The sequence below is a fragment of the Dermacentor variabilis genome, chromosome 2, assembly GCF_050947875.1.
Source record: "Dermacentor variabilis isolate Ectoservices chromosome 2, ASM5094787v1, whole genome shotgun sequence".
Classification (NCBI taxonomy): Eukaryota; Metazoa; Arthropoda; class Arachnida; order Ixodida; family Ixodidae; genus Dermacentor; species Dermacentor variabilis.
Genome location: NC_134569.1, coordinates 211,917,320 through 212,387,092, shown reverse-complemented (window position 1 = coordinate 212,387,092; position 469,773 = coordinate 211,917,320). Strand labels below are relative to the sequence as shown.

The 469,773-nt window shown below is 47.2% G+C and overlaps 1 protein-coding gene, 1 long non-coding RNA gene, 1 other non-coding gene and 2 pseudogenes across 3 annotated transcripts; 2 read left to right on the top strand and 3 right to left on the bottom strand.

Annotated features, from left to right (window-relative positions):
* Positions 1–29,734: 29,734 nt before the first annotated feature.
* LOC142573389 (U2 spliceosomal RNA) lies at positions 29,735–29,915 on the bottom strand (annotated as a pseudogene).
* A 113,261-nt stretch (positions 29,916–143,176) lies between these two features.
* LOC142573085 (uncharacterized) lies at positions 143,177–148,565 on the top strand. The gene is made up of 3 exons (XR_012826209.1): positions 143,177–143,587; positions 144,341–144,454; positions 146,836–148,565. It is a non-coding gene; the product is annotated as an uncharacterized LOC142573085 (long non-coding RNA).
* Positions 148,566–165,064: 16,499 nt separating this feature from the next.
* Positions 165,065–455,639, top strand: LOC142573084 (protocadherin-like wing polarity protein stan). The gene is made up of 16 exons (XM_075682598.1): positions 165,065–165,609; positions 258,264–258,434; positions 387,525–387,593; positions 391,340–391,563; positions 402,767–402,859; positions 403,864–403,971; positions 405,902–406,003; positions 406,603–406,728; positions 407,268–407,358; positions 412,102–412,301; positions 415,889–416,104; positions 418,722–418,967; positions 429,402–429,655; positions 449,201–449,264; positions 451,680–452,063; positions 453,204–455,639. Exons 2-16 carry the CDS (start codon positions 258,287–258,289, stop codon positions 453,288–453,290), a joined length of 2,412 nt encoding a protein of 803 aa, XP_075538713.1. The 5' UTR covers positions 165,065–165,609; positions 258,264–258,286; the 3' UTR covers positions 453,291–455,639.
* Positions 210,073–210,258, bottom strand: LOC142573518 (U2 spliceosomal RNA). The gene has a single exon (XR_012826350.1). It is a non-coding gene; the product is annotated as a U2 spliceosomal RNA (small nuclear RNA).
* On the bottom strand, positions 220,026–220,869 carry LOC142570675 (deoxynucleoside triphosphate triphosphohydrolase SAMHD1-like; annotated as a pseudogene).
* Positions 455,640–469,773: the final 14,134 nt, after the last annotated feature.

Sequence of the window (469,773 nt, the reverse complement as noted above, 5' to 3'; positions counted from 1 at the left end):
CTTTCTCTCTTTGTTTCCTTTCGTTATTTGTTGCTTTCTTTGATTACTTCGCCGTGCCTTCCTTCCTGCAGCGGGCTCAGGTTCGGTGTGACGCACACACGCCGCAGAAGGCAGTTGCCAAGTCGGGGTTACACGCGTATTCGTGCGCATTCGATACGGAAAGTTCTCGTGCGCATCTCTTGTCTTTCGTATCCCATTGAACCCGCATTGTCTCGACCGTGACGTTCGCCGACTACCATTCCACGCGGGTGCTTTTATTGATTTCTTCTTTTCTCTCTGCGTCGAGGTGGTTCGTCTTGCTTTTTGTGCAGCACCGCCAGACCCATCATCCTGGGATCGAGGCCTAATTGACGGCTTGCGCCTTCTGTTCGTCGACCGTGCGGTGCGGCTTTGCCAGTTCTGTATGTATTCCGCCATTCCGTTCAAAGTACTCAGTCTTCTTTCCAAAGTCTCCGGAACCAATGCCGGCAGGGGGTATGCATGGGAGGTTCTCCTCTATGCGTGGTGACAAACTTACTACGCTACCCGCGGACTTTTAAAATGAACGCGCACAACATACAAACAACGAGGAGAGGGAAAACAAGCGGTCAGTTTCATCGAGGAAACCTCTCGCCACTCCACGCCGGTGGCACTGACCTTCGCGCGCAAAGCACAGGCGATGTCTGCGGTCGTTGTCTTGGTGCCGGAGAAAACGCCGTATCCGAAAGGCATTTCAACCAAGAGCGTGCAAAATGTGAACGAGTTCACTCGTGAAGGCAGGCGGGAGCCGCTGTTCCCTCTTTATTGTTAATCTCGCGCGGCACCGGCGCTGCTGCTTGGCCGGTAGTCTATTTCTGAAACGGGTCGTCAGTCCTGCTACCGCCGTCGGTTCACTCTTAACGCTCTTTCCCTCTCTCCGCTTGCCTCCTCTCTTACTCTCTTTCACTTTTTTTGACTAGAGAACTTGGCGAAACCGCATTTTAAACTCGGAAAAGGACGTTCTTCCTCAGTTCTTCCGCGTAGTGAGCGACCTCTCGGAGCTGATTCTTCGGTCGCGAGCGTAAGCATCGGCTTGAGCGGAAATTGCGTTGCACGTTAGTTGGTCTGAACTTAGGCATGACCGCTTTTTCTGCGTTACGTTATGCAACGCTTTAACCGAAGATTGACATCTCTCTCTCTCTCTCTTTCACTTTTTTTTTTTTTTGCTGCTAGTTCTGGGTTACTACATGCCACAACCGCTATCTGATTATGAGGCATGTCGTGGTGGGGTACTCCTGATTAACTTTGACTACCTGAGGTTCTTTGAAGTGCACCTAAATATAAGTGCACGTGTTCTTTTTTTTTTTTTTGGCATTTGGCCCTCATTGAAATGCAGCCGGCACGGCTGGGGATTGAGCGCGCAACGTCAAGCTTAGCAACGTAACGCCATACAATGTGTGACTCACAGACAGCGATATATTATTTTATCACTATTATTATTTTGGCATGAAAGTAGGAAAGGTTGGTGCACTAATATGACGAAGCTGGCTACCTGTTTCATAAATATGTGGTATAGCTACACACATAGTTTTGTAGGCTGATGCGCGTGTGTCGCTTATGTGGAAGAACCAGTAGAAGTGAAGTTAATGCACGAATAACGATTTTACATAATGGGACAGTTAAAAGGACACAGCGATATTACGCACGGACTCTGAAGCCAACAACCAGCCACCTTCTTACTTTACAGTTCATAACTGTTTATCGTAGTAGAAGGAAATCAAAACGAAAAAATAACGCTAAATGTAGAGGCTTATTTATTAAGTAATAAGATTCTGCGAAAATACGATACCGAGGGGTGAGCCACCTAGTTATCAAAAATAAACTCCCACGACTAAGAATGTAGCAATGAACTTAAAATAAAGCGACGAAAGAAAGCGACAAAAGTGGATAAATAAGACATCAAATATGTCCTATGTCCCTATTGCATGTCATAAACGTTTGTAACAACGTAAAATATAATCGATAGTATATAGAGGCGAATGTCACATTGTTCATGTGATCATGTAAATTAGATATCTGTTAATAGGAAAATCCTAGAGGCATTATCATGTAGCAAGTAGTTTGGACTGAAATAAAGCAGGTCCGTCTGGGATCTAATTCCTTGTATAAATCGTCTCGCTATTAAGCACGTTCAGGTTAGTGCACCGTTTTAGCGCATAGAGCGATGACCCAGTATGAGTGGTGGGATGGCGCCCTCTTTCTGTTATGTACGTTTTTAGTCCTAATCAGGATGGCCATAACGTAAGAATTTTATTCCGGCACTATATTAACTTCCGTGCTTTGTCGGTGATCTGAGCGACGCTTCTCTAGAGTTATTACTGCGATCGTCTGGCCGTGAACGGTGGGAGATAAGAAAAGATTCGGATGGAGCGAAATGGCTCCTTCAAGTGCAGAGGCCGCAGTCGGTGTCATGAACGCAAGCGAACACGGAAGTGTAATAGCGCCTGCCGGCCGATTTCCATGTGTTCGTGTTTGAGTTTATGCTAACAGTCCTGTTCTGTTGCATATTATTTGGTGTGGAGAGAGTGAAGTAAAGAGTACGTCGGCTAGCTTCATCTATCCACGTTATGCAGCAAGAAATAAACGAATAATGGCAATAGTGAAATGAATACATGTTTAAAAAACGAAATGAAACAAATAAAAATATATCGCAAGGGAGAGTTCAGTGACTTGTGTGCATGCCGCAACCTGAATGCACTTTGTAGCCATTATACACGGGTTATACCCGCGCTATATTGATGGAAGGTCCAAACTCACGCTTCCGTACGAGTTCCATCCACAATACAGAGCATACGCGCTTAACTTCACGTATAACCGATTAGGAATACTTGTGGCAACCGCACATCTCTGACTACTTCTCATTTCTAAAAGGATATATTTGCCTACGCTGATAACAGCTTTGATAGTGATTCGTGTCTACTTGCAAAGCTCCTAAAAAAGGTGCAAAGCGATTCTAGATGGCGATAGGCTGTCGACGGAAAAAAAAATGTATATTATGGCCTTTTGAGTAGCACAACAGAAAATGAAACAGTAACTCGACGTTGTATTTAGCGAGACTCTCGTGAAGCACTTTCGCCTGAAAAACACCAATTGCGATCCGAAAGCAAGAAAAGCCGTTCCTGCGACTACAGCAGTTACGAAGCGACAGTGAAGTCAACCGGCATAGGCCCCCTTTCAAGACAATTCTCTCGTGCGAGAAGCCATCCACTACGCGCATTCTTTCATTGATCGCAGCCGGCTATGCACCAGGGGAGTGAGCGCACGCGCCTCATAAAACTGGGACAAAAGCGATAGGAAACAGTGCACCAAGGAAGGATTCCGTGAACGCTGGCCGAGCGAAATGGCTCGGACACGTTCCGGACAGCTTCGCCTGAAAGCGGGAAGCGAGGCGCAGTACACTTGCTCCGGCCAGGCTGTTCTGCAGAAACACCTTTCGCTCTTTTCAACGCTGAGGTTATATATGCAAATAAAGAAGAATCGAAAGAAAGAAAGACACAAAGAAAGAAAGAAAGGAAAAAAAAAGGAAATAAAGGCTTACAGGTAGACGCCGCTTGTAAAAGCAGGTTCTTTCTGCAAACTGAAACGTTCAATGGAGTGTTGACTGGACTTTTGGCCAACAGGAACCAATAAAGTCCAGCCGAAAAGGCCAAAGAGCGAACGAAAGACTGAATGTGGGTGCGGTTTATAGGCCGACTATTTTGTGTTCTTTAGCCATAGCGAGAATATGTGGCTCTAACGAATGCGTGTGGATATTTATGGGCGCAGATCTTGTAATACAGTTAACGCATTATCAGTCGTATATAAAGTTTTCTGCTCGAGTGAGAGTGCTGGACACAGACGCGCAGTTCTGAAGCATCATTAAAATGTCTAGCACTTGGCAGCTTTTGTTCGCGAACCTTCGCACGCATGGAGAACGCGGCGATGAACAAAAATGACACGTCTATAGCGCCAGTCTAGTTGCGCAAAACTGTTGCCCGTTGTTTCTAAAGGTCAAATCTCAATCTGAAAATGGTGTCTCAAAATCGCAATTCGCTTCGCTTTTCTTCTTACACTTTTCCGTGGGTCTTCTCGTTTTACAACAGTACATCCCACAGATTACTAACAGTTAATTACGGACGAAAAGTTACGCAGGTCATTTATGCAGCTTCTTCGCGAATAAGGACTTCATGCTTTTATTAGCGCGAATAGCATTTTACGCATTGTCAGACCAGTTTTTTCTCCTGCTATCTAGCTGTTTAAGCATAAAAAATTTGGACCAATCTCGATGGTATTTGGCGCACTGGATCTGTGTCCCTCTTCAGTGGACCTCTTTAACGCTCAGTTGGGTCACTGTGTATGTACCACTAGGCATGCGTGGACTTGACGGTGACACCGCCAGAGGACGCAGCTGTCTCAACAGGGAAGCGCGTGAGAGGGGCCCAGCTGCAGTACGCGCCTCATAAAGGACGCGTTTCGGCTATGCGCACATTTGGACACCATCTAACGGGAGTTCAGCCCGATTCTCAAAAATAGTAATATGCTGCATGGAAAGCCGTGAGATTAAGAGAAAAAAAGCTAACTACCCGATGGATAAAGTACCGCGCATATGTTTCTTATTTTACATGTGTACTATGTCATCATCATCATCATCAGCCTGGTTACGCCCACTGCAGCGCAAAGGCCTCGCCCATACTTCTCCAACTACCCCGGTCATGTACTAATTGTGGCCATGTTGTCCCTACAAACTTCTTAATCTCATCAGCCCACCTAACTTGCTGCCGCCCCCTGCTACGCTTCCCTTCCCTTGGAATCCAGTCCTTAACCCTTAATGGCCATCAGTTATCTTCCCCCGTCATTATATGTCCTGCCCATTTCTTTTTCTTGATTTCAACTAGGATGTCATTAACTCGCGTTTGTTTCCTCACCCAATCTGCTATTTTCTTATCTCTTAAAGTTACACCCATCATTCTTCTTTCCATAGCTCGTTACTCGTCCTCAATTTAAGTAGAACCATTTTCGTAAGCCTCCAGGTTTCTGCCCCGTACGTGAGTACTGGTAACACACAGCTGTTATAAACTTTTCTCTTGAGGGATAATGGCAACCAGCTGTTCATGATCTGAGAATGCCTGCCAAACGCACCCCAGCCCATTCTTATTCTTCTGATTATTTCAGTCTCGTGATCCGGATCCGCAGTCACTACCTGTCCTAAGTAGATGTATTCCCTTACGACTTTCAATGCCTCGCTACCTATCGTAAACTGCTGTTCTCTTCCAAGACTGTTAAACATTACTTTAGTTTTCTGCAGATTAATATTTAGACCCACCCTTCTGCTTTGCCTCTCCAGGTCAGTGAGCATTCATTGCGATTGGTCCCCTGACTTATTAAGCAAGGCAATATCATCAGGGAATCGCAAGTCACTAACGTATTCTCCATGAACTCTTATCACTAATTCTTCCCAATCCAGGTCTCTGAATACCTCCTGTAAACACGCTGTGAATAGCGTTGGAGAGATTGTATCTCCCTGCCTGACGCCTTTCTATGTATTGTGTACTATTTCAATGTTGTAAGGATTTCGCTGTCGGGCTTTTAGGACGATCGGAGGAACTTGGGGTGACAGGACTAGGCGAGCAGGATTTATTTACATTATTTACATTTGAACATGGGATACATTTATACAGTCTAGCGTGACTCCCAAATGGAGCCCGCAAGGCGAAGCATACAGCAAACGAGCACACAGCTCACGAGTACATTTCGAGCACAGAGCACGACGACGAGCACGAGCACACTCTAGCAGCCGACAACCGCTGCTTATAAGCACTATATTTGTCCTTAGTTCCCTAGGTGATGAAAACGTTCGACCAGTCAATTCGTAGAAAGTCCTCGTGGTCGCCTTCGTGAGAAGGGGGTAGGGGTATTACACACACACATGCCGCACAGGTTTCGGTGCTCTCTCCGAGGGCCGACGACCTTTGCAGCGTAGTCTTCGTGGTATCCATTGTCTTGCGTCCCCGTAGTCAGGTGGTCACGCCCGACCTCAGCCGGCGCCTCTAAATTCCAGAGATGCCTTTTTCCTGTAGTCGCCACGTGTGTCGACAGACAGACAGCGACGAATCCTGGGGCCCCCGTACCGCAAAGCACCCTTTTGCCAGGGCGGCTCCCCCTGCCGCAGAGAGACCATGACGACCCGGCAAATTAGCCAACAATGCACGGGGCGCCAAACGTGGCCAGCCCTGTTGTCGTCACCGATCCTCCAAACGAGGCGCATGGTCGGTTAGCGCTGTCCTCGCTGGTTCTCTTCGGGGAAGATCGCAACGCTCGCAGCTGCAGCTGGCTGAGAAAACCGGCAGTTCCGCAACTCGGCAGGCCATTCCTAACAGCTCCTGCATGGCCCGGAAAATCTCGACTGGCCAGTGCTGACAACCGCTGGGTAGGAAGAGAATGGCTGGCGAGCAAGACGATGGCTTTGCTCTCTGCAACCCCTGCGCACTTGGAATGCCTTCGGCCATCTCACAACAACTGGCAAAGAAGAGTCGATCCCGGCAACACAATACCACTCAGCGTGCAAACGCCCGGAATTAGCTGTTAACCCACCAGGCTTCCTATCAAAATTTCAATGGAAGCCACTCAACTGTGAACCCCACATTTTGCCCCAAAATTTCGTGCCGCCAAAGCGGGCGTTCACGTTCCCCCTGAGTTCGACCAAACCTGACCGTCGCGCTGCACAGGAGTAAAGGTTTAGGCAGAATTAAACTGAAGGCTCTCAACCACCAATACCTGAACATAACTTAAGCAGCCTAGCTTTACGAACAGCCTGTTCTTATCCTATCACAGTGGTGTACTTATCTCATGTACGGTTGCCACTGAACCGTCTGGCCAACTCCACAGGTACGTAATCACAATCGCGCTAGCTTTGTGGTCCCTATTCCAAACACGTGCTTGCGTCGCACGCAAACGTTTCATCACGCTTACTCACGTGTCTTTCTCTAGTCCAATCAGGACACGTAACTTAACCGAGCAACTAAACGTGCGTAACTCACGCACACCGCAGAACCCTTAAAAAATGCGGCTGCTAATAACTCGTTCCACGCACGCTCATTAGAGAAGTCAAAGTACGGCTGCTGTCAACACACATGAGCAACGCCGTCAAACATTCTGCTTCCTTCCGTCCGCACAGGACACGCGCTACAGCAACTAAGAACGCTTCTCAGTGCAAATCATGCATTCACTGAAAATCTACGCGCTTAACGTTAGAAAATAGAAAAAAACACAAAGAAAGAAGGTTAACTAATACACACACGCGTTACCATAGGCCCCTCACCGATAACCTTGACACTCAGGTTACTCACACACACACACAAAAAAAGCCTATCTTCTCATTAATTAACACCTCCCGAAGCTAAAGTTCTACCTAAAACCCATCTTTCAAATCTCGGAGCTTCTCAAACAAAACAAACAGAGCTCATACCTTACTTTTTGAAAGAAACTGCCTCAACTCCCGAAAATTTTCAAATGTTCAAAAATAAAACAAAACAACCCGTTTCACTTCTACGGAAGCTCTCTTGGCCTCCCGTTCCAAACGTCTTCGACTGACTCATACTTTTGAGCCGTACTCGAGGTGGTCGCGGTTCAAAAGCTACTCTGGCTACCGAGGAACAACAAAAGGGCTGACTCACTATCAGCTCCTCCAAGACCTTACAGTCTCCTTCCAATTTACGTCTTGGCGCCATGCTTTCATCATGAGCCCGACTGACCGCGTCGCGACTGCTTATCACCTCGTCTCGTCCTTCCACCTTGCGCTTCTTTGTACTACACGCTGAACTTCGCAAATAACGACGGAACGACGAGGAATATAACTGCCCGTGCCCTTTGTCCGCGTCCGTGCGGAACATGCTTCTCGGCCTCCTTTGGTCTGGGGGCTAAAACGTGTTTGATGCGCCAACGTCGTCAACGACGACCGCACCTTTCTCCTCCTCGCGCCTTGGATTTTCGCGCCTCTCGCCCCTTCTGGCTGCGCTACCTTATCTACGGCTTCCCGATTTTTACCGCGCTTTTTTCTGCGGCGCTTTCTCTTTGAACTCGCTTTCATGTCGCCTTCTGGCGCCTCGTGCTGGCCGGTACACATCTCGTCGGCCCGGATCGGTCTCTTACCCGCACACTCCGAATGATCCTTAACTAATCATCCCTCTCTTGGCTACCTAGACTGGCGGAGAGCTGCACCGATCCCTGAACAATGCAGTTGTCTTCCCTTGAGCTATGGAGCTCGCAATCCTGAGAACAGCCCTCAACTGCATCTTCCAGCTCGCACTTCACTTCGGCACGCAGATCTGACTCGACATGGCTGCTCGCGTCTGTCGGGTCAGCAGTACTCTCTACCTCGTTAGCAACCTCGATAACATTACAAGCGACGCACACGCGCGGTAACTCTGCCAATTTGTTCGCAGCTGCCCTAGCTGTCTCTACAGTCCACCGTTGGCACAGCACCTCGTCGCTCTCATTCTGGCCTTTAGCGGCTAACACTTTGAGTTCACTTCTGAACGTGCTGCTAATCTCGCAGGTGCTACTCCTTCTCTCGGCTTTCGAGTGAAATCTACTATTTGCTTCCTGCCATTTTCGCTGCGTCCAGCCTACAGATTTTTCAAGCCGTTGTTGAATTCGTTCAATTTCCTGCTCCAAACATTGAATTTCCTTGTTCAATTCAGCAACGTACTGCCTCGTTACTTCCGTTAGGTCTTTTTCCTCCGAAATGCTCTTTAGTTGCTGCCTAGCTTTTTCCTGTTCTTGCTCAAATTCTTCCTTTTCGTGCCTAATTGCTTCCTGTTCTCGGTTTTACTTAGAATTCGGTTACTTACATGTTCAATGAATTTCAAATCATTGTCACTTTCGAGAATTGTCTTACGAATGTCTGATTCCGCCAAGTCCTCCTCTACGTCTACCTCGACCTCTTCACACAACCACAACAGGTCAGCTCTCGTCAAACACATTAGGACCATGGTCGCTACTTTAAGCTTTGGCTCTGCTGTCACACAATACTCGCTGCGATACTCACACAAATCAGAATACAAGTAAAAATATCCCCAGCGAATCAAATCTACAGCACAGAGAAATTGAAGCCTGGTAAATCTTACAGCCAAAACCAAACGCTTACCCACTGAAGCAGCACCATATCACCAGTCCTTCTCCGCCGTACCCAGTCAGTTGCAAGAGGTGGTTAATCCCAAGTCGCCTCCAACTTGATCAGGATACCGGTCGGTCACCATGTGCCAACGTCCGTCAGCTGCCGTTGCTGTCTCCTAGTCGTAGGCCGATCTACGAGCTGTAGGCCGATCCCACCGCTGCCACCAGTTGTAAAGATTTGGCGTTCGGGCTTGTAGGACGATCGGATGAACTTGGGGCGACAGGACTAGGCGAGCAGGATTTATTTACATTATTTACATTTGAACATGGGATACATTTACGCACTCTAGCGTGACTCCCAAATGGAGCCCGCAAGGCGAAGCATACAACAAACGAGCACACAGCTCACGAGTACATTTCGAGCACAGAGCACGACGACGAGCACGAGCCCACTCTAGCAGCCGACAACCGCTGCTTATAAGCACTCTATTTGTCCCTAGTTCCCTAGGTGAGGAAAACGTTCGACCAGTCAATTCGTAGAAAGTCCTCGTGGTCGTGTTTGTGAGAAGGGGCTAGGGATTTTACACACAGATGCCGCACAGGTTTCGGTGCTCTCTCCGAGGGCCGACGACCTTTGCAGCGCAGTCGTCGTGGTATCCATTGTCTTACGTCCCCGCTATCAGGTGGTCACGCCCGACCCCAGCCGGCCCGGCGCCTCTAAATTCCAGAGGTGCCTTTTCCTGTAGTTGCTACGTGTGTCGGAAGACTTTGACGAATCCTGGGGCCCCCATACCGCAAAGCACCCTTTTGCCAGGGCGGCCCCCCCTGCCGCAGAGAGACCCAGCAAATTAACCAACAATGCACGGAGCGCCAAACGTGGCCAGCCCTGCTGTCGTCACCCTTCCTGCAAACGAGGCGCATGGTCGGTTAGCGCTGTCCTCGCTGGTTCTCTTCGGGGAAGATCGCAACGCTCGCAGCTGCAGCTGGCTGAGAAAACCTGCAGATCCGCAACTCGGCAGGCCATTCCTAACAATGTGTACTATGTATTTGCAGATGATTGGGCATATAAGCTCTTTCCTCCTGTCGAACACACAAACCAGGTGTATTTTCTAGGGAAAATAAGCAAGTTGACACTGAGGACAAAAGAGGTGGTAGAAATATGGAGATGAACAGATACATAGAGGGCAAAGTTTATGCAGCTCCCTCTGCTTCGAGGGTGGGGAACTTAAGCGCAGAGCTGTATATGATGTTTTCTGAGCAGGCACTGGCACACTCAAGAGCGCATCTTTCCCATCATGTGCCCTCACTCTCACGTGGCGAGGGGATGATCAGTTTCGGAAAATTGGTTAGGGTGGGAGGGAGGGCGCACGTTATTTCGAGAGGGCAAGAGAGGGTGACCGTGACGATGTGAGGTTACATGAGGAAAGTACGATTCATATTTGGTAAGTGCAGAGAAGTGACTTAGATCGTACGCGTGATGGGTTTTATGCCTGCGCTTTTGAAGCGCATTGACAGGAATTAAGCCTCTCGAGTTCATCAGATTACGTCGAAGCCCACTTGTGACGGCCCGCAGTCATAAATGGCGGTTGACGTTAGCTATAGAGCAAACAGCGTTTTCTTTAGTTTTTTTCTCGTGCCTTGCACAGTAAGTACTACTGTATAATACTAGTAGTTAGCGTCTTCTTATCCACGCCGAACAGCAAACTCGCCTCACGAGCAACGAGCATGTTTAGACGCACCATCTTTTCAGGAAAGTTTGCTTGTGCCAGATTATCGCCATAATACTAGTAAGAAGCTGAGTACCTTTCAGAACACTTAGCAGTATCAAACGCTCTTCATTACGCCTTTAGCTCTCTCTTTCTCTCTTTCTCTCTCTCAATACAGTCCCGCAATGGTGTAGTACACAATGTTTATTCTCTAGTGGACGTGGTCGTGCAGAGTGTCCAAGGGTGTCCAAGGGCGTTCAGGTGACCAAGGGTGTCGCAGGGACTTGGTTAATTAAGCATGCATGAAACTGAGAATTAAAATAGGCAGCTCACCCCAGTGGTGGCGGAAATATCGGGCTGTGCCTGGTTTCCCCGTTTGACTACCATATTTGAGAACTACACTCACGCGACAACTATAGGTTTTATTTGGAATTGTAGCAAGCCGGAGAGAATTATCACAGCCTTTTAAACGTGACAGTGAGAGAGGAAATCCAAAAAAGAGGGCATTTGCCCAGCTCGGCTTGTGAGACAGCTCATCTTCTCGTGTGACAAGCGTAGGAAAGCAGAAGCAGAAAAATAAAAAAAATTGAAGCCCTTCTGGAACTTGCTCATATGTAGTGAAGTCAGAAGCTTTGGCCTCGTACGCATCGACTACTTCATTCCAAGACACGGAACTTCCATCCTCACAGAAGTGCTTAAGACATTTCAGCAGGATAGCCGAAGTCCTGACGATGCTAGTAGTGTTGCTTGGAGATTTAATCCTGCAACTGTTGCAGAAGAGGGTAGACTTTCCCACATCTATAAAGTATTATATCTTTTTCGAAGTGGAGGATTACCTCACCATGACGACAGCCGGATGAAACTACGACGTGTTCCTTGCGCGCAATGCACATGAATGAGATGTTCCCTCGCTTCCGCGATCACAGGGCTAGACAAATGTTGAAAGACGCACTCCAAGACATATGGATAGAGATCGTGCGTCTTTTGATGGCCGTAGAGTCAAGATAAGCAGACGTTCTCGGCCAGCTTTAGGCGAGTTTTCGCCTCGACGTTGAACAGCACATCATTGTCACCGACGCGAGTGAACGGGACATCGTGCAGACCAGCAGGTGCACCACAGAATGCCAACAGCACTGCGTGGCTGATATCGAGGTTACGAGCGGCACACGCAAGAAGCGAATTAGTCTACGTCACACCAGATCGATGGGTGTAACAGAAGTGACAGCTCATTTCTCTCTCGACGCGCCTATGCTGTCCCTGCGGAAGCGGCCGTACGTCGAGGGCTGGTTGTACCAGTGTTTAGGATGTGTCATAGTTGCTCTTTTTAACTGCTTGGTACTGACAGGCAGACAAACATCGCTCGACAAAACACGTGTTTTCTTTTTATATACTTTCACTTATTTGAGAAACTCTCTGTGTTTGTCAGTTTCATTTGACTCTCTTCTGCGCCTTCTTTTATTTGTGCGCCGAACTTCGCAAATATTCGTGTTATTTGACTTCTTCAGTACCTTAATGTGCATTCCTGGATTCACTTTTTACTTTATTTACTGCATTTGTTGCATTCACTTTTACCTTTTCACTTATTAGTTTACTTTTTGTTTGGAAGCGATGACCCTCTGCTACTGAAAGGGCCAACTTCTCCTTTAAATGCATGTGAATAAAGAAGCGTTTTTCGGTCGATGATAAATTGATAAGTATTCTGATATTAAACGAAGAAATAGGCAGCCCGCAGCTTTGTGTCTAGTCACTTATCCAATAGTGCATTGTAGCAAAATTGTTTAAAGCACTTTGGCAGTTGCGGTGCCTCCAGCTCCTTCTTGCCAGTTTTGTTATCTTTATACTCATTCTTAGATACATGGCTCCACCGATAGCAAGTGAAGTAGGGGTAGTTAAGTGCACATGAAGTGGGTTTTCTTTCTAATTAACACTGTTTGCTAGCAGTGGTGATAGTGCATTGAGAAAAAGAGAAACTGAAAGTAAAACAAGCGGAGAACCTGTTGTTAACAGGTTCTCCGCTTAACAGGCTAACAGGTTCTCCGATTATGTTAACGTGTTAAGAGAACCAATGTGCTACATTCATATGCGCTGTTTAGGCTTATATGAACGCGCTGACAAAACAAGGCGCCGACGCGACGCCATGACCTTGTTTGGCACCAAGCGCATATGTCAGTGCAGTGAACCGTACGTTCTCCTGGCACGTCACAAGTCGCAATGGTTGCTTTGCTTTGTGACTTATCGCTCGGCAGCTCAGTATGAAAATAATGTAATGTGTTCCGCGGTTCAAGATTCAGTGGGTGCAGATAACAATGTGTGGGCTACACTTGAATAGAACGCCTTATATTCACTTCATCATCGATTGCTGCTCTGGATATTACGCGAATGTCTGTAGAGTATATTTGACTGCATAGACGTATGCCTAACGCATCATATGCCGTTCCTGTTATTTAATAGCTTTCGAGTAACCACAGCTATTATTTTTAGTTTATTACTGTTTCGGCGTGTACTTCAGAGGCTGATAACACTGCACGTAGATTGACAAGGAAATTTATTCACCCGTAGGCACACTTACAGCTGTGGTAGGAACGAAAAGTACAATATGAGGTACATCGCATGTAATACATCATACTTGATGTAAACAAAAAAGATTAACAAATGAAATAATAAATGGTGTCTTCTTGACACTGGCTTTGCCACACACACAACAACAACAACAAAACTCATTGCCGCATCCACGCAAAAGCATTATTGTCGGCCTCGAATTTATGGAAGGTACTCGGGGCACATACAGACACAGTCTGAGCTCGGGCAACCGAATTGAGCATTATTCTGGCTGTAGAAAGACTTTGCCTCGGGAGACGGTTATGTACCGCGTAGACCAGCGGCGAAGAAACTCGACTTCACCGAGTTTGAACAACTGTTCTTCAAGATGACCCCATATTAACACCCGTAGTTTCCGCATTCTGGGGTACATTGCTCTATTTGTCTGTCGAGATCGTTCTGCGATGTTACGGAAGCACCACAAAATGTAGCTAGCGCTGTAGTAGACGAGACTCGCAAACCGATCTCGGCGCTGTGGTGGCCGCAAGATGGATATTCCGAACATTCTTGCAACTAGCTTCCAGAAGGTGCGTGCTACAACGCAGTCATTTACTACATGCGCGTTGGTCTCTGTTTGTGCGCAATATATGCATTTATCATTCGCTACCATATGCCAGCGTTCAAGCCTGTCTTTTGTAGGGAGAATGCCCCACTGATATTGCCAATGAAAGTCCTTCACCTGAGAGGGCAAATCAGGTGAAAGCACAGCTGTCCATGTTTGTGTAGTAGCTGTCCGTGGAGGTACAGCTGTCTCACACAACATTTCACAAAGCCTGGAAACTGGTGTCGCACACCACTTTGTAATTCTTAGTTGTACAAGCTGGCCTTGCAAGCGCGCAGCCGCCGCATACTGCGGTGCTGGCGTTACTGCCGTCGGAAGCAAGTTGCCTGTTGCTCAGTAGCTCAGCTGTTGTTCGCGAATACAACATCCGCAGGATGTCTACAAACTCTTCAGGGAAGTTATAACATCGTAAAACCGCAAATAAGTACTGGTGTTCTAAGCGGTCGAACGCTTTGGCTTGGTCCAAGCTTACTAATACTCCTGAAGCTTCACGCGCTGTTGTGTATTGTATGATATCACGTGTTAAGTTGAGAGACGAAAATATACTGCGACCCGGCACGGAACATGTTTGATGTACACTGACTATTTTCGGCAATAATATCTTCATGCGATTTACAAGAAGGGTTGTCAATATTTTATAGTCTGTGTTGAGCAGCGTTATAGGCCTCCAGGATGAGGGTTCTGCAAGGTTGGAGTCTGGCTTTGGCAAGAGCATTACGCGACCCCGATTAAACGATTTAGGAATACCTTCCCGTGCAAGAATGCCGTTAAGGAGCGACACTAAGGCAGTGCCAACTTCCTCCCAGCAAGATCGGTAAAATTCGACTGGTAAGCCATCTGGACCGGGTGTTGATCCGCTGTTCATAGATCGTATAACATCAAAAACTTCTTGCAGATTTGTTGGAGACAATAAATTCTGGCCTTCTGTATCTTCTACTTGAGGTAGGTTGCGGTATTAGTCTTTCTTTCTTTCTTTCTTTCTTTCTTTCTTTCTTTCTTTCTTTCTTTCTTTCTTTCTTTCTTTCTTTCTTTCTTTCTTTCTTTCTTGTGCTCTGGCACAGGCTACTTTCACTATTACCAATGCACAGTGATCTGCGCTCAAGCTTCTGTCATATGATGTTTAAGTTGGCCGTTCTAGTTTGTAGCGTTCTCGAAGATTGTGGTGCAAGCACTGTGGTTCACTAAGTAGGCTGTTAAATGAGTCCTGTCGAGAGTGAATTTGTTTATATATTAAAACAGATATTTTCAATGCAAGTAGTTATTCTAACCCAAGCACCCTCGCTTTAAAGAAACGTGGTGTCGTGTGTCCAAGTCTAGGTAAACACTATATTGCGCCAATGACGATTTTTTTTTACCATGTATAAAGCGTCAAGATTGTGCTGTGACCATGGTAACCACACAAGACGACGTTACTGAGATCTGTGTTCTACAAGGCAGCGGTAGAGTAGTATTTCAAGCCACACAGGCGATACACATTTATGCGTTCTTACAATTCCTATTGACATACATAGAGAAAACCCTAGAAATGCCCCTTGTGCATTCTAGCGTAAGTGTTAACAAAATATTACACCAAGAACCTTCGGTGATTTTAGGCGTTCTAACTTGCTGTTTTCCTACCTAAGACTCATGAATGTGTTCATTACGTTCCGTAAATATGATATATTTTGTTTTCTGAACATATAGTTGAAGCCCAGTGAGTTAAGTTCTGCATTTCTGTCATCGCCGTCAACGCGATGTTCTGTGCACAGTCTAAGCACGGTAACCTCGTCGCCGCGCGCCGTATGCTGTATGTGCGAGTGAAACTTGCGAGGGTCACCCGATTATCGCGGCTCAATCTCGCGCGCGCAAGGGAGGAAAGCGGGGAGAAAGCGCGCTGTCTTCCGTCGCGTGCGAGGCACCGGGGGGAGGGGCGTTCTACACCGGCGGTCGCTGCGTACGGCGCGGCCGCGCGGCCGCCGTATCTTGAAAGCGATCTGCGAGGTGGACAAAATGCGCGATCGCGCTGACCTCATCTTCAAAGAGATCTGCGATGCGGACAAAGTGCACCGAGCGTTGGTAGCTTCGTATGCGCTGTGCCTTCGAAGCTTAGTTCACGCTGAAACGAGGGACAGCGTGAACGCCAATTCGCTCGCTACTGCGACCGCGCTTCCTCACTCCAGCGATTTGGCAGCGTTTTGGCGGTCATCGAGTGAGATGTGTTCATGTTTACTTGTGCGCGCGTGACACCGTGCTTGTTAATTCATTAAGTGAACGTTTGCAAGTTTGTACGGCCGATAAAACTACTATTCTTACTTTGTATAGCTGTTTATTAACTTGCTATTGCAATCGATGCTTCACCTCTCGGGGAAGCTGCTGCTTTTTTTTTACATTGTAGCAATTTCTACACGAGAAAGAGAAACGCTAGTGCCCTCTGCATATCAAACTGCATTGTGCATGAGAAGAATGTTAGTAAAGTCTTTTATCTATAGTACAAATAAAAGCGGTTCCAAAACAGACTCCTCGGGAACAGCATACCTAATGATACTCAGACCCGAATGGTTATTCTGTATTTCAGTGAACTAGTTGCCATCACACAAGTAACTTTCAATAAGCAGCAACGATACACCTCTTATATCATATTTTCTATTTTTCTCATGATAAATTATGTTTGATCGAATCGAAAGCCTTCTTAATGTGTAGAAAGGTCCGCGCTGTTGTAAGCTGTTTGTCTATGTCAGTTGCAATGGTTTGTCTGGCGTGTAAAAGGGCATCTTCTGTAGACCCACATTTTCGAACACCAAAGTGATTATTAGTGATAACTTCATGCTTCAAGAAAAAAAACCTGGTATTTCCATATTTATAACGCATTCAGTGACTTTAGAGAAAATGGGTAGTAATGAGATTGAACGATAACTATTTGAATCATTCGGCGTCCTAGCTTTGAAAAGTTGAAATTCACTTAGCACACGCTAACTAGGATGAAGGCGAAAGCCTGCGCGCTCAAGAGACATTCGTTACAGTACTTGACATTCTGATTCGAATGCGTTGTAACTTCCTGCTACTTGTTTTCTCCCACCAAAGGTCGTACGTTCGAGTGCCTTAATTAACTCTTCCTTAGTTAACTGTGCCTTAATTAACTTCACCCTAATTAATAGCAAAGGTTGTGGGTTCGACCATCAATGGTGACACCATCAATTTTGGTGCAATTGAATTTTGGTCCGACGAAAGGTCGTGGGTTCGACTCCCACCAATGATCTGGGGTTCGAGTGCCTTAATAAACACGAAAGGTCGAGGGCTCGACTTCTACCAGTGATCTTGGAATCAAGTGCTTTAATTATCTCTATCTTAATAATTCGGGCCCAAATTAACTTCGGCTTAATTAACACAAAAGGTCGTCAGTTCGACTCCCACCAGTGGTCCTGGGTTCGACTTCCATCAATTTTGGTGCCATTGAATTTTGGTGCCATAAGGCCGGACTGTCAATTTTTCGATAACGCCGGACATCTAATTTTTCCCCCATCGCCTTAATAATACTAACTCGCGCTACCTTTATATGGTGCGGAAAGATACCTGTCTTTAAATGAGATTACAAGTATGAACTAAAGGTGTGCTAATGAGCACCGCGGCTGCTTTAGTTAGTGCAACGTTAACCTAATTATGCATTATACAGAACTTGTTATAAGTAAGAGATGAGATTGCCTCCTTCAGTGGCAGTGAAAGGTTCTAAAAATATAGTCGATGTAATGCCTTGCGTTATGAAGCACTCGAAATTGCTTGTGGGACTATTTAGTAACTATATAAATCGTTAGCTGAACTATTTTTATATGTAAAAGCATGGACGTAAGAAAACGTGTCAAATGTATCCGCAAGTGCTTGCAACCTGTAAGTAATACTATTCACGTTCATGTCACTAAGGTCAGCGAGAGTATCCCTTTGGTAATGTTTCTTTTTTAACTTCTTGCCATGCTTTAGAAAACTCGCTTGTAACGATCGAAAATCTTAGTGTGTAGCGTTGTGTTTTCTCTTTGCGTAAGGTACAGTTGTGTTGATTTCGGAATTTATTATATAGTCCTGTTGTTCTCCTACGGCTTAGTTCGAAGACCGCGAAAAGGTATTGGCTTTCTTTGACTCTGAAGCAGTTCTTTTGAAGCCCATGGTTTTAGTGACATTCTACGAGGTCTACTGGCTATCAAAGGAAAGAAGTACTGAGTTTGAATTTTCGAGAAGAACAAACCATAGGCTGTATTTGAGTCAGTTACATCGAGAACTTCGAAGTTACCAGTCGCCACCGAGTCACAGAAAACTTGGGTTTCAGAATTTTTCTCTATTCTGTGCTGGGGGGTTATAGTGCTTTCTTTTTAGGCTTAGGCTGTAGTGGAATCTTTGTTTGTGAAAAACGAAACGTTGAGAAGTGGTCACTCCGATCAGCAGATAGCACACCACCGATAATATTTCTTTCATAACTGGTAATATAAAGATCGAGTAGTGTAAAAACATTATTGTCAATTCTAGCCGGTAGATGTATAATAGTGGCACATCGATAAGCATTTAACAAATTGTCCATTGAGGTTCCTTGTTCTACTGGCTCCATTCCAAGCACGGAATTTTTCCTACGAGTCTTCCTTACAGCATCCTTACAACGTCGATTAAACGCTCCGTCGGATTAGGCGCTTATTCTCACTTCGTTCCTTTCGTCGAGAGAGCGAGGGAAATATCCTTTTCTTGATGCGCGTTGATGCTGGGAAGCGTTATTGCGCAAGTAGGCGGGGTCCCTGTCGCCGTCGCTTCAGCGGCAAACGGCACCGCCGAGCTGATTGCTGGGCCAATTCCTGTCGTGCGCGAAAGCGTCGTCACAGGCCAACGGAGCATGCGCGGAAGTTGTGTGTGAACGCGTCCCTTCAGCTGCGCCAGGACGTCACATGCCAGCTACGCGTGCTACGTGTACAGTTGACCCACCAGCGAAAGGACGGAAGATGTTACACACGCGTAGTCGTCGGGCGGCACGCGGAATGTGAAAGGCTCGAAACATTCGGTGAATGACAGCTCAGCAAGTGGTAACTATGCCCTAGTGTTGTGTAGCGCTTATGACCTTCGCACACGCAGCTCCACCATAACGTAGCTGACACCTCTTCACTGTATACCACGACTCTTACCGTAAGTGACGATTGTCTTTCGCGTGTGATTCGCAGACAATCTGACATAGCGAGTGCATTGTGTGACATATTACGCAGCGAGTGCCGCTTCCAGAACAATGGAGAAGATTTTAAGTGCCCCGACAGTAATACGATTTGGGGCGAATTTCAATTCACCTCTCTGCACGCTTCGCGCTTTGCAGGTTTAATTGCGTGTACTGATGAGAGTTAAAGGGAGAGAATTACCCATTGACGAATCTTATTCAATATTTTATTACTGCTGCGACGGCAGTAAGGAGCTTGAAACTGGGTTGGCTGTGCTGTGTCGGCGCTTTCTTTTTCTCCCTGTAGCCACCTCTCTCCTCACAGCCACACTTTCATCACACGGCGATGAAAAGCAAGAATTCGCTACATTTCTTGTTTTTTACCACTGTTCATCACTTCCAGCTTCAACCTTCGTGAAACTTCTCTCTTTCTTTATAATTTATTCTCACGAAAACAACGATAGAGAGGGACAAGAGGCCGACTCTATTTCCTTTCAAGCTAATTGCAAACAGAGTCTTACTTACTTGCAATAAACAGTAATAACTACCACACCCACTTTGTATGAGTTTCCATTCTTTGTTGCACAATTTAGACAGCCGTGAACAAAGCTGCCATGCTCTCGATGCAGATGTGTGCCAGCATATGTTCGAATCAACGGCGGACGTGACCCACTTTTGACATGGCAGCATTGTTCAAGGAAAAATGTTTTGCGCGCCGGTCATCGTTCGTTCCTCCAAAGAGGCGCCAGTCAGGAAGTGCCCACTGCTGGTGGCTGTGGCACAATAATGCAGCCAAGTCCGGCTAGTGTACTTTACGGTGTTCAACGTGGCCCGAGTATAGGCTTACTGTGTTACGAAATTGACTTGGATCCTCCTTTTGTTGCTAGCTCGCGAAATTCTAACGCTTAGTTTGTTCCCTGTTGAATGGTCTATGCAACTGTGTGCAGCGTTCCATTCATGTAATCCACCGACTCATCGCGAACGTAGTGATGAAGACGCTGTTAATTTTGCAGTGCAGCAGCTGACATATCAAATGCAGTCATAGCGACTGATGGCACCCGGAGCCAAGAAAAATCTGGTATTCGTATATCTAGCCCTATTCTCGGTTGGTCATTTTCCCTGCGGCTTCCAGACTTTGTACCAATATTTTTTGCAGAATTTTTCGCAGTAGTACTGGCCCTTCGTAAATTAGGCACAACAATAGATTATGTAATCATTGTTACTGATTATTAGTCCTTGTGTACTTTACTCATAGCACCTAATGAATCTCGGATTCTCGGACTGTTTATATCCTTAGTACCTCAACATCTAACTAATATCGATTTGGTCTGTGTACCTGGGCATGCGGGCCTAGTTCTAAATGAAATGGCTGATTCATTGGCGAAAGCGTCGCTAGCTGGTCCAGCCATTCAAATTCTCCCTACATCAGCCTTTATCATAGCTGCAAGATTTAGGAGGCAAATGATGATGCCAGAATTCTCTGTGCCATCTATAACAATTAATCGGACTTTAAACACTTATTGTACCCCTCGAAAAGCACTCTTTGCGAGCCTAGAAAAACTGAAGTAACTATTGCTAGGCCTCGCTGTCGCACATCTTTTTAAATTTATATTTACAAAGGGCTGGTCTGTATGTGTGTGGGGAAGGTAAAACCATAGAACATTTCTTAAATTTCAAGAAGGCGGAGTGGTTTCTTAAACCACTCCGCCTTCTTGGATTAGATGTAACTGCTGAAAATGTGCTTTCTTTCGGTGTCTCTACACTTGGGCATAGCGAAGGGAAGGTGAGCGCTGCCATCCAAAATTTTCCTTTAGAATGAATGAGGTTTAAACACTGGATACGAATTTCTTCTTTGCCTCCTTTTGTATCACCAGAATTGAACTTGAATTCTTTTTACTTTATGGTAATGGTGGAATGTTGAGTTTCATAAAACCCGTGTAGGCTCTACAATCTCTATCTCTCGATTATAGCTTACCTATTATAAAATTTTGACTTATTTTACACTTCACTATGAAGTACCCGATTCTCGGCCAATCCCCCAGAGTGGGCGCGGGCCAGTAGATCACAAGGATTTACATCTACATACATCAACATATCCAACTTATCCTATACGTCTCCCAAATGGTCCACTGTTATGTATTCAGACACATTTCACAAGCGTCAGTGTGCATGTCAGTGGGGTAAGTTTTCTACATTTATGAATTATATCACACAAGTCAGTTTCGTACCATGCAGCCTAATAGCTAGACACCGCATTGCCAGATTTTCATTGTGCCGCGGCCTGTCTCATGACTGAGATATACAATCTGCACGCTGTTAGCGGGTAAGTTCGAACATTACTTCAGACCGCATCCCCAATGCGGTTGTGGGGGACCAAGCTGCCACAGACGTCCTGACCCAAATATACAAACAATAAGTACTAGGAGGCGTTGCCTGTCGGGGCAACCCTCCTACAACGCTCAAGTTTAAATACTTTGGAAAAACGCTAGACGAACGGGACCAAGTTCACGAGCGCGTAGAGCCGCTTGGAAGACGTAAATGCCTATCGGAGATGGGCGGATTACCCTAACTTTTTTTTTGGTAGGATGTACATGTCGCAAATATGCGTTCACATACGCATTGGTCCAGAAATAACACCTCAAAATCATATTATCGATGCGCAAGCTTATGTGCTTAATAATGTTTTTTATCGCTAAAGCATTGACACTGGTTCTTCGCTCGCAATCAGGAAACAAACCCAATCTCACGAAGTGTGTACGCAGCACCCGTAAACTCCTCATCGTAAATCTGCTATCGTTTCTGGTTGCATTTCGATAATCGCTTGTCTGCATTAACAAACGTCTTCATTTCAAGATGGCTAACAAAAATTTCTCCAGTTTGGTGTAAGATAAAGGCGCTTACTCAAAAAAAAAAAAGAATGAATGCAACTTCTGGGGTACATCGAGCGATGTGCCTACATTAGGTTGACTGTTTTGCTCCTCAACAGACATAGCAGCAAGCCGTGGTACATGTCTTTCCCGTGGGCAAAGGTCTCTCTTAGAAGGATCCAGTCGTTTGACGACTGAACTCTGTAGCCGAACAAGGTAGATTTCTTGCAGAGAGGATACTGCGGGAAATGTCCAAATTAGAACACATAGCCTCGTAGGGGTTACATTATATTGCTTCAAGTACACAAAGACAAACAATGCATGGCGACAACTGGACGATCGTCCACCGTCCACGCAGGCGCTACTCGAACACCGTCGCCGTGACTCAAAGGCCCACAAGGCTGTGAAGTCACTTTTGTGTTTCTTGAGGTCGGCTGGCTTGGGTGAATGCCTTTGACTTAATGGTGCTGGCCGCTGGTGGGATGAATTATAATTCATCTCGTCTTTTCTTCCTCACCTCTCCGACCACTATATCCCATCCCTAATATCTTCTCTTTCCGCAGTATATACTTGTTTGGCGAATGTCCCTACCTTGTGCCCTTCTTCTGTACTGCTTCTATATATAAAAGGCACAGAGGCTAAGATAAAGCATTGTAGCTTTTTTTCTTTTCACCACAGCTGCATTGGACGGTCAATAGCGTGGCGGAATAATTAGACAGAGCCTCTACCGGTTCGCCGCTCTCTTTCAAGCACTGGTACTTCCCCAAAGCGCTTGCGCATAATGAAACACGTAAATCTCCCACAATTACCAGCACTATGTCTTTCCTTTTCGCTACGCACCGTACTACCGTCAGGGATTAAAAAGCACTTGCGTTACGTATGTAATCCCGAAAGGCGATTTCATTCTATGTGCACGTTACCGCCGCGTTATAGGCATCCTTTTGCTGGACACTTTTTATACGAATACTCTAAGAGAACCGGACACGCCACGTATAGTGCTCAGCAGCAGACCGCCACATCCACGAAGCGGCCGTGTCTTGTAAAGTGGAAAACAAAAGGTATCGGAGTAGGAATGCGTTCGTTTTTTATCAAGGTCATGGCAAGGACGATACGCGCCAAGAACGCGCAGATGAACCAGAAATCGTCCAACGGGGCTGAAGGCATATAACCTCCAACGGGTGGCACTTAGTTTCGTCATGTGAGGGAAAACGATTGAGAGAGAGAAAAAAATAAAAGATAAGATGATTTGCAAGTTGCCCGTTTTGCCACGTCTCTGCAGTTATCGAACTACAAATAGTGACTTCGAAACGAGGACGGCCCAAAACACTGCGATTGCACTAAAGATTGAAATGTGGAACACGACTTCTGGGTACCGCAAGAAGAGATAGGAAAAAAATACCTAATAACAAACTAGACTGCCAGTGACAGGAGGAAGCTAATTTATGAGCACTTATCCAGTCTTTGGCAGTGTGTAGCAGCGCTGGTTATACTGGGTAGGTATTTTATTACCACCATTACTCCGCCCAGTCACGCGATCGCACGTTCGGGATAGGTTGCTCGAGCGAACGCGGGCGCAAAGGCGTAATTGGATGGACGCTCTCACAACGTTTCACGCCTCGGTGGCCCACTGTGAAATGTTTCTTGCTGCGGCTACCACAAATTTGCGCGTACGCGTTATGGTCGTGATCGTACGAGCCCAGACGGTCAGTTCAACGAAGTGCTTAACAACGTACGCACGCAACCATTGTCTGCACGATATCTATTGTACGCACGTATACTACTGCAGTATCACTGTTGCCGTAGGGTGTGTCTGTGTGCAGAGGGGCTTTCGGCGAACACACGTTTTCTGCTCGGACTACAGCGGCAATGCGCCTGCAGGGCGTGATGCGCCGGGGTGAAGCAATAATTTAGCGACAGGCTAGAAGAACGGCGGCCTTGTTTCTCAGAAGCTAATGCCACTATGAGGCTTTATTTATATGCGGACACCCTTCTTTCTTACACTCTGTTTCGGCTGAGATCACGCGGACGTCCAGGGCCCATGAAGGAGGCGCAGAACGTGCTCCAGGCTGCCGAGATGGCAGGTGCATCGTGATTATGAATAAGGAGTCCCATGCGAAGCTGTACTCGGCGTCGCGGCACTCATCGGAGAGATGTGTGGTAGCGATACGTCCACAGATTGCACGCCCGGTGTGGTCGAGACGGCGGGGCAATTTTTCGTCGACTTTCGGGGGAAACAGATTGGGATGTAAGCTCACCGGCGTTTCGCCCAAGTACTATGTACACTCGATATAGCGGCGAAGTGGCTATTGCGTTTTTTTCTGCTGATCTCGTTGTCCGTTCACGATAATCATTAGCACTGCGCCGACAAAGCCCACGCCCTTTGGGAATGGTTGAATCAAGAGTGCAACGAAGGCACGCTAGTGTAAACGGCGGCAATTGTGTGAGGAAGAAGGAAGAAACAGGTTAAAAGAGGGCAGGCACTGTGGATTTGGCAGTGCTCGAATACTGTACCGCCAGAAGAAACTGAACAAAGCGTCGTAAAACGGTTCAATTATAGTAGAGGACAAAAAAACTTCAGGATTTTAAAAAGCGCGATGAATTTTTCAGCCCTACTTAGGGAGCCAAATTATGCCGGCGTTTATGTACCTAGGGCGGAATCCAGAAAGCTTTACACCGTAAGTGCTCGCCACTATTGGCCGGCGGCCTTCGCTAATATTATACATCCAGCATAAGAGTTGGGTGGAATTTTCTTTTTTCGTACTATACTTGCGTAAGAGCTTGCTTTAAATAAGGGGCCTGAATATTTGCGCCGTAAGTGAATATGTGAAATTCGAGAAAACAAAGCAAAAAGCTCGAATAATGATTCAGGGACACGAAACGTAAATGACCGACACTTACAACAATGGCGCATATGTTATTACAAGATGTGAAGTTGGTGGTTCCTTAGTGGCCTTGGTGTTGCGCTGCTAAACGCGAGGTGGCGGGATCAAATTCCGGCCATGGCGGCCCCCTTTAGATGGTGGCTAAATGCAAAAACACCCATGTACTTAGAATTAGGTGCACGTAGACCCCCAGGTGGTGAGAATTATTCCGGAGTCCACCACTACGGGGCGCCTCATAATCAGAACGTGGCTCCGGCGCTTAAAACGCCGCATTTTTTTTTAAGAAATAAAGTTAACGATAGAAAAAGAAATGTACTGCTCCGTAACAGAAAGGGAGATCTATCCTTTTGGATGGCAGAAATTAACCAAGCCTGCGGAAACACACTGGCACGAAACTCTACGCCCGTAGTTGTTTCTGAGTGTTTATAGCTTGCACACGTTCAATTTAGTTCAATAGCAGTATTTTGATCAAGAAATTGCCAGTTTAGGCCGAAGGCTAGGCATTGAGAGGGATAGCAAGGTTTAGCGTAGCACTGAGGGCGCCCAGATGGTTAATTGTTACGACGGGGAGCGTGTCAGCTCGATCGATCTGCATGCACAGCCTGCATGATACACGGGATGAGACCGGAGGAAAACCGTTGACGTTGTCAGCTTCCAAAGAAAGGACTGCATAAAGTTACCTTGACGCTCACCACGGTGTGGTATGCACAGAGCTGCCGAGCAGGTACGCTAACATGTGCGGGCACAATGCCCAATAGACAAAGAGTTTTCGTTTTTCCGTGACGGGTGGGGGCGGGGGGGGGGGGGTCCTTGCCTCCCCTCCTCGTACGCCATCTCTCTACTATATATATATAGGGGGTTTCTTCAAAGTACAGCACGCAGGACCCGACGTAACATACGCAGGGAAGAGACGAAGAACTTTTCCTAAGACTTATTTAATGAACGTTTTCGGATGGTGGTTCCACTGTACCGCCGTAGCCACTGTAGCTACTGTAGTCACTGTACTCTGACGAAGGCTGGTCCACCAGCCGAAAACGTTCAGTAAATAAGTCCTCCTTCCTAAATGTTCATCGCCTTTTCCTGCATATATATATATATATATATATATATATATATATATATATATATATATATATATATATATATATATATATATATATATATATATATATATATATATATATATATATATATATTGCCACATCCTATATGGTCACTGCGGGTCTGTGCCAGGCGATGAGAACGACGCTGAAGTAGCGCGCGAGTGGAAAAACAGAGACGACAACGACGTCGCGTTGACTGCTCTGATAAACTGCTTCCATACGTCCTCTACGCCGGCTTTCCCGTCTTCTACTAGGCTGCGACACTGGTGGAGGTGCGGGGTAGGATTGCCTCATGCTCGGCACCCCTTCGCGGAGCCATACCTCGAAAACGGAATCACCTTCGTTCGTCGAAACTCCTGTTCACCGGTACAGTCGCCGCCTGCTAGGCCTGACGCCCGAATTCAACCCTTTGCAGGACCCCGCTGGAACGCGTCTACCTACTTCCGCCATGGCTACTGCAACTCCATCGCAGGTCACGCTGCAGAATCCTAAGATACCAGAAAGCTTCCATGGCGACGCTTTTGAAGATGTCCAAGATTGGCTTGACCAATTCGAGCGTGTCGCCAGTTATGATGACTGGGGCTCCCAGCAAAAGCTGTCTAATGTCTACTTCGCGCTTCAAAACAGCGCGCGGACGTGGTTTGTGAACCGGGAGCGAAGTTTGACCACATGGGATGCCTTCCGCACCCAGCTGCTAGACACGTTCACTAGTACCGACAGAAGAGACACTGCGCAGCGCCTACTCGAATCCCGTATTCAAAAACCAAACGAGAGCGTAGCCATGTATGCAGAAGATATGACCCGCCTTTTCCGCAGAGCAGACCCTGAGATGGCCGAAGAAAAGAAGTTACGCTATCTCTTGCGCGGAGTGAAGGAGGAACTGTTTGCCGGACTCGTGAGGAATCCACCGACGACAGTGGTCGAATTCACCAAGGAGGCTACCGCTATAGAACGGGCACTAAAGCAACGGTACCGCCAATATGATCGCGCGAACTCACCGGTGAATGCTTCAGTTCGACCTGAGAGCTACGGCACGTCTCTGCGTGAAGTCATCCGGGAGATTGTGCGAGAGGAGATCCGGCAGCTCGGGATTTCTCCTATGGCACCAGCGGTGGCTTCTGTCGCTGATATCGTTCGGGAGGAAGTTCGACAGGCCTTTTCGTCCTCCGACCGGCAGGCGGTGCCGCGACGGCTAACCTACGCGGAAGCTGTCTGTCGTCCACCTCCCGTGACTTAGATGCTGCTGACACCGTCGACCACTACGACGCCGCCAGCACCGCCACCCCCGACGCCATATTTTCGCCAGTCACAGCCGCCGCCAGCTATGCCGTATCGCCGCCAGCCGAGCGCTGCGCCTCGGTCTTACGGCGAATCCCCTGTGGGCTACCCGCTTCGAAAGACCGATTTGTGGCGCACCGCTGACCGCCGGCCGCTGTGCTTTCATTGCGGCGAAGCTGGACATGTTTATCGCGCGTGCCACTACCGCGCAGCCGGGTATCCAAGGTTTCCCAACTGCAATTACCCCGTGTTTGATGCTGCACGTACCTGCGACGACAATTCTACAAACTTTCGGCCAGAAGATTCAGCGACGCCTCGATCACGTTCCCCTTCTCCGGCTCGTTATACCCCACCGACCCGTCGCGATTTTTCTGACGCCTCTAGGGGCAGGTCCCCTAGCCCAAGCCGGGGAAACTAGAAGCAGCGACCTCCGGGGGTGAGGTTGCAAACCGTCTAGCTTTCCAAGAGCCCCCATCACCGACGACCGACGACTCTAAAACTCCGACGTCTCCAACCGCACCCCCTGTAACCGATGCCGTCAGCGCCGAGCTTGTCGTTTTCATTGACGGCCCCCAAGTGGCCGCTCTCATCGATACTGGTTCGCATTTTTCGATAATAAGTCAAAAGCTGGCCGACAGGTTGCGAAAAGTGAAGACGCCGTGGACCGGGCCCAACATCAGAACTGCCGGCGGCCAGTTGATGACGCCGATCGGAAAATGCACAGCCAGGATAGCCATCGCCGGTGAAACCTTCGTCGCCACCCTCGTCATTCTCTTTGAGTGCTGCAAGGAACTTATATTGGGCATGGATTTCTTGAGAGAGTACGGTGCAGTGATTAATGTCCGTGACCTCGTCGTCACATTTTCTACGAGCTCAGACGACGTCGACTCCGCGGAGCACCAGCGACCCCGCTTACGTATCGCCGGCGACGACGTCACGCTTCCGCCGCGAAGCTGTGCCCTCGAAGCTGTGTCGCAGCCTAGTAGAAGACGGGAAAGCCGGCGTAGAGGACGTATGGCAGCACTTTATCAGAGCAGTCAACGCGACGTCGTTGTCGTCTGTGTTTTTCCACTCGCGCGCTACTTCAGCGTCGTTCTCATCGCCTGGCACATACCCGCAGTGACCATATAGGATGTGGCAATATATATATATATATATATATATATATATATATATATATATATATATATATATATATATATATATATATATATATATATATATATATATATATATACACATACCGGGTATGTTCTTTAGGTGACATAAAACTTTTAAAAATCGCCTGTAGCTGATAACATCATGGACTACTCGAAGATGCATGCATTACTTGCATGAGCAGTCAAGATGTGGAATCTACTTATTAACAGAATTCACAAATTAAGTTTTCAACTGGTCACTTTGTGACACATATTGCAATTTACGAAATGAGACCTGTGAGCTTTCAATGCACGTCGACATGGAAAGAACTAGATTGGATGGCGGCTGTTTCGAGCTATGCGCCGACAAATATGCGGTAAAAAATGCACTGTTGTACAGCACTGCGCGAGCCGTAATTCTCGGCCCGGTCCCAGCCCTTGTAAATGTTTACCCGTCCGAACCCGGCCTTTTTGGTGCAAAGCGAGACCCGGGCCCGGCCCGAGCCCGCAAAAACATTTCGCCTACCCGAACCAACCCGACCCGAGCGCAAATCAGGCCCGCCCGAGAGCCGGTAACAAGGTGTTTCAAAAAGTAATAAACAATGTATTGTTGGCACATGCTTCGCTGACAAGTACTTTGATGTTCAGTAATTTATTTCAGAAAAGGGCTTCAGGATGCAGAAAGATTATCAGGCATATATGTTACGAGGAAAGTGCATTCAGGTTGCCATAGCAATTGAAACAGGGAATGAGCGCCAAATTTAGTCTTTTAGAGTATATACAGGGGAACTTGCGTACAAGAAGTCGCGACTTAAAGAAGCTTTTTATTTCACGAACCTTTCCTTATTGAATCTGAAGTATTTTCGCCCACGATTGAAACAGGTTTGCAATATTTTCAATTTAGCGAAGCTTTCGTACACCGCGTGTACTTCTCGGAAGGCATTAGGACAGCCAAAGAAAACCCAGTAAATGTACTCTCGTAATACGTTTCTTGTCACATCACGTCCTAGACATATCACGTCACTGCAAACCATAACTGTCTCGTTTAAGCCAGAGAGCTGGCTGAGAGATTGTGGTGTGACCCACGCCTTGATTAATGGCACTCTATATTCCTGCACACTGCAACGCTGTTACGGCAGTCGTACGGAGCTATCACTGCATGTGGCCGAGTAAGACTAATGCATGTCAAATGTGGGCACACACGGAAGGAGGTCATGCGTGTCTACCCCGCCTCACATGACAACTGGGAGCCGCGCAAAGCCCTGTGAATTTTATTTCACAGGGAAGCCATTTATGGCTAGGTTTGCGTTCATTTTTCTACTGCTTGTGCAAAAAGCGTGAGGTGATCCCAAAGATAGTGAAATACCGGGCCGACCTGCGGCAGAGATAAAGGAGGCTTTCAGTACTTCGCTAAGTTGCAAAGATAAGTTTAATATCTTGGGTCCAAATAGAACCCGTATCAGATATTAAGCTCATGAGAACAGATACTACAATTTGACCCACATCGGCCGTGTCTACGTTCGCATCGACCTCTCTTTGTCGGCGTTCCAGGCGCTTGCTATCTCCTTTCCTTCGGCTCTCCCGTGGTGGCGGTCCGCCGAAATGTCACGTGTGCCTAGTTTCCTCGGGCTCCTCGAGGCGGCGGGCCCGTCTTCCACGCAAACGCATATAAAGATCAGGGCAATTGCGTCCGTAACTATGTTCAAAATTCTCTGTCACCTCTGTCATGAAAAAGTCCGCTAGGGGGCTCAGCAGTGCTGACGCACTTCGCATGGGCTCCTGCATTTTTCGGCAATTTTCCGGACACCTGCTTTTATTCATCGAAACTGTGGCATCGACGGAAGCGGCACGGGAAGCGGTACCGGAGGATATCAAGTTTATGAGCGGTACGTGGCGAGAGAGAGAGAGAGAGACAACTTTATTTATCCCATCTTAAAGGAAAGGAGGTACGGGAAGAAGGCGAGGGAGGTTATCCTACTCGTGGTAGGCCTCCTCTACCACCTCAGCCGACCTCAGGATAGCTTCCTGAAGTTCGGGGTTGTAGCTGCGCATGGCAGCCTCCCACAGCTCCCTACAACTTAAAACTCTGCAAAGATTAGGGGGAGGGGAGTGGTTCTTGCATTGCCACATAATGTGGTTAATGTCCGCTCTGCTAGCAGGACAAAACTTGCAGGCTGAAGTAGGGTATATTCCCGGGTGAATTTTGTGACGTAAGGCAAGAGATAGAAAAGTGCGAGTCTGTAGTTTACGCCATAGTACCTCGTGTATGCGTGACGACCGAATCATTAAAGGAGGGAGGGTTAGGCGACCTAGGCGGTAATGCCCGCAAATGTCGTGGTATGTAAGTAATCTGTCTTTGGAGGTGAATGCTGGAGGGAGATTATTGACATCTGAACCGTCCCCTACCTGTGCTCGGTTCGTGAAAGCTCGAGCACTTAGGTGGGCCGCTTCATTGCCGATTAGGCCTGCGTGAGCAGGTGTCCAGATTAAACTCAGAAGTTGGGCTGGCGGATTGTGAGATAGAATGGCTAAGGCTGTCCTGCAAACCCTAACCGCTCCAAAGTTGGAATTCTCGTCATTTTTTGCCGTTTGAAGGTTTCACGCCACGCTAACGGAGCTAACCCTACAAGGCTAAGCGGCCAGCCGAACGCGCGTGACCCGTGACCCGCGGAGCGTATCCCGTGGCTCGTGAGCGCTCGTGAGCCGCCGCTCGCTCTCTTCGAGAGCGACTCGGCGCTGCCGCTGTGTAGCAATGACTGACGCATCCGACGCAGCAAGTGCACGAGAACTGAGCCACGAAAACAACAGCATTGAAATGCAGGTGGAGACGATACAAGAGCAGCAACGACTGGAAGCGTAGTGGACGTATGACGTGAACAGCGGAAAGGCGATAAACATCCAGGAAAAATGGCACTCATGGGAGAGGAGAGGCAAGAAGACCCAGGTGCATACAAAACCCACAGCCGAGGAAGCAGACCAAATACGAACGCAGCAAGCCGGAGCAACAACACCTATTGCGGGAAACATGCCACATTATAGAAAACCGAGACTTCCGCCTTTGCCAGTGGACGACACGAAGATCATCTACAGACCTAAGGCGGGATTACAACTCTCCAAATGGACATTGGTGGCAGTGACACATGCCATCGGCCGACCTAGCAAGCTGTCCCAGAAAGACTTCTACGACAACATCCGGATTCAAGTGCAACATGCCGAGAATATAATAATCGCAAGTACACCAAACAAAGACATAGCGTACGACATGCTCCTCAAGATCACCAGCATCCAGCTTGGAGGGTGCACTTACGAAGTCAAAGCACATGTCAGGACCCCAGAGGGCATCAGCAAAGGCGTAATCTACAACATCCCGCCAGGAACGAGCGAAGAAGAAATATTACAGGGGCTACGAGTATCCGCAAGATATACGGTTCTCACAGCACGCATGCTGGGAAGATCGTCAACAGCACTCATCTACTTCGACGGACCGCACATCCCATACAACATCATATATAAATGCTGTGACTACCGCTGCAAACCATACAGGAAATCTGTGCAGTACTGCAGTACCTGCGGAGAACTAGGGCACCGGCAAGATATCTGCCCGAAACCCCTTATCAACTTCTGCTACATGTGCGGGATGGAAAATCAACCGGAAGAACATGACTGCCAACCCAGTTGTAAAATCTGTCAACAACCCCATGAGACAGCAGGGAAGGGGTGCCGACATAAACTGAAGCCAAATACACCACCGTACAAGATCAGACTGCAATGGGAAAACAAGGTCCAAGAGCAGCAACGCAGATGGAACTCAAATTCAGACTTAGACTTTCCGGCACTATCCGAATCAAGCAGTATCTCACTACTGAGTCCACGGAGATTCAGAAGTGACTCCAAATCAACAAGTGGTCAAGCAAACGATGGACCCCGTTCAAGATCACGATCTGGATCCCGTACACGCAACCTACAAAAGCGAGTCACGTATGCAGACGCTGCAGGAGGAAACACACGAGCACAAGAACCCGCGGAAACCGAACGAGACCTGCGAGCACAACTCCAAAATCAGCAAGCCCTTATTGACAAGCTCATACAAAGGTGCAAAGAACAAAACACCGCCAATCAAGCCTCGAAACCTCAAGGAATGCCAAACATCCCACCGCCCCTTACGGAAGAAAGAATCAAGGAAATCGTAACAATGGAGGTGCGGAAGGAGATACAGGAGGCCATGGCCACTTTTGCAAAGGAGATAACACAACAGCTCCTGCAACACATCACCGCTCAGCTGGCCCCTATCCATGCTACCCTCCAAGACCTCAGCAACTTCATGTCCTATGCCAAGCAGAACCACGTAACGAAAGCCACAGTAGAAAAGCTACTCAACAACACCAACACGGCTCGCAAGAAAGCACGTAAAGACCTCCGCAATGCAGCCAGACCGGAATCTATGGCCCGGGGCGAAGAGAACGGTATCGAACAAGATGGCGAGTAATACCAAGAAGAGATTACCACAACTCCCAATGAAGCTGTGGCAATGGAACTGTCGCTCTATCCGAACCAAAAGAACAAACCTCCAAGAACTGACCAAACTGGAACAACCAGATATCATCGCTATCCAAGAAACTTATTACACCAATCTGCGCATACAGGGATATGATACACACACCGGATCTCAGAGAGCAGCCATCCTGACGAAGAAAAATCTCACCACGCAGGATCACACAATTCAGGGAACAACCGTGGAACACACCCTAGTGGAAGTGCTACCTGAGAAGAAGACACACCAAAGACTATACGTACTATGCTTATACAGCCCACCCAGGGATCCGTTATCCGACTTTGTAAACTTCATCACGCAAGCCAGAAAACTATCTAAAGGACATAAACTCGTAATAATGGGGGATTTTAATGCCCCCCACACAGCATGGGGTTACCAGCACACGACCAAGAAAGGAGCGCGAGTGCACGATTCGGCGCAACAAAATCACCTCACCCTCTGGAATGATCCTAAACTACCGACTCGAATAGGCAACAGTGTGTCCAGGGATACAAATCCCGACCTCACCTTTACAGTAGGAATATCCAAGGCGGAATGGACCCGACTGGAAGAAAATCTCGGCAGTGACCACTACATCCTTCAGCTTGAAATCCTGCACCATAAGAAGCCGAGTAGAACAGGAACGGCAAAACTGACGGATTGGAAGGCCTTCCGAGAACACGACATAGAAGAAAACATCGAAAACATTGAAGAGTGGCTCACCGAAGTGGTCAAGACGGCGGAGAAGCACACTAAAGTCATCCAACTCACGATGGACACGCCGGCCGTAGACTCTCACCTCCTACATCTTTGGGATGCCAGAAGAGGACTACTGAGGCGGTGGAAAAAGATGAAACTTAACCGCAAACTGCAGAGACGGATCGCTCACATAACAAAACAAGCAGAAGAATACGGAGATCAACTCAGCAGGCAGAATTGGCATAAACTGCGCGACCAACTTCAAGGCACATTCAGCACGAAGAAGACCTGGCATATACTGCGAGCCCTTCTAGCTACCACCAGAACCAAAACCCAGCAAAGACATGACCTCAAGAAAATCATTAACTCCCATCCAGGAACAGACAAACAAATTCTGGAAGAAATCAAGCGTAAACTTGTCGGAGACAATGCCCCCAAGGTTACCGATCCCCGACCGTACAAAGGCGAACCAAATCTCACCCTCGACAGCCCTTTCACGCTTCCTGAACTCCATGCCGCCCTTGCCAAATTGACCCGTAACACATCGCCAGGAAATGACAAGTTGCCCAACAAGATCCTACGAAACCTCCCAGACAAAGCCATAAATGGACTCCTCGACTACATGAATAACTGCTGGGAAAAAGGTGTGCTCCCAGCAGAATGGAAGCACGCAAAAGTAATTATGATCCCAGAACACAACAAGCCACTACAAATCAGCAACCTACGACCCATCTCCCTTACTTCCTGCGCTGGAAAGCTGCTCGAACACATGCTTCACGATCGCCTCACCACATACCTCGAAGACTCAGGACTCATGCCCAACACAATGTTTGGCTTCCGACAGCTCCTCTCAGCACAATATATACTACTACAGCTCAAGGAAGACCTCTTGGACCACCTAGAACGCCACAAAAAGTTCTCTATTTTAACAATAGATGTAAAAGGAGCCTTCGATAATGTGAAGCATGAAGCGATCCTCCAAAATTTCCAAGATACAAACTGCGGAATCCGGATCTAGCAATACGTACACGACTTTCTCAAAGATCGCACGGCTACGGTGGGTATAGGCAACATCCGAAGCGACAAGTTCGAAATGTCCAACAAAGGAACTCCACAAGGGTCAGTCATTTCCCCTTTGCTGTTCAATCTCGCAATGATTAAGCTCCCACAACAACTCGATGGCATCGAAGATTTAAGCCATGCAATATACGCCGACGATATAACGTTATGGACGAAAGCGTCCACAACCGGCCAACAGCAAACTACCCTCCAAGAGGCAATCGACCGGATAGAACAATACCTCTCAAAATGCGGTCTCCAGTGCGCCCCCGAAAGATCAGAGCTACTTATACTCAAGGCAAGGACCCGGGGAAGGCCACCAGCCTACGTCGCTCCAGATCCCAACGTCAGACTGAATGAAATCAACATCCCTCAAGTTGGCTCCCTCCGCGTCCTTGGCCTCACAATACATAAAGACGGTTCTGGGGCAGCTACACTTCCGAAGCTTCAGAAGACCCTAACACAAGTAACCCATCTCATTCGGCGTATAACCACCCAAAGAAGAGGACTTAAAGAGCAAGAAACCGTCCAATTAATCCAAGCACTCCTTATAGGCTGGATCACATATGGCACCCCGTATCTACTCCTCAAGAAATCTGAAATTGAAAAACTCAACATCATCATCAGAAAAGCAATCAAGAGCGCACTAGGACTCCCCAGTACGACCTCAACCACGACACTCCTCAAACTTGGCCTCCATAACACCTGGGAAGAAATGAGCGAAGCGCACAGAGCCAGCCAGCTGGAACGCCTTAAGCTGACTCAAAACAGGAAGAGCAGTACTTCGCAAGCTCGCATACAGCGAAAACTTCATAGCAGACTCAGACGCGAAAGCCCGATTGCCGCCACTTCTTCGTGACTCTATCTCAGTCGCTCCAATACCTCGCAACTTGCATGCAACATACCACAAAGACAGAAGACAAGCAAGAATTAGAGCGCTGACCAAGAAATACTCAAAGAACCCCAACACGAGATATACAGATGCGGCAAAATACCCAGGTAGAAGAGCATACGCAATTACCGTGACCAACAACCAAGGGAAGGAGCTAATTGCTGCCACCATACCGGCCAGGAATCCAAAAACGGCGGAGGAAGTGGCCATCGTCCTCGGCATCGCCACATGCAAAGACACAGCAATCATCTTGAGCGACTCGCAAACGGCAGGTAGAAACCTACGAAAAGGCCGAATTTCTGCCGCAGCTGTGAAGATTCTAAAAGAAATAACAAGACGCCAAGAACTACCAGACACCTACGTCGCATGAACCCCAGGCCACGAACACCTGGCAGGAAACGAAGCAGCACATGCTGTCGCCCGAGAGCATACCAGCCGGGATTTCCTGCCGCACGGTCTCCGGAAAGCGACGAGGGTGGAGGACATTCCCATCAACCACGCCGTAATATTGCAACATTACCGACTGGAAAGAAGACAATATCCTCCACCTCATCCAAAATTAAGCAAGGAAGAAGCCACCGCCCTCCGCAGACTACAAACAAATACGTATGTACATGGAATTATCATGCACCGAATGCACCCCACCAAATTCTGATACCTATGCCGGTATTGTGACGTACGAGACACGCTCCCACACATGGTGTTGGTGTGCCCGCACCGCGAGAAAAACAGTGAAGATGATGCCTCAGAACCGCTACAAGCGATCGAAGAAACGTGGGAGGCAATGTTAAAGGCACAGAGCCTGGAAGATCAGTGAAGTCTGGTGGACCGGGCCCGGGCTGCAGCATTAGCCAACGGCTTTCTGGACTAAGAGAGCCGCCCACCTAGGGCGAAGAAAGGACACTTTCTCGCTGTTTCTTACAATAAACGTTCACTCCTCCTCCTCCTCCTCTGTCATGCGCTAAACAGCTTCGCTGGTCGTCCACCTTCAGAGAGTTGAATGCCTCATGATTTTTTTTTTAGTAAGTGTAAGTCGTGATACTCCGAGCACACCTTTCTGTTTTGTGTTGTGTTTTGTGTTCTGTTATGGCTGTAATTGAGTGAAACTATGAAACCTTGCCCACAATCAAGCAAGAGATACCCCCTGTTGCTTGTGCATGACAACATTGTGGCACGTTGAGGTTTTTCAGGATGTTGGGCAAGCTTCCTACGGGACTTGCAAAGTTATGGAACGCTTGAATAAGTGATTTTGTGCGAAGGCAGTAATTAACTTACAGGCTTCAAGCTTTCAACACACGTCGCATATAGCACTCATTTTACGTAAATACAAAATGGCTACCACGTTGGTTCTCTGGGGGCGGCGGGCAATTATAAGCATTTCAATAACACCTTTGAACATGTGTAATCTGTTAAGAACAAGGCTCGAGCTAATTTTTTAATCGCCTATTTACCCCATACCTAAAACATTTCCTGTACATAACCCTCAACATTTCCTGTATTCTTTAAAATTGTAAACACCGTGATTTATTTACTGCACCAAGCACATTACGAAAACTTGCATATGGCGTTTTCAAGCGCTTATATTGCCGCAAAACCTGCAAGAAAAATTTGGAAGCAATGCCAACATGCAGCAACATATTTATTCCTTAGGTAGAAGCAATTCCTACCGTTAGAAATGAAGGTTTGTTTGCCCCCAAGTTACTCTATTTTTAAATATATTGCGAGATTTATTCTTTATGACTACTTCAAAGAAACACATTGAGCATGGCCAGAGGGGAGGCTGTTGAGGCGCTTTCCACCCTATCATCACGATTAACAGAAATTAAGGGAAAATACAGTATAATAAAATGTCGAGCACTACCGCAAGAACTATGCTATAACGAGTTTTATCCAACTGAAAGTTTTAACAAGTGAAAAGTTATGCACAATTAAATAAATCTTAAACGTGGTCTTACAAAGCCGGCCAATGACAAACTGAAGTAGAGGCAGACGGGAAAAGGGGGTGGAGGCTTTGACATCGCCACCAGAAAGGGGAGGCTTGGCTCCTTACTCGACCCCCCCCCCCCCCCCGGGAAGTTTTTCGGAGGCGTTCGGGGAGGGGGGACGACGACGACGACGACATCCTAGTGTTCTTGGGCACCCGAACTCTCACCATATTCGGCGCCTATGATGCTCATGCCGGCAGTTGACTCCTGTAGACTATTCTGGCATCCTGGCTCTGGCAGAGCCGCTTGAACGTGAAAGTGCGTGCACTTCCCTGTTATAGCCAAACGCACTTCGCTTCATTGAAGACCTTCTAATCCTTCACGCTTGGACCGCGCATGAGCCGTCGATAGTAGGGCAGCACGACAACGCCAACGTCGCGAACGGACGTTGAACGTCCGTATTAATTTCCATCACAATAGAAGCATTCCAGGAGCTGAACAATGCATTCGTCTCCACTAAGCTCGCCTCGGAGTAAGAGGGAAAGATGAATGTCTCCCACTCACCTGAACAAAGCAGTAGTTAGGAAGAAAATGGTAGGAGACGAACAAAACCGTTTGCTATTCTCATGTGCTCAAGTCGCGCATTTTCTTTTTCCAGCCTTATGAGTGCTGTCAGTGGAGGCAAGCTCAACATGCAGCATGCCTACCGTATGGCACCGATAACTGTGTGCGAATGGCTGATGTGCTTCCTCGTGATCACGCCAAAGCGGCTGGCCATGTCGAAGTGGCGTGCCGAGAACGCGCATAATGCGGATACACGATAAAGCGGACGAAGGTCGCCATAGGTAGTTATCCCGACAAATCAGTTCTGCAGGAACCCGCAAGGTGAACGAAAACTTATGAAAGTCGAAAAATTTCATCTATCCAACTGCAGCAAGAAGCTACGAAAGAAACCCATATGGGTTTCTCAGAAACAAAGTTGCGTTTGGATGTCCTTTGTAGCTTTGTGGTACAGTTGGGTGGAAGAAATTTGTTTAGTCTTTCAGAAACTTTCCTCCACCCTGAGAGCTCCCGCATAACTGATTTGCCACAGTGAATGCCCCAGATTTCTGTATTGCCGAATAATTCGACCTCGCTCTTTGACAGGCTAGCCTGCTGGTTAGCTCAGATGGCAGTGCGACCGACCCAGTTTTGTCACTGGTCACCAGGTGTTATAGAATAAATTAAATAAATGTGGGGAGACCCGCTCTTACACTATGCAATAACGGGCTTAAAGCCAATTGAGATTAAATGAATAAGGTGTTTTCTTAAGATTAAGACAAAGCGCTTATCTTTGAGATAAAGACCAAATGGAAAAAATGATATGTGTGCACAGTAATTCCTAGTGTCCTAAGGTCTGATGAACGAGGGCATAAAGTCCTCGCGTAGAGCGCTTAATGAGTGCGACCGCGCCCCCGTAGGACGTTGCCCCCGAGTTCTTATCTATGTCCAGGGGCCCTATAACGTAAATATATTCCGTTCTAATTTATTCTAATCTTCTGATGTCGAAGTTATTTGGCGGTGACCCGCAGCGTTTTCTGAACAGCCCAATGAAACTCTGTTTCGTTTCCAGGCGGTAACTTTTTTTTTCTTCGATAGAAAATAACATTGCCTACTTTGATACGCTTTTCTTGTTTAACTGGCTGACTGGAGACATGTGGAAGCGGAGAGGGTTTTGGTGGGTCCGAGCTGGCGCAGTGAAAGTACGTAGATAACCAGATGAGCAGGGTGGTATCGGTGTTTCCGACTGGCCCGTTTTCCCTTGCTTAGCATACAGTGGCTGGTAGAAAATGTCGGCGGCATGCAACAGAAGGTTGAAAATGCCGCCAGAATGGACCGTCATCAAACAAGAGTTGGCAAAGTATTGTCGTGTATGCACCGAAAGGGCTCAAGAAGGTTGTACTGCCGTGCAGAAATGTTTATTATACGCAGAAGAATCTATTCTCTTCAGCAGCTCCGAGTGGCCAGTGTCAGAATGATCGGTGGGCAGCCATCTTTAATTTCTTTTGGAAGGGGGTATTCTCCGGCTATTAACAAAAAGTGAGTTTTGTTCGGTATAATGATGTGTGTTTATCGCGTACATGTCACTTTGACGTGGTTGATTGTCGCAGTTTAGTAACGTCGCGTGAGAGATAGGCGAAGCGGGCTAATCTAAAAGAGTTTTGATCAACAGCAGAGGGCTATAGTGGCAAAAAAGGGGCAGAATCGGAAAGATATTGTCACAGTCGGTAATGTGGAAAGAAGACGACGCTGATGGTGGTCTTAGAGACGACGATGAAGAGTTTAGCATCATCGCTGCTCTACGCTTGTTGGCTCAGCCATTAAAAGCCACTTGTAAATAGACGAACGCTTCTTCCTTCCCGTAACATCATTGGTGGAGGTGCGGGGTAATCACTTGAGCAAGACGGAGCTCCGCAGCGGACGTAACCTGGCCGCCATGTCATCCGAAGGAGAGAGTTCCACCGCGGCCCCGGCGTCGCCACCAACGGTCATTCTGGCTCAGCCTCGCGACCCAGGCATGTTTTCCGGGATTGACAACGTTGACGTTGACGACTGGTTGCAGAATTATGAACGGGTCAGTGCACACAACAGGTGGGATCACACGCTTATGCTGGCTAATATAATATTCTACCTCAAGAAAACAGCACGGGTCTGGTTCGAAACACATGAAGAAGAGATTACGAGTTGGGACCAGTGTAAACAGAAGCTTAGAGATTTGTTCGGCAAACCCGTCGGCCGCCAACGTGCTGCCAAGAAGGACCTTGGGACCCGTGTACAGACGTCCACTGAATCTTACGTGGCGTATATCCAGGACGTCCTCGCTCTTTGCCGCAAAGTAGATAACAATATGGCAGAGGCAGACAAGGTCAGCCACGTCTTAAAGGGCATCGCGGACGACGCGTTTAACCTGCTTGTTTATAAGAACATCTCAACGGTCAATGAGATAATTCACGAATGTCGCCGCTTTGAAGACGCGAAGAGTCGCCGCATAGTTCGACAGTTTACTCGTCTACCTAATACCGCAGCTTCGTCGACGTGCGAAGACATTGGTCCACCGCGTGAGTCCACCTCCAGCGAGAACGTCGTACGTATCGTTCGGCGAGAAATCGAAGCAGCGTCTCCTTCCACGCCAGTCACGCAGTGCTTTGACGATTCCCGGCCGCTTGTGTCCCTCATTCAGTCGGTCATTCGCCAAGAACTTGCCAATGTAGGTCTTCCATCCATCTGCTCCGCCAGCCGTCCTGACTTTGCTTCGTCTACTGCCTCTGCCCCTGTTCACCGGAGCCAATACGGTCCATATCCGAGCTATCGCAACCCGGCCGAATGGCGCACCCATGACGATAGACCCATCTGCTTTTCCTGTGGACGTGTGGGCCACATCTCTCGCCACTGTCGAAGTTCCTGGCCAGCCCACTCACGACCAAGCTTTCCCGCCTACCGCCGCTCCCCACTGAATCCTCGCCCGCCATCACTCTCCACCGAGGTTGAAGACGCACCTGACAACGCTCGAGCCACCGCGACCAGCCGATCGCCATCACCACATAGTCGCCGCTCCCGTTCGCCCCAGCTGCGTCGCTCTCCATCCCCATCTTACCGTCGCCGCTCTCCGACGGGAAACTAACTGGGGCAGCTCCTGGAGGTGACGCTGCTCTAGAACACCGGCCTGAAATTCCTCTGCTGACCCTGCCTACTAATCGGAACCTTCTGGACGTGGACGTGGATGGTTTGCCCGTTACAGCACTCATCGACACTGGAGCCCAAATTTCCATCATGAGTGCGGAGCTTCGAACGCGCTTGAAAAAAGTACTTACCCCTGCTCCGACTCGACTGCTCCAGGTCGCCGATGGTGGTACTCCGGCTGTGCTTGGAATGTGTACTGCTCGTGTCAGTGTCGCCGGTCGCCACACGTCCGTTTTGTTTAGTGTGCTTGAACATTGCCCTCATAATGTGATCCTCGGACTCGACTTTTTGTCTGCCCATTCTGCTCTGATTGACTGTTCCGCCGGTGTTGTACAACTTGACCTACCCCTACCTGTTCCCATTGACCTTCCGGCTCAAGCTCCAGCTCAACTTTGTTCCGCGGATTTTATACGCCTGCCATCTCTTGCAGCAACCTTCATCCCTGTTTTAGCCAGCCCACCTGTACCTGACGGAGACTATGTCCTTACTCCCTCGACGTCAGTCCTGCTTTCTTACAATGTCTCCTTCCCACACACCATCGTTTCTGTTGCGGCCAATCAGACATGTCTTCCCATCCTAAATTTCGGACAGAGCCCACAAGTAGTTCCTCGAGGCATGTCTCTTGCCACGTTGTCTCCAACGCACGAGTGCCACATTTCTGCTCTATCTGTTGCGCCGTCTTCGACCACTGCTCATTCTGCGCCTTCTGCATCAGTACCGACCGACGACTTCACAAAGATGATTGCACCGGACCTCTCAACCCAAGAAGCCGCACAGCTCCGTGGCCTCCTCGAGTCCTACTCCGACATTTTCGATCTGAACGATCGCCCTTTGCGTCAAACTACCGTCGTGACACATCGGATAAATACCGGCGACTCAGCACCTGTTCGCAGACGCCCATACCGGGTGTCGCCCTCTGAGCGACAAGTTATCCAGAGCGAGGTTGACAAGATGCTTGCCAAAGGGATTATTGAAAACTCTTCCAGCCCGTGGGCGTCCCCTGTTGTTCTCGTCAAAAAGAAGGATAACAGCTGGCGATTCTGCGTTGACTATCGTCATCTAAACACGATCACAAAGAAAGATGTGTATCCACTTCCCCGCATTGACGATGCTCTGGATTGTCTCCATGGTGCCACTTATTTTTCATCTATAGACCTTCGCTCTGGATATTGGCAAATTGCCGTGGACGAAATGGACCGTGAAAAGACCGCATTCGTCACACCAGACGGCCTATATCAGTTCCGGGTAATGCCTTTTGGCTTGTGCAATGCCCCGGCGACCTTTGAACGGATGATGGACATGCTCTTGCGTGGTTTGAAATGGTCCATCTGTTTGTGCTACCTGGATGACGTCATCGTATTCTCTTCAACTTTTGCGACTCATCTTGAAAGACTTTCATCTGTTCTTTCTGTTTTTCGCACCGCTGGCTTGCAGCTCAACTCGTCCAAGTGTCACTTCGGTCACCGCCAAATAACTATGCTCGGACACCTCGTCGATTCATCAGGCATTCGCCCCGACCCCGCTAAAGTTCACGCTGTGCAGAATTTCCCCGTACCAACTTGTGCCAAAGATGTTCGCAGCTTTATTGGCCTATGCTCGTACTTCCGCAGGTTTGTGGAAAATTTCGCCCATGTTGCCCGTCCCCTGACTGACCTCCTGAAGAAAGACGTTCCTTTCTCTTGGGGCTCTCAACAAGCATCTACTTTCTCGCAGCTCATCACGCTGCTCACCACACCTCCTGTTCTCGCCCATTTTGACGCCTCCGCTCCGACAGAAATCCGCACTGACGCTAGTGGCTACGGCATCGGCGCAGTTTTAGCTCAACGCCAATGTGGGCACGACCGCGTCATCGCCTACGCCAGCCGCCTCCTCTCTCCCGCAGAGCGCAATTACTCGATTACTGAGCGCGAGTGTCTCGCCCTCATTTGGGCGGTGGGCAAGTTCAGACCCTATATATATGGTCGGCCATTTACAGTTACCACCGACCACCACGCCCTTTGTTGGCTTTCCTCCCTTAAGGATCCCACCGGACGCCTCGGTCGCTGGGCCCTACGGCTGCAGGAATACACATACACTGTGGTCTACAAGTCAGGTCGTCTACATCAGGACGCCGACTGCCTGTCTCGAAATCCCGTCGATGTACCGGACGGCTTAGTGGATGTCGCACCGATCTGCGTTCTTTCGCTCTCTGCCTTGCAAGACATTGGCGCTGAACAACGACGAGATGAGTCGTTACACCCAATTATCGAACGCCTGCTCTCTGATCCGTCTGACCCATCCCTCCACATGTTCCTGCTACAAAATGGCATCCTGTATCGCCGAAACATGCACCCCGACGGGCCCGAGCTCCTGACCGTCATTCCGTCTCATCTGCGACAGACTGTACTGCAGCAGCTGCACGACGTTCCCACCGCTGGACACCTTGGCGTTACGCGGACCTATGACCGAATTCGGCGACGGTTCTTCTGGCCCCGTCTCAACCGCTCCGTTCGCCGCTATGTTGCCGCGTGTGAGTCGTGTCAACGCCCGAAAAGACCAGCTGTGCCTCCTGCCGGACTGCTGCAGCCTTTGGATATACCGGCCGACCCTTTTTTTCGCGTTGGCGTTGATCTTCTCGGACCATTCCCTATGTCGACTGCCGGAAATAGGTGGATTGCCGTCGCTACGGACTATACAACTCGCTATGCCATTACTAGAGCCCTACCGACCAGCTGCGCTACAGACGACGCTGATTTCTTGCTTCACGACGTCATCTTGCACCACGGTGCACCTCGTCAACTTCTCACCGATCGCGGCAGATACTTTCTTTCCAAAGTCATAGACGAGCTACTTCGATCATGTGCTACTAAACACAAACTTACTACCGCTTACCATCCTCAAACTAACGGTCTTACCGAACGCCTGAACTGCACATTGACTGACATGCTCGCAATGTATGTTTCCTCCGATCATAGCGACTGGGACATTGCTCTACCCTTCGTCACGTTCGCCTACAATTCCTCGCGCCACGACACAGCTGGCTATTCCCCCTTCTATCTCCTCTTCGGCCGTGAGCCAACTTTGCCTTTCGAGACCCTCCTCTCGACCACGCTCGATTCGCCGACAGAGTACACTCGGGATGTCATAACCACAGCGACCCAAGCACGCCAGATTGCCCGCAGTCGTCTTTCTGCTTCACAGACACGCCAGAAGTGCCGTTACGACCAGCGCCATCACGACGTGCATTATGAACCAGGTGCCCTTGTGCTAGTCTGGTATCCAACTCGGCATGTTGGTCTTTCGGAGAAATTCCTCTCGCGATACCATGGCCCTTACCGCATCCTTCGCCGGGTGACCCCTGTCACGTATGAAGTGTCTCCGTTGGATGCCACGATGCCTTCACCTCTCTCTGACATCATCCACGTCAGCCGTCTCAAACCTTACCTTTCTCGGACAGCTGAGCCGCACCAATCAGGTGCTTTTTCCGACGGGGGTGATGTCACAGTCGGTAATGTGGAAAGAAGACGACGCTGATGGTGGTCTTAGAGACGACGAAGAAGAGTTTAGTATCATCGCTGCTCTACGCTTGTTGGCTCAGCCATTAAAAGCCACTTGTAAATAGACGAACGCTTCTTCCTTCCCGTAACAATATCTTTCTTTTGTTCTGCCTAATCATGCATAATCAGAATGTGCACGTCATATAAAATGGGGAGCATTTGCGGTTTTCATGACGACGTGTGACAGACAGGTGAAGAGCGGGTGGCCTGAAAGAATGTTGACCAACCGTAGGGGGCCAGTGGCAGATTTGTAATAGCGACTGATTGGAATAGAACTGCGCTATTGCGCATCAAGACGAATTATTCTTGAACTGCGTAACTTTCTTTCTGAGAAACCTCTATATGTTCTTTCTTTTTTTTGTAGCTTTGAGCTGCAGTTGGATGGATGAGAATATTTCCTGTTTGAAATAGTGATCCTTTCTGACCGATGGCCACCCTTTGATCTACAGGCGATTGACACCAAAAGAAGCCATACGCGGCCGAGAAAGTTGATAACGGAGGCATAAAAATATATTTCAGAACGCAATTGCTTCGACCGTAGTTTATTGTTATGTCGTAACACGCGACGGCCATCCAGTTTCTATCTCAATTAGATGTGGCCGTTGATGGTTAAGCCCATATTCACAAATACTCTTACGCTGGAGCAGTTCGTAAGAGCAAATGCCAGCCAATCCTTATGGCGGACATAATATTAGCGAAGGCGGCCGGCCAATGGCCAAAAGCACTTACGAAAGAAAAAAATAAAGAAACGTTCTCAATTTCGCGTTCCGGAGTGTTTCCGCGTCTTCCTTTCTACGGCATACACAATCTCATAGCCCGAACAACGTTTTTCTAGATATCCTTCTTCTTAACGAGTGACTCCGTAAGCGATAACAACGCGGAGCACCATATATGCGAATAAAATAACAATGAATGGCATCTTCCTGATGCAGTTGGAGGATCGTAACGCCCTGTCATTTCGAGAACGGTGTCCAATGCAGAGTTTGAATACGTCTTTGCTTTAAAAGCGTTGTCTCCTGCCAACCGTTGGCTGCAGCGCATCGCTTTACCGCATGGAAACTCGAGGTTGCGAAATTGCGAACCGAGGTCGCACGTGATTCAGCGGTGGGAGATAATTTCGCGAGGCGGCGTCTTGCGGAGAATCGAAATAAGCAACGGCGGCTGGGCGGGCATCGCGACCAGCCGCGTGTTAGTTTGCTAAGTGATTCTCCTCAGCAAATTCAGAGCGCTGCGCGCTCCCATGTGGTAGCACCGTATATAAGCCTCTTGCAGGTAATTAAGCGAAGCGCGATGATGTAGACTCGGAAGTGGTTAGCCAGGTACTCTCTCAGCGCGGCACGCACGTGATTTCACGGGTCGCGCCTTGGGCACACGTGCGTTCCTCGCAGTATCTCGTTAAGGGAGCGAAACAAAACAAAAATGTTAGAGGAGTAAAACAGAAGGCTAGACGCCCATGGGGTTGCGAACAAAAGAACCCTATCGGACCACCCAGTGGCTGCCGAGCGGTGGCCAATCAACGCTGGCTTGGTGGAGGGTGAGCAGCGCGCGAGTAATCACGCGACATTCCTGCGAGTCTCACGTGCCCGGCTTCAGAAGGTCCTTTCACCTGCCTTTCGTCTGGACACCGTGGACGAGCGCGCGGTTGTCTTTTTTTCAAAGCTGCCTCCCAAAATATGTTGCAATAATCACAGTTGACCTCTGTAAACTATATAAGGTTAAATTTCATTGGTTTGAAGACATTTTCATAATCGACTTCATTCCTTTCGACCGTGTTGCACATGTGGGATTGTTTATCATCAGGAGCTACAGTTTTGCATCACTAATATGTCACATGCTGTAACTCGAGAATCAGTGCACGTGACCACCTTGAACAAACTGATGAACGCCTGGTAGAAGAACAGCTGGGTTGAATTGAGCTGGGTTTCTAGCTGTAGCGGTAATTTGGAGCCGATATTGCTTGAAAGCGAAGTTAAAATGCCGTTTTCAAATACAAAGATAACGTGAGAATTGAAAATACACAAAAACAAATAAGCGAGTAAGTTATCGCTTGGCTACATCTATATGGCACTTCGTCGTCATTGGGTAACGGAGGTGAGGGAGGGAGATAGGAGGAAATGGGGAGAGAGAAGGTCTAAAGGAATTATGGAAGAAAGAAAGAAAGAATTCGAGTTAAATCAACGTCGCATTCATAGGACTATCAAAACTAACGACAATTTTTGTCTTTAAAAATTTAGATATCCTGATCGACTCATGACCTTCAAATGTTATTTGACCCTTTAACAGCTAAAAATTTTCGCATTGCAGTTGTAGCTGGGCCAGTGTAGAAATTTTTTACGCTGACCCAACGTCTTCATAGAGTGTTCTGCGTGATCGTAACATTCTCAACATGACCTCCTACTTCGAGGCGTGCGCCACTATCGTTTCTGGGAAAGAAGCATGAAAATTGCATGTGAATATGTGTCACACGATGCTGAAGCAGTGCGGAAAACGCTGTATGACATTTGAGCACGTTTCGTGCATCATAGCTGGGATGGCTTGTATACCAGCAACAAAATATAAAGAAACAGAAGAAAAAGAAGAATTACTGAATCAGTTGACAAGCGGGCCAAAGCGGAGCATGAAACTTCACTCAAGAACCTGGCTTCTTGTAGACCGCTTCTTTAATAACTAAACCCCCCCCCCCCCCTAAGGAAAAACAAAAAGAAAACCGGCTTGGTACTACGGCTGAAATATTTGCAATACTGACCAGACATTCGGCTTTGTGCACGACATCGTTTGCAATATTCTACGTTCCATCGATATCTTCACCTGGTGGGTACTAATAAAGCTTACCGCAAATATTACGAAGGAAGAGGTGGAGTAACAGGCGTTCGACGAATGAACAGTAAGTCGCCACACCGTTACTCAGCCCCATGTGTGAACGTGGTGCATTCACACACGGGGCCGGTGCTGGCGCTGGCGCATTCGTCCCGACAAAGGCTCCAAAATAGCTCCTATCAGCTCGCGAACTCAACAGCTTCTTCATGCGCGTTCACACTCTCACCATTGCTAAGGGCACGCGAAAACACCCGTCAAGGCATGAAGCGTTAAGAGCGGCCCAGCGGGGCGTCGGCATAGAATGCGAGATGACGGTAGCCGTCACAGCGACGTTTATAAAGACTGCCGCTGAGCTGAAGGCCGCGGAGAAGCTGCGCGCAGAGTGATCGCCTAGCTGCGGCACGAGTCTGACAGCGCGAAAAGAGCGAGATGACCACAGGTCGTGAGGAGAAAAGCCGATCCTTTTTGGTCGCCGTCAGTTACTGACCGTTCTGTTCTTTGCTATTCTTGCTGCGGACAACAGACAATCACGGCTTGGGCTATGGAACACCACACGCTATGCATAGGAGGACTCAGACTGCCGTCTTCAAACGCGCTTTTTATGACCCACAAAGATGTAGTCTCATTGGCGAAAACGAAAGTAGGGGTAGTCTGCAGACACGTTTTTAAGTTCAGCGATAATGAGCCGCCAGGCAATCATCACAATGGTAGGAAAAGATAAAAGAAAAACGTAATCTACTATCGCACAAATGTTCTCGAGCACCTCTCTCGAAACTACACCAAGCAAAGGCGTACATGTCGAAGAGCTGAGGATAGCGTTTCGGGTCAGGACTGAAGCTTTCGATATTGAACGATGAAGAACGCTGCGCTATGAACGAAGACAGCGACCGAGATTGAAAGGGAGTTCGCGGGCAGAGGTCGGGTCAGACTTGTTTCGCCGTACAAGGTCAATGTCGTGAAGCAAGAGACAACAACACCGTAGCTTCTTTACCATTGCCTGTCCTCACGGCCAAGGAACTAGGACGCAGTGAAGCACCGCTGTCGCTGGAGACTGAGACGGCCGACTGTGGTTGGGAGGCATACCCTTCGTATGCGCACATAGATCACAATCGTGATCTATAAGTTATTTCGCAATATTGCATACATAGATGGCTTTGTTATTGAAACCTTTTTAAATACTACCACTACTAGGTTCTCTGAACTCGATAATCGTCTTTTGCCTAAAGTGCGCACAAACTATGGTAAGTTCACTACCACATTTGCGGGAATAAAACTATGGAATTCTATTTCACATACCATTAAATCATCCCCCGCAGAGCATATATTCTAGAATCAAGTTAAGAAATACTTTATGCAGCAACTCTCTTCATCCTAACCACTGCTTTTGCGATTGTAATCATAATTGACTTAGCTATTATACTACATGCTATATTACGCCTATTTTTATTGTATTGTACATTTGCATTGCTTGTTCACTACTAAAGTCTTCTTCGCATTTTTTGTCTTACTAAACAGTTTTATATTCTTGTTTTTTCGCGCTGTTTCTCATTTTTTCAAATTGTCTGTGAATCCACCGTAGCCAACGCTTGATTTGTATAGTTTTTTTAAAAATTTTGTTCATGTATAGGAGTCTCCCTGACAGTTTGTAACTTTGGGACTCCCTGTGTAGTGCTAATTTTCCATACAATTCTTGTAAAACTGACATCGTTGATGATGAATAAACTTGAACATCACTCGTTCAGCGGAGCATCCACTAACATATTTAGTAAATACTTTATGAAATCCTTTATTATCATTATTTTTGCTTTAGTTAACACCTGCCAGCTGGCTATGAAGTATCAAGGATTGCTCATTAGGTGATCTGATATCAGTTTCCGATTCCTTGACGTATCAAAGGCACCTGAGCATCACATCTCTGGAAGAAAAAAGATAACACTCATGTTTCAGAGAATACAACAGCGGCTTAGTACCTTATGAAAGGTCAGAGCTGATCTTTTTGAGACATCAGAACCGAAACTCTACTACACTAGCTGAAAAATTTGACTGTGACCAACCGCTTATACGGCGCCAGCTATAAATATCTCACTTCATCTGGACGAGCGCATCGCAAGCGCAAGTAGAACAGAACCGTCTGTGGGTAAGGCTTCAGCCGTCACTAAATGACTTTCCCTCTACGTCACGCAACAGATGTCTTTGACCACTGTCACACGGGCATCCTGAACCACTGTTTGTTTCGTGCTTATTTAGCTACCTATAATGAAATAATACTTCTAAGTTGTAATTTTCTGCAACAATTATTTATATGTTCAGCAAATAATAGTGTGAAACTGTACTTAAAGTGCCTGTTTTTTACCACTTGGTAAAATTCGAAATCAGCCTTTCAACCCTGCTTTGGTGAAGCCAGCAGAACAGCTAAGACAATCCATTGCCTGTTACTGCGTCTATTGGCTGTTTTGCGCCTGTTTGTGGCTGATATATGAAGTGTTTTGTGCGTCTGGATAATCCCAAATGGGCAATAATGCTGTCATTTAATGCACTTTTGGCTAGACATTTTGGAACCAAGCTATTGTGGTTCCAACTGCTATGGCATCCGCCATCTTGTTTAGTTCTCAGTTTGCGAAGAGTAACTGAGTTTGCAAAGCTCGGTTTGTGAACAGCCTGATTAGGCCACTAGCTACGGTTATGTCTGCCGCGTAGATGACCGCAACCGTGGTCATCCGTAACCATAGTTAGCTTTCAAAGGTTCCGCGGACTCTACATTTCTGGTGACGCTCTCAATTCGGCTCTTAGGCCAACTTGTTACTAAAACAAGATAAATTAATAAACACGAAGATCGGACAACACGATGTCCTCGAGGAGGGGTATCAACAAGTTCAGCTGCATGCATGACATATTTTAATTGTAGAACTGCGGTCGCCAATGAATGCCGTCAGCTTCTGAGAGAGCAGTAACCGCGGCTGCAAATGGCTCGCGAAATCTGCTTTTGTCACGTGTAGTGGTTCAGTGGTCCAACGCACGTTCAGTGCTTGGCCAAGCAGAGCACAACGTTCTTCGAGTTGTAGAAATTACTCGGGGGACACAATGTGCGTGCTTTTTACTTCTTCGTCCGCTCTTAATGAGCTCAAGAATAAGTGCACGTGTAGATTCGCAAGAAAGATCGACTTATCGTTCAGCACAGATCGTCCTTGCTCATCGTCCAGAATCATCAATCTCCCCACCTGCGAACTGAGCGAGAAGTCAAATGCTGTCTTCTTTCTTTACTGTACACTAGACGTTTGAAGTCGTATCTTATGCCATAAAATGTGAATTCGCGCTGTCTTCGATACCCTACATCACATGCCACAATTCGCTCGCCACCAGTCCTGTAGAGAAAAATTGAAGCAGAACGAATATTAACTGACCCTGGTGCTGTCAAATAAAAGAGTATGGAAGCTACACAAACCTAGCGCTGATGCAGTAATTATCACTAATTACCTCAGCCTATATGTAGAGGAAAATTCCCCCGTATCGCTGTAATTTATTTGTAAATTTCTCCCTCCTCTTGAGGAAACTTGGGTATGCAACAGGGAGACAAGTCGGTAGCAGTACGCAGCATATCACTATGCGGATAACAATATCGACTGCGCCGTACCGGTTTGCGAACCGGTTCAGTGTTTATAACCGGTTCGGCAACCTGTTACAAACTTTTATTTCTCCTAACCGGAACTGAGACGGAACGAAATCGATATGCGCTGAACCGGAATCCGAACCAAACCGTTATTTTTTTTCCATTCTACATCCTGTGAAAAACTGCCTCATTAGAACAGTTTTTATATAAGCACGGTTTTAAAAAGGAGATGACATATATCAAAGGTTCTATTTGAAATCCATTAATGTCTTGTGCGCTGCTATTCTTCAGCCTTTTGATCGCTTCAGCAACATCAGCTTCATTAACTTGGCCAAAATAAAATATGATGTGGCTATTATAAGCAACATCTTCCAGATAATAAGGCGGAAACACTTACAAAATACTCATTTAATGCATCCGCCAACCTTTTACATGTTAACTCTATTCCACTATGGTGTTATGCCATCATTGTCAGGCTTAAACTGTCATAATGCGTTTAACCTCTTCCAGACAGTTTTTACAAAGCATGAAACGGGTGTGAACGTATCGGCAAAATAATTACGTCATCGCCCTTTTAATTTAATTATCCAAATGGTTTCGACACGTTATGTAGTTCGTAAGCGTTTCCGCATTTTCAGGCTTAATGAACTGCTTAAACAGGCTATTTTTCGTTTGTATTTGGGTCACTCATTCTGGACTAACCAATTAGGCCACAGATGCAGTCATACATATTACGTACCAACGCCAACTAGCGCTTCGGGACGATTGGCTCGTACGTTATGTCGCAAAGCAAGAATTTGCTTAATTACCCAAACGCACGTGAGCGCATGCCCGTTTCTATTTGGCCACAAATGCAGGAATTAAACGCACGAATAATTGTCAACCATACCAGTCCCCTACGTGTGCGTCAAGTCACGTAGCAGTAATTTCGTTATAATATTGACAGCGCGCCAATTTCCTTCGCCTTACATCGGGACGGCTAACAGTTGCAGATGCTATGTGACACATTGCCTTCGAGGCTTACTCAGGTTGTAGAATATGTTCGCACTAAATATCGTAAATCAGACATCATGCCATCGCCATCGCCATCCTGCTACCATTATTACCATCATCGTCACCTTGCTGCTGCAGTAACACGTTTAATTAAGCACCTTACAGAAACATTTTCGTCCACCTACTTATAACTCTTTGAACAACCCGAAACGATGCTGTAAAACCCGCTGAATACTTCGCATAACGTCGATTCCTACATTGCGTGGGATCTGCATATTCTTGGGGCTCTCTATATGCTTTCACGACAAGAATAATAATAAGCCATTGAACTACAGATACCGAGTGTACGATTAGTTCGCATTAAGTTCGATGAAATAGCTATTTTAGTACCTTTGCTTCGCTTCCTAAGAAAATATCGACCGAAGAAATTAAGAAATTTTAAATATAGTAATTCGCATGTTCCTAATGTCTGAGTGCTTCTACATCATATTTGCGTTCTTACTACATAAGAACTACGCCCGCCATCGTCATCATGAGCCTGAGCCTGTTTCGATCCCCTGCAAGGCGAAGGTCCCTCCCTTTCCAATTACCTTCAATCATCCCCGTCATGCGTCTTCTTACTCTATTCTGTGCCTGTAAATCTCCGAACCATGGCTGTGTTCTAAACTTTCCATAGACGGCAAAGCAGACGGCTAAGCGAACATCGGTCATAACAAGTGTTGTTCCAATTCTGACGAAGCCGGTAAGAAAGACACCTTCACGAAGACATCAAAGTAAAAAAAAATTATGCCGGCTAAATTGCTGTCCAAACAACATGATGAACGCTTGAAAACTTGACGGGAACGTCGTTTGGACACAAGAAAATGTTGTCACCTTTTCATATGCGCCCACTGTAAGCTAGGTTGTGTTTTTCACAGATTCGTGCACAAAATAAAGCTAAAGAATAGCGATAATATGCGTATTTCTTAGCTTTTTCTTGTCGACGCGAGGCGGCGCCATGTCGCAGAAGAAACATCCAGACGCGCTGTTTTACTTGCGCTCGAAGCTGCCTTCTTAGCTACCAACGTATACTGCGTGCGATGCTGGCCAGAATGGGAACAAACCCCTTAAGACGCAATATACCGTATCATGTCACGCACCCGCTCTGCCCAACCTTTAATGCACTTCACGCATGTGACTGCAGAAGCTATGGGTGAAAGGTGTTTGAGGATATTTGCGAGTTCCTCTTCTAACCTTTAGAGCTCTCTCTGGTCTCTAGTCGTCACTGAGAGAGCCTTCATTTAAGTGTGTACAACTTACTCACTTGCGCCGACAGGTGTTTCACCTTTGTACGCCACACAAGGTATGCCCATAAGAATTAAATAGAGCAAGAATACCTCAAGGCGCCATTTACAGGACTATTGAGGAACCGATTACCTATTGCCAAGACACAGGTTTTTGAAGCGAAATACAGCTTATGCGTTATTGCTTATTGTAGTCCCAGAAATCAAGTTATTCTAAGAGCGCATAGCAAATTTATGTCCTTATGGTCACAAATCGTCAGATGGCAATATATCTTATGTGCTAAATAACCCGCCCAAAGCTTCAGGTGATTTTTATAAGCAGTGCTGTCAATTTGAGGAGGTCATCGCTGTAAAAATCCAAGTTCTGATACATTTACGCATCAACACTTATTAGTTGCATTCAATGTAATTAACTTGGAGCACACTTTGCAACTGCGAAATTCAAGAAGAGACGATGTTGAAAGCTTGCCTGCTAATGCTGAGAGAGTATACCACCAGTGCCTAGGTTATCATCAGAATAATATATATTGTCCACCGCAGGAGGGAGACCTACCTCCCGTTAAACCCCGCAGTCTTTCGCCAGCTGCCGCCGTACTATGCCGGAAAAAAATCCTAATTCCATCATACCACTTAGTTCTCTGTCGTCCTCGACTGCACTTTCCTTCCTTTGGCACCCATTCTTTAGTTCTTATAGAATAACCATTATCTGCCCGAAGAACTGCATGGCCTGCAAAACTCCCTTTCTTCCCCTTACTCACAACTCGACTATCAGCAACCTCCACCATTTACTCTCTTACTGTACTGCTGTCTTTCCTGTCTCCTATAGTTCCGCGTATCATTTTACTTTTTATTGCCTGTTGCGTAGTTTTTCTCAACCTTCGTTGGTTACAAAAGTATCGCCCTTGAATGTCAGTACGAGTAGCCCACTTTTTCAAGGGTTCCTCCCCAAAATGCTTTCCATATAGTGGTGTCGTGCATAATTTTATGCGGATGCAAGTATGAAAGTGCTTACGCGAATATAGTTTCACTAAGTTCTTTAGGTAATTAGGAAGTAATTATTGAATAAATTATTGAATAAGTGAAGTTGCAGTATTTGCAGGAAATCATCGCAAAATTTGTCATGAAAGTGTGGTCTTTTTAGTTTTATTACTCATTTTTTCAGAGTCAAACGATGTTTGCTGTAAAGTATCTGGTAGGCGCACGCCACAGCACGAGCTTTCTCCGTTCAACTCCATTTGCATTTGTGTTTCCTCAGTTCAACGTGCCACAATTTATTACACTGTCGCATGCAACGCCGCCGACAACAGCTGATATATTCACTATTCTGTCTACAGTGCACTGGATATCATCTATTGAAATTGCACAAAGATAAATTATCTTTAAGAATCCATCACCAAGGATAGCACATATCGCTGTAACTTAAACAGCAAATTCATAAACACTTCCTTAGTGTACGAGACGGGAAAGCAACTTAATGAAGCCATCAGAGTGCAGCATTGAATGGGATTTGACCCTAGTAGCAGTAGGCTGCGGTATTAAAGGAAATTCGGGAGCTGATGGACTAGCTTGAGAGAACTCGTGCCTTATCACTGTGTCTCAGCCACCCAGGCCTCTTTTTGTTTTCATTAGCGCGGAGAGGTCACAACACAATGAAATGCGGAAACAACTGTAGTGGTGGTTGCAGTACCAATAGATCAAAAAAAAAAGTCACTTTTGCAAACGCTAAGAAGGGTGAACACGAACCTGCCCACTCACGACCAATTCATTAAATTACTTGACATTTTCAGTATAGTGCGTTGTTACTTTCTAGTGAATTCAACGTGCCTTTAAGGCACGTTAAATTAACGTCGCCTTTATTAACACCAACGGTTGAGGGTTCGACTCCCACAATAAGTCGTGGGTTTAAGTGCCTTAGTCAACTCTATCTTAATTAACTGTGTCATAGTTAACTCTGCGTTAATCAACACCACAGGTCGTGCTGACGCATCTTCGCATCAGCTTCACGCTTCCCTGTAAAGAAACTGATGGCCTAATTCGCCATAATTAACGCCAAAGGTCGTGAGTTCGATTCCCTATGAATTTCAGTGACATGAATATTGGTGCCATAAGGCCGGACCACCGCGTATCGCCGGGCATCGGATTTCTCGTCCCGTGAGGCAGGCGTCTAAGGTATCCGTCTTAATAAGAACATGAAAACGTTAACCGTAGTCTACACGCGTGTCTCTCGAAACTGTATTACGTAGACAACACACTGAGAAGTATAGTTTAACCTGCATTTGATAGCCTAAAGGCACGAAGCTATGTAAAAGACCGGGAGCCTTCTGACTTCACGAACGTTTCCTGCAGCATTGCAGAAAAACATTAGATTCCTGGCATCACGCGACATTACTATTTATTACTGGGCATGTTTCAATGACGTTGCTGTGATACGCGCTCTAGAAAAATAATATTTCGGCGCACTGGGCACTGGTTCATGCTTTTCCATGGCTTCGGGCGAAGGTGTGCCTTTTTTCGCCTTACGAAATTAGGAATTAGCCTGCCGGAAAAGACCAGCAAATTGATATGAATGACGAAACCGAAAGCTACCTTCAAAACGAAGGAAGTGATGCATGCGCTGTCGTAAGGAATTCTGTAAGCTCGATGAACTAATGTGGTCGTGAGTCTAACGACTGTGCAGAAGCTTTCCTGGGGTTCGTAAATCTTGTTATCGGTCAAGCATACGGCGCGTGTAATGAAACAAACGGAGCCCTTAAATCGCCAGCAAGAAAACCGGCTGCGAACAACAATCGTTGCCAACGGGCGATGCCACGATAAAAGTGCGTTCGCTCTACCGAGTGGCGCGAAGAATAGGTTGCTTGCGCAGGATGCATTGCCTGCACGCCACCCCTCTGGGCTTCCGTGCACTGATCTTAACTTTTCTGTGTCTTTTTCTCTTGTACTTTTGTGTCACAGCTTTCGTACACCTCGGAAAGAGAGGGACGTCTGTACGCGGCGCCTCACGAATGCACAGCGCAAGCTTGCAGCGGCGTGCTCATATGGTATGCTTGCCGCTTACGAGGCGCATGTATACACGACCCATCAGCACGCCTACCCATCACGACTGGCACACTTTGTCTCGTGCGTTTAAGCGCGGGCAACGGGCAAACGCGCGCAGTGAGGAGCTCTTTGTTTTTCGCCTGGCTTCCTTCCTGGCTCGCGGTGAAGCGCGCTGCAGACGAGACGCCTTTCCATCCTCCACCTTTTGAGGGTGAGGGGAGCGCAATTACGCCACGACTTCTTGGCGTTGCGCGGTAGTTAACTGCCGCGGAAGACCGGAAGGCATTCCCGCCATGGCGGGAAGGAAGAAGAAGCACTTCCGAAGCAAGCAAGCAAGCAGGAAGGAAGAAGCCAGCATGTCCGTGGCGTTACAAAAGCGCAAATCAGTCTACAGCATCCGTGCCAGCCGCTTATAAGTAAGAAGTCATGTACAGTGCGTACGCAAGAGGAAAGTGCTGCTGATTTCCTTGCGTTTCTTCTAAGGTGGCTACTTAATTTACAACTTGCGGTTTCTCGACGCGGGCGCTCAACATGAACCAAACCTAACGTGTCACAGGCACAAAAATTGTCCAGACGCAGCACCTACCTCTAGAAATGCTTATACCGACCGCCGATCGCATAAACCAATAACGGGGACATAAAGATGGGATGAGGGATGATGATGACATAGCAAGAGGGATGCGCAAAGGTGAAAGCAAGTTCAACACTCTGGTGCTAAACATTCACAAATGTCATCCATGAAGCCACAATCTGGTTTCGCCTCAAGTCTGTAGTCACCAATTTGAGTGAACTTAAAATAGAGGCGTTAGGACGAAGCTGGTGTGGGCCTCCCCTGCGTCAACAGCACAAGCGCCATACAAAATCTTTATAGCATATAAAGAGCTGCGATAAGCGGCTCTAGCGCGGCGAGCACTTGTAGGGCACATTTAGCGGCCGGAGTCTCGAGACCACCGAGAATCACGCGCATTGATTCTACTAGGTGCTTCAGCATTTTTTGTACACTCTCTTTGTACACTCCGTTTAGAAGCACAGGGGACAATCGCTGAATAGGAGGCTATTTCGTATCAATCAATCAATCAATCAATCAATCAATCAATCAATCAATCAATCAATCAATCAATCAATCAATCAATCAATCAATCAATCAATCAATCAATCAATCAATCAATCAATCAATCAATCAATCAATCACATCGAACAGAAAATGCGAACACCATAGGAATTTTCCGCTGCACTGCCAACTGTCGACGAGCCGGTGGTAGTTGTTATAGGTTGCGAGTCTATTTTAGTATTTAAGAGGAAGCTTCAGCTCTGGCCCAACTGCCATGCCGCCTATTCAAATGCGTGATAAAAGCCGAAATGCTTTTCTGAGATAACTCCTGGGCCGACCTGCCGACGTTCATGAAATTTGTTGCATTTAAGAGAGGAAATTTATTTATTGTGATTGTTGCAAGCGGAGTTTTAATTTTAGGGCATGAACATTTAATGAAAATTTCCAATTGGTAAGATGAAAGAAGAAATAGACGCACGAAGTCTACAATTCTATGACTCTGCACCAATAACGACTATCGCAGTTCTGTAAACAGCATCTCTTACAATATCCTGAGCGGACAAATCTGATATAATAATTTTCTATCTTACTTCAATTTATTCCAGTGGTTACAAGGGTGTTACAGGAGTCATACTTCATACAAAACTTTGGTGATCTACTTAACAATTATGTACAAAAACTCAATATTAGATGATATATTAGATGCTGTTTGTTTCAGCATTGTAATATCGATTTTTATTGCTGAGTTACAGAGTTGTAAACTTGATAGTTCTGGTTTTTTGAAAACTTGCGATTTTCAGCAATTGTTGTAAAAACATCTTCGGTCTACATCAAAATTCCACTTCGAACCATTGCTAGCTTAAAGCTCTTTGTTTAAATGCAACAAACCTAATCAAATTCGGTGGAGCAGTTGCCAAGAAAAGCGATTTCTTCTTTCCCATCTATCGAAATAGAAGCCCACGAGCCAGAGCTTCGGTTTGAGTTTGGAACTTGATAATACACATACATCAATAAATAAATGAGTTCTTTACTATAGAAATCGTGAATATTTACCAAGCCTTTGTACATGGTGCACTTAGAAACTACAGAAAAAATAAATTACGCTGAAACTGATCTGGGAGTTCTCCAAGTATGCGTAAGCACTGTGCAACTTCCTGATCCCCGCGCAGCTCGGTGTCACTATCAATGCTATGAAACTTGAAGCGACCAGTACAAACGACAGCGCCGCGGCTACACGAACTGCGGCCGACGGTGGCCCAAGGTGAATTGGTGACGCAAGCAAGCTACTGCAGTTGGGCGGCGCCAGGTGCGCTGATGACGTTCTTATCATTACAAGTCGTTATCGCTCTTTAACGCCTTGTCCATCCGCGTCTAACCGTTATGAATCGCGACCAACCGCATTCTGGCTGCCTCTGGCGCGGCCGCTAGGGCCTTATCTCGAAAGCTGTCTGCCATGACGACAGGGAGCGCCGACTGCTGACAGCGTCGTGTGCTCTGTGTTCGCACCGCGGAGTTCGCGTTGAAGACAGACGTGCGGGCCCCAATCTCGAAAACGATCTGTGGTGTGGGCAGAGTGCGGCGAGTGCTGACAGCTTCGTCAGCCTTTTGAAGGTGACAGCGCTTTTTGAAGAGAAAGCTTTAACTCGCTCGCTGGCTCCTGTCTAAATACATGGGAAAGGAGAAATCATTTTTCTCGGCAACCACTGCACCCAATTTGGTAAGTTTCGTTTCATATATAACAAAAAATTAAAATATAATGACTTCTGGAAGCGTCTTTTTTATTTAACATCTGGACTTTTTTATAAATGTTGTCAAAAATGCCAATTTTTCAGAAAACAAATCTATCACGTTTACAACTATAACTCAGCAATATAAATTGATACCGCGATTGTTTATTTGCGCCTAATAGTAGATCCAAAACGGACAAAACTGCAGTATACTGTTCTTATGTGAGAATGACTTTTGCAAATCCGTTACAAACATTGTAACGAACTCAAGTCGGACGTTAATTTATATATCAGATTTATCCGCTTCAGACTCTCTAACGGATGCAGTTTACAGAACGACGATATCTGTTTTATGCAGAGGGACAAATTTGTATACTGCGGCCCGGGCTTCCATTTTTTGTGTAAACTCACAATTTTTCAATCATTCTTGCAGGGATATTCAGGCTGTAAATCTAAATCAGGCTCTAAATTTAACTTTTTCACTAAAATACAAGAAAGTTAATTAAAATCGGCCAAAAGGTTTATTTCAGCAAAGTATTTCTGCATTTTACGTGTATTTGAATAGGCGATATCGGAGTTGTGCCTGAGCCGAAGCTTCCTCTCAACTCTACTGGGGTAGTAGGCGGCGATGTTGATATCGCTCATGTAAGACGCACAAACCTCCGAAACTTGAGCAGTGCAAATTTAGCTTTCTGCGTGGAACTCCATTTTTTTCCCGCGTTGTCTCACCGTACGCACCCTTTCGATTACCTTCCCCTCGTGGAAGGTGGCCGACCCGAACTACCTCTGGTTAACCTGGAAACCTTTCTCTACATACTTTCTGTCATTCTTGAGGTTGAATAGTAAGGACGTACGCGGAATATATCAGCACGCTATTGATGTTCACCAATTAGACAGGCAGTACTGTAGCAAGGGCATGAAAAAAGAATGCGGAGTGATACCTCATAGGTATTCCAGTTAAGCAAAGTGCCAAGTTGTAACTATAGTAGTAAGTGCGTGAATGATTAAGATAGGAAAGAACACGGAATCTGGTAATGTTTTAATCATCTTAGCCGGAATGTAATTTTGTGAATTCAGACAGCCAAAGAGAACGAAGGAAGGAAGGAAGGAAGGAAAAAGTAGAGAAGGAAAGGCAGGGAGGTTAACCAGTTTAGCGTAACCGGCTTGCTACCCTACACATGGGAGAGGGATGGGTGCGATGAAAGATGGGGAAGGGGGAGAGAGAGAGAGAGCCCATAGCACAGCACACAAACATCGTCCGGTAGAGTCTATCAATCTGGCATTGTACGTGATAACACTGTCAGAGCCGCTTGTCCAATCCCGTCTCTTTCAAAAACTGAAGTAGTCCCTTCGTCGCCTTCACCTGCGATGTCTTCTGTCGGCGGCATGTGAAAATCGTGTCGAGGGACAATGGTCTAGTGTCAAGGTGCGCGAGAACGGATGCCAGGGACTGTCGCTGAACATTATATTCAGGACAGTCGCACAGAATGTGTTGCAGCGTCTCCTCGCAAAGACAGGCATTGCAGAGAGCGTTGTCGGCCATTCCAATGCGGAATGAGTAAGATTTCGTGAAAGCCACCCCTAACCATAAGCGATAAAGCAGAGTCGCCTCGCTTCGGCGGAGTCCAGTTGGCATATAGAGATGCATCAAAGAGGGCAGGTGGTATTGACGGTTGCTCTGGTTGGTCTGGCTGTTTGGTGTGCACCATGAAGAGAGCGTCATCTCCTGTGCAAGCACTCGAAGTCTGCTAGCTGCGTCGGATCGTGAAAGCGGTATGGCCTCTTCTTGTGCGTCTTCAAGAGCTGCCCGAGCTGCATTATCGGCGTCTTCGTTTCCAGTGACGCCGCAGTGACTTGGCAGCCACTGAAACGTCACGTGGTGCCCTTTCTCCTGTGATGTATGGAGTAGGCATCTAATATCGAATACGAGCTGTTCGAATGGCCCGCGACGCAGAGCTGATAGTATAGATTGTAGGGCTGCCTTTGAGTCGCTGAAGATGGACCATTGTCGAGGTGGCTCCCGACTGACGAAACGGAGTGCAGCGCGAAGAGCAGCTAGTTCAGCAGATGTCGATGTTGTCGAATGGTCAGTCCTAAAGCTGATGGTAATAGCTTTTGCTGGGACAACCACAGCACCGGACGAACACTGGATGTTTGTGGAACCATCAGTATAAATGTGTTCACTGTCCGCGTACCTCTCGTGCAGAAGAAGCAGAGACAGTTGTTTGAGGACAGGCGACGACAGTTCAGACTTTTTTCCGATTCCTGGTACACTGAGATGTACTGTGGGGCTGATAAGACACCAAGGGGGTATCGATGGTTTAGATGCAGCGGTGAAGCCCGAGGGAAGTTTGTCGTTGTACTTGTTGATAGTTTTAGAGAATGATGATTGGTGCCTGTCTGAAGGTAGTGCTGCAAGGTGGTGATAGGGGGCACGTGCAAAATGTCTGATGTGCGTTCTCAGGGCTTCCACCGTAATGTGAGTTCGCATTGGATGGTCCCGAGCAATCGCAAGAGTCGCCTCTGTTGACGTACATCTGGGCAAACCAAGGCAGACTCTGAGTGCTTGAGCTTGTACTGCCTGCAGAACACGAATATTTGTCTTGCAGGTGTTGTTCAGTACAGGTAGACTGTATCTTAAAAAACCGAGAAAGAGAGCTCTGTAGAGTTTAAGCATTGCGTCTACTGACATCCCCCACGTCTTCCCTGTCAAGTATTTGAACAACTGGGAAGTAGCTGTCAGGCGCCGTTTCATGTAGGCCACGTGTGGGCTCCAACAGAGGTCTCGGTCAATAATGACGCCAAGGAATCTATGGTTTCGGACATAGGAAACGGTCCGCCCATTGATTGAGATGATATAAGGCGTCATCGGTTTCCGAGTAAATGCGACTAGTGCGCATTTTTCAGGTGAAATGCTGAGACCCTGTTTACACAAGTAGTTCGCTGTCAAAGTGGCCGCTCTTTGAAGTCGCGCACGTATCTGAGGACGTGTGACTGCCGAAGTCCAGACACAGATGTCGTCAGCGTATGTTGAAATCTTGATGGTAGTTGGCAAGCATTCGGCAAGTCCAACAAGAGCGAGGTTGAATAGCGTCGGGCTGAGAGCACCGCCTTGAGGAACGCCCCTGCTGGTATAGCGTCGCGTAGTTGGGCCATCGTCAGTTAACACATAGAATGATCTTGCAGACAGGTAACTTGCAATCCACAAAAAAACTCGACCACCTAGGCCAACCGTCGCAAGAGCGTCCAGAATGGCCTCATGTAATACGTTATCGTATGCCCCTTTCACATCTAAGAATAAAGCAGCAGATAAACGCTTACGGGACCTTTCGTGCCGGACATATGAAACGAGATCAACTACACTGTCGATGGAAGAGCGGTCACGTCGGAAACCAGCCATGGAAAGCGGATAAATCTTGTAAAATTCAAGGTACCATTCCAGGCGGCCAAGGATCATCCGTTCCATTATCTTTCCTACACAGCTGGCCAGTGCTATTGGGCGGTAAGAGGTGAGTTCTAATGGGGATTTGCCCTGCTTTAAGAGTGGCACCAGGCGGCTTACTTTCCATTCGTCAGGAACATTTCCCTCCTGCCATGAGGAGTTGTAAAGGCTCAACAATTCTATTCATGCGGATTCTCCGAGATAGCACAAGGCCCGGTATGATATACCATCTGGACCCGGAGATGATGAGCGCCTGCAGAGAGCTAGTGCCGCTTCGAGCTCCTCCATTGTAAAAGGAAGGTCCATGCGGCAATCACGGGAATGGGGGACGTCAGCTCGGGCTGGAGGATCTGGACGAGCCGCTTGGTCTGCGATCCGCGCACAAAAGTCTTCTGCGACATCGATGTCTTGCCGCCCTTGGAAAAGCGCTAGCGCCTTGAATGGAAAACGCCGTTCGGGAAGGCAACGCAGACCTTGCACCGTTTTCCAAATGTGAGACAGTGGCTTGCGGGGGTCGAGTGTCTGGCAAAACGTTGCCTACCGTTCCGACGCTAATCTATCCATACGACGCTGAATCTTCTTTTGCATCCTCCTGGCTGCCCTAAGGTCATGGATTGATTTTGTACGTCGATATCGACGTTCCGCCCGGCGACGAAGCGCTCGAAGTCGCTCTAATTCTATGTCGAAGTAATTTCGCGTGGAAGAGATCGTCATCATGCGAGTGGCGTTTTGCAGCGTCATTTTAATCGTTTGCTCTAACCCAGAGGGTAGGCCCTCGCGGCAGGCATCTTCCATCTCAGATTTGAAGTTGGCCCATTGAATCGTCCGAATGGTATTCCGTGAGCCTGATGTAGACGACAAGCCTTTGATGTTCAGATAGGTGGGAATGTGGTCACTCCCATGTGTCTCAATGTCTGGAAACCACTTCACACATCTGGCGAGAGAGTTAGAGACGAAAGCAAGGTCGAGGCAGCTGCCGTATGTCACGCCTCGAAGAAAGGTGGGGCTACCATCGTTCAGGAGAGTAAGGCCATAGTTGTGGGCGATACTTGCTAATATGCGTCCTCTTGCATTTGTCCTTGTACTTCCCCATGCTGGATGGTGTGCATTGAAATCTCCTATGATGACCCATGGGGCGGGACAAACACTCAAGATATCCGCAAATCTTTTGGTATCGAAATTGCTGGAAGGCGATATATACACGCCTATGAGAGTAAACAAGGGTTTGTGCTTTTTAACTGTGATGCATATATATTGATTGTCGTCGTGGGGCGCAGTTGGTTGCAAAACATAGGTGAGTTCACGACGAACGAAAACGACGATTTTGCTGCATGCACCGTTTGTTGATGAGATGATAAACTCGTATCCTGACAGTCTTATTGGTTTCGATAAGTTGGGCTCACAAATGACGATGAGTGGAAACCCATTGGTGTAGACAAACTGACGAAAATCTGAAATTCGTGATTTTAGCCCTCTGGCGTTCCACTGGATGACGGACGCTGCTTTGACTTCTTTCCGGAAGGATGGGGTAGGAGTAGCCATCTTTCTAGTTGAGGGATGCAAGCACTGGGCTTAAGGCGTCCAACACTTTAAGTGCGCTTCGAGCAGATGGTGTCCTCATGTCCACTAAAAGCGCTCGAATGGCCTCCATGAGAGAACGTAGCACCGAGATGACTTGACGGTCTGTTTTAGGTGAATCATCCATGGCCGGAGAAGGATCAGGTGGGGCCCCGACCTTCTGAGGTTCTTTCGCAAGGGAGCGGCTCGGTAGCGTAGGCCATTCCTCTAAAGATAGAGTCTTTTCTGCTTCCTTCATGGAAGTGGTGGGCCCTTTCGCGGCGCGGCTAACTGGCACCGCAGAGGAGTGGGTACTGTCACTTCGCGCATGCGTCTTCTTCGAAGACGTACGATGGTGCCGACGTCGACGCCGACGCCGGACTACTTTGGCTGCCTCTCTGTGGGCCGAATTGTCTCTGGCCATTTGCTTGAGAACCGCGCGTTCCCTCTTGATGCGGGGACAGCCTTTCGACGAGGCCGCGTGAGGGCCGCTACAGTTAGCACACTTCAGGACCGTGGCACCGCAGGTCTGTTCTGCATGAGGTTCAGCGCAACGGGGACACAGTAGCGAGTTGGGACACACGCCCTTGACGTGTCCTAGCCTGAAACACTGATGGCATTGAAGCGGCTTCTGGATGAATGGTCGGACCGGATGTCGAAAATGTCCGACTTTAACGTGGGATGGGATACAATCCCCCTTGAATATTACTTTTACGCAGCGCGTATTCCCAAGGCGGCGCACTTGCGTAATGATCGTGCCTTCGTATGCCGGCTTGATGAGGCTACGTAAGTCATCATTAGGAATGGCTATGTCGATGTCGTAAATCACACCGGCTATGGATGTGTCGTCGATCGGGATAAAGGGGCGCATTTTGATTCCGCCTAGCTCCGTGATCGCTTGAAGTTTTCCAAGCGCACTCGCGTTGTACACGTCTATGGAGAGTATATTCTTGCGTGGATTTATTCTTATATCTTTAATTTGATCCGGCACCGCACGTTCCAGAAAAATGGATAGGGCTTGCCTGTTCAGCAATCGTAGGTTGCTTGATGGCTCTTCCGGCATATAAATGATGACGTGTGGCCAGCGCGCAGGCCTTGACTTCATAGTCGTTGTGCTCGCAGGAGTTGACGGCGCTGTGTTGACGATTTTTCTTCTCGCCCTCTTACTCCGGACGGGCATGAAGCCGTCGTCGGATGAGTCGTCCGACATGGAGTACAGCTCGGTGTCTTCGGTGTCACTGGGGGAGCCAACTCGCTTCCTTGCGGTTGACGGCAGTGATGACGTCTGGCCAGGCGGGCCTCTAGCATGCTCCGCGTCCATGGCTGCAAGACGGGGAGGCGAGGCACCTCGAAAGCCGAAGATTTTACCAAAAATTCACAGAGCACAGAAACAAGTGTTCTGCCAAGAAGACACTTCGTCGTCTTCCCCAAAGAGAACGAAAAACATGAAAGGCTGTACACTCTCAAGGAGCGGATGTGGCGACCTACTATTGGAGCATGCACACATATGCTGATGCGATTGCTTGATTATTGGGTTCCTATGGCGCAAGGGCCATTTCTGGACAAAGAGTGCAAATGCTTATGTGGAGGAAGACAGATATATAGTAAGGCACATTATTAGGGCGAACTTCGAAGAGGAGAGCGTGCCACTTCCGAAAACTGCTAAAAATATGTAACTAACGTAGCTTCTGTCGGTTTTCAACATGTTTATCTAACCTAGAAAACAACATTAACTTCGAACACCATTAACATTAAGAGATATTGTACGGGTTACTGATGTGACCATTTTCAGCTAACGTGCTTTTTCTTCCCTCCAAACTTGTTATCCTTTGTGGAGCGAAGAGAATAGATTACAGGGAGGCAATCTCTTTACTCCATTAAGGCATTTCGTCTTCCTTGTGGCTCTTGGATTCTTTTTCAGCGTTGCTTTATAAGTGATGTTTAGGTGCTATGAGACTCCTAGCCTCCCTATGTTGGAATCAAGTGCAATCCTCAGAAATTGAAAAAATAAACGAAGCCTGCTTGCAATGAAATACATGCAGCGGAAGAACGGATGTTGCGATTAAACGATGCTGAGCACAGTAACCCAGCGCAGACAATAAGGACTATGCGCGCGCAATCCGGAAATGAAGCGTTCAGCAACCAGTTTCACATATGGAAGTGCCTGTAAGCAATACGTACGACTTATTACATCACCACGCTAACATACGTTGATGATGCTATTTCTCGGCAGCGCTGTTTTCGTCACTGTGTCGGAACATTTAGGCGGCTTAAAAGCGGCCCTCAACCGTTGATGGTAACAGTCTGGTTTGCACTTGGGGGCGAGGTTTGTGAAACGAGCGTCTCTTCTGGCATAAGCGTATATATTCCCGCTGCCGTACTGCCCCAAAACACAAGGACAAACACGTAAACGACGCGACCAGTGACCTGCAAGATTTATCGACGTCAGATATTTACACTTCAGGAAACCTATAGTTTATTCGTGCCCTGTTTGTATGCACTGTAATTTGCATCGTATTTAATTTTTTCTACCTTTCACAGCCTTGAAAATAGCATCCTCGTATGTGCCTGTAGGTTCTTATACATCTGATGTCATTTTATTTTGTGTACTCCACTCCCTTCTGTAAAGCTTGGTGCGCTTGAGGGTAAATAAATAAACAAATAAATAAACAAATACACAAACCAAGCAGCATGTAAAGCGTCCACTTCCGCCCCTAAACTGCACGACAGCGCCTCTGAGAGACACGGTTGGTGATGCAAGCGAGACGTCCGCCCTCCGAGTTGTGCACCCACTCTCTCCGACTCCGGTGCTTGCAGCTGCCTGCCATGACCGGGCCGAAACGTCGAACTGCTCTCGTACCTGGCGCACAAGGCCGACAACTGTGTATGGAGCCCACACTTGGTCTGCGTGGGCGTCCCGTAAGTTCACGCCGGTCTGAGCATGCGCGTAACCGAGCGATCGGCATATCATCGTCGCGCTTGTTGCCGGAAGGTCACGGAAGATTTGCGCGGCGAGATTCTCAGCGGTCTCGTTGGCCTTATTCAGACGCCGCGGTAAAACGCTGGCTGCCATTGTCTTCGGGCACTGCTGCATTTCTCTATCGCATAAAAAGAAAAACTAAAGAACGGGAAGTGGGCCCCACATGCTTAGATACACACTACAATATGCCAATCCCTGCTCATAAAAATGAAAATAAAAAATAAAATGGAAAAAAAGGAATGGACAAGATTTACCGAGAATGAACTCTAAAGTTCTGAAACTTCTTTAATCATTGGTTGGCTGAAAATGTGGTGTTGCGAACAGTGTCAGAACGGAGAAGTTTCACTTTGGCAAGGTAAGCTATCTGTCGCCTCTGCAGTGCGTCTATGATGGTCGATGGAATACACGGGCACGTATTTAATTTTTGTCCATGAAATCACATGACGCGCATTATAGCATTCTTTTAAAATTTCAGATTGCGCACAAGGCCGCAACGCATTTGTAGCGAGCGTTCTATTAACATAATAAATCAAAGAAATCACTCACGCACTATCGACGCCCGAACGATTGTGTTGTAAAAGAACACTAGCAATTAGAATTTTTAATAAGCTCCATTTACAAGCCTCTCGAGAAGGCGTTGGAGCTTCTGGATGAACCTCTGATGAGACCTCTTCTGAAAACTAGACTACATAATTTTATATATCAAACAAGATAAAGAACTGCTCAATAAAACATTTACCAGTGCAGGCACGCCGACTGACTGTTTAATTCAAGGGGTTCCAGGAGAGTGGAATATATTTTACCGGAAAAACCGCCGTTTCCTAAAAAAATGTACGTGCAAAAAGCAATGAGAAAGAAACATAGAATTTTTTTATTTCCAAAGGCGTACGGCGTCCCCGTAGCCTAAAGAAACGAACAATGAGGGGGGGGGGGATTCAAAGGAGGGGGCAAAGCTAAGGTTTCGTTGTCTTAGGATCTACGCGTCTTTAGTACAGCTGGCGTCACCAAATAGCTTTTCCATTGTTGCACTGCATAAGTTTAGAAATTAACAATAATTAAAATGCACTCCACGCGAGTAAAATTCAAGTAGTGTGCCTACATGTACATATGAAGGTAGCGAAGCGCACGCACATCGTAATTGTCCTTTCATTCATGTCCGCTGCAGGACAAAGGCTTCAGCAAGCGATCCATAATTACCCGCACTTTGTGGTCGCAGAGTTCGTCCTATGCTTGAAATTTACTAATCACATCACGCCACCTAATGCACTGCTGTACTTGACAGGGTTTCCCACTAGCCGCGGTGGATCTGTGGCTTTGGAATTGTGCTGCCAGCAGGATATTCCGGGTTCGACTCCTGCCAGCGGCGGTCGCATTCCCATGTGAGTGCAGTGTAGTAACGCTTGTATACCGTATACCTTGGGTGCGCGGTGAAAAATCACAGGCGGTCAAGGGCCATGCATGGATGGACCACAGTCTCAGGGACCAGCCTTTGTGACAATGGCCCGAGGAACGACTAATGATTTATCAACCTTATAGACTACCGCGTCGCACACGGGCAACTGACCAGTTACAGGACATTAATCCCTACAATTTATTTTCCCTGCGGTCTCTTCCATACTGTTGCTTTAATAAACGACCAGTTATCTGCTATGTGTATTACATAACTTGTCCAACTGCGTTTCCCGTTCCCCTGCTTGGCTTAATGCCAACGTGAATATCAGCTGCACCCGTTTGATCTGTAATCTGTACCGCCACCTTGTCTCTGAACGTAAGCTCTTCCATTTTCCGTTCTATCTATTGTTGCGTGGTCATTAGTTTCTTGTATATTTTTATTGTTACCCTGCAAAGTATAGTGCCGTAGATAAGCAAACTGGCAAAATGCAATGATTGTGTACTTTTATTTTCTAGAATATCGTCACTAGACAGCGCCTGCTCTATACGGTGTGCACGAATGCGTGTGGACACGAGAAAGCAGAGAGAAAGGGAGAGAAAGAATAGAACGAAAGGTAGTCAGATAAACCATGTACTCTTAAAAATGCTTACGCCATATGGGGCCTTTACCCTGTCCTGAAATAGTGATCATCATTTGTCTGGCTTGCGTTCCCTTTCTCGAAAACATTGTGCTCGCTGCTTTTCCGCCCAGGAGGTTATGTTCTGCTGATAACGAGCATTAAGTTGGTGACCTGGAAGTAGCGGGCACTCAGAGTTAGAGAAGGAAAGGACACGCACGACTGATGACGATTACTGTTTGGGGACCAGATAAGTGCCAGACGGTGCAAGCCTTATAATTGAGTCGCGCCTGGTTGTCTACCGTCTCCGTGAGCAGGCTAACAAGGAGGAAAGGTAAGACTGAATAAGGGAAGTCAGTGTACACACACAGAATGAGTGTGTGAGCATGATGAAGATGAACATGATGGACATGATAGTGATGATGATGAGTAGGAGGAAGAGAGTCGGCAGTGCTTGGAGGCAATCGGGCTGAATGGGGAATGAAATTGGTGACAATGTCGCAATTTGTGAATCAATCGACTGTGCCCGATCGAGTATCTGCATGGTATGATAGCGACTGTCACCGCGAAGTTTCGTCTCCCGGACCTGATGTTCTGGATGGCTCCTATTGCCTGGCCGCTTCACATGCACTGTTCTGTTTACACCGAAGGTGCTAATGCGACTAGAAGCGCTCGAAAGCTTTACGTACGTGTTTTCACGCTTCCTGAAAGAAATACATCTTTCAGCAAGGAGGAGGAGGAGAAAGTGGAGAAGGAAAGGTAGGGAGGTTAACCAGTTTAGCTTAACCGGTTTGCTACCCTACACATGGGAGAGGGATGGGGGAGATGAAAGATGGGGAAGGGGGAGAGGGAGAGAGAGCACATAGCACAGCACACACACATCGTCCGTTGGAGTCCATCAATCTGGCTTGGTACGTGACATCACTCTCACAGCCGCTTGTCTAATCCAGTCTCTTTCAAAAACCGAAGTAGTCCCTTTGTCGCCTTCACCTGCGATGTCTTCTGTCGGCGGCATGTGAAAATCGTGTCGATCTTTCAGCAAGCTTTACTTTGTGGGAATGGTGGTGTGCTAAAAATAAAATAAAATTAAATTCTTAGGTTTTACGTGACAAAACCTCGATACGATAATGAGGCGCGTCGTAGTGCGGGACTGCGGATTCATTTTGACCCCCTTAGGTTCTTTACCGTGCGCACAATGCGAGGCACACAGGCGAGAACCACTACGCCACCTCGACGGGTGGGGGGGCATGGTAGGGATGACGTGCAGGCATACATCTAAGTGTGTCGGTTATTTATGGACTAAATAAAGGTTTCCTTTGTTGTGCGCTTCTAAAGAGGTGTCGTAATAAACGCTAATAAAACTTTTCTGCTGCTGTGGAAAATGAGGCAACCCAAGGTGGCAGTTATCTTATATGCTGGGAGATTGGAAGTCGTGGGTAATGTGTAGACCTAACATGAACGAGCGCGCAGGTTAATTGCGTATTTTGATATAATGACTAAGTAATGTCTTTCTTTCTACCTTCAAGCATTATATGAGGCACTTGATAGGTTTTCCCGGTGTTCTCGGTGAAACGAATGAGGCTCCTTGCTCACATTCTTTCGAAATAGCAGGCAGTTTATGCACAATTGCTGGTCAAGTTCAAAGTGTGTCGGTTAATTACAGCCATTGCAGTAGATTACTTATGCAAATACTCTATGGAGTGTTATAAGTGCGTTTCACGAACGATGTAGAATTTATCCCGCTCTCCTTGGAGAAACATGACCATGACTATTCAGACCAAATTGGATTAAAAAGAAACAAAAGACTATTATGGCTTATGTCCATTCGAAGGTAAATATGCGTTTGAATCACGATCTTTGATGAAAATCCCATACGCAACTTCTCGGAAGAGCTATAGATGCTGACAACGGTTTAGGTGGGTTTCGTATGCGGGCAACGCTTCTAAGTGCATGTGTCGTCTATAGGGGCAACTGAAATTTTTAATGCAACATGGGCAAATTACATACGTGCGTTTCCTTTTTCTCTGCATGCCGCAATTCTCACCATCCTTTCCTCGACAAACACCGATCATTGTCTTGGTCGTCATGACATCGTTGCGTCATCGTATCACAGTGAACATCCTCCCGAACTGTTGTTCGCATTTCGGCTTAGCTTGTGAGCGGTGTAGTGCGTAAACGCTAACTTTGCGTGACCTTAAAGTTGTGATTCGTGCGGTGCATAAACATTTAATTAGATCACATATCACATCAAGTGGAAATAAAAAAGCATTGCGCCTTACTTGTACACCATTCAACGAACCGCTTCACGATATAAGATTAGACTCCAAAGTACGCGGTAGATTTGCATATTTCTTTTCGTTTCTTCAATTGTAACGGAAACGTGACGCTGCTGGCCGGGAATTCCTGCCTCCCCCTTTCGAGACATCATTTATTATGTTCTCCCTTATAAGTTATCCATTCTTTCCGCGGTCAGGTCACCAGTGACAGAAGTCCAGAATACGCCAGGGAATTTCGGAAAACTTCTTGAGCTCCCCCTCCTTCGAATGGCTTGTGCTCTCGTACGACTATGTGAAATGGTGCGGAAGACTATTCGTCCCCGCGCCGGCACAATAAGCAAAAAAAAAAAAAGGAAAGAGGCAAGAAAAAGAAAAGAACCTGGCAGGAGGAGCCGGATGGGCGGTGTGCTATAGGCGCTGGCATTGAGAACAAAGGTGGCCTTGGGGTGTCTCGCTTTGTTCAGGCCTCTGCGCAGTGTACATTCTTTATTTTCCTGATGAAAGCATGCATCTGCTCGGGTGTCGAAAGCACCATGCGGAACTTTTACACACTCTGTACAAGTTATCGACCTAAAGTCCCTCTCAGCAGGCAGCCTTCACGTCGGTGAGGCGAATGTGCTGCGTTTGCAAATGGCAGGCGTCGACGTATACTACAAATCACTTTGATTGTTCCCCTGCCCGGAATTGGTGATTTCGTTTTGACAAGGCAATTTTAGAGCGCAGCTCTTTGGCGCCCGTTCCTGCGGCGAGCGCCGGAGTTGTCCTACGGCGTGACCGACCGAACAAGCGCACCGAAAATATGAGAGCGAACGTTGAGCGCATCGGGGGATGAAAGAACCGGCGAGAGCGAGGAGGCGTGTGGAGGAAAGCGTAGAGGAGGGTGAAGCGGAACTGTGAGGCGTAAAGCGGAGGAGGGTATCGCGAAAGCGTGTGAAGAAAAGCGCAGTGCCGCGCAAGACTTTCGACGACCGCTACGAGATGGCTCCAGAGGAGCGCGCCGTCTAGGGATCGGGCCCCCTGGCGTGGCGTCGAGGCACCCTAGCGCAGTCATCTACTCACCGATGGCATAAGGCGAGCGCGTCGCACGATACTATATTTAGCAACAAGGCGCTGCATCAGTGGAGGTCTCTCGGCGGCGGCTGCTGTGAATCGCGCCCACGCGTCACCCACGCGATGCCTCTCGTGATCTCCTAATTAGCGAGGCAGTAGTGCTACACTTCGCTCCACTTATGACGTGCTGCACGAGACAGATTGTCCATGCGAGCCAATATATAGTGAAATGAAAAGAACTATAGAGCTGCGCTCAAATTTCGCATTAGGGAGTATCGTCATTGTCGGTGAATTTTTTACAATGTGAAGCCTAACTTCACTATGCAATAGGCTTAAGTTATAGCCAATGTTAAATTCAAATTACTATCCATGCAGTCACCTTATTTCAGATACTAAGACGGAACTTACAATCACGTTCTGTGAACACAGGGAACACAACATCGTCGATGTATCATGCGTTAACACCTGCAAAGTCTATACGGCTGCCGCCACTCTCCCAGACGGCGGGAGGACCTCATTCCTGAGTACTACGCATAATGCATAATTTCATCAGCGGCCACCAGCGCTATTTATCTACCGAAGCCAGCGCTCTAGTAATGAAACTTCAAGCCATCCCCGACGCTGTGCAAGATGCGACATCTAAGCTGCCTACCATCAAGCAACTAGATATCTTCACTGATTCTTTAGTGGCTATTCAGGCACTCAAGAAGGTTGATAAGGCGATGGAAATCTGCGAGAGAATACACACTATGAATAGTAAGACAGCTACTTGCGTCAAGGTACACTGGATTCAAGGCCATTCAGCGAACCCTCACAACATTGCTGCTGACCAGCAGGCACACTGCCCTCCTAATCCTGATCCTCCACCTATTCCCCTCCCACCCCAACCCCGTAACTCGCTGCGAGCCCGTAAAAATGTTCTCAGGCAGGACACACGCGCTCTTATCCCACCGTGTGTCTGCTCCCTCCCCCTTCACCTTACTATGGCGGAGGAAGTTGTGCTTAGGCGGCTTCGGGCCGGGTGGGCCCTTACACCGGCTGTTGTCTCAAGGTGGAACTGGTCGCATTTACCACTGGGTGCTACATGTCCATACTGCTCCGTTCCTGTGGTGGAATCAGATGCATACCACCTAATATGGACATGTACGGGTTTACAATCGGAACGCTCGCGTCTCCTACTGCAAGCCGGCCTCCGCTACAGTGTGACAACCAGCTATGACCGCTGGATACATGACAACAGATTCCACAAAACACTGCTTCAATTCATACACAACACAGGCCTCACAGCACACATCTAATACAGATATACGCTCCACGAATTATGCCTTAAGGGCAAGCCTTCATCGCAATAAAAAAAAAAACATATTTCGTCACCAACATCGCTTAGGGTACGGTCTGCAGCGCTTTTCTGCTAACTTATTTATTTCTCTGCGTGAAATGTCAGTGAGGAACCAACATGTCATGTTCGGCGTTTCATTCATTCTGATGCTAAATGAGGGTTGGAACTCACAGAATCCTCGGAAAAATATTGGCAAGAGCTAGAGTGTTCTAAATATTTACTCTAATACTTTCTTCTTCGCACTATACCCACGGAGAACTTCACGTGGCTATGAAGGGAAAGCCAAGGGTGCATAGCTTTTGCACATGTTATCGCGCTGAGTAGCCCGGCAGTGTTTGACAGTACTTTTGGTTGCTCGGCACAGACGCTGAATCGACGCAGCTTCCACGTGCGACGGCGTCGCGGTTCCCCAGATGTGGAAGGGAAAAGCCGCAATATAAGCAAACTTTTACATAGAGTGGTGCGTTCTGTCTTATTTAACTGTTGCTAATAAGGTGCTTGTGTTTTTTTCCCGGCCTAACCCAACATGGATTAAAACGCGGGACTCTCTTATGAAGCGATCTCACCTCTGTGCGCTTTCCCTCCGTAGCTTTCCCTACATAGCCACAGAAAGTTGTCCGCGAGTAGAGTCTTGGCCACATAAGATGGGTCTGTTATTGGGTCTCAATACGGTGGCAGGCGCCGTTCCTTGGATGTCAGTGCTGGTACCACATACGAACGCAAAATGAATAACTGTGTAAACTAAATAATAATACAAAAATGGAACGTGCGTACGAGTCTTGTTTACATTTTTATGAACAACACCTTCAAGCAAAGCTTCGCTGCTTTAGCATATCAGAAAACTTTGCTTTGTGTGATGATGTCACGACACTGCCGATAACGCCAGGTCCGTCATTTCCAGACAACCTTAGCATGAAATTAAGATATCCTGTAAATGCTTCCCGACCTTTATGCTTCCTAAGTTTATTGCTTACTTCTACGAACGATAAGCATGCTGTCGAGCGTCAACGATTCGCGAAATATTTACCAATTTTATTTTAACGCTCATCCACACTGATTACGTGCTTCACGGCTCTGTTCTCGAGTTTAGTTCTATGTGGAGCAATAATCAAGCCATTGTCACGGGTAGATAAGCTGAGTGATTGCGGCAACTGAGTAGTCCATGCACAAATAATGCTAAGAACCCTAAAATCACCTTTACAAAATTAAAACACTGTAATTAAATAGTATAGTATATAGTATATTAGTGTAGCATACAGTATAGTATATATAGTATATTCTATACTATATAGTATTGTTAGGAATGGCCTGCCGAGGTGGCAACATGAAAGGTTTCTCAGCCAGGTGCAACAGCGGCGTCGACATTTCCTGGAAAGCCACCGTCAACCTCTAGCCAAACGGTCTCACTAAGTGTACTGTGCACGGAGGACAATGAGCCGCGTCCGCGACGTTGCGTCGCGGGATTGCCGAGATAAGTTCGACGAACCAGGCTTTGTGACTGAACACGCTCCCGCCGATCTGGTCTGCCGCGAGCTGGGGAGTTCCCGAGGGAACGTATTTGGCGGCAACGTCCCACGCGTCTTTCAAGACGCAAGACAATGGAAAACCGGGGGCCACGCTGCGGGGGTCAGCTCGGGGAGTAATATGCGCCTTTCCTGACGTAAGCCCCTAGTTCTGCGAAGACCACGTCTGAAATCGGTGGGGACCGTGAACCTGTGCGGAAGTGTGTGTGTGTAAGCCCTCCCGCAAAAAGGCGGCTCGTCTACGATGACTGGTCGAACCTTTCCCTCACCTAGGGATCGAGGGAGGACCAAGTGTTTATAAGCAGCTGTTTGTCGCTGCTAGAGTGTGCCCGTCAGTGTGCTCTGTGATCGGGTTCGTCATCGTGCTCGTGAGCTGTGTGCTCGTGAGCGTGCTCGTAAGCTGTGTGCTGTATGCTCGTCTTGCGTGCTCCATTTGGGAGCCATGCTAGACTGTCGAATGTATCTCTTGCTTAAAATGTAAATACTGTAAATAAACCCTGTACGCCTAGTTCCTCCCAAGTTCCTCTCTACGACCTACAACCCCTACAACTGGATACCAGCGGTGGTATCGACCTCTTCAACTCCTACAACTGGTGGCAGCGGCGAGATCGTCCGACAACTCCAACAGTATATAGTATAGAATATAGTTATAGTATATAATAGTATATAAGTAAATGGATGCCAGCAGGAACTAATGGAATTTATGACGGCCGCCTCAGAGAAAAGAGCTAATGTACAGAGCTTAAACTTTGCAGGAATCAAGGAAACCTTGTGTAGGCATTGTTGAGACCCTTAAGTTTGCTCGGTAAGATACTGGTGCCTGTAATTAGTTGCTGAAATTGCAATGGACGTTGAACACTTGTACATCAGCATACAGATGAGAACTCTTTCAGAGTTTCCAAGCCAATTCGTGGCCTTCAAACAGGATCTATCTTTCTGAATACTACCGATTAGGCTAAAACCTTTGTTTGAAAAACTAAGAATGGCTTCGATATTTGCTATGCGCGCTCGTTGTTAGTGAAGATTTACAAAGAGTTTGCGTGTATGGGCCTTGTTTTTTTCTTCTGTCCATTCCAAGACAGACACATGCCTGTCGAATTTAGGTGAAATACAGCAAAATCAAATGCTACGCGAGACCATACTCAGAGGTGCGGGAGAAGGAACGCGCTTGCTTTGCTAGCCGTGTTGTACCGTAGATACAGGTTATTTCAGCAAACTCCTGGACATCCAGTTTGCTACCCCTTTGCTACCCTGCTTTGGGGAAGGGCCGTGGCGAGACAAAACGATGAAAGGGAGAAGCATACTACCGCAGGGAGAGCAAAAATAAAGAGATACCTAGGCACTCTCATAAAAGGAACGTGGAGTGTTTAAAGTTGTTTAACTATGTAACTTGAACGAAGCAACTTCCGTAGTGCGCTCCTATAGCTCTTTGGTGTGAGCCGCATACACTTGCATTCCAAGAGCCTCGGATATATTGGTGCGCACTGCGCGAACGTGACAGATGCAGCAGCGTTTGCTATGCCTTTGAGGCCTTCGTTTAGACTTCTTAAATTGCTAATATTATTAAGCTAGCTCATAGGATACCAACTTAGGACAGGACTTTTTCTGGAGAAAGTGTATACCACTGTCACAACCATCCGATTAATCCTTTTTTTTTTCTTTTGCGTGAAACTAGGTGATGTGTGTAATATGTTTTCGCAGCTCTAACAAAAGCAAGCGACAACTGAAAACGTTCTTGTGGGACTAGTTGAGGGCAGCGACGGCTGCGTTCAGAACATGCTTCGAACGAATCATCACGTGTGCACGCAACAGCGTGCATGAGTACGTAGGAAGCGAGGTTTAATTGCTTTAAGGGAATTGTTTTGGTCACTATAGCTTTAAGAAGATAACTTTCCATTTGAAGCGGTGCTGCCATGCGAAGCAGCGATAACGTACTCAAGGTAACATGTCTAAACATTGAACATGCCAGGATGCTAGAGCTTTCTCAGCTGATTGTCCGCGAAGAGGACAAATGGGTTGGGGCAGTGAATCGCGAAGTGAACGAGACGGAGGTTAAAAAACATTAAATTATGGGGTTTAATGTGCCAAGATCACTGTCTGATTATGAGGCACGCCGTTGTGGACGACTCCGGAAATTTCTATCATCTGAGGTTCTTTAACGTGCACCTAAATCTAAGTACATGGATGCTTTAGCACTTCGCCCCCATCGAAATGTGGCCGCCGGGGCCGGGATTCGATCCTGCGACCTCCTGCTCAGCAGCCCAGCACCATAGCCACTAAGCAACCATGGCGGGTTAGAGGCGGAGGTTGTAGGCAATGCCTGGAAACCACAGCTTTTGACCACAGCCAACTGAGAAATTTTGTCCGTAAAACGCAAGTTGTTCGCTCTAAAATTGTTTGTTAACGCGAACATCGCTGCATGCAAGCGACTGGTCACGCAGTACTTTTTCAGATATGGTTCTGTCTTCCAAGCTAGGTAAAATTGTTCCTGCGAGAGTTTTCTCCATAGAAACAAAATTGTTGCAAATTAGTCAATACGGTCTAGAATATCTTCATTGAACTGGTTTTCTTTAAATCAGGATGTTTACGCTTGCTGGTTAGCCAATGCTAATTTGTCAAATTACGTAATCTACTTTGTCAAATTACATAATCACGAAATAATTTGAGTTTAGGAACAGATGTTTATTAATGGTTGGAAATAATGGTATGTTTTGACTCGCCTTTTCTTACGGTGATGGGTCCTTGTACTGATTGGGTCTGCGGCATTAAAACAGTAGATGTTCTAACACACGCACACATACATACGCACACACGCATTACTTGTTTACGAGCGTGCATTCAATCTAAAGCGCTCTTAGCGCTTTTCTTTCATAGTCTCACTTTTCATGAACATCCCTTATTGACAGTTTTCTTCGTTTATTGAGGGCACTCAGTGTATGCCTCAGTGTATTGAGCTAGGGCACTCAGTGTATGCCTGACCGATAGACCACGGATCTACACAACAATAATGCACATTTGGAATTCTGTCGGACTTGCTGCTGGCCCGACCGTCCGCCACTGTTTCTCTTGTCACCAGTGGCACTGCTTCGTGGCCCTGATTTGGCATGGATGCCCTACACGCATATGCAGAAGGTGGGAGACAACGGCCTTCAGACTAACCAGTCACTATCGTTCAACGATACGCTACCGCGCCCGTAACGTAGCGGAAACGACCGTGACGCGCATGTAATTACACTCCAGACGCCGCACAGCCGTGGCCAACATGAAAGCGGTAGTTTACTTCCGTCCGGGGCTCGAAATTGCTTTCGAATCCTTTCCGCCACCTCCAAGGAACGTGCACAGAATGACTGTGGTAAGAGGATCGCTCACAATTTTCCCACGTTTTAGGTGGCCGATTCCTCCCTCGTCTATTCCGAAACTGAATCGTGTGTTCGACGATAATATCCTATACATGGTAGGTATCGGGAGCATTGTAGGCCCAGCGCACACACTTTGCTGGCGTGAACGGGGACGCGACCACCCGCTTGGCCGCAGCGTGTGAACGGTGATACCGAGTTCGCGACGTGTGATCAAGCGAACCGACTCGCTTCTCACCGGGTGCCTTACTGAAAATCGCTTCCTGCCAAGCTGCGTCGAAGTTGGCGGTACGGATTCGTTGGAAGTGGTTTCTGATACCGCTTCGGTTGTTTTTCGCCCTCCTGCCTAAGAGCTGGAGCTCTGGCTTACGTTCGCGATGCGCCACTTTGCGAAGTTGCTAGTCACCGCAAAATTGTGGGTCATTGGCGGTCTTCGCGGAGCAGGCCATTGTTTCTTGTTAATTAACTGTAGATCCTCCCTTGTCCTTTACTTCCGATTGGCATACCTAATGCTTGCTGGTTTTTTGCGTATTGCTATTTTCTAGCTCGGAAATGGGAGAAACCGAGAGAGAGTGCCGACTATCAGCTGAAGTAATATTATGTTTTATTTGTTCGTATTGTTTGTTTGTATTGCCATTGTATTGTTTATGGTTACTGCTTACTTTATGTACTCTACTACTGTTTATTGCTGGATAATGCAGAATATACAAGGTGTCCCAGCTAACTTTAGGCAGAGTTTAAAAACCTGCAAATACCACTTAGCTGGACAGAAGAAAAGTAATGTTGTTTATTGTCGATTGAGGTTTCTCAAATTATATTTTTAATTCCACCTGATTAGATAATCAGTCTTAATTAATTAATCAGTTTTTCCAATAATATAATTACATGAAAAGTGCCAATGAGAGAATTGTAGAGCGAAATGAACAAATTCAGTTACAGCTTTGTGTTGCACAATACGCGCTGCATAAAAGTGTTTTTTTGCGAGCGTGAAAGAAGCCCTCAAGCGGCCAGTCGCTCGGCAATTTTGCGCGCGGAAAACCACTTTTACCACCGGATGCAAATCCAAGAAAGCCACACAGTCGATGATTTAAATGATTGGCGTAAATTTTTAAGTGCACAAAAGGATAAAATCACAAAAGAACTAGCCTGCACGTGTGAGATATCCGAGATAGATCCTCACTTACTCCACCTATGGGAGGCACGCAGAGGATTAACGAAAAGATTGGAGCGCCAGAAATAAAACCGGGAGCTAAAAGTACGCATTGCAGAAATCAGCCGCAAAGCGGAAAAGTACTCAATGCACTTAGCTATGTCCAAATGGGAACGCTTGTGTGCTCCCTTAATGCCACACTGAGTACCGCTAAAGTTTGACGCATACTAAGAGCAATTATGGAACCAACCGAAACCAAGAACGAGGGCAATAAAGTGGTGGAACCGCTGATCCATAAGTACCAAAGGACGGAACAAGAACTCAAAGAGGAATTATGTAACAAGCGCTTCGGAACAGACTCATCTCCCCCATGCTGCGCCACCAAACACGAAGGGGCGCCTAACCCTGAATTCGATGCCATCTCCATCGAAGAAGTTAGAGATGCCATAGCAAGAATGACTCGAAACAAAGCGGAAGGTAGAGACCGAGTAACTAACCCAATGATTGGAATCCTAAGCGACGAGGCTTGACAGGCATTCACTACTACATATATATATATATATGAGCAATGGCAACAGGGCCCTATTCTAGGATAGTCGAAGCACGCTCAAATAGTTTTAATTCCCTGGCCTGGCAAGAAATTAGCAATTGACAACCTTAGGCCGATCTCCCTAACCTCCTGCCTGGGGAAGGACAACGAAATCATTCCAGACGCTATGTTTGGTTTCAGATCCAAGCTCTCAGCTCGAGACATCCTCCTACACTTGAAGGAGGAAGTCCTGACAAACATCCCAAAATCAAGCGAACACGTCGTCATGCCCATCGACATAAAGGAAGCTTTTGGTAACGTTAAGGTATGTTCAGACTGCGGTCGTAACATTAGGGAAGCACACATCTGTCTTAAAGCGCGCATGGTGCGTTACTAGCGTTAAGCTTGTTATCAATGCTGGTCGTGCACATTGTAAGCTGCATACCTTACGCTTCTTAAGACCGGCCAGTCAATACGTGACTGGTCAATTGCGTCTCAGTGGATTTCAACATGGCGAAACCGCCGCAAAACTCTAAGCGAAGGCACCAAAAAAATACGGGCGCCGTTGCAGCTCGAACAATGCACATACGCATACGCAGTCATGGTTGTTGCTCTAACTGAGCATACCGGAAGTCGCGTAACCTGAAATCTAAAACCGAAACTGTGGCACGTGTTGGCCACATCGTAACTGTCATATCTGTATGAAACGTAAAAGTCGCGGGCCTTCCAACATATACGCTTGCGTGTGTGATGACTGCTGCGCTCTTAGCGCTTCATACGATTGTAGCCTGAACAGTTCAGTTGCGCTTTTAGCGTTTGCACTTGCGTTCCTCGCGAAATATTTGCACATTACGTTTGAAGTGTCAACGTACCTTTAGCCACCAATTCGACGGCCTGGCTGAAACAAACTGTGGAGAACTGACATATACAGCTATGTTCGCAACGTTTTAAACGCATGAACCACCGAGATTAAATTCGGCGCAATCGAAATAAAGGTCTTTAATTCACCCACCCAGGGCACGCCCCAGGGCGCAGTGATCTCGCCAACTCTCTCCAGCGTGGCGATGATATGTCTTGCTAGGAAATTACGAGCCATCCAAGGTATTCAGCACGCCCTATATGCTAATGACATTACAGTCTGGAGTGTCACCGGGTCGCTACGTGAAAAAGAAGGGCGATTACAAGCAGCTGCTTCTGAAATTGAGACATACGTGCAAGAAACAGCGCTGCAATGTGCGCCAGGGAAATCAGAGACCATACGTGTCTGGAGAGGCAAAGTAAATCACAACGTCCCAACGAACCCGGCCTTTAAACTCGAAATCAGACTTGTAAATGATACCATACTTCAAAAAACCACAATCCGGGTGCTGGTCATGTGGGTACAATCCGATCAACACTGGCAACACGGGCTTACTCTCATCAACACGGCAGCACAACATGTTGCACGAATGATAAAGAGAGTAACCAAGAAAAGGATGGGGATGAAGGTATCATCAGAATTTTGGTGGTTAGCCGCTTCATTTACACCTTGCCGTGTTACCCCCTAACGAAAACAAAGATGATTGCAATAAATGCATGCTTAAGGAGCGCACACAAGATCACCCTACAGATTCGATCCACAATGCACCTCAACCGAAAATTTCATGTATCTCGGTATCCACAATAAATTCGAGGAACTGGCAGAAGCTCAACTGATCACACAAAGAAACAGGCTCCCACAAACGATCACAGGTAGGAAATTCTTTGGGAGGCTCGGGTATGATCAGCTCCTAGAAAAACACAACGAAGCTAAACCCATCCCCACAATAATCAGAAACAGCATCAAAGTGTGCCTCATACTCAGAAGTATGGACACAAATATACATACATGCAGAAGAGAAGCCAGAGCTGCATACATTGAGAAAACGTACGCAGACAAACCAAACTCCCACTTCGTGGATGGGACAACATAAAAAGGCAGGCAGAAAAGAGCGATAGCTGCCGTCACTGACTACATGGGCAGAGAAATCACTAGCGCCTCCACTCGCAACACCACTGTCACGGAAGCAGAAGAAATCGCCTTAACTCTGGGAATCGAAGCGATGGAACCAAACTAACAACAAATAACCATCCTATCGGACTCACATGCGGCATGACGAAGCTACATCAGGGGACGAATATGCACCGTAGCCTATAGGATATTAAGAGATTGAAAACCTCGTGCCAACTTCACCTTTTATGGGTACCCAGTCATGAGGGCGTCAAAGGAAACGGAGAGGCTGACAGAGTAGCTCGTGCTCATATTGCACACCACGGGTACTGACAGGACGTCTCTGACGACCTCATCCCGATCGACCAGAACTACTCCGCAATTTTGAACTATCACAGAGGGAATAGAATGAAATTACCACCCCCACATAAGAATATCCGTAAGGAAGAACAGTTTGTATGGAGAAATTTGCAAACCTATACATATAAAAACCTGCACATTCTCCCTAAAGCTTATCCAGAAAGATATTGGGAGCGAGCTCCCCCACTGGAAAAGCTGGCGCCACCCTCTGCGTGACGTGGCATGAGGGATCACGTGGACACAGCGGCCTCATCGGCTGCTTCAGAAGCGCCGAAGCGAGCTGAAAACGAAAGTTTAAAGTCCCACCTGCGCTGCGGTTCTGATTAAGTGGTGAGGCTTTTCGGCCTTGGGTGTCTGCTTGACAACATTTGAAATTACTGTAATAGGTAGTGGCTGCCTTTGGAGGCGTACAGCATGGTAGGCTACTGCTCGGCGCCGCAGTGCCGGACGTACGCAATGGAGGCCGGTGTCAGCCTTATTCACACGTAGCCGCAGGGCAAGAAGCTGCGTGAAGCTTGGCTCGCGAAACTTAGAACCGGCAAACTGCCATCGGCTACAACTCGGGTATTCAGCAAGCACAGACGCTAGGAAGATTTCTGCTACTGCGCCGGGACTGCGATTTTCGGTGAGTAGCAGAAAACGCCCACTGAGACGTTCACCCGCGCTCGCTGCCCGGTTACGCGCTCGCTGCCCGGCTAATGTCACGACGGTTTGGTCTATGAACTTGTTGATGCTAGACACTGGCAAGTTTACTGGAATGTAAAGGGAGTGGTAAGAAGCACGTTAAACAAAGGCATGTCATATGGCAATGCTTGGGTTATGAATTAACGCACTGGATTACAAAAAAGAAGCAGCGCGAAATCGCCCGCTGAGTGCATACAGTGCGACGCAACTTTAGAAATAATGTTGAAACGTCCAACAATTTAGAAGAAAAAATTATAGAATCATCACGATGGCATATCACAGTCGCCGCGTAGGCATCGAAGTCCCTTGTTGAAACAAAATTGTTTTTGAACAGTTCTGATAAAGTCCACGCAATAAATGTTTTTTTATTGATATGATATACGGAGACATTGACGCACAATTTAAGGCGCCGGCTACTCCTTATCTCTTGAATGGTTCCATCATACAACATACAGGGTTCAAGATTACATATGAAATAATCTTTTCACACAAGTACCAGGACATATCACGCAACATTTTCACAGGAAGACTACGGCGTAAGGAACACACGGTACATACAATATACAAGGTAAATGTCTCCACAGTTATGTGGATAAAAGTCTTAAAAGTACAAACGATACTGTCGCCTAATAACACAGTGTCTAGTCAGCGGGTGGTACATACATCGTGTAAATGCATTGTCACATACAGTCACAACAGAACTGTCAACATAAGATAATTCACAAATACATGCATATATACAGCGACAATGAAATGAAAGGAACAAGAAAAGCGTTAATAACGTCAAACAAAGACGCTATCTTCAAGAAAAGTTTTTAGTGCTCTTAAAGCGCTCTTCTGCAAAGACGTTGTTGGCCAAGGACCCAAACGTTTCTTTAAACTGAAAGGTCTGCGGTCTAATTTAATTAGAGTTGATTTAAGTCGGCATCTTGGTGTGTCGTGACATGGGCAATCTACAAGGAGGTGATGTATATCTTCGTCTACTAATCCACAATCACATTCGGGGGTTTCCGCACGGCCAATTCTGTGTAAGAAATGCTTAGTGTAGGCAGTGCCTACCCTTAATCGATGAATAAAGGTTTCTATAGTTCTGTCTAATGATAATGAAAATTGTAATTCAACGAACGGATCAATATGGTATAAGTCTGAGCTCTTGGAATTCTGGTCAAACCAAGTCTTTCTACACATTTTGAAAGACGTTGTACTTATAATGCAACGTAACTCATTCTTTGATATTGGGAGCGAAACCACATAATCTTTGAGGTGTGCTTGTCGTGCTGCTTCATCAGCTGCTGTGTTGCCAGGAATGTTACAATGCCCTGGCATCCACTGAAATGCTATTTCACGTTTTTCTGCGCTTGCCTTTGTGAGGTTTTTAAGTGTCTCGTATTTTATACTATCACTGAATGTTTTCCCTTTTGTGCTGCAGAGTGAGGTTAGAGCTGCCCGTGAATCGCTGAAAATTACCAATTTTTGCGCATCTTTTACTGACAATATAAATTTTATCGCACATAGGATTGCGAACAGTTCAGCCGTTGCGGACGAAGTCGCACGAAATAACTTAAATTATTCTTGTTTGTTGAGGTGCGGTATAATGAATGATGAAGTTGAAGAGGTTGATGTACTGGAGCGATCTGTATAGACGTGTGTGTAACCTGAATACCGCATATATATCTGGTAAAGTGCTAGCTGTTCAGCAGCTTGAATGAACATGTCTCTTTTTCTGAATATCCCGTTATTGGCAATTCGATTTTTGGAAGTGTAAGCAGCCATGGAGGATATTCGACGTCTGAGTTCCGAAATTAATTTCTTGGCAATATGTGAGGATTTTCTCGAATTTCTATATGAACATAACTTTTACCTCGTTTCATTATGTCTAGAGCCAATGGGTGACTTTTATGCTAAGTTTGAAGACGAAAATAATGTCGGCATGTTTCTGTAGTTCGCATAACTGGAAATGGTGATTGGCGAGCCTCAGCTATTACAAGAGAGCTAGAAGTCGCTCGTGGAACTGCTATCCATAAGTTATTATAGATGTCTAAGAGAGCATTTGTACTGGTCGGTCCGAGGTTTCTTAGCATATACGTCCTGCCCAGCAGCAGACTTTTGGCGACATGATGCAATTGCACATTGAAGCTCGCTTAATGTAATAGTATGATATAATTGGGAATGTTGGGCCCAGTAGTAAGCAGTAAATTTCTGCTTAGCTAACAATACTGAAATATCAAATTCTGCACATTGTGATGAAAAAGCGTGTCTGGAAATAAGCTCACAAAATTATTCTGCGACTATTATCTCACACGTGTCCCGAGCATCAGCGAGAGCACGAAATGGGAAGCTCTGTGTTACAGGCCCGCTTAAAGAACGAATTACTAGAAAAATTCGTGGGAGAGACTGTGAGGAGACAGCGTGGCGCAGAAATTGCGCCAGCGCCGTTTGCCTAAATTTTTCATGTGTCTGCGCATTACTTTGTGTATTTTCTGAGCGTTTCTGTATGCTTCTAAATTTCCGCTGCGTCGGTACGCTCTTTCGGATCGGCGTCTGATGGCTCTTAGGTGTTCATACTCACGGTCAACTGCAGCATATTCTTTTGGAATTGAGACGTTCTTTGTGCATATGTTCATGTTATCCTGCAAAAGTTCTGTAACTCTTTCCACTGTGGAATGTTGCTCAATTTGATCCTTTAGGCGGTACCGGAAAGCTTGCCAGTTCGTTAGTCTGCTGTAACCCCTGATATCATAGAGCATGCTAGGGTGATTTACAAGAATAGGGAAATGATCACTTCCGCGCGTTTCCATATCTGTTGTCCATCCCACACCATTCACTAGATCATGTGAACACAGGGTAACATCTATGAAGCTTGAATAATTATACCAACGAAGAAATGTTGGCGACCCATCGTTTAAAACAGTCAAGTTGCATATATCTATGGCGTACTCAATAACGTTACCACGTGCATCACAATGATCACTGCCCCAGATGATGTTGTGTGCATTGAAGTCGCCACATACAAATACATTAGAATGAGCTATTTTGAAGATATCCGCTAGCGCTTTTACTGAAATCCGGTTTGAAGGTTGTAGATATAGATTAATCACTGTTATGCCGAGCTTGCCAAAGGATACTTTACATGCGATGAATTCCGGGAAGTCTGAGTGACTGGACTGAATTTGATAAGATGGTAGGTCCTTTCTGACGCACAGGAGCACTCTGCTAACAGCACCTTGACGAGAAGTCTTGTATATCACATAATTCGAGAGGCAAAAGTCGTCATTGATTCCCGCCTCTTGAATGCAAAGTATTGGAAAGTTGTATTGCACAAGCAGTTTACGAAAGGCAGCACACTTCCTTCGAAGACTGTTGGCATTCCACTGAAATATACATACATTTTTGTAGCGGTTATTCATGTACTGCCTGCCGCAGTTTTGGCCCGAATCGTTGACACAATAGTGCTTCCAGAGGCAACAAGGCTTTCACTTCTGGTAATTTGTTTGCTTCCGGCAGACCAAATAGGATTGCCTTAAGAGATGCAAAAAGCATTGGAAAAATCAGTTGTGCCCGCGATGCGGTGGTATGTTCGCTATTAGCTGGCGTTACTCGTGCAGTAGGTGCATAAGGTCGCTGAGAAGAATGTGTGCGAATATTGGAGCTTTCTTGTGTATTACTTTCTGCCTGTTGTCGTCTGGGTTTCCGTAACACTGATGCATAAGACAGGGCGCTTGACTGTGATCCTCTTGATAGGTTTTTTGATTGCACTGTTGTTTGTTCTCTTGAGGAGGAATAGCTTGTTGATTCTCTTGGCTGTGGTGGTTCCGGTGCCCGCTGTTGTGGGTGATCTTGCACTGGATGAACAATCTCAAGGCTTGGGGCGGGTTCACTGCGTCGCGGTTGTCTTCCATGGATAAGTCCATGTCGACGCATTTGTGCCGCTGCCTTGTTCTGAGGGCAGCCTGAGAAGGAGGCGGCATGGTTCCCCGCACAGTTCGCACATTTAGGTTGAAGAAGTGACTTGCACTCCTTGTGGTCATGATTTTCTAAGCAGATTTTGCATCGACGTGTGCTGCGGCAGGTTTTCGACATGTGCCCAAATCTCTGGCAATTATAGCAGCGAAGTGCTTGTCCTAGATATTCCTCGATAGGATGACTGGTACGTGAAGCCCAGGTAATTTCTTCCTGGAATAGGGCGATCGTCTCTGAAAGTCGAAATTACCGTGTGAAGTGGATGCGACTTCACTGCTCCATCTTCTTGGCGGGAATACCTTATCTGTCTGCGTGCCGACATAACTTCTGCGTCTTTCAAGGAGTCTAGGAGTTCGTCTGTATACTGCAGAGGCACATGTCTTACTTTCCCAACGTTTCGCGTGTATGACTCTGGGATGAAGGGCTTGACTTCCAGGCCGCCTACACTTGAGAGCATCAAAAGTCGTTTTGCGGATTTGGTTGTTTGTGGACTGTCAAATGCTCATATTCTGCGGCCTTAAGCTCACAGCAGGGTGCGAAAACGCAACTAGTGAAAGCAAAACATTGTGCGCAGATAGGCCTGCAGACACTCAGTCGGTCACCGCGAACCCGTGCGATCACTACATGCATTGAGGCTTCGTTCTGTTATGCGCCATTTGGCTATACAGAGCGCCAACTATACGAACATAAATACTTCGTTTAGCGCAAAGCAACAGACACAAGAAAGACGACAGGAGCCATTTGGCTATACAGAGCGCCAACTATACGAACATAAATACTTCGTTTAGCGCAAAGCAACAGACACAAGAAAGACGACAGGACAAGGCGCTTTCTTTTTTGTGTCTGTTGTTTTGCGCTAAACAAAGTATTCATGTATTCGCATCAACTAGCCCGCCAACGCATTGTACTGAACTATAAGAACATAATTCACATAGTTTGCGCTCAGCGATTGCCAACCTTTCACGCAAGCAGGTCCGGGAGACTCCATCGCGGCGACCGCGCGCGGTGGCTTTCACTGTACGTATTCGGTAAAGAGATGGCGTCTGGAAACGATTCTGTACTTTCAGTTTGCCCAAGAATATTATTTCGACAGTAATAAACTTGCCTCGTTTTGAGAGCACTTACAGAAATATACAGGAGGGCTACCGCGTTGTGTTTTTATTAAGCGCCGTAAGCCAAACCTATGAGGAGCGTGCCGCGTGATCCCTCATACTACACAAGGGAGGCGCTTCCGACAGATGGCGACTGCGGCAGTCCTCGCCCCCAATACGGACACATGCTCATGGTGCGGGGGCATGCCAACCCTAGACCACATTTCATAAACGTGCACGGCGTATACACAAAGGACAAACAGAGAAATTACGGAGCACACACAATGGTAAGCGACGCTGTCCAGTTCGGAGGAAGAGGTCCAAAAGGATATCAGCCGACAAGCAAGACGGCGTGCGGAAGCCAGTGGGGTCCACCCACCTGAGCGTTATATTCATCAATAAAGTTCTTCTTCACTACTCTTCATTTATATCGCCCTGCCCGACTTATCTTTCTCTTGTTTTACCTTTGCGCTGTTGATAGTAACACCAGTCGAACAAGCGTTCGGACAGCCCCTGCTGCCAGAATGAAATATGATAGAGCAGAACACAGAAGACCATTACGGACAAAAAGTAGGCACGGAGTAGAGACATTCTTAGAAGGGTGCTGGAGAGGTTGGCCTGGCCAAGTGCCCAGCATACTACTCAATATGAAAAATGTGTTGCATAAAAGTATCTACTCATACACACTAGACTAGCGCGCAACTGATGCATGTAACAAGCACTAAAGCACCCGGTAACAAGCCTCTAAACTCTTGAGCGTCTGTTTCAGGTCAGTGTTGAGAGGAAGACATTTACAACTGGGACTAGGACAGGTGCAACAAATAAACGAGCCTAAGAATGTCTAGAAAAATTAAGTCACTTAGTGAGGACAGGGCTAGCAATTGACCTGGGACTAGAGGCTGGAATATAGAGATCAATGCTCTTAGTAGCTGTCTGCACACATATTTTTCAACTGGGCGCTTCACAGCAGATTGCGCACTCGGGAGTGTTCGACGAGAAGTTTCGTCAGCAACTGTACATTGAAGCACAGAGAACGGAAAGGTTACATAAGAACGCAGATATAGGCACCGGGCGCCGGTTGAGTTTAGTCCGGTGGCGCCTTCATGCGGCGGCGGCGCCACAAACGTAATGGCATGTGAAAGGTCAGGTAGGGCTGAGCAGGCGCTGCCGCAAGCTACGTTGATTTAATATGCTCCGCCGTTTTTTTCTGATTTACATTGCCGAATTAAGTACCGCGTCAAACCAAATCTGGTCAAACGCGTTGTATTTTTGGGGGCACGAACAGTTACTCAAACGTGACTGTAGCTGCTTAGGCCATTCACTTCAATCGTTTTCCATGGCAGCCTCGCCAGATGGAGGGCGGAAAGACTGGATGCGCGCGGTCAATGGGCAACAGCACGCACAGTGCTCAGCAATTGGAACACGATACTCGAAGAGCATGGTCGTCGGCCTTTGTTGCACCAATGTAAACGCTGGGGACACCGAGATGAGGCATCGTGCTATACAGAGAAATCGAGAACTTTGTGACACATTGTGAGTGCATTTGATTTCACAGCGATCAGCTCGTGCTCACCTGTGGCACAGAGAAAAGAAAGATGGTGGCAGGCGCGCGCTCCGAGTATTGTGTTTCAATCGCTGAGCACTGTGCATTTCCGATGCTGAGTTGCTATGGTCTAGTAGTTCGAATATTAATAAAGGAGCCGTTCATACGGAAGAGCTTCGTGTCCCATTGGAAATTACGTATCTTCGCCTACGCACCTGTTACGGCTCCGAAGCTTGCGCTACGAAGGCGAACATTCAGATTTGTACTTGCTATTTTGCCGTCTTAATAGTGAATCAGTTTTACATTTAGGCTATATTTTCCTTCGCCGAGCTTCCCAACTCTAGCTGCGTCCGCAACATGACTTTGCTGTGCATCGACGGCGAACGCAAACGCACCGGTGCGTTCACACTTGGCACCACCGATGGCCCTCGCCGCGCTAAGCTGTGTGAAATGGCCCATAACTGGACATTGGGCTAGCTTCTAAGACATTAAGAATGATGAAGCATTGCGAAGATAAAAATAATTACAACGAACAGAGAACGGGAACTTGCCGACACATGTGCGATCGGGGAAGCAGCTCAAGAATCAAAATAAAAAAAAAGGAGACGGACGTCTCGTTTCCTTGTCCCTTACATTAGTGCGCAGCTCTTAGGCGCCCGTTCCTGCGTTGAGCGTCGGCGTATCCGAGCGAACAAGCACGGCGAAAGATGAAAGAGCGGACGTGCAGCTCAGCGGGGCATGAAAGACGGCGATTGCGAAGATAGCTCGAGGAGGAAAGTGGAGAGGAGGCTGCAGCGGAACTATGAGGCGGAAAGCGGAGGAGGAGGGTATGGCGAAAGCATGAGAAGATAAGCGTAGTGCAGCGCAGGACGGGTTCTGCGGCGACGACTGCTACGAGATGGCGCCAGGGTAGCGCGCCGTCGTCTGTTCGTCTGTTCGCATGCGGAGAGCTCGTCCACCGGTACCATATATGGATTTGAAGCGCTGCATGAGCGGATGTCTGTCTTCGGCAGCTGCTGTGAATCGCGCCCACGCATCAACTATGCGCTGCCTCTCGCCATCTCGTGACTAACAAGGTAGTCGTGCTAATCGCCATTCTCGCCTCGTGGCAGCTAACGTGTTAGCTGCCATGAGGAGAGAATTAGACATACTGACATGCTCCCGCTCGTGACGCAAGGAAGAAAGTCATTCATTGTAGTGGCCGAATGAAAGCTAGAGCGCACACAACTGTTCCAGCTCGTGCTATGTGGGACATGAAGTATACGTGCGGGTCGTGTCAAAGAATTGTAATGCAGTCGACTACCCTTATAACACAGTGCCTGGGCCACTGGAATTCTTTACACAGGTCACTTCATTGCAAAGGTCGCGCAGCGTACAGCTCACGCAGGAATATGGAGAGAGTTATTGCTACGTTATAGAGGTCTTTCCGTGCTAGAGGCGTTCGTTGTACAGTGGCTCGACCGGGAAGTACGCCTACGGCGTGAAGGACGGCATACATCAACGGTGCACTGTCGTTGGAGCCAAACAATAGGCGCACAAGCCTAAGTGCTATCGCTCATAACCACTGCAGTCATTCTGACAATCATTGCAGCCTTATGAAAAATATTTCGTCGTTGTATGATTAACGAGGAAATCACAACAGTCTTCCTAAACCGCGTCGGCACAAGCGAAGGCCTTTTGGCTCATTATCTCCCATGCAAAGCCCTTAATCAGCACAAACGTGATGATGATCATATTTGTGAAGAACGCGCTTTTTCAGAGCTGAAAATAAAAAGAAACTCAACGTCGACGGAGACCCTTATGTGCAGAAAAATCGCATTACCTGAATGTCGCCCTGTAGGTGGGATGCTGTGGTACTTGCAGCGACCCAAGCTTACGCCAAGAAAGGTTTATTGAAGAGCGGCATATGCCTCTTGGTTCCTGGGGCACATACCCAATGGCATACACTTAGCGGTCCCATGGGTGCATGCCCAGTGGAATGTACTTTATGCATTTTTATTACATCCTTGGTGAATGTTTTTGTGTTCTTCCCCTATCTACATGACTATGTACGCGGCAATGTTACCGTGCAGGGCAAAACAACACATGGAATATAAATGCTGGTACTCCATGTCTTAGCTTACCGCTGTGAGCTCTGTTGGTGGGGTGCATTTGCATCGCAATTTGCACTAGTTTTCTACTTTATATATTAGCTGGTACCATGAATGTGGCCTGCCTCGTACAAGTGGCGACCTTTCTTTAAAGCAGACACACGAAAATGCGTTTTCCGGTACGTCAGTCCTTAAAACCCGCAGTGCGAAATCAGTGGAAGCACTGTGAGCACTGTTGCGGCTTACGGTGCCGTTAGGGCAAGGAATCCACCAAGCCCATCGACGAGTACGTCCAGTAGTAGGAATTAAGGGAAATGGGTTTGTTGGCTTAGTTACACGGCTCCAGTTACGGAAGCCACTCCATACAGGAACAAGTTAAACATCCGAGTTCGCATCAGGACCCGCGGCCACACTGCACGAAAAGTTTGCGATTTGAATGCCGTCATCTTTCCTAGGCGAGTCGACTAGGGAATCTGAAGTCTGTCCAGCAACAGGTCATAATCATCGAATCCGTTGCGTTACCACCCCCATACTGTCGCAACGCTCCGCAGTAACCCCGCCTCCGAAGCCCGATGGTATAGAATATGTGGCCGGATAGCAACCTGGGAGTCCACGGTCGGCGCCGGGCTTCGGTAGCATTTGACAATGGCCCTTTTCATCATGAGTTCAGGCTGTCAGGTAGTGGTGGGGTTGGGCTCCTTTTGTGGACCTGTCAGCCGTCGGTATAAACGCTGCGTTAACTTCTTGGTAGGCGCTGATGGATGGGTGGGGTCGGCTCATGGCAAAACATCTAATTAACGCGTCTGGCCATGTTGAGACGTAACAGTGCCTTCGTCACTTCGTCTGCTTCACGTGCCAGTGCTCTGCTGTTCGCGGCGCTGTTCGCCAGCACGTCGCTGACGGGCCGCTGGCGCCTTAGATCTCCTTTCTTGCTTCGATTCTACGGTGTATTATTTTTTCAGAAAACGTTTAGCATGAGAAACGCTTGAAATCGTTATACGCGCGTTTCCACGGTGTGGTCGAAGAACTGAATGTTGCATTGAGTTCACATTTTAAGCAAATGAGGCACATGCTAGGGGAGATGTGGAGGCAAAGGTTCAAATATCAGGTTAAAGTACAGACTGTGGTATAAAATATTAATTCAAGCGAATGAAGGTAACATAATCAGTGGAAGCTGGGTCGTGGTTCTGCGCAGTCTTTACTCTATTTGCTTCTTTTATTTCTTTTCCTTGTGGTGGAAGCAGTGAGTGCGCATAAGTTTCCTTACACATGACTACACCACAAAAGGAAAGCTTTCTTTAACTTGCGTTTTTCACGTATCCTTGTGATACTCCTTCCTATCTTCCTTTGCTGTGTTGCTGCCACCACCCTTCTGAAGAGTAGGCAGGCGTTGTGCCCCTTCCAGTGGCCAGCCCCTAGCCTGCTCACTTTCCCTTTCCTGCTAATAGTTTATGTGTTCAAAACAAATAATAATAATAATAATAATAATAATAATAATAATAATAATAATAATAATAATAATAATAATAATAATAATAATAATAATAATAATAATAATAATAATAATAATAATAATTATTAGTAGTAGTACAGCAAAACGGGCCCGTCCAAGGCAATTGTGACTTGTGTGACGTGGCCCGGCATCGTCAGCTAAGCGATGTGGTTGCAGTATACATGTACAAATTTAAAACCAACAGAGAAAAAGGGAAACAAATGAGCGTGACAAACGTAGATCATGTTTCCAAGGCATCGAAACAAAAGCACAGAGTAATTACAACTGCGACAAACAAACGGAAAACAAGTACATACATCTGTATTACAACATGTGTAATAGACTCTTCAATTTAGACCAAGAGTCCACAGAAAAAATAGTCGTCTGACAAATAGTTAAATATCTTGGGGACATACACGCAGCGTCTTGCGGCTCCGTATCTTGTAGATACGCGCGGTACAACGAAGCGCTTTTTGCGCAGCGGTCGCTGGGAGGCGTGCGGTTGCTTAACTTCATCCGTCCAGGAATGGCACAGCACAACCGTAGAAATGAATAAAGATTTAAAGGACGGGAAACCGAGATCATGCAAAATATCTTTGCTTGATGGCGTCACGCGATTATACGCCACACGTTTTAATGTATTTTTTAAGAGGTCATCAAATCTGTCCTGCCAACGTTGGGAGCAGAAAGAGAAAATCGTTATACCGTACCTTAAGGTGCTGTAAGCACGGGAATGTACTATTATTTTTTTAGTCTGAAACGGCACCAAACTTTTAATGTTAAGGAGTAAACATGCGACAGATCTTAGTTTGGAGCATACATGCGTCCCATGATTATGCCATGACAAGTCACTATCGAAATGAATGCCGAGATATTTAATTGAGTTTGTATTTTCGACAGGAGTACACTTACAGAATAGGCAGTCTTGGGTATTAAGATACACTGGAATGACCGTGGTTCCAATCTTTAGGGGATTTTTGAAGCATATAATTTTTGTCTTTTTTTGATTCACGGTAAGTTTGTTTTTAAGAAGCCAGACCATAGTTTCATGCACCGATTGCTGCAGATATTCAACAGCCTTTTTGTAATTACCATGCTTTGTTAGAAGGAGGATATCGTCTGCATACTGATACACTTTACCATTTGGGATTACTGATATAAAATCGTTCACAAATATGTTAAACAGAAGAGGCGATAAAATTGACCCTTGAGGGACACCAGCACCAAGGGATAATTTGCTGCTATAGTATTTGGTACCTATAACAACTATTTGAGACCTGTCTGTTAGATAGTTTTGAAGTAGAGTATAGAAGTGGCCCCTAAAACCAGTAAGATATAATTTACGAAATAATATGTCATGGCAAACTGAATCAAAGGCTTTGGATACGTCGAGAAACAAAGCACAGCTAAAGAGATTGAGTTCAAAAGCAGAATACAAATCATCTGCAAATTCTTCCAGGAGCGAAATTGTACCCCGGCCTTGCACAAAACCAAATTGTCGGGCCGACAAAATTGAAAACTTCTGAATGAAAGAAGTCATAACCTCAAGCACAAATTTTTCTATAACCTGAGATAATACGGGCAATATGGGTATAGGCCTAATAGTAATAATAATAATAATAATAATAATAGCTCGAGATTTAGCCGGCGAACGTCGCACGGTTCTGCGCGCCGGCTGCAACGAACCCCCGCCACCGCACGCCGTAGGCAGTTGTGTGTAATAGACGCCTTCTAAGAAACCACGTGTTGCCGGTTTGTTAAGCCACAGCAACGCTCCCTTGTGCGGGGCTGCTCCATCACACATGTGGTCGCCGTAAGGGCTCTTTTTTGTATTTCCAGAGCAGCTGTACCACGCATGCTGGCAGAGATTGCTCACGCGTCCGCATTCGCGCGTGACGCTGGGGGGCAACATTCTTGACGTGAAAAACCAGAGCCTTGCGGTAAAATAATACTCAAAGGAAAAAACGAAGAACAGAGGGCGTTTAACGCTCTATACAACCACATTCGCGTCAACGATCCAGACCCTACTTTCGGCGCCCTTGAAGGCAGGGAGCTGCGTCCCTTTGCTTCTAGCATCAAGCGCGGCCTCGAAGCCTATAGCATTGCTGCCTACGGCCGTATGCGAGCTAGTTGTTATTAGGCGTTTACGAATGTTCGAAATATTGACTGAGTCACATAGACTTTGATGTTCGATTCGTGTCTAATTCAGAGTTGAGGTATTCAGAATTGCCGAATAGTTGTTTCTTTCCTAACGGAACGCATGCCAACGTTTATTGGGGCCCCGGGAAAACATAACGAGACAATTGAACACTGCTCTGAATGATCGCACTGCAGAATACCCGCAGCTGTACAGCAGAAGCACCAGTTGCTGATCGAACGCACGGGGTCAATGACTATGGTTCAAGAATTTTGCGTCATTCAGTAAACATATATGACATTTATGAAAGCAGTTGTCTCGACCGAGGTAGAGCAACTGATTATTTTGAGTGTCACCATGTTTAAAAGCCTCAGCCATTAAAAAAGGTGCGGTTCTTTAGTATAGCACCTAGCTCCTTCAGCGAACACGTCACTCTCATAACACGCCGTGGTTGCTTGTGGTTATGGTGCTGGGTTGCTGAGTACGAGGTCGCGGGATAGAATTACGGCCATGGCGGCCGCATTTCGATGGTGGTGAAATGCGAAAACACTCGTGGTACTTTGATTAAGGTGCACGTTAAAGAACCCAAGGTGGTCCAAATTTCCGGAGTCCTCTACTACGGCGTGCTTCATAATCACATCGTGATTTTGGCACGCAAAGCCCCATAATTTATTTAATTGTAGCATCACTCGTGTGCATCTGGTGCAATACGTGCATCTTATGACATGATGCTTCATTGTTTCATTACCGCCATTCTCATAGTACACTAGGTAACTGCAACCAGCTTCTTGTCATTTGCTATCTCCTGAGGTGAGCAGACTTCCTATTGCGAACGGCATTACGTGCACTTATCAATTAATGTAAATAAGTGCTTTTTTTTTTACAAACTCGAACTTCACAAAACTATTACATGTCAGTTTGTATATTTTATGTAATAGTAAGCACTTGGTATAATGATTTCATATTCCAAGGCAATTTTCTCGAATATTCGTGTTTGATTCGAAACTCCCCATTTCGAACTGTACCCCTTCTTGGTACTCTAGAGCTTCAGTGGCGACTTCTCGCTTCGTGCGCTGGCCAGCCAGCGGGCTGGCTCTGCACGAGTAGTGTTCAGTGCACATAAGCTTTACAAACACGAACAGAGCTCAGTATTGTGCACGGTCAGTTGTTTTTGTCCGAACCTCCAACGTCAGCACAGTCCCGGCCTTCCCTTTGGTACGGCTAACGAGGAGGCGGTTCTTCGGTGGACACATTCTCATGTTGTGCACTGTCAATGGTGGCGCTTCGTACCCATACCATGCCCCTACTTTTCTGCCTCGACTTTTGTAGGGCTAACGAAGTGCTTCTCGGGGGAACACGGCCGTGTACCTTTCGTGCGTGCTTTATTGACCTGTCCTCCTTTTTTCGTTTCTCCATGGTGTATTCCGCTGTTGCACACTAGCGCCTTTTGTGTACCATTCGTTGCTTACCTGGGAGCCGTCCGTGTCACTGCATGCGCTTGCTGTCCTTTAGAACGCAACTTGCTTATTTTTGTTTTCGCCTTTTCTTCGTTTTCGTTGTCCCGTGCTCGTGTTCTCAAACGTGGCGCTCCGGTTCCGGAGCAAGCGAAGCATGCGTGGTTTCTTCGAGACCGTGACGGAGTTTCTTCTTTTGTGCGTGTGCACGAGGCGACATTATCCACGCGTTCTGTTCGAGTTTCTGCCCACGAAGCCCGGTTGTCCTCCAGGGTCTGCGACGCTGCAGAAAGCTGAAAGCGCGGTTTTAGGCGATCCGTGCAAGCAATGTGATCTCGCTGTGTACGCTTTGTTTCTCTCCCTACGCCTCATTGTATTTGCTGTGGTCGTCGTCGTTATTGTAACGTTCTCTGTGCTTCATGTGCGTTAAAACAGGTGTAGGTGCAGACGAGTCTTGTGATTCCCTTTGCGCGTAGCGCATGCGCCAAACCGGGCACTGTACATAGCCTGTCGGCTGTAAGCCACGAGAGAAAGGCAGCCATGTATGGTCATAGCTTCGCGTATTCGCTGATACACAGCCTCTAGCAGTGTATCCTACGGGTTCTGTGACTTCTGAAGCTGATTGTCTAGTTCTTAACATTTAGAGCCCTTTTAGTTTCCTTATAAAAAATTCGAAAGGGCTGCAAAGAAAAGCGCAAAACGTATAAAAAAACAAAGGAAGCAAGCTTCTCCGTGAATGCACTTGTTGAATTTCTACATGCGTGCAGACGGCACGTTCTTCCCTGAACGCGGTTTTCTTCAACCGATTTCGCTTTTACCCTTCCTCTTTACTGGCATACATCCGCATATACCTACGGTTTCCCTGTTATCTACCGCGCTTCGCGATAGCGTTTTTCTTCCGTAATTTTGGCTCAGTTTTTTCAACAATCAACTCTTGGTGCCCACGCGCATCGACATTCAAGTTTAAAGTCTCAATGACTGATATTTTATGCTAGCTGAGTGTCAAGTGAGGACTAATACAGTTTAAACAATTGAAACCGCTAAATTTACTTGTCCTGCGATCTATTGCTATGTCGCCGCTTTCGGACTGCCTCTTCGCGTCTAATTCTAGAAGTGCTGTGTACCTCCGAAGTGTCGTAAATGGTCCATCACGCTCTCAAGCGTTGCCTCTCCGAGAGAGCTATGATTCGTTTTACTAGATGCCCAGCTGTTCACCCCGCGATTTCGGATATATCAGGCCCATACACACGCACACATACACACACGCACTCACAGGTAGCGAGAGAGAGAGAGAGAGAGAGAGAGAGAGAGAGAGAGAGAGAGAGAGAGAGAGAGAGAGATTCTTCAATGGATGCTGGAGTTTGCATGACGAAACGTCAAGAGTGCTACTTCATACGTAGAGGGGGAGATATAAGACATGACGCATTGAAACATAGAACACACGCACGCAGCGAGATACGTACACAGTAATTTCTTCATGCACATTGTTCTTAAGCGAAGCAACTGCACCATGGACGCTGCGCCTTAGATAGCTTTATTTCGGTCATCTCTCGCAAGACTGCACACTTCTGCATTCTTGCTCTAGATAATAGGCGCAGGTCTCCTCACAACCGTGGGAAGCCTACATAAAACCTCTTCGTTGATTTCACATGACGTCTCTGAGGTGGGCCCCACATGCCCGCCAAGGAACACTATACCGGATGCACAGGATTGTTCCGTTCTAAGGCTCCATCACGAACGATTGCTTCGTTCAGGCGCGGACCGCAAATCGACGCTGCCAAGGCCTGAATGATAGACCCGGTTAGGCACACACAACTTTCTCCTTCGGCTGTACAAGTGCACAGAAAGCAGCAGAATATGCTCCAGCGCTATCTGCTCCTCCGCGAAAGTTCCGGGGCGGTTCAAATGCGGAGCTGGCCATACAAGGCAGCCGACGCCGCCCCTGCACTTACTGCATAGCGACTACAAGTGGACCGCGAAATCGCTTCCCGATCTTTATATCGTTTATTTTAGGATGTAACTCCACGCACTGAATAGAAGAAGCTGTCTGTGGTGAAAGTCTCGCCAATGTTAAGCTCATTTAAAAGCCAAATGCTGCTCGGTTATGCGTCAGAAGTATTAAAAGATGTAGCATACGCGACGACTGCGGGGGAGGTGGGTCTTGAGGTCTCGAGACCACCCATAATTTTCACTGGTTAAAATCCTGAATTGTATAAAAGCTTCTTGCAGTATTGCTGGTGCGAGCATGCTCCGCCATTTATCAATTCATAATATTGCTTAATTTCTGAGGAAGCCAATAATAGCAGAGACGCGCTTCTCTCGTCTGTCTCACGTTCCATTGGTACAGTGTACCATGCTTTACCGAAGCCAAATCGATGGGAATGCGCATCAAAGAGCAATCTAGCAAACTAACCTGAATTTCTAATTACGTGGATGAATTTTATCTGGAGAATAAATATGTCACTGAATGTTCTCATTGCTTTCAAGCGGGGAGAAATGATGCATAGAAAGGCAGGGAAGTTAACCAGAGGTAGTTCCGGTTGGCTACCCTACACGGGGGGAAGGGTTAAGGGGGATAAAAAGGGAAAAAGAGTGGAAGGGGGAGATGGAGAGAGAGAAAGAGAGACGAGCAAAAACAAACCGCGTACACCATGGAGCGGTAAGGGGCGGCGTTCTTAACGTCTGTCGTGAAGCCCCGTGGACCGCAGGAACCTTAGTAACGCTAGTAAGGCCTTCAGCGCGAATATTCTTTGGGAGCGCTGACCTAAAGCTTACAGTTCTGATAGTGGACGTTTTCCCAATCGGCCCAGCAATCTGCAGATCACATTCTCTCTCGGCACTATATCGCGGGCAGACACAGATAACGTGTGCGAGCGTCTCATCGCTGTTGCATTTGTCGCACGTGGGACTCATTCCAGTAAGAAGAACATATGAGTTTCTAAATGCAACGCCCAGCGACAGACGGTACATCATGGTCTGTTCACGTCGTGTTAACCCAGGCGGTAGGTGCATCCGTATATCCGCAGACAACGAACGCAAACGACACGTGATAAAAACGTTCGAGTGCAACAGGGGCAAAGTATATTCACGAGACATCAATCGCAGCCGAGCCGCCGCGTCTGTTCGCGAAAGCAGAACCAAGACAACTCAACCATTTTCACGTGCAGATCGGGCGGCTTCGTCTGCGGGGTCATTCCCGTTGATGTTGCAATGTCCTGGGAGCCATTGAAAGATTATGTTGTGTCCCTTGTCATGGCTGAAATGATATATCTGTCGAATTTCTGAGGCCAATTATTCATTGGGTCCGTGGCGCATTGGGCATGGCTTTCAACTTTACTATACACGCTATTGCAGTGAAGCTGTTGGTGTGACTAGAAACACTAGAAAACGTTTTGGGTATGTTCTATCGATGTCATTAGGCAACTAAATAAATCGGGGAGCTTATATATCGACCTTTAGACGCAAGGATCGGCTAGTTGTAAATTCGTGAGCTAGTTTTTAGCAGCGCATCGCTATAGCCAGTCAGCATGCGAAATTATATGTGTGTTGTAAACTATAAAATTGCTTCAGCCAGTGCTTGAGAGCATGACTCGGCCATTATTCGCTGTTTTAATGCGCCCTAGAATAATTGTGCACGACACCAAGTGAACATTCAGGGAAAATGCAGGCCACATTAGGGGGAAGTGTGATCAAGTTTAACGTTTCTGGTCTATTTACAATCACTGCAAGTAATTAATAAATACTTGTTTTCAGCTATTTTCATGAGTTCCACGCGACAAGATAGGTATGCCCAATCACGTCGGGGAAATAAATGAGGATATTTTGTTACATATTTGGGGAGAATGAGATGGGGTTGGGGTGAAGAGAGAATGCGTAGGCGATATGTTCTGAGTATATGGGTGAATTGAGACCCTTCCAGTAAATTACGTAGGCATGTTATAAATATGTTTTACAAGGTCAGCAAAGCATTGATCGACTTTCGCTGCGACGAGAGTTTATGTCTGCATTCCAAAACTGACTATTCTGAAAGTGGCCTGTCGTCAAGGCGTGCCAACGCGGTCGCTAGTGACAGCCGGTGGACGCTGTATTGAGGACACTGGCAAAGTACGTGTTCGATAGTCTCGTCGCCGCCACAGTGTCTGCAAGCCGCGCTGTCGTCCATAGCGACTCGGAAGGCGAAAGATCTTGTGTAGGCGACACCAAGCCACAGTCGGCAAAGTACTGCTGTTTCGAGTCGAAAGAGTCCAGATAAGGGTCGAAGTCGAAGGGATGGGTCCAGTCGGTGTAGACGTTTATGCTTACGTGTATGCTTACGTGACAGTGGCCTATTAGAAAGACTATAATGGCCCCATTCCATCCCTCTTCATATCTTTTTCTCACGCTTTTATTTTTGTCACGCTCTTCTTTCCGTCTTTACTTCCCCTTTCCCTTCCCCTAGTGCAGGGTAGCAAACCGGAGGTGTTAACTCTGGTTAACCTCCCTGCCTTTCTATAATTTGCATCTCTCTCTCTCTCTCTTTGTTTTACAAGGACGCAGAATCCAGCCCGCCGTTCTATAGAGACATATGAGTGTCACCGTGAGAAAATTTCTTAAAGATGGACGGATCGGTACAGGCACCGGGTGGCCGTTGTAAGTCGCCAGCGGCGCGTCAGCGACCTGCGGGAGAACAGCGACGTGGACGGCGTAGTCAGAGCACTGGCGTGTGAAGCACACGATGACACGAAGGCACTCACGGTGCTTCCAGCAATTTTTCAAGGCGGGTTTTAAGGCCTAACGTTCCGGAAAACGCATTTCTTAGCGTCTGCTTTCGAAGAAGGGGGCCACTCGTACGAGGCACGCCACGTTCAGCGCACCACGTTATATATCAAGTAGAAAATTAATGAAAATGCACCCCGCCAACAGAGCTCCCCGTGGTAAGCGCATCAGCATTTATGTTCCGCACGTTGTTTTGCTGTGCACGGCAACATTGTCGCGTACTTAATCATGCAAATAAAGGAAGAGCGCAAAAAAAATCAGCGACGACCATATCAGAAACTTATAATAAACATTCCACTGGGTATATCATAAGACGCCAACAAACACTGACACCAAGGACAACATAGGGGAAATTACTTTATCGTTCCTTTATTTCATTTATTAAGCGCAAGTAATTTCCCCTATGTTGTCCTTGGTGTCCGTGTTTGTTGGCTTCTTATGACATGACTAATAAATATCGGGCCCCTCCAATTATTCCCTTTCTTCTCGTTTATTCCACTGGGTATCTGTCACGGTGTACATCTTTCCACCGTACTAGGTCGTTTAGCGTTGTCAATGCAGACCTATTTAAAACATACGAAGCGTAGGCTCTTAGTCGCAGACACACAAACAATGCTTTATATGAATTTGACGACAATATGACTGCTGACGAAGGTTAATACGGATCGCATAAAGGATAGAGTCGCTGAACAGTCTGCAGACTACAGAATCAAATGATTAAAGTTCACAAATCACCATATTGTTCGGTGTGGGGCGTCGGTGGAGGTCATGGCTGTAATCGTGTAGACGACGGGGGGGCTGCTGCTGAGGTACCCCAGCTGGCGTCAGGAGGCGAGACGACTTGGCCCGATGGGGCTTAAACATAAGGCAGGAGGGAAGGTCGCGAACACAGAAGCTGTAATTGGTGCTCCACTGGCCGGCTAGCACACAAACGCCAGCGTCAGGCGTTGAGCCGTAGGCTCAGGAACACCAGACATAGGCAGGAGCCCGGGCACATGAGCCAACGGGCTGCTGCTTCCGCTGTGGGTCTTCTTCGCGCCGATTCCTATGTCACCAAGGATATCCCGCGGTCCACGCTTGCGCCACAAGGCTACCCGGGGGTTCTTCTTCTAGTTTTCCACCTTTTTCTGGTGCCATTGCACGATCATGCTCGCGCCTTCGTCGTCATCGTTGTCGTCTTCGCCTTTCCTTTTGAACGCAGCACGTGCACCTCATGAGAAAAAGTGTATCCATAGGGGCCCTGGGTGTGTGCCACTGGGTATGTGGCCCAGACGTTGACGGGGACCTGCCACTCTTCAGTAAACATTTTTACAGGGAAAACTCTACTACGCCCTGTCTCTTAAAGTCATTCATCGCGTTTCAATGACCTTGAGCCACCGGAGCGCAAGTGTGGCATGTGTGACCTCACTGCACGGGATCCGCTGCAGAGAGGCGTCAGAGCTGCGCTCGCTCGGAGTCTCGCCGCAGCGGTACCATATGACTAGGCGAGGCATTAACGGCTGCTTTGTCTGCACTTGGCCGATCAGTCTCGCCATGGATGGCGCACCAGCTGGGCCATCTGTGCGTGCGCTTCAGAGCAAGCGACTGGCTGAATCCAATCATCAACTAGATATAGCTAGAGGGAAGGCTGTGAAATCTCAAGCGAAGGTAAAGTTACCTGCTGAAACTGCGGATTAAAGAAAGCCAGATTAGCACGTTACAGAGACGCTTAGCAAGCGCGGGAGCGTGTCAAGATCGAAGCTACGGCAACCGCCGCCGTCGTGCAGCAACACAGAACACAACAAGGAGGAGACGAAACCGTGGATACAAGCAACGGCACCCACAACGAACGCTTGACGAACCACACCCTTCGGCTGGAGACAAGCTCGACTGCGACGTCTAAGTTTCACCGCGACTTCACGGACAACCCATTCGGCAGCACGTGTAACGTGTGTGAGAGATTGTGGCCTAACTTTAATGAAACACTGTGTGCATAGTCTTTGCAAAACCAAGCCAAACACACCTTTCGCTCGTGATAAGTAGGTTTAGAAGAGTTAAACCGTAGCCAATGTTTTTGACATCAACGTCGGCCATTGAAAGTATCACAACACCACACCTACGCGATGATATTCGCGAAATGCGATTTTTCTTGAAAATGAGAGAACGCCAGGGGGCGCCGAGGAGTGCAGACACGCAAACATCGGCTCCCGTTTCCTCAAATGTTTTCGGTGGGACAGTCCGCGAAAACCCTTGAACATTGTGTATAATTTGACGCCTTATGTTGCGGGGATCAACTTGATACCAGATATATATCGGTAGGTGCTTTTCTCGAAATTTTATACGACCTCGAACTTTCGCCACTCAGGGCGGAGCTAACCAAAATAAGTTAACGCTGGTGAGGAGTACGGGCTAGGCCTTGGCCTAACTCCAGGGTCGTGGGGCATCATGCCCGAAGTCGAGATTGTGAAGGGGGTAGAAACCACCCCAGAAGAAGCAAGATGCCCCGGCTGGACCACGGCAACGGGCAAGAATAAGAAGGCAAGGCAACGAACTTCCAAGTCGACTCCGAGCGCGGTAAAGAAGGGAGGCAGCAGGGGCGGCCGCCGCACGGCAGCCCCGCAGAACGCGCTGAAGAAGCTGGCCGCAGCTTCAAGGCTCCCGAGACTGCCTCGGGACCATATTCGAGTCATCATTGGGCCACGGGGTGGCCTCGAAGTGAAAAAGATCAGCACTATTAGGGTGGTACAAGTGCTGGCTATGGCGGCAGCGCTTTCACCCGACGAGGTTGGCGAAGACATCGTCTTGCCTGATAACGAGAAAAACATCAACGTCGTCTCAACACCAGAAGAAAGGAACGCGCGTGCTTACGCGATAGTTCAAAAGATACACCTCCGCGAAGGGGTCTTTCAAGCGGTCGCGTACATCGCCGCCTCGGATAATGCGTGCAAGGGTGTTGTGAGGGGAGTCAACGTCGAGTTCAACGACGCTCAGCTCCGTTTAATGATCGTACACCAACGGATCCCCACCGCGTTGGAGGTGCGTGGCATCAAGACCACTACCACGGTTATCGTCCTGTTCGACGGACTGAGGGTGCCGAACTTTTCCATCTGTGGAGCGGGCATGCTGCCCTGCTCTCTATACAGAAGACAAGTTGATGTGTGCTACTGTTGTGGGGAACTGGTCCACAGGGCCGATGAATGTGCGACCCCGAGAGTGAAGAAGTGCACAGGATGCGGAGCCGCGTCCCCCACTGAAGGCCACCAATGTGAGGCGAAATGCGGGATATGCGGGGGCCCTCACCCAACGGCTGATCGTAAGTGCGAGTAACGATTCCAAACGACGTATGTCGTCAGGCAGAGACGCCGAAGGCGCCGGCGGAAGAAAACTGGCGACGCCAAGGAGGGCGCCAATGCGCCACACGAGGTGAGCCAAGCACTGACGTCAGCGCTACGGAAGAGTTCGTCGAGGGGCGCTCCCGCTCGCACGTGCTTTCCCACTCCAGAGAGCGCTCCCGCTCGTGCGCGCTCTCCGTGCAAAGAGGGCGCTCTCAATCTAGGGACCACTCCAAGTCCAAGGTGAACATCCCAAGAGGTCCCACCTGGACCGACAAAGTCAAACAGACGCAACCGACTGGCCGGACACAATACGCCGTCGCACAGGAGAGCGAGCGGGCGCACGATCCCAGGATCGCGAAGTTGATGAACGAAAACGCCACTCTCAAGGATGAACTCACAGAATGAAGGCCCACATTTGAGGCCTTCCGAAACGCCAGCGCCATCCAAGCGGCTGTGGCAAGGCAAACGTATACGGAACTGAGGGCCCACAGTAAGGGCGGTCAAGCGCAGAGCCACCTCCTCCCACGGTATGGGTGCGGACGTGAGCATGGCGGAGGCTGCCATACAGAGGTCCTTGGACCGCATTCAAAAATCTTTTGACGAACTGTTACAGAGTAACCAGACCTTTCTACTCAGAATGCAACTGCTTGAGAACGAGCTTGCCAAGCGATGTGACGTACACTACGGCGACTCCGCCAGGCCCGAGGCGGTGTCCAGTGAAATACTAGAAGATAACCGGCAGTCATGGGCTGACGAGCAAGATGACATCGCAACCAATCTCCGGTCCATCATGCCCAACCATGGCCAGACAGGATAGTAAGCTCATCGTGTAGCAGTGGAACTGCGCCGGCTTCAGGTGGCACAGGCTTCAACTTGTCCAGTTCATCAAGACCCAGGAGCCGCAAGAGATGTCCCACGTTATTTTGCTACAGGACATTGGAATGGAAACGATTGCCCTCCAGGTGTACCGAGCTGTCTCCTCGTTGGCGGAGAACGGGCTTAGCATCGCGATACTCATTGCAAATAAGTGTGCCTTCCAGGAGCGCGATCTCCGCCTTGGCAAAATCCAAGCTAGAAGCGTTGCTCGTCGAGATCATACCCAACAGCTGGCTCAAGAGCAGCGTCTACGTTATCAATGGGTACGGCTCTTCTAAGGACAACCGGCAGACCTACTACAGCCTAACGACCAAGGCATCGTCCAAGGCGAGAGAGACGCTGCTCGTTGTGGCCGGAGACTTCAACGCGCCGCACAAAGCTTGGGGCTACGTGAGAAGCATTCCCAAAGGCTGAAGACTCCTGCAGGCACCGACTGACAGCTCCCTAGAACTGATCACCGACCCGCATTCCCCATGTGCATGGGAAACTCGGTCTCGAGAGACATCGCCACAGACCTGGCCTTCGTCAAGAACGCACCGAGAGCGGAGTGGCTCAACTTACAAGAAACCTGGGCACTGACCACTGCATCGTGGAAATCTCCCTGCCTGTCAGCGCGGCCCCGCAAAGGGCCTTCGAAATAGTCGACTAGGACGCCTTCCGCAAGAGAAGGAACGACGACCACGAAGAATACGGGTCGTTTGTGGACCTCGTAGCGAAGCTCAAGAAGGACGTAGCTGCGGTCATGAAGACCGTCGAAATGGACCTCAAGCTCGACCGCATGGACGCTCGATTGGCGCATCTGCTCGAAGCCAAAAATTCCCTCACGGCCAGATGGAAGACGCAGAAACTGAATCGCAACCTCCGGAGGAGGATCGAGGCCTTCAACTGCGAGATCGAATCGCACTGCAAAGAGCTCGGCCAGCAGTAATGGAACGAAGTATGGGCGTCGGTCGACACGCAAATGCACGCGGGAGGGGAAGTGGAACCTCCTCAAGCAGTTACTGGACTACACGCAGTCCAAAAGAAACCGCACTCTGTCCATCAATAGGCTGGTCCACAAGCTCAATAGCGAAGGAGCATCTACGAACCAAGTGATGAATGAAGTCGCGCGTCGCTACCTCCCCATCGGACAGTCCGGGCCGCAAGATTACCCGGCCTACGGCGGCAAGGCGAACGAGGAGCTCGACGCCCCTTTCTCCGTCTCGGAAGTCAGAGCAGCCCTTCAAGGTCTCAACGGAAGATCAGTGCCCTGGCTGGATGGAATCTCGAACAGACTCCTTCAAAATTTGGACGACGTCTCGATCGAACTGGTCACCAAAGAAATCAGTGAGGTCTGGGCGACCGGCATCGTACCGGGTGCCTGGAAGGAAACCACGGTGATCCTAATTCCAAAGCCGGGCAAGACACCAGTCATCGACAGTCTGCGACCCATTTCGCTCACGTCTTGCGTGGGCAAGGCGGCGAAGCATGCCATCCACAACAGAATATCGAGTCATGTCGAGGAGCGACACCTCCTCCCGCGTATATGGTCGGCTTCAGACCCTCGCTCTTCGCTCAAGAGGTCATGCTACTGATCAAGAGGCAGATAGTTGACGTGGTCACGAGAGACGTCCGAGGCATCTTGGCGCTGGAGCTCGCCAAAGCCTTCGACACGGTCAAACACAAGCACGGTCTCGACTCTGACGAGATTGAACCTCGGCGAACGCTTTTACGCGTACGTCAGCTCTTTCCTCAGGGATAGCAAGGCCACGATCAACTTGGGCCGGATCAAGTCGGATGGATACACGCTGGGAGTCGGCGGCACGCCGCAGGTGTTATCCCCACTGCTCTTCAACATCGCCATGAGAGACCATGAGAGATCAGTCCGACTCGACCGATCCGGGGCGCCAATATCAATCATGCTATCTACGCGGACGACATCACCGTCTGGTGCGGTGGTGGGTGACGCCGCGGTGGAAAGGGCCCTGCAAGAGGCCCTGCACGTCACGGAAGCATTCCTCGAGGGCACGGGACTGGTCCTCTCGCCGACCAAGTGCGAACTCTTGCTGTATCGGGCTGATAGAAAGTTTGACACGACGCTGGACGAAGTAGCGGTCGAACTCAGAACGAAGACGGGTGAGTGCATCTGGAGGGTGGATTCTCTCACGGTGCTCGGACTGGTCCTCAGCGCAAAGGGCAGCATCGGGCAAACGATCGCCCGCCTGAGCATGAAGACGGAGTGCATGCTCAGACTCGTTTCACGACTGACGAGCAGGAAATGTGGCATCAGCGAAGCCAACCTCCTGAGAATCTACCACGCCTTCCTCATGAGCCATGTCAACTACGTGGCTTCGACGCTGAACTGGTCGTGGTCGGAGGAGAACAAGGTCGACACACTAATCAGGAAGAGCATTAAACGAGTACTCGGCATCCCCGCGACTACCAGCACGGAGAAGCTGATGGAACTCGGGGTCCACAACACCCTGAGCGATGTCGTAGCACAGAAAACGGCACAAATCGTTAGCTTGTCTACAACCAAGGCCGGCCGCAGAATACTCGAGATGGCGGGTCTGGCAGCCATGGCCCAGGAGTCGTGCGCCGTCCCGCTCTGCCAGGGTTAAAGGGCCCCCTTTCGAGTCTCCCCTTTCCTGAGGAACGTTCAGACACAACACAACGAGGCCCGGCGTGCCGCCAGGGCCCGAGAACTCATCAAGAGTGCCCTGTAGAACGCACAGCTCGCGTCCTTTGTCGACGCGGCGCAGTATCCCGGATCAAACTCGTACGCGGCCACAGTGATTGAACCCCAGGGCAAGATACTGAATGCAGCGTCTAACACTCGACGGCGTCCGTCGCAGAGCAAGTCGCAGTGGCGCTGGCTCTGTGCAAACCCGGGCGCACCGAGATCTTCACGGACTCCTGGTTGGCGGTGATGGCCTTTCTCGCCGTCTCGGCCGAGGCTGCGGTGGTGCTGAGGACCCGCAAGCCAGGCATGGCCCGTCAGGTCATCACTTGGTTCCCGGATCACATGGGCCGGAACGTCTCCCCCGGTTCGATCAACCCCAATAAGCTGGCCCACAACCAGGTGTGAGGTCTCGTCAACCGTGCCGATTCGAGGGGCCCGGCTTCGCAGGGGATCGACCGAACCCCGGACCCGCTACTTACTTTCCACGACATCACTGCTCACTACCAGCTGGAACGCTGGAAGTTTCCGGCTCCTCACCTGAAGTTAGGCAGACCCAAGGCCTCGGGGCTGAGAATGCTGCAGACGGTCCTCTTTCCATTACACTCCGGGTGTGGATCCCTGCTGGCCCGAATGCGGCGAGGAATGGTCCACCTTGAACTACATGCTGTGGCAATGATTTGCGTTGCACCACTCGCCTTTCAACAGGCAAGAAGACTGGGAAGAAGCCGTCAAGAGCGACGGCTTTCAGTTCCAGCTTCGGGCTGTCCAAAGGGCCTGCAACAGGGCTGAAGATCACGGTCTCCCGCGCCCGGTGCGGGTGTGGGCCGCGACTACGACTACGAAGTCCCTTAGGACCAAATAAAGTTTCTTGTCTATCTGTCTTGCAAAGGAGAATCCACGCCGACGTTGTGGTACTTCCGGCTCTCAAAAAGCGCCTTCTTGCCAAATATAACCTTCAAGATCGCATTTGTGCTTTTAAGGGCTATGCGTGGGAGATATTGATCTAAGAGGATTTCGCTGCTACCGAAGCGGTTCACCAAAACTGTTCTGATTTTCTCGTTAAACATATAACGATGAACTATTTGTGGGAAGACTGTAACGGTTACCAGAGTGGCTTCAGTGGTTATGAGCGATAACACGTAAGCTTGCGCGTCTATTCTATCGCTCCAGTGAAGGTTCACTGCGTTGTATCTTCGCTTACGATAGATATTTGGATCATGCCCTTGCCGCGGCACGCACAGCAACTCGATTTTCAAACCATACGCATTCATATCTACAGTCGAGCGCCGAACGAACTCCTCTAGAACGGAATGACCTGTATAACGATGAATAACACTCTATATTCTTGTTTGAGCTGTACGTTGCGCGACCTCTATAAGGAAGCATTCCGGAGGCCCCAAGCACTTCGTTGTAAAGGCGTTCGACTGTATTACACATCTTTGACATGACGGACACGTAAGACATAGCACGTGCTAGAGCACTTGCGAGTGCTCTCGCTTTCATTGGAGTACGGGAATTAATACCTTTGTTCCTTGCGTCACGAGCGGGCGCGTGTCAGTTTGTCCCATCCTCGCCTCGTGTCAGCTAACGCTTTCGGACGCTGTGTTAAGTGCACCCCCGCCCTTGGGTGTCGCTTTCATTCCCCAGTCATTTCATCGCAACAGAACGCTACGAAGCCAATGCGAGACCGCGTTCGGGTTCGGCTCTGGTTGTGCCGTTTCTTTTGTGCAGTATAAAATTCACTCACAATTACGGTACTCCTTATTGTGAAATCTATACGTGTTTTCATTTCGCGACATATTGGTTGGCGTGGACAATCTGTATCGTGCGGCAAATTGCAAACGGAGCGAAGTGCAGCGCGACTACCGTGCTAATCAGGATATCGAGAGAGGCAGCGCGTGCGTGACGCGTGAGCCTGATTCACAGCAACCTCCGCAGACAGACCTCCGCTCATGCAGCGCTCTGTTTCCATATATGGTACCGGTGGACGAGGTCTCCGCATGCCATTTGCGAACAGACGACGGCGCCCTGCTCTGGCGTCATCTCATTTTTTTTCATTTTCATTTTATTTCTGCCCATTTACAAGCAAATGGAGGGGGCCAAGGTAAAAGCTGCTTATTGGCAGCTTGAGTGGTCCCTGGCCCCCTGTACATATTGGCAGACCAGTGGCAAAGAACACTTTCAGAAATCTAAAAGATAAAGAACAGTGGGTTACATCAAATAAATTACATTTATTTCATTGAATAGAAGTGGTTTTACGGAACCATGGCGATTTAATTCGTAGTTTTCGCCAGACAGATGAACTCCGATGGTGTCAAGGCATGGATGTCAGTGCCGCCTTCTAGATAAGAATTTAGTAGCCGTGGTCGGGTATTTGCGACCATTTGATGGCCGTAATTTGTCCTCGAAAAGGGTATGAGCCATTTTTCAGGACTGCGCGTCTCATATGTGGGTGTATTCTGTTTTAAGTTTGCTATATTTGTTATTAAGTTGCTTCTATTTTTTGCCTGAAAGTAGTAGGTGCGTAGGACGGTTTGTTTGCCGAGATGATGACTTTTTGTTATGTTGTACTTGATGAAAAGACTCTCAGTGTGGAAGTTCTATGGCACATTTGCGATAGCGCGTATTATTTTTTTTTTTTTGCATCAATAGTATTTTAGAGTGATCGGAAGCTGATGTTGTGCCCCATACAAGATGGCAATAATTTACATGCGAGGCAAACAGTGCATTATAAATGATCAATTAAGCTGACGTTGGTAAAAGGTAGCGATTTCGATGTAGTATACCTGTTATACGGCTGAGTTTTTGGAGTACAAAATCCACGTGAGCGTCCCATTGCAATGTGTCGGCAAAATATACGCCAAGCACTTTTACCGCGTCAACAACCTCTATTAACGCGATAGCGTTAAGGAGCTCGTGTCGCAGAAAAGCCGGTGTCGTCGGCGTCGGTGTCGGCGTCGGCGTCCGCGGCGTTGGCCATGAGCGATAAATCACGGCAGGCACTTCATAAATAAAAAGCAACTTCCAAGATGGCTGGGTGGGAATCGAACCAGGGTCTCCGGAGTGTGAGACGGAGACATTACCACTGAGCCACGAGTTCTTTCTTTTTCTTTACTGCCGCTCGTTGGCCCGGATAAAAATTACACATTCACAAATAATCAAAAGGCACACTCACAATATATTGAAAATGACAGCAGAACTTGTGCGGCTGCGCTTGTGCTAAAATTCTCTTATCGCCAATAACAATTCCACTCGTGGCAACCACTCTGGGATGCACTCCAGCAACTTTTGTTCCTCTACAAAGTTCCGTATGCTTTCTTTGAAATACTGGCGAGCCGCTCTTGCATCGAGATCGGCATGCCTTACCGCAATTCTACATTTCCAAATGCTATGCAGGGCCATAAGCATGATCACATCGAATGGGGTACCATCATCACTTTCTATTGGCAAGTAGCGAATCCAATACGCATCTCGGGGGAAATCCTTTTTGATTGTGCGCTGGAGCACATCCCAGAGGAAAACGGCATCCCAACAATGCAGAAAAACATGTTCAATTGTCTCCTCCTGCCTGCAAATTGTACAATGAGTGCCCCAAGGAACAAAGAAACCTCTTTCAGCCAGCCACGGTTTGACAGTCAGCGTTCCGGAGTGCAATTAAAAAAAGAACGTCTTAGCGCCTGACGATACTAGCATCGCCTTAACGCGCGTCAGAACATTGTGCCCATGGCTAGCTCTGTAGAGAGACCGATATAAAGGCACGGGAAGAACAACATCACACAGGTCCCTGTACAGTTTTTTCCGGTTAACGTCACTCAAATATAGAAGTGAAAAACGCGCTGACAAAAACCTGCATGAAGCCACAACTTCACGTAGAAAACCATAAACACCCCTTGCAAACTGCCCGCTGAGACAACCATTTCGGGCAAGTGTTTGCCCAGGCGAAGTTGGCAGACAGTGTATAAAAACGGGTTTTTTTGCGTCCCTGAAGAAAAAAAAACGATTGACTACCTGTCTCAAAAACAAATGTGACAATCCAAGTCCTCCATTTCGAACTCGAAGAAACAAATTGGTGCGACTTGATCTCTCCCAAGACGATGCCCACACAAACACTGCGAACACCCGGTGAATTTTTTGGATGTTTACCCTTGAGCAATGCAAGACTTGGAGGATGTACCAAAGTTTGCTCACTAAAAATATGTTGCAAATTGTGGCTCTGGAAAACATAGACCAATTCCAGCCATTCCATTTATTTACTGTGTCTCGCAGCTTATCCACTTCACTCCTCCAGTACGACTCACTGTCTTTGTAGCACTGAAGGGGAACACCCAAGTATTTCACCGGAGTCGTAACGAAACTCATGTTGGCAAAAGTGTCTGGGGCCGCCCGCCAATTCCCGTGCCAGAATCCCAGGCACTTACCCCAGTTTACCGCGCTGCCGCTCACAGCACAAAAACTTAACACATTTGACAGCCTGTGTTATACTGTCCAAATCAGTGCAAAACACAGCAATATCGTCTGCATAAGCCAACAGGCGGACTTCAACCTCGTGCAGTTTAAACCCGCGGACACAGTCATTCTCCATGACACTCAAACAAAACGACTCTATATACAAGCAAAACAACAGCGGCGAGAGAGGGCAGCCCTGACGCACCGACCGCTTAACTTGGATTCGCGCTCCCAACGCCTTGTTGACAATGCGCCGCGTCGAGCAGTCCCGGTACGCCATGGCAACCCCCTCTCTAATTCATCATCATCATCATCAGCCTAGTTACGCCCACTGCAGGGCAAAGGCCTCTCCCATACTTCTCCAACTACCCCGGTCATGTACTAATTGTGGCCATGTTGTCCCTGCAAACGTCTTAATGTCATCCGCCCACCTAACTTTCTGCCGCCCCCTGCTACGCATCCCTTCCCTTGGAATCCAGTCCGTAACCCTTAGTGACCATCGGTTATCTTCCCTCCTCATTACATGTCCGGCCCATGCCCATTTCTTTTTCTTGATTTCAACTAAGATGTCGTTTACCCGCGTTTGTTGCCTCACCCAATCTGCTCTTTTCTTATCCCTTAATGTCACACCCATCATTCTTCTTTCCATAGCTCGTTGCGTCGTCCTCAATTTCAGCAGAACCCTTTTCGTAAGTCTCAAGGTTTCTGCCCCATATGTGAGTACTGGTAACACACAGCTGTTATACACTTTCCTTTTGAGGGATAGTGGCATCCTGCTGTTCATGATTTGAGAATGCCTGCCAAACGCACCCCAGCCCATTCTTATTCTTCTGGTTATTTCAGTCTCATGATCCGGATCCGTGGTCACTACCTGCCCTAAGTAGATGTAGTCCCTTACCCCTTCCAGTGCTTCGCTACCTATCGTAAACTGCTGTTCTCTTCCGAGCCTGTTAAACATCACTTTAGTTTTCTGCAGATTAATTTTCAGACCCACCCTTCTGCTTTGCCTCTCCAGGTCAGTGAGCATGCATTGCAATTGGTCTCCTGAGTTACTAAGCAAGGCGATATCATCAGCGAATCGCAAGTTGCTAAGGTATTCTCCATCAACTTTTATCCCCAATTCTTCCCACTCCAGGCCTCTGAATACCTCCTGTAAACATGCTGTGAATACCATTGGAGATATCGTATCTCCCTGTCTGACGCCTTTCTTTATAGGGATTTTGTTGCTTTCTTTGTGGAGGACTACGGTGGCTGTGGAGCCGCTATAGATATCTTCGAGTATCTTTACATATGGCTCATCTACACCCTGATTCCGTAATGCCTCCATGACTGCTGAGGTTTCGACTGAATCAAACGCTTTCTCGTAATCAATGAAAGCTATATATAACGGTTGGTTATATTCTGCACATTTCTCTATCACTTGATTGATAGTGTGAATATGGTCTATTGTTGAGTAGCCTTTACGGAATCCTGCCTGGTCCTTTGGTTGACAGAAGTCTAAGGTGTTCCTGATTCTATTTGCGATTACCTTAGTAAATACTTTGTAGGCAACGGACAGTAAGCTGATCGGTCTATAATTTTTCAAGTCTTTGGCGTCCCCTTTCTTATGGATTAGGATTATGTTAGCGTTCTTCCAAGATTCCGGTACGCTCGAGGTCATGAGGCATTGCGTATACAGGGTGGCCAGTTTCTCTAGAACAATCTGACCACCATCCTTCAACAAATCTGCTGTTACCTGATCCTCCCCAGCTGCCTTCCCCCTTTGCATAGCTCCTAAGGCTTTCTTTACTTCTTCTGGCGTTACCTGTGGGATTTCGAATTCCTCTAGGCTATTCTCTCTTCCACTATCGTCGTGGGTGCCACTGGTACTGTATAAATCTCTATAGAACTCCTCAGCCACTTGAACTATCTCGTCCATATTAGTAACGATATTGCCGGCTTTGTCTCTTAACGCACACATCTGATTCTTGCCTATTCCTAGTTTCTTCTTCACTGTTTTTAGGCTTCCTCCGTTCCTGAGAGCCTGTTCAATTCTATCCATATTATAGTTCCTGATGTCCGCTGTCTTACGCTTGTTGATTAACTTAGAAAGTTCTGCCAGTTCTATTCTAGCTGTAGGGTTAGAGGCTTTCATACATTGGCGTTTCTTGATCAGATCTTTCGTCTCCTGCGATAGCTTACTGGTTTCCTGTCTAACGGAGTTACCACCGACTTCTATTGCGCACTCCTTAATGGTTCCCATGAGATAGTCGTTCATTGCTTCAACACTAAGGTCCTCTTCCTGAGTTAAAGCCGAATACCTGTTCTGTAGCTTGATCCGGAATTCCTCTAGTTTCCCTCTTACCGCTAACTCATTGATTGGCTTCTTGTGTACCAGTTTCTTCCGTTCCCTCCTCAAGTCTAGGCTAATTCGAGTTCTTACCATCCTATGGTCACTGCAGCGTACCTTGCCGAGTACGTCTACATCTTGTATGATGCCAGGGTTCGCGCAGAGTATGAATTCGATTTCATTTCTAGTCTCACCATTCGGGCTCCTCCACGTCCACTTTCGGCTAACCCGCTTGCGGAAAAAGGTGTTCATTATCCGCATATTATTCTGTTCTGCAAACTCTACTAATAATTCTCCTCTGCTATTCCTGGAGCCTACGCCATATTCCCCCACTGACTTGTCTCCAGCCTGCTTCTTGCCTACCCTGGCATTGAAGTCGCCCATCAGTATAGTGTATTTTGTTTTGACTTTACCCATCGCCGATTCCACGTCTTCATAAAAGCTTTCGACTTCCTGGTCATCATGACTGCATGTAGGGGCATAGACTTGTACCACCTTCAATTTGTACCTCTTATTAAGTTTCACAACAAGACCTGCCACCCTCTCGTTAATGCTATAGAATTCCTGTATGTTTCCAGCTATTTCCTTATTAATCAGGAATCCGACTCCTAGTTCTCGTCTCTCCGCTAAGCCCCTGTAACACAGTACATGCCCGCTTTTTAGCACTGTATATGCTTCTTTTGTCCTCCTAACCTCACTGAGTCCTATTATATCCCATTTACTACCCTCTAATTCCTCCAATAACACTGCTAGACTCGCCTCACTAGATAGCGTTCTAACGTTAAACGTTGCCAGGTTCAGATTCCAATGGCGGCCTGTTTTATTCTACCCAAATTCACATAATCTAGAATGCACAAAAGAATGTCGTGAGGCACCCGGTCAAACGCTTTCTCGAGATCAATTTGGAGCATTGCCACTCGTGCGCCCATGGCATCGCAACATTCGAGGATACTGCGTGCTACGTGTATATTTGAGAAGATAGTTCGGCCTTTAATGCCACACGTTTGATGCGGCCCCACAAGCTTCGCAATGACAGTCTGTAACCTCTTTGCTAAGATTTTCATCATTATCTTATAGTCTCCGTTAGTGAGACAAATTGGGCGGTAAGAAGTTACTCTTCGCAATGCAACGGGATCTTATGACTTGGGTATAAGAATAGTGTGGGAAGATGAGAAGGACGGGGGTAGTACTTTGAGCTGGAATGCTTTGTTATATACATCCGCTAAGGCTGGTGAGATCGCACCTTTGAAATATTTATAAAAGGCTGGGGTTAGACCATCAGGGCCAGGGGACTCCCCCGGATGCATACTTTCAATAGCACTTTTCACTTCCTCTTCCGAAATTGGTTCCTCCAATGTTTCTTTCGTACTTTCATCTAGCCTTGGCATCAACGACAAAAAGTCCTTTTTAAAACGATCAATGTCGACTGCGCAGTAAGTGAATAAACCACTGTAGTGCTCGAAAAAAGCACGCTCGATATCTTCTGCTGCGTCGCTAACTTTTCCGCAATATTCGATTTCCGCTATCTGATTGCGGCGCGCATGCCACTTTTCTGAGCCTAACGCTCTTTTCGACGGTACATCTCCCATTATCAGCCTTTCAGCCCTTGCCCGCACCAAAGCACCGCGGTATCTTTCGATATCGAACTGTTCTATTTTATGTTTCAGTGCGCGAATATCGTCCATGAACATGCGGGGCATCCTACATTCCTCACTGATCAATTTTTCTAAATTCCTGCGCATCTGTTTTTCTTCTGCTCCCTTTTCTCTGCATATAGCGCTCGCACGCTCTAAAGCCTTGATTTTAACCGCCTGCTTGAAGTTCTCCCATTTTTCACCAGATGTCGTGTTATCAACAGCATTCATTTCTTCAACTTGCTTCGTTACATCCGCTGTAAACATTTCGTCGCTTAGTAATTTCGAATTAAATTTCCATAGTTGCCACTCGAAGCCCTTTTTCTTTTCTTTCGTGCTTGCTACTAAAAAGCTGACCAAACAGTGATCACTGAATGAAAGTGCGCTCACGTGGTACTCCTTACAAAGGGGTATCAAATCAAGGCTTACATACACTCTGTCAAGACGGGCGTGGCTGGCTGCCTGAAAATGGGTGTACTGCGTAGTCCTCCCACCACCGAGACACTCAGCAACGTCTTCCAAACCATCGTCCTTTATCATATCGCTTAGGGCAATGGTGCTTGCATCCTTGTACGGTCGGGCGCTAGTTTTATCACGGGCTGAAAGAACACAGTTAAAATCACCGACAATAATGAGGAGCCTATTACACTGGGTATACTGTTTTAGCTGATCGAAAAATCTGCGTCTTTCCTCAGCGACAGTCGGCGCTTACAAACAAATAACACGCCATTCCAATGACGATAATAAAAAATCGCAGACAATAAGCCGACCTGACGGGCATGACGTCACAGCTTCTACTTTTGCTCCAAGACTATGTCTGATGAACAAAGCGCACCCGGAAGAAGTTCCCACAGCATGGCTCACAATAACACAGTATCGAGCTAAGAATTGACGCATCATGCCCCCGGTTTCGTCGTCGCCCTCAACTTTCGTCTCCTGTACTGCTAGAATGTCCAGGTCATATTCGCTAACTAGTCGATAGAGTTGACTTTGCTTCCTCCTTGAGGCAAGCCCACGTACGTTTAAGGTGGCCACACGAAATGACCTATCCATAGACATCATTGCGAGGCGGTGAGAACCCGGGGGCATGACGCTCACCTCACTACTGCGCTTTTTTTCCTGGGTGTCTTGTCACGGTGCAGTCCTCAGGGAGGCAAAGGCGGCGTTTTCGCCGTCTTGCGCTCCGTCGAAGTGTTCGGCCGAAGCCGATGGGAAAGACGCCGCACGGGAGTCGTTTTCACAGGCGGCTCGTCCGTTGGAAGGGCGCTGGGCCCCTTCTCCTTTTCGCCTGCTTCGTGGGGCTGCTTTGCGGTCGCACTGGCACTGTCGCTATCGATGCCTGTCATCGGCACTGCCTCGGGAGTAGTCTCTACAGCTCCGCCGGAAAAAGTGTAGCCGGTACTACTTGGAGCAGCTTTCCTACTCCGGTCCTCCACAGCTTCATGCAGAAGCCCGGCTTCGGGCTTCCCTGGAGCTTCAAGGAGGGCGTCCTGTGGAGTGTTCGGGGCACCCTCTTGAGTAGTCGGGTTTCGGCACACTCCTGCTGTTTCCTCGGAGTCTGCCTCATCCATAAGGTGGCCCAATGCATCGTTTGCCTGGACTGGTCCGGTCACGCTGGCGTACGTCTTTGGGCAATCCGCGTCCTCATGGCCGAAGCGGCGACAACGACTGCAGCGAGGTACTTTGCAGTCCCGACGTATGTGCCCGGTGCTCTTGCAGCGCAGACAGAGCGGAGCGCGGCCTGGAACAACGACGAGAGTCAGCTCTCCGGCTATCTTGAGCTGGTGTGGAATGTCGTCGACTTTGACGTCGCCATGCAATTGCAGTCCAACTGAGCGAGTCGTCGAGCCCTTTTCAGTGACGCCTTGCTCACGCCACTTCTCCCGCGTCACCTCCAACACTTTTCCGTAGGGTGTCAGGGCCACACGAATGTCGTCGTCGGTCACGCCGTGCAGCAACCAGTGTAGCTTTAAGCGAACCTCTCGGTTGTTCGGATCGATGAGCAAACATGGGCGATCTTTTACCTTCACGTTGACAGCGGTGAGCAATTTCTGAGCGGCGTCGGCACTCGTCATTGTTACAGCCCACACATGGTTCATCTGATACGCCCCCAACGCCAAAACGTCGGGGAGCGCACCTAGATTGGCCAAAGTGCCTCGGTAGTCTTCGACACGGTAGGGCCGAGCTCTTGGGTCGCCGTGCATGAAAACGGTGTTCGCGACAATGCGTCCGGATGGCAGATTGGGCAGAATAACCTGATAATCTTCGGCAGTAGAAGCAAAAAACCTGTTACCGCGGCCCGCCTGGGCCGCCGAAACCGCTCCATGGGAGCAAGCCATCCCGCGTCCGTTTCGCTTGAAAGCCGCAGGTGGAATGGCTGAGCCACGAGTTCGATGCTTCAAAGCGGTACAAAAGCGCCTCTAGTGAACGCGGTGTTGCCTTAGAAACGAGCTGTTTCTCAGGCGGGCGTCGCTTGCTCAGGCGCACATTTCGTTGTCGCGCCGAACGCTGCGTTGCTCGACGCTCACCGCGTCCGATGCGGGGCGCGTAGTCGCTGCGCCGTAGCCCATTGTCTTACACCCCTTGGCGGGTCGACGGGAACGCTGTCGCGTTCCACTCTTGAAGGCGAAGCTTAAGCGTCCTCCAATTTTTTTCTCAGAGTTGTAAAATATGTTGTGGGTCAATGGAGTACATGTACCTCTTGTTTTAAAGATGACTGCTTGTGTTTTATTTGAGTTGTCCTGGCTTCATTTTGAGAGATGGGTTAATAGGTTGTTCGCTGCACCAATGAGGCCTGTATAAGAGTTGTTTGATAAAAAAAAACACTCGTGTCATCTGCGTAGTTTATGAATTTTGCTTCTCGGTGGATAAGAGCTATGTCGTTTATGTAGATGTTAAACAGAAATGGGCTAAGGATACTTCCCTGAGGGACACCTGTTTGTATTTTTCGTGTAGATGATATGCTAGTGTTTATAGGCACATATTGCTGTCGATCTCTATGGTAGGATGTCAGTAACTGAAGAGGAAGGCCCCTGATGCCATATCTTTCAAGCTTAAGTATTAGGAGGTCATGATTTATGCAGTCGAACGCTTTTGTGAAATCTATGAATAGACCAATTACAAGTGACTTATGTTCAAGGTTGTGCAGTATATATTCTTTCTGTGCTACAAGTGTTAGTTCTGTTGATTTAAATCGTTGAAAACCGTATTGAGCGTCTGTTATTAGTTTATGTTTATTACTGAAAGATGTTAATTGGTTAAGAATGATTTTTTCAAGACCTTTAGAAAACTGCGGAAGAATAGATATCGGACGGTAATTTTTTAAATCAAGCTTGACACCTTTCTTATATAACACAATTACTTTTGCAATTTTCATTTTCTTAAGGAAAAGTACCTGATGTTATGCATAAGTTATAAATATAAGCTAACACAGGTGCAATGTCGCATATGACGTGTTTGATAGGTCTTATTTGGAGGCCATCAGCATCGCAGCTACATGAATTTTTCAGTTTGAGAAAAACTGAACAAACCTTGGTAGGGGTTGTCGCTTGGAAAAAATAGTGTCCATAGTTGCAGGGAATTGAAATGTACATGGTGGGCTTAGTGATGAATGGGAATCAGTGTCGGTAAAGTAATTATTGAATGCGTTAACTAAATGATCTCCGGTTAAAATACATCCGTTTACAGAAACTTTCTTTATAGGTTCAGTGTTCTGTTAAGTCCCATTAGTTCATTTAACTTGTTCCACATCTCTGTTTGTCCCTCGCATGAAGAAAAAGTACGTAAATAATAGCGATTTCTTCTATTTCTTAGCTCTTTATTTAATTTATTTCTAAAAAATTTGAAGCATTTTAGATCCTCGCCGTTCCGAGATTTTATAAACCTGGCATAAAGCTTATCTCTTTTCTTTATTTTTTTAGAAGTTCTTTGGTGATCCAAGGTTTCCGATAAGCTTTGTGGTTTCTTTTCTTATGAATGAAATGTTGCGCATAAACAGCTGAGAATTTCTTGAAGAAGATGTTGTATGCTGGCGCAGCCTCGTTTTGTTGAAAAACCTCCTTCCAAGATACTTGTCTCAAGGCATCTTGAAAGGCAGTTAATGTGTACTCGTTTATTGTCTGAAATGTTTTTTCAGTGTTATCTTTACCGGTATCGTTTGCTCTTGTGAAGATAAACATGACTATTGGCATGTGGTCACTGAGAGGATAGTTTTAAGACTCAGCTAGTTACTAAGAATGAGTTATAGCTTGTTATAAAAAGATCAAGAGTGGTTTTCGTAGTTTCTGTTAACCTCGTGAAGGTTTCAATCGTATTTATACATCCTCTTGACACAAAAATTCTTTGAAATATCGTTTTCCTAGCACCATCGGAACTCATACCAATGTTGAAGTCGCCTCCTAAGACCACTTTATATTTGTTTTCTGACGCTAATTCTAGCATGCGCTCTAAAAAAATGAAGAAGGGTTCCAATAAACCATCTGGCGGGCAGTAACATACTGCAAAGAGTACACCCGGTGTTTGGACACACAACATTTCACAATTTTCTATCATACAAGAATACTCGGCTAACAGTTCACATGTTAGAGAATCATCTATCAAAACAGATACTCCACCACCGCGACGTGAGGTTCGGTTTTTTAAGATACTTTTTTGCAAGGCAGGCGAAAAACATCAGCAGGGCAATACCATGTTTCGCTTAGCATGACTACATTGCACTGACTATTTATATCAGAAAAAAAGTTTCTAATTCAGGTAGCTTGCTGGAGACTGATTGAATGTTCATATGCATGAAAGACAGTCCCTTCTTTTGAGTGGCCAAGAACGTGAACCAATCGTCCTTGTCAATACATCCCAAATGATTCATTTCGGCAAAGAGTCAAATGATAGCAACAAGAAATAGGCGTTCACTGCAATAGAGCACGAAGATCATTTTCACACATAACGACAATTGCCGATTCACCGTTTGCCCTACGCACAAGAACTTTTTCATTTGAGTGCCACACGAACTTGTATCCCGCAATATCATAGCGGCAGTCGCCGCAGAGCCCGTCCTGCGCAGCGATACGCTTTCCTTCTCACGATTTCGCCATACCCTCCTCCTCCACTTTCCTCCTCACGCCGTCTTTCATGCCCTGCCGCGCTTCGCGTTCGCTCTTGCATCCTTCCCTGTGCTCGCTCGCGCGGTTAAGCTGACGCCTACGCTCAACGCAGGAAAGGGCGCCTAAGAGAGATGTGTCGGTAAGCTCCCGTTCGCTTTTCCTTGTTTTTATTTTTTATGTTTGCAATGCTTCGTCATTTCTGACGGCTTAGAAATTAGCCGAATCTTCAGTCATGGTCCTTTTCACACAGCTTAGGACGACTAGATGCGTCGCGGCGGCAATTGTGAACACGCCAGAGCGTTTTCTTCCGCCATCGATGCACAGCAAACTGTTGTGTGCCGAGCCCAACTAGAGTTGGGAAGCGCAACGAAGGAAAATATACTCTAAAAGAAAGACTGATGCACTGATGCGTTAGTACCTAGGCAAACGGTGTTCTTAGGGAGCAAAAGTACGCGGAGTCGAGGCGTCGCCGTGGTTCACGTTCTCCCGAGTGGCGGCGCCACAGTCGAGGGCCTTGCGGCCCTGGAAATTCTATTACGCAGCCCAGCCTGGCTGTCACATGCCATTACATTTGTGGCGCCGCCGCATGAAGGCGCTACCGGTCACAACTCATCCCGCGCCCGGTGCCTATAGCGAAACGCACATGCGTGGTTAAATGTGTATGCATAAGCATTTCTAGAAAATTAATTTTAACAAGTTCTCAATTGCCTTATGCGCAGGGTCCTTCGTTCTCAGGCTAATTTTTTTTTATTAGGGGTTAGAAATCGGGTATCATTGTTTAATAAGAAGTATAAGCCGTGGAGAAATCGGGATGATGCCGTATGCCCACCCAGTTTTTGCGACTTTCCTGGTAACAAAGATCAACACCCGCAATGGCTGCTTCTTGGACACAAAGGTATTTAAGCAAGGAAGATCCCGCAGGGGCTAGTCTAATGACTAAAAGGCATGTTAGCAAGTCATGAGAAAAACGTAGTTATACAAATCATTGTTGGGAGGTGTCCTTTTTTATTTTTTAAAGAAACCACGTACACACAAGGAAAAGAAATGGGGACGCTCGGGCTTGGCAATTCCTTCTTTGTTTTATTCTCTGCACTTCATTTACCAAATGAAGAAAAGAGAACATCGACATGCTTAGCAGGAGCTTGAATGCCTTTTCTTGTCTCACGATTCCTTGCTGACTTACATTATGAAACGGATTTTGAGCTTTTCGTTGTACATCCTAAATTGCACTCGGGCCTTAGGTGGAGTTCTAATGCTTTGCGCCACAAGCTCTTGCAACAAAATTAATAGAATACCAACTAGAATAATCTGGAACCCATGTTTGAACGTATCACAATTGAGTAAGCGCCCTCTGGACGTAACAGCTACGGTTCTCATTGCCGCGCAACGTCTGGGCGGCGACCATGCCTTTGCGCATTTCCACCGTTCGCATGTATGCGATGTGCGCGAAACGCGAGGCGATGCGCTATTGTTGTGTTCGTGACGAATAACAAAGAGCAACAAGCTCTTTGTTATTCACTCAAGGCCGGCAGGGGCTCAACACAATCTGTATAGCCCGTTCTCGCTTGAATGCTCAGCCAGAGGACAGCATATAGCACATTCATATGGGAATATATTGCTAATGTAATACTATATTTGGAGCGCTTACTCACAAGAGCCGGGTATTGCTCATTAGTTTTGCGACGCCTACATTTATTATCAACATTTACCAAAGGCTGAATTTCAAGAGAAAAAAATCGGATTCAATCCGATTTTGATCAAAACTTGCCTTGTGCGCAAAAAAATTCATCGTGTTTTACCCGAAAATAAAGCATCATGCAGCGGTGGCGTAGAGGTATGACACCCGCCTCGCATGCAAGAGGTCCGTGGTTCGAATCTCGGTGCCGTGCAATTTTCCACCGGATTAAAAAAAAGAAACAAAGCCGCGTGTTGATAAAATTGCGTAACCAGGCCTGGAGTGTGGCCTGATCCCGGTGACCAGAGCCGGTAACGCACTCCCTCATCAGAGCAGGATTGGCCGCCCTGGTGCAGTACTTGGACACAACCTCCTATATGAATACAAAAGTCGAACCCCGGCCCTCAGTCCCCAGCAGCTGCGAAGCAACTGATAACGGCGGCGGTCAGACCTGCGACGCAGCAGAGGGTGCTAAGTATCCCTGGCTCCGGACAGGCCGCCATTGGAATATGAACCTGGCAACGTTTAACGCTAGAACGTTATCTAGTGAGGCGAGTCTAGCAGTGCTATTGGAGGAATTCGAGGGCAGTAAATGGGATATAATAGGGCTCAGTGAAGTTAGGAGACCAAAGAAAGCATATACAGTGCTAAAAAGCGGGCACGTCCTGTGCTACCGGGGCTGAGCGGAGAGACGAGAACTAGGTGTCGGATTCCTGATTAATAAGAATATAGCTGGTAACATACAGGAATTCTATAGCATTAACGAGAGGGTGGCAGGTCTTGTTGTGAAATTTAATAAGAGGTGCAAAATGAAGGTTGTACAGCTCTACGCCCCTACATCCAGTCATGATGACCAGGAAGTCGAAAGCTTTTCTATGAAGACGGGGAATCGGCGATGGGTAAAGTCAAAACACAGTACACTATACTGATGGGCGAATTCAATGCGAAGGTAGGCAAGAAGCAGGCTGGAAAGAAGGCAGTGGGGGAATATGGCATAGGGACTAGGAATAGCAGGGGAGAGTTATTAGTAGAGTTTGCGGAACCGAATAATATCCGGATAATGAATACCTTCTTCCGCAAGCGGGATAGCCGAAACTGGACGTGGAGGAGCCCGAACGGCGAGACTAGAAATGAAATAGACTTCATACTCTGCGCGAACCCTGGCATCATACAAGATGTGAACGAGCTCAGCAAGGTGCGCTGCAGTGACCATAGGATGGTAATAACTCAAATTAGCCTAGACCTGAGGAGGGAACGGAAGAAAGTGGTACATAAGAAGCCGATCAATGAGTTAGCGGTAAGAGGGAAAATAGAGGAATTCCAGATCAAGCTACAGAACGCTTTAACTTAGGAAGAGGACCTCAGTGTTGAAGCAATGAACGACAATCTTGTGGGCATCATTAAGGAGTGTGCAATAGGAGTCGCCGGTAACTCCGTTAGACAGGATACCAGTAAGCTATCGCAGGAGACGAAAGATCTGATCAAGAAACGCCAATGTATGAAAGCATGTAACCCTAAAGCTAGAATAGAACTGGCAGAACTTTCGAAATTAATCAACAAGCGTAAGACAGCTGACATAAGAAAGTATAATATGGATAGAATTGAGCATGCTCTCAGCAAAGGAGGAAACCTAAAAGCAGCAAAGAAAAAACTAGGAGTTGGCAAGAATAAGATGTATGCGTTAACAGACAAAGCCGGCAATATCATTACTAATATGGATGAGATAGTTCAAGTGGCTGAGGAGTTCTATAGAGATTTATACAGTACCAGTGGCACCCACGGCGATAATGGAAGAGAGAATAGTCTAGAGGAATTCGAAATCCCACAGGTAACGCCGGAAGAAGTAAAGAAAGCCTTGGGAGCTATGCAAAGGGGGAAGGCAGCTGGTGAGGATCAGGTAACAGCAGATTTGTTGAAGCATGGTGGGCAGTTTGTTCTAAGGAAACTGGCCACCCTGTATAAGCAATGCCTCATGACTTCGAGCGTACCGGACATAATCGTAATCCATAAAGAAGGAGATGCCAAAGACTTGAAAAATTATAGACCAATCAGCTTACTGTCCGTTGCCTACAAAGTATTTACTAAGGTAATTGCAAATAGAATCAGGAACACCTTAGACTTCCGTCAACCAAAGGACCAGGCAGGATTCCGTAAAGGCTGCTATACAATAATCCATATTCACACTATCAACCAGGTGATAGAGAAATGTACTGAATATAACCAACCCTTATATATAGATTTCAATGATTACGAGAAAGCGTTTGATTCAGTCGAAACCTCAGCAGTCATGGAGGCATTGCAGAAACAGGGTGTAGACGAGCCGTATGTAAACATACTGAAACAGATATATAGCGGCTCCACAGCCACCGTAGTCCTCCATAAAGAAAGCAACAAAATCCCAATAAAGAAAGGCGTCAGGCAGAAAGATACGATCTCTCCAATGCTATTCACAGCGTGTTTACAGGAGGTATTCAGAGACCTGGATTGGGAAGAATTGGGGATAAGAGTTAATGGAGAATACCTTAGTAACTCTCGATTCGCTGATGATATTGCCTTGTTTAGTAACTCAGGGGACCAACTGCAATGCATGCTCACTGACTTGGAGAGGCAAAGCCGAAGGGTGGGTCTAAAAATTAGTCTGCAGAAAACTAAAGTAATGTTTAACAGTCTCGGAAGAGAACAGCAGTTTACGATAGTTAGTGAGGCACTGGAAGTGGTAAGGGAATACATCTACTTAGGACAGGTAGTGATGCGGATCCGGATCATGAGACGGAAATAATCAGAAGAATAAGAATATGCTGGGGTGCGTTTGGCAGGCATTCTCAGATCATGAACAGTAGGTTGCCGTTATCCCTCAAGAGAAATGTTTATAACCAGCTGTGTCTTACCAGTACTGACGTACGGGGCAGAAACCTCGAGGCTTACGAAAAGGGTTCTATTTAAATTGAGGACGACGCAACGGGCTATGGAAAGAAGAATGGTAGGTGTAACGTTAAGGGATAAGAAAAGAGCAGATTGGGTGAGGGAACATACACGAGTTAATGATATCTTAGTTGAAATCAAGAAAAAGAAATGGGCATGGGCAGGACACGTAATGAGGAGGGAAGATAACCGATGGTGATTAAGAGTTACGGAATGGATTTCAAGGGAAGGTAAGCGTAGCAGAGGGCAGCAGAAAGTTAGGTGGGCGGATGAGATCAAGAAGTTTGCAGGGACAACATGGCCACAATTAGTACATGACCAGAGTAGTTGGAGAAGTATGGGAGAGGCCTTTGCCCTGCCGTGGGCGTAACCAAGCTGATGATGATGATGATGATTATGATTATGATGATGATGATGATGATGATGATGGTGAAAGCATCATAGTTTTGCGTCTGTTTTCTGCTCTGTGTCTAATAGCCCGAGTGAAATCTGCGTAACATCGCGTTAGAGTTTGGAGAAAATATGGGACGTGTTATGTCACATGCGTGGCGAGACGCTAATGTATCTGGATTATGCAAGGGCTTTGCAAACACTCATATCACTGAACCGTAGTTCTTCCATACTTGATACGACGTGCCAGTGGTGTGCTCGCTGAACTTAAGGAGTAAACTTGTTTATATTTCGTCAATATATAGAAAATGCCGTAGGTCATGTGAAGGGAAGGTTAAAGGTGCCTCGTTCCAGTGGAGCACAGAGCACATCCTGGGAGAAGTATAAGCCACAGAGATAAAATTTGGTGGATAGGGGAACACTATGGCTGATGTGCATGCGAAGGTAAAGGTGCGTTAGAAAAAAACAGAATTGGCCAAAAGTTTCCTCAGCGAAAGTAAGAGCAGCTAGGCGAGCTGTTGCTGTAACACAATGAACCAGCTCCAAAGGGGAATGCCAAGAGTGGAAGCAAAAAGGAATGGAGTGCTCGAAAGCGTTATATGCGGGCGGCAGTGCAAACTGGTTTGATATATGGGCAACGTTTAAAATTGGGTTGTTCATTCACGAGAAATTGAAATTCGTAGTGCAACTGCTCGAAAGAAACAGCTCCGCTTGAAACTGGGCTGTAATTCTGTAAGGTCACGCAAGATTGCTGTCCTTTCTCTTTTTTTCTTATCTGGTGGAAGAACCTGCAGGCTTCCGTGATTCGTATACGATGTAGTCCTTTTCAACAATGCGTGTAAGTGAAGTGAATAATAGGTGTCTGAAGATTGTATCTTCTCTTTCGACGGGGCAGCGCTAACGGCTCACGAATCAACTGTTTAATTCTCGGGCCTCTCTATTCTTGTGCCTTGAATTATTCTTGACAGACATGCGCCCTGAAAATATGCAGCGTATTTGATTGGTGTTCCATTAACACTTTTCGTTACTGCTTTTCTTTTGTAGTCCCGATAAGTGTTAGCTACTAATGCACCTGCACCATATCCCAAGTTCTGACCGTGACGAGCAAAACATCTGGTTGTTCTGTAAACGCCACCTGTTCTAAAGTTTGACGTTATTCCAAAGCCCATTTCAACCAATTTTCTTGTTCAATGACGACTCAGTGTTCGACGAATTTCTATGTCCTGCATAGAAACTGCAAAAACAGGTTAAAAGCGAAGAAGTAATCAATGGAAGACTTACAATAGAAATATATATGTATCCATGACATGTTTTCATGCATAGTTACTTAGAAGAGGACGCACGTGCAAAACCGTCTCACCATATATAGATCCCCTGATGCATGCGAGACGCCGGACGCGACCTCAGAAAATAAAGATACCGTCGTTCGCGTAACAATATGTATATTGTGGGGTACTGCCCTCAACAGCAGCCATCACCATCGTGTTGCTACGTACTGCTCGAAGACAATGATGTCGACCCTCGGATTGAGTGGGACGTACCCATAAGCGGCCACTGCTGATCTGACTACGACGTGCTCTGTTTGATCTTGGCTGGCTTCCAAGTTGGTCAGTGCTTGCTATCATTGTGAACGCCCCCTGTATATAGTTTCCCCGCTTCGCTTTCACGTGACAGTATGATGCCCGCTTCGGGGCATGCGACCGTGACACGCGGCCGGGCTAGCGCGGAAAGGTGGAAAGCAGAAGGACACGATTTTGACGCACATTGAGACACACAAAAGGAAGAAACATAGACGACGGCGCGGGCGTTCAGTTAACAAAACGTGACCTCCAGCAAACACCCACTAGGGCAGCAGACAGTTCTGCTGGAAAGCAGCTGCGCCAGTTGGCACCTGGATACGGCGAAATAAACGTGGGGCACGATGCTTGTCTGCTTTTGTTGGTCTGGCAGAGGCTCAGCTGGCCGTCTGGCTCAGAAGTCACGTACCTGAGCCCACTATATATATATGTACAGGGTGTACAGGGTGTCCCAGCTAACTTGGACCAAGATTTTGAAAAAGCCTATGCGTTCTTCAGAACAGAACTCGCGTGGATGCACTTAGCTTTTATCTGAACTTACCGTACCATTTTTTTGTTCGTCCTTTTTGAGTAATTAGTGGAGATATATTAATTAACATTTGTGTGTTCTGCAGAACGGATAGGTTTTTCAAAATCTTGGTCCAAGTTGGCTGGGACACCCTGTGTGTGTGTATATATATATATATATATATATATATATATATATATATATATATATATATATATATATATATATATATATATATATATATATATATATATATATATATATATATGTGTGTGTGTGTGTAAAGACAGAGAGTGTCCCCAAGGAGTCCTCAGACGTTCCTTTTGTTCGTAATAGAGTAGAAATCATGGTTACAGTTTATTATGCTCAGTTCAGTAGCGTGTCTGGCACGTGTTCTATATATATATATATATATATATATATATATATATATATATATATATATATATATATATATATATATATATATATATATATATATATATGTGTGTGTGTGTGTGTGTGTGTGTGTGTGTGTGTGTGTGTGTGTGTGTGTGTGTGTGTGTGTGTGTGTGTGTGTGTGTGTAAAGACAGAGAGTGTCCCCCATGATGCTTTCGAACACGTGCCAGGCACGCTACTGAACTGAACATAATAAACTGTAACCATGATTTCTACTCTATTACGAACAAAAGGAACGTCTGCGGACTCCTTGGTAGCTGAAAGCATGCGCGTATGGGTGTATCTAAAGGTATCGAGATTCGAAGTCGAAGGAGCTCACGTATATCTCTGCAATACGCAATACTAGCTTTGATTAAACGCAATATGAGCTTTTATTCTTAAGCACAATAAGTATGCACATGATAGGCTGGAACGGAGTCGATATCAGCATTCCCGGTGGCGTATGGATGAAAAAGTTCCCAACGAAATTCTACAGGAAAAGAGGCTTACAGAGAAGGAGGCGTTCCCCGGGTGAATACTCAGGCTCAAATAGACTTTATTTATCACGGAATAACAGTACTTTTGTTTCAGAATTATTTATACGCTGGAAATAACTAAAATGTTGGTGTTCGTTAACACCAACTTATTATTAGTTTCGATTTATGAAAATTTGGTGTACGAAAAAAGCTTGGGCTATTTATTTATTTGTTTAAAATACTCTCAATGCCTGATGGTGTTAAAGAGAGGATTGGTTAATCATTATACATTGTTAGATATATATATATATATAGAGAGAGGAAAGGGGATAGGCAGGGAGGTTAACCAGAGAAAAAGATCCGGTTGGGTACCCTACACTGGGGAGAAAGGGGAAGGGGAGGTAAAGTGGTAACAAAGTAGAGATAAGGAAAGGAAGGAGCGTAGACACACAATCACAATCGGTCACTGGCACCGAATACTGTCATCGCACAGCACAGTGACACTTGCCGCACTATCAACATCTGTTCAGGCTACAGCCGCCTGTCCAATTCTGTCGCCCTCAAAAAACGCAACAGTGCCCTCGTCGCCCTCTGCTGCGATGGCTTGTGATGGCGGTATTTTAAAATAAGTTCCTCTGTGAGAGGTCTTTGGTCAAAGCGCGCTATCGCAGTTGCGAGTGATTGTCTCTGTAAATTATATCGAGGACAGTCACAAAGAAGGTGTTGAAAAGTCTCCTCGTTACCACAGCCCTCACATGTGGCGTCGTCGGCCCATCCAATTCGGTAAGCGAAAGACTTGGTGAAAGCCACCCCTAGCCATAGTCGACAAAGCAGGGTAGCTTCGCGACGGCAGAGTCCAGCTGGAATACAAAGGCGTAGAGGGTAGGCAAGATTGTGGAGTCGGTAGTCGTGAAAACTTCCAGCGTTCCACAAGGAGAACGTAATGTCACGGCTGATCATTCGAAGTTTTCGAGCGGCATCTGTCCTTGATAACGGTATCGGCTCCTCTTCGTCCCCTTGAAGAGCCGACCGAGCAGCGTTGTCAGCGTGTTCGTTCCCTATGACTCCGCAGTGACTTGGAAGCCACTGAGATCTCACGTGGTGTCCTTTCTCAGTTAAGGTATGAACGAGTTCTCTAATCTCAAATACCAGTTGTTCGTGTGGTCCGCGCCGCAGGGCCGATAGCAAAGATTGCAGTGCAGCCTTTGAGTCACTGAATATTGACCATCTTCGAGGTTGCTCTTGGCTGACGAGACGAAGTGCAGCGCGAAGGGCTGAAAGGATGAATGAACCGGATTGCTGGCGATCGAGGCCGGGAGGTGGTTTCATTCGGATGCTGTCTTGGGCACAAATGAATTCAACAAAATGTTTGCATGGCCGCAATCAGCATAAGGTGTGAACGTTAAGGTAGCCAACACGAAGTTATCGAGCCACTCTACTTCAATGTTAACAACACCTGCAGGTGGGCTAGGTGGTGCGTTACAGATCGACGAAAAATAAGCGCACCGGAAGACACAGACGAACAGCCGAGTGTCCTCTTTATTTCTCGGCTGTTCGTGTGATTCTTCCTGTGCGCTTATTTTTTGTCGATCTACTTAAATATCGCTTGATGATGTTCGCTCTGCAAATTGAGCGAGAAGCTCGAGTCTTTCATATTTTATGAGCTATTAACTGTGCTTAACTGATTACTGCAGCTTCTCTTTTTAACTTATTCCGTCCAAGTAATCGAGAGTACCGCAGACATTTCTCTTCGCATCGATAAAGTCGGACCGGTCGTTCGAAATGCGCCCAAAATAATCATTTGCGGCATTACAGTAACAATGACTGCTTTAATTTTTCTTACTTCGACTTAAGCAGCAAGCCTAAGTAGGCCAAGCCCGACTCTTCAGTAAGTCAGCCCGTATGGACAGCCCGCCCGTAGTGTGCGCTTGTTTGCAGGCATGAATTATTGCAACCGCGCTAGCCAGTCAGGCGTTCCGCGGTACTTTGAATAATGTACGAACGCGAGAGAGTGACTCCAAACGGGATCTCATCAAAACCACTTCGTGGAGTGGAGATCGCGGCGAATGTAGTTCACCCATAGAGTCACGCGCTCACAAAGGATATATACTCCTACAGATGGATGCATGACTGCTGTGATTCGATTTCGTCCGGCCCGCCGAGCGAGAGAGCCAGTGAAGCCAATCAAAGGCACGCGTAGACGCCAGCTCGTGGTGCTGCAGTCGGCGTGGTAGCGGGATAATTACAGCAATAAGGACGCCCGTGCACCACGCAGAGCAGTGTAAGGTGCCAGTGTTTACAACCAGCTGAGACCATTGTGAGGGACCCCTTCCGCGTGATGCGTGCACATTGCCTTCCTGTAAGCATATCGAACCGTCACGAAGCTTCGTAGCGCTTTGAGCTAAGCCGAACGCATAATACCATCCGTGAACAACCCCAGTGCACGCGGGGGAGTGTATGGGATGTATTCTGGGCTTCAATCAGGGTATGGTAATTAAGAGTTGAGACGGCGCACAGTGTCTTGGGTGCGCCAGAAAGAATAGCCATAAAGCGAAACACCGATCCGCGAAGAATGTTAGAAGCGTAGTGATTCCAATTTGTGCACGATGACCGAGGCGTAATCGAAACATGGAACGCCCGTTGTGCCCTGCCGTGATAAACCAACCATATCAGCCAAATCACGTCTGCGCCTCGATTTACAAGTGTCCTGCAGCTATACGCTCAACGCGTGAGTTAACAAAAGAGGCAGAATGGTTTGGTTGTGTTGAAAGCCAACAGCTACACGTACGCGAAGCGAAAGTTGTAGTCTCGCCCCTAGTGTGAAGCGTTGACACGACAGCTGGCACAGTGCTGCGTACATGCAAAGTAAATCTTGCACTGTTTCGTACAGTATCAGCTGGAATCCACATTCGCAGTTATGCACGATAAGTATACTTTCAAGAAGAAAGAAAGTTATCCAGGGATACCTCAAGTATTTGAAACAACACCTGCGAGTTTGTGTATAGTGGAGCTTCCCAATGATATAGAAGCGCATGCATGACTGTCGGCCTGTTGTTGCAGCCTCAACACGCGTCTTTCTTCGTTCTTTATTTCTACTCTTTTCTGTAGCCTTTCACTTCTTTTCTCTGGCCTATTTTACATTATTTCGGCTCGGTGCTTGTCTAAGGGTGAACTGCAGATCGCGCCGTCAGCTAATAATTTTAACTAGGGATAAAATGGCCTGACCAGGCGCACTATTATTTGCTGCATGACCGGCGGAGTGGCCGAAAGCTAGAATCTTGGGCTCAAAATCTGTGCGTCTGGATTTCATTGTGACTTACGTTTATAAACTGCGGCGATGCACTCTGGGATTCCAACGACGGACAATGGCGGCATCAGCAATGGACATCAAAACGACTAGTGGAATAAAGCCCATAGCAGCAGTCGCTGTAAAGCTTGCGACAAGTGCTACAGATCACGAATTCCTCAAGATGGCACACGATGGCAAGGTGTAAAGTAATTTTCAGCGGGCATGACACTAACCACCGCGATAGTAGACAATGCCGATTCCGAAACAGTTCAAGGCAAAAACAGTGTAGCGTTTTTAGCTTTACGGCGCGCAATTGAGCCTCTCACGTTTGGTCAAGCAAGGCGCTATACACCAGAGAAAGCACACTTGGCACAACGTGTGAGGACACAGTGTGAACCCTCAACGGCGACGACGACGTCAACGCTACCGCCCGTTCGATACCTCTTACTGGACGAGACTATCATCCACCCAATTTGCAACAATATTCAACTTAGTTGAATATTGTTGCAAATTTCCACACATTTCCCTAATTAACGGTCGATGCGGACATTTCGATATAAGCAGCGATGACCGAACAAGAGGGCAACGACTTTTGGAGAAAGCAAGACGGGGGTCGGGGTCCTGTGGACAGCCGCTCCGACGAAAGGTCAAGTTCGACGCTGCGAAGTCGCTGCAGCCGGCAACGCCGCCCTGGACGGCGTTCTCAACGGCAATTACTACGACCTTTGTATGCGCTTCTCGCGTGAGTACGTCGTCGTCCGCATGTTGTGGCACGCGTATTGAGGAGCATACGCATTGTCTCCGGCACGGCGTGATTTAAAAGAAGAGGGCCCGTAACACCGCGATTCGGAGCGGGCGTTGACGCGAGATAGTTCGTGCGTGTTGCCTGACACAATGTTGCCACTCGACAAGCTTCCCCTTTCTGCCTGCCTTGCACATGTAGCAGTATATCAATAGACAATAGATCTGCAGCTCTTGTCATACTTTGCCTTATGTGGGCCGGGCCCCGAACGACAAATCTTGTACGTTGTTAGTGTTGTGGGGCTGTGGACAAAAATGCCTCCTTTAGCCACCCTGCTAATGTTGCCATGGGCTGGACAAGATCATCACCTTTCACCATCTGCTTTACTCCCCCGTTGAAAATGAAATTAAAAGTGGCTATTCGCTTATACATATACACTTTTCCATCGCTCCCCTCCGTACAATGTCACGCACATGGACTACCCCCATATTCTCTGAATAGCGTTCGATTTGATTTGCGCTTTCCGCCAGTAATTTTAAGACGTTGATGTCACTCAAATGTAAATGCAATTTTGAATCTATTTCCTCCTTCCCATCCGACTTTCATCTTGATTAGATTCTCAGTAGTGCCGCAACTGCTGCAGACAATTCATTTATTATTCCCTTACTTTATTTTATTGGCGCACATATATAATTACGACTTTGATCGCGCACAATTTTCGCGGACACGGAAAGTAATCCCAGCAGTAATGACACCTTCATTGTAAAGCAGCGGCACCGCATCGCTAGTACCACATCGTGCTGTAACTACAGGTATCAATACCAACTGGGTTAGCTTTGAGAAACGGTACCAATAATCTGGCTTACATTGCGCGCTGCGATATCGTCTGCAATAAACACTTCTGCGCTGAGGCACCCGGCGTTGTGCAAGCCTGGAGGTGTGGCGAGAATACAAATCCACGCAAACAAAGCGTCTGGCGTCTGACGAACAGAAGGCGTTTCACATGGACACCTTGAGGTCATCTCCGCACTCGTGCGTTCGCGTGTGTACTCGGTGCCGTGAGGCCTGGGAGAATACGAGCGGCGATTTGCGCCACACGTGCAGCCTTAACAGCGACGCGAGTGCGGCACTGGAAAAACGCAAGGCTACTTGTTCACAGAGCTTGCTCCAATTCTCTACAAAAGGAGCTCAACCGAACCTGTATAGCCTGTCATGTCCATGACGCTGAGTGTCAGCGGGGACTCTAATGCTTCTGATGCGCATTGTCGTTTAAAAGCGCTAGATATGCCCTTAGCGCGAATTTGTATTTTCGTATACTACTACATCATCGGTGTTCTTTTGTTTCGCGTTAGCTGTTTCGAGCGGTATTGCCGGTCGCATAAATGGGTCAGTGACTCCAGTGGATGCGACCGTGTGCCCGCTCGCCGTATTTCGATCTCGCGTCGTGTAAACTCTACGCGTTGTCGGTCAACAACGTCTTGCGCTTACACGGCGCGATGCGAACCGCGTCGGTAGGTGATCGACCCGGCTTGCTCCTAACAACCAGCCTTTCTATTTCGGGTAGGCCCACCTCAAGCTCCGGAGTCGCGTGAAACATGGTGCCGCGGATGTGGCATATACAAACCTTCGTCATTTGACATCGCGCGAGGAAACACCGCGGAAAAGGCACGTAAAACAAAACACGCATGCGCACAACCGCGCGACTTGCGGATCAGCGCGCCCCTGACGTGGAACACTTAAAACCCTCGACCTTTCACTGCCAGACTATAGACATTGACGTCTATGGCCCTCCTGGGTTTAGTGAAAGCAGGAGGAAAACGAAAATAAGAAAGTCGTGTTTGACAACGGGCTACATTCCAGATCTCGTCCGGCGGCGTCGAAGGCAGCATTGCTCAGAATGCTGGCCCAGCTGAAAGGCCACGTGCGCTATAGCGCCAAGCCGTCAGACGCGGTCGCGGCGCCTTGTAATCGGTGCAATGGCATGTGCATTGTCCACGCATTTCTCGGCCGAGAAGTCTGTAAACAGAAAAAAAAGGAAAAATAGAAACAGCACACGCGATTGTGCTGAACAAGTGCGACATTTTTCCTTTGTATAGACCCCACTCCCTCTTCATTTAGTCTGGCCTGCGATGACACAATCAGAGGAGGTTGTTTTCATTCGCATTGAATTCAAGAACACTAAAAGTTACCAGCAGGTTTTCCTTTCTTTTTGAGGAGGAAACTGAAAATAAATATTTGAACTCACTACAGTCGTTTCCAGAATGAGAATGCATGAGGCACAAGCATGAGGTGCTGAGTGCCGGCCTGTCCTTACATCAACCTGTTGCATTCACTCAGGTTCTCAATAAATATGGATTCACTCGTGGCGCCTCCCGAGCTGCTGCTGCTACTGCTACAGGTACTCAGTTGTGGTAGATGTTCTAAATTTGATAAATATTATTCGCAACCAAGGACGCGTCGAACAGAATAGCTAGCGACATCTCCCGGACGTAGGCAACCGACTTTCATATACCTAAGTGTCTCTTTCCTTTTGGGGTCTTCATTCTATATAGAGGGTGTTAGCTTTGTTTAAGAGTCACCAAGTTACTTTTTTTAATTGCCTGTGGTAAATAGCACAATCAAACCCTTAAGCTAACTTACTCGATGAGGCGGCCACTTTAACTACGAGAAATCAAAATGCTTAATTGAATAAATAACATGATTACACTAATTGACTTTCTTAATAACTACTTCACGGTACCTGTTTCGATGTACAAATTGTAGCTAATGAGTTTGCAGGGTATATCCGCTTGGAACGAATTCTGAAGATGGCCCCGCTTTCGAGACATGCGCTGTCAAACTTGCGGTAAAAATAGACTGTCGTTCCACTTACTTTTTTAATGAAAACGCTGTTTTATACACTGAAGAGTTTATCCACTGGAATGCCAGTGTATTTCGTCGGACATTCCGGAAGTGAATATCTCGAAACTGGTGCAGACCTGAGAACTTGTCCCAAGTGGATATGCCGTGCGAACTCACCGGTTGCATTCGCAAATGACAGTATGGGCCATGAAGTAATTAATTAATAATTTATTTAGTGTAAGTGTTCTAATCAACCAATTAAGCTTTTTTATTTCTCGCAGAGGTAATGATCGCCTCATTGAGTAATTTAGCTCAAGGGTTAGAATTCTGCTATCTCACACAGGTTATATACGCATATCTTTTTGCCGGGTAAATTGTATTGTATACCTTTTTCTGGCTCAAGTTCGATCCACAAAACTGTCGTATACAGAAGAGGCACCGACCTGCGCTGTACGAAATTAAAAATCAGGAATATACTCGGTGATTCCCTGATAGTTGTCGTGTTGTACAACATGATAGTTATGTTTTCCTGTTGCTGGTAGTTGTTATGTTCTAAAAGTCTTGTCATTCGTAAATGTGAACATACATTTGAAAAAGATTTGACCATGTCAATTTGCAGATGTGCGAATAGGGGGGCCAAATTAAGGAGTAAAAGGAAACGTGCATTTCCGTGAGTATCACTGGGCACAGTGATCACCTTTAGAATATGAACTAAGCGAAAGTAGCTTCAGGTGAAGCGTCGCAGTTTGCAAACTTCATTGTGATGATGCCTTTCTCTCGGGATACTTAGCCAAGAAGCGTGGAAATGTAAAGGAATGAGTGTAGTTAGTCCCTCCGTCTCCTCCTCAGCAAACTCCTTTAATTGCTGACACTTTACTGAATTGAATATGCTTGTCCAAATTTTACGCAGCGCTGGATTAAGAGGGGGGGCTAAGGGGGCTGCAGCCCAGGGCCTCACCTCGGACAGTAGGAGAAGGGGGCCCATTTATTCTAACCTGATTAGTATATGGAACCATGGGCAACGGAACTTCGAGTGTCCAGAACGAGCAGACGGGGCCCCCAGCCTGATGTAACAGCATGCGTTTAGCCTGATCATTTGGGGAGAGCTTGTCGAGCTGCAAAAACAGGAATCCCCTACCACGCCGGCGGGGCCCTCTTCCTTACGAAGTAAGGTGCGTTTGCTTGGAAGAGTTTTCGTGGTTTCCTGTCAGTCCGTCTGTCCAGTGCTGTCTGGAAAAGAGGGGCCAGGAAAAAACACCTAAAACATGTAATGTGGGATGAGGACCTAAATGTCCCTTGCCCCTCGTCACCACCACGCCACCCCCTCCACCTCACAAATAGTTCCGCCGCTGTCCTTCTCATAGAAAGGATGTGCTGCAGTACCCAACGTGCCTCACGTTCGACTTTTCTTTACCGGGATGGTGATTCGGGCGGGGGAGGATGAGTCTGATAGCAGATTATGATGAGTCTGATGGCAGAGTCTAGGCAGGAAAGGAGAGAAGACGTCGCACGTGCTTTTGTTCGCGTGCCGTGGGGCATGGAAGGAAGGAAGAAAGGAAAAAGGGGAGAAGGAAAGGCAGGGAGGCTAACCAGTTTAGCTTAACCGGTTTGCTACCCTACACATGGGAGAGCGATGGGAGCGATGAAAGATGGGGAAGGGGAAGAGAGAGAGAGAGAGCACACAGCACAGCACACACACATCGTCCATTAGAGTCCATCAATCTGGCATGGTACGTGATATCACTGTCACAGCCGCCTGTCCAATCCCGTCTCTTTCAGAAACCGAAGTAGTCCCTTCGTCGCCTTCACCTGCGATGTCTTTTGTCTGCGGCATGTGAAAATCGTGTCGAGGGATAATGGTCCAGTGTGAAGGTGCGCTAGAACGGATGCGAGGAACTGTCGCTGAACATTATATTGAGGACAGTCGCACAGAATGTGTTCCAGCGTCTCGTCGCAAAGACAGGCATTGCAGATAGCGTTGTCGGCCATTCCAATGCGAAATGAGTACGATTTCGTGAAAGCCACCCCTAGCCATAAGCGATGAAGCAGAGTCGCCTCTCTTCGGCGGAGTCCAGTTGGCATATAGAGATGCATAAAAGAGGGCAGGTGGTATTGAACGTTGCTCTGGTTGGTCGGGCTGTTTGGTGCGCACCATAGAGAGAGCGCGATCTCCTGTGCAAACACTCGAAGTCTGCCCCTTATGAAAATGGATTTAGAGTTCCTTTAGAACTCCTAATGAGTTCCTATGGAGTCAAAAGGGACTCTATAGGAACTCGCGATCTATAGAGTCGTCTGCATAGAATCTCTATAAGACGTCTATAGAAACCTTTCTATAGAAACAAGTCATTTCACACACAATAGATGTGCAATAGAGGGTGTATTGACGTCCTATGTACTGAATTCTATAAAGTAATTTTTATAGAATGTCTTTAAAACTTCTAACGCGACCTGTCTATAGAATGGCTCTCCATTCGTTCTCTATAAATGTTCTATAGAGAGTGTATTGATATCATATGTACTAAATTCTATAAAATAATGTCTATAGAAAGTTTTTAACACTTCTAATGCGGCTTTTCTATAGACTGACTCTCCATTCACGCTCTATAAGCAGTCTATAGAGGGTTTATTGTCATCATATGTACAATATTCTATAAAATAATGTCTATAGAAAGTTTTTAACACTTCTAATGCGGCTTTTCTATAGACTGACTCTCCATTCACGCTCTATAAGCAGTCTATAGAGGGTTTATTGTCATCATATGTACAATATTCTATAAAATAATGTCTATAGAAAGTTTTTAACACTTCTAATGCGGCTTGTCTATAGACCGACTCTCCCTTCACCCTCCATAAATGTTCTATAGAGGTCGTATTGACATTTTATGTACCAAATTCTATAGAAAAATTTTTATTGAACGTTTTCAGAAACGTTCTATAGAGGTCGTATTAACATCTTATGTGCCAAATTCTGCAGAAAAAAATGTTTATAGAACCTTTTCAGAACTTCTAATGCGGCCTGTCTATAGAATGGCTCTACATCCACCATAATAATTCTATAGAGGTCGTGTTGACATCTTATGCACCAAATTCTATAGAAAAATTTATAGAACGTTTTCGGAACTTCTAATGCGGCCTGTCTCTAGACTGGCTCTCCATTCCCGTTCTAAAAATGTGCCATGATATGGCATATGTACTGAGTTCTATAAATGAACGTTTATAGGACATTAAAGAAGCTAAAGTGCGGCCTGTCTAACAACGGCTCTATATTTTCACTCTATAAACAGTACCCAGTATCCAGTGCATCGCCGGATTATGGGTCCAGTGCCGCGCGCTGGATGCATGGGGCGCTGGGCAAGCGCGGCGTACTGGGAGGCGCTGGTTACTGGTGCGAAAAACAGCTCTAGCGCGTTAAATACGCGGTGCCTAGACACCGTATGTATTTTTTGAATAGAGAAAGCGACAGAGAGCGTTTTAGTGCAATGAAAAACGAAAAAAAGAACATGTAAAAACAGAAGTGCTCTGACCAGCATTCGATCGTCGCACCTGCAGATCCCCAACCCGGATCACTACCGCTACGCCACGCCAGCATACGAACACAGGCGGATAATTTAGCATATCAAAATCGAGAAGCACTTTTAGTTTCACAGAGAGAAGTCTTGCACAGACGTGGTAGATGCGTTATCGCCCAGCAACTAAAACTCACGCCTGTACCACAAAGAAAAATTTGCTTTCCGTATTCAATAGTGTGCTCGGAAGTGCCATAACATCGACTTTCACTTGCGATTGGTATTTTAACTTCGAAAAAAGTCCTAAATGAACCACCGACCCGGGACGCTGCATGAATGGGCTGTTACTGCCGATTTCGATAGCCGTTTCTTGTTCTTCACGCGAGGGGTATGCTATGTTTTCTTAGTTCAGTGATGTCTTTCAGTCTACACGTCTGTCTAGTCATATATATTCGTCAGAGAAGCGCAGGCTAGTGCTGGGAGCCTTCGGCGACAGCACATATACCTGCGTTTATGACGCGTCACATCGGCGCTCCTCACTTCTTGTGCTGGCACTGTAGACATGAAAAATTTGTTTATTTAAAAGCACTGATGCGAAATCTGAAATATAAAGTAATTTATCCTTGTTAGACTCCTTGATTCTTGAGGTTAGACGCGCCGATAGCGTGCAGACGGACTCGGCGGATACGCTATGCCTAAGCTTCGGTGGGGACTGATCTCGGCGCGGTTAGCTGGCGAAAGCTAAAATGTGTGTATTTGAGCCTCAGAACTCTTTTTAGTACAATAGGGAAAGTGGAAGCGCACGAATCACCTCAGCCTTGTTATCGGTGCGATAATATCAAGCAGCGGTAGGCTTCGAACTCGGGGTCTGTTCGAGCGCGTCTGAACGACTTCTGGATTTCATGTCCACTCCACAACACTGCGACAATGGCGATAACTCCCAATCATATGTTACGTGCGAACTACTAAAAAAGCGGCGTCCTCTGCGTTTGCATAGTTTCGTTCAAGAATTTAGCTATCCGCCTTGTCAAAAGGCAAAATGCAAAAAACGAAAGTGATTTTCATTGTCACATGTGCAGGAATAAACAAGGCAGCTCACGCACCTTTATTCCATGCTGCGACACGAAATAGTTCAATGACCCTGAGATATAGCGTTATTTAGGACAAGAGACTAGTATGAAGTGATGAAATTGTATAAAGCATTTAATATTCAGCAGCGCTCGTCCTTGCGTACTGGAGCCAGCGCGACACAAACACAACCAGCGCAGTTTCCAATGCGACCGTCTCTTCCAGTGTGACCCAGCATTGCCCAGCTCTTATTCAGCGTTCTCACTTGTCTCGAGTGAGTCCCAGCGAGCGCCAGCGTACCCAGTGCGATCCAGTGCTTAAAAAAAAAATAACAACGCGCTGATTTCACACTGGAAGGCACTGGAAGACGCTGGTTCTTGCAATCGGCATTTCCGAGGTTTTTTACTATGAAGTAAGAGCATCGTTAAAAAGACACTCATTGACGAAGGCAAACATCACACTAATCGAAATTAGGAAAACCAAAGAAATATAACGGAAGCGCGCATTGTGGTTTATATCGCATATGCAGGTAAATCACAAAGATGTATACCAAGAAACACTAAGCAAAACTGCGCCTTAGCAATCGCGTCATATCTATTTGCTGGCATGCAGTGACTGCAGCACTTGGGGCGGAAACACATCGAACGCCGCCGCACATTTCTGACACACACCACTCAAATGCGACAAATGCACGCTGCAGAAACGATTTTTTTTTTCAAGGAATCTTGAAAAGTCACGGACCACATGAGCGCGATCCGCGCATGATAAGCACATCGCCACGAAAGCAAGATAGGGAACACATAAGCGTAACCTGTGCCTCACGGGTAAAATTAAAAATCATCGTATATAAATTATGTTGCTGTGCGACGGACACAAGCGCACGGAAACATCACACACTGCACATGTGTACCTCCGAGGTTGTGTGGACAATTTCTGGGCTACATTTGAACGACAGCAGGAAGTTACTTCAATGAGAAACGAAGTGAGGGCGCATGTAGTGCAGGTAACGGCTGCGCATAAAGTCAGTTAGGGTTTTAAGGCCAGTGACCGAGGTTGAAATCGTTAAAATCACACCCCAGCAATAGCTTACGCAGGGTAAATTGTCCGGATCTTGAAGACCATGCTTTTTGCTGACTACATGTGGCATAAGCGATTCAAAAGCAAGAATACTGCATGTAATTTATTTCTGCCCTAAACTATAGCACACAATATGAGCATGTCAATGTTTCTTCTTGTCTAGCAACATATGTATGCAGTTCGGCCCAAAACGGCACAAAACCTGCTGTAGTGGGTATTATTGTAGGAATCACGGAGGCCACAACAGCCGCACTATTATACAGACGGCGCTGGCAGCGCCGGTATTTTCGTATTCAACGCGACAGGTAGAATACGAAGATACGGCGTGTTGTAATTGCTCCGTCTTCAACGGTTGTTGTGCGAGCTGCATCGATGTGTTTGTTTGATCGTGTGTTATTAGGTTTGCTGTAATGAAATGAGACGTAGTTCGCGAGCACGAAAGTGCCAGAAGATGGCTTGAGTCTCGCTGTGAGCACGCCGTATGCGTGGCGCGCCAGCTAAATGTGGACCAACGATTTTGATGCCGTGGAGTGCGTTCCCTTTGTCTCCGCTGGTTGTCGTGGAAAGCTTGGTGGACGGCGCAAAGAAGTAATGCGTATTATTAGCGTGCCTCAGCTCGTCCACTACCCAGCGGCTTGTTTGCTGCAAGTAACATCGCAGACGCGTGACTGGAAACTTGGAGAGCGCCTTTCGACCTCGCCGTACTGTTGAAACGGTAAGCAATCGTGCTCGCCAACTACACGTGCGTTCATCCGTGTTGTGTGTGCTTCCCGTGTGTGTATAGAGTGCCTTGCGAACGTAGCAAGTGGAACACCCACGTCAACAGTGAACCCTGTGCTGATACTTGCTACGCGCTGGTTGTAAAAATTGTGTACTCTATTGCCACAGTGCGGAATTGATAATCCTGATAAGCGTTTGCTTCCGCTGAGAAAAGTTTCGGAAATCGTGTTCACCTTGTGCAGCTGTGCGTGAGCTCCCGCCTGTCTGCTAAAGTTGCATAGTAACGACCCGTCTACCTCTTCATCGATTCTTTCTTCAATGACGTTTCCTCACTTATAAATGCTTCGACGTTGTGCACAATCTCTGCTTACGAGGTTTTTGGCTAACGAACAGTTCTAGGGAAAAAATGTAAGCCAATCACAGCTTGCTACTAGTACAGCTTTATTTCCAAGACAAGATGTGTTGACATAACTGACTTAACTAAACATGACAGGGGAACGTTGCCTATACTAAGTAATGGAAAAAACATTAAGATTAGATTGTAATCTGCTGCTGCGGCGCGTCCAAAATTTTATTTGATGTAGAGGTCCCTATTGTCATGACATTCGATAATTTCAAGCATTTGCTCTCTTTCCACATTAGTGCAGACATTGTTTTCATGACCCTTTTAGGTGCTGATTGCATGTTTTCACGATATCACAGCTTTATTGTGCCACTGCTATAAGCTAACATAGACCTCATTCTGTAGTGGCGAGACCGTGACCCACAACATAAACTACAAGATCGAGGAGCCCCCAGAAATGCAGACCCTGTGGATATATGGCTGCAGCAGCATGGCGTGTGATCTGGATGGTCACGTCAGGTGTGTATGAAATGTATGTGTTCCAAAAAGGGGGCTTGGTGTCATTCATGGTGAATTTTGTCAACACATTCCATACTGCAGCTTACTAAAGAGACTAAATATTTATGCAACCTTATTGAACTTGCTACCTATTTGTGTGCATAGCCATTATGCCCACATTATTGTGTTCTGTATAAAACTATACCGAACCTTTCCTGATGTTTAATATTTCTTTTGCGTAAGTTGCTTACCTGCAAGTTAAATATAATTTTTGCTTTGTACGTAGTGTATTTATGACTTTTTATGGTGGTTTTCTTCTTTGAAAACTATTTCCTATGCTGTACCCCTTATTTGCATAATTTTTTTTCTGTTTGTGCTACAATCTCGTGCAGTTTTCTGTGCATGTAAGAATTCGAAGTGTAGTGGACTAAATATGTCACAGGTCTAAGCACGTAGTGTGCACACCTTTGTTTATCATTGATATCTTTACAGTTACTTCTCTGTTCCCTTAGTAACAGCCACTGCGAAATACACATTTGGTGAGCTTTAATTTCTTGAAAATTAATATGATGGTCAGTATTTCCTATGCTGCATTTACTTCAGTAGTACATAGGCACAGACTGATATGGATACCTTGTGACCTACACAGGATGCCTTTTTTGTTTGTTGCATTAAAAATGGCGGCTCACCCACATGTCTTACTATATATGTGGTATGCCTCATCGATTGCACTTGTCAATTTTTACAGTGGATGAAAACAGATGAATGATTGTAATCCAACATGAAGCCCCGTTTTGGAAATGTACGGCCAAGTTGGATGACCATACTGGTCTTTTAAATGAAATATGGTGGTCTCTTATACACATACGATACCGGCCAGTTTGCCCTATGTACACTTGACCACATGTGAAAGGGATACAGTACGCTGCCTGTGACACACACGCCAATTTTGGTGGTATCTTTCACCGAGCAAGCCTCCCTTGCCTGCTTGCCTTTCTCAATTCTCTTGCACACTGCTGTGCATATAGGCACCCCGACAAGAAAGGCTTGCTTAGATACCACTAAATTTGTCTTGTGTCTGTCAGAGGTAGTGTAGTCTATTCTTGTGATCATGTGTATATTTGGTCAAATGTACATGCAGCAGATTGGCCGGTGCCTCAACACGTGCCTAAGACAGCACCATAATTCACTCCCCGGGTCAGTATGTTCGTCCCACTTGACCATGCATCGATGGGACTGGGGCTGCACGCCAGATTTAGACTGTTCATCTGTTTTGTTCAGCTGCGGCAACCAATTGACCAACAAATTCGCTGAGGAATGCCACATAACAAGACTGGGTCACAATCTGTTTACTGAATTGTCTGCAACCTTCGTAGGAACAAATTTGTTTGTTGCAACTAGTTTTAGGCACGTTATTTCTTGTTAAATTTTCTGCTTGACCTACAGAGCAGTTATGCAATCAATTTTCAAAGAGACATGATTAGTATAATTTTTGTTTTCTGTTTTTCACATGCCATGTTGCAAGAAGGACCCTTTTTAATTAAAACTGAATTAACTTTTCAATTGCAATTGGGAAGTCTTATCATTGCGTTTAGGATACATATATCAGTGTACATACCTGTACTAGATTAGAAACTAATTGTTTCAATAACTCAAAAAGCACGAATATACTGTGTCCATTGTATCTGACAGTGACACTGCGACTGTGTTCCAAATACCACTAATTGGCAGTTATCCATCATAATATGCGAAAACAACTTAAAACATTATTGTTCCCCTTACAATGGATACTACTTACATGCATCATCATGATTGCTCAAGCTCCATGTGAGAAATTTATTATTGGCATATTAAGCATAGTACCTACCAACTATGGCTAACAGCGGATGGAATATTAATTTTGTCTACCGCTCAGCAATAGAAGCCAGTAGGTCATTCCCTTCTTTTCAAAAAATTTGTTTCCTATGCACAGTGTGACGTCTGTATAGGACTCTTAGCTCATGGGTGTTCCTGCTTGCTTATCTTATAAATGGGGAATGTGTTGTCATTGCAAGATGAGATTAAGGTGTGACTAGGCTGTTGTCGTTTGGAGATGCTTTTTGTCATCAGCAATGATATTCTACTGCCAGGCACATTGGCCCAGTGCTGATGTCACAGTATCTTGGGAAAGTGAAGATATTGTCAAAAATGATTCTCAAAAGAACTGCCGCTGTTTGGCAGAGTGGTGGGGAGGTGGGGTGTTCTGCCACTTTTCTGTTATAATTTTTTTCTGAAATACTGAAATGAAACTTAGCATAATGCTACAACTATATAGATATTTGTGGCATGTTTGTGCCTACTAATACATTATGGCTGAATGTTCATTACACCTTTTGAAAATTAATTTCAATTGTATTTTCCAGGCTCCAGCGTCGCCGTTACTAGACGGACCAAATGAGGCCAAAAACTAGCCTTTCCTCGCTCCTTTCCTGGGAAGTGAAATAGCAGGTGATCATGTAAGAATGAACTTGCAACATGTGAGCAGTAGCCAAAGCTCCATACAGGTCATGCTGGTGGTGGAATGATAAGACAAACCGCAATATTTATTTGTTTACTTGTTCACTTAATATTTATTTATTCATATCTCGTGAATACTGTGCAGTTTTTCAGCAAGGAAACAGATAAAATAGAGAAATATCATTGCATCAAAGTAAACATGTTATTTCAAAAAGCATAATTCACGTAGCACAGTACCATGATAAAACATTTTCAGACAACTAGTCTGCTTTTGATACGAATTCATGAAAACTGCAAATTTTGAAGAAACAGAGCAGTAAGGTTAACAAATCTTACTCATAACTAAAAAATTAGATCACATTTTTGTTGGACCTAATACCATAATTTAATCTGGCAAATTAGAGATACCATATGCTGCTCTAATATACAATCACTAATTTATGAGTAGATGTGCGAAACTCTCAAACATTGCAACAATTTCATGTAAGCTGTAAATTCATATATAAAGTTTGTTGACTTTAGACATAGCAGATGGAGTCTGCAGAACTGTGATATCTCTTTCTGGCACAGAGACGGGGATTAGTAACCTTCGTGGTGTTATTTTTCTTAAACCTGCCAAATAGTTCTTCCTGCAACAAGTTGAATTCTCAAATGCCACAAACTTCAAATTAGTGCTGTGGTTGTCTCAAAAGTATTTCTGTATTTTGGATGTATTTGAGTAGGAAAATTTACAGAATTAAGGAACTTGTGCTAGTTCTTCTTTATTTTTTTACAGTTGCAAACTAAGTCTTTTTCCTTCAAGTTTTGCTATTTTCAGCAAATTTTAATAAATAGTGATGGTTTTAATGTAAAACTATGATTTAAACATTTTTAAATGTATCAAACCTCATCAAATTTGATTCCATAGTTGCCGAGAAAAACTATTTTACTGTTTATGTGCATTACATAGGAGCTCCTGAGCTAAATCTCTTTTTTAGTCATTGCGTGTGTCGGTCTGGTTTGTATTTCTCACCCTAATTAGAATATTGGCTCTGATCTCAAAATTGTTTCCCTTACAATGAAATACAAGCTTTTAAACTTTGTACGATATATGCTGTACTGCTCTATGAAAACCACTGTTTGCCACATTTTTGCAGGGCCTGCCAGTGCTAATTTTACACATAAACATAGACTAATATGCTGTGTGGTTTCGGTATATGGTGTACTTATCTGTGAAAGCCATTATTTGCCACATTTTCGCAGCGACTGCCAGTGTTATTTTTGCACTTAAACAAACTAAAATGCTGTGTCGTTTCGTCAGGCTGACACAACATTGCAGTGCACATTCATATCAGTCTATTTTCTGGCTTTAGTATCCAACCGTTCAATGTGCACTGCTGGAACAGGCACTCCTTTTGCAGTTTTAATGGTATGGTTTCTTGTCCTAGTCAAGCCTGTTATTGCCAGGTGTCAACTGTAATCAAGTCTGCCACTGATTCTTTTACCTCATGTTTCGCGTGTTTGCACCACCAGCTTGACCTGAGAAGCATGTTGGCAGCTACAGTTTGTGTGTTGCAAGTTCTAGTCTGAAGCGTGTATGTCACATATATGAAGTATGTATCTAGTCTGAAGTGCAATAAACATTTCAAACTGAATACTTTGTGGTTGTAGCACCAATTATTTTGCCACTGCATTTACTGTAGTCCTTATTGCCTACAGTAGAACTTTGGTAAATTGCAAGTTCTTTACACATATCGGCCTAGCTTTTATGGGCATTTGCTTGTACGTACTCGAAAGCAACTGCATAGAAATATTCTATAGAATTTTGTCTTTAGCGTCTCTAAAGCAACTCGATAGAAATATTCTACAGAAATTTGCCTTTAGCATCTCTAAAGCAACTCGATAGAAATATTCTATAGAAATTTGCCTTTAGCATCTCTAAAAAAACTCGATAGAAATATTCTATAGAAATTTGTCTTTAGCATCTCTAAAGAAACTCGATAGAAATATTCTATAGAAATTTGTCTTTAGCATCTCTAAAGAAACTCGATAGAAATATTCTATAGAAATTTGTCTTTAGCATCTTTAAAGCTACTCGATAGAAATGTTCTATAGAAATGCGTCTTTAGAGTTCCTATAAGAATGCGGTGGCCAAATAACTTTTGAAACTCTATAGGAAAATTCTATAGGCAATCAAAATAAACACAATAGAGTTCTATAGAGAACATTCAAAAGACTTTCTAAAAAAACACATTAAAATTTTTTGTAAGGGGCTAGCTGCGTCGGATCGTGAAAGCGGTATGGCCTCTTCTTGTGCGTCTTCAAGAGCTGCCCGAGCCGCATTATCGTCGTCTTCGTTTCCAGTGACGCCGCAGTGACTTGGCAGCCACTCAAACGTCACGTGGGATATGATGTGATGTATGGAGTAGGCATCTAATATCGAATACGAGCTGTTATAATGGCCCGCGACGCAGAGCTGATAGTACAGATTGTAGGGCTGCCTTTGAGTCGTTGAAGATTGACCATTGTCGAGGTGGCTCCCGATTGACGAAAGAAAGTGCAGCGCGAAGGGCAGCTAGTTCAGCAGATGGCGATGTTGTAGGGTGGTCACTGTTCACTGTTCACTGTTCGGGCTAGGGTTGTGGAAGACTGAAGGGGGAAGTTGGAGAGCTGGACACAAAGGCCTGTCTCCAGGGCCCATTCCTGCCAAGTGGCTGCGCACGCTCGCGCGCGCTCGACGGAAAAAGTAGGTCAGACTGGCCGCCGAGCTTTCCAGAAAGAAGTAGAAAAAGATGACTAAGAGGCGACGGAGGGCGCGTAACTTCGCCCGCGCTAGGAGTCGCCCTCTCCACTTCATTCTCGCGCTCGGTGTCGACGGGGCGAAAGAAAAATCGAGAATTTGCAGAACAGACGATTGCTCCTAGCCAATAGGAAGACGAGACCGGAACGGGAGAAGGAGTGAGTTTGTACGGAGAAGGCGGGAATTTGTACAAGGAACTCTATGCGCATGTTAACGCCTGCTTTGGCGCTAGTAACAGACACACGCGGCGCGCGTCCATAAAAGGAAGTTGATTGCGGGCTGCGATTCAGCCCCGAGCCGCCGGTTAAGCTTGCATAAGCCTGCCCGCTGAGGAGCTCTCGGGGGACGCACCACTCTCAGCCAGCTACGGACCATCCAGGCAGCGTGCGCCAGTCATCGGGACGGCCACCGTTGGACACCTGCGGTCGCGTCGGACTGACGAAGTGCCCGGTGAAGAATTAGCATCTATTCATGCGAAAATGCTTTGTCGGAAGCATCAAAGTGGTGCGTCTAAACGAAAGGCGAAGTTAGAAAGAGAAGAGCGTGAAAAGAAGCTAACAAAGATGACAAAGTACCTACTGAATGCAGCTTCGGCGAAGCAGTATGATCGCTCTACCCAGAATCCTTGTCAAACTCCCAATAGTACCGACTGTGCTTCTGTGGAGGTCTTGCCAACTCCATCACCGCGGTTTTCTCGCAAGAAGCAAGGTTTGACTCATCTTGGTTGTCTGGATCCTGTGAAAACGATGGAAACCTTGGTCGTCCATACTTTTGAGCAGTAATTTCACTACGCACGGCTTTTGTGATAGGAAAAGAGCAGAAGAAAATGTTTGTGCACATGAAAATAGCGTCGAGCGCCGTAACTACGCGGCAGCATGGCTCGCCCACTCTAACTCGAGCAGCACAATTGAGAAGTAGCTGGCTAAGCATCTTGTCACTGAGGCCGCTTACTGGACAGAGGTGTTGAAGCGCGTAGTCGTTGTAGTTAAGCTTCTAGCTGAGCGCAACCTAGCCTTTAGGGGCAGTGAGGAGATTTTTGGTTTACCAAGAAATGACAATTATATGGGAGTGCTTGAGGCCATTGCCAAGTTTGATCCCTTTCTAGAGGAGCACATTAAACGCTACGGGAACAAAGGAAATGGTCACCCATTGTATCTGTCAAAAACCATTTATGATTAATTTATGGAGCATATGGCATAGGCTATCAAGGAACGTCTTGTCGACGAAGTGAAACGCGCAGCATACTTCTTTTTAATTGTTGATTCGACTCAAGACCTTACTCACGTTGATCAGTTGTCAGTTGTCTTACGATACTATTTAAATGGGAAAGGGTACGAACGCTTTCTTGGATTTGTTCCAGTTGAATCACATACCGGCTTGTATCTTTTCGATATCGTGATGTCCCTCATGACGACAAATGGCAGCTCAATTGATTATTGTAGGGGCCAAGCTTATGATAATGCGAATAATATGTCAGGAAAATACAAAGAACTGCAAGCTCAAATCAAACACGTGAACGAACTGGCAGTCTACGTCCCGTGTGCTGGTCATTCACTGAGCTTAGTTGGCGCGCGTAGCGTTTACAGTTGCGTTGAGGCAGTCAAATTTTTCACTGTAATTCAGAGACTGTATGTGTTCTTTGCTGCCCCACCTAAGCGATTGAGGTATCTTTTGGACAGCATGGGCGGAACTGGCCAGCAGCTTGTTTTGGAAAGTCCCTCTGAGACCAGGTGGTCAATTAAGACACGACGAATCATGTAAGGGAATTCTGAAAAATTTCAATGCACTCTTGTGTTGCCTTGTAGCTAAATCAAAGAACGAGGAAGAAAACGGTGACGCAAGGAACGAAGCGCACTTTCTCTTCAAGAAAATGACAAAACTAGAGACTGCATTCATGGTGATTTTCTGGAGTGAAATCTTGGAGCGCCTTGACAAAACGAGCGTAGCACTTCAAATACCAGGCCTAGACATTTCAACTGCTGTAGACCTGCTGAGCTCTGTAGAAGGCTTTGTTAATTCTTTGCAACCTCTCTTTGATACCTTCGAAGCGAGAGCACGCACGCCAAGTACCAATGAATGTTATCAGGATGAGGGCAAACGCATCGTTTCGAGTAAGCACGCGGACGGAAAAAGCGATAGTGCGCTACAAGGTACAAAAGGTTTATCGTAGAGACCTACAATGTTGTACTGGACAGTCTAGGCTCTGCTTTGCGAGTGCGAAAGGCTGTCTACACTGAACTGTGCGAAAGGTTCGGATCCTTAAAATTGCTGCGAGAAGTTAGGAGCGAGGCCTCTCTGGCACAGCAGGCTTAGAAGTAGGTGAAAACCTACAAAAATGATTTGGAGCTAGCATTTTCCGCTGAAATCTTTCATCTTGCGAACTTTCTGCACAACTCTGTGTGCCAGGAAACGAGTCCCCTGGGAATAATGAAGTTTCTGCACGAAAGAAAGCTCATTGATCTGTTTCCGAGCCTTTATTGCTTTGCGAATGTACTTAAGCATACCCGTGGCAAACTGTGAGACCAAACGATCGTTTTCCAAGTTGTCGCTGATAAAAAAATCGCCTTCGTTCAAGCCTCCTTGACGACAAGGTGAACTCGCTTGCTATCATGTCCATTGAAAGTGACCTCCTCCGCGATCTGTCCTTCGAACAGACTACATCTGATTTCGCCAAAGCGAAGGCGCGAAAGATGCCATTTTAAAAGAGGACTGATTGCGCTATACATGAATATTTCCAATAACTTCGTTGTGTTGCCTCCCAGCCTCCACGTTGCCAGTGAAACGCTCAGCAGTGAAATTCAAGATATGCAAATCTTCGTTGTTCGTCTCTTGCTTGTTCTTGTGATATTTAGCGTGCTTATAAAGAACTGCATTTTTGTTGTTTTTGATAGTGCCACGTTTATTTGGTGTCGTCCTTGCTTGTCTTACCTTTAACGAAAATATCTTCAAATAGTGTTTTGCAATTACATTTGGTAATTTTCATCTGTATTCTAGTGCATTTTTATGGTGTTTGTATTGCCTTAAGTATTGTATCTATGTATTGCATATTTATAGAGCAACGTGTATAACAATTACTGAAGTCTGATGCTTGAATTTTAATAAAGAACGTTTTGGATACAACCATGCGTCTCCTCACGGGATTAAACTTAGTGATGCAAACAAAGCCCAACTTCAGAAGGATCGACATCTGAGCTGTGTTCTCTTTTCTAAGTTCTTGTTCGTCTTGAGTGCACTAAACTTTTTCTTAAAGCCTAGCTTTTGCTGAAAACAGAATGAAGATTAATCAAAAATTGAACATATGTGTTGGTGTTTACAACAGCTCGAATTTCAAGAAATTTTGTCGTTTTCCTTATAATAATAACCATAAAAATAATACCGTTGATCGCACTTCGTTCTTTTTAATTTGGTGGAATTAAAATGAAACATGGCATATTTCCAGTAGCGTAGCAGGCGACAGGGAGGGGGGGGCAGTATAGGGAAATGGCGCCTGCATCCTCATTAGCCAAGGGCTCTCATTATTCTTAATCCGGCCCTGATTTTATAAGAGGCAAACCGAGGCGCCAAAACAATAGCTATACTTAACATGAAGGCTTGTTCAGAAATGGCGATGAACAGCGGTAAACTGGCTATAATCGACCTTGTAACAGACCGCGGGGCTCGCCAAGTATATACGTAGACCTTCACGATCCCAGTGTGACAACTGCGACGACGATCTTTAAGACCTCTACGAAGCGTCCGACCAGAATTTTGGCCTGTGTCCGCTGGGGTGACTTGATACAACAGGCAACCGTGGAGAAAGCATGGCGGTCGCTGAAAGGCTCACCAAGGTCGATCCAAATAGGTCGCGAAGCTTCGGGCGAAAAGCGGTTCAGTAGAAATTGTCACCGACATCAGCAAGGGGGGTTATGGGAGCAGCGATTGAAAAAGCACTTTGACGCTATGAAGGATTCTGTTCAGGAAGTTAAGACAAACATATCTAAAGCAAATGAAGAACTCCTCAATGTTGTGGACGACATAAGTAACAGGTTGAGGCGCAGCAACGTTGGTGACATTGAACGTGCTCATCGTATTGGTCAGCGCCGTCACGGTTTTCACCATCCTATTATCATTAAATTCCTCAACTTTAAATCTAAAACAGAAGTACTACAATATGCCCAGAAACTGAAAAACCTCGAGTCCCCTAAAGTGGGGATAGAAGACTTTTCGCCAAAGGTACAGTTGGCTTGTAGGAAGTTGCGCGACATTGCTGGGAGCAATCGTGAAGAAAGCGAACGCTTTTCTATTCATTTTACGTCTCTACATTTTAAAGGTTCTGTTTACCGGTTTGACTAAGTTACTAATAATGTTGTAGAGGTTGCTGCAAGGAACCAACCTGCCAGTTATTGACGAAAAAATACCGACGATTACGTTACTTCCTAAAGCGAAATTTGAGCGCAGCAAATAAGCTGTTTCACCTTTTCGATAGATTGAGGCAAAGAAATCGAGCAACACATGTATGCGCTATCACAGATTTTTTTTTATTTTTCACACGTATTCCTTTAACAAAGACTCCACTAGGTAAGCTTCTGCTTCGGCGGCACGCACCTCTGGATTCTGACGGCGACGGCGCTGGGCCTCTGCTCTGGCAGCTCGTTTAGCAGCAGCAGCAGCAGCAGCAGCAGCAGCAGCAGCAGCAGCAGCAGCAGACGGAGGACTTCCATCGGTCGTCTCGCTCATGGCTCAGAAAGAACTGGCAGATAATTTCGCAGTGGCGAACGGCAGCGGCAATTTCGGCTCGGGCGGTGCACATATACAGATCCGCCGCCACCGATCTGGCTCTCTGATTGCCACCGCACAGGGCGAACGGCAGCGGCAATTTCGGCTCGGGCGGTGCACATATACAGATCCGCCGCCACCGATCTGGCTCTCTGATTGCCACCGCACAGGGGTTGCATTGGAGGAGGAGCGAAGAAAGGAATTAAGTTCGAGCCGGCGCTTTGACAACCGGAGACTCGCAGGAAGAGGGGGGAGGGGGGCGGCGTGTACACCCAGCGGCAAACGATGGGGGCAGAAGCGCGCGCAGCAAGCGGACAACACGATAAAGGGAGGAGGGAAGAGATAGCAGCGACTGACTGATGCCGCTGACGCCGATAGTGAGTCAACACCAGCTGCGGAGTTGGTTTCAGGGACAACGCCGCCGATGCCGACACAAACAATATGATACCCTCGCTTCCGCAGCGCTAAGAACCAGGTCTAGCCGTGGGAAGGTGGTCACGTATTCGTCGACGTGCCGGGGCCTACGTGAAATAACCGGCGCGTCGGCAACTGAAGAGCACCCTATCCGCCACACAAGAACAGGGGGGGGGGGACCCTTTCCTCCTCTTTCTGCATGGCGGCGACGGTGTTCTATGCAGTCACGTTATCTTGACTCTCTAGCGGCGTCAGCGGCATCCAGCGGTATCAGTCGGTTGCTGCTAGCGCTGGGGGGATGAAAGGGGGGCGGAGCTGGTTACGAGGCCGACGACAACGCCGACGACGACGCGAAACCCAGGAACGGACGCCAAAGAGCTGCGCTCTAAAACAACTGAGAGGCTTAAGGTTACGTCCATACATGCAGTCTCGTTGCTCTTGGCAAATTTCCGCAGCCTTTTTCACTGCATTGATGTACTGAAATCGCTCATACATGCTTGCAGGAGTTTAACTATGCATGTCTGCAAGCGATTGATTGATTGCAATAAATAATGAATTAAAATCTGAAACAATATAGCTGGGTTATGTAATTTTCGCAGTAAAACGTTTACCAGAGCGTCAGTCGGTCATGATGGATATTTGTTTACTTTAATCGCCAACAGCCCTGCGTGCGACAAGCCATCTGTGATGAGACGCTCGCACACCTTATCTGCGTCTACCCACGCTATAGTGCCGAGAGGCAAGTGATGTGCAAAGTGATGAACCAATTGGGTAATCGTCCACTCTAACAACTGAAAGCTCTAGGCCAGTGCTCCCAAAGAATTAACATCCGCGCATAAGCCTCATTCGCGCTACCAAGATTCCTGTGATCGTCGGGCCTTCACGATAGACTTTAAAAACGCCGCGCCCTACCGCTGTCTTTCCCTATTTATCCACGTAATCCTTGCTCCGTACAGGGTAGCCAATTATAACTACCTCTGGCTAACGTCCCTGCCTTTCTATTCATCCCCTGTCTGTTTTCTTGTTTTGTTTTATTTTGTTTTATTACTTAGGGTAGCAGAGGTCTCCACTAGCGTTTGCAGTGCACATATGTATTTCTTCTTTGTCGTTCAGTTGTCAAATCGGGTCCTGAGCTCAAGTGGAGAGATCAGCCAACATCGAAGCAAATACAATAGAGCAGACCCCAAAGGTCAAGTGAATGGCGTGGACAACGCACTATACTTCCGACACCAAAGACGACACCCAGAAAGAAATGTTCCATACGGAGAAAAAAACAAGCATACTCGTTATGGACACTACATTACTTGCATTATAACACATTATACTATATACAGTTAAATAAAAGTCCATCCGAATAAGTCAAGTGCGGGAGGTACTGCATGTCATCATACACTGTAGGACTGGCCCTTCATCAGAGGCAAAATAAAGCGAATATATATAGACACAAAATTCAAAAGCGAATCCTCACGAGTGACTGACCAACCTCTCTGGCGAAAAATATCTAAAAAACAAGAGCCATTCCGCTCTGTGAAGGTGGATGATCAGCAAAGCTGTGTAGCACACCACACAGAGGTAACATACAGTTTTGAACGAAGGTATGAACACATTTATTGTCCTGATCGGTGGTCGTCGTGACGACAGGTTCGCACACACATGCTCATATCACTTCCGTTATTAAATGCTTAAGCATTTCTATGCCTACCCAACAAGGAATTTGTCCATCGCGTAAGACAACTGATAGCTCATACCCCCTTTAGCTGTGAATCGTAACCCCGTAAGCAAGCAAAAAAAAAAAATAAAGAAAGAAGATTATTATCTACCTAAGAGTCTACTGATCTCGAAACTGGTGCCTATGTATGGCTAACCAACTGAAAATGCATATCCAAGTGGTGAGACGTATTATATTTTGCATAAAATGAAGCGATTTTGCATCAAATTTGAGAGCTGAGTTTATGCACACGCAGATTTGTTGTCGGAAACCAAAAATTCATGGAACTCTAGCCATAAAGAGCTTCGCGGTATAACATTGCGGCGATGATGGAGCTTGTTAAAAAGCACAATCTCGAGGAGGCAGTTTTCAATAGACAAGGACGCGGGTACGGAAAACCAGCTGCAATAGGGGATTTTTGTAGTTATTCGAAACCTTGATTAGGGTGTCCAAGTTGATAAAGCCATTCTTCGTCTTCATAAACAGCGTCTTGTATTTCATGTTGCTATCAAGCACGTTGTGCTGTTCCTTATACCTACTAGTTTTCTGAGAACGATAGGGTGGCCGCCGTTCTGTTAGGTGTCATCCGCAATGCTAAACAGGGTACAGTGTGATTAGGAAAAATTTTTTTCACTGTCTCCTTTTCAGCAACCTTATCACAAAAGCACCAATTACTGCACTAACTTCTACTACTCTATAGTGTGCAGGTAATAAATAGGTACTAAACAAATACTAATGATGCTGAAGCCAACTGTCGCAAGACATGGGTAATTGGAGGTCGCTTGGAAAGGTCTTCGTTCTGTAGTGGGCTGAAATATAGAATCAAAAGCTGTCCTAGACAGTTGCATGTTGTGAGATGAGCTTTGTTGGTACAAAGCATATACGCACGTTCTTACACCCAACTTTGTACTAAACCAAAGATGTAGTATGCAAGCCCTCGTCCTCCATCGAAGGACGTCATCCTTATCTTTCTGGTCGTCCAGTCAAGTGATGGGGAAGTTTCGAAGGTCCAGTCAAGTAATGGTAAGGATAAAGGCGGCTTGTAACAAATAGCGTAAATATAGAGGAGTTGGTAAGTATTGATAACGTAAGACGAGTGCGAGACAACACGGCGTTTTATTTGTTCTTTAACTTCTTGCCGTTCGTCTTCTTTGGCGCTGTTTTTACTTGATAGCCGAAGTGAAACTGAGTAGGCCGGCCAGCATAAGTGGGTATGAAATGTTACTCTAAACATTGAAGCACACAAGAGACAGGTCTGAAGAAGTGTGCTGCTGGATCTGCCTCTCTTGCAAAAATGCCATGCATGCCAAGTTTTTCTACGCGGGAAGTGTTAGAGCACAGAGATGTAGAAAGCAGCTCACTCTAAAGTTTTCAATAAGGTGCATAGGCCAAGTTGTAGACAGTAGAGTTGACACGGGATGTTAGGCCGAGTGGTATTTAGGCCGAGTGAGCAGTTAAGCTAACAGCGCAAATGAACTCAAAGCTCGCTGCTCCCTTGCAATAATTTGTATATATTATTGCCTCGGAAGTTCATTCATGCTTGATTTATCGCCTTTAGCATCACATAACAACTGTCTGGCTGTGAGGGACATCATAGCGAGGCCTACAGGATTAAATCGGCTGGAATTAGCGTGCACGTAAGCGTGCTTGCACGAGCATTTCTCCATTCTATTTTTAGCGAGATGCGGCCACCATTGTCGAGAACCGAACTTTCGATGCCATGCAGTACGATCGAAACGTATATCTACTTAGCCATAAGTCAAGCCTCAGAGAAAAGAGGCAAAACAAGCACAGCCACAAGTTATTCAACTCGCAAAGCCACTAGCTAAAATTCAAGTGAGTGAAAAAATACAACAACGCCTGACACCCAGTACCCACTTGCACCCTGCAGTTGTTGAGATTTGTATTATTTAGAACAGTTATTGCTCAGAGAGCAAGCACTTAGTAAAGTATGCAAGTGAATGCTGCTCTTCAGTTATCTAAGTACGCGCAGGTTCGCAGTGAGCACTTAGTGCGTAAAAAGAATGGATGAACGGAAACCGCGGAGCCGTCAAGCGCGAAGCAAGCATGGTCGAATGAGTTGTAGTTTTGAATGCATTTGCTTGAGTATGTACACAGGGCCTCCGAAGAAATTGCTGTGCCCGAATGTGTACTCTTGCTACTGGGTTTTACTACTTGCTACTTACTACTTGCTACTACTTGCTACTACTAGATGACGGGTGATCACGGCTCTACCCCCTAACGCTCTTGTTTCGTCTAAATGGGCGAACTTAGTCGGCCAATGGAACGTTGGCAACACGCCTTCAAGCCGCGCTGTGCTTGCGCAGTTGTTTCTAGGTTCGATTAGGAACAATATCGCGCAGGAAAATTCTTATAGGCAGTAGGGAATAACGCCCTCTCAGCCGTAACACTGAAAAACAAAACAAAAATACACGCCCATCGGCCTTTCAGTATATGCAGAGAAAAAAAATGACGTTTTATATTTTGTTTCTATTCGAAGACATGCGATGACGATACAAATGCGTTTCCTTTGCTTTACTAATCAAATTGGGCAAATGTTGTCTTCTTCTGCAGGCTTGAAAACAACAACAAGAACAACAACAATGAAAGCAACCGCATATAGAGTAGAATACGCTCTCGAATAATGACGGCTGAATGGCGGTCACCCCTCCAAGTGTTTGCGTTTTATCTCGAACCATACAGGAAGGAAATCGGACAGTGCGCATTTAAGTACGTTACAGCTAATTTAGTCTGCGAGCGACCGCCGTTGCCTGGTACGTGCCATACATCCTTTCCTGGGTTGCCTACTCCCTGGGTCTGATCACTTCCAAACAGACAAAAAATTTGCGTTCAGCTTTTGCAGTTTCCTAAACTTTTGTCCATTTCTGACACACGTCGAGCTCGCGTATAACACAGGAGTCTACGTAGCCTGCTATTTCATTCTTTCGTTTGTTCTGCTCTCCGTCAGTCAGTCCAGGAGAAAACGTCACAAGTTTCCAGGGATAAAAACCAACTGCAGATTGACGTAAAATTGACGCAGTTGCAGGCTCTGTTTCTACCACATTCATTTCTTGCTCTGTCTTCTTCACGTTAGATGGACGCTGCACTGGCTCACCAGAGGAGTCCTGTGACTACGCTGCTATGGTTGGTCAGAAATCTCGTCGACGCGACAATGGAGTGATAGATGGCGTACGAATTATTGATATGCTGCGCTTGTCCGTTGGTTCAATCATTGGAGGAGCTCCTAAATCTCAGCTGTTTCACATCACGCCACTCTGAAAAATTCTGGCTTGTAAGCCCTTCGCCAATGCCTTTTCGCGCCTTAAATTACCTCGATGATGCAGTCGTCCACCGAATTGGCCACACGTTTTCGCTGCAGCTAGTCACAGCAATAGTTAAGTGCCAAATTTTGTTTTGTGTCTAATGGAAGGGTTTTAAGCCTCAGTAGTGTCTAGCCGCAGCAGAGAAGACGCTGTCTGTAGTCGACCGGTCTTCTTTCACACAATCAGCATTAAACTTCGCTCCCTCCATTCACACTGTGAGGGTCTGCTAGGAATGGGCGTGAGGCACGGCTATGTCGCGAGTTAGAAGAGAGAGGAGCAAGCTGAAGCAACAGGGACATTGGCGACGACGTCGTCGAAGCTCACGCACTCGCGTATACGACATTTTGTTGATAGCACGAAGGTCAAGTGCGCTTGCCGAAGAGTACGGTGGCCAGCTCGAGAGATGATGGGGGGGACCTACCACCGCCTGACTCTCAAGGTAGTACGTCGTCATCCAGCCGCGTAGAGTTGTTAGGTCGTAAAGTGCCGGTCGTTTTCATTGTCTGGCCTTGCGCGTAAGTCGCGGTGCAGTGACCGAGGCGTACCCTATGACATCGTGGTTCTTGTTTACTGCTGAACCGCAATCATGTGCTATAGGAAAGCGGCCAATCCCCTTCGTCCGTTGGTTCTTTCGTTCCTTCCCCCTTCTTCGCTTAAAGCGTTCTTGTTTGTTCAGCGCAGTTTAAGGTACACTGTAAGAAATATTTTCTTAAAGAAATACAGAAATTTCGTGGCAGATGCCTGCCAGAATATTTCTGCAAAGATCTGTTTTCTGTTTTTGACTTTGCTATTATTTAACAAGGTTTTTGTTTTACATTAACAGAAATTCTGTGTTTAAGGACAGTTCTCTGATTTGTATTACAAAAAGGTCTAGTTTTTGTATTATATTTTTCTGTTTTATTTTGCAGGAAATGCATATGTAAGACAATTATCCATGTTGAGGCACAGGAAATGTTGTTTTCTGCTTATATTTTTCTGTTGCTTCACTTCCTTTTGTGCGTATGTACAGAAATTTGATGTGTAACGATAATTTTCTATTGTAATGAATAGTGGGAAAACCAGGAATGTCACTGAAGCCAACGTTTCGACAAAGAAAATTCGCTTCGTGACGGCAGCCACTGCTTTTGCGAAGGTAATTTTCTTTGTTGAAACGTTCGCTTCAGCGACATTCCTTTTTTGGAGCACTCTACTCGCGGACAGCTTTCTGTGGCAATGAAGGGAAAGCTACGGGGGCGGAGCTTCGGCACACTTGCTACCGCTCGAAGTAGTCCGCCAGCGTTTGACAGTGCTTTTGGTTGCTCGGAACAGCCGCGGAGTCGCCGCAGCTTCCACGTTCGACGGTTTCGCGTTTGTGCAGACGCGGAAGGGAAGAGCCGCAAAATAAGTAAACTTTTACATTCAATGTCGTTTTTTATCTTATTTAAATGTTGCTAATAAGGTGTTTATGTTGTCTCTTCCGCAGCTTAAGCTAACGTGGATGAAAACACGAGACATTATTCAGAAGCGCTCTCAATTGCGCGCGCTTTGCCTCCGTAGCTTTCCCTTCCTTGCCAAAGAAATAGTAAACGCAAGGCGCAGAAGACCAGGACTCAGGAAGAACACAAACGATAGGACCGGCGCCGGTCCTGTCGTTTGTGTTCTTCTTCCTGAGCCCTCGTCTTCTGCGCCTTGCCTTTACTACTTCAAGCATGAACCAACTAGCCCAAGCAAGAGTTTTACTTGAGCATATTTCTTCTACATTGGACCATTTCTTCCAACAAAGCTGGCGCCGGTCCTGTCGTTTGTGTTCTTCTTCCTGAGTCCTGGTCTTCTGCGCCTTGCCTTTACTACTTCAAGCATGAATCAACTAGCCCAAGCAAGAGTTTTACTTGAGCATATTTCTTCTACATTGGACCATTTCTTCCAACAAAGCTGGCGCCGGTCCTGTCGTTTGTGTTCTTCTTCCTGAGTCCTGGTCTTCTGCGCCTTGCCTTTACAACTTCAAGCATGAACCAACTAGCCCAAGCAAGAGTTTTACTTGAGCATATTTCTTCTACATTGGACCATTTCTTCCAACAAAGCTGGCGCCGGTCCTGTCGTTTGTGTTCTTCTTCCTGAGTCCTGGTCTTCTGCGCCTTGCCTTTACTACTTCAAGCATGAACCAACTAGCCCAAGCAAGAGTTTTACTTCAGCATATTTCTTCTACATTGGACCATTTCTTCCAACAAAGCTGGCGCCGGTCCTGTCGTTTGTGTTCTTCTTCCTGAGTCCTGGTCTTCTGCGCCTTGCCTTTACTACTTCAAGCATGAACCAACTAGCCCAAGCAAGAGTTTTACTTCAGCATATTTCTTCTACATTGGGCCATTTCTTCCAAGAAAGCTTTCGCAGGCGCCGGTCCTGTCGTTTGTGTTCTTCCTGAGTCCTGGTCTTTTGCGCCTTCCCTTTACTACTTCAAGCATGAACGAACTAGCCCAAGCAACAGTTTTACTGGCCAAAGAAAGTTGTCCGCGAGTATAGTAATCGCTTCTAGTCTCCATTTTCCTGTGAACTTCTGTCCTGTTCGAATTCTCTAACATGCGTCACAAAATCATTATAACAAATATTCTGTAAATGAGCAGCTGGTCTCATAACGATAATTAGGCCACGTGGTTAAAGTTGAAAATATTTACCTGCAGCGCAAAACGACAAAAGGCACACGTAGCGCTCGTGTGTGTCTCCTTTTTTTTCTTATTTTGCTCAGATTCCTTGTGCTGCTGTTAAATATTGTTGAGGAGCGATCCATACATGGACGAACGCGAGGCTTGGCACAGCGATGACGATGACGATAAGGACGCTTGCACGTGGGCCGGATCAGACATCTTCTCTTTCCCTACCTTTCTTCATAAATACTCTGTAAGTATATAATTTGCCTACATCTCGCATCCGTCACAATATGATCAACACTTTTGGCTCAGTGGTTGTAAGAAAGTATTTGTAATTTAACACATCGTAGAAGAAAACGAACTTTTGTTTTATTTGAAATGAAAACGTCTTCTGACATATAAACGTGAAAACAGGAATATTAATTCAACTGCTTATGTGCTTATGTACTTAGGTGCAGACATCAACCAACATCAGTTTTCCTCCGGTTGTTATAACTGCCTAAAAGTCAATTTCACAGGTTATAGGTACGCTTCCGCTTGCCATTGATCGCATGTGTACGTAAAGAAGGAAGGACAAAAAAGTCCATGCCTTTTCAATGGAAAGTAAGCGAAATGAGTAAATACAGACAGCTCTGTGTATAATAGGCACTGATAGCCAAGTTTCTATGGCTATCAGACAAGGTTCTATGTGGACTCCTTCGTGCACCTAGAACGAGCCCTGCCTGTGGTTGTTGAAATACTCTATGCCACCAAAATGTTTCAGCTGAAATGTGTGAATTACTGAGACTTGACTCCGACATTTCGATTACAGCAAAGAGTTAAACTAAATTTGGTCTAGTTGGTTGAACGTCGACACAGTGAACAGAGCGCGCAGGCAAGAGGACTACAAATATACTACGCTGTTCGTTCAGTATTTCGTTATAGTCCAGTTGGAAAATTTGTCGTAGACACACCTGACGCCTATATAGAATCTGAAACACTCCAGCATGAAGGAGTCCAGTGGTTTATCGTGGCAGCTGTAGCTCCGGCAAGAACGACGTCACGTAGACAAGTGCGTTTCATGTAGTGACCTCACAAACAGGCAGGTGAGGATGTCTAACTTGGCAACACTCAATGCTCCATTCCACAGGACTTAGCAGTTGTCGTTCAGAGGAAGGTTTAGCTCGGGTGCTCCTATCTAAATACATGTAAAAGGAGAATTAGTTTTTCTCGGCAACAACTGCACCAAATTTGACGAAGTTTGTTGCATTTAAAAGAAAAACTTAAAATCTAGTGGCTTTTGGCTTAGAATTTTTGATTTATGTCCCTATTTCTTTATTAAAAATTGGCAAAAATCGAAAATTTTGAACAAACGATACTATCAAGTTTACAGCTCTGTAACTCAGCAATGAAAAATGATACCACAATTCTCTGAATTGCATCTAATAGTACATCTAAAGGGGACAGAATTGATATGCCACAAATAAATCTAAAAAGATTTAGTAATATGGAAATACAGCTTTTGCCGAACCTTCGTACACAACGTAACAAATTATCGTAAGCTGCAAAATGACAAATCGAATTTCTCCGCTTTCAATGATCTAATGGATGCCGTTTACAGAAGCGCGATATCTTTTTTTGATGCAGAGCTATGAATTTGTAAACTTCGTGCTTCTATATTTTCAAGCTTTCGAATACTTGAAAGTTCTTTTAACAAAAGTCAGGACCTAAGTCGAAATTCCACTTCCAACAGTCGCTAGAATTTAAGTTTCTCTCTGACATGCAACAAATTTCAATAAAATCGGTCCGGGTTATCTCAGAAAAAGTTTTTGCGTTTTACATGTATTTGAATAGGCCGCGTTGGAGTTGGGCCAGAGCTAAAGCTTCCTGTTTAGTGCACTTCGTGAAAGAGTGCTCTAGGTGTCTAAGATACTGCATGTGTATATATCGTACCGAAGACGCCAAGTTCGACAAAGCCCCTTATCCGCAGGTCTCCTCCATTTTTATGTCACTATCCATTCCATTTCCTCTTTCAATGCTAACTGGCATCAGGCGCCGCCTCTGCTGCCCTGACCTCAGCTGGTAGGAGATACAGCAAGCAGGGAAGCAATGTTAGCCTCCCTCCTCGACTATCCATCTAAGGAAGAATTCAACTACTATTCTTGACGGCGCGCCCATGGCCCTTCGCATACAAACCTTCCACCACACATGACAATCGACAACTCTGGTGACACAAACATATATACATAAAAACACTGGAACTACCTCAATATTTACTTTCAGCGGCACCAGGCCGCGACGGCGCTTACTGCGAATCATTCAGGCTATGCATTTGGTCGCCATCCCGTTGGAGAGAAGCACCGGTCAACGGACGGAGACCAAACGCGGGACAGAGAGCGAGTGGCGCGCGAGCCGCTTACGCCAGGGGGCGCGTTGCCTGGCGACCGGACGTCCCACAACAACTTTCGTCCGCTGCTTCGGCTGGCGGTGTCGAGGGGAAGGCTCAAAGGAGGAGGTCGGTCAGGCAGGTACCATTGCTTCGCTGGACCAGGCAGCGCGAGGAGCGAGCTGCGCTGCTGCCGGCATGGACCGTGTGTGTGAGCGTGCGCGCGTGCAGCCGCCGTTGACCGAGTTCTGCCAACTGCCGCTCTTGGCACGCACCGTCGTCGCCTCTGCCGCTGCGTTTCCTGGCCGCCGGTGACGAAATCGGCCGCAGCATCCCCGCCGAGATCGGCGATGAACTCCGCTCTCACCTACTCGTGAATGGTCACGTGAAAACGGATATCTCTATACTTTCGGTTCCACGCTGTGAAAGCAGGTGGTGTCATAGCAGCAGCGCCTTTTCTTTTATTCTTCTCCGTTTCTTTGTGTGTTGCTGGTGGATTGTCGCCGATCGTTTCCTCCCGGATGACACAAGTGCGATTTAGTGAGTGGACGGCACCGCCAGTGCAGGATTTCACAGAAGTGTTCTCCTAGTGTGCGCCGGCAATCTGGCGTGTGCGCGCGTGTGTGTACTCTTCTATACTAGCCAGTGGATATCGTGATTGGATAGCCGCGTCCTTCTGCCGCTCAACGCGAGGTTTAAGGACGAAGAATCCTAGGTAAGTACTTCGCCTGGCGAGTAAATCGTTCGCACTCCTTAGCGAAAGGGATAATCTTTTTCTACAATTTAGCCGCGACGGTTCGTCATGTATGCATTGATCGTGCTGCGAAAGCGACAGATTCGCATCCCTATAACGCTAAGTCAGCTTTAAGAAGCGTGATAGCAGGTTTTTAACGGTTCACTGAAAATGATGTACAAGGGATTGGAATAACACGGGCACTGAGCAGACACACTGACTCTGGAGCACTTGATATTCAAGAGCACGTCTCTGGTTTGGCGAAGCGAGTGCGCTGAGCTCCTGCCACGGGAAAGGAACATTGATAGGCACGGCCAGGAGCGTGGGCAGGTAGGCAGGTTATCTCGCCGTGTGCACGGGCAGTCAGTTTACGGGCGTCGGAGCTCTAGTGTTCGCGCCGACCTGCTCTTACGTGGTAGGCAGCGCCCCAGAGCCTGCGCTTTTCCCGGGCTGCCGATGCTTGATACCAGGTTGCTCCTACAGATGGGAACTGTACGCGAACTTGACTACAGCCGAGAGGGCGAAATTTACCGCGATTTCTTGTGCATCTTGCAAATTTTCCCTTTGTGCTTCTCTTGTCATTGTCATTATTTCTATAGATAGGCACTTTTCTTCCATTGTGTAAATTTTTTACCTCCTTAGCCTACCGCCACGTCTTCCAGCAGGCGCCAGCCGTCGGCTCAGCGGGCCGAATTATTCTCTGACGGGGTTCTTTCAAGAATCATGAATAACAAAGATACCGATGGAGAGAAAGACGCGCCTTAAACGAAGAATTTAACTTTCTTTTACGTGGCACCATACGATTAGTTACTCGGGCTGCTTACTACACTTGTGAGCAGCAAACATTCTCAGATCCCTGTGCTCAATGTGGATCTGATGTACGGGCGTGCCGACAAAGCATCTAGTATCGGCTAGGATGCGCGACATGTGGCTATCGAATAATTGAATGAAGCTGGTCTTTATACAAACGGTATCGTATCACCTTTGTAGTCTCGATGTTGTGCGCAACAACAGCTGGTTAGTGCAGAACATTTGGTTTTCTAGCTTCGGCGCGATATAAGTGGGAACAACAGATTTATGCATCATTTCAACAACAAAAAGGCGATGATCGAATAGCTTAGAAGGAGATAAAAAAATGAAGCTTTGCAGAACGAGCCGCTTCGTCTCTGCGGTCAAGCATGACAATGCTATATATAAGTAAACGGTTTAAGTAAAAAAAAAAAAATCATTGTGTTGTATAAAAAATTGGCTCTATATCTCTTGCTAGTTCGGACAGATGGGGAGGGCATTCGAAGAAAGACTCGAGGTGGCGAAAAGATAGGTGATCCCGCAATGGCAGGGCACCTGCCGTTGCGGGACCAGGAGGGCCGTAGTTGGAACCCCGTCCTCGGAGGCGGCGGTGGGGCAACTGCAGATCGTTTGTTTGTTGAAATTAATGGATGCTTAAGAAACACAGTATTGAATAATTTAGTTTGAGTATTATAAACGACGTTGCCGTCTCTAATACTCATGCGCAACTCGATAGAGGGGTCTTTAACAATCTGAAAATCTATGTGGTTATGTTAACCTGGCAGACTTCAACGATTGCTTCTTCTTTCTTTTTGTCCAACTGCTCTTAATTATACGAAGTGTATTACAAACTAATGTAGTTGGTTTAACAAGGCAGGTTGTTTGGGCAGTTGTTTCACTGTATATAGCAAAATTAAAAGAGCTCAATAAGGCACGCGAACAAGACCGAACACTACGAGCGCTTGTGGTGCGCTCTTTTAATTTTACTAGTTAATATTTACGGTTTTCATCTTTTCCCTTACCAGTACTCAGATTACACGGGGAGGGAGAAAACGAGGAGAACCTTGGTAGGTGGCAGTTATTTCTGCGAGAACCGAGACAATGGAGGAGGCCGCCGCGCGATTTATATCCCGAGGAGGCCAACGCCACTGGGCGACGACAGGGCACTTTGAGGGTCAAGCGTGGTCTCGCATCTCCTCTCTCACGCGCACTTCTCGGCCAGTCAGTGTAAGCTTAGTGTCCTCAACAATGTATATATACCTAAACGCGCAAAACTCTTATACTAGTTGCCTATGCCCCCGTTTCTACGGCTTGATCGCCTAATTCGCGGTGCGGCAGCGCCCTGTGCCCGATTTGTGACACTCGCTTGGCCGGTCGCACGCGTGTCCACGAAAACACAGTCAACGCCACAATGTACGCCGCTCCTTCGTACGCCGGCCCGTGAGCACACAATCAGGACTAGGCTGCCGTCAACGGCACAGGCGTGCTGGCGCCCCCAAAACAAAGGGAGACGACGGGCTCTCCAGGCAAGGCTAACAATCAGTGCCCGACTGCTTCGCGGCTACGAAGGGCCGAGATCTGCGGCAAATGAGACGGACGACACGGTCCTCGCGGTCCGGTTTCCTGGCGTCAGAAGGCCGCTGGAAACGACTAACCGTGCGACCTTTATAGAGAGGCGATCCTCGAACTTTCTCGACGTCCCGAAAGAAGAACTCACGACGCGAGTTGCTATACTTGACGTGTCACGTGAACTACCTGTGAGCTTTCGACCGGCCCGAATTGTGGGACGGATGCGTCACGTGAATAATTGTCGCTTCTCGTTTCCTTCTGTGCTGTGCTATAATAGTCCTTGCGTCATTGTTGTACTTGAGATCACGCGCAGTTTGTTGTCTTGGCGCTTGTTCATTTGTGTCACGCGCACTAGCGACCGAGCAATAAAATGAATTTTGACACTTGCGCAGACATTAGACTCAAAGTCTGGGTCTACTATTAGCGTTGTCATTACTCGCGCCTGCTTATTACATTCCACGTTCGAGTTTAAGCAAGCTGCTCGCAGTTAACAAAAAGAAAGAAAGAAAGAAAGAAATTCGGCCGCACATTACACTCCTGTAACACGTGAAAGCGAAAGCCTGCTGCACACTTGGTAAAACGCCGTCTCGCATCGTCGCATTGCTGCTCTCGCAGTTCGGTTTCTTCGGCTCGTTTTCGACGCTTAGCTGCGGCTTCACGTGCTCGTATTACGGGGTCAGTCTAGCGCCAACGACTTTTCCCTTCGACTTTACGTTGCATCCTCTCAGCAGGTGATGGAAACGTATGCTTTTGTGTGTGTTGTACGGGTGATTTCAATGAAACTATGCACTGTTCGCTTCACTTCGCTGTGCGCTTGTAGCCTCAACCTTACGGAGTATGAGCCATTGCATTGTGTGCTTGCTTACGGGGGTATGACTCATTGAGAAGGTCCCATGTTTCTTTAATGCGTGAGCATTCCTTAACGAGCTCCCCAGCCCTGTCACGCTACAAGTGTAGTGCCTTGCATCTGCGCAAAAATAGGTAATTAGCAAATTTCAAACATTTAATCGTTAAGATTGCGTAAATGTAGTTGATTGGTAGGTTTTTAGTGATGAGGAACACTTTAAAGAAAAAAAAAAGAGAATACTCATATAGATGCATAGGACTTAGAAAAATGCATGGGAAAGCTTATGATAGGGGTGGGATTACTGAAATTTGGGGGTGGGTCAAAGGGATATTTGCAAGTGTGCCAACTTGAAATTTCCGAGTCGGCCATGTTAATATGAGGGGGGGGGGCAACTTGACGTTTGGACATGGGCCAAGAAAGAATTTGGGGTTGGGCCAACTTAAAATTTCAGCGTGGGCCAACCGAAATTTCGGGATGGGTCAAGTTGAAATGTTGGTGTGGGCCAACTGAAGCTTTAGGGTGGCCCAAATTAAATTTGGGAGGGGGCGAACCTAAATTTGAGGGTGGGCCAACGTGAAATTTGCGGGTGGGTCAACTTAAATTTGGGGATGGGCCAACTTGAAATTCCAGGTTGGGCCAACTTAAATTTGGGGACTGGCCAAGTTGAAATTTGGATGTGCGGCAACTTGAGATTTTAGGGTGGTCCGATGTCCAGTTGAACGCTGCTGAGCGTCCCCCGAGTTATGAACACATATCTCGGGCAAGCGAGAGCGTTGAGACGCTTGGCGCGTTTTCATGGGCGCCTTACTGAGACGCAGACAGAACGCAAGCGAGGGCTTGCGTGAACAAAGAACGCTCGTATAACACATGCTTGCGAGAGCGACAGCGAGGTTGACGTGACATCACGGCGATGCGCTCGCCCTTCACGCGACGCCTCACTGGCTACTTCGGCAGCTGAGTAAGCAAAACTAAGCAAAAACGAAGTCAAGGCGAGCCAAACGATGCTTACGGGTTAGTAGACAGTTATCAGAATTTCTGTAGATTTTTTTGTTCCACTCGAATAGACACGGCGATATTGTACGTAGTATGCGTGATTCTAATGAATGTATGCACTGTATGCTTCACTTTGATGAGTGCTTGTAGCCTCTGCATTCCGAGGGATGAGCCATTGCATTTTTTTTATTGCTTAGGGGGGTATGGAGCCATTGCTGACGATGACAGCTTTTTTTACGATTAGACTGGACGACGCGTTTTTTCAAGGCCATCGAGGGTATGAGCCCCTTAGTGCTTCCGCCTTAAAAAACAAGCTTTAAGGGAAATTTCCAGAATGTATAAGTACTTAAAAGAGGAAATATGGGAGCGGTACATTTCCTACAAAAAAATAAGTAAAGCTCAGTCGGGCGGCATACCACGCAGAGTGCTTCAACCATACCATGCTCCTAAACGCGGCTCCGGGCATGAGCTTGGTACCTTTCTGAAGCGCTTTATTGACTGGCACGCTACCATTGAGTGACAAGCAGCTACAACATACAAAATATGTTCAAAATTAAGGGCGAATTCTGTTGAAAAAAGAATACCATTGCTGATTACAAATATTGCTTGTCTTGTTTTCCTTATACAGTACGTGCTTTGATCTCGTTTACTTGTGTTGTGGAAAGTGGCATTCTATAGTTCGGTTGTACTCCCCAGCTGACGCGATAGTCAGCAGACTTCCGTGCGTTCCATTAATCACTGTGTCCCGCTATCGAAACGCGGTGTCAATAGCGAGCTAGCGAAATGTTGTCATTTAGCTTAATTTCCACGTTTTATTCCAGACACTGAAAGCCTATGCCTGCTGCATATCCTTGTGGTTTTGTCGTTCTTCTCTTGCAGTGTAAAACCGGCTCCTAAGCGGGATGGTCATATTCTACATGTGACATGCCCACAAAGGAGAATAAGAAGTCAAAATACACAACAATTCCCGTCTCAAAAGAAGCACGCTTCACTTTTATGTGTCAACGCTTAGGTTCTCGATGTGCAGCAGTGGGTGTAAACCACAAGCTCAACTAAACCACGGCAATGCGATACCTACGACGACAGCAACGCTACCTATACCACTGCCGTGGCTCCTTGGAAGCAGGCGTTGTTCTTCCTGTTCAGGATTAAGGAAGTATCCGGAGTGCAGTTTCGGCGGGTGTCAAAGAGACAAGACCGGTATCGAGGCCTCCACTCAGGCTCGTTCCCTTCTCTACGCCGGGAGACAGGTGCGCGCGAAGATGGCAAGAAAAACTAACAAGGGAACACTTCTCGCGTTGCCGCTATACACAGCGCGAACGTCAACGATGGCGACGGACACGCAGCATAAATCACCGCCTGCCCGACCTAAATACGTTGGGCGTCACAGCCGCGCCTCAGGGATGGGGGCACGAACGGGGGGCACGAATTTCTCCAGCTTGAGAGCTGGCCGAAATGCGAGCAAAACGCTAACAGAGCAACGGGCGTGATCGGGTAATACCCGCGAACGAAGAGAAATATGTTACTCAGCACTGGCGTGCGAAATAGCGCGATCCTATGTAATTCGGAGTGCATCACAGGCGACGCACATTGTTTACCGTCGCTCGCTCTGCGGCAGCGATACGCGTGGAAAGTCTGAGAAATCGCGTCGAATCAGCTTCCCTAGCCCGTCGTGCAGAGGTACACCACGGCATCGCGGAAGCAGAGGCAACTCTTGACGAAGACGTTTCCGCCCCTGTCACTTTCTGAGGGAATGCGCGGGCATGCGCTGTAGTGTGCGTGCTTCTATTGCGGGGTCTCCACGGACGTGCGGCTCGTGTCCATGCGGGCTGCGAGACCTGTTTCGGGCCGGGCGGGCCGCACGGCTCGGTGCCTCGTCACTTCCAGTAACGGGATGCGGCGCTCTGTAATCTACTCGGTCGCATCCACGCAGAGACAGCGGGGTAAGCTTCAAAAGCAAAGCCCTAAACAGAGAACGGTGCAGAGTATAACCTGCATCTTCGTTCCTTGGCACGTGGAAAGAAAAGGAGGAGGAGGAGGTCAGTGCAGATCACAAAACTGGAACAAACAAAACGGAGCCAATGACAAGCACCTGAAAAAAAACGAGGTGCCTTTATGGCGGTACACTAAAAGCAGTCCACACCGCCTATGGACATGACAAGCCCGTAGCGAACGCGCCCGGCCGTAATTGCCGCTTGTTTCCAAGCGGGTCGTCGTTCCCTCGCGCCGCGACCTAGGCATCGGAGAGTTTGTGCGCGCTACTGCTCATGGTTTAGAGAAGGGAGGACAGCAAAAGAAGCTGCGTGCTGGCCCGTCGCTCGGCCAGAGCGTTGTCGAAAGCAAGCCCGACCGTTATGCGACGCTTCCTAAAGCTCAAGCGTAGTGCGTACGCCGAGTACGAACAACAAATCGAGGACCAGGCAGCTAAAAAGAGAGAGAGAGAAAGACTTGAGTGTGCTGTCCGAAGAAGAAACAAGTTGACGGGGTTACACCTTGTGCATGGTCCGCTTGGGCAGCGATTGCTAGGGGACCGGTCGCGTGCCGCAGAGCGCGAGCAATGTTCCCCTCAGCTCTTCTTTCGTTTTCTTTTATTTTTTCTTGGTGTTGCTTTTCTCCTCGCATTAGTGAATGACGGTACGTTTCCCAGCTATGACTCAGCTTCGTCCAACGGTCGCTTATTGCAGTTACTCGTTCCGAGGGGCGCAAAGGCCATCGTCAGAGAACGCGACTAAACCGTTATTGAAACTGTTGTGACTGTTCTGACGGATTACGTTGGCGTCCTGAAACCAGGCTCGAGCTACTGAGCAATCACGAGGTCTTCGTTCAAGGTCGGCATGACACGGTTTGCCGAACGACTTCAGCGCACGTTTTCGTGCGCGATCCGACCGTCGTTGTGCTCTCGTCCGTGTTTGTCCACTGCATGACCACACGCGGCGGTGCCTGTATGGGCTGCGAGTTCCATCTCCGCATTCCAAAAGGGTGCTCCCGAACAACAATGGCCGCTCGTGATGCTACATCAACAAAAGAGAAAACTCATTCTCCCAGTTAAGTCGTGTTTTACACGGTCGTTTGCCTCTTCTGAACTGAGCTGCCGGCGGCCAGACTCAGCGTATTGCGGTTACAAACTTCCTCAAGTCTGCCCGGGTGGTGGCAGCATCTTCTATTGCTTTGGCGTTGCAAGCCTTTTGCGGAAAGTGTCTTAGCGAATGGGGTCACAGAAGGGCACCTAGTGCTGCCTCATCTGTTTCGTGTTGTCAAAAAAATAAAGAAGTGGGAGAAAGCAGGCATTAAAAATAAAACGCTGTTTTCTACTCAACTTTGTAGATTTCCTTATTTATCATTGTCTCCTTTCAAACCTGCAGGGACGCGTCGTTGACCTTCGTTCGGCATTCTCGTGCCTAGTTGGAACTTTCACAATTTCTGCAGGTGGTACATGACCTGATAGTGTTCTTTTTGGCTGTCTTTGCCGACAGCAAAATCAAACCATATAAAAAAACAGGGTCTCTTAAGATCTCTTTTAAGAGGTGAATGGCGAAAGCCTACTCTTCCTCCTCTTATCATTCGCCTCTTTCTCACTGGATCTTCGCTTTCTTTCTTTTAATCAATACTGCTGACTACTAAGCATTTTTAGCCATTTGTAATCAAATGTAGTCGTTAGAAGTTATAGTTAGACAAATTAGTCTTTTCATAGTCATTAGTAGTCATGACAAGTTATTGGTAGTCATTATTAGTCATTACTAGACATTATTAACCTCTACCAATCTCTATTATAGCGTTATCATTCATTAACTGTCACTATCAATCATTTTCATTCTGTAATCTGTCTTTATTTTGTCTTCATATGGCGTGATTACGTTTCGGCGGACACTCCGGTGGTCAGGCCTGCTCAAACGAACTTCACCATGAGCCTAGAAAGGCTCTCGCCTTAAAACCTTAACGCGTTCGTCCCTGATGATGCATGATGGCCAACCTTAGTTTTCAGACTACAGTTTCAGTGATTGCGCTCGAGTACATGAACCCGTATTATTCGCTGTGTTTTGGCATAAATATAGGAATGAAACAGATTTGTCCTACTTACAAGTTTATATACTCACATCGGATTCTAAAAAGAGTTCGGCCTTCGCAGCGTCCTTATGAAGCTCCTAAAAAGCTTCTTTACATAGATATCTTTGCATACTTTCCCGAGGCCTCGAATGGAACCGTCGTTCCTTCCAGGTGAAATCAGCGCTCCGACTTTACGAGCATTTGTATTAATGAACAATAGGTAGTTTCTAGTTCGTGGGTAATAATACACAACGGATGTCTGAGCCTTTTATTTCGGAACGGCGTCCTTATTCGCGCTCGTGACGTTTTCTCTATTATGTATAATCATTACTGTTGTCCACTAGAAACGATTGTTCTTTTCACATGCCTTTGCTGCAGAAATATCCGAGACCAAGTGGGTTCTATTAAAATACAGTTGCTATTTGCCAAGTGAAGGCACACTGAGTAATACAAATTTGCAATGCGTCTGTAACATAATCTCGACAGACTTGGGAACCAGGCCACCTATTACGACTATGCAGAGGCGTCTTCACATAACGGAAGTTTATTCCTTGTGCATTGGTGGATTGAATTTCTTTCCTCGGGCCGACGATCTACACATGCCTGCGATGATGCTAGCTCCTGTCTCGCAACGGTGGGTCGAGCGAGGAAACGCTCTTGCGCAAAATAAGTTTTCTGATTATGTAGACAGCCTTTTGCTTCGCGTGTGTGTTCTCAACTCGTACTCGGCAACGTTGCAGTGTGAACTGGGAAGGTCCGTTCTCGAAGCACATGTCACTGGGTCTCCATGCCACCCCTGCTGCGCGCCAGGCTTCATCGCGATGCCGCCTAGTCTCTGGAAGCCGCGTGCATGCAAGTGCGTAGGCACGCGTCGAACCACCCCCTGCCGTGGTGCCGCATGGCTCGCGCGGAATGTGGTTCCTCCGAGTGGAGGCAGGAAAAGCAAGGGCCGCGGCCACCGCTCCTGGCAGCGAAATTTGCTGGTGGCGAGATTTATGGGGGGACGCTACCTCTCCTCTTATGGCCGCCGTCACGTGGCTTCTTGCTCCTCCGTCGGCCACCTGGCGTACTGCACCGTCGCCATTTCGAGCACTCCTCCGTGTATTTACTTCACGCGGCTCTTGCCTCCTTGCTCCCCTCGCCTCGGTGGAGGGATGCACGTAGGAGCCTCGTATGATGGCGGAAGAACAAACCGACTGCATGCGTCCCATCGACGCCGCTTGCGGTTCCTTCCACGTGCTGGTCTAACGTCCAGAAGCAACACTTTCGCTATATGAGAGACACGTGTTTCCCGGTTAACTTAGATCATCTGAGGTTCCTTAACTTGCCTCTAAGCATAACTTGATGACGACCGTTTTGGCATTCCATTCCCGTCGTAAAACAGCCTGCACGGCCAGTAGCGGAATCCGAAACCACGTGCTCGGTGGCAGAACGCCACTGAACCACCATGTGGATCCCGCGGTACGGTTATTGCCTTCGGCGCTGGAGGGTTCGGTCAACAGCAATCCTGGACAATTACGAGCCACGTCCACAGACGGAGAGACGATTGCTTTACCGCAACGTACTGCCCGATTCCTATGGAAGCTCGCCATGGCGTCAGGCTGCTACGGGTGCCTTAGGACTCATGTGCTGCTTTTTCTGAGCGCCAGCAGAAAACTGTGGACACGTCACAGTTAAACGCAATGTTGGATTTGTTTCGACCGATCCCTTGCAGGACATTGTACGTTGGAATGTTCATCGTGTGATGGTGATTCCAAATTCACGTGCCCTGGGTTGAGTGCCATTCAGCAAACGCCTACGATACTTGAGGCGTTCGGTTTTCCCCTTTCGTGCTTCTGGACGAATTTGGAGCTAGCATGTCAGTTAGCTAATTTAAAGGAGTGTTTGTTTGGGCTTGTTGGTATCCCATATTAATCTAATAGCGCAAAAAATATATACAACGGCAACACAAAAGATGCAGAAAGAGAGCTTGTTTCGCCACTCCTTTAATATTATTGTGTTTTCAGTTGTAACCACATTCGCACGTGTATAATATATATCGGTCGATTCAAAGACATTGACCTGTCAAGGAAAGTTTAAAAAGTATTAAGGGACTCCAGTTTCAGCTTATTACAAAGCAGCATACCACATGCTGCAGGAAATGTGGATGGATCGGCGTGTCAACTACTTCACGGCTTATGATGCCCCACACGGAGGATATCACAAAGGCAATACGTGACAGACATGCAAAGAGGTAACTGGTCGATCATTGCTTGACAAAAGAACGCGTGTTTGATTTTAATAAAACGCTGGCTTGGGAGCAGCGATGGGGTCCATGAAAATTTGTGGAATTATGGTTTATCTGCCAGGATCGGTGGACCTACAATACCAATCCTGGGCCCCTTCTGGATGTTTGCGGCTGCTTCATAGATAAACAGGATGCATTCGCTCTATTGGTCTGTTTGTGTAGTGACAATGCCACCAGCGTAGGTGGCGCAATGTGTGTTTTGTTGTTGCTTTTAAACGTTGCTGCTTAAAGCTAGTGCAAGGAAGTTGACACTTATGAATTCCCCTGGCTTGATATTGGAACATTTTTTCACGGTTGTCCTAGTAAAGTGGCGGCGGCCGGCTTCACGTTTCGTTCATTATCTCCACTCCAGAATATTATTTAAAATCTCCTTCTTACGGACGCCCACGAAGGCTCAGCAACGCACGTACTCGGCACTAAATAAACGCAGACTAACCTAAATGCGTAAGATTTCATCAGTTTCAATTTGTTGTTTTCACTACAGCCTTTCACGGCACCTCAATCTTAATAACCTCCGTGTACGACCAAGCAATCTGTCCGCATTACGTTTATCGGATTCTACAAAATTTAAAGGTAACATACATAGCTCAAACCATACCAAAAGAATGCCGCTTCTAAGCGACACCTTTTAACCTGTATTGCACACAGTCAAAAGGTTGAGTTGGTGATCTTCTGTAGCCGTGACACTTGGGCACGCATGCACAGATGGCGTGACGAAGGAAAGCGCAAACCATTTCTTAGCTTGTACGTCGCATTCTGGAAAGAAACACAGAGAGACAGACGGACGGACTGACGGACGGACGGACAGATACTCTTCATAATTACGCTAGAGGTCTGCTGTCTTTACGAAGATTCATTACCGACGTCCTGGTCACACGTGCTCTCCGGGGCTCCCTCGCAAGAAGTGTTCGCTGCCTACGCCATCGACTTTCACCGCCGCAGCTGTAGAAGCTCCTAGCTGGCCTTCTACGTAGAGGTAAAGACGACGTGAGAAGCAAGAGTTAAAGATTACTGATTAAAAGAAAAGAACAAACAACCCAAGGAAGATGTACATTCCAGTGAGCTAGACGCAGAGTAACTTGCTTTTAACATAAAAATCTTAGTGACGGCCGCCACACCGGCTGTTTTGCAGGCTTAGAGTATCTTGGCGTTTACTTTCATCGCCGGAGCCCTACAAATTGCTTGCTGACCTTCAGCATAGAGCCGGTATAAGGCTACGTGAGAAAGAGAAAAAACGTCATTGCTGATTAAAATAAACCGCACATAAATGTGGCTCCCTCTTATAAATGAATATACTCAAGGTAACTTTTTTTATTACAATAATCTATTTGCACATTTCGAAGCAACCTTTAGGCCCCGACAAAGCGTAGCATTTAAATCTGTAATCGACCAAGCCGGCCTGCACCGCTACGCACTAACCGTGGCGCAACTCTCCGCTGTAAAAGAGACGTTAAAAAAGTGGAGAAACAGGAGCGATACGCATACGTGATTATAACCAGAATACATGTCCATAAAAAACGTACTATATGTGACCTTCATATGGAAGTGGCATAGAATAGTGTAGGATGACGGGAGCGAATAATCGCCTTGCAGAAGCAACAAAAGGACAGGACATGCGAATTAGAAACCATAAGAAAGAAACATTGTCGGTGCTTCCGCCGGCTGCTGTCGAGCTGTAATGGAGTCAGTGGGATGGAACACATCCGGTCACTCAAGCGGGGTCATGTAGGAACAGCCAAAAGCGCCTTAACACTGGGTTAACATCTCACGTCGCGTGATCAATAATACTTCAAAGCAAGGAGAGGTTAATAACATTGTGTTGAAAGTAGTGTACCTGTGAAAAGACGCGAGGACAATTGTGTCACCTGAATTTCTTAGCGATTCGTACTCCCAAGACACCGCTACATAACACGACCGTGCTATGGCGCTCGTCTGATTTTTACCGTCAACTAAGCGGATGGGGTTCACTCTGAGCAAAATGATCTCACCATATGCCTTGCAACTGCTCTGTAACTTTTGTGTCTGTTTCCCTGTCTCACTCACTCATTCAGAGGATACTGCCCTGACACAATGGATTTTCACAACAAAATACCTTTAGGAGGTTATGAAAAAAAAAAAAAACCCCCGTCGCGGTTGCTCAGTGTGGCTATGGGGCTGGGCTACTGAGCACGAGGTCGCGGGATCAAATCTCTGCCACGGCGGCCACATTTCGATAGGGGCGAAATGCGAAAACACCCTATACTTAGATTTAAGTGCACGTTAAAGATACCCAGGTTATCTGATCGAAATTTCCGAAGTCCTCCACTACGGCGTGCCTCATAATCAGAAAGTGGTTTTGGCACGTAAAACCCCATAATATATATATACACATAAAAAAAGAAAACGCACAAGTTGCTGGTAACAATGATACAAAATAACGCAATAAAGCTGTTGCAAAACCACCACTACAACAGCTGAGGGGGGAATGCAATGCTTTATTGATTGTTCGTATGCTTGTATTGCGCCTGTTGTTTCTTGAAAGGTATGCTCTTCTGTGTCTAGTATGAGTGATGTCAATGAATGTATGCACTGTTCGCTTCACTTTTCTGAGCGCATCTAGGCTGTGCTTTGCGGGGATATGAGCCGTCGCTGATGATGATAGATGCATGTTCTGAGCTTGTTCTTTATTTAAACGTACGCTGTTCTCTAGATTGTATGCGTGATTCGACTCCAACGAGCGTATGCCCTGTTAGCTTCACTTTGCTGAGTGCTTGTAGCTTCTGCATTACGAGGGGGATGAGCCAATGCATTATTTCTTGCTTACGGGGGAATGAGCCGTTGCAGCTGATGATAATTTCTGCTCATGGACAGACACGAAATATGCCACCACCGAGAGGCTAACAGCTTCGCTGTAAAACAGGACGACTTGGTGAGCGTCCTCTGTCGTACAGCGGCAGTACTACAAGATTTGGTTAAAAAACGAGGCACAAGTTTGACCGCCTTCCGGGGAATTGAGTTAGAGTGCTTGCGCAAATGAAGTGCTTTTGCTTCATTTGTGAAAATACTAGGCTTCTTACAAAATAAAAGCTGCGTGTTCCAGACGATGGTGTTATCAGCAGGTGAGTATTGATGACATGATCTACAATAAAATTCTACAAGACATTGTGAGTTCAACCTAAAACCACTAACACAAAGGCACACGTCAACCATGTATCTCTGAGGCAAAATCAGTTGTCTTACGCAACTTAGGTTGGAAGACACCTTTCTTGCTCATGCGCAGTATATTTCTGCAAATGGCTCATTATGTCGGTTCGCCCCACGAGCGCGATCTGACCAGAGTATTGATGTGGTGAAACTGCATGGCTTCTCTGCTCTCGCAGAGAGGTGGTGGTAGTGCGTGAATGTGACTACGCCGAAGCAGAACGCGATTATGCCGTTCTGACCATTGCCTCTGGTGCCTTCTTTTCTTGATATTCTCTTCGTTGTTGCCTTCTGAACACAAGTTCGCAATGTAGCAAATACGCTGTTCCGACTGCAGTGTCCACTGCTCAACGACAAGGAGGAGGACGAGCAATAAACATTTAGTAACGAGCCTTCAGCTCCCGATTGGCAGTAAAGTGAAGCGCACGAGCTAACATGGTTGAAGATAAGACAAGTACGCCGTTGAATGAATTTCGACACGTTGCAGAGGTGGCTCGTCTGCTGCACAGTTTTCATATACGTCAAACATATGCCTTCATCTGCTTTGAAAATTCAGGATGAGTGCGTAACGTTACGGTTAGACAACGAAACTTCACAACACTCGTCCTTCGTATATATGGTTTACATTGTTAAGCTTTTTCAAGCGAAGTTTCTATTGCCTCATTCGTGTCGGCGACGGTGTTGGTGTTGCCGTACGAAAAAACTTAAACCGCGCGAAAATAAAATTGCTTGTTGGGCTGCGGATTTGAACCACCGACCTCCAGGTTGCGCAACCACCACATTTACATTTTAGCCACTGTCGGTTCATCTAGTTTAGAACTTCTTGCTGGCCTAGTTGGTGCATTGCTTTGAAGAAACAAGTTGCGTATTCAAAAATGACAACCGCAGGAAGAAGGCGACGGAGGCGGAAAGAGCGCAAGTCGGTTCATCATACGCGCCCTTTAAAGGGCGGTTTTATACGCATGAAGAAGTGAACGCAGTGTAAGGCGCGAGCCAATCACGGGCGTCCTCTCCCTCTGGAGGAGAGAAAAGGTCCAATCACGTGTTGTTAGCCTCGCGCCCGCCGTATTCCGCCTGTTCAGGCCCGGAAGTCAGATGGGGAGGCCGCGTTCGGTTCGTTCTGCCGAAGAGAAGGCTGCGTTGAAGGAGCGACAGCGGGAGCAGGCCGCGTGTCGTGCGTTCGGCCGAAGTACAGGCGGCGTTTTATGACCGCCGCCGGGAACTCGCTCGAGAAAGCGCTCATCGTCGACGGGCCGACCTCGCCGTGAGGGAGCGCGAAGCCGAGGCACGACAATGAAGAGCCGCGGATCCCGAGCTTCGCTTGCACCCCTCTGCGCAATAGTGGAAGGGCGGTCAATTTTGTTTGTTTGTGCGATAAAACTCAAGTGGTTATTTCGTTTTATTGGCTATCCTTTCACGGCGTCCTTGCTGCCTGGCAGGTTTTGTATCATCCCCACTGTCTCAACTGTGGAACGCGAAATAACGCATAATGTTCTAATGGTGCTCGGCACTTGCGGTTGAAAGGGCGGTATGGTGCATTAGACAGATTCTAATTCAATCCAATTTGTTCGTGCCGTGAAATACGATAGGCGTGTATAATATGGCTTGCAAGGAAAGTGCACAGCAGAATTCGCAGCGGATGCCTAATATTAAACTGTTACATTTAAACGTATCGCATGGTCTCATTATGACAATGGTTTCCCATGGTTCTATGTTCCTCTATAGACGTGTACTGTGAGAGACATCTGAGCTATTTTACTTGCTTAATGTTACTTCTATGTACACATGTCATTTTACGTACTGCAGATATCTAGGTAGGCGCATTGCTCCTTTGGAATATCCGAAGAATCTTTTTCTGCCTACGCGTATGTTATTTATACACCTTATATAGTACCTGCACAGAAGCCGCTTTTCTCGAATAAGCAGCAAGTTATGTATGAATACATCATATACTGATGCTAATACTAGAAGTGATTGATAAGATTTTAGGTCCGATCGCTACACTCGCGGCTGTCGGAGGCACTGTTTTTCGCTATTTATGCCATTTATGTTCATTGTGCAAGTGATTCGTTGGGTGCTACGTCCATGAGCTACAAAATAACTTAGCGAGGCTTCGCCGAGGAACGTTACGGATAAAGTTTGACCATTTCGAATAATTTACGTTCACCGAAACGTACAAGTACCCGCGAGTTGCGCTCGGCTCCCATATTAAAAAGAAGAGAAAACTGGCCGAGCTGACACTCTTTCATCTTGAAAGGGTATAGCTATAGATGACACGGAACGAGAGACGGACGCACCATCTTAACACGTCAGATTTGGCCATGTATCGAGCCCGTGAAGATCCGCGCTCAATACGAAAACGCCGCAGCCGCTGAATAAGCGACCACCAGTGGAGCGCATGCGTGTGCAGTGACGCATCTACCTGTATAGATATTCTCAAACGGGATGATCTGACGAGCCGAATGAGACGCGGTACCATTATTTAACGATTGATCTTTCTTGGTGGCACGTTCGGTCGAGCACTGCTGTCGGATTATCTGATTTCACTTATGATAAATTCTAGCGTGGGCTATAAGCTGGCAATACTGTGCGCCCTAGTTAAGTTATTAGTACATTCTCCCTCCCCCCTTCCTTAAACAAAGAAAGAAAGAAGAAAAAAGAAAGGAAAAGGCGGCTGCGGGCACGGTTCTAATTACACGCTGGAGAGGCAGGGGAACAAAATTCTCCGAGGGCCGCTCGAGCTGCGACAGTGCTATCCGTCTGGTGACCGCTGGAGCGACGCAATCGCGTCCAGGCATCGCTGTACCAGTTCGCCTGCACCTTGACCTCGTTTCATCCGGGCGAGAATCACTTTTCTCGCAGAAAGTCTTGGCGAGTTTGGCGAGTTAGAGAGAGAGCGAGAGACCCACCAGCCTCGAACAATCACTCATTCTCGATCGCATCTTCCTCGGAGGCAGAAGAGCATTCCCGAGAGAAACGCCCAGTTCTCTTTGACGCCGGGATCGCGAAAGGGGTACGGACACGAAGAAAATGAACGCAGAAGAAATGAACCCAAGTGGTCGCTATACATACGCGTTCTCCCGCGTTGCGCAGAGAAAATAAAAATGACTGCTTCTCGGCACACACTGCGGTTTCGCGGCGAGAGGTGCCGCCAGTGGATATGCCCTCGCGTTGTTTGCTAAAAAAGAAATGGCGCTGCTCTCTCTCTCTTTTTGTTTAAGCCGTGCCTAATTGAGCTCGTCATGCACTGGCTACCGTGAGCGGGCTCCGTGCTGCGTCGACATCTGCGCGCACGCGGTTCGAAGAAAATGGGTCGTGGTGAAGAAAGCGTGTGTGCCTCCTTAACGCAGTCCGAAGCGATATTACACTATAAATCTGTATTGACGACAAGGGAGCCGTAGCGGCTACTAGTTTAGGTATGGGGTTAACCTGGCTGTACGAGACGGAGGAAAGTTCGGCGCACATTTTGGCCTCACGGTTTCTAGCCCATCTTTTCTTTTTTCTTCCGTACACGGTTCCAGTGACGACCCGCTCGGCCAAGTGAAACACGCCAGGGTGCGGCCTAGGTAAAGGCGCGGTCCTCGTAGCCTGCGGTGTTAAAGACCGGTCCAATGGAGACACTCATTTGCCCATTGGATCTGCGCGCGGGGAGCAGCAGCATAAAAAAATGAATGAAAAACCAAACAAACCGATGAACGGACACACAAAACGAGAAGTCAAGTTTGGGAACTATGTTCTGCTCATCGGTCGTCCCACAAGAAACGCCCCATTTGAACTCGCTTTTCCTCAGCGCCAGCTGCTATTCGCGCACGTTGCTTTTACACTTGTGTGTTTGCTTTTGCGTTGGTACAAAGAGCGAATTTTGTTAAAAGTTCTAACGACTGGCCGCAGTGCGTACTTGCGGGTATCGCTTCGCACAAGTAAGTTCCGTCACGCCTAGATAGGATTTGTCATCATGCACTTTCTTTTTTCTCATTTTTCACCTGATCTGTGACAGAGTAGTGCACAAGGAGAGGCGTTCTTGAAGAGTGGAATGGCCCATTTGTTTACAATTTCTTTCACCCTAAATTCTTAACTGTGATTCAGTCTACAGAGCAGAAGATTCCTTGTCGTCTTCTCCTTTGTCAATGTAGTTTCGTTGAGATAACATTATCAAGGTACTCCAACTTATCGACTCAGTTTATGGAAATGGTACTGCTTTGCTTCAGATGAACTGTGCGGTTATGCAGACTATTCTTCAAAGCTTCAGATGTCACTGCGCTCACGACGTAGATACTGCCATACATTGAGCAGGGGCTCCTGTTGCACGTCTGTACTGCTAGGAAGCCCAAGAGATTGCTTATCGCACTCGCAAACTATGCTCCCTATGCAAGCTAAGCTAGACTTCCATAGCTAGGTCTTCATTGCGATGCAATATAAGATGCGCTGAAAAGCCTGAAGCAGAATTATTTACTCCTGAGAAGATGTAAAAGAAGATATGCGGTACATTCATTCGCCCCGAAACAAGAAACTGAAGGCCGACTTCGTTCAAATGAGCTTCCTGTTTTTTTTTTCCTAGTCTGAGACACAGCGCCATCGTCAGGGTGCTGCCCAGAGACACGCCAGACGCTGTCACGCGATAAACAAGACACGTCACAACAGGTGATAAGACACTACACCACATGCGGGAAGACGAGACTTAGGCGCTTGCGAAACGCCAGGAAGCTCGCGGAACGAGGGTAAAACTGAAGACGTCGGATGGCAGGCGCACATGAGATGACGACTCCGTGACCCTGCTGTCACGGTTAATTGCGACGACCTTTCACCGGCTCCGTCAACGGACTCCAAGACTCCGAGAGCTGAAGCCGACACGTCGTCAGCCCCGTCAGTGCGGGTGCCCTGGCCCACGAGACCGCTCCCTTCATGCGCCACAATAATAGCGATGACGTGGGTACGTCGTTCATCACTCATCGCCGCGAGCATGTCGCGTGTGCCCCGCCCCGCTGCTTGGACTCGGCTACTCGACGCACCTGTCCGGTAAACGGAGTTGACCTTACGAAGATAAGAAAAAAAGGAAGGCGGCGCACCGCACGAAGAAAACGTGCAGGTTGGAGTAAACGATAAGCGAACTCCCTAAACTGCGAGTTCTCTAAGCTCTCGAAAAGGCGTGCGTGGTAATGGTCTTCGTGATATGCGCACTAGTTCTGGCGGGATGTGCGATGGCTCAAACTAGATAACAGTAAATTGAAGGAGCTGCAGCCAAAAGATCCTAAGCGTGAAGCCAAGCGAGAGAAGAAAAAAATGTTAGAAAGGCAAAGGACCTAACGAGTGGTAGTTGAGGTTGTCTGCCCGGCACGAGGGGAGTGGGTAAAAGGACAGAGAGGAAAAGCAAGGAAATCAAATTTTAAGTTGTAGGTACTCGGAGAGGAAAAACGGTCCAATATTTTATTAGATGCCACGCGCGGCAGTTGAAAAAGAGAACGAAGCAGCACTAAGAAAACAACTTTATCTCATGACGTGCATGGTATGCTTAAATGTTAAATAAAGAGAAAGAATAAAACAGCGCACATTACTGTAATAATCTTTAATTAGTGTTCCTTAATTTCCCTAGCGGAAGCGGATCGCCCTTTAGCGGAGTCAATGGAGGACACTCATCGCATTTTGAATTTCTCGGTGTTGTTAAAGTACGGACAGTCGCGTTAGAAAGTAAGACTCGTTTTTTCATTTTAATACATCCGCGGACAAAAGCGCACAGAAGCTTCCATGCTTAAGTTTCACTTATTTTCAAGAACAATGTGATTCTTTTCTGTTATTTGGTAATTAATTAGCGCCATCCAGAGTTTGACTAAATCACGGTGACCTTGCATGGTAATCTTGTGCAGGCGTCTTTTTTTTTTTCTTCTTATCTAAGTTTTGCTCATCAGTTTGCAGTATTAGAATGGCTTATTCTGAACTGCTGAAGTACAATCTGTCAATATAGTTTAAAAACTTGTTTCTCTTTAAATTTCAGTTTGACTTGTACTCTGGCCCGCCTAAATGAAAAGAAGGCTGAATTGGTAAAAAGAGCCAAAGAAAGGATTTGCCTGCCACTTCGAGATTATCTCACTGAAAAATTCTACGATTGCCGTTAAACACAGCCGTGGATGTAGGAATATTGCTCCCGTGCTGTCTTTATGTATGGACAATCTATGAACGTTTACAATACGATCGGATGAATTTTGTATTACTGTGTGATAATAATAATAATATTTGGGGTTTTACGTGCCAAAACCACCTTCTGATTATGAGGCACGCCGTAGTGGAGGACTCCGGAAATTTTGACCACCTGGGGTTCTTTAACGTGCACCTAAATCTAAGCACACGGGTGTTTTCGCATTTCGCCCCCATCGAAATGCGGCCGCCGTGACCGGGTACTGTGTGATTGCGTACGATTGCTCGAATGATCTGTGCAGGCAATAAAGTATTCATTATCGCACTTTCACCATATCATCACCTTATCGAAGCGTTTCATTCTTGTGAAGGACCCGACAAAATTTACCTTCAGCAATCTGCCTGCGAAACTTGGCTGGTTTAGGAAAAAAAAAAAAATCGGCATCACCCCGTTGAAAGAGCTGGTACCCTGACACTTTATGAATGTTCCTCAAGTTCTCGACTTTTCGCAGGTAGGTAGGTTAGGCTTAACCGGTGTTGAACTGGATAAGTTGAAGCAGCAAGCTGCCGATGATTTAATTTCACTCACTGGGAAAACGTAAATGTTGTGTTAATTACAATGAAGAAAAATAACATATAATGGGCCCATTAGCTCATGCAATCGTTTTATACACTTGAAAAAGAAGAATAAGACGGAACAGCAACAAGAAACACAAATCATGGTAGAAGAGAACATCCTTCATACATTTAACACAGGTCTATTATCATTAATTATATCAGTGCGATGAAAAACCGCCCTTTCAAAACTCGTAATGGCCTATGGTCCAAGTAATTTCCCTAGTGGGAAAGGTGGGTGCCCAGCGCCCTCACTTCATAGCCTACTCGTCTTAGCTATACTTAAAGGCGACAGTACATACAGCAAAACGTTTACTATGTCAGCAAGGTTGACATTTGGGTAAGTTTGCACGGATACACGGTGAAATGAAGATAGTGCGACTAGTGCCTTCCGTTCGCTGCACTGCACGCACACGACACTTACCTTGCACGACGAATTTGAGAAAAGACAGTCATTCGTGTTAACCATGCCGAGACGAAAACGTATTCCGGAGGATTTATTTTGTTCGTTTACCTGAGTGGCTTGTACGGCTGAAGTCATGTGCCTTAAGTAGAAATTGTAAGCCCAGCAGCCATTTCGAGGTCACCAAAATTTGCGATAAAATGCGTTTACGTTCTGCCTTTTATTCTTCCGAAAAGCCTCTCTCTATGACTTACCAAAGAAAACTAAGCGCAATGCCAATGTGACAATGTCCCTGTTTTTCTGAACGGTGACTAATAGGATGCTGGCGACGGGACACTCGCTCAGCCTGCGTGGCTCAGCCCTGCGCGGATTGAATTCGGAATTTAAGCTGGATTTCGTGAGAAAGGTTACTTGTCAAAATTTGAAGAACCGCTATTTGTCCATTGTGATTTGTTATGAGAGAAACGTCCGCCCCTCCAAGTAGTAGACGTTGAAACGAGGAACTCTTTTATGTGTCACGCGCTCTTCTTGAAAAAAGAAATATTTTCTAATCAAAATATATTAATACACACCTTCATAGGCCACGCCCCGCCGACCCACACTGTTTCTCCCGAGATACACACAGGAGATCTCAATGTTGTGCTGGAAAATGTCAACACTGGCGAGTTTGTTATTCGTGGCATGATTATTCGTGGCACACACACACACACACACACACACACACACGCACACATATATATATATATATATATATATATATATATATATATATATATATATATATATATATATATATATATATATATATATAGCCCGCGGTCCATGAGAGGGTGGCTGGCCAGCTAGCAGACGGAACGGATTTAGAACACGTCACTTTGTAGCTAAGTATACATGTCCGTCACCCGCGATCGCAGAAAAGATGATATATATATATATATATATATATATATATATATATATATATATATATATATATATATATATATATATATATATATATATATATACGTGTTCTAAATCCGTTCCGTCTGCTAGCTGGCCAGCCACCCTCTCATCGACCGCGGGCTCCGCAGTAAATTGCCCGGTCTCGCAGCTGCCGGCACAGAGTGGATTAGAAGGCTTTGCACGTCGTGACCGTGTTTGTCAGTGTGGTCCGTGTGAGCAGAGACGTTCAGCCCCGCAGTCGGCGCGGCAATCACTATTTCGACACCGGTGGGCGTGTTCAGTGGCACTGCCGTTTCTTTGCCACGCTTTCTTTTTCATGCGCCATAGTCGGTTTGAATGCGCCCATTCGCATCGTTACGCGTCTGGAGGGAGAGATGGCGCGATTTGTGCTTCAGGGACGTGCAATAGGGCTAGAGCCTATATCTCTATCCCCTCCGCTGCCATATTTTTTTGTTTGGGCGCAGATGTACACATGGCGATTTCTTAGAGTACTAATCAGGACCATTTGGCGCATTTCAAAGTTCTGGGATCTTGCACATCGTTTCATGAATGCGCGCTCACTTTTAAGCGTTAAATTGGGAGAATGTGTGCAATAGGTAAGTTAGGGCAATATGCTCGATTTGTATTGCTCCTGGGATTACAAATCTGAGTGAGCCAAATCACACGAGAAACACGAAAAACGGTACCGATGAGCAAAAAAATGCAGAACACAGGCATGTCACTGCAAAGTACGCTGGCAATTAAAAACGACGCACACAGCTCAGATGCCAGTGTGCTGAGGAAGCACCCGCACGTTCTGTTTGGAGCCGCACGACCAAGTACAGCAAATGTGAGCAGGCTGCTTGAACGCATGAATGTAGATGTGAAAGTATAAAAGCCATCGGAAACGTGATCGCAAACAAGAATGCAGGAAATCAGAAAAGCTCACTGCTTGGCGGGTATTTTACACCCTTCTACCACTATATTCGTGGCGTCTAAGAAATTATAGACTAAGTTGGTCCGTGAGAACCACGCCAAATATGCCTCGGCCAGCGAATCACATACGGTCTCAGAAGAAAGGCATATCTGCCGCTGAAACTACGCGCACCGAGGGTACAAAAATTGGAGGACGCTTAAGCTTCGCCTTCAAGACCCGCCAAGGGGTGTAAGTCAATGGGCTACGGCGCAGCGACTACGCGCCCCGCATCGGACGCGGTGAGCGTCGAGCAACGCAGCGTTCGGCGCGACAACGAAATGTGCGCCTGAGCAAGCGACGCACGCCTGAGCCTTAGAAACAGCTCGTTTCTAAGGCAACACCGCGTTCACTAGAGGCGCTTTTGTACCGCTTTGAAGCATCGAACTCGTGGCTCAGTGTCAGGCAAGAGTTGCCATTAAGTCCGCACGGAATCCGTTATCTCACGGTCGAAAACGACGATGGTGTACCTTTCGATCTGGTTATGCTCCTGGGCCTGCACAGTATATGGCGAACTCGGACTGCTGTACACAATGCGGATATTGACGCTAGACCGGTTCGCGAATATTTTTGCGAATCAGTGTCCTATTTTGTCGAAGTGCAGAAGGTGCAGTCGTACGTACCAGAGTGGGTTCCAAGATTAGAAATGTTGTTGCAGATGCCGAAATACTGATGGCTTGTAGTCAGCAAACAGCTGACGGTTCTCGGTACTATTATCTTGTTAATCTGTTCTTCTGATCTCGTAAACTCTGTGAAAAGCGAGGCAATAAAGAAAAAAAAAACTCGTGGCTCAGTGGTAACGTCTCCGTCTCACACTCTGGAGACCCTGGTTCGATTCCCACCTAGCCCATCTTGGAAGTTGCTTTTTATTTATGAAGTGCCTGCCGTGATTTATCGCTCACGGCCAACGCCGCGGACGCCGACACCGACGCCGGCGGCACCGGCTTTTCTGCGACACGAGCTCCTTAACGCTATCGCGTTAAGATACGCACGACGACGCGCGCCCGCGTCGCCGTGATTGTTTCTATAATTTGTGTGTGTCCTTCTTGCGGCGTCTACCTCTTTCTGCAGACTAGTTCAAGAAGTTATTCTGAAGTCTGGAGATCTCAAATCTGAGGCTGAAGGATGCTCACTGGTGCATTTTACTAGAGGCGCCAGAAAAATCTCAACACAGTAACTGTCGCAGTGTGCCACACAAAGTTGCTCCGGCCTCGTTGTAGCTCAAACGAAAAAGTTGTCGGCCTCTTCAGTCAGATTCAGGTTGCATTCAGGAGTCAATGCTTTACGTTATAAGAATATATTTTGGAGGAAACTCAATCTTAAGGGTATTATAAGCGTAAGACATGGTTTTAGGCGGTTTTTTTTACTCCAGGTAATGGATCAATGAGTTACCTCACGTCACCATTTGGAACAGGTCGTCAAGCGCGATCGAAAGAATTTACGAAGGAAAGAGAAAAGAACCGTCGTTAGATTTAATTACTGGACAGGGAGCAAATTACGAGACGCAGCAAGGACCCTGCGGGCAACGAACATTAGCCGATGCTCGGTAGCGCACCGGAACACCTCCGCAGTAATTGGCCCTCCAAGCAGGTGTGCTACGTGGAGGTCCGTGGAACGGCGTACAACGGACCACCGGGCAGAAAACGGAATGGCTCGGAGCGAGGCAAGCTGTACGTGAGTACAGGCATTGCCGGCGGGAAGTGCTCGTGAAGGAAAAGTAAGTTCGGCTTGGTAGGCGGGACGATGGAATAGCCAATTACGCGCTCATATCGGAGCGCCCCTCCAACAGCTCAGCCGGCGGCATTTTGCTAGACGCCGCCAGGGAGGGGGGGGGGGGGAGCGGTATAATAAAACCGCGCACTGTGATGCCCGTACGCCGGTGTCTCCTTTATGCCCCGGAGTAGCCGGGCAGAGATTTGCCGCGGGCTTTAGGTGCAGTGTGGGCTACCGAAAACGCGGCTTAGAGCGGGCGATCACGACTGGAGTGGACCCCTAGAGCGGACGGACCTTGTAGGAGGCGATAGCCCCAGCTTCGGTTTGTCACTGTGGTATTGTTGGTAGCTCGAAACACGCGCGTAAATTATGCCAAGCAAAAAAGCATACGCCGCACTTATAGTCAGTGCACAATATCCGCACCGTGAACGAATCTATATACACATATATATTTAGAGGTAGTAAAAAAAGTACACAACATCTTACGCTACAGACGCATAAAAGGAAGGAGTCAGACTTCAACGTCCGACATCGCTTTGAATTCACATATTGGGACATCAGCAGATTCTCACGGATGACACCGCCACCTTCCCAAGAACGCCTTCGCGATGCACCACGACGTCGTCCTCTCCGCAACAGTACTGCCCGCACACATGCGCATGCGCCTTGCACGCATACGCTACCGCCGTTTGCATAGGCTTCACCTGCAGCATGTCAAAGGCTGCGGCAAAAATATTCAGCGCTCGGGGCCTGCCCCCGTACGGCAGTCGAGGGCCTACGGCATTCCGTAGCGATGAACGCCATCGCGGTCTTGATTCTCACCTGATAATGTTTGTCCTTATATAGCAGCAAGTTCCATTTCAGTGCCACGCTGAAACTTCTTTCTGCATATAAGTGCTGGCTTTCGAGGACTAATAAATCTTAAAAAAAGTAGGTTGCGCCAAGTATATGGACAAACCGAAAACTCACGCCTAGCTGCGACCGCAACGGAGCCTTTACGCAGGAGTTCGCACGGGCACGCAGGCGCCAGTCTCGATTGAACCCGGTGGGCACCGCCCGGTCAACGAACGCGGGACACCCGGCCACCCGGTGGCTTTGGTGCGTACAGATCGCCATCGTGTCAGGAAGGCCTAAGGCCGTCTACCACGAGTTCCTGAATAGGACCACTAACCGGCAGGAAGAATGCATGCGGACATAGACGATGCCTTCGCAAAACTAATTATCGTCATTAGCGTGTTAACGAACATATTTAATAAGCATGGCCCACAATGTTTTCTCGTTGCTCCGGCCTCTCACTTTCCAAAAGCATATAGAGAAGGTCGGGGAAGCATAGTGCAGCGTAGAAGGATGATGATCGTGATGACTTTAGTGATAATTTTTATAATGGATTTTGTCTTAAAGAGATTGTAACGAGAAAAAGGAATATCGGAGGGATTTGTAGTGAATTGCATTTCCCTAACACACACACACACACACACACACACACACACACACACACACACACACACACACACACACACACACACACACACACACACACACACACACACACACACACACACACACACACACACACACACACACACACACACACACACACACACACACACACACACACGCACACACACACACACACACGCACGCACGCACACACAAACACGCACACACAAACACACACACACACACACACACACACACACACACACACACACACACACACACACACGCGCGCGCGCGCGCGCACGCACGCACGCACGCACGCACGCAAGCACGCACGCAAGCACAGACAAAAAGCCACACCCAGCAGGGTAGCCCAGTGGCCATGGCGTTTCGCTGCTGAGCTCGAGGTCGTCGGTTGGATACCGGCCGCGGCGGCCTCATTCTGATGGGGCCGGTATGCGAAAATGCTTAGATTTTAGAGCATGTTAAGGAAACCGAGGTGGCCAACATTAATCCGGAGTCTCCAACTACGGCGTGCCATCATAATCAGATCGTGGTTTGGACACGTAAAATTGCAGAATTTGATTATATTTAATAAATGGCATGCTAACTGTGAGAAAAAGTCTCAAAAACGACATAAGTGTGGCGACGCCACCTTGCAGTTCCCGTACCAGCCCGCCCTGAAGTCATGGATTCGGACGGCGTGCGCTCTGGCCTAGTTAATTTGTTATCCCACACAAAAAAAAAAGGACGAAAAGATATGGGCTATGTGTGCTCTACGAGACCCAAATAGTGAACTCAACTAGTTACAAGAGCTCTCCGTGAGCCACCACTGGGTTAAATATTAGAAAGATACTTTGGAGCTCGTGACGTCACACTCACGTACTTGCGCTGAGGTCTCAGTGCGAAGTAAAAAAACTTAAACAAATAATTCGAAATTAGCCTTCATTTTATTTTCTAGTAATCAACCTATTAACACGGAATTAACGAACACTGAATGGTGCACGAATGTTTAGTCGGTGTGAACTGATTTAATGTTTTCCTCTAGCGGGGGGCCCCCTTTATAGAGATGCTAAAAACACTAAACTGCTTCGTGTTCTCATAAAGTAGCTTTGAAGAAATTATTTGAAGATATTAGCTTTGAATATTATAGGAAGATATTAGCTTCGAAGATATATTATTCTCGTTAATTTTGCTGTAAGATGTTGAATACCAGAAGAGAAATTCAAGGCCACGCTTCTTGCTTTAATATTGAGCCGAAAGTGGAGCGCGAGCCGTCGCTGTGACGTGAACGATTTTGAAATAAATTGACACTTTCAGGGCATTGTCGCGCAACAAAGTTATCGAAACTTGCTAAGTGCGGCTGGTAGTTAATTCATAATTGAGCCTAATCAATTAATTGGTAAAATGTTAATTAGGGGCTAGAAGATGCCGTCAAACTTAATGGCGAGTTTGTGCTGCATCTTCAAGGCAGCGTCAGGACTGCTCATTTTATTAACCTATTTCCTGGCTTACCAAGACTCTGATCACGGTACGATAAGATTACCTATGTTGGTATGAGCTTCATCTATCAATACATGTCAACTTACTTATCTCTTTATGTGTCTTTAATGCGAATTTTAAGAAATGGTACGCATCATTGTGCACTTTTGTTACCACTTTAAGTATGCCGGCCACTGCCCTAGAATATTCTTGACCCTTCCATTGATCGTTAGATTACAGTGGAAAGATAGCATGCCTATCCAATTACTGAAGCACTTTCATGGCCACCACCACAATGCAGACTAAATTCCTAAACATTTGCTTTTCTAGTGACGCCTGAAGTGGCTCGCCTATTCAAACCATTGCTTGTAAAGCTCGGCAAAGGTCATCATGATATTTGCTTTCATCTCGTCATGATGCTGCCTTCCGTCGCTCATGCAAGCGGCAATATGACACATCATGCGCTGGCGTGTAAACACAAAGGTGCCGCGCGGTTACGTACGCGCCCTCGTGCCGCAAGGCCAGCGTTCCTAAAAAACCGGTTTCAAAGAACTGAGCTCGTTAATTGCTTGACTCGTCAACCGCCTGCCATTGCACAGGCTTCGATTGTCACACTGTACATGCAGCTTATGACCAGTGCTAGCCAACACCGACAGATCGCGACTTCCAAGCGGTAGCTGAGTTAGGCGCTGTGTCGGGGGGAGCAAGCTCGTTCGAATGACGGGCGCGGTATCACGCGGCACTTATGGTATTTCGGGCGCTACAAGTTTAGCGCGGAATTGACATAAGTGGCGCAAGAGAAAGTGCACTTAAATTGATTGAATGGTATGTTTTAGCACTCAAGAACAGGTTTTACTTAATTGATTGATAAGCACGCCTTCATATTAAAATTGAAGACTTGTTTAGTTAATTTTTCTCAACTCAGCCAAGTAGATGCCAAATTATTTATCTCTTTATGTCTCTTTAATGCGAATGCGAAAAGAAATGGTAGAGCTATCCTGATGGCTGAAGAGAACTCATGACTGAACGCAATAGTAGAGTATTCTAGTACACTTTAGCAGTAGGTCTCATAATCCTATATTGCACCATTTTTCTTTACTACCTTTTGTATAAGGCGCAGGTATTTCTCTACTGTGACTGACAGTAAATTCTAGAGGTATTAATGCATTTTTGGTTATGAAAAGTACAATTATAAAACGACAACAAGACTTCGAAGTCTCTAAAAGAGGAAGATGCGATTTCGCATCAAGGCGTTACGCTTACCGAAACTGGGAAGAGCCCAAGCAAGAGAAAGTAAACAGGCTTGCGCTGACCTACGACGCGAACAGACGCCCAACAAAAATACAGCTGTTCTTTCAAGTTGAAGAGCTGTGATAGCGGCACAGGAAGCACGTTGAATGCAAACGACGCATCGGGGAAGAGAAAGAAGACGAAGGGCTCCCAACAACAACAACAACAACAACAACAACAACAACAACAACGTATAACTGTTGGCTACGCCCAGGATTTCGCAAGGAAAAAAGACATACGGACAGAAGGTAGTGCCTTCGCATTTGCTTCTTCTTTCTTATTTGATGTAGCTAAGGCACAACGACATGGACATAGAAGGCATATGAGACAACCCATAGCACTAACTTCCTCGAATTGGCACAGGACAAAGGTTCTGCTCATCTGTACGTTCGAATGGAGGTAGGCGGCACACGAGGCAGATGGCGAGCGGTCACGCAGGTACACCCCAGGTGAAAGAACCGTGATGCAACAGGGGAACGCGAGAGAGAGCGGAGCTGGGAGTGTTAACCCACTGCGGTCCCGCTTCAGAAACCGGGCAGGTGTTGCTCACCGCCACCGCACCCCCCCCCCCCTCCGCACCACGTTTCTGCCTGGCCCCCTCCGCTATTCTAATAGCGTGCGTTGTCCGCAGATTTGGTTTATTAGGTTCGGGGACCGACGGCGTTGGAAAGTTGAAGAGGGGTACGGAGTGAAAGAGAAGGAGACTCTTGCGAAAAGGAGAGGCTTCGGTGGAAATGGAAGGCGTCCGGAGTACCGCGTTTTACGCCGCGTACCTGTAATTTGTTGACTAGAGTGAGTGAGTTGGTGAGTGAATAAACTTTTATTTGGTCCAGGAAAACGCGATAAAACGCGCCCCCGGCTAAACCCACGACGGGACTGAGAGGTCTAGCCTGCCGGCCCGATCGCGGGCGCACTGGACGGCCAGGATGCGGTCCTCAAAGGCGGGACTTCGCAGGAGCGCGTCCCACTCTTCCTTGGTGAACTTCTGGCCCAGCGACCCGCACTCCCGGAGCATGTGAGGCAACGTAGCAACCTCATCACAGCCAACGCAAGAACAATTCGGATAAACTTCGGGATATATGCTATTAAAGGACGCCGGATTGTGCCAGAATTCTGGCTGGTGATTCTGTTTGTCTCCAAAGTTTCTTCATTCAGTAAATTATTGCATGAGCAACGCCGATACCGTAAGTGTTCAGGGACGCTCCTCCTGTCTAACGCGGGTGATCTATCTATCTATCTATCTATCTATCTATCTATCTATCTATCTATCTATCTATCTATCTATCTATCTATCTATCTATCTATCTATCTATCTATCTATCTATCTATCTATCTATCTATCTATCTATCTATCTATCTATCTATCTATCTATCTATCTATCTATCTATCTATCTATCTATCTATCTATCTATCTATCTATCTATCTATCTATCTATCTATCTATCTATCTATCTATCTGATCTTTTTGCAAGTACCCGCTGCCGTAGCCCGGTGGCTATGGCGTCGCGCTGCTGAGCTAGAGGTCGTTGGTTCGATCCCGGGGCTGATGGCCGCATCACGATGGGGGCAGAATGCAAAATGCTCGTGTACCATGCATTGGGTGCACGTTAACGAACCGCAGATGGTAAAAATTAATCCGAAGCCCCTCCACTACGACGTGCCTCATTATCAGATCGCAGTTTTGTTGCGTAAAACTCCGTATTTTTATTAGAAACTCTAATCTTTTTGCGAGCATTGAGCAGCCTATCTCGCGACAACTTTCACCCCCGAGTGGACGCAACAGTAGATAAAGAAAGAGAGAAGGAAGGAAGGAAAGGCAGGTAGGTTAACCAGATGGAGTACAGTTTGCTACCCTACGCGTGGGGAGAGGGTAATCGAGGGGTAGCTTATATAAGTAGTATACTAAGCAGTATAAGTAGTGTAAGTAGCATAAGTTATATAAGTAGTATAGGTAATGCGGAAATAAAGTAATAAATAGCTTTTCCGAAAACAATTTTCGAGAACCTTGTCTGTGAGACTCGTCGCTGTAGCAGAAATCCCATCACACGGCAACTACCATTACCCACACACGCGTCCTGCATTTGTGCATCCGCAAATGTTCAGTGTAGGCAAATTTTCGTTCTCGCTTCCTGCCACGCTATAGACTGCTCTTGGCACGGGGGACAATTTGCTTTCCGACAGACTGTTTCCAGCGGCGCGCGGTGCCATTCTGTCGGCTCTTGCCCTGCTGGCGCACTTCTACGTCCCATGCGTATCGCATGCGTCAGAGTGATTGGCGGTATGTGTGTGCAGTGGCGCCAACCTCCGACGAAAAAGCCGCTAGCTGTTAACCCAATTCTCAGCGTCTAGCGAGCGCCTACGAATGAGCTAATGCAGTCGTCGCTAACGGCCCCTTATAACCAAGTGTCCACGGCAGCACCAACGTGCTACAAAAATTGTCCGGCCTCCAGGAACAGCCCGAAGGAAAGACGGGGGGTGACGAAGGTTTTTTTTTTTTTTTTTCACGACCCTATATATGCTGTACTGTCGAAGAGCTGAGGGGAAAAAATGAATGTTGGAGTTCGAAAGCGGAAGAGCGCTCGTGAATGGCCGAAAGCGAACTGCAGTGGCGTTCGGGAAAAAAATTTCGTTTTTGGCGCGACACGCTTCGCCCACCGCCGATTCGATTGCGATAAACGCCGCCGTACGGTTACTTAACGACACGGCCGTTTTAGCGTCGGCACACGGTAACGCTTCCTTCTGTCCACGGACCTTCGCTTCCTCATGGCTGTCTGGGAAGCCGTGCCGGAATCTGGTGGTCAGGACCGTATGTGCAGCCGAGCGTAAGAGCAGGCTTAGTTTTCGAACGTCGAACGCCGTCGTTGCGTTCCTTGTGGGTAGTACCCGTATTGCGTGGTGAGGCATGCTTTCGTGTTACGCTGGAAAGTGGACAACTCATTTGTGAGCTTGTGTCCATCGATGGAAACGATGTATAGTGCTGTGTGCACGTGTATGAAAGTGATCAGAGCGTAGCTTCCGCTTTACAAGATGCTCATTGCCATTGTACCCTGCGCCTCCCCCCTCCGTCCCACTTTTAGTTTTGTTTGTTTAAAAGACTTAGCAATGGCTTGCATTGACTCACTGCTTACGCCGAGTTGCAACGCTCAGATAGTGCAGTTCCTTGAAACTAACTTACGGAGGTACTGCTATATTGAGAACGTCAATAAGAGCGGACATCCCAGTAGCACATCCATCTTCAGATGGCGTAGAACCATTCTGGGAGAAGCGATCTGCGAAGGTGCTCCTCGACGGCGCCAAAAGACGGCGCAGACTAGAGCATTTTTGTATCCTCGTTCCTTTACCGACGTCCGTTGTCCATATGCAAGGCATTCGTGCGCTGAAGCGCCATTGCGGGCAAACAAACATGTGGCCCGACGTGGCGGCCTTCGCAGTCGGCACAAACAGACGCGCGTCCGATAAAATGTTGTCGGCAGCTTCCAGTGCATCTGCCGCCCGCGGGGTCATGTGACGGTGCGCAGGCGGCGACGTAAGAAAGAGGTGTGTGAATGCGGTTAGATTCTGAAGTGGACGAATGGTCTGCGCACGGTAGTGAAAGGAAGTGCTAGTTTTACCAGTGAATTCTCCTAAAGATCATATATTGCAAGAAACTCATTGTTGTCCAATCATTCCAGTGCTCTCTCTTCTAAGAGAGAACAACGGGGAAAAGGATACTAAACTACGTGTATAACTTTACAACCAGTTCAAGAGACATGCATTATAGCCGGCGCCATATTTAAGCGCCAACATCTCCTTCCATCGTGTCGATAAAAAGAGAGAGAGAGAGAGAGAGAGGTGGCAGGATTCGACCTTGTATGTAAGGGTCGTCGATGATGCGTAGCGTGGCCGCGCCCATTCGGCGTAGCGGTTGCACGAACATCACGCAGAAAGGCGATTACGTAAGCGTGCTCGCAGAAGCGAGTGCAGTTCCAAACGTCCAAAGCGCCCGCGAGGAGGAACAAGGCCACAGTGGTGACACGAGAGAACGAGCATTCACGCGCTCTGATGGTTTTGAGTCTCTTTGTGTGTGCACATGCGCTATATCTTTCTGGATGCGGCGGCTCGTGGATTGCGAAACGTCGTGCGAAAATGCGAGAAATTCCTGGCGCAGCGCACGTATCGCGGACGGCAGCGCGTGCGCTATTAAGTTCACCGAAGGATTACGTCATGCTTATGTAGCCGCCTGAAGAATGTGGCCACGCATTGGTCGGTGGATGCCCGAGATGCCGAACGAAACTGCGCGGCGAGTCAGGACTGACGATTTTCTCACTTGTAACTTCTTTCCAGTAAGAAAAAACACAGAAAGGCTGGGAGATTGCTGAGCTACCTGACGATCTCTCGCGGTGCACAATAAAGCACGCGTGCGCGGACGGGAACGTTCTCGCGGCAGACACCCAGATCTTTCCTGATCAAGGTCAGCACCGACATTGCGGTTCAGTGAACGTGGGCGGGTGCGCTTTTCACGCCGTATCTTATGCGCACGCAACGAGATTCACCGTTGGCAGCTAGCCGTCATTGACGCCGGCGAGTCTTGCACGCGCCCTTGGTGAGTATACATGCTAAGCACTTCACGGGGCGATCTGTTTTGCTAAAGGGGTCTCGCTCTCATTAGCTCGGTCCGGCTATCGTACCTTCCCGGTAAACGTGTCAGACGAGAAGTCGCGCAAATACTAAGGTTTATGTGGAACGAGGACGCTCGGGCGAAATGTTTGCGTCGCATATTCTTCTCTGTCACGGTGCTCTGCGTCGTGTGACGGAGTTTTGATAATGCGAAGGCGGGCGTCTTTGTCGCCTGTGTTATGAGTGGCGTTGCCAAGTTTCTCGCCTCGGTGAGCAATAGCGGCTGCGTCGGAGCGACCCAGTTCTATTTTTGGGCGATCTTTTACGCTCTTCAGGACTCGCTTACTTGGGGCCTCTTCTGTGCGAAACTGTCGCACCGCGGGTGTGTCGGCAATGGAGGACTCCTTACCAGCCGACGTGGAAGCGCGCGTAATTAACTCGCAGAAAGCGAAGTCTGCAGGCTATTTGGCCAGCTTAAGTTCCATCTGTAATTTCATCTGCGTGGCCTGGGCTCGCCCTTAGAAACAGCTTTCTCATTCATCATTGGAATGGCAGACACACCCACGTGCGACTCGTGCATGCAGCTGTCAAGAGACAGCCTAACAAGTGCTGCGTCTCTTCATTTTTACGATGTCCAGCGCTACTTCATTCGACTGTGATAAACAGGCTCAATTCTAGGCCATTTTGACATAACAATGCTATGACCAAGCCCTAATGTGGTCGCAGGCTCAGCGAAAAAACGCTGGCGTTTCTACGATTTACGAAATCGATCGGCCTTAGGGGCGTTTTTTAAGCGTGATGACGTATACGCAAGACCCATGTGTGCGCACACCTAATGTTTCTTCTATCTCTACAGCGGTAGGATCGAACAGGGGGATAGGAATGATAAGGAAGCAAATCCTGGACATCTCCACTTCGTCACCTGGGGGTGCCACCTCCAAAATAACGATGGCTGCTAGTACTTCTCGAAAGTGGTGCTTGAGCGCAGTCACCGGTGTTTAATCCAACCGACACGAGACAGAACAGCTGCAAGGCTTACTACGTATAACATCGCGTCGGCTATTGCGCCAGGCCCAAGTCTTCTCTATTGTATGGAAGAGGGAGAGGCTTGTTATTGAAAACAGATATAATTTGCATCGTGTATCTAACCGCTGACGTACTACTCTGCATATAGGGAGGGGAAGGGGACGAAGAAATTTCAGAGGAGGGCAGAGAGAGTAGCGAGGATTAAACATGCAAGTAAACCTGATGATGCTTACCGGCTGGACGATGGCGAAAATTTTACGCCTTTCTGAAGCATGAAGGGAATTTTGGCTAACGCTTTCCGAGCGGTTCGTTATTTTCTCGCTGTTTGTGTGATCGGGAATAATTGCTCGTGCATGTTCTTGTCCACAGGCAGCTCGGGTTTCATTAAACGACATATTAGTTTTCGTGCACACATACAAATGTTCCTTCTTCATTTATTCTTTGTCTCTTCATGTATGTGCGCCCCGCCCTCTCCCCAATCATTTGTCTTCAATTTGCGGTCTCTGTCTCGTGGAAATTCTTTTTTTTTGTGACTCTATGTTGCGTACTTGTGCTTCCAATTACGCCGTACTAACTTGCTAGTTTTAATTTAATTGGAATGGCTGATAGCGCCGAGTGCAATGCCTGCGGTGTCGAAGAAACTATAGACCATCTACTGTGCTACTGCCCATCATTTGAATATGAAAGACAAGATCTCTGCACAGCTCTCAACCAGTTAGATAGAAAACCGTTCACCTTGAACAAGATCTTGGGACCATGGCCTCGCATATCGCAGCTACAAAAGGCCACAAAAGCGCTGCTGCGATATTTGAAAGATACAGGATTGAGTCAGCGTCTGTGATCCGTACTGAGTGACTGAACGATATCACCGGTGGACTTTCTCTTCTTTCTTTAATCTTTCCGTCCCCGTTTCCCTTTCCCCAGTGTAGGGTAGCCAACCGGGCTCAGTCCTGGTTAACCTCCCTACCTTTCATTTATCATTTGCTCTCTCTCTCTTGACCCCTTCCTCCATACCGTGTTCGTGCTTTTAATGTACAGATATTTGTGCACTGGTTGTCCATTTCTTACACACTTGTCCATTCAAGCCAGCTTACGACAGTAGGGGTTGCAAAATATTTTCTTATGTTTAGGGCTTGTTTTTGTTCACAAAAGTGTTAATGCAAAAATGCTAAATACATTGCAAAAAAAGAACAGATAAATTCTCGCACTTACAATTGACGCATGTTAAAGGACCCCAGGTGGTTGAAATTAATACGGAGTCCCTCAGTACAGCGTGCCTCATAATTGGATCCTCGTTTTGACGGGGAGAACCCCAGAATTTAATTTTTGAATGTACTCGAACGGACTTTCCATATCATTAGAATGCAATGGAATCATTTTATATTGATAAACTATGACATCACGAGCGGGTTGTACAGAAATATTCGTGTTATCTTCTTGCGCACTTCATGGCGTACCAAGACTTCGTTCACGGTATCATGAACATTTCTCTTATTCCATGTGTGTCCTTTCACAATAAGGCTCAAATAAGTCCCTTTAAGGACGCGCGCTTTGCTTCCAAAAGCGGATATAAATACGTCCAAGTCATGGACTTCTTGTGCGAGAAGTTACTGAAATATTCAGCTTAATCCAAGTCCAGTTTTGCATTACGGCGACTGTGTGCTTGGTGGCTCAGTTTTTACACGCCGGCGGTCAGTTGTTCTTACGCTGCGCGTGGAATTATTTCGCCGGTAGGTCAGACCCAGTGACCTAAGTTACTCCTTGTCGTAAGTCAAGAAAGTTCTGAAGTTTGAATGAACAACATGAGAATATCTGTGTGAGCCCAGCCACACTGACTTATCAAGTCGCCGCATAGTGACGCACATTATCGGTGTCACATATAGAGACATACATCATACAGTGTGCTGCGCCACACAACAACTAGTTGTCACAAAATCATGTCGGCTCTAAAATGCAGTGGTGTCTTTATAGTCGCTCGCGCTAATGTCCGTGTAGGCCAGTGAAGCAAACTGGAGAGATTCTATGGTGAACCTCCCTCCATTCCTTTGGTTTTATCAGTCGCATTGAAATGGTGTTAGTAGCATCTTGGTGAGGGCTAGTTGGCTCGTCTGTTTCATCGATTTGACATTCTAGGTAGTCAAGTTGCACCACATTATGACGAGGGGAGAAGCCTGCACCACAAACCCAGCATTTTACCGCTGCTTTGTTTCACCCAATACTGGTGAGTGCTGAGAAAAATTAAGCGCCATATGCCTCATAGGTGCATCGGAAAGCGTAATTTCTACTAAGATTCCGTTATTTTCTAACATTATGCTGAAAACTACAATGTGCGCATGCAACTCTGATTGCGGCAGAATAGCTTTTAAGAAAATTATCATGTCGACATAACTTCAGCCGGAGACTTGACAACTTTTAACTGATAAGTACACATGCTCAGTGTCGCACTTGAGTCACCATGGTATTATGCAAGTGCTCTTCAATAGTGCATTCTCAAATGTTCTATATAAGAGAAGAGATAATAACTGAAGTTTAGTCCAACGATTTTTCGCTTGTTGTACGGGTCTTTATCGTCGTCACCGGTGAACTATGCACCATAAGTGAACAGGTAAATAAATAAGAAGAGTAAAAAAATCAGAAGGCTCTCTCTGCTCATATGCATTTTGGACATCTAGGTTAAGTAACGTCTAATAGTAGTTTGCTGCACATTGGATTTTGATCGCAGTCGTAAACAGCCTTCACTCCATCCATACATCTCGAAATATACCTAGAGTATGTTTCTGCAGTGTCAGCGACGTATGTAAATTAGAACACTGGGTCATGACGCATGGGAAACGCGTGATATGACACGTCAATGAAATATAGTATCATATAGCGCCACCAAATTGTGCCGTTCTTTTGCAAAGTCCGTTGCTCGGCTCACACAATGGGACAATACCACGTGCTCTCATCGGCACTTGACAGGGCGAAGGTGAGAGCGCTTAGCTCTTCCAGGACCCTTCATAACACGTGGCAGAGAGCGATCACTTTAAGTCTGTATCGCCGCTTCAGCGCGCTATGCGACAGCAACAAGCAGTCGCGTCCACTGCCCTACACCTATGGGATCAAGACCGCGTGAACGGGAAGAGCGGGCCAGTGGACGACAGTGACCCAGACCGGAGTCGATCAGCTCGGATGGCCTCTCGCGACAATAACACACGCCAGTTCGACACAGAGGCGTGACGTGGCACTCTTCACCTATTTCGTGCCGGGCCGAGGACAATGGCTCGCGTCTTGTGATGCACCCAGCCTACGGACGAGCCATATACACACGGTCGTACGGAACCGCCCTAATGAACGCGGCCGCCATACTGACCAGCCCTCGTGTGTCAGCGAACTTGACATCTTACCTGAGCCGGACAACAGCGGGGCATGACCTCACCTCTGCTCCTCACCCCTGTATTTCTATCGTCGCTGCATGAAACTTCCGCGTCGATCGATAATTGGACAGCGCACCTCACTGACCTTGTTAAATGTCGGGGCCATGCGCTCTGGAGATATATCTCGTTCGTGTATCGGCAGGGTGCCATCGGCTTCGTCCTGCATATTTAGCGAGTGCTGTGGCGATGATAACCACTGTTGGACTCGGTGTTCGCAAAATGCTCCCGTAGATTACACCTGCACGAAAGTTAGCAGAATAAGTGGACACTCACTCACACTCGCACACCACTGTGATATATATATATATATATATATATCTGTGTGTGTATGTTAGGATGCACACTCGCTGATCGCTGACACTCACTGGCACTCAGTAAGTGTACTCCACCGGTACACTGGCTCAACTCGCGCCCTTGGTGACAAATTCACTCTCACAACTGTTGAATGCCACCTATATAGGTGGCTTCGTCGCTCCTTACGACCAAATGCGCCAGAACCTACTCCGTCAAAATGTTTGTGTGAAAAAAAGAGAAAAAATTTGGCAATAGTAAGATTTATTTTCTTGTCTGTTGTGATTTCTGTTAGCTTGTTTTTCTGTAATTTTACCAAAATATACGTTTTTGTATTTTTCTGTAACTGTAGAGATTGCAATTGAAGAGATTTATTCGATTAAGGCTAGTACCCGCATTACTGGAGCTCTCACGCAATGCGAATTCTTTCTGGCTCAAGTTTTTTCACTCTCGGAAAAACACCTTTATGTAGTACGTACTGAGCAACAGAAAGCTCTATCGGGAATTGTTCATGTCGCTCAGGTCGTGCATCGCAGGCTCCTTATCGGTTCAACCTTGTGTGCACGTGACCCCCTAGGCAGAGGCACTTCTGCGACGTGGACAAGGAGAAAAAGTCCCTAGAAGGAGCTTGTGAGAGGTTAGCCATTGCAAGCGCGCATATTAAGATAATATATCAGGATGCATAACTGCCTTGCACGTCGACCACATAACAAGCAAAAAGTTGATGGAGTGTCTGTTTATTTCCTCTTCATTCATAATTTCTAAGCAAATTTCTATTTTGCTTACAGTTGAAATAGAGTAGCCGGAAACTCCATTTGGGTCACAGCTGGCCCAATAACTACCAGGAGAGATGACGTCAGTAATATTTGACGCTTCTGTTTTAACTGTATGTATATTCTAATTGCTCCTGTCCACGGCAAGCGCCTTGTTCGGAACGGCAAATATCGCATGCCGCTTCCGCAAAGGCGAAACTAAGCTAACCGCATGCAGCGTATGAGCGACACGCTCCATTATCGGCTTTTGTACCCGTCACACTCTACACGCCATCTCCACACTCAATAATACAGCGATGATTTCTGAATGTATTCAGGCGCCCGTCAACTTGGTACGACGGGCCAGTTATGCGCTGACTTTTCACGGTGAAGGCGTTTCACGACTCTCCTCGAGTTTCGAGGACGGAACCACGGAGTTAAACGCGAAAAATGGAGTCACGTAACTTGGATTTCTTGCTCTTTCCGCCGAAGTAGCCGCACTTCTCCTCTAACAGCCTTTAGGTAAACACTTTTGCTTATGTGCGAGATGACAGAAACGACAGTTTACGCCATTATGCATATAGCTCCCATGAGCAAATATTCGGACACGCAGGCTCTACAAACAGTAGAATCTAACCATGAAAGAGCGGTAACAATACCGAATATCGCCACGAAAGAAAGAGAAAACAAAATTCCTAGATCCAACGCACATATTACAATCTGCGTGAAGGCTAGCTCTAGTCAAGCAGTGTGTATTGAATCCTATACAACCAACGCCAATGCTTGCAATTGTGTTTACTTTCAGCCTTCGCGCCGGGCTGGAAAGGAAAATGTAAAAGAACCAGAAGGGACACGCGCGTACACACAACAGCGTTCACCGGACGTTCAAAAGCTGTCTCAGAGCGTGATAAAACAGATGCGGACAAAGAATCCCAGAGAGAATAAGCTCTAGCACCGTGGTTGTTGTATGCATACGTGTGCAGAATAATGCCGGTGAGTATCGCGCGAGCGGCTCTGGTGCGTGGGCTGGATGTTCTGACACAAGCATCGTGCACCGGCTCGTTTATAATGCGGGCACATGTAAGCCACATAACGCATAACGTGCCTCTTATTTCCACCAAATGTAACGTTGGCTTAATGTAGTAGAGTTCCATGTGGACACCGAGAAACGTAGCGTAAAATGGTCATGAAGGGCTTTCTAGCACATGGTAAAGGAATTTTTCACAAAGGCTCTGTTTCATCCACGCACATTTAACTTTGCGCGAAATATGCCGCAGCGTTCCCTCATTTTCGCTCATATTGATCTAGGCGGCATTTGTAGTTATGCTAGGACACACTCTCCTACGTAATTTGCTGCAAAGGCCGCAATTAAAGCACGCTTTAGAACTTCAGCTATGTGTTATCCATAATGTTCCTTTTATTTTCGCCAAATATAATCAAGGTGTCCTTTTCACAGGGTACCGGAGAAACCAACTGCGAACCTCGTATAACGCATGAAAGTAGGAAAAAGCGAGTATCCAGGAATTATTTGCCAGGCTTTTATTCAAGCCCATATTGTGAATATTTTGCCAAAGATTATTCTCAATACGTAGCTCATTATCACCGAAATTGAACTTGATGTCTCCGTTCAAGAGTCTGGAAAACATTGAAGGGAGTATGACAGGATGGAAGTATCGCCCTCTAGAACGCTTCAACAAGTAATTTTATAGAAAGGCTGTATTTAACAAACACAGGTTAAGCATTAAACCTAGGGAAATCACAATATAATTCCTACTTCGACGAAATATAAACAACCTACTTAGCATGCTTCCCCGAAGAGACCAGAAAAAGTAACTACACACCTCGTGTTACATATAAAAATTTGGAGAAAACAAATATTCGGTAATTACTAAAAAAATTATGGGGCTTTATGTGCCACAATTGCGATCTGTACGATCTCATTATGAGGGACGCCGTAGTGAGAGACTCCGGAAATTTGGATCACCTTGATCATGAAGAGAAGCGGGGAAACTTAATAAACGTTTGCTATAACGCCACTGACCAGGCCATAACGGGAATTTCGCAATATTTACGTAACTTAGAATTAGCGCTCGCCGATCAAAATTTGCAAGTTGTCACCCCTAAAATTTCCCAGGCTTCCTCAGGACATAAAGTTTGTTAGTGATCGAATTTCTTCAGCAAACCGTGAAAACGGGCATGTAACGTTGTGAGCTCCTCTAGTCGCACTAACAATTTCATTACAAATGCAAGTTTATCGTAAAAATAAATACGTCCAATACCGGTACTCGACGAAGCCGAAGTGATTCATGGCTACAATTAGAAGCTAACGAGCAGAAAGACACCGGTCTCGTTCACTTTACCAAGCTGCGGTGGCCCGTGTTTTTCTTTAGATCTGCTCTCATGCTTTTCCCTGGCCACAATACGGCTCTATAGACTGTTTTACTTAAACAAAACGTAAAGCGACAACAACCGCCCGTATTCTGGCGCACCGATGAAAACGATGAAGCGAATGCATTCATATTTGATACGGGCTGCCGGCACGGGTATAGCTGGCCCTATTGCGGAGCCAGCGATACCGTCCAGTTCACTGCGCCGCGGCAATCGGCCATAGAGCGTGTCGTTGCTCTTAGCTTACGAGTAACGGCTGAAACGTGACACCCAAGGATCCCGTTGCCTGTCAGCGCGAGACAGCTTTCTCGCGGCGACGTGGGCGGTGCCAGCCACGCGACGGTCCAGCGTTCACCAGCGCTGTCTTCCCCTGGACCATTATGATCGAAACGCCGATAGAAAGGACGGCATGCACCGTTGCATTTTGCTCTTTCGCCAAAACGGTAGTCGCCGCGCGAAGCCTACCGACCCGGAAGCTTACTGCACGCGTATAGAGCTGTTTTCTCGACAGGGGAAGCTTACAATGTGACGTATTTAAACACGTGACGGCTACGTAGCCCGACCCGTGAGTCAGCGGAGAAAGAGAAGGCGCACGTATCTCCCATTTTGTTGGATCTGGCCGGTGAACTTTGTCGCCGGTCAAGAGAGAACAGCAAATAAAGATGCAAAGAGGACAAGGCTTTGCGCTAGTTATTGAATCAGGAGTGAAACGCAGCACATTTTCGAATTGGTCGATCCGGACGGAGCAGTTATGCCTGTTGTACTGGGTCTGTTTCGTTGTCCAGAGCCCGTGCCGGCGCCAAGCATGAGACAGAGCACGGTTGACCGAGGCCATACTGACTGAACCTGTTACGGTGCCGGGTGAATAATTCTGCGGGCAATGTCGATGGTCACTGCGCAACACTTAAATATTAGAAGCCGGGCTGTCGTTTCGCAATGTGTTTTGGCCAGGTATGGCAGCAATTTAGTCTGAGATAACTTATCTTTTCGGCTCCTTGTATATTACGCTAACGCACATCTGCTCTGGCCCCCCTACTGGCAGGGAAACCTCCCAATAAATGTTTTTTATCTCTGTCCCCGGGGGAAGCAAAATGTGTCACTGACATTTCCCATCGAGTCGGCTTTACCGTGGTCACGATGAACGCGGTGATATTTTGCTTTTGGGACGTTTAATTGCTGCTTATATCGACGACACCGTTCAGGAAAATGAAATTTAAAAGAAGCAGCACTATGAATCTTCAGTGGTATTGTGATAGGCATGTTAAATAAACATACTAAGAAGTATTGGTATTGGGATTGCATGACATGAATGAGAACCCCTTGTCCGTTAGGCAACCAAGAAATGTTTTTTTTTCTTTTATGAACGTAGCACTTTTCAGAAGTGTGGTGATGCAGGTGACCTTCTCTTATGAAAATAATTGTTATCCTGCTTCTTGGTAGCTTTCCTGCTCCACTAAACATGCGTTTACACCCTGTGGTTAAAATGAAATGTAAGAGTGGGAGCAGGAGTGTCTTACTCTGCCTCTCGATATGCGCAGTATTACGCCGAATCAAAGAACTTGAATCCATGCGTTGCCTTAGCGACCATAATACGGAGCATAACCATAAAATCCTACAGAAAGAAAGACGCATATGTAAACACAAAAATGCTTTGCTGTCACGCTCATTGAACTATACCTAACGTTATTTAGGGCGCCCGGACTTACGATAAGATTGCAAAGACCACTCAGGGCTCTTTGCAGCATGGCAAACCCAACGAGCAAGGATATTTGTGACTGAGGCGTCTTACACGGATTTCTAGGGCCCATTGGCTATGCATCTGGGTACAATGAACTTCGAGATTGGATCTTTAGAGCCTATTCACTGCTATTTTCGTTGATTGTCCCACCTATAGTCATCTCTTCCACGTACACTGAAAAACAAGGAAACGTGACAACTATGGGAAGTGCATTTCGGATGCACGAAGGGTGAAGAGGGGCTGGCGGTTACTTGCGGAGATGGCTTTTACCTCGACATCCCGAGCAGTCATTTCACTTTCCAACAAAAACGGGTCCAACGTTATTTTGTTGCTTTCTTGCTTTCACTAAAGAAGAAAGCATAAAGGAAGTTTACTAGTAGTACGAGTGAGGGCGTAAATAAGAGAGAAAAGAGGCGCTACCTTTCGCTCGTTACATCTCGGGGAAGTTCCGGCCAGTGGCTAAAAACACGCGTGTGCCGAAGGCAGTAAACTCTTTAAAAAAATGCAGAAACAGGGAAGAGAAACCGCTTCACTTCGCGACGCGGTGGTGGTGTGGAAAAAAAAAAAAAGCGAGCACGCTCGTAAAGTAAGCCTAAACGCGCATTTATATATAGCACCTCACCGTCTCTCTTTGCCCGAGCGATTGGAGACACGCTCGTATGTCCGCACAGCGGAACTTGTGCCGCGAGGTGCAGACACCCCCTCTAGCTCGCGGTCGCTCTCCATTTTTATGCGTCGTGTGCTTCCTTATGTCCGCGACTGTGCGTTGCCACTTTATCTTAATGGATACTTAGATGTATACGTGACGATGGCGCGTCTGTACAGCTTCTCGCCGGCCACAATTGCTCAAAAACTCGATCGGACTCCTGTTTTACAGTGAAGCCGCATATAGCTAGGGCATTTCCGTCGTCCACGAACAACCCGCGAACGCGCTTGTGCCACTGCTCGTGCGTTCGTTGTCGTCGTCTCCTTCCACGGGTGGCTCCGTTGCCGCTCATTGTTTAAGGGGGTATGAGCCATTCATTGGTAAAATAAAACTATCATAATCATAACAATAATCGTCATCATCAGCATCAATAACAACAACTGTCATCATCTGCAATGGCTCGAGCATCGTCGTCTTTTTCTACAGCTAGCTCCGTTGCCGCTCATTGCTTATCGTGGTATGAACCATTCATTGGCAAAAGGAAACTATCATAATGATAACAATAATCGTCATCATCTGCATCATCATCAATGACAACAACTATCATCATCAGAAAGGGCTCGAGCATCGTCTTCTTCTACAGCTGGTTCCGTTGCCGCTCATCATTCCAGCATAGAATTTCATTTCTCTTCTGTCGACGTATGGGGGGGGGGGAGCGTTTTTTTCTATTTTCTATTTTTTTACAGCGAAGCTGTATAGGGGGGAGGGGGGGGGCTAGGTTCTGGAAAAACAATTGCGTACGTCTATCGAGCCGTGTACATCGAGAATTTCTTCCCATACTTGGGCCGATTCCGAAGCTACTGCAATTCCGGGCCGATCCGCGGAGGAGGTGAAGTCGGTTTCAAGCACCTCCCACACCTGGTCTGATCCCGTAGGTAGTGCATTATCGGGCCGGCCCGCGGTGGAGATGAAGCCAGCTTTCAGCACTCCACCAATTTGCGAAATTAAGTTTAATATCTTAGCTCCAAATACAACCTGCGTCAGATATTAAGCTGATAAGAACAAATACTACACTTTGATCCGCGTCGGCCATGTCTATGTTCGCACCACCCTTTCTTTGTCGGCGTTCCAAGCGCTTGCGTATCTGTTTTCCTTTCCTTCCGCTCTCCCGAGGTGGCGGTCCCGTAAGCATGCTGCCCGCCAGGACCGCTAGGAGGAAAGAATGCGAACCGCCCATGTGGCCCCGATCCCGCAAACTTGAAACGTTTCACCGGAGCAACGGCCAGGTCTCAGGGGGGGGCTTGTAGTCAACCACTTTTGTGTGATCTGTCTTGTGTGTGACCGCTTGCTGTTTTCGAATGGCCTCACAACCATTACTGCACTGCGGGACGTCGGCCAACGCACGATCGCCTTGGCTACGGTGAAGCAGTGTGTGCGCTCGGAATGCGCTGAAGTGCATGTCTGTTCCACGTGCCGGGATTCGTCGTGGTGTCGTGTCACGTTTTGCAGCAATACGTGGGTATGTATACCTCCCGGTGCCTCAGCGACTAGTCGCACTTTAACTCCCATTTGTGTGCATACGGCGCTTGACGCCCGGCAATGGACAGTTCGCATTAAGATGTCCGCGCACATAGCTTCGGTGGTCATCCTTCTGCACAGAGAGGAAGGGCAGTGCATTTCTTTTTATTTATAGTGATAAGAACCCTTGCTTAAGGGGGTATGAGCCATACATTTTCTTACGTGACGAACGCATATAATAAAAGAGGTGACACGAGAATGTGTGTGCGTACCTATAGTCACAATGACCACCGATCAGGACACTAAATATGTCAGCTTCGTTCAAAATTCTATGTCACCTCTACACCCGCCATGGTTGCTCCGTGGCTATGGTGTTGGGCTGCTGAACACGAGGTCAGGGATCGAGTCCCGGCTATGGCGGCCGCATTTCGATGGGGGCGAAATGCGAAAACACCCGTGTACTTAGATTTAGGTGCAGGCTACAGATCCCCAGGTGGTCAAAATTTCCGGAGTCCTCCACTACGGTGTGCCTCATAATTAGAAAGTGGTTTTGGCACGTAAAACCCCATTATTTTATTTTATTGATGTTATCTGTACGACGTGTGCTAAAGAGCTTCGCTGGTCTACCACCTACATAGAGTGGAATGGCTCGTGTCTCTTTTTGTTTCACCTTTTACTTTCTCTTCCCCCCGTTTCTTGCGCGAAGCGACCCTCGTGGAAGTAATCGGAAAGAATGGAGGCGATACGTGCATTTGGAGAAGACGGCTGGAAGTGTGGTTTGTTTCGCTGGCGTGGGTCGATTGACTACGACTTCTAGCACGATGAGTTTTTACATCCAGTGACCACTTAATTGGAAAAATTGATGTAACATTTTGCCTGATCTATCTATCTATCTATCTATCTATCTATCTATCTATCTATCTATCTATCTATCTATCTATCTATCTATCTATCTATCTATCTATCTATCTATCTATCTATCTATCTATCTATCTATCTATCTATCTATCTATCTATCTATCTATCTATCTATCTATCTATCTATCTATCTATCTATCTATCTATCTATCTATCTATCTATCTATGCCATTAGCACTGTTTGCCTTCTTCAGGCGTTTTGAGCCTATCTAACTGCTTACGCCTACCCAGTGACCCAAGTAGTCTAACCCCTTGGGTCATCGACATGTACTCGGGGTCGTGATGCTGCCCTGGTCGTTCCATCGCGTCATTTCAGCTTTGTGATCTGACTGTTAATGCAATCGTCCTTTCGCCATCGTCGTCATACAGTCGTCATGCATTCGTTGTGACACCACCGTCACGGTTATTCGATCGTTTTCACTCCACCTCCGTCATGCAACACTCGCCATGCCATCGTCTTCACACCGTCGTCGTCATGCAGACTTTGTGATAAAGTTGTCGTAACGCCATTGTCATCATACACTTGTTTTCATCCCATTGACCTCACACCTTTCTCATGCCATTGTCGTCACTGCATCGTCGTCGTGCCGCCGTCATTCTGACTTCGTCATCTGACTCTCGTCATGCGCTCTTCATCACGCAGTCGTCGTCACACAGCCGTCGTCATACCATAGTAGTCACGCTGTCATTTTACCATCGTCATCACTTCAGTAACATCAACCTATTGTCCTTATGCTGTCGTTGTCATACCGCCTTCGTCGTTCTATCGGCGTCAATCCCTCTTCGTCATTCGATCATAGTCATGCTATCGTCGTTCAATCGTGATTATGGCGCCGTTGTCATGCCACCACCACCATTGCGTCGTAGTAAGTCGTTATCTTACATTCGTTGTTATACCGTCGTCATCGCGCTGTCGCCCTCACTCCAGCTTCGTCATCCGACTTTTGTCATGCCGCCATCGTCACGCCGTTGTCGTCATACAGGCTTCGTAAGCAGTCGTCATCACGTTGTTTTCGTCATTCACTGGTCTTCATCCCGTTGTCCCTATACCATTGTCATGCCATCGTTGTCATTTCATCGTCGTCATATAGTCTTTGTTGTCACACTGTTGTTATGCCGCAGCGGTTGTTCCATCCTCATCATTATAACTTCGCCATTCGGCTCTCGTCACGCCATCGTCGTCACACAGTTGTCATCCCATTTTCGTCATACCGCCTTCGTCGATTCATTGATGTCACTCCTTCGTAATTAAATTGTAATCTTGCTGTCGCCCTGGTTCCTAATTATGTGCAGAGCCGGTTAAACTCTCTGCCTTTCAATTATTCTTTTTATCTCTGTTTTCACTCGCCCACAAGTAAACGAACGAACGAACGAACGAACGAACGAACGAACGAACGAACGAACGAACGAACGAACGAACGAACGAACGAACGAACGAACGAACGAACGAACGAACGAACGAACGAACGAACGAACGAACGAACGAACGAACGAACGAACGAACGAACGAACGAACGAACGAACGAACGAACGAACGAACGAACGAACGAACGAACGAACGAACGAACGAACGAACGAACGAACGAACGAACGAACGAACGAACGAACGAACGAACGAACGAACGAACGAACGAACGAACGAACGAACGAACGAACGAACGAACGAACGAACGAACGAACGAACGAACGAACGAACGAACGAACGAACGAACGAACGAACGAACGAACGAACGAACGAACGAACGAACGAACGAACGAACGAACGAACGAACGAACGAACGAACGAACGAACGAACGAACGAACGAACGAACGAACGAACGAACGAACGAACGAACGAACGAACGAACGAACGAACGAACGAACGAACGAACGAACGAACGAACGAACGAACGAACGAACGAACGAACGAACGAACGAACGAACGAACGAACGAACGAACGAACGAACGAACGAACGAACGAACGAACGAACGAACGAACGAACGAACGAACGAACGAACGAACGAACGAACGAACGAACGAACGAACGAACGAACGAACGAACGAACGAACGAACGAACGAACGAACGAACGAACGAACGAACGAACGAACGAACGAACGAACGAACGAACGAACGAACGAACGAACGAACGAACGAACGAACGAACGAACGAACGAACGAACGAACGAACGAACGAACGAACGAACGAACGAACGAACGAACGAACGAACGAACGAACGAACGAACGAACGAACGAACGAACGAACGAACGAACGAACGAACGAACGAACGAACGAACGAACGAACGAACGAACGAACGAACGAACGAACGAACGAACGAACGAACGAACGAACGAACGAACGAACGAACGAACGAACGAACGAACGAACGAACGAACGAACGAACGAACGAACGAACGAACGAACGAACGAACGAACGAACGAACGAACGAACGAACGAACGAACGAACGAACGAACGAACGAACGAACGAACGAACGAACGAACGAACGAACGAACGAACGAACGAACGAACGAACGAACGAACGAACGAACGAACGAACGAACGAACGAACGAACGAACGAACGAACGAACGAACGATGTAAGAAGGATAATTATGCGGCTACAATTGTGTTTGGCAACAGGGAGAATGTCTTTCATAACTGTGCCCTACTTCATCTACGTGTTGCAGTGGGTGTGGCGCTTTAAGGTTGTCAAAACGCTAGGGCTATGGATTACATAATACACAGTGTGACAGTGTGTTCGTGTCTGCCTTTGATCTCTACGAAACCAGGACATACCGAGATTAGCTGCTAGAAGGGCGGACCTGCACGGATGTTGTACCTGTTGCTGCACACCGGACGTTGCCACGAGATTTTGAAAGGACATTGGCCCTAGAAATACGAGAAGACAACAGCCACAAGTGGAGCAATACAAATATATATAAAGTACAAACACACATGCAAAAGACAAAGGCCGGTTTCAGAAGGCACCGCCTCTAAACACCCGACCGCTTTTTTCAGCTCCGCGTTCACGGAACGAGAATCGGTTTCCGAGCGCAGTGTGCCAAACAGCGTCTCGAGGATTCCTGCGCACAGTCACAAAAGGAAAACAGCGTCACGCTCGTCCTAATACTGACCGTGCACCTTGCTCGCTCCGGAACCAGTGCGCCGCTTTTCGGAGCACGCTCGATTGAGGCACGAAAAAAGACCGACCTCGCGTGTGTACTAAAGCGTGTGACCCCGTGAGGGTAAGCAAAGAAAAATACGCGGAGTATACAGGCGACCGCAGGAAAAGGTTCCTTTGATCACGCAAGCAGCACCAACATACCGAGACAGCAAGCTTGATGAGGTCGCAAGAAAGCCGCGTTCCCGAAGGAGCTCTTTCATACCGAGATCCAAGGCGAAGTAGCTTGCGATTGTTCCAAGAGTACAAAGCGCCATTTTAATAGACTAGAGCAGGGATGCGACACTTGGAAGGTTTATGCGTGCGTTGCGGAGCCCTACGATCTTTTCGTGCGTCAGACGCGGAGCGAAAGGGGTGCAACGGCACATCCACTTGCGACGAATAAAATTTTCCTATGAAAGAAACATTATAAACTTGTGGAAAGGAGGAGATTAAAGCCGGTTTATGTGAAAGAAGGGACAGTATTGCAGGCTTTATAGGCTTGAGAGCTGGCGATTCTTCATGGCCGACCGTTGCATCGCCTTTTCATGCGCGAGGCTCTATTTTTATTAGGGTATATTGAAACGGCGTTTGCTCTCTACACCGCGAGATTTGGCGGTCCCGTTATCGATCCTGGTATGAAAGACATGTATAGAAACCAAACGTATAGCGTCAGGACGCTCAGTATGCTTGACCCATTGTGACTAGGATTATGTCTCACAAGCGTATGAATGCACGACCGACTTCCGCCTTGGAAACCGACGGTACCGTGGCTCACACGACTTGGCAACGAGCAACCGCGCTGTACTGCTACAGTGAGAGAGAGAGAGAGAGAGAGAGAGAGAGAGAGAGAGAGAGAGAGAGAGAATCTCTTTAACGGAATGTACAAATCTTTACCCTCATTCATTCACACGACCTGAGAAGCTACTCTGCATAGAGGGGATTAAAGCAGATACAGAAGGCCACACAAGTGACCTATCCGTTCAGTTCAGGTTTACTGTGGAGACTAGTAGCGCGAAACAATGGAACACCTGGTGAGAGAAGAGACTAGCGCTACTTCCAACTGAGGTTTATATTGTGGTCCGACAAAGATACTTCCAACTGAGGTTTATTCTAGTTAACCGCATTAAACATCAGTTGAAAATTTCACTCATCTTTGTCTGTGCCGTCATCTATAGTTCTACTTTTTCGCGCTACCAGTCTCTACAGTAAACGTGGCGTACCGGCTAGACCAATCCGCTACCCTTTCAGTTCGAGCTATTGAGCAAGGCCTCCGAGATTGCAAGCGCGCCTCGGGCCTTCCGAAGATCTCGGAGTCAGTCGGGAAGAGCCCGTGGCCGGGCGCCGAGGCCACGTCCGCGTTCACACGCCGCGCCCAGTCGGATGTGCTCCCGTTCACGGCCGGCTCTGCGCCTACGCCGGTCCGGAGACGACCGCGTGAGAGATTCTTATCGGGCGCACGACTCGCTTACAAAATGAACGAGGCGAATCGGCGGCCGCGGTATGGAAGCAAAAAGACAAACAGGGCCCCTCAGCGCAGCCGCTGTGCTCGCGTTCCTTTGAGCAGATGGAGTGTGCGCGAGCTTCGCGGGCAATTTCGCTCTGGGGAGGGAAGTACTTCCGCGTCGCCTGCAGATGCGATGCGGCCGTATGCGTTTACAGTATCAGGTTCGCGTCGGTGCGGGCGTCCCACGAAATTGGAGATGGTGAAAATCGTCTCGCTCATTCGATGGCACGATTAAGGCGATAACTGAAGCGACGCCGAGTCTGCTCTCATTCACGCAATTGACGGCTACCTGTGGCGGACACGCGAGGCACGCTGAGCTCCCGCCAATTATTACTCGATGCTGGAGCAACGGCTGACTTCTGATACGAGTTGCGCGAATAGTGATATTCCAAATGAGATGGAGGGGTCAATCATTTCAAACATCTTCCGATCGAGTGAAGTTCCTAAACCAGAATGTTTGTATTGTTGCTAGGCAATGATACATATATTTATTGAAGCAATCCATGATTGGATCTGTCTAAGCAAGAAAATAAAAAGAGTGCTTGAGTACTCTTGGTCCGTATTTTTGCATAAAAGCCAGTAAACCCACTTGTCGACGGGACAAGGATGGTGCAGCTTAAAATACAATAATGTTGGCATTGAAAGGTGCTCTAGAAAATTATAATGGGACGAAAAAATGACAGTTAAACCTTTTCAAGAAGTTGAAATTTGTATTTTTCTTGAGTTTGCTGAAATTAGGAAACACCTAACAGTCACACACAAGAAAGAAATGCTGTAAGAGTACTGGCTGAGGTAGTTCTCCACTTCATTTTGTTAGAACTTCCAAGCACGATTCGAAGTTACAGATATTTTCTAATTATTCGGCCTCGCTTTTGACGCCGGTGTCATTAACGAACAGAAAGTTTTCTACACAGGAAACGCACGTCTCAAGCTTCAGTGTGATATATAGAAAAAAATATTATCCGAATTTTTACGTGATCCAAACAAGTGGGAACGTGCGGAGTGGTCATTCAATAAAATAGCAACACTAATCAAAAATACCCTTGCCATTAACTCTATGGAAGAGTCAAGTTGAATAGGCGTTCACCACAGGAGAAAGCCGCTACTACAATAAAGAAATAAACGATTCCCGTCGAAATGTATTGAAATTGAGAATGAGCAATGCGCTTAATTTGAATATCTAAGCAGGAAAATTTGCTCCAAGTAGCAGAGGATTAGAACTGCTTCTCTTTCAAGCAGAAAGCGTGCGGAAGTATACAAACCTGTTTCAAGTAATTGACGTTTTGCCTTTGAAAGACAGCGGCGCAATCGTATGGGCAAGATGAGCCAACACCAAGGAATGGTGCAGCATGAGTAAAAAAGAAGTCTTGTCAAAATTTCATTCCAGCAAAAGATTGTTTGTGCAAGCGTGACAGTTCTAGTTCAAATAACGTTCGACAAAAGCTTGAGACACTGCACGGCTTAAGGAACGTCAGGTGGTCAAAACTCACCCGTGGTCCTCCCACCAGAGTGTGCATCATAATCACACCTTGGGTATGGCAGCGGAAACTCCAGAATTTAGTTCAATTTGCTAATTTATTAGCGTATCTGTATTGTACTTTTGTGTTTCCTGGCGTCCGATTTTCAAACAGCAACAAAATCAGCACTAACACCGACACTGCCTGAGCGCGGTCAGTCTGATGGGTTACACGCGCATTATAAGCGCACGCCAAGCACGAAGACAGACGGAGTGGCAAACAGTTATTCTCGTATCTACCGGCGTCCGTTCTGAAACAGAAAGAAAGCGCCGAGAAAAAGATAAAAAAGAAACAAACAACAGAGAAGGGCGAGACACCCAGGCGGATTCACAAAGAGGCCTTCGGCAACGACTTGCCCTCCTTGTCCTGATTACATAGCAAAGCGGCTGTTCAACAAAAGACATTGCGGAAGCCTTGCTTCATCAGGTGCGCCCTTTCTCTATCGCCCGGCTGTGTACGTAAATACAGCAGTGCGAGGGACACACGGATGGCCGCGTGCAGAGGCGGTGGTTGCAGCGCGGGTGTGCCTTGTCGAATACGTCTCCTTTGCTGTTTCGCTTCCGGCCTGATGTGCGGTGCAATTGTGTGGCGGCGCTTTGCGTCTAGCCTCATCTTGAACGGGCACCGATTATGAGGGCACTCGACGCATGCAGCTTGTGGTATTACAGTATATCTTGCCAAACGATACGGCTCCAGGAGAAGAGGGACGCCTGCGAAGCTGGTCGGTGTGTACGTTTCGGGCGGCACTCGGACGTCGTTATCATGCTCGAAGGAATCGTTGAAAGTTGGTGCGAATGAATGCGTAACTACGAGAGTTTGCTTACTGCGCATTCCACTGGCAGAACAGGAGTGGAGGCCGAGAGCGGAGAGGAGCAGAGCAGCAGCGCAGCGAAGGTGGGACTGCTTGCTCCCCCATGCGCTCCGAGAGCAGGTGCCAGGGCAGAGGTGTATCACGTGACCAGTTTGTTTACCTTCACGCGGTAAATATCTCGCTAACTTCGCTTCTCAGCCGCCATTCCTGCCGCACAATAAACGAAAACGGTGGAAACAAGTAAAATGAAGCGATATGAAGTGTTAGCGTCAAGTGACTTCCTTCGCACTCCGCTTTCCGCGTGGTAGCAGCTCGAACTGTTCGGGAGTGCCCTCGATGTGGCCAAACTGCTCCTGTTATGCCATTCGATCATAGCACCAGTGTTCCTGTCCGTCCACTGGAAGGCAGCTACTCTTGAAAGAGCACTTTGGGGACGCTTTTGAGTGCTCCTGTTCGCCCAATGAAATGCCCCATTAGTACAAATATGGTCCAGCTTCTTCCTACGAGCAACGCCCGCAGATTATTTTGCTTTCTTTTTTTATTTCATGAGATGGCAGTCTGCGAGGAGACCGAGACAAAAGACGAACAATGCTTACGAAGTCCCGGCTCCTTGAACACAAATACACAACAATGTAGCACTTAACTCTTGGGGCAGACAGGTTACGCACGCTGGAAAAGAAAGAAACTAAGAACATTACTTGACAAAATTAACAACGGCTCGGTTCTAACTCTGAAGTATTAACAAAAAATGTGGGAGCAAGATTAAGAATATCGCAATTAGACTTGACACATATTACAAAACTAAAACATAATAATAATGAACACAAAGAGGGAAACTCAATTCCTGTGTATTCGTACATACATATTTGTTGCAATACACTCAGTGGTACACAAGCGAAATCGATGTACATAAATTAGAGCACGCTATTACGCGGGAAGCACTGGACTGGTCCCTAGTACGGCAATGTGATTGTGACGTTCGAATGTAGAGAAAGAGCGCGTATGATGGCATAAAAATATTTTTGTCTAGCTATGATCGCACAAAACACAGCGAACTGGTAAATTACTCGCGAACAGTCGTTAATGTGGATTCTGAATTTTGTCTATGCTCACATTACTGGTCCATGCTTGTGTTGCTCGTGTGGTTTTTATTGGGTTTTTTGTAGTTGTTTTTGTTGTTGTTGTTCCTGCATATATGATGTTGGGATAGCTGGTATATTCTGCGGCGAACTTGGCATATTTGATATTTAATAAAGAAGAAAGAACAGAGAGGTAATGTTAAGATTAGCGTTTACCAGGAAAAGTGGTCGATACGTTGGTTGCTGGCGGCTTATTCATGCTTTTGCTCATATTTAATGCAAGTTTCCATCTAGCCGTGGCTTTTCCGCCATGCAGAAATAATATTATGAAGTGACTCTTGCATAATTTTGCATTTGTTCAATTTAAGACTCAGGACGCCACGCCGACAGCGTGGCAGTCCTGTAAGTAGTTGTCCCACTTGTCCACGTCAAGACCGGAGTCGGGGATGTTGACTATTTGAAAGAGGAAACCGCGGGAAGGGCATGATTGATCGATGTTACCCAAGATGAGATGCTAGACTAATTTCAGGTCATGGTTGTTCAGTCCCTGTCTGTAGTGGAGTTCCCACGCATGGTAGAGTTCTGCAAGATTATTGGCCGAGACGCAGAGCTCGAGGAGTTTAAATGACATCGTCTCGTGGCTCCAAGCCGGCACCAGATCTCTGCTCAAAGCTCCTTTGCGGTTTAACCGCTCCTAGTCGTACGAAAACAGCCCGTGACCCAGGTCGTTACAGAGGGCCGCTATTTCCAAGCACATCAATTCTTTGTCGGTGACATTCAGCTCGGGTTGGCGCTCTCGTATTCGGGAGCCCAGAAGCGTCGCCAGATGCGCCGTTCCAAGGCTGTGGTCGAAGTGGGTGGGCGATGCGTTTGGGTACACGTAGCTAACTCTTCCCAGCTGCCGAATGTGGCAGAGTCGTTAGAACTCAGGGGTGTCCAAGATGGTGACTGAGACCGGCTGAAGAGAGATCTCTCCGTGCACAGGGTCCCAGAAGAGCTCGCGAAATGGCAAAGCCTCCAGAAGCTGCTTTCTTGCACAGATGTCTTCGGCAAGCAAATTGGATTGGATTGGGTTGGCGACAACTTTATTTATGCCTGCAGTTGGGCGCGCGCGCGCCCCGACGAGGGCCTACGTCATCCTCGAAGTCGCCAAGCAAAGCCTTCGTTGTGGCGATGACTCTCAGGTTCCTCCGTGCTCTCACCTGTCTGCCCATGGCGGCTCCGTCAGGCTACCATCGGCCAGCCGAAGCGGCTTTAAGGACAGAGCCTAGAAGAATGTTATCTGTCGATACGAAAGGGTGTCATGTTCCGGCTGTCGTTCTGTTGCAGCCCTCGCGTGGCTCCTTGACATTGTAAAAGTCATCATCATCATCATCATCATCATCATCATCATCATCATCATCATCATCATCATCATCATCATGAGCCTGGTTACGCCCACTGCAGGGCAAAGGCCTCTCCCATACTTCTCCAACAACCCCGGTCATGTACTAATTGTGGCCATGCCGTCCCTGCAAACTTCTTAATCTCATCCGCCCACCTAACTTTCTGCCGCCCCCTGCTACGCTTCCCTTCCCTTGGGATCCAGTCCGTAACCCTTAATGACCATCGGTTATCTTCCCTCCTCATTACATGTCCTGCCCATGCCCATTTCTTTTTCTTGATTTACTTGATTTTTCTTGATTTGTAAAAGTACAGGTGGCATATTCTTCTCACGTTTGAGGGGCTTTCCAGAGATATTTTCTTTAGCTTTTATGTTGGTGCTGCCGTTATGATGACATGCGGCTCTGTCTCGGTTTTTCTGATCGCCGCGGAGTGCTTTGGCAAATAAAGCGCCCAGATAGTGGCTGCGAGCCTGGATTGATGCAAGCTATACGGCATCGAACGCGAGCGGCTTCCGCTTGATAAAATACCGAAACTCCAATGCTCCGAAACATTGAAATCGAAACATTGCAGTATCACGGAGCAACTCCGCACGACGGAATCCTCAAGGCTGTGAACTTTCTTCGCTGTGAAGCCCTTTCTCTACGCCGAGAGGCTGCTTGTAGACTATTTTGTTGCCGCCTAAAGTATAGGCTAATGTACGAAGTGCCACTTATAAATGGTCACTTATTTACTTCTGTAAAGTTCTAAATTCTTCTAGGCCGAGGCGTCATTTTGGGAAACTTACGCGAAACGTATATTTACTGGCTAGCGTTTTGGCTGTGCCATGGCCGAAATAATCAGCAACTAAATATAAATTTTCGTTAACAGATTCGTTGCAAACTTGATGCGATAGACACGGCAGTATTTTTTTCTGATTAATTTCTTTTTGAAAAGCGGAATTGTAAATCTCCTTTAAAAAGTTTTTTTTTCATTCACGTCAACGAACCACAGTGGAAAGAAGAAAAACGAGGTCCAGTCGTTTGTCGATAGTCGCCACGAAAAATACCTTCAATGTGAGTATCATGCGGGCTAGACATCCACCCACAAAGAACTGGCACTGAGACATATTGCGACCTACGAAGGCATCGCTTACCGCAGGGCCGTGTGCCTTGCGCACTTGCCAGTGTTCGGGTGCTCAGATTTTAAGCGGCACCCATGAAATGGAGCGTGCCGGGCGCTTTGTATATTTGTGTTCGTCATGTCATCTTTATGCGCTTTTCTTTGCTAGTCACAAATAACGAGGCCCACAAATTTAAGCTCTCGTGAAGAACACGCAAACGAATTCAAAATTACAGTTATCGTTTTGATGGGCGCAGTTGTTGCTTCACATTTTTATTTACATATTTATTTACCAGTTTGTGTGTGTGTGTGTGTGTGTGTGCGCGCGCGCGAATGCGGGCGGGCGGGCGGGTGGGCGTTAACCATGATAATCGGAGATGAAGATAACGACATTCCCCAACCCTGACGCTTGCCACTCGGTGGTATGGTACTTAATCACTCATGTCTTGATGCGTTCCTTTCTTCTTTCCGCACTACATACCGCAGTGAACTTTTTTAGCTGCCTATCTTTGTACTTGTGGTACACGTGTCTCTGGAACAGGTAGGTGAGATACCTAGAATATAAGCAGGTGGAGTAAGTAAGAAAGTTGGGCGAATGAATTTCATTTCCTTCTCTCCACTGCCTGACCAAAATTGTATTTTTGAGCCGATTCTTAAGCATTTAACCAGAGATGTGCCTTTTTTGGCACTCATAAGGAGAGTGAGTAATAGATAGAGATGACGCCTCGGGACGGCGTTTAGAATCAGAGGAGTCTAGTATTTCAAGCGTGAAAGCTTTGTTATTAGCCTGCCTTCAAGTTTCATTACGTGGACTGACGCAAAATTACTTTTTCCTCGCAATTCTTACTTTTTTTTCTATTTAGAGCAATATCTATACTACACCACAGTATATTATCATGCGAACGGCTAAAAGCCTTACGTGTACGTAGCTGCGCTTGTTTCTTTTGTTGTTACTTTGACATTGCGAATTATTTTGGGGCCTAGCATTTGCTCATTACATGAATGCCCGGACTTCGGGGCTTAATATTTCTTAGTCCATGTACTGAGCACACTTCCACGGCACCAACATAGTTCTTTAATGGGGAAATGTAAGGGCAATATCTTTGAGTGTCATACTGAGGAAACGGATAGCTACATGTATTCTAATCAAACTGCTGCGGACATCTCAATCTTACTGAACATAATCGCGAGAAAATGGCAATTGCTTGCGTTTCCTCAACGCCGAATTTAGGTCAACGAGGAGCGCAACGACAAAGAAGACAAGAGAATAAAAGATGACGGTGCCGTCAACGTCTTTCCAAGGAACAATTGAATTGACACCGCGGTGGCATATTGCGCATCTTTGAAGGGGCTGTCCGATGCCAAAGAACTGTCAGCGTAGTGTGCGCTTGCCTCACCTTTTTGTTGACTTTGTCTGAGTCTCTTTGTCAGTAAGCTGCATGTTCACTATGACGCAGGAGCTGTCGAACTTTTATATCCACGAAGCAGCCACAAGACTGATGTCAGGCCCTCTACTGCAAGACCTGAGTACTATTGCAAGCCTATTATTACAAGCAGAAGTTGTGCAAATAAGGCACGCCTACATCGACAGACTTGCGCAGACGTTCACACAACTGAAGCGAGAGCAGCATGATCCGTCACGTGCTCATCACGCCCGGGCACTGTACTCTCACACGCTCACTGCTTGAACGAAAGCCGGCATCTGCTCGCATTCAAAACACCCGCAGCACGGCAGTGGCGCCCCACTTTTTTTCAAGAGGAGCCGCGGCATCGAGTTCATCTAAAGTACAAAGCGATCTAAAGCACACAAAGGAAAGGGTGGAGGGCGCGCGCCGCGGAAGCAAGCCGCGTGGGCTTTGGAACGTGATGCCAAGTGCGGCAAAATGCATTACGGATGGTGTCGTGGAGGCCAGCATCACGTCCTTTCAAAGAAAGGGCGCACTTCTGCAGACTAGGGACGGCAAGCAACATCTCGCCTGTAGAGGTTGAAAGACTAAAAGGACGCGTCTCTCTGCGTGTTCTTGCGCTACATGCCTTTCTGCAGTTCCCTTGTTGAGTAGGTGGTAGGATGGCTGGAAGCGGGAATGGGACACTTCTTTTCTGGATGTTTTTGCGACTCGAGTCGACATCGGAGCATGCACAAATGCGCGTACCTCTTCACTTGTTTGCGCACGCGTCTGTAAATCTACATGTATGTGCTTGTGTGCCGGTCTGTGTGCTGCCTACATACATAAGCGTGCATAGTGGCGTTATTACGTACGTAGATTGTCGACATACGCTCCGCGTGATGTAATAGCTATTGAGCACGACCTGGACAGGCACACTCCCGCAGGGACAGAGAGACGTCAGTCCATGCCTTCGACGCAGAATACACACTGCCTTATTAGCCAAAGAAACTGTGCGCACGAAAGTTCTCAGGCGTTGTACTTTCGACTGTACGACACTAAACACTACCTTTATTCTTCCGCGCAACAGTGTGACAGCTTTGCGACCCCGCAAGACGAGGGGAATGTAGCGACGAAAGTTTTCACGTTGCCACAGAGGGTGCTCTCTGCCAGCCAACACAGCGTGCCGCAATGACAGCGTGCCGCGTATTGTAGGTCATAGCAGGTTACTGACCACGTGAAAGATTGGCAAAGGAGAGGTATAGATGGGGTGAGAAAGGCAGGGACGTTCACCGGAGAAGATTGATACCCTGCACAGGGGGAAGGGTAACGGGAAATGAAAGACGGAATGAATAGCGCACAGAAAAGGCGAAGTCGCGAACAATAAATACAGGAGGTTGGGAACGTCCATGCGTCCATCATCTAACAGGCCGCTCGAGCGCAAAAAAAAAAGAAAAAGAGAGAAAGAAAGAAAATCAAGAGCGCCTTGACTGTATTGTGGTAAGAGGTCAAATATTTGTACTAAAACATTGGGACACCATTTACAGCGAATGTCTCCATAAAAGGTGCTAGTGTCGCACCTCGTTTCAGTGTGGTACTTGGGTGCGCGTGGGTGCGATTCAAATTCTGTGGGCTGCCCCTTTCCTGTGTGCGCCGATTTATGTTGCTGTTTATTCCCTCTCTCTCTCTCTCTCTTTATTTCCGTTTTCTTCACCATATATATACCCCTCCCCTTCTTTGGCCCTTAGGCAATCTACTTGGTTATCGCTCTATTTTTCGCTTCAGCTCAAAAGCGTGCACAACCTGAAGTTTAGTGCGCTCGCCCCACCTGTCACCTTCAGGACTTGAAACTCAACGTAAAGACCAGAGACAGAGGAACGACAGGACGAGGCGCTTACTGGCAATTGAGTAATTTATTGAACAAGCTTCACCTCAGAACATTTGGAACTGATCGCGCATGCAGAACAAAGCAGGGGTAACAAATGGAAACGGTATGCCAATAAGTTAGTTGTAAAAAAACCTAAAGTATATATCCGAATGGTGCACGTGTGATAACAATCGAGAACTTTCAATCTTCTTCATGATTAACTATCGGCATAAGGTTTTGATTTTGTACCTTCGGCTTTGTTCTGTATGCGCGACTACATTTATGTGTTTAAACAGCTTGCCGCAGATAACGTTCTAGCCAAGCTCTTAACACAAACACAAACACACACACACACACAAAAGGGAAAGAAAAAAAAACACCGTGCAAGATAGCATTGTAGGACCAAGGGTATTCGGTCGTCAAAGGTCCGACGACCGACAAGAACGGGTGGTATAACCGTATTGTTCACCGTGTTTTTCTTCTTTCCATGTTTTCGTATATGAGAAGCATGGATGGGCATGCTGGGACACTCTATGTATGAGCCATGCTTAATGAAATCATAACTTGCGAGTGAGCGTATTGTCCTGGCGTTATACTCTATTTCGTTTTTTCGTTACGCTTTGAAAAGTTTTGATGATGAACGTCTACCATCTAGCCCTTTCTTCCATCGTACTGCACCTTGTCGCTCATGCCCGAGTTTTTAAGCTCAAACGCATCAGTGCTTGGTGCACGTTTGTGACTCAAGGGCGCTTTTTGTTTGTTGCTGTGGCTTTGCGCATACTCATTATTTTTATTGCTGCTCCGGGGCATTTTCTTTTTGAGTGTACATAGTACATCCTCATTTCGATGCCAACATTTCCCATTTTCTTTTTCTTTTTTTGCCTAGTTAGCGCTGAAGACTCTTTTATTTGTCTCTTGTCTTATACTTTTCTCTTACACCTGATGCAGTCAAGGATGTCATAGAAGCAGTCTGGCCAGGCAAAAACACCGTCTCAATGCCGCAGTTCCACTGTCGCGATCATAATCAAAATATTAGGAATTAAAAAGAACACACACACACAGAAAAAGAAAAGCGAGCAAGCCGTTTCTTCATACCTGTGCAAACACTTTCGTCTTTCGTCACCCTCAAATATTTATGCCTTCGCGTCTCCACAATTTGTGCCAGTCTGCTGATAGAAATTGTCAGCCGCAATTTATTAAATCGTGTTATAGTATCTCTCGGAGATCACGCATCATATCTACAAGTACCTGGAAACTTATCGACTTGTTTTGTGTTTTGATTGAAGAGTTAGACTCACAAAATAAATTAAGAAGAATAAGAAAGGTCAGTTTCCTGTGATCAGGAGACTCAAAAGTTGTTGTTGCTGGACAAGTTGGTGTGGTTTAATAGGCATTCTAACGGCGGGAATATTAAACAGCACGCAAGAGAACACTGTTATGTGTGTCTTGCTCTCTGTATGTCGTGCAAGCGCCGAGTTCCGGCCTTGTTGGCACAGCTTTTCTACTTCTGCAAAGGTTAAAAAAAGTCAAACTGCAGACGGCGCAGTCACGAGTGCTACTTTCAACAATTGTATATTAGACCCCGGATCATAGGTTCAGCTATTCAAGGCAATATCAGACTAAAAAAAGGAAGTCGGCGTGCCGTCTGCTTTTCCCGCTGTTTGAATGTTTAATCACTGGCTCTCGTTCACATACGTTCTCAAGTTCACTCACACTAGCGGACAGCCGCTCAAGTTATTTCTGACGCACACTTGAACTCACCGCGTCTGAATTTAGTTCCTGCTCACGTTACTCGCACTCACCCCTGTTCATACTCGCGACCTCTCAAACTAGCCGGCACTCACTTCCGTTCGCACTCACCTCAGCTCCACTCGCATGCTCGCTGACTGCGTGCCTCCTGTCAGTGAAAAGAATTTGGAGCGAATATGAGTCATTGTTCCCGCTGGTGAGTATGCCTACCTATGTAATCGAATGTTTTGTTTCCGTAAGTTCTCTTCAGAAAGAAAAGTATGCCTAAGACACTTGCGCTTTCACATTGCGCCGGTGTGTTATGCGGAGCGTCGCGCCTGTATGACGTCCCGAATCACAAAGCCAATTCATGTTTCATTTCCTTTTTCTTTTTGTAATGCTCAGGCGGGATGGAGGTTGCACAGAGGGGCGATAGTAAGGCGCGGCCGCTTTCGAAGAGAATGGCGGCCTCCTTTCTCCTTGCATGCGGTTTGTGAACACGAAGGGCGCGAGGATAACAAGGCGTCCGCTGCAGGTGCGTGCGAACAGATCGGCCGCGACCTTACCGGAACGAGCGTGACGACGACGGTGATCGTTCGGTTCCGGGTTTGTGCCGACCGGTCAGCGCACATGCATGAGGCGCCCACGCGATCACACAGGAAACCTCCGATGTGTGCCTCGCACGAGCCGACAGTAGAGCAGTGACTGGCCTTGCATGCATGTAGCACACTCGAGAGTCCCTCGACGCGTAGCGGGTGCGGTGGTTACGCGGAGACGTAACCTGCGGAGAGAGTGGTCACGTGATTTCAAAGAAGCAGAAGCATCGCTTACACGACTGTAATGCCGAATTGCGGCGGAGCCACGCGTGCAGGCGGCTTCCAGCGAGAACGAATGGTAAGGTGCCCATAGGCGCGGACGAATTGCACAGGCTAGGTTAGTGGCCGGTTCCCGGATATATATCTTGCATGGATAAGCGAAGTCGTCGGACATAGGAGCCCGTTACTGTATACACCTTGTTCTGTCGACGCTGTTCTGGCTTTAACTTTTAAGAGTGAAGCCCATTGGGAGGCTTCCTATGTTTTAACGACGTGCGCGCAGCAGTTCCCTTGCCGTAACGTTGCGAGAAGGATATGGCGGCATCTTCTATTGGTGCTTGCGATCCCGTGACTGAGTACTCGCGGGTATCTGAATGGTGAATCTCGGGGCTGTATATAAACATACTGCAAGGCCTCTCGGGAAATTGCTTGCACAGGCTGGTAATGTCTGTGCGAATGTGTTTTTCGTTTCTTGTGTTTGTAAACCTCGAGATACCATGAAAGGCGTATTTTTTTTCTCAACATCGGTTGCCTTGACTGGCACACTCGTAGATGCACAAGAGATTTCTTTTTTTACTTTTCTTGTAGAGTCAGGGTTTTGTGTCATTGTGAATGTATTTCGAATCATTGACTCCGATATATATATATATATATATATATATATATATATATATATATATATATATATATATATATATATTGTGCTTGCTGTCTGTTTTGGCTTCTTATGATATGATTAATAAAAATAGAGCCCCTCAGTTCCCTTTCTTGTCCTTCACATACACAGAAACGCGCATATATATATAAAGTAGAGTTGTCTTTGAACATTGTTGAAGAGCTGGACGAAGGCTATTACATGCTTCCTCAATGGCGCAAGGCTTAAATTTTTGCGGCCATTTGAGGTTGTTCAAGCTGCGCAGACACTGGACCCCATGCTAGGCCGTAGGTCTAAATGTACTGCTTTTTGATTCGAAAATGACGCGCAAGCATTGCCCTTATGTTCCTAATTGCAATAATAAATCAATTTACCTACAGGGTTGCTTTAAGTAATGGACGAAACAAAAATGCGACGCGGAACCAGTCATGAGGTAACGTTCCCGCTTGTCGAGCACGTGATCATTGGCAGTCTGGGGCGCGCGTGCTGAAGATTGATTTCTGGTTCTTGCCGCCACGGCCGGCACAAGTTTCTTTCTTCCTGTCTTCTTGGGCAGCGCACCACGTTATTCTTACTCACCAGCATAGCTGCACGGCGCCTTCCGGTCTTTCGCGGCGGTTAATCGCCACACGCATGCCAGGGAGGTCATCGCGTGATTGCGTACGTGGCCAGGGGTTGGAGGATATAAGCTGACGCATTTATCATCGCTCCTTGCAGCGCTTTCATTTAAGCTTTAAGGAAGGAAGGAAGCAAGTGAGGAAGGAAGGAAGCAAGGGAGGAAGCCGGCTTAAAAACAAAGAAGCGCCAAGCACGCTGTCGCCCGCTGGGAACGGTGGCGGCTTCTGCGTGTACCGCACAAAGTGTGTCAGTCGTGACGGGTAGGCGGGCTGATGTCGTGGCGTACGCACTGTGCGTGCTACGCTCTACACGAGCTGCTTGCTACTTGAACGAGTGTGTCGCAATACTTACTGCGTTGTCGTGGCCGCGGGCCTTACGCAGAGGGCGAGAAGCAAAATAAAGGGAAGAAAAACAGAGAAAGATACACAGGAAACACGACGGAAGCTCTGAAAGTGTGGACGTTATTCATAAAGTGCGGACAGCCCGCAGTTCGCTTTGCTCGAGAGAACACGCGGGACTCGCGATGGTGGTGCTGCTGAGCGCGCCCGTTGACAGCGTGGCGATTAGCTCGATGCTTAAACCACGCCTCCTTTCTTCAGTTGGCCCTGTCAGAGTTTTCGGTTGCCCATACATACGCGACGCAAGTATTTCTCCCGGAAGAACATTAAGCTCATGTCGTGGGCGCAAATGCTGTTGTTTTATCGAGATTCCTCTCCACACACACCAGCGATTCGAACTTCTGTAATGCGTGATTTTTTTTTTCGAATTGTCTTTTGCTTACCAGCACTTCGAACGTCGGTTGCATTTGTTTTTCGTTCATTACATGGCGTTGTACATTTCACTCCAGGAACAAATTTAGCTTCTTTTCCTTCTGTTTGCACATGCTGCCAACCTCCAGGGTCGCTATCTCGTGCGCGTTCGAAAAGCCGACGCTCGGTTTCACCCCACGAGATTGTCCCGGCCGCGCCGATATCGCGGCCTAGGTCAATCTAGGCCAACCGCGTGAGGCGAAACCGAACGTCGGCTTTTCGAACGCGTACGAGATAGCGACACCAGTTTTGGGCTATATGCGTAGCAGGAGAAGAACATGCACACACACACAAAAAAAAGAGAGTAAATTGTAGAGATTGCACAGGCCCGAAATAAGCACATCAAATAACGTGGAATAAAAGCGCTTCAGAAATAGGGGAATAAATATAGCTGATCCTGTCTAAAAGGAACTTCAGTGCTAAGGAACCGTGTCAGCTGGTAATAGACTCCATTGATAACTTATTCTCGAAACCAAGGTGTATTTTAAGGCATTAGTACGCTCACCACAAGGAATAAATAGTCAGTCGGGTGAGTTGCGCACCGGAACGACTGCACACAGGAAGGGCTGCATGGATGCTTGCCCGTCTTCCGAGGCTGGAGAAAGTTACTGCAAGAAAACGACAATATCCTGTAAAGCTAAAGAGGAAATTGTTCAAGATTACTTCGAAATGATGGTGCAACGGACGTGCATTCTTGCTTCCATAGTGAGACGTACCTTTGAGAATCTGCATTCGATAAAAAATATTTTGGTTTATTTCCAATAAAGTGTTACGCTTACTCTTAGCTCTGGTTCGTATAGCTTCTTGTCTCAAGGGTTTTTTGTGTCATATATGCCTGCGAAGTGCCTGACCACAGAACAGTTCACATTGCAATAAATGTTGCACTTTCTGTTTGCATTGGCTCGTGCGCTCTTGCCTGAGGGGTGCCCGCCCTGGGGACGTAGTGGCTTCACCGTTGCGCCGCTGAATCCCGAGGGCGTGACATCAAATGCCGGCCGCTCCCACCGGATTGCAAGAAACGCTCGTGTTGGGTTCCCGTTAAAGAACTCCAGGTGGTAAAAATTAATCCGGAGTACGCTACTACGATGTGCCTCATGATATTATCGTTGTTTTTTAGAAATATATAGTGACTCGAAAACAGCTATTAGAGCTTTCAATAGGGGGTAGATTGCCCTACAGCCTGGGAGAATAATTAACAAAAGGCAAACAAATGTTACACGTTACATTTATTGGTTCCCGGCGCACCTTGGTTCACTTCATGACATTCGTGTCAATCCAAATGAATCGGCCAACAGCGTCACCCGCGACCTTACAGACCGGGCCGCTTTTACATATGGTTTTGATTCTGCTGGATTGGAGAACTTACAGAGAGATACACTCATTACATACAATGAAATTACAAAACATTACTACATGGGAAAGAGGGAGTTTCGACCCCTCACTATAGGCTAAACAGAGCCCAATCAGTTACACTTAGGCAATTACAAACGCAGTCTTTATTATTCACCTGCACAAATAAATGAAAGGATTGACATTGCAGGCATGAAAATTATACGTACAGCGTGCAAAAAGGAGATATGCACGCTTGAACATCTGCTCTGGGAGTGTGGGTCACTCGGCCCTGGCATTTCCCGGAATCGGCTTTTAGGAATGATCAGACCTCCAGATCATATCCCTCAAGTCCTGGCTGTCCAGTACGCCCGTGATAAGGCTAGGAGGCTTGACCTCCCGAACCCCACATGGGACTAGTCAGGCAGGTGGAAACACCTTGTACAGGACCAGAATAACTTTTTCCTCCTCCTCCTCCTCCTCCTCCTCCTCCTCATTCGTTGTTCTGGCACGTAAAATCTATCTATCTATCTATCTATCTATCTATCTATCTATCTATCTATCTATCTATCTATCTATCTATCTATCTATCTATCTATCTATCTATCTATCTATCTATCTATCTATCTATCTATCTATCTATCTATCTATCTATCTATCTATCTATCTATCTATCTTGTATCAGATCATCTTTTATTGCACAGAGCTAATCACCGAGATAAAAGGCGGGAAGTTATGTACAAGTGTGTACCCATATCTTGATGGTGAGGGCCTTCATTCTTCAAGCGCATGCTAAATGGCGCCACAATGCCGCGCCTCAGCAACAATTCAGGCTTTATAACGGCACTGGTCTTCAACGCCTTGTCAGCAGAAATTTACTTGCGTGCAACTAAAGCAGCGATTAAAAAGGAAGAGCACGTGTACCACATGTCCCGGTTAACGTTATCGAATCTGTTAAGTGAAAAGAAAAAAAAAAGATCAAAAACAGACGGTACAAAGTATAATTATAAAATATACGCGGTTCTGTCGTCAGAAAGGTGACCTCTGAACACTGTACGCCTTAACGGTATCTTGAACCGCATTCTTTAAATCTTTTTTTGTTGAAGAGCTTGGCTAACGTTAGCTGTGACACCCCATATACGTACATCAGTGGCGCCATGCGCAAGACAAAAGTGAACTGGCGACTTGAAGTATGTTCTGTGGTTGTTTAAAGCAAACAGCATTTAGTTTAGTTCCCCATCCGCTGTTTTAGCGGTAAGGACAGCACATACGTATATGTCGCGATATGGGCGCCTATATCGGAAAACAAGGCTTATTATGACACCTCCGATAGTTCATACAGCACATCATCGGAACCTCGAGCTTCTAGTCCTCCTTTTGGGCCTGCTCTGTTTTGATTAGCACCGATCATTCTCCTCCGCGGATGTCGTTCTCTTGAGCACGAACGTTAAACTCCGCCAGTAAAGAATTATAGTGGTTAGAAGGGAAATTTCCCTAACCCGTCTCAGACAAAACTACCGCGAGCGCGCTAGCGAGAATAGAGCGCCTAGAAGCAGCCCGTTCAGTAGATAAGGCATATTTTAAAGCATGTCTAAAATGTAGCGCCACGTAAATATCGCATTGCTTAGTGCCCACGGTCCTATAATTGTTGAATTCATTGCTACTGCACACAGAGGATTTCATTCCTGCTACTGGAGTTCCTGCGGTCTGCTGGCCTTGATGATGAACATGAAAAACGCCGCCTCCTCCCAATATATGTGGTTGTATGCGCTTACGTTCTCTGTGTTTGTCCCTCTTTATCTCTCTCTTCTCTTCCACTCGCTCTTTAAGGCGAAAGCCTTACATGGCTCATGGGTCGAAAATCTGCCCGCCCGGAAAATTCAATGGCACCAAAATTCAATGGCAGAAAAATTAGGGGTCGAACCCTCGACCTTTGGTGTTAATTAAAGCAAAGGTATGTAAGGCACAGTTAATTAGGATAGAGTTAATTAAGACATTTGAAACTCGACCTTTGGTGGGAATCGAATCCTCAACTTTTGGTGGGAGGAGAGAGAGAGATGCAAATGAGAGAAAGGCAGGGAGGTTAACCAGACTTAAAACCTCCGGTTTGCTACCCTGCACTAGGGGAAGGGAAAGGGGAAGTAAAGACGGAAAGAAGAGCGTGACAAAAATAAAAGCGTGAGAAAAAAAAATATGAAAAGGGATGAAATGGGGTCCTTATAGTCTTTCTAATAGGCCACTGTCACGTAGAAAAGTCAACAAAGCCTTGACCGACTTTTGCTGCGACGACAGTTCACGTCGGCATTCCAAAACTGACTGTTCTGAAAGTGGCCTGTCGTCAAGGCGTGCCAACGTGGTCGCTAGTGACAGCCGGTGCGCGCTGTATTGAGGACAGTGGCAGAGCACGTGTTCGATGGTCTCCTCTCCGCCGCAGTGTCTGCAAGCCGCGCTGTCGTCCATACCGACTCGGAAGGCGAAGGATCTTGTGTAGGCGACACCAAGCCACAGTCGGCGAAGTACTGCTGTTTCTAGTCGAGAGAGTCCAGATGGGGGTCGAAGTCGAAGGGATGGGTCCAGTCGGTGTAGACGTGTATGCTGTAAGCTTGGTGTGTTCCATAAAGTTTTGATGGATTCATTTGCAAGCACACGAATTTTCGTTGCAGCGTCTGTTCTTGAGAAGGGAATGGAGTCTTGCAAGCCCTCCTCATGTGCAGATCGTGCTGCTGCGTCGGCAAGTTCATTGCCCATTATGCCACAGTGGCTTGGAATCCACTGCAACGTGATGTCGTGTCCTTGCTCGACGAGGTGGTGAAGCAGCAGTCTGATTTCTAGAACTAGTTGTTCGTGGGGTCCTCGGCGTAAGGCAGAAACCAAACAATGAAGTGCAGCCTTGGAGTCAGTGAACACGCTCCATTTCTTGGGTAGTTCTTCAGAAATTACCCGAAGTGCACAACGAATAGCAGCAAGCTCCGCGGCAGTCGATGTAGTCTGGTGAGAGAGTCGAATCTTTATGGTGGAAGGTTTTGCAGGAAAGATCACCGATCCTGCAGACCCATTCACCGTGGTTGAAGCGTCAGTATACAGATGATGATGATCGTTGTACGTCTCGTACAGCAAGAGCAGTGAAAGCTGCTTGAGTGCTGGAGACGAGAGTTGGGCTTTTGTTCGTATGCCTGGTACGATAAGTCGAACCTTTGCTTGAGCCAAGCACCATGGTGGAAACTGAACTTTCGCTGGAGCTGTATAACCTGATGGAAGGTATGCACGATAGGGCAGGACAGTTTCACAAAAGGAAGCGCGTGGTCGATCCTCTGGCAGTGAGGCTAGATGATGGGCAGGGGCTCGAGCAAGGTGTCTTACGTGTGCTCTGAGTGCTTCCATGACTATATGGGTCTTGGCTGGGAAATCGTGTGCAATCGCAATGGTTTCAGCCGTTGATGAACACCGCGGCAATCCAAGACACACTCTTAGCGCCTGGGCCTGGACGCTTTCGAGTGTACGGATATTACTTCTGCAGGTGTTGGTCAGCAAAGGCAAGCTGTATCGCAAATACCCAAGAAAGAGCGTCCTGTACAGTTGCATCATTGCATGTACTGAAGTACCCCAGACATTTCCTCCAAGAAACTTAAACACATTAGAGATATCCGTCAGGCGCTTCTTTAGGTAGGCCACATGAGGACTCCAGCAGAGGTCGCGATCAATGATTACTCCTAAGAATCGGTGCGTCCTGACATAAGGAATGTTTTGACCGTCGATAGAGACATCGTATAATCTCATTGGCTTCCGGCTAAACGCGACCAATGCGCATTTTTCTGGCGAGATCTTGAGGCCTTGTTCATTTAAGTAGGCCGATGTTGACGTGGCAGCTTTTTGAAGCCTGGCGCGTACTTGCGGCCGTGTCACACCAGATGCCCACACGCAGATGTCATCGGCATACATTGAAATTTTAACTGTGTTCGGAAGCCGTTCCACGAGACCAATGAGTACAAGGTTGAAAAGCGTTGGACTCAAGACACCACCTTGTGGAACTCCATGGTGCGTATAATATTCCGAGGTTGGGCCAGCTTCAGTGTTAAGAAATAGAGACCGCCTATGTAAATAACTGCGAGTCCAACGATAGAATGGACCGCCTAGGCCCACCGATTCCAATACTTCAAGTATGGCGTCATGAAGAACGTTGTCGTAGGCTCCCTTTATATCTAAGAACATTGCGACAGATAACCTCTTACACGCCTGTTGGTGTTGAACATAGGTTACCAGATCGATAACGTTGTCGATAGAACATCGGTGACGTCGAAAACCAGCCATGGCGTCCGGGTAGATTTCGTAATGTTCAAGATACCACTCAAGTCTGGCGAGGATCATTCGCTCCATTACCTTCCCAACGCAACTTGCCAGCGCAATCGGTCGGTATGAAGTAATCTCTAAGGGAGACTTGCCAGGCTTAAGAAGCGGTACCAGGCGGCTGAGCTTCCAATCTTGAGGAACTTTGCCCTCTTGCCAGGACTCGTTATAGATATGAAGGAGTGCACTTCGTGCCCGTTCACCAAGGTGACATAGCATGCGGTAAGATATGTCATCCGGACCAGGCGACGACGACCGATTACAGAGGGCGAGCGCCGCGTCAAGCTCTTGCGTCGTGAAAGGCAGATCCATGCGTGAATCGCGTGAATCTGGAATACGGTTCAATGTAAGCGAACCTGTGCGAGTTGGCTGGCCCGCAATCATAGCACAGAAGTCTTCCGCCACATCAATGTCTTGTCGGCGCTGGAATAGTGCTAGGGCCTTAAACGGGAAACGCTGTTCCGGAACAGAACGTAGACCTCGCACAGTTCTCCATATTTGAGATAGCGGTTTGCGGGGATCTAGCGACGCACAAAATTTCGACCAACGCTGGGCCTCTAGTTTATCCATGCGCCGTTGTATCTTCTTTTGCATTCGCCTGGCTGTTCTGAGATCCTGAATTGACTTAGTGCGTCGATATCTCCTTTCGGCACGACGGCGAATCGCACGAAGCCGCTCCAATTCCAGGTCGAATTGAGAATACCTTGGAGAACACGTAAGTGTGCGCGTGGCCGTCTGTGCCGTGTTCTTAATAGCTTGTTGAAGGCCACAAGAGAGGCCTTTGTGACAAGCGTCCTCAATCTGGGATGTAAAGACAGACCAATCTATTCTTCGTATCGTGGTGAACGTATACGTGTTAGACATTCCCTTGATCTTGAGGTAAGTGGGGATGTGGTCACTTCCGTGCGTTTCAATGTCCAAAAACCACTTAACATGTGTGGCGAGGCGGTGGGAGACGAAAGTCAAATCGAGGCAGCTGCTGTACGTTATTCCCCGCAGAAATTAGGTGTTAATTACAATACACTTAATTAATGTAGAGTTAGGGCCTTGAACCCACGACCTTTGGTGGAAGAAAACAAGTAAGAAAGTAACAACGCATTCCAATGAGACTGTCGAGTACTTTAATAAAGGTCTGATGTGCATGCAGGCTATCGTGTTCATCCTCTTAGCTATGCTAAAGTGACTGTCTTACTTGCATTCCCCTAGTCCTTCCCCATCCGCAGGGTAGCCAAGTGGAACTACCTCTTGTTTATCTCCCTGACTTTCGATGCATCCTCTCTCTCGCTATTGTTACTGGAGTGTGAAAATAGCACGGTGCGAAGCGCCCACAAAATACATCGGACTTACACCCCATTTGTTTACCTCGTTGAAGTAAATGAACGAACGAAAAAAAAAATCTTTTTCTTTTTATCGGCAGTTCACCCTATTGGCATTTAAAAGCGCGGTAACCTGTGCCGGAGCACTTTCCCAACTCTTTACATGCCTTGCTTTGATTGGGGAGCTTTAAGCTAGAACTATCATTTAAGAACTTACTGTTAAGATACAGTAGAATGTATTTCAAAGGGGCTGCCGGCTAGTCAAGTTGCATAGGCGCAACTTTTATTTCAAGTCGTATCATCAGTATTAAATGTACTAGTCGGCAAAAGGACCTAATTTCACGGGGAACAACTGCTAAATAAGTAGAAGATACGACACAAAGGGCATATGTGCTCTTTGTGTCATGTATTTCTTACTTATTATTATAGGAATTAACCCCCGCGCGAGGCAGGGGGTCAGGCGAGGGAGTAGGGGCGTTCTTCTCCGGCGGCTGATAGGGTGCCTCGATGTCCTCCTCGCTCGCCGCTCCATACAGGGTTGAGACAACCGCATCATCTACTACGGCGTTGTCCACGCGAATCGCGGACGCCGTAGTAGATGCTTTTGGCGCACGCCGTATGGACGCGTTGACAGTGCTGTCATGGACATCAGACGGCTATGCATCAAAGCCGTTGAAATGAACCACAGCATTCTGCGGCAGTGGTTATCAGCCCGCTGTGGAATACAAGGCAAAGTTGGGCTGATTATACTGCCAAAGCTGGATACCGTACTCCGAGAGAAATGGCCCAGGCGCCTTTCTCGAGCGAAGACGTGGTGACGCTGGTATCAGCGCAAGCTTGGCGCCTCCAGCGAACCCTCTCGACAGATGCAAACCACCAGTACGGAGCCCTATACAAAATAGATCCCCCATGTGAATTTTACATCCCGCGAGGCCTCAATAGACTAGACTCAACGACTCAACGCCGCTTACACGAATTCCTTCAAGTGCAAGGTGGAACTGACGGACTCCGCAACGTGCTTTTAATGCAACGCCCCTGTTGACTTTCAACACCTTCTGTGCTACTGCTATGCGTCAGAGAAACAGTCCTCGAAGGCGGCACTCCACATTCAACGGGCCTCGAGCGTTTATGAAACTTTGTAAATATTTCAATAACGACATATATATATATATATATATATATATATATATATATATATATATATATATATATATTATGGTATATATAATAATCACCATCCAGCATCTGGAGTAGGATGTCAGGTGAAACGCCAGGCTAACATCACCAGCATCTCATTAAAGCTTGTTTCTGTTTGTCTTGTGACAGTCTTTTCTGCACTACCTTCGGTTGCAAGTATGTCAAACACACTATAGACCATGAGAAGGTTTCACGAAACTCATTTGATTCATTGAAATGTTGTAGCATGAATTTTTGTTGATAGATTGATTCAATGAGTTTTCATGGCGCAGTGGCCAGGATTGATTAATGAGCGCCAAAAGAACCTTTTCGCTTTGCTTTCTTGGGATGACAAAAGAAGAGCATCAAGGAAATATGTTCAGAGGGTCCGTGGATGTAGCATATTAGATGTAGGCTTGTTCGAAAGTACGGTTGAGAGGTGAGGACGCATTGCCGCGATCACTTACGTTTCGTGTTTTTATTCTACAAGTACACTTTGTTGCCAGAGGTCTGTAACTCGTGGATTCCCTCGTCATCCTTTTGATTGTGCTTTCTGGCATCCTAAGCTTAAAGCGCAGTTGAGAGACAGAAAGAAAGCAAGGAGAGCAAAGGCAGGGAGCACAAGCGTCCGGTTTGCTAGCCTTCGCTGGGTGAAGAGAAAGGGAGAAATAGGAAGAGCAGGTGTGTGCGCACTTGATGCACGTGGGAAGGTGCAGATGATTAATATAAGCGCAACTCACATCTGCAACATTTCTGGCATGCATTATGTCACACGGCGCCCTGTAAGTGGTCCTTGAAAAGCATAGAGAGTGGATCTCCAGACATTATAGTACTGCTCCACCGTACTATAAACTGCGTCACATGTTTGACGCTCTTTCATTTGCTCTCTTTTTCTGGAATCCAAAGACATGGTTCAATGGTGGGACCAAAGTGCACCATATCCGAAAGTACAACTGCCGCACACTATATTTTGACCGATGGTGCCAGAAAAGGGACGTCGTGCGGACTTGCCAAGATCGCCGTCTATATAGGGCGCGGCTCATCCCCTTGAAGTGAAGCTGCAGCGGGAGAACGTTCTTGCTCTTTCATCTTTCTGGCGTGTACGCCCCACAGGTTCTCATTGTCTCCAGGGCCACAGTGCCAATTCGCGCCGAACTAGACGGTGTGCCAGTGAGAAATGGTCAACAGTATTATAACGACGCCTCCGTTAGCTCCGTAGGGGCGGTGCACGAAACAAAGGACCCACGGGGTCTGAGGCGCGAAATATGCAGAGGAGGTCAGTCGGCCGGAAGGGCGGACAGACTGTGCAATATGCGGCTTGCTGTTCGGCCACGGTCTGCCGTCTGTGGGCCGGTGCTGTACGTACGTACTTCACGTTGAAAACCCTCACAATCGCGGCCGGGATCGCTCGCCACCGCTGCAACAGCAAGCGAGCGGCAAGAAGGGCGGCAAGCCGCGTACGTCCGTGAGCGAAACTTTTGTTCTTCGAAGTGCGTTCAAAGTTAACGAGGTGGTTCGGCACACCGCTTTTGCGGAGCGAGCGTTCATGCGCCGAAGAATTGGGTCCTTCTGCTCTTCTTCGACGCGCATATGGCGTCGAGGGTAATTAGGGGCCTCTCTTTGTACCGAACCGGGCCGGGGCCGATCGTTGTTGGCAGATGCGGTGCAAAATTGAAGCGACGTCTCGTTGGAAACTAAAACGGTATGAGCAGCATGAGTTTGCATATCAGCAGCAGCGCAGGAGAGTCCGCGACCACGAGAGTGCGCTCGCATGATCGATCGCGTGAGTTTGCATGCAGCACATGACGTGATTGCATTTGTAATGATGGTATACACGAAGCGTTTGAGAAACTTCGGACATCTCTTTCAATCGTTCTGAAATTGGCTTAGTTCAGCGCGTGAAGCAGTATGCTGGTCCTGATATATATATATATATATATATATATATATATATATATATATATATATATATATAGATATATTCACATTTTTCGAATATCTGGCGCTATTATCGTCAATAAAACATTCATTTATCTCTCTCTCTCTCTCTCTCTTCTATGAGAACTTGAGTGAATTTGTGGGCTCAACGACGAACTCTCGGATTGATGGCGACTATTGTTTTTAGTTCAAGCGAATGCGTTGTGGCAGTGTCACGCGGGTGGCCTGTTTCCTCCCGCACGCGTTGAAGCATAGGGTGAAGGGAGTAGTCAGATGACCTCAATGCCTCCAGCTTGGCAAGCACAACATCGTATTACGTTGCCTTACAGTGCTGCCTCTCGGTTTATCCTTTAAGCTGTGATTATAAGCGACGGGCAGCTGCGAGCGCTTACAGGAAATTCAGAACTAGCGCGCCAGTATCGAAGAGTGCCGGTGCGTGCAAAAATCGAATACAAGATACGTAATCGGCACTCCGACCTTTACGCTTTATACACGTTTAAATATACAGAAAACTCGCAGTGACCTTTCTTCTCGAGTGCGGCTCTGCCATGCTATCAAGCCTGAACTCTATATATGCTGTGCATTTCAGTACCATTCCCATTTTCTACCTTTTTTTTTTAAACAACAGTTAAATATATCCTTTGTCAGACGTCCCATTGTCGAGGCCAGTAGATCGGAGGCCTACCGTCCAGCCCAAAAGGATCACTATCAGCACTATCCCGTAACAGATGTATGGAGCACGTATCCGTCTTACAGAATTCGCTGTAAGCGGCCTTCGCGATGAAGGCGCTGTTTTAAAAGGGCGTGTCGTCCAACCACATGGACAGCGAGATACTATAGGAGAAGTGGAGGTTAAGCGCGCACAGTTTAAATCCACAGGCGCGAATTTCAATGGCAAAAAATGACAAATCCGGTTGTTCTCGGTGCTAACCGCAGTAAGTGCTGCGCCCTCACAAACTGCGGAGCCAGACTTGTTAGCTAGCAATTGTATGGACATCTGTAGTCCTAGCAAAACCTCAATAAGTGTTTTGTGACTGTTCAGCAAGAATCGTTGATGGAAACTTGTCGTTATCACGCCCTGTGCATGCCTTGCATCGTAAAAACTGAGGACCATTCCTTTGTTGCTTTTTAGTTTTTTTTTCGCTCACCACTTAGAATTCATGTCCTCCCTTTCAGGTGTGGCGGGCAGTGCGCCCTCTAGCAGCGCATTGTCTTGCTTCTAACATGTGTTCTCTATATTATGATGTCATCCTTGACTCTATATATTTTAGGCCCGCGCTTTCTCAGGTGGGGCAAGTTCCGAAGATTATCGTGAACATAATTCAATCAATCAATCAATCAATCAATCAATCAATCAATCAATCAATCAATCAATCAATCAATCAATCGTGTTTTATTGCGATATCAATAATTATATGGTCATTCGAAGCGCATTTCCGCTGTGGGCGTCGCCGTCACCGTCGCCGTGAGGTCCCGTGTAAAGTCCAAGGGCGATAACACCGTTGCCGCACACCCTACACTGCACACTCTTAACCAAAATTAAACCCTTTGGGTCGTATCTTGCCACAAAACAATAATCGTCATCTGTCTTGTTCGCATTTCATTTCTTTAACGCTGCGGGCCCGGTACTTCCAAGTCACGATAGGCAGACACGTTATCAGCATGACAGAGCATTCTCGACAGGAAAGTAGCAAGCGCAGCGTTATCGAGAGAGGAAACGCAAGCAAGACAGATTAAGATTATTTTTGCGCGGCAAGATACGACCCAAAGGGTGTAATTTTGCTAAAGAGTGTATGTGCGAGTGAAAGTGGTGCGAGGGGAGCCAACGATCGCGGCTTAATCTCGGCCGCGCGAAAGAGACGAAAGCTGGCAGGAAGCATGCCGTCTCCCGTCGTGCGCGAGGCACCCAACGTTGCGAGACACAGGGGGAGGGCAGAGAGGGCGGAGTTGTACTCCGGCTGCGAGCCCTATATTGAGTGCGACCTGCGTTGGGGACAGAGTGTAGGTGTTTCAGCGGCTCGTAGCTTTGCGCGTGTTGTGTTTTCGCGGCGCTGACTTTTCGTTGAAGCAACAGACAGCACGAATGTCGCATCGCGTTTCCTCCCACCAGCGTTTTGAGAGCGAGTTTCCGCAGTCATCGAGTCAGACGCGTTCGTGTTTGCTCGTGCGCGCGTGACAAAATGTTTGTTTATCTACTTAGTGTGCCTATGTTTACAAGTTTATACGGCCTATAAGACTATCCTCACTTTGCATAGCTTTCCACTAATTTGCCATTGCAATCGATGCTTCGTCTTTTGTGCGAAACAACGAGTTTATTTACTGACCTGATACACATGAAGTGTCGGTGCGCGAATAGAGCGCTGGCTATTCCTTGTCTCATAAACAAACAAAAAACGTTCTACCCATATGCTACTCCTACACACTAATGCACATAACTGCTTTTTTCCAGTCATTAAAGGAACAAAGGCGTTACAACATAATAACCGAAACAAAACAGCAACCTTGTAAGGAACCGCAACAGTGCGAGCAAAAATTTGATGTCGTTTGTAACCACACTAGGACATACACAAATGGTGACAGCACCAATAACGAATAGCTGCTTTGAACACTCGTTTACATATAATAGATTGCTTAGATTAGTAAGAGATGGTCGTGTGGTGTATACGCACCTAAATAACGGCCACTAATGATGCCATCTCTTGATTCTTCTTCTCTTTATTTAGAACTATTGCTGCGCCATTCTACATTGCCCTTGCTGGGACGGGTCCAACAACGTGTTTAAACTCGAATGCCTGCTTCATTGATTCAAAGTGTTATTTTTCTGATAAACGTTATCGAGAAACTGTAGTTGACTATACCTGTTTTACTAAAAAATGTACATGATGTCAGGTATTCATTAAAGGGTTAGAAAACACAAAAGAAATTAAGAACGTAGCCTGTCACTTTAGCATTACCATGTTCTTGCTATTCTCAACAGAACTTAAAAATTAATGAGCTGCCTGTGCTTATTCAAAAATAATTATTGTATATTATATTAAATATGATATACAATATATATAGAATAACTGAACGTGCTCTCAGGAACGGAGGAAGCCTAAAAGCAGTGAAGAAGAAACTAGGAATTGGCAAGAATCAGATGTATGCGTTAAGAGACAAAGCCGGCAATATCATTACTAATATGGATAACATAGTTCAAGTGGCTGAGGAGTTCTATAGAGATTTATACAGTACCAGTGGCACCCACGACGATAATGGAAGAGAGAATAGTCTAGAGGAATTCGAAATCCCACAGGTAACGCCGGAAGAAGTAAAGAAAGCCTTGGGAGCTATGCAAAGGGGGAAGCCAGCTGGGGAGGATCAGGTAACAGCAGATTTGTCGAAGGATGGCGGGAAGATTGTTCTAGAAAAACTGTCCACCCTCTATACGCAATGCCTCATGACTTCGAGCGTTCCGGAATCTTGGAAGAACGCTAACATAATCCTAATCCATAAGAAAGGGGACGCCAAAGACTTGAAAAATTATAGACCGATCAGCTTACTGTCCGTTGCCTACAAAGTATTTACTAAGGTAATCGGAAATAGAATCAGGGACATCTTAGACTTCTGTAAACTAAAGAACCAGGCAGGATTCCGTAAAGGCTACTCAACAATAGACCATATTCACACTATCAATCATGTGATAGAGAAATGTCCGGAATGTAACCAACCCTTATATATAGCTTTCATTGATTACTAGAAAGCGTTTGATTCAGTCGAAGCCTCAGCAATCATGGAGGCATTACGGAATCAGGGTGTAGACGAGCCGTATGTAAAAATACTGAAAGATATCTATAGCGGCTCCACCGCCACCGTAGTCCTCCATAAAGAAAGCAACAAAATCCCAATAAAGAAAGGCGTCAAGCAGGGAGATACGATCTCTCCATTGCTATTCACAGCGACTTTACAGGAGGAATTCAGAGACCTGGATTGGGAAGAATTGGGTATAAAAGTTATTGGAGAATACCTTAGTAACTTGCGATTCGCTGATGATATTGCCTTGCTTAGTAACTCAGGGGACCAATTGCAATGCACGCTCACTGACCTGGAGAGGCAAAGCAGAAGAGTGGGTCTAAAAATTAATCTGCACAAAACTAAAGTAATGTTTAACAGTCTCGGAAGAGAACAGCAATTTGCAATAGGTAGCGAGGCACTGGAAGTGGTAAGGGAATACATCTACTTAGGGCAGTTAGTGACGGCGGATCCGAATCATGAGACAGAAATAACCAGAATAATAAGAATGGGCTGGGGTGCGTTTGGCAGGCATTCTCAGATCATGAACAGCAGGTTGCCATTATCCCTCAAGAGAAAAGTGTATAATAGCTGTGTCTTACCAGTACTCACGTACGCGGCAGCAACGTGGAGGCTACGAAAAGGGTTATACTTAAGTTGAGGATGACGCAACGAGCTATGGAAAGAAGAATGGTAGGTGTAACGTTAAGGCATAAGAAAAGAGGGAACAAACTCGAGTTAATGACATCTTAGTTGAAATCAAGAAAAAGAAATGGGCACGAGCAGCACATGTAATGAGGAGGGAAGATAACCGATAGTCATTAAGAGTTACGGAGTGGATTCCAAGGGACGGGAAGCGTAGCAGGGGCGGCATAAAGTTAGATGGGCGGATGAGATTAATAAGTTTGCAGGCAAGACATGGCCGCAATTAGTACATGACCGGGATAGTTGGAGAAGTATGGGAGAGGCCTTTGCCCTGAAGTGGGCGCAACCAGGCGGATGATGATATTAAATATAGAGGCGTCGCTGTTTTACAGTTTTCGTAAGCGGTTCCTTCCCATCATCTTAATATCTCTGAATATTTTTAAACATCAACTGAACATTTTATCTATATGTCCGTAGCCATGCGTTGAACTGAATAGTACCGTTCAGATATTGGTCTTCGCCTACAGGACTGAATTCGCAAGTGTTTTACAGAAATAGCCGCGAGTTTTCAGCACCACATGTAGACATACTCAAAACAAGGCTCCTCTGCAGTGATGCGTTTCTGTTCCAAAGCGAACACTTCCATAGCATCAGTTTATGGCACAAGTTCGCAATATTGCAATATATTGGTTATCGCGGATAATCTGTCTGGTGCGGCATAATACCAACGCAGCGAAGTGTGGCGCGACTAATTCGCTAATCGGGAGATCGCCAGACGCGGTGCGGGGGTGACGCGTGGGCGCGATTCACAACTGCCGCCGCAGGCAGACATTCGCTGATGCAGCGCTTTGTTTCCTTATATGGTATTGGTGGACGCGCTCGCCGCTTGCCATCGGTGAACAGACGACGGCGCGCTACCCTGGCGCCATGTTCTCTCGTAGCCATCTCGTAGCATTCGTCGCCGCAGAGCCTGTCTTGCGCGGCACAACGCTTTTCGTCTCACGCTTTCGCCATACCCTCCTCCTCCGCTTTCGGCATCATGGTTCCACTCCACCTTCCTCCTCAGTTTCTTCCTCCACTTCCTCCTCGCGCGCTCTTCACTATCGCCGTCTTATATTTTGCAACGCGCGAAGGTTATTGTGCAAGTGTGCGCCTAGCCAGCAAAAAGAAACCCTGTGCTCTTGTGCGCAGGAGAAGTTGATTCCGAAAGAAATTATTCGCTTTTCAGTACGGAACACGGATTTCACCTCAATTTATCATGCGAAACACAGTCATCCCAATTCACCCCGGACTTTTACTTAAACTTGGATTTCTTTTTCCTGACTGGTGTCATATACACTGATTTTTCAAAGGCGTTTGACGGCTTAGCTCAACGACGCATCATGGCTAAACGTTGCTGTTTCAACCTCGACCCGCTTATATTATCAATGACAAAACGCTATTTGGAAGCACAAACTCGGTTTACTGCGGTCGGTGGTTAGGTGCCCGTGGAAAGAGTACTTTCTGGGGCTCATTAAGGGTGCTTCGCTCGCTTCTAAGTAAAGTACTTATCACCTGAAAAAACATCCTTTATTCACATCTTCGCACATCACTGCGTTGTCTTCAGCCGTATCTCGAACAAAATGACTCAAACATTACTGCAACATGACCTAAACTTCATCTAAGCATGGTGCTCCCGCTGGCTCACGGAGCCCATTGTCTCGAAGTGCCATGCTTGGTTGTCTCCCCCAAAATAACTAAGCTCGTCTGCCAGTGTTCCAGTAAGTCTACATACATATCCCGGCCATGTGGATTAATACGGCTGCCTGAACGTTCCCATAAACAGTAAACTGTACTTATCCCAACATATCTTGAATCTTATAACAGATGCCTTAAGGCCGAGTAAAGTTTCGTTCGTTCTCCGTCCTCGCTTCACCGTTGGAACTTGAAGCTTCTCGGACGATGATCGGCAGTTGTTGATCAAACGCAGACAGGAAGCGATGCAGATCAGATGTACAAGAAATATTTATACGCAAACTTTTCTATATACATGGCAGGTAAAACAAATACATTACAAAGTTGAACAATTGAGAAACAAAGTTTCACTCTTCGACTGTCTCAATGACTGTTAGAGCCCAGACTCGTTTTAACGTACATAGTACGGAGGCTCACTGATCTATCAGCAATCCTGATTTCAGCCAAGTCTAACGTACATGGTACGGAGCCTCACTGATCTATCAGTAATCCTGATTTCAGCCAAGTCTGAGGGACAGCATGTCGTCCCGATTTTTATAGCCCAATTACACAAAGAAAAAAAAGGCGGTAGGGCCGTTGGCCCGTCCCACAGGTTCAGTTGCCAATCAGAGTCAACCGCTTGTTAAGCCACAACCCACAGGGATGGGCTTACTCTTCAAAATAAACATATTGGAAAACAAAGCTATTTTCCTTCTTCCCTAAAACTCCGATGCCCTCTCATTTCTCCGTAGTTAGTGACGGGGTCAGCAAAACACGCCAGGCCCGAACAAGTTATCGCTAGACCGTTTCAAATCCCAACGGCGTCTAGGCCGCAAATGTCTCGGAAGCAGGGGCATCGATACCACGTAGTGCGGCCGTACTCAAAGTTTGTCCGCGTGGGAGACTGATGGCCCTCCTTGTACTTCAGAGTTATTGTCTACAAGACAAAGTTCTTCGAGTGCGTGTTTCCAAGACGCCGTCGTCCGAACGCACTCTTTACGTGTGCCCCGCATTCCTGCAGCGTGCACTGTAGGCTGGCTTTCGACACCACACCGGCAGCCGCACCCAACAACAAGGCTGGCGATTGCGTTCCGGACGCGTAGAAGATTAGGTCCCTGCTCACTGCATGCGGGACGGGGTCAGCGTTGCTAAGCCCTTCTTAACCTCGGCGGCGCCTCCAATTAGTCAGGCACTCGGGAGCCACAGCCACAATACCTTGTACAGCGGTCCCTTTCAAGGCTGGTCTGTGTGGAGTCGTGTGACCGTCGGCGGACTGCCAACACCGTGCGCACAATGCCGACTTCCCGGAATCGGCACTCGCCCACCTGACACCTGCCGCGACGCGTCACCCAACACCGCGCGGTGCCTGTGACCCCACATAACACAGCAACTGTCGCCCGGTTGACACGGGGGCAAGTGAACCCCCTCTCTATGCACAAAGCACGTGGCTGATTCGTGACACTTAAGAACCCGAACAATCAGAGCGACCTTACACGTCCCTCCTAAAGAGTATACTGGGCTCACAATGTGCCCAGCTATACTACAAGAGCCAAAGGGCGCTGTATCGTAAAATTTAGGCTCTGAAGGTTCCGTCAAAGAAAATTGACATACGCTGCCCAACACGGGTGCTGCGGAGCCCGTAAGGAACAGGAAAATGAACTAAAAGGACCACGAAAAAAAAAAACAATTTTCTCACAGCGATAAAAGAAAAGGGCGAAAGCTCAACACATTCATGACAGTGAGCATGCAAAAGAAACACTCATATATGTACAGGAACACTCCAACGCACTGCACGGCACAACAGCAGCAAAGTAACATATGCAGGTTATATACATAGTATGTCCACAGTCTTATAACCCTCACACACATGGACGACGACAACCACCGAAAGTTCCATCAAGGCTGAACTGTCCCACGCACACGTCCTTCGGGTGAACGGGAACATTCACGCCTGTCGTAGCTGGCATGGCTGTTTCTGTCTATCCTTTCTTTTCTGCTCTTTACTCGGTTGGCTCCCATGAACGATTCGAGAGCCTTGACAATGCATCAGCGTTGGCGTTACTTGTTCCTTTCCGGTGACGCACCGTTACATTGTAGCGCTGTAGTGAAAGCGCCCATTTTGCTAACTTGGCCCCCTGCGGGGTGCTGGTTGTCAAATATGACAATGGGTTATGGTCAGAGACAACATTCACCACTGCTCCGAAAAGCCAGTAGTCAAATTTCTTGAGTGCCCAAATAATAGCAAAGGCTTCTCTTTCTATAGTCGACCAGCGCGCCTGTGTCGGGTTAAAGCGATGGCTAGGAAAAGCAATCGGCTTTTCTTTTCCGTCCGCTGACATTTGAGCTAAACAGGCACCAGCCACCGTCGCCGACGCATCAGTGAATAGCCGGTACGGCTGATGAGGCTCAGGAGTGTTCATGGCGACAGCCAGACAGAGAGTTAACTTTTGACTTTCGAACGCGCACTGCGCATCTTCCAACCATGGAATTGAATTAGGAACCCCTCGCCTTGTCAAAGCTGTAAGCGGGCTCCCCGCATCGGCGTAGTTCTCTCTCAGAGTTGAGGGCACCGCAATTTCACCCGTCCAAGTTTGCTGCAACATTGATAGGGACCCATTTGGGTTTCTACCGTACAATGGCCTGAACGGCGCCACCCCTGTGGTATCATGCGGCACTTCGTGATAAGCCCACAGAACAAAGGGGATGAGCTTGTCCCAGTTTCTTCGGTCCCGCTCCATTACATGATACAACATATTTTTGAGGACGCTGTTCCATCTCTCAACCACTCCGTTGCTCTCAGGGTGTTCGGTAGTGGAGAACCTAGGTGCACAGCCCAGTTTTTCTAACATTAAATGTGTCAGTAGAGATTTAAAGTTAGTTCCTTGGTCTGAACAGATCGTTTCCAGCACTCCAGTACGACTGAAAATTTCCAGTAAAGCCTCGCATGTGGCCCTCGCTGTCAGGGATCGGAGCGGCACTGCCTCATTGCGTCTTTCTTCTGGTAGGACCAGTTGTCTGACTTTGACTCCCGCTAGGGAATCCCAATGGCACAAAAGTCCGTCTGACACGAACTTGTCAGCTTTGCCATTTCTAGCATTATTCCAGGCCTTTTCCAGGCTTTCATCGGCCAGCTGAGCAGCTCGATATTCCTCCCGCTGACTGGGCACCCCATTGACATCTTGTATCAAACTATTCCCTTGCAATTTAGGGATTTCATCTGTCGTTTCTTCGCAACTTAGACCGCAGTCTGGCTCGGTATTATCGACCATTTCAACTTATCGAACTCCAACGGAATTGGCTACCCGCGGAATACTTTCTCGTCCAAACTCGTCTTTTTCCTGCGCCTGTAGTAGTTCCCAATCTTCCTTTGACAGCAGGCAGTCAACCCCGTTTGCAAGTTCGTCTGTAACCGCGCACACCAGATCGATCCTCTGCGGTTGTATCACAGCCCCCGGGCGATGTATGCCTACGGGCAGCGTAGCTAGGTTAGCTCGAATGGTCTTTCCGAATGCCGACTCGAGCCTTACTGTTCCCGATGGCTCCTGTAAAACGACCGGCAACATACTTTTACGGACGACCGTTATCTCACTACCTGTGTCCAACACAGCTTCTGTTGCTATATTCCCGCACATGATAGGGATAAGGTCCAGCTTTGACCTCCCTGAACTAGCATTTTGAGCTACGACTTGCACTCTAGCGCTTAGCACCCTTTCTTGCTCTGGTGGAGGTTCTTCACTTACAACAGCAACCTTCTGTACCCTTTGTTTTTGCACAGTCGGCGCCTTCCCCTGCTGTTCTTTATTTGAAGCTTTTGGGCAGTCTCTGGCTAGGTGACCCTGTACGTGACACACGTGGCATTTTAAGTTTGTCCTCTGCGGGCTAGCTAGTTTTGAGTGCTGCAGCAGTGAGGCTGTTGCGGCTGGCTTAGTTGCTCGTCCTTTCCCTTTAGCTTGCTCGAAAGTCTCGAGCACTTTCGCCACCTCCACTGGCTTAAACCAATCTTCACCCTCGCGCAAAAGAACATATTCAAGGGCTTCTGAGCTTAGACTGGCTTTCATACGGTCAGCGACCATAAGCTCCGTGATAGCTTCTTTGGTGTTTGCATTTCGAGATTGAAGGTAATAGGCCAAATAAGTTCTCCCGCGAGACGCGAACTGAGCCCAAGTTTCCTCCTTTCGTTTAGATGCCTTTTCAAACCTCTCCGAGTATTTAGCTGGCGTGAGCTTAAGTTCATCTAATACCGCCTTCTTTACAGTCTCATAATCTGTACATTCCTCGTCATTGAGGCCACGCAACAGATAACGAACCCGCTCGGCCAGCGCAGGCATGATCAAATGTACACGGCTATGTGCTGGTACTTGAAAAGATGCAAACAACTTTTCGACCTCATCAAACCATATCGGAACGTCAGCGTCACACGGCAACCGGTATGCCTTAAGCACTTTAGCACATTGTGCTATTCCATCCGTGATGGCACCGCGCCGATCGCTTCCTTCCGACACCGAAGGCGGCCTGCTCGACTGCTCGAGCTCCACTCTCCGTAGAGCAATGCGCTCGCACTCTAGCTGTAGGCGCACCTTTTCCAGCTCCAGCTCCAGGCGTCTCACCGCCATGGCTTCTGGATCCGTCGTGCTCGGAGCCTGCGCAGCGCCTTGCGCCTCACTATCCATTTCAGTATCCGACGTCTCAGACTCGGTCTCTCCGACGCGTTGCAGCTCCTGCCGTCTCTGACCCTCTATTTGTTCAGATGCAGTATCAATGTTTATGTTAGCCTCAATCGCATTTGCTGTTCTGCGCGTGAACACCATTAACCTCTCTGAACAACAGCCATGCCAACCTCGACAAAACGCAAGGAATCCCGCTCACCCGTTGCTGCTGGGGGCGCCGCCTGACGTCCTCGTCCAGATGAAGTGCAACCCTTGCGGAATTGGCTGGTGGCCCTCTGATGCCTTGCGCCTGGCTCGCTGCTCGTTGCTCGTTGTGGGGCTTGCCGATCCTGTCGTGCTGCGCCAGTAAAGTTTCGTTCGTTCTCCGTCCTCGCTTCACCGTTGGAACTTGAAGCTTCTCGGACGATGATCGGCAGTTGTTGATCAAACGCAGACAGGAAGCGATGCAGATCAGATGTACAAGAAATATTTATACGCAAACTTTTCTATATACATGGCAGGTAAAACAAATACATTACAAAGTTGAACAATTGAGAAACAAAGTCTCACTCTTCGACTGTCTCAATGACTGTTAGAGCCCAGACTCGTTTTAACGTACATAGTACTGAGGCTCACTGATCTATCAGCAATCCTGATTTCAGCCAAGTCTAACGTACATGGTACGGAGCCTCACTGATCTATCAGTAATCCTGATTTCAGCCAAGTCTGAGGGACAGCATGTCGTCCCGATTTTTATAGCCCAATTACACAAAGAAAAAAAAGGCGGTAGGGCCGTTGGCCCGTCCCACAGGTTCAGTTGCCAATCAGAGTCAACAGCTTGTTAAGCCACAACCCACAGGGATGGGCTTACTCTTCAAAATAAGCATATTGGAAAACAAAGCTATTTTCCTTCTTCCCTAAAACTCCGATGCCCTCTCATTTCTCCGTAGTTAGTGACGGGGTCAGCAAAACACGCCAGGCCCGAACAAGTTATCGCTAGACCGTTTCAAATCCCAACGGCGTCTAGGCCGCAAATGTCTCGGAAGCAGGGGCATCGATACCACGTAGTGCGGCCGTACTCAAAGTTTGTCCGCGTGGGAGACTGATGGCCCTCCTTGTACTTCAGAGTTATTGTCTACAAGACAAAGTTCTTCGAGTGCGTGTTTCCAAGACGCCGTCGTCCGAACGCACTCTTTACGTGTGCCCCGCATTCCTGCAGCGTGCACTGTAGGCTGGCTTTCGACACCACACCGGCAGCCGCACCCAACAACAAGGCTGGCGATTGCGTTCCGGACGCGTAGAAGATTAGGTCCCTGCTCACTGCATGCGGGACGGGGTCAGCGTTGCTAAGCCCTTCTTAACCTCGGCGGCGCCTCCAATTAGTCAGGCACTCGGGAGCCACAGCCACAATACCTTGTACAGCGGTCCCTTTCAAGGCTGGTCTGTGTGGACTCGTGTGACCGTCGGCGGACTGCCAACACCGTGCGCACAATGCCGACTTCCCGGAATCGGCACTCGCCCACCTGACACCTGCCGCGACGCGTCACCCAACACCGCGCGGTGCCTGTGACCCCACATAACACAGCAACTGTCGCTCGGTTGACACGGGGGCAAGTGAACCCCCTCTCTATGCACAAAGCACGTGGCTGATTCGTGACACTTAAGAACCCGAACAATCAGAGCGACCTTACAGGCCGCTTGGTTAACTAAAAAGGGACTATATCCCTTTCCAGTCCTAGTTGCAATTGGAAAAATAGCGCATGAAACGTTCGTTAGGAGCAAACTTGAATTTGCCCTGCTCATTTGGAGCCCCTACTAGGATTACCTAATTAGCTCTCTTGAATCAGTCCTAAATTGGGCTGCCAGGTTTATACAACCATTATATATCATTATACAACCATTATATATCAGTCAATCGATATCAATCAGTCAATCAATATTTATTTTTTACGAAATCAAATACAAGATGGGTATAAGTACACATTCAGAGGTCCCGAAGTAACAACTTCATATCCCAGCATTATCAAAATATGTCAGCATTAATCAAAATATCCCAGCATTACTCATAATAAATCATCTCCTGAAATCATTCCTTTTGCAGGTAGACGGAGGATCTCGCGATTTACTCATTTCCGCAAGTGGCATATAAAGCTTAGAACGACAGAAAGCTGAGCTAGTAGGTAAGGATTGGTAATGCAAAAAAGGTAAGGCGTGCAGATGCCTTTTTTGCACTATTGTATTTAAAGATTTCTTTTTTTCATGACGCACTGCTATTTCCGCTCGTCATATATTTCGTCGCCTCTTTATTTCCAGAACAGTGCAGTGTTTTCATGACGCAACGCTTGCACTAGATAAATCATTCCTTCCTACAGCCATCGAAGAATGGAATACTCTATCCGAAGCTGCCGTTCTTGAGCGACATCCAGCAAAATTTAGGGAGTCTAACAGCGCTCATTGTTTGTCTTATTTTATTTAGGTACTGTACGTTTTCTATGATGTTTTTACCACTACTGTTACAGGTGTATGCATTCTCGGGCGAAAACAGCGATTGTATTTTAGTTCTTCATTGCAGGCGCTTTGTGCTTCATTTACTGGTTGACTTTCAATCCGTTAATCAATTACAATTAACCATTGTTTTCGTTCTAATATGTTTCATTGCTTGCTTTTTTCCCGTGCTCCCATTAGGTATTGGCTGCTCTGGTTTCCTTTAACTTCTCACTACTGCTATTACTATGCTACTATGCACAACAATAACCATATAAATTTTGTTTTTTGTTGTACTTGCTTCATTTTTATCTCTTTGAAAATGGCCTCGGTTCTGTTAATTATGGTATTGTTTTATGACACGATCTGTTTGTTATGTTCAGTGCCGGCTCCCTCTATGTAATGCCCTCTAAAGGGTCCTTAAAGGTTTGGTTAATAATAATAATAATAATAATAATAATAATAATAATAATAATAATAATAATAATAATAATAATAATAATAATAGTGACGATGATGAAATTATTTAAATGTCCAGTCTCAATTATTGCTTGATAAACCGCTTTCAAAAACACACAATTGGTGCCCCTAACGGAACCATTCCTGCTGGTATAGTAGGCTCACTATATTAATAGTAATCGTACCAGCCAATTTTCTACCGTCTTTCAATTTTTCTTTAAAATCTCTACCGTGTCTCCGCCATACATAATCGCTCAATTGTTTAATAGCGTACGACCTAAAATTGTTCTAACTCAGGATAGCGGTCTCCATCTGCGAAAATGTTTATACATTTCTTTCCCTTTTACGTGACCGAGAACACCATCTCTCTACCACAGCGTTCGATGTGTCTGCACGAACACAGCCGTTCCCCGAGGGCTGTTACCCATTCGACAGCCCAGCGCCATTATAACGAAGCGAAGAGCCGAACAGGGGGAAAATATCGGCCAGCTCGCCCCCACAGGCACGTGTCGGCTGCATTAATGTAAACTGCCGCACCAAAGTGAGCCATGTTTTTTTTTTCTTTCTTTTACCCCAGAGTCGACGAAAAATTACTCCGTCTGCCTACCACGGTGGCTGCATCCGTGATTACCGGGTATCGTGACGCGTATCTTTTCAAGAAATACCTTCACGACCATCGCTTCTTTATCGCGTTATGATTACACAGCGCCTTCCAGAGAGAGAGAGAGAGACTCGATACCTTATTTTGGTGTACATTCGGCGGCCGTGGTTTGTAGCGAAAAATAAAAAGTAGAATTGAAGACAAAAAACATTTAATTAAGCGATTCGTAATGTATTTGTGCATCCTAAACATACGTAGTATAATACAACATTAGCAGTTGGGGTGGGGGAGGAGGCGGGGGGCTGCCACAAACAGGATGGGAATCAAGTTGCCGTTTATTTTATTTTTTTTCTCTTCCACTGTACGTACGTGCTTCGCGCTCTGATAGGCCGCAGCCGCTCTTGTCCGACATTTAGCAGCCGGCTGCACGACTCCAATGTGTTCCCGAAGTTTGCGTAATAACGAACCCGACGGCAATTGTTGATGACGCGATAGCGCGTGGCCATCAATACGTCTGAGCATTATTGTCGCCACATCGAGTTAGTTCAGTGAATATCACGACTGCAGTTGGCGCGCATGACTTGCAGTTCTACAGCGTCGGCTACCAACGTTCCAGGGCCTACAGCCGAGGCACGAAGGTTTGCGGGCGTTCTTCCCTGCGCAGTCACAGTTTATGTATACTGCCATCTCCAGCCTACCCTTCTCCTCCTTCCCCCTCCCTCTTTTACTCATCATCATCGTCATCCTATTTAAAATCACAGCATTACGAAAGCCGCCTGCTGCGTTCTGCAATCGCGCCAGCTGAGCCCCATCTTATAACTGCAAAATGTCTGATTTAATCAGACCCCATATTTCTGTACCGTCCTCGACTGCGCTTCCCTTGTCTTGGCGCCCATTTTGTTAATCGAGTGGAGTACCGGTTTTCCGCTCTAGGCACCACATGGCCTGCGCAACTACATCCCCCCCCCCCCCCTCTTGATGTCTACTAGAATATCCCCACTCCCCACTAATCAGTCTTGAACGCGCGTGTGCGTGATCGGGTATGGTAACACAACCGTGCCTGCACTGTAGATTTATGCAGCCGGGATCTGCATTTAGGCCTTCGTAAGTAAGTTCCGCTTCACCACTACGCACACATTCTTGGCTCATTTAGTGTTGCAGTTTCCCTCCTGCGATCTCAAATACAAACAGGACATGTGTTTGTTATATGCTCTGTGTATGCAAAGTGTGGATCTTTTATATTCCTCCGGTCTGTACATTGTTTTTGTCTGGTGTCCTCGATATTAAATATAGAACCAACTGTTCGATTTCAACGCCTTTGAAAGTATTTAATTAGTTTATATTTTGTTATGTACGTGAGATTATAGCCGTGCATACGGCCGTGTACGTCGCTGGAGACGCGTCTAATACTATATTTTCCTTGCAGCGTTTACTGCCAAAAGAACGTGGAATAGTTAACCATGGTTTAATTAAGTATGGCGGGGAGGAATAAAGAAAGGAGAAGACAGGGATGTTAACCAGAAATACGTCTCGTTGGCTACTATACGCTGGCGGAAGGGAAATGAGAATAGAAAGATGAAAGAAAGAGAGAGTCAAGGACGGTCACATATAAGGCCAGTCGCCCTCAAGGAAGACAGAAGTGCCTTCATAGCTTTATGGGCCGATGAGCGATGGCGACGGTCTTCAAGTAGCACCTGCACAGACAACGGCCGATTGTTCGTCCAGGCGTCGCAGTGCGATTGATAATGTTTGTCTTCACGACTGAAATCGTTTATAATGGCACAATAAATGTTTGGTGTTCTCTTCGCTGCCGCATAAGTCGCATGCAGCACTGTCGTTCACTGCAATCAAAGTAGTGTATGCCTTGGCGAAATCCACTCCCAACCACAGCCAGTATAGAAGCGATGCCTCACGTCTTTCAAGTCCGGGTGGAGGCCGGAGCTGAGCGAAGGGTTCAGTTCGTGTAACCTGGTGCGCCATATATTTGGGCTGTTCCATTCTGTTAAAGAGAGCTTGAGTAGCAGTTAACGAAGCTGCCTTGCAGCGCCTGTCCAGGAAAGAGGAATGGGGACGCTGTGTAGTTAGTTCTTGATGGGACTCTCGGGCAGCTTTGTCTGCGTGGTCGTTTGCACTGATGCCGCAATGGCCAGGTGACCACCGGAAAATAATTTCGTGGCCTTTTTGTTCGACTTCGCGGTTAAGTCTGACGATTTCTTACGTCAACTGTTCGTGTGATCAAAGACTGCATACAGTGCGAGACCAGCCTTGAATCGAAAAGCAAGGCCCATTTTCCAGGACTCTCTGCGTCAATAAATTAGAGTGCGCTGCATAGAGCTGGGAGTTTCGCAGCCGTAGACGTCATGACATTTGACGTCCTGAATCGTAGTGTTAGCCTATAGTCTCGGTGTAAGCACAGTAGCGTCATAACGGGTCGATGCAGTCGATCCATCAGTACTGGTACGTACGTGGTTCCTGTAATTCGGCTACAGTATGAAAGCAAAGCATGGAACGAAGGTGCCATCCCGTTTAGGCGAAAAGGTGAAATAAGTTGCCTTTTTATCCTAATTTCAACGCTATAGAGCGGAATGTGCAATAGCGTGCCTTTTATTTGGTGATGGTGTTTATACCGGTACTCTCGACGACAGCGATGCGGGATTTCGATTAGGGGGGTAGCACCCGAGACTTTAGATGTACACCTGAAAGATGAATTATTGCAGAAGGCAGGTTTGCGAACGTATGCGTTACAGCATGAAGCCGTATGTGTATATATCTGCTGAGCCGTATATGACAGTTTTCCGTGCTTTAGAAGTGTTAATTACCAGTTATGCGTGAAATCATTTGGGCGCTACCTGCTTGGAAAACTTATTGCTGTGCGTTATTAGTCTCATAAATGCGAACATATGCAGCTTTGTTTGTGTTATCTCAATAAGAACTGCGTCATGGCTGAGTATCGCGAGTACCGGACATCGTAGGCGAAAAGAGGCGCGGTTGCCTAGTTCAGATAGCCGCTACAGTTCCTTTCCTTGTATAGCCAAGCCAATTGTTGTAAATCGTAGATGCATATAGGTGCCGAGAAACAAAGACAAGCCGGCAGGCAATTGTTCTCGTAAAGTGATCAACTCAAGCCCGCCTGCTCACGCGGAAAAAAGAAGAGAAGAGGGAGGAGCGGGAGGGCACAGCACAACACATTACACTAAGAGAGAGGAGGGTCACTGCAGACGAGTCGAGTCTAGGAACCAATTCCATCTAGAACAGCTTGGTGGGGATAGTACCTGCTTGAATTTAGGCTTTTCGAGAATAAGTCATCGAGCGAAGATAGCGGAATGCAGCCCTATATTGGGCTGCTGTATATGTAAATAAATAAGTAAATAAAATGATAATTTGCTCGAACTTGCTCAGCAGCATAGTACCGGCAACTGCCGAATGAGACGCATAGTAGAAGCAAGTGGTCGAGCGTTTAACCACAGTTTCTAAAGCCGGGCGGAACGGGCTAAGCGCACGCCCTTGCCGGAAAATTATTCACACCACAGAAGCAGCACGTTCTGCGTCTATGCCTAAAGAAAAGGCAAGGGCGATCAAGAGGAGCGTACGTTGATGAGCCAGAAGCAGTTAAAAGTGAGATGGAGTCACAAATGCAGCTCCTCCATTCAGCGCCTAGACAGTTGCGATGAACCGCGCACCGTGGGAGGCTGAATACGCGACAAAGCGCGAGAACACAACGGGTGTCGCTTTTGAAGGCGTATACGTTTATATTGACTCAAATGCTTGCCGTGTGCAACATCTCACGTGCTTCATTTTCTTTCTCTCTCTCACTTTTGGGATTTCCAGGTTTGTGGAAGTGGAGCGGCGTCATGGCGGTGTCGCCGGCTTCCCATCCACGTACAAAGCGACGGAAGCCGCAGTTCCGCTTCCCCGGTGTTGGATGGCTTACGTTGAGGACGGCCCTGCTTCTGATAGCTGCACCACAGTGTCAAGCGCAGACCACTACATCAAATCAAGGTGAGCTTACCAAACCATTTATTGCGTGGGTGTAACGTCAGAAGACGTTCTTGACGCCAAAGGGGCTACGATATCAATGCCAACAGCGTACGAAGTTCAACTAAGAGATGCAGGCGCTTAAAGGGAGAATTCTGGTTTGATACATTGCATTTGGAATCAATATAATTGTGTATTCATGCAGAGGAAACTACAAGGCCTGAAGCTGTCATATCGTACCTAAATTAGAAGGCGTCTTTAAGAGGAACGCAAACATGAAACATTAAGATAAGCTCTATATGTACATTACGCTTCTAGCATGCCAAATAGTTTAGTTTCACAGTGAGTACATGCGTCATAAACAATAAAGGATGAAAAAACACTAAATCAGGGATGATGTAATTTCTGCACAACCTCCATCTGACGTAACGGATTCTCAGCGTCTGCGAGTTCGTTTGCTTTCCTAAACGAGGCAATGAATGGAAGCCCATAACAATAAGAATAAAGCTAAATCAAATTGAATCGCTTACTTGTTTTATCACTCTGAAAGTTAACCATACATGCGCAGAAGTAAATGCACAGAAGAGGCTCTCAAAACCAGAACACTGCTGCGGAACTCTCAACAGGAATACTAATACTAATAATAATGGAAGAAGCAGCCTGAAAAATATTTCAATGAACAAATGTGAACAGCTTAAGCAATTCGATAACAAGATAATTACACAATATAATATACAATACAGCCGATTTAAACAATATACGCATACATTTATTTTATTTTATATATACTGCAATCACCATGCGGTGATTTTATCCGGGTGGTACAAAGAATCACTGTAATTGTTAGGAAGAAAAACAGTGCAAACACAAACACAAAATATACTCATGTTTCCGTTGTCACGAGCTTACGCTCTAAAGTGTTTTGAAGAGATTGCTGCAACTGGAAAAGAACATGGCTCTATATCTAGTGCCCATTGCTTGCTAAGAGCATGGAAACCATGGAAACACAACAATACTTCACGCAGGGACACATCCTAGACATCAATATGTCAACAGAAGTTTATGTATCATTTGTTATTCGCGTTAAGCAATGACTCGTTTGCTGAGAAAAAGGCGGGTTAGCTCCTCCGGAATGGACTACACGAAATCGTTTAAGCGCCTAGAGTGCAGTTTCTTCTTCTTCTTCTTCTTCTTCTTCTTCTTCTTATTATTATTATTATTATTATTATTATTATTATTATTATTATTATTATTTTGGGACAATTATACTTTTGAATTGCTGGGTGTGCAAACTACGTGACCTCAAGCTGTCATATCGTATAAAAATTTGGTGGTTTCTTCAATATGGCTACGGATAAGTGGCCAAATATTCAGTTAAATATTCCTGTGCAACCTTAAAAGCTCCTTGCTAAACGTCCTGCAGGGTGCATTGTAATATCACATCAGAAATGACCGAGAGAATCAGTGTATACACAAACCGACAGCCAACGCGCGTCGGTCGTTGCTAGGCGGCGTCTAGATGACTTCTCGTTCCGAGAAAGTGAAGTAGGGAAGAGGGACACTAACTTTCGTTTTTACAGCTGTAAGTCCTTACTCTGACTCGCGTCTTCCACCCCCCGCGCGGACCGATCGCGACCTCGATCTGAGACTCGAACACTCGTCGCCGTTCATTCTCGAGAGCACGTCTGGCCCGCGCGCTGGTGCACACCCTCTGGCCAGCTCTTTGTGATACACTTCTCTGCCAAAGCTTTGCGCTCTCACTTAGGTAGATCATAACGACGCACGGCTGAGCACCCTAGTGTCGTTGCTCACGTGCACCGAGAAAACCCGGAATAACCGCGGTCGCTGGGGGCTATAGTGCAGCCGCGGTCATCATGAGCGCGGCCCGCACGCTGCGTGCTAGCGAAGAGGTGTCGCCTATACGTCTCGCAACAACGTCGAAGTAGGGAGAGCCCACTGCCGGTGAAGTGTGCGGGCGCGTGCATGTTTAGTCAAATTGCGCACTGTGTTAAGACTGCGAGCTGAACTTGAAACAATAAGGTAGCGAAGATAACGACCGAGAAGAAATGACTCAGGAAGATGACCTTAGTATTGAAGCAATGAACGACACTCTTGTGGGCATCACTAAGGAGTGTGCAATAGAAGTCGGTGGTAACTCCGTTAGACAGGATACCAGTAAGCTATCGCAGGAGACGAAAGATCTGATCAAGAAACGCAAATGTATGAAAGCCTCTAACCCTACAGCTAGAATAGAACTGGCAGAATTTTCGAAGTTAATCAACAAGCGTAAGACAGCTGACATAAGGAAGTATAATATGGATAGAATTGAACATGCTCTCAGGAACGGAGGAAGCCTAAAAGCAGTGAAGAAGCTAGGAATTGTCAAGGATCAGATGTATGCGTTTAGGGACAAAGCCGGCAATATCATTACTAATATGGATGAGATAGTTGAAGTGGTTGAGGAGTTCTATAGAGATTTATATAGTACCAGTGGCACCCACGATGATAATGGAAGAGAGAATAGTCTAGAGGAATTCGAAATCCCACAGGTAACGCCGGAAGAAGTAAAGAAAGCCTTGGGAGCTATGCAAAGGGGGAAGGCAGCTGGGGAGGATCAGGTAACAGCAGTTTTGTTGAAGGATGGTGGGCAGATTGTTCTAGAGAAACTGGCCACCCTGTATACGCAATGCCTCATGACCTCGAGCGTTCCGGAATCTTGGAAGAACGCTAACATAATCCTAATCCATAATAAAGGGGACGCAAAACACTTGAATAATTATAGACCAATCAGCTTACTGTCCGTTGCCTACAAACTATTTACTAAGGTAATCGCAAATAGAATCAGGAACACCTGAGACTTCTGTCAGGCATAGGAGCAGGCAGGATTCCGTAAAGGCTACTCAACAATAGACCATATTCACAGTATCAATCAGGTGATAGAGAAATGTGCGGAATATAACCAACCCTTATATATAGCTTTCATTGATTACGAGAAAGCGTTTGATTGTGTCGAACCCCAGCAGTCATGGATGCATTACGGAATCAGGGTGTAGACGAGCCGTATATAAAAATACTGAAATATATCTATAGCGCCTTCACAGCCACCGTAGTCCTCTATAAAGAAAGCAACAAAATCCCAATAAACAAAGGCGTCAGGCAGGGAGATGCGATCTCTCCAATGCTATTGACAGCGTGTTTACAGGAGGTATTCAGAGATCTGGATTGGGAAGAATTGGGGATAGAAGTTAATGGAGAATACCTTAGTAACTTGCAATTCGCTGATGATATTGCCTTACTTAGTAACTCAGGGGACCAATTGCAATGCATGCTCACTGAGCTGGAGAGGCAAAGCAGAAGAGTTGGTCTATAAATTAATCTGCAGAAAACTAAAGTAATGTTTTACACTCTCGGAAGAGAACAGCAATTTACAATAGGGTAGCGAGGCACTGGAAGTGGTAAGGAAATACATCTACTTAGGGCAGGTAGTGACGGCGGATCCGGATCATGAGACGGAAATAATCAGAAGAATAAGAATGGGCTGGGGTGCGTTTGGCAGGCATTCTCAGATCATGAACAGCAGGCTTCCGTATCCCTCAAGAGAAAAGTGTATAATAGCTGTGTCTTACCAGTACTTACCTACGGGGCAGAAACCTGGAGGCTTACGAAAAGGGTTCTACTTAAATTGAGGACGACGCAAGGAGCTATGGAAAGAAGAATGATGGGTGTAACGTTAAGGGATAAGAAAAGAGCAGATTGGGTGACGGAACAAACGCGAGTTAATGATATCTTAGTTGAAATCAAGAAAAAGAAATGGGGGGGGGGGCATGGGCAGGACATGTAATGAGGAGGGAAGATAACCGATGGTCATTAAGGGTTACGGACTGGATTCCCAGGGAAGGGAAGCGGAGCAGGGGGCGGCAGAAAGTTAGGTGGGCGGATGAGATTAAGAAGTTTGCAGGGACGACATCGCCACAATTAGTACATGATCGGGGTTGTTGGCGACGTATGGGAAAGGCCTTCATCCTGCAGTGGGCGTAACCAGGCTGGTGATGATGATGATGATGATGATGATGATGATGATGATGATGATGGTGATGATGATTATGATGACGACGACGACTATATTGCGCGACTGCTGGTGCCCCGTTTCCTTGCCTTTTGACATTCCAGGTTGTACCTTGACGCCCCCGTGGCCCACGCCCCCCTGTTCCCTGACCCTTTCACCTCCCCAGATGAGATCGCGCCGATGACCTCCGCGGTGTAAGCATTAGTGAAAGCTGCACCGACATGCGCTGCTTGACCGTTAAGGCCTATTCTACTTTCCATTTCTCCCTCCTATGACTGATGTACTGAAGAGCGTGAATGATTTTTCTGGCGATCGAATGCGATCGCCGTGTAGACGCGAGTCTTGACTGCGCCAGCCGCTTTCAGTGTTCGCGGCGGGCCGCGCCTGCAACGAGTTCGGACGCTCTTTTTAACAACCTGCTCGCACGAGTGCTCTATTCTGCGTTGTCCGCTTCGGGTTTGACCGTTCTTGTCGAACTTATCGAAAGGCGCGTGGCCGGAGATCACAGGGTTGCCTCCGCAGTGCACACTAATCACTGTACCTGTGATCTTACCTGTGACGTTAAATTCTCTTGCCCGTCAAGCAGGTCACTCGGTGCGGTGGTTACGTTCTGCTGTTATGATGAATAACTAGAGCGGCTGCATTTAGTGACGGTAGTAGTACGTAGATGTGCTGTTTCTTCGCTATAAAAAGCTATGGCTGTTTTGTGGAACATAGAATGGGGCTGCGATGTTTTCAACTCATTCGCATTGTCCTTTGGAAATGTTCACCGATCGGGCAGCATTTCCTTCTCCTTTCATGTGTGCCGCCTGTTTTTTTGCCGTTAGAAATACTTCTAGTTTGTGAAAAAATCATTTTTACAAAAAACTACCGACTGCTACGCATCGTCTCCCCTCTCCCGATTTTTCTGTTTTTTCGGGTCACGACTTCCTCTTTTGTTTAACTTTGAACGCAGTCAAGCAGTATTCAGTCTTAATTCCGCTTATATTTCGCTTGAACATTGGCAAATTACTCCGGCAATAAAATGTGTAAATCTGAGAAGAGAGAGAGAGAGAGAGAGAGAGAGAGAGAGAGAGAGAGAGAGAGAGAGAGAGAGAAAGAAAACAAGGATAGGAAAGGCAGGGAGGTCAACCAGAACAGCATCCGGTTTGCTACCTTACATTGGGGGTGGGGGAAAGGGGAATAGAAAGAGCAAGAAAGGGAGAGAGTAAGCACTCAGTATGTGTGGGAGGGACACCATACGCAAGGACACTGTAAACGGTCTCTTAAGCCGGTGCACTTCAGGTACCGCACTAGTGCAGGAATCGCTCTTCGAGCCAGTGACGGGTGTGGCCACGGTCCGAGTATCTTTGACCGGTGAACGGTCTCTAGTCCAGTCGGCGTAAAGTTGCCCGCAGAGAGAGGCGTTGGACATCGTCGCGAGGGCAGATACAAAATAGGTGCTCGATGGTTTCCTCGCACCTACAGGAGTCGCACATCGGGCTCTCGGCCATCCCCAAAGGATAGGAGTATGCGTTCGTGAAAGCCACTCCCTGCCACAAGCGGCACTGCAAGGTTGTTTCGCCGCGGGAAAGGCTAGATGGCAGTTTTAGTCGTAGCGTGGGGTCCAGTTTACGTAATCTGCAATTGAAGGCACTTGAAATCCAATGTTCTTGTTACTTCTTGAGCGCAAGTAGGCGAAGTTCTCTGGCAGCGTCCGACCTCGCCAAAGGTGTTGGACGCGTCTTGGTATCTTCGTGGTCACACCGGGCAGCCTTGTCAGCTAGGTTGTTGCCGAAGATGCCACAGTGAGCAGGAATCCATTGAAATATAATGTGGCGTCCTCTTTCCAGAGCTTGGTGGTGCACTTCCCTGATGTCGGATATCATCTGCTCGTAAGTTCTGTGATGTAACGCAGATTTGATACTGTGAAGAGCTGCCTTAGAATCACGAAATACGACCCACTTCTCTGTTGGCTGTTCGGTGATGTACGTCACAGCGACATGAAGAGCTGCAAGCTCTGCCGACGTAAATGTATACTCATGTGTGACAATTTGAATCTAACTGTAACCTGCCTAGCTGGAACGACGAATGCGGCAGTTGAGCTGATAGGTGAGGTCGAACCATCAGTATATATATGAATGAGGTCATGATATGTCTGGTACAGTAATAGGAGCGTAAGTAGCTTCAGAGCCGGTGCTGGATGATTCAACTTTTTTGTAATTCCAGGAATAGCAAAACTCCCTTGAGGCTGTCGCAGGCACCACAGGGGAGAGGAAGGCTTCGCCGCCGGTGTAAATGATGCCGGTATGCACTTTTGATGAGCGCTAATCACTCGTGAAAAGGTCGCTTGAGGTCTCTCGGTTGGTAGGGAGGCCAAATGATGGTCGGGAATCCTTGACAGATGGCGAATGTGCGACTCATACTTTCAAAGTATGGTGCTGCCTGAACTTGCAACAAAGTGTATACGGATTGCTCATACTTTTCTGTGCTTTCGTCGGTGCCTCAGTATAATCCCACACGAAACTCCTGAGAACCAAGCGCACCAGTGAAAAGTGATGTTAAGTCTAGTTGAAGTGCGCAATGCCCCAACCAGCGAGTTTTTGTATAATGTAAAAGCACTGACGCCAGCCACATTATTCCGACACGTGTGTTGTCTGGAAACGCAAGGTAACAAAATAAGGAGCTGGGCTGTTGTCTGTTCCGCATGTCGAGCAGTGCCCACTATACAAAGTTAAAGGATTGACACCATTAGAAGTAAGTAAGGGTGTCATAACTCTGATGCACACTTTTTTTAGTGCAAGGGTGTGAAATATAGACGGAGTTAGACCCTTATGCATTTTTAAGACTGTAAATTATACTGCAGTGTAGGCAGGTAGGCGTACCATAGAGAACACACGCCTGTGTACCATCTGTCCTCCCGTCGTTTGAGCTACGCGCCCAAATAAAGTCATGTGGCAGCTAAAACCGTAGCGTACACAGACACTCGGCGCCTCAATTAATCTGTGTTTCTTGGGCTTTCTTAATTGTGCGTGCCCTTGCTTGCGGATTGGACGGTTGTTCATTAAAGCTGAGACTTCAATAAAACTTTATTTCATTTATCTCGTGCTGAGTGCGAAATTGCGTCTGAAATGCAGGGTACACATCAGCCTCGTTCAGACCGTGAATGGGCTGCCATATCATCTGCCTTCTCAGATTCTGTTGAAATATAGAAAGAAAGCCGATTGACCAAAATTATTTAGAAGCGCTGCACAGAATGCGCAAAGAAGGGATTCGTACAGGTTTTATTTTTGTTAATATGCACGTACTACGTGGTAACTCGACGTCTATACGTGCTCTCCTTTTATTGTGCTTCGTACTCTGCTAAAGAAAATTATACTCGCGCTCAATCTGACGCTTTTGTCTTTCAATATTTGTCGGAATTGTGTTGTTTTTTACAAATATGATAAACCGTTACAACAAAAAAGATACTCAAATTTTCTCATTTATTCGCCTCGCAGACAACTTCAGCGCTGCTTTTCTATGCTGATAGTACGCTCCAGATAGTGCTACCACTAATCGATTCACAGTTTTTAGGCCTCGCCTGTAAACGAGTCCTAGTTCCGTTGTTTTTCTTTCGTCCGTAGCCGTAATTCGCTAGCTTATCGCGGAGGTGGTGCATAAACGGCCATCTACCGGATCTCAGTTTGCCAGCAGCTTGTTCTCCTCAGCGCAGCTGGCGCCGTTAACGGCGCTTTATCTTGCTTCATTTTTTTTTAAATGGTAACATAAGAAGAAGCTTGCCCGAGGACACCAGCAGTAATCGCGCAGGTGGCACACTGCGCCATCGTCGTACACGGCGTGCCACCGCTGCCGCGGTACGATTAGTTTCCTCGTTTGAGTTGAAAGCGCGTGCCGGTTGTTTGGTTGCGATTCATTCGACGATGATCATCGAAATGGGACAGCGCACGTAATTGTTCTGCGCTTGTCGTGTGCGTTGGTCCGTCGTGTGATTACGCACTATTTCTTCCTTGAAAACACGAGCTGAAATACACGTTTTTTTTCCTTTTCATATCTATACTCATTGTAGAGGCGAACGTCGCTGTATAGCTTTGAAGGACTATGGTGTTTCTTCAACGCCGTGAGGCGTTATAGAAAAGGCGGCGTGGCGTGCGTTGAGGCGTGTGTTCTAAAAAGCGCTCGCACTCTAAACTTTTTCATATGCAGGAAAGGAACTCATTCGGACGCAATATCCGGCGGGAGGCGACTTAAAAGATTACACGTGCGATATTATATAGGTGGAGCGATAATAAGTACACCGAGGAGCAGCTAGACGATAGCTAAATAAAAGTATGGCGCATTTAACCGCTATTGCGCATTCTGCTGTGCCGTGATCGTTGGTTAACAATTACCGGCAGTGCAATTTTTCACAGTGCCCTGAAGTGCTAACAGGAACGTCAATGTGTCTGCAAGGTACATTTCTCGTAAATGGTGCTAAGCACAGGATTACTGCCCTGGCGCCTAGCCGAGTGCCCTTCAGGACCCCTACTGTGAGGAATAAAGTTTTACCACCACCACCACAGGATTACTGCAAAATTTATATGACTTCATTACTATACTGGAGTTTAGCTGCGCACTCGGGACAGGCCCCTAAAGTGAATAGAGAAAGCGTTATTTAGATAGAACTTAATCAGTTATATTTCCTTAATTTATTGTCCTCGCACTGCGATCTCTCGTGCAGTACGTTCTCAATTACATATAGTCTAGCTGAGTTGACAGGGAGATCTTTAGTAGTTGTGTTCTCACTGCGAAAACAGACGTTAACGTTTCCGCGCGTTATTCGGGTTTACCTCCCTGCCTTCTGCATTTATCTTTCCTTCCTTCCTTCCTTCCTTCCTGCGAAGACAAACACACACCAACTTGGGTATACTTGAAGAACGAAACTATTGTTCTGACTGAGGAGCGTGGGTCCTTCGGTAGCATAAGAGATGGTTGAAGACGGTGATTCATTCATGCTTCGGAGCGCACACTGAAAAAAAAAAATGGTCTAGTGGAGTTTATTTGTCAACAGGAGCTTGATGGGTAGAAAAGAGAACACATCTTAGCCTTGTGGTCTATTTCTTATACCAGCGAAAACTGACCTTGTACCAAAGACGACAATGTGGGCATTTATTCCGGACCTATACAGTACACTCTGAATAGCTGGCGCTTCCTAGTGGCACCGGCAGAGTAAGGCACAAGGATGCATGTCCTTTGGCCTAATTATGTATGGCGCTTACGTTTCGCCAGAGGAAGTAGCGATGCTACGGAACAAATTCGCAGGCTGCGATCACTTATGGACAGTTGTATGACGTGCCCCGCGAAATGGTAAATTAAGTAAGAAAAAGCAGAAGAGTGGCTGATTATCTGGAAGTCTGATCGAGAGTGCCTTGAGAGTGTACTATTTAAATACATGTGCGGGGACAGCCGTAAGAAATCTGGCCATGTCCTACTCAGTTCTTTTTTTCCTTTTTTCCCGTTTGTTCGTGCATGAGTGATCTTGCTTACTTTTTGTAAATTATATCTGCTGTCCTCATTGGTGAATTTTCAAGTGTTGCTTAACTTCTGTCAGCGTTCTGTGCTCTGCGTCATGGACTGTGTTCATTTTGTAACTTTGTGCTATCGCCAGTAGTGTATGCTTGCTTTTGCTCTACTTTCCACTTGTACCCACTTCTGCTTTGGCCGCTAATGGGTAGCCGGCAGTATTTGATAAAATAAATAAATAATAATAAGTACAAGAGCAAAAGCATCAATGAAAGGCAGGAAGGTTAACCAGGACTGAGCCCGTTTGGCTTCCCTGCACTGGGAGAAAGGAAAGGTGAACGTAAAGATCAGGAAAAGAAGCGAATGACTGTTGTAAATATCACCGACCTAGTAACAGTTCTCTGCTCTGTATCACAGGCGGTCGCTCAGTCCACTGTAAGTTTCCGAAATCGCAGTAGCGCTTGTGTGACTTTTTGTAGCTGCGATGTGCGAGGCCATGGTCCCGAGGTCATTTCCCAGCTGAGTGGTTTTCTGTCCGACTCATTTAGAGCTATGCAGAGGTTATGTTGTTCATCCTCGAAGGATGGGCACTAGAGGCATTCTATGGTGTCCTCGACACCGCAGGCATTGCACTCGGCGCTATCGGTCATTCCAATAAAATATGTATACGTATCGGTGAATTCAACACCCAGGTGTAAGCGGTACACCATTGTTTCATCACTTCGCGGAAGTTCAGGTAACAGCCGCAGCTACATAGATGGGTCGAGAGAAAGCAACCGATGGTGAGTGAATTCAGGATTTTGCCACTCCTATGTCATGCGGTGCGCTAGCTTGCTCAAGAGTTGGGCTCCACCAGTCCTCGATAAAGGTACAGAAACCAGGTTTGTTCCTCTGAGTCCTAAGTACGAAATACTACGTATGTTAGTGAGCTTAAAAATACATATATCTGGTGGCCATTCAGAAAGGTGATATGCCTCGGAAAATCATCTCTTACGAAGGAAACGTGTTCAGAATTCAGGTTCTGTTATGAATAACACTTTCAGAGGCGTTCAACCTCCAAGCAGAAAAAAAACACATGTTCCGCCCTAATTCCTGAATCACTAGTGATCTAGCTAGAGAGCGGCTGAACGTAATCTGAAGGAATTAGATTTCTGGCCTAGAACACGTTTGCGCAAGTCGGCGCTTACCGGTAGCCGATGTATGCAGAGGCTATTTCTTACACCTGTAATACGTACGGTAGCTGACATAGCACAGCCTGCGACGTGCACAAATTGCCACCAGCTCCGTGTTGTGGTGTATTCTATATTTCCACGTGCCATCTAATAAATAATACAATAGAAAGGTCGGCGTATACAGGCAAAACACTAGAATTCATTCGCACTTTCTTCGGTTTGATGGGTGTTTGCCTCCCATTAGAATTATGTCTTTCAATAAATCTCCTAACTCAGTGAATGCAAACCCTGAAGAAAAGAAAAAGAAAGCTCCTTTGACACCCTAAACAGATAATCCGGAAGGCGCGTTCTCACACGGCGGTATACATAAGATCCATCCTTTCGGTACCTACTCTATTTCACAGCTGCTAGCGGAAAGGCTACCACTCAGCTGGCATTCGGTGCTGACTGCTTGAAATTATGTACTCGCAATATGACGCTCACGCCTTTGTTGCTTTTGCGCCCTCCGCCATTTTCGCGTCTCTTTGCTCGAACCATTCGCAATAACGCAAAAAAGCGGTCCAAAAGAGTTACCGACCGTACATTCGTATTCAGAAGCCATCTATCTCACTAGTGTAGCCTCGTTCATGCCAAGCACGGACGTCGTCGAATGCTGCGTTGCTAGAGGGGCCAACCATCCCTGCTCATCTTGATGATACTGAGCGAGCGGCACGGCCCACGTGACTGAGTCACTTATCAGACTCGTTCAACCGTGCACTGAGTGCAGCAGGCAGAGATTTATAAGCGCGACTTTTTCTTTCTTTCTTTCTTTCTTTCTTTCTTTCTTTCTTTCTTTCTTTCTTTCTTTCTTTCTTTCTTTGTCGCAAGAGCGTGAAAAGCGGCAGCGGCGTGTTTACGTACACGACGGCGCAAAACGACGCTGTTCTCACGGCCACCGCAATATAGCGGCGATGCTTCGCTGTGGTCTTTGAGCGTACAAGTGTGCCGCGCAGCAGCGGATCCTTGAGCGGACCACAGACGTGCGCTCCAATTGCGCGTGTGTTTGATTGCCGTGAGCTGTGAATTGATGGAGCGCCGGCAGCCGGCGTTGATTGTATGCCTAGTCGGTGGTGCTTGGCACAACGCCTCCGTTCGTCGCTTCGGCATGCGCGCAATGTTTGGTGCGCTGCAGTAGATAATTGAATGTTTCCTTCGCTTCGAAGCCAGAACCTTAGCCATAAGAAGCGCAGTGGCGGGAACATCGAGATTAATTTTCCCTTGTATTCTGGCAAACCTAACGCGAAATATCAGTGTATGAGCTATTCTTAGCAGTCCGTTTCCATTAGGAGGTGAGGTCTGGAATCGAGCTCGCGTACGCGTGCTCAGTAGCAGAACATCGGAGTTGCAGCACGTTTGGGTAACAGGCACTGGCTTGATTTAATAGGCGTTGGTTAACAGCTGTTGGTTTAGCAGGCGTAACATGTAGTGGCGTAGCGATGTAATCTTCAGACAGGCGCGCTGTTACCCTGGCATTCCTAGAAAGTACGCAGCGTAGTAGCAACACCGCTTCTGGCACAGCGAGATCATAAAAAGAAATATGGGAACGTAATAACAGGTTTAATTCCCTCGTGGTGCAGTGCATGTCAATGAGATCCTTTGCCTTATTCAGCGGCCGTGCAGTACACCGATCGATTATTTCTTGAAAACGTTCTCGGGCATTTCCTTGCGGGCTGAAGCTTGCTTATTACTGAAAAATAGAACGAAGAACATTTTCGCTGTCAGTTCACGCGCCGAAATTATGGCACCCGACGACACAGGGTTCCACGATGTTAGAGGTAACTTTACGTTAGCGCTTTCCTTCTTCTTTTTCGCATTATTTCTATAAAGTTGAAGCCTCTCCTTAGAGACTTACAGAATAAGACGGACCTGGTTTCTATTTTAGAACCGGTTTCTGCTACTCTCGCTATATTAAACTATTTCACTTGAACTTGCCTTTTAACATAAAAATAACAAAAGAAAGCAAGAATGCTCTTGAGGGCTACGCTGTTGTTTCGCTGTAAGACACACAGCAGTTTAATAAACTGGGGCTGCATTCACAAAGATTTCCGTTGGCAAGTGCTCTGTGCCATTGACCAGCAAGGCTTCACTAATAAAAGGTCTAATATCACGATGTGCTGGAACGCACTTACGAACGCTCGAACTGTTCGTAAGTGTGGATGCCAGTATATCATTCGAACGCAAGTTCACTTTTGGGAATAGACGCGCTGAAAAGCTTAAGTGAGCGAAACAAACTGTCTTGCAAAGAGCGGTAACTCTTATGCATCAATATTGAAAGCTCTGCTTATTAGTACGGACCTTAAAGTTGAACACTATTAAATCAATTTAGAGCCTTGAAATATATTTTCAAAACTCAATTTTCGAAAACTTCACGATAATAGATTGATTATTGGAAACGAAAAAAAAAAGATTAAGTCGTAGTTTACATTTTCGAATTTCACGCCCAAATCTCCGTGCCAGCACGCCTGCGTGACTTGACGTATCCTAAAGTATATGATCGTATTTTGGCAGCATATAATCGTATTGGTGTATTCCTATCGTGGCGGCGGTCTGTGACGGACGATTATGCTCAAAAGTTCTCTATGTTGCAACGGCTGTTTTGTCCCCTGTTTTCGTCCTGTTGTCCGATGGAATATGTGTACGACCGCGTTCAATAAACAATACGGTATTAGCAGCGCTCAGTCTTCGTCGGCCCTGTCGTCCTGTGCGCCTTTTTGCGCTGCACTTAAAGTAAAAATAGAAGAAGAAAAAGAAATTTTATCAAGGTATGTTTCTAGTCTCCGAGGTTGCTTAAAGATAGACGCACATTAACAAGTTGGTGTTTGCGCCTCTTCTCTACCCTATTTTGAAGCGCCTATCTTTTGACTAGACAGGTGCTGGTAAAGTTCGTTTTTACGTCACTTATGATGAGTAGATCTGTGTATTGGTTGTTTCCAAAATAAACCTTTTGTTGCGAGTGCATCGCTTGTAGGGTCTACTTCTTTTCTACGTTACGGTTCTATTTTTTGCGCTGTTTCGTTCGTAAGCCGTGAATGGGCGTCTGTGGCGGCAGCACGACGAAACAAGGCGGCGCCAGAAATAAATGTCGGAACGAAGACTTCAACCGCTGCGGCATTGCTGCAATAACGCACTAAACAAAAGCGCTCTTATCCTGCATTTTAAGCCGCTCAGTTTGTGTACGTGGGCGCCATGAGTCGGATACAGTGTCTCCGCCGTCGAGAATTAAGGCAGTGACTGCGAAATGCGTCTGCCCTGTTCAAATCACGAAGGTCCGGCGGCTGCAGCCGCCCGATCTTTCCTCCCAAAATATGATAGCTCTCTTTCCTCCTTCTGCGGGGTCACTCTTAGTGCTCGTTATGCTTTTATCGCGTGTTTTCTTGTTGCAGATCCGCTTCTCCAGTGATTTGATAGCCACCGTTCGCATGGCGCATCGGGCTGTGTTGGACAAAGCATGTGTATGAGGCGTGATTTGTTTTGATTTATTTGGAAGAAATTGAAAATATTCACAGCTATTGTGTCGCCGCATTCTCCACAACCAGTAAATTACTCAATCATTGAAGGCTAAATTACTTAAAATATTTATGGGACTTTACGAGCCAGAAACATGGTATCATTATGAGGCACGCCGCAGTGCGTCCCTCCGCATTGGTTATTTCCACCTCGTATTCTTTAATTAATGCGCACTTAAGTTGAATACACGATCGTCTTTTTTTTCGTATTTCACCCTCATCGAAATCCGGCTGTGTCTTGGCTGGGATCGAATCCACGACGTCGCGCGCGGCAGCGCAACGCAACATTCACTAATCTACCGCGGTGGGTACGGCGAAAAACTGATGGCATGACGTGGTATAAGGAACGTCCCGAAAATAAATAATTTCACAAAGTGGCAAAACAGACAGTAAAAATAGCAGCAACAAAACAGCACTTCCAGAAATTTCTGGGAATAATCACATGCCAAATAACCAAGTCAACCCGGTAATGCGCAATAAATAAATAAATAAATAAATAAATAAATAAATAAATAAATAAATAAATAAATAAATAAATAAAAAACACAAGAAACTGCTAAGTGCTCACACGTGTACGCAATACAGATTTCCTAAAACACGGTTAATTATCAAGTCATTCGAGTGCCGAAATCGGTTCATCTTTTTTTCTTACATCTGTAATCAAGAGTTAAATATTGTAGCTGCAAGATAGCGCAATTATGTTCCATGAGATCGATTACTCCAATTGATAGAATTCCCAGCATGAAATATCGAAATGCTTATTACCTATATAGCATGATCTCCATAGTTAAATTCGTTACTAATCACCTCGTGGCAGATTGCAACTGACGATTTGGAGTCGGTGAGGCGCAAGCCACAAACACCTCAAACTAATATTGGAGCTGACGTAAGTATTTAGATATGTCTTAGCAAATTGTGCGCTGAAGTGCATTGACATTCTTGTTAAATTTGCCTTCCGCTGCTTAAGTACGGGTTTTGACAGTCATGGCTATTGGAATATTGCATCATGCCGGAAGATTGATGGCGACTGTCTCAGAACTCGTGCTAATGTGCCGTTTTGTTCTAACTGAGTGTGACTTGAGAATTCGCTGCGTCCCATTCCTAAATTGTTATATCCTGGTTAAAAACAGTTTTAAAAATCGAATTAATAATTTTTATTAAATACTTAATTACGTATTTCAGTTTCTCGTGGAAGTAATGCCCGCCTCTTCGTGTTGGATAACAAACTATCTAACAAATCGCCGCCAGTTCGTGTAAATTAATAAGCAACAGTCTGGCTGTCTTCCGGTCACCTCGGGAGTTCCTCAAGGAAGTGTCCTGGGGCTACTGCTCTTTTTACTCTATATAAATGATATTACTGCTTCAATCCATCCAACCGTGCAAATTAGGTTGTTTGCGGACGACTGTGTGTTTTTTAGAGAAATCACTTCAACCAATGATCAAACTGATTTAAATGCTTCTCTAGCTGGCATTATTGATTGGTGGAAATCGTGGGGAATGCGGCTTAACGCTGAAAAGACGGTCTTTCTTCGCTTCACTCGTCAGAAAGCTCCACTAACCTTTACTTGCACGTTAGGTTCGTTGCCTTTGCAGGAAGAAACAAAATATAAGTATTTGGGCGTCACAATTACTAATAATTTATCATGGAATTTACACATTGATAATATCTGTTCTTCCGCCTTGCGTAAGTTAGATCTTTTGCGACATAAACTTCCCCACCTAACGTAAAGCTGCTTGCTTATTATTCATTAATTAGACCGAAACTTGAAACTTATCAATTAATCCTGCATCGTATCTGTCCAGTACAACGTCTAGGCTTACTCGATACCATCATCCGAATTCACTAACACCTTATTTTCACGGACGGATGTATTCAAGTATTCTTTTTTTCCCCGAACTATAACAGACTGGAATAACTCGTTGTTGCCTGTTTCAATTGATTGATTCATTGTACTACTATTGTGTCTTGCCACCATACCTGATTGAATAATGCATTCTATTACTGTTGTGTATAACCACCCTGCTTGGACCTGATCTAGGTCTGCAGTATAAAATAAATAAATAAATAAATAAATAAATAAATAAATAAATAAATAAATAAATAAATAATCCAGCTCAAGGATTAGCATTATGCTCTATGCCGCAGGGATTCCTTTAAATGTTGTGTACAGATTAAAATAAAATCCCCGGTACGTATTTAAAAAATATATATGTTTGCTATAAAACAGATGGACGGTATAGTATACGCCAACGCTGTATACTACTCATGACCCTACAATGAACGAAAACTTTCGGTTAGGTCGTCACTTTCACTTTAAATGCTTTCTATAGCATTTTTTTTTTTTTTTTGAAGAGCGAAAGTGCGGATAGAGGTGCTTGCATTTTGGACGTGTCAGTCGACGACGAGCCGTAGAGTGCGCCCCATGCCGCGTATGCTTGCTGGTTCATGCCCGCATGGCACAAGACGCGCACCGATTGCTCGCCTCTGCATCCGAGCCACCCGTGTAGGCGAAATGACCGCGTCCCGCACGCTCCCAGAAGTCCTCTTCGGCAGCCTACATCATCGCGCGCAATACTGAAGAAAGCGGCGATCAGGGCAGATTAGCGTTGACTGAGAGGTCGTAGGAATAGACGGGGCGGAAGGGACTCTTTAAACCTCGACGACGTGGGGCGGGGGCCTGCAGTGGCGGGGCATTAAGTCTGCCCCACTTTCGGCAGCAATTACAGCGCTTGGCGTTGAGGTGCCTGTATCGGAAACGCCCCGCCGTTCTTCGCTTGCCCGTGGTGGGGCCCATCGTGGCTTTATACATACGGGGTCACACGCGAGTCATTTGCGCGCCATACAGAGCTATACGGCATCGTTATTATTCCTGAGCTGTAGTGGTCCTAGTACGCGAAGCTTCGTGGGATTTATGTAGGCGATAGGAACGAGCCGGAACGTCATCGCTGGAGCTAAAAGTGTGCTGCAATTTTTTTCTTCATTTCAGGTCACACTGAAGAAGAAAAAGCAACAGCCACACGTGCGCGCAAAGTGGCGCAGACAAAGGGCATATGAAAAAAAAAATTGAGGTAGCCGAGTCCATGGCAGTCTTTGAGTGGTTCCACGGAAAACTTGGGAAAAGAAATTAACAGAGCACTCTCTTTCCATTAACTTGCTTCACAAACATGCAAACACATATGTGCATTTGTGGCTTTGTCAAGGTGTTTTCTAACGTTTAACAACGCCTTTTCCATCGCTTTATAGTATTCGTTTGATATATACCCTTTCAAATAAGCATCAACCTAACTCGTTCTCAAGTAAACGACACTGAGATTTCTTTCTAGAAGGTATCCGCTATGTTTATTAGTTTATTTTCTTGTAATGAGGAGGCGTAACGTAGATATAGCATCACGGCACACCGTTCTTCATCCTTTTGCTATAACCGCCTAAGTTAGTAGAAGAACCAGCCCAGCTTTCAGCGCAGCAATGCAGCCACCAGTGCAAACGCTGGAAAATCCGGAAAAAGAAGCTCCCTGGCTCTCCTCCTGTGAAGCATTCAACTCACCGATGCAGACCGCAAACGGAAAAAAAGAGACAAAGTTATTCCACTGATTTTTGTATTTTGTCGGACACCCCTTCTTGTAAAGTCCTCGAGGGGCGCTGTCTTACCTGACTGTCAACATCAGCCATATATACTTGCGTTGATGGTAATAAACTCATTACACCGCGCTTGCACGAGCATTTTCAGAGAGATCTTGCACTCCGCGGCTTCGTGAAGAACCTGGTGTCGTCCACTGCCGCGATTGCAGTGGGCAGCACCACAATAACGACAACAAAAAGAGTCACGCTATGCGCCAAACAAACAAATTACATAAATTAACGTCTTAGCTGCAAGCTTCACGGCGCACATTTGCATTTGAACGTTGGAAGAGATCACACTAGAAGTATAGTTCCGTGTTTCTACATTTCAAAACGGCCACGAAACTGGAATAACTGGCGTCAGATTATTCGCTTAATTTGCCTGATTACGCACGCAGCAATGCGAAGCGCGGCTCACATTGCGACCCACTTGTGACGTGGCAGGGTGACGTAAAATGAAGCCTTGCTGTACGGCTCCATGAAGCCGTCCGTCTCGACCGCTTCATGCAGTTTCATTTTACGCCATGCTTTAACGTCGCACGTGGCTTGAACAGAGAGGCCACGTTTCGTGGCGTCGCCTGAGCAACCAAGCAAATTGGACGAATGATTTGGCGCTAGTTATGTCGGTCTAAGTGGCCACCTTAAAATATAACCATGCCCTGAAACATTGAAAGCTAGGAAGTTAATTAACAAAATTAAATTAATTATTAAAATATTTTCTTTGATTTTCTTGCAAATGACGTCCACCTGGGCAGATAATTTATCTGCAGTGGTGTAATTCGGGTAACATTTGTACGCTATCTTAATCGTACCGTATTTCATGCGCATTTACACTGATCTTCATCGGGTCTCCTCAGCTGTCCTGAAAAGTAAGAGCAGCTTGTTGTATTCTTCAGAAGTCTCGGCAGTCACGCATTTGAATTATATTGAATTGCCGTTATTTCTATAAACATAGAATTAATGGGGGATTTAAGAAAAAAGTGACACAGAGCAACTTGACGGGCCTCAAAACCATGTCTGAAGGCCGCAGCGGCAGGCACAAGAAGTGATTCAGGACCGACGACACAATCAATGCATCACAATACGATAGAATGTTGGCTTTAACTTGTGCCGGTAAAAAAGAACACTTCAATGTAAGAAAACACTACAAAAGATCAAGCTCTTCGCACTGTACACATGAGAAAAAAGCAGCAAATTGCAAATTTTGCAATTTCAAAAACCAGCATAAAATAGCAAATTCGGTCATGATCAAATTTTGCTGAAAAATTCATACAAACGCGAAACAGGGAAAGAAGTAACATCGATGTTATTGCGCATGAGAATGTTTAATAGGCCTGGTATGCGATGATGTAGCATTTGAAAAGCGTAGTTGGTTGGAAGACGTGGCACATGGCATTGTTCGGGTGATCGTGTGCAGTACTCTGTTCTGTTTCTAATTAACTGCTTTAAAGACGTACTGTATGACTAGTTTTCCTTCTCTTCTTTACGAAAAGTAACGGCAGCCTGAAGTCTAACAGAGAGTGCAGGGTGCTTAATTTCTACTGTTTGAATAGAGGTGCAGTATGAGCATCTGCTGGAACATTACAGATAGTGCGAATTACCTTTTTTTAAGCAAGAATTATCTAAGTTCTTATCAGATGTACTCCACACCAGACAGCAGTATAGTGTATGTGACTCAGTAAGAGAACATTGTATAAGAGAAGTTTGACTTTGCGTGGCACTGGTTTTAAACTGAACAGTACTCCAGCGACTTGCGCAAGTTTTCCTGTAAGGAAGTATATGAGATCAGTCCATGATATATGGCTATCAAAAAACACGCCTAACGCTTTTGCAGACCAGACAAGCTCAATTCTTGAAGCGCCTATTAAAATGTCAGTCTCTAAGTTCACACGTTCATTTTTGGCCTGAAATAAAATAGCTTTGCTTTTGTGAGTGTTCATTTTTAAGCCATCGTCCTGTGACCATGTACGTATTTTAGCAAGGGCAAAATTTGCAGTCCAAATTAGGTTTAACTTGTGTTGGGCGCTGCTATTGCGCTGTTGCTCCCAAACGCTGCTCAACGTTCTGCGGCTCCTGGCGGGCACAATACGAATCACGCATTTGGGCGAGACGGGCCTCGCGAGCTTCGGCCGTCTCCTTGGTGTGGCTGGCGGGTGTTTAGCTCGCGTATAAACTCTCACTGGCCCACCGAACGTGTACAGCCTCGGAACGCTCGCGTTTCCTCTGTTCAGCCTTGACAGCTGTCTTTCCACTCGGTGGCATGTTGCCATTACAAATCCCCTTGGGATAATTTATAGTCTGGCGTTTTCAACGTGCCAGGCAGTGGCCGGCAAAGTCGGATACGTCACGCCGGCTACCCCAGAATCACCGAAGGTTTGCCCCCTGTATAGGCAGCGGGCGCTGGATGAGTTTGTACCGGTGGCAGCTTCATACGGCGGCGCCGCGAATGCGGTGACGTTTGATGACCAGGCCGTGTTCAGCACGCGCAGCCGCCAGTTCGTTGACGTTCCGTCGTTTCCTTGTGTTTTGCGTTGTCGAGGTACCACGTGGAACCAAATTCGAACAAACATGTTGCGTTTCTGAGTGTCGGAAAAGCGACTGAAACTTAACTGACGCTGGTGAGGCCGTTCATTTCCATGGGTTTTCATCGAGGCCTCACCAAATGGAATTGTGTATATGTGTTCAAAACAAATAATAATAATAATAATAATAATAATAATAATAATAATAATAATAATGTGAGCGGCGCGCACTCTCATAACTTAGCCGTCACGCATTTTACGCCGACCTGTCAGGCAGCGTGCTCCACCGCCGCAATCCCGTAGATCACGAGACGCCCCGCATGGTACTTTGCTCCCCGCAAGAGACCCTTGAGTAAACACGAGGAAAGACTCATCGCACCGATGCTCTGCTATAGTTCCTGGGACTGTAAGAAGAGACCCACGAGTAGACACGGGGGTTCGAGCGAGGCGAGAGAGAAGAGCCGGAGGTCAGCCGAGCCGGAGAGACGGCACGGGAGACGCACAAGAGACGCGGCCGAGGAAGGCAGCAACACGCCTCACGCCGACGCTCTGCAGATAATAAACAGTTTTCATTTGAGAAAGAATCAAGCCTTTTTCATTTGCTGCACCGGAGAGCACCACCGCCACAGCTACAGAAGATACGCCAAGCATGACTGAAATCGCGGCCATGTTCGCACGCGCGCAGCTGCAGATGACGGAAGCGTTGTCGAGAATGTCCGCGCCAGCTCCGCCCGTGCTGATTCAGTCTACGAACGATACCGCGTCCGCCATCCCCGAGTACGACGGTGATGTACAACGAAATGTCCAAACGTGGATTACGCAGGTGGAACGCATTGCTGCGCTGGCCCACTGGTCCCCATCACTGACGCTCGCAACGGCAGCAACCCGGCTGCAAGGTGCGGCGAGGGACTGGCACAGCTCTTACGGTATTGCTTGTGAAACGTGGGACCTTTGGAAGGAAGCACTTGCCTCTCGTTTCGACCGGAAGCTAACAATGCAGGAGTTCTTGGAGCTGCAGGCTTCACGAAAACTGCGCAATTCGGAGACCCTAGTGGAGTACATGTACTCTAAATATGCTCTACTGGACAAGACTCCGTACCCGCTCGCGAATGAAGAGAGAATTTCGCTGATACTTAGCGGGATCGAAGACGACACCTGGGCGATTCCTCTGGCTGCACAGCCCTGCAGCAGCGTCATTGATTTGATAGACCGCGCAGCGCTGCTCGACACCAGGCGGCGTAAAGCAATAACGACGCAAACAGCGCAGTTCCGACAATCTCAAGCTGGACAACAGAGCCAACGAAACCAAACGAGGAACAGCTACGAGAACAGAGCGGCAGCTGACGACGGACGCCCCGGGCCGAGCGCTCAGTCAATACGGCGCGAACACCGAGAACCAGTTCGAGCTGCGCGAGCACGAGCCTGCTTTAACTGCGGCAATATGGGACATTTGTCGAGGGAGTGCACCAGACCCAAGACGGAGGCCACAATCCACGCGGAACGACGCTGAGAAGCTAGATATGACGCAAGCAACGCCGGCACAACCTCCAGGCAAGCCAATTGCTTCCTGCAATCGACGGGCGGCACCCTACCCATCGTGAAGGGCTTCGTTGAGAGCCGACCGGTCAGAGTCTGCATGGACAGCGGCTCCAACGTCTCCGTCCTCGGCGAGAGCTCCGTGGGCCCTGAGGTTCATCCCCGACCTTGGACGTCTCCCGAAACGATAGAAGTGCTCGACCGGAGCATCAAACCGGCGAGAGTGGCGACTCTGAACGTGACCATCGGAACATCGACCGTGCGACTCGAGGAGGTAGTGATCGCGCCCTTGCCGGGTGCCATAGACCTGATTCTTGGTTCGGACTGGCGCCGCGCTGCGAACGTTGACGTCACATTCCACCCCACTAACGACGTCACCCTCGTCCCCGTTCAGCCATCGGTGAGTGAGCCGTCTGGTCACGCACCAAGCGCACACAGTGCGCATCGCGTCGGAGAGACCCTAATAACAGCCTTTAGCAATCGCAGGGTCCTAGACGAACTACCGGCGAGCGATATCGGCTTCGTACAGCTAAAGACGAAGAACCCCGGTCCTGACGAAGATTACACCAATCAGATCGAAGTGGCAGTATCCAAAATGTCCCGCGACGCAAACGCCGACGAACGAGATGAGCTGCGCTCAATTCTTCATCGTCACCATAAAGCGTTCACCACGAGGAAGGACGCGCTGGGGCTATGCGCTCACGCTGAGCACAGCATCGATCTCAGGGACGATATTCCCGTCGCGTCAAGGCCGTACAGATCCTGCCCCGCCGACCGCCAGTTTATGAGAGAACAGGTCAATGACTGCCTAGCTAAGGGGATCATCCGACCGAGCCAGAGCCAGTACAGCGCGCCTACCATTGTAGTGGATCAACCACATCACCCCACCACGCCCAGACGAATGGTCCACGACTACAGAAAATTGAACGAGAAAACCATCAATCCGCCCTACCCGATGCCAATCATGGAAGATGTAATTGACGACATCATGAGGGACGGTTCGAAGTGCTTCACTGTCTTGGATGTGAAGTCGGCCTTTCTCACAGTGCGAGTGAAACCTGACGACATTCACAAGACCGTGTTCGTAACGCCAGACGGAAAATACGAGTACCTACGAATGGCCTTTGGATTTTGGAAAGCTCCGCAGACCATGCAGCAAATAATGCGCAACACGTTTGATGGCTTGAAGGGAACATACACTTACATGGACGACGTCGGACAGGGAGCAGCCACGGTCACTGAAGCGCTGTCATTGCTCGACGAGGCGCTGAGTAGGGTCATCATCAACGGTTTGAAGATGGACATCAGGAAGTGTCAGTTTGTCCGAGACCGAGTCTCATTTCTGGGCTACGTTATCTCCGCAGACGGTCGAACACTAAACGAGGCGAGAGTCGCAGCCGTGGACAAGTTTGAGCCTGAGAGAAGCGCCAAGAAGTTGTATTCGTTTCTGCAATTTGCTAACCATTACCGCAAGGTCTCCATTAGATGCCAGATACGAAGGGCCGTTCGAAATAACGGCACTGACAGGTCCCAACATGGCTGTTATAAGCAGGACTACCCCCATCCCCGGAAGATCAAACGAAAAAACTGTAAACGTCGAACAGCTGAGGAAGTACAAAGAACGCGCCTTGGACACCGAGGAATTGACATTGACGGACACGTGCGCCTGAGGACAGTCGCAAATTTTGGGTGGGCCGTGTGAGCGGCGCGCACTCTCATAACTTAGCCGTCACGCATTTTACGCCGACCTGTCAGGCAGCGTGCTCCACCGCCGCAATCCCGTAGATCACGAGACGCCCCGCATGGTACTTTGCTCCCCGCAAGAGACCCTTGAGTAAACACGAGGAAAGACTCATCGCACCGATGCCCTGCTATAGTTCCTGGGACTGTAAGAAGAGACCCACGAGTAGACACGGGGGTTCGAGCGAGGCGAGAGAGAAGAGCCGGAGGTCAGCCGAGCCGGAGAGACGGCACGGGAGACGCACAAGAGACGCGGCCGAGGAAGGCAGCAACACGCCTCACGCCGACGCTCTGCAGATAATAAACAGTTTTCATTTGAGAAAGAATCAAGCCTTTTTCATTTGCTGCACCGGAGAGCACCACCGCCACAGCTACAGAAGATACGCCAAGCATGACTGAAATCGCGGCCATGTTCGCACGCGCGCAGCTGCAGATGACGGAAGCGTTGTCGAGAATGTCCGCGCCAGTTCCGCCCGTGCTGATTCAGTCTACGAACGATACCGCGTCCGCCATCCCCGAGTACGACGGTGATGTACAACGAAATGTCCAAACGTGGATTACGCAGGTGGAACGCATTGCTGCGCTGGCCCACTGGTCCCCATCACTGACGCTCGCAACGGCAGCAACCCGGCTGCAAGGTGCGGCGAGGGACTGGCACAGCTCTTACGGTATTGCTTGTGAAACGTGGGACCTTTGGAAGGAAGCACTTGCCTCTCGTTTCGACCGGAAGCTAACAATGCAGGAGTTCTTGGAGCTGCAGGCTTCACGAAAACTGCGCAATTCGGAGACCCTAGTGGAGTACATGTACTCTAAAAATGCTCTACTGCACAAGTCTCCGTACCCGCTCGCGAATGAAGAGAGAATTTCGCTGATACTTAGCGGGATCGAAGACGACACCTGGGCGATTCCTCTGGCTGCGCAGCCCTGCAGCAGCGTCATTGATTTGATAGACCGCGCAGCGCTGCTCGACACCAGGCGGCGTAAAGCAATAACGACGCAAACAGCGCAGTTCCGACAATCTCAAGCTGGACAACAGAGCCAACGAAACCAAACGAGGAACAGCTACGAGAACAGAGCGGCAGCTGACGACGGACGCCCCGGGCCGAGCGCTCAGTCAATACGGCGCGAACACCGAGAACCAGTTCGAGCTGCGCGAGCACGAGCCTGCTTTAACTGCGGCAATATGGGACATTTGTCGAGGGAGTGCACCAGACCCAAGACGGAGGCCACAATCCACGCGGAACGACGCTGAGAAGCTAGATATGACGCAAGCAACGCCGGCACAACCTCCAGGCAAGCCAATTGCTTCCTGCAATCGACGGGCGGCACCCTACCCATCGTGAAGGGCTTCGTTGAGAGCCGACCGGTCAGAGTCTGCATGGACAGCGGCTCCAACGTCTCCGTCCTCGGCGAGAGCTCCGTGGGCCCTGAGGTTCATCCCCGACCTTGGACGTCTCCCGAAACGATAGAAGTGCTCGACCGGAGCATCAAACCGGCGAGAGTGGCGACTCTGAACGTGACCATCGGAACATCGACCGTGCGACTCGAGGAGGTAGTGATCGCGCCCTTGCCGGGTGCCATAGACCTGATTCTTGGTTCGGACTGGCGCCGCGCTGCGAACGTTGACGTCACGTTCCACCCCACTAACGACGTCACCCTCGTCCCCGTTCAGCCATCGGTGAGTGAGCCGTCTGGTCACGCACCAAGCGCACACAGTGCGCATCGCGTCGGAGAGACCCTAATAACAGCCTTTAGCAATCGCAGGGTCCTAGACGAACTACCGGCGAGCGATATCGGCTTCGTACAGCTAAAGACGAAGAACCCCGGTCCTGACGAAGATTACACCAATCAGATCGAAGTGGCAGTATCCAAAATGTCCCGCGACGCAAACGCCGACGAACGAGATGAGCTGCGCTCAATTCTTCATCGTCACCATAAAGCGTTCACCACGAGGAAGGACGCGCTGGGGCTATGCGCTCACGCTGAGCACAGCATCGATCTCAGGGACGATATTCCCGTCGCGTCAAGGCCGTACAGATCCTGCCCCGCCGACCGCCAGTTTATGAGAGAACAGGTCAATGACTGCCTAGCTAAGGGGATCATCCGACCGAGCCAGAGCCAGTACAGCGCGCCTACCATTGTAGTGGATCAACCACATCACCCCACCACGCCCAGACGAATGGTCCACGACTACAGAAAATTGAACGAGAAAACCATCAATCCGCCCTACCCGATGCCAATCATGGAAGATGTAATTGACGACATCATGAGGGACGGTTCGAAGTGCTTCACTGTCTTGGATGTGAAGTCGGCCTTTCTCACAGTGCGAGTGAAACCTGACGACATTCACAAGACTGTGTTCGTAACGCCAGACGGAAAATACGAGTACCTACGAATGGCCTTTGGATTTTGGAAAGCTCCGCAGACCATGCAGCAAATAATACGCAACACGTTTGATGGCTTGAAGGGAACATCCACTTACATGGACGACGTCGGACAGGGAGCAGCCACGGTCACTGAAGCGCTGTCATTGCTCGACGAGGCGCTGAGTAGGGTCATCATCAACGGTTTGAAGATGGACATCAGGAAGTGTCAGTTTGTCCGAGACCGAGTCTCATTTCTGGGCTACGTTATCTCCGCAGACGGTCGAACACTAAACGAGGCGAGAGTCGCAGCCGTGGACAAGTTTGAGCCTGAGAGAAGCGCCAAGAAGTTGTATTCGTTTCTGCAATTTGCTAACCATTACCGCAAGGTCTCCATTAGATGCCAGATACGAAGGGCCGTTCGAAATAACGGCACTGACAGGTCCCAACATGGCTGTTATAAGCAGGACTACCCCCATCCCCGGAAGATCAAACGAAAAAACTGTAAACGTCGAACAGCTGAGGAAGTACAAAGAACGCGCCTTGGACACCGAGGAATTGACATTGACGGACACGTGCGCCTGAGGACAGTCGCAAATTTTGGGTGGGCCGTGTGAGCGGCGCGCACTCTCATAACTTAGCCGTCACGCATTTTACGCCGACCTGTCAGGCAGCGTGCTCCACCGCCGCAATCCCGTAGATCACGAGACGCCCCGCATGGTACTTTGCTCCCCGCAAGAGACCCTTGAGTAAACACGAGGAAAGACTCATCGCACCGATGCTCTGCTATAGTTCCTGGGACTGTAAGAAGAGACCCACGAGTAGACACGGGGGTTCGAGCGAGGCGAGAGAGAAGAGCCGGAGGTCAGCCGAGCCGGAGAGACGGCACGGGAGACGCACAAGAGACGCGGCCGTGGAAGGCAGCAACACGCCTCACGCCGACGCTCTGCAGATAATAAACAGTTTTCATTTGAGAAAGAATCAAGCCTTTTTCATTTGCTGCACCGGAGAGCACCACCGCCACAGCTACAGAAGATACGCCAAGCATGACTGAAATCGCGGCCATGTTCGCACGCGCGCAGCTGCAGATGACGGAAGCGTTGTCGAGAATGTCCGCGCCAGCTCCGCCCGTGCTGATTCAGTCTACGAACGATACCGCGTCCGCCATCCCCGAGTACGACGGTGATGTACAACGAAATGTCCAAACGTGGATTACGCAGGTGGAACGCATTGCTGCGCTGGCCCACTGGTCCCCATCACTGACGCTCGCAACGGCAGCAACCCGGCTGCAAGGTGCGGCGAGGGACTGGCACAGCTCTTACGGTATTGCTTGTGAAACGTGGGACCTTTGGAAGGAAGCACTTGCCTCTCGTTTCGACCGGAAGCTAACAATGCAGGAGTTCTTGGAGCTGCAGGCTTCACGAAAACTGCGCAATTCGGAGACCCTAGTGGAGTACATGTACTCTAAATATGCTCTACTGGACAAGACTCCGTACCCGCTCGCGAATGAAGAGAGAATTTCGCTGATACTTAGCGGGATCGAAGACGACACCTGGGCGATTCCTCTGGCTGCACAGCCCTGCAGCAGCGTCATTGATTTGATAGACCGCGCAGCGCTGCTCGACACCAGGCGGCGTAAAGCAATAACGACGCAAACAGCGCAGTTCCGACAATCTCAAGCTGGACAACAGAGCCAACGAAACCAAACGAGGAACAGCTACGAGAACAGAGCGGCAGCTGACGACGGACGCCCCGGGCCGAGCGCTCAGTCAATACGGCGCGAACACCGAGAACCAGTTCGAGCTGCGCGAGCACGAGCCTGCTTTAACTGCGGCAATATGGGACATTTGTCGAGGGAGTGCACCAGACCCAAGACGGAGGCCACAATCCACGCGGAACGACGCTGAGAAGCTAGATATGACGCAAGCAACGCCGGCACAACCTCCAGGCAAGCCAATTGCTTCCTGCAATCGACGGGCGGCACCCTACCCATCGTGAAGGGCTTCGTTGAGAGCCGACCGGTCAGAGTCTGCATGGACAGCGGCTCCAACGTCTCCGTCCTCGGCGAGAGCTCCGTGGGCCCTGAGGTTCATCCCCGACCTTGGACGTCTCCCGAAACGATAGAAGTGCTCGACCGGAGCATCAAACCGGCGAGAGTGGCGACTCTGAACGTGACCATCGGAACATCGACCGTGCGACTCGAGGAGGTAGTGATCGCGCCCTTGCCGGGTGCCATAGACCTGATTCTTGGTTCGGACTGGCGCCGCGCTGCGAACGTTGACGTCACGTTCCACCCCACTAACGACGTCACCCTCGTCCCCGTTCAGCCATCGGTGAGTGAGCCGTCTGGTCACGCACCAAGCGCACACAGTGCGCATCGCGTCGGAGAGACCCTAATAACAGCCTTTAGCAATCGCAGGGTCCTAGACGAACTACCGGCGAGCGATATCGGCTTCGTACAGCTAAAGACGAAGAACCCCGGTCCTGACGAAGATTACACCAATCAGATCGAAGTGGCAGTATCCAAAATGTCCCGCGACGCAAACGCCGACGAACGAGATGAGCTGCGCTCAATTCTTCATCGTCACCATAAAGCGTTCACCACGAGGAAGGACGCGCTGGGGCTATGCGCTCACGCTGAGCACAGCATCGATCTCAGGGACGATATTCCCGTCGCGTCAAGGCCGTACAGATCCTGCCCCGCCGACCGCCAGTTTATGAGAGAACAGGTCAATGACTGCCTAGCTAAGGGGATCATCCGACCGAGCCAGAGCCAGTACAGCGCGCCTACCATTGTAGTGGATCAACCACATCACCCCACCACGCCCAGACGAATGGTCCACGACTACAGAAAATTGAACGAGAAAACCATCAATCCGCCCTACCCGATGCCAATCATGGAAGATGTAATTGACGACATCATGAGGGACGGTTCGAAGTGCTTCACTGTCTTGGATGTGAAGTCGGCCTTTCTCACAGTGCGAGTGAAACCTGACGACATTCACAAGACCGTGTTCGTAACGCCAGACGGAAAATACGAGTACCTACGAATGGCCTTTGGATTTTGGAAAGCTCCGCAGACCATGCAGCAAATAATACGCAACACGTTTGATGGCTTGAAGGGAACATCCACTTACATGGACGACGTCGGACAGGGAGCAGCCACGGTCACTGAAGCGCTGTCATTGCTCGACGAGGCGCTGAGTAGGGTCATCATCAACGGTTTGAAGATGGACATCAGGAAGTGTCAGTTTGTCCGAGACCGAGTCTCATTTCTGGGCTACGTTATCTCCGCAGACGGTCGAACACTAAACGAGGCGAGAGTCGCAGCCGTGGACAAGTTTGAGCCTGAGAGAAGCGCCAAGAAGTTGTATTCGTTTCTGCAATTTGCTAACCATTACAGCAAGGTCTCCATTAGATGCCAGATACGAAGGGCCGTTCGAAATAACGGCACTGACAGGTCCCAACATGGCTGTTATAAGCAGGACTAACCCCATCCCCGGAAGATCAAACGAAAAAACTGTAAACGTCGAACAGCTGAGGAAGTACAAAGAACGCGCCTTGGACACCGAGGAATTGACATTGACGGACACGTGCGCCTGAGGACAGTCGCAAATTTTGGGTGGGCCGTGTGAGCGGCGCGCACTCTCATAACTTAGCCGTCACGCATTTTACGCCGACCTGTCAGGCAGCGTGCTCCACCGCCGCAATCCCGTAGATCACGAGACGCCCCGCATGGTACTTTGCTCCCCGCAAGAGACCCTTGAGTAAACACGAGGAAAGACTCATCGCACCGATGCCCTGCTATAGTTCCTGGGACTGTAAGAAGAGACCCACGAGTAGACACGGGGGTTCGAGCGAGGCGAGAGAGAAGAGCCGGAGGTCAGCCGAGCCGGAGAGACGGCACGGGAGACGCACAAGAGACGCGGCCGAGGAAGGCAGCAACACGCCTCACGCCGACGCTCTCCAGATAATAAACAGTTTTCATTTGAGAAAGAATCAAGCCTTTTTCATTTGCTGACAATAATAATAATAATAATAATAATAGAAAGATGTGTTCATGCAGCGATGACAAAAAGCAACTTCCCGGATGTGAGGACCTTGTGAATAAGAGATCGTGTAACTTTAGAATCCCCGTGTTTTCGATGCAACTCGTCTTAACTCTGTGATCAAAGGATTCAGTCCGTAGTGTGCTCTTTTCTGTTCCGCCGATTTGATCGATTGCGGAAGCTCTTGCTAACAATGGCTTCAAGAATCTAAATATTGTGCCGACCTAAATAAAACAGTCGAGATTGGCCTCGCCTAAAGAGTTTTCGGATGGGGCCTTAGCAGCCACTGGGGTTTGCGGTTAATAAGCCTACATAGCTCAGTGCTTGCCGGGCTAGTGACGGGCTAGGTCGCCACTTCTTTGCGTTCGCTTATCGAGCGTTTCGCCTTCGCATGTATCAATATCCTTGCCTCCGTAGACTGGACAATCGTCTGGGATGCAAGTGGTGAGGCTCTTATGCTACCAGTGCCTTATTTTAGCCGGTGTCAGTGCCACACCCTCCAGGAGTGTCCGGAGGACGACCTGGTCCGCCCTCTCGAATATTCTTTATCTTCTTACAGGATCTCGACCGACAGGCGTTCGCTACACCTCCCATCAAGCAGCTGCGATAACCGATAGGGCTCGCTCATTGAGCGCGACCAAACCGACCACAGAAAATGATGCCTTGCGAACCGCAGTCACCGCAATGAACAAAGCCGGGCACTTTTTACCCCTACAGGTCTAATATCGATATCTGATGGGTGATGGCGAATACGCGATTGGGCACACATCGGCGGGATGCAAAGCGGTTCCCGCCCTAACGCATTAGAAACAGTATGAACGAAATAAATACGTTTCGCACCAAGAGCGATCGGTTCCTATGATTGCTTGCAGTGAGAAGCATAGCTCACCAGTTGGCTGCTTATATCTAGTGAGATGAGCCCTCGTACATGCCGAACCGCTTCGCGTACGTATTCACGCATGCGCGCTTTACGTTTTGAGGCTCGATCGGTAAGACGGAATGGGGGGGGGGGAGGGGGGAGGGCGTTGCAGGTGGCGTTGCCCGCTTCGTTGGTACGCCTTCACATGAGCTCGAGACTCGAAAGATAGGGACCGGGAAGCGAGCATCCATCATATTCCCCGAGACATGCACGCAGCCTGGCGAAAGCCGAAGCGGTTGCGGATATGTATGCATCGGGGACTGTGTACATTAAAACGTCTATTGTTGGAAAAGCGTTGGGTCATCACAGGAATGCTCCGCTGGCCTCTGCGAGTGCTCTGTTGATCGGGAAAGAACGTCGAGTGTGAAAGCTGCGAGATGCCTCAATATGCAACAGGCCGTAATGGTGTGAATAATCCTTCAAGAAGAATTGGACCGATGTCACGAAACCATAAACTTTCGACGAGAGTGGCAATAAAGGCTTGTTGGTCGGTCATCATACAGTGTTATCCGGATAGCGCAGCAAAAGACGGATGCAAGAAGGAACGAAGATGAAGACTTCGTTTGCGCTTCTTCATGTGTCTCTGTTTTGCTGCGCTATCCAGATATCATTCCTAAACATTCAAATGATACCTTCTATCGCTAAGAAACGAAACCATGCCAAGTGTTGCGACTGTCGTCGTTTTTCTTGTTTTCACACGTTGACGTTCTCCATCTCCAATAGTTAGTGTCGCGAAAGGAAGGAAACAGATGTACGCATGATTCGGCTCCTACGCCTGCAGCGGATATGCAGCATTTGCTTTGAACGATACCTATAAATGATATATCCACGCAAGGGTGCAGTCAGCGATGTCCAGTTGCAAACCCAGAAGCCTGATAACTGTGCACGGTGGATTATCGACAATATATATTTTACAAATGTTTCCCTTGATTCATTCATAAATATCTGTGTGGAATCGCCCTGCATGATCTTTATTTTATCACACCATTGTGCAGGAGTTTGGCATCGCGGGTATTCCCGTCCACTCTTTGCTTGGTAACACGGCCTATATAAAGTGTAGGCTAGCTCATATAAAGTAAGAAGATGAAGAAACATATTCCTTGACTGCTATTTTACAGCCTTGAAGTGGCCCGCAACGCTGTGTGCTGATGTTATGAATAAGCGGTCACGACAGCTATTAGCCGCTTACACTTACCCCAATCACGAAAAAAAAGAAAGGATAATCAGTTCATTCGCAGACTCTATGTATGTATGTATGTATGTATGTATGTATGTATGTATGTATGTATGTATGTATGTATGTATGTATGTATGTATGTATGTATGTATGTATGTATGTATGTATGTATGTATGTATGTATGTATGTATGTATGTATGTATGTATGTATGTATGTATGTATGTATGTATGTATGTATGTATGTATGTATGTATGTATGTATGTATGTATGTATGTATGTATGTATGTATGTATGTATGTATGTATGTATGTATGCATGTATGTATGTATGTATGTAACTATTTTCTCTCCTGTCTGAGTCATAGGCTAGTCCTTGGTCGAATGGTTAGCACATCGCGGCTGCTGTACTGAGGTAACAGCGTTCGAAACCAACCATCGGACCAACTTGGGTAATTGAGTATGTGCCGATGCCTACATAGCTGCCCCTCTTCAACAAACCCCTTTCACAAAGACATGGGTCACTGTAGACACGGGATTTTGTAGGTGCCGCTCTTCAGTGAAGCTCTTTGTTGCCAACTTGAGTCCCAGGGCATGTGCCACTACGCGTATGCCGCTCATAGTAAACGTATTTGAGGCCGACTTGGGTAACTAGGTGTGTGCCACTGGGAATGCGCGGCTCTGCAATGACGAAAAAGATCTCCTGGATGTCTCCGATGCAAAGCGTAATCGAATCCACGTCACGAGTGTTCCTCAAACACCGCAACCCTATGCTCTGAAGGCTGCGCCACAAGTGCACGGGGTACGTGCCGCTCTTCAATGAACCTCTGCCCAACTTGGGTCGCTGAGTTTGTGCCACTGATTGCCCGGCAAGCGGCAGAACAGTTCTCAGCGTTTGCAGGCGCCGGCGCGCCACGCTTCTCGTCTCGGAGGCCATGCGCGGACTCCGACTGGCCTCAGTGACCTATTTTAGGCGGGAAGTTATGGACATCCGCATGAACGCATGCACTTACACCGATAGTACCTCCTTCCCTCCCTCTCCTTTCTTTTCTTCCCTTAAACGCCTTCCCCGTGTATAGGGTAGCAAACCGGACGTGCGTCTGGTTCACCTCCCTACCTTTCCTTCTTTCCTTTTCATCCTTCTTCTCCCCCTCGGCAGAGTAAGTCGATGGCGCATCTGCGTGTCCAGAGAAGCGCGAGAGAGTAGGTCGGGTGTCGCATGAACGCTGTTTCGCATGCTGCGACTGGAGCAAAAAAAGTCGGTGCAGTTGCAAGCGTCGCAACGCAATTTATAGCCGGCTCATTTCACACGATTGTGATTTCAACATTGCGGCTGGTGCGATGCCCAGGGTTACTTTCTGCGAGGTTTTGCAGCATACGTCGCATAATTTTTCAAATGTAAAGAAGTAACCTGTGCGTTGCGATAACATTGACCTGTCTTTAATAGGGTGAAATATTACGCGTCTCTCGTACTCTAAAGACCCTTCTTTAGTTTAAATTTCTTTTGCAGTGCACAATAAATAACGGTTCTTCAAGCTCAGTGCGACCTGGCGGACGTAAACAGCTGTTCGCAGCATGTCGTCCAGCGCTGTATGCTTTCTTATGTTCCTTCTATGGCCGTGTCGTTCTGCTTGCGCTACAACAAATTACAAGAGGCCCTATCAACTAGCACATATAGGTATCCTCATCGCATATGCATTATTCGGAATTCAGCTGCAGAAAAGTCATATCAGCGCATACAGACCCTCGCGATATCCGTGCTTAGCGTCAGCTTTTGACGAAAAGATGTGTGTATGCTCCTCGTATGTGCGCATAAGTGGTGCCTGTTCGTAGCCCTATTTTTGCACCAAAATTAGCAGCAGGCACTAACCCGAAAGTTCACATCTGCGAAGCCGCGAGTTATCTGCGTGTGATTACTGAACGCGCAATGAATTTGTTTTGTAAACATCAATCTTAGCGCTAGCCTGGTTCGCCCGTGGTGGCGCGTGTGCTGTAATTATGTATAGAAGTCCTCTGTGAATATTTCGAAATGCGTAAAAGCCGGTAGCACATTTTTTTCAGGAGCTGCACACAGACACGTGAGCGTAGCATAATATCATTCTAACAGGTATCGGAGCAAGCTCGGCTGAGTAGACATTTGGTGAATATGAGTAAGAGCAAACTAGGCACGGTAGAATTTTGGGGAGTCTGCACACAAGTGTCATCAACATGTTTTATGTTGCATCGTCGCAAAGTTGGATTCGTACAGCTCAATTTCCCGCTCGTGAGATCCCTTGACTGGCTGCAGATATGTGAACTTTCCGGCGACACTGCAGTATTGGTTGTATTGAGTGCGCTCTATACATACTTTCGGTGCTCAGAGCAGCAGTGGGAAGGAAGGCAGTTAAGGCTCAGCGACAGTGTGTACGGTACACAGTGAGTGTCCTATCACTCCATCAGCAGCTGGCTAGTATAAGACTATAAGACGTCCAGGACAATGTCTTCGTTTAAGGCATCGCTTGCCTTCAGAAAGGAGGAGCGTTCTTAGTCAGACAGCATGACTTGAATAATGTGGGCCTCGAAGCCTGTTTATAGTTGTGTCTATACTAGCGTTAACGCAACACCAGCAAAAATGAAAACAGAAGGAAGGAGGGAAAGAGAAAAGCAGAAGGCAGGGCAAAATCATCACAGAACGCGTTGGAGGGTGTATACGCGTGGCCTGTAGCCAGTATAGCCGCGCACTTGCCTTTGTAGCTATAGGCCCGATAACAGCTCCCACAGGTGACAGCTGCTGTCAATCGCCGATGGGGTATTATCAAGCGTATAGCGTGCATCAAACAGCGTGTAATCCTGGCTAACCTACTTGCTTTCTCTTCGCTTGCTTCTTTCTCGCTTGTATGAGTTCATGGAGCGTAGTGTGTTTGAACTACATACTGAGTCCAACTACTGGAGAGGGTCAGATTTTCAAGCGGGAGCGCCATATATTCACCAGCGTGCAGGCACTCATTAACCAGGGTAAAACAAATGCTGCAGCAGCAGTGGCAGTGCTATTAAGCCCGTCGCTGACAAGAATAGCTTAAATTACAGCGTCCAACGCTTTCATCTCCAGCCCTCAGTGCATGTCGGTATAAACACTTCTTTCTTGCTTTCTTGAAACTTGGAGGCGTGCTTTAAAAATTCCACTGCTCATAGATACACATAGATGTAGGGCGATTGACTCGAGTGTTAGCGCAACTCCAAGCATGCCCGCATATGCAGAAGCTAAGTATGTAGGAGAGCACGTCGCGCAGAAGTGGACCAAACGGGCTTGCTGTGAGGAATCGCCAAGCTCGTTCGGCGGCGTCAAATGCAGATGACCGACGCCTTAGTGGAAGTCAGCCGAGCCAGTAAGATTGGCAGTTAGTTGTTGGAAGATTAGGGGAGGGGGGGGGGTGAAGGTGCTCTGCGTGGCTAGACATAGTGTGCCTGCCGTGCAATGCCAGCGGTGATGCGGGCACGCTGCTGAAGAATGCACATCGCGTGCGCTTTTCGGATGCGGCGCACACGCGGCGCGCCAAGCACGGACCGCGCTGTGCCTTTGTGTTTGCTCGTGTGGGTGCATAGCTGGTGTGCGGAGAAGCACTGCACTGAGTTACGGAGGATGAATCCGAGCGTCGTGCGCTGCGTGTTAAAAAGAAGCGCACGCGAACTCCACACCCTACTCGCATGAGCGAAAGGACGCGAGAGTGTCGGCAGGAGGCCGGCAATTGAAAGGCATCTACCGCTCCACGGGCTACGCGATTTTGCATGCTCTCGGTCCGCACGTGTGCGGTGCGTACCGACAGCAGTCAAAGCTGGCTCCGCGGGTTCGAACGAGCGCAGCGCCTGTAAAGAGGAAGCGGTCGAACAATGGCTCGTACGCGGGCGATGCCGCGCGTGCAAATGCGCCCGCGCCTCACTCTTCGAAGGCCGGTGGCTTTGCATGCAGTACGGCGAGGTGCCCCGACGCAAGAAAACAGCAAGAAACAAGAAGGGGGACGAATTCGGGTGCCCCAACGGCGCTGCATATGCATGATGCCACGGTACTCCGGTCTGGAAGGCGAGTACAAGTGGGGCTTCGAGCTCCTGCAGATCGTATGGTTCGCAATATCGCCTGCACCGCTCGCGCTTCATTTTTGAGTTTAGTACGGTCTGGCAGAGATGGGTGCGGTCTGAAACGATTGAGAACAAACATAAAGGGCGCAGTTGCAGCCCAAGCAATATTAATCCTGTAGAACAGTTTATTAATAAGGCCCCACTTCCGTCTCTCACCGCGCACACTCCTGTGACTTCCTCGTGCGATCTCGTGCCCGTACGTGCTTCCGGCGGGCTCTAAATAGTTGCATACTTGGCCGTTTATTCCACTCGCTGATTTTCCTGTGCATACAGCCATTGTTAATAGCACAGCGTCCTTCTACAACGGGGCGTTCTTTAATTTAATTTTAGCGTTTGCTCGTTATGCATAGAGCAGCATAAGTAGCATACGGCTCAAACGGTTTTGGGCACAACGACGGCCTTAAAGTGCTTATTGCTGGGCGGCTTACTCTGTGAACTTCTATGTTAATCTACGTGTTGAAAGTTCAGCTCTAATTGGTTACAAAAAAAGGCTACTCTTGACCGCCGAGAGCAACGGACGATGGACTAAGGTGGCTATCTTTAGATATGAATCCGCCGGAAAACGTGTAACCTATGCAGCCACCGATTACACTATATCTGGAATAGTCCTAATTTGTATTGCACCATCTCCAGGATTGCTCTAATACTCTTCCCATCTCAGTTGTTCTTTGCAGCAGTGTGGAAGCTGTGGGACTCCTTAACCAATAAGAAGCCCGAATGCCCCGCAAGATGTGTTCATCCGCGCAGCGTCGTCTGCTGAGTGTCTGCTTGTCATTCCATCGATACAAGCTCCACAGTTTGTGGATTGACGTACTAAATGTTTTGACATTGCAACCATGAACTGCGTTTACATGAATGTAACAGGAGGGCTTTTCTTCATCTGTACGCTTTCCCAGCAGTTAATTGCTGCCTCCATAGCGAGTAGCGAGGGCGATCGAACGCCCTTATAATTGTTAACCCTCGCTGAATGGTCTGCTGGACGTCTGTTGGCGTTTGCTCGCCACTGTCATCACGTACCATACTAGAGTGGATCTGTAAATTATTGTTGCAGTGAACAATTAGGTACTCATAGCGTCTAGCATCCTCAACGCATCACCACTGCTAATACTTTGGCGCCGTCTGCTAACTAGTAATTAAACCGTTTTTATTGCTCGGCTACGCCCCTATACTCCTAGCAGCGTTAAAAGGAACGGCAGATATTTAAAAAAAAGCGACAAAACATACCTAATGCTTTACTCTCAACGCCGGGAGATGAAACTAAGTGATGACAGATTTTATCATTTAGTTTTTGCTGTCAGGACGAAGAACGAGTAAAAAGCTCGAATTCGGATCAACGCGGGTGTTCTTGGCTCTATGGGAGAGAGAGAGAGAGAGAGAGAGAGAGAGAAACAACTTTATTGAGCCGAGCTTGACATCTTAGACGCCGTCAATGGAAGTGGTTCCCTCTTCACGGGACCCATATGCTTCCCTAGCCGCCTGGCCCCTGGAGATCAGGACGAGCTGGTCTTCCAGGGCGGTGCTGGTTAGCAAGGTCACCCATCGCTCGGTAAGGGTGGATGAGGGATGGGGTAGGGTAGCGGGGCAGGTAAGAGGTGGGGGGATCGCCTTGATGAAATCGCGTACTCCAATGACGTGTTGGAGCGTGCCTAACTGAGTTTTGCAGAAGTTACAATCCCCCTCGTACCTTTCCGGGTAAATCTTGTTTTGAAGGTAAAGGTGCGGCAAGGATCATGCCTGTATTTGCCTGTAGATCGCTTGCTGTTCTCTGCTAAGTGATTTGTGAGGATCGGGGTAACGGCGCCTCTCCGTCTTATAATGGTTCGTAATGTCTCTGTAACTAAATATGGACTGTGGCTCACCTTCCTCAACCCGGTGTTCCATCTCTCGGGCGAACTGGTGGGCAAGTTCGTTGCCCTCCAGCCCAGAGTGAGCCAGTGTCCATATTGACTCAACTTTCCTTTCAGGTACGTCGTGTTTACTTTTGAGAATATCTATAGTGCCGCAAGAGACACCCACCCCTTTCTGTAGTTGTTATACGCCTTTTGCGAGTCGGTGACAATCCTTCCCACCTTGGCCTGCGCGAGTGCTAGCGCTATCGCGGCCTCTTCTGCCACCTCTGGAAAAGACGCCTTGATGGAGGCGCAGGTTACGAGCACATCCCGCGTCGTAACTGCCAGCGTTGCTTTCGATGAAAATTTGAGTAACGAAGCGTCTGTGAAGAGAGTGACCCCCTCTTCCTCTTCTACTATTTGATCCAAGGTCTCCGCCAAGGCCGCTATACGAGCCGCTCTGCGGCCGTCGTTACGACCCGACCTCATGTTTCTAGGCAGTGGTTTACTGTGGATTTTATGCGCCCACAACCTGGGTAACGGCCTCGTTTCCTTCCGCTCTGCCTCTTGCCAGCCCAACTTGGCAAGAACGCGACTTCCCGCCGACGTCTCACTGAGTCGAACTCTTTGATTAGACAGATGAGCTTCTATTAACTCTTCGACGACGTTGTGCTTGCACATGCCGAGAAGCTTGTCGGTCGAAGAATGCTTCGGAATGCTCAGCGCCATCTTGGTTGCCTTTCGTATAATGACGTTCAACTGGTCCCTGTATTTTTTCAGTAACTTGAGGTATAGGCGCCGCGTAAACGATGCGCGACGTCAAGAAGGCCTGGACGAGCGTCAGTACATCGTCCTCCTTCAATCCCCTTTGTCTGTTTGGGACTCTTCTGATCATGTTCGAAATTTGTTCCGTTGAGACTTCGATTTTGTCGATCGACGCCCCCGCCTTGCCATTGTTCTGGAAGACGACACCCAGGATACGTGCTTGCGTGGTTGGTGTTATGGTCGTCCCGTCGATGGTTTGTGTAATGACTCGTATTCTACAGGGCCTTTATTTCATGTTCTTCCAGTGGTGTCAACCACTTATCGACTATCGCTGATATCGCACAGCCATGGTGGGCGCTTTGGTGAGTGCGTTGTTCATTGCTCGCGAATGCATTCGTCAAATAGATTCCGTTGTCTGCTCCTGCACTGACTTCGTGTTTGTGATCTGTCACTGTTGAAACGTCGGCTCTCGTTCTTTCATTCTTTCATGTGTTCGAAAAGTTCTGCTCTTACCTTTGTATATCTTTGACTGCACGTGTTCCATACACCGACAAACAACACGGTTGTAACATGATGCATTTTTGACCGTGATCAAAAATCTAGCGAGTGAAATCCGCGTAATTGTCAGAGTGCCTGCAACAGCTTGGCCTATAACTGCACGGTTCATTAAAAGCGCTTGAATTTCCCCGGCTCACTCACAAAAGTCACCCGCACTGGCTTTCCAGTCAGTTCAATCTACACTTCCTGAATGCAGCCGAGGCAAAGGAAAGGCAGCGTTAAATCTGTGGCTGAACGCGAACTGGCGCAGATGCGATTGTCCCCGTTCGTGTTATGCAATGTGGAAGACGGGCTAGTCATCTCTTCAGACTTAGTTGGCATCGGCATGAGATAAGTATACATGTGATCGTGGAATATAGACGGTTTCGCACTCAGAATACGCGTGGAGAGTGCCGACGGATGCGCCACCTTTGGCGGCCCTGCTAAGTGCGCTCGGGAAGGAGGCAGCCGTCCACCGCAAATATCTGCGTCGCTGCTCGTGCGTCTCTGTTTGACTCACATTTTCGGGGCGAAATAAGGAACACGCGTCCGCTGTGTGTGTTGGTCGAAGCATCAAGGCGTGTCGCAAAACAATTATTGTGTGATGGGGTGCTCAAACACCACCAAAATCGCTCGGGTGACACGGTTGTGCTCCTTCCTCGCGAGGCCTCCTGCGCGAGGGTGACGGCAGCAATGGAACGCCGCCGTTCCGCAGGAAGCTTCTTGTTCCCAAGCTTTCTTTCTGACATCTTGGTGCTTGTTACACTCGGTAATGTTTACACGGGTAAGCGACGAAGTTTACCACGACGTACCCAATGCTATCGTTGCGTTTCTTCAGCCGTGCCCCTGCAGCATACGGGTTAAAGGCATTTCGCATAATTTCTGAATGCTACTTGCGGCTTCCACAGTTTGCCGCTTCTTTTACTTGTTGTGTCCTACAGCTGCTGAAGCTTGAAAGTCGTGATTTCGTAGGTTTGATGCGGCCTGTGAAATCGTCGCACCAGGTGTCACGCAGTTGATGTTATAGGATCTATTTTATGCCTGGCTTCGCGCGTGTTGAACGGTTTCTTGCTGCTTTTGAACTGCTGTTGATTTCCACGAGGTTTTTGTCTCTATTCCTTTGCAGTGGGTTTAAACTGCGCTGTATTTTGTCAGAATGACTACAGTTAAGTACGTTTTTAACAGCTTGATACTTTTAGCCCGAGGACAGCTTTGAGATTATCATTACTTGAAAAAGTTTTTATAAAGGCGGTAGCTGATAAGGAGAGCTGCGTTAGGTGCCGCATGTCGTATTGCTGTTCGATTTGCGCCGAGATATTCAAGTCATCTTTGTCTAGTCAATAAAGCTTGCTGTTATATGAGCAGATTTAACATGGAGGTTTCTTTGTTTCGCAGCCTGAGTGCCTTTTTCGTGGCCGTATCGTAAACAGTCTATTTTTTTCTGTTATTATCTTTTGCGGCGTAGGCCGCAATGTTTACTCAGGAAAGGAATAAACCCCGCCTTGCCGCCAGCGCGCATATACTTTGGCCAGCGCTGCTCTGCCTTTAAATATATCGTGTGCCTCGCTCTTACGAAACATTTAAAAATTACTTGAAAAGTCGGCAAGGCTTTTGTTTAGTACGTTTCCAAGCCGATCACTAAGAGAATGTCAAATTAAGAAGACACTAGAAGGAAGAGCAATTGACCGTCGTACATACGCAGTGGCATTGCACTGGCGGTTCAGCGCTATAGCTCGCGCTTTTGGTGACTTCGTTGACGGTGATACGCATTTCTGTCAACAATTTCACAACTGCTCTTCATGAAGCGACTTTCACGGTGCTTATTCGACGATGTCACGTGTACTCTTCAGCCGTGCGAAGTCGTTCGAGATATAAGTCTGCACTAACGTCGTGTGGCTATCATTTAGATACGGTAACAGTAATGCGGAAATCGTAAAATTTTTAGAAAAGTAACGTTCGAGGCATAGTCAACAAAATGAAACAGCTCCTTAACAGCAGCTCCACTTTGTAAGTGGGCTTCCTTACGCTCTCTGTGGAACGCACTTGGCACGTGTACGGAGGTGGTTGCCCCAAACTAACAGGGCATTCCTTGAACACATAACCAAGCGCGAAGTCATAGGTAAGCTTTTTCCTTACTCCACATCAAAAGAAGGAAGACCATTACGAGACCGCGTAAATATACCTTAATGGCAAATTTGACTTCATTTTTATTTCAAGATTATCTGGTTATATCGGCTGTACTTTCGATATTTTTGGATGTGTGCTATTAGTAAATTGCAGTGTTTCATAGATCGATATTACTATCAGTACCTTATAGCTACATCGCCGAACAAGTGAGAATATTTCCATTCATATCTTCATTGTGATAAGCAACGTGCGAGAGTGTACTTATGAAGAGCTTGAGTAGTAAGCTTCGAGAAACTCCTCTCGTCAAGCGTACCGAATAGGAACCTAGTTTCTGTGCCTTCAGCGTGGCAACGGATCCATACTTATGCAATCGTTTTTTTTTATGCTCTTTGACGCGGCGTTTAGTGGAAACGTCTCTTACGTAAACCTGCCGACAAATGTCAACTGCGTTCGTTTGTGTTAGCGGACGCCACATCAGCTCCAAAACAGAGCAATCAGCAAAATTATGCGTAAAAAGTGCTTACAGCGCCCTTGCACCTAACGGACCTTAAAACCTTAGCTGAAGGTAATGACAGCTAGCAAGACTGAATACTGACATGCCCTGGCTATGAGAAGCTGCTAGTTTTTCATGCATACATTTTTTTTTCACAATATGTCAATCGTATTAAAGCATTAGGCGTACCCGCCAAGGAGGAGCGTCAAAGAGAGAACCAGAATACCGAATTGCCTTTTGCCCCGACTCGTCATTTGCAGTGCAGAGCTGCATTTTCCCGCAGAACATAAGGAATGCACAGGTTGATGATATTTTCTTCCTGCGTGCTTGGCCATCGAACGCGCAGCGAAGCTATTTGGGGGCGCCCACGTCTATGTCTGACATCCGCCAACCCGGGCCTCCTGAATCTGGGCTTCCGTCACTATTGCGGGAAGCATCGAAGAGGGGACATGAAAGGAAGCTGAGGAACGCGCAATACTTAGCCGGAGCAAGAGACGCGAAGCCATGTTGAAAACACGCACAGAGGCCCGCCTATACAATTCAGCTAAAAATAAGCGGATCCCTAATGACAGTGCCTCCCCCTACAATGGCCAGCTGTCATTATGAAGTGAGGGAATAGAGAGACAAAGAGAGAAGGGCAAAGGAAAGACAGGGGGGTTAACCAGACATTATCTCCGGATAGGGCAAAGTGCGCAAAGCATAGTGCAGCGCAATATAAACTTGCATAAGAATGCTTCTCTTCAGTGCAGTCGCTGATGACCAGCAAGTCACTGAAAAGATCTGTCATTTCTGTGCGCTGTGGCCTCGGACAAGCACATTACTTTACAAGCCGATATATCAGAGAGCAGGAAGCGCAACATTCGAAACCACTTATAGGGAGACAGATTGCAAGAAGATAGTTATCGCCTCTATTCACAGACGCGCGCTCTAGGAAGGGTGAGAAGAGGCCAGAGATGGCACGGAAGCCATTGTATTTTTCTTGCAAGTGTGTCTTCTAAGTACAGGCTACGGCCGGATCACACCAGGTGTCGCCCGCCTCCTCCTTTTCGCGAGCTCTCTTTTTCTTGAATCGTATCACAGTAAGTCAGAGTACTTTGTACGGTTCGCTACATTCCTTGCTGCCGAATGAAAGAAGCGAGCCTGCCTATAAAGAGAGCTATTCACCCAAGTTGCTACACCAGCCTGTAAGCCAATTAGGACCGCAGCCTAATCGGCCGCTGCTCGATATGTGCTGTGTGCCTATCCGAATATTGATTGCATCGTTCAATAGAGTAAGTGGCGTCGAGCACGCTGCTGCTTGATGAATAGCCATTGCAACGAAGTTGCAACCACAGTACCAGGGGTTGAGGGTGGTCGCCTCGGTGTTTCAACTAGGGCACTGTTACTACAAATAATGCTGTGTCGTGGTATCATTCCGCATTGCGGTTGGCAGTAAGACTGCCACTTCGTGTGTCTTCTGACGTGCCTATAAGGTTTTGTGATTCACGGATGACATGGCGACATGTGCTTGGTATACGATAAACATCATATAGATGAACATAACACATAAAACGTATTGCAATCAATTACGCACAAATTTTGCGAACATTGCTAATAAGATTAACACCGCCAGTCATTTCCAAAGTATACATGCGCGACAAAAACATTTTTTTCATAGATAAGGGTAACTATGTTGGCTGAGCTGTGCCATAAATGTTGTGTTGTGATTACGTTATTGACTGCAGGTGTTAGTAAAGCTTACGGTTCGCCTGCACCTCCTCCACATAGAAACGAGACTTTGAACCGTATCTGCTGCCATCAAGCTGGAATCTATTGGTGACCACTCTAAAGCGCCACTAATACGTCGTAAAAAAAAGCAATATTACCTCGACGTAAAGGGCCGCACGACATCGGAAACGCTCTATACGAAGGCCACGTTCTGCACTAAATTCTTCCACAGGTAGCTCGTTTCCCAGCGACAAACTAGAGCACTGCTGTGATTTCTACTTTGTTGGGGAAGAACGTACCAATGAGACTGAAAGAGCACTGCGAGGCGTCAACGCAGTTACGCGATGCATGTTACCTTGAAATATTAATAGAACTTTTCCGCGGCCAGCCGCTGCGCGCATTTCCTTTAACACATCAACTCATGCTTAGCGATTTGTATGTGCTAACGATTTCGTAACATCGAAATAAAACCGGTGCTTTCAACAAGACGCAAGGTCACCTACAACGAGTTTTCAAACTCTGAGCGCAATTGCTGCGTTAACAACCGCCCTATCACGATCCCGCTTTCAAGGCGAACGGAAGTCGTTGATGTTGAACCAAGGCGGCGCCATAATGATGGACTAGGGGTCCACTACGAACCCGTAATATCGGAAGTTAAAGAACGGGCAAGGCGATTTGGAGAGCCCTTTGGCTTTGTATCGAACCATTCATCATGACACAATGCGGCAGCTCTTGCCTCTGCATACGTATATACGACTCGCACGCTCAATCCACACAGATGCAGTCACGCGGGATTTCGAACGACCTTGCGTGTTTGAAAGTCGTGAGTTGCTCCCACTCTCCTGTATTCCAGAACTCCGCCCCTTTTCCACGTGCTCATTTGTCGCCAGTTTCACGAGGGCTCGAATTATCGCACACCGTAACAAGAAATCGCCGAGCCGCGTGCAATCGCGAGCACTGAACGGGATAGATGATCCCGATCACGTCGCCAGCTCCCACGGATGGTGCCGGGTGAATAGGCAGAGTAGAACTCACTTCTGCTTGCCGTCGAGAGAAAAAAAAAAAGACACAAGGAGCAACAAGATTTCAAACAACAAAGTTACTCGTAGGTATGGGTCATGTGCATTGGACACAACAACAGCAAACATACTAGTGAGAACGCTTAAGCTTGATCTTGTGACTTTTCTCTGCCCTGTTCTGCATTAGCAGTCACGTTAAAGCACGTGACAGAGCATCGCAACGCGACGTGCCGCAGCGCCAGAGAAAATAGGGCAGGCTGCGCGCAAGCAGACGAGTGAGCAAGAAAGCAAATGCACGAGCAAGCGCACGCGTGCTAGAAAAAAGAGTGGTTAACAATGAAGCTGACATTCCTGTGCAGCTTTCGGGCACTGCAGTTTCTCTTATTTTACACTAAGAGCCTCTGCGTCGTATGGCTGCTTCCCAAATGGACGACCGGTAGGTCCGAGACCTATCGATCTGGTTCCTCGACGGCTCGCTTCCGCGTTTTGCCTTCGCTTCGCGTATACGCGCTTGCTTGCGAAGCGATCGCCTTCCATCGGTTTCGGCCATGATTAATGGGGGCCTTTTGTACTTGCCACAAGACGAAAAAAGCAAAAGAAAAGAGAGACGGAAAAGTCGTTCCACGTTCGCTGCGCTAGCACACCGTAGAAGACAGGTATACACTTTATCAAAACACCGACGGGGGAAAAGGAGGAAGAAGAGAGGGCTGGAAACGAAGAATCACTTTCGGCGGAAAGACAAAGAGGCGACGCGCGACCGAATTCCGCAGTACGCCCTGCGCATTTCTCGCATTCGTTTACTGCTGCGTTGCGCAAGGTGTTCGTTGAGCGCTTTGCAACGGGCGCCCCCTGGCTGCTACTGCGGAAGCTCTCGGCAGCTCCCGTTTAAATCCTCAGGCGCTTGCGATTAGCCTACATTTTATCTTCTCTCTTTTCCGCCTGTTGTTGAGCGAGAGAGGATCTTTTCCACATTGTCCTGCTCATGGCTGTTGCAAATACCCGAGTCCGCACTTGGGTGAGTGTCCAGTACTTGATGTGCGTTTTTGATGCCCGTCGGCGCTCCCATCTCTGCGGTCAAATAAGCCTCTAGTAGCACTTCGAGGCGTCCACGACGCCGGCATGTGTATTCAGGAGTGGTCGTTAAGTATGGGCTGCCTACTTCGCACGTTCACATTCGGGAACCAACCGCGTTTATTGTGTGGGCTCAAGTGTAGGGGCGTCTGAAGCGTTGGCTTTGTGTACCGCTATTTCTGTGTGGGGAGAGAGCTGGGAAGGTTCTAGACTGCTACTTCCAACTCTCATTCAGAGGTGATTGAAAACTCAGATTTTCGATATCCCTTCTCGTACACGCAGTGTGACAGTTTCAGGTTAGCCGATGATGACACATCTCCTCGGAAGCGATCATTTTCTGAGCGAGAAGCCACGCACGTGCGGTGAAGAGACGTGGCAGCCATGCGGTCGAGACTTGGTGCGTACGCGCGTGTGGCTCCTTAGTTGTTTGTTCCTTGCAATTATTAAACGATAGAATGATTTACATGAGTTGAAGTTCAAGACCTACCATATACTCTGTGTTTTATACTAAGGCTACGAACTATGCATGGTCGAAATTGACCAAGGGGCCAGGTAGCGCGTAGTATACTTATTTTATAAGTATATCTTCCAAAAGCACTTAGGTACGGCTTAAATGACATAACTCAAACATAAAAAGAATTGCGCGAGGAGATTCACTTTCTTCGATGATTTTTGTTCGAGTTTCTTTTCAACGCGAACTGGGTGCTTCTGAAGGCGTTATGTCTGCTTTGTCTGCACGCCGGCCGCATTCCTTTCTTTTGTTGTTGTTAGTATATCGTTATCGCTTTCACCTAGAAATGTTTCTGATTCCGTCCCTCTGCGCCTCTCTCAAAAGAGGCCTATCAGACAAATTCTCAAATAAATATTATCAATTTAATCTCCCTTAGCCATGCACTGGGTTAGAAGCCGGTCGCACGTCGGTTTATTCTTTTACGTTTAATTTATTCGCGGTAACTGTTCCGCCTCCTCCCATAATTTCGCTTTAATGTTTCTTCAGCACCAACTGTAACCATATTGTGTTTATATCCGCCCTCTTGTCAACCTTGTCAACATTGTCAACAATTGGACAATAGGGCTGCGGAGTGTTGAGTGTCAGCACAGAAAGAGATCAGAGGCTTCATTCATGGCGTTGGGCAATTTGAGGTGATTCACGCTCGATAGCCGGTAATAAACACCGCTCTACAACCGCCTTAATTGGCTTGTGAAAACTGTGGTGCGCCAAAGCGGGTATTGTTTCGTGCAAGGCGTGGCGCTTGGGGCGTGTGCAGCAGAGCGATTGTTCTCGCAACTGGACCGTGACCTTTCCATTTCAGAGAGCCGTAAGCCTTGACACACAGCTCAAGTTGCTAGCATTTCACAACCCATCTTAGTATCTAGGATAAAGACGGTCCCGTTGAGGAAGGCTTGAGGCAGTAAGCCTCTCAAGGATTTGGTTGTGCCGTCACAGTTGTCGGGTATATGCAGATAGCTATTGCAATCGTGCATGTGAAGCATGCCTAACTGACAGGGAAATTTGCCTGAGGGCTTTTAACTGGGTTAAGACCTGTGCGTTCGTGAAAAAAATCAGGTCGCGAGCGAGCTTGTAGCACTACTTCAGTTTTCAGAACGTCGTGCAATCTTCTTTTATTTTGAGCATTGCTTATGGTTTGTAAAGCGATAGAATTCTTTATTATGATGCGTTACCAGTAGTACCCGCAGAAAGGCTTCGTTTGATTTTAGTCTGGCATATCATCAACTCGCTATGCCTCGGTTGTTTAGAAAATGTGTTTGTGGGCGAGAGCTATGGAAGCAAATGTGCTCTCCACGCATGTACCGACATGAACACGCCCGCAATTGTGGCCGTGGCTGGGAATGTTTTCGTTCACAATGACTATCAAGGGTTACTCCTAATGACAGTTTTCAATCTCCCCTAAAATCTTTACTTAGGCTGTCATGGGCCTCACCGTATTAAATTTTGACGCGCAGCAAATTATGCCCAACGACAACAGCAGCCCTCTTGAGACAGTGAGGAGCGTGTGCTTCGAATCAAGTCAACGTATAAAGTTTGTGCGCGTGAAGAAGCGTGCTCACGGAGGAATGTTTTGTACAAGATTTTCGTGTTTGAAGACTGCTTCCCGAGGAACCAGTCTGCGTTATTAAAACAAAGCGCACGCTCTTTACCACGCAGCGCATCACATGCGCCTTGTATATATTGGCTCAGCTCGTGCAGGACAAGCAGAGGTAACCATTTTAATGCGACTAGCATTCTTTGCCTTTTTGAGCCCTGTCTGTCTGTCTGTCTGTCTGTCTGTCTGTCTGTCTGTCTGTCTGTCTGTCTGTCTGTCTGTCTGTCTGTCTGTCTGTCTGTCTGTCTGTCTGTCTGTCTGTCTGTCTGTCTGTCTGTCTGTCTGTCTGTCTGTCTGTCTGTCTGTCTGTCTGTCTGTCTGTCTGTCTGTCTGTCTGTCTGTCTGTCTGTCTGTCTGTCTGTCTGTCTGTCTGTCTGTCTGTCTGTCTGTCTGTCTGTCTGTCTGTCTGTCTGTCTGTCTGTCTGTCTGTCTGTCTGTCTGTCTGTCTGTCTGTCTGTCTGTCTGTCTGTCTGTCTGTCTGTCTGTCTGTCTGTCTGTCTGTCTGTCTGTCTGTCTGTCTGTCTGTCTGTCTGTCTGTCTGTCTGTCTGTCTGTCTGTCTGTCTGTCTGTCTGTCTGTCTGTCTGTCTGTCTGTCTGTCTGTCTGTCTGTCTGTCTGTCTGTCTGTCTGTCTGTCTGTCTGTCTGTCTGTCTGTCTGTCTGTCTGTCTGTCTGTCTGTCTGTCTGTCTGTCTGTCTGTCTGTCTGTCTGTCTGTCTGTCTGTCTGTCTGTCTGTCTGTCTGTCTGTCTGTCTGTCTGTCTGTCTGTCTGTCTGTCTGTCTGTCTGTCTGTCTGTCTGTCTGTCTGTCTGTCTGTCTGTCTGTCTGTCTGTCTGTCTGTCTGTCTGTCTGTCTGTCTGTCTGTCTGTCTGTCTGTCTGTCTGTCTGTCTGTCTGTCTGTCTGTCTGTCTGTCTGTCTGTCTGTCTGTCTGTCTGTCTGTCTGTCTGTCTGTCTGTCTGTCTGTCTGTCTGTCTGTCTGTCTGTCTGTCTGTCTGTCTGTCTGTCTGTCTGTCTGTCTGTCTGTCTGTCTGTCTGTCTGTCTGTCTGTCTGTCTGTCTGTCTGTCTGTCTGTCTGTCTGTCTGTCTGTCTGTCTGTCTGTCTGTCTGTCTGTCTGTCTGTCTGTCTGTCTGTCTGTCTGTCTGTCTGTCTGTCTGTCTGTCTGTCTGTCTGTCTGTCTGTCTGTCTGTCTGTCTGTCTGTCTGTCTGTCTGTCTGTCTGTCTGTCTGTCTGTCTGTCTGTCTGTCTGTCTGTCTGTCTGTCTGTCTGTCTGTCTGTCTGTCTGTCTGTCTGTCTGTCTGTCTGTCTGTCTGTCTGTCTGTCTGTCTGTCTGTCTGTCTGTCTGTCTGTCTGTCTGTCTGTCTGTCTGTCTGTCTGTCTGTCTGTCTGTCTGTCTGTCTGTCTGTCTGTCTGTCTGTCTGTCTGTCTGTCTGTCTGTCTGTCTGTCTGTCTGTCTGTCTGTCTGTCTGTCTGTCTGTCTGTCTGTCTGTCTGTCTGTCTGTCTGTCTGTCTGTCTGTCTGTCTGTCTGTCTGTCTGTCTGTCTGTCTGTCTGTCTGTCTGTCTGTCTGTCTGTCTGTCTGTCTGTCTGTCTGTCTGTCTGTCTGTCTGTCTGTCTGTCTGTCTGTCTGTCTGTCTGTCTGTCTGTCTGTCTGTCTGTCTGTCTGTCTGTCTGTCTGTCTGTCTGTCTGTCTGTCTGTCTGTCTGTCTGTCTGTCTGTCTGTCTGTCTGTCTGTCTGTCTGTCTGTCTGTCTGTCTGTCTGTCTGTCTGTCTGTCTGTCTGTCTGTCTGTCTGTCTGTCTGTCTGTCTGTCTGTCTGTCTGTCTGTCTGTCTGTCTGTCTGTCTGTCTGTCTGTCTGTCTGTCTGTCTGTCTGTCTGTCTGTCTGTCTGTCTGTCTGTCTGTCATGAGTCGAGTCGTTGTAGGTTGCTGGTGGGATCAGCCTTGCAGCTGCTGCCGGCAATTGCTCCACCGTAGCGACACTTAAAATACATAAATCGTATAAATCGGACACAGACCTCACAACTACACATAGTCACTCCTAAGGTCACCATGTGGAGGCCAAATCCGTGTCCTGCAGGTATTTTAAAGGAAGGCGAGAAACCTCCTTCCTATCTAACTGGTTCCCGCGCGGGAAAACAATGTCCTTAAGAGAACTGTGGGGAATTCCTATCTGTCTAATCTAATCTAATCTAATCTAATCTAATCTTACGGCAACCCACTGACTTGCCTAAACTGTCTACCTGCTTGGGTATGTGCTCCTGGTCCAGAGGCCGTCGTGGTCGTTCCAGTGTCGTCAATGCAGTCCCGTGACCTTACTCTCGTCATGCCGCCGTAATAACGCCATCTACTTAGACCAAGTAGTCTAATTACTTGGGCCAGTGCGCATGGGCATGTGGGCACGATGTCATCGTGGTCGTTGCATCGCCGTCATTCTAGCTTTGTCATCCGACCTTCGTTTATGCCGTCGTCGTCACGCCATCGTCATCATACAGTTGTCATGCATTTGTTGTCATACCACGATAGTCATGCCGTTGTGGCCGTTCAATCGTCGTCATTCTAGCTTCGTGATTTGACTCTCGTCATACTGCTGTCGTCATGCCACCGTCGTCACACAGTCATCATGTCGAAGTCGCGCTAGCATTTTATCATTTTCATCACTTCAGTAGCGCCATCCCCGTTTCATCATGCCATCGTCGTCATACCGCTTTCATCATTCCATTGACATTATTTTTCGTCATTGTATTGCAATCGTATTGTCATAACCCAATTGTGATTAAGGCGTCCTTGTCACGCCCTCATGGTCAGTCGCTATCGTACCTCGATCGTCAGACCGTCGTCGTGATGCCGTCATGGTCGTGCAGTTATCGACCATCCAGGTACGTCATCCGACTCTCGCCATGCTATTGCCGTCAAGCCATCGTCGACATACAGGTTTCGTGATACAGACATCGTCGCACCATTGTCAACATGCACTGGTCGCCACTCACTTGTCCTCATACCACTATATTGCTATTGCCGTCACTGCATCGTTGTCATACAGTCGTCGTCATGCACGCCTCGCCATACCCCTGCCGTCATGCCATCATCGTCATTGCGTCGTTGTCACACAGACGCTATCGTGCATCCGTTGTCATACTGTAGTCGCCCTGGAGTCTTGGGCCCGCGATCGTGCTAATTCTCGCATCTTCATACGGTAGTCGCCATACGGTCGTCATCACACAATTGTCGTCGTTTTCACGCTCTCGTCTTTATACCATCATCAAAATTTAATAATCGACATGTCATTGTCATCATGCCGTCATCGTTATATGCCGTCATTGTTCCATCGATATCACTCCTGCTCCCTCATTCCACCGTCACTGTGTCAGCGTCCTACAGTCTTCATAATGCCTCCATGCTCATAGGCGACTTTAGCAAGCGAGTGCCATAGAAAAGTGGGGTGATATCTGAGCCAGATATCAATTCAACAGATAGCCAATTCAACGATAGTCTCCGAATTATCACTAGACGTGTCAAACAAGTAGGCCTTCAGGAATATAGTCTGTCGCTACATTGCTTGATTGCTATTTGCATTACCGTCCACAGTCATCGTGAAATGAGTTCTGCAGTAGTTTTTTTGTACCCACTGCTCTAGCATAACTTTCACCACTCTTTCTATTTATAACAAATGGTGTAGAACGACAGCATCGTGTATGAGTTACGGAGCATAGTAACCATGTCCCGAAAGAATGCGATGTCTCCTCATGAAATAAATGAAAAATGCTCAAATTATGGCTGGCATAAGATGTATAGTTCAGTCGCTTTTTTCTTTGATTAAGAACGAGTGGTTGTGCATTTTGTGAAAGGAAGCAACGTACGCGAACCTAATCCCGGGTTAGCAAGGCTCGTACACTGCACGTTTACAGTAGGGCATTAGTTTCTAACAGTTAACGACACGAAATGCGTGCACTAGTTACCAAAGAATGGAAAATTGACATTTCATGGCGAGTGGTTCTGTGGCTTCAGTCATGCAGCAGTGCAGTTTAACGCAGCCTAAGTTTGCTGGAATTGATCAGACGGGTGGCCATGTTAGCGCACGTCTAACTCGCGCCTCTGAACCTTAGAGCTTCGCCTTCCCAGCCACAAGTTTCACCGATACCAGTTGGCGGTTTTTTCGTTACATTTAGCGATTTTTGGAGTGTTCAGTGGGACAAAATGTTAGTTTTGTCAGTGGTAGCATATAAGATTATTTAGAACTTACGTTCGCGCTTTATAGTACAAGTGGTGTCACAATTTCTTTTTTATAGACCTGGTGCTCCGGATATCACAATGTTGCTATTTATCTGCCTCCTCTTCAAGGTCATCTAAAGTAATTTCATCGTGCTAATTATCAAGCGAGACCTTTTATCCTATTTTTTGTTCTTGCGTTCCACAAAAGCTCCAGCAGGTTAGGAGTTTGTGGAAGCGTTCCAATTAAAAATAAAATATGGGGTTTTACGTGCAAAAGCCACGACCTGATTATGAGGCACGCCGTAGTGGGGGACTCCAGAAATTTGGACCACCTGGTGTTCTTTACGTGCGCCTAAATCTGAGCGTTCTGACTTTTAAGCAGTTTTTTCTATACTTGCCGAAAACTTTCTGAGGCTGTGAAAGAAAAGCTACGGGGGCGGAGCTTCTGCGCATGTGTTACCGCGCTAAGTAGTCCGACAGTGCTTTTGGTTGCTCGTAACAGACGCTGAATCGACACAGCTTCACGTGCGATGGTTCCGCGTTTGCCCTGACGCAGGCAGGAAATATCGCAAAATAAGTAAACTGTTACGTTCAGTGGTGTGTTTTGTCTTATTTAACTGTTGTTAATAAGGTGTGTACGTTTTCTCTTCCCCAGCTTAAACTAAAGGGGATGAAAACGCAGGACTCTTTTCAGAAGCACTCTCACTCGTGCGCGCTTCGCTTCCGCAGCTTTCCCTTCATAACCACAGAAAGTAGTCCGCGAGTATAGTACCTAATTTTGCGCAAGCATTTCTTGAAAATATGGCCCTGAGACATAGCTGGCTGGCATTCAACCACAGCCTGACTGCGTTCACCGCACACGTAGAGCTCCAAGCGCTCAAAAGTTCTATGAGGAGTAGCAAAGACTACGCTTTCGATTTGTTCAGGTTTAACGACAGCTCTTGTCACTTCTTGAGACGTTTGGAAACTTTTGGAAACACTGTACCCAAAGCGTTTTAGCGAGCTGTGTATCCATATACGGGAAAAACCCAGAGCGAGATAAGAAAGTGATGCGCGAATATACGCCGTCAGCGCCTATATATACCTTATGCTCGGAACTGTGACACTGGAACTGTTTCAAGTTCCTACGCTACAGTGATGAACCGACCAGGAATTTCTTGTTCAGGTAGTTAACCAAACGGTGCTACATAGACGACAGCCGCGAACTGACAAACATGCAAATGTAAGGACAGAGAAAACGTGCTAATGAAATATGCGCGCCTTTTTTTTGTTAACCAGCTAAGCTCACGACAGGCTCTCGGACAGCATTGCAATTAGATGTGTCAAATACACATTTTTGCGCCCGAGCTCCGTCTTGTCGATTAGCTCCGTCGTGTGCGTCAAGGACATGCCGTTCTCCGACGTGGTAGTGAGCTCGAATTTCGTGCCGTGTACAAGAAGTTGACATATTTTTCTTCTACCTAGCACACCCACAGAAGCAGTAGGTCCTTTTCGCTAGTAATTATATATACCGCGCATTATCTAAGACTTTATTTTGGGCCCCTGAGTGCACACGAGATGTGTTACAAAAGCTCCATGGGCCATGAAAGAATTTCTGCGCAACAAAAGACCGCACTCAAGACTCCTAAGTATATGGTTTTGCGCTGGTGACCAGCTCTCACTGCGCCACACTCTTGCCATCGTTCTCCCACTTTTGTTAGTCTGTTCCCCTTCCCAGCGCGCAACGCCCAAGCTCAGGGCACACGTAACATTTTTTTATCTCTATCTTTCTCACGCACACGCAAGCGGTGGGGGATGCCACATGGTGCGATCAGCCGCACCTCACAGTGGTGCCACCACGGCTACAGACGAGACTGCACCGGAAGCAACCATGATCGTTCGGAATTTCCCGTACTCTCGTCAGGTACACAGGATGGGACGCTGACCCGAGAGCCGTTCTCACTATGCACCGAACGAGGCTTTGATTTCTGTATGGGAATGTGATCACTGTTGCCTCCCTACGACGAAGTAAAATGCAAGCAGCAGTGGAGAGAACGAGTGAATCGAGGAAAGAATTCTTGCAGCGTGGTTTTGCATATCGCTTACTGAAGCAGGACACATGAGAGGAATGTACGCAGATATGGTATGGCGGCGGGATACCTTGTTGCGAAGTGGGAGCTGTCCAGCTCCCGTATGCATGTATAATGATAACAGCGCGAAAAAAAAAAACTACGGACGGGCTGAATGAAACACAGGACGTGCGCTGATTATGAATGAATGCCATTATGAATGTTTACAAACTTGCCCACCTTTCTACTTTAATCTCGCATGCACGTGGGCGTGAGTGTTTGTGCTTGCGTGGATGTAGGTTTGAGCTCACGTCAAAAAAGGTTTCATATATATGTTGTTACTTTTTCAATCGTCATGGCAGTGTTCTAGCGTGCATGCGTACCATTTCTGTCGAAGAAAATTCAAAACGCTGCATTCGTAATGCAAATCATTTATTGGTGTCATCAACGACCAGTGTAAGATGGATGAGAGAAATAAAGATTCGCTTCACAAGTTGTGGTGTACACTTTCGGTAAGTTACTCACCGCTTCAAATTCTGCAAATCTAATTCGCGTGTAATCATGAGGAATACCATGTTCAGCTTGGAGATACCGTAGAATTAAGGAATGGTTCCTCTCCAGGCCATAAAGACTCATAATGGCGAAACCACTGGTCAGTTCGATAGTTCGGTTAAGTAAATATTGGCCCACCGGCGCTTTACTAGAAAACCGTCGGTGATCGGAGAAGGTTTAGAAGACCTCGCGAAAACCTAAGCAAAGCCAACGCCAGTGCCATGCAACAGTTGATACAAGCGACACTGCATCACTTCATAAGTATGGTCTTATGGTTAGCTCAGATAAATCACTGAGACGTTCCGGCAGCACGAACAGTGGGTGGCCAAACATATTGTAACAAGAATAGCTAATCATTCATGATATTGAGCATAAACAGTTAACGTCCTTGGAGAGAGAGAGAGAGAGAGAGAGAGAGAAAGAAGCAAGTAATGTAATTAGCTGGTATTGCATGCCTGTCAATTTGATTCATTGCAGAGCCGCACACGGTACACTAACTGAACACCTCCCGACTCGCGAGGTGGCTGTTACAAAATGCACGCGCAACCTTCGCGCAGTGCAGCCATCTCAGTACAGTAGGTGTAGTAAGTGTCTGGTGACGTCGGATGATCGACCATCACGCTGACCTTCAAAATATTTCTCCCATCGGATCCCTTTGCTTTTATGGCTATAAATATTAACGGACACGACGACGAGCATCAGCTACACGTGCGATGAGAAACAGCGTAGTTGATACTTGTGTAGTAATTCTGAACACCTGTGTTGATTCGAAATATTTGACACGAAAGCTTTACAGCGACAGCTATGAAAGTTTATTTCATAGTTCATGAAAACTCGAACAGTTAGCAATCTATATAGTTTTGTATCGTGCCCGTATCTTAGCGACACAGCTTTGTGGGAGTGGTAGGCGGTAACTGTTTTCACGACACAGAAACCAGTCACGCTGTAGGTGACGCAGAAAATACACGGATGAATTCCCCTGCTGCAATAGGATGGATGCGGGAAATATTAAAGCAGAAGGCGGGAGGATTAACCAGGCGTGGATGCACGATTGGTCATAATGCACAGTCTTAAAGACGGCAGAAGAGATCGAAAAAATGCGGAGATCGTTTCCACGCAGGCGAAAGCCGTCCCCCTTGTAAGGCTTATAAAGTGCTGCCATGTTAGTGCTTGCGAGAGCTACTGTCGCTTATTGTGCTCACGACACGTATGTCGTAACCCGCGCAACCAAGCACCGCATTTTATTGCCTGCGTTGTCTGCGCTTCCACATCGCTGACTGAACGGCGCTCTTCATTCATCGAGCGCTAACCACCGCAGTAAAAAAAGAAACCATGCAATAAAACAACAACAAATACTACGAATGTTTTCGCAGAAGCAGCGGCACTGTGGTAACTGCCAGAAGCCTCGGAATCTATATCGCTCGATCTGCTCGGTGCTTCGATCGTTGGGGCAATGAGCGCCGCCCGGGGCTGTCACGAGTCAGGCTGGCGCGTCTGCTCTCGGGCGAACCTCGTCCGGCGCCCCTACACGCGACTACACGTGAGACACAGAGCAGCCGGGCACGAGCGATGGGTGCCCACCCATGAACTCGGTAACGTCGCTTTGATGCAAAAGGTGCCGATGTGCGTGAGAGATAGCGATGAGCGCAACCCTTGGAAAAGCCTCCTTGTTCGGGCACTGCATCTAATGCGCCGGGAGCTTGCGGACGCGAATTTACCTGCTATATCGGCAAAACGATGTTGTTGCCCTAAGGCCGTCTAAACAAAGCTAAATCGTGCAATATATACATGAAATAAGCGAAGATTTGCTTTGCTTATACATCGACATCGTAACAAACGTAAATAAAAAGAAAGCCTCGACTTGTAGTAGCAAACCACATCTCGCTATCGTAATGCATGTTCAAAAGTTCTATATCTGCAATTAATAATTGTACCTCGTTAGCAATACCTTTGTTAGAAGGAGATGTTTAGCATATATAGCGTTCAAACAAAGGAGGGTATACTCAACTGGGTGGCTAGAGTTGCTGAATAACGCCCATATAATACCTTGTTTCAAGAATATTATTGCAACTCATCCTTGATAGAGTCAGTAAAGTGCGCGCGATAGTTGACGTTTTTTCTCCCTGTCTCTTTTTGCACAGGTGAGTGCAAAATCCAAGGATGCATGGTTTCTCGCACACGAAAACGCTTTCAGACTACGCAAGTCTACTGGTGACAATTTCATTCCTGATTTTTATTCTTTTCCTCATCGCACAGCGAGTGTCACTCTATGATCACTCATTTTGTTTAGAGCAGGCAAAGCTTAACTATACACACTGTATACTGCGATAAACGTGAACGAATAAAGGAAAAAAGAACTGAACAATTCACGAAAAAGAGTTAAGACCCACAGTACATCGACTGCGGCAGCTGGATGTGGCGTTTGCGAGTAAGCAATTCGTTTCATACCTGATGTTCATTTCTGACGCGCACGAGTACAATTTCTCAGTCGCGATGAATCATTTAATTTGCAAGCTCCAGTCGGGTGCAACGCAGGACTATAATAGCGAGAGATTACCATTGCAAGTGAAAGACAAGTACAGAGAAAGCGAGAACACGTATTTTAACTGTTCTGCTAATGATTGATCATGAGCCATCAGCTAAAGAACCAACACTTTGCCCTTAGTAGCCTTAGCTACTAAGGCACTTAGCCCTTAGCACTTAGCCCTTTGCCCTTAGTTCGAAAAGTAATACCACTTATCACTTTTGCACCAGCTTTACCGTGAAAAAGCTGTATCGAAGACATTTATTTCTTTTTACCCCGTTTGGAGATAACTAATGATCAAATTATTTATCTGGCCCGACAGCCACCACCACCATATTATTTCATGAGCTCCCCCGAAAGCTAAGCTGTTAAACGCTTAAATGCGCATCGCAGTGTACGAGCAATATTTGGATGCATTTTAGTTATAGCTGCTCAGACCAATTTTGTACAGTGAGACAAAGGTATTAGCCGCAAGCTAGAAACACGTGGTTTTCAAGAGGCAGCTTGCAATGCCTTGAAGATCCTGGGCTCGAATTTGCCACGCAGGGACTTTACCACGTATGCTGCGCTATGTGTTTCACTAAACCGCCCAGAGAACTCCCAGTTACCGCTCGCCTGGCGCTCTTTGGTCATACTTGACCCTTGCGCCACAAAACACTATATTCATCATCACAACTCCCGCCATTGCAGTTTAGAACATCAATATACAGCAACCATTTAGAGCAGTATAATCTTTGTTTACGCTCTGGTGGAGTTCACAGTAGAAAGTGTTTGTTAGAGATACATAACGCATCTATGATTTGCCCAGAAACTCTCTTGCCAACATTCAGCAACTACCCTGGACGCAGCGTTCAGCATCTCACAGCATGCGCCGCAACATCCTCATTGAAGTATCTTGTATTCGGCACGGACACTCGGGCACTCACTGGCCAAACAGACGCTCGGGATGGGACACTGCGGGATTCAACATTGCAAGGATCAGCTCGCTTCACAACCATCGCCTCGCGTGCAAATTAATTTTTCGTTCGAGGCTGTGTCCTGGGAAAGCGCGCTGCCACACGTGTAAAAACTGCGTGTCGCCTCGATTTGCATGGCGTATTCGTGTCGATATTTTATAAACGACCGTTGCAGTCACGCTCCCACGCGAACCCTATGACGGTTCATGCATACATACTCTGTTTATACTACATTAACCGGCTCAGCTCCAGGTGCCGTGGGAAGCAAGGACTAATCAGAGTTATGGTGCGTTGCTTCACATTGGGTCAGTCCTCAATGAAATTTGGTCAATGACATTTGAAGGTTCACTCGAACTTGTTTTTTTATACAAGATACAATCACCAGTTAGCGGTGAGCACTATAGTACATTATATCGTCGCGTCATTGTCACAGAACTTATGGCAGATGTCGTTACACATTATGACACGTGTAAAAAGACAGCCGATGAGGTCACCACGGAAAACCTACTAGACAACCTTGACGAGGAAGAAAACGTGGATTAGTAAGTAAGATCTTGAGTGCTTCATTTACAGGGATCTGTCTATATATACTTGTGATTTACAACATAACTGTACGAGCAGATGTTAATAGGGCGTTTATGGAATAGCAATTATAAGGCCTAACTCACAGTTTTTCGTTAGTTCGTACTCTTTGCTATCGACTAGCCCCCTTCTCCAATAATACTTCTGGCGTCACGATGGTATGGAATTGTTTCTGATCAGCAATTCTAACGTACGAACATCTCGTGAATACAGGTCCAGAAGCCGAATTCGGAAAAAATTTCGTTGGTAATTGCTTTTGCCATAGGCCGGCCGCCTTCGCTAATAATATTCCAGCATCAGAATGGCCCGGGATTTGCTCTTCCGAACAATTCTATCGTAAAAGGTTTTTTTTCTGCATGGATACGGGCCCGCAATAACCCTCTGTCTGCGGCTGCAGTTCCGCCAGAAGCCTTCATTCTCACTAGAGTCGCCATCCTTTCGGGGAGCAAAAAATTCTGAAACAGCCAGTGTGTACGGACGAGCAGTAGAACAGAGGCCAACAGGGTGGCAAAGATTACTAGGGACATACTGAATAGCTCTTAATAAATGCAGAAAAATACAGAAACGTGCGTTAGTACAGCTGTACAGAAGTGCACCTGATGGCGCGTTGAACGGGAGTCTGCCCTTTGGTGCAGAGACGCTGTGCATCACCATATATATAGCATCACAATAATTGGTTGTGGCACGCACCGTGCTATGAGATATAGTCCAGTGGCGCTGCTCTAGTTGCCAGCTAGTACTCCACTTATGTGCGTTGCTGTCGTTACTTAAAACACGCGCAGAAATATGGATGAAACGGATGCGACGCGCGTGCGTTGTTTTTGTTCGTCTTGTTTTTGTGTTTTTAGCACCGTCAGCAGCGCAAATACGTTTATATTTGCAGAGCAATAGCGTTTTTGCCGTTTGTTCCTATTATGCACGTATTCATGGAAAGTAGCGACGACACGTTCCGATAGCCGCCGCTTTTCAACCACTACTCCCCTGCCACCTCACGTTTACAGAAAATTTTCGACAATAGGTATACTCTTTAGCAGAGCACCCTTACGGCACCGACTCATTTTTCAGGGTGCTACGAGTGTGTCATGTAAGAAACATACAGAGCAGAATTCAAGGGTCTTCTGGCACTTCAACATTTTAACAAGTATAGAAAGCCCTGTGGACTTCATTCCCAGATGGTCGCAATCAGTAGCCCGGCAATCTGTAATACCGCACTTCGAATTCAAGCGAAGGGCTGCTCGGTTTTTATTTTGCTCACTTTATTTTTTTCAAGATGAATGTATCGGAAGGCACTTAGGGATTTGCGTCGGCGGACATCCAAAAGACTAGATTACTATAAAAGCTAAGGCTAGACTGCAGTACTGATAGAGTCTAGAGACTAAGTAAGGACTAGGATGCTGATAGAATAGATATGGCTGGAAACAAAAATGTCGTGTGCATTTCTCCGAAACTCCCATACAGAGAAAGGGCGAAATTCAGAAAATTCACCCTTTCTTATGAGCGCAGTGGTTCGCTCAAACACCCTTTTATAAGAGTGTAAAGACGTGAGTTATGGAAACTGAAAACGCAGTAAAGGTGCAAATTTGTTTATTGCGTAGAATCCACTGATATAACATTACATGATCAAAGTTCCTAGGTGTCGTCCGTAACAGAGGATAAACACTGCATTAATACGGTGTCAAATGTCCTGCGACGTAATGCAGGAGCCAAATGGGGCTATTCAACGTCATCGTTGCTTCACGTGCACTGTGCGCTCATAAGGCATAGGCTAGCGATTTTTTCCTTCGTCGTCTGAATATGACAGAACCGTAAACTATGACCCTTTTCCCAGCTAACAATGAAATTATTTAGAAGCAAAAAGTTTTCACATCTGCCGGAGTATTTTCAGATGGAACGCGTCGGAATATCACAAGACGCGATAGAGGACAGGTTGCTAGACGAACGCTGCAACCGATTTCATTGTTCGGTGTAGAACTTGTGCTATTCTGTTATATCAGCGCTTCTGATTCCTTTTCTGACAAAACAAAATGCGTCGAAATTCCCCTTACAATAGTGACGCATGTGTCGACACATTTCGAAGTCATATTGTGTGTCTCAACGTGGTGACCGCGCCTTGTGTAGCCATTTTGCTAATGGCGGGAAACTGGAAGGCCGCACAGGTCCGAGATAAAGGAAGTGTAAACTAACGTAAAGTGCCTTATTTTTACGTGGAGCAAGCGGGTAATTAAATAGCCGCTACGAGCGAGCTTCGGCAAGGCCAGCAGTGAAACAGAGGCTCGACCGCGCCGCCAACGCGTGTGGGCCGGAGAGAATGATAAATGAAAGGTAGGGAGGTTAACCAGGACTGAGCCCGGCCGGAATTTCGTCACGTAACACCCCTCTCCCCCAGTGCAGAGAAGTTGCAAATGAAGCTCTCCGCAGCCAGCATATTGTTCACTGGCTGCCGGGGCTACCGCTGGACAGGCGCATATTCAGGTCACAGGGAGGAAAGCCGAGTGCGGAGGCAACGCGGAGAAGCGTCATAGTCTATATAGGCATGCGCTGGTGTGTACCTGATACACGACAGTTTGTGCTACCTCGTTTCCACAGCCGAAAACTAATACGCAGGTCTTCTGCGCTACGCCTGGCCTGTTTTCATGGAGGGTTCAAATTTTAATTTTTGTGGGTTGGCGAGGTGCGTTTCAGGAAAAGGAAACTTGTTGGCTTAGCAGGTACTCGCTATGATAAAAAAAAAATCCGCTAGAAGGACGCGCACAACCACAGACGACTGGTAGCCGTGATTGTTTTATTTCGATAGCAATTACATGGACTTTCGGAGCGAATTGTTGCCGCCGGCGTCGCCGTGACATTTCGTATATATTTAGGTATACGTAAATATGCCATACATTCTTTCTTTGTTGCCGGCTTTGACGTTATGCACAAACAATACACAAAAGATAAAAATGTCAACAATGTATTCCTCAGAATTTCGCGAATGGCAGCCCACAAACAAATGTCATGAAACAAAACACCGGCAGGGCACGTCTTTTATCTTAAATCTTTGTTAAGATAAAATATGTGCGAAACAATAGCGGAGCTCAAGCCTGAAAATGATGTTATTTCACTGGCGCGCCTCTGCACTACTTCCTGTGTCGGCCTAGGAAGGAGGTTTGAAACATACCCGATAGGGCAAGCTGGTGGTAAAGTCGCCAAGAAAGACGCTGGCTTTAATTATTAGACATAAATGAAATTGTCTTATGGCCGGATTCAAACAGAGGACCCCTAGCACAACACATTGTTTTTACTTAACTAACATTCACTTCAATTCAGACTGCCACTACAGCTACGAGTCTTACACTTCATGTAATCTTCAGACATGTTGCTACCACATTCATTGCTTCGCGCTTACAGAGAAGCTGTGAGATTTCTTTTTGTGTCTGTGGTCTTTGCGCGTCCTTTTAGCGGCAGTTACGACAAAGAGGTGCGTTTCCGTAAGGTAAATATGACTTGTCCAAGCCCACAACTGTACCTGGCTTTCAAAGCTGCAGCACTCCGTAAAGGTAAGTAAACAGGAAGCAGACACATATACTGTATATTTGTGTCTGCTAAAGGAACACTCAAAATAAAGACTGAATAAGTATAATTATAAGGTATTCGCCAAAATCTCTGTATTCGTTATTCTCGCGGTAAGATCTTGATTAGGTACCTGCGTTCATTTGGGTGGTTGGGCTTGTGTTGTGTGTGCTTGGGCATGTCACAACACGACGACGCGCAGCAAAGTCCATTGCACAACTACTTGTGGTCACGATGCCATTGACTCCACAAATATGAATGTAGTTTGCCGTTGTCATTGGCGACAACGTCGATGTCGATGTGCTCGCGTTCTGTGGCTTAACGACCACGCTTGCAGGTGTTGCTTTTTGATCGTTTACTCCGGAAGTGCTGCTTTTAATTAGGCTCAAGTCTAGTCGTCCTGGTAACGGAGTATGTTGTCCATCGCATATACCCGAGGGCCATATTCACGAAGACCTCTTACGCTATAGAAAGGTCCGTAAGAGGAAATGCGACGACGGCCGGCCACCGGTAAAAGGCCCTTACGAAGGAAAAGTTTCGGGAATTCGGCGGCACATTCTTCTTCGGCAACGTTCTGATTGCCGGCAACCATGCCTGTAGACACGAGCATAATCAAACGATAGTTGTTTGCTGCTGTCCCCTCGGCGTTGTAATTGATGGTGCCCGGACGCCTCCTTGTCGAGTGGGCTAGTTGATGGACGGCAACGTGGTCACGCTTTCACGGTTTTATTGGACAACGATCCTTTCGTTACACGGTACAGAAGGCAAGCCCCTGGCGGTGTAACGGCCGCGGAGCGCTTTACGGCCTATTGGCGTTCGTGAACTTGCACGCAGCCAACGCTGGTCCTACATTCTCCAGGCGGACGGCGGAAGGAACTCGCCACGAAGCGAAGTATTTTCCTGAGTGGTTCGAGAGAATACCGCTCGAAATGCGCGCTCTGCTTCTGCGGCAACGGAAGAAGCAGAGAAGCTATTAGCGACAACGCGTGATTTGTGCTCGATTAGAGTCACGACGGAATTGCGTACCCGCGGCATTCTCGACTGTGTGCAGGAGGCGTGAAAAGGGCCCAGCTCTGTTGGCACTTTTGGAATTCGCTCACGTCTTTGGGCTTTGGCCTTTATTGCATAAGCATTCTTTGACGATTACCCCAGCCCCGCCACCGGATAAGTGTGTCTTGTATCAGCACAGAAATGCATAATGTGCGAGGTTAGTACGTTTAATCTTTATGTTTGTTTAAATGTAAATAATTGGTAGCTTCATAAGGGACAAGAAACAAATTAAACAAAATAAAATGACCACATAGAGTACCCTCAAGGATACATAAGGCTCCATAGAAAATGCACGGGGAAGCTTATAGTAAGGGTAGGCCAACTTGAAATGTGGGGGTAGACCAACTGGAATTTGTGTAATAACATTTGTATGCCACACTGTTGGATGATCAGCGTCGTGTTGCGCATTTTGATCTTTTTACTTTCTTTACAATGCTGTAGTGGTCTTCGTTTGCGTCTGCTGCAGTATACGACAAGAATGTGATAATGTTAAACTTGCGATAAACCTCTTTTAGCATGACGAAGTCGCAGGTACCTTGTTGTTTAAGAGATTCCAAAATATGCATTCTAATTTTTACGCACTGATGTTCTACGATGCATTGAGAGTGGCGATGCCTTGTTGGTTGTTCATTTTGAAACGAGCGAGTTGTAGGGCGGACAAGCAACATGGACATGAGAAGGCGCAAAAAGCGCTGCGTGTGTGTACTCTATGCGCCTTCTTATGACTCTTGTTCCTTGTCCACACTACAGCTAGTTCGCTTCACAAAGACGCACGTACGAGCTCTTCGCCTGTAAAAGGGTTGGTTGACTGATTCGTGTGGTCTCACGTCCAAAAGCAACACTCATGCCACGAGGAACATCGTAGTGAAGGGATCCGTATAAGCATCAGCAAGGGGGGTCCTTTAATACTCACTAAAGTGAAAAACAATATCATTGATCGAAGGAATGAGGAAGCTTCTTAGTACTACAGTTTACCGACATAAGCGCTTATTGGAGATATCTGAAAATTCCACTACTATAGATGAACAACACCCTCCTGGCTACTCGCCATTTGCCTACGAGAATAGGAAAGAATGAGAAAAAGAGGCGGGATGGTGCGTTACGAATGGATGTAAGCTTTGCCATGCTTAGGGTTATTCATGTCGTCGCGCTCATTGTGAGACCAGGCGGGACTATGACAATAACCCTTAGCCTAATTAGTAATACCTGCACGACGAAATAAACGGACAGAAAGCAACAATTGAATAATTGAAGCCTTTTTCCGACGCACGAGTGAGTTCAGCCGTCCTAGAAAATTTACTGAGCGTAGTAAGAGGCACCAGAAATACCTGTGTACGGGTTTGCGCGTTCATCGAGAAGCCTGCACTTTGAGGAATATCATGTGGGTACACTAATCACGAACCCAGAGAAAAGGAAAAGATGAACAAACACCTTAACAAAGCCCAGACTTTGAACCACTTGAGAGAAACGTTGTCGAGGGCAATGCAGGGATTTCTCATTGTATTGCAGAGTCACATGCGCCCTGCGTAACCAGGTAGTTTGGTCGAGAGGACGCCTCACTATTGTATCGGATAGGCCTGCATGCACAACAACATCTTACGCTAGAATCTTTCGTAACAGATAACATCAGCCAAGCCACATGCTGCACATATTATTAGCGAAGGCTGTAGTCTATCGTGTTTGAAGGAAAAGCTTTTTGAATTCAACGCAAAATCGGCCTGTACGCATACATGATTATTCAAGGTAGGCAGCACCGATTCTGCCCTCTGCTCTTCATGCGATGAGACAGCAGCCGTCGAGCGCTTTCTGTGGTCGTTGCCATGGTACCGTGAAGAAAGGGACGCTGTTTTTGAGGGACTGTAAAAGAAAAGCCTTGCACATGAAAGTCTGCTACAGCTTTGCTGCATGGTATTCACATAGGGCGATTGTTTTCGCACTTATGACTGCAGGAATTTCGGGTCGTTTGCTTCGTTTTGTGGGTCATTTTCTATCGGTGCTCAAAATGAAAGTGCGCGTTGGAGGAGCAACAAGTGAATCTCGCACTGTTAAGTGTGGTGTCCCGAAGGCAGAGTCTTATGGCTGCTTCTCGTCAACAGCGTACTTGCTGGACTTCCAAGCCGATTGCCTCAAGAATATGACTTTCCAATAGGAAAAGCAATCTATGCTGATGACATCGCACTGTGGGTCGGCGGGCCTTCGCACCACGGTCCACGTCTTTGTGGAACCTTGCAGAGAGCTCTGAATGTCACATCAAAGTACATGGATGAAGTTGGTCTGCAGATTTCACCCGCTAAGTCAGCCGCAATTGCGTATTATCCTAGGCGACGCGCTCGTCTACTTATGAGCCGGCTATACCTCGGAGATTCGCCGATAGACTAGGTACAGCAACACCACTACATGGGCGTAATTATCAATGATCGCCTATCATGGCCCCTCGCCATCGCCTCTGTGCGGCGCGAATCGCAGTCCCTACCCACATATGTGGCCTTCTTGACTGCTAGAGGCGATGGCTGTGACCAGATGACAGCACTACAGGTGTATCAATCATATGTACTTTCTGGCATGATGTACGCCTTGCCAATGTAGAACGTTCCGCCTAGTTTTATGTTTCAATTGGAACGGGGTCATCGTGTTGCCCTCCGTGTCAATCTTGGCTTACGTCGTGAGGCGCAGTCTGTTTCATTGTTTCATTACTCACTGAAGCACACCAGCTGCCCCTGAGGCTGCAAGCAGAACAGAGAGCGTTGTATCACGTGGAGCGTCTGCACCGATCATCAATGGACAAGCGCTTATTAACCGGCTCATTCAGCGACCATTCTTCTGCATGCTAAAAACGGCGCCACTGTTCATTGACGTTGCTGACAGTTCAGAAGATACTACCGTACGGACAACTCCGAAGGAACACAACAACAAATGCCCGTTCCCAATTCATCTATCGATTCCCGAGATACACAAAAAGTCTGACCAGCCTGTTTCGGCGCTACTACAGTTGCCCTAGCTGCACTTAATTGAAAATATGGAGACCATCTTAAAGTATTTACGGACGCATCGGTAAGGAACGAGGCTCAAGGTGCTGCAGCAGCTTTTGTCTGCCCTTAGACTTATGTAAGAAGAGTGCTTCGAATACCTCATCCACCCTCATCAACAACTGCGGAGCTGGCAGCGATTTATATTGCTCTGAAGTACGTACAGTACGAAATAGGCACTTCGAAGGTCGCCATCCTTACAGACTACCGTGCTGCCTTTAGCAAACTGTTGAGAAAGCATGTTAATAGCGCAATTCTACGCAGTAGAATAGAGTCTGCCGACAAAATTACTTCTCGTGGGTTGTCCCTCATTGCCCAGTGGATACCTGGGCACGTGGGTATTGCTGTAAATGAAGAGGCTTATCGCCTCTCTTCAATTTGTGCTGTCAATTGGAGTGACTGCCCAGAAATTTATTGTATGATTGACAATGCCCATGCCAACGCCGATACCTCCTAAAGCAGGAGCCAAAATCATCGTGTTACAAACAGCTCGTTCCCCCCCGTGTTCGTGGTCCTGGCTTGCCTGATATTGCTAGAGCACTGTTAGTGAAATTAAGAGTTGGGTCTGTGTTGGTGCGCGAACGTTTGTATCGTCAAGCATGTGTGGACAGTCCGTCGTATACGTCCTGTGGCTCCTGTGAGACACTTGAACACCTTATATTGGAGTGTCCCGCATTCTTCACACAACGTGAACTGCTAATTAATGAATATGGGCTGGTTGGGCTCAAGTGTACGACCCTTGACGATTGCCTGTTTCCGAAAGGGAGTGCTGCTCAACGTCACCAGGCCCATAGAGCCTTGCTAACCTTCATGCAGAGAGCTGATTCGGTCTCCCATTTATAGACATTTTTCTGTGTTCCTACTTTATTTTGTCCGTGTTTCCATCATTTGTTTATTTTCTATTTTCTTTCCTAGTTCTTTGTTTCCTATTTTCCTCTCCTCTTCTCTTTTTAATTCTCTCCCGAAAGAGCAGGCAGGCGTTGTGCTCCTCTGGGTGGCAGTTGTCAGCTTGCTGACTCCTTGTCTCCTTAGTGTGCTTGTATGTTTCCATGTACAACAACAACAACAACAACAACAACAACAACAACAACAACAACAACAACAACAACAACAACAACAACAACAACAACAACAACAACAACAACAACAACAACAATAATAATAATAATAATAATAATAATAATGACAGGAAGCTCTTATGCTAGATACCCGGCCCAGTAGCCCAATGACTATCGAGTTGCGCTGCTCTTCTCGAGGTAGAGGGTTTGATCCCCGCCGCGGCGGCTGCATTTCAGTGAGGTGAAATAAGCTAGTTTACTTATATTTATGTGCATGGTAAATAACTCCAGGTGGTCGAAATTATACTAGAGTCCCCGCGATGTCGTGCTTCATAATCAGATTGTGGTTTCGGTACGGAAATTCGTAGAACTATTTATTATTATGACGAAACTGTTTGTTAGAGTAAATTCTAATCAATCACAATGCGGGACGTATGATTAGCGGAAGCAGTTAGCCAATGGTTAAGAGGCACTTGGGAACGTAAAGCTTTGTAAGCTCGGCCCCTTGTGTTTCCAGAAGGGTGCGTTGTAGCACGCATGTAAGCTTCGCGCCTTCTTACAGTTCTAGGAGACACTAATTTGCTGGACGCGTGGTAGATAACATAGTGAGTGTGCAAGATCGCGAGAAACGTTCAGGCGGAAGATTTTCTGAGTTTCAGTGCTAGGCTAAATCCGCTTGTACGTACAACACACCACCGCCACCCCAACACGTATGGAAAGGCAGCTCCCTGCTCGCAGCAAATGAAAATGAAGGCCCAAAAAAAGGCGAGGGCAGCAACGAATGTTGGAAAGAGCTAGAGACAGCGCCTTTAATAAAATAACAAGAACAAAAAGAACACGAACATTGCTGAAGCTGTTGCGGATGAGGAGAAAGTCAGCACATCGTAGGAAGCAGCTTGCTCGTGAAGTACGCTGACAAAGATAGACGAGCTGGGCGGTGAGGTTGCTAAAGGTCTGCGTGAAAAAAAAAGACTGTTGCATCTTCGCTGACACGAAAGGAAGCAGAGGTCCTGGAAGGAGAGATAGAAGGAAAATGTCTCACGGACGCACTTCGTGTTATGATGAGAGAAGCTCTATACTGCTTAGACACAGGCTCAGAAGTACCCAGTGACGACAGTAACATGCATTGAAGACGATATAAAACATCTGATATGCTGTTTAAAGCAAACGCTGCTATTTGACGCTGCTTAATTGCAAGAAGATTTAAAACTGATTTCGGTAACCTGTTTCGCTCTTTGGCACCTACGTTTACACGAGAGGTGCGGCTGTTGCCTGCATTCCTTGAATAAGCATCTGTATGCAAGATTCATTTTCTCGGACAGTTTTCATGATCGTTGAGACGCAGTGTGAATCCCGACTGCTAGGAACAAGAGTGGCTACGTATACCTAGTTCCGTTGATTTCTTCTTATTTCGGTAGAATGGACGTGAGCAGAAATGACCACCCTCTGCAGCAGGTAAGAAAACTGCACTGCTATATGCCGTTGCTACAATGCCAACACAGATGTCATATCATGTACGGATATATAGCAACATCGCGCTTACGCACTTAGACGTCAATGCATAAACCAAGAGGCGGTGGCTCCCGCTACTCTTCGACTCGAATGTACGCTCGTACGCCGGGGGCGGCCACTTGTTTGCCGGATACCGCCAACAAGGGCTAAAAAGAGGCCCGCTGCACGCCTGTGCAGGAAAAGGTCGCACAGCCGAGATGAGATTTTATTGGTACTGTTTTTCACTGCCCGTTAACGTAGTAGTTAAATTGTATTTTATCAAGAAGGAGGGTGACAATACGGAATTGTGTGTGCTTGCAAGCGGTAATTAAAGGAATATAAGGTTAAAGGCAAAATCTGTTCTCCGCACTTCACTTTCGTTCTGGCACATAGCTGTAAACACCTTTGAAGGAAAGCAGCTGTGCAGTCAATGTTTAAAAAAAGTTTATTCAGACCTACGCGGGAAGCGTAGAAAGGAAGTAGCCAGGGATAAAGTAATTATTCTATTCTAATGCTATTCTTTCTCTTCATGCGTCAGTGCTGAAATGGTGGACCGTAAGAGAGGAATAGAACGGAATAAAAAGAACGCCTAAATTGTAAAAACCCATAAGCCACTTGCGAATCAGCCTTTCTTATTATGCTTATAAGTAATGGCTCATTCAACAAAAATGTCCGAGAGCTCGTTTATCGGACGGAAACTGATGGTGTAAACACCGATGCGTCAAGAGGACTGTACAAATCAATTAATTATTGGCTACATTAAAAGCGTGCAGTGCGAAGCCTCGCGGTCAAGCTCGTGTCCGAAGGAAAAACGTAATCTGGTGTCGAGGGCCTGGAGAGCAGCAGAAGCTGCAGGGACCCTGGAATCAACTCCTCGGAGGATAACGAATTACCTTGTGGCGACTATTGCTTGAATTGCTCTCTCTCTCTCTCTTTTATTCATGGCGTGACTGTGTTTTTGCCGTCTTAATTAGTTCACTTGCCTTCAAGGCACGTCGAGCAACTGAGCCATCACCTCTCGACCCCGCTATCGTCTGCAAATACCTGTTTTGGGCGATGCACGCTATGCAGGCGTACAGCGTATGGCATCTTTCCTTTAATAGGCACCAGAGAGCAATACTGGAAACTGCCTTGATGGCGGCACGACATCAGAAGAAAGAAAAAAAGATAATTAAGCGTGATTTGAGATTTATGTAGTTAATCACATGTGACCTGTCTCTTAATATAGCAATCTCAATATGCAAGTCAAAACAAAGGATGCAAGTCGCTCGAGTGACGCAAATCCTTGCATGAATCTCGGGATTAAGACTTCGTTGCAGAGCATCGGACAGCGAATAGAGGAACGTCCTCTCGAGTATACCATTTCCTTTCTTGTTGCGCGATGTTCCTTGCGCAGCCACTGCGAACTAGATAAGCAGGTGTTGTCACATTTCCACACCTTCCGCATAAATTCTCTTGCCCACTCTTACTTCTGTGCAGTGTACATAGAATGAGCAAAAAAAAAAAATAGGCTGGGACGAAAGAACACGATCCTGAATACCGGGTGATAATGTCTAGGTTTTCCGTATTTTTTAATAATTGTCTGTGGCAGATAGCATAATTCTTCCCCTTGAGCTGAATTATTCGAAGAGCCGGACATTACTAGTAGGAAATATCAAAAAAGCATATTCAAATAGCTAACGAAAATTCACGAATTACCTTCTTAATTTATTACATTACGGCACATAATGCAATTTACGAATTGTGGCCGGTGAGTTTGCAAGACACATCCGCTTGCAATGAATCTGTAGGATGACATCCGTTTCGAGAGGTTGATCAAAGTATGGGACGAAATACACGGGCGTTCAAGTAAATTTTCTGCTTCAATGCATAAAAGAGCGTTTTGCAAAAAAAAAAAAAAGAAAGTTCAACAGCATGTTGCGCTCCTGTCGTTTTTCTTTGACTTCACGCTGCATCCTCTCAGCAGGTGAATGCAGCACTCGCCTTGCTCCCGCCGCCTCGTACGTCGCACCTCGTCCATCGCTTGGCGAGCATCCTCGGCCGTAGCGTGCTTTCGAGGCCTGCCGCACAAACCACCAGGTCCTGCGCGAGCGTCCTCCATCACCGTCTCTGTCGCTTCGCAATCGATGATATTTCCCCATGTTATGTGGGTGGAGCCAGTGCTGATGAGGATATTTGTGGCTATGAGCCAGTGATGATGATGATATTTGTGGCTATGAGCCAGTGATGATGATGGTATTTTTGAACCACTCGACGAGACGCTGCTTTGTTCGGGTATGATCCATTACAACGAGCCACTTAAGGTTTAGTTTTAATATGTACGACAACATCTCCAAACTAGTGTCATTCTGGAAAAACATTCCAAGTAAGCCTTACAAAGTCACAGGCTACAATTCGTAAATTAGAATGTGTGTCGTAAAGTAATGAATTACGAAGTCAGTTAGTGCAACAGTTGCATATGCGTTCCAATTTTTAGTGCAAGTAATGTCTGCCTCCCTAAATAATCAAACTCAAGGAGTAGAATTAGGTTATCTGCAACAGGCGATTTCTAAAAATTACCTACAGCCTAACAATGATCACCCCGTATATCTACACTACAGTGAGCAGGCACATGCCAAATGCAAGGCGGCGCAGATGCTGTAAGGCTACAGAGCCCACCAAAGGAGCCGTCGCTCGTGATCTCTGGGGAGTCGCTTCGTTCCAACAAACCATTGTTGTCTCAAAGCGGCGTGGCCGCTTTTAGCGGTCTATGCATAAGCGGTCGCCTTTCGTTTGTTGCGCCTCTATAGGTGTATAAACCAGTGCGCAACTTATATAGATTCTTGAAGCTGGGCATTCATGTATGCTGTCCAGCGAGATCGGGCGTTTTCCGGCTTCGCCTGTAGCCGTGGTGAGGCCCACCCTTTCTCCCTTGGTGTCTCCGCTCGCCCACACAGTCGTTGTGGAGAGGTGTCGCCAGTACCACCACGGTGATGGCCTGGCTGCGGCAGAGGGTGGCACCATGCGCGAGTCACGTTTAGAGTGGCTGTCAGGCGCCCTCAACGAAATAGCAAGTGGAGGAGTGCAAAAAGAGGAAGTTGAATACGCCCTTGCTACTCGAGAGCTCAATCTGGAGGAGGCAAAATACAATAAACACAACACAGATACGATGAAGACCGTTAAAAAAAAACCCAGCGATTTATCGAGCTAGGAAATCTTTTACCGCGACAGCAGCAGGCTCTTACAGCGGGCACCACCATTTTGTTCTCTATACCAAACAATGGCTCCCAACTATGTGGTCAAGCTGGAGGTTTCGTAACTGCGTTCTTATCTAGTAATAATTTGATTAGCATTCTTAGCATACTTGATGCATTGTCCGGTGTATATGTAGCTATCTCTCTCTAACATGCCGCTAAACTGTCTCTAACCGTTTTCCTCGACTAAAGCGTCGATCTAACACATCAATCTAACTATGCTGCCCTCTTTCAGTCGAGATTATAATGCTGCTGTCATAGCAGCGACGTGATTGCTTCGTCACCGTGCAGTCATCGTCATGGATTTGTTGTGATGCCGTCGTGGTCGTTCTATCGTAGTCGTTCGAGCTTCGTCTTCTGACCCTCTTCAAGCCTTTGTCGTTGCACCATCGTCCGTACACAGTTGTCACCCCATGGACGTCGTGCCTTTGTCATGTCGGTCTCGTCGTACCATCGCTGTTGTTTCATAATCGTGATCTGCCGCCATGCCAATCGTCGTCATACCGCCTTTGTCATTTCATGGATGTCATTACTTTCCTTCTTAGTCATTCCATCGTAATACGGACGTCGTCGATCTATCGTTGTCATGCCGCCGTTGCCATGTCGTCGTCATCAATGCGTCGTCGTCGTCATCCAATTGTTGTCATGCCGTCGTCGTCACGTCATCGTCATCATATCATAATCGTTATCCCAATGTAGCCGTGCCGCCGTTGACATGCTGCCTTTGTCGTTCCACCGGCGCCATTATTCTTCTTCATTCCGTCATCGCCGCTGCGTCGTCATCGTACAGTCGTCATAGCGCCATCGTCAGGACCGACCCTGGCAAGCGCCTGTCATAACAAAGTGGACCAATCCTTAGCCGAAGGAATGGAAATCTCAGATTGACCAATATCGATGGTAAATAAATGTTTCTAGCAATACGGTGCTTCGCTACATTGCTAGAATGCCAATCACATTAACGTCGACAGCCATCGTGATGTGGGTTGGGCCGCAATTTGATGGCAATAGCTGCAATGCGGTTTGCACATCCTTCGCCGTTTATGGGCAACTTCTGGTACTAGGTGCCATTAGGTACGTGATAAAAGTATATAAACATTCAAAAGTAGCAGCGCGACTGGGATGGAGACAAAGAAACAAACCACAAGCGCTGACTAACAACTAGTTTTATTTGCACCGAAACCGGCCGATTATGCGCAAAGGCTTGCCAAGCAACACCACAGTTGACGCAGATATGGTCGCATGATCAACCAAAAATAAGATACCGCAAACGATTAGCAACATATTGCTAAATCCACAGAAACGGCAACAACAAGATATGCTCATCGATCTTAGTTTACTATCGCCACGTTTCTCAATGCTTCAGGCTAAAGCAAAGTTACCATGCAGAAAAAATAATAATGAAAACGAGGAACATGCGCACAGAACAAGTAAGTTTAGTAGTAACTAGTTTACCAGTTTAGTAAACAAAGTTCGATGAACATATCTTGTTCTTACCGTTTCTGATGATTTAGCAGTATGTTCTTAATCGTTTGCGGTATCTTATTTTTCGTTGATCATGTGACCATACCTTAGTTAACTGTGGAGTCACGTGGCAAGCCTCTGTGCACAAATATGCCGGTTTCGGTGCAAATAAAACCAGTTGTTAGTCAGCGCTTGCGTTGTGACTTGTGTGTCTTTGTCTCCGTCCCAGTCGCGTTGCGCCTTCTGAATAGCTATGACCAACTCGCCCAAATCAAACTTTTGCTGCTATATAAACATATCGAACTTATAAAAAATTTTTCTTGGTTGGTGTTCAAACTCGGGTCCTTTAGCACACAAGCCCGATGTTGCAACCGTTGTTCCACGGATGCATACGTCAAAAGATAATAAAATAAAATTCCTTGTGATCGTCTACAAAGCGCATCCAATCTTTCCAAAGCCAGTGCTTGTGGCGCTTGAGCAAGGTAGACGCGTAACAACTTATTTATAAAATAGTAGCGCACACTTCTTCTAACTGATGATGAAGAAAGAATCTACGGGACGCATTCGTCCCCGAAGTCACCTTGAAGCACGAGAACCTTGATAATGGCGAGATTTGAACAACAGCAGTCGAAACCTTTTTATCACTCCATGAATCTCGTTTTAAGAGACACCAAAAAGCGCAGGCGGCCGACTACATTTTTCAATGTCCATTGAACCCGCTTTCATAGGACACAGGTGGTTTTTGCGGAAGCGCTACTCGAGTTTTTGAGTTTAAAGCTTTATGAAGCAACACGAGCGCTTGATGCCACCGTGTCGCTGGAAAATATTTTTGATAATATCTACCCAAAGAATGCTAAGCTTTTACCTTCACGAATTCTCATTGACTTGCTGGATGGCCACTAGAGGCGTATTCAGACCAACGTTATAATCGCGACAGATGACGCACAGAGTAATGAAAAAGTGAGTGTAGGTATTTTTTCTCATTATCTAGATTGATGTTTTTAATCAAATTGCCGATTTTACTACTATACCAATCTAGAGGAATTATTGGCCGTAGTTCTATCACTGCGCAAAACAAACCGCTATCTTTTGTCAGTAGCTATCACCACCGACTCACTCTCTCTGTGTTAATCTCTTACAGTTCGTGGAGACTCCAAAATTTTGCGACCATTACCTCCAATGGCTGTTTCCCATTTGCGTGTGCTACATTTAATTTGGGTTGCTCGGCAGAAACATTTGCTTTGCTTTTGGATATGTGTGCCAACTCGTTGGCAAAGGCTTCTTTCGATGGTCCTGTAGCTGCTACTTTTCCACCGACCGCCTAGGTCACTGCTGCTATGTTTCGTACATTAACGATGATGAATGAGTTTCGCAAATCTAGCTTGACTTCAGACTCTGAAAATTATCACCTACTATTCCTTTGGAGCCGCAAGTTCTGCGCAATACGCAAATTAGACGTTACATCACGGAGGGTAGGCTGCCACATCCAGACACTGAATTTCTGCCTGCGTAGATCTATTTTGGTGGTATCTCTTTTCAAGAAAAGTAATGTGAACCAGAAAGAATTGACCACATTCTCCTTGCTTTCCGATTATTTTCATCATTAAGGAAAAAGTTTGATCGAAGTTCCCATAAGCAAGCTTTATATCGGCGTAAATGTCCCAGTATTACTTTCCTTTAGAGTTTCTATGTTCGGTAAAGCCACTGCAACATTTGCATTGCAATGAAAGACTTTCTTCGTGACGCATATCACCTTCCTTTCTAAAAAGAAGTACATTTATTATTTTTATTAATTGTTTGTTTGATTCTAGTATGGTGGCCGTTCCTGTGCAGAAACCATGCAATAATACGCGTTTAGCCAGCAGATATCTTTTATTTTTTAAACAGTACCTACTGATTTGAAGCAAACCGCCCAATTCCTGCCTTATCCGCTACGCAACGACGACGACAACAACAAAAATAGCTGCCCGTTTTGTACAGTACTATCACGTTTTGGCGCGTTTCAACGAGGTTAAGCACTTTGTGTCTTAGGACTGAATGCGTTATAATGCTGAATGAAAGCACCGTTTTCTCTGGGAGGCCCACAATGGTGGCTGAAGAACACGTTCGTCAGTGAAATCTGCAGGACGTGTCGTGTTGCAGTGAGCGAGCTCCGCTTACAAAGATGTCAACCAAAGTTGGTTCGCGCCAGGAATCCGTGCTAACCTACACTAATGTGCAGAAGAACAGCTTAAACAACGAGCAGCCGGCTTTTTTGTATTCTCCCACGTAGTCATCCCAGCTGCTTCAAGATAGCATGAATGCCAGGTAAGTGAGGTTGTACAAAAACGAGCACCACACCGTTGACTGCGTAGGAAATTAATGTATACATCCTTATTTATCTAAGCAATGTTCAAGATTATTAGCGCGTAGTAGTCTTGACGATTTAAGACAGGTTTCCGATAACGACTGTCTGGCGGCTCTCTCTCCGTTTCAATGGCCCGATTATGGCGATAGTTGGCCGATCTTGAATATAGTGTGCACTAAAAATGTGGACCGACCGCGAATGGCTCTTGGTATGTGCCGCTCTCCAATGAAGCTCATCAAAGCAAACTTTGGGTCACTGGGTATCAGAACAACAACAAACATCCGCTTCAATTAATCTCTCGGGCACCGAATTTCCACATTGTAGAATTAGGCCGTGAATCAAGTCTGAGCAAGTTCCGGCACTTAACACCTGAGCTTCCTCGCTTCGAAGCTCTCGCAGCGAATAGGTCAGTGTTATTGGTGGCAGAAAAAAAAAGTGAGAGAAAGAGAGTAAAGCAAGAGAGAGGTGAGGACGCAGACATTTGCTGTTTGTTCTGCTCAAAGCGGAGACTGACCTAGCATTCGGTGTGCCGCATCAAAGCAGCTTGGGATCCACGCCATGGTGCCATCGCAAGTATTGCGGTTCCTCAGAGGAACGAAGTGTTGTCATTGCGACGTGGGATGCGTAGCTCTCCGGTTTACGCAGCCCGAAGATTCTGTAGTCTAAAAAATGCGAGCCGTATAAAAGTGTGGGCTGATCCCGAAGTGCACTGTGCTTGTGCCCCAGTGGTCATCGTGCACGTGCCGCTTTTCAGTAAATGTGTGACAACAACTTGGCTCACTGGGTTTCTCAGCAATTATGCTGAACAACAGTGCTGAAGGAAGACGGAAGTGATCTGAGCAATCGTCGCTTCTTGCCTTGTTGCGATGGTTTTGTCACAGTGGAGGCTAAATTGTGCTTTTCGGACCAGAATCCATCCGAGGCGATGACAGACGGCACGCCATCACTAGCGTCGAGCACGCCTCTTCGCACTGCATCTCGCAGGGATAAAGTGTACGGCTTGCAACGTAGACATGGAGATGTCCGGTTCCTGTTTCTCCAACAGCGAGCCAATGGACTCCGACAGTGACTACACCGTCGTGGAGTGCAGGCGAATGAAGAGAAAATACCGCAAAACAAGCAACGACGTGAGTGAGCAGTGTCACAACGGACCGCCTACTCCGACTTACAGGATTGCTTTTGTGCCTCTCGATGTGTCTAAGAAATTAAATTCTGTACACAGACAGATTCTTGACACTTACCTTGGTAATGTGGCTCCGAAAGGAATTAACGAAGTGCATTTTAACACCAAGAAAAATGTAATTACAGTGGAGGTAACGACGCAGGCCGCACTAGAAAAATTGAAAACCGTGCGCATAATAGGACCCATCGAAGTCCAGTCGTTCATCGTGCACAGTGGTCGCACTAGGGCATGTGTTATTTCCGATGTCGTGATTGACATTAGAGACGGAGAGCTACGAAGGCTTCTGTCTTCAACAGTGAAGATCATAGATTTTCACCGCTTCGGTCGATCGACGAGCGTCAAGCTTCTTTTCGAGGGAGACACACTACCTGACCATGTCAAGGTGGGCTACGTGAGACACCCGGTGCGTCCTTATGTGCCGCGGCCTAAAGCTAGGGCATTTCAGCGCTGTCTGCACAGGCCATACGGCATGTCTCCGCTGTGCCGGCAGCCATGACGTATCTTCAAGCACAGGGAAAGAAATGAAGTGCTCGAATTGCGATGGACCCCCCGAGGCCAATTCCAAGGATTGTCCTAAACTAAAAAAGGAGAAAAAATACTGAACCAAGTGAGCAATACAAGTAGGTCCCACAAGGTGGCGGCAGCGTCAGTGCAACAGCGGAGGAGACGAACGAATCATCGCCGTGGGCAATCTGTAGGTCCAAACGAGAGCTCCCTGGCTCCAATTCCGCAGGTCGAGGAGTAGGTATTTGAACTGACATCGATATATCTCTCCAAAGCATTGCTTCAAGCCAGCCGCGCAAGCCCGGAATCGAATGTATGGCCACGCTTGCCGCCGCGCACACGGGCCTTAGGCTGTCAGCGCGAGCAAGGACAGTGCACTCAGATAGTACCATCCGATTCTGTCATCAAAACAATGCTGCGACAAATACTCGACGTCCTGAAGCTGCTACTGTGCGGTTTAAATACACCAGTGGCGCTAACAGCGGCAAAAATTATGAATGCTATTGCCAGTCTCCTGGCTATATTGCAGTGACTTCTACCTCTGCTCGCTAAGATGACTGTGCTGTGGTGTGAAGTGTACACCTACACAATGCACAGAAACAATATGATGTGCACCCCTCATCGTATTTGCCATACCACCACTGTCCTTCCTCTTCCCATCCCACCTCTGTTATTCCCCAAACCCCTTCCCCAGCGAGAATAGCAGGCTAGAGGCACTTCACTCAGGCCGACCTCTCCACCTTTCTGCCATTAAACATTCTCTCACAACAGCAAAAGACGCCAGTATTGCACGTCGCATGCAAGTTCGAAACACGTCTCAAAGGTATTAGCAGTTCACTGCAGAGCAACTATATGATTCATAAGAACCACTCTCTATGAAACCGCGAATGGTTTGCATTGCATAGTTGTCAACAAAGTTGACTATGGTAATTTTTTTCTGCGCTTCTCACTTCATATAATTTGAGTCCAACTAATAAATTCACAGCCATCATACTGCAACAGTGCATTCAAACGGCCACAAAGTACAAGAAAAGAAAGAGGGTGGGGGGAGTTGCACTCTAATTTTGCTTTCCTAGATCACAAAACAGTTTCAACTGATCGCATTTAAGGTAACATAAAAAATATGAAATCAATTGTGTGATCGCAATTAAAGGTGCAAGGTACTGCGAAATCAGCAAATGTTCTTCACCATCAAGCGGAGGATGCGTAATGATACTAGCCATATTCACGGCTTCTGAGATTTACGATACCGGCATGTTGGATGCCTTGATGTTTCCAAAGTGTCACGTACACATACTTTATGCCTCCTTTCAAGCCAAATACCTGTACAAAAATCCGCGGCCGTCACAAAAGTCGGCAGCATGTTACACTCATGTAACACATGAAGGCGAAGGCCTGCTGCAGTGTTAGGCTGCTAAGTACGAAGTCGCGGGATCAAATCCCGGCAACGGCGGCCGCATTTCGATGGGGGCGAAATGCGAAAACACCCGAGTTCTTAGATTTAGGTGAATGTTAAAATACACCAGGTGGTCCCAATTATTCCGGAGTCGCCCACTGTGGCGTGCTTCATAATCAGATAACGGTTTTGGCTCGTAAAACCCAATTTTTTTTCATTCTTACGCCTACTGCACACGTGGTGATGTATTAAGTTAGCTGATCCGAGGGGTCAGACTTCTTGCAAGGCATAACGAGCTGCAGTATGAAGTAAACGTATTGCGCTGTACGTCGATTTCCTGAACGACACATGCGAGCACTTAATGAACTATATAAAGGTTAATAAAGGCTCTTCCATCTTTTGTCTTTCTTTCATTCATTCTTTCTCTCTTCTTATTTTTTTTCGTTATATTTTCTTTGTACTTTTGTTCGTTATTTCTTTAGTTTCTTTCATATTCAGCCATTGCATTTTGCTTGCTTGCGGGGGTATGAGCCATTCCTGATCTTGATGGTTCCTTTATTTTTTCCTTCGTTCATTTTTTCTTTCGTGTCTTAATTCATGTTCAGTCATTGTATGTTGGCTTGCTTATGGAGGTATGAGCCATTCCAGATTGTGTGATCTGTTTATTTCGGGGATGAGTCATTGCTGATGGTGATATTTGTGAACCACTCGACTAGATGCCACTTTTTTGCAGCCAGCCACTTAAAGCTTTCGCCTTATAATCTGTTATTGCATGTTCGGTTGTTAAGATATATATATATATATATATATATATATATATATATATATATATATATATATATATATATATACATAAGGAAAGCAGGGATCTCGACCAGTTAAGAGTCTGGTTGGCTGCCCTACGCTGACGGAAGGAAGGAGGGGAAGAGAAAGAAGTGAGAGAGATAGTACAGAGACTTGCACAGACAGTCATTCAGTCAAAGCCGCTCGTGCGAACCAGACGTGCAAACCAACGAAAGCAAAAACATTGCCTTCAGGGCCTTCTGAGCCGATGATCGGTGGGGACGGTGCTCCGGTACTCTCTGTTCACTCAGAGGGCGATCATCTAGTTTCCTCAACGTGTTGGACATAGATTGTCTTTGTGCTTGAAATTGAGGACAGTGGCAGAATAAGTGGTCACTGTACTCCTCGCATGCGCAAACATCACATGAAGAACTATCAGCCATTCCAATTAGTGCTGAGTAGGCATTCGTGAAGGCAACTCCCAGCCACAACCGACACAGAAGAGACGCTTCGCGTCAGTGCAGTCCGGCCGCAGGTCTTAGTTGCAGTGAAGGGTTTAGTCTGTGTAGTCTGGTGTATTGCACGCTGCTAAGGAGAGCGTGTGCCCTAGAATGCGAAGTTGTCTCGGAGCGTCGGTCCTTGAGGGAGGAATGGGGCGCAGCGGTCTTCTTTGTTTGATATCCAAGCTGTCTTATCTGCGTCATCATTTTCAATCATACCGCAATGACCTGGTATCGAATGAAAGAAGACATCATGGCCTTTTTCTTTCAAGTGGTTGACAACTTCCACGATTTCACACGTGAGCTGATCGCGAGTTCCTTGTCATATGTGTGCACCAATAGTGGTGTTCTAGTGAAGACCATTCTTCTCTATTGCCAGCACTTTCGAATCCGGCGTGCAGACTCGACGATGGACACGGCTTGACGCCCAGGCTGCATGGCCCTTCATGCCGAGATAAATCTGTTCTTTGTTTGTATTACAGGGCACGTTGCGGAGCCACGTCGCAGAGCTGCTTGCGCCGTGACCGGCATGGCCCGCAACGCGCCCTTACCCCGGAAGCCCCTCGTGGAAGCTTCCGGGGGGTAAAATCTTCTTCACGCCCTTGCACTGCACTAAAAGCCGAGGCCATGCTGGTACACGTGCTTTCTGTTGCAGGTGTGCAGTGGACAACTCAGGCGGAGCCATCCGCTCTATCGAAACGTCCCAACTTGGGAAGTCGAACAGACACCTCAGCGCCTAAATTCGCAAAAGCGCTTTTACGTACCGAATGATAAAAATGCGGGCAACAAGAATATGTTGAGTTATGCGGACGCGAAAGTTCCAAGAACTTCTGGAAGCACAAACTATATGCGCGAAAACGAGAGCGCGCGAATCGGGAGCTTCGTCTTCCACCACTCCAGCGCAGTTGGGAGCGCGAGGGTGAATGTTTGTTCACGATGGAGGCAGAAGGCGTGAAATAATATTCTGGCCTCGTAGTGAAACTGTCTTGTACGAGCCATATTTTGAAGCAACTACCGGAACAAGAAAAGTAATCCTGAAGTACATGTTGCTGAGCTTGTCGGTTCATGTTGCTTAGTAGACCATAAATATGATCGCTTGGGGGGAAACGAGGAAGGACGGAAGCGAACAAGGGGAGCTCGCGCTCCCCGTGTTCCCTTCCTTCTTTTCTTGTTTGCGCCAGAGCGATCACATTCATTGTCTACTATGCAACAAGGAAAATCTCTTCATTGAAGGTTTTACTGCCTTTTCTTGGTATACCTTGCCCTAGGTTTCCGGCCATTCCCCAAGTAGGTACTTGCATTTCTCACAATTCCAAGGAAAGGTCCAAATTTTCCAGAAGAACGATCATATGCAGCCAAGAGGGAGGTGGAGAACGAGAATTTAAGTATATCCTCCTGAGACCTGAATACAAAATCACTCTTCAAGCTGCTTTCTATGGTTTACTCTTAAGAGACGGACGTGAAAAACATTTTGCTTTTAAGTGGACGGCCATGGTTAGCTAGACGCCAAAAGCTGCAGCTCCATGTACTTGGAACATATACTTTGAAGAAGTAACCATCTCGTCATGTTTGCTATGGTAAAAGGTGCTTATTATTGCCTAAACGCAAAGGTGAAGCCGGGACTACGTGTAAATACTGCCGTGTTGCTGCTGCATCTTTTACTTTCACGCAATTTCAAAAAATTGAAACTTACTTCAATGTTGCTTTCCGCTCTCTGTGAAAGGACAAAGCTCTCAATCAATTTTGTGAAAAATTTCTCGAAAGCGGATGAAAAAGATATGAGTAAAGCACGTCATTGCAGTTCCACACGCAGTGGACTTCATATCCAGGATGAATATTTGTAGCAACTATTTCCGAGTTAGTTTTGAAAAACGAAACCGAAGACAATGTGCGATATATTGTACAAGGGGGTTTAGGAGGAGGAAATTGTTTGCAGTCAATCTAGCATACGCTGAAGAGGATGAAGGCGAAAGCCTGCGCGCTCACGAGACATTCATTAAATTACTTACCATTCTCATTCGAATGCGTCGTTATTTCCTATTGTTTGCGTTCTCCCATCAAAGTTATGGCGTTCGAGTGCCTTAATAAGCTATATCTTATTTACTGTGTCTTAATATTCATCTTAATTAACACCGAAGGTCCTGTATTCAATTCCCATCAACGGTCATGGGTTCGACCATCAATGATGGCACCATCAACTTTGGTGCCATTGAATTTTGGTCCTACCAAAGGTCGAGGGTTCGACTCCTACCACTGGTCGTGGATTCGAGTGCATTATGCCTTACCACTAAAGGTCATGGATTTGAGTCCCACCAATGGTCCTGGGTGGCACCATCACTTTTGGTGCCATAACGCCGTAGAGTCAATTTTTTTGATAACGCCGGACAACGGATTTTTCGACCCATGAGCCACTTAAGGCTTTCGCCACAAAACAGATAGGTTGGCTTGAGCTAGTATGTCCTGACTTATCTGCTACTCTTCACGGTGGAAGAAGATGATGCGTCGAAGAATAATTACGAAACGTGATCATTAAGACTGAAAAATAATTCGTACATCAAATAACCACGCAATCACAGAGGGTTCCTAAAGGTCCACATGTTTCCTGGACAACAAGAACAGTAAGATGGCGATTTTCAGAACGGGAGAGCGCTGCTCGGGCGTTAAATGAGTCCTGAGCTGCACAAATCGCTGAAGTTGGCTCATTTCTTATGGAATTATCATTATTAGGATACTTGACAAGCTTTCCGATTTATATCTGTCTACATAGTTGGTGCCTGTATATAATCGCTTGGCCCAACTTTTTCAAAAATATTTAAAAGCTTTCCATCATCATCACGCCTTCCGTAACCAGGCGGTCGTCAATAAATCGTGATCATGCCGACGTTGTCACGCAAGCATCGTCAATACGTCGGCGTCACACAGTCATCGTCATAGAGACATGCAGGACCTGTATTCACGACCAGCACTTGCGCTAAAATTGTTCTCAAGAGCAAATTAAAACCCATCCGCATACTGGACATATGATTAGCGAAAAACACGAACGAAAAGGTTTGTGAATTGGGGCCCAGATTCGGCACACTGTATATCGGTGAAGTTCCTTCTATATGCTCTGTTACGCAATGGCTTTAGAACGAGTGCCCGGTAGCTAAAAGAATTTTCCCATGTACTTGAGAGTGGCGAAACGTTTGAAAGGCAGATGAAGGCTCCGGACACGACACTTAAGGCGTTCCTTACGTTCGCATCGAACGCGAACCACTACATTCATTCATCTATTCAATCTTTCGTTCGGAATGACCGATCAAAAGGCACAACTGTATTGCTTCTGGGCATAATCGCGCACGCGGGTGATTCCCGCGGGACATATCATAGGACAAGTAACTCAGCGCGATGAAAGCCACAGAGACAAGAAAGGTGGACAAACACAAGCGCTTGTCTTTGCCCACCTTTCTAAAAATAAAAGAAGATTAAATTATGGAGTTTTACGTGCCAAAACCACGATCTGATTATTAGGCACGCCGTAGTGGGGGACTCCGGAAACTTGGACCACCTGGGGTTCATTAAGGCGCAGCTAAATATAAGCACAGGGGTGTTTTCGCATTTCGCCCCCTCGGAATTCGGCCGCCACGGCTGGGATTCGATCCTGCGACCTCATGCTTAGCAGCCCAACACCTAAGCAGGCACAGTGGGTGTCCACTTTTCTTGTCTCTGTTGTTTTTATCGCGCTAAGTTACTTGTTCAATTACGGGAAACCGACTAGCCCAACAATGAACTTTTCTAGAATGCACGTAATAGGAATGCGTAAGTTTATTCTGGCTAGCACTTGCACGTTCCACCAGTAGAAAGACGCGGCACGCGCGTCAGTGAACCAGTTCTACCGCGCAGCGAAATGCCGCCTCACGCACGTACCACATCTCGCGATTACACTGCATTGACACGATTACCCGGTGGTCGCGTGCGTGACGCGGAACTCACTGTGCGGCGGATGGAGCAGTACGTGCCTTGACGGCGCGCAAAAAGCCGTGCGTTTCGCGGTACACAAGCGTCGCTCAGTGGTTGCTGCGTCATCGACGTTGTAATGGCTGCGCGAGTAGCCCGCCCTAATATAAAGAAATTAATATGCAGCTCGTCCGGCTGTTCCCGCTGATTTCAGGCATACTTGCTGCCTGTGATGGCAGTATAGTGGGCACCTGTTGTGTGTCGGGATTCGCTGACACTGCCGCCTAATGCTTACAGGCAATTTTAGCGCACGCACGGTGCAGCAGGCGGTTACGCCCACAATTTTCTGTCATCTCAAGCGCAACGCGTCATGGACTTCGATTAGGGTACGACCAAAATGGTCGTTAATTGACTTCACTTTACAGATATTCACACGACGGACTAGCCTAAGAGTGTATAGCAGCACTCACATTCATAGCGGCCAGGAACTCTAAGAAGGGTTATTATTGAAGCGCACTGCGTAAGCCCGGTATGCGCCTCTCATCTTAAGCATAGTGATGCCATCTAATGCCCAAAGCGTTTACGAAGGGCACATAACTATAGGCAGGCCTCCCCATATGGCTCGAGTTACATAACATCAAACGATGACGACACAAATGAATGTATGGTTGATGTTACGTATATACTTGCGTATGTAGCGGTGCACCTCCGTTCGTATATCTGTGTTGCATCATTTCGCTTTGCCTGCCAATTGTGCGGGCGCGTTGTCCCTGACACCATAAAAGCTAATGAAGCGTAAGACTTATGCGTTTTCGTTTATGGCGTCATCTTACTTTTACCTAAGAAGCGCGCTTTGTGCTTAGGCGGCGGCAACAGCAGCCGGTGCGGTATTGTTCGGCAAAGCCTAAGCCATATCTCAATCCAGCGACTGTGCATCGCGCATATTTTTATTACGCAGCAATAGCCTTCGTGCGCTGCGAGCTCACCCGGCAAGCACGACAGAGAGAGAGAGAGAGAGAGAGAGAGAGAGAGAGACATGAAAGTGGTTAGTATTTCATAGTGCGATGACGGCATTTCCAGCTACCGTAGCCGCTGATGTGAATGGTCTGATTCAGCCGTCTACTCATCAGAAAGTCCTGTACGAACGAAAAGGCCGGCTTTCCCAAACCTAGTCCTTGAGCCATGCAATAACTCTCGTGCTTCACAGATAAACATGCCACGGTCACGCTCAGGAAACACGTATGTCTTCGGTACATTGATTAATTTGTGATCGAGGGCCCACTTGTGCAGGCGGCTCGCCTATTGTTTCATTTACATTATGTGCATAGTGCGCGCCCAGCTACGCGTCCTTTCCCACGTGTTATGCGTCATTCCAAAAAAAGAAAAAGAAAGCAACATCAAAAGCTTCTGTTGGTTGAATCAGCGAGCACGGACGAGGGTGCAGTGGGCGCAATCGACTTGCGAAATAATTTTCATTTGGGCAACTGCTTTATATATTTTTTATTTTGTTTTTTGATAGCGAGAGATGTTCCAAAACGCTTTCGTCAAATGCTTTTAATATCTTTAACAAAGAGTTATAAAGTGAGGCAGCTCGGCATATGAATGACGTTTGTTCAATGGCCGCGCCTCTTCATACATATTAAATTATTATTGTGAAAGTTGCAAGAGCATCTTATTTCGCTGATAATATGGTCTCGCACTCCTTAAATAATAATGAAATCAGGTGCTCATGGTAGGCGACAATATCTATTATTTATTGCAACGTCTTGTTATAAAGCTATTCCCCTTCTCACTCAATATATTAGGGGCCTTGACACTGCCGTACTCAATGCCAGCAAAGGAATAAAATCTTAGTAGGAAACTGGATTTTGTTGATCATTTCTTCAGGCGAAAATGTTTTCAAATATTTCGCGGTGGTTAAGAAGCTACGGTGTTCTGGTGCCCTGTAAGAGGTTTGCAGTCTGGTTACTCGCATGTTGGCCACCTTCTCGCAGGGGAGAATTGGAGACCGCCTGTAATTTGAGGTCGTTACTAGCTGGTCTTATGTTACCACAATGGTTTTAGCACACAATCACTGGATCCAGAAAAAAGACGAGTCCATAACGCTACCCCCTCCCACCACGATTCCCTCTCTTAAATCATTATCTAGAATAATCCGGAAAAAACAAATAAAATAAGATATCGTGCATCAGACTGGGCAAAAGTTACTCATGCCCCAGAATATTTTTGGCTTCATGGCCTTGCTAGTACATCATCGTCTCGTTCAGGTCACGGTAGGCTCCAACTTTGAGAAAAGCCGTATCGTCAATTTAACACTCGGTACTAACTGCCACTTCGAACAGAACTCCAAATCCAGTGGCAACTTTAATATAAAGAAGCAGCAGAGGTCATTTTATTGGAAAGCTGAGCGTGGAAGTGATAAAGCATTCATTTGAACCACATTGGCGTAATTGGCGGGTCAGCGCTAACGGTGAGCAACACTTCCGATATCAGACTTTTTCGACCAATGTAATGTTAGGCTATGAATATTTCATTTCCTTATCTATGAGATGCTCTAAAATATTTGCTTTCCAGCTAGCAAGGTGTAATATTTATTTGTGACATCTTCTTGCCTGCGAGCACCATGTTCACCTCTTTCTTTTTTCTCTCACTATCTCTCTCTGCTGCTTCTCTTTCCTATGGCACGATCTGGCTCAGACTGCCCTCTCTACTCCACGTATGACGCAAGGGTGCAGCGATGTATTCGTGCTACCTAACCATTCGAGAACGAGCTGTATTTGCCCGTTTTTATTTGGAGATAAACAAAGCGTTCATAATTCACCCGCCGTCAATAGCTTCTAGTCATGATAAAATTTTGGCCAGCACCACAAGGAACGCCGTCAATCACGAACTGGTTAACTCTAGTCACGAAGCCGCACGAACAACGTTCGGTAGCCGATGCATTTATGAGCCCACCGAACGATCGGCGGCCTTTGTTTGTTGATGGCGGCACCACGACGGCCTTTGTTTGTTTACGCGAACACCGATTACTGTCCGACGTAGCTGGACTGACAAGAGGAATGCGCATAATGATGGGAAAAGGAGCAACCACAAAAGAACTGGCAGCAAGCAACACTATTTGAAAGAGAGGGCAAACAGCGCATTGGGCATAAGTCGAATGGTCTGTAAGCAACAGAAAAATAGAGCTCGGCGTTACCCGCGCGCAATGAGCCCGCCGCGTGCAAACGGTGCAGCTGCAATCGCAGGAGTGTGCACGAGGTGAGCCGCACTGCAGCGGGGCCGGTCTCCTATACCAGTGAGCCAGCAATCGTTGACCAAGGGAGCCGGCGGCGTGTCTTCGTGACCAGCCTCGGAGTACGGAAGAGAAGCAGCGCCCTTGGAGTGGGGGGCGGGGGGGGGGGAGGAGGAGCAGACACAACAGCTCGTGAACGCGTCTGAAGCGGACGGCCGTTTCGTGGGACCATTGGTTCACGAAGCAAAAGAGGAAAAGGTAAAAGCGCTCGTAGAAGCAGCACCAGCGTGTACTGCGTACGTAGCCTTTCGGTTCGCCACTTTCTTGCAGCCCGCCTGCTTGAATGCGCGGCTCGTCCATTGTTTTTGGGCCCGTGATGCTAGGAAGCGAAGGAAACGGACCACTCCCAACACGCACTACAGCTGCCGCTGCTCTGTTGGTTGCATTTCACGAAAGAACAGCGGTGGAGGAGGAAGCGTTGTAGTTAGAGGGGCGAGCGAGATTGCGGGACGCCGATCGGGTACTCATGGAAACATGGTTACCAGTTATACAGAGTTTGCGACGTAAGGTTGGCGAGGGGGGGGGGGTGTCATTGCTGTGCTGGCCAGTTTATGAAACCAATTTGCAGGTGCGCATGCGAGCCTGTGAGTGCAATGGAACCAGGCGAAGCGTCGGTTTCAGGCTAGTCCTTAGAAAATGTCGTTTGCTTAAAAAAAAGGTTAAACATCGCGTTTTAATGGGGATGACTGAAAAAGTATAGAACAAAAATGGCGCGAGAACGCGAATCATCTTAAATGCCGATGCGCTGATGGACAGCAGTTATTTGTTTGTGAATAAATCGCCGCACACATCTCACTTTTGAAGATGAAGTAATGGTAAGGCAGCAGAGAGGGTGTGCGTTAGGTTTAAACTCATATAGACCTTCTGGCGGTTCCGCAAACACAGAATTGTCGTAGTCCTTGGCTCCATAGGAGTATCGAAGGACTCTCATGGATGCTGTATATGAAGACAAATGAATGAGGAACCAAAAGTTGCTACAGGGCAAAAGAAGGGACAAGAGGGAAAATACAAAGGCGGGACAGAGGAAGACGCGTCTTGCATTTACGAATAAGAAATTTAGGCCTGTCTAGTTCACTAAAAACATGCCATTGAAACAACGTCACACTTCTGACATCTGGTTTTCTTAGAAGACAAAGTGAGTTGATTGGTAGCTGTGGTAGGACAAAAGCCATCGGTTTAATGCTCATAAGCAGAGGCAAAAAGATAGCTGTGGATGAGTATGAGGGACCTTGATCAGCGGTGCACCTGCTCTTTTTTTCCTTTCTTCCTTTCTTTCTTTCTTTCTTCGTACTATGTCAAGGACAACTGTATTTCTCGCGGTGCATCTAGACAGACCCTCACCCATGTACTCCTCCATTACCGTTAGCGGGTATTGCATTCAATCAGAAGCAGTAGCTACAGATCAACTTCCCTGCTAAACTAAACATTCAGCTACATGACGGCACGAAATTGTATTTTTATACTATCTGCCCGTAATACAAGCGCTACATCTAAGCGTGTGCTAACGGATGTTCGACTGTTTGGCTTATCAAAGAAAGTAAAAATGATGTTTGTGCCTTCGCACGCAGGAAGGAAAGCGGGGAAAAAGCGCGGCGCCATCCGTCGCGCGCATGGCTCTGGGTGCAGAGTAGGGAGAGGGGAGGGGGGGGGGCGTTCTACTCCGGGCTGCTGTATGTTGAAAGCCATATGCGACGGGTACACTGTCCGTGGGACTTAGTTCACGTTGATGCGAGAGGCAGAACGAAGGTCAATTCGCTCGCTGCTGCTGCCGCGTTTCTTCACTCCGGCGTTTTGATAGTGCGTTTCCGCGGTTATCGAATGAGAACTGCTCATGTTTTCTTGCGGTCGCGTGATACCATGCTCGTTAATTTAGTTAGGAGCCTATGTTTACAAGTTTATATTGCCGGTAAAACTTTATTTTTACTTCCTATAGCTGTCCGCTAATTTGCTACCGCAATCGATGATTTGCATTTCGGGCCAAAAAGACGACTATTTCTTTTCTTTTGCAAGCCCGTAAGTGTTACCCACGAAGGGCTCTGCAGATGTTATCCGCGGAGGGCTCTGCAGATGCTATTGCGTTCTTCTCGCGAGCGATTATACGGACAATCGAGGCATGTTCACGGCGTTGTCGTTTCGTTGGCGCCGCCACCGCCCTGCTGTTCCGGGTATGGCGGTGCTTGTGCGAGTACGCTAGGACCATGTCTTGTGGGTCACGGGATCTGGGTCGGAATTCACTAAGCGAACCTGCGCACAAAATATGGTGTAAGGAAAACCTTACGAAAAAGGCGCATTCACAAAGCTAAACTGCTCGTAAGATAGGAAGTTTGCGGTGCCCGCCGCTGCAAGGACGAGCGCTGTAGAAAAAAATATACATATGTAAGTGTAGCACAGGTGCGAACTTCAGTATTGCTGCCAATAGCAAGTGTAAGTTGATTCACAAAACCTAAACAGCCGTCGTAGATGAAGACTTAAGAAGAAATCCCACGAGGAAACCTGTCCGCCACATAAGACAAATCACTATAAAGAAAATAATATGTTGAGCATTGTTTCTATGAAGCCTTTGTTGAAATCTTTGGTGATGGTGGAAGATAATTCATTTATAGAAACCCATGCAGAGCCGACTTGGTGCATTGTAGACATCAGGAAAATTTCGATTTTGCGAAAATTTATTGGCGAACACGCATCATCCCCGTTGTGTTTCGGTGGTCGCGGGATGTGCCTTCTGTTGGGACGTTCCCTCAGTGGGGGGAAACTTCCCAGTTTCGGTGGCAGAGGTAATTGGCGCCATTTCTGTATTGGGCAAACACGAAAATCCGTTGCCCTTGCATGGCCTCGTAGATCGTCGCGCGCACGCGCGCTGATCCAGGTGCCCGAGCCCTTCCTCCCCAACTCCTCCTCAATCATCCAATGACGAAGTATTTCTCAGAAGACTGGAAATGGGGTTACCAGAGTGACTGCAGTGGTTATGAGCGATAACATGTAGACTTGCGCGTTTATGAGTCGGCTCTATTGACACTGATCGTCGCCCCGCCACACTACCATACATGCTTGGACCAAACCCTTCACGCCGCAATTACAGTCGAACACCTACCTGTACAACGATCGCCTGTAGAACGGAATGACCTGTATAACGAAGGAATAACACTGTCCTTAGTCTTGTGTAAGCTGTACGCTGCGCAACCTTTACAACGAAGCGACCTGTATAAAGAAGCATTCAGGAGGCCTCAAGCACTTCGTTGTAAAGGCGTTCGACTGTATTACACTTCTATGACACGACGGACAAGCATACATAACGTCCTACATAGCACGAACTAGAGTACTTGTGCGCGCTCTAGCTTGCATTTGGCCATTAGAATTAATTGCTTTCTTCGTTGCGTCACAAGCGGGAGCATGTCTGTTTGACCCATCTTCGCCTCGTGGCAGCTACCTCTTTGGGAGGCTGTGTTAAACTGCACCCCCGCCTTCGGGGTTGGCTCTCATTCCCCAGTCATTGCCTCACAGCAGAATGCTACGAAGGCGCTACGAGACATTGTGCCGCCTTCGGGTGCGGCCCAGGTTGTACCGTTTCTTTCTGGCGTAAACAATTCACCGACGACTACGGTACTCCCTAATGCGAAATCTATACGTGTTTTCATTCCGCGATATATTGGCTGGCGCGGACAATCTGTCTCGTGCGGCACATAGCAAACGGAGCGAAGTGTGGCGCTACTACCTCGCTAATTCGCAGATCGCGAGAGGCAGCACGCATGGGTGCGATTCACAGCAGCCGCCGCAGACAGACCTACGCTCATGCAGCGCTTTGTTTTCATACAGGTTATCGGTGGACGCGCTCTCCGCATGCCAACGGTGAACAGACGATCGTGCGCTACTCTGGTGCTATCTCTTATAGCGGTCGTTGCCGCAGAGCTCGTCTTGCGCGGCGCTACGGTTTTCTCACGCTTTCGCCACACCATTCTCCTCCGCTTTCCTCCTCACCCTCTCTTCGCTATCGCCGTCTTTCAGGCCCCGCTGCGCCGCGCGCTCGCTTTTTCATCCTTCGCTGTGCTCGTTCGCTCGATTACACCGACGCTCAACGCAGGAAGGGGCGCCTAAGAGCTGCGCTCTAAAATTATGGACAGAAAGGAGAGGCCTATGTCTCCTTTTTTTTTGTTTCTTGAGCTGCTTCGCCGATCACACATGTGTCGGCAGGTTCCGGTTCTCTGTACATCGTAATTTTTATAGTTCCAATGCTTCGTTATTCTTACGGCTCAATACACCGGCAACTTGAGGAGGACGCGCGACCATTTGCGTCTGACGACCAAAAAGCGACTGAAGGCGACCGATGCTCACACCAACAAGCCCGGCTGAGCGCGTCCTGTGAGTCACAAATGCCGGAGATTATCTTCTCAGCAAAAACGATAGGGACCTATGCAGTTCACGCGCACTTTGTTGGTTTCGTGTTCTGGCAACAGCCATGGATTTTGATTCGAGCGAATACGAATACGTCGTCACTGTGCTGATATATTCTTCCGTGGTGTCAGCTGGGGCAGCGCGGAAGCCTCCGAAGGAAAAGCGACGCTGGTGGGTGCACCCGTTCCTCCGTTCGCGATAAGTGGCCGGCCACGCAAGCCGCCTCCTGCCCGAACGCCGCGCGCATGACGAGGAGTGTTATCGAGAGTAAATTGTAATTTATAGTTTGCGTTGCGGGGGAATGGGTGCATAATTTTTGTGCTTTCTTTTGCTGCTGTTTAGCTTCCTGCGAGTGCGCGCCGCGTACATTGGACACGTTGCTTGAACTGCTGCGCTTTAGCATCACAAAGCAAGATTCCAATTAAAGGCCCGCAGTTTACCATGGGGGCGTGTACTTTGCATTTGGCACGATGCAGGAGGACACCGGATGAAAGCACATGATAAAATAACTAGAGTGTACTACAACAGAAATAACAATTTTCGGCGCGCCGCTGAGTGGTTTAGCAGTTTCGCGACCACGGTCGAGCGACTGAAAAAACGAGGAGCGAGCGACTGGCCCAAAACAGTCGCTTTTCGAGAAAAGCAACCATTGCCACCATTTGGGACTGGTTTCCGACCAAGTTGGTTGCGCGACCACGATCAATTGCCGGTGTAAACGCACCTTTAATGTCATAAAAACCAGCCCACTTTTGAGTCATGGTCTACTTCGCACAGCTTAGCGCGACGAAAGCCGTCGGTGGCGGCCAGTGTGAACACGCCGGTGCCTTTGCTTTCGTCGTCGATACACAGCGAACATTAATGTGCCAGACGCAAGTAGAGTTTAGAAGCGCGAGGAAAGAAAATATACCCTAAAAGGAAGACTCGTGCACTGATTAGACGGCAAAATGACGACTACTAATCCGAGCGTTCCCCTTCGAAGCCCAAGCTCCAGAACCGTTACAGCTGCGGCGGCGAAGACAGGCAATTCCCTTGGGACACGAAGCTCTTGCGTCTGAACGATTAGTTTATTAATGTTAGAACTACTAGACCATAGCAAAGCAGCGTGAGAAATGTAGAGGGCTCAGCAACTGAAACGAAATATTGGGAGCGCGAGGCTGTCACCGTCTTCTTTTATTTTTCTTCGCGGCACAAGCTGATTGCAATGAAACCAAACGCAGTCACAATGCTTCGAAAAGGTTTTCGCACACATTCTATGGCACGACGTATCAGCTCGTTTTTCCCAACGCATACAGTTGACGCAGACAGCGCCGGTGACCATGGGCTTCGAGTATCGCGTCTGAATTGCTGAGCACTCTACGTACTGTTGCCTACCGACCGCGCGTATCAACTGTTTCAGCCGTTCCATCCGGCGAGGCCGCGATGAAAAACGATGGAGGGGAATTTCCTAACCAGCTTCAGTCATGTTTTAGCAACTGTTCGTGCATCTAAATACACATGTTTGATCGGGTTGGGTTCCATGTGATATTTCGGCAACGCAAAACAAGGAAAAAAAAGCGACGGGACGTCTTAAATCAACGTAGCTGGCAGCAGCGCCTGCCGAGTTCGGCCGCGTATTTACAATTGCGAGTAGGTACAGCGGGGCGTGGCACTTGTTGAGACGCCGGACGTTCGCGCGCATGAGCGAGTAAGAGCGGCTGCGAGAGAGAAAATGTGGGGAGTTTTGCTCCTTGAATATATGACTCTGCCTAGGTACTACGGAGGTGTTTCTTAGTGCGTGTTGTATACGTTTGTCCTTAGGCATGCCGGCAGAAGTGACGGGGCCCGGTAGTACTGAACTGAGCGTTGCAAGTTGGCGGTTAGACGTAATTGTATTTATTCAATCATGTTTTTTTACTAATTGAAACAACGTGTCATTATTTCGCATTATTGGCGGCGCCTCCAGGACAACAAAGCGGCAACGGGGACACCAAAGCTAGAACCCGGACTGGTCCGTGGGTTGGAGCTCACCGAGGCCTGCGCGTTCCAGGGGTGTATAAGATCCGCTGTCGCGGAAAGAAATTTATTTTATGCGGACACCACTTGCCACGCTTCGGCCTCCACGGCCCCAACCCACGGGCCACCCTGCTTCCAGATTTCACCCCCTCCACTACACTTTGAGTGGCCTGGAGATCCTGCACCGCCTGCTATATTATAACCTAAGGTGCTCTCCCGAGACCTCCGTTTGCCGGTTACATGTGCCCTCCTGGAGCACTGCTTATAAAAATCCAATCTATGAAAAAAGTGACCCGCGACTTATACAACACCTGTCAGAACCTTGCCCTTTCAGACACAGCGACCACCAAATGTGGCGTCCGTGCCCACTGCCTCACCGCGCAGGCAGCCAGCGGCGGAGCGTTAACAAACTTGACCGCACTCCGCAATGCCGGCATGTCTAGGGGACAAACGCATACAACACGCGCTCAAAAACCTCCTCGGTAGTGCCTAAACGGAGTCATATATTAAAGGAGGAAAAGCCCCCAGATTTTCTCTCTCGTGCCCGCTCTTACTCGCGCCTGCGCACAAACGTGTGGCGGTCCCTCAAATGAACGTCTCGTCGCTGTACCTACTAGCAATTGTAAAAATGCAACCCAGCCCGGCCATCACGTGGCCTTCCATTCGTGGCGCCGCCACGTGAGGGCGCCACCGGTCCAAACTCTACCCGCGCCCGGTACCTATGGAACATGCACGCGAGCCTGGGTGCCTAATCATGCCATCATTGTAACCTTGACAGGTCGTGGTGATCGAGTGATACCAATTTACTTCCTTTGTGAACGCATGGCACTACGCGCATTTATAACAGATAGTAAGCCAACGCTTAGGGCAAATTGGGCTGCCTCTACATCTACGAGCCTCACTTCGTGTAATGTTCCAATACTTTGCCGTCATCGTCAATGATTCGCCCTGCGGGTGAAGCTACGACATCTTCCTTTCATTTTATTTTCAATAATGAGCCTGGGGCGATCTTGTTTAGGCAAATTACATTTTTCTTGCATGCGCGTGTGTCCAGGACGCCATTGTTTCTCTCCCTCATCTTTCCGCTTCCTCGTCTCCATTTTTTTTACCAACCGGGTGCTTTTCCTTCCTTCGTCTATTCTATTCTCTTTTTAATTACAGTTGAATCATAGTCCTATACATAGGGTGTTTTTTTTTCAGCTGCACCAAGTTTTTGAGAATCATGTGTGGGAGATAACATATTTATAACCCTTGAGCTAAGTTTCTCGATGTGGCTGACATTACTTTCACGAGCATTCAAAGGCATGATTAAGGAACCAAAAATGTTAACTAATATGTTTTTACTAGTTAATGTAAGACGGTTACTATAATTAACAAATTGTAGCTGGAGTTTGCAAGGTATATAAGCTGGGGAACGAATTTTGTGAGTTGCACCGGTTTTGTAGATATGCGCCGTCAATCTTGCGGTAAAAAATGAATTGTTGTTCCTTTCTACTTTTTATAGAAAACGCCGGTTTATGCGTCAAAGCGCAAAAGTAACTGGAACGCCAATCTATTTAGTCGACCATTTTGATAATGAATATGTCGAAACTGCTGTGCTTACACCTTCCGAACTCATCGGCTACAATTTGTAAATTGCAATATAGGCCATAAAGTAAACAACTCAGAAGCTAATTAGTGTAATTAAGTTAATTATTCAAAGACAGTTTTTGATTTCTTGTAGAAGTAATGTCCACCTCGTTGAGTAATTTCCTTCATGTGTGAAGATTGTGTTGCCTGCAACAGAACCGTTTTTGAAGTTTTATTTAGACGTGTCATGGTCGTGTATGCGCATGAGCTGCTGTTTAAATTTCGGCGTATTTTGTCAATGGTGTAGCCCATAAACATAAACATTACGTGACATTAGATGCGCGACCTGTGGATGTGTAAGCATACACGCTACATCAGATTAGATTACAGCATGCATAGGATAAAGATAAAGGCAATTATAAGTCTGCATTTCATTTTACAGCATTGAATAACCGGTTTCTGAAAGCTTCGTCTCACGTTGTTTGCAACGTGTGCGTTGAATCTGCACACTTTTAATATCATATTGGCATTAAGGAGCGTCTCCCTGGGAATAAAGAAAACCAACAGTGTCCCCAAAAGCGCGAAGTTTTATTGCTTCATCGGTTTTGTTAATGTTGTGGGTGTTTTCTTGTTTCTTTTCTGTAAATGTATCGAACCTTTCCTTGATATCTAAAAAAAAACCATTTGCTCACTTCACTTCGGCTAAGTCTATTTAAGCGTTAGAGCTTCAAGAAGCGCCCTGTATTAGAATGAAATAGAAAACATTAAAGGTGACAAAAGTTTACAAAGAAAAAGCAAGGCCGGATCGGTAGAGATTCAGAAAGTTAAGATTGGAGATAGGTTAACCGGAGACAAGTCCAATTTGCTAGCCTGGAGGAAAAAAATGTGGAAAAGCGATTCAAAGAGTCAACAAGGGAGATAGGTGAGTTGTGAAATGGAAATTAGCCCACAACATTTTAGGCGGTGCACATCAATACAAAATATTGCCTCACCCCCTTGCAAACCTGCTGAAGCGGAAGTGAAATCAGAAGATTTCTATTGGCAGACATTTAACCTTCATTTATCGGGATTGGTGTCATCCAGGTAGTTCGGGGCGTTCGGTAACTACCGGCTTACTTGACAAATATTTGCCTATACTTCTGCCCAGTCACTCGTAAAGAACGCAAGTATGATCATCAGTGGGTGAGGTGGCAAGTTTCACGCGTCCTGCCGATAAAGTGAACTGGTGACAACGGCGGCACAAGCAAAAAAAAAAAAATTAAGTGAGGAAACAGAAAAACTAACTACATACCAGAAAATTCTGGCAGAACCAGAGACAATTCGAAAAACTATATGACAGAATAAATAAACACTCAACAACGATGCTATATAACCATATCACGCATACACCTTGACACAAGAAACAAGAAGTTATCTTATAAACAATCTTTCCTTGCGTTAGTAACGGTCACTAATGTCGCTTTCTCCCAGAAATATTTTAATGCTATTAAACTGCATTTTTATTTGCTCTTGCCGGCCACGGCCCTAATAATTTCTTTAAACTGATAGATTTACGGTTTAGTAATAGATATAAGTCGCCAACTTGCTGCTGCATGGTACTGGCCTTCTAGAAGAAGATTTGTTTCATCATCAACAGAGCCACATTCACACTGATCAACTTAAGCACGGCCGAAATCTGAGCACTGCGCAAAACAATGACCGAACAGAAACACGTGTTCCACTTCAGAGTTCTCACTACACCTTTTTGTCACTCTGGCGTCTCGTCACAAGGTTCGGGCGCAAACGTCTTTTTCTTCATGTGTTCTGCATGGCAGGTGTTGTGCCCCTACTGGTGGCAGATGCCAGCTTCCTCCCTTCCTGTCTCCTTTGCGTGCTTGTGTGTTTCCATAACTAATAATAATAATAATAATAATAATAATAATAATAATCATAATAATAATAATAATAATAATAATAATAATAATGACAAAAAGGTGCATGTTAGAGTTTTCAGTGGACCTTCTTGTCAAAAACATAATGGCTAATACATGGCGAAATGGTTGATCTTTCTGAAGTACGCGGCCAAGGATTCCGACGAGACATCACAGTGACGTCGCCGAATGCAGCTACTGTAATGTGGCTCTTTACTTTGCGGTAACACTCAAACGACTTATAGTTGGCATTTTATTTTAATTAAAAAATACACCGCAATTTTTTATTAATTTTTTACTATGAAACCGCTATGAATATTCGCTCACATTTTGCCGTCATGAGGAGCTAGTGCAGGAATTTGAAGGCAGCGTAACCTCCAGCTTTTCTCCTTCTCTCCCGCCGGGGTGCCACAAGGTTCCTGTCTTGTTGGATGTGTCCTACCTGCTATTATGAAGGCGAGATGGGCTTATCTTGCTTGACGTAACATTTTCTTTTCCCTCTATTATAGAGTAAATGAAATGCTAAGGAAAACAAACAAGCGTCTCTAGGAGAGAAATGCAACTATACTGTATTTTCCGCAGTGTCGTTTCTCTTGCCTCCCTCCATGTTTATGCGTAGCCATTAGGTCAGCCATATCGTAAAACGCCAACGACAAGCGCGGGCGTAACTTCAAACGAAACTCAGATTTGTTCATATCTTAACACATCCTAAAAAGTATGAGTTAACTACCCCAGCAACAAGCAGTACGAGTATTTTTTTTATTATTTTATTTAGGAATACCTTACATGTCTTTAGGAGGGCTTTGAGCAAGGGGGAATAAGGGTACATAAACGCAAATGAAGGCGTAGTTTTGTTGTCGCCAGAATTACAGAAGTAATCGACAGCAATTGGTAGTAAGTGTTTGGCGCACGACAAACGACCCGTTGTAGGGTGCGACGGCGGTGGCAAGAAGCAAACTGATGTCTTCACCTTCTACGACCCGCTCTCCCTGAAGCCCGGGACTTCAAAGGGACTAGGCGCTTTCATCTGCGCGCCTGCGGTGTCATTCCCCGTCGCCTTTGGTCGCTGACAGGCAGGCCCTCATTCAGAAGGCACGAGTGGGGCAGTTGCATTCAGTTCACGGGCGCTCATTCTTGTATGTCGACTGCCGGTGACGGCGAAAGTCGGCACGTGACGGTGACCTGAGCGTATCGCTTTCACTCGGCGAAGACGTCCTGCCGTTACGCTTCGAGCAGATACGGTGGCCATATTGTAGATGCAATTTCCTGGTCTTGGTTTGCTATGTTGCAGGTGAACGAGGTAGAGCTACGTCACCCCTTTGTACAAAACAGACGACCCAATTGGCACGTCATCGTAGATGCAGACTTCCTAGTAAGAGAGAGAGAGAGAGAGCATGATAGTTTATTTATAAGTCATCAATCACAAAAATACGCGTATACGGGCCACGGACTGTCACAGAGTAGTAATGCGGAAAACGGGACCCTCAATTAGAAGCTACAGAAAAACTAGTTACTTTGAAGTCAGCAGCTGCGTCGCATCAGCAGAATAAACCAATAACAAAAAGACACGCAAGTTTTTGCTAACACAATGCTAATAAAGAAATCAAAAACATTGCCGGAATACATCTTAAAGTAATAGCCAATCGAATTGAGAAAAGTATACATTTTCTTTTTTTTTTTAACAGTGTCAAAAATATGCGTCTACCACTGGGAACTTGCGGGAAGGCACCCACTAGGATAGTAGGCGTTGCCATCAAAATCCTGTGCCTTTCTCCTAGGGTGTTCATATCCGTGCAGATGGAAAGCCTGTCTTCGATTGAAGAGTTTTATGCCTCTCTGGACGCTGACAACCACCTTTCGCGTCATGCACGTATGTGCGGTGGGCGTACGCCATGTTAGGAATTGACACTTTGCACAGACCGCCGGAGGCGCGGTGGCAGATGGGTGGCTGACCGAAGCAACAATATATGTAGGAGAGAAGGAAAGCCACGTATGAAAGCCACGTAGCCGAGCCCGTACTATACAAATCTAAGCGGATTAACTTCAAAATACAGGCTAAAGCGGCGCATGCGCACGTACGGGCGATAAGGCAGGCATACGAGTGCGCAGTGCATGCGAGAAGTGTGTTGCCGCTCGAATCCACGACGACTCGGTCCTTCAAAGAAACCGGTCGAACGCATTGCGCTCAAAGACGGCGCCGCGGCAGCGCAGACGGAAATACCAACGAATACGAGCTCACTCGCGAGGTGTACACGTATACACGTAATCAGCTGCACCAGTACGCGAGCGGCTGGCTCGCCCGTACCGCATAGCTTGGGTCACTCCGTTCCGTACTCTTACGAAGCGGCGAATGGCGGTGCCCACGCAACTTGTAACGCCCAGACCTTGGAGCCTTAGGGCTAGGCGCGCGCGTCTGCGCTCATTACGCGCCGTGAAGCGCAGTGGTTTCACGCATAAAGTAGGGGGGCCTCGCGCATATGTGCGCTCAGCCCTGCGTGTCACCGTTCGTGAAAAACGACTCGTGTATGCGTTCCGTTTGGCCGTTTATCTCGACGTACGGAACGCCGGCCCAGTATCATACATGCGCCGGAAAGAGTTGTGCCAATGGACGTCGAAGAAAAAAAAAAGAAAGGGAGGCGAGCAAGGACAGTGACTATGCAAATGTGCAAGTCGAGACCATTACAGCGTGCATCATATACGAACCGTTCTATAGAGTAACAGCCGACGCTGACAGGTAATCGCGACAAATGAATCTTATCTTCTTTTAGACAAACCGCACCTTGCTGTGCCCAGTGGGCAAGCTCTCCTTCCATTCAAGCAATTCACGTGCCTAAGAATTGAGCGTTTAAAAGGAGAACAGCGCGAGAGACAGGGACAAACGAAGAAAGACACACGCGCACGTTTGTCCCTGTCTCTCGCGCTGTTCTTAAACATGAACTACCAACATGCCCAAGTCTCTGCCATCCTGTGAAGTACGAAATAGAAGCACGTAGATTGTCAGTGAACAGATTCCAACCGAACAAATAGCTGCACACCTGTGCCAATGGGGACTAAAGCCACGATTCCTTTTGTCCCCGGCAGCTGTCCATCGTGATTACGTGGGAGTAGCGCTGAGGTATTGGCTTAGTGTGTACCTGCTCGCAAGCATTCTGTAAGTTTACAGCAGTGAACGAGGCCGAGAGGGGAGCCACCGCACAGAAAGGTAATCCTGGAATCTCTCCTTGAGTGCCTGTGGGAAACGCCTTACCCTATCCAAGTTCACCTTCCTTCATCCCTTCCTTCCCATATAGTCATCACCAAGAGGGAAGGCCGTACCTGTTTAAGATAAATAAAACTTTTCAGCAGCAATATTGAAAATAATTCAGTAGTAGGTACATTGAAGCTGTGTCCCAGTTAACGAGCATGAAAGTTGAAATGATTAAACAACACCTTCTCGACAACAGAAACCAATAGTTGTTAGCAGCCGCACGCAGAAGCGTACAGTATTATTTGTTATCTCCTTTACAAATTATTTTAAATTACCCATTTTATAGAGAAAACTTTACGACCGCTATGCTAATACTAGCTTTTATAGTACATTTTTATGTATTAGCGTCAATCGTACTAGTACATTATCTGCTGCGTGGCGCTCTTTTTCTCGTTCAAACTAAAGTTCGCAATATATTAGAGTCGTCGCGGCCTCCTACTTTCACAATTGAGGGAATTCTGGATGCTGCTTATGTTATAATATTCTATTATTCGTCTTCGTACGCACATTACGCACATTACTTCATATACGGTATTATTATTATTATTATTATTATTATTATTATTATTATTATTATTATTATTATTATTATTATTATTATTATTATTATTATTATTATTATTATTATTATTATTATTATTATACAGTTTACACATAGTTGTAGTTAAAGCTATCCTCTATTTAATAAACAAAACTGAAGGGAAACTTGGAGCATACTTATTTAAACGCCACTTGACCCTTTGTAGAGATCACTTTTACACGAAGACTAAAGCGTAGCAAGAAAGATTTTAGGTTATGAACGCTTATGAATGCGAGATGCTGACAGCCGCACATCGCCGCAGTCACCTACGAGAAGTGACTGTTAAAGCCCTTCCACATGAAATAAGAGAATGTTTGCTTCACTATGGCTTCCGTGCCAGAGAATGGCCTTCTATAGTTGCAGAGCAACGGCGTGCGATCACGAGTACGGCGGTTCTGGAGAAAGCCAGAATCAAGTTGGCGCGCCACAGCAATGTACGATTCGCTTCGCAGGCGTCACGCCTTCGCGCGATGTGACGCCTGCCGTTACTGGCAGTGTGTATAGGCAGCTTTTCTCCAGAGGTGCTCGGACACAGCCGTAGGTGCACCGCTGGTTCTTCCTGTTCGCGTTTCTTTTGTTTTTATCTCCCTGTACTTTTTCTCTCGGCCTGGTGCTGCATTATGGCCGCAGTTATTATTACACACACGCACACCTGCTCCACCTAGCTCTACTGAATGCTCACTATTACGAGGCTAATTGGCAATGGATCATCAACTATCAATTCAAACCGTGGAGTAGAGAGGGGGGTCAAACCGGCCTCGTACGTTACGGCAGCTTCCTCTGGTGAACTTATTCTGCGTTTCAGGTTGCTTTCCTAGCCTGGCCACCGCGTAATTTATTATTTTCAATTTCTTGCTCTGTTCCCGAATACACATTGTAGTATGCAATTTCATTTCGTCGCTATGTCAAAGACAGTGCCTCCGAGCTTTTGGAGTGATGGTTGATGTGCTGCATTGGAAGCGATGCGAAATTCGAAGGTGACCGCATGCGAGTGTGCGCACAAACCCCACGCCATGAAAAGCGTGATTGAGACCACAGCATTGAGCTATCAAGGTGTAAGTAGATATATTGCTATGGAATATCCGCAGGACACTGCATTTTTTTAAAACTACTTCATGCATAATTAGATGTGGTGCCCCTCGTATCACGTATACGCAGCAGCAGTGGTGGGAGTATTTGCTGCCTGTTTTAGACGCATCATCGCCCAGTCCACTTGATTCTGCTCCATTTGGCGCTGTAATGAATACCGAACATCTTCCCTGCGGTAGGAATTTAAAGCGGCTAACTGTATCACTTTAAACATATGCGCCGAAGGCATGTTATAGAGAAGACACAAACAATATATTGGGCCCCACTACCACATGAGTTGACTACTTGACACTCAGGCGATACTGCCAGTGTTAGTAGGTACTGACAACTGTGTGCAGACTTGAGCCTGAACATGTGAGAGCGTGGGTGAGTGTGAGCGGTCATGTACGCCTGTGCCGACGAGTGAGCGTCTACAGGAGTCTGAAAAACGAGTGAGTGCTTGGCAGTGTAATTGGTGGTGGCCGTTGACATCAGGGGCGTGCTCACAAGTGTGAGTGGAGGCGAGTGACAAGCAAGGCTATGCAAAGGTTCATCAAACGTTTCATGATACATATACAAGATACCAAGAGGATAAGTATTTAAAATACAGATACAATATAAAAGCAGGAAAATGGAACCCGACACGATACTTGCCATTTGTATCTTAAAATACATCGATACATTAGAAAGAGGCAAAAGTAAACTGAAGGCTCGATTTTTATTTGTCATATTTTAAGAAGCCAACAAAGAATGACACCAAGGTTAGCACAGAGGAAATCACATGTACCTGTTAACTGAAATGAAGAAATGATAAGTTAATGGAAATGGAAAGTAGACGAAAAAAAAAAGAAAAGTGGCCGCAGGTGAGGCACGAGCTCACGCCTTCGCATTACGCGTGCGATGCACTTACCAACTGAGTTACCGCGGCGCCGCTTGCCCATCTACTTTCTTGGGTATATATGTTTATCTGCTAGAACTAAACCTGGGAGTGTTAGCCAGGGCCACACCTCGCAGCCTTGACGGCGAATGTGGAACATCCTTTGTTGTCACAGGCGTCACGTGTACGCCCGTGTACGCAGGCGTATACATAATTGCAGTCGCCGGAGCCAGTAATTGACCTCACGACCTCAGCCCCAGAACGCCATAGCTGCTCAGCCACACCTACGCATTACGATTTATGTAAGTTATCCTGTCACAACCCTCGTGGGAGCTTTCAGATGGACACTGATTTCTTTAGTCATGTTTTACCTCTGTTTCATGTTCTCGAGAGTGCAATAGCTTGTGATAAGCATACCTGCACTGGCGCGGGTGCATAAAGATCTTCGGTGGAATTCACTAAGCTGAGCCGTTAGTACACGCAGTTTGTTAGCCAAAAAAGTTTCTTACACTAAGATGAGGGTGTAATCGAAGTGGCAATACATTTAATTTATGGCGCCGTGTGAGAGCGAGGAGGGAGCAAGACTCGCTATAAAGGACAAGGAATAAAAAAAGCGACATCAACTGATAGCGTGAAAGCACATCATGCATCGGTAGTTGAGGCTATATTCCTGCGGCCAATCAGTGCGCTCCCCTTTTCGACAGCTTCCTTTTCCGGGTCTCTGCTTCAGCGCCGACAAGGGCAACCATGCTCACCCGTTCACCGCGCCACCGTAAAAAAATGGCAGTGTAAGCGCCACGCAACTTTCTCACATTTCTTCGGGAGACAGGGCTGATGGGCACATGGTGACATATTTGGAGGAGAAAGAGGCGCTCAGGTGGAGCAATGGCCGGCCAGGTCCAAAGCGACTAAATGCCTTTATTTCGATGCTAATGAGGGCTGGGCTGGGCAGCTGCACAATGAATAGTTCATATGGCCTCCAAGTCAAGGCCACGAGCATCCGTACGTTCATCGGTATGGTGTGTGACCATGGTGCACACGGTCACAGGTACGGTCAAATGCCGCACGTGCTCAATATGACCTTCCTCGGTAGCCGGTACCATCTATAAAGTGCTGTGGTCGACGATGTCGTCGAGTGCCAACCGACGAAGAAACGCACGCTCCCTTCGCATAAAGGAACCCTGTCGAGGGCACGGAGAGCTATGAAAGCAGCCATGGCCACCGAAAATACCAAAATTATGACAGAAAACTTCGCTACATAACATCCGGACTTGAAAGTTCCGCTGCCTATGAAACTTTCACGTCGCATCAGTGTTCATGGTTTCTGATTGGCTTATCCTTATCTGAAAAACATGATGCGACGCACCAAGGGAAGAGTTCCTTTTGCAGGTTGAGACGGTGACATTTCGACAGAAGCGAAATGCATAAAGCCGGGATAATAAATCGTAGGTTCGCGGCGTCAAGGCCTGGAGCTCCTAACTCCGCGGTGTCTGTCTTAGCTCAAGTCGTATCTCAGAGAAATCAATGGCTATAGTAAGTCAAGGTCTCCACGATGATCAGCGCCAACGTTTCCATAAATTTAGCAGCCTTATAAGAACACACGTTCCGGTGTACGTCATGATATTGCACTGCACCGTACGCGAAACATATAACGGTTCAACATTCTAGCTGGTTTCGGGTCAAATGGGTTCAAGTCGTCGATCTTGCTACACCGACGCACTTTGTTGGGAGCCGTCACTGCACATAGAGGGTGTGTGTGCTTTTTTAGAAAATACAGATATTTTTATGAAAAGTCTATTAGAGCAGCGAACATGCCATTCATGCAGACGCGTTCATAGGCGAGGCGGACATACTTTGCCGCTAATAACGTGTGTTCTATAGAAGATTGAATAACAATTATGAAAAACATTTTTATTAGTGCCTTAGGGGCAGCTCTATAAATGGCGAAATTGAAGGCAGGGTGCATATCTTAATGCACCCTAATTTCGTAAACATTTTTAAAGTCCCACCTGATTCGAGATATTTATTATGAATTTCAATGGCAAATACACACAATGTTGAAACCGAGCGCCGCGGGAGCGCATGGAGAATTGTGTGCTCAAAAGCACCAGTAAAAATACTCATCCGCTGCCCTATGAGCGAGGAAAAGCTCTAACTAAAGAAAAAGAAATAACGATAGGAGTGCTAAGAGACATCACTCAGACATTTTACGATTGTCAGGGACGAACACTGCACTTTTAGTTGCTAGCATCCCACAGAGTGTCATGACGAGTGTGAAAAGTCAGGGTATGGCATGCTTAAAAACAACACAGACATTAAGCAGATGTTCGCAGAGCAGCAATAATGTTACTGCCTTCCACAACAGCGCGCGCCCGATACAGTTATGCACTAAACTGCTCAATGAACTTTGAGAAGACAAATCAGAGTGTGCACCCAAAATTATAAGCACTCACCATCCTCGGCTACCAGTTGGGGCCTCTAGCCAAGCGACCGCAGCAGCGCGCTCCAACGATTACCTGTATCAGTTCGAACGGAACCGATAGACATGATTATGTTCGTGCGACTGCTACCTCTTATCGTAAAAATTCTTTACGTCGGCAGCTGCGACCGCTGTTTATTTTTCGTGAATCGACTTACCCTTACTATTGGAGCAAGTACTGAAGTTCGCACCTGTGTATACCTTTACATACACACCTTTTTTTAGACTACAGCCAGGCACGTACCCCAAGTCCCCGTAATTAAGCGGTATATCCCCCCCCCTGCGTTATGCGTAAGAACTGCGAGCGAAGTATGGCTCCAGCCGCGAAACGTGCTTCAGCTTACGCCACCACTCCACACACACATTCCTAAAGCGCCGCCAAATCAAGCTTGAGACTTGACAGCTATTCGGTGGTCAACATTTTGCTGCCTTTTTCACTCCTTTTGGATGGCGGTAGTTATCGGCATCTCCTGGGGTGTGAAGGCCAGTTTTCTCATCGATTCGGTGCCTGCGCGATTAATTCGAGATGCGTTCAGTTGGCCGCATCTATTCAATGGACACGAGCATCGCTGTTGCTTCGTTAGTTCAACCTTCTTTGTTTAGACTGATCCAGGGACCAGGAAAGGGATATTGTTCCTGGTCAGCTGGTTCATATACTCGTGGAACGAGTTGGGGCCGGAGAAAACGCCAGTTGCATTTAACTTTTCGTTTTGCTTCATTATTTCCTCCAGTGACGGCTCGCCGCGACGCTGGCAGGTCCTCGGAACCGTATACCCGCAGTATGGGCTAGATAAGGTGGAAAATAAAATAATGCCAGACAGCGTCCATAATAAAACCCTGCAATAACTCTTAAACCCATAAGCAATATGACTGTTACCCGTTACCTCATCTGATCTTTCCCTAATTGTACAGCACCTTTCGTGCGAAATTGGCAACTGGAAACAAGAGTCGCAAGGAATTGAAAAATTTAGCGCCATCCTAAGGGATAGAGCCAAGGCAACAGCCAAACAGGAAGGAAAAGCGAAAATTAACAAATTTCACCGTTGTTTACGAAAATATTTCTACGGAAGGATGAACGAAGACAGGAAGAAGAAGATCGCGAGACGCTGGCTGCTGCGGGTTGTTGTTGGTCCGCCATCTGAACTGCTCAGACTCATTTTGTATATATATTGTATATACAAACTTCTATACTGCCAACATCCCCGTAGCATATTGGTGAAAGGTGCGGGCACCACAGCTTGAAACGAAGCTTCGCAGTGGACGTCGCATCACCGTACGCACCATGAATGACAGTGAGCGCTCGCGATCAACGTCGTTGCCGCCTCCTACGTCACCGTCGCATGCTACGTCGCTGTCACCTTCGGTTGTCGCTGTGCAACCCAGGGATCCTGGAACTTTCTGCGGGACCAATGGCGTCGACGTTAAAGAGTGGGTGGCCATGTACGAACTCGTGAGTGGAATCAACAAATGGGACCCTACGCTTATGCCAGCTAACCTATTGTTCTACCTAAGAGGCACGGCAGAGGTGTGGTACGAAAACCACGAAAAGGAGCTAACCAGCTGGGACCAATGCAAAGAGAAATTGACAGAGTTGTTTGGCAAACCAGCCAGCCGTAAAATTGTCGCAATGCAGGCACTGGCCTCCCGTGCCCAATCCTCCACGGAGTTCTATGTCTCGTACATCCAGGACGTGCTGGAACTTTGTCGTAAGGCCGATCACGACACGACAGAAGCTGGTGTTGGGCTGCTGAGCACGAGGTCGCGGGATCGAATCCCGGCCACGGCGGCCGCATTTCGATGGGGGCGAAATGCGAAAACACCCGTGTGCTTAGATTTAGGTGCACGTTAAAGAACCCCAGGTGGTCAAAATTTCCGGAGTCCTCCACTACGGCGTGCCTCATAATCAGAAAGTGGTTTTGGCACGTAAAACCCCAAATATTATATTATTATTATTATTACACGACAGAAGCTGAGAAAGTCGGGAAAGTGCTTAAGGGCATTGCTGACGACACCTTCTATCTGCTCATGTGCGAAAGTTGCTCTACAGTTGATGCAATCATTAAACAGTTCCGACAATTCGAGCAGGCCAAAAGCCGACACGTCTTGCAACTATTCGCCAGACTTCCCAATACTGCCGCAACGTCGACGTGTGAAGACCAACCCTGACGGCCCCAAGTTCCTCCTTGTCCTTCCTCGTCATCTGGAATCCGTCGTTCTCGAACAACTTCACGATGCACCGACAGCGGGACACCTTGGAGCTTTGCGTACATACGACCGCGTACGACGCCGGTTCTTCTGGCCGGGTCTCTACTGCTCTGTGCGTCGTTATGTCGCAACTCGCGAATTGTATCAGCGCCGGAAGAAACCTGCCCTGCCACGCGATAACAAAGGCGTTGCCGACTAGTTGCGCAACTGACGTTGCCGATTTTCTCCTTCACGACGTCATTCTCCACCACGGTGCACCTAGACAGTTACTTAGAGACCGCGGCCGCTCGTTCTTGTCTCGAGTTGTGGACGACGTCCTCCGCTCTTGTGCCACAGAGCACAAGCTGTCCACCGCCTACCACCCACAAACGAACGGTCTTACGGAACGTCTCAACCGAACACTCACAGAGATGCTGTCAATGTACGTCTCCAACGATCACCGCGACTGGGACACCACGCTGGCCTACGTGACATTCGCGTATAACTCGTCCCGACATGAAACCACAGGATATTCACCCTTTTATCTCTTGTATGGTCGCGACCCCACACTGCCCTTTCACACCATCCTACCTTTTGTACCCCGCGTTGCCACTGAGTACACTCGCGAAGTCATCGATCGCGCTCAGGTGCGTCAAGTCGCGAGATCTCGCTTATTAGCCTCGCAGCATCTGCAAAAAGAGCGTTACGACCGGTGCCATCGCAATGTTCAGTTCGCCCCAGGTGCTTGGGTGCTGGGTTGTTGGTGGTCAGCCATTTTAACTACTCAGACTCATTTTGTATATATATTGTAAATATAATTTTCTATACTCCCAACATCCCCATAACAATATTTTTGGATTAACATCTCTTTCTTTAAACAGAAAGTTGAGAAAACGCCGCAGGAAGTGGAGAACAATTTCATGTGTTCTGAATGGCGCTTCTACAGTTATCGGTTGAGCCGCCTAACGTAGCCACTTCTGTGATGTGCTTATGTGGGTGTTTTTCTAACCTTCCGCAGTGGACGCTGTATGGCGCTGTAACCGCAGCGTCCGGTGCTTTACGTGGTTGTACGGGACTGGCGATGGCGCATCGTTACGCAACTTCCTAAATAACAGTACGAGTCGGTTTTGTAGGATCCCTTCCCCACCCCTGCCTCCAGAACAAAATGTACCCAGAGAGATACAAGAACACATGTCCTCACTGCAATGCATTAAGCACCCTTCGACACGTCGTAGGAGAGTGCGATTTTTCCATAGACCACCCCTCACCTACACCCATAACTAACCCCACTGCTACCCCCACCCTTTACGAGCGATGGGAGATCATGCTGTCCAGCCCCGCCCTGGAAGACCAGCTCCGACTGATCCACAGGGCCCAGGCGGCCCTGGAAGTATATGGAACCCGCGAAGAGGGAGCCACCCCATCAGACGCTTAACACGTTTCATTTCATAATGGACCAGTAAAGTTGTTTCTCTCTCTCTCTCTCTCTCTCTCTCTCTCTCGGTTTTAGCACTTAACATTGTAGAGGAGTAAACGAGGGATCCAAAGGAACTGTGATTGTTCCACAAATATATATTTCCCTATAATTCTTCCAGAGATAATTTTAAAAATGCTACTAAAACGCTACATTGGATGAGAAGAAAGGGAAAACCGAGGAGTCAATTTTTATTAATCATATCATAAGAAGCCAACAAACAAAGGCATCAAGGACAACACAGGGGAAACCTCTTGTACTTACTAATTGAAGATAAAGAAATTATAAATTAATGGAATTGAAAGTGGGGGAGAAAATTGGCTGAAGGCTGAGCTTTGCTAAGCCTGGAAGATTGCGAAAGCAATACCCTTGGCTGCGCCTTGGTTCGGCTGATGGTGTGGACATGGTTGCACTTTGTTAAACTTATGGCTATACGTCATCCGACATAGCGCAAGGCAGCGCGCCGACCACTGCGAGGAGCCGAGCTGTAGCCCCATTTATCTTCCTAGCGTGACGTCACACCAGCGAGCGCCCTCTCTTCGGTAGCGCCACAGCAGCGGCGCGCAAGGCTTCGCCTCCACCACCGATGCCGTGAGCTGGGGCCCCGTCTCTCGGTCTGGCATGATGTCACATGGTCACGTGACGCGCAGCTCTGTAAGGAGGTGCCACGACCACCGATGGGCCGAAAGTGCGAGCAGTATTGCTTTCACAATAAAAACAACTTGCCGCAGGTAGGGAACGATCCCATGCGAAGGATGTGGGATCGTTCCGCACCTGCCGCAAGTTGTTTCTTCATCCATTTTCAATTCCATTAATTCGTAAGTCCTTTATTTTCAATTATTAGGTACAAGTAATTTCGCCTGTGTTGTTCTTGGTGTCTTTGTTTGCTTCTTATGATATACTGTAGTTGGATGCAACTTAATTCTGAAATGAAGCTCCGTCCACGCCCTCATAACCACCAGGCACTGTTTCTGCGCGAGGCTGCAAATAATTCGTAATTCAAACTTTTCCTGTTACCCAAATAAGGCAGTAACCCCCAAATTAAAATTATGAGCGCGTAATTTTGTACGTTTGCCCTCGCTTATTATAGTGGAATGGCGAAAGGCTAATTCTGTATTAAACATAAATGAAATCCTTTGCTTCGCTGCAACTACCTATTGTCAAGTTTCACTTCAGTTGGCACTGAAGTTTCATGAGTAAAACGGGTTCAGCAATGAAATGAAACGTTCCGCGGACTTTTGAAGAGTGAAATGCTCAGACTCCATACAATTTGTCCGTGTCTGTTGCACACTTCATTACTTCCTGCAATGCAAATACTCTTGAAGAACAGCAGGCGCTCCGGAGGTGTAATACTACGACGCAATTTCGAAAAGGTCGCATGACGACGATGTTGTTTGCTTCGGTGATTGTCAGGCGGAGTTATACAACACAGCGCAGTCTGTGTGCCTTGGCTGCCAACTACTGTTTTGTTAAGTTGTGTTCTACTATAGTAATATTTATTTTACATTTTCGCTTGTTTACTTGTTATTGGAAATGTTCTTCCTGCACTTATTTCCTGCGCGAGTCCATTTGACGTGGTTTCTTGTTCGCCAAGTAAACGAAAAGTGTATCTCACAGGCGTACCTGTGAGAGACACCTGACTTCATTTCTCTTTTGCGGGTTTACGTGATGTTACATGCTGTTACGCGTGGTGGGCGTTATTCACATTCGTATTAGCAAAGGTAACCCTCCCTCCTTCATTTTCATAGAAAAGTTACCTTGGGTTGCCCCCCCTCCCTCCTCCCCGTGCCTGACTACAGCGCTCGCCTTTGCTGCGGCCGGCACCGCAGGCTTGGTGGCCTTGCGAAGAGCTTAATTTGGGGAACGCACCATTTTCGTAAGTAATTTCTTACGCCAGAATTGGTTCGTAAGTTTGCTCAGTCAATGCCTTTTCTGATTCGCACAGCCTTCACCCATCTCATCTGGTCCTGTCGCGTCGCGGCACCGGCGTCCGTCAAAAGAGAGGGTGCATGTCTTTGCTGGTTTCGCCTCAAAACAGGTCCAGCGGCAACGTTTACACCGTAAGCGAATGTCGCCGGCGTCCCATTATAGAGGAGAAAGCAGCGAGGAAGCGCTCTCTCCTGAAGGACCCCGGTGCCGTGTGAGACGGGGCGGATGACGGTTGCGCAAATCAAGCCTAATAAGCCGGATCCAATGAGCTAGCCGAAGCCGGAAAGCTGTATTCTCAGCTAGCACGTGGGCGTGGCCACATATCGTTGCTCGTGTAAATGCGCACCAACCCTATTAGCAGGACTGTGCGTATAGAATGCCGTTGCAGTTAGATCAGGGGTAAATCATTCCGCGCCGGGCATCTAATATGAACTGCGATAGTCAGAGCCGATTATGGTCAGGAGGCTGTGAGGCACCGTAACCTATGGGAATGTACTTCATGTGGGACCTCCACTTTCGGTGATCTCACCACCGCATGTGAATTATACAAGATTGAAAGGGCGCGTGACTGGAATGTAAAAGCAATAGCCGTTGGAGACGGGTTGGCTGTTGTAATTTGGTTCGTAATGAGCCGGAAAGAATTTGCCTCAGGGACGCGCATGCGATTGTGGGCACCTTGAACAAAACCTGAATGTCTTCTGTTCTTGTTGTAGCGTCCGTTAAACTTATGCTGACGGTATATTGGGCTTATTTTGTTTTAGCTCTGTGGTATTTCAAGTTCATTTATAGTCAACTAAGTGTGGTTGTAGGCATGCCCGAATCTTCTGTGTTTGCTAAACATTTGCAAGGCTAGTGCCGGGCGGCAGGGCCTGTTCTCAGTAGCATCAAAGCGCTGAACTCAACGGAAGTCTGCAGGAATCCAAAGATTCCATCGTTAAAGAAAATAATGATATACGTTCGTTAAACAGCAAGTTTGAGTAGTGTATTGCGAAATGCTCTTGAAGCACTTCCTGCAGTTCCTGAATGCCGTACAGAGAACAGGGAGGGTGCTGTTGTTTACAGCAATAATGTAGCAGATGAAGGACGATGTTGAATGCATCGCCACTAAGTCGTTCTTTACAAGAGGGCGGTGTCAGCCGTAAGAGCCTGCTGTCGTAATAAATGAGTTCAGTGCCAGAGATACCGCTTATGTATCTTTATTGAGCCTGCCATCTATCTATCTATCTATCTATCTATCTATCTATCTATCTATCTATCTATCTATCTATCTATCTATCTATCTATCTATCTATCTATCTATCTATCTATCTATCTATCTATCTATCTATCTATCTATCTATTTATCTATCTATCTATCTATCTATCTATCTATCTATCTATCTATCTATCTATCTATCTATCTATCTATCTATCTATCTATCTTTCTATCTATCTATCTATCTATCTATCTATCTATCTATCTATTTATCTATCTATCTATCTATCTATCTATCTATCTAATCATCCACTTACGCCAACTCAGTGGTCCAAGAGTCGGGGTCGTTGTATCGTTGTCATTCCAGCTTTGTCATCCCACTCGCGTCAGGCTGTCGTCCTCAGGCCATCAACGTCATAGAGGTTTCGTGATAAAATCGTCATCACGACATTGTCGTCATAGACTCGTCATTATCCCATTGTCCTCATATCATTGACACGCAATCGTCGTCACTGTGTCGTCGTCGTACAGTCCTCGTCATGCGTACGTTTTCGTGGCGCCGTCGTGATGCCATTGCCGTCGTTCCTATGTCGTAATTCTAATGTCGTCACCCAGCTCTCGTCATGCCGTCGTCGTCATACTGTCGTTTTACCATCGTCATCACTTCAATAAGGTCATCCCATCGTCGCTATGCTGTCGTCATAGCGCATTCGTTGATCCATCGACGTCACCCCCTCTTTGTCATTCTATCGTAATTACTCTGTTGTCATTAAATCGTGATTATGTGCCGTCTCCATGCCATCATCATCATTGTGTCATCGTCAGACAGTCGCTATCATGCATCCGTTGTCATATCCTCGCCATGCCGTCGTGATCTGACCATCATCGTTTCCCAGCTTCGTCATCTGTTTGTTGTCATGCTGTCGCCGTCACGCCATCGTCGTCTTACACTCGTCGTCATACCATTGTACTCATGCCTTTGTATTCACGCTGTTGTTATACCATCGTCCTCATTTAGGAATAGTCGTTTCATTGTTGTCACGTTGTCGTCGTAATACCGCCTTTGTGCTTTTGCATTCGGCATCATTCCTTCGCGATTCCGTTGTCGTCACTGCGTTTAGTCATACAGGCGATGTCATGCCGTCATATTGACCGGCGACCTTGGCAAGCAAGTGCTTTGCAAAGTGGCAAGATACTGGAGCATGTCTCAGCCGATACAACGGTAGTCCCAGAATGACCGCTACATATGTTCAACAAACGTGAGATCAGGGGCCCTATAACGTAAAACTATTCCAATATGTTTCTATTCCAATCTCCTGATGTCAAATTTGCGTAACCACCAACGCAAGCACCGGGCGGTCACCCGCAGGGTTGTCTGAACAGACCAATCAAACGCTCTCCTCGTTCATAGGAGGTCACTTTTGTTTGCTTGAAAAACGAATAACATTGCATACACTGAGCGGCTTGTCGTATCTAATTGGCTGACAAGAGGCGAGGAGAACGCTCAAGTGGAGAGGGATTCCATAGGGCCGAGCCACTGCACTGAAAGTCGATAACCGGATGAAGAGGGTGGTGCCGGCGTCTACGATTGGTCGGCTTTCCCTTACTTAGCTTGCGGTGGCTGGTCGAAAATCGCGGCGGCATGCAACGGAAGCTTAATGGTGACGCTAATACGGATCCTCAGCAAAGAAGAGTTGGCAGAACGAGGTCGTAAACGTGTCGAAAGTGCTCTAAAACGCTACACGGCCACGCAAAAAGTTTTATTATGCGCAAATAAACCCATGCTCTCCGGCAGGTGTGAGTAGCCAGTGCCTGAGCGATCGGCAGCAGCCATCTTTTATTCCTTTCGGAACGGGGCAGCCTGCGGCTATTCAGAATAAAATTCAGTTTTGTTCGGCATATTAATGCATCTTTATCGCGTACACGTCGAGTTCTTGCGGTTTTGTGATGTCGCGTGGCAGGCAGGTGAAGTGGGTGCAGCTCCAAAACCTTTTAGCAATAGCCGAGGGCTAATGGCGAGAAGGGGTCGAATCAGAAATAACTGTTTTTCTTTTTTCTGTCAAGTCATGCATAATCAGTGTGTACACATCATATCAGATGGGGAAGTATCGCGGTTTTCGTGACGTCGCATGACAGACAGGTGAAGTGGGGGTGGTCGAAAAAAGTTTTTTGACCAATCGTGGAGGGCTGATAGCAGAATTGGAATAGAAAAGTTTGGAATAGTTTTACGTTATAGCGCCCCAGTAATGCGGTGTGTCGCTGCATTGCTCGAATGCTAGTCGCATTACCGCCGACGGTGATCATGAGATGAGGTTTTCCATAATTTTAGGGTGCAGCTCTTAGACGCCCGCTCCTGCGGCGAGCGGCCGCGTCGGCGTAACCGAGGGAACGAGCGCAGCGAAAGATGAAAGCGAACGCGGAGCGCAGTGGGGGATGAAAAATGCGAGGCGGAAAGCGGAGGAGGAGCGTGCCGCGGAACCATGAGAGGGAAGCGGAGGAGGAGAGTATGGCGATAACATGAGAAGAAAAGTGTAGTGTGGCGACGATAGCTACGAGTTGTCGCCAGAGTAGCGCGCATCGCCTTGGAGATCTGTCGGCGGCGGCTGCTGTAAATCGCGCCCAGGCGTCACGCACGCGCTCGCTCTCGCGATCTCCAGATTAGCGAAGCAGTCTCGGAACACTTCGTTCAGTTTGCAATGTGCCGCAGTAGATAGACTGTTCTCGCCAGCCAATATATCGCGAAATCAAAACACGTGTAGGGCTGCACTCAAATTTCGCATTAGGGACTATCGCAATCGTCGGTGATTTTTTTATCTCGTTCTCGATACTCATTATATTTGTAGAATAGTTAGGAAGTTTTACTTCTCAATGCCCTAATGTAAGGGCACTTTAACTCACCTCTGTGTTAGGTGGTAAAACTCACTCCACCAAATAGACGGCCTCACACTGATTTATACTATCACGGCCCACTGGACTACCTTATGCGGTCCGGCTGAGATACTGCATAGAGATCAGGTGAGCTTGGTAACTGTAACTGTCAAGCCTGCGTGGCTGCTAGCGGTATAGTGCTGGTTAGGGGTAAGAGGTCGATGTATCCTATAACTTACCTCGTAGCTCTCTCGCTGAAAGTGTTCGGCTGGGCTATCCCGTGGGAGAAGGGGGACCAGAAACACACAGCGTTCCCAGGTCCAGGGCCAATTGCCGATTGCAAGGATACACATAGCTTTGTTAATACGCCGAGAGTTGGCGCATTTACCATCATTAATAACGGTGAGCTACTCTCACCATCTGAAGCTGCGACTGAATTAAACTCGTTTTTCAGCTCTGTATTCACAAACGAAAATCCAATTCCGCCTGACCTTACGTTTCCTTCAATTAACTCATCTATGAATGATCTCATAATTACACCAGAGGGAATAGAATCGGCCATCGATCGACTTTCGAATAACTCAGCGCCAGGTCCAGACGGCATCTGCACAAAGATGCTTAAAATGACTAAACCTATAATATCTCCCGTATTAGCCGCCCTTTTCCAGCAATCAATAGATACAGGAATTGTACCAGATGACTGGAAGATCGGTCGTATCACTCCCATTTATAAATCAGGTGACCGATCAGTGCCCTCAAACTATAGACCTATATCCTTGACTAGTATTCCATGTAAATTACTTGAGCATATCATATCTTCCGCAGTTATGAAATATTTATCTGAACATAACTTCTTTTCTAACAATCAACATGGATTTCAGAAAGGACGCTCTTGTGAAACACAGCTTTTTGAACTTATAACTGATCTTCATCAAGCTGTTCACGATTCCATAAAAATCGATGCCATATTTATTGACTTCAAGAAAGCATTCGATAAAGTTCCCCATTCTCGCTTAATGATGAAACTTAGCCGGCTTAACATACATGGTAAAATTATAAATTGGATCTCAAGTTTTTTAACCAATCGCTACCAATTTGTTTCCGTAAATGATCACTTTTCCGCTTTAGCACAAGTTAAATCTGGCGTTCCTCAGGGATCCGTACTTGGCCCAATCTTATTCTTAATTTACATTAATGACATCAGTAACAACCTGACCTCAACAGTTCGATTGTTTGCAGATGACTGCGTTCTTTACAGACAAATTATCACCTCTGAAGACACTAATATTTTACAGGCCGACCTAAACAAAATTTCACTTTGGTGCGAGCAATGGCAAATGGAAATTAATGTTTCTAAAACTAAAACAATGACATTTAGCAGAGCCAGTAACGTTCACTTAAGTTCATATTTTATGAACAGCATATGCATAGAGAATGTGTCTACATTAAAATATTTGGGAGTCCATTTAACTTCTAACCTTACATGGAATGATCACATTGATGAAATAATTTCGAAAGCAAAGAAAACACTTGGATTCATTAGGCGAAATTTGCATTTAGCAAATGAGTCAACTAAATTATTAGCTTACACAGCTCTAGTTCGCTCAAAGATTGAATACGCTTCCATAATATGGAATCCAAATCAGACTTACCTAATAAACAAGCTGGAATCTTTACAAAATAAAGCAGCACGCTTCATCACTAAAACATACTCTAGAACATCCAGCATCACGGCTATCAAAGAGTCCCTCCAATTACCGTCTCTAGAAACACGACGACTGTTAGCACTGCTTTCCCACTTCCACAGATTGTATCATACCCCGTCATCCTTTACAGCATCCCATATCAGACCCCCACAAAAAATTTTTCCCCGCCTCGACCATCCCTTCAAAGTGCGTCCCATGTTTGCACGTACGAATCTCCTGCGACAATCACCGCTCTTTCTAGCTATTCATCACTGGAATAAGCTGCCAAAAGAAATTGCTTCTATACGTGATCATGACTCATTTGTCAGTAATTTGAAGCGCAGTTTTACGCATGTTGGGTAAAAGCAGAATTTTATGCCTTTGACGCATTGTAAGTGTATCTACATGCTTTGTACGGAGTGTTGTTGTTGTTGTTTTCATCATGTATGCAATTCTCTTTCCTTTTTTCTTTTTATATTTTCTTGTTGTATTCGGTGATCTTTACCACGGTGTTCTATATTGCCTTCCCCCCCCTAATTGTGTTTGACATATCCTGTTGTTAACCCCCCACCCCCCTATGTAATGCCCATAAGGGCCTTTAGGGTATCTGAATAAAAAAAAAAGTGATAGCTTGTCCATGAAGGGACTAGCTACAGTAAATAGGAATTTATTACGCGTATTTCCTCCACAGACCCCTTGTATTTTCCACATAAAAATGGAGTACCCCGGGAATGTGCTACGGCGGTTTAACATCTTTACAATGGACAATTGTAAAGCTAATAACTTTCTTTGGCATTTCCGTTTCGGTTTTGGCGATCGGTGGTTTGATTTCCGAGGGAAAGGGCATATGCCCTCGCGCAGGCGGGTTGCGGGGAGGGGCGAGGGGGACTGTCGTGCATGAGCTTTCGTTCGTTCTTTAGCATTCGCTCACTCGCTCACTTACTCGTCCGTTAGTTCATTCCTTTGGGCTATTAGCTTAGAACGACAACCAACCTAAATTTTTTTTTTTGCATCTATAGCTTTCACTCCGCCAATGTCATTTTCCTAAACATTCTCTTATGCCACGCACGCCTACCACCAAACATCAAGAATGCAGAGTTATCGAGCGTAGGTTAACTAACACGCAGATCTTCATAGATACGTAGTATTTACCGAACAAGGCTTGTCCAGCGTAGAGGCGCGTGTAGGTCAGTGGCTTCCTGAAGGGAAGGGAATTGACCGTTGCGGATTCAAACATCGCTTGCTCCAAGCTGTGCACTCGTTTTTTTTTATTTATTTTACGCGCTTCCTTCCGTTCTTCGCTTACAGAACAACGACCTAACCAGACACACGCTCTTGTTCAGGGGGAGGCGAAAATGCGCGCTGCAGTAAAAACAAAAGCCGCGGGCAGCGGATTCAGTTTGACTGCAAGCACTCACTAGGCAAAGCTTAAACTGCAAGCCGTCCGGGAATCCAGGAAGAATAATAATTCATTTTGTCTTTGCAAAGCGATAAAAACAACCATTAAGGATTTGCGCCATTTTAAATGCCAAATCAGGGGAATTTGGTGGCGTTATCGCTCAACGTATATTATTTCTTTTTTTCACCGTCCCGATACTCTTCGTGCGAAACGGTGTCACGCTGAAGTTTACGCTGGCGCCTTCTCCTCACGCGCTCTTCTGATCAGCGGCATCCAACCGTGCTGCATCGATCACTCGGTCATTCTTCGAACAAGTCCAAGCAGCTCCACCTAACTGTAAAAAAAAGGAATACAAAAATGCAGTGCATCAATGGGCAGAGACTCTTAGTCAGGCTGACCTTCCTTGCCATTGTTCAGCGACTCGCGTTGCGTTAACGAAACTGGCTGCCCCCCTCCTACTTTATGCTTCAATGCGCAGTTCGATCAATGGTGACCTGGTAGACAAATTTGCTTTCTGCATACACTGGGTATTATATAACCGCAATATTTTGCCCAGTTGGTTGCAAGGCATCTTAAGACTGGAGCGACAGATTTTTTCTACTTGTCGCCTCCGTGTATTACGCTGCAGTTCTAAATTTAAATCGTGGTGCCTTATTCCCTTAATTTTTCGTTCTTCCTCTGTATTTCTTTTTTTATTTAGCAGTCGTTGTGGTTTATTTATTAATGTTTATGGGATAGGGGCCTAGATTTCGGTGTGCCTTTCTTTCAACGCTCGCATCATTTGTTAAACTATACAACAGGATTGAGGCCGAAGTGCTCGTCACAGAGTATGTGCAAAAATTTACTTGCACCCATCGGTACCCTATAGGTTGTGGTGCGAGTTTTGTAACAGGCGTCGTTAGCAGGCCTGGAAGTCTGAGCCGGCAAAACCTGCACCTGAGCAATAATTTGCTGGTCACAAAGACGTGTTGCCCGCGTCCATCAATTCAGTCTGCTTTAGAAACCTGAGCAAAAGGCGCGATTCCTTTTGGGTTTACTATCAGCGGTCCTTCTCGGAAGATTATTAGCCCCCAGCTATGCGTGTCAGAAAACTTTCTCCTCACCTTATCGGGCAAGTTGTTGCTCTTAAAGGGCCCCTCACCAGTCCTCATAGCAAATTTCGGTTATACGCTGGAAGTTGTTACGTGTCCTCTAGGGAACGTTCTGCCGCAAAAAAATTTCATATCGGCTCATTAATAGTCGAGATAGAAATATTTTAGTGCTGCGAACCCATGATTTCGGCAGGCAAGCTCCATGCCCAAGCGAGACACCCTCTCCACTCGCCCCGTCAAGCCTCCGCAAGCGAAATTCCTTCCCTGCGTTCTCCCACACAGGACGTCAAAGATCGCGTGACGCATACGTAAAGAGCCCCGCCTTCATTTTTTTTTTCTACTCGTTTGTGGCGGTGCGGTTCACTCCCGCTGACGGCGTCGCGCGCGAGCTGTTGTGATTAGTTGGGATTGTCTCCTATCAAGGGGGGGGGGGGCGCAGTGCATGATTTTGCGCGCTGTCCACGAGGGCACCTGACTAGCGGTATAATTCAGTGCTACGCGAATACTGAGGCAGACACAAGCGGATCACGGACCATGATCCCGCTCTGAAACACGGTAGAAAATGACATAGTTAGTTTCGGTGTCTGCGCGCGACTGCATGACGTAGGACAAAACGGAACAAACAAGCAGACAAAACGGAAGTACAACTCTTTTGCTGCAGTGAGAAGTAAAACAAAAACATGCAGACATTCGATGTGGGTGTTTTATTATTTTTCTAAACTTTAATTCGTGTGTTCAAGCAACAGATTACCGAAATAAGAGATATTGCGTTGCATAATTGTTGAGGTCACGTGTCACTGCGAGCGACGTTCTAGCGTAAACACGTGTACGTAGGCGCTCTATCACGTGCACGTCATCTTCTCGCATGGAGCGCGGAGGCCACGAGGAGAAGGGGAAACGGCATTCGGTTTGAAATTTCAGATATTTGAGCGGCGCGTAGCGATATAATCCTTTGCAGACGCGATCGTTATCGCGCATTGTATGATTTGCCCTTGTCGGCTCAAAATGGCCAGAGCTGGTGAGGGGTCCCTCAACACAGAACCTAGGTCAGGCCTATAATTTTATCTTACATCTATATATATATTGTTCCGAGCGAGAAGCAGGCGCCATGCGTTTGATTCCTATAGAAGTATTGCAGAAGCAGTCTGCAAGATTTTCATTGCCTCGATGGTTACGCGAACCATAAAAACATTGTCACGCAAACCATAAAACAGAAGAGTACAATCGGATGTTTTATATATCGCAAATCAGGGGAACTTCGATTCAATGCGAAGCGAGCGCTGCATGGTAAAACAAAGCACCCTCCTAGCTGAAAGGTTAATAGAGCAGGAAGGTTCCAGAGCAAAACGACACAGGGAGGGGAGAAAGAGGACGTGTTTGCACTACGCCCCGCGCAGAAAACCGGCACTGCGCCTAATTGCGTGCCTCGCACTGCCGCATCCGTCATCATCGGCTTGCACTGTGCGGCCGGTAGCTTGCACGAACGCTCAGTTGCTTGCCGCTCGCGCCACGAGAAACAAGTCTGGGGGGGGGGGGGGGAGGGGAGGGGTGATCGGGGGCCGGCGTGCACACCTCCACACGCACTGTTTCCATCCCTGCAACAAGATGAACGACGCGTGCACGCATGCACGCAAGGCTTCGAGACGTGTGTGCCGTGTCCAGACGTGGAAGAGAAGAAGAGCAGGTGTTGAGAGGAGAACGAGGGCGGCTGTAAGCGACAAGCTGCAAAACAAGCGCTTACGCCTGTCGGGTTCGCGAATTTTTTCGGCATCAAGCGGCAGTGCTGGTATTAGGAGACAGTGGTTTTAGTTACCATTTTCTGTAAGCCAGGACCTTGTCTGTCATGTCGTTCGCTTTTCGCATTGACTATATGCCACTGTTACGAGTACCTACGCGACTTCCCACTTATGCTGGGCTTCAATTCGCAATGTTTTTAACGCGAGAGCAGCTTGTGGAAACGCGCGTTGGCCATCTGTGGCAAGGCATTTTGAATATTATTTGAAGTTCAGGTCAATATAACATACACACGAACATTTACCATGGCATAACAATATTGTTTTACTCTCTCGAACCAATAATAATAGGAATACAAATACTGGTAGCAACATTGACTCAGTGAGCAAGATAAATAGATTAAACACGTGACCAGTGTTTCAGCGATAGATGCCTGTAGTTATTAATAATACAGACTTCGATGAGCAATAATACTTCTTGCAGAACAAAATTCAGAGCAAGGGCCTATCGTAGCTGCCTGTCGTATCATTTAACATCCTAATTAACTAGATTCCCTAATTCATTTTGAAAATCTTGCCTTCAGGTCGCGAATGCCAATTGTACAGTCGCGAACAAATTGAAGGTGATCGCGCGAGCAGCGACCGGCGGGCCTTCCAAGCAGCATAGCGGCCGATTTCGGAACTACAAAGATAAAGATTGCGCTCCCTTCTTCCCCTTTTGTGCTCTTCCAGGCGGCAATTGTCAGCCCCAAGACTAACTCGCAACATTTTTGTGTTTGTTTCCTTTTCGTGGCAATAATGTGTGTGCGTCGCTGTCTCATGCATATCTTGGCTAACAATGACGCCTGTGTGCAAAGGCTGATGAGGCAATCGAAATGAATTCGCAGGTTAGCTCTTAAAGGGTGACGAGAGTGACAGCTGCTCAGGGAACAGCAAAAGAGAGAGAGAGGGGAGCTGTCTGATGTTTCCCTTTCGACTGACAGTGGCTCCTAGTTTCGGTCGCCGCTCGAGCGATCACCTTCAAATTGATCGCGACTGTACATTTGTAACTAACGGCAAGATAATAAAAAAATTGGCTATAATATGAATGAAAATACTTTATTCAATATACCTTAGCGCGAAGAGTTTCGACTCACTTTCAGAGCAAAACCTATAGAGAGTCAAGGGGTCAGGCGCATTCATAACCACGCCACCAGAAAACGAACGTTTTTTGCTTCTCCTTGTAGACCTTTCGCAGAGTTCAATGCTGGAATTTTACGTGCCAAAAGCACGATTCGATTATGAGGTACTCCTTTGTAGGGGACTCCGGAACAATTGCGGCCACTAAGGCATCTTTGACGTGCCCCCATAAAAATGTGGCCGGCGCGGCTAGGATTTGATCCCGCTATACCTCGCGCTGAGCAGCACAACACCATAGCCGCTAAGCCACTACGGCAGTTGAGGTTTTCGCAGCCAACTTAATAATAATAATAATAATAATAATAATAATAATAATAATAATCATAATAATAATAATAATAATAATAATAATAATAATAATAATAATAATAATAACGGTAGCGCGATTGGGGATCATGGACCGATTAATCTTATTTGAAACTGCAGCCAAAGCAGCGTAGTTCAGAACAACTTCTTATGGCTCGTGCGTATTCGCAGGCATGATGCATAAGCACAGCAGCCGCTGTGCACACGCAGGAGCCTACGCAGGATTGCATGAAAATGTACTGGAATGGAACGGGATAGCACTTTGCCCCTGTCTCTATGAAAGGAGACCCGATTCTCAAGCTTCCCTGGAGCCGTCCTATCGTCGCGGCGGAAGTGTTCAGATGACCCGCACGATAACTCGAACACCTTGCTTGTTGAAACATCGCCGTCTCGATGGAAATAAAAAAAAATTTTCTAACCGCGCAAGGCCCACTCTAAGCCAAAGACGATCGGTATACTCGGCACAGTATACACGCACGCAGGTGAACACGCGCAGCCGGGCATATATAATACAGGCCGGAAAGCAGCGCAGGCGTCCACGATGACCTTCCGTCGCCGCGTCTGCTGCCGGGTGTCTGCTACAGCTTTCTGCCGGGCAATGCACGCGCACAGCATACGTAAACGTAGGCAGCGTAGCGCCGGACGAAGCTGCGCACTCGCCGAGGGGTCGGCATTTCGTTTCGCCGTGTTACAGCGGAACCGCCGCCGAAGCGAACAGCAGGAGAGGTGAGCGCGCTCTTTTCAATGCATACCTCTAAACAACATGCGACCCACTTTCTCAGTGGCCCTGCCGGCACGCAGGGCTCCGTCGAGGACGCATCGGTATTTCTGCCACTCCAAGGTAGCCGAGACTCATAATTACCGCTAAAAACGATGCGCACCCAAAAAGAAACGACAGGACTACATCGGAAGTATCAGCTGTAGACCAACAACAAGCCCGTACATATATAGGTAACACTGCATTTTTGAGGGACGAAGACGAAGTGTCTGCGAGCCAGAACGCTATTTCTCTAGCTCAGCTGTTTTTTCCCCCTTATTTTTGCGTACATCTTTGGAGAGCCGGCATGGTTCGTGGCGCGGATGCAAGTTGACGTCCCCGTGCCTCTCCTGGGAATGGCGACTTCAGCGGCGGCTGCGTCTAGGAAGCGGGTGGGCCTCCAGAGTGATACCGACGGCGGTGACACCAGCGTCTGCTCGCTCGGCAGTGAGGACTTCTCCGATGACGCCTGCGAGCTTGTGCAGCGCCGCAAGGCAAACGAAGACACACAACCAGGTTATCCATGTCTTCAAGCAACGGTAGGACCAACTCAGAATACCGCAGTCAGTACGACTATATTTGTACCAGAACTCGCTACCGACAACCTGGGCGCGACTCAACAGACAGTCCGTATTGGTGCAATTTGAAGCGGTGGCGCCAAATCAGATAGCAGACGTTACGCCAACACACGAAAAAATGTGTTGGCTATCGACGTCACACATAAGACTGCGCTGAGAAATTTGAATAAAGTTACAGAACTAGGTGGCGTTAAGCTCCGCTCGTACATCCCCCAGAACAGTGGTTCAACTACTGGTGTCATCTACGACGTGGACGTCTCCATCTCCAGCGCCGACTTGCCAATTATAGTGAAGCCTGCCGTTGATGACGTCGCCATAACGCATGTGTATCGCCTCGGCACATCCCGCTGTGTGAAAATTATATTCAAGGGCGAGACTCTACCTTCGCACGTCAAGGTGGGCCACTTTAGACACCCTGTGCGACCATTCATCCCAAGGCCACTGCAATGCCGCAAATGTATGAGGCTGGGACACGTGAGTGCCGTGTGCGAGAACACGAGAGTTTGCTCACGCTGCAGGGAGCCCCACGCTGCAGACTCTTGTGCAGCCACGGTTCTCAAATGAACCAATTGCCCTGGGTCCCATGATGCTTCCTCGAAGGACTGCCCCAAAATGAAGAAGGAAAAGGCGATCTTGAAGCAGATGGCGAGAGACCGTTCGTCTCGTCGGGAAGCTGTTGCGGCCGTTAGAAAGCGACGCTCCCGACGCCGCCGGACTTCAAAGAATGCTGATGCCTCTGTGAAAAGTACGCCCCATCCGACAATACCTCCTCCTCTGGCCCCTAGGCCTGGGGCAATTCAATCTAAATCTGACAAGGCCATGGCGGAGAACACTACAACTTGGTCCTCACTACTAAAGCAACAGCCAAAGCCAGAACAACAGCGGAAGTCACAACCGAAGCCACAACTGATGCCGTAGCCAATGCCACAGTCGGTGGTAAAGCCGATGCCACAGCCGGAGGCGATACCACAGCCGATACCACAACCGGAGGCGATGCCGCAGCTGATGCCACAGCCGGAGCCGGAGCCACGTCAAGTGATACAGCTGCGCACGGCTTTAGAGCGAGCAGCGCGGGTTCCTGACAAATTGCCCGAAGAAGACCGGCAAGTCGTTATGATGCTCCGGTCTCTGATGAATACCCTTCAAATGCTCTTAAATAACCTGCACACTCCGTCAGCGCGAAGTACAGTGCAAGTGCTGGATGCTCTCAATTCAGTACTTGCAACTCTTTAGTAAGCAGCACGGCTCACCCGCATCATTATATTCGCACTGAAGTGAGAACGGCCGGGTTTAGCTTAAAAATATATTGCCACGCACTGCAACGTACTGCTGACGCCCACCGGATCCTTGGTCTTCACTGGTGACTTCAACGTGCATCACCAGCTATGAACCACCAAGATTGACGGCAGCCTAACGTATCGACGGATCACTTGCTTTGGCTTGACTGATTTCCAAGCACTTTGCTGCGTGCACAGACAGTGTTTCCCTCTATCCCACTTTCCTCTTTCTGTTCCCCCTTTCCCTTCCCCCAGTGTAGGGTAGCAAACCGGACGCTCGTCTGGTTGTCCTCCCTGCCTTTCCTCTTTTTGCTATCTCTCTCTCTCTCTCTCTCTCTCTCTCTCTCTCTCTCTGCATTTTTAGTTTTCAGCCATACGACATGTGGCTCATAATCAATTAATTTGCGAGATATGATGGTATCAGCACAATACTCTCCATAAAGGACAACGCATAATCAGCGAGTGACTGCCAGGTCGCATGTACGTCGTACAGTGGACATCGCTGCTCGGTCCACCCGCAAAACAACCTGTATGGCGCTATTTCCCCTGACAAGAACAGTTGCCACGACAAAATTTAATTTCCTACTTCGCACCATGACAAATTCTTACTGGTATTCTCCGAGTTTTGCGAACTGTCATCTGCACACATTAGGCTGTTCCTTTAAGCTGCAGTTACAATCAGTATTCTCCAAATCCTCATTTGAGATTGCTCTGCCTCCTATCTCGCACAGATCGAGTGAGGGAGGAGGTACATTTAGAAAACCGGTAATTATCGACGAAATTCCCATAACCTCAATATAGCCCACACGCAAATCTATATTTTCCTTAAAAATTGGTGTTTGAATTAAATCAATTGTAGGGTTCTAGGTGTCATAACCACGATATCGCCAAGATGCCTGCCGGAGCTGGGTATTCCTGATTATTTCTGGACACCTGGGGTTGTTAAAAGTGCGCTTTGAATAACTATTTTCTTTGGTTGCTCGAACGCTACGTTTACCACTTCGGCTTTGTTCGTTTGAACTTGCAGGCAACGTGGCTGTCGGAGAGCCCGACACGAATTCGGCAATTAGAATCGTGCGATTACTTTCGCATAATCTCCCAAACTAATTAGCGAAATTTATTAGGCTATGATAAACCAGATCTGTAACCAGGAAGTAAATACCCGCCTTCGGGAATAAAATTAACATCCCCAGCCTGCGAACCGCGTGTAAGACCTTGCAATCCCGCACAACCAAGTCGCCTTTCTTTCGTTTCTCGATTTCATCGAGTAGTTCCGATGTTTGGTTTCCCCGGCGCCACTCCACTGACGCAACACGTGCATAATTAACTCCGAGATGTTATCTACTTCCAACACGTAGAAGCTGTCAAACGTGCTCGTTGAGCAACATCCGTGCCCTTTTCGGTTACACGGGGTGCGCACTGAGTGAAAAGGGAGCAGTGCCACGCCCGCAGTCCAGAACGCTCCGATCCGACACGTCGTGCGTGCGCATCCGAATAGGTGGACGTGACACGCCCCTAGCTCAGTGACCGATATCGTCGGTGTCACGGCGCCTCGGCCGTTTCGACGTGCAGGGCCCACGCGTAAAATGCATATCCAACTTCGCTGTCACACCTTCTTCGGCGTGCCTACCACCCCGCTTTAGCCCCGCCTTTATATCCGCAATATTATTATGCTTTTACTGTATCTGCTTTAATGCATTTCACTTCCAGCCTTTCGCCGATTAGACGAGGACAAAATCACGCCCTCCGTTCCACCGGTCCACTAAGCTTTCTCGTCGCACGCTTCTCGCAACACTATGCGCGGTCGTCCCGCCTGGCGCCGGGCGTTCATTCCGCTAATTGCTGCCATTGCTCCCGAAATGGCTGCCGCTCGATCGCTGCGCGGCAAGTGAAAAAGGAAAAAAAAAGTATGAAAGACAGCACGCGGTGCGCGGGTGGTCACTACCAGCCCGTTTCGCTCTCGAAACGAGAACGCGAGCGCGCAGGTGAAATCGCAGCCTCTGATGGAGCAGTCGGGCCTTTTTGCCGATGGCGCTGCCTGTTGCGACGCGACCCTTACAAATCGACTCTACGCGCAATCGGCAGCGGGGAGGGATCGCGAACTTTGTCCTATAGCAAAAAATTAAAAATAACAACAACAACAACATAAAATGACGTTACTTGGTTTGCCAGCGAGTGAGCTTGTCACCACCCATTGGTACCTCTATAATTATCGGTGAACGAGGAGTTGGCGTTTGCGGAGCGCAGCGTTTTCCTATTTCCTGTTTACTACAGTCCTATTTGCCTAGGGGGGGGGGGGGGGGGACTCATGGAAAACTGAAAAAAGAAAAGACCTTCTCGTATGTAAAAAAATTCAAGACAGAACGTCTGATCATTTGTTATAAAGAGACAGCTCGTCCATTTCTTGTTAGTACAAAGTACATAGGAGTTGAGTGCCAAGGTAAAAAGTTAAAAATAACGTGCGCTGCCACTTTTATATCCTAAGTGTGCGAGCGAGGCTGTCGTTTGTGTTTGCTAGGATTAAAAAGCAAGGCACTGTAGATGCATGATTCATTGACCACTTTTCTTATACTTTCTTTAATTAAAAAAATGTTTTACAGGTGGCCAGTGGCAGCACGATGCTGGCTTTTCAACTCAATTGCAAGGGATCGATATTGCTTGCACGATAAATCAGAATGTTCATGTTCACTTCTAAGATTGGACTGAGCATGTCTTGAAGATATACTTCAGTGCAGGTGTGGCAATTACGAAATGGAAACTGGTCAACGAAGAGGACATGTTCAATGCTGAAACTATAGTATCAGTTTCGATATGCTTTCTTCTGAAAGTGTGCTGTCGGAAATGTTGACGCTTCACTGTCATGCTTTTCCTGTAAGCGAGAGTGTGGCTCTTCTAGGAATGTTATAATTGCAACTGCAACGCGTTCTGATACGTACATATTAAGGGCCATACATCTGGAAACTGTTCGTAGTGACAGTACGTCAACTTAAAGAACATAACTTCAGGACTGCTTCGCATCAATGACTTGCTTAGAGAATACCCCTTCAAGTCATATATATATATATATATATATATATATATATATATATATATATATATATATATATATATATATATATATATATATATATATATATATATATATATATACAAAAAAAACACGATGGAGCTTGCATTGCCATTCATTTCTATTTTTTAAGCAATTCAAGTGATGCCGCATTAAATATAGGTGTGTTTGAGGAAACGCAAGAAGCAAGTAGTTTACGTGATTGCTATTCACGTTCAGAACTGATGGAGTGATTACAACAACAACTAAAATAAAGAGGCGTGAGCAAGTAACTGACGAACTAAAAAAAATGATAACGAAAGGTATTCGGAACGAACGCAGCCGACTGCGATGGTAAGAGACAGAATGAGAGTGAGAGAAAAATATTGTCGTTTGGTTAGTGTAGCATCAGGCACTGTGACGTAATCTTCACTGGGTAAAGTAATAGCTTGAACATGTGCGGTTGTGTTGGATAGAAACAGCCAGTTGGTCATTCACAGGGTGCAAATCATTTGTATAGCGCGCTACGAATAGCACGAGTGTGCGAGAGGGCTTATCGCCGAGTTTCATCCTAAAGGAAACGGAAACGTGCAGCCAACCTATTGCTTAATCTCATAACGCGTGCTTGACTGGTCACAAGAAAAGCAGCCTTTTCACAATCCTTTCCCACAGATAACCTGTGCTACCTGACGCATGGTGGGTCATCCGAGACGTTCACGGTCAACGAAGCCTTTCCAGTTGGTAAGTGTGTACGACCATTGCACCTTGACGTTGCTGTCTTACTCGTAGAGAAACGTGCTAAAACAATAGAAATTATTACTGTCGTAAGCAAATGGCCAACTAAATACTTCTAGAAAGTTATTCGCTCTGTTAAATAAGCGACGCGCTGTAAGACGTATGTTTGTTGTAGTAATGACATCTAGCTAAACTTTGTTGTTTCATTGAGCTGTTCCCGTCAACCTTCGCATCTGCAGCGGTTGGTGGATATGTATGTACATATAAGCCGATAGGTCATATGTGTCGGGCCTCCAGCGTCACGAGCACCGGCGTTGAAGGCGACAGCCATCCTCCTCTTCTGCCACTAGCACCCTCTCCCACCACAGGGTGAGAGGGTGGAGGCAGAAGAGGAGGGCTAGCTGTCGTTCGCGAGCCAGTCAACACGGTATCTAAGCTTTTAGGTGGCCAAAAGCTCTCGGGCAACAGCACGTGCGCCTCAAAGACCCATAGTAGTGGCCGTTCGGCGACTCAGTTGCGCATCGGTAGCGAAACTTTATCGGCAGCGAGACTCCGAGCACCACGAAAACGGGTGAAACAACCAACGAAAGCTATTTGCCTTAAAATCTTAGCCTGAGAAAGAGCCCTCCACGGGGATAAATGCGCAAATTAAAGTAGTAGTGACCAGAGCAATCTGATCACCATCGAGTCAGGCGTCTTTCGAAAATAATAAGAGAATACGATCCCGCATTATTGTAACTTGCTGCTATCTGTTGCAGTCTGTAGCAATAACTGCTTTGGTCCGGCAACTCATCTGCATTTTCTTTATTTTTTTACCGCAGATGTGCTTGGTCACTAGGTGACCCACAGACGTCCATTTTAAAGCTAAACTACATTTTGCGGCAATATGGTGGCTCGTTTAAGGCCAAACGGGTAACTGTTTCCGACTCCCTTTCCCCATACCCGAGAAATAAGTTACGCTGTAGACTATGGATATCCTTGCTCACCTCGGCTGGATAGTTTGGGCGTTATATCGGCAGTCTTCTCTGTACTGCCTCTTGATATCGAGGCACGAAGGTCTAGCTCGTGGTAACACACGGACGGCTTGCTATATGAACGCCGCGACTTGGACTGGCGCGGCTTCACGGAGGAAGCTTCCTTGTTTGTTCGTGGTAGCTCGCGCCTTGAGACGGTTGAAATACTCACTGAAATGCACGTTTATTAGGCGTAACATGCAGCATACAGGAGTACATAAAAACACATTTTCTTCATTCGAAGCCTCAATATTATTGAAAATCACCTAATGATGCCGACGCTGAATGTACGACCAATTCCGATAATTTCGCTGGCTTTTGCTTGCTCTCGGAAGCTCTCGTCTCCTCACGACTGGAACGCTCATTCACAGTCGCAACACCGCGAACTCTCAAACGCACCATTCCCTGTCGGCTCTGATAAGCTTTGGCGGCTAGAAATTCTTTGAAGTTTGCTAGCTCTAATCTAAACTGAAACTTTGAGTTTCTACTTCTGATTGCTAAGCCACAGGGAGGCACCTAGTTTAGCGGTGCTGTACGACAGCGCCCAAAGCGTTGCAAAGCGCTGCCATCAACCGCAAAGATTTCAAAGGCCAAATTTTGTTTCGTTCTATAATGTCGCTGATGTTCGAAACACAGTCTCTCAAAACTATGCAGAGAATCAGAATTACAGAAAATATATACCTATTCTATTCTATTCTATTGTTAGCAGCGCAGACGAACAAGTCTTTCTTGAGGGCAAGAATAAACAAGCCACCCCTCCAATATTTTAATACTGTGCCGGAAAAATAACCTATCTCTTTGAAGATTCAACCTAAGTTCGGCTCCACCGCAAGTTGTATTAGTAGACATGTTGTTTTCCGCGAAAATTCGCGTACATTCATACGACTTTTTCGAGAAGGCGAACAAACTATGACACGATCATGATCGCACACACGTACACACGCACACAAAAAGAAAAAGGAGGGAGAAAATGACTACGAAATGTCTATAGCGGGCTGTGAAAAGCTTCCATAACATTTATAGAATGTCACAGAACTCAGGAGCTACGTTGAACAGTACGTAGGGTTGCGTCACTTAGGAATAAATATAGCCCCCAATGACAAAATTAGGTGGGGTGATGAAATTAGGGAATTTGCAGGAACAACTTGGAATCAGCTAGTGCAAGACAGGGACACTTGGAGATCACTGGGAGAGGTCTTTGTCCTGCTGTGGACTTCAAAATAGGCTGAATATGAGGAGAACAAGCTTGGCTACTGAATGCCGTATTCCCCCTGTGAAATGTAAAACTGCTCACCGAAAGTTCCCCGCATGTAAATAGGCACTCGCCATTATCAATACCTGCGGACAAATATGAGGAAATATAGACAGTAAAAAGCAAAAAAGAAAAAAAAACATTGTGGCTAAGAACAATGCTCTTATGTAGTGACGGAGAATTACCTCGAACTCCGATCAAAGCACAAGCTCGCATCGAAAGCACTTCGCTGGCACGGTTACGTTACGAAGAAGGCGGCGTCAAAAGAGGACAAAAATTCACACCACCACTTTGAGCCGCCCTGTTCTGGCATCACAAGCAGTGCTCGGTAGCACAGAACGCAACGACATTTCGCAGCACACCAGCCGCCATTCACTCGCGCAGTGAGAGTCTCCTAGCTCGTTCTCGGTGATGTCGCGTTGTCGGAGCCAAAATGGCCTCTATTCTATGCGTCCTAAATGGAGGCAAGCGCGGCTTCGTCATGAAGAAATCGTCAAGCTATCGCACGCCTTCCCTGGGCGAGGACATTGTTACACATATTATATGTACTGCCGGTAACCTTGTGGCAGCCAATGTAGGAGTTGCTCAAGTGCATTTTCCCGAGTTGTAGAACAGCAAAAAGTTGCGTCATGTGAAAAAACAATCATGAGAAAAGAAATGTCTTTAAAGTGCCGCGAGCATTCTTGCTTCGCAAAATAATAACAAGAATAATACCCACCACGTTAAGGTAAGTAGCAGAGCACACTAACAAAAGAAAGAACCAACAAGAATAAGAATCTGGTAAAAGGTGTTCCAAGAAGGTGTCAACAGTTGCGTGAACGAAGTACAGCTAAAAAGAAGAGCAGTTTTGTCGCGTAAGCACAGATCGAGGAAATAAATCGGTCTCACGCTCCTCGGAAGTGCATTTCACACTGAAAAAGTATCACAGGAAAGAAAAATATGTAGCGGTGGTTTTGGGTTTCATTTTGAAGCGTTATTGTAACCCTTTCATTCCCGTAATGACCGAGCGCAGTTCTGCCTTAAGTAACATTATTAGAACTGGGTCGCCTTTATTTCGCGTTATGGATAGTACATTTGTACAAAACAGCTGTAAGGTGTTTTTGATTTATAACCTAATTACTATAGTAATGATTATCATAGTAACTGTTTTGCTGAAGTATCCCAACTTAAATCTCTCTCCAACATATAAAGAACGCTACTATTAGCAAAGCATTGTGTTTTCAATGCTTAAATCACAATTTCGAGTTGTCAAAGCGTCGTAAACTATATAATACGTCGGAATTTATGGGGTTACGGTCCCTTTAGTTCTTCATGTTATCTTAATCACTACGTTTCCAGAAGAAAATGTTTGCAGCCGCTACCTGGACTAGTCCAAGACAGAGGTAATAGGAGATTGCTGGGAAGGGCCTTCTTCCTGGAGCGGACATTAACATAGGTCAATGATGATGCTGATGATGAAAGATAAAATTGCAACTGGCGTTTCGCAGAGAGCATCGTGGGCCGACTCCAGGTGGTGGGCAACGCCAGCGAGCCCGGAGGCGACATCCAGCTGCGCATGGCCGACCCGGAGGGCTCGCCGCTGACCATCTTGCCGGGAACCAAGAGCCTCGTCCTGCGGCGCAAGCTCGACAAAGAAGGCCGCGACGGACTGCGCTCAGTCACCACTGACGTCATCTGCTCTCCAAGGCACACGCGCAACAACGATCACTTGGTGAGTGCCGTGCGCTGCCGTTCGGTTAGAACTCCCAGGCGTGAACTTAGGCAGGTAGATTAATTAAACGTTCAATAATTAACTCTGCGACAAGCTTTATGCGATGGGGATGAGTAGCTCCCTGCGCATTGTTGCTTAAAGTGGGCTTCGTTGCAGCTATAGTGTTTTTGAGGAGAAGCTCGCCTCAGTGATCCCTTTCGGATGGGAGGCGCTCACCTGTATTATATTGTGTACATCAGATGGCGTTTGTATAACAAATTAAAAACAATAATTATGGGAGCTCACGTGCCAGAACCACTATTTCATTATGGGGGACGCCGTAGTTGAGGACTCCGGAATAATTTGGACCATGCATCTAAACCTAAGCACGCGGGTGTGCTCGCCATTCATCCCCATCGAAATTCGGCCGCCGGGGCCGGGATAGTGTAACAAACGTAAGCGTCCTTTTGAATACTTTAGAGACAGCTTAGATAAAGTATTCAATCTTCACAGAACACGAAAATCCTATCTTTACAATAGGTTACTCTTATGTTACGTGAACTTCCAAACTGCCATTGAAGGTTATCCATAAACTTGCGCAAGTGCCCTCATTTTAAGCTACCTTAGAAAGGAGTGACATCGTGAGAAACCATTTTTTGGTACTTTGTAAAATTGCTATTTTCAGCGTTTATCATTACCTGCCCAAACATTTAGTCCAGCCAGATGTCAGGCTTTACATAAATTGACTACTTGCGGATGGCTTGACGGCAAGCATAACCTTACGATCGCGCTGCGTGATATCGAAGCTTTTCACTTACGCAGTGTTTTGTGCTGTGTACTATCCCCCACTAAGTGTTTTAATTACAGCCAGCGATGACGCCAGCCAAACCATCGTAAACTCTTTGGTTAAATGCAACTATGCTATTCTGTCGCAGAAATTTCGCGGGACATAGTCGTTAAACTGCTTGGCGAAATTGCGCGTGATATGCTAGAGCGCGCAGTGGGGCCCAATACTCGCAGGTTCTACCACGTATGGACGCCGTTTTAATAGTTAAATCACCCTTCATTTCTTTGATACGTGCAAAGGACGCCTGCGCGAACCACTAGCTCTCTTCACGGCCATGATCGCCCTGCAAAAATCTATGAACCTTCTCCAATTGGTAGAAAACGTTACAGAGATAACTGAATTGGCGTGGTGCACTGCTCCCTAACTTTCGGGCAGCACCCTGCACTACCCTTACTATGACCCCAGGCAATGACTAATGTATCCTCCACAAGGCGAGGGCTTCAGGAACATGCATGCTTGTGCAGCAGTGTTGTTCACTTGACACTGTTTCTCACCACGCCTCTGGGGGTGCGAGCCCATGAAAAAAAAAAAAAAAGAAAGTTGAATGCATTGTCCAATTTTTTTTCTCTTTACAACGTCTACCACAATTATTTCTCGTGGTAGACTGTCTTTTAATCTCGAATATGCCTTTTTGAAATCCTGGCGGGATCGTTGTATCTAATGTGCTATGGTGGGGAGTTCCTTTTTTTTGTGTAACGTTCAGCTGTTACAAGACCCAATGCCAAACTAATTGTTTCTAAATTTCCTAACTAAGCTATCGTGTAAAGGCGGTGCAGCATTCGAATTGGATAGCTCTGTACTGCGGCTAAGTGGAGACGTGGGCCCTTTGTCGCAACTTCAGCTTAGCGCACGCTCGTTGGTTGCTTGTTGCGAGCCGGAATCTGGAGTATAACCGCTCTCAGAGCATTTTTTTTTATTTACCGCATTTTCGAAACAAACGTACAGCAATGAATGTTGCAACCTTTTAAGCCCAAGCATCAGTTTGGGTACTCTTAGCTAAACACATGGCAGCGTAGGAATCATTTCTTTTGGCTACTACTGCACCAAACTTGCTGAGATTTATGGCATTTAAAAGGAAACGTTAAAGATCTAGTGACTGTAGGAGGCACATTATTATTTAATCCAAGATATCTAAATTAGAAATAAGCTGAAATTGCAATATTTCCGTAAATTAAACTATCAGGTTTACAGCTCTGTAACTCAGCTAATGTAAGTGACATCACCATTCTGTAACTGCATCTAGACATCTGAAGCTAACAACATTGATGTAGTGTGCACCGCTATAAATTATACCATTCATTTGTGAGTTGCACATTTGAACATTGTCACAATTTCCCAGTATGCCGTTATTCATAAATCCAACATGCCCGCTTTGGATGGTCTAGTGGATGCAGTTAACAGAACTGCGATATGTGTTTTTGTGCACAATTACAGATTTGTAAAGTACGTTCTTCTATTTCTTTAGCTTACTAGTTTACGGCAATCTTTTAAAACCTTTCAGGCCCTAAATTAGAATTCTCTTCCCTACAGTGACTACAATTTAACGTTTGCCCTCAAATTCAGCATATCACGCTCAGATCAGTCTTGTGGTTGTATTGTCAAAAAAATTCTGCGGTTAGATCTGTTGGTATAGGCTCAATCGAAGTTGTCGTTGAGTTTAAGGGCTGACAGCTAATCATGGCAATGTCATGGTGGGCTACACTTTTCTGGTTTAGACGGTACGGTATGCAAATGAGGTTGTATAGAACCATGTTGTTGAAATTAGGGCGATACTGCAAAGGGAGGTAACCCTCGTCGTAGCATTTCGTCGCGCTTCGGAAGAGTGTGCCAAGAGGATTTATTTTTAAGATTATCCAGTGTGGGGGTGAGATTGTGCCGTAACTAGCTAGGCTGAATGAAGCAAACGATTCGTTTTACTGTTTATGACCATTGCTGTCGTCCTGGTGTCCTCCTAAACTTGATTCTCAGTACCACGACAACATTCCTTGTATCAGAAACTCAATCATGCACTGATCTTCCATAAGGAGAACAGCCCCGCTACCTTACATTTTCTGTATCTCACGCGTTTCTTATTCAAGTCCGCTCATCGCCATTCTTCTGGGCTTTTATTTTTTCTTTATTTTTGGTCTTCAATTTCCTTCATTCTTGTCTCATTCCTTATTCTGTCTGACCAGGGGCGGCTTGCACGAATATTTAATAACGAAAATAATCACGAATTTTAAGAACGCGTTATTAAATGTTCCATAGACAACGCCTAGTCCGCAGTTCTTAAATTCGTTATTATTTTTCGTTGGTAAATGTTCATCGAAACCACCCGAAGTTTCGCGGATGTTTTCAGGTGTTCTGATAGGACAATTTATGGATCGGATTTAAGGAGCGGCGGGAGGGGGGGGGGAGGGCGAGCGTACTTTGGTGAACTTGAATAGCGAACGTTTCAAACTTTCTAAATAGAAGAAAAGAACACATTCTTTTAGCGACACGAACGTTCTAAGGCTTACCATAGAATATAAGCAACGGTTTCCATAATGTAAAATTTAAAAAAATATGTCAAGCGGTCTTTGTCAATCATCATTCTTAAATAAATGTCTGCGAGACATCTTGCCAAGACAAAAAATAAACAACATTAAGGGGTCAGCGTGTATACAGCGTTCCTCCACAGCATACAGATCAGTGTCTCTCCATTACCAAAGAAAAGTTATTTGCTAAATTAGTAGCAGAAATGGCTATTTGTTTTCTGCTCATATGCGTTTAAGAATGTTCACAGCTTACTTGCCGAGTTCTTTCTTTTCTGACAGGCTCGGCTAACCATTATTATGTAGTATAAAACGTAGAAACGATTATTCGAAACTATGGAGTGTCGAGCAGGAAATCCAAACGAGAGCTATTATTTTCCTGTTTTAATATTGACAAAACAAAGTCAGTTTGGCTATACTTGCTGAATCAGCTGACGGGAGCGCCCTGCACCACGCCACAAGAGTCCATGTCGCGCAAAATAATAATGTTAATAATAAAACTAACAAATAATAAAAAATAAATAGTGAATGTGCCATTTAGTTGCTACCCTCTTCTTTATTTTCTTCACTGACACTTTATACACGTTTCGAAAATCTCCTTTTTTCTGGTACGCTTTTATGTAGCATCATGTTGTCATCCTTTCACCATTCAACAAATGATTTTAGAGAGGCCGGCGACGCAATCGTAGATTTCATCCCAAATAAATTGCTCACTCATTCGCGGGCACACAATATCGCTTCCCTTGTCACTGTCGGTGGAAGGTCAGCCATCGTACTGCTTCGCTGTGGCAGCAGAGGAGGGCAGCGAGTACGTCTTTGGTCGCCAGGTTATTCAAATGAGAAGGAAACTACGCAGAATAGAAGTGTTCAGCACGTTTTCACCAAACCTCGCTAGCATGCCGACCAAGGTGCACCTTGATAAAGTGTAAGTCATGCATATTGCAGTCGTTTGTAGAAAATTCAGTGGCGATTTAGCAGTAGAAAATTCAGTGGCGATTTAGCAGTAAATGCGACAGGAAGGCGTTAACATTACGCCGCACCCTCTTGATATCCCGGATTCATCATTTATACTGCGTTCCACCACATTGCAAAGTGCTGTTCGGGAGCTCACTCCAAAGACGTCCTGCCTCTTCGAGGAACGACGCGCAGCAGGTGGTGCCCTGCGCCGGACTGACGGGAGTCTTCATCCGGAGATGCACATCGATGCTAGAGTCGGCCTGGGAACTTCGGACTGAGAACGACCTCTGTGAACTGAGAACGACCTCGAGTATATGTGGTCCAACGTGTATTGGAGCAGATGCTCGCTGGTGCTCGTAGCGGGGAAGAATGGTGAGGAGATGTCCAATAGACTCCTCGCACTTGCAGACGCATTCACATTCTCACATCACAATATGCGCATTTCGGAACGCTGCAAGGCGTTGCGCACAAGAGTCTACGCTGATCACGTTGGCGCCCGAGCTCCTGTAGGTGGAAGTATCTGTAGCTCGTATTGGTTGTCTCATTCAGTAGTACTCTAAAGAAACACTTGTTGCAGTCTTGCATTGTATTCTTTATACTTGACTTGAGAACGTTTAGTCCCCTTGCTCTATGAACTGACGGAAAGGCTTAACAAAAGTTGAAACAGCTTTACGGGACGTTTGTGACGCTCTGCCAAAGGAAGTGTCGCAAGGGGTAAAAAAATCTGAATTAAAAAATGTCAGGCAGAAAGAGAGAGCTAAAACATGATAAGTAATCTTCCTTGAGGGCCAACGTTGATCCCTCCGCTTCCATGTCGCCATTTTTCGTTGCAGTCGATTCATTTAAGTTATGCTGCATTTGTTTATCGAGTCATATCGATCATGTACTCAGAAGGCAGTCACTTATTCTGTCCTCTTTTATGAAATATAGCGTGTGTGTGTGTCTTTCTTTTTCAACTGTGCTTCGTATTTTCATTCATTTAAGCGGCCCTCATTTTGCATGCACACGACACAGAAATACGGAACGTCTACAAATATAAGCGCGTTGGTACGCTCGCGGCATTCATATTAGAGAAGGGTTTCCTATGGGCGACATCGACTTTATTTCTTAATTATACTGCTCAACGGTTCTGCACTCTTTGGATACAAGGCATGTGAGTATACATAACCAGAGTTTTCGCTCAGTTCCTCGGTGTAAGCGTAAAGTTCATCCGCGCTCTCCTAAATCCTCAATATTTCTTTAGAATCTCGCCAGAGCGCAGAGATGGCGCCTACATATAGCGTGTCGACTCAGCGCTGTTGTATGCGCCTCGTGCAACGGCTGAAGCTTCCACCTGTGGTTGTTCTACACGGTAAAGTGTTCTACATTGTAAACCAATTTACACGCTTGAGGGTGTTGTTTATATACAACTCACATCGTTACAGCCGTAAGGTGGTAGCACGTACCCTTAAGAACCCTTAAAGGTGTAAATCGGTTTCAACTGTAGAGTGAATAGGCGAATTGTTCTATATGACTTTAGGGGCGCTTTAGGTATCGGAGGCGCTGCATGCGATGCCGCCGCGACGGTTGCACGATGGTCGCTGCGAGAAGCGTGCGTGCCGCTCGAGACGCCGCGTCTCGAACAGCCATAGACAAAGCCGCGGCAAAAGCCCGCGAACGTTTCCCACGCGTAAGCTGGCACAGTCGCTGACGATCAAGTCGCGGGCGCACTGTGCTCACGCATACATACGCTCGTGGAAGCTGTAGCGCACGCCATGACTGCGCTCTGGAGTTGCCGCGCCTCGTCGAGTTGCGCTTCGCTCGAAGTCGTCGTAAACGCGGGTTCGCCTCACGCGATGAAAGTAGGAGAGCGCCCCCTGGTGAAGCGCGCGCACGTTAATTAGGTCTAATTTATTTTGGGAGGCGCGTGCCTTGCGGTGCAAATCACGGTGCGAGATCACGTGGATGCGAAGAGCGTCGCGTGTTGTGCGCCTCCGTCGGCTAGAGAAGAACGTGCACGGTGGTAGACGCCGACAATAGCGGTGATACGGCGCTTCCGCTAACGATGTGTTCCTTGACGACACATGGGGAGATTTCCGGGTCTATTGTACGCTGCAATCAGCGCCCGTTTCTTCCTCGCTACCCCCCTCACCCCCCTCCCCACGCCATTTCATTCTGTAGAGTCTTCGCCGGTTATCGCTGAGAGAGAGAGAAAAAATCATTTCCTTTAAGTGCTAGTGTATATTTAAACATGTTGAAGTGCACGCTGCCTCAACTGCTTGCGGAGAGATTACAGTCACAGGGGGAGGACAAGCTGTCGGTTGTCATCCGACAATTGCATAGAACTAGAATGAACTTCCAGGAGAAAAAAAAAAGGAGAAAAAATTGGAACAGAACTCTACAACACGAGAGGCAGCATGACTTATACAGTTGCGTGCATTGTGAAAAATTACGAATTAAAACGCGTAACATTCCTTTTTAAATGTTTTCTTCAAGTATAAACAAGCGATACTCACGGTGTGACGTCAACAACAAAGCGTGCGAGGAAGTTCCTGTCTAGCCTTGAAATTTACGCGGTCTTGTCACCGTGGTTCAGTTTGATTGGTGGCTGTAAGCATGGCTGGCTTTCAGTTCTTTTTTTTGTGTTTCAGCTTTCTTGTGCTTTCAGAGCCATATCTTAGTACTCAAGTGCAGAGAGCGAGGTTTTAACGGCTTTTTAAGACAGTCACTTGATATTATAATGAGAGGCGTGCATTTGAGTGCCTTATAAGTCGCATCGAAAGTTAAGTAAACATGAAACACACGGGGACTCGTGCTGCCCTTCCAGCTTCCAACGCCCTCTGTACGCACGTGCGTGTTTTGCGCCGTCCACAAATCTGCATGGCACTTTTGGCTGTTCTCCCTCCACGCGCCGCTGCTTCTCGCGCTCCGACGCCCTGTGACCCTCATGCCGCGTTTCAAGATTTTTTTTTTTTTTATGTGGTTTCTCGCCATTCTTTCGACAGCGTCTGCGGCGTCGCTGCAATTATTTTCAACGCGACTTGCCCTCTGACCTCTGACGCTTACGCAGAGAAGAGAGCGAGCGAGCCGTCGGAGTGCGTGCTCCGACTAATGAATAACCACTCGCTGGCTGTCTGCTTGCTGGGCGTGACACTCAAGTTTCTAGCTTCGTGGGCACCTTCCATATACACTGGTGGCTTCTTTACGTCTTGGTTCGCCCGTTGTTCTTCTCCGGGGCTTGAGCCTTCGCCTTCCTTTCTCAGTTCTTTGCATATGGTGTGCGTTTCCTTATTGCGTTTAGCGTTTCAGTTAGTAGGGAGATTTAGATTTTGCGCACGCGGAGTTAGGGGACGCAAACAGCCGGGCTTACAAAAGAACGCTAAAGGAGTACAGAAGAACGCAAGCCGGGCGTGGCGCTTTGTGTAAGCAAAGTCTAAAGCTTCCTATATGAATTACACGCTTCCGTTATAAGCAGGTGTGAGTAAAGCACAGTGCGTAATTTCGGGCGCAAAAGGGCTTCGTTTGAGACAAGCTTCTTGGTGTTACACCAAACTTAAGAATTCCCTGAACCACCCTAAACTAAACAGGAGGGTTGAGTACATGGAATATTCTTATTCTGAAGATATTAAAATAAAGCGGAACTTACTCCATGATTTGCTTGAAGAAAGCTTAGGTGCGATAAGAAAGCTTCAGAAAAGTAAGCGTTCAGCATTCACGCTGCGTTGGGGCGGCCTCTCTCCATACAATCGTCGGTCGTCGGCAAGTGCGTAAAGTTTCGATGAAGGCGTCTGTAACGACTGGTCAGAAAGCAGGATAGCCATCTGGGATGGCAAACGCGTGCCATCATGCATGACGCAAGGACCAGTGGGGCGGCGATAGCTGTTAAAGATATCCCAGCTGCTATCACCCTTCGCAATAGCGCAGCATCGCTTTGGCCGCCGCTACACGCGGGCGCTAGTTATAGGTGAGATAAGCACTGGCGCCATTATTTTGGTCGGAGTGTCGGCGCTTTAACGTAAAGCTAGCAATTCCAAACTTTTCTATTCCATTTTTGCAATCAGCCCTCCACGCTTGTTAAATTTATCCTCGGGCCAATTTACTCCACTGCGCTTGTCCTTCCCGCGACGTCAGGAATACCGCGAAAGCTCCTCCTCTTGTGTGACGTGTACACGCTGGTTATGCATGATGAGACCGAACGAAAGAAAAATAATTATTTCCAATTCTTCGCCTTTGTCACCATCAACAACGTCTTTTGGTAAAAAAAAGGTTTGGGGTTGCACCCACTTCGCGTTTCTGTCACGCGACGTCAAAAAAGCCGGGGAACCTCGCCACATGAAAGTGGTGTGTATACGCATTAAAAATGCATTACTTTGCCGGGCAAAGTGCATTTCTTTAGGAATAGCCGGAGACTGCTCCGCTCCTGAGTGAATAGAAGGTGGCTGACCTCCGATCGCTGTGGCTCTGGCTGCTTGGTGCTGGATTTGTTTGCTTGAGTATAATGACATTTTTGCGTGAGAGTACAACGTTCTCGAGCCCTGTCAGCATGTAAACGACATCGCTTTGCCAGCTTTTCCACATCAGTCTACTTATGCTGCATCTGTACAGGATACAGCTCCTGGGACTCCTTCGTTACAGTCTACCAGTTTTGTCAAATATATGCAAGACGAACATTTGTGCTCTCGAGAGCATACAAGGTCAAGCGTTACGCACGTGTTTAGGGCTGCCTCTGCGCACATCAACAACAGCAACAACTGCCATCGCGGGAGACCACAGACACACGTAGCTGTAGACTCTCCCAGAGCGCACATTCGCCATCTGCCAAGGATCCCCGACCATCACTTACCTTCCCTACCTGCCGAGAGACTTCAAGGGACTTTTTCAAGACCGATAAGCACTCATCAATGTGCATACCGTCATCTTATACACCGGCGGCTAAGCCTTCATCTCCCCTGTGGTAAAAGGACACAGCGCATATATATATATATATATATATATATATATATATATATATATATATATATATATATATATATATATATTACATATACCGGCGGTTGGTCCTCACCTACCCCCTCAAATGCCGTATTCGTCGTTCCAGTTCAGCAAGTTCCAGTTACGTTCAAATTGTCACACGTCACTACATCTACGTCGGCAGAACTTGCAGCCCTCCATGCTGCTATGACTTACATCACCGAATAGCCAGCACAGAAATGGGTCGTGTTTTGTGACTGTAAGGCAGTAGTTCCTCACGGTATCAAGTCTGCCTGCCGTCACAGAACTTAACGGGCAGGTGATATCCGCCATGAGGAAAGTACACCACCATGTTCTGGAAACAGGGTACAACATAATATTTCAGTGGATTCCTGCTCACTGTAGCAACGTCGGCAACGACTTTGCTTACAGGGTTGCCCGGTCTGCCCACGAAGACAGCCAGATGCGTCAATACTTATGGCGAGAACGGACACTGCCAGGGAACTTCGCCTGCTTGCACGAAAAATGAACAAAATTCTGTTCTGGCAGAACCCATCACGCGATAACTGTCGACGTTAATGCGATTTGCTAGTATTCAAGCAATGTAAGCGAAATATAGTATTGCTTGAGAAACCTTTATTAAGAATGTACTGGTCATTCTAATATTTCCGTCGCTTGGGCTATAGTCGCCATTCACTGTCTGCGGGATCGGTACACTTTGCTATGTACTCGCTCGCCAGGGTCAGCCTTGACGATGATACGCCGTCTCTATCACGACGACGCAGTGATGACGATAAAAGGACAAATAAAAAGATCATCAATGAAACGGAGAAGGAGGTATGACCACAGCGTGACGACCATGGGAAGACGAACTTTAATTATGACTATGATATAACGAAGGCAACTCGACAACGACGGCGTCATGAGGACAATGGGGTCGTGACGAGCATATGAGCACGGCGGCATGACGAGAATGAGATGACGACGACTGTATGACGACTACGGTACGATGAGAATGGTACGGTGAAGCTGGAATGACGATGATGCAACGACCATGATGTCTCCACGGCGATGGCATAACAACCAAAATATCTATGACGGTTACGCAATGACGAAGATGGCAAGACCACGGCGGCATAACCAGGATTTAACGCCGACATCATGATTACCATGAAGGATGAATCACATGGATGGATCGACAAAGGCCTTACGACGACGACGGCATGACAGCAATTAAAATGCGCTTCTGAAATGATGACTTCAGTATGACAACACCGTGACAAAACTGCATAACGACAATAGGATGACGATGACTCTATGATGATGAAGGCATGATGACGAATGCGTGACGACGAATGTATGACAACGACGCAATGACGGTGATGGCATGGCAATAGTGATGTTATCACGACTGAATGACCACGGTGTGATTACGTTGGAATGAAGAAGGAATGACGTCGATGGAACCGCGAATCCGTTATGTCGACGACGGCACATGACAATTGGATGACGTTTGTGAAACGATGACGAAGGTACGAAGACAATTTGACGACAGTGGAATGACGACCACCGTGTGCCGACGATAGCGTGACGACAACGGCATGATTACAGTTGGATAATGAAGCTGGAATCATGACGCCGGGACGACCACAGCGGCAGCACGAGCACGTACTTCGTGGTCCAAGCTAGTCGACAACTTCGGTCACTGGGTGCCTGCAGTAGGCGAAAAATTGCAATAGCAATAATACGATTTGGTAATTGTGGTACGTTGTCTCGTAGTCGTGTCTCTTCGCAGTTCGCTATCTCTATTTCCCGCGGTAATCATTGACGGTATCAATCTGGCCTGTTGTATTAAGTGATTAAAGGAACCTTAAGCGATTATGCTCTCACGGCATTCGAGCCATTCGCTGTAAAATTACATTTTTCATCACTGTGCGTATTTTTCGTTTATGTGCAGAGCATCACTGTGCCTGTTCGAATAATCGTGACGGACGCCAACGACAACGCTCCAGAATTCCAGGGCACCCCTTACTTCCTGAACATCAGCGAGGTAAGCGCACCAATGTTCCCCCGCTGCGTTTTCTCAAGAATGGTGATGTTCTGGCGCTGAGCTCCAGGCCGGGGGCAACAATCGTGGCAAAGCGATTCGTTGTACAAAGGACATAGTAGCATTGTATCAACTACAAGGGTGCAGCTGTGCCGCACGCCATTCCTTCCTTAACATTTTTTTACCTTCTCAGCCTACGCGACCAGAAGACCTTGTAAGTTAGGCATCTGTATGAAAAGAAGCCGATTATATTGATTATATGGCGGCACTCCATCGATGCATTTAAACCTTCAGACGCCCCAAAGCTCAAGCGCTACAGCACGTGCCAGCAGGCCCATCTATTCGCTACACGCACACCGTTGTTGCGCCAAACATACGATGTTACGGAGCCATTTCTTCAGTGGACCGAGGTCTAGCTTCGCATTGTCGCCCATTGCTGACATTGGGCAAAATCCTTATTGTTCCTTTAAAAATGTCATATCCAGAGGTCTGAAATGTGCATTCGCAACGAAGTTTTTTTCTCTTAATCTCATATATTTACTGTTGGCGTTCGACAACGAGCGCGCCTCGCAAATCGGATAGAAGAGAACACGCGCCCTTTGTACTAGTGGTGCAAGATCGACCCCCCACCGACGACACACCAGGAAAGTAGGCGAACGAGTCAAAGTAAACTATTCGCTTTAAGGAACCCGCAGGGCGATATAGGCGGTTCCTGATCTAACGGAAAAGTAAGAGAAAACACTGCGAAGAACACAACGAAGAACAGAATAGCGCCAATCTCAGGGGTGCGGAAAACCTTTCGCCAAAAGGCGTGGTTAGCTCAATGCCGCGGGATTGTCAGCTCCGCACTCGGCTCTCGGGTACCGCGAATCAAACAGTTTCCGAATCCCCCCGCCCTGTCGAGACTGGTAAGAGTTACACGGCTTCCTTAAAGCAATATAAAACGAATATATTTATTTTCTTGCTGTGTTACATCTTTTTGTGTGTTTTATTCTTTCTCCCTGCAGAGTACTGTGCCAGGTACGACAGTCATGCAAGGCATCCGAGCCGTGGACAAGGACCAGCCTGGTCTCTTTAGTACTGTCGAATACTTCGTCGATGATGGACCACACTCGGTACTCCTCACATGCGTTGTTTTCTTGTCGCAAACTGTGTTTGTGGTACTGCATTTCATTTGATATTTTAACAATGTGTTCGCCCTTTATAAACCGAGCGATCAAGACAAATTATACTCACGTTTATGGGGAAGGTTTGCAAAGTAATGCATAGTTACCGGGCCTATGATTTCACTGATAAACAAAGGAAGAAGCCGGTAGGGGCGAATGTAACAGGTTGGTAACACCGACAGAAATCGAATTGCGCCTAAAGAATTATGAATGACCGCTGTTCGAAAGCGTCAGCATAAAACATGTGATTGGTGGCTAACCTCAGGATTCGTAAAAGGAAAAAAAATAATCTTTACACAAAGATTGCATTTCTCGCTAGCAAGAACCCAAAGTTTCATAAGGGACGCCAAAGGATCACAAAAATACAAGCTAGATGTAGCGAGCGTGTTGGTGCGTAGAACCTGGTTTAATTATGTATTCGTCATGAATCACGTTCCTTATACTTAGTGAATATTCGTACTTCTTTCCTATGTCAGTAGCTCTAGTTATATGTTTTTACCTTAAATCACTTACCGGCGACACCGTAAAGTTCTGTTCAAAATTGTACGAATGCAACGCTTTGTTCTTTCCGGGCACGAAAACAAGAAAATAAACACCGTTGTCTTTATATACACGAGAGTGAGACACTAAAACAAATATATCAAGCGTCTTTATGGCTCGTTCATCAAAATGTTTACTGGCAGGTGTTTACAGCTAAGTCAAATGCCGAGCCAAATCGAAAGAACAGCAAAATTTTTCAGTAACTATGTTAACATCTCGATCTTTTTATATTTACACGCCCTTCACCGTGCTCAATGGCGCAAAAGTTCGTTTTTGTCTACTTTATTTCTACAAGTTGTCCAGCCCACCGATATGCAGCTGTTGTGTCCACCGAACATAAATCACGTATTCGTTACAAGACTGTACCCTGCAAGCATGCATCAGTGCCCCACCTCCTATTTATGCACTCGTCCAGCAGCTTTATTACCATCCGTGCAAAGGCTAATGCCATGCCTCGCCAGGACACTTGTTGCGTGATGAAGAGTAACGTGCCTGATGATTCTAAAGAACTGTATTGTTCCCAGATTGCATGCAATACAGGCAATCATCTTTGCATTCTCTACGATGTTCAGCATTTCTTGAGCACCTTGCTTCTTAAATAGCTACTGACTGTGGCGCTCGCTCAAATTGCTTGTACTTACCTCTTGTTTTTGTTTTTTCCTTCCTAGTTTATATAGTTTTTTTTTTTTGCTACGATCTGCTCGTTTCCTGTCAATACTTGATTGATTAGAAGAAAGCAGTAGGGAACAATATAAGCAAGGACTCGGAATTTCGACGGGACAGGTTGTACCATAGTACTTCTGCTTCTTTACCGTAATCACCTTCTTTGACGCGCTACCATACTAATGGGTGGTTTCATACAATTTATTCACGGGCCAACTTGATTAGGCATCCATCATTAGAGTGTTCTATATTCTAAAGATAAAACTGCTGCCGTATCGAGGCTACCCTCAGCCGGTGTTCGCGTTGTCTGCTCTTTGTACATAATGATCTATAGGGGGTGCGCAAACCTATGTTAAACAGAAATGGGTGGTGAAGCAACTTAATATCTTTGCTCGCGAGAGGAAAGCTTGTTCGTGAAGTGATAGTCGCACTGGAGGAGTCGACAGAGTTATTTTTCTCTTTTGTAATGAAATTCATCAATATACGTTAAATAGAAGTGCCTCTTTATGTTTCAAAGGCGCACCATTGTGGCCTTTCATTGTCAACACAAATTAGGTAGGGATTTGATTAACCTAGACATATGTTTAAGCCGTGTCTTTGTCATTGAAAAGATTGCCTGTAGGGTGACATGTGCAAGTGTGTCATGATGTAAAACGTTTCCCAACGCCGCGAGCAGCACCTTTTGGCCTTCGAGAACAGGTGGGAAGGTTCACTGCTACTTATGGACAAGCTAGACCACGAGACTCTGCCGAAGTTCACCATCACTCTAAGGGCGCAGGTGAGCTGTCAGACGCAACCTTGATTTTACTTTACCGAAAGCAGAAGCGATTGCAGTATTACAAAAAAAAAAATCTGATTGCAACGATGCTGCATCACTACTGGAGTATGCATTGTCCTACTTTGTGGGTGGTGAAAAAGTCTATCCGAGAATAAAATAAAAGGGAGTCAGCGCACTTCAGCGGACGCAGGTTCGATAAAAGCTAATACAGCTGTCCACTACCGCGCGTTCTATGCTTTCTGAAAAATGCAGCATGTAGGTCTGTTATCGAAAGCCACTGTCTCGATGATACCATTGGTAGAAAACGCAAAACTTCGACAACGGCATTGCAATACATGTGTGACTCACAGGTTAACAACACACATATAATGATCTGGACTTGCATCTTAACATAACGAAGAAGTGTCGCCGTTGTGCCTTGCAGTGCCTTTGACGGTGAGCCGCAAAGAGGCTTTGTGGAGTTTCTCGCTAAATAATAACTCCCGCAATTAAGCAGAAAAGTGTGTCGTCTCTGTCTATTGAGGCTTTAATGAAAATGATTTGGGAAAAAAGCAAGGCGTGTGAGCATACGTCGTTACGCCTTTTGTTTTTACACATAGGACCAAGGAAACCCCCCGCAGAGCTCCCACACCACCCTGGTGGTGGTGGTACACGACGCTGACGACCAGAACCCCAGGTTCAAGGCGGAGAGCTACTTCGTCCAGCTGCACAACAACACCCGCATGGTAAGCTGACCTTCCCTTATAGTTTTGATCACTGAAGGCGGCTTCGCCAATCAATTGGTAGGTTGCGTTGACCTGAACTCCAAGACACGAAGCTAAGGCGAAACAACACCAAATGAGGACACAGAAAAAAAAGTGGATCGGTGCTCACTGCCAATATATGTCATTGGTATATTGATCGGCGTATTACGCGCAACGTTCAGGTGACTGAAAAGAGCGAAACCAAACGTGTGGCATGTCACATCCAAATCAAGAATCCAAACAGTCAAAGCGCTTACATCCATGTGGCGCTTTCGTTGCGGGGGGACGCGGTGAATGGGGTTGAGAGGTTTGCAGTGTTGTTTGATTTTACTGTCGCTTTAGCATGTCCAACTTGGCATTATTATATCGTGCAGCCGGTGGATATGTACTGAGAGTTTTTGGCCTGTTTGCATTTGGTCTACACAGTACGAATATCTCGACGCACGTCTCAAAAAAAGAGAGAGTCGGTGCAGTCTTACAGCTGCCGTCGCCAAATGTAAAACGAAGTGCTTTCCTTCTAGGGCGCACCGCTGGACGTGAAGCCAAGCAAGATAGAAGCAGAAGATCCTGACGAAGAGATCAAGGCTCCCATCAAGTACACCTTTAATTCAGGTACGACTTCCACAATCGCTCAGAGTTGTGAATGTGTTACTGTGCTGCACGATGCGTATAAGGCATACAGACGGAGGATTCCTCACGACGATCAGGGATGGGGATCATCCGTGACATCGTTCCTGGCCAGCGACTTATATACGCCCCGCTAACAGAAGGTTCACGCGCGACCGCCCGGCCTATTACCATGCTAAGTCGCGGCGGTCGTCCTTTACAATACCGCAGGGCGTTGTTCGTTGCTCTAAAACAAATTATTCCCTGCAATTGCGGGGAGCCTTGTGGTGCCGTGCGACCTGACGAAAGCGTGATGTCATCATGCTGCGCCCTCTGCTTATACAGGGACTCCCCCGCGTGAATACATTGATACGAAAGAAACAAATAAATGTGCAGGTCCAAAGCATACGTTGGAAGTCATGTGAAGTGAAGGTTTCGGGAAATAGTTATTTAAATGCTGTACAACTAAATGGGTTTACCTTAAAAAAGAAGGTTACCCACTTGCCATTTGTACGTGAAGCGAAGCTTTAGTAAAGCGGCTAATAAAACACTCTACAGCTAAATGAGACGCTATGCAATCAAATGCGACGGTTATTATTAGATTCACCCTGCCCATGGACTAGCACACCGGCTTATCAGGGAAACTAAATCTCCAGCTTATCACTCAAGTTTGTAACTATGGATCTTAAGAAGTCGCTATTAGCTGTAAGAGAAACTACAATGTGTTCGCAGCTGCTTAAAACAAACGCGACATTTCTTGCATGGCCTTCTAGGCAGGTACTATAACAATATTTAGTCCTCGCTCGTTGTCATATCCTAGCTCCACTCCGCCAGTCGGAGCAGGGCGACTTCACTGTCAGCCTTCCTTTAAAAGTGAAGACACGAAGGTAACGTGCACATTGTCCGAACATAGATGTTATATATACTTTTGATGCTCTTCACGGGTAGCACGTTGGCAAAGTTGGTCACCATATCCTGGCGCAAAGCACGACACCGCAAATAGTTTCAAGGGATAAAATGAGCCACTCATTCTTGGGCTTCACATGCCAAAATCACGATCTCATATACACGAACATCGCAGTGGCAGACTCTGCGATAATTTTGACGATCTTGCATTAACCGTGCACCTAAATCGAAGTGCTGGAGCGTTTTTGCATTTCGCGCCCGCCGAAATTCAGCCGCCGAGGCCGGGACCAATGCCATGACCTCTAACACAGTAGCACAATGCCATAGGCACTAAGCTATTGCGGCCGATAACGGGTGGTGACTCATTCAGCGCGCTTATTCAACATTCTGCAATGCCCATCGAGACGACTGTTTACTTACCATCTTAGCATAGGAGCTTTCGTTATGAGATACTTTTAAAGAACAAAGAATTCCATTACCTTTGTTTCGAAGTAATACTAATATAGCTTCTCTTGATTTAGGCACACGGAACATTGACAGTTGTCTGGAAGAGCTGTAAAATACATCGCTTGCTTCTCATACGCACAAAACAGCGAGTAGTTTCGAAACTTCCTCGATACTATTTGTAACCGCCACCCAGGAAGTCGGATAAACGTTACGTGTCCATACTGCTTAAGGACGCAAGTCTTTCAGTAAGCAGGGGCTATCAGGGAGAAGTGGGCACATATAAATGGGAAAGTAAACTTCTATAATCATTTATTGTATGCCATGATATACACTGCAGCAGCTCTCTCTTACATTCGCTGCAGTTGTGTTAACAAGCAGGTGTCAGGTGCATCACGGATGTCTTCTGCGTAGAATGAATGGTTGTCACAGCGCGCACCAGTAGTTACCGCGTTATGCTGCTGAGAACGCGGTGGTTGGTTCGAATAGTGCAAGTGGACTTACTTTGACGAGTGCGGGACGCAGAATTGGTTGCATAATTTCACTCAAGAGCCGAGTAAAGAACATATTCTCGACTAGCGCCTGCAGCCCACTGCGCATCATCTAAGCGTGAAACTCGAGCGGTACTTAGCAGCGCTGGTTATTGTTGACCCTTCTCCTTAACTTCTCAATGCGCGGAGCATCCCCCATTCTGACCACTTTAGACGTGCTACAGAGCAGGAGGCGATCACTTCTACGTAAGTAGCCAAACGACACAATTAAGTGAGAGAGGAGGCAGCAATTTAATCTACGCAGAATAGCGTCTGTTTCGATGTATAGGACAAGGAGGCAATAAATAAATAAATAAATGCATAGATAGATAGATAGATAGATAGATAGATAGATAGATAGATAGATAGATAGATAGATAGATAGATAGATAGATAGATAGATAGATAGATAGATAGATAGATAGATAGATAGATAGATAGATAGATAGATAGATAGATAGATAGATAGATAGATAGATAGATAGATAGATAGATAGATAGATAGATAGATAGATAGATAGATAGATAGATAGATAGATAGATAGATAGATAGATAGATAGATAGATAGATAGATAGATAGATAGATAGATAGATAGATGATAGAATTTTTTCAAGAGGCCCGAAACAAGGAGTAGCAGGAACCTGTCTATTTAGCACAATGTGTCTGTGATGAGCGACAGAATGCTTCGCATTAATAAGGAGCAGTTGCGCCCGAAAGAGTGAGTACTGGCTACCATAGGAAAGCAAAAAAAAAAAAAAAACATTACACAGCGCAATTAAGGCTCGTATTTTAATGAACCATGAACCATGAATGAATACATGAACATATTTCACTCGAATGACAGCAATGCTTGCGCAATAAAGAGCGCCGGCTGCGGGGAGCACTCGTGCTTGTGGCAAAGCGCACGTTCCGTTGTCAGGATTGGGGGCTCAATCCCATCGCTCGTGATCCGTTGATAAGGTTGGAGTCCGGCATGAATTCGAAGGTAGCTGGCCATACCGTCGTTATCCACGCTGAGGACGTTGATGAAGGGAAGTACTGCTTTTCATCGAGAACGAAGAATATGGGTTTATTTACAGTATTTACATGCAGTTCATCAGTCTAGCATGACTGCGGGAGCAAGTACGTCAGTCTAACACGACTGCTTGAGAGAGTGTCTCAGTCTAACATGACTGCTTAAGAAAGTGTGTCGAGCATCCGCACAACAGCCGTTTAAAACACTCGGTCCTCCCCCGATTCCAAGGTTGCGGAAATGTTCGTCCAGTCATCGTAAACACGCCGTCTCTCCGCGGGACGGTTTACACACACACACACGCACGCACACACACACACACACATACACACACACACACACACACACACAAACACACACAGGTGCACGGTCCGAAACCGACATCACACGGATTTCGTAGAACTCGGAGCGGACCCTCGCAGTGCGCCCGGGTAGCCATTGTCTTGCGTCTTGGTCGGCGCCTGGGAAGGGGCCTCCGACGACGTTCCCGCGGCAACCTCCCCCCCCCCCCTCATAGCAGATCAGGCCCGCGTTGGTGGGTTAGTTAACAATAGTTGGCCCGCCAAACTCATTCAGTCACAATGGCGATTTAGTGACGCCGTGGCTAGAGGTTTGCGGCGGCACTCTAGGAAACGTTGACGCCCGTTATCGCAACTGGCTGGCAACACTTGCACTTCAGCTGGGCCGTTCTTAACACCATACTGCCGCTGCTTTCGCCATCATTCTACAGCGTCGCACTTCCCAAACTCGAGAGATAACGTGACCTCCAACAGAAGACGCAGAGAAATACAGTGCGAATCAAGGCACCAGTCTACTCTGCTCGCCCTTTGTAATGATGCGCAATGTGTATCATGTGACCTTCAGCGTCAGACACGCCGTTTTAGTGCTCCGCCGACCATGCGTCATCGCACTCTACACAATACGGCGGCGCCGACATTTATGGCGCCGAGAGTGTCTGTACAATATTTATTGCAACAATAGTAAAGGGGGAGCTTTAGCTCGCAAAGAAACACTGCTTTCTCCAGGTACACGTTACATGCAAAAATGCTCCTATTACGTAGCCATTCAACGAAGTTCTGCAAAATTTGATGTTATAAATGATAATAAATATTTAGCGACTACTGATCTCATAAGGTATACTTAGGCCGTAAGAGTGGCGTCCAAGAACGCATACTCCTATCGTTTGGGAATGGCCGAGAGCCCGATGTGCGACTCCTGTGGGTGCGAGGAAACCATCCAGCACCTATTGTGTGCTTGCCCTCGCTACGATGTCCAACGCCTCTCTCTGTGGGCGACTTTGCACCGACTTGACTCAAGGCCGTTCACTGAGTCAAAGACGCTCGGACCGTGGCCACACCCGTCATTGGCACCAAAAGCGATTCGTGCACTAGTTCAATACTTGAAGTGCACCTGCTTAAGAGACCGTTTATAGTGTCCCTTTGTTTAGTGTCCTTCCCACACGCATTCAGTGCTTACTCTCTCCCTTTTTCCTCTTTATATTCCCCTTTCCCACACCCCAGTGTGGGGTAGCAAACCGGGTGCTCTTCCGGTTGACATCCCAGGCTTTCCTGTCCTTGCTTTCTCTCTCTCTCTCTTACAAAAGTCACATAAAAAGCACATAAAAACATTTTAAAAAGAGCATAAGCATGGACTTCGCGCTCTTTCCTGTCTCTTTCAATTCTACATTTCCTTGTTACACTCCACCAACGTAGATTAGACAACCGAACGCTTTCTTTCGTTAACATGCGTGCCTCAGATCTTTCCGTGTTCCTGCCCCACCCCCCTCCCCCCTGCTCTCCGTGGTGTCTGCAGTATGACTATACTGGTTTCATTGCTTTTTCTCCGTTTCCTGCAGACGCCAACGAGTACTCGTACTTCGACCTGCATCCTCAGACGGGCCACGTGTCCCTGGTGCGGCCGCTGCCCGAGGGATTCGCGCTGCCCGTGACGCTGGTGGTGCGAGCCACGCAGCACGACAACCCGGATCGCTTCGCGCTGACCACGCTCACGCTTACCGCCGATCGGTTCCCGCCCCATGAACTGCACTTCCTCCAGGTGAGGCATATGTCACGTGGAGAGAGATAGAGACCCGTAGGTAACGCACATCTTCCTCAAGCGCTTGGATTTAAAGTAGACGGAAGAACCAACCGGTTAGTAGTCTAGATAAACAAGAGACGTTTAGAGTATCGGTACAATAAAAAGCAGGAAAGAGATTGATACGACCCGATCCGTTACAAGCATAGGTAGTGGTAGAAGGTAGATTAATGAGCACTGCAGGAAGACGAAAAAAGGCGGAGATGCATCGGGGGGGGGGGGGGGGCAATAAGCCAGAATGAGAAGCGTGTACAGCATACCTGATTAACTCAGGCAGGCCAGGTGAAGATTTGTGACTGTCACGTTTCAAAGGGGATGCCTCTTATAAATCGTGCATTGGCTCATGTTTCCCACAGTGTATGAGTACCGCTTGTGCAAGAACGCACAGAGAGAGAGTGAGAGAAAACATTTATTTATCATGAGTTTGGGCGACTTCCTCGTAGGGTGGAGCCCTTAGTTCAGGGCCCCATTGGCTCGCGCCACTCCGCGTGCCCGCCGGATGAGCCGTCGCTGCTCACTCTTCATTCGTGTGCGACTGCAACGTTAGTGTGAACCGCATTTGCTTTCGTATTTCAGAGACATAAAGCGTTATCCTTGCCTTCACGAGCCGTACACCCGTCTACGTTTCGATCGGATTAATGGCTGTGATATTTCTTTTTCATGTCGTTTCGTGTCATTAACCTCAAGCCCATACGCATTACACAGGGGAGTGTTACATAACATATAGAGAAAATTAACAAACGCATTCAAAACTAATGAAACAAAAGGCAATACAGAAATACAACTAAAAGAGAAAAATGAGGAGCGAAATACGCGGTAAATTATAAGCAACTTATAAATAAAATAAATGGTGATAAGCAACAATGCTACACAGTAGCTCAAACAACAACCACAAGCGGAGTAACATATATACAGAGCACAGCGCACTGAAAAGCTGATAACTGTCGGAAAATAAGAAAAAAAAATGTGACCTGACGCAAGCTCAAGAAAGCACAGGAACCGCTGTTCAATACATTTTCTGAGTACATTCCTGAACGGATAATTCACCACCCGGAATTTACGAAGAAGAAGAAAACACATCAACAGAATATTTGAAATGTACTTGACTTTCAGATGATACGCATTACTGACTGCTTGCATTCTTTATTTTGAGCAGAAATCAGCGAAGACAGCACACAACATTACTTGAAAGGACGATGCTCAATGGATGTTGCAATTCGCAAGAAAAAATTTGGAAGTGCGAACAAATGTGAGGAAGGCACCACGCAAAGATGCGGTACTGCAAACAGTGTAGTCTGGTGGCTATGTCAGTGCTGTGTACCCCTTCCCCCGGCCTTCAGCCCAGTATGAGCATGTCCTTGCGCAGTACAACTAAATCATAAAAAAAAACTGGCAAACAATCAGATCTCTCAATCAATCTGTCAATCAATGAAGAGAAAGCGGATCAATCGTAGACGCCGGCACCAGGTTCTTCATCCGGTAAACTATTTTCAGTGAGCTTGCTCGGCCCCATCGAAATGCTCTCCACTTAAGCCCTCTCTCCTCCTGGCAGCCAATTACAAACCAATAGCCGCTTAATCTAGGCAATATTACTCGTTTTGAAAGCAAAGAAAAGTGACTTCCTTTAAACTAAGGGGGCGTTTGATTGGGCTGTTGAGGCAACGCTGCGGGTCACCGCCCGATGCTTATGTCGGTGGTTACCCAAATTTGAGGTCAGAAGATTGGAATAAAAACACATTGGAATTGTTTTACACCAGAGGGCCCGAAACCGTCCAATATGAAACCAAGGCTGGCAGCCTCGCGATTGAAGAAGTATCGCATGAAAACGACCCGCGTTTTTTTTTTATTTAACGTTGCTCTCGCAACCAAGCACTTAAACAACGGCCAGTCTGGTCAACATAATGACCACAACATGGCGAGGAATGGGACGAAGCGGCCCCTTAGTGCACGCGATCTGCAATTTTGTTTTTGTGGTTCTTCTTGAAGCCGCGATTTTTGGAAACGTTTAAGTGGGCAACTTGAAGCAGCCTACGCACCTCTTTAGGAGCGGAAAAGAGCCGTAATATCTACGCTAGATAATCTCGGCACTATGCTGCTGCTGCGATAATCAAACGCACTTGATAGCAAAAGCCACCAACATTGAGTGGCAATAAATCTGCGCCGATGTTAGACGCTGCTTGCCTTCTCAGGCGCGCATTCTGTGGCGTTAACACTGCGACTAATGCATGATTATATAATAAAGAGCATCTTGCCAACTAGAGAGCGCCACTGATATGCGTCTGTGACTGAAGTATACAGGGTGCTTCACGTAACTTGTGCCAAGTATTTAAAGAAAGTGGTTAGTTCCAGCTGAATGAAACCAACGGTATATGGTTTGCCATCATGTGGTGCTCGTTAGAGTACTTTTTTATATTACACTTATTTAGTTAGTTAACTGAGATGAATTATCTGAAAATCCTAATATCCACTTTAGTAGTGCCAAGCGCATTTCGTTATGTTGCAGAGGGGGTTTAGAAACGACCAATCCAATTCTTTGTGACATGCATTGTGACAAATTGCCAACGTACATGCTGCGTGGCAATATTTTTCGGCGTTTAAAGAAAGCCCGCGAAAGGTGGAATAAAACCACGTGACTGCGTTCGTGCGCTATCGTGTTGCAGTGCTCTCAGCCATGCGTCGAGCATATTGCTTGTCAGGGACGACGGCGCTTCCTTTCCGTGTGCCACCGCCAAAGATGCTGACGCACTATGAAGCCGATGCGTAGAGACGCGCCCGATCACTTCGCCACGATCCGCGCGCGCGGTTATTTTCCACGAGCCGCGATTAAGAGCACTACAATGCGACAGCGCGCGAGCGCAGTCACGTGGTTTTATTTCATTTATCGTGGGTTTTCTTTAAATGCCCCCCCCCCCTAAAAAAAACCTCCACGCAGCATGTAGGTTGCCACAAAAAAAAAAAAAATGGATCACTTGTTTCTGAACTCGCTCTTCTACAAAGCAAAGAAGCGCACTTGGCCCTAAAGCGAATATTAAGAATTTTGCATACATAATCTTAGTTAATTAACTAATTAAGTGTAGTATAAAGAGACACTCTAAGGAGCGCCACATGACGGCAAACCATAGGCCATTCGTTTCATTCACCTGCGACTAACCACTTCTCTTAAAATCCTTGGCACACTATACGTGAAACACCCTCTGTAAGAACTTTATATTGTGCTAACAGGAATGCTTTATTTTGAGTATTTATCCCTTGAAAGAGCGCAGCTTAGTCGGCCAGTACTGTAAAAATGCATTTAGTTCTGCATAAGTTTGGGGTGCCATTACAAGAACTGTATAATGAAAATTTTATATGGTCGCATATCCGCGAACTCGCTGTCGTTGTCTCTGCTATGCAGCTGTAGGCTCTGGCAAATATTCGTACCATAATTAAAAATTCCTCACAACCCATGCTTTGTCAATCGCCATGACGTTAGAAGGTTGCAAATTGTAGCACGGACGGGCTCGCGACTAGGACTGAGGTTCTTTACCGTGTGTTCCAACGACACGCAGGAGGAGTACGAGGCCCGCGTAATGGAGAGCACTCCTCCTGGCCAGACGCTGCTGACGATGCAGACGACGCGCAGCGCTGCCGACAAGGGAGGCATCCGCTTCGAGCTCATTGTTGACGGCAACGAAGGCGAAGCAGCTTTCACCATTCACGACTCGGGAGAACTGATCCTGGCCCAGTCCCTGGACTACGAAACCAAGCAATTTTACGCACTGAAGGTTGGTTCCTTACGCCATTTTTCTGACGTGAGTGTGTCGCAAACGGCTGGCGTTCTGGCGTTCCCTGTTTCCGGTAGGGATACATAATGGCGAAGAAGCCCGTCTGACGGCGATCTTTAGCTGCATGTCTTCGCCATCTTGGCGCAGCTGGTTACACCCTTCTCTTTTTCCGGCCACTTCCTGTCTGGGGCACTGGCGCTGTCAAGGCGTGGCACTTCTTTTGCGCCTAGGGAATACTATGGGCGATTCGTTGGTGACTTCATTATGGAAGGATTCAGAAAGTTTTTGGTTGCGCGGTCAGCCGGCTTTTGGACAGCGACGGGCGCGCTCGTTGAGGCTGCGGCAGCAGGTTGGTATCCGCCGGGAGTGCGACCATCCACTTCATCTGCATCATCACTGTCGTCAATCTAAGTAATCAGACCGCCTTGAACATGGAGTCTACTCCTACGCCCAAGTGCTAGCAGATGGACAGTTCATTGGTCCATGCGTGATTTGTTTTGGCTTCCGTCTCTAATTTCTGTTATAATAGAGTGGTGCAGCGTGGCACAATGTGTTAGGCGTGGTCCAAGCTTCCCCCCACGTGGTGCGGACAGCTCGGTTTTAGACGTCTATAACGCCACACGTTTTTCTGTTATAATACGTAACTCTTTGTCTTCTATGTCGTAGAATATTCTTTTTCTCTGATGCGTAGAGAATCTCAAAGCTCCTGTGTTTCCTTTCTTTAGTTTTTTCCTGTCGAGCATTCTGCCTTGTTTGAACGAAATGCGTTTTCCGTTCTCGCGTATGCAAATACTCGTGTTCCCTTTCATCTCCTGTAATTCTTCCACGACATTGCTACACATGCACACCGCACAAGTCGGCCATCGAACCCAAAATTAATAATTGTGTGATTCGCCACTTCGAGGCATTTGGGACAGTACCAGGCGCGTCACAATCTCTGCCGAGACGGTGTTGTAGGATGGCGGGCCTTGCGAAGCGTGTGACACAGTGGGAAAATCGCGACGTGCCTATTGATGATGTCGATTTGACAAGACTCATAATTCAGAGCAGGTAAACGCGAAGTCGCAGTGTTGCACTTGTCGATGGAATAAAAGTAGCTACAGTTTGTAACCTGCGGGTATTTGTAGGCATTAGGCAAAAATTTTGTCGACGGGTTTTCGTCGAGATCGATGTTCTGGTTGTGACCTTTCAAATTTTTAATATGTAGGTGGTAGATATATAAGGAAGGAAATTTGGAAGGGTTGTCGGTAAAAGAGCTGTGCATATCCTGTAAGTTTAAGCGTCGAATTTACCTTGTCGTACGCTAGGAGGTATCACGCCGCTTCTAAAGCACTGCAGCTAAACCTAGAAAGTCACTCGGGCATTTACCGCGCCAACAATCCTTGCAGCCGGGAGAGACGAGGTAGTGCCGTAAAACTGCAAACACATTGTAGCCATCGCGGACAGCTCCGCAGATATGGTGACATTATAAAGCGTGCAATGGATTAGGAAATTGGCGTCGAACATTGGCGGAGCGGGTGCGTGACAAACTTGAAAGATTTGTCTGAACGCCTAAGCATCGAAGACAGATTGCGATTTGAGATTCTTGCTGACCTGGTAGGGTACGCTCTTAACCGGTGACATTGTGCATGATGTATGCCAACTCAAATCTTGCGTAGATGTGCAAAGTTTTTTTATACCGTTTTCGCCTTTCAGCATTTCCCTGTGGCCGCAGTTAAAACGTGCAAAGTGGGTTCTCGGCTGCTGCGTACGTCAGTTAATTCTTCGCGTTCCAGCGACGATGATTACGGACGACGTCGTCGCCTCGCCTCCTCCTCATTCTTAGATTCATGCTTTTTATGAGACGACAAAAACGAAACTGCCCGCCAACACCAGTGCGATTTGAACGTTGTTCTTGAGGCAATGTGTGCGCTTTTGAAACGGACGCACTGACCACTGCTGTATGGCAGTGTGCGTGAGTATGTGTGGAGTCTCGCGCGCCATGAACTATATGAGAGTGGTGATTTCTATGCGCGTACTTCAGTGCCAGGGCAGGCGATATATTGGTGAATGAGGGCGATGCTGTGTGAATCAGAAAGCAAAATAAGGCGTCTATAGAAAGAAGACGCTGTCTACATCGAGCGCCTGTTGCAGCCTCTCTAAATGAGTTCAAAGCTGTAGGTGTCGCTACTGTCTGCTGATTTTCATCTATTACTGCTGCTCTACTGGGTTCTCCAATAACAAACGTTTCTGAGTCTCAAACTGGATACGTACACTGATTTGGGAGTCATTATATGCATAAGCTTTTGCGCACGAAATGACTGGCATCATGATGATGCATTCAGTGGTATATAGTAAATGTTAAAATCAAATAAACCAGTAACCTGGCCCATCCCATTTATTTATTTATTTATTTATTTATTTATTTATTTATTTATTTATTTATAGCAGTCTTTGATTGCAGTGCTAGCGTTCTCGGCCCTGAGCTGGACGGAGCTTTTTCTGATCGTCTCAAGTAGCTTATACAGGCTCTTACCTGCAAAACCGCGCATGACACGCATTTGGCGCCTTGTGACTGCGCCAACTCATCGTGGATGCCTACAACGTGTGACATGTTAATTGCGTTCTTCTACCGCAGGTTCTGGCGACCGACGGCAAGCACAGCGATGTGGCGCGCGTCAACGTGAGCGTGCTGGACGTGAACGACAACGACCCGCAGTTCAGTGAGCCGCGCTACTCGTTCACGCTCACCGATCTTGACGCCGTGCACCAGGGATCACTCGTGGGTCGAGTTGAGGCGTCGGACGCGGACGCCGGCGACTCAGTGCAGCTCGCCATCGACGGGCCTTCGGCGCGCCTCTTTACTATCAACAACCAGGGCGAGGTAGGTTGCGAGGTCTACACACCACATGAGCCAAGTAGGAGCAACCTTTGTAGCACAACACAGACGAGCCGTAAATGGATACGCGTAACTGAAATGAATTATGCAAATACACGCACTGCTGGAAGTGATGCTAAACGAAGCAAGTTGTTTTGTCGACGCGTGCGCACTACAACTCCAAACATGGTAACACTTCCTGCAACGGCGTTTACCTGTACATCGTAATACCGCCGTCATCGTGCTGTACTCTTCTCGTCGTCGCCATGTTGGTTTCACCAACTTGCCGCTGTCGTTGCCGTTGCTATAGTCATCGACTATGATCGTCGTCATGAACCCCCCTCCGTCATTCCGTCACCTTCGTCACGCCATCGTTGCCTTCGTACCGTTGTCGTCGTCATACCATCGCAGTCGTCATGGCACTACCACCTTCATATCATCCTTCGTCGCCATCGTGGTTGATCTTGTGTTTGTCGTCGTGGAGTCTTCTTGACGCAGTCTCACAAACCTTCTGGTGTGACAGAGACACTTCATGGCAGCTGTTATAGGAACTGGGCGGTCATCGTGAGGCGCCAGCAACGCTTCAGCGGCGTGCTGGCGAACAGCGCCGCGAACGGCAGAAGTCAGAGCACTGGCGTGTGAAGCCGACGGCGGGACGAAGGCCCTCGCGGTGCTTCCAGTGATTTCGCACTGTGGGTTTTTAGGGCCTGAAGTTCCGGAAAACGCATTTTCATGTGTCTGCTTTTGGGAAAGGGCGCCACTTGTACGAGACAGGCCACATACACGGGACCAGGTGATATATAATGTAGAAAATTTGTGCAAATTGCGATTCAAATGCAATCCGCCAACAGAGCTCACCGCGGTAAACTAAGACATAGAGTGCCAGCACTTATATTCCGCATGTCGTTTTGCTGTGCACGGTAACAGTGTCGCGTACTTAATCATGTAAATTGAGAAAGAGCACACAAAAAAATTCACCTGCCATGTATCAAAAATGTATAAAGTGCATAGCACTGGGCATAGCACGGCGCCACTGGGTATGTGCCGCCGGAGCCAACGGGCCGCTCTTCAATAAATCATTTTTGACATCAGCTTGAGTCACTGCAAGCATAACAACAACGTCGCACGTGCACCCTGCAACTCACGCAAAGGAATTTTATTAGAAATGAGGGCGGGCGTCCACGTTGTTTTTCTTTCTTCTCGGCTGTTAAAATGGGCGTTCTTGCCAAATATGACCTTCAACATTGCGTATGTGCTCGTTAAGGGCTTTGCATGGGAGATATTGAGCTAAGAGGCTTTCGCAACTAACGAAGCGGTGCACGAAGGGTATTCTGATTTTCTCGTTAATCATACAATGACGAAGTATTTGCCAGAAGCTTGCAAAGATTTCTAGAGTGACTACGGTGGTGTTGAGCGATAACACGTACGCTTATGCGTCAATTGTCCGTCTCCGATGACAGTGGCCGTGCACTTCTGCGCAGAATCGTACCCTTGTTGCCGCAGGCAAAGCCGCACGACGTTTAAACCGCACGCAGGCTTCTTTCATGCCGACGCCAACTACAGTCAAGCACTTGTACAAACAACGCATGGAGCTCGTTGCAACCGTCACCATCTACGTATCGTGGGGACAACTACTAACCGGAAGCAAAAAAAAGAAAAATCTGACATCACAACCGGAAATGATATTGACGTCAAGGTCTTACGCTGCTTGGTGCGAATCTGTGAATTACTTTAACGTCCGGCATTATGGCCGCTACGACAGCAGTGTTTTTTTTAGGCTTAGGCGACCTTGCGACTCGTCTCAGCTGAAACGCCAGCGCGTCTTTTAACTATTAGGAGTGGCGTATGTTTTCCTGGGAACGTAATTAAGCTGTTATTGACGGCAATTGTTCCAGCAGCTTCCTTAGGAAGGTGAGCGAATGCGATGGAAATAAATGACACAGCCAAAGAGCTTTCAAAATCAACTTCACTTATATTCGTCTTGAACAATGAAACCAATGTAACTCACCAAACAAAACATGTTTCTATGATGAAAAGTACAATGACCAGCAGACAGTCGTAATAAATAGCAACCTATGCAAATCCTTTTCACAGAATCGTTCGTAATTCCTTGCGACACGATGTATTGATATCCAACAATTATCAGGCAACATTGCCCCACACTTTCTTTAAAAAATATTCCACTTACTAATTTTGCCGCCCGTCGGACAATCAGAGCTTGTGTTACGAAGAGTAAACGAAAATAGCGCGACGTTTCTTCGCGGGGCGTTCCGCATTTATCGTCACGACCAGACAAGCGCGTCGGATGCTGCAGCGTGAACTTGCACGATAACAAAAAAAAAAAAACCTAAACTCACACCTTTCGCCAACGAATGCAGTGCGCTCGGTCACGGAAAGTTTGATCCCAGTCACCAGTAGGGTAGGAGGAAAGACAGGGTTAAAGCATTAGAAAAATCGCTAGATAAAAAAGCAAGGGGTGTTCTACACGGGTACAGCAAAATATGAAAGCAGACCAGGTTCCGTCTCAGTGACGACACAGGCTAACGGTGAGAACTCAAAGAGCTGTAGTACCACGCAAAACAGAGTGGAGGTTGCAGAGGAGGGGGCCATAGCCCTAGCTTTGACTAAAAAAGGGGTCAAAATCATAGTGTCAGATTCCAAAGCAGCCATCAGGAATTATACCGCAGGGAGAATCTCCAAAGAGGCGCTCAACATATTGGAGAAAGGACCAATTCCAGAAGAATTAGTAAACCTTATATGGACTCCTGCCCACGAAGGCTTGCCCGGCAACGAGAAAGCGCACGCATTGGCCCGAGAGCTTATTTACCGGTACACCAATGCAGCCTCTCCAGCCAGGGAGCCCCTACAGAAAGAAGAAGGCATAAACACTTACAGCGAAATTCTCACCTATTATAGAATGGGAAGGAAAACACTGCCAGAGGCGCATAAGAAACTAAGTAAGCAAGAAGAGATAACATGGAGGCAACTCCAAGCGGGGGTGATCTGCAGCCCCTACATTCTGAAGAGATGGCACGGTAACACTGAGAACACGAATTGCAAACACTGCGGGGCAAAGGCGGACATGATCCACGTAATATGGACATGTCCTAGATACAATAAACCAGATAGGGACAGACAATCCTGGGAGACTTTAATGACCAGCTCGAAGGAAAATGCTCAAAGAGAAGTCATCCGCATGGCCCTTGACACCGCTGAGCTCCAAGGAGCGTCAGCCAGCTGAAAAGGGAGGTGCAAGCCGAAGAGACAGGAAGACTCTTGACTCCTCGTGGCTCTTTTGCGGGTGCAAATAAACGTTATTTCTCTTCTCTCTCTGAAGCGAAGCGAACGCCACACTTTGAAGAAACACGCAAGGAAATAATAATAAAAATAAATCTCGGACGAATCCGCCGCGTTCAAGTGAGCGACGCCATTCCTCACGACGTAACAGCTGGCTTGCACTGCCTTGCCAAGTCTTGCGCCAGATTCACTGATTGGTAGGGGTCGCCAAGAAAGAACCAATCAATTGTTAAATAGAAAGAAAATAACATTTGTTCTTTTGCTGGAGGAAAATTATCTGAATCGGAGTAGTTACTCGTGTGCCAGTATTCCGATTAAAATTTTAAAGCATTTTCTTGCGCATAGGTTTCCTATTTTCAGTGTTTGTTCCCCCCTCACCTAGTCGCGCGTCAATCTTACACCAGTAATTGATATCCTTGGCGATAGGTTTTGGCATGCTCTTCGTTCCAAGCTTCGCGACCTATTTAGATGGACCTTGGGACCTGTATAACGATGCAATAACTCTGTCCCGATTCTTGTGTTAGCTACGCAACCTTTACAATAAAGTAACCTGTATAACGAAGGATTCCGGAGGCCCCAAGCATTCCATTAAAAGGCGTTCGACTGTACTACACTTCCTTGACAAGACGGACAGACATACGTAACGTTCCACATAGCGCGAGCTAGAGCCCTTGCGTGCGGTCTAGCTTCCGTTCGGCCACTAGAATTAATTGCTTTCTTCCTTGCGATAAAGTGTCAATTTTTCCCATCCTCTCCTGGTTGCAACTAATGCTTTGAGATGTCTTAAACAGCAAACCCACCGTTCGAGTTCACTTTCATTCCCCAGTCATTGCCCCGCAGCAGAACACTACGAAGACGCTGCGAGATATTGTACCGCCTTCGGATTTGATCCAGGTTGTACCGTTTCTTTCTACCGTAAAAAATTCGCCGACGATTACAATACTCACTAACGCGAAATCTATACGCGTTTTCATTTCACGATACATTCGCAAGCGCCGACAACCTCTTTCGTGCGGCAAATGGCAAACGGATCGAAGTGTGCCGCGACTAACGCGCTAATCGAGAGATCGCCAGAAGCAGCGCGTAGGTGACTCGCGGGCGCGATTTACAGCAGCCGCCCCAGACAGACCTCCGCTCATGGAGTGCTTTGCTTCCATTTATGGTATCGGTGCAAGCGCTCTCCGCATGCCATCGGTGAACAGACGATGTCAGGCTACTCTGGCGCCCTCTCGTAGCAGTCGTCACCGCAGAAACAGTCTTGCGCGGCCCTACACTTTTCTTCTCACGCTTTCGCCAGACCCTCCTCCTCAGCTTTCCGCCTCATTCTTCCGCTGCACCATGCTCCCCCGCTACCTTCCCGTCTTTCCTTCGCCGTTATCTCTCTCTCTCTCTCTCCTCCGCTTTCATCTATGCGCTATCTTCGCTATCGTCGTCTTTCAAGCCCTGCTTCGTGTTCGCTCTTTCCTTCCCTCTGATCATTAGCTTGTTTATGCCGACACCGGAGCTCAACGCAGGAACGTGCACCTAAGAGCTACGCGCTGAAGTTATAGACAAAGAAATGAGGCATATCGTTCTCAACGAACACACATATATCGGCGAACACACATGTGGCAGTAAGTTCCTGTTCTCTGTTCGTTGTAATTATTTTTATCTTCACAATGCATCGTCATTCTTGATGTCTTAGAAACTAGCCGAATCTTCAGTCATGGTTCATTTCACAGAGCTTAGCGCGACGAGAGCCGTCGGCGGCGGCAAGTGTGAACACGCCGCTGCGTTTGCGTTCGCCATCGATGCACAGCAACCAGTCATGCGCCGGACGCAACTAGAGTTTAAAAGTGCGAGGAAGGAAAATATATCCTAAAAGGAAGACTGATGCACTGATAAGACGGCAAAATGGCGGTTACAAATCATAGTGCTTGCCTTCGTAGCCCGAGCTTCGGAGCCGTTGCAGCAGCGCAGGCGAAAACAGGCAATTAATTCCTTTGGGACACGAAGCTCTTCCGTATGAACGGCTTCTTTATTAATGTTGCAACTACTAGACCATAGCAAAGCAGCGTCAGAAATGTATAGTGCTCAGCTATTGAAACACAATACCCGGAGCGTACCCGCCGTGGTTGCTCAGTGGCTATGGTGTTGGGCTGCTGAGCACGAGGTCGCGGGATCGAATCCCGGCCACGGCGGCCGCATTTCGATTGGGGCGAAATGCGAAAACACGCGTGCGCTTAGATTTAGGTGCACGTTAAAGAACCCCAGGTGGCCAAAATTTCCGGGGTCCTCCACTACGGCGTGCCTCATAATCAGAAAGTGGTTTTGGCACGTAAAACCCCAAATCTTATTATTAATACCCGGAGCGCGCGGCTGCCACAGTCTTTTTCTTTTTTTGCACCACGAGTGAGCCCTAGCTGATCGTCGTGGAACTAAATGCAGAGACAATGCGTCACAAGGTAATCGCTTTCACTGCATACCAAGATTCATCAACTCGGTTTCCCCCCGCGCTTACATTCGATGCAAAAAGCGCGAGCAACCAAACGCTTCGAGTATCGCGTTTCAATTGCTGAGCACTGTACGTACTGTTGCCTAGAGAATGCACGTATCCAGTCTTTCCGCCGTTCCATCTGGTGAGGGCGCGATGAAAAGCGATTGAAGAGAATGGCCCAGCAGCTGCAAGCATGTTTCAGTAACTGTCCGTGTACCCAAAACCGCCAGACGTTCGATCAGCTTTCGTTTCAAGTGGTACTTGGGCAACGCAAATCAGAAAAAAACAACGGCACGTATTAAATCAAGGTAGCTCGCGGCAGCGCCTACTGAGTCCCGCACGGCGGTCACATGCCATTACATTCGTGGCACCGCCGAATGAAGGCGCCACCGGCTCAAACTCACCCCGTGCCCGGTGCCTACAATGCTTCACTCAACCTAATATGAGACTAGATGGGTCCTGTACTAAAAATAGAGGGAAGTATTTATTATTGAATAGAATTTATTGATAGGAAACACAGAGAGGCCGACCTGAGCTAGTGCTCTGCTACTCTGTCTGCTACTCTGCACTGGGGAAGAGGGAAGGCGAGTGAAAGTATTGGGATGGATGATGATGATAAGAGAAGTGGTGAGTGCTTATGTACATGAGACAGTTGTCTCGATAGAGCCGCTCGTCGAGCTTGGTGTCCTGCAGAAACTTCAACAATACTTTTGTTGCACGCATTGAAATTGCAGTGTCAGGCCATTGGCCGAGGATAGCTTCCTCCGACAGTGGTTGCCTGCCAACGCTGGCTAGGACACTGTCTAACGTCCTTCACTCCAGCATATATGCTGGGCAGTCGCACAGTACGTGGTGCAGTGTTTCGGGCATCTGGCAGTGTTCACAATCAGGGCTGTTCGATTGGCCGTTGAGGTGTGCGTAGCGACGGGTGAAAGCAACGCCGAGCCGAATCCTGTGTAGCAATGATGTTTTGCTCCGTGTAAGCTTCGGGGGCAAACAGAATTTACGGTCTGGGTCAATCATATGTAGACGTCTGTGAATGTTGTCATAGTGGGCTCTGTAAGTCTTTGTAAGGTCCTGCATGAGTGCCTTGATCATGGAGTTGGTGTCAGGTCAGGAGTAGGCAATCGGTACTTCATCAGAGGAAGAGGAGGCCGGTCTTGCCTCACTGTCAGCGACTTCATTGCCAAAAACACCACAATGACTAGGCACCCATTGAAAGGTGATCACGTGGCCACTTAACTCGGCACTGTGATGAAATTCGACAATTTCCAGCACGAGCAGATAGTATGGTCCTTTCTTTAAAAAGTATTTTAGTGCCTGTAGCGCTGATTTGGCATCGCACAATATCGTCCATTAATGGGGTGTCTGCGTTCTCATAAAACGGACAGCCTCCCGTATTCCCGCAAGTTCCGCAGCCGTAGAGGTCCATTTGTGGCCTAATCAAAATCGTCGAGTAATTCCATGTTGTGGGATGACAAATGCGGCCGTTGAGGCAGATAGCGTTACCGAACCATCGGTATATACTCGTACAGTCCCACTATATAATGTAAATATATGGGACAGGGTGAGCTGCTTCAAGCCAATTGAGGAAACGTGAGATTTCTTCATAATTCCGGGTATCTGAAGCCTCACTAGTGGCCTTGGCAATGTCCATGGAGGTGTCGCTGGGATGTCGGTGGCCTGGAATCTTGCAGGTATAATGCTTGTGTGACATGCAATAGCTTTAGAAAAACCACAGTCAAGGTTGGTGCTTGGAAGTGTTGACAGTGGATGGTGTGAGTGTCTGGTTAGCAGGCGAAGATAGGTTGGCACAGGTTCACAAGACCTGTATATGTCGATTGGACAAGCCCGTGCTTCCGCTATTGTGCCCTTAGTTGACGTGCAACGTGGTAAGCCAAGACATATCCGTAGTGCGTGTGCCTGGAGGCTCTCCAGCGTGCGTATACAAGATGACCCCATGTTAGATAACACAGGCATGCTGTAACGTATGTAGCCCACAAAAAGTGCCGGGTACACTTGGAGCAAACTTCTCTCAGAGGGGCCCCATCTCAGTCCTGATATTACACGAAGAACGTGTATGAAGAGGGAAGTAAATATCTGCAACTTTCAAAGGTTCCGGTGGTACGACGTGGTTTTTTGATGAAGCAGTGATGCGGTATTGAACAGGCGAGTGCTGTGTTTTAATATAGAAAAAATGGTGCCAGCAACTTTTTTCTTTAATTTGGACATTTTCCCTTGGCGTACAACATCTAAAGAAGCTAAAGTATATATAGGGTTCGTTCTATTCAAGTTCGTTCAACAGGATTGTAAATATGTGCTATAAATTGACATATAGTAGTTCGGTGGGCGGCTAGCAAATAGCTCCACTTTCGACATGTAGTGGCTCCTTGATGTGCGCAGGCGTTGCGGTAGGCCCGCGGGAGCAGCTGTTCCAGTGCAAAAGGGACAGGTCAAACCGAAGGCTTGCCGACTGTCCGACGCTCACTAGGTTGCGTTAACTTGGCTGTTAATGTAACTTCAAAGTCCAACGGTGGGCAACTTTCCGAAAGCAGATATTGATTTAGCACAGAACACGCGCAGTGTCACGCAGTGGCAGTATGTCACTCGACTTATGTGAGAGCCGGCCACAACATTGGAAGGCAATGCGTCATAAATTCATAATGTGCATGTAAATTCGCGTTTATGAGCAAGGTACGTTAGAGCACTACTGCCTTGAAAGACGACGCATATAGGTCTTGCGAAGTTCTGTTGTTTTTCAAGACGAAATAGTTCCACTGACTAAACGTGCGTCTTACATTATCTCGATAGTTCTTGCAAAAAAGGTACCGTGATTTCGTCCATGCTAACGATGACTTTTTGCTACTCTTGTCATGCACTAAACAGCAAATTACAAGGCATATAACGATGAGTCCGCATGCCGAGACTTCATTGCTCCCAATCCCGTCTATACTTACGGCATCCAGCATCTTCTCGAGTGAGGACAAGAGAAGAGCTTATTAGTGGGTGGAATGTGACAAGAACTTTCTGACATTCCTGTGCATGAGTGACCTTTGCGATATAATACGGCTTTTATCTCGGCGCTAGATGAAATGAACAAGATTGCACGGATAAATCATGCAGCTGCAAAATGGATTGCCCAAAGTACGTGTATAATAGATCTTCTTCGTGCTTATGATCATTTTTTCTCTTTCCTTCTTTCTTCCCGCCTACCTTTTGTCGTAGCAAACAAGTGGGGCATTACCTTGGTTACTCTGGCTGTCCTCTTCGCATTTCGTTTGTTAACGACCTGCCTCATTTTCCCCTTGTATGTTGCAAAACATTTGAAATCTGGCTTAGGCTGCCCATGTCAAATGTTTAAAACACAAACGGTCGAGCATTAGGTTGGCAGCACTGTTCAAGACGCAAGTATAACAAGCCAACAGATAATAAAGCCAAGAAAAGCATAACGAGGAATCATTATTTTTTTAATGAAAGTGTAGAGATGACAAACGAGTGGGAGCTGACAGTGAACGAAAAAAAAAATGTACCGATGATTCCGGTATCCCGAACTTTGAGCGCAGCTATATGCGTTTTCCTTTCGCGATATATTGACTGGCGCGGACAATCTGTCTCGTGCGGCACGTTGCCAACGGAGCCAAGTGTGGCACGAATGCCTTGCTATCGCGAGATCGCGACAGGCAGCGCGTGGGTGCGATTAGCAGCAGCCGCCGCGGACAGACCTCCGCTCATGCAGCGCTTTGTTTACATTACGCTATCGTTGGATGCGCTCGCCGCATGCCATCGGTGAACAAACGACGGCGCGCTACACTGGCGCCATCTCCTAGCGGTCGTCGCCGCAAAGCCCTTCTTGCGCGGCCTTACGCTTTTCTTCTCACGCTTTCGCCATATCCTTCACCTCCGCTTTCCTCCTCTTCGTTATCTCAGTTTTTCATCTATCCCTGACATTCCGCTTTGGTTTTCATTCTTCACTGTACTCGTTCGCTCGGTTACGAGGGAGAACGCCGACGCCGACACTCGCTGCAGGAACGGGCGCCTAAGAGCTGCTCTGTAAAACAATTTTCCGCCGGTTGAAGCCAAACCAGTCAGAGCGTGTAGGTATGGTGGCTACAGGTAGCAAAGTGCTTTTTCGTGCACTTTCATTTCCCTTTAGCCAACATTTCTACACTTCAATAAAATGAATGAATAACTGGCTTTGTGCTTTCCTTGGCTTCATTATTTGTTGGCTTCACATGCTTGTGACGAACAGAACCACACCCTTCGGTTCCGCTTCTCAACACTGTTCTAGAATTCATTTTAGCAACGAAAATCGGGCGTAGTAGTGTCCGTCTTGGTTGAGAGATTTATTGTGTTATACGGCACCTTCATCTTCCATCTTTTTATGCTTCCTCTGCTCGTTTTCTAATGGGCTGGCGTGCAGCATATCTTTTTTTGTTTCTTTTAGGAAAGGAGTTTCACCTTTCTTTTATTGCTTTTTAATTTTATTATTGCGTTTCGTCACACGTTCCCGCGTAATAATATCGTTCCATGCGATATGAAACAGCAGTAGCTGTAAGGAATGCCAAACACTAATGAAAAAATGTACCGGACGGGCTACACGCCCGTCCATGTTGGATAGCGCTGGTAACTAACTTTCTCAGTAGCAATTCATGCACGTTCCTTTGCAGGTGCGCATCCGGGACCTCGAGTACCTGAACTCCTCGCGGTCGCACCTGGTGGTGGTGGCGACCGACAGCGGCGTCCCTCCCCGAAAGTCCACGGCGCTGGTTGAGGTGCAGTTCCCCGAGGCCCTAGTGCTACGCAGCAGTGCCCTCGCACCGAGGCGGGATGAGGGCAGCTTCGTGCTCATGACCATCTTCGGCGCTCTTCTGGGCTCTCTGCTGCTCATCATCATCACACTTACCTTGTACATACTCAAGAAGTGAGTGCTCTTCAGCATAGAAAGTGTGTTATTCATGTACCTGCGCTCGTACGTAGATGGTGGGAGCAGGCAAATGTTGGAGCAACCGGATTGCTTCATGGACGCTTGCTTTGAATTCTTGCATTGACTGTATTTCGTAGAAATTAATAGCCTTATTTACGAGCCATTACATCTCGTGAGAACAAGGACCGAGCAAAGAGCGATGGAACGAGAAATGTCAGGCGTAATCCTCAGAGACAGGAAGATAGCGGTATGGATCAGAGCAAACGGGGATAGCGGATATTCTAGTTGACATTAGGATAGAAAGTGGAGCTGGACAGGGCCATGTAAGGCGTAGGGCAGATAAACAGGGGAACATTATAGTTACAGAATGGGTGGCAAGGGAAGGGAAGCGCAGTCGAGGATGGGAGAAAATTGGCTGGTCTGATTAAACGGGTCAATTTGGAGGGGTAAGTTGGAGTCAGTTAGCGCAGAACAGCGGTAAATGGAAATCGCTGGGAGAGGCCTTCGCCCTGCAGTGGACATAAAAATAGGATTATAAATGTTGATGATGGTGACATCTCGCGCATATATTATTACGGGGACAAATAATTAAATGGTATATATATATATAGGGATAATGCACAGCCTTGACTTTCATTTGGTCTGGGTGCAACAGCAGCAGCAATGACAGGAGCGGTAGGCACGGAGTGCTTGCCAACGGCTGGCTGAATGTTGATATTTGCAATCTCTCGGCGGACAACGGCTTGAATGGGCGATATGGTTAAGCCGTCGTGCGCTTGTGGACCGTGAGTGCTTCGCGCCATGGCCTCTAGCTCGTGACGGATGGCTTGCGTCACACTCGGTGATGCTGGCGGTTTACGTAGGGTTAGTCGAGGATCGAAGCCGATCGAAGAGCTGTGCAATACGTTTGCTCTTAGCTTGCTCATGCGCCAGCACTCTGTTGTGACAGACTGAACCGTTGCACATATCTTGCAAAGAAGTAGGTTGAACGCATTGTCCGCGATGCCCTTTAAGATATGGCTGACTTTATCTGCCTCCGACACGTCCTTATCTGCTATTCGATTAAGAGCCAGAACGTCCTGAATGTACGAGACGTGCGATTCCGTGGACGTCTGGGACGAGACGCGAGCCCTTTCTTGGCTGCTAACTGGCGTTGAACAGGCTTTCCGAAAAGATCGCACAGCTTCCCTTTTCATGGGCCCCAACTATTCTTCAACATCAACGCCGTCGGCGGCTGTGAAGGCTCCCGGGTCATATGGGTAGGAGAGGACAACTTGCGGTGCTATCGGGAATGGGCGGGGCAGCGTCGTTAGCCATGGTAGCATAACAGAGGTGTCATCCTCTGCGGAGATCCAGATCCGAGTTGTGGCGAGTTTACCCCGCCCCTCCACCAAATTTAAAGGCAATAGTAAGCATGAAATGCTTTTAGCTCCCGTTGTCGGCGACCTTCAAGTGACTTTGAGCCACAAGCCAAAGTCGTTATCCGGGCACTCGAACGAGAAAATGCGGGCAAGTTGCGAGAACAAAACGAGATCATCCGGGCAGCCAGTCGAAACATTAAAAAATATGGCCTCTGGCCTCCCAGAATTTTGTACAGGACCGCGTTACATAAGCTAGTTACTGCCCAAACAAGTTACAAAATATATTGCGTTCGAGTTTTTCCTAATGTTTTACACAGTTTCATTCAAACTGTAACTTCTACTACGCTGAAGTTTGATTTGTCATTTACAATAGGCGACGTTCATAAGGCAGATACAGGACACCGTACACTTCATTGTCCTCTTTTGGCGCTGATCGCTGAACGCCAGCGGTCCGTGAGTTCCGCGGCGCGGGTTTTATGTCGCCTCGAAAGATGGCGCCAGACTGCGTGGCGCCTCCTCCAGGCTCGTCTACCCACCGCGCTGACTTAGCGGTTATAGGTTGCGCTGCTAAGCACGAGGTCCTGGGATCAAATACCGGCTGCAGGGGCCACATTTCAATGAAGCCGAAATGCAAAAACGCTTGCATCTCGTGCATTGGTGGGACGTTAAATATCCCCCGGTGGTGAGACTTAATCCGGAGTTCCCCACTTGCCTCATATCAAATCGTGGTTTTGGAACGTAAAACCACAGAATGCGATTCATTCTTTTTCTAGTGGGGCAGTGTGCTCTGGGGGGGGGGGGAGGGGATCTGCCTGGTGTCTCGCTGCCAGTCGTGCGGCGTTCAGCCGGTTTTCTTCTAGTTGGGCAGAGTCCAAATGGACGAGTGCAAAGTATGGCGTTGTGTGGTGTTGTGGGGTGTGCAATTGCGAACATGCGCAAACCCATATTAAACTTTTGGCTAGTATCATCTCCAACCAATCTGCTTTGCCGATTGCGATTTCATGCTTAGATCTACTTTTCATTACGGGAGGGCCAGCAGTATTCCTTACAAGGGATATATATATATATATATATATATATATATATATATATATATATATATATATATATATATATATATATATATACACAAGCATAATGCGTAACTCGAAGCTACAGGGCAGAGCGATACCACTTAATTATGTCAGCGTCACCTGAAGTCCACCTTCTCCTCACAACGTCTTTCTATAGTGGCATAAACTACTACGTAAGATTATTATACATGAAATATTGCTGCATGCCTCCCGACTTATTCGTCGATTTGCTATGAAGTCTCCTTTTGTTGCGAAGCATTGTTTGCCTGATTCGAAGCACATTGCGGTAGATTGGTAGGCGGGTTTCCGCCTCGCATCGTTTTAATGAAAATAAAATGATGTGTGTACGGTGGTGCAATAGAACCTACGCTACCTAGTGGAATCGAACCTCTGCAGCATAGTGCTCTAACCATTAGGTCATGATTACAGGCATACTTCTCTCGTTCCCAAGCCACCAGCTCATTGAAACATTTGGCCCGGGCATCTGGTGCCACTATGTCGTCGTCTTTTCTCGTGAGAGCTCGCGCTGTGGGGCACTATATTTGTAGCAGCTTAAGACGCATATATTCTGTGCTATGCTGTATGTTGTGAGAGTGTCCTATTATATCAGCTAAAATGGCAGTAACTGCGGAGGCTCTTAGGTCGAAGTGGGCCGCCGCTCTGCGCAGCTCCAACCTTAAGACACGAGAGTGGGCAGTCCAGCACGCCTGAGAGGCGGCAACGAGGAAAGTTCTCGAAGACCCCTCACGGGAGGCCTGAGCCCGGATCGTTAAACGTTGCCGGATTTAAAATGAAGTTGTTTTCATCCATCCATGCTGTACCGCCTTCATGATCGACCCAGGTTGATCTTGTTTTAACGTTTATTCTCCGGAGTACAAATGCCATCGTCGTCTAACATAGACAATATGGCATAGGCGTGGTACGTACGAGCGTACTAGCCTCGTGCAGGATCGATGGCAGCGTTGCAAACGGCGGTCCGGCGACGCCAGTCGAGGAACCCGGCTTTGTCGTTTGCTACGCTCCGGCTATAGAATAGCTTCATTGTCATGCGTTTTCTCGCGCTCTGACTGCGCTTCATGTAGCACGGCCCTCTCCAATTACTGTCTCTATTTATTTCCTAGCTTTAGTTCTAGAAATGACAGCATTTGGAAGACAAGTGGCTATGGCGTTACGCTGCTAAGCTCGACGTCCCTGATTCGACCCCGGCCGCGGCGGCGGCATTTCGATAGGGGCGAAATGCGAAAATTCTCGCGTGTACCTCATTTTTAGAGCACGTTAAAGAACCACAGGTGGTCAAAATGAATCCGGAGTCCTCCGTTACGGCGTGCCTCATAATCAGATGGTGGTTTGCATCTGGTGACTCAACAATAAAACATCGTGCCGAGGGAGTAAACGAGAGTATACGCAGCGTTTGAAATGAAGCACGATCGCAGGACTCATCCACAAAATCTTGCGTCGGCTAAGTAGGATTTTAGTTGAATACAAATGTTTAATTTCGCTCACAATTCTAGTCACTTGGTGCGGCATGTATAAATCTTTTTCAGACCAGAAAAATGTAATTTTTCATTGACAAGCGGTTTATCTCGAACATTAGTTGAACCACTCTCCTTGATGTTTCGCAATCCTCAAGCATGCTGTAGTCTATTTTCTTGCAATTAAATTTCATCACTACTTTCTAATGCAGAAATATTGTTTGCTTAGGTGAGCATAGGACTATTTCTGTTCAACGCACTTTCATGCTACTGGAGACCGCTCTAATGACATCACTTTGTCACCGCAGAAATAAAAATATTGTTATACATTGAAAAAGAAAACGCAAGAACTCCTGTGAACATTTGATTGAGAATTTGTACTCCTACCCTTCCCCCCACTTCCTTTATTTCCTAGTATGTTTAGCGCTCCAGCTACTTGTTCTGTCAAGTACCAGCCAGCCTGAACTTCTAAACTTTCTTGTTTTAGATTTAAATACGTATGATGCGCTTACAAATCTACGTATATTGAAAAGGGTGATTGAAGCAAAGGTTGTCAGCTGTGTTTATAGCGTTAATTCTCATCGCTATAAACACAGTAAGGAAAATGTGCTCGCTACCCTTGGCACGAGCAAAGAAAGAGAGGGTTATGCTGAACCGTCTAACTTGCAGGGGCGAAGTGTGTCGCGATGGAAGCAATTAATATTATTTAAGATTGCCTTGCGAAGGTGAATGCTGCTCAAGCAGTATGTGCGTTACTACACCGCAGCGACCACCTCGTTTCCTGACAATGCCATCGAACGTCTTTCGTGATTTGCTTAACGCGCTGGGCAGCAACAAAATTGGATTGCCTGTGGCCAACGGAGCACGTGACCAAACAGGCAGCATGCACAGGACCGACAAACACAGTACTACAGAGCCGACGAAGTAGATGAAAGCCAAATGCTGCAGTTCATCCTCGAAAAAGGCCGCCGACAAATCATTATCAGTGTGCCGCGACAACGGTACAGCAATGACGAGAAACCAACGCCACACACGCATGCGTACACATTGGTGGCTATAGCAGACGACGCCAGGAGCAATAGACACTAATCTCGGTGACGATGGTGAATCCGTTCAATTTCGTAGGAAACAGTGTATTGGAACATCCCATATACACCGTTCTACAAGCCTTCAGACTCGCATTGCAAAAACTTAAGAAGAACAGGTTGGCCGACAGCGCCAAGCTGCCTTCACGTAGCGAGCGCAGGCGCAGCTCGGTAGCGGAGTCCCCACTCTGACGTCACGCGCGAGAGGACGCCACTCAGGTCTCGGGGCTCATAACACTTAGTCGCTGATGAGCTCGCAAGCGGTGCACCCATTGCAATCCATTGCACTCATTAACTATGTGTGCAGAACGTAACAATCACCGTGTTTAAATTCGCGCAAACGGCCAGCGTACAAATCATGTCGCTGCAGTCATACAATCGTCAACGTGGTCCTCGTCTTGCTGCTGTCGTTATGCCTGTGTGCTCGCGTCACGCATGCAACTTGTCGATTTATACAAACCCGTTGGTCCACCTGGTAACGCTCTGCGGAACGCTGAACAATGCTGGATAGTCAGTTACCTGCAGAATGCCTCGCGTAATATGGGTCCGTACTGACCGTAGGACGTGCGCAAATTTTTACCATATGTTCCTCCAGGCCATTTGCTGCAAAATTTACACTGCTGAAATGAGTAACATTGACACTGAAGAATATATTGTCACGTGGTGGTGACGTTAAGAACACAGTAGCAATACTGTGAAAGGCAAAACTAGATTTTATTGGGCCAACCTGTGCCCACAAAACAGGCTACACTTATAGCACAACGAAAGCGGCGAACAGAGTCGGCGATCGTCGGAAATCTGATCAGCGGGTCAAGCGCGTCGGCTTTTATAGAGCAGTCGTCGAATGTTCCAGACTAATCGTTCGGACCCGCGTACATTCCACAAATTTCTACACCATTCGCGTCAGGTGTTGAAATCAGATAACAAAAGGTTCAGCGACAACAGACAGCGGGGTAGAAGCATCGATAACTTTCCAGAAACATCGGATACATGCAGGCGCGTCCGTCGCTGTGCGATTACAGTTGTTAAGCGGCGAAACGTGGTCGCCCGATAAAGATAAGCACACGTGTCAATACCCCCCTCTTAAAAAGCATCGACCCGACGCTGCATACAAACTAAAGTAATAAAGAAAAACACCCGTAGCAAAGAAAACAATAAAATAAGGAAGTTCGTCAGCGTCCGTAAAAGGGTTTCAGACGCACCACGTGGACCACTTCAGATCGTGCGCGGCGCCGCTGTGAATGCGAAATTCCGTCTGGCACGACCTCATAGTCCAGTGCGCCAATACGTCGAATGACCTTGTAGGGTCCGAAATAGCGGCGCAATAGTTTCTCACTCAGACCTCGTCGGCGTATCGGTGTCCAAACCCAAACACGGTCGCCGGGCTGGTACTCGACGAAGCGTCGTCGGAGGTTGTAGTGTCGGCTGTCGGTCCTCTGTTGGTTCTTGATCCGTAGGCGGGCGAGCTGTCGAGCTTCTTCGGCGCGCTGCAGATAGCTAGCGACGTCAACATTCTCTTCGTCAGTGACGTGGGGCAGCATGGCGTCGAGCGTCGTTGTCGGGATCCTGCCGTAAACCAGCTTAAACGGCGTGATCTGTGTTGTTTCTTGCACCGCCGTGTTGTAAGCGAATGTTACGTACGGCAGGACGGCATCCCAGGTCTTGTGTTCGACGTCGACGTACATCGCTAGCATGTCGGCGAGGGTCTTATTCAGCCGCTCCGTAAGACCATTCGTCTGCGGATGGTAGGCCGTTGTCCTCCTGTGCCTTGTTTGACTGTATTTCAGTATGGCTTGGGTGAGCTCCGCTGTAAAAGCCGTTCCTCTGTCGGTGATGAGGACTTCTGGGGCGCCATGTCGCAGCAGGATGTTTTCAACAAAGAATTTCGCCACTTAGGCTGCGCTACCTTTCGGCAGTGCTTTAGTTTCAGCGAAGCGGGTGAGGTAGTCCGTCGCCACGACGATCCACTTATTTCCGGTTGTTGACGTCGGAAAGGGTCCCAGCAAGTCCATCCCGATCTGCTGGAATGGTCGGCAAGGAGGCTCGATTGGCTGCAGTAATCCGGCTGGCCTTGTCGGCGGTGTCTTGCGTCGCTGACAGTCTCGGCATGTTCTGACATAACGGGCGACGTCGGCGGTCAGGCGCGGCCAATAATACTTTTCTTGTATCCTCGATAGTGTCCGGGAAATCCGAGTTGTCCAGCGGTCGGATCGTCATGTAGGGCGTGCAATACTTCTGGACGAAGTCCTGACGGGACAACAAGAAGGTAGTTGGCGCGGACTGGTGAAAAGTTCTTCTTCACGAGTAGATTGTTTTGAAGCGTGAAGGAAGATAATCCGCGCTTAAATGCCCTGGGGACAACGTCGGTGTGCCCTTCCAAATATTCCACGAGGCCTTTTAGCTCCGGGTCTGCCCGTTGCTGTTCAGCGAAGTCTTCCGCGCTTACCATTCCAAGGAAGGCGTCGTCGTCTTCGTCATCTTGCGGCGGCGGGTCAATGGGGGCGCGTGATAGGCAATCGGCATCGGAGTGTTTTCGTCCGGACTTGTAGGTTACAGTGATGTCGTATTCTTGTAGTCTGAGGCTCCACCGCGCCAGTCGTCCTGAAGGATCCTTTATACTCGCTAGCCAACACAACGCGTGATGGTCACTGACGACTTTGAATGGCCTGCCATAGAGGTAAGGGCGGAATTTAGCTGTAGCCCAAATGATGGCGAGGCATTCCTTTTCAGTCGTAGAATAATTGCTTTCCGCTTTTGACAGCGACCGGCTAGCATACGATATCACCCGTTCAAGTCCTTCTTTCCTCTGAACTAGGACGGCACCGAGGCCTAGGCTACTGGCGTCAGTGTGGATTTCGGTATCGGCGTCCTCGTCGAAGTGTGCAAGTACCGGCGGCGACTGCATGCGTCGTTTGAGTTCTTGAAATGCCTTGGCCTCCGGCGTTTCCCACTTGAACTCGACATCACATTTGGTTAGATGTGTTAGCGGCTCCGCGATACGTGAGAAGTCCTTGATAAAGCGCCTATAGTAGGCACACATGTCAAGGAATCTGCGCACTGCCTTCTTGTCGGTTGGCTGCGGGAACTTTGCGATGGCAGCTGTTTTCTGTGGGTCGGGGCGTACTCCTGATTTGCTGATGACGTGGCCTAGAAACAAAAGCTCATCGTAAGCGAATCGGCACTTTTCCGCCTTCAGAGTGAGCCCTGATGACTTGATGGCCTCTAGTACTGTCGCAAGCCGCGTCAGGTAATCGTCGAAATTTCCGGCGAAGACGACGACGTCATCCAAGTAAACGAGACAGGTCTGCCACTTCAATCCTGCTAAAACCGTGTCCATCACGCGCTGGAACGTTGCAGGCGCCGAGCATAGTCCGAATGGCATAACCTTGAACTCGTAGAGGCCGTCTGGGGTGATGAAGGCCGTCTTTTCGCGATCTCTTTCGTCGACTTCTATTTGCCAATAGCCAGACTTGAGGTCCATTGACGAGAAGTATTTAGCGTTGCAGAGCCGATCCAGTGCGTCGTCTATCCGTGGGAGGGGGTCTACGTCCTTCTTCGTGATCTTGTTAAGACGACGATAATCGACGCAGAAACGCAGGGTTCCGTCCTTTTTTTTCACCAAGACTACAGGAGATGCCCACGGGCTTTTGGACGGCTGGATGATGTCGTCGCGCAGCATTTCGTCGACTTGGTGCCTTATAGCTTCGCGTTCCCTTGTCGAAACTCGGTATGGGCTCTGGCGGAGAGGTCGAGCGCCCTCTTCGGTTATTATGCGATGCTTTGCGACTGGGGTTCGTCGAATCTTTGATGACGTCGAAAAGCACTCTTTGTATCGTCGAAGTAGACTTCTGAGCTATTGTTGCTTAATCGCGGGCAGACTTGGATTTATGTCGAAGTCTGGCTCGGGAACTAAGGTTGTCGGGGTAGATGCGGCGGAATCCGAGAGGACAAACGCATTGCTGTTTTCCAGAATTTCCTCGATGTATGCGATCGTCGTGCCCTTGTTGATGTGCTTGAACTCCTGGCTGAAGTTTGTCAGCAACACTTTCGTGTTTCCTCCGTGCAGTCGAGCGATCCCTCTTGCGACGCAAATTTCACGGTCTAGCAGTAGACGTTGGTCACCTTCGATGACGCCTTCTACGTCAGCGAGTGTTTCGGTGCCGACCGAAATAACAATGCTGGAGCGAGGCGGGATGCTCACTTGATGTTCGAGCACACTCAAGGCGTGGTGACTACGAGGGCTCTCCGGCGGTATCGCACGATCTTCCGACAGCGTTATGGACTTCGACTTCAGGTCGATGACTGCGCCGTGTTGGTTGAGGAAGTCCATGCCGAGAATGACGTCTCGTGAACACTGTTGGAGGATAACGAAGGTGACAGGGTAAGTGCGGTCGTGAATGGTAATTCTTGCCGTGCACATTCCTGTCGGCGTAATCAGGTGTCCTCCAGCGGTCCGAATTTGAGGGCCTTCCCATGCAGTCTTAACCTTCTTTAACTGGACGGCGATGTGTCCACTCATGACTGAGTAATCGGCGCCTGTGTCGACTAAGGCGGTGACTGCGTGGCCGTCTAGAAGTACGCCGAGGTCGGTGGTTCTTTGTCTTGCATTGCAGTTGGGTCTTGGCGTCGGATCACGGCTGCGTCGTGTTGAACTGAAGCTGGTACGTCGCATCGTCAAGTCGTCTTTCGTCGGTGTAGTCTTGGCTTCCTGACTTCCTCGGGACGGTGGCGTGTCGTTATTATGTCGTCGAGATGGTTTCTTCGGCGTCTTCGTCGGCGGCGGAGGATCTTCGTCAGTTCGACGAACAGCAACCGCACCTCCATCGGTTGCTGCCTTTAGTTTTCCGGATATGGGCTCGCTGACCGGCCCCGGGCTGGGCCAGTGTATGGTCGGCGCTGCGGTGACAGGTAGCGGCCTGGTGATGGCGAACGCGACGGTCGTCGAGAGCTCCACCGAGTAGCGGCGAGGTAGTCGGCGATATCCCGGGGGCGTTCACCTTGCTGCGGGCGCGGAGCGTTCACGGCGAAACCTCGCAGTCCCATCTCCCGGTATAGGCATCGTCGGTAGACGTGACCCGCTTCTCCGCAGTGGTAGCAGAGCGGGCGGTGGTCAGGAGCGCGCCAAATGTCCGTCTTCCTCGCGTAGGTACGCTGGACGACAGGTGGTCGTGCTGGCTGCGGCGGCGGCGGACGACGGAACTGCGGCGTGACAGGGCCCTGGCGCGTTCGCGGAGGGGGACCTTGACGGCGCGCGACGGCGGCGTAGGTCACCGCTTGCGGCTCAGGCTGCGGCGATTCATGGGCTACTCCAAGCTGTTGGTGGAGCTACTCACGCACGGTGTCGGCAATCGAAGCCACTTGAGGCTGTGATGATGGGAAAAGCTTTTGTAGCTCCTCCCGCACGACAGCTCGGATAGTCTCGCGTAGGTCGTCGGTGGCGAGTGATTGAACCCCGGCGTAGTTTGTATAGTTCGTGCGGCGATCGAATTGCCGGTTCCGGATCTCGAGTGTCTTCTCAATGTTCGTCGCCTCACGAAGAAACTCTTCGACGGTCTTCGGTGGGCTTCTTACCATCCCGGCGAAAAGTTCCTCCTTTACACCACGCATCAGTAAGCGGACTTTCTTCTCCTCGGCCATATCCGGGTCGGCGTGGCGGAACAAACGGCTCATTTCTTCCGTAAAGATGGCGACGTTCTCGTTTGGCAGCTGCACTCGGGCGTCCAGCATAGCTTCAGCCCTTTCCTTGCGCACGACGCTTGTAAAGGTGCGTAGGAAGCCGGTACGGAACAGGTCCCACGTTGTCAAGGTCGATTCCCTGTTCTCAAACCAAGTTCTGGCGGTGTCTTCTAAGGCGAAGTAGACATGCCGCAGCTTCTCGTCGGAGTCCCAGTTGTTGAATGTTGCGATTCGTTCGTAGGTCTCCAGCCATGATTCCGGGTCTTCAGTCGCTGCTCCATGGAAGGTTGGTGGGTCCCGAGGTTGTTGTAGGATAACGGGGGACGCTGGGGCAGCCATTGGGGTTGTCTTGACCACGATCTTCTTTGTCGTCTCAGGTAGAAGTCCGTGCTCTGGGGGCAGTCCTTGCAGTCTGCGGCTAGCACGCTGGTCTTGGGCGATGTTGGTTCTGTCCTCGGGCTTCGGGCTTGGATCGCGGCTTTGCGGGGGCGTTCGGTACATGAACGCACAAGCACCTCCACCAGATGTCACGTGGTGGTGACGTTAAGAACGCAGTAGCAATACTGTGAAAGGCAAAACTAGATTTTATTGGGCGAACCTGTGCCCACAAAACAGGCTACACTCATAGCACAATGAAAGCGGCGAACAGAGTCGGCGATCGTCGGAAATCTGATCAGCGGGTCAAGCGCGTCGGCTTTTATAGAGCAGTCGTCGAATGTTCCAGACTAATCGTTCGGACCCGCGTACATTCCACAAATTTCTACACCATTCGCGTCAGGTGATGAAATCAGATAACATAAGGTTCAGCGACAACAGACAGCGGGGTAGAAGCATCGATAACTTTCCAGAAACGTCGGATACATGCAGGCGCGTCCGTCGCTGTGCGATTACAGTTGTTAAGCGGCGAAACGTGGTCGCCCGATAAAGATAAGCACACGTGTCAATATTCTAGGTGGCATAAATTATATCTATCTATATGTGAAGAATATATAGGAGTGTGATAACTCGGCACTACAACGGCAGAGGTCGAGAAATGAAATTTTGTGACATTGTGACATTTTTGTGAAATTGTTTTAAGCATATTACACTGCGGGCTGGCGCAAAAGAAGTGAGTAGGTGCTATATGCTGCCTAACTAGGAAATACAAGGCCAATAATTAGACATTCTTTAGCAGGCTCGGGCAGCATTATATGAATAATTGGAGATAACCACTGAGGAATGCATGCATATTTGCAAGAAACTCTGAGATGGGCCCTTTATCTGCGTCCATGGCGCTTTGTTGCTGAGCCCGATGTTGCTGTTTCGATTTTTTCGCCACAGCGGCAGTAATTCGACTGAGGCAACAAAGGACGCCTAGGGACAGAAATTTAGGTGCACCTGAAAGAGCACCAGCTAGTTAAAATTAATTCAGGGCTCCACATCACGACGTCTTGCATAGCCACCCCGTAGTTTTGGCAGCTTACACCCCGCGACACAATGAAGAAATATCCAGCATATCAAGAACTTTGATCGCAATTAGTGTCATACTCCACACACATTTGAAAATGCAAGGAAGTTTTCTGTAAAACAAGGTATACAAGAGTGTGTTTTTGATTGTGTCTGCTGTAATACTCCCGCCGCTATTGTGCAACTACGCAAAATTTTGACGACACTCGGCGTCTACCACACTTCTTTGCATTTCTCACACTCACTTTCCTATTTTCTCTTTTCGTGGTTCCTTCTTCTGGAGTATTCGCCATAGGCGCTTTGATTAGTATGCGGAAAATTCGGTTACTCCATATATGTAATGTCTAAGCTCACCCTGAAGTCTTCTACTCTGCTAGGAGATCCTCCCCGCGGAGCTTGCCATGGAAGATATGGTATTGGACGCATCTGGCGGTCAGCATAGACCGCCCGCGGCTCGGAAGCGGCTCAGTTCGGCAGTAGAATCCGATGCTACTGTTTCCGAACATTCTGACTCAAGATCGGAAAATACGGATGCTTTCATACCTGTCAAGTACCGCCGCCCACGACGGACGTCTCCGGCATCGTCCTCAAGTGAAGGGACTATCATTTACAGCACCACCAAGACTACGACAGTAGCTTTCATTCCCGTCGACGCGATGCTAAGCTTGAATGCTATCTCTCGACAGAAACTTAATGATTTCTTCTTCAAACTTGCCCCTGGACTAATCCAAGAGGTTCGCGTGAACCCCTGGAAAAATGTCATTGCTGTTGACACAAATGATGACAAGATGGTGCAAACTCTACTTGCTTTGTCTGAAATCTGTGGGGTCCACACGCGTCCCTACATACCACAGGGTACAAATATAGCAGTTGGTGTCGTATCTGATGTAGACTTGGATCTTAAAGACGACGTTTTTAAGAACATGATCGTTTGCACGCCACCATGCAAAATAATTAGCGTTCGAAGGCTGGGCTCGTCAAAGTGTATGAAGATACTTTTCGCCTCTGGAAAGCTGCCTAGTCATATAAAGGCTGGACTTGTGCGCTATCCTGTTCGAGCTTTCGTACCACGGCCTCTGCAGTGCCATAAATGTTTTAAGATTGGTCATGTTCAGGGCTTTTGCGCCACAGATCTGGTCTGTGCCAAATGCGGTGGGAATCACCATGTCGATTCCTGTGAAAGTCAGGCTTATCGGTGCCCTAACTATAATGGTGAACGTTTGGCAACGGATAAAGAATGTCCCTCATTGAAAAATGAAGTAAAGACACTAAAAGAGAAAGCCAAAAAGAAGGCAGCAGGAGATAAATGCTCTCGTCGCCGTAGTGCTGCCCCAGCGACTGGAAAAGCAGCGCGTTCAAAGAGTGACAAAGACACAGCGCATCGGAAAGTAGGGGGGCGGACCTTCTGCCTCTCAAACACATCGTGGCCAGCGCTTACATCGAAACCGTCGGAACAAGTATCTACAAAGACTTCGAAAGTGGAAAGCACTGCAAACACAGTACCTAAACCGGTATCAGCCAACGACGATGTGCAACTTGTCAATCTTCTAAAGATGCTTGTCAACATCATCAGATCTCTCATCGCCGGTCGCCAGACACCAGCAGCGTCAGCAGCAGAGCACCGTTTGGAGGCACTCGTTCCTGTCCTCGACGGCCTTCGCTAGACGTTTTACCGGAAACAATTCTAACAGTTGTCGGCAGCCTCGCCCCTTTGTGCTGCAATGGAATGTCAGGTTGGTGCGACCGCGGCACGCTGATCTAGTCCTTCGACTCATCGCTATGAAGACTCCACCAGGCGTTATAACGCTTCAGGAAACTAACGTAAGGAAAGACGAATATCGATTGCCAGGCTTCGTGGGTGTCCACAGTAACACTCGATGCGCGGAACCAGCTTGCTGCTTTTTCCAGTGTGTGGAGGCGGCGCACACGCGCAACGCTTCAAAAGCATCAGTGTACGTTCGTGCTGACTTGGACTTCGCGGTTATTGACATAGACGACATCTGTGACGATGAGTTTGAGTGTGTAGCTGTTACTGTGAGCCTCGGAGGTGTGTGTACGACGGTGGCAAGCATATACAACAGGCCTACACGTCCTTCCGCTACCTCGCTACTTGAGTGCTTAGTGTCTCGTTGGGGTGCATCGTTTGTGTTATGCGGAGATTTTGATGCCCACCATCCACGATGGTGTAGCCATCCCCAAGACAATCGTGGGGCGGAGATTAACGAGACCACTATCAAGAATGACCTCCAAATACTGAATGACGGTTCACCTACATTTAAAGGTAGAGGGAAGGAGCATTCCACTATAGACCTTGCGATATCAACGAGAGATGTGTGCTTAGCCTGGTCATGTGAACCCGACCCGTGGGGCTCAAATCACCTACCCATTTGGTTAACACCAACACATACTGCGGGTCGCCAGGATGTCGTTTGTGCAGTTACCAACTGGGACAAGTTCCGACAGCTGATCTCAGAGGCACCATCTCAAGACAGCCTATTTAAGCTTATGAGTGAGTGCTTACAAAATACCACAGTACAACGACGACGGAGTATCGGCAAACCAAATCCAGATCTAAAGCTTTTGCGGCTCCGCACATGTCGGCGGCGGGCTTATAGACGGGCACAGCGCTCTAAACGACGCACCGACTGGACTATATACAATCGCATTGATACAGCCATACGGCGGCATACAAAACAGCTTCGTCGCAAGAGCTGGGAAGCTTTGTGTAGTTCGTTGCATACTGGAAGTGGTTTTGAAAATGTATGGCGCGTACTGAAGGCTCACCGCACTTCTGAAATCTGCAAGAATCCTACGGCTACATTGAGCATTGCGACTGGCCAGTCACCAAAAGTAATAGCGGAGGCATTTACAGACATTTTCGTCCCTCCTGCATCCAGTGACACCACAATTAGCGACCTTGCTTCTTTGACAAGTCAAAGCACCATAACCGCTTCCTACGGTCCAGCCTGCCAGATGGACGAGGCAGATTTCACTCTTGAGGCGCTGCGACACGCGCTGAGCCTCGCCAAACGCCGCACTGCTCCAGGCACAGTTGGTGTGACGTACCAAGCATGGCGGAACGTTGATAAGAGTTTTCCATGACCGTATATAGGACGAGTATAATGAAGTACGGAGAACTGGTGTAATCCCTGCTGAGTGGAAATCGTCCGTGGTAATACCAATTTTAAAGCCCGGGCGTCCTGCAATGCACCTCAAGTCCTACCGACGAATATCCCTAACTTCAATTATCATCAAGTTAATGGAGCGAATCGTCTTGTTTCGCTTAGATATCAGTCTAGAGGAGCTGAATTTTTTTACTTATGTCATGAGTGGCTTTCGTCGCCGCCGTTCGGCTCTGGACAGCATATCAGACCTTGTCTCAGCACTCGCTAAAGAAAACAAGCATTCCGCCTACATGCTCTTCCTAGGCATACAGCAAGCTTTCGATTCAGTTCCGCATAAGACGATTATTTTCGCTCTTGCAGCCGCGAGAATTTCGGGTCGTCTGCTCCAATTTGTGCATAATTTTCGATCGGAGCGCCGGATGAAAGTGCGTGTCGGAGGAGTAACTAGTGAATATCGAAATGTGAAGTACGGTGTTCCACAGGGCAGCGTATCATCGCCGCTTTTGTTTAACGCGGTACTTGCCGCGCTTCCAAGTCGTTTGCCTCGAGACACTGACTTCTCTGTGAGCATAGCTGTCTACGCAGATGACATTGCTCTGTGGATAAGCGGCCCTTCGCACCTTCGTCCGCGGCTTCGTGCAAGCTTGCAAAGAGCTCTCAACGCTACTTCGGTGTACTTGGGGGAAGTTGGCCGGCTCATATCACCTGCTAAGTCGGCTGCAGTAGCATATCACCCAAACAACGCGCTCGTCGTACAATGAACCGACTGTATCTTGACGAAACGCTTATAAACTGGGTGCGACAACTCCATTATTTGGGGTTAATTGTGGATGATCGCACGACGCAATTCTCGCTCCCTACTTAAGTATGTGGCCGCCTTGACTGCTCGAGGTGCTAGTTGCGACCAAACAACAGCTCTTCAGGTGTACCAGTCATCTGTACTCTGAGGCATGCTGTACACATTACCAATTTTGAACATACCACCTGGTTTGATGGCCCAACTGGAGCGAGATCATCGCGTCGCCCTTCGACTAATGCTTGGATTACCTCGTGAGGCGCAATCTGTTGCATTACTTACTGAAGCGCATCAGTTACCCCTGAGGCTGCAAGCAGATCAGAGAGCCCTGTATCATATTGAGCGTCTACACCACACATCGAATGGTCAATCGCTCCTTGATCGTCTCATTCACCGCCCGTTATGCCGCATGGGAAAAATTCAGGCATTATTTATGGATATCACTACCATTTCTGAACATGCTGCTTCAGATACGTTTCCGCCTCCAAAAGGCATCAGAAAACACGTATTCCCCGTTTACCTCACAATCCCTGACATGCACAAAAAGTGTGATATGGCTGCGTCGGCAACATTCCAATTGGCTCAGTTTCACTTGTTCGAAAAGTTTCCAGATTATCTTAAAGTTTTCACAGATGCATCTGTACACAACGACGGTTAAGGCGTCTCTGCAGCTTTTTTCTGCCCTTCAACTCAAGTACGACGTATCTTTCAAATACCTAATCCAACTTCGTCAACATCTGCGGAACTAGCAGCGATTAATGTTGCACTGAAATACGTGTAAGAGGAGTTAATTACAAAGAAGGTTGTCATCTTTACGGAACCCCGTGCTGCCCTTAGCAGGTTACAACGCAGTGAGCTTGATTGTCCACCTGTGCGCAGCATTACTGACTCTGCGAGCAAAATTACATCACGTGGGGTATCTCTCGTTGCTCAATGGATACCTTCACACGTAGGAATCACCGGAAATGAAGAGGCTGATCGGCTCGCTTCAAGTTGCGCTCATAAAAACTGTGTCTGCCCAGAAATTTTGTGCAAGCTTGATGACGCTTGTATGATGATTCGTCGCCACCTACTCAAGCAGCATCCAGATCAGCGTGTCGCAAATGGAACGTTTCCGCTCCGTGTTCGTGGTCGAGGCTTGCCTCGTCGCGCTAGAGCGCAACTGCTCAAGCTGAGGATTGGTTGCGTGAACGTGCACGAACGTTTATACAGACAAGGGCGTGTGGAAAGTCCATTGTGTACGTCTTGTGGCTGCTACGAGACACTTCAGCACCTTATATTTGAGTGTCCCACTTTCAGTGCACAGCGCATGTCGCTAGTGAGAAACTATCACCTTCTTGGCCTGCGGTGTGCGACACTCGAGGAATGCTTATACCCCAGTGGTTGTGCATCTAAACGTGATCAGGCCCATCGCGCCCTACTAACCTCTCTAGAGTTAACTAACTTAGGTTCACGTTTGTAGCGTGAACATTCAACATTCTGCAGTAGCGTGACCTTCAGTGACGGGCCCTGCTGTGTGTCATCAGTACCGCGCCCTAATGCTTCTTCCTTCGAAGATGGGAGGTGGCGGGTTCAAACACCTTGTAGTGCATATTGTGAACCAACTACCGGTGAAACGGTGATTGCGCGGTACTTGGCGTCTCATCGTGTAGAGCACAATTAGCCGCATAGTGAATTAGGCATGGATGTGGTCGATAATTGTAGAGGCTGTTCGACGCGGCGTCACTTTAATTCCGGCTGTAGAGTCAAAACTCGGCAGAACAACGTGCGTAGTGTACTGTGTTCTACTTTAGTCTTTAGATTTGTCCTGTTGCTTTTCCTTTCCTCTTTCATCCCCTCCTTCCTAGCTTCCATTTCTCTGTTGCTGTCACCTCCCTTCAGAAGAGTAGGCAGGCGTTGTGCCCCTTCCGGTGGCAGTTGCCAGCCTGCTCCTCACTTTTGCTTTCCTGTTAACTGTGTATATGTGTATATGTGTTAAAAAGAAATAATAATGACCTCACTAGACGTCCATATTTAGGTGGGACACACTGGGCTTTAACCAACGTGCTCCCCCGTTCCCACGGCGTATGTCTGGGACGTTGTAATGTCCCACTTTAGCCTCTCCGCAAGTCGAGTTGTCCCGAAATGCCAGCCTTATGGTGTCCAATACGTTATTTTCTTGGGTGTGGTGGCGCCACTTTAGAAACCACTGAGGACGCAGCAGGGAAAACAAATAACTGCCGAAAGCGAGGTACGGTGGTGCGATCTTTTAATGGTTCGGAAAGCAAACAATTCCTTTGACCTTAGGTCTCAACGGCATTTTTTTTTTCTGAAGAAAGTGAGATTCCGATCAATTACGCCAAAAAAAGTGAACGGTTCGCTTTCCGTACCGTTATAATGTCGCGTATAAAAGCTGCAAAGAATTGCGGAGTGCATTGAATAACCGGTCGTAGCCAAGCCAAAGTGCACTGACCACGCCGTTCATCGGCAGGCCCGTTTGCTTGTCACGCTGTGCTGGTGGAAGCCACGTCGAATGATGCCAATACAAAGGTACAAACTAGCTGAAAAACTTGGAAAAGAGTTTCCCGATCTTCACATAAACAAAACTTGAGGCAAATGTTGAATGTAATTTCTGATCTGACACTCGCCTCCGCCCCTTTCCTATTCCACTTTGACGTCTGCAGAATCTGGTCACATGGGGCATTTCACATTTAGGATAAGATTACCGGTCCTTGTCTTCTCAATCTACAAAGAAATGATCACTACGTTACTTCTAGCATACTGACCTGCTTGACAGGTGCTCTGATTTAGTGTGGGAAGAGTGCGCAAAACTTATGTGACGTAGAACTAGTGCAACACACAGGAAATCCTATGAGTTCCTCCGGCTTTCTGTTCCACATTATTTGCGGTGTTCTTTCCATTGTGGCTATCAAATATCTCATCCAGCTCACCTGCATTGCTGCTTTTCTTGACTGGTTGCTCTAGCACTTCTACTGTGTTTTCAAGCGAAGCTTCCGTGCCGAGTTGCACACACTTTTTCGTCCGTGCCTGGCCTCTAACGCCGAGCGCCCTGGACGCATGTTTCGACAAGCGGCATAGGATACCTTTTCTCGTGGACAAGCCAGTGTGTTGACACACTTGGCGCATTTCGATCTGCAGTTGCACTGTAAGAGACTGACGCACCAGAAATATCACGAGTGCAGCACGACACTATGATCATCATAGCGAATTTTGACAAACTATGTATGTATAATGTACTTTATGTAAATAGGTGCATATAATATTTGGATTATCTAGAAGTAACTGCAAATAAAATGCTTTCTCCGTATAACGTGCTGCTCCTAATGCTAATATTTGTACCTCGGAAATCACACTTCAAATGCACATAAACATGGTTCATGAGCCAATCACACCAAGAATGTTTCACTTTACCTAAATGTGAAGTGGAGTTGAGTCTGCCTGTTTTTTTTAAAATCTCGGTAGAGAAGTTGCTTGTAACAAGCTTGTGCTTCTTCATCTCTTTTTTCAGCAAAAAGTTCCGCAACAGACTGCCGGTTTCCTTCACTGGCAATGGTCACACAGCACTGAATAAGGTATGGCGATGACACCTCTGCATGTGTGAGATTCCGTGTTTTTTCTTACCAGTCTTAAAAGAGCTACAGGTTTCATTTTCAGCACAGTGATCCGAATTCCTTGACAAGGGCAGCGTGATGTTTAAGCGCCCGTTTCCTAGTTGGGCTTCGTGTGGTGCTTGTCAGAATCTTCAGTTCCCCGGCAGTTTTTATTGGGTGAAGCTGTGAGAAATTGGTGACAAAAAGGATAACATCGCATGCTGAATGATAGCAAGAATAGTGTTTAACAGAGCTAGTTGGTTCATAGCTAAGACAAGTTTTGTACAGCTGAACTGAAAGAAGTCTCATAAACACCCGTTATTTGAGTTCCTATGAGTTCCTATTATTTGAGTGAAGTGTACTGACTGCACGGACGGGTGTCGAAAACTTTTGTGCTGTGATCTCCCCACCTCTATTTCTACACAACTACTTACGCACCTGCACTTCCTCGTGATGTACTGTAGATTTCAGGCCATCCTGGCATGCTGGCAAGTGAAGAGTACACCAGCTCGGCCGAAAAACTATCTTCCGGGACTCAAGCATATCAGAGCTTAACCGCACTATACGCATATGCGGCACATGGCTGCCTCCGGTGTAAAACACTGCAGGCTGTCTCGGCACGCTTTTCCACGCCAAGCCCTCGAACTCACATGTCACCAAAGAACACTCATACGACAAGCAGAAGCGAACCCACTGAACACCCCTGCACGACTTCACCTCCTGCGCAACGTTACCACCGAAGACCCGCTATGCCTCCACTGTGGAGGGCATACATACACCACCCACATCCTAAGGACGGGCCAAGCTGAATGCCCGACCCCACTTCCTCATTTCCGACTTACTCTCCCCCTCAGTTGGGCTGGCTTACTACAGCCGCCAGACATCAGGACCAGTACAACATGGCTGTATACGTTGAGAAAGCGTGTTTATAAACGCAATGAAAAGCGACCTGAAAACCGAACTTTACTGCCGAACCACGTCACGCGAAACTCAAAGCGGAATGGTAGGGGGGCACTGGACGAACGGACCCATAGCTATAAAACAAATGGGAAAAATTAAAATTTTCTCTTTTTCCTTTTCCAAAATTTATCGAAAGCTTTTACTGATGAGCGCACCACTGACGATAGACCAGTGACTTTTGTGCGCAAAATCTTTTACCTGGTATATTTCACAGATATGTTTCGAGAATATACGCAATTAAGTTTTGTACGAGATGCATTAGCGTCTCGCTTCACTGCATCACCAGCGGTCAGTAGCGGGGGACAGCTTGGTGCCAAAATAGTAAACGAATGCAGTACGCGTGCTTTCTTGGCTGTTTGGTTTGATCATACATACAGATTTGTGAAACATTTCTTTCAAACCAATAAAAAGTAACGTCTACACCAACTTTTAAAGACTCACTTTCAGACATTAAGAAAACCCTAATTGAGCGCTAGCTTATATTGGCTGCTGTCCTGTAATCCTTGGGAAAAAAACGTGTTTACAAACAGCTACTAAAAACGTTGCCGCTCAACACTCATTCTTCATGAATGCATGAAATTAGCGCCAACTTCTCGTGTCGGTGATGCTATTCGTGGTATAATTTTCCAGAGCTTACTGAGTTTTTTCGTACTATAACATTGCGCTATTCTTACCTTCAACATTTCAGACAACTGCACTTCATATTATGAAGTGGCGTCGATGACTCACGGTTATAAGCGGGTCTTCCAAGCTCAAAGTAAGCTGATGAACGCGCATGACGCAGATGTGTACATATTCCTCCAATCACAACATATAACAACGCGGCGCTGTTTTGTGGCAGCGACCGCTTTCACAGTGCAATGTAAACAATTGTTTCAATTGCTAGTACAATTTATTACAGCAAGTTAGCTTGTGAACAATGCCCGATGGACATCTGTCTCCGGATATATATGTGGCCGTCGCCATGTGCCTCAGTTTCAAAATGAATACTCGAGAAGGTTTTTCATTTCTCTTTCAAACCATCTGTAGGATAGAATAAAAAAAGAACACAGCAGAAAAGCCTAACCTGTCAAAGGCATCGACATAAACGTAATTGTACCTTTTTTTTTAAATAAATAAGCATTCTTAAAGTTCCAGCCTACTGAATGCTTTCCATACCGACAGAACAGCCGTGCATTACACATGTTTTCTCTTGCCTCGAAAACACCGGTAGGAGGTTGAAATCAGGCGAGTGGCGATGCTGGCTTTTCGGATGTTCATCTTGAAACGAGCGAGTTGTAGCGCAGACAATGCTCAATACACGAGAAAGCACATATAGAGTAGCGCTGCATTTCGCATTCTATATATACTTTCTCGTGGCCTTGTAGCGTCTCTGCGCAACAACTCGCTTGTTTCAAAATGGCTATAATGCATTCACAACATATATTCTACATGCAGGTGGCGACAATAAAAGCGCCTCGCAGCGCCACCAGCAGGCTTATCAACCCCCCGCGGCCCCTGGCTGGTGTCGAAAATCCCATCTTCAACCTGTCGGATGCCAAGTCGGACGACACGACCGAGGACATGAGTGAACGAGAGACGCTCCCGGACTGTCTCGACACCCCTGTTGAAAATGGAAGCATAAACAAGAATAACGGACTGCAGCGCAATGGTAGGGCGCTTCCCAACGGCAGGTTGGAGCCGCTTCGGAACGGCATGACGGCGCCTCTGGGTGGTCCTTCATTGCTGTACAATGGCAAACTGCTGAGCGTCCAGTGGCCCATTGGCTCCATACCAATGAAAGTCAAAGAACTCAACTGGGAGGACGACCAGCCTAACAAGGTATGACTCGCTATTTTTTTATTGTCCGAATGATGCTTGAAGTTGAAATGACGCTAGATGGGCTGTCCTTTGTCTGTAGTACCTCGCTCTGTCCTCGCTGTGTTCGTGATCGGAAACTAATGTTATCTTCTTAATCCATTAACCCATATGTTTGGTGTGCTACTGCTAGCAGAGGCTGGAGCGAGTTTTTGTGATGTATGCAAGTTGGGCAGGGACAATAAGCATTTGTTGAACCCGAAAATTGGAGGCCGACAATCGACTGGTACTCGCTGTGCTTTTTCGGGCAGATTTACGTGGATTTGAAGGAGCTGGTGGTGATTGTTACTGTTCAACGGCACCTAATAGCTATAAGAAATTGGCGCAAAGCAGTAGCCTTTCCAGAGCATTGCAAAATCTTACTGCCATTTAAGCCATGATAGTGTATGTGCCTCATAACACTACTCACTGTCCTGCCGCTGCTGGAAGTTTAATTTTACGAATAAACAGTTTCTTTTCACAGATATAGGCAAACGCAAATGGCTTCGATAGAGCTCCTGCCAGGTGCCTTTTTCTTTCTTAGCCATAAATTTTCGTCCTTGCAAGTGACAAGGTAGTGACGTTGTGGATGCGCGGATAATTACTTGATTGAGATGATCTGATTTTATGAATGAGAATTTGAGGATACGCGCTGTACAGAATGATTCACTTTAAAGAAAGCAGGTACCGATCACCCTCTCATCTAGTGCATTGTCCTGCACCTGACCTGTGATCATGCGTGGTAATATGACAGAAAATGAACGCTGAAGATGTATAATTATGAATTCAACTATAACCACTTTATGTGTGCTGTGTTTAGTGCAATAATGTCAGCGTATTCTTTCTCCGTGTGCTGGTCTCGTATACTTGCAAAACGCAGATGCATGATGCTGCAAATGGTGAATACAAGCTCTTTAGCTATAATTTTTTACAAGATGTTATTTATTGCCGACGACTTGGTATTTCTTTTATTCCCACAATAAATATTTGTTATAGCGAGGACGCCGTGATTGCTGGAGTTACCTGACTAGAGTTTCTTTCATAATTGCAAAGAAGCAATTAATACCGGAAAGATGTTGACTCCTTAAATCACAGATAACTCAGAGTGGCCCTTTCATTTTTCAGACGGCACTGGATCCAGACTTCAGCGTAACACCACTGACAACTGGCAACCAGTCTCCCAGCCACAATGAACTCACAGTGTACTTCTAGGTCAATCGTCTTTTAACACCATCCGCTCTCAAGCCTCTCGGATGCAAGTGAAGTCACCACAGGCTTAAGAATTTGTGGAACTCCCACACAAACTTGCAATGCGCGCAAGTCACTGTGATAAGCCTGTGAATTGCCAAGCCACAAGTGCCTTCCACTTCGGATGTGACGACAACTTATGTCTTCCTTGCAAGCAACATCACATAGCCCAGCGCTGCCTTTGTCGTGTTCCTCACGCGCAAGCACCGTGCAGCCAAGCGGTGTCGTGTGTTCAACTTTCCCAGTGTGCAGGTGCAGTGTCCGCTCCTAACTCTTCTGAGGTGAAAAAAGAGAAGTGGCACAAACTATTTCTGACAAACTATGTAGGTGTCAAAGACGTTTGTAAAGCAAGGCCCTAGACGAAGCTCCCAACCGCCAACAAAGCTTTCATCAGCAAGTACACAAAAAGCAATTGAAAGACACTTGTGACAGCATCACTGCCCTGCCTGGCCACGAAGAGTCGAAACCTGTGATCGAGGTTCTGATGTGTTTTCTGAAACTTGGCACGGGAACTAAGTTTCCATGCCAAACGAACGTTCATATACTACGTGCAACACAATGCAGTTGAAAGCTCCGGAGAATTTCTGTGTTTTGCAAACAAGAGCCGTTCTTTAATTTCGTTACGACGCCTGTTAGGCAATTTTATTAGCAGAATCCTGCTCCAAATCGCTTTCTGTGAATACCAGTGGCATGAATGAGTGTCTGTATGTGAGAGCGTTAACAAGCGTCTGCATTATTAGGCGAACAGCAGACGTGCTTCCGTGCAAGATTGAGCTACAAGCCACCATGTTTAGAAAGTAACTCAATCATACGCTCTTAATGAGGACGTTGTGTGATTCAAACACCTTTGCCATCATGACCACATTTGCATGTTAGGATGCACTGATTTCTACTCAGAGTTGTTTAAGTGTTACCCCAAAAGAGAGAGAGATGCAAATGAGAGAAAGGCAGGGAGGCTAACCAGACTTCAAGCCTCCGGTTTGCTACCCTGCACTAGGGGAAGGTAAAGGGGAAGTAAACAAGGAAAGAAGAGCGGGGACAAAAAGAAGGCTCGAAAAAAAAAAGACTGCACCATTACAGTCTTTCTAATAGGTCACTGCCACGTAAAAAGGCCAACAAAGCCTTGACCGACTCTCGGTATCCATAGAAGATTGCACACACCCTAAGCATGCATCAGTTCACGCATTTACGATCGTAAACGAAGCCAATATTAAGTGCATTGCGGAAATAACATATGCATTGAGCATTCGGGCAAAGCCAACAGACTTACTCTTGTTTCTGTAGCATTTTATATACGAGAACATTTCAGTTTCTTTACACCAAAGCAATAATCGCCTAAATAGTGACAAAATGGTTTTGTATATAAGAAATGATGTCAAAAAATAAGCAAGATGGTTTTGTACATACTGTTAATAATATTGACGTGCTGTCAATTCTGCTGTGATTCGCTCTCGCCATCATGCAATGTAGTTAAGAAATATTGAATTGTTTTGTCTTACAATATCGACAGATGGATGTGTACATTTATTATTCTAGCATTTCTGCAAAGCCAATCTTCCTGTTATGCCAATGTAAAGTTTTTATAGTGGGTGTTCCTGTGAAGAGTGCCACAAGTTTGTAAAAATAACCTGGGGTAGATGCACAATTGCAGTCCTTGAGCTCGATTAATCAAAGTCATGAATGACATTTGCAAGAGATTTGGAAATGTTTAGCTGACTGATTACTAAAATTGATTAATGAAGTTTTTAACTAAATAACTTATCGCAGATATGGCAGATTACAAATTGTAGCCTGGAAGTTCTAGAAATGAGACTTGGAATTAATGTTCAGTATGACACCAGTTTCGAGATATTCATTCCCGAACTGCGAAGAAATGCCATGTCACTCCAGCCACGTTTGTGCTTCAATGGGTAAAACGGCGTTTTGTCAAAGTATAAGTGGAACTAGAGTGCATTTTTATCGCAATCTTGATGGTAGATATCTTTACAATCGAGTTATCTACAGACTTCTTTCCTAGTGAACATGTATTTAGGTCTCACTGTCTACCATTTGGAAATTGCAATATGTGGAAGTGGTTAGCTAAACACAATTAGTTAAGTTTAGTCATTAGTCACTGGTGCATTTCAATTTCTCGCGCAAGTAATCTGTGCCTGTGGAAGTTATCCATTCAAGCACTATATGTTGTGCTATCCGCCACGTGTGACTTAATAAAAAAATGTGGCAGTCTACACCGAAACACACAGTATTGTTTTATAAAAGAAGCGTGTTTGTACACGCGAATAGCGACTGTACGTGATGAATGCTAGACGATAAACTGACGTTCCAAAATTGTATATTTTATAAACAAAATGTGATACTTTTCTTCCTAGGTGGCTGTGATATGAGACTACAAAAGTAGTTCTTTTTTTAATTTTCGCTTTAAGTGTGCGGAAAGTAATCTTGATGGCGTAATTGACTTTGAGTCAATTATGCTTAAGGCAAAAGCTGGGGCTCAGCAGTCATTACAGGTAAGTCAGACGGACTGTCCCAAAACTTCAACCAAACACCCTACTCGTGCGCTCCGTGAACGTAAGTCCCTCCAGTCGCCCATTTGGATTTCGGAAAGGTTGCCTCGGCAAAAACACATTGAAATATTATGGTGCAGATACAAGGTACCGAGGCGATAAGTACTTGACATAAAGACACAATATACTAGTGGAATAACTGTTCAGAGCAGGGGAATGTCAACTGTTTTGGTAGCAAACTTAACAAGATACAGGTGAAGAAAACTGAGAAGAAAGCAAAGACTACCGTGTGGGTAAGATGCTGGCATTCCGCCGATCGGAACCATGAACAAACTTGACGAACAGGCCGAATTCGGTTATTGTAGGCTAAGGGTTAGTTGTATACACTAGGATACATTAGGTGATTCCTCGTGGTAGCTCCACTTTAGCGCCTGCTGCGTTACAATAGATGGCTTGTAAATTTCTTTCGTGAGGCCAGCAACCAGCATTGATTTCTTTACAATGCCTCCTTCTGCGCTCGAACCGTTACGGAGTTTCTGAGCGGGTGTTAAATCGCGCCTTCTTTTATTATATTTGCTGAACTTTCCTGACCATGTCTTGCCGTATTGCTCAACCTTTCTTTACAGGGCACCAAGTATATGAGAGTGGACCGAAAAGCAATGAGAATTGTTCTTTTAATGTAAATCGCATTGTTTGCCTACTTCAGTCGTTCTGAACCTACCTACCTACCTACCTACCCACCTACCTACCTAATCTATCTATCTATCTATCTATCTATCTATCTATCTATCTATCTATCTATCTATCTATCTATCTATCTATCTATCTATCTATCTATCTATCTATCTATCTATCTATCTATCTATCTATCTATCTATCTATCCTCTTTAGCCGACCAGTGGCCCATGTTCGCTACTTGTTTGTTATGGTCACAGGGTCGCTTCCGCTACTCACAACGAGATTATTAAATATTTCGACATGCCTAGAAGGGTCTTTCCACCCCCTCACCCCAAGTTGAATAGGGCGCAAGCCGTTTCGCTTAGATTTCTACAGACCAGCACATATCCATGTCTGTCCTGCGGGCAGAGCTCCAGTCTAGCGCACATGCTCTGTGAGTGCGGGTCGACATACCCCAAGATTATCAAGACCCGCCGTGGTTGCTCAGTGGCTATGGTGTTGGGCTGCTGAGCACGAGGTCGCGGGATCGAATCCCGGCCACGGCGGCCGCATTTCTATGGGGGCGAAATGCGAAAACACCCGTGTACTTAGATCTAGGTGCACGTTAAAGAACCCCAGGTGGTCGAAATTTCCGGAGTCCCCCACTACGGCGTGCCTCATAATCAGAAAGTGGTTTTGGCACGTAAAACCCCATAATTTTTTTTGAGATTATCAAGGAGGTAGTGGGACTCGCTTCTGCGTAGCTCCGCTCTAGAAAAGCAAATCCTGGCCGTCTGGCGTGGCCGCGACCGGACTGGTGGGCTAGAGATGCCGGTTCGGACGTGGGACTAGCCGGGCGCACGACGAGTGCGCGTCCTCGCCGGACCTGCAAAAATATTTTTTCACTCACTCACCGCGGGTATGGTCTCGTGGTCTGGATGCCATCGTGCTCATTGCATAGTTGTCATCTGACCCTCGTCATGCCGTCGTCTTCGCGTCATCGTGCTCATACAGTCGTCATGCATTCCTTATCACACCTTCATTGTGATGCCATCCTGGTCATTTATTCGTCATCATTCAAGCTTGGTAATCTGAATCTCGTCTTGCTGTCGACGTCAGACTTTCTACTCCGAGCCAGTGGTTCAAGTTGTCTAATTGCTTGCACCACTGGATATGTGGTCGTGGTCGTGATGCCATCGTTGTCGTTGCAAAGTCGTCATTCGACCGTTATCATACGACTGGTCACTACATCGTCGCTACGCCATCATCGTCACACAGTCGCCGTGATGCTGTCGTTGTCACATTGTTATTTTATAATTGTCATCATTACTGTAACGTCATCTCATTGTCGTCATATCTCCGTCTTACCGCCTTCGTCATTCCACGGATGTCAAGGTTTCTACGTAATTCTGTCGTAATCATACTGTCGACATTCAATTGTGCTTATGCCGCCCTTGTCATGCCGTCATCCTCAGAGGGTTGATACCGTGCATCAGTTGTCAGACCGTCGTCGTCATGTCGTCATGGTCGCGCCATTCAAGTCACACCAGCTTCGTCATCTGACTCTCGTTGCGCCGCGGTCATTACATCGTGATTGTAAAATCGACATCCTACTCACGCTACGCCGTTGCCGTGGGCCATCGTCATCACACAGCCATCGTCACACCGCTGTCATGCCATTGTCTTCCCGCGTTCGTTTCCCACGTCATGTCGTCATGTCGTTTTCCACGTCGCTTCCCAAGTCATAACATTGTCGTCATGCCGTTGTCACCATACCAGCTTCGTCGATCCATCGACGCAATTCCTTGTTCGTTATTCTATCATAATCACGTTGTCGTCATTCGGTCGTAATTGCGCCGCTGTATTCATGCCATCGTCGTCAGTGCGTCGTCGTCACTGGCGGTATCATGCATCCGCTGTTATACTGCTGTCGTCATGCCGTCTTCGTTGGGCTATTTTTGTAACTTCTGCTTCTTCTTCCAGTTGCCGTCAAACCACCGATTTCATCTCTTTGTAGTCATGTCGTCTGCGTCCTGCTCATGTCGATATATCATATAGTCACAATTTAGGAACAGGCATGTCATTGTCATCTTACCGTTGTCGTTGTGCAGCCTCCGTCAACCTACCGTTATCATTTCTTCTTCAGTCCACCGTCACTGCGTCCGCGTCATGCAGTCGTCGTCATGCCGCTATGTTCATGGCTTATCTTCGCAAGGGAGCGCTAGAGCAAAGTGGGACAATATCAGAGTACCGTGGCATATATCCGAAGAAACGAATGCCCCGGTATTACCACTACGCGTGTAATATCAACGTCACTTCAGGAATACGGTGCGTCGCTACATCGATGGGATGCTGTTCGTATTAAAGTAGACAGTAACCGTGCAATGAGTTATGAGTTACTTTTCGCACATAAAAACATTATTCACGCCTAAAGTACACTCTCTTGGACAGAATAGACTAGTCCCATCACATTGTCCACCATTAAAAACTGTGAGCAACTCTAGGAAACATAACGTGTCGTGTGACTGTCGTTATCTCAACTCCTCCACATCTTAAAAACGCTTTAGTTTTGCTGCTAAAAAGTCGCAAGCGGCAAGATACGAGAAGTAGAAAGGGCGGGGTAAGGCAGCGTTGGCATAAGAGTCTTGCCACGAACTGGAGCACTCTCAATGCTGTGGGGCGGGAACGTTGTCTTGGTGCGCAAACCACTCGCATGGGTTCCACGAATCGGAAAGTCTTCCTCGAATTAAATAACGCGATTCCTTGGGCAATTAAACGTAATATCACTGGTCGGCTGTCTGCTCCTGAGGTGAATCTTGGTGGCGGTGAATTCTAGCAACAGTTGAGTTTAACCTGGTCTCGTAGAAATCGTTACCGGCAAAAAGAATAGGGGAAGCATGTTCGTCCTGAACGCATACAGTCCTCTTTGTCACAAAAAGGCCCAGTTCGAGGCCACATTTAAGAAAGCGCTGAGGGCAGCAAGGTCGTGCCCCTGCTCGTAGTAATGCCAAGCATCACGAAAGAGGCTACACCAAAATTGACAGGAAAGGTAGAATGCTGTGGGAAGCGATTCAAAAGACAGGACGCTCGCAACTAACAGACCAGAACGAGCCAAATAGAACCGGTAAGCGCATCTGTTGTGACACAACACTGGATCTAACACTAGGCACAGGACGGGCAAAACATTGTGAAAAAAGACGGGCGAAGACCTCGGCAGTGATCACTTTATCATCGGAATCCAAATCGATAAGAAACTAGCGGTGCCCTACATAAGCCAAAGCAGGCCACCGCAACTGACTAGGGCAAATTCAGGGATATCAGATCAATAGCAGACATTAGGCGAAATCGGAGACATAACAGAGTGGACCTCAACGTCGTCTCACACGTCAAACTGGCCACCGAAATGGTAGAGGTAGATGACCTCCCATTCAGAGTAGACAACAAGCTTAGAAATATGTGGAAACGAAAAACAACCCTCGAGAAAAGCTAAAGCGCCAGAAATGGAACCGGAACCTAGGGAAGAAAATCGCCGGACACAATAAAGAAATAGCGAACTATGCATTCAAACTAGAAGAGAGAAGCTGTGGTCAAATTGCGACGAGCTAGAGAAGACTATGAGGCGTCCCGACACGTGGCAGATGCTGCGCCACCTCATAGATCCCACCAACACCAAAACCCACGCCAACATAGAGCAAATCAAGGTAAGATACAAATCTGAAGGAACCAATGAATAGCTCATCGACCGACTTAAAGAAATCTATAAAGACCCCGCCTGCCCGGCAGCGGTTAGAGAATATCAGGGAGCAGAGAATCCGCTGCTGAACGAATCCATTCTAATAGCAGAGGTCAGAGTTTCGCTCTTTGACTTCAAAAGGAACACAGCCATTGGCCCAGACAAGATCACCTACAGTATGCTAAGGAACTTAGACGACGACTCTGTAGTTCCCCTTACAGCTTAACCGAACAAAGTGAATAAAGGGAAAATGAGACATCCACCCGTTCGTAGCAACACCTTGCGGGTTTCCGCAGAACTACTACGTCAAAACCGAACAAAGTGTGGCAACCCGGGGAAGCCCCTAAAGACTGGAAACAAGCCAACACCGTTTTAATTCATAAGAAGAGCAAAATCCCGGCTATAGAGAATGTCGGGCCAATTTCACTGACCTGGTGTCTAGGCAAATTAATGGAGAATATAATTCAGACGCGACTAACACGATTCACGGAAGAGAACAGCATCTGGCCCCACGAGATGGCAGGTTTCAGACCGCACCTTAGCGCTCAAGATACCATGCTAAGGCTCCAACACGTTATTATAGACAAACGAAAGACTAAAGACTAAAGACTGTCTATGAGAAAAGAAAGACTACGTCAAATCTTTTCTCATAGACAGAACAGCGACCCTGCACATGCAGCGACCCTGCACATGCAGAGCCTCAGCTCGGAAGAGATTAAATTAGGAAACGGGGGCACTCCGCAAGGAGCCATCATATCCCCCTTCCTATTTAATTCAGTTATGAAATACCTCCTGCGCAAATTAGGAAGGATCAAAAGACTAAACACGAGCGTCTACGCAGACGATGTCAACGCTTGGCTTAATGAGGGCAGCGATGCGTCTATCGAAGGAAGGCTCCAGCAGGTAACCGACATCATAGACCTTTATGCCAAAAGTAAAGGGCTGAGCTGCTACCCGACAAAGTCGGAACTACTGATCATCAGGTCTCGGACGAGGACAGACAACGCATCTTCTCCCAGAATCTCAATAGACTTAAACGGGAATGAAATTCTGCAAGTAGATGAGATCCGAATTCTGGGCATGCTCATAAGCAAAACAGGAAACAACCACACGACTATAGCTAAGCTAGACACGCACGTAAAGCAAGTGGTAAGCATCATTAGAAGAATCTCGGCCAGAGGCAGAGGGCTAAAGGAGAAGAACAAGTTAAGGCTGGTCCAGGCCTTCATATTGAGTCGGATCTGCTACTCAACCCAATTCCGTAACGTCAAAAAAGCAGAAAGAAACAAGTTCGACGTAATAATAAGGAAATGCACGAAAAGTGCACCGGGACTACCAATCTCGACCTCAACCGAGGCCCTAGAGGGAATGGGGGTGCATAACACATGGCAGGAGTTAGCGAAAGCGACGAGCACGGCACAACTCGAACGCCTAAATACAACCGAGACAGGGCAGCAAATTAGAAACTCGGTAGGACTATAAGGTAAAAGAGGAACCAAATACCAGACGCTACACATTGAGCCCAAAATTAGGAAAGCCCTCACGGTAGCACCGTGTGATGTGTGGTGCGCGACGTGGTGCGGGGCTCGGGACGGTCGAGAGCAGACGACGCGGAGTGCACGCGCGCCGAGCTGGAAGGAGGAAAAACGACGACGCCGAAGAGCGCCCGGCACGTGAACGCGCGGCGCAGTAAAGACGACAAAAGAAAAAAAAACCAACCAATGAGAAAAGACCACGGGGCGTCGGGCAGCCAATCAGTAAATGCCAAATCGGCCAGACCACGACAAAAAGCGTGGTGGTGCGCTGGCAGAACGGGGGCGACACGCAAGAGGACACGCAGGGAGACGCCGGGGAGACGCCAGGATCGTCCCAGGAAACGACGGCAGGAGGAGGTCAACCACCGGAGCGGGCGTTGAAGACGGGCCGTCGGGTTCCGGTCCCGAGCCCACCAGGACTTCACCCGCCCGGGGCCTCCTGCCAACCTGTTCCTGTGCGTCGCCCGTCTACCTGAGCGTGCCGTCAGCTCCTCGAGGCCGGTGAGCTTCTGCGCCAGTGGGCAAGACGAGAACAGTCGGGCTTCGGGCCCGAGTTCTACGCCAGCTGCCCGGCCAGAACGCCACCCCCGTCTGCCGTGCCGCCTGCTGCCCGAGGCCGGCGTTCGAGCTTCCGTGCCCGTGGGCGAGAGGGGAGCAGTCGGGCTACGGGTCCGAGCTCTCTGCCCGGCCAGAACGCCGCCGCCGTCCACTCCTGCCACCCAGCCGCCAGCGTTACCTCGCCTCATCAGAGCTGGCGCGCTCCCGGTACCCGGTCGGTCAACCTACGCCGCAACCTTTGGTGAGACCGGCGCCACCCCTTCTGCCAGCTTGTCGCCGCGTTGCCGTGTCGAGACTGCGACGCGTCCCCGCCCTTGTGGGCACGCCCAGACTCGCGCCCTCGTTAACCTCGTTAAAGCCCTAAGTGTGTTCTCGTTTTCTTGAGTGTGTAATTTAAGCATGTTTTCTGTTTCTTTTTATTTGCTTTATGCTTCTTTTGTGTGTGATTAAAAGTCTTTGTGTGTGTGTCCAAACCAACGGCTTCGTCCTCAATTGGGTTCTCGGAGGCTCCGCCTAAGAGAACCGCTAAAACATTGAGAACACGAACCTTTGCCCATAAGTGGGTCATCACACACCGATACCTAAGAACATGCACCCATAACACGATCAGGAAAGACGCCAGCACAAAGCCAAACATTGGCAACAAAGCTAAGCAGAATGCCACCTGAGACGGTTGCCTTTACTGACGCCACCCTTGGCGGTTACCGAAGCTCCGCCTCTGTGGTAGTCGACGGGTCCGCAGTAGAACAGGGCACGATATTGTCACGTGGTGGTGATGTTGAAGAACACAGTAGCAATACTGTGAATGACAAAACTAACTTTTATTGGCGGCGAAACGTGGTCGCCCGATAAAGATAAGCGGAGTAGACGCCAAGGCAGCGGAGTAAGCGGCGATCACCCTAGCGTTGGGGATCGCAGGGGGGATTGTGGGAATCTTATTCAGGGGGGATCGCCGCTAGGCGATCCCCCCTGCATACTAGTACGGACGCGAGGGTGATCATTAGGGACAGCAGATCGGCAGTAAGAAATTTCTGTAAAGGCAAAATATCAAACTACGCGTACAGCATAATATCGAAAGGCAACATAGACAGAGGGATCACCCTAACCTGGGCCCCCACTCACTCCCACATACCAGGCAACGAAGCCACCTACGCCCTTGCCCGAGCGCTCATTATCTGGGGGAGGGGGGGTCCAGGGGGGGGGGGAGCGGTGGCCTAAACCCAAATTTAAGGTCGAGATGCTCGCGACCTACCACGAGGTCTTAGAGCACTAGAGATTAGGACGTCGGAAATATCCACTCTCGGATAGGTCCATCCCGTCCGCAGAGGCAGTCACCTGCAGTCACCTGGCGCCGCCTGCAAGCCAAGAACCACATGTCTCCTAGATGGAGGTATCTCACGCAAACGGGAAATCCGGAGGTCACCTGCAGTCACCTGGCGCCGCCTGCAAGCCAAGAACCACATGTCTCCTAGATGGAGGTATCTCACGCAAACGGGAAATCCGGAGGACCAATTCTGCAGATTATGCGATAAAATATGCACCCTAAGACATATCCTATTTGAGTGCAGCTACTCCTCGGGATATAATTTACTCAAGGACGAAGAAGCGTAAGAGACCGCGCTGCATAGCGAAGACCCGGCGGCACAGGCCAACATTGTCCGTCCAGCAGCCGAAGCGGCAAACCGCTTCGTCAACTAACCCCTGCCCTTTATGGGGACATCGGGCTCCATGGACGCCTACGAGCGGCGCACACACACACACACACACACACACACACACACACACACACACACACACACACACACACACACACACACACACACACACACACACACACACACACACACACACACACACACACACACACACACACGCACGCACGCACGCACGCACGCACGCACACGCACACAGACACACGCACACGCGCGCGCACACAAACACACACACATACAAACACGCGCGCCCGCGCAACCTGGTCATTAAGGCTGGAAATTGCTCCTCCCGAGCACCTCACAGAATCACTCTAATGTTTCACCACATGTCCATCATACCAGTCTCTCTTAAGAATGCGATAAGGAGACGTGGAGTTCCCTTGCGGGTTATAACTGATCCTTCGGGGAACACAAGGTGTCGCAGGCACGCACGTGGGAGGTCTTTTTGTTGCAAATTTTACATGAGAGGGTCCGTTTGATCTTGGAATTTTGGACACGACCACAGAAATTATTCGATGCTTCCTCTCTCGTCGCATGTTATACAGTTCTGAGTAAAACGCCCCGTCTTAAATAACCATACGGGTGTACTAGCAGGTCCTCTCGTTATTCGATATAGAAGAGAGGCTTCCGCTCTACGAAATATCTTGGTTACTCATGGCATATGTGGTGTAACCCAAAACGACTAGAAGTGATTTCGAATTTCAGATTTTTGAACTTGATCACTCTTTGAGCCCTTGACTTTGGAAGGATGATGGAGCCTTGCGTATGCAAGACCCTAAGCATTTTCGTTGGCATGAATAGCAATGGATGGGATACGCCGAAATTATTGTAAAACCTTTGTTGGCGGGTTTTTTCACGAGAGCTAGTGATTTGGGTCGCAACTTGATGGACGGTAGATCACAGTAGAGTTGTTGCAACGCGGTCTTTGAGTCCGTAAGGAGGGCCACATTCGGTGGAGGCAAAATCTTTAGTTTGCGCAGAGCAGCACCTATTGCCACGCCTTCCACAACTGTCCACGAAACTATACATTCCGGACGGCCAGATCATGCATATCTCAGAGAGGGAACATAGAATGCAGCTGCGCAACGGTTTTCGTCTACTTTGACAGAGCTATCTGTGTGTACTTGGAGGCGATTCGGGTAAGTGGTCTTCAAATGTTCCAGAACTAGTGACTTGGCTTCTCCAGCTGGAATGCAGCTCTTCGACTGCAGTCATGGTACACTTAAGCTGCATGTGATATCCTGGAATATCCCGGGTGGGTGTACCTTTTCCCTATGTCTCGAGCGAGGCCATCCTAACACTCGAAGCGTGTTGAGTGTCGGATAAAAATGTGACCGTGGCCGCTTACCTAAACATTTTAAGAGGGCTTTGCCGACCGAAGACTCACTCAGACGTAGTAGTTGGTTCATGAGAGTCTAGATGGGAAGCCTGAAGTCGCGGGGGGCGTGACTCAGCGTCGTAGAGCACATTTTGTCCGATGCCGGTTGAAGGAGTCGGCTGAGGGAAATGTGGGATATCCCCCCCCCCATCTGGCCCATATTTCGTTAAAAACGTTCAGCAGATCACGTCGTCTCCCAACCTGTAAGTTAGCATGTGATTGCTGATAAGGTAAGGTCCCACCATACAGCGACTTCAGAAGCTGCTTATAGCTAGTTCCAACTCTCTAAACGGAGCATACATCAGAGACAACAATAGCGCCGGGGGCGGCTTGGTTGTGCCTGCTGACCTGCTGGAAGAGCATACTTGAGCAAAGGCATCAGCAAGACAAGCGAGTGACTTGCCTAACTTCAATGCGAAAGCTTCAGATGAATTCATTGGTTTAACCTTTCAAGCAACGGTATTAAAGGGCCCCTCCCCAGGTCTGGCCAGTTTAAGCAGACAAGCGCAGAGCATACATTGCGCGATAATGATCGTGTCCGCAAAGTACTACATCGCTACCTGCCGCGGAAAGATCGGAAATTTCAAACCGAACGCCGTTTTTTCTTCTCCTGGCGGCTGCTACGCTCCAAGCCGGACTGTGACGTAGTCGCGCCTCTGCGCCTACGTAGTCGTGTCCGCAGTGTGACGTCGCTCGGGGTGACCCGTGACTTCTATAATTATTCGGGAAAACATCTGTTATCCGTGCGATCAGTTGCTTGAATTGACGAGTTAAAGTTTAGAGAAATAATAAAACACAAACAGAATGTCTGCTTGTTTTTTGTTTTGCTTCGCAAGTACTTCCGCTTCGTCTGCTTGTTCCCACCGTCTTGCGGTCTAGTGCGCAGGTGCCCAAACTATGCCTTTTTCTACCGGGTTTCAGCGCGTGATCATGCTCTGCGATCCACTTGTTCTGCCTCAGTATTCGTGTAGTACTGAATTATACCGCTAGTCAAGTTTCCTTGTGCACAGCGAGCGAAATCGTGCACTGCGCTTGAACTCATACATAAGAATGTTGAAAGGTGGTTGCCTTGAAATGTTAAATATTGATTGAAAGTGCTCCATTTGGTGTGTATGTATACGTTACGCTTGATTCGTCTTTGGTTTTGTTGCCTGTAATGCTCGGTGTATAGTAGACGTGAAAGAACATAGACATATGTTTCGTGATGTCTCGGATAGTGGACGATAGAACAATGGACTTTTTTTAACAGGGGTAAACTAGGTTTAAGAAGTATAAGGTACACCGCGCTGGGCGTGGTCACATGGAGGTACAGAGTAGAGTGGTTAGAGACGGGGCTGTCGACGAGCAGGAGGAAAGGAGCAGGAGGGCCAATTCGTTTGCTCTGAGTTCATAGAGGGGGAGGGCTGCCGCGATGGCCGCAACGGAGGGAGCGGAGGTTTCAAAAAAGGCGCGTGGCCAGTGTGTAACACTGTGCGTACGGGATGGTGGCGCCATCTCTTGATCCTGCTTGTAACACCCTTCCTATTTTTAGAAATAACCGTTCAACCGACGACGAGATCCTCGAGCCTCTTAATTTGTCGCGCTGGGTATCCTCTTCTGGCTGCGTTGTAGTGTTGGGCTGTTCGTGTTGGCTATTATGAGCAGTTACAGGAGGTCTTCATCTGATAAATACTCGGTTCCTTCGCAGGACACTGTCGCTAACTTGAACGCCATAGGATCGTTCGTCAATTCCTCTAGTTATTGTTCGTTTGACCCACGTCCGGTATTTCAATGGTCGAACGGTGACGCTTTGACCTTCGCATAGGCTCGGCAAGTCCTTGCTTGTCTGTTGTAATACAACGTTGTGTTTTGCCTTTCCGACTTTCTCTTTCTGCCCATGTCCACTATATTGGCCTGTAGAGGCTTTGATGATGTTGACAAAATGCGTTTAGTGCGGCGGCCCACGATCAATTCCGCTGGAATAGCGGTCAGTTCTTGCTGCGGAGTGTTTCGTTTATCAAGAAACGCCATTTGTGGGTCTGAGTGTCTGTCTCCTGCTTTCTTGAACAGCATTTTTACGGCTGAGTCAACTATTCCGTTGGAACGCGGGTATCCTGGGCTTGAAGTTTTATGTCCGAAGTTCCAGCTTTTTGAAAAGTTGAGGAATTCTCTGCTGCTGGTGAATTGTGGTCCGTTGTCGGTTATCAGAATTCTTGGTATACCATGTCGAGAAGAGTGAGACTTTAGTTTGAGTATTACTTGATTGGAGGTCATTCATTTCAGTTGGTCCACTGACTGAAAGTTGCTGTAGGAATCTAATGTGATCAAGAAGCTCTTTCCTTTGAATTCGAAAACGTCGCGTTCAACACGCTCCCATGAAATGCTTGGTTCTGGATGAGGAGAGATATTTTCTCGTTGCTTAGAGTGTGCGTGTTTTGGTCTATTTGCACACTGCGATGACATCCTTTAAATGTGCATTCATTTTTGGCTAAAATACACATTCACAAGCGCGTCATAGGCACCTTTCAATCCCAAGATGTAAGAAGTGAAGTGTTGCTTTGATCTCACCTCTAAGAGACATTGGGACGATTAGGCGTAATTACTTGAAAATGAGGTTGTCTTCAACTGTAAGCTCATCTTCGTATGTGAAGTACACGCGCATGCTGTGGGGTGGTTCACGCTTATCTTGTGGTCAACCTGACAAGATAACTGCTTTCGGTCTTTGCAGTGCTTCATCACTCTCAGTCGCAGACCGAATCTTCTCCAGGGTTTCTTTTCTCACAGGAAGCTAGTGTAAGTCGATGATGTGTTTGAGTTCTTGATTGCTTGCGTTAAGAAGAAACGCACGTGACACCGTATCAGTCAAAAGTAACTCTTTGCCTTGTCTGCTCGATCACAATGTTATTATTTTCATATAAAGAATTATCCCCAGTAGTCGTCTTGGATCTTGATCCAATCCTTCCTTCAGGATGGCTTGAAGGGATATGCGATCGCTGATTGTCTTTGTTTCTCTTCCGAATGTGTACTCAGTTGGGACTTGTTTAATGCAAAGACGATAGCCAAGATTTCCTTTTCAATTTGTGCATAGCAGATTTCTGTCGGTGTAAGTGCTGCGCTGGCGAACGAGACTGGCTGTCCATCTTGAGGGAGAGCTGCTCCGAGTCCGAGATCACTTGCATCAGATTGAATTTCTAACTTTCGTGAGTGGAAGTAAGCCTGAATTGGAGCCTTTGTCACAGCATCCTTTGCATATTAAAATGCTTCTTCTTGCGGTTTCCGTAAATCCGTGGTGTATCCTAGACAGTGAGTTTTCTCAATAGCTCTATTACGCGGGAAATTTTCGGCAAGGAGAGGTAGTTGATCATCCCGCAGAAGTATTCCATTCCTTAAACATCGATTGGCTTGGGCATCGGTTCAATTGCCTTGACTTTGTTTGAATCTACTTTTAGTTCTTCTTTTAACAGCACGTGTCCTAGGAAGACAGTTGATACGGCTCCAAGCTGCGTTTTTTCGATTTTGAGACGGACTTCAATTCGTCGGCATCTCCGGAGTAGGCTCTGTAATTTCTTGTTGTGATATTCGACAACATCTTTTTATTTTCGCCCCCTGCAAAGACAAGTGTGTCGTCTGCAGCGCAGGAAGCTCTGCTAAGTCCTTCAAGCGCTACTTGAACTCTTTTCTGGAAAAGTTCGCTTCTTACGCGAGTCCAAGCGGCAGGTGGAGCCATCGTAACGACATTTTGGGTGTTTTAAATGTGGTTATAAAGCTTGATTCATCATCGAGAGAACACTGCCAGTAGCTTTCCGCAAGTCTACCCTTAGATTCTAGCTTTGGCAAGATCGGGTAGCACATCATCGAGGATGCGCAATATGTGCCGTTCTTGTTCAAGAGCCTCGTTGAGCGCTTGTGGCTCAAAACATATTCGCATTTCATCATTTCTGTTGCTTGCAACAACTAATACGCTTGCCCACTGCGTTGGCTCTGTTGCGCTTTTAGTGACACATTTTTTTTTCAGGCTTGCCAAGGTTTGTTCTAATGGCGGTTTAATGCTGACAGGCACTATACAACTCCTTATCGCTTTTGGAAGAGTATCTGGCTTAGTCACCAAGTGTACACTTTTCCCGGCAGTATTGCTAGAATGTCTCCAGAAAACAACTGGGTATTTTTCCACTATGCGATGAGTGAAATTCGCTTCTGGGATTTCATCGATTACAACCACAGGCTTGTAGTCTAAGGTTATCATTTTCTCGGCTGTCATTTTTCCAATCAGCGGTGTGAGGTCATCTTCAACCATAACAATCTCCACAGAATATCTTTGGGCGTTTGCGGTTGTAACTTCTACTTACTCCTTGCCAGAACAGTGAACCGCGCCTCCCTTCCACGTTCAGTGT

Bases quoted from the DNA above. Each gene is read 5' to 3' on its own strand.
- LOC142573084 (XM_075682598.1), top strand. From the start codon at position 258,287: ATGGCGGTGTCGCCGGCTTCCCATCCACGTACAAAGCGACGGAAGCCG. The intron at 391,564-402,766 runs GTGAGTGCCGTG...GTTTATGTGCAG, and splicing joins CGCGCAACAACGATCACTTG to AGCATCACTGTGCCTGTTCG. The intron at 452,064-453,203 runs GTATGACTCGCT...TTCATTTTTCAG, and splicing joins AGGACGACCAGCCTAACAAG to ACGGCACTGGATCCAGACTT.